The 576,716-nt window shown below is 40.1% G+C and overlaps 1 protein-coding gene across 1 annotated transcript; it reads left to right on the top strand.

The window, feature by feature from the left end:
- The first annotated feature begins 93,370 nt into the window (after positions 1-93,370).
- On the top strand, positions 93,371-511,644 carry LOC128664358 (ankyrin repeat domain-containing protein 26-like). The gene is made up of 38 exons (XM_053719196.1): positions 93,371-93,626; positions 107,099-107,213; positions 109,415-109,588; positions 122,893-122,999; positions 125,548-125,685; positions 142,315-142,475; positions 194,917-194,953; positions 195,987-196,056; positions 202,902-202,950; positions 203,036-203,265; positions 232,365-232,515; positions 242,579-242,640; positions 261,260-261,356; positions 267,261-267,298; positions 267,386-267,437; positions 267,539-267,583; positions 275,899-276,153; positions 303,098-303,144; positions 322,909-323,868; positions 324,410-324,543; positions 325,380-325,413; positions 326,749-326,878; positions 327,219-327,432; positions 363,457-363,640; positions 367,584-367,724; positions 398,935-399,897; positions 400,566-400,718; positions 403,345-403,520; positions 424,455-424,548; positions 424,829-424,906; positions 425,622-425,756; positions 427,437-427,549; positions 428,084-428,222; positions 445,510-445,800; positions 477,560-477,792; positions 477,947-478,190; positions 486,988-487,033; positions 511,208-511,644. The coding sequence occupies exons 1-38, from the start codon at positions 93,421-93,423 to the stop codon at positions 511,354-511,356; spliced, it is 6,645 nt and encodes a 2,214-aa protein (XP_053575171.1). The 5' UTR covers positions 93,371-93,420; the 3' UTR covers positions 511,357-511,644.
- Positions 511,645-576,716: the final 65,072 nt, after the last annotated feature.

Here is a 576,716-nt window from a genome sequence, read left to right as displayed (position 1 = left end):
CATTCTCACGTAGTCTCTGAAGTACCCATGTGACATCAGAACAATGAGCCTCAAGTGTGGGTGAGTGTATGAGGATGTCGTCTAAGTACACCACTACACACTGTTGCAACATATCTCGTAGGACATCATTAATAAATTTCTGAAAAACAGCAGGAGCATTACATAGGCCAAAGGGCATTACAAGATATTCATAATGCCTGCTCCTGGTGTTAAATGCTGTTTTCCATTTGTGGCCCTCCTTATTCCTAACGAGATTGTACGCTCCTCTCAAATCAATTTTAGAAAAGACCGTAGCTCCCTTGAGGCGGTCAAAGAGTTCTGTAATGAGCGGAATAGTGTAAGCATTCTTAATGGAAACATGATTAAGACCCCTATAATCGATGCATGGTCTTAACTCACCACCCTTTTTCTTCACAAAGAAGAAGCCAGCCCCTGCAGGAGAGCAGGATTTGCGGATGATCCCCAGCGACAGAGCATCGGCAACATACTCCTCCGTAGCACAATTCTCTGCAACAGACAGAGTGTAAACCGGGCCCGAGGAGGAATGGCTCCGGGTTGCAGGTCTATGGCACAATCGTAAGACCAGTGAGGAGGCAACGTACCGGCACGAACATTGTCAAAAATGTCTAGGAACTCTCGGTACTCCTCAGGCAATTGATATACCGAAGAAGTGCACAAGACTTTGACTGGTTTCCAAAGACAAGTGGAAATACATTGCGGAGACCATGACAAAATTTTGGACCTGCACCAGTCAAGACTGGGATTGTGCTTTTAGAGTCAGGGATAACCCAGAACATCCCGGGAAAATGCGGAGAGTTAATCACCTGGTACTGGAGGGTTTCAAAATGGAGATCCCCAACAGCCATGGATAACGGAGCGATTTTGTGAGTAAGTGGAATGGACCAAGGCAATACAGGAATGGAATTCTTTGATACAAAAGCACTGTCAATGAAATAGACCGCAGCACCGGAGTCAACAAGAGCCTGGGTGACTATGGAGGAGTCCACCCAGGAAAGGACAACTGTGACCAAAGGTTTCTCCTTTAGAGGTTCCGGAGATGAGGATAAACCACCCAAGGTCTGCCCCTAACAGGACCTTAGGTGCGAGCATTTCCCGGCCATGTAGGACAAGACTTTAAAAGGTGGCTCTGTAACCCACAATAGAGGCAGAGCCCCTCTCTCCTCCTAAAGGCCCTCTCCGCCATGGAGAGACGCATGAATCACAACTGCATCGGCTCAGCAGTACCTGGTGACTCGGGACCAGGAGGCATGGGAGGAGAGGGAGGCATGGGTGGGAACGAACATGTAGGAGACAATGGAACAGGAGGCTTCCGCAAGCGCTCCTTGAAAGAGGGCCTCTCTCTGAGTCTGATGTCAATTAGGATCAAAAAAGATACCAATGCCTCAAGATCCTCTGGTAAATATCTGACAGCAACTTCGTCTTTAATCGCATCAGAGAGCCCATGAAAGAAGGCGGCAACAAGGGCTTCATTGTTCCAACTTACTTCTGCGGCAAGCGCACGGAACTCAATGGCATACTGAGCAACAGATCTCATACCTTGCTGAATGGACATAATTCGTTTAGCAGCAGAGGAGGAGTGAGCCGGAATATCAAATACCCTTCGAAAGGAGGCCACAAATTCAGGGTAATTTGAAATCACAGGTTTATTAGTCTCCCACAAGGGATAAGCCCAGGCAAGAGCTGTGTCAGAAAGTAACGAGATGAGAAATCCCACCTTAGCTCTGTGAGAGGGAAACGCCTGAGGTAACATCTCAAAGTAAATGCCAACCTGGTTCAAAAACCCTCTACACTGAATAGGATCGCCTGCATATCACTGTGGTAGAGGTGCAGAACCGGATATGCTCCTGGTAGGACTAGGTGCAGCTGCAGAAACAGGAGCAGCCATGACTTGTGGAAAACTCTGGTCCAAATGTGCAGTGCGAGTCAGCAGGGTTTGCAGGGCTAGTGCAAATTGATCCACGGTGATCCTGTTCATCCATCCTGGAAATGATGGTAGGTAAAGGTGAATTATTAGCACCATCAGGATTCATGGCCCTTGCATAATATCAGGATGCCAGGAATCAGACTGAGACAAGTGCAAAATAATCACACCTTTATTAAAAACAAAGAAATAATAAAAAGTCCACAAGTCAAATAACAAGCCAGGAATCAAAGCCAGAGCTGGTAGTCAGACGAGCCGAGTCAGGAGCCAAAGCGAGTAGTCAGACGGGCCGAGTCAGGAACCAGGAGGGACGTCAGACAGCCAGATAATACACAGGAACAGGAACTCACAAACAGGTCTGAGACAAAACAAGCGCAAAGCATACTGAACAGTGGCCCTTTAAATAATAAGTGATGACATCACAATTCTGAGACTGCAACCTATCTCACACGGATGATGTACAACAGTCTGGCCATAAGAGGGCATGCAGGAAATGAACAGCATCACGCACTGCACCAGATTCAGCAAGAAAAGGTAAGCAAAATGGCTGCTAGCAGCACATGGCAAACAAAGCAGGGAATAAACCCTGACACATCCTCCACTTAAGAGCATTAATGGACATCATCTCGGAACACAGGGCCGACATCAGGGGGTGAATAGGGTGATTCCTGTCAGTGGCCCAGTGGGCCAGGGAGGCCCCATGAGGCAAGCACAACTATTATTATTATTTTTTTTTACATTTTGGCACCCACCAGAGGGTGCTACCACAGAGTGCTATTGAGTGCGGGAAATGTAATTACAAGGAGTAAAGCATTAGCATTTGAGAAGATTTTTGAGTGTGCATTAAACCACTATGCACAGTGTGAGGCAGACTTGGCACTTCAGTTTGAACAGTGTGTGTCTGAGTCAGGCGGCAGATCACTTTAATGTGCAGAGTAGGTATGACTTGTTTTTTATTTATTTGTGCAATTTTATATTGTAACTTCAGTGTGGTAGTTGTTTGGTGGGGCCAGGGGTCCATAAAAACACATTTTTTGGCAATATGCAGCAGTGTATTTATGATTATTTGGCAATGCTGTAGAAATTCTATATTTAAAACCATGCAGAAATGTTTCCTCCTCAATACACAAATGGTAGGTGCCCTTTTGGCAGATAGGATTTTTTTTTATCTTTAGGGTGTGTAAACTTGCAGCTTTAGGGTTTGTAAACTTGCATCTTTAGGATATGTAATCTTGCATTCGCTGACTGAGCTTGCTTAGTGTCTTACTGGCATTTTTGCTGGCCTATAACTTTGCATTTATTAACCCCTGCCAAGGTGGTAAGCCAATAGTAGACTTTAATAAGTGTGTAGCTACCAATCACTGCCCTATATTCGGCTCAGGATAGTATGTATTTTTCCTCTCAAGAACTGATTTTATATATGTGTTTAACCCCTTTCATTTGATTAAAGATTCCGGCCTAGATTTGGAGTTCGGCGGTAAAAGGGCTGTTAACGCTCCGCGGGTTTTTTTCTGGCCGCACCATAAATTTAACTCTGGTATCGAGAGTTCAAACAAATGCTGCGTTAGGCTCCAAAAAAGGAGCGTAGAGCATATTTACCGCAAATGCAACTCTCGATACCAGAGTTGCTTACGGACGCGGCCGGCATCAAAAACGTGCTCGTGCACGATTCTCCCATAGGAAACAATGGGGCTGTTTGAGCTGAAAAAAAACCTAACACCTGCAAAAAAGCAGCGTTCAGCTCTTAACGCAGCCCCATTGTTTCCTATGGGGAAACACTTCCTACGTCTGCACCTAACACTCTAACATGTACCTCGAGTCTAAACACCCCTAACCTTACACTTATTAACCCCTAATCTGCCGCCCCCGCTATCGCTGACCCCTGCATTACACTTTTAACCCCTAATCTGCCGCTCCGTAAACCGCCGCCACCTACGTTATCCCTATGTACCCCTAATCTGCTGCCCTAACATCGCCGACCCCTATGTTATATTTATTAACCCCTAATCTGCCCCCCACAACGTCGCCGACACCTGCCTACACTTATTAACCCCTAATCTGCCGAGCGGACCTGAGCGCTACTATAATAAAGTTATTAACCCCTAATCCGCCTCACTAACCCTATCATAAATAGTATTAACCCCTAATCTGCCCTCCCTAACATCGCCGACACCTACCTTCAATTATTAACCCCTAATCTGCCGACCGGAGCTCACCGCTATTCTAATAAATGTATTAACCCCTAAAGCTAAGTCTAACCCTAACACTAACACCCCCCTAAGTTAAATATAATTTTTATCTAACGAAATAAATTAACTCTTATTAAATAAATGATTCCTATTTAAAGCTAAATACTTACCTGTAAAATAAATCCTAATATAGCTACAATATAAATTATAATTATATTATAGCTATTTTAGGATTAATATTTATTTTACAGGCAACTTTGTAATTATTTTAACCAGGTACAATAGCTATTAAATAGTTAAGAACTATTTAATAGTTACCTAGTTAAAATAATAACAAATTTACCTGTAAAATAAATCCTAACCTAAGATATAATTAAACCTAACACTACCCTATCAATAAAATAATTAAATAAACTACCTACAATTACCTACAATTAACCTAACACTACACTATCAATAAATTAATTAAACACAATTGCTACAAATAAATAAAATTAAATAAACTATCTAAAGTACAAAAAATAAAAAAGAACTAAGTTACAGAAAATAATAAAATATTTACAAAGATAAGAAAAATATTACAACAATTTTAAACTAATTACACCTACTCTAAGCCCCCTAATAAAATAACAAAGCCCCCCAAAATAAAAAATTCCCTACCCTATTCTAAAATACAAATATTACAAGCTCTTTTACCTTACCAGCCCTGAACAGGGCCCTTTGCGGGGCATGCCCCAAGAATTTCAGCTCTTTTGCCTGTAAAAAAAAACATACAATACCCCCCCCCCAACATTACAACCCACCACCCACATACCCCTAATCTAACCCAAACCCCCCTTAAATAAACCTAACACTACCCCCCTGATGATCTTCCTACCTTGTCTTCACCATGCCAGGTTCACCGATCCGTCCTGGCTCCAAGATCTTCATCCAACCCAAGCGGGGGCTAGACATCCACTGAAGAAGTCCAGAAGAGGGTCCAAAGTCTTCCTCCTATCCGGCAAGAAGAGGACATCCGGACCGGCAAACATCTTCTCCAAGCGGCATCTTCTATCTTCTTCCATCCGATGACGACCGGCTCCATCTTGAAGACCTCCAGCGCGGATCCATCCTCTTCTTCCGACGACTAGACGACGAATGACGGTTCCTTTAAGGGACGTCATCCAAGATGGCGTCCCTCGAATTCCGATTGGCTGATAGGATTCTATCAGCCAATCGGAATTAAGGTAGGAATTTTCTGATTGGCTGATGGAATCAGCCAATCAGAATATAGTTCAATCCGATTGGCTGATCCAATCAGCCAATCAGATTGAGCTCGCATTCTATTGGCTGATCGGAACAGCCAATAGAATGCGAGCTCAATCTGATTGGCTGATTGGATCAGCCAATCGGATTGAACTATATTCTGATTGGCTGATTCCATCAGCCAATCAGAAAATTCCTACCTTAATTCCGATTGGCTGATAGAATCCTATCAGCCAATCGGAATTCGAGGGACGCCATCTTGGATGACGTCCCTTAAAGGAACCGTCATTCGTCGTCTAGTCGTCGGAAGAAGAGGATGGATCCGCGCTGGAGGTCTTCAAGATGGAGCCGGTCGTCATCGGATGGAAGAAGATAGAAGATGCCGCTTGGAGAAGATGTTTGCCGGTCCGGATGTCCTCTTCTTGCCGGATAGGAGGAAGACTTTGGACCCTCTTCTGGACTTCTTCAGTGGATGTCTAGCCCCCGCTTGGGTTGGATGAAGATCTTGGAGCCAGGACGGATCGGTGAACCTGGCATGGTGAAGACAAGGTAGGAAGATCATCAGGGGGGTAGTGTTAGGTTTATTTAAGGGGGGTTTGGGTTAGATTAGGGGTATGTGGGTGGTGGGTTGTAATGTTGGGGGGGGGTATTGTATGTTTTTTTTTACAGGCAAAAGAGCTGAAATTCTTGGGGCATGCCCCGCAAAGGGCCCTGTTCAGGGCTGGTAAGGTAAAAGAGCTTGTAATATTTGTATTTTAGAATAGGGTAGGGAATTTTTTATTTTGGGGGGCTTTGTTATTTTATTAGGGGGCTTAGAGTAGGTGTAATTAGTTTAAAATTGTTGTAATATTTTTCTTATCTTTGTAAATATTTTATTATTTTCTGTAACTTAGTTCTTTTTTATTTTTTGTACTTTAGATAGTTTATTTAATTTTATTTATTTGTAGCAATTGTGTTTAATTAATTTATTGATAGTGTAGTGTTAGGTTAATTGTAGGTAATTGTAGGTAGTTTATTTAATTATTTTATTGATAGGGTAGTGTTAGGTTTAATTATATCTTAGGTTAGGATTTATTTTACAGGTAAATTTGTTATTATTTTAACTAGGTAACTATTAAATAGTTCTTAACTATTTAATAGCTATTGTACCTGGTTAAAATAATTACAAAGTTGCCTGTAAAATAAATATTAATCCTAAAATAGCTATAATATAATTATAATTTATATTGTAGCTATATTAGGATGTATTTTACAGGTAAGTATTTAGCTTTAAATAGGAATTATTTATTTAATAAGAGTTAATTTATTTCGTTAGATAAAAATTATATTTAACTTAGGGGGGTGTTAGTGTTAGGGTTAGACTTAGCTTTAGGGGTTAATACATTTATTAGAATAGCGGTGAGCTCCGGTCGGCAGATTAGGGGTTAATAATTGAAGGTAGGTGTCGGCGATGTTAGGGAGGGCAGATTAGGGGTTAATACTATTTATGATAGGGTTAGTGAGGCAGATTAGGGGTTAATAACTTTATTATAGTAGCGCTCAGGTCCGCTCGGCAGATTAGGGGTTAATAAGTGTAGGTAGGTGTCGGCGACGTTGAGGGGGGCAGATTAGGGGTTAATAAATATAACATAGGGGTCGGCGATGTTAGGGGTAGCAGATTAGGGGTACATAGGGATAACGTAGGTGGCGGCGATTTGCGGTCGGAAGATTAGGGGTTAATTATTTTAAGTAGCTTGCGGCGACGTTGTGGGGGGCAAGTTAGGGGTTAATAGATATAATACAGGGGTCGGCGGTGTTAGGGGCAGCAGATTAGGGGTACATAAGTATAACGTAGGTGGCGGTCGGCAGATTAGGGGTTAAAATTTTTAATCGAGTGTCGGCGATGTGGAGGGACCTCGGTTTAGGGGTACATAGGTAGTTTATGGGTGTTAGTGTACTTTAGGGTACAGTAGTTAAGAGCTTTATAAACCGGCGTTAGCCAGAAAGCTCTTAACTCCTGCTATTTTCAGGCGGCTGGAATCTTGTCGTTAGAGCTCTAACGCTCACTGCAGAAACGACTCTAAATACCGGCGTTAGGAAGATCCCATTGAAAAGATAGGCTACGCAAATGGCGTAGGGGGATCTGCGGTATGGAAAAGTCGCGGCTGTAAAGTGAGCGTTAGACCCTTTAATCACTGACTCCAAATACCAGCGGGCGGCCAAAACCAGCGTTAGGAGCCTCTAACGCTGGTTTTGACGGCTACCGCCGAACTCTAAATCTAGGCCTCCGTGTTTCTTAATCCCAACCATTAAGAAGTCAGATACTGAACAGCATAAGAAAGATAATACTTTAAATCTGACATTTTATGTTTCCTTGAGGTCTGGAATTGAGAAACTCTAAAGTAGGGCATTGTCTTATTGTAGTTTTAAGTCCCTTTAAGTTACCAAGATGAATGATGCAGACATTACCAAACCTTAAAATTGATAAATATGAATACATTGTTTTCTTATATTGTTAAAATGCTAGAATATAAATCACTGATTTATTCTTTATATATAACACTCAAGGTTTTATAAGCATAGTACAGTGATAGATAAGGAGAACGCTGTATAAATAGAGATCAGATAAAGAGGTATGATTTTCCTGCAATCTCAACCCATTTGATTGAGTTCTGGTGTAAAATAGCTGAAACAACTATTTAATATACAAAAATAAACCTAAATGACTAATTATCCATGCATGTTAAACTCTTCAGCAAGCATGATAATTAATTGTAAGCACATTAAACCAATGTTACAATACACTGTCCCTTTAATTTGTCACTATCAAAGAAGATAAGATAAGCATACTCTTTTTTTAAGTTGTTTATTAGTAAGCATCACTTTGTTAGAAGAGTTTTACAAGTTTGTAAATTGTTTTAAAACATATAGGGCCAGATTACAAGTGGTGCACTATTTGGCACTTTTGCACTTGCGCAAACACTGCCTGAACTTAACTTTTAACGTGTGCAGAATAGTACTTGAATTAAAAGTAAATTGTTTGTGCGCTAGTGAAAGCCAACTCATGCTAACTCTAGGACTTCAGATATCGCGATCGTGTTAACTTCTTCCCCTATACTTCAATGGAGCATGCAAACGAAAAAAACACTTAACACTTATAGCTTGCGCACTAACCCGACACTCATTAGACCAACTGTGATAACCCGAAGGTAGTAATTTATATTTTAGATTCCATTTTTCTTCCAATAGAAGAAAATGTTCTATTTATTTAAAAAAAAAAAATATATATATATATATATATATATATATATATATACACAAAGTCATGGCCAAAAATATTGGCACCACTGCATTTCTGTCAGATAATGCTCCACTACGCCCAGAAAATTGTTGCAATTACAAATGTTTAGGCATTGTCATGTTTATTTCTTTTGTTTGTATTGGTATGACACAAAAAAGTGGAGAAAAAAAAAGCTAAAGCTGACACATTCCACGCAAAACTCCAAAAATGGACTGGACAAAATTATTGGCACCTTCAATTTAATATTTGGTAGCACACCCCTTGGAAAAAAAACACAACACTTATAGCTTGCGCACTAACCCGACATGCATTAGACCAACTGTGATAACCCGAAGGTAGTAATTTATATTTTAGATTCCATTTTTCTTCACATAGAAGAAAATGTTCTATTTATTTAAAAAAAATAAAAATAATATATATATATACAAATACAAAATTTGTTTATTTAGCACACCTTACAAAAAGTTTAAATCAACATCTGGGAGTGCTGCCAATATGACCCAGTAATTACACAAACAAAGAGGTATCAGCGCACATCCATTTTCAAAAGCACAACATATTTTTTACTGCTGCAAAAAATTGCCTGCATATACATCAAGAGACAACTATTCTTTTTTAAAAATATTGGGAACTTAGTCACACAATATGGCCATATTTTGCTTAGCCAGTCACCACTTCCAAGGTGCCCCAATTCGACTGGTCCTACTCTAGTATGTGCGCTGATACCTCTTTGTTTGCACTCCCAGATGTTGATTTAAACTTTTTGAAGGTGTGCTAAAAAAACAAATTTTGTATTTGTATTTAAAATTACCAGCGAGACTGACCATCTCCCATTGGTTTAAGCACCCCACCCAAGTTCAGGTGTGCTCATAACAGTGTTAAAGAGTTGTGAATAAAAAGCCAGGGAGTCTCATTCTATAATGAAGAGTAAAAGCAGGAATGTTTTAGCCCTCTGTGGCACAAGGACTTAGAGTAGGACCAGTCGAGGCATAAATAGCAACAAGATTAGTGATTTTCACTTTTGAACCAGTAAACCAAAATAAGCAAAATTAATTGAAGTAATTTCTAAAGAAAGCAATGGCCATATGGAGGGAAACCTCTTAAATGAAAAGACAATCTCTAAAGAAATACAGTATTGTGTTCTAAGAATGTGTAAAACATCTTTTATCCTAATTGAAATATATGTGAGTGCATAGATACTAAGGAACTAGTTTCCACAGCAACCGTATCTAAGTGAGGCTTGTTCAAACAGAAACCCAGTAAGATACAATTTTAGACATTTGACAATGGTACTCATAAAGAGCTGGGACAAACATAATGCATGAATTTAATAAAGCAAATAAAAGAGGATCAAATAACAAGCTTCATATAGATTTAGATATGTTCTCTTGCTGTGAATCTCAGGATGAGGCCATTTCTAGTACTGTTTACTTCCCACAAGCGGGTTTTGTTAAAATGAGAACAGCAATACAAATAGGTGTCAGAGTAGATACATTACAGGGACAGGCACAAAGAAGTCGCGACTCAAGGTGCAAAAATAACAGGAAATGAGACATAAGCTATTTCTGTCATTAATTAGAAAACTCTGTATTAGTTGTCCACTTAGAGGAAAGTTATGATTAACAATATTAAAATACAGAATATGGTTTCTTTGATGTAAGCTCACTATTTGTAATTTATTTATTTGTATGCTCACTTTTGAATACCTGTATATTGTGCCGTTGTAATAGCATTACTAACACTTTTGTTCTTGGTTTTATTGTTTTAAAAGTTTGAAAAATGGTTAATTGCCTTCCATATAAATAGGAACATTATCCTAAGGAAGGCATGTCTGATTAAGCACCTGTAGGGGGCGCGAAATGCGTCAGACACATACCTATGCTCTTACCTCTCATGTCTGCCACGTAATTATTATGCGTTTTTAATTATGTGAAATAAAGCTTCCAGTTTTTATTTTTGCACCTTGAATCGCAACTTCATTGTGCCCATACTACTGTTGGCAAGCCTGATTCCTCGCATACTAGTGACTCCAAGCCTGGTACAACACTCCGGATATACGTGCACCCTCAGCATGCAGCATGTGACTTCCTGGAGCCACGGCAAGTGCAACGGAACATTACTGGGACAGTAAGATCAAAATTTTTGATTCAGACAGAGAATGCAATTGTATTTCTAATATTTACTTTGCTCTATTGGTATCCTTGTTTAAGAGCATACTTAGGTAGGCTTAGGAGCAGCAATGCACCTTTGGAAGCTAGCTGCTGACTGGTGGCTGCACATTTATGCCTTTTGTAATTGTCTCACCTTAAAGAAGTAAATTAGAAAGTTTTTTTTAAATTGTATGATCATGAAAGAAAAAAAATGTGTTTCAAGTCTCTTTAATAAAAGCTGTCAACTATTATTCTCTTATTTCTAGACAGATTATGGCTGGTGTTACAACCCTTTTAACAAGCAAATAGATGCATAATAGCAAGTTACATAACTATAATGGGTACTACTACTATGATTTTCAGACCATAGAAACAAATTTGTGCAGAGAAAATCATTAAACAAAACAAGAAAAAAATATTTAAAAAGTAGCACACGAGTAAAGCAATGCAGAAATTGAGCTATTAAAGGAACAGAAAAGTCAAAATTAAACATTTATATTTCAGATAGAGCATATAATTTAAAACAACTTTCCAATTTACTTCTATTATAAACATTTTCTCAGTTCTCTTGATACCCTTTGTTAAGGAGTAATCCTGGGGGCCTGATGATCTAAAGCTCTCCGCTAAGGTAATATGATCTAAAATGGTCTTCCATCACTGCAAGATAACCTAGAAAAATTCGTAAAAAGCAGCTTTTGCTATACGTGTCCAACCGTGGCCGGACTTTTAGCCGACGGACATTTGGTCGAAACACAAGTGGCTGTCACATAACAGTCCGGCCACGAGATAGATAGATTTGATAGATAGATAGATACATAGAGTAGATAGATAGATTAATAGATGCAATAGATACATTTCATAGATACGATAGATAGATAGATAGATTTGATAGATAAATAGATAGATTTGATAGATAGATAGTTTCCCAGACAGAGAATTACAAAACGTGCGGCCTTGGACCCATGGTAAGGTTCCCAGAAGCAGTTGCGGTGCCCGAGGCTCTGATTAGAACAGAGCACTCTGGAACGTATCTGCCCTCGGCCGAAATCGGAACATTCTTTAGCTTTCTGTCTGTCAGCCAAATGTCCGTCGGCCAAATGTCCGTCTGCCAAATGTCCTTCTGCATTTTGTCAGAGCACAGTGTCCAACAGGCATTCCCTGCATTTCTGTATGTGGAAAGACAATGCCAGTACAATACAGCACAGCATGACTTGAGAGTTCTGCTGCATTTACACATTGTGCTTTCTATTTTAAATCACTGTACACTTCAGATTAAATGTTATCGCATTTAAAATTTGCACTTTCTATTTTGTATTTTATTTTTATACAGCAGTGTATTTAGATTGTGATTTTATAAATTCCGATTATGCCTTCACAGTTTCTGTGCAACTTTAACAAATTAGGAACATACTTTGTATATTTTTGTGTATCTTTTACAAATTACATTGCACTTTACATTTCTTCTATTTCCCAGTAAGCTTCATTACTCTCTATGGGCCACATGATCAAACTTTTCTAGTTTGGAGAGAAATTATCATGCATACTTCACAGAAACTGAAATCATTTAATTTTCTAGGAAAAAGGGGTAAAACTTGGAGTCGAGAGATGATAGATGCCTTCCATAAAAAGTAATGAAGCTCTCTGGGATACAACATTTCACATAAGAGAAAGAAGGTAACTAGAGAACACATGGGCCATTATTAAGGACCGGTTTGCATCAATTACAAATTAAACTGTCTATATTTTAGTATATATTACTTTTCTGTAAGTTAAAATAAGTGCATTGTGAATTTTGAGCAAACTTCACCTACATACAGCTGGCAAAATAAATCAGCGAGAGCAGCTTGTTTAAAATACTTACATAATTTCAAAGGAATTGTGAGAGACACATACCCTGGGAACTCCTCTGTTCAGCCCTGGGGACTACCCGGTCCCTCCCACTTTTTGAAACTGTCAGTTTTAGTTTAGAGCAAATACATAGTGCAATGTAATATGTAAAAGATATACAGAAATATACAAAGTATGATCCTTGTTTCTTATGTAATAAAAATATATGTATATGTAATATATGTAATATACATGTAACCAGTCCAGTTTGAGACTGCAGTCCATTTCCATGTTTTGCATGTGTCTAGGTAATTTACATAAGGCCTTTGCTCCCCTTGTTTGTATTTCAGTGTGTTAGAATATATAGATTGTGTGGCTGTAGGTTGGGGCCCAGGAAGCAAGATACCTTAACATGGTCCTTTGCTTAAACCATTTGGCCAAATGCTGTAACTAACTCTTCCATGTTTGCTTGAATCTTGCTATGTGCTTGCAAGAGAGTGCCAGACTTTCTGTGTGTTGTGTTGATAATTTTGCTTTGTAATTTTCCCGGGCTTTGCACCCAGGTTGATCAGGGGTTAACTGCCTGACTTGCTGGGAGCTCAACTATTTACACTGCGGTACTGATATGTATATGTATTTTTTTTAGCACGTATATACCCCTAGGTATTACAAGCATTAATAAAGTATGGTAATTTTTTTCTTTTAACTGTTTGTGTTAGAAAGTTCTGATAAACTAAGATACTAAGGGGTTAATAATATATGGGGTTACCTACTGTTTGTGTTATTTCTAATATGAGGCTAACAGGCGAGAATTGCTGACCCTTAGTCTAACTTAAAAAGTATTATGTAACATTGTCTATTACATATGATAAGCTAAAGTGGCAGAGTGTACATAAATACCCCAAAACAATTGTACTCGATTTAGGGCTTAATATATCTGTTTATTTACTTTTCATGTTTATTAGCCTAACCTAGAAAACATGATTTTTTTTTCTTTCTTCTTATTTTTTATATGTATGTGAAAAGTTAAAAGTGAGATAGCCACTTAACTCTCTGTGCAGATTCTACTAATGTTCACCCATACTAGGGTATGGTATACCTGTACATTATCTTAAACTGGAAGTTAATTGGAGAAAGGAGTTTTTTTTCTTCCTTTTATTTTTTGAAACTTAAGAAGTATTAATCATTATCATAATGCAGGCTATAAATGAGAATTGTGACATTTCAAATATTTGAGTTAAATGTAAATATAATTTTACTGTGCTTAGGGTTTCATATATTTGTTTGATATCTTAAGTAAACATTTGAGAATTACTTAGAGAGACAGGAACCTAGAAACCAAATTGGACAGGTGTTAATTAACAGATTGTACCAATAATTTGGGTTTTAAGATACCAGTGGAATAAAAGAAGTACATCTATATTTAAGTTTAAGAGGGATCTCCCTTTAATCTAAACTAGATTGAAGGTCAGGCTAGAAATATCATAAACATGAGAATGTAATAGTGAACAAAATTAAACGGTAAAAAGTTGACCCAACTGTGGATTGTTAAAAGCTTAATTAAAAATTTAACTGGTGGGGAGTATCTGAAAATAGTGATGACCGAAACGCGTAATACCGTTTTTTCTTGTGCTTGCAAGCCATTTTATGCTCTATAATTTTGTTTTATCCTGTTGCTAAAATAAATGATTATAATTTAAAGCGCTATCCTGTGCACCGCTATCTTCTGTTTTTTCTACAGTATCTGAAAATAGGCCATATAGGAAAACATCTTGTATATTGGGCTGGTTCATTTTTTATCTTTTTTTCTTTGTGGGAGTAATTGAAACAAATAGGTTCCCAAGGAAAGCATCCTGCCTATTGGTCTGGTGAACTGTTTTTTTTGTTTTGTTTTTTAGGGGTATCTAGCCACCCTGGTCTAAGGTCACAGAACACTTTTTTTCCCTTTTTTTTAAGGGAAGGGGAGGTGGGGGGGGTGTTTGATCTAGACATATTTATATGTGTTCCTTGTTCAGAGAGGAATTGCCTGGTATTTTGGCGCTGGAATGACCGTAATAGGCGGGATCAGACTGATATTCTAAAGGAAAGTTCTTCTCTGTGAAAAGCATTACTGGGCTAAAAGAAGCTGCACCCAGGTGGTAAATCGCCATAGAACAGGCTAACAATAGTATTGAGCCAGTTGTTCGCTCCTGTGAGTGTGCTTCTCTCTGTGTATATTTAGTCTCCCTATGGGAAAAAGGGGAAACCAGACGTGGACTCCTTGCTCAGTTTGCTTAGAGGAATACGGCTACACTTCACTGACGAGGCCCAATGAAGGCCGAAACGATCGTCTGGGGTTGCTGTGTTCCTTGTTCAGAGAGGAATTGCCTGGTATTTTGGTGCTGGACTGACCGCAATAGGTGGGATCAGACTAATATACTACAGGAAAGTTCTACTCTGTGAAAAGCATTACTGGGCTAAAAGAAGCTGCACCCAGGTGGTAGGTAAATTACCATAGAACAGGCTAACAATGGAGAAATAATGTGAGTCAACCAATGAATAGTCCAAGGGGATATAATACGAATGAAACCCAACATAAAAATAATGGGAACTTCAATCCCAAATTGGAGAGAAGAGGATCTTTTAGAAACGATCCAAATTCATATGGGCCAAATCAAATGATGGAACAAGAGGTACAGCAACAACGGATGTATCAACATCCGAATAAAAAACAAGCTGGACAGGGGCCCTATGAACCCTTGGGAGCTAGGCCATAACCAGAATTATAATAATAGACAAAGGGAAGGCAATGGCAGTAAACAGAATAAGATAGGACAATATTTTAAAACAAATCAAAACCATGTGAACCAGCCTTTTTTAGGGAGAGGAGAATCCCCTACGGGGAGATTGTTAAAGACAGGGGTAAGAGAAATAGAAGAGGATGCAGAGGAGGGATGGCACTCCGATCCAAAAAGGAGAAAAGAAAAAGAATGGTATTAAGGAAAGAATATGATCAAAAGTTATTTAACATTTCATCAAAAATATTAACCTTGTGCGAAGAAGAGGTACTGAAAAAGGGCCTCTCCTTCGCTCCAACAAATACCCCTAAAGAGTTTGAATTGTTTATTGACCTGCAGAAATTCACACGAAAATTAACTCTTAGGAGATTTTTCAAAAATAAGAATAAAGAAAGTAGTGAATTTGTGGCTTTTGAGGAGGTCAATAATCATTTTGATGAATCTGGAACTTCTGATACATTATTTGAATTAGGAGGAGAAGGTATTGAAGTGACTAATGAGAGTAATAACCCCTGATATTTTGGAAAAACTTCAAGAAATAGAACTCAAACTTTAGACCTAAAAGTAAACCATACAGATTTAAAGCCTCAGTCAATCTTCTTTCCCAGACAAGCTCAAGGAAATTTCAACCCAGTTTTTAATAGTCTGGTTTTGCAAGAAATGGAGAAAATTTGCAAAAAGGAATATGACTATAAAGAAAATAATTTGAGCTTGAATGAGAAAAAAGCATTAGAAAACCTGAGAAAAGATGAAAAATTAGTTATTCGGAATGCAGACAAGGGAGCGGGGATTGTCCTTCAAGATAGGGCTGATTATTTGAAAGAAGCCTATTGTTTGTTGACTAAACATATACTAAATTGAGTCGGAATTCAACAAAAATCTTCTTGGAGGCATATAATTCACTCATTAGGAAGGCCAAATACTCTTATGTACTTGACAAATCTGAATTTGAGTTCTTGCAGGTGGTAGAACCACGCATAGCAATTTTCTACCACCTGCCAAAAATTCATAAGCAACTCATTGATCCCCCAGGTAGGCCCATAGTGTGTGGGATAGGATCTCTCACAACAAAATTGTCCCAATATGGAGACAATATTCTGAGACCAATGGTGCCTTGTCTACAGTCATACATTAGAGAAAGTACAGATGTAATCACACAATTGTCCAAAATTGATTGGAAGGACGGATATATGTGGATTACTTTAGACGTCTCTTCGCTTTACACATCAATTCCACACGATTTAGGATTATAAGCAGTAGAATACTATTTTAGGAAAACTAATTACATTAGTCTAGTGCAAAGAGAATTTATTAAAGAAAGTATCAAATTCATTTTAGAGAAAAATTATTTTCTATTTGAAAATGATTTTTTTTCTACAAAAAACAGGGACCGCCATGGGTACAAAATTCGCAGCTAATTTCGCGAATTTGTATATGGGGTGGTGGGAGGAGATGTATATCTTTAAAGATAATCCACTCACCCCCCATATAGTCAAATGGTGTCGATTTATAGACGACATACTGATAATTTGACGTGGTCCAGAAAATAGTATAATGGATTTAGTAACGTATGTTAATCATAACTTACTGAATTTGAAGTTTACAGAATCCCATAGTAAAGAGAGCATAACGTTTTTAGATTTAAATTTGTCATATAGAGAATGCAGGATTATTACGAGTCTGTTCAGAAAAGAAACGGACACTAATGCATATCTACATGCAAAAAGTGGACACCATCATAAGTGGATTCAAAATATCCCGTTCAGACAATTCCAGAGAGTAAAGAGGAACTGCACGGACGAAGATACATATATAAAAGAGTCTAACAAACAGGTTTCTAAGTAAACGGTGTGATGCTTCATTGATAAAGAATGCATATACAAGAGCAAAAAACCTGAATAGATCAGATTTATTGCAGAAAAAACAATATAAGAAACCTATTAAGGATCAACCCTTATTCGTTACAAAGTATAATAGAGCCTCTAGGCAGATAGAGAAAAGTTTTGCTAAACATTGGCCAATTCTTTTACAAGATCCCGTTTTGAAAGAAGTTTTAAAAGATAGACCAAATGTAGTTTTTAGAAAAAAACAGAATGTAAAGAGTATTTTAGCTCCCAGTAAATTAAGAGAAACTGAGAAAAGAAGAAATTGGTTACAAAGAAATTCAAAGGGGTTTTTTAAATGTGGTAGGAGGGGGTGTTTAAGTTGTGCACATTGTGATCCCAATAACACCAACTTCTTATCTTTAAGGGATGAAAGGAAAAAAACATAATTTATGCTTACCTGATAAATTTATTTCTCTTGTAGTGTAGTCAGTCCACGGGTCATCCATTACTTATGGGATTATATCTCCTTCCCAACAGGAAGTTGCAAGAGGATCACCCAAGCAGAGTTGCTATATAGCTCCTCCCCTCACATGTCATATCCAGTCATTCGACCGAAACAAGACGAGAAAGGAGAAACCATAGGGTGCAGTGGTGACTGGAGTTTAAATAAAATTTAAACCTGCCTTAAAGACAGGGCGAGCCGTGGACTGACTACACTACAAGAGAAATACATTTATCAGGTAAGCATAAATTATGTTTTCTCTTGTTAAGTGTAGTCAGTCCACGGGTCATCCATTACTTATGGGATACCAATACCAAAGCAAAAAGTACACGGATGATGGGAGGGACAAGGCAGGAACTTTAAACGGAAGGAACCACTGCCTGAAGAACCTTTCTCCCAAAAATAGCCTCCGAAGAAGCAAAAGTGTCAAATTTGTAAAATTTCGAGTGTGAAGTGAAGACCAAGTTGCAGCCTTGCAAATCTGTTCAACAGAGGCCTCATTCTTAAAGGCCCAGGTGGAAGCCACAGCTCTAGTGGAATGAGCTGTAATTCTTTCAGGAGGCTGCTGTCCAGCAGTCTCATAGGCTAAACGTATTATACTACGAAGCCAAAAAGAGAGAGAGGTAGCCGAAGCCTTTTGACCTCTCCTCTGTCCAGAGTAAACGACAAACAGAGAAGAAGTTTGATGAAAATCCTTAGTTGCCTGCAAATAGAACTTCAGGGCACGGACTACGTCCAGATTATGCAAAAGTCATTCCTTCTTTGAAGAAGGGTTAGGACACAAAGATGGAACAACAATCTCTTGATTGATATTCCTGTTAGAAACTACCTTAGGTAAGAACCCAGGTTTAGTACGCAGAACAACCTTGTCTGAATGAAAAATTAGATAAGCAGAATCACAATGTAAGGCAGATAACTCAGAGACTCTTCGAGCCGAGGAAATAGCCATCAAAAACAGAACTTTCCAAGATAACAGCTTGATATCAATGGAATGAAGGGGTTCAAATGGAACACCTTGCAAAACCTTAAGAACTAAGTTTAAGCTCCACGGCGGAGCAACAGTATTAAACACAGGCTTAATCCTAGCCAAAGCCTGACAAAAAGCCTGAACATCTGGAACTTCTGCCAGACGTTTGTGTAGAAGAATAGACAGAGCCGAAATCTGTCCCTTTAACGAACTAGCAGATAAGCCCTTTTCTAAACCCTCTTGTAGAAAAGACAATATCCTAGGAATCCTAACCTTACTCCATGAGTAACTCTTGGATTCGCACCAATATAAATATTTACGCCATATCTTATGGTAAATTTTTCTGGTAACAGGTTTCCGAGCCTGTATTAAAGTATCAATAACCGACTCCGAGAAGCCACGCTTTGATAGAATCAAGCGTTCAATCTCCATGCAGTCAGTCTCAGAGAAATTAGATTTGGATGGTTGAAAGGACCCTGAATTAGAAGGTCCTGCCTCAGAGGCAGAGACCATGGTGGACAGGACGACATGTCCACTAGGTCTGCATACCAGGTCCTGCGTGGCCACGCAGACGCTACCAAAATCACCGATGGTCTCTTGATCCAGATTTAGTAGAGGGGACAAATCTGAGTAATCCCCATTCCACTGACTGAGCATGCACAATTGCAGTGGTCTGAGATGCAGGCGCGCAAACGGTACTATGTCCATTGCCGCAACCATTAAGCCGATTACTTCCATGCACTGAGCTACTGACGGGTGTGGAATGGAATGAAGGGCACGGCAAGTATTTTGAAGCTTTAATAGCCTGGACTCCGTCAGGTAAATTTTCATCTCTATAGAATCTATAAGAGTCCCTAGGAAGGGAACCCTTGTGAGTGGTAATAGAGAACTCTTTTCCACGTTCACCTTCCACCCATGCGACCTCAGAAACGCCAGAACTATCTCTGTGTGAGACTTGGCAATTTGAAAACTTGACGCTTGTATCAGAATGTCGTCTAGGTACGGAGCCACCGCTATGCCTCCTGGTCTTAGTACCGCCAGAAGAGAGCCCAGAACCTTTGTAAAGATTCTCGGGGCCGTAGCTAGCCCGAAGGGAAGAGCTACAAACTGGTAATGCCTGTCTAGAAAGGCAAATCTTAGGTACCGATAATGATCTTTGTGAATCGGTATGTGAAGGTAGGCATCCTTTAAGTCCACTGTGGTCATGTATTGACCCTCTTGGATCATGGGTAGGATGGTTCAAATAGTTTTCATTTTGAATGATGGAACTCTTAGGCATTTGTTTAAGATCTTTAGGTCCAAGATTGGTCTGAAGGTTCCCTCTTTCTTGGGGACCACAAACAGATTTGAGTAAAATCCTTGCCCTTGTTCCGTCCGCGGAACTGGGTGGATCACCCCCATTAATAAGAGGTCTTGTACACAGCGTAGAAACGCCTCTTTCTTTATTTGGTTTGCTGATAACCTTGAAAGATGAAATCTCCCTTGTGGAGGAGAAACTTTGAAGTCCAGAAGGTATCCCTGAGATATGATCTCCAACGCCCAGGGATCCTGGACATCTCTTGCCCAAGCCTGGGCGAAGAGAGACAGTCTGCCCCCCACTAGATCCGTTTCCGGATAGGGGGCCCTCTCTTCATGCTGTCTTAGGGGCAGAAGTAGGTTTTCTGGCCTGCTTGCCCTTGTTCCAGGACTGGTTAGCTTTCCAGCCCTGTCTGTAACGAGCAACAGTTCCTTCCTGTTTTGGAGCGGAGGAAGTTGATGTTTCTCCTGCCTTGAAGTTACGAAAGGCACGAAAATTAGACTGTTTGGCCTTTGATTTGGCCTTGTCCTGAGGAAGAGTATGACCCTTACCCCCAGTAATGTCAGCAATAATTTCTTTCAAGCCGGGCCCGAACAAGGTCTGCCCTTTGAAAGGAATATTAAGCAATTTAGATTTAGAAGTCACGTCAGCTGACCATGATTTAAGCCATAGCACTCTGCGCGCTTGAATGGCGAAACCAGAGTTCTTAGCCGTCAATTTGGTTAAATGTACAACAGCATCAGAAACAAATGCGTTAGCTAGCTTAAGTGCTTTAAGCTTGTTCATAATCTCATCCAATGGAGCTGTGCGAATGGCCTCTTCCAGAGACTCAAACCAGAATGCCGCAGCAGCAGTGACAGGCGCAATGCATGCAAGGGGCTGTAAGATAAAACCTTGTTGAACAAAAATTTTCTTAAGGTAACCTTCTAATTTTTTATCCATTGGATCTGAAAAAGCACAACTATCCTCCACCAGGATAGTGGTACGCTTAGCCAAAGTAGAAACTGCTCCCTCCACCTTAGGGACCGTCTGCCATAAGTCCCGTGTGGTGGCGTCTATTGGAAACATTTTCCTAAATATAGGAGGGGGGAAAAAGGGCACACCGGGCCTATCCCACTCCTTGCTAATAATCTCTGTAAGCCTCTTAGGTATAGGAAAAACGTCAGTACACACCGGTACCGCATAGTATCTATCCAGCCTACATAATTTCTCTGGAATTGCAACCGTGTTACAATCATTCAGAGCTGCTAATACCTCTCCTAGCAGTACGCGGAGGTTTTCAAGCTTAAATTTAAAATTAGAAATCTCTGAATCCAGTCTCCCTGGATCAGATCCGTCACCCACAGAATGAAGCTCTCCGTCCTCATGTTCTGCAAATTGTGACGCAGTATCAGACATGGCTCTCGCATCATCAGCGCGCTCTGTCCTTAACCCCGAACAATCGCGCTTGCCTCTTAATTCTGGCAATTTAGATAATACCTCGGTCATAACAGTAGCCATGTCTTGCAAAGTGATTTGTATGGGCCTCTCTGATGTACTTGGTGCCACAATATCACGCACCTCCTGAGCGGGAGGCGAAGGTACTGACACGTGAGGAGAGTTAGTCGGCATAACTTCCCCCTCGTTGTCTGGTGATAATTTCTTTACATGTAAAGATTGACTTTTATTTAAAGTGACATCAATGCATTTAGTACACAAATTTCTATGGGGCTCCACATTGGCCTTCAAACATAGTGAACACGTAGATTCATCTGTGTCAGACATGTTTAAACAGACTAGCAATGAGACTAGCAAGCTTGGAAAATACTTTCAAATAAATTTACAAGCAATATAAAAAAACGCTACTGCGCCTTTAAGAAGCACAAAAAGCTGTCACAGTTGAAATAACAATGAACCAAATCAGTTATAACAACCAAAATTTCACAGTAAATGTATTAAATTAGCAAAGGATTGCACCCACCAGCAAATGGATGATTAACCCCTTAATACCCAAAAACGGATATCAATTTAACAAATAACGTTTTTATCACAGTCAAACACACTGTCACAGGTCTGCTGTGACTGATTACCTCCCTCAAAATGAATTTTTTGAAGACCCCTGAGCTCTCTAGGGACGTCCTGGATCATGGAGGATGAAATAGGAAGACTGTGACTGAATTTTTACTGCGCGAAAAAGCGCTAAAATAGGCCCCTCCCACTCATATTACAACAGTGGGAAATCTCCGTTAACTGTTTCTATGCAGAAATAAACATTAGCCATGTGGAAAAATCATGCCCCAATAAGTTTTATCACCAAGTACCTCACAAAAAACGATTAACATGCCAGTAAACGTTTTAAACATTAAAAGATTATGAAGTGTTATTAATAAGCCTGCTACCAGTCGCTTTTACTGCAGTTAAGGCTCAAACATTACTTCAGCATTAACAGTATTTTCTTAGACAAATTCCATTCCCCAGAAAAATACTTCAGTGCACGTACACTCATCAGCCTAATACCAGTCGCTACCACTGCATTCAAGGCTGTACTTACATTACATTGGTAACAGCAGTATTTTCTAGTCAATTCCATTCCTTAGAAAAATAATTTACTGCACATACCTCGTTTGCAGGGGGGCCCCGCATGCTATTCCCCTTTCTGAAGTTACCTCACTCCTCAGAATGTGCGAGAAACAGCCAGTGGATCTTAGTTACTTCTGCTAAGATCATAGAAAACGCAGGCAGATTCTTCTTCTAATACTGCCTGAGAACAAACAGCACACTCCGGTGCCATTTAAAATAACAAACTTTTGATTGAAGACATAAACTAAGTTTAAAAAACACCACAGACCTCTCACAACGACCTATCTATGTTGAGTTGCAAGAGAATGACTGGATATGACATGTGAGGGGAGGAGCTATATAGCAATTCTGCTTGGGTGATCCTCTTGCAACTTCCTGTTGGGAAGGAGATATAATCCCATAAGTAATGGATGACCCGTGGACTGACTACACTTAACAAGAGAAATATGAGATTAAGGAATCCATTAATTGCAAGAGTACTTACATGGTTTATTTATTATCTTCCTCATGTGAGAAAATTTATATAGGAAGAACAAAACGTAGTTTAAGAGTTAAAGCTATTGAGAGGATTTCACTTGACACTGGGGGGGGAGGGGCAGATTGATTACTCTGAGAGGCAGATAAACTTTCTGGATTTATACCTTGGGCTCAATGGAGCCCAGGGGGATGAATAGAGAAATTGATCTTGCAGCTTTCCTTATTGATGAACTAAATAAATACTACATTTTAATTTAGATAAATTAAGTATATACATATATATAGATATATATGACAAATTATATCCCCAGTTCGGGAGATTATATAAGTTTAGAATTGGATATATAATATCCCATATGAAATCTTTTTTATATAGTTACATAGTAGGAATTAGGTACTATGTACATATTTATATTTTTAATCTTATTGTCATTTTTTATATATATATTTATATATTTTTATGTATTTATATTTCTATATGCATTTTTATATTTAGTTTATATTTATTCTAATATGGGTTTACATGGCTCTATTATAATATTAAATGTATATTGAGTATATGGTTTTAAAATAAATATATTTCTGTATTTCAAACATAATTGAAAGAATTGTTTTTAAACACAAGTTCAGTATTAATTGTCCGCTTTTTAGAAAAAGTTTATCATTCTTAAATTGCCTCCCCTTTTTATAATGAATGAACTTTTATAATGAATGAATTTTTATAATGAATGAATTCTTATAATTAATTAATTTTTATAATGAATGAATTTCTATTTGTAATGTGGGATCTAATAATATTAGCTATTTATGCATTTTAACAGTTTATGTATTAGTAGAGTAATAAATATATATTTCTTGTTATCTGTGGTTGTATAGAATGTACAAATATATAATTGATGTACAAGATGTTTTTTTATCAAATACATATATATGTACTATCAGTGTGTTTGTATTGGTGCCTATTTGCTGAGATTTTGTATACAGAGACAAGCACTGTCAGTATCAGATCAGTAGCGGTATTAGCATTTTTAGTTCCAGTTCAGATTGCACTGTGTGGTGTGCACACGTTTTCTTCTTTAACAGCTGTTTGTAGATATCCAATAAGGAGTGACATCCAGAAGCAACAATGTGAACAAATAGACGGTTGAGATAGAGTGTGGGCAGCCTCTAACAAAGTAGGAAGAAGTCCTACGAAACGCGTTAGGCCCCGCCCACCGTCTTCACGCCACGCCGCACACACCAGCTGTATGGGAGCCGGATTTTCAACCTTAACAAGTCTGGTGTAGTATTGGCTTTTGGCGTACTTTTTAATTACTTTAATGTGACTTGTTTGAAGCAAACTTTTTCATCTCCTGTGGCCTTCTGTTAACTCGGATCGTTTTGGGAGGAGGAAGCTTGTTGGTTTCACAAGAACTATTACAAGAAGCATCTGACTGCTTTTCAACTGCTGTGTCTGCACATACCTCATATGTTTGAGGGCTTGTAGTGTGAATGTGTTATCGTTATTGCAATAAATATTTTACCCTGTACATAAGTCTGCACTTAGAGGGGTTTTGCGCCTCCCTTTACTTTTTTGTTTTTATACTAGTTGTCATCCAGCCTCCAGTGCTGTGTTATGTGGGAAGCTGCAACTCCAGTCTGATGTACTGATTTCTTAGGATCACTGATGCAAGCATATCCTTTGACTGGTTCTTATCTTATTATGTGATATTTGTCATTTATTTGTTTTTTTGCTTAGATTCTTAAGCAGTTCATTTAATTTGCACACACAGGGCGCTTTTATATTTACACATCTTGTGGTGTATTTCTCTTTTTATATATAACAATAGTATTGAGCCAGTTGTTCGTTCCTGTGAGTGTGCTTCTCTCTGTGTATATATATATATATATATATATACACTGACAATATCACTATATAATCACATTATAATATTTTGTGTTGTTTTTTTCTTCCTCTGGGTGGTCCTGCGCGGCTGTGTATGGACAAGTATTTAATTCACAATAACAATAAATCTCCAGGGATGTCGGCCAGAGGCAAAGAAAAAAGAACAAAGGCAGTGTAGAAAACTCCCTGGATAGAAGTACTGGGAGTATAAATTTACCCCAGAACTAATTCGATATGAATTTATCTGTCTACCCCAATTTAACGAAATAAAATCTGAGATATCGTCGCTAACAATGGAAGTGAGGCAATTTTCACAAAGATTAGTTGAAGCTGAGCAGCATATCTCAGATTTACAGGATAACTTTATAGCACAGAAAAATTTGGTATAAGCTAATGAGAAGACAGTGTTAGCCTTACAGTTCAAAATCGAAGACCTTGAGAACAGGTCAAGGAGAAACAACTTGAAAATTATAGGCTAAGCAGAAAAAGACCATGAAAACTTAATTCAATGGGTTACAGAAGACTTATTCAAAATCTTAGAAATCCCAACTAGAGAACAGACAGTGGCAGTTGAAAAAGCACATAGGTTAGGCCAAAAAAGGCAGAATAACTCAAACCTTAGGCCTGTTATTTTCAAGGTCTTGAACTACCAGGATAAGGTTAAAATTCTTCAGTACTATAGAAAAAAAAAAGAAATTGTGTTTATTTTTCAAGACTTCTCAGTAGAAGTCTCCACTAAAAGGAAAGAAATGGCCCCAACGTGTACTCAAATGATAAACTGGGGCCTCAATGCAACGATTATTTATATAGCTTTTAAATAATTTACATGGGGCGTGATCCGATATAGATTGTAGTTTGCGGCGCAAGCGAGGGAACCCCCGCCGCCTGTAGTTTCAGCTCGCAACCCACCTCTCACTCCTAACAATAAAAAATGTATTAACCCCTAAACCGCCGCTCCCGGACCCCGCCGCCATCTAATAAAGTTATTAACCTCTAAACCGCCGCTCCCAGACCCCGCCGCCACCTACATTAACTACCCCCTAATGTGAGCCCCTTACACCGCCGCCACCTACATTAACTACCCCCTAATGTGAGCCCCTTACACCGCCGCCACCTAATTACCTACCCCCTAATGTGAGCTCCTACCCCGCCACCAGCTATATTAAAATTATTAACCAGTAATTTAAGCCCCCTACCCCGACGCCAGCTATATTAAAATTATTAACCCCTAATTTAATCCCCCTACCCCACCGCCAGCTATATTAAAATTATTAACCCCTAATTTAATCCCCCTACACCGCCGCCAGCTATATTAAATACATTAACCCCTAATCTAACCCCCCTAAAGTAATCAGCTCTATTACCAGCCCTTAAAAGGGCCTTTTGCGTGGCATTGCATCAAAGTAACAGCTCTATTGCCAGCCCTTAAAAGGGCTTTTTTGCGGGGCATTTCCCCAAAGTAATCAGCTCTTTTACCAGCCCTTAAAAGGGCTTTTTGCGGGGCATTGTCACAAAGTAATCAGCTCTTTTGCCTCTAATCTAAATCCCCCTACACCGCCGCCACCTATAATAAATGTATTACCCCCTAATCTAATCCCCCTACATCGCCACCATCTATATTAAATAAATTAACCCATAATCTGCCCTCCCTACACCACCGCCATCTATATTAACTATATTAACCCTAATTATATTAGGGTTAATATAGTTAATATAGTTATTATATATATTAACTATATTAACCCTAATTATATTAGGGTTAATATAGTTAATATCGTTATTATATTATATATATATTAACTATATTAACCCTATCTAACTCTAACACCCCTAACTTAATTATTATTAAAATAAATCTAAATAATATTAATAATATTAACTAACTTATTCCTATTTAAATTTCAATAATTACCTATAAAATAAACCCTAAGATAGCTACAATATAATTAATAATTACATTGTAGCCATTTTAGGGTTTATATTTATTTTACAGGTAACTTGGTATTTATTTTAACTATTTAATAGCTACCTAGTTAAAATAATTACTAATTTACCTGTAAAATGAATCCTAACCTAAGTTACAAATACACCTACACTACCAATAAATTAATGAAATAAACTACAAATATCTAAACTAAAATACAATTAAATACACTAAACTAAATTACAAAAAAAACCAAACACTAAATTACAAAAAATAAAAAAAGATTTTCAAGATTTTTAAGCTAATTACACCTATTCTAAGCCCCCTAATAAAATAATAAAGCCCCCCAAAATAAAAAAATGTCCCTACCCTATTCTAAATTACAAAAGTTAACAGCTCTTAAAAGGGCCTTTTGCGGGGCATGCCCCAAAGTAATCAGCTCTTTTGCCTGTAAAAAAAAAACACAATACCACCCCCCAACATTACAACCCACTACCCACATACCCCTACTTTAAACCCACCCAAACCCCCCTTAAAAAACCTAACACTAAGCCCCAGAAGATCTCCCTACCTTGAGTCGTCTTCACCCAGCCGGACCGAACTCTTCATCCAATCCAGACGATGTCTTCATCCAAGCGGCAAAGAAGAAGTCTTCCATCCGGGCGATGTCTTCATCCAAGCGGCAAAGAAGAAGTCTTCCATCCGGGTGATGTCTTCATCCAAGCGGCAAAGAAGAAGTCTTCCATCCGGGCGATGTCTTCATCTAAGCGGCAAAGAAGAAGTCTTCCATCCGGGCGATGTCTTCATCCAAGCGGCAAAGAAGAAGTCTTCCATCCGGGCGATGTCTTCATCCAAGCGGCAAAGAAGAAGTCTTCCATCCGGGCGATGTCTTCATCCAAGCGGCAAAGAAGAAGTCTTCCATCCGGGCGATGTCTTCATTCAAGCGGCAAAGAAGAAGTCTTCCATCCCGGTAATGTCTTCATCCAAGCGGCAAAGAAGAGGTCCTCCATCGGGGCAAAGTTTTCCTCCAAGCGGCATCTTCAATCTTCTTTCTTCCGACCTCCGAGGCGGAACATCCAGCTGGCCCGACGACTGACAGACGAATGAAGTTTCCTTTAAATGACGTAATCCAAGATGGCGTCCCTCGAATTCCGATTGGCTGATAGGATTCTATCAGCCAATCGGAATTAAGGTAAGAAAATCTGATTGGCTGATTCAATCAGCCAATCAGATTCAAGTTCAATCCGATTGGCTGATCCAATCAGCCAATCAGATTGAGTTTGCATTCTATTGGCTGATCTGGAGCTCACATTAACTATGGCCAAAGGCAGAAATATACGAACGTAACTTCTAGGTTAAGCGTCGCCAGCTTTTGCGGGCGACGCTGCATATCGGATCGAGGCCATGAAGGTCAGAATTTTCTACAACATTTAAAACTATAATTATGTTAGTAAGATTTATAGAATAAATGAACGACTAAAAATGTTCGGTATTATAATTTATGTTGAGAATTTTTTTATTTTTCTTCTCCCCTTCCCTGCCTCTCTGAAAATGGACTATGGGATATCATATTATGTTTACTTGAATTGTTTTTATATTTAATATGGCTAGGGAATTAAAATTTGTCACATGGAATGTAAGGGGAATAACCTCACCCATGAAAAGGAAAGCAATTTTAAAACATTTAAAAGATATAGGTGTAAATATTGCGTTACTTCAAGAGACACATCTTAAAGAGGGGGAAATTATAAAACTTAAGACAGGATGGGTAGGGGAGTTTTTTGCAACACAGTGCACATACAGGAAGAAAGAAGTAGCAATATTAGTGGAGAAAAATCTTAAATTTATCTTTATGGATAAATTCATAGACAAAGAAGAAAGATACTTGATTTTAAAAATAAAAATTGAGGATAAGTGTACACAATATGTAATGTATATGGCCCAAATAATTTAATCCCGTTTTTTTGGTCAGATATACAATCGAAACTAATAGAAATATCGGAGGGTATCCTCATCATGGGCGGTGACTTTAACATGGCTCCTCAAGTTCTGTTAGTTAGGTTTAGACCAGATAAGAAGCCTATGTTTAAAACAAGAAGAGACAAAGTTAGAAGAAAGGTTAGTCAGGAAAATGTCTAGTTACTTAAAAATCAAGTATATATGGAGAATTAAATACCCGGATGCAAGGGAATTTACCTGCCTATCCAAAGCATATAGATCCTGCTCCAGGATTGATCTTTTTCTGATATCAGAGAGATTACACAATGAAAATATATCTATAAAAATTAATAAAATTAAGATCATGCCTCTATATTGTTGAAAATTGAACTTCCTAATACAAAAAATTATTTTAGGAGATTTAGATTTCCTGCTTACGTAGTTAAAGATTTTAAATTTAAAGCTTTTCTTAAACAGAAGTGGGATGAGTATATAGAACTTAATAAAGAATATTTAAATAAACCATAAATTCTATGGGAAGCAGCAAAATCGGTCTTAAGAGGCGAAATTATAGCATATATGAGTGTAATAAAGAAAAAACAAAAAAAGAGAGAGGAATAAGTTCTAAGACATAACTAACTCATTTAATAATTACACTAGTAATCCGTGGGAAGAACATTGGAATAAATATAATAAAGCCAGAAAGGAAAGAGACACATTGTTGATATATAAGGCAACACAAATGGACTTTTTATAGGTTCGGAAATAAATCTGGGAAATTGTTGGCAAATATTATAAAATTTAGAAGCAAGACAAACGAGATTAACTCCTTAAACCATAAAGATAAACTATTAGTAAATACAGACAACATTTTAGAAGTGTTTACCGACCATTTTCAAGAACTCTATTCACCTAGAGAATGTAACAAGAAAAAAATGGAGGTATTCTGGTCTAAAATTGAGTATAGCAAGATTAACGTAGAATCCCTTCATATGATCAACACACCTATTACGGAGGAGGAAATCGCCAAAGGCTTTGGTAAATTGGCGGGTCATAAAACTCCAGGTTCCGATCTTCTTCCAAACGAGTTCTACAAATTACTGAGTATAGAGTTATCCCCTGTTTGGCAAAATTATTTAATTATTATTATATAGAAGGAAGTGAAATGTCTAAAAAGTTTACGGTATCTTGGGCAACCTTAATATTGAAACAAAACATAGACCCAGAGTCAAAAGATTCATATAGGCCCATATCATTATTAAATTCCGATTATAAGTTATTGGCAAATATTATAGCCACACGTTTTCAACTCCCATTAAAGGAGGTGATCCATTCAGACCAAACAGGTTTTATGAAGGGGAGAAACTCTGCTGCAAATATTAGGAAAGTGGCACTAATTTTGGATTACTACAAAAATCAAGATAAAATAGAGGGGGAAGCAATAACTATAGATAAGGCTATAACCTCGGTAGATGCCGAAAAAGCCTTTGATTCCTTATATTGGGATCACCTATTCTTCTCTTTAAAGCAGAGCTTTCCAAACTTTTCATGTTGGTGACACACTTTTTAGACCAACATCATTTTGCGACACAGTAATTCAGTTGTACTAGCAAACAGGAGGTTAAACTAACTTGTTGAATAACACCAATAGCTACTTACTATTTTAATGGGATGTATGAGGTTGATAAGATGAACACAGTTTTTGAATATTTAGTGGAATATTAGATAAAGACACTCGCATTTCATCATCAAGCATTTTTAAGCTTCCACTTCCTATACATATATCAAGAGCAGGAGCAGCAATGCAATACTGAGAGCTAGCTGCAAAAAAAACCCCACTGACTTCTGACTTCAGCTCAGAGTTTAAGCTGCTGCCCTCAGCGCTCTGCGAGTCCGACTGACTACTGCCAGCGCTGCAAACACACTGCTGTCCCACTCACTGAATACACGTGCAGTCACGAGCCAATTGAGGAGACTACACGTGCATTCATGAGCCGATTGAGGAGAGTACATGTGCAGTCAGGAGGCAATATGCGCCAATGGGAATAGTTTCAGTTCCCGCTATGCTGTGCCAATAGGTTAAGATGATCTGTGACCCACTAGGTATCAATCACGTGTCAACCACATGATTTGCGTAGCAGGCAGGTGGAAAGTCGGAAACCAAAAAAAAAATTAATAAAATAATAAAAAATTTGTGCTACACTGCCGCTGACACACTAATTTGTCACGACACACAGTTTGTAAAGCACTGCTTTAAAGAAATTTGGCTTCAAAGGAAACTGTCTTGAACTAATAAAAAAGATATATAATACTCCCTATGTGCATATATTAGTAAATGGTATGTTATCCAGTAGAATTATTTTGGGAAGAGGAACGAGACAGGGCTGTCCTATGTCGCCTTTACTTTTTAATATCGCAATGGCCATTATGATTAGGCAAAATTTTAGTTGGAGGTAAGGAAATTCAATTGGCACTCTATGCCGATGACCTTCTGTTGCTTGTAAGTAATATGGAAGAAACTATTCCTTGTATTCTTTAGATAATAAATTAATATGGCTCTTTTTCCGGGTAAAAGGTTAATACTTCAAAATCAGATATATTATGGATACATAGATGTAAAGAATCTAATTTTAACAAACCCATTTAATATAGTTACTTCTTCACTTAAATATTTGGGAATTCAAATTGCGGTAGATATAGATATATGGTATGCCTTGAATGTCCCCCCAATTTTTAGTAAGATAAAGGAAAACTTACAGAATTGGACTAAACTGCCGCTTTCATTATCCAGTAGAGTAAACCTGTTTAAAATTATAGCCCTATCAAAAATTCTATACATTACCCAAAATGTACCCTCATTATTGAAGAAAAAAGATCTATATGATCTTCAGACAGCACTAACAAGATTTTTATGGGCTACTAAAAAAACAAGGATAGCAAGTAAAAAATGATGTCTACCTAAACAGTTTGGAGGCATGGGCCTTCATAATTTGAAATTATATAATGTAATTAACTTAGCTAAGATAGTTGTAGAATAGTTCGGGGATAGCTCTTATTATTCAGTTTTAGAACTAGAAAAAGAACTGATAAAACCTTTCTTCCTACATACAATTGCGCATGTTAAATTTGGAAAACTACTCCCAGGAATAAAAAAATAAAAAAAATGGCTTCACCTATTCGGGCCTGGCAGAAAATTTGTCTAATGTTCGAAACCAAATCTGAGATTTAAAATATCTAACAATAGATGGCAACCTTGATTTCCCAGAAGGCATAAATAATAGAGTATTTAAAAAAATGGGAAGAAAAAGGCCACTCAGTAATAACTCAATTTATTAGTCAAGATCAATCTGAGGTTAAGTCCTTTTTAGATTTAAAACAGGAATTTACTTTAGATAACAGAGAATTCTACGCCTATTTGCACATTAGACACTATATGCATTCTTTGCTTAGAATCCAGGGAAGAGAATGGAATTGGATTAAATTGGAACAATGGATAGGGTTGGTTAGAGCTGGTATCTATACAATATCTCCTTGGTATAAATTAATAATTTCCTTAAAAGGAGATGAAAATTTCACTTACCTTGCTAATAAATGGACTAGAAGTTTAGATGAGACAGAAATTAATGCTGATATAATTAAAAAGTCTATAAATAAAGTTGAGAGAAATACACTTTCTGCTACATGGAGAGAAGCACACCTAAAACTCATAGATAAAACTTATTATACTCCTGAAAAAGTTTTTTTTTATGGAAAAATAATCAATTCAATAAATGTTGTAAATGTCAACTAATAGTGACAGATCTTGTCCATGTAATCTGGCAATGGCCAAAAATTCACCAATTTTGGAGGAAAATAGAGCTTTGGTTGAATATACATTTAGAAAGGGAGATTAATCTCTCCTTAGAACAGATATTATTGCTGGTAGATAAAAATAGACGTAGTTTTGATTATAAGATGATAAATGTGGCAATTATGGCGGCCAGTAATTTAATCACGAAAAAGTGGAAAGAAAAATAGCAGCCAAAGTTAACTGAATGGTTGGACTTTCAGTTTTAAAAAAGCTGATTATAGAACAATTTGATACACCAACAAATGAGGAAGGGCAGGTGCAGAAGTTCTTTAAAAAATGGTCTGCTTTTATTAAGGCCCAGCCAGAAAGAGAACAAAGTCAACTAATCTTCCCATTCAGGAATACGGACACAGTGCTTTTAGGATTGTGGTAGGAAGGGGCAGGGAGGGGTGAGAGTGGTGGTATTAACATTATTATTATTTTTATTAGCCCCGTTATTATTTTTTTTAGGAGGAAAAACTTGGTTGTATGTAAAGAATATGTTCTATTCCTCTTTGTTACAATTCTTATATTAGGTTGTGCTTTTTGGGTCTAGGGTATAAATGGGTGGGTTGAGGGGCTGAAATGAAAATGAAGCATAAGTTAAACTTATCTTAGTAAGACTGTGCACGGAGAAATGTGTAACTCTCCTTTGTTTTGATATCTACATGCGGTAGAGAATTATTTTGTTTCCATTCTTACAAAAAATATGTCTGTAAATCTACTTACTTTGCTTCAATAAAAAATAAATAAAAAAAAATAAAAAATAAATAAAGTATGGTAATCCCATTTCTTGTGAAAATCCATGTTAATTTCTGCAATACAATTGCTTTGAGAGAATTTCACAGCAATATTCTATATTGTGGCCCTTCCTGGTAATACTTTCCAGTTGATACCCCTCCCCAAGAGGCATGGGCAGAACTGCCCACTCACCTGGTTATCTGTATAAAGGTAACCCTCAGGCACCATTGAGCTGTGTTTTTTTTGTATGTTTGTTTTTTAAAGAAAAGAAAAACAGGGTTTCAGTGCTTTAAAGGGGCAGTCTACTCTAGAATTTGTATTGTTTAAAACGATAGATAATCCCCTTATTACCCATTCCCCAGTTTTGCATAACAAACAAATATTAATATACTTTTTGCCTCTGTGATTACCTTGTTTATAAGCTTCTGCAGACTGCCCCCCTATTTCAGTTCTTTTGACAGACTTGTATTTTAACCAGTTAGTGCTGACTCATAGGTAAATCCACGGGTGTGAGCACAATGTTATCTATATGGCACACATGAACTAATGCCCTCAAGCTGTGAAAAACTGTGAAATGCATTCAGATAAGAGGCAGCCTTCAAGGGTTTAGAAATTAGCATATGATCCTACCTAGGTTTAGCTTTCAACTAAGAATAGCAAAAGAACAAAGCAAATTTAATGATAAAAATAAATTGGAAAGTTGTTTAGAATTGCATGTCTTGAATTATGACAGTTTAATTTTGACTAGACTGTCCCTTTAAAGTAACACAGAAACTTTCAAAACATAATCAGAATTAGTAAATCTAAATGTATTAAAATATAAAAGAGAAAATACAAAGCTAAAATGTAATAACTCTGAAAGGACCCAATCTGAAATGTAATGTAATATTAAATACAAAGCACACCGTGTAAGTTTAACAATGTCATCATGTAAATTTAATATCATTATCATGTCATGCAGTGCTATATTGCACTGGGCTTGTCTTTCCTTCAAATACAAAAAAAGGGAGATCTTGCAGTGCTGGAGAGTTCTGCCTTTTTTCTTTTAAACATTCAGTGTGTTCAGCCCCTGTGAAGTCTGCACTACAATTTCTCTCCAAGTTGGAGAATTCTTTAATCATCAGGCCCTAGGTGAGAACAGTAGCGTGCATGTGTCCTTAGCAATCTGTTAACAGTGTTTGTGACAATGTTTAAAACTCTGCTGCCATAAAAGTGTCTGCAGAATTCTATGGCAGCAGTGCTTGCAACTATGTATAATATTGCTATAAACATTGATGAAAACACTGCTGCCAGATGGCTAGACAGGTTAATGCCTCTGAGCACACCTAGAATTTCTCTTTAACAAAGGATTCCTAGGGAACTAAACAAAATTGATAACAGAACTAAATTAAAAAGTTGTTTACAATGCCATGCTCTATCCAATCCATTTAAATTTAAAATTTTACTTACTGTCCCTTTATATGTCATGATTCAAACAAAATAATTTTAAAAATTACAAAATATTGACTAGATAACAAGACCCTTAAAGATGATCAGTGACAGATATTATTGTATCGCCATATCAATGGGGAAGGTTAATTTTTGTATTATTTTTATGCTCCTCTTAAAGGGACAGTAAATGTAAAGAAAAATATCCAAATTTCATAAATTACAGAGTATGGATCAAATTTTAATTTAGTAATGATTAAAATGGAAAAGCATATATTTACTTTTGAATTTCTAATTATGTCTCTTATGACTGCCCTGTAAAATAAATCCTAACCTAAGTTACAATTACACCTAACACTACACTACAATTAAATACATTAACTTAATTAACTACAATTACCTACAATTAAATAAAATAAAATAAAGTACAAAAAAACAACACTAAATTACAGAAAATAAAAAAAATTATTACAAGAATTTTAAACTAATTACACCTAATCTAAGCCCCCTAATAAAATTTAAAAAAAAAAAACCAAAATAATTAAATTCCCTACCCTATACTAAAAACCTAACACTACCCCCTTGAAGATCACCCTACCTTGAGCCGTCTTCACCCAGCCGGGCACAAGTGGACCTCCAGAAGTCTTCATCCGATCCTGGCAGAAGAGGACCTCAGACCGGCAGAAGTCTTCATCCAGGCGGCATCTTCTATCTTCATCCATCCGGAGCGGGTACATCTTCAATCCATCCGACGCGGAGCATCCTCTTCCATTGATGTCCTAACGAAGAATAAAGGTTCCTTTAAATGACATCATCCAAGATGGCGTCCCTTGAATTCCGTTTGGTTGATATGATTCTATCAGCCAATCGGAATTAAGGTAGGAAAAATCCTATTGGCTGATGCAATCAGCCAATAGAATTGAGTTTGCATTCTATTGCGTGATTGGAACAGCCAATAGAATGCAAGCTCAATCCTATTGGCTGATTGGATCAGCCAATAGGATTGAACTTCAATCCTATTGGCTGATTGCATCAGCCAATAGGATTTTTTTTTCTTACCTTAAATCCTATCAGACAATCGGAATTCAAGGGATGCCATCTTGGATGATGTCATTTAAAGGAACCTTCATTCTTCGTTAGGACATCGATGGAAGAGGATGCTCCGCGTCAGATGGATTGAAGATGGACCCGCTCAGGATGGATGAAGATAGAAGATGCCGCCTGGATGAAGACTTCTGGAGGTCCTCTTCTGCCCGGATCGGATAAAGACTTCTGCCGGTCTGGAGGTCCACTTGTGCCCGGCTGGGTGAAGACGGCTCAAGGTAGGGTGATATTCAAGGGGGTAGTGTTAGTTTTTTTAAGGGGGGTTTGGGTGGGTTTTAGAGTAGGGTTGGGTGTGTGGGTGGTGGGTTTTAATGTTGGGGGGGTTGTATTTCTTTTTTTACAGGTAAAAGAGCTGATTACTTTGGGGCAATGCCCCGCAAAAGGCCCTTTTAAGGGCTATTTGTAATTTAGTATAGGGAAGGGAATTTTATTATTTTGGGGGGCTTTTTTATTTTATTAAGGGGCTTAGATTAGGTGTAATTAGTTTAAAATTCTTGTAATTATTTTTTTATTTTCTGTAATTTAGTGGGGGTTTTTTTGTACTTTAGTTTATTTTATTTAATTGTAGGTAATTGTAGTTAATTAATTTATTTAAATGTAGTGTAGTGTTAGGTGTAATTGTAACTTAGGTTAGGATTTATTTTAAAGGTACTTTTGTATTTATTTTAGGTAGGTAGTTATTAAATAGTTAATAACAATTTAATAACTATTGTACCTAGTTAAAATAAATACAAAGTTGCCTGTAAAATAAAAATAAATCATACAATAGCTACAATGTAATTATTGATTATATTGTAGCTATCTTAGGGTTTATTTTACAGGTAAGTATTTAGTTTTAAATAGGAATAATTTATTTAATTATAGGAATATTTATTTAGATTAATTTAAATAATATTTAAATTAGGGGGGTGTTAGGGTTAGACTTAGGTTTAGGGATTAATAAAATTAATATAGTGGCGGCGGTGTATGGGGGGCAGATTAGAGGTTAATAAATATAATGTAGGTGGCGGCAGGGTCCGGGGGCGGCGGTTTAGTTGTTAATAACTTTATTTAGTTGCAGCGGGGTCCGGGAGCGGCGGTTTAGGGGTTAATAAGTATAATGTAGGTGACGGCAGTGTAGGGGGGGGGCAGATTAGGGTTGTTTAGACTCGGGGTACATGTTAGGGTGTTAGGTGTAGACATTTCCCATAGGATTCAATGGGATATCGGGCAGCAGCGAACATGAGCTTTCGCTACTTTCAGACTCTAATTGATTCCTATGGCATCCGCCGCCTCCAGGGCGGCGGATTGAAAACCAGGGCCGGAAAAGTGCCGAGCGTACCTGCTAGTTCTTTGATAACTAGTCAGATTGTGCAGATTGCGTTCGGAACATCTGGAGTGATGTAAGCATTGATCTGTGTCGGACTGAGTCCGGCGGATCGTATGTTACGTCACTAAATTCTACTTTTGCCGGTCTCTAGCCTTTGATAACTAAGGCGAATCAGGCTTGCCACAAATACGCTGCGGAATTCCAGCGTATTTGCGGTTGACAGCTTGATATTAGAGGCCAACTGGCTCTGGTTGGGGTTAGACTGTAGTGTGCAGAGAGTTGATGTGTCATTTTATTCTTGAACTCAGGCACAATATTTTCAGCTGGTCTGTAGCTATCTTTTACTATGTATTTAACTTCTTTGTGGTAGTTAAACCTGTAGTTCTCCACAAGGAATGGTGTAATAATAAAATGCTATAACATATTAGAGTATAGAAGTGGTTTGTCAATATACATCTGTATAGTCTCCCTTTAAAGTTAAAGGGACAGTCTAGTCAAAATTAAACTTTCATGATTCAGATAGGGCACGCAATTTTAAACAACTTTCCAATTTACTCTTATCAGCAAATTTGCTTTGTTCTCTTGGTATTCTTAGTTGAAAGCTAAGCCAAGGTAGGCGCATATGCTAATTTCTGAGCCTTTGAAGGCCACCTTTTATCTCAGTGCATTTTGAAAGTTTTTTTCCCATCTGGATAGCACTAGTTTATGTGTGCCATATAGATAACATTGTGCTCACTCTCATGGAGTTATTTATGAGTCAGCACTGATTTGCTAAAATGCATGTCTGTCAAAAGAACTGAAATAAGGTGGCAGTCTGCAGAGGCTTAGATACAAGGTAATCACAGAGGTAAAAAGTATATTAATATGTAACTGTGTTGGTTATGCAAAACTGGAGTAGACCATTGATTTAAATATGGGCTAGATTATGAGTAGAGCGATTTTTATCGCTCCCGCAAGCTAACTCTGCATCGGGTAGGGCGCATATTACAAGTTGAAAGTAGTTTTTCACTTGCACGCTAACAAGACGTGCGCAAAGAGCTGAAGTTAGAATATCACAACTACGTTAACATACTCCCCCATAGACTTCAATAAAGCGAGAAAAGAAGAAAAAACACCCATACTCGCACGCTAACCGGAATCGACTTAAGCCCCCTACTCTAATAAACCCTAAACTGCCACATAGCCCAATGCAAGGTACTCCAGTACACCAATAACCCGTAGACTGCCATACCCCCACATTGCAAACTACCCCTATACACTATTAGCCCCTAAGCCACCACAACCCCTATTGCAAAATACACACTAACATCTAAACCTCCTAACCAACTAACCCCCTAACCTAATACCCCCTAAGTTACCAAAAAAACAAAACAACTAACATTACAAGGGAAAAAAAACAACCTTACATTACATGAAAAAAAACCTAACAACATTACATGAAAATAAAAAACCTACCATTACAGAAAAAATTAATTACCAAAAATAAAATAAAACAGCTATGCCTTTTAAATAAAAAACCTATACCAACACTAAACTAAATTATAGCTACAGCTCTTTTTTCTAAAAAATAACAAACAAAAAAAACCCTAGCCTATTTTACAATACAAGTAACCCCCACCCCACAAAAAAAAGGCTATGTAAAAAAAAATACTTTAAAAGTTGCCCTGAAAAGTGCATTTGGTTGGACATTGCCCTTAGAGCAGTCCAAAAAACCCAAAGATGGTACTCACCAAAGTTAAATCCGGCTCCAACATGGTGGCGGTGGTCCATCTTCATCCTGGTGACGGTCTTCTATCTTCATCCATTTTCTTCTTATCTACGGATATTCTGTCTACGACGTCCTCTTCATGCTGTCACCCACCCCACACTGAATTTGAAATGAAATATACCCCCTTTATATAGTGATACCCTGGCATTCCTTTTGGCTGATATTCATTTTCAAATACAAATTAGCGAATAGAAAAAGCTTTCATTCTATTGGCTGCTTTGAATTTGAAAATGAAAATCAGCAAATAGGAATACAATTATACCCCTATATAAAGGGGGTACCTCGCATTCAAACTTCAGTGTGCGGCAGGTGACCCCATGAAGAGGAAGTCTGGGACAGAAGATCTGAAGATAAGAAGAAAAGACAATGGATGAAGATAGAAGCACCGAGATGAAGATGGACCCTGTCAGTATGAAAATGGAAAGCCGCCACCACGTAGGAGCTGGATTCAACTATGGTGAATACCATCTTTAGGATTCAGTGATAGGCTTTTTTGGGTGGGTTTTTTTATATAGCCTTTTTTTTTTTGGGGGGGGGGGTAGGGGGTTACTAGTTGTATTGTATAATGGTTTATATTTTTTGTGTGTGAAAAGGAGCTATTGCTATAGTTTAGTGTTAGTATAATGGCCTGTTTTTTTTTAAGTGGGGCTTTAGTTTTAGAATAGGCATAACTGTTTTTTTATTTTTTAGTAATTTGTTTTTTCTTTAATGGTTACGGGGGGGGGGGTAGCTGATGTTAGTGGGTATTTTTCTATGGACGTTGTGGCGGTTTAGGGGTTAAAAGTGTAAACGGGTATTTCTCCAACATTGGTGTGTCCGGTCCACGGCGTCATCCATAACTTGTGGGAATATTCTCTTCCCCAACAGGAAATGGCAAAGAGCACAGCAAAAGCTGTCCATATAGTCCCTCCTAGGCTCCGCCCACTCCAGTCATTCTCTTTGCCGCTGAACAAGCAGCATCTCCACGGAGATGGTGAAGAGTATGTGGTGATTAGTTGTAGTTTTTTATTCTACTATCAAGAGTTTGTTATTTTAAAATAGTGCTGGTATGTACTATTTACTCTGAAACAGAAAAAGATGAAGAGTTCTGTTTGTGAGAGGAATATGATTTTAGCAGCAGTAACTAAAATCGTTTGCTGTTTCCACATAGGACTGTTGAGATGAGATAACTTCAGTTGGGGGAAACAGTTGGCAGACTTTTCTGCTTAAGGTATGACTAGCCATATTTCTAACAAGACTGTGTAATGCTGGAAGTCTGTCATTTCCCCTCATGGGGACCGGTAAGCCATTTTCTTAGTCTCAAACAGAATAAAGGGCTTAATATGGGCTATAAAACTGGTAGACACTTTTATGGGCTAGATCGATTGCTTTATTGGGCATTTTATACAGCTTTATGTTGAAATTCACACTTTATAAACTTTGGGGAACGTTTTTTTACGTCAGGCACTGGTTTAGACACCTTCCCAGTCAGGAAGGGCCTTCTCTGTAGTAGGCAGAGCCTCATTTTCGCGCCATTACTGCGCAGTTACTTTTGAGAGCAGGACATGCAGCTGCATGTGTGTGGGTCTGTAAGTAGTTGAAAAGGTTCCTAGAAGGCTTCATTTGGTATCGTATACCCCCCTGGGTTTGGTAAAGTCGCAGCAAAGGCTGTAGCTGGGACTGTAGAGGGGTTAAAACTGTAACCGGCTCCGGTTTCCTTATTTTAAGGGTTAAAGGTCTGAAATTGGGGGTGCAATGCTTTGAATGCTTTAAGACACTGTGGTGAATTTGGTTAAATTTGAACAATTCCTTCATAGTTTTTCACATATTCAGTAATAAAGTGTGCCCTGTTTAAAATTTAAAGAGACAGTAACGGTTTTGTTTTAAAACGGTTTTTGTACTTTATTGACACGTTTAAGCCTGTTTAACATGTCTGTGCCTTCAGATAAACTATGTTCTGTATGTATGGAAGCCAATGTGTCTCCCCCTTCAAAATTGTGTGATAATTGTGCCATAGCGTCCAAACAAAGTAAGGACAGTACTGCCACAGATAGTAAAGTTGCCCAAGATGATTCATCAGATGAAGGGAGTAGACATAGTTCTACATCATCTCCTTCTGTGTCTACACCAGTTTTGCCCACGCAGGAGACCCCTAGTACTTCTAGCGTGCCAATTCTTGTTACTATGCAACAATTGACGGCAGTAATGGATAACTCCATAGCAAATATTTTATCCAAAATGCCTGCATTTCAGAGAAAGCGCGATTGCTCTGTTTTAAACACTGTAGAGCAGGAGGGCGCTGATGATAATTGCTCTGTCATACCCTCACACCAATCTGAAGTGGCCATGAAGGAGGTTTTGTCAGATGGGGAAATTTCTGATTCAGGTAGAATTTCTCAACAGGCAGAACCTGATGTTGTGACATTTAAATTTAAATTAGAGCATCTCCGCGCACTGCTTAAGGAGGTGCTATCTACTCTGGATGATTGTGACAACCTGGTCATTCCAGAAAAATTGTGCAAGATGGACAAGTTCCTAGAGGTTCCGGTGCACCTCGACGCTTTTCCTATACCCAAGCGGGTGGCGGACATAGTGAATAAGGAGTGGGAGAAGCCCGGCATACCTTTTGTCCCCCCTCCTATATTTAAGAAATTATTTCCTATGATTGACCCCAGAAAGGACTTATGGCAGACAGTCCCTAAGGTCGAGGGGGCAGTTTCTACACTAGCCAAGCGCACTACTATTCCTATCAAGGATAATTGCGTTTTCAAAGATCCTATAGATAAAAAATTGTAGGGTTTGCTTAAAAAGATTTTTGTACAGTAAGGTTACCACCTGCAACCTATTTCGTGCATTATTCCTGTCACTACAGCAGCGTGGTTCTGGTTCGAGGAACTAGAAAAGTCGCTCAGTAGAGAGACTCCGTATGAGGAGGTTATGGACAGAATTCACGCACTTAAGTTAGCTAATTCCTTTATTTTAGATGCCGCTTTGCAGTTAGCAAGATTAGCGGCGAAAAATTCAGGGTTTGCAACTGTGGCGCGCAGAGCGCTCTGGCTAAAGTCTTGGTCAGCGGATGTATCTTCCAAGACAAAATTGCTTAATATCCCTTTCAAGGGTAAAACCCTTTTTGGGCCAGAATTGAAAGAGATTATCTCAGACATCACTGGGGGTAAGGGCCACGCCCTTCCACAAGATAGGCCTTTCAAGGCCAAGAATAAGTCTAATTTTCGTTCCTTTTGCAATTTCAGGAACGGACCGGCCTCCAACTCTGCAGCCTCTAGACAAGAGGGTAATGCTTCACAAACCAAACCAGCTTGGAAACCGATGCAAGGCTGGAACAAGGGTAAGAAGGCCAAGAAGCCTGCTGCTGCTACCAAAACAGCATGAAGGAGTAGCCCCCGATCCGGGACCGGATCTAGTAGGGGGCAGACTCTCTCTCTTTGCTCAGGCTTGGGCAAGAGATGTTCAGGACCCCTGGGCACTAGAAATAGTTTCTCAGGGTTAACTTCTGGAATTCAAGGAACTACCCCCAAGGGGAAGGTTCCACATGTCTCACTTATCTTCAAACCAAATAAAGAGACAGGCATTCTTACATTGTGTAGAAGACCTGTTAAAAATGGGAGTGATACACCCAGTTCCAACCGTGGAACAAGGAATGGGGTTTTACTCAAATCTGTTTGTAGTTCCCAAAAAAGAGGGAACTTTCAGACCAATTCTGGATTTAAAGATCCTAAACAAATTTCTCAGAGTGCCATCGTTCAAAATGGAAACTATTCGAACGATTTTACCTACAATCCAGGAGGGTCAATTTATGACTACCGTGGATCTAAAGGATGCGTATCTACATATTCCTATCCACAAAGATCATCATCAGTTCCTAAGGTTCGCCTTTCTGGACAAACATTACCAGTTTGTGGCTCTCCCATTCGGGCTAGCCACTGCTTCAAGGATTTTCACAAAGGTACTCGGGTCCCTTCTAGCGGTTCTAAGACCAAGGGGCATTGCAGTGGCACCTTACTTGGACGACATTCTGATACAAGCGTCGTCTCTTTCAAAGGCAAAGGCTCACACAGACATCGTTCTGGCCTTTCTCAGATCTCACGGATGGAAAGTGAACATAGAAAAAAGTTCCCTGTCTCCGTCAACAAGAGTTCCTTTCTTGGGGACAATAATAGATTCTTTAGAAATGAAGATTTTCCTGACAGATGTCAGAAAGTCAAAACTTCTAAACGCTTGTCAAGTTCTTCACTCTGTTCCACGACCTTCCATAGCTCAGTGCATGGAAGTAGTAGGGTTGATGGTTGCAGCAATGGACATAGTTCCTTTTGCGCGAATTCATCTAAGACCATTACAACTGTGCATGCTGAAACAGTGGAATGGGGACTATACAGACTTGTCTCCAGTGATTCAAGTAGATCAGAAGACCAGAGACTCACTCCGTTGGTGGCTAACCCAGGATCACCTGTCCCAGGGAATGAGCTTCCGCAGACCAGAGTGGGTCATCGTCACGACCGACGCCAGTCTAGTGGGCTGGGGCACGGTCTGAGACTCCCTGAAAGCTCAGGGGCTATGGTCTCGGGAAGAGTCTCTTCTCCCGATAAACATTCTGGAACTGAGAGCGATTCAATACTCTCAGGGCTTGGCCTCAACTAGCAAAGGCCAGATTCATAAGATTCCAATCAGACAACATGACGACTGTTGCTTACATCAACCATCAGGGGGGAACAAGGAGTTCCCTGGCGATGAGAGAAGTGACCAAAATCATAAAATGGGCGGAGGATCACTCCTGCCACCTATCTGCGATCCACATCCCAGGTGTGGAAAACTGGGAGGCGGATTATCTGAGTCGTCAGACATTCCATCCGGGGGAGTGGGAACTCCACCCGGAGATATTTGCCCAGTTGACTCAATTATGGGGCATTCCAGACATGGATCTGATGGCGTCTCGTCAGAACTTCAAGGTTCCTTGCTACGGGTCCAGATCCAGGGATCCCAAGGCGACTCTAGTGGATGCATTAGTAGCGCCTTGGACCTTCAACCTAGCTTATGTGTTTCCACCGTTTCCTCTCATTCCCAGGCTGGTAGCCAGGATCAAGCAGGAGAGGGCCTCGGTGATCTTGATAGCTCCTGCGTGGCCACGCAGGACTTGGTATGCAGACCTGGTGAATATGTCATCGGCTCCACCATGGAAGCTACCTTTGAGACAGGATCTTCTAGTACAAGGTCCATTCGAACATCCAAATCTAGTTTCCCTCCAGCTAACGGCTTGGAAATTGAACGCTTGATTTTATCTAAGCGTGGGTTTTCGGATTCTGTAATAGATACTCTGGTACAAGCCAGAGAACCTGTAACTAGAAAAATTTACTATAAAATATGGAAAAGATATATCTGTTGGTGTGAATCCAAGGGATTCTCATGGAGTAAGATCAAAATTCCTAGGATCCTTTCCTTTCTACAAGAAGGTTTGGATTAGGGATTATCAGCGAGTTCTCTAAAGGGACAGATTTCTGCTTTATCTGTCTTGTTACACAAACGACTGGCAGCTGTGCCTGATGTTCAAGCTTTTGTTCAGGCTTTGGTCAGGATCAAGCCTGTTTACAGACCTTTGACTCCTCCCTGGAGTCTGAATTTAGTTCTTTCAGTTCTTCAAGGGGTTCCGTTTGAACCTCTACATTCCATAGATATCAAGATGTTATCTTGGAAAGTTCTGTTTTTGGTTGCTATTTCTTCTGCTAGAAGAGTTTCTGAGTTATCTGCTTTGCAGTGTAATCCGCCCTATCTGGTGTTCCATTCAGATAAGGTTGTTTTGCGTACTAAACCTGGTTTCCTTCCAAAGGTTGTTTCCAACAAGAATATTAACCAGGAAATAGTTGTGCCTTCTTTGTGTCCGAATCCAGTTTCAAAGAAGGAACGTTTGTTACACAATTTAGATGTAGTTCGTGCTTTAAAGTTCTATTTAGAAGCAACAAAGGATTTCAGACAAACGTCTTCTCTGTTTGTCGTTTATTCTGGCAAGAGGAGAGGTCAAAAAGCTACTGCTACCTCTCTTTCCTTTTGGCTAAAAAGCATCATCTGATTGGCTTACGAGACTGCCGGACGGCAGCCTCCTGAACGCATCACAGCTCACTCTACTAGGGCTGTGGCTTCCACATGGGCTTTCAAGAACGAGGCTTCTGTTGATCAGATATGTAAGGCAGCGACTTTGTCTTCCCTGCACACTTTTGCCAAATTCTACAAATTTGATACTTTTGCTTCTTCAGAGGCTATTTTTGGGAGAAAGGTTTTGCAAGCCGTGGTGCCTTCTGTTTAGGTAACCTAATTGGCTCCCTCGATTCATCCGTGTCCTAAAGCTTTGGTATTGGTTCCCACAAGTTATGGATGACGCCGTGGACTGGACACACCAATGTTGGAGAAAACAGAATTTATGCTTACCTGATAAATTACTTTCTCCAACGGTGTGTCCGGTCCACGGCCCGCCCTGGTTTTTTAATCAGGTTTGATGAATTTCTTTCTTTAACTACAGTCACCACAGCACCTTATGGTTTCTCCTGTTTTTTCTCCTGTCCGTCGGTCGAATGACTGGGGTGGGCGGAGCCTAGGAGGGACTATATGGACAGCTTTTGCTGTGCTCTTTGCCATTTCCTGTTAGGGAAGAGAATATTCCCACAAGTTATGGATGACGCCGTGGACTGGACACACCGTTGGAGAAAGTAATTTATCAGGTAAGCATAAATTCTGTTTTTGCAATGGGAGCTGTGCCGGTTTAGGGGTTAATAGTGTAGTGGGGTACTTTGTGGTGGGGGTTATGAGGGTTAATAATGTAGTGGGGTACTTTGGAGTGGGGTTGTGGTGGTTTAAGAGTTTAGTAGTGTATGTGGGGTATTTTGCGGTGGTGGTTGTGGCAGTTTAGGGGTTAATAGTGTAGTGGGGTATTTTGCGGTGGGAGTTGTGGACATTTAGGGGTTAATAGTGTAGTAGGGTAGTTTAGGATGTCAACTTTCAGGTTGCGTAAAAAGTTTGAGAATTACATGCAATTGTGTTTGAGCGATGCCATTTACTTTCAGCTTGTAACACGAGCGTATATTGCCACTCAACGCCGCCCATACAAAATATGGGTAGCGTAAATTACCATGAGTTCGCATAAACGAATTTGCAGTAATTTAAACAATGCCCCACTTGTAATATAGATTCCAGCATACAAAACACAGCGATCTAGTGATAGTGTTTATGCTCCTCAAACTCCTCTCGTAATTTAGCCCTAAGTGCAAACAAATACTTGTGAAAGTATTCAGATATACAATTTAACATTTTTACTTGATTTGAAAGCTACTTTCTGGTTTTATTGCATATTTTTTAAATATATATTTATACTGTCACTGCATTAGTAAGACGTGCGGTACATATCAAACGTTTATTTTAGTAAGAAATAGCTCTCAAAATAAGCAATATTGTTTCACGCTTTCTGTAAAGCACAACTAATTTAATAAGCTGCTGGTTGATTTGTATTTTTCACATATTTGGCATATGTGTTATTATACACAGCAAAAAAAAAATCTATTCTTTATTGTTTAAAATATTTTCAGCATGATTTCGTGACAGCTTTAGCAATCTCATTTTATTCAAAAAGCAATCAGAATCAAACTATTATGATTACAAGGTAATCTTAAGGATATTATCATTATCTTTCTTTTTACAGCCCTTGTGTATGCAGATTTTGCTAGCTGGTTGCTCTAATAACATTATAGCTCTGAATCACAGAAAATGTTTTAGGGCATTGCAATCTGAGATATGGAAATAGGATAACAGCTGGAGAAGTTCCTCAGGGGACGCAAGGCCTATATTCCAAAATACTTCTGGCACATTAGCTAAGTTTTCAAATTAGTGATAATTATAAAATGATTCCACAAACTTCATTGGTCAAAGAAAATAACTTACTGAGGACAACAGAGCACACATTTCATATTCTGATCTGTGAAGCCACTATACAAGATACCCATTTGTTTTTTTTTGTTGGGGGGGGGGTGGAGCAACTCAAAAATAAAATGTCCTTAGCATAATATTAATGCGCACAAACAAATACAATTCATGTTGGAACTTTAACACCCAACCTTTTTTTTATCTCTAGCGGATTAAATATTCATCACTTGTAATCTACCACTTCATGTGCTATAGAGTGGGTTTTATCAGAAAGTAGTATCATCAGATACTTTTATAACTGAATAATAAACACAAAAAAAGTCAATCAAAAGACATGAAGGATTTAGTGAAGGTTGTTTAAAGGTAAATACTAACAAATAAAAATAAGCCTTAATACCAGACATATTAGGTTTAGCTTTGAAATTCCAGGGGGGGGTCACACAACAGGGTCATGTGACTAGCAATGCTGATTGTTTCAGTGGCAGTTTTCATTTGAGACCAGCAGTGGTTTGCTTGTCCCAATTGGTACTTTAAAGGGACAGTATACACCAATTTTCATATTAATGCATGTAATATACACTACTATAAAGAAGAATATGCACAGATACTTACTTAGAAGCTCCCAGTTTAGTATTATTGATGAGGTTAGGCTGGCACACCCAGTGAAAGGGGCTAAGAATACAGAGCCCCCCCCCCCCCTGCATATGAAAAGACAGATTATACAAACAGGATCCAGCAAGAGTCTGTAAATATAGTGTGCAATGTCCCTTTAACTATGTGTTTAACCCTTTTGCAGGGTTAAACATAGAGGTGCAAGGTCGCTAGTCTTAAAATTACATGAAAAGTTCAATAAAAGCATAGAAAAAAAACTAACAAGAATAATAAATGAGAAAGTTGTGAAAATACTATACAAAAACAATAAGAAACTTAAAAAACTTACACCATTTCATGAAACCATAATAATATGTTGAAACATCAAAGCTGGAGAAAACGTCTTCATAATGTTTTGCTCTCTCTCTTCCCCCTCTCTTTTGCTCTCTCTCTCCCCCCTCTCTTTTGCTCTCTCTCCCCCTCTTTTGCTGTCTCTCTCCCTCTCTTTTGCTCTCTCTCCCTCTCTTTCACTGTCTCTCTCCCTCTCTTTTACTCTCTCTTCCCTCCTCTCGTTTGCTCTCTCGCCTCTCGTTTGCTCTCCCTCTCCTCTTGTTTGCTCTCTCTCCTCTCTTTTGCTCTCTCTCCCCCTCTCTTTTGCGCTCTCTCCCCCTCTCTTTTGCGCTCTCTCCCCCTCTCTTTTGCACTCTCTCCCCCTCTCTTTTGCGCTCTCTCCCCCCTCACTTTTGCACTCTCTCCCCCCTCTCTTTTGCGCTCTCTCCCCCCTCTCTTTTGCGCTCTCTCCCCCTCTTTTATGCTCTCTCCCCCTCTCTTTTGTGCACTCTCCCCCCTCTCTTTTGTGCACTCTCCCCCTCTCTTTTGTGCTCTCTCCCCCACTCTCTTTTGCGCTCTCTCCCCCTTTCTTTTACGCTTTCCCCCCCTCTCTTTTGTGATCTCTCCCCCTCTCTTTTAAGCTCTCTCCCCCTCTTTTGCTCTCTCTTTTGCACTCTCTCCCCCCTCTCTTTTGCGCTCTCTCCCCCTCTTTTGCACTCTCTTCCCCCTCTCTTTTGCGCTCTCTCCCCCCTCTCTTTTAAGCTCTCTCCCCCTCTTTTTTGTGCACTCTTCCCCTCTGTTTTGTTGTCTCTCCCCCCCCCCCTCTCTTTTACTGTCTCTCTCCCCCCTCTTTTGCTGTCTCTCTCCCCCTCTCTTTTGTGCTCTCTCCCCCTCTCTTTTGCCGTCTCTCTCCCCCTCTCTTTTGCTGTCTCTCTCCCCCTCTCTCTTTTGCTGTCTCTCTCCCCCCTCTCTTTTGCTGTCTCTCTCCCCCGCTCTCTTTTGCTGTCTCTCTCTCCCTTTCTCTATCCCCCCTCTTCTGCTCTCTCTATTAACCCTCTTCTGTTCTCTCTATCCCCCCCTCTTTAGAGCTCTCTGTCTCTCGGCAGCCCCGGCATTGGCCCCGCCCAGCCCCACCCGCGTCATGCCCACGTCGCACCCCGCCAGGCCTGCCCTGCCACGCCCACTCCACCACATGACGCCAGGTCAGTTAGAAGGCCAGGTTTGCTTGTCCTCGCGTGCAGTCTCTACTGCGCATGACAGCTTCGGACAAACACACTTGGCCTTTTATTATATAGGATATTTTATATATGCGATTAACCTACTATGTTAAAGGGACAGTCTAGTCCAAAATAAACTTTCATGATTCAGATAGGGCATGTAATTTTAAACAACTTTCAAATTTACTTTTATCACCAATTTTGCTTTGTTCTCTTTGTATTCTTAGTTGAAAGCTAAACCTAGGAGGTTCATACGCTAATTTCTTAGACCTTGAAGGCCGTTTTTATATGAATGCATTTTGACAGTTTTTCACCACTAGAGGATGTTAGTTCATGTGTGTTATATAGATAACACTGTGCTCACGCACGTGGAGTTACCTAGGAGTCAGCACTGATTGGCTAAAATGCATGTCTGTCAAAAGAACTGAAATAAGGGGGCAGTTTGCAGATGCTTAGATACAAGGTACTCACGGAGGTAAAAAGTGTATTAATATAGCTATGATGGTTATGCAAAACTAGGGAATGGGTAATTAGGGGATTATCTATCTATAAAAACAATAAAAATTCTGGTGTAGACTGTCCCTTTAAATAGTAGAAAATTGAATTGTAGCAAACAAACTACCTAAATACTGAAATGGCCTTTTGAGTTGGTACCAACAAGTTTTTGGTTTGAGCTAATGGGCCAAAAAAACTGGTTAAAGGGACATTGTACAATAGATTTTTCTTTGCATAAATGTTTTGTAGATGATCTAGGTATATAGCCCATCTGGGAGTGTTTTTGTAACAATGCATAGTTTTGCTTATTTTTTTAAGAACATCATGCTGATTTCCAGACTCCTAACCGAGCCCCCAGTGTATACTAAAGTCTTGAGATTCCTGCTGCTCCTGTTTGTGTAATCTGTTTTTTCATATGCCGGGAGGAGGAGGAAGGGGGTTGAGTGTCTGCTGTTCTTGTTTTCCCTGCCCTTTTCAGTGGGTGTCCCAGACTAAACTCATTAACAGTGCTAAACTGGCAGCTTCTAAGTAAGTTTTTTTTAAAAGGTTTTATACCGGATGTTTATATCAGCATCTGTGCATATTATTCTTTATAGTAGTGTCTATTACATGCAGTTATGTGAAAATTGGTGTACGCTGTCCCTTTAATCTTCAAACTCTATTTTATCCTTATATTTTTTAGAATATGAAGTATGTACATAAAGAAAAAAAAATATCACTGAAGCTTAAATTAATATTCAAAAGTATTACTCCAGAAATGTATATATAAATGTACTAGTATGTAGTTTAGCAAAGGGAAAACTCTATTTCTTGTACTGCCAAGATATGTCACATATAAGAAAGAGAAAAAAAAGTGAATGTAAAATGTTATCATGTTAACAAGGAAAAACAGGATTCTTTTTGGGCACATCAGGACATCTGTAACCTGTCTGAAGAACAATGAAAACAGTAGAGATGAGAATACGTTTTAGGACGAATGCACATTTGCACCGAAAATCAAGTTTTCGCAAAATTAAAATGAATATCCAAATGAATGCACCAGTAAAATTGAAAGAAAACCAAAAAAATACTGACAAAATTTGTCAGTATTTATTTGTCTCCTTTAAATCACTTTTAAAGGCTTAATACATACCAGGGACATTGTACACTAGATTTTTCTTTGCAGAAAAGTTTTGTAGATTATCCATTTATATAGCCCATAGAGGGGTTTAGGTTTTTTTTAAAAAAAAATGTATAGTTTTGCTTGTTTTTAAATAACATTGTGCTGATTTTTAGACTCTAACCAAGCCCCAAAGTTTTAGATGTATACTGTTGTCTATCTACTCCAGCTTGATCCTGATTGTGTAAATTGTCTTTTCATATGCAGGGGAGGGGGGTGTCTGCTCTTTTTGCTTTCCAGCACATTTCAGTGGGTGTCGCAGCCTAACCTATTCAATAGTACTAAACTGGGATCTTCTAAGTAAGGTTTTATACTGCATTTTTACATCACTATCTGTGCATATTATTCTTTATAGTAGTGTCTATTACATGCAGATATATGAAAATTGGTGTATACTGTCCCTTTAACTCACTCTGGAGAGCGCACTAACCTGACCCTCTGATTTCCAGGACCCTGGCCATGCTAACAGGAGACTTAGTGCTTGGCACCCAGGACCTGCAATAACTTTAGTGCAGGTCCTCGGGGCAAAACACCTAATCTTATTAGCGTGGCTAGGGCTCTGGCAAAAAGAGGATCGGGTTAACGCGCTCCCCAGAGCGTGTTAGGGTAAGCATTGTAGCTACAGGTGCCCTTTTCACCTGTAGCCTTGAAACACTTTCGAAATTTTTCATTTTTGTTTTATTTAAAAAAAAAAAAATGACAACCAAACATTGCAGGCAATGAATTTTCTGGGAAACAATTTTTCTCGAATATTCAGAACGAAAATTTAGTCTGAAACAAAAATGTTTTCCCTGCAAATCTTATAATAAACTAAAATTTCCTTTTACTGAAAAGAAAGGATTTCATTTGCTGACTCACATACAATAGAAGACAGTGTCATCTAGTGGCTGTATTATATTATAGCACATCAATATTCAATAAATGGCTGCATCATACTCAGATTCAATGATACAATAAAAAACAGTGTTATCAGTGGCTACATTACAAGTGGATCACTAATTAACGCTCCTGCTCGAGCATTAACTGCGCTAGACGTAAGCTTTTGGTGCATGTTGGGTTGCGCTGATATTATGAGTTGAAAGTAAACTGTTTTCGATTGCGCGCTAACCCAACGCACATAAAAACCCAAACTTACAATATTGCCCGCGATAACCTATTCCCCCATAAGAGTCAATAAAGCAAAAAAGTGGGTACAAAACTAACACCCTACTCGTCCTCAAACCCGATAGCATATTCTCAAGTGTGCTAACCCGACATGAAAACATGAGTATTTCACATTCCAATGTTCTTCACTTAGAAGAATATGTTCTATTTCTTCAGAAATCCATATTTCTATATATATCTGATGGTATTTGGTACAATATATATTTACATATATATATATATATATATATATATACATAAGAATATCTATTTATAAATACTCTGCTATGTGTAGAACTTTGGAATGTGAAATATGTACAGTAAATACACACTATAAAACTTTATTAAAGGGGCATTAAAAAATTTAAGATGGTAATATAAAATGATTAATCATATATATAACTCTGCAATATGCTTTCATTATTTATTTTGTCCCCTTTTCCTGTAATTCCATTCTGAAATTGTGAGCTTTTCCGTTCCTTTTATAAATGGTATTGCAGAACACTGTTATGTTCCACACAGTCATTGGCTGCACACTCTAGTGACCAGGACCTATTTATAACTGTCTCTAACTGGACACATCAACTCCCATTGTTATATAGACACACTGGGGCATATTTATCAAGCTCCGTATGGCTCGCCGGAAACAGAAGTTATGAAGCAGCGATCGGGTTGATTGACACCCCCTGCTCGCGGCCGATTGGCCGTGAATCTGCAGGGGGCGGTATTGCACCAGCAGTTCACCAGAACTGCTGGTGCAATGATAAATGCCGAGAGCGTATGCTGTTGGCATTTATCGATGTGCAGCGGACATGATCCGCAATATCGAAATCATGTCCGCTCGCACCATAAAACTTTACTCTTATTTTGTCAATATTGAGAGTGTGAATGAACCTTTAAAAAATGCATCAAATGTTATTCTCAGATTTATCTTTTCTTTGAATGCATCATTCTATCTAGTATTTATTTAGTGTTTAATGTCCCTTTAAATATTGCATAAATATGTTTTTACATGGTTTTTTTTATCTACTTAACTGCAAAGGGCTCTAATATATACAAACAGAAAATACAGGAAATATAAACACAAGATATAAAAAACAAAATTTTCAGAACCAAATGGTTTCTTCAGGCAAAGGCAGTATTTAGTGTGATCTACCCTGGCACTTAGAACATCTTGAACTCTTTTGGGGAGACTGTACTGAAGTTTTCTGAAGTAATCTATATTATATCAGGCTTTTTTCAGCACTTCCCAGAGTTCTTGTTTAGATTTAGGTTGTCTTTTATTTATTTCTCTGCCTTTATAATATTCAGGTCTGGACTCTGTGGAGGCCAGTCCATGACTGTCAGTGTTTTATCAGCTGGTTTTCTCTCCAAATATGATTTCACTGTATTAGCAGTGGGCTTGGGATCGTTATCATGCTTTAAAATAAAACCACTCCCAATTAGGCGCTTTCCAGAAGGAATGGTATGATGAATTAAAACCTGTCTGTACTTTTCAGCATTCATGATCCCATTAATTCGGACAATATCGCCAACACACTGGCAGAAATGCAGCCCCAAACTAGGACAGACCCTCAACAATGTTTCACTGAAGGCCGCAAGCACTCATTCTTCCATCTCTCTCCAACTCTTCTTCTCACATGTTGTCGAAGATTGGACCCAAAAATTTCAAACTTGGATTCATCAATCCATAATACTCTTTTCCACTGATATTCATTTCAATCTTTGTGAGCTTTAGCATACCTTTTCACGCCGCTCTGGCTGTTACCAGGGACACGGCGGTTGCTGCTCTGGCTATTGCCAAGGATGCGGCGGTTCCTGTGAGTGTGTGGCGATGACGTCATCACTGCACGTCTATTCTCCTCTCAAGCTGGATCCTTTGAACTCCTTGGCACGAATCGATGCCTATGTAAGTGCCTGTCTGACTACACTGCATGTTTAACCCTTGAATTGCCGGATCTCCTTATCATTGCTGAACTCTGCCTGTCTGACTACTATCTATCTATCTATCTATCTATCTATCTATCTATTGGGTACTTATAGAGTGCAAACTAATCACCCCTGAGGGCAGTGGCGGCTGGTGAATTTTTAAGATGGTGGTGCACAAGACCCCGCCCCTTTGAGGAAGCCACACCCCTTTGAGAAAACCACGCCCATTTGAACCAGCAGTGTTTTTGGTCGTTGTCTTGTTGAAATATCCAGACCCAGCGTAACTTCAACTTTGTGACTGATTCCTCAACATTATTCTCAGTTTGTAGGACACAGTACACCCCTGTATGAAAAGCAGCAGTGAACTGCACTTCCCCAGTTCCACCCAGGACATGCCTTACTCCACCCATAACACATCCAAGATGCACTACCATGACCCCACAACTTTAGCTAAGGACCCATCCATAAAACACTAGTGATTCAGCTCATAAGTCTAATGTTAATCTTAGTTAGTGGGTTTCAGAGTAAAATATTAATGTATTTAATTAGCACGCATTACAAATTTGTTGATTGACATGCCTGGCTGACATATGTATTTAGTACTTATGTACTAAATACATATGTCAGCCAGGAGGCATGTCAATCAAAAAACAAGGAGTCTTTTAGAATTAATGTAGGGAGAGAAGAAAAGGTATTATTAAAAGGGTAGAAAAATGTACAAAGGTTAGTGCTGACTTTTAAAGGTTGAATAAAAAAAATCTAAATCTAACACAAAGTATATAATCTAATCTATTCTATTTAATAAATTAATCTCTAGTAAAACATAAAATGACTTTGCAAAATGGATAATTGAAATTAAAAACGTGGTTCCCCATAATTTTTTTTTACCATAGTCCCCATTTAAGTGATTGTTATTTTGTTTTTATATATAAATGTATTTCAATTTTATTCAGCGTAGCAGTAGCAATTTTTTTTGAAATCATCCCTGTATGCTCTTTAGGACTACACAAGGTCATGGACAGAGGAATAGGTGAAAGGGACAGAGAAAAAGCTCCTCTAGGGCTAGACAACCAGGACAGAGAAGACATTTCTAAAGCTCTAAGTCAGTACTACTACATATATTCCCTGAATAAAATGATGCCCCCAGCCAGCCCCCCCCTGCAATAAAATGATGCCCCCAGCCAGCCCCCCCTGCAATAAAATGATGCCCCCAGCCAGCCCCCCCTGCAATAAAATGATGCCCCCAGCCAGCCCCCACTGCAATAAAATGATGCCCCCAGCCAGCCCCCCTGCAATAAAATGATGCCCCCACTGAAATAAAATGATGCACACAGCCAGCCCCCCTGCAATAAAATGATGCCCCCAGCCAGCCCCCCTGCAATAAAATGATGCTCCCAGCCAGCCCCCACTGCAATAAAATGATGCCCCCAGCCAGCCCCCACTGCAATAAAATGATGCCCCCAGCCAGCCCCCCCTGCAATAAAATGATGCCCCCAGCCAGCCCCCACTGCAATAAAATGATGCCCCCAGCCAGCCCCCCCCTGCAATAAAATGATGCCCCCAGCCAGCCCCCACTGCAATAAAATGATGCCCCCAGCCAGCCCCCCCGTGCAATAAAATGATGCCCCCAGCCAGCCCCCACTGCAATAAAATGATGCCCCCACTGCAATAAAATGATGCCCCCACTGCAATAAAATGATGCCCCCAGCCAGCCCCCACTGCAATAAAATGATGCCCCCAGCCAGCCAGGATTATCTATCTTTTTAAAAAAGAAAAATGTTGGCGTAGACTGTCCCTTTAACTTTGTTTAACCACCTAATGAATGGAATGGGGAATTTAAAAGTAAACTTTAACTGAATAAGAAAAAAGGGACATTTTATTCAAGATGTTTCTATCATGTACAGTATATGCAGTTAAACATGTTAAAATATAAATGAAAAAAGGGTTAAGTAAAAGCTTGTTATGGTGCATAATAGTGTAACACTAAGACCTGGGGCTCCACTGCTCACTCCCACAGAAAATGTTGGTTTACTAAAAGAACATCTATTTTTCATAAAATAAAGCGTTATAATATATATTGAAACATTCTTTAAGAAGGAACAATTTTTGAGTACCATGTCCCTTTTATGCCCAGGAGTATTTTCACATAAAAGACCAAAGATTCAGTTTGATAAGCTATTTTAGCTACAACCTCCCTAACTGGATCATGAGAGTGTAGTGGTGGCACGCAACAATGCAGAAAGATGATTGGCTCACTTCAAATGCATTGCGAGGAGTCCTTTGAGCCCAGGTTTTGTATGCACGCAGATCTTTTAAACAGTCTGGACATTTACATTTTACCATGTACTGTTACGTCCAAATCCGGTATATAAACACCCAGGCTTTCCCTAGCTATAAATACTTATTGCTTTTCTCATTGAAAAGCAATTGAATAAAATGTGCCTGAGGCTGTCACATACCTGTAATAAGTTAACCTGGCCCCTGCCCCTGCTCCGGTCCAGACTCCAGAATATGACATGACAGTGCTGGCGCTGGCCTGTGACAGAGGCGCTCTGTAAAACAAGGCTCCTCTCCTCAACGGCTATCTCCTCAATGAGCTTTTTGCGTCGTTGAGGGGGAGGAACCTTGTGGGGGTGGTCATGTGTACGCAACAGCGTATCAAAGGCGAGATCAGGGCATCAGCCAGACTGTGGGAGGAGCCAGAGCACAGGCTGAAGTCAGCTCGCACACTTCAGCCTGTGCGAATAGGAGTCTATTAGCAGTGCCGGGCTGGGAGGAGCTACGCCTGCACAGTGATGCATAGAGATCACTGTGCAGGATAGGGGTTTTCTTTATCGCACGTGCGATCAGGTTTAGGATAGGGGAGGTCAGGTGATGACTTCTGTGGGAGTGGTGTGCGCACAGTACACAGCAGCAGAGCTCTTAGAGAGGAGGAGGAGTGAGAAGCTAGTGACTGACGCGGTGTGGACTGGTCTGGTGACGTCAGCTGAAATCCTGCAGTTTCTCTGGCTCTGGCTGCTCTGTCGTCGTCCGCCTGGTCCTAGCTCCCTCCTGCTTGGCTGCTTACAACAATATTATAATACATACATAACAACAAGTGTACTGTATACTATACTTATAATCAATAATGAATGTATAAAATGTATAAATAATAAAACACACACACTAATAAAAATAAAATTTTAACAATTTTTTTTTTTGCTCAATTTTTTTTATTTATTTTTTGCTCAATTTTTCCTCCTTGCTCTGCCCAGCCCAGGGGGTTCACGTGCGAATGTGCACAACTGGAGGAGCCTCCACTGCCTGAGGGTCTCAAGGCACTAAGGGAAAGCAGATAGGGGGAGGGGGGTAAGGGCGTTCAGTTGAAGAGCTAGGTTTTGAGGTCTTTTCTGAACTTTGTAAGGGAGGTGGATTGTCTGAGGTGCAGCGGGAGGGTGTTCCATGTCTTTGCTGCCATGTGGGAGAAGGATCTTCTGCCCGCTGTGGATTTGCTGATGCGGGGGATGACTGCGAGTGCTTGGTCGGCCGATCGGAGTTGTCTGGTGGGGGTGTAGAAATTTATGCGGTGGTTGATGTATTCGGGTCCGATGTTGTGTAGGGCCTTGAACACGTGGGTAAGGAGCTTGAAGGTGATTCTCTTATTGATGGGGAGCCAGTGAAGGTTCCTTAGGTGTTCGGTGATGGGGCATTGGAGAGGGATGTCGAGGTTCTTTCCAATCATCTGCAGTGGCGTTTGGAGTCCTGAAGGGCCGGGGTGAACCAGCTGGCCTTGTTGGTGGTTTGGTGGCTGGACGTTTTTTTTGAGGGGGAGGAGGGTGTTGGAGCAGTCTGTAATCCAGAGGTGGAGGTTGCAGGTGGAGGAGTTGGTGTTTATGGAGGTAGGTGGGGAGGATTTGTTTAGGGTGCGGTGTAGTTGGTCTTGGGTGATGTTGTTCTAGTTTCTGCGGGGCGGGTGGTACTGTCGGAGGTGGGTGGTGGGTTTGTTGAAGGAGAAGTGTATGCAGTGGTGGTCAGTCCAGAGGAGTTCGGTGATGTTATTGACTGAGATGTGGTTGCCTGAGGAAAAGATCGGGTCGAGGGTGTGGCCGGCTGCGTAGGTTGGGTAGTTTACGAGTTGCTTCAGTCCGATGGTTCCGAAGTTTTCCAGGAGGGTGGAGGGGTTGTGATCATTGGGGTTATCAAGATGGAAGTTGAGGTCACTGAGGAGGATGTAGTCCATTGAGGCGAGGGCATGGGGTGTGATGTGGTCGGTGATGGAGTCGCAGAAGGCAGGACGAGGTCCGGGAGGTCTGTAGATGAGGGTGCCTTGGAGGGTGGTGTTGGGTTTGACCTGGATCTTGAAGTTTAGGTGTTCTAGGCCTGGTGAGTGGTCATCGGAGATAGTTACAACTTGGATGGTGTGTTTGTGGATGATGGCGATGTCTCCTCCAGGTCGGTTGCTGCAGTCTTTGTGGCAGATCTTGTAGCCTTCGGGTATTGCAGTAGTGATGTCCAGCGCTGATGTGGGGTTTAGCCAGGAAGCGACATATGGGGAGGTGGAGTCTACCAAGTTCCAGATTTCGAGGGCGTGCTTGTGGCGGAGCGGGTGTTGAGGAGGATGCAGTTGAAGTAATTGCAGCTGTTTTTGGGTGGGTTAGTTGGTTGGGTTGTGGTCCGGAGGGAGAGAAAGGAGCAGTTGCGGCAGGTAAAAGGTCCGAAGGTGTTGGTCATGGATGCGTGGTGGCAGGCGGACGATCTACCAGTGTTGAGCCCGTAGAGGGTGCTGGTGTCGTAGTGGCGGCAGTTTCTGGAGCCAAGGTTCGTGGCGTTGGGTGCGGTCGGGGCACGGATGGGCGCTGACGGGCTTGCCGGGAGCAGCATTAAACACAGCAGGAAGGTGGGTGGGCTGGTTAGCTGGATAGGGGTAGGAGTGAAATAAAAACAGAGCAAGCAGAATACAGTAAAATTGTCAGGGTTTTTACCTGTTTTGTTTGCCATGTGCTGCTGGCAGCCATTTTACTCACCTCTCTTGCTGACTGTGGTGCATTGTGGGGGATGCTGCTTATTTCCTGCACTTCCTTTTATGGCCAGACTGGTGTGCATCATCCGTGTGAGACAGGATGCAGTCTCAGAATTGTGATGTCATCACGTATTATTTAATGGGCCTCTGTTCAGTATGCTTTGCCTTTGTGTTGTCTCAGACCTGTTTGTGAGAGCTCCTGTATATTACCTGGCTATCTGACGTCCCTCCTGGTTCCTGGCTTGTTCCTGACTCTGCTGTTTTCCTTGTTCCTGATTCTGGCTTGTCTGACTACTCGCTTGGGCTCCTGACTCGGCTCATCTGACTACCAGCTCTGGTTTTTTATTCCTGGCTTGTTATTTGATTTGTGGACTTTTTATTATTTTTTGCTATTAATAAAGGTGTGATTATTTCTGCACTTCTCGTCTCAGTCTGATTCCTGGCACCCTGACAAAAATACAGCCAAAATACATAGGGAGGAGGGAGAGAGAACTTACTTCAATGGTGCTGGCAGCAGCATTAAATACAGCCGGAAGGTGGGCGGGCTGGTTAGCTGGATAGGGGTAGGTGTGAAATAAAAACAGAGCAAGCAGAATACAGTAAAATACAGCCAAAATACATAGGGAGGAGGGAGAGAGAACTTACTTCAATGGTGCTGGGAGCAGCATTAAATACAGCAGGAAGGTGGGCGGGCTGGTTAGCTGGATAAGGGTAGGTGTGAAATAAAAACAGAGCAAGCACTACTCTGCCTGGTTTACACCTGAACTGCTAAACTGCTGGATTATCTTTTGTTGCTGACCTCTGCCTGTTCCTGACCACTCTATTGGTTTACCCCTGAACTGCTATACTGCTGTATTGCCTTTCTGTTGCCAAACTCTGCCTGTCTCTGAACATTATCTGCCTTAATCTTCTCGTCATGAAGGACTACCCTGTCTACCGTGAGTACTGCTTACCTCATTTCTTAAACTCACTTTGTTCTGGGATATTTCCTTATCCTTCCGCTTGACGCCAGGATAAGAAGACTACTGACCAAGTTTGGTCCAATAGGGAAATATCCCACGAGCATTACATTATACTTGGGCCATGGACCCAAATGAGGTAGTAAGAGCAGTCTCTCTTCAGGGACAGCCCCTGGGAACCCACACCATACACTTGCAGAATGTGGATTCTAAACTTGAGGCTATATCAGCTATGCTCTCCTCACTGGTTGCAGAAAAGAACGCTGTTCCTGCTGTTACAAAGCAAGCCCCTACTGCTAGTGCTGCAACTCCCTCCCCCCTGTTATTGGAAGTATACCCCGGATACCATTACCTCACAAGTACAATGGTACTACCGACTGTAGGTTTTTTTTCAACCAGTGCAGACTACACTTCCGCAATGATCCTCTCAACTTCCAGTCTCATCAGTCAAAGGTCACTTTTTTCATTTCTTTATTGAAACATAAGGCCATAGCCTGGGTTTCTCCCCTTTTGCAACAGAGTGCTCAACTCCTGAACGATGCTGATGCCTTCATTTCTGCAATATCTTACGTATTTGGCATCTCCGGCCACACTGTTACTGCAGAGTGCTCTCTCTTAGATCTCCGCCAGAGCAATAGATCTGTGGCACAATACGCCATCGAGTTTCGCACCTTGGCACATGAGACCAGTTGGGATGACAGTGCTCTCAAAGCGGCCTTCAGGAGAGGCCTGCATGAGCATATCAAGGATGAGCTCACTTATCGTGATGTCCCATCTTCCTTGGATGACTTCATAACACTTTGTATCAGGCTGGAGTCTCGCTTTCAGGAGAGACAAGCTGAGAGAGAGAGAGAACATGCAGAATCCTTCCCTCTCGTCCACCTACTCATCCAGTCTCTAGATCCCTTCAGCACCTCCAGTTACCTCTGAAGAGGAACCCATGGATCTCTCTTCCCTTAAGCCCTCTGAGTCTAAAAGACAGAGAAGGAGGTTGAGACTGTGTTTCTATTGTGGTTCTAATTTACACTAACTCAACAACTGTGATATACTGCCAGGAAAAGCCAACGCTTAGAAGATAAAAGTGGGGTACCTCTTAAGCGTAGCCACTACTAAATCCCCTAACTCTTCTCGGATCCTGGTACCTGTTACCCTTACCTTTCTTCAGAATTCCGTCCACGCTCAAGCCCTTATTGATTCAGGGGCCGCTGGAAATTTTCTGGATCACCGTTTCATGATTCATGCTGGGTTGCCTCTACTTCAGAAAAAACAATGTCTTAAAATAACTACTCTGGATGGCACTCCCCTTGGATCAGGTTTAATCCATTTCGAATCAGCACCCCTAACCTTGACTGTAGGAGTCCTACATACCGAACAATTGCAGCTCGATGTCATTCATTCTCCTGCACAACCAGTTATTCTTGGTCTTCCTTGGTTACGTATTCACAATCCTCAGTTCAACTGGACTAAGAGACAGTTGGTCTCCTGGGGTAAATCCTGTTTCAACTCCTGCCTGGCTAAGGTTACTCCACTGCATCACGTCCCCGACTGTAGGTTTTTTTTCAACCAGTGCAGACTACACTTCCGCAATGATCCTCTCAACTTCCAGTCTCATCAGTCAAAGGTCACTTTTTTCATTTCTTTATTGAAACATAAGGCCATAGCCTGGGTTTCTCCCCTTTTGCAACAGAGTGCTCAACTCCTGAACGATGCTGATGCCTTCATTTCTGCAATATCTTACGTATTTGGCATCTCCGGCCACACTGCTACTGCAGAGTGCTCTCTCTTAGATCTCCGCCAGAGCAATAGATCTGTGGCACAATACGCCATCGAGTTTCGCACCTTGGCACATGAGACCAGTTGGGATGACAGTGCTCTCAAAGCGGCCTTCAGGAGAGGCCTGCATGAGCATATTAAGGATGAGCTCACTTATCGTGATGTCCCATCTTCCTTGGATGACTTCATAACACTTTGTATCAGGCTGGAGTCTCGCTTTCAGGAGAGACAAGCTGAGAGAGAGAGAGAGAGAACATGCAGAATCCTTCCCTCTCGTCCACCTACTCATCCAGTCTCTAGATCCCTTCAGCACCTCCAGTTACCTCTGAAGAGGAAACCATGGATCTCTCTTCCCTTAAGCCCTCTGTGTATAAAAGACAGAGAAGGAGGTTGAGACTGTGTTTCTATTGTGGTTCTAATTTACACTAACTCAACAACTGTGATATACTGCCGGGAAAAGCCAACGCTTAGAGGATAAAAGTGGGGTACCTCTTAAGCGTAGCCACTACTAAATCCCCTAACTCTTCTTGGATCCTGGTACCTGTTACCCTTACCTTTCTTCAGAATTCCGTCCACGCTCAAGCCCTTATTAATTTTCTGGATCACCGTTTCATGATTCATGCTGGGTTGCCTCTACTTCAGAAAAAACAATGTCTTAAAATAACTACTCTGGATGGCACTCCCCTTGGATCAGGTTTAATCCATTTTGAATCAGCACCCCTAACCTTGACTGTAGGAGTCCTACATACCGAACAATTGCAGCTTGATGTCATTCATTCTCCTGCACAACCAGTTATTCTTGGTCTTCCTTGGTTACGTATTCACAATCCTCAGTTCAACTGGACTAAGAGACAGTTGGTCTCCTGGGGTAAATCCTGTTTCAACTCCTGCCTGGATAAGGTTACTCCACTGCATCACGTCCCTATAGCCAGCCTCCAGACCCCTTCTAATCTTCACGGTATACAGAGAGAAGGGTTGTAACCTAAAATAAGGTAACTACCAATAAGACAGGGATTTCAGCACAACATTTTTATTGTGAGCAAAGGCAAATGTCACCATAATTGGTTGGGGTATAGTGTTTCCCAAATCCTGCACTCACATATCAGGCAGAGTATTTTACACGCCCATGAAAGACAAAATGAACCAAAAAACAGTACCCAGAGGTTAAATGCGTTTTAAAACAGACGTAGATGTCACTTTTAAAGCAAACCAAATGAACACATCTTGCTCTATTACCTAAACAAAACAGAACAGACAACACCTCCACTAGAGGATGGTTACGCTCTGAGCGCAAAATTCGACCATCATAGTGATCCGTGAGGATCTATGTCTGTAAAGTTCCACTATCTTAATTTCTTAAGCAGTATATAATGCCTAGCTAGACATCAATCAATTGCAGGCAAAATATAAACATTGTGCACAACACATATAGGTTAATAATACACAAGTGACCCAATGGTTTAAATAAGACAGCACAGACTAGGGGAAAGTACTGTATACAACTCCTATTTCAGTGGGCACCACTATTGCATTATAGTTTAGGTGTCATGAAATATAATGTAGCAACAGGATCTATGTATACAATCCCAAAGCAAGTCTAAATGTGTCTTTCCAGCATAAGTAAGTTAAATAGTGCGTGTTGCAGCTAATAATGATACAAATAGTAATAACAGCTGCACGTGAAAGAGCAGTTCATACACTCTATTAGAGAGTATTAGCGGACTAGTAGCAAATAAACTCATAGATTTTCATGTGTTCAAATAAGTTTTCAAAGGGTCAAATTAAAGTTAAATCAATTATGCCAAGAATACAACCGTTCAGGCGATTTTCCTCCTTCGTGGTGCCGAATCTAAGCTCCAAAAGATCCAAAGGTTTTATTTGGCAAGTCGGTGCATCCACAGATAGGCAGGCATTAGGCCAATGGAGATCCACTTTGTGTTAGTGCAAATAGCATGGTGTTAGAGACGCCAATGCGGTCTGCAAGCAAACACATCCTCCTCCAGGTACGTCACTGCCGACGCGCGTTTCACCCCCCACGTGACCACAGCGTCAGGGATTTTCTCAGGGCAAATGGTTACTTCGTTGAGCCTCAGCTGTTTCTTTATCGCTCATCTTAGGAGCTGATTGGATATCACTGTTTAAGCTTATAGCCAGTAGAGAGTGCTCTCTTTGTTCATGCCCCTCTCCTTGGGAAACAGTGAAATATTTTGTGAACAAGATGAAAAAGCTGTTTTAATATGCTACTGCCAAAGGCGTTTTTTTGTATCTTCAAACACTATAAACATTCAAGTAATTTTTTTCCCACTTAAAAAGAAAAAGTAAATTAAAAAGGGAATAAATATATATCTTAGTACATTTGGTTCAAATGTCTTTGTAATATTTGTTATGGAAATAACTTCATGTTTATTATACAGATTTTTTTGAAATTTAGGGAAAAATATTTCCATAATTTTTTTGCGTGTATCCTACTTGTGAACTGAACAAATATATAGAGAGGCTTAACCTTACTTATTTTCTTTTCTCATAGTCAGAGAAACGCAGCAAATTCAAATTTTTCATTTAGACCTTTAGGCGTGACAGTCTGGAGTTTATACATCCATTCCGTCTCTTTTTTGAGGAATACATTGTCAATGTCCCCTCCTCTTCCAAAAAGGGAGCAAGATTCAATACCTGTGACCCTTAGGTCAGTCAGGTTACAACCATAATGAGTTGAAAAATGCAATGCCACTCCACTTTTTATCTCTCCTTCTCTTGCTGTCTTAATGTCATCCCTATGTTCAGTAACCCTGTCTTTCAACATGCGTCTCGTTTTGCCTACATAAAAAACAGGGCAGCTGCACGAAAGTTGATAAATAACATTTTCAGTTTTGCAGTTAATGAACTGCTTTATGGGATAAAGCACAGAACCAGTAGAGAAGGTTTTTGTGCGGACAATGTATTTACATAGAACACAGTGTCCGCATTGAAAACACCCCTTCACCTTTCTATGTTCTTCCAGCCAGTCTTTAGTATTGGGACTTTTTACAAAATGGCTCTTTACCAATTTGTCTTTCAAGTTAGGTGCTCTCCTAGCCACTAGGGAGGGTTTATCCCCTACTATTTCTCAGATTACTTCATCGGCTTTTAAAAACTGCCATTTTTCAGTCAAAATCGTACGAATCCTTTCGCAATGACAATTATATTGGGTAACAAATCGTACTCTTTGATCTTTGGATTTAGTCTTAGTCTTGTAGAGCAGGTCATCCCTGTTCTCTCTCCTAGCCCTATTCATAGCATATCTCAGATTTCTTTTCGAATAGCCTCTATTCTCAAATCTGTTAAACATTTCAATAGCATGTTTATCGAATTTCCTTATACTGGAGCAATTTCGCCTTAGTCGTAAAAACTGACCTGCAGGTATTCTCCGTATCAGGGATTTTGGGTGATGACTGGAAGCCTCCAAAATATTATTGGTGGCTATATCTTTGCGGTAAATTTTAGTTGACAAATTTTTCCCTTCCTTTTTGATTTTAACATCAAGGAATGTCAGCTCATTTTCATTATAGTCGAACATTAAGAGGATATTGAACGAGTTTGTATTTAACACTTTAACAAACTTTTTCAAGGAACCCTCGGTACCCCTCCATAAGAGGAAGACATAGTCCACATAGCGTAACCAGATAAGGACATGATCCTTAATCCAGTCCTGTAAATCACTAAAAACTACTGAGTTTTTAGTAGTTAGGACGTGACCAGGATGATTACAAGAAAAACCAAGTTTATACTTACTATCTTAATAGAAATTCATATGATTCAGGGACGGATTGTTCAGATGTTGAAGGAGATAGTAAATCAAAAAACGAGGGTGTAAGAGCACAGGTATAAAAGAAAGGAGACGTGGAGGTAGGAAAAGGAACAGAAAAATTGATCTAACCCCCATAGAGATGCCCAGAGAGAGGGGCAGACCCCAAAGGCGAGGAAGGAATATAAGGAGAGGAGTAGGGATGAGGATGAGAACATGACGGGACTACAGAGGGGACTTTTAGGAGATCCTCCATCTAGTAAAAGTGATGAATTACAAATAGTTAATTTATCCTCCTTTCCTCTAAACAATGCACATGTTAATCTATTGAAAAAAAGGACTTTCCTTTTGCCCAACAAATGCCCTGGATAAATTTACAGTTATTAAGGATCTGAATTTGTTTGCACGAAAAGTAATACTTTCTTATGTAATGAAAGGCAAACAAAATACAGATCTAGTGGATAACTCCAATGATTTAAATATTGATCAGAATGATCTAAAAACAGTCACTGATCTGGTGCATTTGTTGGACTCCAATTAATCTCCTGACGAAACCCTTGGTGCCGTCGGCCAAGTAGAACAAGAGGATCAAAACCCTGTTACGATTAAGGTTGACTCAGGTTTAAAAAGAAACTCTGACTATATGCCGCCACTTGCCCTTGTCCCTGCGGTACAACTGTTCGTTAAGGAAGTTGAAAAATAAATTAATAAGATCTCTTTTGATAAGATTAGTCAAGATAACCTAAAATTTGAGGAAAGACGGGCCCTTTTTGATCTTTTGAACAAATCAGGGATTATTATTAAGCAGGCGGATAAGGGGGGAAATCTAGTGGTCATGGATGAGACTAACTATATGAAGGAAGTAAAGAGACAATTGAAAAACAAGGATCAATATCTACTGTTATCACAAAATCCTATAGCCTCAATACAAGCCACCCTCCTGCACCTTCTAAATGATGCAAGAAAGGAAGGAATTATTAATAAGAAGGAATGGAGCTATCTATATACAAGGTTCCCCAGAGTACCTGTGTTTTATTGCATCCCCAAATTACATAAAAATCTTAGGGAACCTCCTGGACATCCCATAATATCTGGGATAGGGAGCATCACAGAGAATCTGGGGAACTATGTAGATAGATTTATTAAGCCCTTTCTGCTGACATTGACATCCTATGTGAAGGACACCAGTGACCTTCTAAGGAAATTGGATGGTCTAGAGGTGGAACAAAATACCTTACTGGTGTCTCTGGATGTAGAGGGACTTTACTCATCCATACCTCATGATGTAGGCTTAAAAGCTGACAGATTTTTTCTGGAGAGTAGAGGCCCTCTATACAAGAAACACACTGATTTTGTACTTACTCTTTTGCAATTTGTACTAACAAATAATGTGTTTAGCTTTGACAAGAGGTTTTATAAACAGATTAGAGGAACCGCAATGGGGGCAACATGTGCTCCATCATATGCTTGCCTCCATCTTGGTATGTGGGAAAACTCAGTAGTTTTTAGTGATTTACAGGACTGGATAGAGGATCATGTCCTTATCTGGTTACGCTATGTGGACAATGTCTTCCTCTTATGGAGGGGTACCGAGGATTCCTTGAAAGAGTTTGTTAAAGTGTTAAATACAAACTCGTTCAATATCCTCTTAACGTTCGACTATAATGAAAATGAGCTGACATTCCTTGATGTTAAAATCAAAAAGGAAGGGAAAAATTTGTCAACTGAAATTTACTGCAAAGATACAGCCACCAATAATATTTTGGAGGCTTCCAGTCATCACCCAAAATCCCTGATACGGAGGAAATTTAATAAACATGCTATTGAAATGTTTAACAGATTTGATAATAGAGGCTATTCGAAATGAAATCTGAGATATTCTATGAATAGGGCTAGGAGAGAGAACAGGGATGACCTGGTCTACAAGACTAAGACTAAATCCAAAGATCAAAGAGTATGATTTGTTACCCAATATAATTGTCATTGCGAAAGGATTCGTACGATTTTGACTGAAAAATGGCAGTTTTTAAAAGCCGATAAAGTCATCTGAGAAATAGTAGGGGATAAACCCTCCCTAGTGGCTAGGAGAGCACCTAACTTGAAAGACAAATTGGTAAAGAGCCATTTTGTAAAAAGTCCCAATACTAAAGACTGGCTGGAAGAACATAGAAAGGTGAAGGGGTGTTTTCAGTGCGGACACTGTGTTCTATGTAAATACATTGTCTGCACAAAAACCTTCTCTACTGGTTCTGTGCTTTATCCCATAAAGCAGTTCATTAACTGCAAAACTGAAAATGTTATTTACCTACTTTCGTGCAGCTGCCCTGTCTTCTATGTAGGCAAAATGAGATGCATGTTGAAAGACAGGGTTACTGAACATAGGGATGACATTAAGACAGCAAGAGAAGGAGAGATAAAAAGTGGAGTGGCATTGCATTTTTCAACTCACCATGGTTGTAACCTGTCTGATCTAAGGGTCACAGGTATTAAATCTTGCTCACTTTTTGGAAGAGGAGGGGACATTGACAATGTACTCCTCAAAAAAGAGACAGAATGGATGTATAAACTCCAGACTGTCACGCCTAAAGGTCTTAATGAAAATTTTTAATTTGCTGCGTTTCTCTGACTATGAGAAAAGAAAATATATGTAAGGTTAAGCCTCTCTATATATTTGTTCAGTTCACAAGGAGGATACACGCAATAAAATTATGGAAATATTTTTCCCTAAATTTCAAAAAAAATCTGTATAATAAACATGAAGTTATTCCCATAACAAATATTACAAAGACATTTGAACCAAATGTACTAAGATATATATTTATTCACTTTTTAATTTACTTTTTCATTTTAAGCTGCAAAAGAAAAAAAAATTATTTGAATGTTTATAGTTTTTGAAGATACAAAAAAATGCCTTTGGCGGTAGCATATTAAAACAGCTTTTTCATCTTGTTCACAAAGACACCACGCTATTTGCACTAACACAAAGTGGATCTCCATTGGCCTAATGCCTGCCTATCTGTGAATACACCGACTTGCCAAATACAACCTTTTGGAGCTTAGATTCAGCACCACAAAGGAGGAAAATCGCCTGAACGGTTGTTTTCTTGGCATAATTGATTTAACTTCTACCATTTGTCAATGGACATTTTGTGTTAAAAAGCCATAATTTGACCCTTTGAAAACTTATTTGAACACATGAAAATCTGTGGGACTTTATTTGCTACTAGTCCGCTAATACTCTCTAATAGCGTGTATGAACTGCTCTTTCACTTGCAGCTGTTATTACTATTTGTATCCTTATTAGCTGCAACACGCACTATTTAACTTACTTATGCTGGAAAGACACATTTAGACTTGCTTTGTGATTGTATACATAGATCCTGTTGCTACATTGTATTTCATGACACCTAAACTATAATGGAATAGTGGTGCCCGCTGAAATAGGAGGTGTATACATTCCCTTAGTCTGTGCTGTCTTATTTAGACCATTGGGTCACTTGTGTATTATTAACCTATGTGTGTTGTGCACAATGTTTATATTTTGCCTGCAATTGATTGATGTGTAGCTAGGCATTATATACTGCTTAAGAAATTAAGATAGTGGAACTTTACAGACATAGATCCTCACGGATCACTATGATGGTCGAATTTTGTGCTCCGAACGTAACCATCCTCTGGTGGAGGTGTTGTCTGTTCTGTTTTGTTTAGGTAATAGAGCAAGCATAATTTTGTACTCAGGCCTGAATTAATTAATATATAAGTGGCCTGTCTCCCCTTTTTACCCTATATACCCCTTGTAATCTTCCCTAAGTATATGCAGAATTTACAGATGTTTTGAAAAGAAAGCAGCCGATGTGTTGCCACCTCACCGTCCTTATGACTGCAAAATTTACCTGTTTCCTGGAGCCCCACTTCCTAAAGGGAGGACTTATCTGTTCTCCAAAGCTGAAACCAAGGCCATGGAGGAATACATACAAGAAAACCTAGCTAAAGGCTTTATTCGCCCTTCCTCCTCTCCTTCTGGGGCTGGCTTCGTTTTTGTCAGTAGAAAGGATGGTGGTCTCACAACCTGTATCGATTACAGAGCCCTAAACAACATTACTATCAAGAATCGTTATCCTATTCCTTTGATCACCAAACTATATGATTTGCTCCAAAATGCTTGCTACGTTACAAAGTTGGACCTACATGGAGCGTACAATCTCATTCGTATCTTCCCAGGACATGAATGGAAGACTGCTTTCAACACGAGATCAGGGCATTACGAATACCTTGTAATGCCTTTTGGGCTGTGTAATGCCCCTGCTGTCTTCCAAGCATTTGTCAATTATGTCTTCCGTGACCTCCTTAATCGCACAGGGGTGACTGCAAACCACTCAATCCTCAATGAAAGCAATCCACAGCACCAATGTACTTCAAATGGTGTTTATTCAAGCTTATTTATCAGGTACAAAAAAATTAAAATGCAAGCAACGTTTCAGGATAAATTCCCTTAATCATGCTCTTTAATTGCATGTGTTCACTGCTATATATAGGGTTCTCTCTATAACCCTTCCGTTTATATCCTTGTTAAACAGTAGTATAACAGCGCCATCTAGCTGTCAAAAAATAAATGTAAAAAAATCTCATTATCTATACTATGCATACAAAATAATGTATACAGAACAGATGATGCTCCAATCCCTTAAACGTTTTGAAAAATAGCTTCCAGTTTGTGTATCCAAAAACATTCTGTTTTAATATCAATTCTCTATTACCACCTTTCCTTAGCTTCCCCACACTATCACTTGCCATCTTAACTGTTTTATACTATGGCCAGCTTTTTTAAGAAATGGCTTGATACCGGGGCTGTAATGTCTTTACACCTAATATTGGATCTGTACTAACTCATGCTATCTCTTACTTTTCTAGTCGTTTCACCAATGTAAATACTAGAACAAGGACATTTAATACTGTATATGAGTTATATGCATAATGCTCTCTGATCCTGAATTTTCTTCCTGTTTGAGGGTGCAGAAAATCCGTACCTTGTATTACCACACTACAAGTAGCGCATCCTAAACACGGGAAAGTACCCAAGGGCCTCAATAGGGAGTTGGATTTTTCTATAGGTTTAAGTGATCGGAGCATCATCTGTTCGGTATTAGTTATTTTGTATGCATTGTATGTAAATTGAGAGATAAGTTTTTATGTTTATTTTTTGACCGCTAGATGGCGCTGCTATTCTACTGTTTAACAAGGATGGAAATTGAAGGGTTAAAAAGAGAGCCCTATGTATAGCAGTGCACACATGCAATTGATGAGCATGATTAAGGGAATTTATCCCAAAATGTAACTTGTTGTTTAACTTTTTGTACCTGAGAAATATGCTTTCATAAACACCATTTGAAGACAAGTATTTCAATTTACTTGTATTATCAAATTTGCATTCCCTTGGTATTCTTTGTTGAAGAGCATACCTAGGTAGGGAGATAGCTGTTGATTGGTGGTTGGACAAATATTCCTCTTGTCATTTGCTCACCCCATGTGTTCTGCTAGCTCCCAGTAGTGTATAGATGCTCATGAGCATACTTTTTAAAGGGTACCAAAAGGACAAAGCTAATTTGATAATATAAGTAGATTTGAAAGTTATTTAAAATAGCTCTTCCCAATTAAAGGGAGTTTCAGTTTTCCTTTAAGAACAGTGTTCTGCAATTTTCAGTATATTTGGTTCTTGTATTCTAAATTTAAATAATGAATAAAATGTCTAAAGCAATGCTTTTATTTGATTCTTAGTAATATACTATGCTCTGTATTTGTTTTAACTTGGATATGTATAGTTTGGGTGTTTATAATTTTGCTATATTATAAATAACTAGTCCTAAAGCCCGTTCACACGGACCATTTTTTGCAGTACAGTGGTCCCACCCCTTGCGCTCTCTCCCTCTCTTTTGCTCTCTCTCTCTCCCCCCCCTCTCTTTTGCTCTCTCTCTCCCCCTCTCTTTTGAGCTTTCTCTCTCCCCCCTCTCTTTTGAGCTCTCTCTCTCCCCTCTCTTTTGCGCTCTCTCTCTCCCCCTCTCTTTTGCGCTCTCTCTCCCCTCTCTTTTGCACTGTCTCTCTCCCCCTCTCTTTTGCGCTCTCTCTCCCTTTTCTTTTGCACTGTCTCTCTCCCCCTCCCTTTTGCGCTCTCTCTCCCTTTTCTTTTGCGCTCTCTCTCTCCCCCTCTCTTTTGCGCTCTCTCTCCCCCCTCTCTTTTGCGCTCTCTCCCCCCTCTCTTTTGAGCTTTCTCTCTCCCCCCTCTCTTTTGAGCTCTCTCTCTCCCCTCTCTTTTGCGCTCTCTCCCCCTCTCTTTTGCGCTCTCTCTCCCCTCTCTTTTGCACTGTCTCTCTCCCCCTCTCTTTTGCGCTCTCTCCCCCTTTTCTTTTGCGCTCTCTCTCTCCCCCTCTCTTTTGCGCTCTCTCTCCCCCCCTCTCTTTTGCGCTCTCTCTCTTTCCCCCTCTCTTTTGCGCTCTCTCCCCCCTCTCTTTTGCGCTCTCTCTCTCCCCCTCTCTTTTGTGCTCTCTCTCCCCCTCTCTTTTGCTCTCTCTCTCTTCCCCTCTCTTTTGAGCTCTCTCTCTCCCCCTCTCTTCTGAGCTCTCTCTCCCCCTCTCTTTTGTGCTCTCTCTCTCCCCCTGTTTTGCACTCTCTCCCCCCTCTCTTTTGCGCTCTCTCTCCCCCCTCTCTTTTGCGCTCTCTCTCTCCACCCCTCTCTTTTGCGCTCTCTCTCCACCACTCTCTTTTGCGCTCTCTCCCCCCCTTCTCTTTTGTGCTCTCTCTTCCCTCCCTATCTTTTGCGCTCTCTCTCCCCCTCTCTTTTGTGCTCTCTCCCCCCTCTCTTTTGCCATCTCTCTCCCCCCTCTCTTTTGCTGTCTCTCTCCCCCTCTCTCTTTTGCTGTCTCTCTCCCCCTCTCTCTTTTGCAGTCTCTCTCCCCCTCTCTCTTTTGCAGTCTCTCTCCCCCTCTCTCTTTTGCTGTCTCTCTCCCCCTCTCTCTTTTGCTGTCTCTCTCCCCCTCTCTCTTTTGCAGTCTCTCTCCCCCTCTCTTTTGCTGTCTCTCTCCCCCTCTCTTTTGTTGTCTCTCTTCCCCCTCTCTTTTGCTGTCTCTCTCTCCTTCTCTCTTTTGCTGTCTCTTTCCCCCCTCTCGTTTGCTGTCTCTCCCACCCCTATATCGAGCGACCGCGCCCGGCCCCGCCGCTTTCACGGCTATCCACGCATGACCACTTCTGCTGTGGCTGCAGATCAGCTTAGGGACTCAAAGGCCAGGTGTGTTTGTCCTTGTGCTGTCTCTACTGCGCATAACAGCTTCGGACAAACACACTTGGCCTTTTATTATATAGGATGTGGGCAATTATGACGACGTAGGGGTGTTTGAAATGGAGAATTACAAAAGGAGGTTAGATTTTAATGGAGGCTACAATGAGGGGACTATATTAGGGGTACATTTTTAGCGGTGATTGTGTAGAATTTAGGGAGTCACATAGTGTAACAGGTTAATTGGCATTACAGGCTAACTGTGGTGTGGGCTGTGTCATGGTTGGGGTAAATAGAAGTCTTGCAGGCTGGTTCAGTCACTTTTAGACCTTATCGCAGTGGTGATTAGGTTGAAGTAGGAGACTATAACACTGGTGCCTTTATGAATGGGGGTCATAAGCAGGGTGCAGAGTCCTTAGAGCTTTTACTGGTGCACAATCAAAATATCAGGTTAGTTTTTTTGTTGTTTGCTACAACAGATTGTGTAGCAGCTCTGTATATGCAATATAACACACAGTATGTAGCATTACAATATATAATGTATCTCAGTACATAAACTATACTATAAAAACCTAATTTATATTTCTCTGTCTGGTGAACAGCTAAGGATGGTAAAATGTGTTTAGGGAGCACTGAGCTTAGCTGACTGCCAATCTTACAAACATACTTTGATCCTTGGGAAAGCTGATGTGTGGGTAAAGAAACGTTACTGGGTGCTGATGTCACTGGGAAGGTCACGGCGATAGGTTGGACCAGATTGTTTATGCATTGCAATTTACCAAAACTCAATCCTTTGTAATAGAGGACCCTACAGACACATAGTTATTCTATATGGAGGGCAGCCTTGAAAAACATTATTTATAGTGCATTATTTATAAATTGTTTTATTTGGTATGATTTAATATATCTTGTTTACTTGTGTAGTTCCAGTGACTGATAGCAGCTGAAGTACCTGTCAAACAGAATAGCTTGTATACCTAGTGCTTATGAAAGCTCCGACAAATGAATGCATCTCTGTGTAACAGTGCAAGTCTGAAGCCTGACAGTAAACAGGCGCTGTGTATGAAAAAGAGCTTAATATAGTGTTGTTATGATTAAATACACATTTGGCTTTATTTCACTTTATTCAGTATTTAAACAGAGTTGTACTATTATAGTGTTTGCTTTGAGGACCATATACATTATATCCAATAAAAGATACACCAGTAATAAAAGTGGAACAATATATATCCATACAGGTGTATACTTTTTATATCCAAATTGTAAAATATTAACATAAGTAAAATAATGTATATTCACTTTCCCATTTAAGTAGAATACAGTCCACATTGCTGCACATTTAGGTTTTTGGATTTATCTTAATTTGTATTTATTTGTATGTAACTAATTTCAGTACATGGTACTAAAAATGTTATCTAACTGATGCTGTAAAGGAGGAGCTAAGATCTAAAAATCTCACAAATCTTTTTTTGCAATCAATCAGGTGATCAGATCCTTTCATTTTCAATGGCAAATCTTTTACTTTATACGGATGAGTTTTTATTGTGGATTTATGAGAATCATTGCACTTCTCTATACCTGTTTTAGAGTAACTAAACATTTTCGTTGGTGGAGAGTTGCTGAATCATCCATATATATACACTCCTACTAGAAGTCTGCTCTGTCCCCTTTAGACAGAGAATGACTGAGAATTGATACACCTAATATAATAATATATATATATATATATACACACCTAATATAATATATATATATACACTTAACATAATAATATAATATATATAAACACCTAATATAACATAACATACATATATATATATATATACATACCTAATATAATATATATATATATATATATATATATATATATACACACCTAATATAATAATATATATATATACACCTAATATAATAATATATATATACACCTAATATAATAATATATATAAATATAAACCTAATATAATAATATATATAGTTGTGCTCATAAGATTACATACCTTGGCAGAATTTATGATTTCTTGGCCATTTTTTAGAGAATATGAATGATAACACAAAAACTTTTCTTTCACTCATGGTTAGTGTTCGGCTGAAGCCATTTATTATCAATCAACTGTGTTTACTCTTTTTAAATCATAATGACAACAGAAACTACCCAAATGACCCTGATCAAAAGTTTACATACCCTGGTGATTTTGGCCTGATAACATGCACACAAGTTGACAGAAAGGGGTTTGAATGGCTATTAAAGGTAACCATCCTCACCTGTGATCTGTTTGCTTGTAATTAGTGTGTGTGTATAAAAGGTCAATGAGTTTGTGGACTACTGACAGACCCTTGCATCTTTCATCCAGTGCTGCACTGACGTTTCTGGATTCTGAGTCATGGGGAAAGAAAAAGAATTGTCAAAGGATCTGTGTGAAAAAGGTAGTTGAACTGTATAAAACAGGAAATGGATATAAAAAGATATCCAAGGAATTGAGAATGCAAATCAGCAGTGTTCAAACTCTAATCAAGAAGTGGAAAACTGAGGCGTTCTGTTTGATAATATACTGCATTCATCTTGCCTTCAATTCTGTCCAAATTCCCTGTGCCTTTGTAGCTCACACATCCCCAAAACATCAGCAATCCACCTACGTGTTTCACAGTAGGAATGGTGTACCTTTTATCATAGGCCTTGTTGACTCCTCTCCAAATGTAGCATTTATGGTTGTGGCCAAAAAGCGAAATTTTGGTCTCATCACTCCAAATGACTTTGTGCCAGAAGGTTTGTGGCTTGTCTCTGTGCTGTTTGGCGTATTGTATAGGGAAACTTTGTGGCATTTGCGTAGTAATGGCTTTCTTCTAGCGACTCAACCATGCCGCCCATCTTTCTTGAACTGCCTCCTTATTGTGCATCTTGAAACAGCCACACCACATGTCCTGTATTTCCCCTGAAGTCATTTGTGGGTTTGTCTTTTAGTTGGTCTACCTGACCGTGGTTTGCTTTCAAGAGAACCCCTCATTTTCCACTTCTTTATTAGAGTTTGAACACTGCTGATTTGCATTCTCAATTCCTTGGATATCTTTTTATATCCCTTTCCTGTTTTATACAGTTCAACTACCTTTTCTCGCAGATCCTTCGACAATTCTTTTGCTTTCCCCATGACTCAGAATCCAGAATCGTCAGTGCAGCACTGGATGAAAGATGCAAGGGTCTGTATGTTTTCAGGCCAAAATCACCAGGGTATGTAAACTTTTGATCAGGGTAATTTGGGTAGTTTCTGTTATCATTATGATTTAAAAAGAGTAAACACAGTTGATTGATAATAAATGGCTTCAGCCAAACACTAACCATGAGTGAAAGAAAAGTTTTTGTGTTATCATTCATATTCTCTGAAAAATGGCCAAGAACTCATAAATTCTGCCAGGGTATGTAAACTTATGAGCACAACTGTACACCTAATATAATAATATATATAATAATATTTTTTTTCTGCTGGACAAACATAAATCAGCAAACTACAAACCATGCTATTTCAATAAAATATCTTTATTAACATTACATTAAAATATGGACTCCTATGCCTATCTGAGAGCTTGTGGGGTGGACATAATTTCTAAGTAGCTGCACTTTTTTACTATGTCATCATCATCCTCATTTATCAACCAGTCTGGTGCCCTGGAGCGAAATAGTTTAGGATTTTATAGGTTAATTCTGACCTAGCATCTGCTGAGGAAACTCTTCAGTCTACCCTACTGCTCTGTTTACATCTGACAATTATTCTAGTCTCTTCTGGTGAAAAGCTTCAAGGTCCTTCACCTACGCTTGCTGAACAATTACTTATTATGGTCTCATGGACTCTCTCATCTCATTTCAGTCAGTGATGAAAACACAATGGTTTTAAATAAAAATACTCAGCTGATGGAAAGGGGAAAGTTTCACCACACACATCACAGGCTTCTTATCCATCTTAAGTTTTATATTAAAGAAAGAAGTATACGGGTTTGATTAAATTTATCACGTATGAGATTAGAAACTACAAAAGTGGACGTCCTGGCGTGATGCCTAATTATCTTCCACATGTAAAAAGTCTAGATGTGCTAATTCATGTTCTAAAAATAAAACTGTGTTTGCTAATGGATTGGAACTGCATTTGTTAGTCCCAAAGTCAATAATTATAATAATAATAATAATAAAATGGCAAAACCAGTTTAAAAAAAAAAAAAAACCTTAAGGGGACATGAAAACCATTTTTTCCTTTATTGATTCAGAAAATCATAGGATTTTAAACAACTTTCCAATTTATTTCTAGTATCAAGTTTGCTTTGTACTCTTGGTATCCTTTTATTGAAGGAGCAACAATGCAGTACTGGGATCAAGCTGACACATCAGGTAAGCCAATGAAAACAGGCACATATGTGCAGTCACCAATAAGCAGCTAGCTCCCAGTAGTGCTTTGCTGCTCCTTAGCTTACCTAGCTATTCTTTTTAATAAAGGATTACTAGAGAACAAAGCAAATGATATGATAGAAGTAAACTGGAAAGTTGTTTAAAAGTGCATGCTCAATCAGAATCATAAAAGAAAAATGTTGTTTCATATCCCTTTAACTCCTTCACTACCAGGAATTTCAGAGAAAAACTTGCCCAAAATTAACGGAGAATTTTTATCATTTTTGCTGTCACTCAGTTTAAGAAGAAATAGAGCCGTTGTTGTTTTTTTAATTTACCTTTGGAAATTATATATATTGGCATAAAGAGAGCTTTCAGAGGATGAGAGTTTCAACAAGCTATTTATTGACTGAATTAAAAAAAACATTGTAAAACATACCCCCCCCAAAAAATAATAATAATAATAATAAAATATATATATATATATATATATATATATATATATATATATATATATATATATATATATAAATAAAGATTATCACGTTCCACAAAAACTTGTAGCTTTTTAAATGTAGAAAAAAAATCATAAAATTTGTTTATTGGCATCCTCTGATTAAGTTAAAGGGACAGTCTAGTCCAACATAAATTTTCATGATTCAGATAGAGAATGTAATTTTAAACAATTTTCCAATTTACTTTTATCACCAATTTTGCTTTGTACTCTTGGTATTCTTAGTTGAAAGCTAAACCTAGGAGGTTCATATGCTAATTTCTAAGCCCTTGAAGGCCGCCTCTTCTGTCAGGGCATTTTGACAGTTTTTCACCACTAGAGGGTGTTAGTTCATGTGTGTCATATAGATAAGACTGTGTTCACGCACGTGGTGATCCAGTGAGCCAGCTCTGATTGGCTAAAATGGATGTTTGTCAAAAGAACTGAAATAAGGGGGCAGTCTGCAGAGGCTTAGATACAAGGTAATCAAAGAGGTAAAACGTATATTAATATAACAGTGTTGATTATGCAAAACTGGGGAATGGTTAATAAAGGGATTATCTATCTTTTTTTTTTTCATGATTCTGATAGAGCATGCAATTTTAAGCAATTTTCTAATTTACTCCTATTATCCAATTTCTTTCATTCTCTTGGTATTTTTATTTGAAAAGCAAGAATGTAAGTTTAGATGCCGACCCATTTTTGGTGAACAACCTGGGTTGTCCTTGCTGATTGGACAGCACCAATAAACAAGTGCTGTCCATGGTACTGAACCAAACATTTGCTGGCTCCTTAGCTTAGATGCCTTCTTTTTCAAATAAAGATAGCAAGAGAACGAAGAAAAATTGATAATAGAAGTAAATTAGAAAGTTGCTTAAAATTGCATGCTCTATTTGAATCATGAATGAAAAAAATTGGGTTCAGTATCCCTTGTTGTGTTTATTATTGTAAACATAAACATATTTTTACAAAATTGTTACAAAAGTAATTAGTATTACAATTGTATTTTACATAATAGGCATGCAGTTTTGTAATACTATAATTATAATGCAACTGTCTTTTATAAAATAAAAATATATTTTAAAAATATATTTAAAACAAGAATATCTAAATTTTAATTTATATCCAATACTTAAAGGGACACTGAAACCAATTTTTTTCTTTTGTGATTCAGATAGAGCATGACATTTTAAGCAACTTTCTAATTTACTCCTATTATCAAATTTTCTTCATTCTCTTGGTATCTTTATTTGAAATGCAAGAATGTAAGTTTAGATGCCGGCCCATTTTTTGTGAACAACCTGGGTTGTTCTTGCCGATTGGTGGATAAATTCATCCACCAATAAAAAAGTGCTGTCCAGAGGTCTGAACCGAAAAAAAAAAGCTTAGATGCCTTCTTTTTCAAATAGAGATAGCAAGAGAACAAAGAAAATTTGATAATAGGAGTAAATGAGAAAGTTGCTTAAAATTGCATGCTATATCTAAATCACAAAAGAAAAAAATTGGGTTCAGTGTCCCTCTAAACTAATATGCATTATACATGACCATGCATTTTATTTTAAACATTGTAAATATAATGTAGTCTGGCCTTGCATTGATATTCAATATTGAAAATGGTATGCATTGCCATGTATATTGCATATTATTTAAAAGGGACATTCCAGCCAAAATTGGAATCCACATGGATTAATTGCAGTTTTGAAAAGAAACATTTTTGTAATATAAATGCATTGGCAAAAATGCTTCTTATAAAGGATAAAGCTGATTCAAAAGTGTATTGAAGTATGCATTGTGCACCAGCATTTTAAACATAGCACTTGCTCAAAGAGCCTAACATGCTTGTACCATATGGTAATGACTCAATTTGTTAATTGCTGACATGATACAAGCCACATGTGTGCTTTGAGCAGCTGCAGTATGCAGGTGCAGTGACAATATATAGCTATGCCTCGCATGCACATGTAGAGAAAAATGTTAACACTAAAACAGTGATAACTTTTATTGGAAGCATTTTTGCCAATACATTTATATTGCAAGTATGTTTCTATTCAAAGATGTAATTCGTCTATGTGCATTTAATTTTTGACTGGAATGTCCCTTCAAAGCTTGCATATAAATTAAAATGTATTTATGTTAGCTTGTTGTGTTTATTAGTAATAACATAAATACATATGTTAATATATATTTATGTTATAGAAGTCAGTAGCATGAAGTTATATGTTTACACAACAGGCATGCAGTTATGTAGAACTATAATTTTAATTATACAGTCTTTAATAACAAATAATAAACACAACAAGCAACATTAACTACATTTTAATTTATTTGCAAACATTTAAATAATATGCATTCTACATAACAATGTATCATTTTAAATATTAAATATTTATGTGTAGGGCCTTAGCTTCTACAGTTAGTATTAGGTTATGGCAGTTTAGGGGGCAATGTTTAAATTATATACATAGTTATGTACAATACATATTGTTTAAAGTATTGTATTTACAAGGTATTTAATGTTGCTTTCTTTTATTTTAAACATAAACATATATTTTCAAATATATATTTATGTTTGAAATAAAAAAAAACACAGCAAGCATCAATAAATCCATTTTAAGATATCTACAATATTTTAATTAAACACAGTACATTGTATATGACAATGTATATATTGTCAAGGAGATGTGGTAAACGCCGGAAAGCCTGCAAAATCTTGCCGGCCCAGTGAGGCTCCTGGAACTCAATTCTGGTCTGGCGCTTCCTAAAAGGTGTGCCGATCAAGCAGGGTGCAGGGGATCAAGTTGCCCTTGTAGTATGTTGTCGGCAATTTGATGAGGCACCAGGGGATACGACTTGTATGGGGGTGCTACCTTCTGGGAGAAATGGGGGGACCAGAATTGAAGTGTCTGCCATTCCTTCCAGAAGGTAGCACCCCCAAACAAGTGGTATCTCCAAGTGATGTCGGCGATGTAGGTGGTAATGTTATGCTCCCATTGACTTCTATGGGAGAGACATCACCGCTCACTGCTTGGCTATGCCACTTTTCTTTGAAAATCTGACCAGTTGAAACAATTATAAAAGCATCATACAAATGAAAATACAGATGGGAAAAAAATACAAATATAAGGTTAGAAGGAAAAGAAACAACTAAAGCCTAGCAGCAGCAGATTAGCACATGCCAAGTCTACAATGAGAAACAAATGTATAAGGATACAGACCATTGTTTGACAAATCTCTCTGTCTCAAGATACTGCAACTGCTCTTGTGGAATATATCCCAAAACTTGCTCACCGTCTACCTAAAAGACTATGAAAATAGACTGGACAAAACAGTCTTATATAAAAAACTTAATAGGAACATTTTCCTTAAGGATCTAAAGAATGATGACAAGATGATTATCTTGCTTAGAAATTGTGTTCTTTTCACAAAAACATTTAAAAAGCAGACCATATCAGACAATACAGGGTTACCCCTGACGTCTATCTGACAAAAGGATGAAAGAAATTTAATTTGTCAAGAACCTGAACAGCTCTAGACAAGAAGTGAAGAACAGTGCTCAAAATAGCTTTGTCCTGTTGAAAATAAATACATAACAATGCATAAAAGTACAGTCTACACCAGATTTTTTATTGTTTAAAAAAATAATCTGTCACATTCTGATACTTTATGATTATATGGTGATAAGTTACCTTTAAGAAAACACTCCCCTTTTTTCTCCTATGCTTCTTTAGTCATTCCCTGCCAATTAACAGGTGCTGTGTTAATTCATTGTGTTGCTCTGCTGAAAACCAGCTGCATATTAAACCTGCATCTGCTGACAGATTTTCAAAACAAAAGGACTTTTACTAATACTTCCAACTTATTTTGAATATTGGATTATCTCCTTATTGTGAATCTTTCCTATCTTTGGATTTAGAGTTTTTATATGCATGCTGAAAACATCAAGACTACTATTTGGGATCTAAAGTGCATGCTGGATCTGCCCTCTGGTTTTAAATACAGTTTTCATTTACTTAAAGCATCAAGTCTGCTGTTCGTGATCTAACTGGCACTACTCTTTTGGATTTTTATGTTTGTTTGCTCAAAGCATCAAGATTACGGATTGGGATCTGATTTATGTGCTATTCTTCTTACTTCGTGACATACACTGTCTAATAGGACAATTGGGTAAGAGACTTCCCATTATGGTTCAAGCAGTGTTTCCACGAATGTTACTAAACCCAATGGAAGGTCTCAAAATGGCACAGCTATACTTGGAAAAAAGGATAAGAACCAAGATCTGAAAAAAAAACCTGTAACATAAAGGGCCCCTGAGCCCAAATACCAGAAATAGCTGAAACTGCAGAACGCTGGACATTCAACATTTTAGCAACAAAAAAAAAAACATTGTGTAGAGACTAAAAATAACTGATATGTATTATGAAAGTGGTGTGTCAAAATATCTGAAATAGAAAAATAAACATAGATTAAGTCTTCTCTCTTGCTACAAAAAAGGGTATAAATGACAGAAACTTGAAATATGCATTACTGTAGTAGTGAAATTTCAGTAATCATGCTGTTAACTTGAAAAAACTCTGGATTGAGAGTAATCAATAGTCATTGATGTAACATGTCAATTTGACTCAGAACACAGGTTGTAAAGAAACCACTGCCAAACTCTGGATCTGCGAGGCAAAAAGGGTAGACACAATGAAAATGTTATCTGAATTCTTTACAGCAGATGAATGAAGATAAAAATCTAATTAAAATTCCATTTCTGGAATAGAATATCTGTTCCCAGGACTAGAAATGTCTGAAAGTGATGGAAATAGATCTTGATGTTAAAAGCAGGAGGCCATAAGATCAACTTCGAGCAACCCAAAATGATTAGTGACAAATGATAAAGGAGCTTTCTAGCTGCCATTCCATCTAAAAAAAGTCTTGAAACTTGTGCAAATGAAACAGGAATAACTAGATATAGCACAACATTGTGTCAACAGTAAGAATCGTAATACTTCAGTCTATTCCACCTTCTTAAATGTAAATTCTAGTTGTTCTATTAACTGCTAGGACCATCACTGTCTCCCCTGAGACTGAATTTTTGAAGTAAATCAATGCAAAGGGAATGGCACTAATTTTTAAAGTAGCAAACTATAGGACTTAAAGTGAATGTAAATTTTGATGCTAAAGTGCCCGGTTTTTAAAAATTTGATTAAAAACAGGGGCACTTTAATTCATCAAAATTTACATTTCCCTCCTGTTGTGAAAAAAAACTTACCTTTGAATCTTGACAGCCGCTCCAGCTTCCTCCACACGTCGCAAGCATGTCTCTTCCTGGGTCTAAAATGATGAATCCGGCTTCCTCCAATCACGTTGTTGAATCAGACACTGATTCCCCTGGGGGGGGGGGGGGGGGAAGCTGTGATTGGAGGATCACCAATCCATCATTTCTGACGTCAGAAATGGCTTGCGACGACCAGAGAAGCTGGAGCAGCTGTCAAGTTTAAAAGGTAAGGTTTTTTTCACAACAGGAGGGCAATGTAGATTTTGATCAATTAAAGTGCCCCTGTTTTTAAGTGAATTTTTAAAAAACGGGCACTTTAGCATCAAAATTTACATTCACTTAAATATCTTTTGTCCCAAATTACACTGAAGCAAACAAAGATGTTTATGCACAGCAACTAACTAAAGTCCACCACAATAGGATCCAATCTGGCTCTAACAGGGGTAGACTTCTGGATAGATTCAAATTCTGAATCCACTAAAGAAGATCCCCTTCAGTTCAACTGAAAAGGGGTATGCAATGGAGGAAGAGCCAGATGTCTCTAGAAATGACTGAGAATGATAATGAAAAACACATATCCTCCAGCTTGCTCAAGAGCTTCTTATTAACTTAAATATAACCCAAAATTTCAGAGGATCTCTAGGGAGTGGCGATGTACGAAAGCAATTGGAAAATCTTGAATAAATGTCCCTGAACTTGGAATATTTGCCTCCAAGCAGAGACACTTGAGCAGATAAATAGAATTGTTTATTTAATATTAAGAGCCAAAATGGAAAACTACTTCTATTGCCCCTGGTCTGTAATGGGAAATCTTAATCTTGAAAGTGAAAAAAAAAACCTTCTAGAGGAGAAGAAACTACCTAAATGAGACCCTTGCCTGAAAGGATTTAGTGTTGCAACTGAAACACACACTCAGCTTATGTGAGACAGGCCTGTTTATCACATCAGTTTAAAAACATAACTGTTGATAAAGCCATTTACCTTTAATTACAATAGGACTACAGGAAAAAAGTTTTACTCTTTAACATCAGACCACAAACCAGGCTGTAACTTTGGGGGATATTTATCAAAGCCTCAACTATGCTACATTCGACGACACCAATACGCTCGCCTAACATCGCGGCCGCGGACCTGAATACGCTCTCCATATTTATAAAAAAAGCCGGAAAAAAGACGCGCACCAAGTACGGGGCGATGAGCATCGGACTGTTGTTAACTAACAGTCATCAATCTCGCTGCTATTCGGCTTTTTACCAACTTTATTTATACCCTGTCACTAAATGCCGCCACTATACTAAAGTGTTTAACCCCTATCCCGACGCTCTCGGACCCCGCCACAACTGTAATAAAGTTATTAACCCCTATCCCGCCACTCCCGGACCCCGCCGCCAGCTAAATAAAGTTATTAACTCCTATCCCGCCGCTCCCGGACCCCGCCGCCACCTAAATAAATGTATTAACTCCTAAACCTTTGGCCTCCCACATCACTACCATTAACTAAACCTATTAACCCTTAACCTCCAGCCCCCCACATCGTCATAAACTAAATTAAGCTATTAACCCCTAAACCTAACAACCCGCTAACTTTACATTAAAATTACAACATACCTATCTTATAATAAATTAAAACTTAACTTTAGAATTAAAATAAACCATATTAAACTATTAATTAACCTACCCTAACTATTTTATACTAAAATTACATTAAACTAGGAATTAAATTAACTATGTTATATATTAAAAAAAACTAACCCTACTCAAATTATTTAAATCTACTATTAAAAATTACTAAATTACAAAAACAAACACTAAGTTACAAAAAACAAACACTAAGTTACAAAAACAAACAAACCACAGTATCAAAAATAAAAACGAATTACACCTAATCTAATAGCCCTATCAAAATAAAAAAGCCCCCCCAAAATAAAAAAAACCCTAGACTACAATAAACTACCAATGGCCCTTAAAAGGGCCTTTTGTGCGGCATTGCCCCAAAGAAATCAGCTTTTTTACCTGAAAAAAAAAAATACAAACCCCCCCCAACAGTAAAACCCACCACCCACCCAAACAACCCCCCAACCAACCCCCCAAATAAAAAGCCTATCTAAAAAACCTAAGCTCCCCATTGCCCTGAAAAGGGCATTTGTATGGGCATTGCCCTTAAAAGGGTATTTAGCTCTTTTACCTGCCCAGACCCTGCTCTAAAAATAAAACCCACCCAAAAAAACCTTAAATAAACCTAACACTAACCCCCTACGATCCACTTACAGTTTTTGAAGTTCCGCTTGAAGGATTCATCCAGCTGGCAAGAAGTCTTCATCCGGGCAGCAAGAAGTCTTAATCCGGACGGCCTCTTCTATCTTCATCCATCCGGCGAAGTCTTCATCCATGAGGCCTCTTCTTAAATACAGTCGCCGCCGTAAACTGGAACTTGAATGCAAGTGATGTCATCCAAGATGGATTCCCTTGTATTCCTAATGGCTGAAAGGTTCCAATCAGCCTATAGGATTAGAGCTGCTAAAATCCTATTGTCTGTTCCTGGATGCAGTCCTTTGAAAGAGCAAAGTTTGAGAGTCCCGAATTGGAACAAAAAACGTTTGTGGTCACGGCATAAGAGAGCAAGTGGTGGCATAAAGCACAGAGTGATCGGTTGTGAGTAACCCCGGAATGAATGTACATGGTGACCAAATTACTACAGTCTGGTTGAAGGAGGTGCAAACAATCAAGCACTACTAATTAAGGGAATGAAGGCTTCAGGTACGATGTGTTTGTTCCGTTTAGATTGAAGCGGTGTAACCGAGGAGAGCCGAGTCGCGGAATGTAACGTTCCCTGTAACAATCACATGTACGGCATGAACTGCAAAAGTTATAAAAGGGGTTATATACTCACATAGTTGACTGGATGTTTAATTGATATTCTGTGACTCCACTAGAGTGCTTGTCCGCTTGCTTACAACTACTGACGTAGTGTGAGTGACATAAAGAATTATACTTATAAATAATCTGGAGGACACTTTGACAGATGGCTGCACATACTATTTGACCTGGCTCCTATTTAAGGTCACAGGACAATTGGTTGAAAATGTTTTTTCTCATTTTTGAATCAGCGCTGATCATTTCAAGTCTCCAACATGAACTGCCAAAAGGCCTTTTTTGTGTGCTCACTAGACTTAGATTAGTGATTTCCAGTGTAGAAACATTTATAGGATGTATGTGTGTATTTATAAGGAGTGACTGCTCTTGGTGTGTTTTGAGAATTTTATGTATATGCAATATCTTTCTGCTGCATCTGTTTGTTTGTTTTTCAGTTCAGGAATTCAGAACTGTATTAATAAAAGTGTTTATTGACATTTCAAAGGAGTGCTGTATTAACTGTCTTTTTATAGGATTCTCTAACAGTATTAAATAATATTTTCTCCTATCTAATAGTTTTGAAGTAATAATTGTTTAAGGGTTTGCACCATTATAAGGTTATCATGCCTGCAACTTGTTTAAAGAAACACTTTCTATAAAGAATACAAACATTTAAGAAATCAATAGTTTAATATAGTTTATTTTAATTCTAAAGGTAAGTTTTAATTTATTATAAGATAGGGATGTTGTAATTTTAATATAAAGTTAGTGGGTTGTTAGGTTTAGGGGTTAATAGCTTAATTTAGTTTATGGCGATGTGGGGGGCTGGCAATTTAGGGGTTAATAGGTTTAGTTAATGGTAGTGATGTGGGAGGCCAGAGGTTTAGGGGTTATTAAGTTTATTTAGGTGGCGACGGGGTCCGGGAGAGGCGGGATAGGGGTTAATAACTTTATTTAGGTTGCGGCAGATTAGGGGTGTTTAGACTCTGGGTTTATGTTAGGTGTAAACGTTACTGGTTTTATACCATATAAATCAATGGGATATCTGTCAGCATCAAACATGATCTTTCGCTGCTTTCAGACTCCCATTGATTCCTATGGCATCCGCGGCCTCCAAGGTGGCGGATTGAAAACCAGGTACGCTGGGCCGGAATAGCCGCGAGCCTGTTAACTATTTGATAACTTTGAAAAGGTGTCAAATAGTGATGAATGTTTATTTGGAACATCTGTAATGACGTAAGCATCGATCTGTGTCAGATTGAGACTGGCGGATCGTATGTTACGTCACAGATTTCAACTTTTGCCGGTCTGTAGGCTTTGATAACTAGGTCGAATCAAGCTTGCCACAATTACGCTGCGGAGTTCCAGCGTATTTGCGGCTGACGGCTTGATAAATATCCCCCTTTAACTCTAAACAATTCTGTATGTAATATCCAAATTCTGTAATCTCTGCTGTAAAGAAGCAGAGTTGCTGTATTTAGAACCTTAAAGGGACAGTCTAGTCAAAACTAAATTTTCATGATTCAGATAGGACATGCAATTTTAATCAACTTTCCAATTCACTTTTATCATCAAATTTGCTTTGTTCTCTTGGTATTCTTTGTTGAAAGCTAAACCTAGGTAGGCTCTGTGACGACAAGGGTTAACCAACCTTGCACCAGTCACTTGTTTGGCACAGAAAGGGTTAACAGACCCTTTCAACTTTAACTTATATGTCACAGTCTAGCCACTCCAGGCAAGTCTGTGACACAATGTATGCTTTCAGTCAAACTGAAATACAAAACAATGGTAGCACAGGCCTTATGTATTTTACCTAGACACATACAAAACATGGAAATGGACTGCACTCTCAAACTGGACTGGTTACATATCCAATGTCATTGTAAAACTCCCAGCCCTGTGTATTCACCAGGACTCACAGACAGATGTACAGCTCCAAGCAATTCAGGCAGTTAATCCCTGACCAGCCTGGGTACAAAGCCCATAGGGAAAATGACCAAACAAAATTATCAACACAACACATAATGGAACTCTTATGCAAGCAAAGCGCAATATTAAAAGCAAAAATAGAAGAGTTAGATACAACATTTGGCCAAATGGTTTAAGCCCAGAACATTGGTACTTACGGTGCTTCTGAGGGGTCTTATCCCCAAGTTATGGTCCTAACTTTGGTGTTATTGGATTCTGCTCAGCCAGGAGTGTACTTGGGTAATGGTCAGTGACGCACAATGGAAAATCCTAAAAGGAAAGAACACCGTAGCGCTGTACAAGACAGCTTAATTAGCAATGCATGACAGAAATAAGTATATAATAAAATTGCATTTAATCAGAGAGATAATACAAAACAAAGCTAAAAAATCTTGTGGGAGGAGGAGACCATAAATAAAACAACTAATAATGTAGTATCAAAAGTAATAGAAATAAAATGAAACAGAAATAAAATATATGCAATAAAAAACAATCACATACAATCCAGAATACACAATGGGTTAAAATAACATAAAGGGACAAATCCCACAAAAGGACGCTTGAATGTAGTGAGAAATTGGAAGAAAACCCAAATCTAAGGTGCTTTAAAGTAATTACACGGGAAGGATTTGGCTTCGGTTCACAACAGGTAGTCCTTTGAAATATGGAGTTTCAGTTGTGTGCAGGAAGTGATCTTGTACAAAGTATCCGCTATGTTGCAGTTTTGGAATGGGACAAAAACATAGGAATAAAGAGCTCTTCCTGCACGCAATTGAAACTACATATACAGACACTTTCGGATCCTTGCCGGTTGATTCAAAGGACTACCTGTAGTGAACCGAAGCCAAATCCTCACGGTGTAAGTACCTTAACCCACTAAGGACAAGGCCATTTTTCAATCTCTTTCCCTTAAGGACCAGGGCTATTTTTACATTTCTGCAGTGTTTGTGTTTAGCTATAATTTTTCTCTTACGCATTTACTGTACCCACACATATTATATACCGTTTTTCTAGCCATTAAATGGACTTTCTAAAGATACCATTATTTTCATCATATCTTATAATTTACAATAAAAAATGATAAAATATGATGAAACAATTGAAAAAAACACACTTTTTCTAACTTTGATCCCAACATCTGTTACACATCTACGACCACCAAAAAACACCCATGCTAAATAGTTTCTAAATTTTGTCCTGAGTTTAGAAAAACCCAATGTTTACATGTTCTTTGCTTTTTTTGCAAGTTATAGGGCAATAAATACAAGTAGCACTTTGCTATTTCCAAACCATTTTTTTTTTTCAAAATTAGCTATAGTTACATTGGAACACTGATTTCTGTCAGGAATCCCTGAATATCCATTGACATGTATATATTTGTTTTTAGTAGACACCCCAAAGTATTGATCTAGGCCTATTTTGGCAAATTTTATGCCACCATTTCACCTCCAAATGCGATTAAATAAGAAAATTCGTTCACTTTTTCACAAACTTTAGGTTTCTCACTGAAATTATTTATAAACAGCATGTGCAATTATGGCACACATGGTTGTAAATGCTTCTCTGGGATCCCCTTTTTTCAGAAATAGCAGACATTTATGGCTGTGGCATTACTTTTTAGTAATTAGAAGGCTGCACCACACTTGTATTAGGCCCAGCAGTTAAGGGATTAATTAGGTAGCATGTAAGGAGCTTGTAGGGTTCATTTTAGCTTTAGGGTAGTGTAGTAGACGACCCAAAGTATTGATCTAGGCCCATTTTGATATATTTCATGCCACCATTTCACCGTCAAATTCGATCAAATAAAAAAAATCATTCACTTTTTCACTAACTTTTGGTTTCTCACTGAAATTATTTACAAACAGCTTGTTAGGCCCAGCAGTGAAGGGGTTAATTAGGTAGCATGTAAGGAGCTTGTGGGTAGTGTATTAGACAAACCGAAGTATTTATCTAGACCCATTTTGATATAATTCATGCCACCATTTCACCGCCAAATTCGATCAAATAAAAAAATCGTTAACTTTTTCAATAACTTTGGGTTTCTCACTGAAATTATTTACAAACAGCTTGTGCAGTTATAGCACAAATGGTTTTTAAATGCTTCTCTGGGATCCCCTTTGTTCAGAAACAGCAGACATATATGGCTTTGGCATTGCTTTTTGGTAATTAGAAGGCTGCTAAATGCAGCTGCGCACCACACTTGTATTATGCCCAGCAGTGAATGGGTTTTAGCTTTAGTGTAGAGATCAGCCTCCCACCTGACACATCTAACCCCTGATCCCTCCCAAACAGCTCTCTTCCCTCCCCACCATTTTAAGTACTGGCAGAAAGTCTGCCAGTACTAAAATAAAAGGCTTTTTTTTTTTTTTTTTTAAATAAAAAATATATATTCTGCTGTGAAGGATCCCCCCTTAGCACCCAAACTCTCTGATTCCCCCAAAGAGCTCTCTAACCCTCCCCCCACTAACTATTTGCCACAATTTTGGGTACTGGCAGCTGTCTATCAGTACCCACTTTACAAACAAATGTGGCTTTTTAAATAAAAAAACTACTTTTTTTGTAGTGTAGCTGCCCCCCTCCATGATCCCTTTTGGAAAAGTATTGCCCCCCCCTCCTCTGCCACCCACCACCCTCTCCCAGCACTTTCTCCAAACAGTTGTACTGTGGATAAACGGTAGATTGCGGGCACGTATGCTCCCGAATCACAACTGCTGGCCGGAAAGGAAGTTCCCCATCAAAGGCCCCCCACCCACCAACGATCGGCACCATCGCTGACCGATGCAGAGAAGGCCACAGAGTGGCCGTCTCTGCATCGGTGTGCCAGAAAAGGTATTGCGGGTAATACCTTAAAGGGACATTAAACCCTATTTTTTTCTTTCATGATTCAGATAGAGAATACCATTTAAAACAACATTCTAATTTACTTCTATTATCTAATTTGCTTCATTCTCTTCACATTGTGTCCTAAAAAGCATATCTAGATAGGCACAGTAGCTGCTGATTGATGGCTGCACATAGATACCTCATGTGATTGGCTCACCCACATGCATTCCTATTTCTTTAATAAAGGATATCTAAATAATGAAGCAAATTAGATAATAGAAGTAAATTGGAATTTTGTTTAAAATGGTATTTTCTGTCTGAATCATGAAATATTTTTTGGGGGTTTAATGTCCCTTTAATATCTAGGCATCGCGGCAATACCTTGAAGCCACTTGAAACTCCTAACGTCATACAGGGTACGTCGCTGGTCTTTAAAGACCAGTTTGTGTCTGAAGTACCCTGTACGATGTGTTAAAGCACCTTAGATTTGGTTTTTCTTTCAATTTTGATTGGGATCTTTTTTCCAATTTCAGCGTCTTCCTCACATTTGGAGTCTGCTTACCACATTCAAGCTTTCTTTTGTGGGATTTGTCCCTTTATTTGTTCTAATATATAATTTTAACCCATTGTGTATTTTTTTTTTTAGTGTTAGGTTCTTTTATTTTGGGGGGTGGGGGTGTTTAATGTTAGGTGGGACTTTGTATATTTTTTGTAAGAGCTGATTAGCTTGGGGCAATGCCCTGCAAAAAGCCCTTTTAAGGGCTACTGGTAGTTTATTCTTAGAGTAGGGGTGTTTTTATTTTGGGGGGTCTTTTTTATTTTCATAGGGATTAGGTTTAATTTTGTTAAATTTGGTAATTAGATTTTTTTATTTTCTGTAATGTAAGCCTTTTTTTATTTTTTGTAAACTTAATTTGTAACTTTAGAATGTATTAGTTTAGGTAATTTGGGTTTATTTAATGGGGTGTTAGGTTAGGGTTAAATAGTTATTTGCGTTGTGGGTTTTGGAGGTTTAAAGGGTTAATAAGTTAAAGGGATACTAAACCCAATTTTTTTCTTTCATGATTCAGAACATGAGAATTTAAACACATTTCTAATTTACTCCTATTATCAATTTTTATTTGTTCTCATGCTATCCTGATTTGAAAAAGCAGTACTGTAAGCTTTAGAGCCAGACCAGTTTTTGTTCAGCACCTGGATAGCACTTGCTGATTTGTGGCTAAATGTAGCAAACCAATCAGCAAGCTCTACCAAGGTGCTGAACTAAAAATGGGCCAGCTCCTAACCTTTTATTACTGTTTTTTTTCAAATCAAGATAACATGAGAACAAAGAAAAATTGATAAAAGGAGTAAATTAGAAAGTTGCTTAAAATTGCATACTCTATCTGAATCATGAAAGAAAAAATGTGGCGTTAGTATCCCTTTATTTATTGCAATGTAGGGGTTTTGCGGTTTCGGGGTTAATAGGGTAAATAGGTTTATTGCAATGTAGGGGTTTTGCAGTTTAGGGGTTAATAGGGAAAATAGGTTTATTGCGATGTAGGGATTTTGCGGTTTAGGAGTTAATACTTCGTGTAGGATTTTTTTTGTTATATTTTGTGCGGGCTGTTTTTTTTTTAATACTTGATGCGGGAGGTTAGTTGTTTTTTTTAATACTTGATGCAGGCGTTTTTTTTTAATACTTTAATATGGGCGATTAGTTGTTGGTTTTGTAATGCTCCGCTTTGCCTTCGCTGCATCCCGGTGGATTCCAAAGGTGGATTCTTTCACCACCCTGCCATTTTCGGAATTCACCTGGATGCAGCTTTGCTGCATCCAGGTGAATTATTTTGTCCATTGTGGATGTGTGCGCAACTGCCGACGGACATTAAAAATGCAATTATAGTATAGATTAAAGTGAATAGGGGCGGTGCTTTCAAGGGGCTCCTGAGGTATCTCATCTTTAAATTGTGGTTCTTTGGTTTCATTGTACTCACTGTCACATAACCTTTATAGGGCAAATGTTTGCCATTATCACCCATGGGAATGAATAGTGGCAGTGCATTTAGGGGATTTATAAGGGGTCTTATCCCCAAGTAAGGATACTAACTTTGGTGTCATTGGTCACCTAGTTTTTATAGGGCAGTTGTATTTGTAATGTATTTATCTGCATTGTCACATATGACAGTAGAGAGGGGCAGTTGCATTTAGGGGGCTCTTGAGAGGTCCTATCCTCGTTAGGGTCATAACTTGGATGACATTGGATTCCACTTAGTCTGTGGTATATTTGGAGAGTAGTCATTAAGTGACAAACCTAGTTTTTTTTATAGGGCATAATGTATGTATTAGCATTATCACCTATGAGAGTGAATAGAGGCAGTCCATTAAAGTGGCATAAACACACGTATAAAAACTTGCAGAAATGTATACAAATATAGAGCTGACAGGGGAAAGTCTAGGGGAAAACAGGGACTTTATACTCAAAAATATGGCTCCCTTTTTTATTCTTGAGACGAAAATAATTTAGAACGCTAAACTAAGATTTTACCGACTCAGATATTATCCATTGTCGTATGGCAATCACCTAGCAGTGCTAACACAGAAGAGAAACGATCCAAAAACCAAAACAAACTCTTGTCATAAACAGATTACAGGTCACTGGAAAGTAATGCTCGCGCTTGTGTAAAAAAAGTAGTAGTACCACGGTTCAGCTACAGCGCGCTTGTAAAAAAAAACACGACTGCCAGTGCCTACCAGTAATCAAATGAGTGTAAGTACCACAGTCCACTACCAATCACAACGTGCAGCAACGTCATTACGCAAACGCGATTTCTGGTGGGCTTTACTTTTCTTGCTTACGCTACTGAGTGGGCGGGGCTATTTGTAACTGATAGTTGGGCTAAATGGGTTTGAGGGTTTGATGCTCGGGTTGCTATGGATACTGAGGGTTGCACTGTTTACTTACCCCATGTTTTCCTGATGTTATGTTGGGTATAAGCAGGAGGCAAGTGATAGCACTGTGCTGGGATAAGCTGAAATGGTTACGTGGGGCAGGCGGGGCTGTGAGGTCTGTTTTTAAACTGGGTACCGGCGAGTTGGTTTACACGTGAGGCCACAATCTGCTGATACGTCCTATGCTGATTTTGGAGGTTCCAGAGGTCCAGAAATGAAGAAAATATTTAGCTTCGCGAGGAAAAAGAGCAAAGGCTTATCCCCCAGTACATCTGAAACTGGGAGTGTTCTCTCTGTGGGGTACGAGCTCAAGGATAAGGACCTAAGTAAGTTGCATAGGGCTGCTGCCAGTGGAGATGTGTCCAAGATCAAGCAACTGCTCAGGAAGCAAGACATCAACCAGCTGGATAAGGAGAACAGGTGAGGAGATAACATGAACTGTGTTGGTGCTGTCCTTACTACAATATTTATGTTTATGTGTTCTAATGACCTTAGATTTCCCCAGACAATGCATTACCTATATTGAGATAGATCTCTGTGTGTGTATTTGTATATACATTGTGTGTGTGTGTATATATATATATATATATACCACATACACACACGTTTTCCGCAGAGATTGTTGTTTTGCCAGCTGGGTGGCATTATGAAGTAGCTTTACAATATTATAGCATCCGCACACATGAATATTAATGCAAGTTGTAGCAAGGAATTGCAGGCAGTGGTAATCTAACTAGTATACATACCCTTTGTGAGATGATGCATAATATGTTGAGGCTTTATGAACAGGATTATAAAAGTCTTCTTCACAAAATGCTTTACTTTATTCCAGGCTAGAAATCCTTGTCGCGTCTAATCAGTGAGCTCTGAATGTGTCTTGAAAAACACAAGATGTATCAATCAGTATACCCAAATAGAATTTTTTAAAACGTTCTAATTTAAAGTTTGTAGTACTGTATTCATTGATTTATGTTTTAAAAAATGATGGATTATTTGATGTTAGAGAAAAAAGAACAAGTAGATCACTGCTTTTTTTGTTATTAAAATGCAATCTTTATTTTTCAAGGCTGGCAAATTTTATGATGTTGTAAAAATATTCCAGTAATGGAGTGTTAATTGCTTAGATAGACTTTATCAAGGTTTCTGTCACTTAGAGAGTCTCTGCATCTATTCATCCATCATAGTGACAATGTAGAATGTTTGTATGCATTGCAGCTCATTTATTCCTCCTATTGGATGTTACACCAAACTTCCAGATAAGGATCTCCTGTGTGAAAAATGTTCCCTATAGTGATGGGGCAATTTAAGTGTTCATTGCTGTGGTAACTGTTGTAAACAGATTGCAGAAATTCCAAGGTGCTAATTTCACTCCACCCTTGAACAAAAGGACAACAAAGTATTTTGCTAACAATAGTTTTTTTGTATTTCGTTAGCACCACAGCGTATCAAATATTTTAGTACTGGCCTGAAACACACACACAGGTCAGCTGAGTGCATGTTTGTTACATTTTGAAAAATATGGACAATTTTATATCCCCATTTGATGTTTTTGATCTCTTTGTATGAGGGGTATCTGGCTGCCTCTGTTTATCTGGGGATACTCATTTTAAGTCTACCAGAGAGTTGCTTTTTGATAATACATATACACAATGGAGGCTAAAGTGCAATATTTTTCCCTATTACCAATAACGGCAAGGGACTGTGAGGTTGTTTAAATGGATTTTATATTCTCTGAGGCTAAATCCAGCTTTTCCCTTACTGCCCTGTTTGAAAATATGGAGATAATGCTAGTTAAGGAGACAAGGCTCCAATGGGACATGTGGACTCTGGACCGTTATATAAACCTTGGGATAATACCCAGAGGTTTAAGAGTTAATAAATGTACTACATTCGAGGTAACGGATAAAGAGTTTATAGCTTCCTGGAACTCCGTGTTGTCTGAATGCTCCTTGAGACTGATGCAAATGTTTCTTGAATTTAAGACATCTCTTTTGACCAATGTAAGAAAAAAAAATTAATGAAATACAGGTGGAACTAAATAATCGTAGTTGTGACAAGGACTTTCTAGCTTTTGATACAGTGTGACATAAAGCGGTAGCTGATACCAAAAAATATATTATAGAGATCAAACATAGCAAATTTTTGCGTGATATGTCTGATTACAATTTGAACACTGTATATATCTGGAACAAGAAAAATCGTCAGGGCTCTAGAAATCTGTCTAATAATCAGAACAGATCTAGACGTAAAAATAGACAGAGAGGTGCAGATTAATCGGTTACCTTTTCTGACAGTGAGGGGGCAACTTCTGAGGAAGTTTACTCATCTAGTGGGGATGAAGGCACTAGTAAGATGAGTGGAATTTTGAAAAATCAGTTGAATGTCATTACTCAGGTTGCCCAAATGGCTCAAGCAGACCCAAATAAAGAGTTGTTGATAAGGAGAAACAGGAGGTTAAGTCAATTGGTCAGACGGTAAACCCCAATTTAAAGTATTTACCTAATACACAACAAGATTATAATAGCTCCTCTATTGCTGCCTCAGTTCTACCCAGATTAAAGGGGGATCGCAGTATGCTGGAGCATGTTTTTCCCATGGGCCCACCCAACCCAGGGGTAGGGTAGACAAAACATCAACAAGACCGGTACCAATTACGGGGAAACAGGCCCCAGACCAGATACAAACCTTCAGCTTTATAAATCGGTCTAGATTTGAATTGACAGGTGTTCAACTTAAAGTGCTGTCCTATGGTTTAAATGTTGCTCCTAGTACCAACTTTGATATTTTTCGTACAATCATAGACTTAAACAGGTTAATAAGGAATGTTACTCTGTGCAAGCATTTCAGGGATTCTGAGCCTTCTGAATGAATGAATGCTATGCCAAGTGCCAATAGAATTGATCTATCGTTCCAAGAATCCTGTGACTTACTTGCACTAGAGCACCCATCTACTGAAGGCTACACTCATTGCACTGATTTAGAGCATTCCAATCAAAAAATTAAGTTTTAAAAATGCTTCTGAATTTTAGAGAAGCAGAGGTTCTATACTAGAGATTTTTTTTTAAAAAAAAGAGTGGAAGATGATTTGGTGAAACTAAAACAGTACCGATGACATCCCATCCCAATCTATCCAGGGAAGAACGTCTAGCCTTGTCTAGTGGCTGGATGAGGTGTTACAACCAATGATCAAACACTTGCCCAGTTATTTACAAGATACCAAAAATGTTCTAAATACAATGGAACACACCAGGAGGACTGAAAAATCCTGTTGGCTCACAATTGACGTGACAGCCCTTTACTCGTCTATACGACACGAGTTAGGGTTAAACGCTTTGAAACATTTTTTTGTATATTAATGGGCAATTTTCAGATGAATTTAAAAAATATACGCATAAGGTGGCATAATTTCTCCTAACCCATAATTTCTTTGAGTTTGAGGAGGGGTATTATCTCCAGCAGTGTGGGATAGATCTATCCTTTTGAAGGATAAGATTCCTAAGGATAGAGGGAATTTCAAGAGGGTTACGTTTGTAACTGACTTTAGCGCCCAGTATGATCAAGTATGCGCCATAGTTGGGAAACACTTAGCTATTTTGGCTGCAGATGACCACTTGGTAACTACTGTAGATAGGGGCATCAGATGCTCCTATCGTAGAGCAAAGACTATTGCTAACTATGTTGCTCCCTCCCAACTACCTAATCTAACAGAGAGAATTTCTTCATGGTTATCTCACAAAGGTATGTTTAACTGTGGCCATTCGCGCTGCAGACCTTGTGAATTTGTATCCTTCACGGACACCTTTATATCTACTGTTACTCAAGAATCTTTTCCAATTAAGATAGCCTAAATTGCAAGTCGGACTATGTAATTTTCCTTATTACTTGTCATTCTTGTTCCTTGCAGTACGTAGGTCTTACCACCAGGGATGTGAATACATGGATACGTGAACATCTATCCACTATTACCCTAGGAAAGGCCAAGACTCCACTAGTGCAGCATTTTGCCAACCTACACAATAAAAAGGTTGACACTCTGAGCTTGTGTGCCATTGAAAGAATAAGCACTCCCAAACGGGGAGGTGATAGTTAAAATACTAGGAAGGCAGGAGATGTACTGGATCATTAGACTTAGAACCCGTGCTCCTCATGGTCTGAATTCTGAATATGACCTCATCAACTATTGGCATTAGTTAGTGTCCATTACAGAGTGCAATAGATGTATTTTGAGAGACAGATCGCCCTTATTAGTTGATGGGTCATATTCGGTCTCTAATTATTCTCTATGCATATATGTTTTTGTTGTTTAAACCATTCATGGGAATATGTAAGTAAATAAAGATGTAAATTAACAAAGATACTTATGTAAATTTACAATATGTTTACTATTAGAATGTTACCTTTTGTAACATATGTTTGCATATAGTAGAGGATAACAATAATTGTGGTATTTTATTCATCTCCATTGCTAATGCATCTAAGGGTACATATCTATCGAAAGTTTAATTGTACCCACATGTATAATTTTAGGGTTTAGGGGAACTGATATTGCACTTCATTATGATAGGACTATGTTTGTAAGATTTCCAACCACCTGTAGGTTGTATAGCCCTTTAAGGTTGTAGAATGAGGTGTGTATTTTCTTAATTTTTTTAGCCAATGAGAAAATGTTTGTGTGCATAAATTGTATCTGTACATCAGGTGTGTTAGGCTATGACTACCGCTCCGGCTGAAACACGTAAGCCATCCTGATGCACACAACCTTCTCATTCTGAATTGTCCTCCATTTGGATGTATAGCCTCTTTTAATGGATAAAATAAAAGCTACTTTTAAGGACAGAACTTCTTCTTTACTTTATTTCTATTACGGACTACCAGTGTCCGTCCATACTCTCACTGGGTAGCAGGCTGACCTGTGGTTGGTTACCCTCTACCATGTGACCTGACGTCATCATCCTGGGAGTAGGCTGTGGCGGTCGACTGTGGAGCTGCTAAGGAGCAATCCAGGAGCGAGCGAGTAAGCTGGTAAGGCTCCACCGCTGAATGAACACAGGATACGCCAGATGACAGGAGGAGAGGGTGAGCGTTTCTTGTTTGATGTGACCAAGTGTTGGTATACCGCTGGCTCATTTGTCAGTACAGGTGGCCCTCGGTTTACGCCTGTTCAATTTGCGCCGTTTTTTTTTTTCCAGTCATGTGCACTAATTAAAATAGCCAGTAGGTGGAGCTGTCCGCTTGTTTTGCAGCAAAGTTATGCAACTTAACAGGTCTGAAATTGATCTGTGTACACAGAACAGACATTAGCTTTCGAGCAGCCACTTCCCTATTATCTTCCTGTCCAGCTGCTTGAGGTGAAGGTGCCTAACTGCATATTAATCACTGCAGATTGAAATGCATAGAATAGGTCTAGACCCAATATTATCTAACATGCTAACAATGCAGAGAACTGTTTGCAGAAAAATGCAAGTAAAAAAACGTTTTTGTTCATTAAACTTAGTTTGATGATGATGCAGTCTGTTGTGTGATTATTTAAATAGGTGCTGTTAGCAAATGTTTTTGCTCATTAAAGGACCAGTTAATACAGTAGATTTGCATAATCAACAAATGCATGATAAGAAGACAATGCAATAGCATTTAGTCTGAACTTCAAATGAGTAGTAGATTTTTTGTTAAATAAATTGCAAAGTTATGTCTATTTCCACTCCCACTGTATCATGTGACAGCCATCAGCCAATCACAAATGCATATACGTATATATTCTGTGAATTCTTGCACATGCTCAGTAGGAGCTGGTGACTTAAAAAGTTTAAATCTAAAAAGACTGTGCACATTTTGTTAATGGAAGTAAATTTGAAAGTTGTTTAAAATTGCATGCTCTATCTGAATCATGAAGTTTAATTTTGACTTGAGTGTCCCTTTAAACTTAGTTTGATGATGATGATACAATCTATATTATTAGGTTTATAATGCTGTTTAGGATTTAAAGTCTTCATTTCAAAGCTTTAAAAATAATGTATTAGGTGTTACTTATGACAATTTTGAGAGGGGTCTGGAACCTAACTTCCACACAGGTCAGCTGAGTGTATGTTTGCACGTTTGCTTGTTTGCACATTTTTAAAAATTTGGACAATTGTATATCCCCATTTGACTTTTTTGATCTCCTGGCCTGAAACATGCCAGATAAACTTATAGGAAACATGTTTTGTTTTATGCTTTGTAGGATTAGCTCCCTATACATCTAAAACCATGTAATGTATGTGTGAATCAGTGTTTAATTCTTCACACCAGTGAAAGTCAAACTGAATTAAAAGGAAATAAAAGTGTAAAAAGAAATTGCCCTGATTTGTTAGAGCATTGTATTATTGCACTGATGTTTGGATTTAAATGTTTAACCCCTGTAAAGGGTTAAACACATATTGCAAGTGATCTCCAGAGCAGCAATGTACTACTGGAACCTAGTTAGTGATTGGTACTATGCATTTATTCCTCTTGTCTTTGGCTCACCAGATGTGTTCAGCTAGGTCCCAATAGTTCTGTGGAACTAGCTTTAATTTTAACTATGTGTTTAACCCGTTTTAAGTGTTAACAGCATAATTATGTGCACTTAATAGTGCAATAATAACATGATCCAGCATATTAGACCACTTTTTTGTTTGCACTTTTATGAACATTGATTTTTCCCTGCACCCAGAAAGGCTGAAGTGCACTTGGTGGAATTCAAACCTCTCATTCATGCTACACAGTGATTGTTTGATATATACAGGAGCTAATTTATATCAGATAAACAGCATTCAAGAGGTGTTGCCGTTGGATATTTTCCTGGACTGCAAAATTACAAACTGTGCTAATAACGTTGGTTTTAAGACATTTATTTTGTATGCAGATCTTTTGCACACAGTGATTTGTTTCTGATGCATAAACAGATATTTTATGTGTGAATCTACGTGTCCTTCTTTCCATCAATGAAAGTCAAACTAATTTAAATGGACCTTTTAAGGTAAAAATTGAAATGTGCATGGTTGGATTATAATTTAAATAGCATAATTTTTGCAATATACTTTCATTAGCAAAAATGCTTCTGTTATGGTTGTGACTGTTTTTCAGTGGCATACACACATATGCTGTGAGGGCCTGTGTACCGTTATTCAAGCTCAGAGAAGTGGTGGTTGAAAGTATTGTGTCTGTGAAAACCTAATTGGTGTCATACAAGCCCTCACAGGATATGTGCATACATTACAAGAAATGTTATTTTTCCTTTTTTATAAATAATAAAAATCATTACAATACTAAAGAATAAATCCTTCATTTATATTGCACTTGAAATGGAGTTGGTACTTTTCAAAAGATTTTGCAAGCTAGAGATGAATCTACCTTTTTGCTAATAAAATTCTTTGTTCATATTAAAGGGATATATAACCCAAAAAATCCTATTGTGATTCAGACAAAGCACACAATTTTAAAACATTTTCAATTTTCTTCTATTTGCTTAGTTCCCATGGTATTCTTTGTTGAAGCGATACCTAGATAGGTGCCTGGAACACTATATGGCAGGAAACAGTGCTGCCATATAGTGGTTTTGATAATGGATACCATTCTTGCAAAACTGTTACAATATAGTGCACCAGACACGTTCATAATACTTCCTGAGTTTACCAAGGGAATGAAGGAAATTGTTATAATAGAAGTAAAATAGAAAATGGTTTAAAATGTGCATTCTTTATCTGAATCATGAAAGAAAAAAATGGGTTTCATGTCCCCCTTATGCAATATTTTAATGTTTTTTATTAGCAATTCTGCATTGTTTTCTTTTGAATATGTGTCGCTTATTAAGTAATAAATCCAACAGATGTAGTTTCGTCTTGAAACCATGCATAAGATGCACAGCTTAACTTGAATTAATCCTCTTAGCTCCTGTTAAGGTGAATTCTATTTGTGATTGCCATGGCGTATTTCAGAGCTTGATAAATCATAGGAGCCTGGAAGCTGAAGCTGCTATAATTCTGGATCGTACGCCTAACTTTTGGATGTCTATATATGCAATTGTATATGAAATCAGACCTCTTCGAATCTGTTACCCCTTGGCTTTTTTTGTCTCCCTTTTTTAAAGGGATCTCTGATAGGCTCCTCTTGTGGCAAATAAAATTATTTCATATTAGTGTAGACCTTTGATTTTATTAGATTTTCTAATATATATTTATACAACATAATTAGCTTGATAGATCTTGCATATATGATTCATATCACTTTCATAAATGGCATGTGTGTTGCTACCTTGAAGATCAATCTAACGTTAATTAATCAATTTCAGTGGGTTAGGATCCTTAAACTGGAGAAGCCTTTCCACTGATACAATTGGCTCTATTGCATATTTGTGTAGGGAATATAGTCACTAAAGCAGGGCTACATAGACCCATAGTGCCGTAAAAGGTGCACCTGACATCAAGGTTTGTGAACCCTGTATTGTCTACTGCCCTACTGCTTGGTGTTCTCCACAGAAAATTTTGCCAGCTGGGTGGTATTATAAAGTAGCAAGGTTGGGGCAGTGTAATACTCTAATATTATTTCAGTTTTTTGCTATCCAACTCATAAAATAATTTGCATAATTTAACAAATATATTTAATAAAAATGCAAAAAAGTAAAAAAATATATTCCACGTGAATAGTGATACTTAAAGGGACATAATACTCATATGCTAAATAACTTGAAAATTATGCAGCATAACTGCTTAAAGCTGACATGAAAATATCACCTGAACATCTCTATGTAAAAATGGAAGATATTTTACCTCAACATTTCTTCAGCTCACCAGAGTAAGTGCTCTTTGGACAGTTAGAGCTGCTGTAAAGATGCAGGTTGGAAAAAAAACACAGTAGCCAATCAGCTGAGGTCTTGCATTGTTATGCAGTGATCAGTGATAGAAAAATAACACGACTGTGCCTGCACATGCCAGATGCACACTCCCTAGCTTGTCCTGGGACAAGCATTCTGACTGGCAGCTTAAAGTCTCTTTACAGTGGGGTGTAAATACTTAGGACATTTTGAGGTAAATATCTTCCTTTTTTTACATAGAGATGTTCAGGTGATATTTTCTAGTCAGTTTTTTATAGCTATGCTGCATCACTTTCAAGTGCTTCAACATTTGGGTATTATGTCACTTTAACAAAAACAAATGTGAATAATTAAAGTAATAAAATATCCACTGTGAACAAAATGTTGCAGTTGTAGCAATTTCTGAGGGAAATGGAGAAGCGATAGTTCTGCAGTAGTTATCAGATGTGCCTCAAATAAAAACATATAACAAGTCTATAACGTTATACTGTTTTTTGGTTACTTAAAATTGATTTCTTGGTAATGGTACTCACATATGACTGAGCTACTATTACTTTAAGATAAGCGCTCAAGGAGTCACCTGGGTATAACAGGGAGTTCCACTTTATTTAAAAGCAATTTAAAAAAGGATTACAAAAACAATCACTCTTGGGTTACAGGATACTTTAACAGCTCAAGACTGCATACACCAAATACGGCTATTGTTACACTTCAGGAACACAGTCCCACGGCAAAATCTTTAGCCCAGTGTTTAGTCTGTGTGCCAAGAATTCCACCCCTCCTTGTGATGTGATTACGTAATCCAAGAATGTCCGACGTACGTTTCACTATTACAGCTTTATCAAGGATCTGCAACATTTTGTTAAGTATTGTGCACAGTGAATACTTTATTATTTTAATTATTCATATTTAATAATAATGTTTGAACATTTTAAATTTTAGCTAAAATTTTAGCTGGGTGGTCAGTAAAATCAGCCAGGTAGTGCACCCAATAAAAAAGGTTCTGAGGAGAACACTGCTGCTGTTTGTATACAAAAACTGTTTGGTCCTTGAGGCTACCAAAATCGGGTTTTGACTTTCAAGCTGCATTATGGTAATTGTGGCAACACACTGTGGTGACTTAACCATTACTTGCCGAGAACACTCCCTCAGTGTTGCAATCCTTGCTTGGCTATAACAAGAGTTGTAGAAGAAAAAGAAGGCAATGAGTCTGCCTGCCATAGAGAGCTGGGAAAGCTGGACAGAGGTAACATTTAACTGTCATATAAGTGATTTTTATGCAAAAGCGAGAAGAGCATCTATGAACCCTGTATATTTCTCCTTCTAAGGAGCAGGTCAAGGGAACATTCATAGGAGCCAGGGTCTAGAGGAGGGATCTACACTACAGAAATAAAATATATATATATATATATATTTAAAAAATAAATAAAAGCCCTAAACTACTTAATGGCGGACTGTCTGCCAGTCCCTAAGATGGTGGTGATCAATGTTTCCTCTAAGGCCAAAATTGTAAGTGGCCCAGCAGAGAAACCGTTAATCAGAGCAATTCACAAACTCGTCTACACAATGCAGACTGCAAGGTGTGGTTCCCTTATTAACTGTTTCACTGATGGGACGCTCACAAAACTGGCCTTAGAGAAAACACTGGTGTTATCCAGTGTGGTGGGGAAAGGAGAGAAGAGAGCTGTTTAGGAGGGATCAGGTAGGGATTATGGGGTAGGAGGGTAATTTCTAACCTATTAACCTTACAAGCTAACTGATTAACCCCTTCAATTTTGGGTGCAGCTGCAATTAGCAGCCTTCTGATTGACAAAAAACAATGGCAAAGCCATGCATGTCTGCTATTGTCTGCTATTTTTGAACAAAGGGGACCCGAGAGAAGCTTTTACAACCATTTGTCTTATGACTGTAGTAGTTGTGTACAAATAATTTCAGTAAGACTCCCAAAGACTGCAAAAAAGTTTACATTTTTTTTATATGATCATATTTAGTGGCCAAATTGCATCAAATAAGCCAAAATGGGCGTAGGTCAATACCTTGGGTTCTCTACATTAAAAATATATTGGTTTTCATAGCTAAATAAAAAAAAACACACACGCACACAATGGCTCTATTTATGTTTAAATTGAGTGATAGCCAAAATTCTAAACATGCTCTGCCACTTTGAGCAAGTTTGTATCTGAAATTCATGGTAGTGAAGGGGTTAAATCCTTTTAAACAGGCTCCTTTAAGCCAAGGCTGTACTGCTTAACAAAGCTTAAAAGCGTAGTAGGGATAGAAGGCGGCAAAAGAAACTACAAGTGGATAGCTGTTTTGTTATTTTTCTAACCCTCCCTCTCTGTTTGTGTCTGTGCCACTGTGTGAGAGGTGCGTGTGTGGTCTCGCACAGGAGTTCCAAGTAGTCATTGCTACCAGATACCTTCAATTTGTTAAACTGTGATATGTAAAACAGTTAAAAAAACAAAAACATAATACAGGTTTTCTGACAATTATTTCTATTCCAGTAACTTGCTGTATATACGGCAGCAAACCACGTGCTTGCGTCTCTTTTTCTCGTTTATGATTTAAGTGCTGGAGGGGGTGTGGTGTGAAGTCACCATGTGCTAGAGCATTGTTTCTCAACCGCGGTCCTCAAGTACTCCTAACAGGCCAGGTTTTTATTATAGCTGAACTAGTGCACAGGTGAAATAATCAGCTGATGGGTCAGAACAGGTTAGTAACCATGGTTACTATTCAGCAGATTATTTCACCTGTGCTCTAGCTCAGCTATAAGGAAAACCTGGCCTGTTAGGTGTACTTGAGGACCGCGGTTGAGAAACACAGTACTAGAGTATGTGTATGGTGGACATGCTCATATTAAAATGCTTTAGTCAAATTTTAAGATGCACTATTTTGCATTTCAAATTTGATTAGTTTTTTTGTTGTTGTCACTTTTAAATAGCCACCTTCTATGTCTTAAAAGTAACACAGCAGCATTCTTATTTCCAGTTCACCTTCATGTCGGTAGTACCCCTTGACAACTGATTTGTTTTAAGCCTTAAGCTGTAAGGGAGATCTAATAAGGTTGACATAGAAACCTGATGGAGGAATAATGGTATATATTGTGTTTCACTTGGGCTAATAGGTTACATTCCTTAGAAAGATCAATACTACCATATTGATGTTTTTTATGGACTTTCGAGCTTCCTGCTCTCAGGAATCCACAAATGTATACTTTTGTATTTTTTAAAGAGTACTCAAGTGTTAACTCATAAGTATCAATACTTTGTTGTTGTGTTTTTTTTTTTTTTTTAAAGGGACATGAAACACAAACTTTTTTTTCTTTCATGATTCAGAGAGAGCATACAGCTTTAAACAACTTCCTAATCTACTTCTATGGTCAAATTTTCTTCATTCTCTTGTTATCTTTTGTTTTCAGGAGTAGCAATGCACATTTTATGTGCAGCCACCAATCAACAGCTAGCTCCCAGTAGTGCATTGCTGCTCCTAAGCCTACATAGGTATGCTTTTTTAAATAAGGATACTAAGAGAATGAAGCAAATCACATAATAAACGGGAAAGTTGTTTAAAGGGACAGTCTACACCAGAATTTTTATTGTTTTAAAAGACAGATAATCCCTTTATTACCCATTTCCCAGTTTTGCATAACCAACACAGTTATAATAATATACTTTTAACCTCTGTGATTATCTTGTATCTAAGCCTCTGCAAACTGCCCCTTTTTTCAGTTCTTTTGACAGACTTGCAGTCTAGCCAATCAGTGCCAGCTCCCAGATTACTTCACGTGCACGAGCACAGTGTTATCTATATGAAATATGTGAACTAACACCCTCTAGTGGTGAAAAACTGTTAAAATGCATTCTGAAAGAGGTGGGCTTCAAGGTCTAAGAAATTAGCATATGAACCTCCTAGGTTAAGCTTTCAACTAAGAATACCAAGAGAACAAAGCAAAATTGGTGATAAAAGTAAATTGGAAAATTGTTTAAAATTGCATGCTCTATCTGAATCATGAAAGTTTATTTTGGCCTAGACTGTCCCTTTAAAATCACATGCTCTGTCTGAATCTTGACTTTGCTGTTCTTTTAAATAATAAGCTTAAAGTAGTTTAAATGTATGAAACTGTGCTGAGAAAATCCCAAAATGTATCTATTGCTAATTAAATAACAAATCAAAATAAGACATATTTATTTAAAATATAGGGAGAGACTAACAGAAATATTGAGGCATTACTTAGCCATATACTTTTTGAAGGATCTTGATGAGAGTGGCAGTGTATTGATGTATGTAGAACAGACCACACATTTGTTAGGCAGAAGTAATATAGGCACTGTGGCTCCCTGGTTTCCAGTTTCCTGTTTTAAGCCCAACAAATGGGAAAAAGGAGGAAAACTGAACAATGTTATATTAGGTATAACTCTGTTTTAGTACATGGTAGTGGTGGAGTTAGGAATGCACCTGTATTTATTAACTGCTGGGTTTTGTGACAAACTGGGAAGAACATGTTTAATCTGTAGTTTATTTTATTCTCTGAAATTCAAAATAATTATAGTTAAAGTTAAATTAAATAATTTATTTGTAATGCATTAAAAATGCTTCTATTAAAAATGATTGTAGCTTTTAGGACAATAGAATGTGTGTGTTGTCTGCTAATCTCACGTAGGGTTGAGTGCACGTGCATCTCTGACTTGTGCCTTGAGAACCTATGTGAGACTGTCATGTGCATGCACTTTTCCTATCTCTGCATACATAGCAGGTCACCTGTGTAGTAGCAGTGTATTTTATTACATATACTCCTGTCTTTCAAAAGTTTGTGTTTGACATTATTTCACATTTTCTCTGGTAAGTGTCAGAATTATATTGATATATATTGCACAAGCAGTTAGTTGCTCAAGCATAATTTCTTGTAGTCTATCCTTTTGTTAGCCATCCTTTTTTTTTATAACTAATTTACAGCATCATACTATAACATGATTACATACAATATTTGCTTTTAATTAAAATGTCTCATTTTAAAATGTAAGCTAAACTAACTCCAATCTTTTTTAAATCTTTTCATCATTTCTAGGACACCGTTACATCTTGCGTGTGCAAATGGGCATCCTGATGCTGTTTCAGTGTTAGTAGAAAGCAAATCTAAGCTAAATCTTTGTGACAATGATTGCCGATCTGCTTTAATGAAGGTAAAGTTCTTTCTTTTGCTTTTTCCTATTTAAAAAAAAATCTGATGGTAATGACGAATCGTGTTTAGTTATTTCATATTTTTTTCCTAAAAATGTTGCGCCTGTATGCTTTAGACTATACTGTTTTATGCAGCTATGTATTTCTTAAGCAAGTGTAACCTCTGTCCTCAGCTATACACTTCTGTAAGGAGAGAAAATCCCCAGGGGTGATGGGGGAAACAGATGTGATCCCCATGCCCACTGTGCCCTAGAGGTACAGTATAGAGCTGCACTCCCACTGACATAGTGCATAGAGGCAGAATTGTACAAATCTCTTATTGATAGGAAACTTGCCTGGCGGTCGTTATTTATAAAATCAACAACTTTAAAAAAAATTTGCTTCACCGTTTTTGATTTTTCAGAGAATTGGGCAGTGCTTTTCTGTCACCCTTCCTGAGCAAAATCTTAAAATATTTATTTTAAAAGCATATCTTTTCCTGAGATATAGGCAATTTCTTGTGGCAAGAGTGGCATAAAGTGGAATGTAAGCTCAGGAGCGTGCATGTGTCTGGAGCACTATATGGTAGCAGTTTTGCAAGAATGTTTGCAAAAATTTGCAAGAGCACTAGATGGCAGCACTGTTACCTGCCATGTAGTGCTCTAGACACTTACCTAAGTATCTCTTCAACAAAGAATACCATGGGAACAAAGCACATTTGTTAATAAAAGTAAATGGGGAAACTTTTTTTAAAAAAAATGTATGCTCTATCTGAATCACAAAAGAAAATATTTGTATTTCGTATCCCTTTAACACAGAAGGATTAAGAGTAACAATACTGGTTTTTATGCCACACCAACTACCCATGAGAAAGTACCCAGAAAAACTGAATTTTGATGGCGTAAATATGTAGAAAATGGAGATTTGTTTGTCATATTTAGACAGCCATAGGGTTACAAAGGCTCAGCAAGTCACACAACCATTAAAACTGAAAGGTAATGAACTTTACAAAGACACCATGTGGAGCTGTATAGCTCTTACAGACAAAAAGCTATGGTCAATCCAAAAATGCCATTAAAAGGTGCTTATATCTTAGAAGAACATGTTTTTAAAAATGTGGGATTTTGCTCTGGTAGATGGATACTATCCCTCAGGACAAGTTACTATGTGGTGTGTGTTTTTATTTGAGTGCTTCTTGTGTTTGTACAGATATCCCATGATACCCTATAACCTCTCAAGAAGTAGCACAATGCAGATATTGTACGTGGATGAAACAAACGATCAGAACAAAGTGATATCTTGGATATTAAATAATGTAATAGTGTTGTTATTATTATGTAGATAGCTTATTGCTTTCTGAGATATCTGTTCTTAAGTTTATCGAGCTGACCAGAGGAGTAAGGGTCTAAATTCTCTATAAACCTAAATCACTTCCAGTTAAATAAAATAACAAAAACAAAACGCTACATGGCAAAAGATTTTGGGGAATTTTATTCCTGCACCAAAAAATTGTTATTCGTTTATTTGTAGCAAACAAGCTGATGTTAGTTTTCCTGCCTCAATGCAAAAGTCATTGGAAATCTGACGTGTATACAGTGGTGTTCTATGGGTTTGGTCTGTATAGTCCTCTTGCAAAGCATATCAGTTCAATTCATACTGCTGAGCAGTGATCACATATTGTATGGAGCCTCAAACTAAACCAAATCCTTGAAGGACAAGAAAGGTTAAGATATATATCGCCTTTTCAATAGCTCTAAACCGTGTATTAAAAACTGTAATCTATGTACCAAAGTAACTATACTACTTCTAGTACTTAGTCCACACATAATGTAATGCTTTCTTGTTATAGGTAGAACTTCTTTAGTGTATTACAAAAAACTAAAATGTTAGTAATATGGCTTGCTATTCTGAATATCATCCATGTCTTTCTCTATGAAGATATAGAGCATCACACGCTCTTTTGCGAACACATTGTTTTCTCTCTCTTATTGATACAAAAATTTCGACCGACTTTAATGCAAAATACTTATCTTTATTGCATTGTTTGTAATGTCATTGTTATATTTGGTCATTAAAGATCAATTAAAAAAATTGTTACTTATGTTTACATGTTAATTAATTAATGCATTCATTCATGCTTTCATTGAAATATGTATTTACTTTTTTGTAAGAGAAGTAATATACTTTGTGTTGTAATTAATTTTCATTTTAAATTTATAAATAGGCTGTCCAGTGTCAGCAAGAACTCTGTGCTACAATTTTACTGCAACATGAAGCAGATCCTAATCTTGTAGATGTGAATGGAAATTCTGCCCTTCACTTTGCTGCTCAAATTCCATCAATACAAATAGCAACTGAACTACTTGAACATGGAGGGAACATTAATGCTGGAAATAGGGTAAATACCTAATGTTTACATTTTCTTGTACAGTATATATATATATATATATATATTGTAATGCATTTATTTCAGACATTATTTGTCAACATGCTATTGTGCAGCTCCCCAAAATTGGTATGTACTTACCTTAGTGAGTTTATACATTTTATTTGTAACCTAAAGCAGCCCTTCTTAAACTTTTTTCACTCGTGACCCCATTTCACTCAAGAAATTTTTACGTGACCCCGGGTATATAAAATCGGTATACAAATCAAACATTTACTGATAATAAATCATTACGACATTTATTTTAAAGCAATTCTTTGGAATACATTTAATATTAACATTTATTAAAGACAAAATCAAATTTGCATATTAATGAGATGGATGTGCTTGTTTATTTTTACATAAAGAATTAAATTTTGGCTGAATATTTGAAACTGCAGGACGTAGAGCATCTTCAACGTTTTTCAGAGTTGATCGATATTTTGTTTTTATATTCGTCAATGCTGAAAACGCTGCTTCGCATAAATACGTAGTACAGAATGGCAGAAGTATGTCTAGGGCCATTTCAGAAATTGTTGCAAATTCTGTCTTAATCTGAAGCCAAAATTCAGTTAACGATTTTTGCTGAAACTCAAGTTTAAAACCTGTGTCACTTGATAACTCAGCAAATTCTTCTTGAACTTTAAATGGCAGATGACTGACGTTTTCGATTTCCATTGAGTATGGTTTTTGAACCCAACTTTGTTTTTGTGAATCAAAATTTGAAGAGAAGTATTTCTGAAACTGTGTCTGGAGGCACTTCAGATGATAAATTATAACTCTTGCAATTAAATCTTTGGGAAGGTTATTTTCAATTATAAACTTATCTGTAGCTGTAAACATTTCTAAAGATCCCTTTTCCACCCTATTCTTCCATATGTTAACTTTTTTAGTAAAACTTTCAACTTTATCTTTTAACACAAATATGTTACAATTTTTTCCTTGAAGAGACATGTTTAAATCATTGAGTTTTTCAAAAATATCCGACAAATAACACAGTTTTGAAAGCCATAAGTCATCATGAAAAAAATTAACAAAATTGGATTCCTGCTCAGTCAAAAATATAGCAACTTCATCTTTCAATTTCAATAATCTGTTTAAACTTCGCCCTCTTGAGAGCCACCTTACCTCTGCATGTAGTAATAAGCTTTTGTAATCGGAGTCCATGTCTTTGCAATGGTTTGAAAACAAACGAATGTTAAGGGCATGGCTTTTGATGAAGTTAATGATTTTGATAGTATCGCGAAGCACAACATCTAAATCTGGTGATAATTTTTTGGCTACGAGTACCTCCCGATGGATCATGCAGTCAGTAAAAGTGATATGTTCATTGCCACCAGCTTTAACTTTTGCTAAAAATCCAACATTTCTGCCCATCATTGCTCCAGCGCCGTCTATACAGACTCCAACACAGTTTTTCCACTGTAACCCTTATTTTTTGAAAAATTAATCTACTTTAAGATATATATTTTCCCCTCTTTTGTGTCCTTCCAAAGGGCGACAAAACAATAATTCCAAATGTATGCTTCCTTCATAAACATATCTTACATAAAGTAACAAATGTTCCATGTTAGAAATATCAGTTGTTTCATCTAACTGAATTGCAAACTTCAGGCTGTCCTTAAGCCTGGTAATAAGCTGCTGGAATTGGTCATTACTAATTTCAGAAATTCTTTTGGAAACAGTATAATTCGATAAAGGAATTTTACGAATTTCATCCCCAAACTTTTTCCCATGAACTATTTCTGACATTTTAATAGCAGCAGGTAACACGAGATCTTCACCTATTGTGTAGGGTTTTTTAGTTTTTGCAATTAAATAAGAAGTTTCGTAAGATGCAAGTAAATACTTTTCGTTGACAGTAACAAATGTCTCAAAAGATTTTTTTTCTTTATTTGAAAAATTTCCTTTGGTTTATTGCAGTACGCTGCATGCTTGGTATTAAGATGTCTTTTTAGTTTGGCTGGTTTCATGCTCTCCGCAGCCAAAACCTCCTTACAAATTAGGCAAAGAGGTTTTCCCACACCATCATGATCATTATAAGTAAATCCATATTGCAAAAATGATTAATCATATTTTCATTTTCTGGTCACTTTCGGTGTGCTACAACATTAGCACCGCCATATTATGATGTTACTAAACACACTGACATTAGCACCGCCATATTATGTTGTTACTAAACACACTGACATTAGCACCGCCATATTATGTTGTTACTAAACACACTGACATTAGCACCGCCATATTATGTTGTTACTAAACACACTGACATTAGCACCGCCATATTATGTTGTTACTAAACACACTGACATTAGCACCGCCATATTATGTTGTTACTAAACACACTGACATTAGCACCGCCATATTATGTTGTTACTAAACACACTGACATTAGCACCGCCATATTATGATGTTACTAAACACACTGACATTAGCACCGCCATATTATGATGTTACTAAACACACTGACATTAGCACCGCCATATTATGATGTTACTAAACACACTGACATTAGCACCGCCATATTATGTTGTTACTAAACACACTGACATTAGCACCGCCATATTATGTTGTTACTAAACACACTGACATTAGCACCGCCATATTATGTTGTTACTAAACACACTGACATTAGCACCGCCATATTATGTTGTTACTAAACACACTGACATTAGCACCGCCATATTATGTTGTTACTAAACACACTGACATTAGCACCGCCATATTATGTTGTTACTAAACACACTGACATTAGCACCGCCATATTATGTTGTTACTAAACACACTGACATTAGCACCGCCATATTATGTTGTTACTAAACACACTGACATTAGCACCGCCATATTATGTTGTTACTAAACACACTGACATTAGCACCGCCATATTATGTTGTTACTAAACACACTGACATTAGCACCGCCATATTATGTTGTTACTAAACACACTGACATTAGCACCGCCATATTATGTTGTTACTAAACACACTGACATTAGCACCGCCATATTATGTTGTTACTAAACACACTGACATTAGCACCGCCATATTATGATGTTACTAAACACACTGACATTAGCACCGCCATATTATGATGTTACTAAACACACTGACATTAGCACCGCCATATTATGATGTTACTAAACACACTGACATTAGCACCGCCATATTATGATGTTACTAAACACACTGACATTAGCACCGCCATATTATGATGTTACTAAACACACTGACATTAGCACCGCCATATTATGATATTACTAAACCCACTGACAGTAGCACCGCCATATTATGATGTTACTAAATTTTGATTTGAGGTAATTCTTCCAACCTAATATTAACGCAATGATATGGTATGCAATATTTTGCAAACAGAAATTAGTTTAATTAGACATCACTGGCAGAAAAGTTGTGTATCTTATACATACATATATATTTAGGCTTTAAAAAAGGGTATATCCCTGGACTACAATACATTGCACATTTTAGTAAACCATATGACAGTTTAAATGCTATTAAAACAGTTTCCTTTGCTGTGAGGGTTTGAATTACTGTCACAGCACATTATAAACATGGTGGTTGCCCCAAGGTTTAATCCATAGGAATGAAGCCTTCCAAATACAATTATCACTTGAAAATGTATACAAAAAAAAAAAAATATGTGGGAAACTTAAATTGTTTAAGTGAAAAACAGTATACTACATAGCAACAATAACAAAAGCTTAGAATTGATTCTACCACTTAGAAGTAAATATAATAATGGATGCAAGGTGCAGAAAATAAACAACAATGTGATTAAAGCAGCTGAAGCCATGCACCGTAAAGAGAATATACTTTTATATCACATCCTTTGGGTATATTATTATTATTGTGTTTATAGTACTACCCTTAGTGCACACCTATGTTTCACTGTAGATGCTTGATAACTTTATAACTATATCTACTGAATGAATTAACACCAAATAAAAGCAAAAATTCTAGCCAGCAAATCTATCTCCTTGACAAGTTCCATAAAAATTGGCATTGGCTTAGGCTGCAGTGCTTGCTAACCCATTCCTAAGTATTTGATCATTCTAAATACAAGCCTTGTAACACCTCTTAAGGATTATCACTTGGGAGAAATCACATGGATTGAGGAAAGTGGGAACAGTCAGAGTGGGTTACAATCAAGGTTTACAGTCAACTGTGTGTGTATATAATTCACACTTGTTAAATTGGCGCAACACTCGTAGATAATAATGTTTTCCTAACCAGGCTACAACAACCTGCCAGGGCTCATTGTCTCGCTTCAGACATATAATTCTTTATAGTGACATCATTCTAATGTTCAGTTTCGGTAGAAAAATGTTTCTAGTGTTACTACAGCAACTATGACATCCTGAGCAATGCTGTGTAACTTCCCAACAGAAACTAGGACCTGCGGTTTTTAGTTCCGACCTAAGAGCTTACTTGAGACGAGAGAAAGTGTGTGAAAGGTTAAAGCTCATCTAATTGGATATTATTATTATATGTCTTACCGTACCCGGAATCTAGGATGCGAGTAAAGGGGTAGACTGGAACCTCAGACGTCTGGTTAGTGAAGTCAATGTGGCAATCAAATAGTGGTGCTCTGGATAGCAGGCTGAGAGACTCGGTTATGTACCGAGAGAGATCCGTGTGCTCAGAGGGTTCCGGAAGGTGGTGGGAGGAGTTGAGTATCAGCTGGGCTGTAGGAAGCCGGAGGAACCATACGTTATGTATCCGATTCCCTCCCTCATAACAGTTATGGCGCCTCTGGTCTACTGGAGTCTGTCTGGTGGCCCAGCCTGGCCCTCTGTGACGATGTCTTGATGTCTAGTCAGTGAGTCGCTGTCCTTTTTGATCTGCTGCTGAGCCTGCGTGTCTGACCGACGTCACTGCTCAATTGTTAGAGTCAGACTGTTTGTTAAATTCCCCACAGCTCCCGCGACCCCCACATTAGGGTTTTGCGACCCCATATGGGGTCGCGACCCACAGTTTAAGAAGGGCTGACCTAAAGGAACTGTAAACATCAATAATATTTTTATAGGATCATGTAGTATGTGCCCTTTTAAAGTGTTCTTTTCCCCCCATATATTACCCCCTGAAATCTCTGTTGTCCCCCTTTATAGCCCACCATAAAAATAGGAATAGGGTGGTTCATCCAATCAAAGGCCATACTGCCTGTGCAATCTACTTGAAAGTAGTATGACCTGTCTATGTGGCTTATGCCTTCAACCTGTGTGGGAGCTCGCTATTTAAAGTGATGGTAAACTTCTATGTCTTTATAGTAAAAATATTTGTAATCATAAGTAAAAGATGGGCCCTTTCATTCATAAAATGCATTGTAAACGCTTAATTTTTAAAAATAAATACCCTTTTTATATATTGTGCTTTTCCGCCGCCCGTAATGGATACTCTATTTCTGTCTTCACTGATGATTCAGGCTGAAGCCAATTGTATCGCGCCCCCTTTTGGCATCAAAAACAGGGGCGTTGTTATTAACTTGCTGCACGCCAAAGGAAGTGCGATACGATTGGCTACAGCCTGAATCATCAGTGAATACAGAAATAGAGTATCTATTACTATAAACATAGAAGTTTACTATCACTTTAAATGGTCATAATACTTATTATCTAAATCACTTGAAGTGATGCAGCATAACTGTAAAAAGCTGAAATGAAAATATCACCTGAATATCTCTATGTAAAAATAGAAGATATTTTACCTGAAAATTTCTTCAGCTCACCAGCTGCAAGTTGAGAAAAGGTAATTCTTTGCTTTTGCTGTGATCTCATGAGATTTCACTAAAATTTTGTGAGATTTCATAGTAAACTTACTTAAACTGAATAGGAAAATAACATGACTGTGCCTGCCATGACAGATGCACACTCCCTTGCAAGTCCTGATTGGCTGCTTAAAGTCTTTTTTACAGTGGGGTGGGAATTTTGAAGTAAAATATCTTTTTTACATGGAGATGTTCAGGTGATATTTTGTAGTCAAATTTTACAGTTATGCTACATCAGTTTCAAGTACTTCAACATTTGGGTATCATGTTCCTTTAATGGCACAGGCTCTACAGTGGAGGGGGACTTTAACAAAGTGACTACTCTTACCACAACAGGATCTATACATGAGATTGTTTGAATTTATGTTCTGCAGATGGTGTTCGTTCATAATATGTTGAAACATGATAACCGGTTTGCTTTGGAATTGTTTTGTTTTCTTTATTTGTTGTTATTATTGAAATGGTCGTACTCGTACTTGTTGTTTGAACATAAAACTTGTACTTTGTTGACCACTAATAAAATTATAATAATAATAAAAAAAAAAAGTAAGTATCCCAAACTGCACTTTCACCTGGGCACATGATTCTGTAAAACATATTTCACTACCTTTAAAGATCTAAGGAGATCTAAGCTGAGATGCTAGCTATATATTTTATATAGGTATTTATACTGTATACTGAATATTACAAAATGTTAGGCATAACTAGAATTTTTTCAGAATTGTACACCTTACTCCAAGAATTTTTGAAACCCTGTTTTAAATGATAATATTAAAGGGACATTATACACTATTTTTTTCTTTGCATAATTTTTTTTTTTTAAATTTTATAGTATTGCTGATTTTTAAATAACATTGCTCTGATTTTCAGCCTCCTAACCAAGCCCCAAAGTTTTATGAGAATACCGTTAGATACCTACTCCAGCTTGCACATGTTTTTGTAAAAGGTCTTTTCATATGCAAAAGAAGGGGGAGGGGGGAGTGTCTTATTGCCCACTTGCAGTGGGCTTTCCGGCTCCCTTTCCAACAGAGCTAAACTGAGAGCTTCTAAGTAAGTTTTTAAACAGTTTTATACTGGATTTTTTATATCCGTATCTGTGCATCTTATTCTTTATTGTAGTGTCTATTACATGCAGTTATATGAAAATTAGTGTATACTGTCCCTTTAAGTATATCTTCTTAAATGAGAAGAGTACACAGCTGCATTCATTACTTTTGGCAATTCAGAACCTGGCCACCAGGAGGAGGCAAAGACACCCCAGACAAAGGCTTAAATACCTCCCCCACTTCCCTCATCCCCCAGCCATTGTTTGCCTTTCGTCACAGGAGGTTGGCAGAGAAGTGTCAGAAGTTTTAAGATAGTCTCTTAGGGAGGGTAGCACTCTTCGAAATGGTACTGGAGTTTTAAGTAATTCTGTCAGCCTCTCAGTGAGAGCATGGATGAAAGTTAGAATCCGGAGATGCAGGGAGTGTCGTCTCTGCAAAACAATCCTGACTCATGTTAACAGCTCCTTGGCAATCGGCGTTGACGAGTTTTGCTGCCTGCCTTTATTCACTCAAGTCCATGTCAGAAGCGATGCTACTATCTGTCACACTTGAAGGGCCGTGTTTCTGTTCCACGGCGTACATTCCGGTAAGATTGTTTCTTTTTATTTCAATATGGGAATGTAATGTTAACGAAAGAAGTCAGGATCCCAGTTGGACTCCTTTTATCTTATGAAATCAAGGTTTATTATCTCCTGTGGGGGGTTATTGAACAGGGGGGACTTTAATCATGTTTGCTATGTGATTTTGTCTGGTATTGTGTACTGATACTTGTGCTCATGGCTATTCGGACATAACAGCTTTATTTCATCAGTTTGCGCAGTCCGAGAGACTGGTGCGTATTTTTGGCTTACACGTTGCACCTCGTGACCGGGTGTGGTCACGTTATATTCCATTTCCGTACCTTGACCGAGTGGCGATGGAGAGAGTCTGTTCGTTAGTTGTCTGGTTCACAGGAGGTGGTGAGTGCCCCAGCCATTGGAGTTTTAAGGTGCCGTTAGTGTTTGTCCATAATTGCAATCTCCAATTTATAGAGGATTCTGATTTTTTTGGAGACAGATATCTCCGATTCGGAGTATACGTCTTGCAAAGAGTATGAAATGGCCTGGATTATCCCTGCCCATCAGTTATGTTCCGATTGCTGTTCTAGAGTACTCTCTTCCCCCGAGTCAGGGAATTTAGAGTGTGCTGAGCCATTCGTCCCTGAGGATTCTATGTCCCAAGAGGCGCATGTCCCATAACCTTCCTTTGCTACACAAGCAGGTGTCCCTAGGGCCGTTACTGCTCCGGAAGGCGGCTTGTTTCCTCCAGAGGTTACAGCACGGTTCCGCATGGCCATATCTATGGCGCTGGCACATTTATATCTTCCTAGTGAAGTGTTTTTAAGATACTGTCCGTGTTCTGTTAACCGGGGTTCGTCGGGTGGGGGATCACCTGAGTCAGTTAGACCTTCTGGGGAAGCTATGGCCTCTGAGGCTTCGGGGCCCCACCCTCAGGGTTGGGGTTGTCCATTGATCCGGAATATTTTTCCTTCCGGTATAGACTGACACGTCTTCGTGTGCTACTAAAACATGTTTTGGCGGTGCTGGAGGATTCCAGTCCTACTGGCCGAGGGATCCTCGGTCTGCGGTGCCGGATGGCAAGCTGAGTTAGACGTGTAGGGATAAAGACAATCTCTTTAACATCTCCGTTTTTTCTTTTAAGTATCTGTTCCAGTTCTGACCTTGGAAGGATGGGGCCTCTAATCGGCTAGTCCGGTTGGCGTGCCGTTTTCCTTGGGCGTTCACCTTCGGGTGCTGCCTTCATTTTATTTAAATCCAGTTAGGATATATTTGATTTGTTTTAGGAAGCTCATGTCTGCTATAATTTTCCATTTGGGAATTTTTCTTCTCTGGAACTGATACTTGCGATTTTGTGGTCGCGTGCGTACTTCTTTGGAAGCTGCGCGTTTTATATATCAGAACTAAGTTATGATTATAGTTTATGTTTTAGATCCCTTTGGGGCTTCAATTTTTCTTCTTGGACAGTTCAGGTGTTCCTTGTACCAGGCAGGTACTGGTTGGGCGCTAGCTGCTGTTCCTTAGGGTTCATGTCACCTGGTGCCGGGGTGCCGGTTATCCTGTCGGGTGTTGTGTCGTTCACTTGTTTGAGTGTTTGTTTGTTGTTTACTTATCCATTAATTGAGGAGGTGTTTCGTTTTCTTATATGTCAACTTGCTCCTCGTCCTCGATGAACGGAATGTCGAAGGGATTGTATAGGTACTGCTATACCTTAAACTTTAAACAATTATGCACAACCAATTTGGCTAGCAGTATGTGTTAAACCTCCACACTAGCAGTAATTAGTGCGATTAAGAAGCAACGAATAGCTATTCAGCTTTGTCCATAGCCAATTAGGCAAGAGTACATTTAAAGAAGGCAGTTAGAGCATTTTACTATGTCTATGAGTAAGGCCAGGGGGCGGAAACGCCTAAGACAGGTTTATATGGATTAGCTGAATCCTTATTTTGCACTGTTCATGGATTTTATCCTTTGTGTTTCCAAAAATAAATAAATATTTTTTTTCTTTTTATGGGCGCTTTTTGTTTGACTTGCTGGTGTTCCTTGGATTAGGATTGTATAGGTTCTCTGCCGTTCCTTTTGTGGGGATCTGTCTACGACTCCTCGTTGGTCCTGGAGGTTTTTTTGACCTTGGTTCTGAGGTTCTCCATTCCTAAGGTGTTTGGAGGTCTGGATGACCGCGGGACAGTTGGGGTACCAGTTTGGATTTTTGTTTCAATCTTGTTGTTTTCCGGGTGGCTGTTTTTCTTGTGACCTTGTCGCAGGTACTCCTTGAGGTTGTGGGGACTGGTTCTCCCTTCTTGAGTGGTCTGGTCATCTGAGTCCGGGAGTTCGGGTATGTCCGTCTCCCCCTTTTTTCTCGCATGATCTCATAAGTTGGAGCGCAGGGGTTGGGTTCTCCCATTTTTTTTACTTGGCAACCGCCTTTGGTCCACTTCTCAGCAGGATTTCTAGGTTGTCAATGTTATTCCAAGTACAGTTTTTTTCTGGGGGGCTGATCCTGTGAGGATCTGTGACTTTCCATCTAAGGAGCGTATTACACTCGCCGGTGTAGCCTAGTGGGTCGCCTAGTTGCCCACATGGTTAAGATGGCGTGTAAAATCCCGCTATTGGGGTATGTCTCCATTTTAGTAAGACCTGTCTCTAGTAAACCCCAGGGTCCTTGGACTTGGAGTGTTGCCCTAGAACATCTAGGAGCTCTTGGTTTCTGGGGATGCAAGCAGAGGAACCAGGTTTCTGGTCCACCTACGGGTGCAAATTGCCATCTCTTGGGCTGATTTGATGTCTTCTATGATATTGGTCTGAGTCTCTTGCGAGCGTCCAATGTTCAAGGCCACGTGGGTGTGGAATGCTCTACCTAGAATTCCCTTCTCTGTATGAGGCAACTTGGTGGTTTCTCAGGACATACCGCCTGTCCCGGGTTTCGGGGGGTCTGGCCTTGGGTCCTGGGCGATTCAGTTTCTCTCATGGGAGATTTGGTATCGACCTGAAAATTAGTTTGCTGCCTTCAGGTGGATCTGCAGTTGTCACCAGAGGCAACTTTTGCATTAAGGTGGGCTTGAGGTTGTTTGCCTCAACTGAGCTGGTAGTATTGACCGTTGGGTTATTACTCAATGGTAGTGTTTTACCATTCTCCTTGGTCTCTTCTCCTTGACTACGGCTGGGGAAGTGGTCCCCTTGGCTCTTTTCTTTGGGGAGGCTTTGGAAGTATACAATTTCCATGGAGACCATGTGGGTCCTTATCTTCTCTTTCGAGGATTGTTTTCTTCCCTCCTTGTGTGTGGGATGTCAGGGGGGGCTGGCTCTGGTACTAGTCTGTGCCTCTATCTCCCCTTTTGGGAGTGTTCCTTCATAGAGGAATTTGAGCATGTAGAGCCAGCTGTAGTAACCTGATGTTTATCTTTTGCTGTCTAGCAAGCGGAAGGTTTGCAGTTTGAAACCAGCGGCATCTACTTGCACCTGGTATGTGTGCTCGCAAGTCTTATATCGTGGCAGTTGCTAGTAATGGTCAGAGTGGTTCTCCAATGGGTTGGTTCCTCTTAGGACCTCTGTTCTTCTTGGGGTGGGTGTTACCAGCCCCTTTTTGGGTTGGGTCCGTTCCTTGGAGGGGAGGTCGGAGATCTGTTCGCTCTCTTGGGTCTGACCGTGTACTGGCTCTTGACCCTGCTATCCTCCCGGGGGGGTTCACGGGTGTTCCTTTCTCCACTGGTTGCATTACTGCTGATGTTGGATGTCTCTGGGGGCTGGATTCCTGGCAGGAGTTTCTGTTGATAATTCGGCACTCTTTGTGGGATGGGGTCCCTTGACCAATTAGGGTCAGCTTGCTGCCCTGGAGCTGGAAATTCCCAAGTTCTGTCAGTTGTGTTCTGTGTTTCACAGTAAGCTCTTTTTCCTTGCGACAGTTAGTTTTCCATCCTGTTGGTGGGCTCTGGGTTTTCCTCCTACCTATATATGGCTAGTTTTAGCAGTTGTGTCTGCTAGACTAGGGTTCAGTGGGGAGTTTGTGGCCCCTTCGAGCACCATTAGTTATATGGTGCTGTGTCAGAGGATCTGAGGTTGGATTTTGTTCTTCCTTGCGATCTCTCTCTGGGAGAGGGACTTCTTAGAGAGTTCTTTTCCTTTGGTGGTTGTCCTGTAACCGCCTTCGTTCGCTTGTTTTGCGTCCTATTCCGTTTGTCCTTTGGTTCTCCTTTTGGGTACTCCATTCTCCCCTTCGGGGGTAGGTGGAGGTGCCTTTACTTCGGATAAGTTTGTGTGATTTGGGAGTCTTGCGGGACTTAGATTCCACTGAGCACAAAGCCTCCGAGGAGCCAAGGATTTTGAGTGGTCTCCAGCACGGCATGCCGGTTGTTTAACTGATGGGCAGTTATTTTTTCAGTTTTTTATGGGTAATTCAGGCTGTGGTGCCCTTCGAAGGAGCCGCCTTTTGTACCCGCCCTTTGTTTGCATTCGAGGGTCTCTCTTGGTTGAATGTGCCTTCCTCTCTGGAGATTCGTTGCTGATCTCTGGGCCTGGTCGTTACGGGGAATTTCTGTTCTTCCTTGTCCTTTGGACTTTACCAGTCGCTTCTGTGCTGAGACTGTTTGCTCGGTATAGGGGTCAGGAATTCTGGCTGTTCTGTTGAGCATTTACTGCGTATCTTGAGGAGCTACTGAGTGCTCCTTCCTTACATGGGAGCCTCGCGGTGGAACCTTCCCTCTGCGAGTAGCTGGTTTTTCATTCTTGGGCAGGGAGCTGTCCTCCCTTCCCTGTTTTCTGGTAGGGGGAATTGATCCGCACTGTTTCAAAGTTTTTTCTCTCTCCCGGGAAGTTTTTGGTACATATTTCCTAGCTACCTTGTTGTCTAGTTTTTGAAGGTTTGACGCTTAGTTGCATCACCTATCAGATGGCAACCTGCGGCTTTTGACTGGGGCGTAAACTGATATTCCTATCTGTTTTGTCTGTTCTGCTCCCGGGTTTGTTTGTTTTTTGACCCTCGGGTGTTCAGTTTCTGAGTGCTGTTTAGCGCTTCGACTTTTTGTCCTTCTAGAACTTTGGTTCTGGTTAGGGCTTTACATTGGTTCCTTGGGATCCATGTAGGAGGTGGTCTGTAACTTTTCTTCCGTTGCTCTCCTCTGTCGGTAGAGTATTTTTCTATGCGACTTTGTCCTATTACAGCCTTGTAGTCCGCTCCTTTTGAGTCATGCTAGCGCTTCTTCCTTTTCACTTTGTTTGCACTTGATTTTGGGGGATTTCGTTTGGGTGGTCCTTTTGGACTTCCTTATCTGATTCCTCCTTCTTCCTCTGGGAGAATGTGGTGGGGAATTTGGGTGTTCCCCTTCCCATTGGTCTTGGAGAGGGTTTCCTTGGCGGGCTTCAAGTCAGCAGGACTTTTGTCTCCCCAGAGGCTTTTGTGCTCAGTTGAGTCTAGTGACCTGAGCTTGGGTATTGATTTCCCAAAAATAATGAATGCAGCTGTGGACTCTATCCCCGTTTTAAGAAGAAAAACTTAAAATATGCTTACCAGATCATTTTCTTTTCTTCTGATGGGGAGAGTCCACAGCTCCCCTCCCATATTCTTTCATGGGGTAGTCTTAATTTTTTTGTTCTTCTGGCACCTTTTTTCACCCAGATATTTCTCCTACTGTTCCTTGTTTTATTGGCAGAATGACTGGGGGATGATGGAGGTGGGGGAGGTATTTAAGCCTTTGGCTGGGATATCTTTGCCTCCTCCTGGTGGCCAGGTTCTGTATTTCCCAAAAGTAATGAATGCAGCTGTGGACTCTCCCCGTCAGAAGAAAAGAAAATTATCTGGTAAGCATAATTTAAGTTTTTATTATCCGCATCCCAGCAAATGTATTTTCTAATGTGCTACATATGTTTTGCTAATAATTGTTCTTATTTAATGATTTAGGATAAATGCACTCCACTCATTCTTGCCGTTTCTGAAAATCACCAAGATATGGTTGAGTTTCTTATTAAGGAAGGTGCTGATGTGAATGCCAAAGACGTAAATAGCAGGTATTGCAATTTAACAGTACATCTGTGTCTTGTAATGAATATCTTTCTGAGAATCCTATATAAATGTTGCCACCAATCAGCAAGCGCTACCCAGTTGCTGAAACAAAAAATGGGCAGACTCATAAACTTTCATTCCTGTTTTTCAAATAAAGATACCAAGAGAACGAAGAAAAATCGATAATAGGAGTAAATTAGAAAGTTACCTAAAATTGCATGATCTATCTGAACCATGATGGAGAAAATCATATCCCTTTAACTAATATGGCTTCACTTGTGTTGTTTCTTAAATAAACATTTAACTCAAATTTTAGTTTCCTGTAAAACAGGTGGGGAATTATGTTTTAAGTATTTTACTTATGATGTAGCTTCAGTTATCTTGAGTAATCTGAGAATAATGCAATTTTGTTCAATTTTTCAGCAGATTGGATCAGCAGCAGTTTCCGCTTGGGACCAGCAGTGCCCTGCAGGTCTCAAGCGTGACTTTAACTGTGTTTAACTACTTTGCAAAGGTTAAATACATAGTATTACAGCATTGCTAGTGTTAAAATGACATGCTACAATGGAATAGAGCATATCATTTTAACACTAGAACGGCCCTTTAATTTGGGAATTGTGTTTAGCTTGCTGGAAACATGCAGTTTTGAAGCACCCCTAAGCACAATAGAATTGAATAATTTAAAGGGACAGTCAAATTGTTATTGTTTAAAAAGATAGAAAACGCCTTTTACTACCCATTCCCCAGCTTTGCACAACCAACATGATTATATTAACATACTTTATAACCTTTAAACTTCTAAATTTGTCTGTTTCTAAGTCCCTAAAGACAGCCCCATGATCACATGCTTTTGTAATTGCTTTTCACATCAGGGGAAGCTAGTTCATGTGAGCCATATAGATAATATTGTGCTGACGCCCGTGGATTCTAACAACACAGCACTAATTGCAAGTCAGTAGATAAAGTCATGTAATCAGGGTGCAGTCAGAAGATGCTTAGAAACAAGGTAATCACAGAGGTAAAAAGCGAATTAATATAACCATGTTTTCTGTGCAAAACTGGAGAATGGGTAATGAAGGGATTATCTATCTTTTAAAACAATAAAAAAAGACAATACAATAGCCCTTACTTTGAATTTGAAATGAGCAGTAGATTATTTGCTGGCAAATTTTAAAGTTAAGCCAATTTTTGCTGTATCACTATACAGCCGTCAGCCAGTCACAAAATCCATGTACGTATATACTATGCATTTTTCAACATACTCAGTAGGAGCTGGAGCCTCAGAAAAAAAATATAAAAACAATATGCTCAATTTTGATAATGGAAGTATATTGAAAAGTTTTTTTATTTATTTATTTAATTTGATGCTTTATCTGAATCATGAAACTTTAATTTTGACTTTAGTGGCATTTGAGAGGCTTTTTAATGTATTTGTTTTATCAAATTTACTTTGTTATCTTGGTATCCTTTGTTGAAAAGCATTCCTAGATAGGCTCAGAAACTGCAATGTGTTAGCTGGTAATTAGTGGCTATAGACATATGCCTCTTGTCAGATAAGTACCAGTAGCTCATTGCTGCTTGCGTGTTATTTTCCTCGCAGGGCCATGCTTAAAGGGACAGTCTACACTTAAGTCATCTTAAAGTCTTACCTTAGATTAAGCTGCAAGTATCCTCCTCCATCCCTTTCTATATCATGCAGCAGTAACAGTAAAAAGTTATTTTAAAATGAATAGTGTTTCTGGCCACTTTGAAATGGCTGCAAAGCTCTGCCCACTAATGACATTACAATCTTTTACTGCATTAAAGGCTTCACTAGTTACAAAAGACCCACTAATTGGATTCAACAGACTGTCAATGCTATTTAGCAGAGTGCATAGATGCAGTCCAGATCCCCAAACTGGGGAATGGGTAATAAAGAGATTATCTATCTTTTAAAACAATAACATTTTTGGTGTTTACTGTCCCTTTTAAGTATTGCATTTTTAAAAATAGGTAGGGATACCACAGGCAAAATCGGCTATTTCAAATGCGCATATGAAGGTAAAGGAGCTATTTGCAAACAGTTTAATACACTCTAGTAGGTAAAATGGATCATTCGGAACAAATTAAAGGGAAGAAAAATTTAGGGTAAACTGTCCCTTCAACTAAGTCAGGGCTTGACAAACCCCGTTGCCAGGAAGTTACTGGTGCTTTAAAATTAGGCACTAGCTCCCTGCTTTAGAGTCCCCAAGACATCTGTGGTGCCCCCCACTTTACATCACTGCCACCACCCCAGCCACACCTAAAATTTAGCTTGGTACAGTCGGATCCTTTCTATGCCTTGCAGCTGTGAAATTAAATTATTATAATAATGTGTTGTGTTTGTGTCTGTGCCTTGTTTTATATGATGATGATACATACACTGTATATATCGGGGCTTAACAAATTTGTCGAGCCCTGAACTAAGTACCAAACCGTATGAATAAACTTTTCTTATTGTATATATTGTACATTCTTGTTTTAAGTATACCACAACTGTTAGATTTATTTTGAAATCTTGTCTTTGTTTTTCAGAACATCTCTTATGATTGCGTCGAGTAATGGCTACATCAGCTTAGTGAGATTGTTTCTCCAGCATGGTGCTGATGTATCTTTAAAAGATAAAGATGGTTGGACTGCTGATGATCATGCTGTAATGAATGGACATCATGCGTAAGTTAACTTATACATTGTTTTTTCATTCTGTACTTTTTATATTATTGCAGGAAATACACGAGAATATATATAATTTGTTCTGTGCTACATTGACTCTAAAATAAGATGGTGCATATTTCTTCTGTTAAGTGTGATCAGTCCACGGGTCATCATTACTTCTGGGATATTACTCCTCCCCAACAGGAAGTGCAAGAGGATTCACCCAGCAGAGCTGCATATAGCTCCTCCCCTCTACGTCACTCCGAGTCATTCTCTTGCACCCAACGACTAGATAGGATGTGTGAGAGGACTATGGTGATTATACTTAGTTTTATATCTTCAATCAAGAGTTTGTTATTTTAAAATAGCACCGGAGTGTGTTATTATCTCTCTGGCAGAGTTTGAAGAAGAATCTACCAGAGTTTTTGTTATGATTTTAGCCGGAGTAGTTAAGATCATATTGCTGTTTCTCGGCCATCTGAGGAGAGGTAAACTTCAGATCAGGGGACAGCGGGCAGATGAATCTGCATAGAGGTATGTAGCAGTTTTTATTTTCTGACAATGGAATTGATGAGAAAATCCTGCCATACCGATATAATGTCATGTATGTATACTTTACACTTCAGTATTCTGGGGAATGGTACTTCACTAGAATTACACTGTAAGAAATACATAAAGCTGTTTAATAACTAGAGATTATGTTTAACGTTTTTGCTGGAATGTAAAATCGTTTTCATTTACTGAGGTACTGAGTGAATAAATGTTTGGGCACTATTTTTCCACTTGGCAGTTGCTTAATCTGTTTTCTGACAGTTTCTGTTCTCCCTCACTGCTGTGTGTGAGGGGGAGGGGCCGTTTTTTGGCGCTTTTACTACGCATCAAATATTTCAGTCAGCAACTCATTGTATTCCCTGCATGATCCGGTTCATCTCTACAGAGCTCAGGGGTCTTCAAAACTTATTTTGAGGGAGGTAATTTCTCTCAGCAGAGCTGTGAGAATTGTAGTTTGACTGAGATAAAAAACGTTTATTCTGTAATTTGTTTCCTGCTTTCAGAATTTGTTATCTTTGCTAATGGGATTAAACCTTTGCTAAAGTTGTGTTGTTTACAAGGATTGAGGCTATAACTGTTTCAATTTATTAATTTTCAACTGTCATAGATCTTCTGTGCTTCTTAAAGGAACAGTACGTTTTAATATTATTCTAATTGAATTGTATTTCCAAGTTGCAAGTTTATTTGCTAGTGTGTTAAACATGTCTGATTCAGAGGATGATACCTGTGTCATTTGTTGCAATGCCAAAGTGGAGCCCAATAGAAATTTATGTACTAACTGTATTGATGCTACTTTAAATAAAAGTCAATCTGTACAAATTGAACAAATTTCACCAAACAACGAGGGGAGAGTTATGCCGACTAACTCGCCTCACGTGTCAGTACCTACATCTCCCGCTCAGAGGGAGGTGCGTGATATTGTAGCGCCGAGTACATCTGGGCGGCCATTACAAATCACATTACAGGATATGGCTACTGTTATGACTGAGGTTTTGGCTAAATTACCAGAACTAAGAGGTAAGCGTGATCACTCTGGGGTGAGAACAGAGTGCGCTGATAATATTAGGGCCATGTCAGACACTGCGTCACAGGTGGCAGAACATGAGGACGGAGAACTTCATTCTGTGGGTGACGGTTCTGATCCAAACAGACTGGATTCAGATATTTCAAATTTTAAATTTAAACTGGAAAACCTCCGTGTATTACTAGGGGAGGTGTTAGCGGCTCTGAATGATTGTAACACAGTTGCAATACCAGAGAAAATGTGTAGGTTGGATAAATATTTTGCGGTACCGACGAGTACTGAGGTTTTTCCTATACCTAAGAGACTTACTGAAATTGTTACTAAGGAGTGGGATAGACCCGGTGTGCCGTTCTCACCCCCTCCGATATTTAGAAAAATGTTTCCAATAGACGCCACCACAAGGGACTTATGGCAAACGGTCCCTAAGGTGGAGGGAGCAGTTTCTACCTTAGCTAAGCGTACCACTATCCCGGTGGAGGATAGCTGTGCTTTTTCAAATCCAATGGATAAAAAGTTAGAGGGTTACCTTAAGAAAATGTTTGTTCAACAAGGTTTTATATTGCAACCCCTTGCATGCATTGCGCCGATCACGGCTGCAGCGGCATTCTGGATTGAGTCTCTGGAAGAGAACATTGGTTCAGCTACTCTGGACGACATTTCGGACAGGCTTAGAGTCCTTAAACTAGCTAATTCATTCATTTCGGAGGCCGTAGTACATCTTACTAAACTTACGGCGAAGAATTCAGGATTTGCCATTCAGGCACGCAGGGCGCTGTGGCTAAAATCCTGGTCAGCTGATGTTACTTCTAAGTCTAAATTGCTTAATATACCTTTCAAAGGGCAGACCTTATTCGGGCCCGGGTTGAAAGAGATTATCGCTGACATTACAGGAGGTAAAGGCCATGCCCTGCCTCAGGACAAAGCCAAAGCCAAGACTAGACAGTCTAATTTTCGTTCCTTTCGTAATTTCAAAGCTGGAGCAGCATCAACTTCCTCTGCACCAAAACAGGAAGGAGCTGTTGCTCGCTACAGACAAGGCTGGAAACCTAACCAGTCCTGGAACAAGGGCAAGCAGACTAGGAAACCTGCTGCTGCCCCTAAAACAGCATGAATTGAGGGCCCCCGATCCGGGATCGGATCTAGTGGGGGGCAGACTTTCTCTCTTCGCCCAGGCTTGGGCAAGAGATGTTCAGGATCCCTGGGCGCTAGAGATAATATCTCAGGGATACCTTCTGGACTTCAAATACTCTCCTCCAAGAGAGAGATTTCATCTGTCAAGATTGTCAACAATCCAGACAAAGAAAGAGGCGTTTCTACGCTGCGTACAAGAGCTCTTGTTAATGGGAGTAATCCATCCAGTTCCACGATCGGAACAGGGACAGGGGTTTTACTCAAATCTGTTTGTGGTTCCCAAAAAAGAGGGAACTTTCAGACCAATCCTGGACTTAAAGATCCTAAACAAATTCCTAAGAGTTCCATCGTTCAAGATGGAGACTATTCGGACAATTTTACCTATGATCCAAGAGGGTCAGTACATGACCACTGTAGATTTAAAAGATGCTTACCTTCACATACCGATTCACAAAGATCATTATCGGTACCTAAGGTTTGCCTTCCTAGACAGGCATTACCAGTTTGTGGCTCTTCCATTCGGATTGGCTACAGCTCCAAGAATCTTCACAAAGGTTCTGGGTGCTCTTCTGGCGGTACTAAGACCGCGGGGAATCTCGGTAGCTCCATACCTAGACGACATTCTGATACAAGCTTCAAGCTTTCAAACTGCCAAGTCTCATACAGAGTTAGTGCTGGCATTTCTAAGGTCACATGGATGGAAGGTGAATGAAAAGAAAAGTTCACTCGTTCCACTCACAAGAGTTCCCTTCCTGGGGACTCTTATAGATTCTGTAGAAATGAAGATTTACCTGACAGAGGACAGGCTAACAAGACTTCAAAGTGCTTGCCGCACCCTTCATTCCATTCAACACCCGTCAGTGGCTCAATGCATGGAGGTAATCGGCTTAATGGTAGCGGCAATGGACATAGTACCCTTTGCACGCTTACACCTCAGACCACTGCAACTGTGCATGCTAAGTCAGTGGAATGGGGATTACTCAGACTTATCCCCTTCTCTGAATCTGGATCAAGAGACCAGAAATTCTCTTCTATGGTGGCTTTCTCGGCCACATCTGTCCAGGGGGATGCCATTCAGCAGACCAGACTGGACAATTGTAACAACAGACGCCAGCCTTCTAGGTTGGGGTGCCGTCTGGAATTCTCTGAAGGCTCAGGGACAATGGAGTCAGGAGGAGAGTCTCCTGCCAATAAACATTCTGGAATTGAGAGCAGTTCTCAATGCCCTCCTGGCTTGGCCCCAGTTGACAACTCGGGGGTTCATCAGGTTTCAGTCGGACAACATCACGACTGTAGCTTACATCAACCATCAGGGAGGGACAAGAAGCTCCCTAGCTATGATGGAAGTATCAAAGATAATTCTCTGGGCAGAGTCTCACTCTTGCCACCTGTCAGCAATCCACATCCCGGGAGTGGAGAACTGGGAGGCGGATTTCTTAAGTCGTCAGACTTTTCATCCGGGGGAGTGGGAACTTCATCCGGAGGTCTTTGCCCAAATACTGCGACGTTGGGGCAAACCAGAGATAGATCTCATGGCGTCTCGACAGAACGCCAAGCTTCCTCGTTACGGGTCCAGATCCAGGGATCCAGGAGCAGTCCTGATAGATGCTCTGACAGCACCTTGGGACTTCAGGATGGCTTACGTGTTTCCACCCTTCCCGTTGCTTCCTCGATTGATTGCCAGAATCAAACAAGAGAGAGCATCAGTGATTCTAATAGCACCTGCGTGGCCACGCAGGACTTGGTATGCAGACCTGGTGGACATGTCATCCTGTCCACCTTGGTCTCTACCTCTGAAACAGGACCTTCTGATACAGGGTCCCTTCAAACATCAAAATCTAACTTCTCTGAAGCTGACTGCTTGGAAATTGAACGCTTGATTTTATCAAGACGTGGGTTTTCTGAGTCAGTTAGAAAAAAAGATAAAAGAAGGCGCCAACATAGTGCGGTTACCAATGGGATGGAACACGCTTAGTAAATAATACCAGGTACTCACAGGATGAAAGACACTTGAGAAGTGTCACAGGTGCCTCCTGGACTCTCAGAGTTGTCCAGCTAACTCCCACTCCACTGTGGTGGTAAGGTTCCGCTTGTCTCTACCGATTAAGATGGCTCCGCTAGTGGTTGTGGCTCCCAGCCAGTATTCCAATAGGACTCTCTTGCGGTTTCCCCAAATCCAGCTATCCAGTTAAAATCCGTGCTCTCCGGTGAGAGGTGATACAGCAAGGATAAAAGTGGTTTGTGACGGTGGTAACAAACTACAATGTTGCCATTAAAAATATCAGAAAAGAAAGTTCGTGGCTGCAGTAATAAAATCAAAAAAGACTTTATTTACACAACGTTTCTCGGTCTGTACGTGACCGTTTCCTCAGGTGCATAAGTGTATAATAAAACACATAAAAACCACGAACTTATATCAGTAATACAGCGTCTCCAAATGCATACTGCGCATGTACGTGGGTGTGTCCCCATACTGGGAGTTCCATTGGCGTTAACTAACCAATGAGGTGCTTGTAATCACACACCTCCATAATTACGAGTGTATTGGGGAATTACTCAGTGTGGTTTTAACAAATAGCCCACACAGTTTTAAAAGCCACACCGGGCCATGGTAATCAATAAATCTGATGATCAGATAACGTACAGTTATTGATACCTTAATACAGGCTAGGAAACCTGTTACCAGAAAGATTTACCATAAGATATGGCGTAAATACCTATATTGGTGTGAATCCAAAGGTTACTCTTGGAGTAAGGTTAGGATTCCTAGGATATTGTCTTTTCTACAAGAAGGTTTAGAAAAGGGTTTATCTGCTAGTTCATTAAAGGGACAGATCTCAGCTCTGTCCATTCTGTTACACAAACGTCTGTCAGAAGTTCCTGACGTCCAGGCTTTTTGTCAGGCTTTGACCAGGATTAAGCCTGTGTTTAAAACTGTTGCTCCACCATGGAGTTTAAACCTTGTTCTTAATGTTTTACAGGGCGTTCCGTTTGAACCCCTTCATTCCATTGATATAAAGTTGTTATCTTGGAAAGTTCTATTTTTAATGGCTATTTCCTCGGCTCGAAGAGTCTCTGAATTATCAGCCTTACATTGTGATTCTCCTTATTTGATTTTTCATTCGGATAAGGTAGTCCTGCGTACTAAACCTGGGTTCTTACCTAAGGTAGTTACTAACAGGAATATCAATCAAGAGATTGTTGTTCCTTCTTTATGCCCAAATCCTTCTTCAAAGAAGGAACGTCTACTGCACAACCTGGATGTAGTCCGTGCTCTAAAATTTTACTTACAGGCAACTAAGGAATTTCGACAAACGTCTTCTCTGTTTGTCATTTACTCTGGGCAGAGGAGAGGTCAAAAAGCTTCCGCTACCTCTCTTTCTTTTTGGCTTCGTAGCATAATTCGTTTAGCTTATGAGACTGCTGGACAGCAGCCTCCTGAAAGAATTACAGCTCACTCTACTAGAGCTGTGGCTTCCACTTGGGCCTTCAAGAATGAGGCCTCTGTTGAACAGATTTGCAAGGCTGCAACTTGGTCTTCGCTTCATACTTTTTCCAAATTTTCCAAATTTGACACTTTTGCTTCATCGGAGGCTATTTTTGGGAGAAAGGTTCTTCAGGCAGTGGTTCCTTCTGTATAAAGAGCCTGCCTATCCCTCCCGTCATCCGTGTACTTTTGCTTTGGTATTGGTATCCCAGAAGTAATGATGACCCGTGGACTGATCACACTTAACAGAAGAAAACATAATTTATGCTTACCTGATAAATTCCTTTCTTCTGTAGTGTGATCAGTCCACGGCCCGCCCTGTTTTTAAGGCAGGTAAATATTTTTTTTTTTAATTTATACTCCAGTCACCACTTCACCCTTGGCTTTTCCTTTCTCGTTGGTCCTTGGTCGAATGACTGGGAGTGACGTAGAGGGGAGGAGCTATATGCAGCTCTGCTGGGTGAATCCTCTTGCACTTCCTGTTGGGGAGGAGTAATATCCCAGAAGTAATGATGACCCGTGGACTGATCACACTACAGAAGAAAGGAATTTATCAGGTAAGCATAAATTATGTTTTTTGTGTTAGCCACAAAATCAATCAGATCTTAAAGGGACATTCTAATGTAAAAAATAAAACACTGTATATTTAGCATTTTTAAGCAAATTTTATAATTTTACTGTGTGTTTAAACGTTGCACCTGAAGCAATTCACGTTTGACTCAATGTAAGAGTTAGAAATGCAGTGCTCCAATGAAATCAAACAAGATATGGTAAAGATAAAAGTGTCATTAAAATTCTTTATTTCATAAAATTAAGAGCCACAAAAATATTGTATAGACAATTAGCACATTTAGGCAAGAATCTCTGCTTGCTTTTCCCCAATATTCTGTATACATTGTTACCAATGCGCCAGAAGACTCTGGCAAATGAAATATACACCATATCATGCTTTTTGCTTCTAGTACTGTGTTTAAGCACATCAGGTGCAGCAAATCAAAAGAAAAAACATAATTTATGCTTACCTGATAAATTTATTTCTCTTGTAGTGTATCCAGTCCACGGATCATCCATTACTTATGGGATATTCTCCTTCCCAACAGGAAGTTGCAAGAGTTCACCCACAGCAGAGCTGCTATATAGCTCCTCCCCTAACTGCCATATCCAGCCATTCGACTGAAAACATGCAGAGAAAGGAAAAACCATAGGGTGCAGTGGTGACTGTAGTTTAAATGAAAAAAATTACCTGCCTTAAAATGACAGGGCGGGCCGTGGACTGGATACACTACAAGAGAAATAAATTTATCAGGTAAGCATAAATTATGTTTTCTCTTGTTAAGTGTATCCAGTCCACGGATCATCCATTACTTATGGGATACCAATACCAAAGCTAAAGTACACGGATGAAGGGAGGGACAAGGCAGGTACTTAAACGGAAGGTACCACTGCCTGAAAAAAATCCTTTCTCCCAAAAATAGCCTCCGAAGAAGCAAAGTATGAAGCGCAGACCAAGACGCCGTCTTGTAAATCTGTTCAACAGAAGCCTCATTTTAAAAAGGCCCAAGTGAAAGCCACAGCTCTAGTAGAATGAGCTGTAATCCCTTCAGGAGGCTGCTGTCCAGCAGTCTCATAAGCTAAACGAATTATGCTTTTAACCAAAAAGAAAGAGAGGTTGCTGAAGTCTTTTGACCTCTCCTCTGTCCAGAGTAGACAACAAACAAAGTAAATGTTTGATGAAAATCTGAAGTAGCTTGTAAGTAAAACTTTAAAGCACGAACCACCTCCAAATTGTGTAATAGACGTTCCATCTTTGAAGAAGGATTAGAATACAAGAATGGAACAACACTCTCTTGAGTGATATTCTTGTTGGATACCACCTTAGGTAAAAAACCCAGTTTTGATACGCTGGACTACCTTATCCGTACGGAGGACCAGATAAGGAGAATCACATTGTAAAGCAGATAACTCGGAGACTCTACAAGCCGAGGAAATATCTACCAAAAAGGAACTTTCCAAGATAAAAGTTTGATATCTATAGAATGAAAAGGTTCAAACGGAACTCCTTGAAGAACCTTAATAATTAGGTTTAAGCTCCATGGCGGAGCAACAGGTTTAGACACAGGCTTGGTTCTAACCAAAGCCTGACAAAATGCCTGAACGTCTGGAGTATCTGCCAGACGCTTGTGCAAAAGAATAGACAGAGTAGGAATCTGTCCTTTTAAGGAACTAGCTGACAACCCTTTTCTCAAAATCATCTTGGAGAAAAGATAGTATCCTGGGAATCCTGACTTTACTCCATGAGTAACCCTTGGATTCATATCAATAAGATATTTATGCTATATCTATGTTAAATTTTGCTAGTGACAGGCTTTCATGCCTGTATTAAGGTATCAATGACTGACTCGGAGAAGCCATGCTTTGATAACATCAAGCGTTCAGTCTCCAGGCAGTCCACCTCAGAGAAGTTTAATTTAGATGGTTGAAAGGACCCTGAGGTAGAGGGTCCTGTCTCAGAAGCAGAGACCATGATGGAAAGAATGACATGTCCACCAGATCTGCATACCAGGTCCTGCGTGGCCACGCAGGCGCTGTTAAAAACACCAAAGCACTCTCCTGCTTGATCTTGTGCAAAGACCTCCGGAGGGAATTCCCACTTCCCCGGGAGAAAAGTCTGACGACTTAGAAAATCCACCTCCCAGTTCTCAACACCTGGGATATGGAGAGTTGATAGACCAGAGAGAGTCTCTGTCCAGAGAATTATTTAAAGACTTCTAACATCGCTAGGGAACTTCTGTTCCCCCTTGATGGTTGATGTAAGCCACAGTCGTGATATTGTCCGACTGAATCTGATGTACCTCAGAGTTGCTAACTGAGGCCAAGCCTGAAGAGCATGGAATATCGCTCCCAGTTCCAGAATATTTATTAGAAGGAGGGTCTCCTCCTGAGTCCACTATCCCTGAGTCTTCAGGGAGTCCCAGACTGTATCCCAACCTAAAAGGTTGGCATCTGTTGTAACAACTGTCCCATCTGACCTGCGGAAGGTCATACCCTTGGACAGATGGACCCGAGATAGCCACCAGAGAAGAGAATCTCTGGCCTCTTGGTCCAGATTTAAGAAGGGGACAAATCTGTGTAATCCCTGTTCCATTGACTGAGCATGCATAGTTGCAGCGGTCTGAAATGTAGGCGTGCAAACGGTACTATGTCCCTTGCCGCTACCATTAGGCCGATTACATTCATGTGCCGAGCCACCGAAGGGCGCGGATGGAATGAAAAACACGGCAGTAATTTAGAAACTTTGACAACCTGGACTCCGTCAGGTAAATTTTCATTTCTGCAGAATCTATCAGAGTCCCTAGGAAGGAAACCCTTCAGATTGGGGATAGAGAACTCTTTCCTTGTTCACTTTCCACCCCTGCGATCTCAGAAATGCCAGTACTACATCCGTATGAGACTTTGGCAATTTGGATGTTCGACGCCTAAATAAGGGGCCAATTCTATGCCCCGCAGCCTAAGGACCGCCAAAGCGACCCCAGAACCTCCATAAAGATTCTTGGGGCTGTAGTTAACCCAAAGGAAAGAGCAACAAACTGGTAATGCCTGTCTAGAAAGGCAAACCTGAAAAACGATAGTGATCCTTATGCATTGTTATGTGAGGATAAGTATCCTTCAAATCCATTGTAGTCCTCTATTGACTCTCCTGGATCATAGTTAAGATGGTACGAATAGTTTCCATCTTAAATGATGGAATTCTAAGGAATTTGTTTAAGATCTTTAAATCCAAAATAGGTCTGAAGGTTCCCTCTCCTTGGGAACCACAAACAGATTTGAGAAAAACTCTGTCCCTGTTCCTGTCTTGGAACTGGATGGGTCTCGTACACAATGTAAGAATGCCTCTTTCTTTATCTGGCGTGCAGATAATTGTGAAAGGTAAAATCTCCCCTTTTTCGGAGGGGAAGCTTTGAAATCCAGAAGATATCTCTGGGATATAATTTCCAATGCCCAGGGATCCTGGGCATCTCTTGCCCACGCCTGGGCGAAAAAAGAAAGTCTGCCCCCTACAGGATCCGTTACCGGATAGGGGACCGTTCTTTCATGCTGTCTAAGAGGCAGCAGCAGGCTCCTTGGCCTGCTTATCTTTGTTCCAGGTCCGGTTGTCTCCAGACCGTCATGGACTGAGCAAAAGTACCCTCTTGATTTGCCTTAGAGGAAGTTGATGCCACACCTGCCTTGAAGTTTCGAAAGGCACGAAAATTAGACTTTTTTGGCCCTTGATTTGGACCTGTCCTGAGGAAGGGCATGACCTTTTCCTCCAGTGATATTAGCAATGATCTCCTTCAAACCAGGCCCTAATAGGGTCTGCCCCTTGAAGGGACGTTAAGTAGTTTATTTATTAAAGTCACGACAGCTGACCATGATATAAGCCATAGCGCTCTGCGCGCCAGTATAGTAAAAACAGAATTCTTAGCCGTTAGTTTAGTCAAATGAACAAAGGTATCAGAAACAAAGGAATTGGCTAGCTTAAGTGCTCTAAGCTTGACAAGTATATTCATCCAATGGAGTCGCTACCTGTAAAGCCTCATCCAGAGACTCCAACCAGAACGCCGCAGCAGCAGTGACAGGAGCAATGCATGCAAGGGCTGCAGGATAAAACCTTGTTGAATAAACATTTTCCTAAGGTAACCCTCTAATTTTTTTATCCATTGGATCTAAAAAAGCACAACTGTCCTCGACAGGGATAGTGGTACGCTTAGCTAGAGTAGAAACTCTTTTCTCCACCTTAGGGACTGTCTGCCATAAGTCCCGTGTGGTGGAATCTGTTAGAAACATTTTTCTAAAAATAGGAGGGGAAGAGAACGGCATACCTGGTCTATCCCATTCCTTATTAATAATTTCTGTAAACCTCTTTAGGTATTGGAAAAACATCAGTACACACCGGCACTGCATAGTATTTATTCAGTCTACACAATTTCTCTGGCACTGTGATTGTAACACAGTCATTCAGAGCTGCTAAAACCTCCCTGAGCAACAAGTGGAGGATCTCAAGCATAAACTTTAAATGTAGAAATATCGGAATCAGGTTAAATCATCTTCCCTGAGTCAAAAATATCACCCACAGACTGAAGCTCCCCTCAGCTTCTGCATATTGTGAGGCAGTATCAGACATGGTTCTTGACGCATCTGTATGCTCTGTATCTACCCCCAGAGCTATCTAGCTTTCCTTTAATTTCAGGTAGTCTGACTAATACCGCTGCCAGAGTATTATTCATAACTTTCGCCATGTCTTGTAAAATAAACGCTATGAGCGCCCTTGATGTACTTGGCGCCATTTGAGCGTGAGTCCCTGAAGCGGGAGTCGAAGAGTCTGACACGTGGGGAGAGTTAGTCGGCATAACTTTCCCCTTGACAGAATCCTCTGGTAAAATAAACGCTATGGGCGCCCTTGATGTACTTGGCGCCATTTGAGCGTGAGTCCCTGAAGCGGGAGTCAAAGGGTCTGACACGTGGGGAGAGTTAGTCGGCATAACTTCCCCCTCGACAGAATCCTCTGGTGATAATGTTTTTAAAGACAAAATTTGAAAAACAGTGAAAAAAGGCAGTAAATCAAACGAAATTTTTACAGTATATGTAATAATATAAAAAAAAACGACAGACGTTTTTTAACAGACACAACAAAACTGCCACAGCTGTGCTGTGGATTACCTTCCCTATAAACGATTTTGGAAGCCTTTTTAGCCCTTTAGAGATGTCCTGTAGTATTCATGGGACTGCTGAGGGAATCTGGATGATTCATTTTGCAATTTTAACTGCACAAAAAATCGCCAAAATAGGCCCCTCCCACTCATATTACAACAGTGGAAAGCCTGAGGAAACTGTTTCTAAGCAAAATTTAAGCCAGCCATGTGGAAAAAACTAGGCCCCAATAAGTTTTATCACCAAACATATATATAAAAAACGATTAAACATGCCAGCAAACGTTTTAAATTACACTTTTATAAGAGTATGTATCTCTATTAATAAGCCTGATACCAGTCGCTATCACTGCATTTAAGGCTTTACTTACATTACTCCGGTATCAGCAGTATTTTCTAGCAAATTCCATCCCTAGAAAAATATTAACTGCACATACCTTATTGCAGGAAAACCTGCACGCCATTCCCTCTCTGAAGTTACCTCACTCCTCAGAATATGTGAGAACAGCAATGGATCTTAGTTACTTCTGCTAAGATCATAGAAAACGCAGGCAGATTCTTCTTCTTTTGATTGAAGAAATAAACTAAGTATAAAACACCACACTCCTCTTACGACCTCCATCTATGTTGAGAGTTGCAAGAGAATGACGGGATATGGCAGTTAGGGGAGGAGCTATATAGCAGCTCTGCTGTGGGTGAACTCTTGCAACTTCCTGTTGGGAAGGAGAATATCCCATAAGTAATTGATGATCCGTGGACTGGATACACTTAACAAGAGAAAAACAAAGTATATCTGACAGCACTCGTGTGTTGGGAAAAAAAACAACTTCACAATAAGGATTGTCCTCTGCAACCAATCCCAAATAAATACAGATCCTAAAAGATAAGTATGCTATACAGCTATAAAATCATTAAAAAATGGCTTAATTAAATGTCCCTTTGTTAGTTCCGAAGGTGATCTGTACACCAACGCTCTCTGTCTCAGACTCTCGTCTCCACTCAATGCTGCTTCCGTGTTGAGCGGTCACATGGGTCTGATCCTCCTATGAAGTTCTTTCTGTTCCGTGTACGGTTCTAAACTCCTCCAATATATTCTCAGTTTGTCTTTGGTATTCCAACAGAGCACTCTGTTATAGATAAAGTCTCCCCATACAGCTCACATCTACGCGTTTCAGCCTAATGATGGCCTTTATCAAGATGCCGAAAGTGGCATTGAGTGGAGATGATAGTCTGATACACAGAGCGGTGGCGTACAGATCACCTAAAGACACCAGCACAGAACGGTGCAACCGCAGTTATGGTAGAGACCATCCTTTGTAGTAAGGTGTACCGACCGGGTGAACTGCCATCACAAACAAGGTTTCCATAAGTGTACTTCTAGCGTTATACCGTTTGAAAGTGGGTGGAGTCTGAAAATTATTTACCTTTGGGAAAGGGCTATAGCCCCAGCCCTTGGAACATTTCCTAAGTTGTTCACTATTTTATTTATTGTGACATTGAGGTTATAGATATCCTTTGATTAAGCCATTTTTCAATGATTTTTTTTAACATTTTTTTTTGTCTTTTGGAACCACCGGTGGTTGAACTATTTTATGTGTATTATTATTATTATTATTGTGTCGTTTTATGTGTTAGAACCAGTAAAGATTTTAACCATACTGTTGCTGTATAGCACACTTTTCTTTTAGGTGCAGCAAATCAAACCTATCTTCTGCTAGTAAGAACTAAAGATCACGAAACGGCTGTCCAGAAGTGGTTTTCATTTTGCTGCACCTACCACATAAAGGGATTTCTGCGGTTAAACACAGTACTGGAAGCAAATAGCATGAGATGCTGCATATTTAAATTGCATATCTTACCCAGAGTTATCTAATGCATTGGTAACAATGTACATAGAATACTTCTGGGAAAAAAGCAAGCAGGAATTGTTGCCTAGATGTGCTAATTGGCTATACAATCTTTTTATTTAATGTTAAAACCTAGGCTTTCCCTGGTCTGTTTCTTCTGTTTAGGCAATTAGGGAGAGAGAGAAAGCGGTCAATAAAAGAGACTGTGCAAACAAGGCTAACAGGTTTCACACACACCCAATATTTGCACAATCTTTTATATCTATCCCTAACTGTTCTCTGCATAAGAGAAAGGGGAAACCTAGGTTTCACCACCGCTCCGCTGTGTACACTACTTTATAAAACTGTGGAATTGAGATATTTAACAATTTTTGTTCCCCTAGAGTTCTAATTAGGGATGGGACTAGGCAGGGATATTTGCCCTGGCCATAGAGCTAAATTACAGGAAAAGGGGACAAAATAAATAAGGAGAATATATAGCAAAGTTTATTTACTATGCATAATTAATATAATAATACTTTTTTATATTACAAACAAAGTGTTTAATGCCACTTTAATAACGTTGTGGGGGGTTAAAATAAATATATTTCTTTCATAAAATGGTGATAATCCACGAGCCATTACATGTGGGATTAAAGTTCAGTCCTACAGGAGGCGGTAATACACCACACAAAACAGAGCTTTAATCCCTCCCACTTTCCAAGGACTCCTTTCAGTCATTTTTTTGCCCCTAGCAAGGAGGATGGTGAAACTTGAAGTGCTGAAAAAGGATTCTCAAACTGATGTGAGACCTGATATCCCCTCAGAGAACCGGGAATCGGACACAGGGGTGTAAAGGAGCACAACTGGCAGTGAGAGTAGGAGTTTGTCACTTGCCTACCACAGGTGTTGCTGGGACTGGTCCTGCAGCCTCCTCCTGTTGGTGCGTCTGAGTACTCCTTCCTTAGATCCTGTGTCGTTGAATACTACACAAGATGGGCTCTTCTACTAGTAGCAGCTTGGTAAGCATGGTAGAGTGAGTGCTGACAGGTAAGTTGGTACTTGCACTCACATAGCCAGCAGGCTATTAGCATGAACATGTACACATGATTCACATAGCCTGGGGACATAGTTACATACACCAGATTATACTACATACAGTTTTAGGGCACTTTGGGGCACCTTTACAAATTAACAGTACAATTGAGATACTATCTCTTTTAATGTATTTCTGGTATTTAGTACATAACAGTATTCTGTTCCTCATTCTCAGTAGGCTCTCAGATGCACACATTTTTATTTATTTAACCCTTTATTGACTCAAACTGCCACTTTTTTATATTAAGAATGAACTACTCTTTCCTTCCTAAAGTGGTTTCTTCTGAAAACATCAATTAGGAAATTTTAGTCCCATCTCTTTGTCCAGTGCCAAAAAACACTAAAGAGAGATCACTTCATAACTTGGATGTCGAATGGACCTTGAAATTTTATGATAAAGCCACTAACGAATTAATTCCTTGTTTATTCATTTCTCATGTCCCCCGCAAGGCACAGAAATCTACTGCAATCACTTTGGCAGCAATGCTTAAAGCTTGGATTTGCATTGCATACCTAGTAGCAGGGAAGTCTCCCCCTGAATGAATTACCGCTCATTCTACCAGAGTAGTCACCACTTCTTGGGCTTTTACAAATTAAGCTTCCATTGAATAGATGTGTAAGGCAGCTACTTGGTCATCTTTTCATACCTTTACCAAATTATACTATTTTCACACATTTACCTCTTCTGAGGCTGCATTTATTAAGAAAGTTGTGCAGGTCATAGTGCCTGTTTAGTACCTCTACCTACCTTAACTGTTTTCCCTTCCTATTTCATGGTGGTCTTTAGAATCCTACATGTGATGGCTCGTGGACTTTCACCATCTTATGAAAGAAAAAAAAATGTATACCTACCTTATAATTTCTTTTATGATGGTGAGAGTTCAGGAGACATGCCCAATTGGTGGCAGTACCAGTTTGCACTTCTTTTACCCTGCTTTTCCTTTCCTACTTTCTTATTTACTCTTTTCTCTTGGCGATATGTATCGCTAAAGAATCATTTTAAAGTGGAGGTATTAAAGCTCTGTTGTGTGGGGTGTTTTGCCTCCTCCTATAGGATTGGACTTTAATACCACATGTGATGGCTCGTGGACTCTCACCATCATGAAAGAAACAAATTTATCAGGTAAGCATACATTTTGTAATTAAACTCAAATCAACAATGGTATGGGATTGTTTGGCCTTATAAACAATAGGTTTCGCCTGTGGAAAAACAGGATTTTTTATTGTTCGCTAAATAGATAGATTCATAGTTTGAATCTCTTAATTTTGTAATTGTGTCACTTATATTTAGTTTTCTATAAATTGAACAGCAGGTTTTGCTAGAAAAATGAATCTGTTATGTAAAATATAAAATGCTGTTAGCAAAAAATAGTTACAGCACCTTTTAAAAATACTAGAAATAAATATGTATTTAAAGCATAGATTAGCCTGAGAATAATATGCAGATGTATTTAATAAAAATATTATTTTATGAAAGAAGTATAAAGTTTTAATTTAATTTCATGTTGCCATGTAACTAAATTAACTAAAAACGAGACGGTAATATAAATTATTTAATTATATGTAGTAACATTTTTATGTAATTTTTGTCTGAAAATGAAAAGTTTTTCTATTCTGGGAACTACTAGTGCACATGGCAGACTTTACAAGCCTAAACCTAAATCTTTCCCTAAATGGCCACAGCAGAGATGATAATATAAGAACTGCAAAACAATGTATCATTTGTTAACATAATGTCTCTTACAACCTTATGTCTAACACAACCAACCAATCAAAATAAACATTTGCAGACTTTTTTTTATTTTTGTGTATTTTTTTATTTTTATTTTACTCTTTCAGTTGTTCACATCTGATTATTGAGCACAGTGCAAGAAAACAGCCTAGTACATCCCCTCCTTTCTATGGCACAAGTAAAGCACGAGGTGCGTCATCGATTAGCAGTCCTGAGAGGATAGTGGAAGGTGGTTTTGTTTTGGGAGGTCCTGCTAAGGATAAGGAAGGTATGATTTGTCAATTATTATTCTGTTCTCTGTCTTTTATGTTTAATTTTGTAAAATGTATTTGCTATTTTTTTCTTTGTTATTTTTTTCTCCAACATTGGTGTGTCCGGTCCACGGCGTCATCCTTACTTGTGGGAATATCTCTTCCCCAACAGGAAATGGCAAAGAGTCCCAGCAAAGCTGGCCATATAGTCCCTCCTAGGCTCCGCCCACCCCATTCATTCTCTTTGCCGTTGCACAGGCAACATCTCCACGGAGATGGTTAAGAGTATGTGGTGTTTAGTTGTAGTTTTTTATTCTACTATCAAGAGTTTGTTATTTTAAAATAGTGCTGGTATGTACTATTTACTCTGAAACAGAAAAAGATGAAGAATTCTGTTTGTGAGAGGAAGATGATTTTAGCAGACAGTAACTAAAATCCTTTGCTGTTTCCACATAGGACTGTTGAGATGAAGTAACTTCAGTTGGGGGAAACAGTTAGCAGACTTTTCTGCTTAAGGTATGACTAGGCATATTTCTAACAAGACTGTGTAATGCTGGAAGGCTGTTATTTCCCCTTATGGGGACCGGTAAGCCATTTTCTTAGTCTCAAGCAGAATAAAGGGCTTAATATGGGCTATAAAACTGGTAGACACTTTTATGGGCAAAATCGATTGCTTTTTTTGGGCATTTTATACATGTTTATGCTGTAATTCACACTTATAAACTTGGGGAACGTTTTTTAACGTCAGGCACTATGTTAGACACCTTTTCCAGTCAGGAAGGGCCTTCCCAGTTGTAGGCTGAGCCTCATTTTCGCGCCATTACTGCACAGTTGTTTTTGAGAGCAAGACATGCAGATGCATGTGTGAGGATCTGAAAATAGTTGGAAAAGTTCCTAGAAGGCGTCATTTGGTATCGTATTCCCCTCTGGGCTTGGTAAAGTCGCAGCAAAGGCTGTAGCTGGGACTGTAGTGGGGTTAAATCTGTAACCGGCTCCGGTTTTGTTATTTTAAGGGTTAAAGCTCTGAAATTTGGTGTGCAATACTTTTAATATATATAAGGTAGAGGTGAGCGCCAATAGAAGGCTGAGGGTAGGGTGGGGAACGCTAAAATAGACTAAAATTAGCTGATAGAATGTAAAATTAAAAATTACAAATTTATTTATTCCATACAATAATTATAATAATAATAAAGAACAATATACACTGATAGTTGTTCATGGATCCATGTTACAAATGGTAGCAAATTACAGTGTTAGGTAAAATACAATACAATATAATAATAAAAACAATTGTAAATACTGATAAATTCAGTGGCTGATGATATAGCCTTTTATGCTGAGTATCTGTTAAATGATTAACACCTTGGTTGAGTCCAGTAAGTTGAGTCCATATACCTCTGGCCTTTATCAAGACTTGAGTCTTGATAAAGGCCAGAGGTATATGGCCGAAACGCGTCGACAGATCTGAGTAAGCATAATACTGATATATCTATTGTACAGATTGCATATATTAGAGTATTGTTTGTTTTCTTTTTTTCAGGATTTTTTCTTTTTGCATAATCTTATTTTTTCAAAACATTGCATCAATACTGAACCACTGATTGATTGATTTGCACTGACATCACCAACATCACTTCGGATTTCGAAATTGACACTATTTTTTTATCCTATTTTATCCTTTTTCACCTTTTTTCATTTTTTTATAACATTTTTTTTGAGGGATTTCATCATTTTTTATCATCATTTTTTCATCACATAGAGTGAACACACATTTTTTCTACCACTTTTTTCTAAATTGTTGTATTGGACACTGATCACACCCAAATCTTGCTACTTTTTTCTCCTGCACAATATTGGATTACAATTAACCCTACACTATCTACCAGGAGCATCTTACACTTACTGGACTCAACCAAGGTGTTAATCATTTAACAGATACTCAGCATAAAAGGCTATATCATCAGCCACTGAATTTATCAGTATTTACAATTGTTTTTATTATTATATTGTATTGTATTGTATTTTACCTAACACTGTAATTTGCTACCATTTGTAACATGGATCCATGAACAACTATCAGTGTATATTGTTCTTTTTTATTATTATAATTATTGTATGGAATAAATAAATTTGTAATTTTTAATTTTACATTCTATCAGCTAATTTTAGTCTATTTTAGCGTTCCCCACCCTACCCTCAGCCTTCTATTGGCGCTCACCTCTACCTTATATATATCTTTTACACATTGGGCACGCTAGGGTACCCATTGAGGAGAGCTAGAGGCATCCCCCACCCCCCTTCCCCACCTGTTCTTTGCGCAGGATATACACCACCTTTATTCAAAGTGCAATACTTTTAATGCTTTAAGACACTGTGGTGACATTTTGGTAAATTTTGAACAATTCCTTCATATTTTTTCACATATTCAGTAATAAAGTGTGCTCTGTTTAAAATTTAAAGAGACAGTAACGGTTTTGTTTTAAAACGGTTTTTGTGCTTTATTGACAAGTTTAAGCCTGTTTAACATGTCTGTGCCTTCAGAGAAGCTATGTTCTATATGTATGAAAGTCAATGTGTCTCCCCCTTCAAAATTGTGTGATAATTGTGCCATAGCGTCCAAACAAAGTAAGGACAGTACTGTCACAGATAATGAAGTTGCCCAAGATGATTCATCAGATGAAGGGAGTAGACATGGTTCTACATCATCTCCTTCTGTGTCTACACCAGTTTTGCCCACGCAGGAGGCCCCTAGTACTTCTAGCGCGCCAATGCTTATTACTATGCAACAATTGACGGCTGTAATGAATAACTCCATAGCAAATATTTTATCCAAAATGCCTGCATATCAGAGAAAGCGCGATTGCTCTGTTTTAAACACTGAAGAGCAGGAGGGCGCTGATGATAATTGCTCTGTCATACCCTCACACCAATCTGAAGGGGCCATGAGGGAGGTTTTGTCAGATGGTGAAATTTCAGATTCAGGAAAAATTTCTCAACAGGCTGAACCTGATGTTGTGACATTTAAATTTAAATTAGAACATCTCCGCGCACTGCTTAAAGAGGTGTTATCTACTCTGGATGATTGTGACAACCTGGTCATTCCAGAAAAATTATGCAAGATGGACAAGTTCCTAGAGGTTCCGGTGCACCCCAACGCTTTTCCTATACCCAAGCGGGTGGCGGACATAGTGAATAAGGAGTGGGAGAAGCCCGGCATACCTTTTGTTCCCCCTCCTATATTTAAGAAATTATTTCCTATGGTCGACCCCAGAAAAGACTTATGGCAGACAGTCCCTAAGGTCGAGGCGGCAGTTTCTACTCTAAACAAGCGCACTACTATTCCTATCGAGGATAATTGTGCTTTCAAAGATCCTATGGATAAAAAATTGGAGGGTTTGCTTAAAAAGATTTTTGTACAGCAAAGTTACCTTCTTCAACCCATTTCGTGCATTGTTCCTGTCACTACAGCAGCGTGGTTCTGGTTCGAGGAACTAGAAAAGTCGCTCAGTAGAGAGACTCCATGTGAGGAGGTTATGGACAGAGTTCACGCACTTAAGTTGGCTAACTCTTTTATTTAAGATGCCGCTTTGCAATTAGCTAGATTAGCGGCGAAAAATTCAGGGTTTGCAATTGTGGCGCGCAGAGCGCTTTGGCTAAAGTCTTGGTCAGCGGATGTATCATCCAAGACAAAATTGCTTAATATCCCCTTCAAGGGTAAAACTCTCTTTGGGCCAGAATTGAAAGAGATTATCTCAGACATCACTGGGGGAAAGGGCCACGCCCTTCCACAAGATAGACCTTTCAAAGCCAAGAATAAGTCTAATTTTCTCTAATTCTGCATCCTCTAAGCAAGAGGGTAATACCTCACAGTCCAAACCAGCCTGGAAACCGATGCAAGGCTGGAACAAGGGTAAGCAGGCCAAGAAGCCTGCCGCTGCTAACAAAACAGCATGAAGGAGTAGCCCCCGATCCGGGACCGGATCTAGTGGGGGGCAGACTCTCTCTCTTTGCTCAGGCTTGGGCAAGAGATGTTCAGGATCCCTGGACGCTAGAAATAGTTTCTCAGGGTTATTTTCTGGAATTCAAAGAACTACCCCCAAGGGGAAGGTTTCACATGTCTCACTTATCCTCAAACCAAATAAAGAGACAGGCGTTCTTACATTGTGTTAAAGATGGGGGTGATACACCCAGTTCCAATGACGGAACAAGGAATGGGATTTTACTCAAATCTGTTCGTAGTTCCCAAAAAAGAGGGAACCTTCAGACCAATTCTGGATTTAAAGATCCTAAACAAATTTCTCAGGGTGCCATCGTTCAAAATGGAAACCATTCGAACGATTCTACCTACAATCCAGGAAGGTCAATTTATGACTACCGTGGATCTAAAGGATGCGTACCTACATATTCCTATCCACAAAGAACATCATCAGTTCCTAAGGTTCGCCTTTCTGGACAAACATTACCAGTTTGTGGCCCTCCCATTCGGGTTAGCCACTGCTCCAAGGATTTTCACAATGGTACTCGGATCCCTTCTAGCGGTTCTAAGACCGAGAGGCATTGCAGTAGTACCATACTTGGACGACATTCTAATACAAGCGTCGTCCCTTTCAAAAGCAAAGGCTCATACAGACATCGTTCTGGCCTTTCTCAGATCTCACGGATGGAAGGTGAACATAGAAAAAAGTTCTCTGTCTCCGTCGACAAGAGTTCTCTTCTTGGGAACAATAATAGATTCCTTAGAAATGAGGATTTTTCTGACAGATGTCAGAAAGTCAAAACTCCTAAGCGCTTGTCAAGTTCTTCATTCTGTTCCACGTCCTTCCATAGCTCAGTGCATGGAAGTAGTAGGGTTGATGGTTGCAGCAATGGACATAGTTCCTTTTGCGCGAATTCATCTAAGACCATTACAACTGTGCATGCTGAAACAGTGGAATGGGGACTATACAGACTTGTCTCCAGTGATTCAAGTAGATCAGAAGACCAGAGATTCACTCCGTTGGTGGCTAACCCTGGACCACCTATCCCAGGGAATGAGCTTCCGCAGACCAGAGTGGGTCATCGTCACGACCGACGCCAGTCTAGTGGGCTGGGGCGCGGTCTGCGAATCCCTGAAAGCTCAGGGACTATGGTCTCGGGAGGAGTCTCTTCTCCCAATAAACATTCTGGAACTAAGAGCGATATTCAATGCTCTCAGGGCTTGGCCTCAGCTTGCAAAGGCCAGATTCATAAGATTCCAATCAGACAACATGACGACTGTTGCGTATATCAATCATCAGGGGGGAACAAGGAGTTCCCTGGCGATGAAAGAAGTGACCAAAATAATACAATGGGCGGAGGATCACTCCTGCCACCTATCTGCGATCCACATCCCAGGTGTAGTAAACTGGGAAGCGGATTATCTGAGTCGTCAGACATTCCATCCGGGGGAGTGGGAACTCCACCCGGAGATCTTTGCCCAGTTGACTCAATTATGGGCCATTCCAGACATGGATCTGATGGCGTCTCGTCAGAACTTCAAGGTTCCTTGCTACGGGTCCAGATCCAGAGATCCCAAGGTGACTCTAGTGGATGCACTAGTAGCGCCTTGGACCTTCAACCTAGCTTATGTGTTTCCACCGTTTCCTCTCATTCCCAGGCTGGTAGCCAGGATCAAACAGGAGAGGGCCTCGGTGATCTTGATAGCTCCTGCGTGGCCACGCAGGACTTGGTATGCAGACCTGGTGAATATGTCATCGGTTCCACCATGGAAGCTACCTTTGAGACAGGACCTTCTTGTTCAGGGTCCATTCGAACATCCAAATCTGGTCTCCCTCCAGCTGACGGCTTGAAGATTTGACGCTTGATTCTATCAAAGCGTGGGTTTTCAGATTCTGTGATAGATACTCTGGTTCAGGCCAGAAAACCGGTAACTAGAAAGATTTACCATAAAATATGGAAAAGATATGTCTGCTGGTGTGAATCCAAGGGATTCCCATGGAATAAGATAAAAATTCCTAAGATTCTTTCCTTTCTGCAAGAAGGTTTGGATAAAGGATTATCTGTGAGTTCTCTGAAGGGACAGATTTCTGCTTTATCTGTCTTACTACACAAACGACTGGCAGCTGTGCCAGATGTTCAAGCATTTGTTCAGGCTTTGGTTGGGATCAAGCCTGTTTACAGACCTTTGACTCCTCCCTGGAGTTTAAATCTAGTTCTTTCAGTTCTTCAAGGGGTTCCGTTTGAACCTTTGCATTCCATAGATATTAAGTTGTTGTCTTGGAAAGTTTTTTGTTTTTGGTTGCTATTTCTTCTGCTGGAAGAGTTTCTGAGTTGTCTGCTCTGCAGTGTACTCCGCCCTATCTGGTGTTCCATTCAGATGGGGTTGTTTTGCGTACTAGGCCTGGTTTTCTACCAAAGGTTGTTTCCAACAGGGACGTTAATCAGGAGATAGTTGTACCTTCTTTGTGTCCGAGTCCAGTTGCAAAGAAGGAGCGTTTGCTACACAATTTAGATGTAGTTCGTGCTCTAGAATTCTGCTTAGAAGCTACAGAAGAGTTCAGACGGACTTCTTCTCTGTTTGTCGTCTATTCTGGTAAAGGGAGAGGTCAAGAGGCAACTTCTACCTCTCTTTCCTTTTGGCTTAAAAGCATCATCCGATTGGCTTATGAGACTGCCGGACGGCAGCCTCCTGAAGGAATCACAGCTCACTCCACTAGGGCTGTGGCTTCCACATGGGCCTTCAAGAACGAGGCTTCTGTTGATCAGATATGTAAGTGAGCGACTTGGTCTTCACTGCACACTTTTGCCAAATTTTACAAATTTGATACTTTTTGCTTCTTCGGAGGCTATTTTTGGGGGAAAGGTTTTGCAAGCCGTGGTGCCTTCCGTTTAGGTAACCTGATTTGCTCCCTCCCTTCATCCGTGTCCTAAAGCTTTGGTATTGGTTCCCACAAGTAAGGATGACGCCGTGGACCGGACACACCAATGTTGGAGAAAACAGAACTTATGCTTACCTGATAAATTACTTTCTCCAACGGTGTGTCCGGTCCACGGCCCGCCCTGGTTTTTTTAATCAGGTCTGATGAATTATTTTCTCTAACTACAGTCACCACGGTACCCTATGGTTTCTCCTATTTTTTCCTCCTGTCCGTCGGTCGAATGACTGGGGTGGGCGGAGCCTAGGAGGGACTATATGGCCAGCTTTGCTGGGACTCTTTGCCATTTCCTGTTGGGGAAGAGATATTCCCACAAGTAAGGATGACGCCGTGGACCGGACACACCGTTGGAGAAAGTAATTTATCAGGTAAGCATAAATTCTGTTTTTTCTTCTCACTGCTTTGTGAATTTTAAAGCAGTTGTTCTGTTAAATAATAAGACACATTTGTATCCACTAAACTGTATGGGAAGTCTAGTAAATATTGTCTATTGAGTAAAAGTAACAGATTTCTTTTATCATGGAGAAATGTTTGGTGTTTTGCAAATGTAATTAACTGTATAATCCCTGAAGTGTAGTGTTGAGCCCTAGTGATTATTTCATAATGATGAATGTAGATAAAATGCTGAGTGCTTAGTTGCTCTGATTTTTGTTTGAGTTGTTTGAGTTCCAAATGTGCTGAGTAAATTGTTTCTATCTTTCGGTTTTCTTACTATTTACAAGCAGGTTTTTTTTTTTTTTTTTGTTCCTTGTCTTTCTTTTCTTTACAAAACTTCATTACCATGATCATATGTAGGTTTTCATTTGTCATTCTAAGACACTACACATACACACACACACACACACACACACAAACAGATGTGCGCACACACACACACCCAGACAGAAACACACAGACACTCACAGATACACTCACTGACACATACATACACACAGACACACAGATGCAGACACACACTCAATTTGGTGTTTGTGTTGTTTTGTTTTTAAACTTTATTGAGCTTAATGTTTTGATCACTTTCTGACTTCATTGTTTCATCTATCCTTTCCATGTCTTTTCCTATGTGGATATAGAATTGCAACTGACTTCCAAGCAGAAAGCAACAGCAAGAAATTCAGGGAAAGGTATTCAAAATGCAATGCAATAGAAACATAAAGCCATAATATGTAGTAGCTGGTGTGTTTTCCTTTAGAATTCTATTCTCTTCACTTTGTTATGATATATATAGTAGTCTGCCTTGGATTAGGTATTTTATAATGATGTGTGTATTTACATATACATTTGAGCTCCTTAAAGGGACAGTCTACACCAGAATTGTTATTGTTTTAAAAGATAGATAATCCCTTTTTTACCCATTCCCCAGTTTTGCATAACCAACACAGTTATAGTTATATATTTTTTACCTCTGTGATTATCTTGTATCTAAGCCTCTGCAAACTGCCCCTTTATTTCAGTTCTTTTGACAGACTTGCAGTTTAGCCAATCAGTGATAGCTCCCAGGTAACTTCACGTGCATGAGCACAATGTTATCTATATGAAAAACATGAACTAACACCCTCTAGTGGTGAAAAACCTGTTAAAATGCATTTTTAAGAGGCGGCCTTCAAGGTCTAAGAAATTAGCATATGAACCTCCTAGGTTAAGCTTTCAACTAAGAATACCAAGAAAACAAAGCAAAATTGGTGATAAAAGTAAATTGGAAAATTGTTTAATATTGCATGCCCTATCTGAATCATGAAAGTTTGTTTTGGACTAGACTGTCCCTTTAATACTAGTACTTTACACCAATTTTTGTCCCTCACTTCCTCCAACATGGTGTCAGTAAATTCAGAGAGAGCAGGTACCTTAATATGCTTCCAATTAAGTGTCATAAATCCTAAAATTACACACAAATAGATATATACTAGCATTTTTTTCCTCTGGAGCCGTTTCCACCCCAGGGTACAAATTTGAATACTAATAGAAATATAAGGCATTATACTAATTTTATCACTGAAGGGAAAGGAAAGTCAAAATTAAACTTACATGATTCAGATAGAGCACGTCATAGGAGACTTTTAAATTCACTTTTATTTTCAAATATGCTTTGTTCTCTTGGTATCCCTTATTGAAAAAGAATAAGCACATATCCTACGTTAGTGGGAGCATTGGCTAACTATCTTGATTCAGCTGGCTGCCAGTAATGCAATGCTGTTCCTTCAGAAAAGGATAACAAGACAATGAAGCAAATGTGACAATAGATGAAAAGTTGTTTAAAATGATATGTTCTTTCCAAATCGTGAAACACATTCTGATGTTTCGTGTCTTTAGATGGGACATTGTAGTTGTACCAATTTTTTCAATGTCCCCTATAAAAAAAGGTTATTCCAAAATGAATATGAATATATATATATATATATATATATATTTTCTCCAACATTGGTGTGTCCGGTCCACGGCGTCATCCTTACTTGTGGGATATTCTCTTCCCCAACAGGAAATGGCAAAGAGTCCCAGCAAAGCTGGTCACATGATCCCTCCTAGGCTCCGCCCACCCCAGTCATTCTCTTTGCCGTTGCACAGGCAACATCTCCACGGAGATGGTTAAGAGTTTTTTGGTGTTTAAATGTAGTTTTATTCTTCTATCAAGTGTTTGTTATTTTAAAATAGTGCTGGTATGTACTATTTACTCTGAAACAGAAAAGGATGAAGATTTCTGTTTGTAAGAGGAAGATGATTTTAGCAGACAGTAACTAAAATCGATTGCTGTTTCCACACAGGGCTGTTGAGATGAAGTAACTTCAGTTGGGGGAAACAGTTAGCAGTCTTTTCTGCTTAAGGTATGACTAGCCATATTTCTAACAAGACTGTGTAATGCTGGAAGGCTGTCATTTCCCCTCATGGGGACCGGTAAGCCATTTTCTTAGTTAAACATAAAAGAATAAAGGGCTTCAAAAAGGGCTTAAAAACTGGTAGACATTTTCTTCTGTTAAGTGTGATCAGTCCACGGGTCATCATTACTTCTGGGATATTAACTCCTCCCCAACAGGAAGTGCAAGAGGATTCACCCAGCAGAGCTGCATATAGCTCCTCCCCTCTACGTCACTCCCAGTCATTCTCTTGCACCCAACGACTAGATAGGAGGTGTGAGAGGGCTATGGTGATTATACTTAGTTTTATATCTTCAATCAAAAGTTTGTTATTTTAAAATAGCACCGGAGTGTGTTATTACCTCTCTGGCAGAGTTTGAAGAAGAATCTACCAGAGTTTTTGCTATGATTTTAGCCGGAGTAGTTAAGATCATATTGCTGTTTCTCGGCCATCTGAGGAGAGGTAAACTTCAGATCAGGGGACAGCGGGCAGATGAATCTGCATAGAGGTATGTAGCAGCTTTTATTTTCTGACAATGGAATTGATGAGAAAATCCTGCCATACCGATATAATGTCATGTATGTATACTTTACACTTCAGTATTCTGGGGAATGGTACTTCACTAGAATTACACTGTAAGAAGTACATTAAGCTGTTTAATAACTAGAAATTATGTTTAACGTTTTTGCTGGAATGTAAAATCGTTTTCATTTGCTGAGGTACTGAGTGAATAAATGTTTGGGCACCATTTTTCCACTTGGCAGTTGCTTAATCTTTTTCTGACAGTTTCTGTTCTCTCTCACTGCTGTGTGTGAGGGGGAAGGGCCGTTTTTTGGCGCCTTTTCTATGCATCAGTTATTTCAGTCAGCAGCTCATTGTATTTCCTGCATGATCCGGTTCATCTCTACAGAACTCAGGGGTCTTCAAACTTATTTTGAGGGAGGTAATTTCTCTCAGCAGAGCTGTGAGAATTATAGTTGACTGTGATAAAAAACGTTTATTCTGTAATTGTTTCCTGCTTTCAGAATTTGTTATCTTTGCTATTGGGATTAAACCTTTGCTAAAGTTGTGTTGTTTACAAGGATTGAGGCTATAACTGTTTCAATTTATTAATTTTCAACTGTCATAGATTTTCTGTGCTTCTTAAAGGCACAGTACGTTTTTAATATTATTCTAATTGAATTGTATTCTAAGTTGCAAGTTTATTTGCTAGTGTGTTAAACATGTCTGATTCAGAGGAAGATACCTGTGTCATTTGTTGCAATGCCAAAGTGGAGCCCAATAGAAATTTATGTACTAACTGTATTGATGCTACTTTAAATAAAAGTCAATCTGTACAAATTGAACAAATTTCACCAAACAACGAGGGGAGAGTTATGCCGACTAACTCGCCTCACGTGCCAGTACCTGCATCTCCCGCTCGGGAGGTGCGTGATATTGTAGCGCCGAGTACATCTGGCCGGCCATTACAAATCACATTACAGGATATGGCTTCTGTTATGACTGAAGTTTTGGCTAAATTACCAGAACTAAGAGGTAAGCGTGATCACTCTGGGGTGAGAACAGAGTGCGCTGATAATATTAGGGCCATGTCAGATACTGCGTCACAGGTTGCAGAACATGAGGACGGAGAACTTCATTCTGTGGGTGACGGTTCTGATCCAAACAGACTGGATTCAGATATTTCAAATTTTAAATTTAAACTGGAAAACCTCCGTGTATTACTAGGGGAGGTGTTAGCGGCTCTGAATGATTGTAACACAGTTGCAATACCAGAGAAAATGTGTAGGTTGGATAAATATTTTGCGGTACCGACGAGTACTGAGGTTTTTCCTATACCTAAGAGAATTACTGAAATTGTTTCTAAGGAGTGGGATAGACCCGGTGTGCCGTTCTCACCCCCTCCGATATTTAGAAAAATGTTTCCAATAGACGCCACCACACGGGACTTATGGCAAGCGGTCCCTAAGGTAGAGGGAGCAGTTTCTACTTTAGCTAAGCGTACCACTATCCCGGTGGAGGATAGCTGTGCTTTTTCAGATCCAATGGATAAAAAATTAGAGGGTTACCTTAAGAAAATGTTTGTTCAACAAGGTTTTATATTGCAACCCCTTGCATGCATTGCGCCGATCACGGCTGCAGCGGCGTTCTGGATTGAGTCTCTGGAAGAGAACATTAGTTCAGCTACTCTGGACGACATTACGGACAGGCTTAGAGTCCTTAAACTAGCTAATTCATTCATTTCGGAGGCCGTAGTACATCTAACTAAACTTACGGCGAAGAATTCAGGATTCGCCATTCAGGCACGCAGGGCGCTGTGGCTAAAATCCTGGTCAGCTGATGTTACTTCTAAGTCTAAATTGCTTAATATACCTTTCAAAGGGCAGACCTTATTCGGGCCCGGGTTGAAAGAGATTATCGCTGACATTACAGGAGGTAAAGGCCATGCCCTTCCTCAGGACAAAGCCAAAACTAAGACTAGACAGTCTAATTTTCGTTCCTTTCGTAATTTCAAAGCAGGAGCAGCATCAACTTCCTCTGCACCAAAACAGGAAGGAGCTGTTGCTCGCTACAGACAAGGCTGGAAACCTAACCAGTCCTGGAACAAGGGCAAGCAGACCAGGAAACCTACTGCTGCCCCTAAAACGGCATGAATTGAGGGCCCCCGATCCGGGATCGGATCTAGTGGGGGGCAGGCTTTCTCTCTTCGCCCAGGCTTGGGCAAGAGATGTCCAGGATCCCTGGGCGCTAGAAATAATATCTCAGGGATACCTTCTGGACTTCAAATACTCTCCTCCAAGAGAGAGATTTCATCTGTCAAGGTTGTCAACAATCCAGACAAAGAAAGAGGCGTTTCTACGCTGCGTACAAGAGCTCTTGTTAATGGGAGTAATCCACCCAGTTCCACGATCGGAACAGGGACAGGGGTTTTACTCAAATCTGTTTGTGGTTCCCAAAAAAGAGGGAACTTTCAGACCAATCCTGGACTTAAAAATCCTAAACAAGTTCCTAAGAGTTCCATCGTTCAAGATGGAGACTATTCGGACAATTTTACCTATGATCCAAGAGGGTCAGTACATGACCACTGTAGATTTAAAAGATGCTTACCTTCACATACCGATTCACAAAGATCATTACCGGTACCTAAGGTTTGCCTTCCTAGACAGGCTCAGGGACAATGGAGTCAGGAGGAGAGTCTCCTGCAAATAAACATTCTGGAATTGAGAGCAGTTCTCAATGCCCTCCTGGCTTGGCCCCAGTTGACAACGCGGAGTTTCATCAGGTTTCAGTCGGACAACATCACGACTGTAGCTTACATCAACCATCAGGGAGGGACGCGAAGCTCCCTAGCTATGATGGAAGTATCAAAGATAATTCGCTGGGCAGAGTCTCACTCTTGCCACCTGTCAGCAATCCACATCCCGGGAGTGGAGAACTGGGAGGCGGATTTCTTAAGTCGTCAGACTTTTCATCCGGGGGAGTGGGAACTTCATCCGGAGGTCTTTGCCCAAATACTTCGACGTTGGGGCAAACCAGAGATAGATCTCATGGCGTCTCGACAGAACGCCAAGCTTCCTCGTTATGGGTCCAGATCCAGGGATCCAGAAGCAGTCCTGATAGATGCCCTGACAGCACCTTGGGACTTCAGGATGGCTTACGTGTTTCCACCCTTCCCGATGCTTCCTCGATTGATTGCCAGAATCAAACAAGAGAGAGCATCAGTGATTCTAATAGCACCTGCGTGGCCACGCAGGACTTGGTATGCAGATCTGGTGGACATGTCATCCTGTCCACCTTGGTCTCTACCTCTGAAACAGGACCTTCTGATACAGGGTCCCTTCAAACATCAAAGTCTAACTTCTCTGAAGCTGACTGCTTGGAAATTGAACGCTTGATTTTATCAAGACGTGGGTTTTCTGAGTCAGTTATTGATACCTTAATACAGGCTAGGAAACCTGTTACCAGAAAGATTTACCATAAGATATGGCGTAAATACCTATGTTGGTGTGAATCCAAAGGTTACTCTTGGAGTAAGGTTAGGATTCCTAGGATATTGTCTTTTCTACAAGAAGGTTTAGATAAGGGTTTATCCGCTAGTTCATTAAAGGGACAGATCTCAGCTCTGTCCATTCTGTTACACAAACGTCTGTCAGAAGTTCCTGACGTCCAGGCTTTTTGTCAGGCTTTGGCCAGGATTAAGCCTGTGTTTAAAACGGTTGCTCCACCATGGAGTTTAAACCTTGTTCTTAATGTTTTACAGGGCGTTCCGTTTGAACCCCTTCATTCCATTGATATAAAGTTGTTATCTTGGAAAGTTCTATTTTTAATGGCTATTTCCTCGGCTCGAAGAGTCTCTGAGTTATCAGCCTTACATTGTGATTCTCCTTATTTGATTTTTCATTCGGATAAGGTAGTTCTGCGTACTAAACCTGGGTTCTTACCTAAGGTAGTTACTAACAGGAATATCAATCAAGAGATTGTTGTTCCTTCTTTATGCCCAAATCCTTCTTCGAAGAAGGAACGTCTACTGCACAACCTGGATGTAGTCCGTGCTCTAAAATTTTACTTACAGGCAACTAAGGAATTTCGACAAACGTCTTCTCTGTTTGTCGTTTACTCTGGGCAGAGGAGAGGTCAAAAAGCTTCTGCTACCTCTCTTTCTTTTTGGCTTCGTAGCATAATTCGTTTAGCTTATGAGACTGCTGGACAGCAGCCTCCTGAAAGGATTACAGCTCATTCCACTAGAGCTGTGGCTTCTACTTGGGCCTTTAAGAATGAGGCCTCTGTTGAACAGATTTGCAAGGCTGCAACTTGGTCTTCGCTTCATACTTTTTCCAAATTTTACAAATTTGACACTTTTGCTTCATCGGAGGCTATTTTTGGGAGAAAGGTTCTTCAGGCAGTGGTTCCTTCTGTATAAAGAGCCTGCCTATCCCTCCCGTCATCCGTGTACTTTTGCTTTGGTATTGGTATCCCAGAAGTAATGATGACCCGTGGACTGATCACACTTAACAGAAGAAAACATAATTTATGCTTACCTGATAAATTCCTTTCTTCTGTAGTGTGATCAGTCCACGGCCCGCCCTGTTTTAAGGCAGGTAAATATTTTTTAATTTATACTCCAGTCACCACTTCACCCTTGGCTTTTCCTTTCTCGTTGGTCCTTGGTCGAATGACTGGGAGTGACGTAGAGGGGAGGAGCTATATGCAGCTCTGCTGGGTGAATCCTCTTGCACTTCCTGTTGGGGAGGAGTTAATATCCCAGAAGTAATGATGACCCGTGGACTGATCACACTACAGAAGAAAGGAATTTATCAGGTAAGCATAAATTATGTTTTTCTGGGCTAAAACAATTGCTTTACTAGGCATATTATGCAGATTCTAACTAATTATTGGTATTATAATCTTGGGGAATGTTTAGAAAAACGGCAGGCACTGTGTTGGACACCTTTTTCAGATGGGGGCCTTTCTAGTTATAGACAGAGCCTCATTCTGGGACTGTATAGGGGTTAAATGTAAAAACGGCTCCGGTTCCGTTAATTTAAGGGTTAAAGCTCTGAAATTTGGTGTGCAATACTTTTAATGCTTTAAGACACTGTGGTGAAATTTTGGTGAATTTTGAACAATTCCTTCATACTTTTTCACATATTCAGTAATAAAGTGTTTTCAGTTTGAAATTTAAAGTGACAGTAACGGTTTTATTTTAAAACGTTTTTTGTGCTTTGTTGACAAGTTTAAGCCTGTTTAACATGTCTGTACCATCAGATAAGCTATGTTCTATATGTATGAAAGCCAATGTGTCTCCCCATTTAAATTTATGTGATAATTGTGCCATAGTGTCCAAACAAAGTAAGGACAGTAATGCAACAGATAATGATATTGCCCAAGATGATTCCTCAAATGAGGGGAGTAAACATGATACTACATCATCCCCTACTGTGTCTACACCAGTTATGCCCACACAGGAGGCCCCTAGTACATCTAGTGCGCCAATACTTATTACCATGCAACAATTAACGGCTGTAATGGATAACTCCATAGCAAATCTTTTATCCAAAATGCCTACTTATCAGAGAAAGCGCGATTGCTCTGCTTTAAACACTGAAGAGCAAGAGGACGCTGATGATAACTGTTCTGACATACCCTCACACCAATCTCAAGAGGCCATGAGGGAGGTTTTGTCTGATGGAGAAATTTCAGATTCAGGAAAAATTTCTCATCAAGCTGAACCTGATGTTGTGACATTTAAATTTAAATTAGAACATCTCCGCGCACTGCTTAAGGAGGTGTTATCTACTCTGGATGATTGTGACAATTTGGTCATTCCAGAGAAATTATGTAAGATGGACAAGTTCCTAGAGGTTCCGGTGCCCCCCGACGCTTTTCCTATACCCAAGCGGGTGGCGGACATAGTAAATAAAGAGTGGGAAAGGCCCGGCATACCTTTTGTTCCCCCCCCTATATTTAAGAAATTATTTCCTATAGTCGACCCCAGAAAGGACTTATGGCAGACAGTCCCCAAGGTCGAGGGGGCGGTTTCTACTCTAAACAAACGCACTACTATTCCTATCGAAGATAGTTGTGCTTTCAAAGATCCTATGGATAAGAAATTAGAGGGTTTGCTTAAAAAGATTTTTGTACAGCAAGGTTACCTTCTACAACCAATTTCATGCATTGTTCCTGTCACTACGGCAGCGTGTTTCTGGTCGAGGAACTAGAAAAATCACTCAGTAAAGAATCTTCGTATGAGGAGGTTATGGACAGAGTTCAAGCACTTAAATTGGCTAACTCTTTTGTTTTAGATGCCGCTTTGCAATTAGCTAGATTAGCGGCGAAAAATTCAGGGTTTGCTGTCGTGGCGCGCAGAGTGCTTTGGCTAAAGTCTTGGTCAGCGGATGTGTCTTCCAAGACAAAATTGCTTAACATTCCTTTCAAAGGTAAAACATTATTTGGACCTGATTTGAAAGAGATTATTTCAGACATCACTGGGGGAAAGGGCCACGCCCTCCCACAGGATAGGTCTTTTAAGGCTAATAATAAGCCTAATTTTCGTCCCTTTCGCAGAAACGGACCAGTCTCTAATTCTGTATCCTCTAAGCAAGAGGGTAATACTTCACAACCCAAACCAGCCTGGAAACCAATGCAAGGCTGGAACAAGGGTAAGCAGGCCAAGAAGCCTACCACTGCTACCAAAACAGCATGAAGGGATAGCCCCCGATCCGGGACCGGATCTAGTGGGGGGCAGACTTTCTCTCTTTGCTCAGGCTTGGGCAAGAGATGTTCAGGATCCTTGGGCGCTAGAAATAGTTTCTCAAGGTTATCTCCTGGAATTCAAGGAACTACCCCCAAGGGGAAGGTTCCACAGGTCTCAATTATCTTCAAACCAAATAAAGAGACAGGCATTCTTACATTGTGTAGAAGACCTGTTAAAGATGGGAGTGATACATCCAGTTCCAATAAGAGAACAAGGAATGGGATTTTATTCCAATCTGTTCATAGTTCCCAAAAAAGAGGGAACATTCAGACCAATTTTGGATCTAAAGATCCTAAACAAATTTCTCAGGGTACCATCGTTCAAAATAGAAACTATTCGAACGATCCTACCTACTATCCAGGAAAATCAATTTATGACTACCGTGGATTTAAAGGATGCGTACCTACATATTCCTATCCACAAGGAACATCATCAGTTCCTAAGGTTCGCTTTTCTGGACAAGCATTACCAGTTTGTGGCACTTCCATTTGGATTAGCCACTGCTCCAAGGATTTTCACAAAGATACTAGGGTCCCTTCTAGCGGTTCTAAGACCAAGGGGCATTGCAGTAGTACCTTACTTGGACGACATCCTGATTCAAGCGTCGTCCCTGTAAAAAGCAAAGGCTCATACGGACATCGTCCTAGCCTTTCTCAGATCTCACGGATGGAAGGTGAACAAAGAAAAAAGTTCTCTGTCCCCGTCAATAAGAGTTCCCTTCTTGGGAACAATAATAGATTCCTTAGAAATGAGGATTTTTCTGACAGAGGTCAGAAAATCAAAACTTCTAAGCTCTTGTCAAGTACTTCATTCTGTTCCTCGTCCTTCCATAGCGCAGTGCATGGAAGTAATAGGATTGATGGTTGCAACAATGGACATAGTTCCTTTTGCACGAATTCATCTAAGACCATTACAAATGTGCATGCTCAGACAGTGGAATGGGGATTATACAGACTTGTCTCCAACAATTCAAGTAGATCAAAAGACCAGAGATTCACTCCGTTGGTGGCTGACCCTGAACAATCTGTCACAGGGAATGAGCTTCCGCAGACCAGAGTGGGTCATTGTCATGACCGACGCCAGCCTAGTGGGCTGGGGCGCGGTCTGGGAATCCCTGAAAGCTCAGGGTCTATGGTCTCGGGAAGAGTCTCTTCTCCCGATAAACATTCTGGAACTGAGAGCGATATTCAATGCTCTCAGAGCTTGGCCTCAACTAGCAAAGGCCAAATTCATAAGGTTTCAGTCAGACAACATGACGGCCGTTGCATATATCAATCATCAGGGGGGAACAAGGACTTCCCTGGTGATGAAAGAAGTGACCAAGATAATTCAATGGGCGGAGGATCACTCCTGCCACTTGTCTGCGATCCACATCCCAGGAGTGGAAAATTGGGAAACGGATTTTCTGAGTCGTCAGACATTCCATCCGGGGGAGTGGGAACTCCATCCGGAAATCTTTGCCCAAATAACTCAATTATGGGGCATTCCAGACATGGATCTGATGGCGTCTCGTCAGAACTTCAAGGTTCCTTGCTACGGGTCCAGATCCAGGGATCCCAAGGCGACCCTAGTAGATGCACTAGTAGCACCTTGGACCTTCAACCTAGCTTATGTATTCCCACCGTTTCCTCTCATCCCCAGGCTGGTAGCCAGGATCAATCAGGAGAGGGCCTCGGTGATCTTGATAGCTCCTGCGTGGCCACGCAGGACTTGGTATGCAGACCTGGTGAATATGTCATCGGCTCCACCATGGAAGCTACCTTTGAGACAGGACCTTCTTGTTCAGGGTCCATTCGAACATCCGAATCTGGTTTCCCTCCAACTGACGGCTTGGAGATTGAACGCTTGATATTATCAAAGCGTGGGTTTTCAGATTCTGTAATAGATACTCTGATTCAGGCTAGAAAGCCTGTAACTAGAAAAATTTACCATAAAATATGGAAAAAATATATCTGTTGGTGTGAATCTAAAGGATTCCCATGGAACAAGATAAAAATTCCTAAGATTCTATCCTTTCTACAAGAAGGTTTGGAGAAAGGATTATCTGCAAGTTCTCTGAAGGGACAGATCTCTGCTTTATCTGTTTTACTTCACAAAAGACTGGCAGCTGTGCCAGATGTTCAAGCATTTGTTCAGGCTCTGGTTAGGATCAAGCCTGTTTACAGACCTTTGACTCCTCCCTGGAGTCTAAATCTAGTTCTTTCAGTTCTTCAAGGGGTTCCGTTTGAACCCTTACATTCCGTAGATATTAAGTTATTATCTTTGAAAGTTTTGTTTTTGGTTGCAATTTCTTATGCTAGAGGAGTTTCAGAGTTATCTGCTCTGCAGTGTTCTCCGCCCTATCTGGTGTTCCATGCAGATAAGGTTGTTTTGCGTACTAAGCCTGGTTTTCTTCCGAAAGTTGTTTCCAACAAAAATATTAACCAGGAGATAGTTGTACCTTCTTTGTGTCCGAATCCAGTTTCAAAGAAGGAACGTTTGTTACACAATTTGAACGTAGTCCGTGCTCTAAAATTCTATTTAGAGGCTACTAAAGATTTCAGACAAACATCTTCCTTGTTTGTTGTTTATTCTGGTAAAAGGAGAGGTCAAAAAGTGACTTCTACCTCTCTTTCCTTTTGGCTTAAAAGCATTATCCGATTGGCTTATGAGACTGCCGGACGGCAGCCTCCTGAAAGAATCACAGCTCACTCCACTAGGGCTGTGGCTTCCACATGGGCCTTCAAGAACGAGGCTTCTGTTGACCAGATATGTAAGGCAGCGACTTGGTCTTCACTGCACACTTTTGCCAAATTTTACAAATTTGATACTTTTGCTTCTTCGGAGGCTATTTTTGGGAGAAAGGTTTTGCAAGCCGTGGTGCCTTCCATTTAGGTGACCTGATTTGCTCCCTCCCTTCATCCGTGTCCTAAAGCTTTGGTATTGGTTCCCACAAGTAAGGATGACGCCGTGGACCGGACACACCAATGTTGGAGAAAACAGAATTTATGCTTACCTGATAAATTACTTTCTCCAACGGTGTGTCCGGTCCACGGCCCGCCCTGGTTTTTTGATCAGGTCTGATGAATTATTTTCTCTAACTACAGTCACCACAGTATCATATGGTTTCTCCTATATATATTTCCTCCTGTCCGTCGGTTGAATGACTGGGGTGGGCGGAGCCTAGGAGGGATCATGTGACCAGCTTTGCTGGGACTCTTTGCCATTTCCTGTTGGGGAAGAAAATATCCCACAAGTAAGGATGACGCCGTGGACCGGACACACCGTTGGAGAAAGTAATTTATCAGGTAAGCATAAATTCTGTTATATATATATACTGTGTGTGTGTGTGTGTGTGTGTATGTGTGTGTATATATATATATATATATACTGTGTGTGTGTATGTGTATGTGTGTATATATATATATATATATATATATATATATATATATATATATACTGTGTGTGTGTATGTGTGTATGTATATATAATCAAAGGACAAAACGGATGCATTCTCCAGGACTTGATAATATCGTCACCTTTTAATGTAATGTTTCGGTGTGACGAAGGGGGTAAGACCCTGAAACATTAAAAGGGGACGATATGGGGGTGGCTAGGCGGCGGCCATGATCGGTCGCATTAATTAAGGCTTTGGCAAAGATTTTAATATCCTAATACTTATCCTTATATCAGCTCAGCAGCTTATATTCTTATTAAGGCTACCAGATGATATTTGGCAAGCTGTATAACTTCATATAATTATTGCAGAGATTCTGACCACCTAACCCGGCTTTTAATCAAGTGAATTGCAGACGGAGGCCTAGCATGAATACCATCTCCCCCCTTGTGCTACGTGGGTTAAACTCAAAACAAAATGACTCACAACGTGGAGGTTCGCACCGCAACATTGTGCTACCTTCTTGTAGAAATAGAAAAGAAAATGCTCTGTAACTTCAATAGTCTTACAGTGTTGCTCCATGGAGAAGAAGTGGAGGATTCTTCTTTCATTGCAGATGGGCTGGATCCTTACGCAATGGCTGGTACAAAGTTGACCTTGTACTCACCTAAGATGGAAAATTTGCTAATTGAGGCTGGGTCTGCCGACACGCAAGCGACGATGGTGGGACACTGCGCCCATATCCAGAGTGGTGGTGAGGCTGCGACTGATCTCGGAGGGGGTGCGGCCGACCCCTGGGGGAGCTGCTGTTGTAGTCTGCCACCGGACCTGAATGTAAGGACCCTTGTTATAGCAAAGTCTGATGTCACAATTCGTTCTGTGAAGAACTCTGCTCCGGTCTTCTCCTACAGTCCCTTGCTTGCGAGGTTGTTTTTCCTGGGGTCAATAACCCGCTGGACTTCTTCTGAGATGACTGTATGGCCTCCAAAGTACTGGTCAGCTACAATGCCAGCGCTGCATTTTCTGCAGTGCCTATTTGATCCACGAAGTATAGGCTGAAGGGATCTTTTCTATTTCACTTAGAACTGATGAGAACTGCCTTTCTCCTCTCCTTTGCCAGCAAGTTTTGAACTTATTAAATACTAAGGCCTAGATTTAGAGTTCGGCGGTAGCCGTCAAAACCAGCGTTAGAGGCTCCTAACGCTGGTTTTGGGCGCCCGCTGGTATTTGGAGTCAGTGATTAAAGGGTCTAACGCTCACTTTTCAGCCGCGACTTTTCCATACCGCAGATCCCCCTACGCCATTTGCGTAGCCTATCTTTTCAATGGGATCTTTCTAACGCTGGTATTTAGAGTCGTTTCTGCAGTGAGCGTTAGAGCTCTAACGACAAGATTCCAGCCGCCTGAAAATAGCAGGAGTTAAGAGCTTTCTGGCTAACGCCGGTTTATAAAGCTCTTAACTACTGTACCCTAAAGTACACTAACACCCATAAACTACCTATGTACCCCTAAACCGAGGTCCCCCCACATCGCCGCCACTCGATTAAAATTTTTAACCCCTAATCTGCCGACCGCCACCTACGTTATACTTATGTACCCCTAATCTGCTGCCCCTAACACCGCCGACCCCTGTATTATATCTATTAACCCCTAACTTGCCCCCCACAACGTCGCCGCAAGCTACTTAAAATAATTAACCCCTAATCTTCCGACCGCAAATCGCCGCCACCTACGTTATCCCTATGTACCCCTAATCTGCTACCCCTAACATCGCCGACCCCTATGTTATATTTATTAACCCCTAATCTGCCCCCCACAACGTCGCCGACACCTACCTACACTTATTAACCCCTAATCTGCCGAGCGGACCTGAGCGCTACTATAATAAAGTTATTAACCCCTAATCCGCCTCACTAACCCTATCATAAATAGTATTAACCCCTAATCTGCCCTCCCTAACATCGCCGACACCTACCTTCAATTATTAACCCCTAATCTGCCGACCGGAGCTCACCGCTATTCTAATAAATGTATTAACCCCTAAAGCTAAGTCTAACCCTAACACTAACACCCCCCTAAGTTAAATATAATTTTTATCTAACGAAATAAATTAACTCTTATTAAATAAATAATTCCTATTTAAAGCTAAATACTTACCTGTAAAATACATCCTAATATAGCTACAATATAAATTATAATTATATTATAGCTATTTTAGGATTAATATTTATTTTACAGGCAACTTTGTAATTATTTTAACCAGGTACAATAGCTATTAAATAGTTAAGAACTATTTAATAGTTACCTAGTTAAAATAATTACAAATTTACCTGTAAAATAAATCCTAACCTAAGATATAATTAAACCTAACACTACCCTATCAATAAAATAATTAAATAAACTACCTACAATTACCTACAATTAACCTAACACTACACTATCAATAAATTAATTAAACACAATTGCTACAAATAAATAAAATTAAATAAACTATCTAAAGTACAAAAAATAAAAAAGAACTAAGTTACAGAAAATAATAAAATATTTACAAACATAAGAAAAATATTACAACAATTTTAAACTAATTACACCTACTCTAAGCCCCCTAATAAAATAACAAAGCCCCCCAAAATAAAAAATTCCCTACCCTATTCTAAAATACAAATATTACAAGCTCTTTTACCTTACCAGCCCTGAACAGGGCCCTTTGCGGGGCATGCCCCAAGAATTTCAGCTCTTTTGCCTGTAAAAAAAAACATACTATACCCCCCCCCCAACATTACAACCCACCACCCACATACCCCTAATCTAACCCAAACCCCCCTTAAATAAACCTAACACTACCCCCCTGATGATCTTCCTACCTTGTCTTCACCATGCCAGGTTCACCGATCCGTCCTGGCTCCAAGATCTTCATCCAACCCAAGCGGGGGCTAGACATCCACTGAAGAAGTCCAGAAGAGGGTCCAAAGTCTTCCTCCTATCCGGCAAGAAGAGGACATCCGGACCGGCAAACATCTTCTCCAAGCGGCATCTTCTATCTTCTTCCATCCGATGACGACCGGCTCCATCTTGAAGACCTCCAGCGCGGATCCATCCTCTTCTTCCGACGACTAGACGACGAATGACGGTTCCTTTAAGGGACGTCATCCAAGATGGCGTCCCTCGAATTCCGATTGGCTGATAGGATTCTATCAGCCAATCGGAATTAAGGTAGGAATTTTCTGATTGGCTGATGGAATCAGCCAATCAGAATATAGTTCAATCCGATTGGCTGATCCAATCAGCCAATCAGATTGAGCTCGCATTCTATTGGCTGATCGGAACAGCCAATAGAATGCGAGCTCAATCTGATTGGCTGATTGGATCAGCCAATCAGATTGAACTATATTCTGATTGGCTGATTCCATCAGCCAATCAGAAAATTCCTACCTTAATTCCGATTGGCTGATAGAATCCTATCAGCCAATCGGAATTCGAGGGACGCCATCTTGGATGACGTCCCTTAAAGGAACCGTCATTCGTCGTCTAGTCGTCGGAAGAAGAGGATGGATCCGCGCTGGAGGTCTTCAAGATGGAGCCGGTCGTCATCGGATGGAAGAAGATAGAAGATGCCGCTTGGAGAAGATGTTTGCCGGTCCGGATGTCCTCTTCTTGCCGGATAGGAGGAAGACTTTGGACCCTCTTCTGGACTTCTTCAGTGGATGTCTAGCCCCCGCTTGGGTTGGATGAAGATCTTGGAGCCAGGACGGATCGGTGAACCTGGCATGGTGAAGACAAGGTAGGAAGATCATCAGGGGGGTAGTGTTAGGTTTATTTAAGGGGGGTTTGGGTTAGATTAGGGGTATGTGGGTGGTGGGTTGTAATGTTGGGGGGGGGGTATAGTATGTTTTTTTTTACAGGCAAAAGAGCTGAAATTCTTGGGGCATGCCCCGCAAAGGGCCCTGTTCAGGGCTGGTAAGGTAAAAGAGCTTGTAATATTTGTATTTTAGAATAGGGTAGGGAATTTTTTATTTTGGGGGGCTTTGTTATTTTATTAGGGGGCTTAGAGTAGGTGTAATTAGTTTAAAATTGTTGTAATATTTTTCTTATGTTTGTAAATATTTTATTATTTTCTGTAACTTAGTTCTTTTTTATTTTTTGTACTTTAGATAGTTTATTTAATTTTATTTATTTGTAGCAATTGTGTTTAATTAATTTATTGATAGTGTAGTGTTAGGTTAATTGTAGGTAATTGTAGGTAGTTTATTTAATTATTTTATTGATAGGGTAGTGTTAGGTTTAATTATATCTTAGGTTAGGATTTATTTTACAGGTAAATTTGTAATTATTTTAACTAGGTAACTATTAAATAGTTCTTAACTATTTAATAGCTATTGTACCTGGTTAAAATAATTACAAAGTTGCCTGTAAAATAAATATTAATCCTAAAATAGGTATAATATAATTATAATTTATATTGTAGCTATATTAGGATTTATTTTACAGGTAAGTATTTAGCTTTAAATAGGAATTATTTATTTAATAAGAGTTAATTTATTTCGTTAGATAAAAATTATATTTAACTTAGGGGGGTGTTAGTGTTAGGGTTAGACTTAGCTTTAGGGGTTAATACATTTATTAGAATAGCGGTGAGCTCCGGTCGGCAGATTAGGGGTTAATAATTGAAGGTAGGTGTCGGCGATGTTAGGGAGGGCAGATTAGGGGTTAATACTATTTATGATAGGGTTAGTGAGGCGGATTAGGGGTTAATAACTTTATTATAGTAGCGCTCAGGTCCGCTCGGCAGATTAGGGGTTAATAAGTGTAGGTAGGTGTCGGCGACGTTGTGGGGGGCAGATTAGGGGTTAATAAATATAACATAGGGGTCGGCGATGTTAGGGCAGCAGATTAGGGGTACATAGGGATAACGTAGGTGGCGGCGGTTTACGGAGCGGCAGATTAGGGGTTAAAAGTGTAATGCAGGGGTCAGCGATAGCGGGGGCGGCAGATTAGGGGTTAATAAGTGTAAGGTTAGGGGTGTTTAGACTCGGGGTACATGTTAGAGTGTTAGGTGCAGACTTAGGAAGTGTTTCCCCATAGGAAACAATGGGGCTGCGTTAGGAGCTGAACGCTGCTTTTTTGCAGGTGTTAGGTTTTTTTTCAGCTCAAACAGCCCCATTGTTTCCTATGGGAGAATCGTGCACGAGCACGTTTTTGATGCCGGCCGCGTCCGTAAGCAACTCTGGTATCGAGAGTTGCATTTGCGGTAAAAATGCTCTACGCTCCTTTTTTGGAGCCTAACGCAGCATTTGTTTGAACTCTCGATACCAGAGTTAAATTTATGGTGCGGCCAGAAAAAAACCCGCGGAGCGTTAACAGCCCTTTTACCGCCGAACTCTAAATCTAGGCCTAAGAATTATTAAAAGTTGTTGAATGCATAGTATAAATTTAGTATGTAGTACATAGTTCAATCTTAATGTACACTTTGCTGAAATGTTCGAGTTAAAGTTTAATACGGTTTTCAAATTAGTCGTTATAAGAATTACCTAAGGGTTTTCAGGATTATTATTAAGACCAGTCTACCACCATACTCTAGTCAGCTCCATCATGTACCACTCGTTTATTTTCCCTGGCTTTCATAGGTGTCTTAAGAGGGGAATTGGAATATACAATCAGGATTTGGTTCCATTGGGTGCATTAACTGATCCAAAGCAGTAACCTGGGTCCTACCTCTATAATAAGTTATTATTAAGCCAACCAAAGAATAATGCACTGAGAAACAGCTAGTAAAGAAATACACATTAAAATGTAAGACACTTTACTAAACCAGATTAATTGTGCTATACTGAGGGGGTGCTCAGCTGTTTTTATGGTGCCTATCTGTTCCCAGCGTTATGGGTTTGAGTAATCTTCTCTAGTACCCTTGGGATAGCTGTGGATTAGTCATTTTTCTTCTAGATGTTCCCAAATAGTGTGCTGGTTATATACTAGGTGCTATTAAAACTGTTAAATCTACGTAACATACTCTGTACTATTAAAACTGTTAATTCTGCGTTAATTCTTACTCAGCACATGGTAAGTGAGTGGCGCGTATATAAAACCTAAGGTACTATCATTGACTTATAGACATACTCAATAACACTGCATTGGTAATCTTGTTTGAACACCATCAATATCAGCCTCCAGAATGTGCATTACCAATTTGAATATACTACTTTGTGTTATATATCTGCGCTAGTGTACAGACGTGCACAATTTCAGATCATATTACCAAACTAGTAAGATGGGACTCATTAATACGTGAAACCTCTCTCTAAACTAGGCTGTATGCAATATGCTTAAGCAGAACACTTCCTATACGGGTACACCTAACCTCATGTTACTGGTATACCCCTTTAATATCATTGGGGAGGTTTAATTCTATATGAAGACCAGTGTTTCCCTTTTTAACCCCTTGAAGTTAGAATGTCACTGAAAAAGTTCCAGGGTGCTCTTAGTGCAAGCGCATGCACCGTAAGTAGTTAAAACATGCAATGAAGATATCCACTTAGTGCATACGCACGCTCTGAGCCCAAAGCTGGAAAGCAAATGATAGACTGTTCATGTATAGGAGCCTTGAATTGCGAATCCTCGGTTAAAGGGAACACAATTCTGATACCTTACTTGCAAGGTCTGCTTCTGGGTATAACGTCCACCAGCTCTATATTTCCAAAGCTCAGATCTGACTAAGCCCCGAAGACGGCCCACTAAGGGGAGGGGCGAAACACGTCATCATTCTCACAGCCAATAGTCTGTATGCTGCAAGGTCTGATGCGAACCAGGCCCTCCATGCTTGATTGATTTCACGTGTCCGGCAGCAAGTATTCAGGTTCCGCTGCGACAAGGCGTGTAAAGAGGTGAGCCAAATAGTATGGTCAAGATTCCACACAGGTTCTCGAACTTTGGAAATATAGAGCTGGTGTACGTTCTGTAATCCGGGTAGGAACCCTGAAGCAGACCTCGCAAGTGAGGTATCAGTATTGTGTTCCCTTTAACCGAGGATTCGTAAGTCAAAGCTCCTATATATGAACGGTCTATCATTTGCTTTCCAGCTTTGGGCTCAGAGCATGCGTATGCACTAAGTGGATATCTTCATTGCATGTTTTAACTACTTACGGTGCATGCGCTTGCACTAAGAGCACCCTGAAACTTTTTCAGTGACATTCTAACTCCTGGGATGTTTTTCCTGTGTTTATTGCATTTTATGTATTATCTGCATTTGTTTTATTAGACCCCATTGTTCTGTATTATGCTCTAGTTTTTTGTGAATCGCCTATTTATATGCAGCTTTTCAGACATTGTTCCATATTAGGATATTCCACAGTTAAAGGGACAGTCTACCCCAGAATTGTTATTGTTTAAAAAGATAGGTAACCCATTTATTACCCATTCCCCAGTTTTGCATAACCAACATAGTTATATTAATATATATTTCTTCTGTTATGTGTGATCAGTCCACGGGTCATCATTACTTCTGGGATATAACTCCTCCCCAACAGGAAATGCAAGAGGATTCACCCAGCAGAGCTGCATATAGCTCCTCCCCTCTACGTCAGTCCCAGTCATTCTCTTGCACCCAACGACTAGATAGGATGTGTGAGAGGACTATGGTGATTATACTTAGTTTTTATGACTTCAATCAAAAGTTTGTTATTTTAAAATAGCACCGGAGCGTGTTATTACTTCTCTGGCAGAGTTTGAGGAAGAATCTGACAGAGATTTTTACTATGATTTTAACCGGAGTCGTTAAGATCATATTGCTGTTCTCGACCATCTGAGGGAGGTAAAGGCTTCAGATCAGGGGACAGCGGGCAGATGAATCTGCATTGAGGTATGTGGCAGTTTTTATTTTCTGAATGGAATTGATGAGAAAAGCCTGCCATACCGTTAAAATGACATGTATGTATACACTTCAGTATTCTGGGGATGGTATTTCACCGGAACTACTCTGTTAAAGGTCATTAATCCTTTTAATAACTATTCTCATGTTAAACGTTTTTGCTGGAATGTAGAATCGTTTAACTTTGCTGAGGTACTGTGTGAATAAATATTTGGGCATTATTTTCCACTTGGCAGTTTTTTTTGCTTTAATTGTGACAGTTTCGTTTCTCTTCACTGCTGTGTGGGAGAGGGAGGGGCCGTTTTTGGCGCTCTTTGCTACGCATCAAAAAATTCCAGTCAGTTACTTTTATATTTCCTGCATGATCCGGTTCATCTCTGACAGATCTCAGGGGTCTTCAAACTTCTTTGAAGGGAGGTAAATTCTCTCAGCAGAGCTGTGAGAATCCTTATAGTGACTGTGAATAAAAACGTTGTTTTATTTTCTTATGTACAAATTTAATTAGTGTTGTTTTTACTAATGCAAACCTTTGCTAAAAGATTGTGTTGTTTTAAAGTTTGATGCTATAACAGTTTTTCAGTTCATTATTTCAACTGTCATTTAATCGTTAGTACCTCTTTGAGGCACAGTGCGTTTTTTTGCTAAAAAAGATTATAACCAAGTTGTAAGTTTTTTTGCTAGTGTGTTAAACATGTCTGACTCAGAGGAAGATATCTGTGTCATTTGTTCCAATGCCAAGGTGGAGCCCAATAGAAATTTATGTACTAACTGTATTGATGCTACTTTAAATAAAAGTCAATCTGTACAATGTGAACAAATTTCACCAAACTGCGAGGGGAGAGTTATGCCGACTAACTCGCCTCACGCGGCAGTACCTGCATCTCCCGCCCGGGAGGTGCGTGATATTTTGGCGCCTAGTACATCTGGGCGGCCATTACAGATAACATTACAAGATATGGCTACTGTTATGACTGAAGTTTTGTCTAAATTACCAGAACTAAGAGGCAAGCGTGATCACTCTGGGGTGAGAACAGAGTGCGCTGACAATGCTAGGGCCATGTCTGATACTGCGTCACAGCTCGCAGAGCATGAGGACGGAGAGCTTCATTCTGTGGGTGACGGTTCTGATCCAAACAGATTGGACTCAGATATTTCAAATTTTAAATTTAAATTGGAGAACCTCCGTGTACTACTAGGGGAGGTCTTAGCAGCTCTCAACGATTGTAACACCGTTGCAATACCAGAGAAACTGTGTAGGTTGGATAAATACTTTGCAGTACCGGCGAGTACTGACGTTTTTCCTATACCTAAGAGACTAACTGAAATTGTTACTAAGGAGTGGGATAGACCCGGTGTGCCGTTCTCACCCCCTCCAATATTTAGAAAGATGTTTCCAATAGACGCCACCACTAGGGACTTATGGCAAACGGTCCCCAAGGTGGAGGGAGCAGTTTCTACTTTAGCTAAGCGTACCACTATCCCGGTGGAGGATAGCTGTGCTTTCTCAGATCCAATGGATAAAAAATTAGAGGGTTACCTTAAGAAAATGTTTGTTCAACAAGGTTTTATATTACAACCCCTTGCATGTATCGCGCCGATTACGGCTGCGGCAGCATTTTGGATTGAGTCGCTTGAAGAGAACCTTAGTTCCTCTACGCTAGACGACATTACGGACAGGCTTAGAGTCCTTAAACTAGCTAATTCTTTCATTTCGGAGGCCGTAGTACATTTAACCAAACTTACGGCTAAGAACTCAGGATTCGCCATACAGGCACGCAGGGCGCTGTGGCTAAAATCCTGGTCAGCTGATGTTACTTCTAAGTCCAAATTACTTAATATACCTTTCAAGGGGCAGTCCTTATTCGGGCCCGGTTTGAAAGAAATTATCGCTGACATTACGGGAGGTAAGGGCCACGCCCTACCTCAGGACAAGGCCAAAGTTAAGGCTAGACAGTCTAATTTTCGTCCCTTTCGGAATTTCAAAACAGGAGCAGCATCAACCTCCACTGCACCAAAACAGGAAGGAGCTGTTGCTCGTTACAGGCAAGGCTGGAAGCCTAACCAGTCCTGGAACAAGAGCAAGCAGGCCAGGAAACCTGCTGCTGCCCCAAAGACAGCATGAACCGAGAGCCCCCGATCCGGGACCGGATCTAGTGGGGGGCAGACTCTCTCTCTTCGCCCAGGCCTGGGCAAGAGATGTTCAGGATCCCTGGGCACTAGAGATCATATCTCAGGGATACCTTCTAGACTTCAAATTATCTCCCCCAAGAGGGAGATTTCATCTGTCAAGGTTGTCAACAAACCAGATAAAGAAAGAAGCGTTTCTACGCTGCGTACAAGATCTGTTAACAATGGGAGTGATCCATCCGGTTCCGCGGTCGGAACTAGGACAAGGGTTCTACTCAAACCTGTTCGTGGTTCCCAAAAAAGAGGGAACTTTCAGGCCAATCTTAGATTTAAAGATTCTAAACAAATTCCTAAGAGTTCCATCGTTCAAAATGGAAACTATTCGGACAATCCTACCCATGATCCAAGAGGGTCAGTACATGACCACAGTGGATTTAAAGGATGCTTACCTTCACATACCGATCCACAAGGATCATCACCGGTATCTAAGGTTTGCCTTCTTAGACAGGCACTACCAGTTTGTAGCTCTCCCATTCGGATTGGCTACGGCTCCAAGAATCTTCACAAAGGTTCTGGGTGCCCTTCTGGCGGTACTAAGGCCGCGAGGGATTTCGGTAGCTCCATACCTAGACGACATTCTAATTCAAGCTTCAAGCTTTCAAACTGCCAAGTCTCATACAGAGTTAGTTCTGGCATTTCTAAGGTCGCATGGATGGAAAGTGAACGAAAAGAAGAGTTCTCTTTTTCCTCTCACAAGAGTTCCATTCTTGGGGACTCTTATAGATTCTGTAGAAATGAAGATTTACCTGACAGAGGACAGGTTAACAAAGCTTCAAGATGCATGCCGTGCCCTTCATTCCATTCAACACCCGTCAGTAGCTCAATGTATGGAGGTGATCGGCTTAATGGTAGCGGCAATGGACATAGTACCTTTTGCACGCCTACACCTCAGACCGCTGCAATTGTGCATGCTAGGTCAGTGGAATGGGGATTACTCAGATTTGTCCCCTACTCTGAATCTGAATCAAGAGACCAGAAATTCTCTTCTATGGTGGCTTCATCGGCCACACCTGTCCAGGGGGATGCCATTCAGCAGGCCAGACTGGACAATTGTAACAACAGACGCCAGCCTACTAGGTTGGGGCGCTGTCTGGAATTCTCTGAAGGCTCAGGGACTATGGAATCAGGAGGAGAGTCTCCTTCCAATAAACATTCTGGAATTGAGAGCAGTTCTCAATGCCCTTCTGGCTTGGCCCCAATTAACAACTCGGGGGTTCATCAGGTTTCAGTCGGACAACATCACGACTGTAGCTTACATCAACCATCAGGGAGGGACAAGAAGCTCCCTAGCAATGGTGGAAGTATCAAAGATAATTCGCTGGGCAGAGTCACACTCTTGCCACCTGTCAGCAATCCACATCCCGGGAGTGGAGAACTGGGAGGCGGATTTCTTGAGCCGCCAGACTTTTCATCCGGGGGAGTGGGAACTTCATCCGGAGGTCTTTGCCCAAATACTTCGACGTTGGGGCAAACCAGAGATAGATCTCATGGCGTCTCGCCAGAACGCCAAACTTCCTCGCTACGGGTCCAGATCCAGGGATCCGGGAGCGGTTCTGATAGATGCTTTGACAGCACCTTGGAAATTCGGGATGGCTTATGTGTTTCCACCCTTCCCGCTGCTTCCTCGATTGATTACCAAAATCAAACAGGGAAGAGCATCAGTGATTCTAATAGCGCCTGCATGGCCACGCAGGACTTGGTATGCAGATCTAGTGGACATGTCATCCTGTCCGCCTTGGTCTCTACCTCTAAGACAGGACCTTCTGATACAGGGTCCATTCAAACATCAAAATCTAACTTCTCTGAAGCTGACTGCTTGGAAATTGAACGCTTGATTTTATCAAAACGTGGTTTTTCTGAGTCAGTTATTGATACCCTGATACAGGCTAGGAAGCCTGTTACCAGAAAAATTTACCATAAAATATGGCGTAAATACCTATACTGGTGCGAATCCAAACGTTACTCCTGGAGTAAGGTTAGGATCCCTAGGATATTGTCTTTTCTACAAGAAGGGTTAGAAAAGGGTTTATCAGCTAGTTCATTAAAGGGACAGATTTCAGCTCTGTCCATCTTATTACACAGGCGTCTGTCAGAAAATCCAGACGTCCAGGCTTTTTGTCAGGCTTTAGCTAGGATCAAGCCTGTGTTTAAAGCTGTTGCTCCGCCATGGAGTTTAAACTTAGTTCTTAACGTTTTACAGGGTGTTCCGTTTGAACCCCTTCATTCCATTGATATAAAATTGTTATCTTGGAAAGTTCTGTTTTTAATGGCTATTTCCTCGGCTCGAAGAGTCTATGAGTTATCAGCCTTACATTGTGATTCTCCTTATCTGATTTTTCACTCAGACAAGGTGGTTCTGCGTACTAAACCTGGGTTCTTACCTAAGGTAGTCACTAACAGGAATATCAATCAAGAGATTGTTGTTCCATCCTTGTGTCCAAATCCTTCTTCAAAGAAGGAACGTCTTCTACACAATCTAGATGTAGTTCGTGCCCTCAAGTTCTACTTGCAGGCAACTAAAGATTTTCGCCAAACTTCTTCCCTGTTTGTCGTTTATTCTGGACAGAGGAGAGGTCAAAAAACTTCCGCTACCTCTCTCTCTTTTTGGCTTCGTAGCATAATACGCTTAGCCTATGAGACTGCTGGACAGCAGCCTCCTGAAAGAATTACAGCTCACTCCACTAGAGCTGTGGCTTCCACTTGGGCTTTTAAGAATGAGGCCTCTGTTGAACAGATTTGCAAGGCTGCAACTTGGTCTTCGCTTCATACTTTTTCCAAATTTTACAAATTTGATACTTTTGCTTCTTCGGAGGCTATTTTTGGGAGAAAGGTTCTTCAGGCAGTGGTTCCTTCTGTATAATGAGCCTGCCTATCCCTCCCGTCATCCGTGTACTTTTGCTTTGGTATAGGTATCCCAGAAGTAATGATGACCCGTGGACTGATCACACATAACAGAAGAAAACATAATTTATGCTTACCTGATAAATTCCTTTCTTCTGTTGTGTGATCAGTCCACGGCCCGCCCTGTTTTAAGGCAGGTAAATATCTTTTAAATTATACTCCAGTCACCACTTCACCCTTGGTTACTCCTTTCTCGTTGATTCTTGGTCGAATGACTGGGACTGACGTAGAGGGGAGGAGCTATATGCAGCTCTGCTGGGTGAATCCTCTTGCATTTCCTGTTGGGGAGGAGTTATATCCCAGAAGTAATGATGACCCGTGGACTGATCACACAACAGAAGAAAGGAATTTATCAGGTAAGCATAAATTATGTTTTTACCTCTGTGATTACTTTGTATCTAAACCTCTGCAGACTGGCCCCTTATCTCAGTGCTTTTGACAGACATGCAGTTTAGCCAATCAGTGCAGACTCCTAAATAACACCACGAGAGTGAGCACAATGTTATCTATATGACACACATGAACTAGTAGTGTCTAACTGTGAAAAACTTTTAAAATGCTCTGAGCTAAGAGGCAGTTTTCAACAGTTTAGAAATCAGTTTCAGTCTAGCTAGGTTTAGCTTTTTAAAAATACCACCAAGGAAACAAAGCAAATTTGATGATAAAAGTAAATTGGAAAGTTGTTTAAAATTGCATGTCCTATCTGAATCATAAAAGTTTAATTTTGATTAGGCTGTCCATTTAAGCTGTAATAATAATATTTGGTCTTTGGTGCAGCCTTTGTCACACTTTGGCTTTTGTTTATTCATTAGCCCTTTCTGTATCTGGTGTATTTACATATTATTATTGTGACTGCTTGCACACCTTCGTAATACTTAAATACAGCCTTGTTTTGAGTGCCACAACCCTTCTTTTTTTATATTTTTTTATATATACAGTATCCCACAAAAGTGAGTACACCCCTCACATTTTTGTAAATATTTTCTTATATCTTTTCATGTGATAACACTGAAGAAATTACACTTTTATACATTGCAAAGTAGTGAGTGTACAGCTTGTATAACAGTATAAATCTTCTGTCCCCTCAAAATAACTCCACACACAGCCATTATAGTCTAAACCGTTGGGAACAAGATTGAGTACACCTCTAAGTGGAAATGTCCAAATTGGGCCCAATTAGCCATTTTCCCTCCCTGGTGTCATGTGACTCGTTAGCGTTACAAGGTCTCAGGGGTGAATGGGAGCAGGTGTGTTAAATTTGGTGTTATCGCTCTCACACTCTCTCATACTGGTCACTGGAAGTTCAACATGGCACCTCATGGCAAAGAACTCTCTGAGGGGATCTGAAAAAAAGAATTATTGCTCTACATAAAGATGGCCTAGGCTATAAGAAGATTGCTAAGACCCTGAAACTGAGCTGCAGAACGGTGGGCAAGACCATGCAGCGGTTTCACAAGACAGGTTCCATTCAGAACAGGCCTTGCCATGGTCGACCAAAGAAGTTGAATGTACGCACTCAGCGTCATATCCAGAGGTTGTCTTTGGGAAAAAGACGTATGAGTGCTGCCAGCATTGCTGCAGAGGTTGAAGGGGTGGGGGGGTCAGCCTGTCATTGCTCAGAACATACGCCGCACGCTGCATCAAATTGGTCTGCATGGCTGTCGTCCCAGAAGGAAGATTCTTCTAAAGATGATGCACAAGAAAGCCCGCAAACAGTTTGCTGAAGACAAGCAGACTAAGGACATGGATTACTGGAACCATGTTCTGTGGTTTGATGAGACCAAGATAAACTTATTTGGTTCAGATAGTGTCAAGCGTGTGTGGCAGCAACCAGGTGAGGAGTACAAAGACAAGTGTGTATTGCCTACAGTCAAGCATGGTGGTGGGAGTGTCATGGTCTGGGCCTGCATGAGTGCTGCCGGCACTGGGGAGCTATGAATGCCAACATGTACTGTGACATACTGAAGCAGATCATGATCCCCTCTCTTCGGAGACTGGTCTGCAATGCAGTATTCCAACATAACAACCCCAAACACACCTCCAAGATGACCACTGCCTTGCTAAAGAAGCTGAGGGTAAAGGTGATGGACTGGCCAAGCATGTCTCCAGACCTTAACCCTATTGAGCATCTGTGGGGCATCCTCAAACGGAAGGTGGGGGAGCGCAAGGTCTCTAACATCCACCAGCTCTGTGATGTCGTCAAGGAGGAGTGGAAGAGGACTCCAGTGGCAACCTGTGAAGCTCTGGTGAACTCCATGCCCAAGAGGGTTAAGGTAGTGCTGGAAAATAATGGTGGCCACACAAAATATTGACACTTTGGGCCCAATTCGGATATTTCAAACTTAGGGGTGTACTCACTTTTGTTGCCTACGGTTTAGATGTTAATGGCTGTGTGTTGAGTTATTTTGAGGGGACAGCAAATTTACACGGTTATACAGGCTGTACACTTACTACTTTACATTGTAGCAAAGTGTAATTTCATCAGTGTTGTCACATGAAAAGAAATAATAAAATATTGACAAAAATGTGAGGGGTGTACTCACTTTTGTGGGATACTGTATATATATTTATTTATTTCGTATGGAGGTTATGTGCTTTTTCTAAAACTCTGCAGCTATTTGCTATCAGTGAAAGTTTGGACCCTTGATACTGTTCTGTAGGATATTATCTAATAGGGGGGGTCCTCTTTTGCTTCTCATAGAAATCGAAGATGGAAGAAATTACAAGATTCTCACCACTTATTCTGCTATCATCGTATAATACTAAGTACTTTACTAGTACTTCCCATGGTCCTTTAAAATGTACATTATTAGCTCTTCTGTTCTTTACCCCTACAAGTTGTTGCAATCTTCAGATCTTCCTCATTCTTTCTTCCATTTCTGTTTTTTTTTGTCAATTTTTGAGTCATGAACATTATTTTTCTTCCTAGAACCTTCTTGGGGGCTTCCTTTCAAGGTATTCACTTCTTAAAAAATGTTTAACCAGCCTTATTTTCTGCTGGACCTCCTATTTCACTTGCCTGATCATCTTATCACATATTTACTGTTTACAACAGCACTGTAACTTGTCCTTACTACTGCAGAACTCTGTGCTCTGTTAAGCTACTCACAACTGTACACTTCACCCTCTCTCTTTTTCCACTGCCATCTAATAGCCTGGGATCTCTAATTTCCTTCCCTTTTTAATTCTTTAAAGAGAAATAGACTGCTCAGTCTTGATGCTGTAAATAAGTCTAGAATGAAAGTTCAGAGGTGAAACCGACTCTGTCCAAGAGTCCCACTAATGCGGATGTCACCTAAATACTGTAAAATATCCAAGTAAAGTTAATCAAAGAAGAGGACTCACCCGATTGTAACCCTCTCGGTGCGGTATAGGTTCCTTGTGTCGTTTTGCAGGTATTCAGAGTAAACATGTATCCACCGGGCATTAGTATGCATACAGGGCTTTAATCCAGGGCCTCACAGAATATCAGTGTGATTCCGGTCTGGCTGCTAATACTAACACTGTTGCTGGGGGCTCTCCACACCCCTATTTAGGCAAAGTCACAAAGAGAAAACAGGTATCGCAACAGTGTAGTAAAAATGGCTGAGAGATATGCAGGTAAAAACGTAATTTAATACATATTACAAAGCGTACATACAATATTTCAGGCACAGCAAACAAACCCCGCTGACGCGTTTCCCGCTTCACAAGCAGTTCATCAGAGCTGGGAAAGAAGTGTTATAGGCAGCTGTTAAATCTCAGGTAACAAATCTGAATAGCCAATTAGCAGACAGAAGTCTCACCTCTGACCTAACCTTTTACACTCCATAAACTTCTAAGCATTAACTTTCTTGCAGCAACATAAGAAATGTTACAATATCATTATAAACATCACATAATAATATTACAAGTTAAGACTAAATAGAACACCTCTATTAAAATGTGTTAAATCAAAGTAAAGAATATCGGAACCCTGAAGACAAAATGTTAAGCAAAAGCTGTTACAATTAAATCACATGTTACACATTAAAGTAGCCAAAAAGATATAAAAGTTAAATGCAAACTTAGTTATATTACGGCAACTGTGAATACATGTCATAATGTTACAACTTAGCAAAAATAAGGAGAGAAAACATATTGAACTAATCTCAATAGTAAAAGATCAGTCCTTATATAGTAGTTACTATATTAAATGGACATATTCATAAAACTAAGCATCTATAAATAATTTGATGTCACTAATTTTATTTATTCCTAGTGGGGAACCCGTTTTGAGGGTATAAATCCAATAAATTTCTCTTTTGTTCAAAATCTTATATCTATCACCTCCTCTGATGTTGGTTTTAACCTGTTCAATACCTTGAAACCGAAAATACCTGAATTTATCAATATGTTCAAAAAAATGCTTGGCCACTGGAGTTTTGGGTACCTCCGCCTCTAGGGACAAAAGATGTTCCCGAATCCTGTCCTTTAAGCCCCTAGAGGTGAGACCTACATATTGAAAATTACAGTGTAAACAGGTGATAAGGTAGACAACAAAGTTTGAACTACAATTGATACGTCCCTGAATATTATATACTTTTCTAGTATTTGTGGACTGAAAAGTGTCTCCTACCATAGCAAAATCGCAACTTTTACATGGCCTCACACCACACTTGTAAAAGCCACATTTTTTAGAAAGCCAATTGTTGGTTTTACCTGTCTGTATAGTGGCATTAGTATTGGAGTGTGAACCTGAATTTTTGTTTATTCTATCACCTATAGTGTCTGATCTATAGGAGATAAACTTGCAGTTTTTCGACAGAAATCTTAAATCATCATCCATATCTAAAAGGGGTAACCTTCTCTTGATAATGTTACATATAGCATCATATTGATTGCTATATTTGGTTATAAAGTTAACAGTATTACTACTCTGATTTCTGGCATCGTATCTTGTTTTTTGTTTGTCCTTAAGTAATTTACTTCTGTCAAAGCCAGACACCAAAGTAGCAATATCATTACGCTCTCTTACATTGTAACCTCTTTCTACCAAACGTGAAGTCAAATTTCCAGCATGTTTCCAATACATATCCAAAGAGCTACAATTACGCATTAACCTAATGTACTGTCCTTTAGGGATCCCCTTTTTCAGATGTCTGGGATTTGATGAATCTGCTCTGAGAATAGTATTCCCAGAGATATCTTTCCTATAAACTTCAGTGACAATAGATTCATCTTTGTGTCCTATCAGTACATCTAGATATGGTATATTGTCTCTAGAAGCATTATAAGTGAAGCTTAAGTTGTTGTCATTTAAATTAAGATCATCAACAAAATACTTCAAATTATTTTCTTCACCTCCCCAAATTATCAAAATATCATCGATATATCTGGTATATAACTTAATATTATCTTTATAAAAGTTCTCATTTCCAAAGATCTTTCTGGTTTCAAAATCTGCTAGATATAAATTGGCATACGAGGGGGCAAATTTTGCCCCATCGCTGTCCCTCTAAGTTGCAGATAGAACTCACCATTATACATAAAGTAGTTATGGTGTAGTAAAAATGAGATAGCTTCTAATATAAAATCAATTAATCTGTCATCATACCCAGAATATCTGACAAGCATTCTCTGTACAGCATTTAATCCTTGTTCATGCGGTATGCATGAATATAAAGAAACTGCATCTATTGTGGAAAAAACATAGCCCTCCTTCCATTCAAACTGTTGTATGGATCTAAGTAAATGTTTAGTGTCTCTCAGAAACCCAGGTAATGATTGAACTATTGGCTGTAGCTGTGCATCTACCCATTGGCCCAATCTCTCCCCCAGGGAGCCAATCGCTGAAATTATTGGTCTCCCTGGGGGATTGACTAAAGACTTATGTATTTTAGGTAAGTATTTGAAAACTGGTACTCTCGGATGTTCAACAAAAATTGAGTCAGCTATTGTACCTGTGAATACTGCATTTTCTATTCCTAAATCCAATAAATGTTCAAGCTCTCTTTGAAATTTAATGGTAGGATTAAAAGTGAGTTTTTTGTAGGTTTCAACATCACTTAACTGGCGATATACTTCATTATTCAGACTACAATAATGAAGTATATCGCCAGTTAAGTGATGTTGAAATCTACAAAAAACTCACTTTTAATCCTACCATTAAATTTCAAAGAGAGCTTGAACATTTATTGGATTTAGGAATAGAAAATGCAGTATTCACAGGTAAAATAGCTGACTCAATTTTTGTTGAACATCCGAGAGTACCAGTGTTCAAATACTTACCTAAAATACATAAGTCTTTAGTCAATCCCCCAGGGAGACCAATAATTTCAGCGATTGGCTCCCTGGGGGAGAGATTGGGCCAATGGGTAGATGCACAGCTACAGCCAATAGTTCAATCATTACCTGGGTTTCTGAGAGACACTAAACATTTACTTAGATCCATACAACAGTTTGAATGGAAGGAGGGCTATGTTTTTTCCACAATAGATGCAGTTTCTTTATATTCATGCATACCGCATGAACAAGGATTAAATGCTGTACAGAGAATGCTTGTCAGATATTCTGGGTATGATGACAGATGAATTGATTTTATATTAGAAGCTATCTCATTTTTACTACACCATAACTACTTTATGTATAATGGTGAGTTCTATCTGCAACTTAGAGGGACAGCGATGGGGCAAAATTTGCCCCCTCGTATGCCAATTTATATCTAGCGTATTTTGAAACCAGAAAGATCTTTGGAAATGAGAACTTTTATAAAGATAATATTAAGTTATATACCAGATATATCGATGATATTTTGATAATTTGGGGAGGTGAAGAAAATAATTTGAAGTATTTTGTTGATGATCTTAATTTAAATGACAACAACTTAAGCTTCACTTATAATGCTTCTAGAGACAATATACCATATCTAGATGTACTGATAGGACACAAAGATGAATCTATTGTCACTGAAGTTTATAGGAAAGATATCTCTGGGAATACTATTCCCAGAGCAGATTCATCACATCCCAGACATCTGAAAAAGGGGATCCCTAAAGGACAGTACATTAGGTTAATGCGTAATTGTAGCTCTTTGGATATGTATTGGAAACATGCTGGAAATTTGACTTCACGTTTGGTAGAAAGAGGTTACAATGTAAGAGAGCTTAATGATATTGCTACTTTGGTGTCTGGCTTTGACAGAAGTAAATTACTTAAGGACAAACAAAAAACAAGATACGATGCCAGAAATCAGAGTAGTAATACTGTTAACTTTATAACCAAATATAGCAATCAATATGATGCTATATGTTACATTATCAAGAGAAGGTTACCCCTTTTAGATATGGATGATGATTTAAGATTTCTGTCGAAAAACTGCAAGTTTATCTCCTATAGATCAGACACTATAGGTGATAGAATAAACAAAAATTCAGGTTCACACTCCAATACTAAAGCCACTATACAGACAGGTAAAACCAACAATTGGCTTTCTAAAAAATGTGGCTTTTACAAGTGTGGTGTGAGGCCATGTAAAAGTTGCGATTTTGCTATGGTAGGAGACACTTTTCAGTCCACAAATACTAGAAAACTATATAATATTCAGGGACGTATCAATTGTAGTTCAAACTTTGTTGTCTACCTTATCACCTGTTTACACTGTAATTTTCAATATGTAGGTCTCACCTCTAGGGGCTTAAAGGACAGGATTCGGGAACATCTTTTGTCCCTAGAGGCGGAGGTACCCAAAACTCCAGTGGCCAAGCATTTTTTTGAACATATTGATAAATTCAGGTATTTTCGGTTTCAAGGTATTGAACAGGTTAAAACCAACATCAGAGGAGGTGATAGATATAAGATTTTGAGCAAAAGAGAAATTTATTGGATTTATACCCTCAAAACGGGTTCCCCACTAGGAATAAATAAAATTAGTGACATCAAATTATTTATAGATGCTTAGTTTTATGAATATGTCCATTTAATATAGTAACTACTATATAAGGACTGATCTTTTACTATTGAGATTAGTTCAATATGTTTTCTCTCCTTATTTTTGCTAAGTTGTAACATTATGACATGTATTCACAGTTGCCGTAATATAACTAAGTTTGCATTTAACTTTTATATCTTTTTGGCTACTTTAATGTGTAACATGTGATTTAATTGTAACAGCTTTTGCTTAACATTTTGTCTTCAGGGTTCCGATATTCTTTACTTTGATTTAACACATTTTAATAGAGGTGTTCTATTTAGTCTTAACTTGTAATATTATTATGTGATGTTTATAATGATATTGTAACATTTCTTATGTTGCTGCAAGAAAGTTAATGCTTAGAAGTTTATGGAGTGTAAAAGGTTAGGTCAGAGGTGAGACTTCTGTCTGCTAATTGGCTATTCAGATTTGTTACCTGAGATTTAACAGCTGCCTATAACACTTCTTTCCCAGCTCTGATGAACCGCTTGTGAAGCGGGAAACGCGTCAGCGGGGTTTGTTTGCTGTGCCTGAAATATTGTATGTACGCTTTGTAATATGTATTAAATTACGTTTTTACCTGCATATCTCTCAGCCATTTTTACTACACTGTTGCGATACCTGTTTTCCCTTTTTAATTCTTCATTGGTCAAGACCTTGGTAAGCCTTATGCATATATGACCCGTTCCTATAATAATTACCCTAAAACTTGCTTGCAGATTTCTCCTTTAAATGGCTTTTATTCATTTTGATTCTACTCACAGACTTTTCAACGCCAGCTGTATACCCTCTTCTAATATGCATGCTAGATTACTTTCTGACATTTCCTCTCATATAAAATATGTATTAAAAAAGTTTTTAAATATTCAGTATTTAATTTTCCTAGAACCCTTATTTTCTACCGTCTTCACTATAGCAACTAGCTACTCAGTAGTCTTCCTACTACTTTGTAACTATTCATTATGTCATCCTGTAGTCCACATTTCCGCCCTTTATCTCCCTTAGCTGTCTCCACTTTATATCACGCATAAACTACAACATTATTCATATTTTAGTCTATATCTATAATTGCATATTGTATATCTCTTTATACTCTTTTATAGTATATACTATTCATCTTCTCAAGAATGTCTCCTCTCCAACTCTTAAAAGTCACAGACCTACTTGGATGAAATTATTTTGGCTTATTGACACCTACACCTCTTATGTTAAACTAATTATCTATGGCACTTAGAAAAAATTTAAGCCATGCAAATGCTCTTACACATCTCCCCCCCCCCCCTCTCGTGTGTCTTTAAAGCTTCTTATTCCTAATTAGATTTTAGCACTTTAGGCAAGGACATGTGTTCAGTTTTCTTCTCTTATCCATGTTAAAATCCAATTCTACCTTTTGTATTATAAAAACTGTGTTCAAGAAAAACACTATAATAAAGATACACACAAACATAAATCTACTTTTTATTTCAGGCAACTTCCTTCTCCCCCCCATAAAAAATAAATAAAGTTTGAACAAGTAAATAAAAAATGTAACACTTAATATTTTGAATAATGTGTCTGTTCATATCTAATCTCTTCAGTCGCTCATCATCCCTACAGTTTATTCTTCTTGACATTCTCAACTATTTATTATTATTCTCTAGTAAATATTTTCAATTATCAATGACATTTCATTATTGTGGGGTTGACCACAATCATTAAGTAAAAATAATAATAGTAGGGGTATGTTATGTCATTGCTACTGGTTTTGATGTATGATATTCATCTGAAGAAAACTGTCTTCTTTATAAAAGATCATTCAATATGTTGCAAAAATAAAGCTAAATGGTGTTAAATTATTTCAGATATTCTCACCACAGAGACTTCAATGCCATTGGATGGTAGTTTCCTATGCATTTGTAAATGGGTGAATTACCCATAAGTCTTCAAAATAATTTGTAATGTGATGGTCAGTGCTGTTGGTTGTCACATTTTTGTGGTCATTTAGAACTAAGGTTGGTTTATGTGCCCATACAATGTGTATGTGTTCCCTTAACAGACTTTTGGTTCAGGGTTTTACCCCAAATCAGATCCCTCTCAGCTTTGTTCTTCACTTGGACAAATGCATTTTCAAGAACATTTAAATTGTCAAATTTGTATCCCACTATGAAGGATTGCTAACTGATTTTTTGTTTAATGGAAGGAACTCTGGATTTACTTTTTTGCCTCGTTTATAAACAGAATGGAAATAGCATCAGCCTGTATTGTGACAGCATTTCAATCCACTGCCAGGCCATTAATCATGTCTGGTTTCTCATGAAGTCTTTGCAGCTGTGCTTTGAATTAATTGAATCTATAACCCAAAATATATTTCCTTCCTAAGATAGGGAGAGTCCACGGCTTCATTCCTTACTATTGGGAAATACAATAGCTTACCACCAGGAGGAGGCAAAGGCTTAATTATGCCTCCTACTTCCTCATTACCCCAGTCATTCTTTGCCTTTCGTCACTTTAGGAGGTGGCAGAGAAGTGTCAGAAGATTCGGAGAGTCCTGAAAAAGGGTATCTGCCCTTCGAAATCGGACTAGAGTTTTAAGTAGTCATGTCAACTCAGTGAGAGTATTGATGAAAGTTACAGTCTGAAGATGCAGGGAAAGTTTTTCTGCGAATCCATCCAGACTACTGCTAACAGCTCCTAAGCAATTAGTGTTGACGAGTTTCACTTCCTTCTTTATTTCACTTAAGTCCATGTCAGGAGCGCTGCTATAAGACTGTCACACTTGAGAAGTACTGTCTCGCACTCCATGTGACCAGGTGTAGTCTATGTTCATTTCCTCCATTCCGGCTAAGACTTGAACATGAGGAGAGCGTTTCCTCTGTTAACTGTCTGGGTCTAGGAGGTGGTGAGTGCCCCAGCCATTGGGAGTATAAATGTGCAGTTTTCTATAATAAAAAAAACATTTTTATTTGTGTCCTTCTGTGGGTATAACCTGAGCTATGGAGGACTCTGACATGTTAGATGGTACTCCTTCTGTACTAAATCATACCTGTTTATATTTTACGGAGACCATTGTTTTCCTGCCCACTCAATTATGTTCCACATGCCTTAACACCGTTTTAAAGTCTAAGAAGGGAGACAAGCCCGCTAAGGCTCTTAGTCCCTCTGAGCCGTCTACTTTTCAGGACTCGGCATCCTGTGACATTACTACCCTTGCTACATTATCCACTCCACATGCAGTTCCCCGTAGCACATCTAATCCTCCATCCGGAGGGGGCCTTCTTTCTGTGGACTTTGCCGTGCAGTTTCAAACGATGGTGTCTGCGACCCTCAGTGCATTACCTCGCTCTAACAAATGCAAGAGAAAGATTAAACATAACTCTCCTGACCCGGAGTCATCTAAATATTTATCGGATTTAGCTATTATGTACCAGTTATCTGATGATGAGTTAACCTCTGTAGCTTCAGAGGGTGAACTTTCTGGGTCGGAGTCCTTAGCGTCTAAGCCTCTGTCTACGTTAGAGGTTCCAGAGGCCGTGCTGCCTGAAAAACTTATGATTCCTAAATAACACAGAGTTTACAAAGACAGGAAAGTTCCTTAGATTTTTCCTGTGCTGGTTAAGATTGCGAACATTATTAAGAACGAATGGAAAGAATTTGTTTGTCCTTTTCCCCCTCGTCTACTTTTAAAAAGTTGTTTCCATTCCCGGACTCTCAACTGGATTTGTGGGGCTCCATTCCTAAGGTGGATGGTGCTATCTCTACGCTTGCTAAACATACTACTATATAGGATAGTTCTTCGTTCAGAGAGCCGATGGATAAGAAAATGGAAACCTTTCTGAGAAAGATGTTTCAACATACAGGATTTTTGTTTCAACCGGCGGCTGCAGATGCCATGGTTGCCGGAGCACCTACTTTCTGGTGCGACTCTTTGTCGGAACTCATTGAGGTGGAGTCTCCCCTCAATGACATTCAAGACAGAATTAAAGCTCTGAGAATTGCTAATTATTTTATCTGTGATGCGAACATGCAAATTATTCGCCTAAATGCAAAGGCCTCTGGCTTTGCGGTTCTATCCTTCCGGGACGCTCTGGTTGAAGTCTTGGTCTGCGGATATGAGTTCTAAGTCTAGACTCCTTTCTCTTGCCTTCAAGGGAAAGATTTTATTAGGTCCAGGCCTGGACTCATTATTTCTACGGTTACCGGAGGCAAGGGTTCCTTCCTACCGCAAGATAAGAAGAACAAGCAGAATAAGAAGCCAGCCGAAAATAAATCGGCATGAAGGGGTGGCCCCCGATCTGGGATCGGATCATGTAGGGGGCAGACTGTCTCTTTTTTCAGAAGCCTGGTTCAAGGATGTACAGTATCCGTGGGTCCTGGAGGTGATATCTCAGGGATACAAGATAGACTTAAAATCTCATTGCTTTTCTCGAATCTGTCTACCAGACCAGAAAAGAGGGATGCCTTTCTAGGGTGCGTTCGGGATCTATCCTACTTAGAGTTGTTGTCCCGGTGCCTATTGTCAGTATATTTATAAAAATCTTCAGTAGTGCTCTCCAAATAATATATCAGTCTATGGCAGGGCTATAATACAATACATTTAATAATTATCCTTTAAAATATAAACCCTCAATCAATATGCATCTACTAGAAACCATAAAATTAATATAAATATCTGAATTCTTTTATTTAGTTAATATCTATGAACATATTGGAATATATTTGTAATACCAGAATATGACACAATATTATATACGTTTAAAAAGACTATTTAGATATGCTATACTTCTTACAAAACTCATAAAAATTTACCTTTAAAACCAGCCTTATTTATAAATAGCCTTTCATTCAATTAACACAATGGGATTCTAAGTAAAATACTCAGCTATTTACCCACACTTTACACTAACACAATTCTAATTTAAAATATCAAAATGTTCACAGATAATTTACTTAGCATCAATGATATATGTTTAACAATACATAGGCTATGAAATACTAACTGAAATACAATTTTTCTCTCTTCAATCTACCCCAAATCTTTTAATACATTACCAGGATGATCACCAATCGATATCCAATATCTTTCAGCAGGTTTTAATCTCACCTCAGAAATACCAATCCTATATTATAAAAGGCCAAGTGTTTGTCTGAAGCCGTCATGCGCAGTAGAGACAAACACACGGCCTTTAGATTGGGAGCGCGAGGTACACTGCATACAAGCAGCTGTGAGATAGGGAGCGCGAGCTACTCAACAGGTGTGAGGTCTGCTGCGTGAGAAGCGGCAACGCGCTCCCCAGACCTCACAGTTGTTTGTGGCCGACGGGAGCATTGCGATAGGGGCGTGGTCGGGCGTCGCGAGGGGCGTGGTCGGGCGTCGCGAGGGGCGTGGCCGGCGGGTGTTGCCGCAATGGGGCGTGGCCGGGCGGGGTCCCGCGATGTGAAGACAGAGCCAGAGAGGGAGCAGGAGGGGGGAGACAGACAAAGGGGTGGGAGAGCCAAAGAGAAGGGGTGGTGGGAGAGTCAAAGAGAAGGGGGGGTGGGAGAGCCAAAGAGAAGGGGGGGTGGGAGAGCCAAAGAGAAGGGGGGGGGGAGAGCCAAAGAGAAGGGGGGGGGGAGCCAAAGAGAAGGGGGGGAGAGAGCCAAAGAGAAGGGGGGGGAGAGAGCCAAAGAGAAGGGGGGGGGAGAGAGCTAAAGAGAAGGGGGGGGAGAGCCAAAGAGAAGGGGGGGAGCCAAAGAGAAGGGGGGGGGGAGCCAAAGAGAAGGGGGGGGGAGCCAAAGAGAAGGGGGGGGGAGAGCCAAAGAGAAGGGGGGGGGAGAGAGCCAAAGAGAAGGGGGGGGAGAGAGCCAACGAGAAGGGGGGGGGGGAGAGCCAAAGAGAAGGGGGGGGAGAGAGCCAAAGAGAAGGGGGGGAGAGAGCCAAAGAGAAGGGGGGGGGAGAGAGCCAAAGAGAAGGGGGGGGGAGAGAGCCAAAGAGAAGGGGGGGAGAGAGCCAAAGAGAAGGGGGGGGAGAGCCAAAGAGAAGGGGGGGGGAGAGCCAAAGAGAAGGGGGGGAGAGAGCCAAAGAGAAGGGGGGGGAGAGAGCCAAAGAGAAGGGGGGGGAGCCAAAGAGAAGGGGGGGGAGAGCCAAAGAGAAGGGGGGGAGAGAGCCAAAGAGAAGGGGGGGGGGAGAGAGCCAAAGAGAAGGGGGGGGGGGAGAGAGCCAAAGAGAAGGGGGGGGAGAGAGCCAACGAGAAGGGGGGGGAGAGAGCCAAAGAGAAGGGGGGGGGGGGAGAGAGCCAAACAGAAGGGGGGGGGAGAGAGCCAAAGAGAAGGGGGGGGGGAGAGAGCCAAAGAGAAGGGGGGGGGGGAGCCAAAGAGGGGGGAGAGAGAGCCAAAGAGGGGGGGGGGGGAGAGCCAAAGAGGGGGGGGAGCCAAAGAGGGGGGGAGTGAGCCAAAGAGGGGGGGAGAGAGCCAAAGGGGGGGGAGAGCCAAAGAGGGGGGGAGAGAGAGAGCCAAAGAGGAAAGAGAGCCAAAGAGGAGAGTAAAAGAGGGGAGAGAGACAAAGAGGGGGGAGAGAGAGCCAAAGAGAGGGGGGGCAGAGCCAAAGAGAGGGGGGGCAGAGCCAAAGAGGGGGGGCGAGCCAAAGAGGGGGGGAGAGCGCCAAAGAGGGGGGAGAGAACAAAAGAGGGGGGAGAGAGCCAAAGAGGGGGGAGAGAGAGAGCCAAAGAGGAAAGAGAGCCAAAGAGGAGAGAGAGCAAAAGAGGGGAGAGAGAGCAAAAGAGGGGAGAGAGAGCAAAAGAGGGGAGAGAGACAAAGAGGGGGGAGAGCCAAAGGGGGGGGGGAGAGCCAAAGGGGGGGGATAGAGCCAAAGGGGGGGGGGGAGAGAGCCAAAGAGGGGGGGGGAGAGCCAAAGAGGGGGGGAGAGAGCAAAAGAAAGGAGGGAGAGAGCCAAAGAGGGGAGAGAGAGAGCAAAAGAGGGGAGAGAGAGAACAAAGGAGAGGGGGGAGAGAAAGCAAAAGAGAGGGGGGAGAGAAAGCAAAAGAGAGGGGGGAAGAGAGAGCAAAAGAGGGGGGAGAGAGCAAGGGGTGGGACCGCTGTTCTGAAAAAAATGGCCCGTGTACACAGGATTTAGTACTAGTAAGTATATATTGCAATAAATGATAAAAGGATAGATCAGCTTTGCCAAAGTAAAAATTGTATCTCACGCCCAGCACCCAGTTACAAGTTAGCTCAGCACAATCTCTGTGTGTTTCTGCCAAGTTTCTATTGCCCCACTCACACAGCATGTGGTCAATTTGCATCTGAATGTAAATCGTCAATATTCTCACAAAACATGTCGCTTTCTCACAAGATATCTCTTCCAGGTCAGACTTCCAGGCAACGCTGTGAGGGTAAGAGATTTTGTCTCACATTTCCAGGCAGTCACACACATGGTCTCCTGAAATGGTTGTTACATTTTAATTAATCCAAATGCTCTATTGTCCTCACTTGTGTGTTTAGAATAACTTTACATGCTGAGTGGGGGAGAACTAAACATGATTGTAAGTTCCCACGGGAATAGGGCCCTCAATCCCTCCTGTATGTGTTTGTAAATTTTGTCCTGTTTTTTACAAGTCTTGTATTGTTTTATTTAAATGAATTGTATCCATGGACAGCGCTGCGGAATATGTTGGCGCTTAATAAATAAAGTATAATAATAATAATAATTGAAGTCAGTTTTTCTGAATGAAATGAATCATTTTCTACTGACCAGCCAAATATCTGATTAAATATATATATTTATTAACCTTAAAATATATGATTAAAATATATATATTTATTAACCTTACATATACCTTGACACTATCGAAGAAAGAGGTTTGGGGTTTTTCTTTTTTTTTTTTTTTTGGTCCCAAAGAAGGAGGGAACTTTCTGCCCAATCCTGGACCTAAAGTGTTTAAAATTTCTCAGTGTCTCTTCCTTCAAGATGGAGATAAGGTCCATTCTTTCTTTAATTCAGGAAGGCCAGTTTATGACCACTATAGAACTCAGGGTATTGCAGTAGCCCCATACTTGGACAATATTCTGGTGCAAGCACCATCCTTTCGTCTTGCAGAAGAATTCTCTGAGTTCCTTCTCAGTCTTCTTCGATCACATGGATGGAAGATAAACTTGGAAAAGAGTTCTTTTATCCCAAGTACCAGGGTGGAATTCCTGGGTACTATAATAGACTCCATATCCATTAGAATATTTCTAACAGACCAGCGACTTTGCAAGTTAGCTTCGGCATGTCTTGCCCTCCGGACCTCCTTGACTGGGAGGCGGATTTTCTCAGCAGGAAATTCTTCCACCCAGGTGAATGGTCTCTCTATTCCGAGGTGTTTACAGAGATATGCAGCAAGTGGGGGAAGCCGGAGATAGATCTCATGGCGTCCCGTCTTAATACCAAGCTACCCAGGTACGGGTCGAGGTCGAGGGATCCCCAAGTGGATCTAATAGATGCACTAGCAGTGCCCTGGAGGTTCAAACTCCTATATCTTTTTTTCCTCCATTACCACTACTTCCTCGAGTGGTGGTAATCCTGATTGCTCCATCGTGGCCACGAAGGACGTGGTTTGCGGATCTAGTGGGATGTTCTCATCTCCTCCATGGAAGTTATCTTGTCGCAGAGACCTGCTGATACAAGGTCCATTTTGTTAATCAAAATCTAGATTCTCTGAGGCTGACTGCGTGGAGATTGAACGCTTAGTCTAAGCCAAGAGTGGTTTCTCTGAGAGTGTTATTGATACTCTTATTCAAGCTCATAATCCAGTTACTCGGTGTATCTACCATAAGGGGCATACTTATTCCGCTGTGAAGAGCGTGGTTTTTCCTGGCACAGAGTTAAGGTTGCCAGGATCTTATCTTTTCTCCAGAATGGGCTGGAGAAGAACCTTTCTGTTAGTTCCCTGAGAGGACAGATTTCGGGCCTGTCGGTTTTATTGCATAAGAGACTGGCTGAGCTTCCAGACTTCAGACTTGTGTTTAGATCTGAGGCTCCTCCTTGGAGCCTAAATCTTGTTCTTCGGGTTTTGCAACAGGTTCCGTTTGAGCATTCCGTTGACATTAAATCGTTATCTTGGAAGGTTCTCTTTTTATTGGCTATTGCTTCTGCGCGCAGAGTTTCTGAGATCTCTGCTTTGCAATTTGAGCCCCCTTATATGATTTTTCATGCAGATAAGGCAGTTTTACATACTAAATTATGTTTTCTTCCTAAGGTTGTGTCAGATCGCAACATCAATCAGGAGATTGTGGTTCTTTCCTTGTGTCCTAATCCTTCTTCATCGAAGGAACGCTTGCATCACAATTTGGATGTGGTTCGCGCCTTTAAGTTCTATCTTCAGGCTACTAAGGAGTTTAGACAATCTCCTTCTTTGTTTGTCGTCTATTCAGCGAAGCGTAAGAGGCAGAATGCTACTTCGACTTCCCTATCTTTTTGGTTAAGGAGTTTCATCCGCTTACGAGACAGCGGGACATCATCCTTCTTAGAGGATAACGGCTCATTCCACTAGAGCAGTGGCTTCCTCTTGGGCCTTTAAGAATGATTCCTCTATAGTTTAGATTTGTAAGGCGGCTACCTGATCCTCCTTGCATACTTTTACAAAATTTTACTAGTTTAATGTTTTTGCTTCGGCTGAAGCAGCTTTCGTGATAAAAGTTTTTGCAGGCTGTGGTTCCCTCAGAATAGGGTCCACCTCTTCCTTTTTGTTCCCTCCTGTTTTTCATTCGGTGTCCTCTGGAGCTTGGGTATAGTTTTCCCAACAGTAAGGAATAAAGCCGTGGACTCTCCCTATTTTAGGAAGGAAAACATAATTTATGCTAACCAGATAAATTCCTTTCCTTCCGGATAAGGAGAGTCCACAGCCCCCGCCCGTTTTTTCTTGTCTTGTTTATTTTATCTTCTGGCACTATTTATACCCTAATGTTTCTCCTACTTTTCCATGTTCCCTCGGCAGAATGACTGGAGTAATGAGGAAGAGGGAGGGATATTTAAGCCTTTGGCTGGAGTGTCTTTGCCTCCTCCTGGTTGCCAGGTGTTGTATTTCCCAACAGTAAGGAATGAAGCCGTGGACTCTACCTATCCAGAAGGAAAAAAAATTGTCTGGTAAGCATAAATTATGTTTTTCCAGACATTTTTAGCCAAGTGAAAGGTTCCATGTTTTGTTGACTGGTATAAAGTTAGTGTTTTCAAGACAGACAGATACCAATCAGAGAAGGCGTTGATGTGGGCTCTGCCAATCAAATGTTCTGAAACAAAACACTGATCTTGTGAAAGTTTTACTTACAAGGTGTATACTGTATATTAGGTGGTATGCTGGCATTCCAAATGTGCTATACTGGCACCACAACATTGTACATTCATTATTTTGGTATTTATTGTGATGGCATTCAGATAATAATGCCTTTTTAACCATTTGTTGTCAACTAGTGACTAAATATTTTCAGTGCTTTGAAAGTTCAGTTGTGACCCTGTAAGCATGTTTTTTGTTGGTTAAGCTCTACCATTTTATAAATCATAATTTGAAAGGAAAAAAAAAAGCAGCTGATGCAGGAAATTTGAAACTTACATTTACAATTATATTTTCCAAAACTCAAACTCTGTGCACAAAAAAATGTAATAACTTAATTTTTTAAATCTATGCAGACATTATTCAGATCATTTTTAAGCATATGAGATGGGGCGTGCTAAAATACCTACAATATTCTAATAACAACTATTGTGAATTGAATGTAACATTCAAGCAGACAGGACATTGTAATTTGAATGTTGAGTAGTACAGATTAACAACAGCAAAATTGATGGGAGTCGCAGTTGTCTTCAAAATCAACAATAGGGAATGGATAACCCAGGAGACCACTTTTAAAGATTGTTAATTTACCTGTAAAGTATTGTGCTTATTCTTTGTATTATGCAATTTTATTATTTTTCTGCTCCTTTTGGAATCTTGGACATATGCTTTTTTTATTGACGGCATCTGGTCTTTACTTTAATAAACTGTCTAATGTAAAATGCCAATTTCCTGCTTTAGCAGTGTTTTTTCCCTTATATTATTAGTTGCTCTGATTTATGAAATTACCCTTTTGAATTTAACATTATTCTCTAAAATTTTACACTTACATTTTGTGGTATACTTTGCAAAAAGGAAATGTGATTTTATAATTTACATTATTACTGTACATACATTATAACTATTTAATACTGTCTCTACAGTTACAGAAGACATTTCCCAAGCAGAGTCGGTTAGCCGGTAAGATTTCTAGTAATAATATTTTATAACTAAAGGTTCAATATATTTTGACACAAACAACCACATATGGTTTTAGTGGCATATCAAGTTTAACAATGTACCCAATCTGGGTTAAGCTACATAGCTGTACGTTAAGCACCTTAGAAATTGAAGTATAAAAACAGAAAAAGGTATATTAAACAGTAATAATATGCGAGACATAATGATGTATTCAAAGCAAATATTAGCCTTAGAATAATATGTAGATGTTACAAATTGTAGATAATAAGTGTAAAGGTTTAATTTCTATAAAGTACTTTGGTTTCTAAAGTAATGAGCTCCACCATGCTTAAATTTAAGTTTTCTCCTTATCTCTCTTGCCTGACCAAGGACAATCAATACAGATATAAAAGAGTCTATAGAAAACCCTGCAAACAAGGCTTTGTGGACACCCTGTTAGATAAATACTTCTATATTCCACATATCCTCATTTGCATAGTCTTTTTATTGACTGTTATATATCTGTCCCAAATTGTCATCAGCAAGAGTGATAGAAAAGGGGAAAACTTAAGTTTAAACATAAAGGCATCCAATACTTTATAGAATCAGAGTGGGATTTATAAAAACAAATGCAAAAAATACATAATGCAGGAAACTATACAGATGCTGGGGTTAAAAGATGAGGTAGTACTATATTTTTTAATAAGGTAATATCTAGAGCAGCTTTAACAAAGCCGTTAACATATTGTATGCATTTTAATAACAATTAGCGTGATAGTTTAATTGATTGTACATTAATCAAAACTGTCAGCTGGGGAATGTATAAATTTGTAGGTAAGAGAATATAATAAGTGGACGCTTTTATTTTCGTTGACATTTGCCTTGGCTTTCCTCAATTCTATTTGTTATTTATATTTAAGAAATGAATAGATTTTGTAGTATTTTTGAAAGACTTTTATTAAAGGTTTTATTAGGCTATAATTGGCCAAGCATTGCCAGCAAAAAATACTAATTTAGTACATTTTATAACAAATCTTTTCTCTTTTACTTAAAGTGCCTCTGGAAAGTCAGCGGACGTAGACTCATGGCCTTCAGATGAAGACGATCTAGACTTTTTTCCTCAGGTACTTAAGTGGGAATTTAGTTGTTTTGTGAAGCAAACAATTAATATTAGAGAAGCAGAAAAAATGTCATTGGACCCAACATGAGCATGTGCACATATCTATAGTTTTCCTCCTGTTTATAGTTCTCATGTTCCTGTATACAGAGGCCCTAACTACAATATCTCATGTATTCATTACTTTCCATTTTCCAGTTAGAAGGGTTTAAAAGGGACACAAAAGTATGTTTCTTTCCTATGGCATGGAGAGTTTGATTTCATTCCAACTACTAGTGGGAATTCAACTCCTGGCTAGCAGGAGGAGGCAAAGAGCACCTCAGCAGAGGTGTTAAGTGTCACTTTCCTTACCCATAATCCCCAGTCATTCTTTGCCTCTATCATCGGGAGGATGTGGGAAGGTTGTGTCTGAAGATATTTAAACCTTTAATGGGTACTTTTCCCTGCAAGCAAGGATTTGGGCTATGCTGTTTCAATGTCAATCTCTTATAGTATAATCTCTAATAGTATTGCTTATTGGTGCGACTCTTTATCGACCTCATTTCTGAAGAGACTACCATAGAGGAGATCCAGGATAGGATCAAGGCTGTACAGCTGGCTAATATTTTATCTGTGATGCCAGCATGCAAGTTGTTAGGCTGGGAGCCAATATTTCTAGCTTTTCAGTTCTTCTTGCAGAGTTCCATGACTAAAGTCTTGGTCTGCAGATGTATCATCCTAGTCCAAACTTTTGTCTTTATCTTTTCATCCCTTTTGTAACTTTAAGGGACAAAAGCCTTGTCTCCTCTTCTTCCAAGCCGGAGCAACCTACGACCTCATGGAGGTTTAGCCAATCTTGGAATAAGAGCAAAAAGTCCAAGAAACCTTCCTCTGACTCTAAGTCAACATGAAGGGACCGCCCCCAAGCCTGTTTTGGATCAAGTAGTGGACAGGATTTCTTACCTTCGACAGGTTAGGATCCGTGATGGCCCAGGTCTTTGGGCGGTGGAAGACATTTCCTAGGGATACAGGTAAGGGTTCAAGTCCTGTTCCCCTAGGGGCAAATTTGTCCTGTCAAGGTTATCAGTAAACCAGGTGAAGAGAGTAGCCTTCTTAAACTGCGTATAGGACTTATCTTCTCTGGGAGTGATTGTTCCAGTTGGTGGAACAGGGTCTAGGATTCTTTTCAACCCTTTTTGTAGTTCCCAAGAAAGAGGGAACTTTCCAACCCATATTGGGCCTCAAGTGTCTCAACAAGTTCCGTCCTTCAAAATGGAGACTATTTGTTCCATTCTACCCTTGGTTCAGGAGGGTCAGTTTATGACTACCATAGACCTGAAGGACGCGTATCTTCATGTTCCCATTCACAGAGAACATCACCATTTTCTGCAGTTTGCCTTTCTAGACAAACATTTCCAGTTTGTTGCCCTTCCCTTTGGCCTTGCTACGACTCCTCAAATCTTTACAAAGGTTCTAGGGGCCCTTTTAGCGTTGGTCAGATCTCCGGGATTAGCGGTGTGACAACCAAGGTTAACCAACCCTGCGCCAGTCGCTTGTTTGGCACAGAAAGGGTTATCAGACCCCTTCTACTGTCACTAATATGTCACAATCTAGCCACACCAGGCAAGCTTGTGATTTAGTTCAGTGGGTGCAAGGGTTAACAACACTCTCTAGTCTGTACTAGACTTAAAAGAAATGCCCCAAACTCCCCTTTAATGCCACCCACACTAAACTAGCTATGCTGCCACCACTTATGATTTATTAAAGGGAAAATTCTAAGGAAAAACCCAGCCTTACACATTAACTCTCAGAATACAATTTAGCAGAAAATAACCTAAAGTATACAGTTCTAATACTCCAGTCTCTTTCAGTAACGTGGTTCAAATATTAGACAAAGGCCAAAGCTTAATAAATTAATTATTTATTATGCCAAAAATTATTATACACAATGCATTATTAATAAAAAGTTGTTACAAATAAAATTACACACAAGCAAACCGGTTTTCAAAATAAAAAGAAGAAAAATAGAAACCTTACACTGTACTAGTCTTTGGAATCTGTTGCCAGAGAGATAGCATGAAGCAATGGGTCCTTACTCTGTTTTGTCACAGCCTCCCTGGTAAGAATGACAATTTCATTGTTAAAACACAAGATTCTTATACATATTTTCCAGAGATCAGGTTGCCTGACCCCACCCTCCTTGCAGGGGCTAAGAAACCCCCTATCTTTTATGAACTTTAATAAACTCTAAGTCTTTGCCTGAAATTATAGAAAACATTATAATTCCTGCTAGGTAAATTTATTTTCATATAAGCAGGAAGGCAATCTCTTGGTATCAAATTGATTCTCCCAATGAAACTAAGTATGACAGGGTTGTCATATTTACCTTCATCTAATGTCATAACAGTTTTAAACACATATATACATTATACCCATGTCCCTTTATTGACCTTATCAATTTCTGTGACAAGGCACTGTTTTGTATCATGCCCTCTGCTGAAAGTCTGAGCGATAAAGCTCTCTTCTGTGTATACTACATAGTATTTATGAGGCTCCTGGCACTTCAAAGAAAACACAAACAAACACAGGACACAATTCTTCTTGAAAAACAAATCTTTTTTTTTAGCTCACAGGCTAAAGAGAATTAACCCCTTAGCAGCTAAATCCTGAGGTATTCGCGACAAGCGGTGGCGCCAGACCTGGACAACATCTTGTTTCAGGCATCAACTTTTCAGTTAGCAAGATCTCATACAGAGATGCTGTTGTCTATTTTACGTTCCCACGGGTGGAAAGTGAATCTGGAAAAGATTTTCCTGGTGCCATCCACCAGGGTGTGTTTCTTGGGAATGATTCTAGAGTCTGTCCATGAAGATTTTTCTGACGGATGTCAGAAAATCCAATCTTCTTGCTTCATGCCTTTCACTTCAGTCCTCTATCCGTCCATCAGTGGCTCAGTGTATGGAATTAAATGGTTGCTTCTATGGACATTATACTCTTTACTCGTTTCCATCTGAAGACCTCTACAGTTATGCATGCTCAGACAATAGAATGGGACCACTTAGATCTCTCGCAGAGGATAGCTCTAGACCGCCTAAAAAAGCTCTCTATCTTGGTGGATGTCACAAGTCCATCTGTCTCAGGGTATATGCTTCCTGAGACCATCATGTGTGATTGTAACCACAGATGCCAGCCTGTCTAGCTGGGGAACAGTTTGGAGTTCTTTATAGGCTCAGGGTCTTTGGATTCAAGAAGAGTCTTCTCTTCCCATAAACATCCTAGCGTTGAGAGCAATTTTTAATGCTTTAACAGCCTGGCCTCAACTAGTTTTGGTCTGGGTTATCAGATTTCAATCGGACAACATCACCTCAGTGGCATACATCAACCACCAGGGAGGAACTCGGAGTTTGTTAGCTATGAAGGAGGTGACTTGCATTCTCCAGTGGGCAGAGTCTCACGATTGTTTCCACTCTGCCATCCACATCTCAGGGGTGGTCAACTGGGAAGCGGATTTTCTGAGCGTGCAGACCTATTTTCCCGGGGAGTGGGTTCTCCAGCCGGAAGTATTCTCAATAATAACCCTCAGGTAGGGGGTTCCAGAGTTGGATCTGATGGCATCATGCCTAAACGCCAAGCTTCCAAGGTACGGTTCGAGATCAAGAGATCCACAAGCCGCTCTGATAGACGCTCTGACGGTGCAGTGGAAATTCAGTATTGCATACCTGTTCCCTCTGTTTGCTCTTCTTCCTCAAGTTATTGCTTGTATCAAGCAGGAGAGGGCATCAGTGATTCTAATAGATCCTGCCTGGCCTCAAAGGATCTGGTTCGCGGATATGGTGAAGATATAATTTCTTCCCCCTTGGTGGTTGTCTTTGAGGAAGGACCTTCTTCTTCAGGGTCCCTTCCTCCACCCAGATTTAGATTATCTGAAGCTGATTGCTTGGAAATTGAACGTCTAGCTTTAGCTTGGCGTGGTTTTTCTGAGAAGGTCATTGATATCATGCTTCAGGCTCGTAATCCTTTTTCTCGCAAGATTTACCATAAGGTATGGCGTAGATACCTTTATTGGTGTGAATCAAAAGGTTTTCTCTTGGAATAGGGATAAAGGTACCCCAATTTTTTTGTATTTTCTTCAGGATGGCCTGGAGAAAGGTTTATCAGTCAGTACTCTGAAGGGTCAGTTTTCTGCTCTGTCTATCTTTTGCTCACACGTCTGGTGGATTAGCCAGATGTTTTATTTTTTGTTCAGGCCTTGGCAGATTCCGGCCTGTGTTTAAACCTGTTGCTTCCTCTTGGACTATTGTTTTTAAATTTCTGCTGCAGGCTCCGTTTGAGCCTATGCATGCAGTTGATATAAAGTTGTTATATTGGAAGATTTTTGCTATTTCTTCTGCTCGCAGAGTTTCCGGTTCTGCAGTTTGATCCCCTTTCCTTATTTTTCATTCGGAGAAGGCGGTTCTTTGTACTAGTTGGCATTTCTTCCCATGGTAGTATCAGATCTCAATATCTAATTATTTTATCCTAATCCTTCTTCTTAAGAAGGAACGCCTGTTGCATAGCCTGGTTGCTGTGCATGCTCTAAATTGTTTCCTTTAAGCAACTATGTTTTTCAGCAATCATCTGCCCTGTTTGTTTTTTCTCTGGTAAAAGTAAGGATCAGAAGGCCTCTTCAACTTCTCTTTCTCTCTGGTTGAGAAGTGTTATCCGGTTTGCTTATGAGACAGCTGGACTAGAGCCTCTTGAAAGTATTACGGCTCATTCCACTAGGGCTATCTCTTCTTCCTGGGCTTTCAATATTGAAGCATCTGTGGAGCAAATCTGCAAGGCGGCCACTTGGTCCTCATACTTTTCCAAAATTCTACAAATTTGATACTTTTGCCTCTGCTGAGGCTTTGGGAGAAAAGTTCTTCAAGCGGTGGTGCCTTCTGTTTTTGACCGCCTGTCTTTTTATCCCTCCCTTTCATTCTGTGTCCTCTAGCTTGGGTATTGGTTCCCACTAGTAATTGGAATAAAATTTTGGACTCTCCATGCCATAGGAAAGAAAACAAAATGTATGCTTACCTGATAATTTTTTTTCTTTCCGGTCATGAAGAGTCCACGACTTGCCCTTATTTACATTTAAAACGGCACATTTTTGGTACAAACCTCAGGTACCTCTATACCCTTGTGTTATCTTCTTTTTCCATTTTCCTTTGGCAGAATGACTGGAGATTATGGGTAAGGGAAGTAACACTTAAAGTGAAAGTAAATCCTAGCGTTTTACCAACGCTAGGATTTACTATTGAAACAAATAAAGGGCACTTTCATCCATGAAGTATAAGATACTTTATGTAGAAAGCTCCTTTATTTGATTCAATAAATCGCAGTTTTTAGCTGCTTCGGCAGCCCACGGCTAAAAAACTTTTTTGCTAAGAGGTGACGTTTTCACACTTTTAGCCAATAGCCGTGCGGTAAATCCGGTTTGGCTCCCATGGGAGCCGGATTTACCGCACTGCTATTGGCTAAGAGTTGAAAACGTCACCTCTTAGCCAAAAACTTTTTTAACCGTGCTCTGCTGTAGGAGCTATAAGCGGCGATCGATTGAATCAAATAAAGGAGCTTTCTACATGAAGTATCTTATACTTCATGAATGAAAGTGCCGTTTATTTGTTTCAATAGTAAATCCTAGCGTTTGTAAAACGCTAGGATTTACTTTCACTTTAACAGTTCTGCTAGAGTGCTCTTTGCCTCCTCCTGCTGGCTAGGAGTTGAATTCCCACTAGTAATTGGAATGAAATTGTGGACTCTCCATGCCCAGAAAGAAAGAAATTTATCAGGTAAGCATAAATTTAGTTTTTTCTATGTTGCATCTAAAAGAGGAAGTTTTTATAATGTATTATTTGCTATTGTTGTTATGCTTGTGAGATGTGCCAATGTCTACCAATAAAGCATTGAGAGATCAGTGTATCAGCCAGTAATTAGTTCTTGAAGGGACATAAAACACTAAATAAATGCTATAAAGAATGATGCATTCAAAGAAAAGATTATACTGAGAATTACATGTAGATGGAGTTTTTTTAAAGTTTCATTAGCTGTTTTAATATTCACAAAATAAGTGTAAAGTTTTAGTGTCTATAAAATAAGTTGAGCAGCCATCTTGTAACTTAGGTTATCTTTTCTGATGTGGCCAATAAGGGACAGTTATAAATAGGTCAATAGAGTGTTCAGCCAATGGCTGTGTAAAATATAACAGTGTTCTGTACTTCCATTTCTAACAGGAACTGAAAAGCTCACCATTTCAGAATAGAAATTACAGGAAAAGGGGACAAAATAAATAATGAAAGTATACTGCAGTTTTTATATAACCATCTCAAAGTGTTTAATGTCCATTTAAGGCTAAGAAGTAGTGTTCTTTCATAAGCATGATAAACTGTTTGCTGTCCCTTTTTAAAGGTAAGACAACTCAAAAATCGAATCTACACCAAACTGAATGCATAGCATCCAATGCGGTTAATTAACAAAATTAATAAAAAATAAACAAATAAATATCTTAAAGGGAAATGCACCAAATGGGCTGTTGGAAAGATGTTAAAAAAGTAATGGTATAATCTTAAGGTACTCAGGCCTAAAAAGTTAAAATCCCAGAAAGCAAAGTTAACAAGTGGCAGTATTTCTATTCAGACCTTATACTGTAGAACAGCTGTGTAGAAAACATTGTTATTCCAATATCTCTTCTCCTTTTGTACTTTTAAATACATTTTCTCAATTATTTTTGATGGGTAAAAATGTTCCTAATTTAAATTTGTTTATCAGTATTTTTAATGTAACACAATAATTCTGAATCTGCTATTATAGAGGTGCATTCAAGATTTATTTATTTTTGTTATTGCTTTGTAGACCCCACCAAAACCGAGTTTGAAACAACTACTCAATACAAAAGAAAATGGTTAGTAATGAGCTATTGTTTATTACCCATTGTAAATCCTCTATCATAGTTATTGTGTAAAATTTGCATATTTTTCTTGCTTTAGTTAATGAAAAAGGTAGAGTTACCACAGCACAGCCTATAGCCTTTGCCCTGCAGAATAAAGATAGTGATGAAGATTCCCTCAATGGTAGTGAAAAGGAAGATGCAATCAAGTTCCCCCTGCCTAAGCCTTTATCCCAAGTCCGTGCCTACCCTCAACCTGGATATTTTAAACCCGGCTCCTTTACAGAACTTCCCCAGATGAATTCTTCTCCCATCCTAAGCTTAAATAAGGTAAATGTTATTTACTGTTTCAAATTATATTTGTTTATACTGATTGTATTTTTTTTTCTTTTTTCACTTTGCCTTCGGAAGAGGATTGTGGAAGTATAAAACATGGAAATACTAGTGCATGTGTAGATTCAAACAGAGTAAAGAAATATGATATAAGTAAACATTTAGGTTCTGGAAAAGATCTAGAAATCGATAAAGGGGAAGACAAGTTTGTGGAAGAAATGAATAATAGGTATAATGAAGATGGTGAAGATGAGGAAAGTGAAAATTGTGAAGATGAGGAATATGAAGACTACAAAGAAGATGAAGAATGTGAAGATGAGGAAGATGAAGAATGTGAAGATGAGGAAGATGAAGAATGTGAAGATGAGGAAAATGTAGAATGTAAAGATGAGGAAGATGAAGAATGTGAAGATGAGGAAAATGTTGAATGTGAAGATGAGGAAGATGACGAATGCAAAGATGAAGATGAGGGAAATGTAGAATGTGAAGATGAAAATGTAGAATGTGACGATGAGGAAAATGTAGAATGTGAAGACGAGGAAATAGAAGACAGTGAATGTCAGGAAGACAAAGAATGTGAAGAAGAACAAAATAAGAAAAGTGAAGCTGAGAGAGATGAAGAATGTGAGGATGAAGTAGGTGTCATTGAAAGATCTGTGGAAAACATAGAGGAAGAATGTGTGGTTGAAGATGGTTTATGTAAAAAATGTATTCATCAAGAACCATATTTTTCTAAAAAAGATAAAACTTTTGTCACTGAAAATGAAGCAGAGGATTTTCTGGATGTGACTGAGAATACAGTAAAATGCACAGATAATTTAGATTGTAATGCAGATATAGAAAATCGTCATGTAAATGACATTTCGGAAACCATTAAAAATGAACATGAGGAAATAAATGTTTGTGTTTCTGATAAACCTATCAGAGATCATCAAGATTCCTTCCAACACGTACAAGATTCTCAGGCTATTCCAGATTGCAGTGATATTCCAGTTTCGTTAATAATTGGCTTTTATGAAACATGTAGTGAAAATGAAAGCTGTTCAGTAAAAAGTGATGTTGGTTTGTTAGCTAGTGAGTTAAAATTTGATTGTGATATCACTAATCAAAAGGAAACAGAAGATGAAAGAAATCTACATGATAATGCATTTTACATTGATGATCACCGTGATACTAACTTTGAAAAAAATGAAAAGCTAAATTGGGACAAAAGAAACCAAGAAGCACATTTGTCAGGCTTTATTTTTGATGACAACCAAGTAAATCCAGGTTTGAAAATCGAGGATACAGCACTATTGGATGGATTACAAGATCCATTGATTTCCAAGAATCATGTGAGTAGAAACATTACTAAAGTGTGCTTTTGTTTTATAGCATATTATCATAGATACATTTAGTCTAGAAATATACGGCTAGCTTTAGAGTTTTGTCGGTAAAGACCCGCGTAGCTAACACTGATTTTTTCCCCAGCGCACCCTTAAGACAACGCTGGTATTTAGAGTTGTCTGATGGGCTGCGTTAGGCTCAGAAAAGGGTGCGTTGAGCCTAATTTAGCTCCACATCAACCCTCAATACCAGCGTTGCTTACGGTAGCGGTAAGCTGAAAAAACGTGCTCGTGCATGATATCCCCATAGGAAACAATGGGGCAGTTTGGGCTGAAAAAAACCCAGCGTTCAGCTCCTAACGCAGCCCCATTGTTTCCTATGGGGAAACACTCTCTAAGTCTGCACCTAACATCCTAACATGAACCCCGAGTCTAAACAACCCCTAATCTTAAACTTATTAACCCCTAATCTGCCGCCCCCGCTATCGCTGACACCTGCATTATACTATTAACCCCTAATCTTCCGCTTCCGGACACCGCCGCAACCTACATTATCCATATGAACCCCTAATCTGCTGCCCCTAACACCGCCGACCCCTATATTATATTTATTACCCCCTTATCTGCCCCCCAACGTCGCCGCTACCTTACCTACACTTATTAACCCCTAATCTGCCGACCGGACCTCGCCACTACTATAATAAATGTATTAACCCCTAAACTGCCGCACTCCTGCCTCGCAAACACTATAATAAATGTTATTAACCCCTAATCTGCCCTCCCTAACATCGCCGCCACCTACCTACAATTATTAACCCCTAATCTCCCGCCCGCACCGTCGCCGCTACTATAATAAAGTTATTAACCCCTAAACCTAACTCTAACCCTAACATAAATATAATTTAAATGAAACAAAATAATATTCTTAAAATTAACTAAATTAATCCCATTTAAAACTAAATACTTACCTATCAAATAAACCCTAATATAGCTACAATATAACTAATAGTTACATTGTAGCTATTTTAGGATTTATATTTATTTTACAGGCAACTTTGTATTTATTTTAACTAGGTACAATAGCTATTAAATAGTTAATAACTATTTAATAGCTACCTAGTTAAAATAAGTACAAAATTACCTGTAAAATAAATCCTAACCTAAGTTACAAATACACCTAACACTACACTATCATTAAATTAATTAAATAAATTACCTACAATTAGCTAAATTAAAATACAATAAAATAAACTATTCTATAAAACAAAAAAACCCAAAAACACTAAATTACAAAAAATAAAAAAGAATTACAAGAAGTTTAAACTAATTACACCTAATCTAAGCCCCCTAATAAAATAAAAAAGCCCCCCAAAATAAAAAAATGCCCTACCCTATTCTAAACTACCAAAGTAATCAGCTCTATTACCAGCCCTTAAAAGGGCTTTTTGCGGGGCATTGCCCCAAAGTAATCAGCTCTTTTACCTGAAAAAAACAAAACAATACCCCCCCAACATTACAACCCACATACCCCTACTCTAACCCACCCGATCCCCCCTTTAAAAAAAACCTATCGCTAACCCCCTGAAGATCATCCTACCTTGAGTCGTCTTCACCCAGCCGAGCCGAATTCTTCATCCAAGGTGCGCAGTGGAGGTCCTTGATCCGGTAGAAGTCTTCATCCAAGCGGGGCAAGAAGAGGTACACCATCCGATAGAAGTGTTCATCCAGGCGGCGTCGTCAATCCTCATCCATCCGGAGCGGAGCCATCTTCAAAGGAGCCGACGCGGAGCCATCCTCTTCAACCGACGACTTCCCGACGAATGAAGGTTCCTTTAAGGGACGTCATCCAAGATGGCGTCCCTTCAATTCCCGATTGGCTGATAGAATTCTATAAGACAATCAGAATTAAGGTAGAAAAAATCTCATTGGCTGATGCAATCAGCCAATCGTATGGAACTCGCATTCTATTAACTGATCGGAACAGCCAATAGAATGCGAGTTCAAGACGATTGGCTGATTGGATCAGCCATTCGGATTGAACTTCAATCTGATTGGCTGATTGCACCAGCAAATCAGATTTTTTTCTACCTTAATTCCGAGTGGCTGATAGAATTCTATCAGCAAATCGGAATTGAAGGGACGCCATCTTGGATGACGTCCCTTAAAGGAACCTTCATTCGTCGGGAAGTCGTCGGTTGAAGAGGATGGCTCCGCGTCGGCTCCTTTGAAGATGGCTCCGCTCCGGATGGATGAAGATTGAAGACGCCGCCTGGATGAACACTTCTACCGGATATAGGACCTCTTCTTGCTCCGCTTGGATGAAGATTTCTACCGGATCAAGGACCTCCTCTGCACACCTTGGATGAAGAATTCGGCTCGGCTGGGTGAAGACGACTCAAGGTAGGATGATCTTCAGGGGGTTAGCGATAGTTTTTTTTTTAAAGGGGGGTTTGGGTGGGTTAGAGTAGGGGTATGTGGGTGGTGGGTTGTAATGTTGGGGGGGGTATTTTATTTTCTTTTTTTCAGGTAAAAGAGCTGATTACTTTTGGGAAATGCCCCTCAAAAAGCCCTTTTAAGGGCTGGTAATAGAGCTGATTACTTTGGTAGTTTAGAATAGGGTAGGGCATTTTTTTATTTTGGGGGGCTTTTTTATTTTATTAGGGGGCTTAGATTAGGTGTAATTAGTTTAAACTTCTTGTAATTCTTTTTTATTTTTTGTAATTTAGTGTTTGTTTTTTTGTATTATAGAATAGTTTATTTTATTGTATTTTAATTTAGCTAATTGTAGGTAATTTATTTAATTAATTTAATGATAGTGTAGTGTTAGGTGTATTTGTAACTTAGGTTAGGATTTATTTTACAGGTAATTTTGTACTTATTTTAACTAGGTAGCTATTAAATAGTTATTAACTATTTAATAGCTATTGTACCTAGTTAAAATAAATACAAAGTTGCCTGTAAAATAAATATAAATCCTAAAATAGCTACAATGTAACTATTAGTTATATTGTAGCTATATTAGGGTTTATTTGATAGGTAAGTATTTAGTTTTAAATATGATTAATTTAGTTAATTTTAGGAATATTATTTCGTTTCATTTAAATTATATTTATGTTAGGGGGTTGTTAGGGTTAAGGTTAGAGTTACTTTTGTTACACCACACGAACAAAGGCACCACGTGGGCTATTTCCCTGTTTGTTATATGTTTTCAAACTTAATGTTTGTAGTTTTATACAGCTTATATTATATAGGGAATGGTGCTAGTTGCATAAACAATAATATTTCAAAAAACTAAGGAGATTCTCGCAAGAATTAGAAGATCTCCTGTAAGTATGCACTTGTAAGCACTCTAAGCCTAGACTCTGAAGCGGTTATTCCAGACCGGGTTGAAATAAAATATAACTTTTATTATAAATTGCTCTTAAAATAAGGGTAACACACAAATTAAAAACGACACTAGCACTGTCATGCAATCTGACAATATATATTCACTGTATGGAGGACTAAAATATATAAGTGGCCTATAGTGAATAAATTTGTGCCTCCTGTATGGTACTGTATTCACTTAGCTATACTTAGATTAGTGGGTCCCAAATACTGTGTGTGAATTCTCTCTTTGTGTCACACACAAATTATAAATGTATTTGGATACTCAAATAATTCTATTATATGTAATGTAGGCCAGAGATGTTCCACTCAGTTCCTGCTCGCTCTAGACAATCGATACCTATTGTTCAGTCTAGGTATTCCAGTGTTACTTATGTGTGACTGTATATTATCACAATCTATTATGTGATTGAACGTTGTAAAAGAATGAGATTAGTTTCACACGTAACTCCTGTGTAGTATGTTTTCTTAGACTGTTATTAGTATTATTCAATTTGTATCGTGTATTCTCTGCTTATTTATAAATATTAAACAAGTTGGAATTCCCAACAGAACTTGCATGCGTTGCAAGTACTATTCTTTTAGTGATACATGTGATTCTGGGCAGCAATATTTTATTTTGGGAGCAACACTTTCACTGTGTTTCTAATATGTGTCTCAATTGAGCTGATGCTTAATGTACGCTCCACACATACAGCCTATGATATGTTCTTGGTTCCAATTGTTTTTTGGTAAATACTTAGTGCAGTGAATAAACTCAAATCTTTGGCGCGGTTAAAGAGTGGATATTATTGGTCAATACCTATATTTGTATAACATTATGTTTTCTTGGACTGTTATTAGTATTATTCAATTTGTAGCTGCAAAGGAGAGAACTCTTTGGCACTAACAGTATTATTACATATATATATATATATATGCTCTCGAAGAAAATGAGGGGAGTCAGTATACCCCCACGCAACTAAAGGATATTCCTTGTTACAATAGAACTACCTCAGACTTTAAGGCTAAATCTAAATATATGCCACAACTTTCAATGGTACCGGCAGTTAATATATTTGTGAAACAGGTTGAGAAGGAAGTTAACCAACTATCCCTTATAGGAATAGTGGATGACAACCTATCAAAACCCGAACGGAAAGCTCTAAGCGAACTCATGAATGCTAAAGGATTCTTAATCAAGCCAGCGGACAAGGGTGGTAACCTTGTCCTCTGGGATGAGAACATGTATGTTTTGGAGGCTAAACGTCAGCTTCTAAATACAAAGCATTATAAATCCATGACATACAACCCCACATCCTCCCTACAGTATACCCTGTTTAACATTCTAAAAAAGGCAAAAAGTAATGGCCTTATCACAAATTCGGAATATAAATATCTCTATCCCGAGCACCCCATAACACCTGTCTTCTACTGTATCCCGAAGATACACAAAAACGCTAGCCATCCGCCAGGTCGTCCAATAATTGCAGGAATTGGAAGTTTGACTGAAAATTTAGGCAATTATGTGGACTTTTTTCTTAGACCCTTTTTAAACACATTACCATCATATATCCTGGACACAGCGGATTTCCTAAGGAAAATCGATAAACTTTCGGTCCCTCAAGGTGCCATCATGGCCTGTTTGGATGTGGAAGGTTTGTATTCATCAATTCCACATGATGTTGGCATAAAAGCATGCAGACACTTTCTTATGATGAGAGGAACGCAAACACATAAACATACAGATTTTGTCATGGAACTGTTAGAGTTCATCTTGACAAATAATGTGTTTCTCTTTGATAATAAGATATATGTACAGCAGCAAGGGACAGCAATGGGGGCGACTTGTGCCCCCACCTATGCATGCCTTCACTTGGGAGCATGGGAAATGGAGGATGTGTATCAGAGCCCTCTCTTTGAGGAAAACATCCACATATGGCTTAGATATGTGGATGATATTTTCCTCATATGGGAGGGCTCTGAACAGGGTCTCCTGGACTTTGTGGATACTCTGAATAAGAATGATAAAAATATCCTTCTTACATTGCAGTCCAGTAGGAAGGAAATTTCCTTTTTGGACATTAAAATAAATCTTAATCAGGGTCTAATTGAAACTGAGAACTTCCGTAAAACGACGGCCACCAATAGTTTGCTTCTTGCAACTAGCCACCATCCTGACCACCTTAAAAAAGGAATACCCAAAGGACAGTTTCTCAGATTACGCCGCAATTGCTCAACAAAAACAAAATATTATGAGCATGCACAAGAAATGAAAAAACGTTTTGAAGACAGGGGGTACTCGAAGAGAGTCATTAAAAGGGCTCTGAATGAAGCAGCCCACCAAAATCGTGAGCAACTCCTGATACCAAAGGAGAAACCTGTGCAAGGTCCTATTAGACTGATCGCAGACTTTAATTGTCACTGGTCAGCTCTGCGAACTATACTTGATAAAAACTGGCATGTTTTAACAAGTGATGAAGGGGTATTAAAGGAGGTGGGAGACCACCCTAACATCACTGCCAGAAGAGCACCTAACCTTAGGGATAAACTGGTGAGAAGCCAATTTGTATCGCCCAAAAAACAAACTGACTGGCTCACTACACATAGATCCACGGGAAATCATCCATGTGGAAGATGTGTGGCGTGCAAATACATGGTAAAAACTAAAGTTTTCTCCACACATACTGGCAAGACGTATAAACTAAAACATCACATTACATGCAACACTGAAGGTGTCATCTACCTTCTCTCCTGCAGTTGCCCACGGTTCTATGTGGGCAAAACTCGGAGAGCCATTAAAGACCGGATTACTGAGCACAGGGATGACATTAAAAATAAGAATCCCAAAAGCAATGTGGCTAAGCACTTTGAGGATGCTCATGCCTGCATTTCTGACTCCCTTTCATTCATAGGCATTGACAGAGGCATTACCAACAACAGAGGAGGCGATAACGATAAGGTCCTCCTCCAAAAGGAATGCAGGTGGATTACGATCCTCCAAACACAGATACCTAAAGGGCTGAATGATAGAATAGACATGGCATGCTTTTTATAAAGTATGGCTGTTGTATTCATCATTCGCATTCCATAATAATAATTTTTCCCGGTACAGACAAGCCCCTATATCTTATATATTACAGCATTTATCTTGCTGTATTTGAATATTTTCTTTACTATCTTTTTAGGGCAAATAAGGCTAAATAGGTAAATCATATGTTTTGACGAATTTTTTAGTATTTTATTCAAACAAAAACCCAATTGTTTTTCTCAGGTGTATATGATCTCTTTATCCTAGCATGCAAAGTTTTTCTAAATGAATTTACTTTAACCTTTTGTATCATTACTATATTAGCATTAATCAACATATACTTCAAAGGGTTTGTCCCTTTACTAACCAGCATCGCTGATGAAGCATTGTGAGACTTTATCAATAGGGGCGTGTCACTAAGTAAAGTTTAAAAGGGAGACGAAGCACTCCCAACGTCATCACGCCCTGACGAAGCCCGACATACCTAGCGGGTGAAACGCGCGTCGGCATTGGACGAGCTGACCGGAGCATGTGATTGGTGTTGTACACACGGAACAGACACGCTGCAAGCGAACTCTAGAATGGAGTTTCCGACTACTCAATGAGGCGCATCTTCTATGATTCAGTCACAGGAATAACTTTGAAGGAAACAGGTCTTATACTGCCTTGTCACTGCCTGAGTAATAGGCTGCTGATTGACTGTCTTGGATGATGCTACCCTGATGAGAGGGTATATGCTAAAGTCCCCCAAGGAAACGCTACACTAATATATGCTTGAAGCTTATTAATATCACGCTACGCTGAGGCTATACCTTGTGCTTTCTACAACTATCTGTATCTGCTTCACGGCTAACCTTCTTGCTTGCATAACTCTATCTAAAGGGACTTTTATACCCGATATCAAGAGTAGCTGCTTCTAAGTGACTATCCAGCAAAGCTGGCTATATAATACTGTTCTTAGCTGTTTGCTTGCATGGTAACAAGATATTTGTACATATTTTGGGGCACAGTACAGCAACCTACTTAGATCCCATAAAATACCTGCCCGGCATTTAGCCTTAATACTATAAGGTGCCGTATGCAGCTGGGTGTAGTAGCTTGACTTCCAGTCCCCCACTAATATATCTTTTAAGTAACATGTATATGTGCAATTTATATTTTGACTTCTAAGCTGCATAGGTATTGGGGCACACTAACTGTAACTACTTAGATCCCAGATAATAATCTGCCCGGCATTTAGCCTTACATATTAAGGTGCCGCAAGCAGTAGGGTGTAGTAGTCTAATTACTGTCCCCCACTCTAAATCCTGCAGCTAACACATATGGCTCTACAGGCCTGTGAAAACAATTACATATCATGTTGATGATTTCTGTTGTGGTATAGACACTAACCCCTGACCGGTCAGGTTTGTAACAAGTTGTATTTCTTTATGCTATTTTGACATACTTATAAATTGATCATATCTACCTATTGGGTCTTTTTGCATTTTTTTACCTTCTGAGCATATATATATATATATGTAATAATACTGTTAGTGCCAAAGAGTTCTCTCCTTTGCAGCTACATTAGCTTTTAGGTCGACACATTAGTGTATTTATTTTGAGCTTCAGTTAAATTTTGTAAAAAAGAGTGCTGAATTCCCTGTCTTTTATCCTGGTCTTTCTTTTGTTTCCAGGATTTATTCTCTCTACATAAACTCATCTATTTTACATAAGGGTCTGCACCAAATATTTGATATATTCTAGACCATACCAGTATTAACCTAGAAGTAAACTGGTTGGTTATTCCTTGTTTAAGCTCATAGCAATTGCGTCCCCTCCGCTATTAAATTTGATTATTCAATTTGTATCGTATATTCTCTGCTTATTTCTAAATATTCAACAAGTGGGAACTTCCAAAAGAACTTGCATACGTTGCAAGTGCTATTCTTTTAGTGATACATGTAATTCTGGACAGCAATATTTTATTTGGGAGCAACAGATTCTCTGTGTTTCTAATATGTGTCTCAATTGAGCTGATGCTTGATGTACGCTACACACATACAGCCTAAATGCCTGTGTTTTAATTATAAGACAGTATTATCCCTGTGTTATCAATGTCTTAGTGCATTATATTGGGCTGTGTTGCAGACTTGATACGTGATACTAGTAACTTAAACTGACTGAACCATAGGTCCTTTCTGTAGCGGAGACAGACACAAGTAGAAATGTGTTATATAGCGGCTTAACTGAGACCGTGTTTCTTCCCAAATTGAGACACTGCCTGACTGAGGGATATAAGTCTGCAACACAGCCCAATATAATGCACTAAGACATTGATAACACAGGGACAATACTGTCTTATAATTAAAACACAGGCATTTAGGCTGTATGTGTGTAGCGTACATCAAGCATCAGCTCAATTGAGACACATATTAGAAACACAGAGAATCTGTTGCTCCCAAATAAAATATTGCTGTCCAGAATTACATGTATCACTAAAAGAATAGCACTTGCAACGTATGCAAGTTCTTTTGGAAGTTCCCACTTGTTGAATATTTAGAAATAAGCAGAGAATATACGATACAAATTGAATAATACTAATAACAGTCCAAGAAAACATAATGTTATACAAATATTGGTATTGACCAATAATATCCACTCTTTAACCGCGCCAAAGATTTGAGTTTATTCACTGCACTAAGTATTTACCAAAAACAATTGGAACCAAGAACATATCAATAGGGACACTAGTAACTTAAACTGACTGAACCACAGGTTCTTTCTGTAGCGGGGACAGACACAAGTACAAATGTGATATATAGCGGCATAACTGAGACTGTGTTTCCTCCCAAATTGAGACATTGCCAGATTGAGGAGCATAAGTCTGCAACACAGCCCACTATAATGCACTAAGATATTAATAACACAGGGACAATACTGTCTTATAATTAAAATACAGGCATTTAGGCTGTATGTGTGGAGCGTACATTAAGCATCAGCTCAATTGAGATACATATTAGAAACACAGTGAAAGTGTTGCTCCCAAAATAAAATATTGCTGCCCAGAATTACATGTATCAATAAAAGAATAGTACTTGCAACGCATGCAAGTTCTGTTGGGAATTCCAACTTGTTTAATATTTATAAATAAGCAGAGAATACACGATACAAATTGAATAATACTAATAACAGTCTAAGAAAACATACTACACAGGAGTTACGTGTGAAACTAATCTCATTCTTTTACAACGTTCAATCACATAATAGATTGTGATAATATACAGTCACACATAAGTAACACTGGAATACCTAGACTGAACAATAGGTATCGATTGCCTAGAGCGAGCAGGAACTGAGTGGAACATCTCTGGCCTACATTACATATAATAGAATTATTTGAGTATCCAAATACATTTATAATTTGTGTGTGACACAAAGAGAGAATTCACACACAGTATTTGGGACCCACTAATCTAAGTATAGCTAAGTGAATACAGTACCATACAGGAGGCACAAATTTATTCACTATAGGCCACTTATATATTTTAGTCCTCCATACAGTGAATATATATTGTCAGATTGCATGACAGTGCTAGTGTCGTTTTTAATTTGTGTGTTACCCTTATTTTAAGAGCAATTTATAATAAAAGTTATATTTTATTTCAACCCGGTCTGGAATAACCGCTTCAGAGTCTAGGCTTAGAGTGCTTACAAGTGCATACTTACAGGAGATCTTCTCATTCTTGCGAGAATCTCCTTAGTTTTTTTAAATATTAAGGTTAGATAGAGTTAGGTTTAGGGGTTAATAGCTTTATTATAGTAGCGGCAATGGTGCGGGCGGGAGATTAGGGGTTAATAATTGTAGGTAGGTGGCGGCGATGTTAGGGAGGGCAGATTAGGGGTTAATAACATTTATTATAGTGTTTGCGAGGCGGGAGTGCGGCAGTTTAGGGGTTAATACATTTATTATAGTGGCGGCGAGGTCCGGTTGGCAGATTAGGGGTTAATAAGTGTAGGTAAGGTAGCGGCGACGTTGGGGGGGGGGGGGGGGGCAGATTAGTGGTTAATAAATATAATATAGGGGTCGGCGATGTTAGGGGCAGCAGATTAGGGGTTTATAGGTATAATGTAGGTGGCGGCGGTGTCCGGTTGGCAGATTAGGGGTTAAAATTTTTTATTAGAGTGGCGGCGATGTGGGGGTCCTCGGTTTAGGGGTACATAGGTAGTTTATGGGTGTTAGTGTATTTTATAGCACAGTAGTTAAGAGCTTTATATTCACGCGTTAGCCCATAAAGCTCTTAACTACTGACTTTTTTTTGCGGCTGGAGTCTTGTCGGTAGAGGGTCTACTGCTCACTTCTCCCAAGACTCCAAATACCGGCGTTAGGCAGATCCCATAGAAAAGATGGGATACACAATTGGCGTAAGGGGATCTGCGGTAGCCTGGAGTCGCGCTGAGGAAGTGAGCGTTAGACCCTTTCCTGCCTGACTCTAAATACCAGCGGGCGGCCAAAAGCAGCATTAGGACCCCTTAACGCTGCTTTTGACGGCTAATGCAGAACTCTAAATCTAGGTGATAGATTCTTGCTTGAGTAGCTGTACTGCAAAACTACTATTGTCCGTTAGCCATATTTTTGATATGCTTTGAAATAGAATTTACTTTAGCTGACCTATCAAAATTGCTTGAATATATGTAGTTAGGTTGGCAATACTATTTTTCATTAAAAATACATCATATTCTCTCTTATGCTTAAAAGCACATTTAAAGTAATAAAGCATAAATGATGAGGGTTGTGATCTGGGATTACATAAATAACACAAACACTAAAAATTGTAAAATAAATATAATATTTTGTGCATTTCAGTTTTAATTATTTTTTATTTTCCTCACTATAAAAGTCTTTTTCTTTTCCTCACTATAAAAGTCTTTTTCTTTTACAAGATATGACGAGTCCACGGATTTCATCCTTACTTGTGGGATTAAACCTCCTGCTAGCAGGAAGTGGCAAAGAGCACCACAGCAGAGCTGTATATATAGCTCCTCCCTTCCCCTCCCCCTCCAGTCATTCTCTTTGCCTGTGTTAGTGATAGGAAGAGGTAAAGTGAGGTGTTAGTTTTAGATTCTTCAATCAAGAAGTTTTTTATTTTAAAATTGTGCCAGTGAGTACTATTTTCTTCAGGGAGAAATCGTCAGTCTATAACTTCCCAAGAGGAGTGGAGACATCTTATTTTTCTGCCCTGATGTTGATGATCTTAGCAAATGTTATCTAAGATCCATGCTGGTTCCCACAGAGCAGTTGAAGGTAGTGTTAAGAAACATCTTCAGTGTGGAGAACCGTGTCATGCTACAAGCAGCATTGAGGTATGTTCAGTCTTTTGTTTCTGGGGAGACTTGATGCATCAGAACAGGCTGACATTATTCCCTATCTGGGGAGGGTAAATCAGTATGCACTACATGTATAGTAATGGTGTACCTGGAATTCCCTTTATATTAACTGCTAAATGTGGCTAATATCATTTATGATAATTGTTTAGTATGGGCTGAAAGCTGGGAGATGCGGTTGCTGGCTAAAAACGTCATACATTTTTCTAACCTAAGGGTGTATAGTTTTTTTGACAGGCAGTGAGGCCTGATATTGGTGCAACATAATTATGTAAGAGGGGCACATGGCTTCATGTTTTTATTAATATCAACATGTTTGGGGTTTGCAACCCATGCGGGTCTCTGTAACGGCTAGTGTTACGCCCACGGAGGGCGGGGCCTATTTTCGCATGCTCAGACGCACAGTTTCACCTGGATTGCATAGTCAGCAAAGTCCTGGGCTCCGGTGGGGCCTAACTTGTTTTGCCATTCGAAGGGCCTTCAAAGCTTCTTAAGTAGCAGCAGTGTATTCCGGGGGCAGGTGGCCTGAATAAATAAATAAATAAAAAGTTTTTGTCATAACTGTTAAATTTCTTTTTACACACCTAAGCAAGCCGGTGCAATTCTATTAGAATATTTTGGGCACATTAAAACAATTTTTATTGCCACAAATGCTGTTTTAAAGATAACAGAAAAATTGTTGCTCTTTTATTATTTAAAGGCGCAGTACACTTTTTTGGTGCTAACGTTTTTGGATATATCATTGAAGTTAGAGCTCAATATTTTAAGTAAAGAATGACTATTATTGCTATTGCTAGTCTGTTTAATATGTCTGAACTTGAGGAATCTACTTGTTCTATGTGTTTAGATGCCATTGTGGAACCCCTTCTTACTTTTTGTCCCCCATGTACTGAAAGAGGATGATTCTCAGTCTGAGGAGAATCAGGGTATGCCGCTAAATTCTCCCCAAGCGTCACAACCTTTAACGCCCACTCAAGCAACGCCGGGTTCTTCAACCGCGTCTAATTAATTTACTCTGCAGGATATGGCTGCAGTTATGTCAACTACCCTTACAGAGGTATTATCTAAGTTGCCAGTGTTACAGGGCAAACGCAGCAGGACAGAAGTCAATGTGAATACTGAGTCCTCTGATGCTTTGTTAGCTATTTCCGATGTACCCTCACAAAAATCTGATTTGGGGGTCAGTGAAATTCTGTCTGAGGGGGAACTTTCTGATTCGGGAAGTGTGTTACCTCAGACGGACTCGGACGTCATGTCCTTTAGATTTAAGCTTGAACACCTCCGCCTGTTACTTCGGGAGGTTTTAGCAACTCTGGATGACTGTTACTCTATTGTGGTACCACCAGAGAAATTGTGTAAGATGGACAAATACTTAGAGATACCTGCTTACACTGATGTCTTTCCGGTTCCTAAGAGAATTTCGGAGATTATTAAGAGGGAATGGGAGAGACCGGGTATCCCGTTCTCACCTTCTCCTAATTTTAAGAAAATGTATCCCATATCTGACACTCTTCCGTTTAGGTTCCTGTCTTGTCCCTCCCTTTCATCCGTGTCCTGTAGCTTTGGTATTGTATCCCACAAGTAAGGATGAAATCCGTGGACTCGTCATATCTTGTAAAAGAAAAGGACGTTTATGCTTACCTGATAAATTTGTTTCTTTTACGATATGACGAGTCCACGGCCCACCCTGTCATTTCTAAGACAGGTATTTCATTTTGTTAAACTTCAGTCACCTCTGCACCTTTGGCTTTTCCTTTCTCTTCCTAACTTCGGTCGAATGACTGGATTGGGAGGGGAAGGGAGGAGCTATATATACAGCTCTGCTGTGGTGCTCTTTGCCACTTCCTGCTAGCAGGAGGTTTAATCCCACAAGTAAGGATGAAATCCGTGGACTCGTCATATCGTAAAAGAAACAAATTTATCAGGTAAGCAAAAATTTCCTTTTACTCAATGAGGTAGCTCTTAATGCAAGGCTTACAACCCAGAAATTGATACACCACTCACGTTTAAAAGAACAGTTGTTCTGGCTTACCATGCTCATGTTGTCATTTGGTTTCATCCTCTAGACAAGGGGTTTTCAAATCCAGTCCCCAAGCAACCCTAACAGACCAGATTTTTTTACCTTCTTGGGATGTCCAGTAATTCATTTGTTTATGTCTCAATTGAACCCAAGCAGGGGAACTAATTATGTCTGGTTCCTTGAAGACGTGATTTGAGAAACACTACTTTAAACATACCATTAGACAGAGGTTGTCTTATTTTATGTGTTATAAATTTAAAAATTGTGGAAGATAGTACTATATGTTACGAGTACGTTAGTCTTCCTAGTTTAGGGAATAGACATTTCTTCAGTTCATGGCACATTTTTGAGTGTTTAAGTTCATTTGTGAAGATTTAGACCCTAAGGGAGAGCAGCATTTGCTTATTCTTCCCATTAGTAGACAATGTAGCTTGAAGAATTTATTCATAGGAAATAATCACCCCTTCCATATAATAATAATTATAATGATGCATAGTAAATCCAATTTTGCAGTGTACTTTCATTATTTATTTTTCCTGCTTTTCCTGAAAATTGAATCAAAAAATTGTACTGCCCAACCCCCCCATCCCCCCCACCCCCCCAAGGGCTGGAGTGAATTTTGTTAAAGGACCAGTAAATAGAGTATATTTGCATAATTAAAAAGTGCATGATAAAAAAGACAATGCAATAGCACTTAGTCTGAACTTCAAATGAGTAGTAGATTGTTTTCTGACAAATGTCATAGTGTCGTCTTTTTCCACTCCCCCTGTATCATGTGACAACCATCAGCCAATCACAAGTGCACATTCTGTGAATTATTGCACATGCTCAGTATGTAAAGCATAAGTAAGTTCAGGAGCAGCAATGCATCACTGGGAACAAGCTGATGATTGGTGGCTGCACACATAAACCTTTTGTCATTGGCTCACTGCTTATGTTCAGATGGATCCCTGAAATGCATTGTTGCCCTGAACATTTGATTTTTGCACTATTGTTTGCATATAAAACATTAAATCATATTATTTTTGCACTCTTTATGTCCCTTGAAACTCATACCATAAGGTAATGCGTTCAATCATTTAACACTTTAAAACAAATTAAGGCTTTGTAAAAAAAAAAAAAAAAAAAAAAAAAAGGTTTTACAAATTAAGGGCAGTTCAGGGACATACCACTTGAAAAGCCTGGCAAGATCCATGGTCTCCTTTGGTCCGGTCTCCTTTGCTGTAGCCATTTAGGGGCAGATGTAAATATGTTTGTGCTCTGAACTAACCAATCACTGTGTAGAATTTTGCCGCTTAATTTACATTTATTTCCTATGGCATGGAGAGTCTACGAATCATTCCAATTACTAGTGGGATATTCACTCCTGGCCAGCAGGAGGAGGCAAAGAGCACTCCAGCAAAGCTGTTAAGTGTCACTTCCCTTACCCATAACCAGTCATTCTCTTTGCCTCTGTCAAGGAAGGATGTGCAAAGATGGTGTCTGAAGATATTAAATCCTTTAATGGGTACTTTTCCCTGCAAGCAAGGATTTGGGCTATGCTGTTTCAATGTCAATCTCTTTAGTAAGAGTAATGGTGGCTTTTAGCAGTTAGAAGGCGGCGAGGTGGTCCTTGCTTTATTTCTAACACCTATTCTACCCCTTTGATAGAAAACCAGAGTTGGTTACTCTGTTTTTTCTTTTTCTACAGGTCCCTGACAGATGTTAGTGAATCAGTCACACCTAAGAAGCTGCTCCTGCTCTGCAGCCAGATCCACAGGTAAGTTCTTTTGCCTTCTAGGTCCTGAGGGCAGCACTCTAGAGGTTAATCCTTATTGGATCATCTAATGGGACACATTTTATTTCCTATATATGGGAATTTATATTGGGCAGCATTTCAAAGCAGGCACTTCAAATGTGAAACTATTTTTTATTGGGAACATAAGGGGTTAATGTTTAGCCCTATATATATATATATATTGAGGCTAACTCAGGCTGGACACGTCAGGTGGAGTTTATCCCTGTTTGTGGCTTTATTTAATTTAGACCGATTAGGTCACGACATGTAAGGGGACTTGTATCAACTTTGTGAATTTTACATAGCGCTTTGACTCCTGTGGCGCAGTTGATTTTTCATTTGCGCTCACGTGACTCTCTGGTCTTCCGCCTTCGTTTTCATAGAGGTTTGAAGAGTGGAGTGGCGTGCTGCTTCTGAGATGCTTATAAAGTGATCAAAAGCTACCGACTAGTGTGGCAGATGGATTATCATGTATCTCAGACCTTCTCTTGCTGCAATGGACTCCCCAAGATTTCCCCTCCTGAGTCTGTCTCTCAGGATACGGTTGTCCATGCCATGCCTCAGCTTTATCCTGAAAAGTCTTATTCTGTTTAACATGAAGTGCCCTGCGGTTCCTCTCAACTTCACCTGGGGGGGTTTATTTACCAGGGGATTTTGCTGCGCAGATAACATCTGCTGTTTCAGCAGCCTTGTCAGCCTTTCCAGTTGCTGGTAAGCGCAAGAGGAGATCCAAAAATATTAATGGTAATAAGGATTCTGACTCCGCTAAGGCTGCGTTAGTCAGTATTTCTCAGTTATCTGATAAAAAGGATGATACCTCAGTGGCTTCTGAGGGCGAGTTGTCAGATTCTGATACTTTGGTGACCAATTCTGCAGATTCAGAGGAGATTAATTTCAGATTTAAGTTAGAACACCTCTGAGTACTTTTAAAGGAGGTTCTTGCTACTTTGGAAGAGTCAGACTCGTCTGTCTCAGAGAATCCAAAAAGGTCTAGTAAACTTAACATTGTATATCATGTACCCTCATCTGTAGAAGTGTTTCCAGTTCCAGACCGTATGGCAGATATTATAGCTCAGGAATGGGATAAACCAGGGATTCCTTTTTTCCCGTCCCCTGTCTTTAAAAAGATGCTTCCTGTTGCTGATTCTATAGATGACTTGTGGTGCACAGTACCCATGGTAGAGGGAGCTATCTCTACTCTTGCCAAGAGAACTACTCATCCTATTGAAGATAGTTGTTCTTTCAAGGATCCCATGGATAAAAGCTTGAGGCTTTTTTGAAGAAAATGTAGATTCATCAGGGAGTACAGTGGCAGCCTGTTGCTAGTATTGCTACAGTTGCTTGGGCAGCAACTTATTGGTGCAATGACTTATCTAATCTAATCTCAGAAAAGACTACTATAGAGGAGATCCAAAACAGGACCAAGGCTCTCAAGCTGGACAATACCTTTATTTGTGATGCCAACATGTGAGTTCTTAGACTGGGAGCTAAGATTTCTGGTTTCACTATTTTAGCTTGCAGAGCTCTGTGGTTAAAAGCTTGGTCTGCAGACATCACATCCAAGTCCAAGCTTTTGTCTTTGCCTTGTAAGGGCAAAACCTTGTTTGGTCCAGGTCTGGCTGAAACAATTTCCGAAATTACAGGTGAAAAGGGCTCTTTCCTACCTCAGGAAACAAAGAATAGACCTAAGGGTCGCCAGAATTCTAATTTTCGTTACTTTTGTAACTTTAAGGGACAAACGTCTTCCTCCTCCTCCTCTTCAAATTTGGAACAATCCAAGTCTTCTTGGAGGTCCAGACAGCCTTGGAATAAAGGAAAGCAAGCCAAGAAGCCTTCCACTAATTCTAAATCAGCATGAAGGGACCGCCCCCGATCCTTTATTGAATCAAGTGGGGGGCAGACTCTCTTTTTTTTTCAGCAGGCTTGGATACGCAATGTGCCAGATCCTTAGGCTGTAGACAGTGTCCCTCGGTTATAGAATTTGTTTCAAATCCTGTCCTCCAGGGGCAGATTCCTCCTGTCTAGGTTATCTGCAGACCAGATAAACAGAGAGGCCTTCTTAAACTGCGTAAAGGACCTATATTCCCTGGGAGTGATCCAGTTACCCTAGATGAACAGGGTCTAGGATTCTATTCAAATATATTTGTAGTTCTCAAAAAGGAGGGCACTTTCTGTCCCATCCTGGACCTAAAGTGTCTCAACCAATTCCTCAGGGTTCCGTCCTTCAAAATGGAGACCATCCGTTCCATTCTTCCTTTGGTACAAGAGGGTCAGTTTATGACAACCATAGATCTGAAGGATGCGTATCTTTCACATGGATCATTACCAGTATCTGAGGTTTGCCTTTCTGGACAAACATTTCCAGTTAGTTGCCCTTCCTTTTGGTCTCGCTACAGCTCCCAAAATGTTTACAAAGGTTCTGGGGGCTCTTCTGGCAGTGGTCAGGTCTCAGGGAATTGCTGTTGCGCCTTAACTGGACACCTTTTTTCTTCAAGCGTCATCTTTTCATCTAGCAAGATCTGATACAGAGAAGTTGTTGTCCATACTACGTTCCCACGGGTGGAAAGTGAATCTGGGAAAGAGTTCCTTTATACCAGATACAAGGGTGTGTCTTTTAGGAAAAATTATAGATTCCCTGTCCATGAAGATTTTCCTGGCGGATGTCATAAAATCAAAACTTCATGCTTCGTGCCTTTCTCTCCAGTCTGCTATTTGTCCATCAGTGGCTCAATGCATGGAGGTGATTGGTCTGATGGTTGCCTCCATAGACATCATTCCTTTTGCTTGGTTCCATTTGAGACCTCTGCAACTATGCATGCTCAGTCAATGGAACGGGGACCTCTCGGATCTCTCGATAAGGATAGCTTTGGATTCCCTAACAAGAGACTCTCTTGTGGTGGATTTCACAGGACCTTCTGTCTAGGGGCACATGCTTCCTGAGACCTTCCTGGGAGATTGTGACCACGGATGCCAGTCTGTTAGGCTTGTGGAGCAGTTTGGGGCTCCTTAAAAGCATGGGGACTGTGGACTCAGGAGGAGTCTTCTCTTCTCATAAACATCTTAGAGTTGAGAGCAGTCTTCAATGCCTTGACAACTTGGCCTCAACTAGCCTTGTTCCAGTTTATCAGATTCCAGTCGGACAACATCACCTCGGTACCTTACATCAACCACCAAGTAGGAATTTGGAGTTCCTTAGCAATGAAGTAGGTGGCTCGCATTCTACAGTGGGCGGAGTCTCACAATTGCCATCTCTCTGCCATCCATATCCCAGACGTGGACATCTGGGAAGCGGATTTTCTGAGCAGGCAGACCTTTCGTCCCGGAGAGTGGGCTCTCCACCCAGAGGTTTTCACAATGATAACTCTCAGGTTGGGGGGTTCCGGAGTTGGATCTGATGGCGTCTTGTCAAAACGCCAAGCTTCCAAAGTAGGGTTCAAGGTCAAGAGATCCTCAAGCCGTTCTGATAGATGCTCTGGCGGTTCCTTGGAACTTCAATCTAGCATACCTGTTTCCTCTGTTTGCTCTCCTTCCACGAATAATTGCTCGTATCAAGCAAGAGAGAGCGTCTGTGATTCTAATAGCTCCTACGTGGCCTCGCAGTATCTGGTTCGCGGATCTGGTGAAGATGTCATCTCTTCCACCTTGGAGGTTACCTCTGAGGAAGGGCCTTCTACTTCAGGGTCGCTTCCTTCATCCAAACCTAGATTCTCTGAAGCTGACTGCGTGGAGATTGAATGTCTAATTTTGACTAGGTGTGGTTTTTCTGAGAAGGTCATAGATGCCATGCTTCAGGTTCATAAGCCTGTTACTTGCAGAATTTACCATAAGGTATGGCATAAATACCTTTATTGGTGTGATTTGAAGGGTTTCTCTTTAAGCAGAGTAAGGGTTCCTAGGGTTCTGGCGTTTCTTCAGGAAGGCCTGGAGAAGGGTTTGTCAGTCAGTACTCTGAAGGGTCAATTTCTGCACTGTCTTTTCTTTTGCACAAACGTCTGGCAGATTTGTCAGATTACTAATCTTTTGTTCAGGCTCTGGTCAGAATCAGGCCTGTGTTTAATTCTGTTGCTTTTACTTGGAGCCTTAATCTTGTTCTTAAAGTTTTGCAGCAGGCTCTGTTTGAGCCGATGCATTGGAAGGTTTTGTTTCTTCTTTCTATTTCTTCTGCTTGCAGAGTTTCCAAACTTTTGGCTCTGCAGTGTGATTCTCCTTACTCTATTTTCCATGCTGGTAAGGCGATTCCTTCAAACTAAGCTAGGTTTTCTGCCTAAGGTAGTGTCGTAGTGCAATATTAATCAGGAAATTGTTCCTTCTTTTTGTTCCAATCCTTCTCAGAAGGAACGTCTTTTGCATAACTTGGATGTTGTGCATACTCTAAAATTTTACCTTCAAGCAACTAAAGATTTTCGGCAGACTTCTGCACTGTTCGTTGTTTTCTCTGGTAAGCGTAGGGTTCAGAAGGCCATTTCTACTTCTCTTTCTCTCTGGTTGAGAAGTGTTATCCGTTTAGCGTATGAGACAGCTGGACACATCCTCCTGAGAGAATTACGGAACATTCCACTAGAGCTGTTTCCTCTTCCTGGGCTTTCAAAAATGAAGCTTCTGTGGAGCAGATTTGCAAGGCCGCCACATGGTCCTCTTTACATACCTTTTCAAAATTCTACAAATTTGATACTTTTGCCTCGGCTGAGGCTTCCTATGGGAGAAAAATTCTTCCAACGATGGTGCCTTCTGATTAGGTCTGCCTGTCTTGTTCTCCCTCCCTTTCATTCTGTGTGCTCTAGCTTGGGTATTGGTTCCCACTAGTAATTGGAATGATTTGTGGACTCTCCATGCCATAGGAAAGAAAACTAAATTTATGCTTACCTGATAAATTTTTTTCTTTCCAGGCATGGAGAGTCCACGATCCGCCCCCTTTTTTAAGTTTAAGACTGAAGTTTTTTTGAACAAACCTCAGGCACCTCTATACCCTTGTGTTATCTTCTTTTTTCATTTCCCTTCGGCTGAATGACTGGGAGTTATGGGTAAGGGAAGTGACACTTAATAGCTCTGCTGGGGTGCTCTTTGCCTCCTCCTGCTGGCCAGGAGTGAATATCCCACTAGTAATTGGAATGATTCGTGGACTCTTCATGCCTGGAAAGAAAGAAATCTATCAGGTAAGCAAACATTTTGTTTTCACCATATTTAATGGGACCTAAAAGCGCAATAATAAAATGTTCTAATGGTCATGAACCCCACTATCAACCGGTTGTCACTGATTTTTAATATAATTAGTGTATTCAATTTTTGGAGATTATGAAGTTAGAGCCTAAATATTTTATTGAATGTCCCTTTAACCCTTTGAGTGCTAATGACGGTTCTGAGCCGTCACAGAGTTTCTCACTCGTTTGCTAATGACGGCTCAGAGCCGTCATGAGCACTCTCCCACCTTGAGGTAGATCTGGGGGCTCCTTACTGGTCCTACCCCAGCGATCGTGCCTGTAGAGTGACAGGCATCGCCGTGGCTTCACGGGATGCGCAGTGACTTCACGCGCAATTACATGATGACGTCACTGCGCAACTTTATACTTAACAATGTTAAGTATAGGAGGAGGGGGCATGCTGCTTAGAAGCCTGTATCTCATGCATCTAAGCAGCTACAGACCCCCAAGACCCATTGTTGGAAAGGTAATCGCTTAACCTTTCCAACAGTGTAAGTCTTGGGGGTCTGTTAAAAAAAAAAAAAAAAAGTAAAAAAAAAATGTTTTCAAAAATAAAAAAAATAAAATTAAATATTAGCACCCAGGTGGAAAATGGCTTAGCAGCAAAAGGGTTAAAGGGACACTCAAGTCAAAATTAAATTTGCATTATTCAGATAGACAATGCAATTTTAAACAACTTTCCAATTTACTTCCATTAACAAAATGTGCACAGTCTTTTTATATTTAAACATTTTGAGTCACGAGCTCCTACTGAGCATGTGCAAGAATTCACAGAATAAACGTATATGCATTTGTGATTGGCTGATGGCTGTCACATGGTACGTGTATGCATTTGTGATTGGCTGTCTAATGGTACAGGGGAGTGGAAATAGACATAACGTTTAAAATTGTCAGAAAAAAAATATCTACTACACATTTGAAGTTCAGACTAAATGCTATTGCATTGTCTTTTTATCATGCATTTGTTGATTATGCAAATTGACTCTGTTTACTGCTCCTTTAAAGTAGGATTGGAACCTTTTAGCCCAGTCATTTCCTGTACACTTTTGATTGTGTGTGGCTTAGGGGTGTGTCATGTGGACGTGGTGTGGGTTATATATATATATATATATATATATATATATATATATATATATATATATACGATAATATAGCACACAGAAAAAAAGCTCACAACTAGGATAAAAAGTAACAATGGAAGAGTTAGTTACCGCATCTGGCCAAATGGGACAAGCCCAGGTACCAAGTCAAGGTCTCTTCCAAAACCTGGGTCCCTAAACAGCCACACAATGCAGTCTCACAGTCAAAGAAACTAGGAAAAAATGAAGGGTGCGCAGACTTATGTAATCTCCCCAGACATATACAAAACACGAAAGGGGACAGCACTCTCAGGCCGGACCAGGTACACATTCCATGACCCTGCAACATGCACAGCCCTGGGTGCAAAAACAGCACTCTCAGGAAGCTGCACCGTCCACAGAGCCACAGGCAGTTAACCTCAGACAGGTCTGGGTGCACGTCCCAAATGGGTAAATTTCAAAAAATATATACGATAATATAGCACACAGAAAAAGTCCAGCACTCACTTACAAGCTCACAAATATGATAAAAAGTAACAATGGAAGAGTTATTTACCACATCTGGCCAAATGGAACAAGCCCAGGTACCACGTCAAGGTCTCTTCCAAAACCTGGGTCCCTAAACAGCCACACAATGCAGGCTCACAGTCAAACAAACTGGGAAAAAATGAAGGGTGCACAGGCTTATGTAATCGCCCCAGACATATACAAAACACAAAAGGGGACAGCACTCTCAGGCCGGACCGGGTACACATCCCATGACCCTGCAACATGCTCAGCCCTGGGTGCAAAAACAGCACTCTCAGGAAGCTGCACCGTCCACTGAGCCACAGGCAGTTAACCCCAGACAGGTCTGGGTGCATTCCCAAATGGGTAAATTACAAAAAATATATACGATAATATAGCACACAGAAAAAGTCCAGCACTCACTTACAAGCTCTGGGGAGCTACAGTTCATTGAGGGAACCATGAATGCCAACATATACTGTGACATACTGAAGCAGAGCATGATCCCCTCCCTTCGGAGACTGGGCCGCAGGGCACTATTCCAACATGATAAAGCCCCCAAACACACCTCCAAGACGACCACTGCCTTGCTAAAGAAGCTGAAGGTAAAGGTGATGGACTGGCCAAACATGTCTCCAAACCTAAACCCTATTGATCATCTGTGGAGCATCCTCAAACGGAAGGTGGGGGGAGCGCAAGGTCTCTAACATTCACCAGCTCTGTGATGTCGTCTTGGAGGAGTGGAAGAGGACTCCAGTGGCAACCTGTGAAGCTCTGGTGAACTCCATGCCCAAGAGGGTTAAGGCAGTGCAGGAAAATTATGGTTGCAGCACAAAATATTTACACATTGGGCCCAATTCGGATATTTCCACTTAGGGGTGTACTCACTTTTGTTGCCAACGGTTTAGACATTAATTTCTGTGTGTTGAGTTATTTTGAGGGGACAGCAAATTTACACTGTTATACATTTATATATATAAATAATTACACACTGTTAGCTACATAATTGCAGCACTTTGGCCTCAATCCATATTTGTTCAGATCACCAGGTCTCGTCCCAATGTCACCAGTGCCAGGGAAGCACTGAGCTACTCTGTAACTTTCAGACTAGCGCATCTAATCCATTTAATATGGTAATCTGCATGATTTTATTTTATTTAATCAATTAAAAAACATTTTTTAAAGTATTTAATCCTGGTGCAAAAAAACTTTTCTTAGAGTGGTTGATAACCAACAAGAAACTTTCCAACAATGTTTGTAGCCATTGCCATAAAAGGACATGCTGGTAGAGGTACTCCATTATGGAGCTGCATTGGAGCAAGATGCTGCTGACAGGATGAGAGCTGAAGCTACGTGTCTGTTTAACTTCTTGTTTCCCAGCCCCTGGTACTTGCACCTGGATGTCTTGTGCTACTGAAAGTATTGTACCTCCTCCCTCTCTCCCACATGCTGCTTATTGCAGTGCTCTGACAGGAGGAAGGAGGCAGGGGCTCCTACTGTAACTTCGGTGCTGTGTATCCGCTTAGAGGAGCAGGCTCCACAATGTGAGGAATGCTGATCACTCCAGTCCCATCCACCTTGATGCGGGAACCACACTGGTCCATATAGCGTTATTCTCCCGGATTCACTTAAGACTGAGAAATTACTCTTGCTGCGTCCTCTGATGACAATAAGTCACATGGCCAACTGGAAAATCGTCAAAGCTGGAAGCCGAGCTGGTCCCACGCTCTTATGTAATCATTTTAACAGCAAGAAACTAGCAAACATACAGCTCCAACCTGGGCAAAGTCTAAGTAAGAGGTTGGAGCCGTATGTTTGTTAGTTTCTTGCAATGAAAAGAAGAGAGAGGACGGAGTCTGGGACATTTAGAGGTTGACCTGGAACACACCACCTGATTCCGGGGCTGCCCCGGTGACCAGATTTCCCAGATGCAAATTTGGAACATTTCATAAATATTGAGGAGGAATTACAAAAAAACAAAAAAAGGACAGGAAGTTTTGAATATGAAAATATTTTACCTAAAATGAAAATTAGTAGTAAAAACACACAGACTCTCTAACAGACACAGACACTCCCCCTCTCTCTCACAGACACTGACACACACAAGCACACACACAGAGACACTCTCTTATGGAATAAGATTGCTGTCAAAAAGGCAAGTGTGTGTGATTCTTTATTATTGTACATAAATTGTGACATACAAATCTAAATTTTCAAATACAATTTTTTTTTAGAATACAAATCTTTAATTACAGATGCAATTCTTTTTTTGGAAGTACACTTGTTTTTTGGAAGTACAATCATGTTTCATATGTCACAATTTATGCACAATGATAAAGAATCACACACGTTTTTTTGACAGCAATCTTATTACATACCTCTCTCACATACATACAGACACACACACACACAGACTCTCACACAGATACACTCTCACAGACACTCTCCTACACACAGACACTCTTACTCAGAGAACAGACACTGAAAAACTCAATATTCAGATTTTGTGTCTGATAAAAAAAAAAAGCAAGGAAGCATAATCGGATTCCAGCCATGCATATTATACCATGGTGTGGTCGGGCCACAGATTTCTTTGCTGTATAGCTTGTGGTGTGGAGAGGGGCAAGAGAGAGCAGGGAGAGGGAAGAAATAAGGGGATGTGAAATATGAGAGGCAAGAGCAGAGAAGGACTTGCAACCTTTGGCCCAGGGGGCAAGTACAACGTATGTATGTATAAAGAAACTAATTCAGCACTAGATGAATCCATTTAAATTTAGCATCCACTGCCTGCTTCTCCCGATCTTCCATACAGAGAGAGTGGTGGAATAAACAAAATGAGCATTACAATCGGTATGCAAAATATATATATTATTAAATATAAGATCATGGATTAGTAATAAAAACCCTTTATATTATTCACATAAAGTGCTTGGACTGACTGAATTTGCACCAAAAACCTGCAATTACAAAGTATGACTTTTTCATAATGCATAGTAGGATCATATGATTCCAGACTCTTATGCAAATATGAATGTTAAATGGCAAAGCTCTCAATTGTTTGTGCTCAGTTCATACTCCTGCTCTCACTACTTATCCCACTCTCACTAATTTCTGCTTGGCACACTTGACCAGCCGACAGAACCGTGCTCTCTCTGTCCACACTGCATTCTGGGGCTTGAAGTTGCATTACAGTGTGGCCTGTAAGGGATCCAGATGCACTGGACTAAAATTAGGTGTCTGGAAATGGCAAACGGCGGGGGATGGGGACCGGTAATGTAGCAGTTAATGTGGGGGACAGTTTGGGCCACCAGGGCAAAATTTGGGTGTCCCGAATTGTTCCATAGAAATTAGAGACAGAGGAACAAAATCTTGGATTGTCCTGGAAAATTTGGGATGTCTTGTCACCTTATTAAAAAGGGAAAGTAAAGATCTTGTAATCTCATTTTGTCTGCAATCTGGATGTTACTACAGCAGATTAACACCTTGTTTGCAGCTCCAAATAATTTATTTAGAGGTGACCGGGCTTGCCAATGTCATTGTCTGGAATTACCAAAAAAGATAAAATACAAATTATGGACAGAGAAAAAGTTAAGCTTGAAAAGTCATCCATGTGCTCTTTCAGTTTTCAGGACTGAAAAATACAATTTTTTCAGCAAAAGTAAGCAAAATAATAAATTAAAGTATACTGCAAAGTTGTTTTACTATGCATAATTTAGCATTTTTATTACAGTCTCAAAGTTTTAGGGGTCGATTTATCAAGCTACGGCCTCTGGGGGCTGAATTCCGCTGCTGGAATTCAGCATTGCACAAGAAAGCTCTTTTGCACTCTTGTGCAACGCCGCCCACGCACAGCCAATCACGTGCGGGCAGGAGCTGTCAATCTCCCAGGTCTGTCTGATTGAAATTTGCCACCTAAGAGGTGGCGAAGAGGTTAGGGAAGCAGCGGTCTTATGACTGCTGCTTCATAAATACAGACTGCAGGTTCTCTTGTCAGAACCTGCAGTCATAGGGGGGCCAAGGCGGGCGAAGACTGGCGAAGCCTTTGATAAATCGACCCCTTAATCTTACCTCCTGTATAATAGTGTGTATAGTTCTTTTGGATATACCTTCAGAAAGACATAAATGATCTGGAAATGGTTTAATGTATGCACCATCTAAAAATAACCTACCTTATTTGAAATCATCCTGAGAACATTAGTAAAAATACAAAAAGATTTAGATGTGTGACTATTATGTGAGCAGTAAGGGGCTTAATGTTTAATCCTTTGCAGTTATATGCAGGCAACAGTACAAAAATAATTTTTTTTATCTCTTTAAGAACATTCAGTTTGAAAAGTGCAAAGAATGTGAGCTTAAGAAAGCTTTTTAAAAGTAAGCTTGTACTTTCAGTTTGCATGCTACTGAATCACAAGTTAAGTGAACTACATTACCCAGAATCCCATAGGAGGGTGTATGTGGATGATGTCATGCACTGGTGCCACAAAGAGGACTGCAGGTGTGCAGATAATTATTATTTTACAGGTTTGGATGTAATAGGAGTCTTGTAAGTGAATTGATGTTATTTAATTTTTTAATAAAGTTATTTATCAGAGAGGTCCATCTCTTTTTCTTTCTTAGAAACACTTCATTTCCTTGTTTTGGTTTGACAAAGAAATGGGAAATTAATTAGACATTAGTATTCAGATGCACAAGTTGTTGTAACAGAAACATTTAAAAAAACTTTAACATGTCAGGTGTATGACAGTGAAATAAGAGTACACATACTGGTATGTATCAGATGTATTTTCCACTGACCCAATAGTTTTTCACGTATGCCTAAAAATATATATATTTACATCTCAAGCCTGTGTAGCTAAGTATTTACCATAAGTTCACTTGATGAAGCTCGTTTCATATGTATATACATTTATTAAGGTTTTTAGGTTGTCATATTAGGTTTAGCGAGAATCCTAAACTTTGCAAGCCTTTGTTTCTAAAAGGTGGTATAGTTAAAGGGGACATACCAGTGGGAAATTACAGACACACGTGAATTTATAATTCTATTTCAGAGCTTTTTTTAATATGCTTATTTTTGCAAAAATGTTTCCTTGAAACATTTTGTGCATGTTTTGTGATAATTTTTGGAGCATAAACCAATCGTCTGTATTAGCCTTGTGAGTGGTTGTGTTATGTTCCTGTATGTTAGTCTAAGAGGCAGAACTCACTCATTTGGTACAAGTATATGCAAAGAAAATTAATTTGTTATTTTTGTATATTATTATTCGTAAATAAGCCAACACACCTTATACTTTTTAATAGTAGCTGGAAAGATTACACATAGTGCTTTGTAAATTTATTCTAATCCTAGCAAGCATTGTATACTATAGTAGTCTCTAAACAGGAAAAAACAAAGTCAAATATAATACTTTTTATTTTTATATCTGTATTAGGAAGAAGATACTTACAGTGAAAGTGATGGAAAAAATAGCGACTCTGAAGAGGGAAGTTCAGATAGAGAAGACCTCCCCAGGCCAAGTTTTAAAGCTCACTACAAATCTGAAGAAAAACTGCAAAATCTAGAAACACCTAATGACAGAAAAGGTACTTGTTTAACAAGTGTTAATGTTCCATGAGAACTGAGAGATTAATATACATTGTGAAAAAAATAGTGGCAATACTTACATCACTTAATAATGCTAAGCATCTCCAATATACTGTACTAAAATATTTTGAAATCTGGGTACACTCAGTATTTTCATAAGTTATGTGCTAGCAGTCACAAAGAATTATTCAAATTAAAATTCACCCTGAAAAGAGCATGTTACAAATGAAACATACTGCACCATAGTTTATACAAATTATTTGTTGCGACATTTAGATGAATGCATTCTATTATATACAATCAATATGACATGATAATAAAAACAATTAGATCTAGTGCATTTACAAATAACTTTATACTACTGGGAAGTAGTGGCGCCACATAGCAGTGGGTAGATAGTCCCATTATTCAGTTCTTACACCGAGTTCTTAGTGCTGAATCGCACACCCTATAATAATAGGTTTTAGGTCCTTGTGTTACCATACTTAAAGGGATAGTAAACACCAAAAATGTTATTGTTTAAAAATATAGATACTCCCTTTATTTACCATTCCCCAGTTTTGCATAACCAAAACTGTTATAGAAATATACTTTCCTTCCTATGGCATGGAGAGTTCACAACGTCATTCCAATTACTAGTGGGATATTCAACTCCTGGACATCAAGAGGAGGCAAAGAGCACCCCAGCAAAGCTGTTAAGCGTAACTTCCCTTACCCATAATTCCCAGTCATTCTCTTTGCTTTTGTCAATGGAGGATGTGCGAAGACGGTGTCTGAAGATATTTAATCCATTTATGGGTACTTTTCCCTGCAATCAAGGATTAGGGGCTATGCTGTGTCCATGTCAATCTCTTTAGTAAGAGTAATGGTGGCTATTAGCAGTTAGAAAGCGGCGAGGTTGTCTTTGCTTTATTTCTAACATTACTGCTACCCCTTCATAGAAAGCCCAGGGTTGTTTACTCTGCTCTTTCTTTTTCTTCAGGTCCCTGATAGAGAGTGGAGTATCTATCACACCTAAGAGACTGTTACTGCAACTGGATCCACAGGTAAGTGCCTTTACCTTCTAGGTATTGAAGGACAGCACTTTGGAGGTTAATTCCTCTTGTGGATTCTCATCTGTAGAAGAAGGAGCTATAATGTATTCTCCTTAAAGAATTGTCAGTGGGGACAGTTCGGCAGGCACTGAAGTGTATGGGACCTTAAGGGGTTTACTTCCCTTTTTTTATTGAGAGACTGACTGAAGGGGCATTAGATCAGAAGGAGGATCTAAGATTCAGGGTCAAGGTTTTTGTAAATGTATTTCTTATGTGGTTTAAATGCACTCTGTTTATTTGAACTTACTGTGAGACAGATATAAAAGAAAAGAGCGCCTTTTAGTGGCGCAGTTTCTTTTCTGAGGTCCGGTCACGTGACTTCCGCTTTCCACTCTTACTATGAGCGGAGTAGAAGGCAGTGTGTGTTTGTTGTTGAGGGCACATAGGATCTCTGAATATTATCCTCAGTTTCCTCTGAAGTGTTCCTGCTCTGACAGCATTTTGTTTCTGACAGCGGACTGCATGCGACTCTCCCTGCATCTTCCTGTACTAATCTGGGCTGGTGTGGTAAGGCTCCTCAGCTTGCTGAGGTATAGAGGTGTCAGGGATTTTTTTTATTATATAATCTGATAGTTATATATTTTACTTAAGTATAAGCTTTATTGGAAGAAGGAGCTATAACGGTTTCTTTTCTTTAAGTGCCATACCGGTTCTTTTAAAGTGACATACCGGTTATTTATTTATTTATTTTTCCCCCCACTATTACTATTGGGAAATTCTCAACTATGGACACAGACAATATGCAGGTCCAGGACCCTGTTTCTTTGGATAAATGTTTATTATGTTTAGAGGCCCAAATTGTTTTACCTATGTAATTTTGTTCCTCGTGCTTAAAGGGACACTGAACCCATTTTTTTAAAATTTTGTGATTCAGATAGAGCATGCAATTTTAAGCAACTTTCTAATTTACTCCTATTATCAATTTTTCTTCATTCTCTTACTATCCTTATTTGAAAAAGAAGGCATCTAAGCCATTTTTGGTTCAGAACCATGGACAGCACTTGTTTATTGGTGGATAAATTTATCCACCAATCAGCAAGAACAACCCAGGTTGTTCACCAAAAATGGGCCGGCATCTAAACTTACATTCTTGGATTTCAAATAAAGATACCAAGAGAATGAAGAAAATGTGATAATAGTAGTAAATTAGAAAGTTTCTTAAAATTGCATGCTCTATCTGAATCACGAACGAAAAATTTTGGGTTCAGTTCAAAAATAAATTACTCCTTCTAAGCTAATTGTCTCTCAGGATAATGCTGTTCAGGATATACCTCGGCTTTCTCCTCAAACATTCCAATTTTTAGTAGTTTCACATTCAGTGCCCTGCGGATCCTCTCAACCTCCTGGGGTTGTTTATTTGCCAAGAGATTTTGCTGTACAGATAACTTCTGCTGTGACTGCAGCTTTATCTGCTTTCCCTAACCCGGGTAAGTGTAAGATGAAATCTTAACATATTTCTACTAGCAAGGTTTCTGACCTTTGTAAATCTGCATTGGTCAACCTTTCTCAAGTGTCTGATGAGGAGGATACTTCAGTAGCTTCTGAAGGTGAAATCTCAGACTCTGACACTTTAGCAGAAAAATCTTCAGAACCTGAAGAGGTTAATTTTAGATTTAAGCTTGAACACCTCCGGTTACTTCTGAAGGAGGTCCTAGCTACTTTGGATGATTCTTAACCTTTGGTTGCTGTCAACCCCAAGAAGTCTTCTAAACTTAATAGAGTTTATGATTCTCCATCTTCTGAGGATGTTTTTCCTGTTCCAGACTAAATGTCTGAAATTATAGCTCAGGAATGGGATAAGCCAATGGTTCCTTTTTCCCCTTCCCCTGTTTTTAAAAAAATGTTTCCTGTTGCTGACTCCATTCGTGACTCATGGCACACTGTGCCTAAAGTAGAAGGAGCTATCTCTACTCTAGCTAAAAGAACTATAATTCCTATAGAGGATAGTTGTTCCTTTAAGGATCCCATGGATAAGAAGCTAGAGGCTTACTTAAAGAAGGTGTACATCCATCAGGGATTACAGTGGCAACCTGTGGCAAGTATTGCTACAGTTGCGGCAGCAGCATCCTATTGGTACAATACCCTATCTAATCTGATATCAGAGGAGACTACGATTGAGGAGATCCAAGATAGTTCAAAAATGGATCTATAAGAGACTGCGCCTGGAATCTAATCTTAAAGCTCCTTTACAGGTAATCTTCCCTATAATTACCGTATAAAATTACAAAGTGTTAAGACAATATGGAGTAAAGGAGCGCTGTGAGCTAAATAAGATAGTCTGGAGACCTCTATACAATTTGTCAAACGTACATTTATTTTAAAAAAGGATTAAAAAGTTTAATGCATTAGTATATATTAGGGACGTCTCCCTGAAATTAAAACAATTTTATATATAAAACAATACAGTATAAAGTGTTTCGAGTGCTCTTTTTAAATAATTCCACCTTTCTATTTTAGTTATCCTATTCCACCTTAAATAATATGGTGCCGCAGCTGTAGTGGCTTTTTTCTTAGTCTTTCAATCAAAAAAGCAACAATGTCTCTTTTCATGATTCTATAAATTGTAATTGTGTAAGTCACTTATCTTTACAATGTCTTTTGATGTTTTCTGTAATTTGTAGACTTGTCTGTAATACAGATATTTTTATTTACGTATACGGATGGGCTTACCGGGTCTTCTGACACATCTGTGTCTGATGTAAGTTTCTTGGGTGTCAAAACCTGATCCTCGCTCTTTGGTATCGAAACCTGGACCACGGTCCTACGTGTATGGGTTTCTTTTATGCTGCCGGTTTGAAGCAACTTTCACCCCTGCAGTCTGGGTTCTTTGTTGTTGACTGCCTGCATTCTGTGTTTGCTTTATCCAAAAGAATAATACTTTAATTTAGCATCCTGCTACTACTAACCAGGACTCTCTCATCTGCAGCTGTTACCACAGTCAGCTGAACTAATTTCTCTGCTGCAACAGCCTATTATCTGGTTGTTCAGGAAGCAACTTCAACTATACCTGCTCTCTCAAGGGTCTAGAAACTAATACATCTTGTTTCTCAGAGAATACCTATCAACCAATAGAAATGAAAGGAGGGCTTTTTAAAATGCCGGTGTAACAACCAAAATCATCCGTCTTGATAAAGCCTATTGGCGAAACGCGTAGACGTTCTCTACACTACAAAGAACTGGACACCCATTAAACTAACCCCACTTTGGAAAAAAGGAGAGGGAAAGAAAGTTTAAGACAAACGGCCGTTTGAGAATTCAAGTCCTAGTTCCCATACACGCGCTGGAGGCGTGCATCGCGATTACCTGTCTCAGGAGGCTGCCCGGGAAACAAAGAACCCAGACTGCAGGGGTGAAAGTTGCTTCAAACCGGCAGCATAAAAGAAACCCATACACGCAGGAGCGTGGTCCAGGTTTCGATACCAAAGAGCGAGGATCAGGTTTTGACACCCAAGAAACTTACATCAGACACAGATGTGTCAGAAGACCCGGTAAGCCCATCCGTATACGTAAATAAAAATATCTGTATTACAGACAAGTCTACAAATTACAGAAAACATCAAAAGACATTGTAAAGATAAGTGACTTACACAATTACAGGTCTCCAGACTATCTTATTTAGCTCACAGCGCTCCTTTACTCCATATTGTCTTAACACTTTGAGATCCAAGATAGTATCAAGGCTCTTAAGTTAGCCAATACCTTTATCTGCGATGCCAACATGCAGGTAATTAGACTGGGAGCTATGATGTCTAGCTTCACTGTCCTAGCTCATAGAACTCTGTGGTTAAAATCTTGGTTGGCTGATGTATCTTCAAAGGCCAAGCTTTTTTGGCTTTACCTTATAAAGATAAAACTCTTTTTGGTCCTGATCTGGTGGAAATCATTTCAGAGATTACGGGTGGAAAGGGATCTTTCCTACCTCAGGACAAGAAGAATAGACCTAAGGGTCGACAGACTTCTAATTTTCGTTCCTTTCGCAACTTTAAGGGACAGAAGTAATTCTCTTCCTCTTCCAAACCAGATCAATCCAGACCCTCTTGAAAATCCAGCCAGCCATGGAATAAGGGAAAACAAAACAAGAAACCTTCTGCTGACTTTAAATCAGCATTAAGGAGACGCCCCTGATCCAATTTTGGATCAATTGTGTGTGTGTGTATGTGTGTGTGTGTGGGGGGGGGTAGGCCTTCCTTTTTTCGACAGGCTTGGATACGCAATGTCCCAGATCTGTGGGCTGTGGACATAGTATCCCAGGGTTACAAAGTAGGATTCAAGTCTTGTCCTCCAAGGAGCAGATTTCTCCTGTAAAGAGGGAGGCCTTCTTAAATTGCATAGAGGACCTATACTCCCTGGGAGTTATTGTACCAGTCCCTCTAGAGGAGCAAGGTCAAGGATTCTATTGAAATCTGTTTGTGGTTCCCAAAAAGGAGGGAACTTTCTGTCCAATCCTAGACTTAGAGTGTCTCAACAAATTCCTCAGAGTTCCGTCCTTCAAGATGGAAACTATTCGTTCCATTCTTCCATTGGTCCAGGAAGGTCATGATGACTATAGACCTGAAGGACGAATATTTACACGTCCCTATTCACAGGGATCATCACCAGTTTCTAAGGTTTTCTTTTCTGGACAAACATTTCCAGTTTGTTGCACTTCCATTTGGTCTTGCCAGGGCTCTCAGAATATTCACAAAAGTTCTGCGGGCTCTATTGGCGGTCTTATCTTAGGCGACATCTTGGTTCAGGCGTCATCTTTTCAACTAGCAAAATCTCATACAGAGATGTTGTTGTCTTTTCTACGTTCCCACGGATGGAAAGTGAATCTAGAGAAGAGTTGTCTAGTTCCAGATACAAGAGTGTGTTTCCTAGGAACAATCATAGATTCCATGTCCATGAAGATTTTCCTGACGGATGTCAGAAAATCCAAACTTCTTCTTGCTTTTCTCTCCAGTCTGCTATTCGTCCATCAGTGGCTCAGTGCATGAAGGGGATTGGTCTGATGGTGGCTTCCATGGACACCATTCCTTTTGCTCGGTTCCATCTGAGACCTCTGCAACTATGCATACACAGTCAGTGGAACGGAGACCATTCAGATTTATCACAGGGAATAGATCCGGATCCCCTAACAAGAGACTCTCTCTTGTGGTGGATTTCTCAGGAAAATCTGTCTCGGGCACTTGCTTCTTGAGACTTTCCTGGGTGATTGTGACTACGGCCACCAGCCTTTTAGGCTGGGGAGTTGTTTGGGGCTCTCTAAAAGCTCAGGGCCTATGGACTCGGGAAGAGTCTTCTCTCCCCATAGACATCTTGGAGTTGAGAGCAATCTTCAATGCCTTGGTAGCTTGGCTTCAATTATCTTTAGTCCGGTTTATCAGATTCCAGTTGGACAACATCACCTCAGTGGCTTACGTCAACCACCAGGGAGGGACTTGGTTCCTTGGCTATGAAGGAGGTGAATCGCATTCTGCAGTGGGCAGAAGCTCACGATTGCCTACTTTCTGCCATCCACATTACAGTACTGGACAACTGGGAGGCGGATTTTCTGAGCAGACAGACTTTTCATCCCGGGGAGTGGGCTCTCCATTCGAAAGTGTTCTCTCAGATAACCTTCAGGTGGGGGGTTCCAGAGTCGGATCTGATGGCGTCTCGTTAAAACGCCAAGTTTCTAAAGTACGATTCAAGGTCAAGAGATCCTCGGGCCGCTCTGATAGATGCTTTAGCGGTTCCTTGGATCATCTCTCTGGCGTACCAGTTTCCTCTGTTTGCTCTCCTTCCACGAGTCATTGCTTGTATCAAACAGGAGAGAGCATCGGCAATTCTAATAGCTCCTGCATGGCCTTGCAGGATCTGGTTCACGGATCTAGTGAAGCTGTCATCTCTTTCGCCTTGGAGGTTACCTCTGAGGAAGGACCTTCTAATTTAGGGTCCATTCCTCCATCCAAATTTAGATTCTCTGAAGCTGACTGCTTGGAGACTGAACGTCTAGTCCTGTCTAGAGGTGGTTTTTCTGAAGCGGTCATTGCTACTATGTTGCAGGCTCGTAAGCCTGTTACTCGTAGGATTTACCATAAGGTATGGCATGCAGAACAATATAAGGAACAACATAGTACTATTGAAGTTACAAAGATGGGTGAATCCTCTAGGCTTAATACATGGGGTTAAGAAAAGAGTAGTATAAAAATAACAACAACTGTGTACTATTAGGACCCGCTAAACAAAACCCTGATGTGAACACACCCTTATACATATAAACTACAAGTGATGATAACAGGGTGAGATCTAATTATATGCTAGGAACAATGCTTTCCAATAACTGTATAGCAGACATCCGAGTCACATAAAAAAAACAAACAGTTCAATGATTGTGAACAAAACATGGTTGTAGGATTATATTAGTTCATGAGACCAGATATGGTGGATTGATTGGCTTAGCTAAGTATGAACTGTTAATAATACACATTGTGTAAGAAGCTGACCTTCAGTATGCTTAGCTGTAGCTTAGTAGTGAGCCAGTTATTGTACTAAACATATCATAGAGTCTATTTCTTAAGGGGTTATGCTAAACTATAAAAATCACTCTCAAATCCTAGGTGTATGTGATATGAGTTGGTAGCGCTATTTTAGTGTGTAAATATGTGCAGAGACCTCGATATAAAGAACAAACAAAGTAAGCCGACATTATAACTGGAGTGTCCAAAAAGATAACAGATAATAAGGTAAAAGTCATAAATCAAACGGCCATCTCAGTGGACTAAACAGACCGATAGAGGTGAACCTGTATGTTTCTCACCCTACCCTAGTATTGAGTATGTAAAATCAAGTGTATATTAAACAAAAAACCCAAGAGGTGTGATGAGTTTGTGTAAGTTATAAGAGCCTGTAGAGCTGCAGTAAGAGCCTAACTAACATTATAAGAAGAGTTAAACACCATCTAACTAGTATCAAACAACATGCGGTATAATAAACTATAAACTAACAATATATATGACAAGTTCTGTCAGGTAGCACATAACTGTACAGAAGAGGCAATTAAGGCTAAACAAAAAAAAAACTTAGTGGTAAATAAACGAGGAGGAACTGTCCATGTCTATCTATTAACACTGTGAGTTACAGGTGGGTTACCAGGGCAAAAATGTAGTTCAAAGTTTGAAAGGAGGCTTTAGATCTTTTGCGGCAAGCAACTAGCCAGTTACCCAATACCGACTTTCTGAGGGACCTGAAAATCTTGTGGGGAGCTCCGTTCCAAGTGCTTGGCCCTCTGGTTCTCGTGGGAATGACGCCCTGACCCACATCTGTACATTAAAAAGCAGTTAGTGACTAAAGCTGTGCTAACTCTCACAGTTATGTCAAATGTGGCAGCCGCACCTCCAATATGCTGAGGTCCGTGCAAGAAAGTCTTCTCACCAACCGGCCGCGAAGGTTACTGAAGACACGATCCACACTCCTCCATTTTAGCGGAAACTGGGTTGTCATACCAGCAGTCGCTCGGGGGGTGGAAGAGTCTCTATTTGGTCTGGTAAAGGATCTAGTTGGTAGATCAGATGTATAGGACTCCAGATTTTTAGAAGTGGGGTTGCCGGGGTGATCTCTCTTTTCATAGTAGGCATCGTTGACGATGTCTTTTGCGTTTCGAGGTGTGTCCTTTCTCCATAGCTGTGCGTCTGGTGCACTGTGGCTGACATATCGCTCAGACTCACCCGCCATCTGCGTGTTCCGATGCCTGGTCCATAGCTACTCTCAATTCCCTAATGAGAGCATGTTGCTGAGTGTCCATAGAGATTAGTAAGTTGTGGAGCATACATAAAATTTGCCTCTCCATAGTGCAACTGAAGGCGGCCGCACACATACTCATTACCCTGGGATGCCAGAGGAGGGGAATTAGCTGTATCTGAGGTCTTAGTACACCAAGTGACCAATAAGTTAGATGTTCCCTAAGATGGCGGCTTACTCCATGCTGAGATCAAAGTAAACGAAAAGATCTTTGTGCCGTTATGTTGTCTATCTTCTTGATACAGTGTCCCAAATAGATTGCCCCGTGTACTAAGGCTTAATTAGGATGACACCTAAGTATAAGATTATTTTGCTTGCCTAAAATAGCAAATTATTAGATCAAATGCTAGGAGCTCTGGGTATACATGTCTTGTTGCATCGGCTACTGGCTCCGCCCCCAAATGTTTATTTGTTTATTCAGATAGAGCATAGAGTTTTAAACAACTTTCTAATTTACTTCTATTTTCTAATTTGCTTCATTCACTGCTGGGAGCTAGAGTAACACATGAAGTAAATCAATGACAGGAGGTATATATGTGCAGCCACCAATCAGCAGCTATCTCTGGGTAGTGCATTGCTGCTCCTGAGCCTACCTAGGCATTCTTTTAAACAAAGGATGCCAAGAGTACAAAGCAAATTAGATAACAGAAGTAAATTGGAATGTTGTTTAATATTGCATGCGCTGTCTGAATCATGAAAGTTTACTTTTGACTTTACAGTTCTTTTACAAGTGATAATTCATGAACAATAAATCCATCCACACTAAAAGACAGTATGAATTGCCTCTACAGCTCTGAACAGTGGAGTTCCCCATAAAGTAAGGAAAGCAGACCTTTCTTGCTATCAATATCTTCCACTGCAGATTAGTTCAATGCCCACAAGATTGGAGAAGCGTCACTGGATCCACCAGCACTAAGAGGCCGGTGTAGGAAATGAGTAATGGTACTGTCCTGCTAAGTGGCGCCACCACTTCTCAGTAGTGTACTGTTGATTGTAAATGCGCTAGATTTAATTGTTCTTATTAACATTTCTAATGTTCTATTCTGGTGAATTGTATTACTTCCCCAAGATAGGTCTGTTGATCTCTTACATTTACAGTGATATTTTTTATTCTTTAGCAGGAATAAATGTTTTTTGGATACTATGTACATAATCATTATTTTGAGTCAACTTCTAATTTCCTTTTTTTTTTTTTTTTTTTAAATAGTAGAATTAATGTCGGAACTTGGATTAGAAGATGACGACATTGAATCACCTTGGGATTCTGAGGTAGTACTGTAATATTTTTTGAAGGAAAACTGTATATTTTTACTTTTAGCTAAAATAATAAATAATAAAAATATGTAAAAGGATTATTGGAGAATGGTTTAAAAGAACTATTTGGTGAAAAGATCATATTTTATGTTTACAATAGGATATTTATAAGGTGCGAAAAAAAGGTAAAATGCTTTCTGCAATAAAATGGCTGCAAATTCAAATTTTTGTAACTGACACCACCAAATCATTGTTTCAGGATTTCACAGCACAATTTGTCTTTATTTATTTATTTTTATGTACCTCACCTCATTCACTTCAATTCTCTACAGTTAGAAAATAATGTGCGGAGACATTTAAACACATTTCTCTTACTTGGTGTATTCAGTCCACGGATTCATCCTTACTTGTGGGATATTCTCAATCCCTACAGGAAGTGGCAAAGAGAGCACACAGCAAAGCTGTCCATATAGCTCCCCTCAGGCTCCGCCCCCCCCAGTCATTTTCTTTGCCGCTCTATCAAGTAGCATCTCCACGGGGGTGGTAAAGAGTATGTGGTGTTAGATTTGTAGTTTTATTTCTTCAATCAAAAGTTTGTTATTTTAAAATAGTGCCAGTTTGTACTATTTACTCTGAGGCAGAAAGTGATGAAGATTTCTGCTGAGAGGAAAAAGATTTTAGCATGTTGTAACTAAAATCCATTGCTGTTCCTACGCAGGACTGTTGAGTACAGGAGAACTTCAGTTGGGGGGAACAGTTTGCAGGCTTATTCTGCTTAAGGTATGTTCAGTCATATTTTCTAACAAGACCTGGTAGTGCTAGAAGACTGACAGATATCCCATGAGGGAAGGTAAGCCATTTTCTGAGACACAGTATAGAAAGAGGGCTTCAGTTAAGGGCTTTAATACTGACAGACACTGTGATGGGCTAAATCGATTACTTTATTAAGGTAATCTTATATTATTAAGCGTTTTTTAACGTTGCAAACACTTTTTGGGGAATTTTTTACGCCTGACATTTTAGAAGACAGCTATTCTGACTCAGAAAGGCCCCATATCTCTGGAGTAAGAAGGAGGGGGCCTCATTTTCGAGCCTCAATTGCGCAGTTGATTTGCAACACAGCTCCACGCAGCTTCATGTGCAGAGCCTTTAGAGTACAGGAGGACTTCAGGGAGGCTTAATTTACACCTGCAAATAACCCTTAAGGAAGGTAAAGCCACAGCAAAGACTGTGGCATAGTACTGTAGTGGGTTAAACCGGGTATTTACTTCATTTTGCTCCGGTTTGGGCATTAAGGGGTTAAACGATTTGATAACTTGTGTGCAATCATTTCAAGGCATTAGGATCATGTGGTGAAAATTTCATTACGATCGGATGTTTTTTGATGATTTGGTAAAAAAGTGTGCCTTTTTATTATTTAAAGAGACAGTAACGTTTTTTCAAAAGTACTTTTTTCAATATTTTAGTGTTGTCTGAGTCTGTCAAACATTTCTGAGCCTTCAGATAGACCTTGTTCAAAAGCCATGGCAATACCCCCATTGCATTTATGTTTAAAGTGTGCACAAACATCTAAGCATTTTAAAGATCATCCAGTGACAATTAAAAATGCTGCCCAAGATGATTCCTTAACGGAGGGTAATGAGGCTAGTCCTTTTTCCTCCCCCCACGTGTCTACACCAGTTACGCCCGCGCAAGCGATGCCTAGTACCTCTAGCGCATTGGCCCCTATTACTTTACAGCAATTAGCAGCAGTAATGGATAATTCCCTTGCAGCTTTTTTATCCAAACTGCCAGTTTTTCCAAGAAAGCGCGATAGCTCAGTTTTAAACACAGAGGATGAGCAATCTGAAGCTTTGGATAATGTATCTGTAGTACCCTCACAAAACTCAGAGGTAGCAGTGAGGGAAGGGCTGTCTGAGGGAGAAATTTCTGACACAGGAAAAGTTTCTCATCAGGCAGAGTCAGATTCCTTAGCGTTTAAATTTAAGCTGGAACACCTCCGCGTCCTGCTTAAGGAGGTTTTGGCTACGCTGGACGATTGTGACCCCATGGTGGTCCCTGAAAAATTGTGTAAAATGGACAGATATTTAGAGGTACCTGTATACACTGAGGCATTTCCGATCCCAAAAAGGGTGGCGGATATTGTGACTAAGGAGTGGGAGAGACCAGGTGTACCCTTTGTTCCCCCACCTATCTTTAAGAAAATGTTCCCCATAAACGACCCCAGGAGGGACGCGTGGCAGACGATCCCTAAGGTAGAGGGGGCTGTTTCAACATTGGCTAAGTGTACAACTATACCAATAGAGGACAGTTGTGCTTTCAAAGATCCTATGGATAAAAGATTGGAAGGCTTGCTAAAGAAAATTTTTGTTCAGCAAGGTTTTCTGCTTCAACCAATTGCCTGCATTATCCCGGTAACTACTGCAGCGGCTTTTTGGTTCGAGGCCCTGGAGGAGTCGCTCCAGAGGGAGACTTCATACGATGAGGTCATGGATAGAATTCACGCTTTAAAGCTGGCTAATTCTTTTATCACTGATGCCGCTCTCCAATCAGCTAAACTAGCGGCGAAAACCTCAGGTTTTGCCATCATGGCGCGACGAGCGCTTTGGCTCAAATCGTGGTCGGCGGATGTGTCGTCCAAAACAAAACTGTTAAATATTCCCTTCAAGGGGAAAACCCTTTTCGGCCCAGAGCTGAAAGAAATTATTTCAGATATCACTGGAGGCAAGGGCCATGCCCTTCCACAAGATAGGCCAAAAACAAGGCTAATTTTCGCTCCTTTCGCAACTTCAGGAGCGGACCTGCTGCAACCTCTGCTGCCGCAAAGCAAGATAACGCTTCCCAGCCCAAAGCAACCTGGAAACCCTTGCAGGGCTGGAATAAGGGTAAACAGGCCAAGAAGCCTGCTCCTGCTACCAAGACAGCATGAAGGGGTAGCCCCCGATCTGGGATCGGATCTAGTAGGGGGCAGACTTTCTCTCTTTGCTCAGGCTTGGGCAAGAGATGTCCAAGATCCCTGGGCATTAGAAATAGTTGCTCTGGAGTACCTTCTAGAATTCAAGGATCCTCCCCCAAGGGGAAGGTTCCACATTTCTCGTTTGTCTTCAGACCAAACAAAGAAACAGGCGTTCTTACGCTGTGTAGAAGATCTACTAAAAATGGGAGTGATACACCCAGTTCCAATTGCAGAACAAGGACTGGGCTTTTACTCAAATCTATTCGTAGTTCCCAAAAAGGAAGGAACTTTCAGGCCAATCCTGGATCTAAAAATTCTAAACAAATTCCTGACAGTTCCGTCTTTCAAGATGGAAACCATTCGGACAATCTTGCCGATGATCCAGGAAGGTCAATATATGACTACCATGGATCTAAAGGATGCGTACCTACATATTCCTATCCAAAGATCACCATCAGTTCCTAAGGTTCGCCTTTCTGGACAATCATTACCAGTTCGTAGCCCTGCCTTTCGGGCTGGCCACCGCTCCCAGAATTTTCACAAAGGTGCTAGGGTCCCTTCTGGCGGTACTAAGACCGCGGGGCATTGCAGTAGCACCTTACCTAGACGACATCTTAATACAGGCGTCGTCCTTTCACAGAGCCAAGGCTCATACGGACATCGTTCTGGCCTTTCTAAGGTCTCACGGGTGGAAGGTGAACGTAGAAAAGAGTTCTCTGTCCCCGCTCACAAGGGTTCCCTTACTGGGAACACTAATAGACTCGGTAGAAATGAAAATCTTTCTGACAGAGGTCAGGAAGTCAAAACTGTTGAATACTTGCCGAGTTCTTCATTCCATTCCTCGGCCTTCCGTGGCTCAGTGCATGGAAGTAATTGGTTTAATGGTTGCGGCGATGGACGTGCTCCCTTTCGCCCGAATCCATCTCAGACCACTGCAACTGTGCATGCTCAAACAGTGGAATGGAGATTACGCAGATTTATCTCCTCCAATTCAAATGGACCAAAAGACCAGAGACTCTCTTCTCTGGTGGTTGTCTCAAGATCACCTGTCTCAGGGGCTGAGTTTCCGCAGACCGGAATGGATCATTGTCACGACCAATGCCAGTCTGATAGGCTGGGGTGCGGTCTGGAACTCCCTAAAGGCTCAGGGACTATGGTCTCGGGAAGAATCTCTTCTCCCGATAAACATTTTGGAGCTGAGAGCGATATTCAATACGCTCCAGGCGTGGCCTCAACTAGCAGAGGCCAAATTCATCAGATTTCAGTCGGACAACATCACGACTGTAGCGTACATCAATCATCAGGGGGGAACAAAGAGTTCCCTAGCGATGAAGGAAATATCCAAGATTATCAAATGGGCGGAGGATCACTCCTGCCATCTATCTGCAATTCACATCCCAGGAGTAGACAATTGGGAGGCGGATTTTCTAAGTCGTCAGACTTTCCATCCAGGGGAGTGGGAACTCCACACGGAGGTTTTTGCTCAACTAACTAGGCTTTTGGGCATTCCAGAGTTGGATCTGATGGCGTCCCGTCAGAACACCAAACTTCCCCTTTACGGATCCAGATCCAGGGATCCCAAGGCGGCCGCGGCATTGATAGATGCATTAATAGCGCCTTGGTCATTCAGTCTAGCTTATGTCTTTCCACCGTTTCCTCTTCTCCCTCGGCTAATAGCCAGAATCAAACAGGAGAGGGCTTCGGTAATTCTGATAGCGCCTGCGTGGCCACGCAGGACTTGGTATGCAGACCTAGTGGGCATGTCATTGGTCTCACCATGGAAACTGCCATCGAGACAGGATCTTCTAATCCAAGGTCCTTTCAAGCATCCAAATCTAGTTTCTCTGCAACTGACTGCTTGGAGATTGAACACTTAATCCTAACTAAGCGGGGGTTCTCTGATTCAGTTATAGATACTCTGATACTGGCCAGAAAGCCTGTCACCAGGAAAATTTACCATAAGATATGGCGGAAATATCTTTGTTGGTGTGAATCCCAGGGTTACTCGTGGAGTAAAGTTAGGATTCCAAGGATATTGTCTTTTCTCCAAGAAGGTTTGGTGAAAGGTCTGTCAGCTAGTTCCTTAAAGGGACAGATATCTGCTCTGTCTATTATGTTACACAAGCGTCTGGCAGCTGTGCCAGACGTTCAGGCGTTTGCACAGGCATTAGTAAGAATCAAGCCTGTCTACAGACCTGTGGCTCCTCCATGGAGTCTAAATTTAGTTCTTTCAGTTCTTCAAGGGGTTCCGTTTGAACCTTTACATTCCATAGATATCAAGCTATTATCTTGGAAAGTTTTGTTTTTAGTAGCTATTTCTTCTGCTCGAAGAGTTTCAGAATTATCTGCTTTACAGTGCGATTCACCCTACCTGGTGTTCCATGCAGATAAGGTTGTTTTGCGTACTAAACCTGGTTTCCTTCCAAAGGTGGTTTCTAATAAGAATATTAACCAGGAAATCAATGTTCCTTCTCTGTGCCCTAATCCAGTTTCTAAGACAGAACGACTGTTGCACAATCTTGATGTGGTTCGTGCTTTAAAGTTCTATTTAAAAGCAACTAAAGATTTCAGACAAACATCATCCTTGTTTGTAAGAGGAGAGGTCAGAAAGCGACTGCTACCTCTCTTTCATTCTGGCTGAAAAGCATCATCCGATTGGCTTATGAGACTGCTGGTAGGCAGCCTCCTGAACGAATTACAGCTCATTCCACCAGAGCTGTGGCTTCCACGTGGGCTTTCAAGAATGAGGCTTCTGTTGAACAGATTTGTAAGGCAGCGACTTGGTCTTCACTGCATACATTCGCCAAATTTTACAAATTCGATACTTTTGCTTCTTCGGAGGCTATTTTTGGGAGAAAGGTTTTGCAAGCAGTGGTGCCTTTTTAGGTTACCTGACTTGTTCCCTCCCTTCATCCGTGTCCTATTGCTTTGGTATTGGTATCCCACAAGTAAGGATGAATCCGTGGACTGAATACACCAAGTAAGAGAAAACAGAATTTATGCTTACCTGATAAATTACTTTCTCTTACAGGTGTATTCAGTCCACGGCCCGCCCTGATATTTAAGTCAGGTTCAAATTTACTTTACAATAACTACAGTCACCACTGCACCCTATGGTTCTCCTTTTTCTCCTAACCGTCGGTCGAATGACTGGGGGGGCGGAGCCTGAGGGGAGCTATGTGGACAGCTTTGCTGTGTGCTCTCTTTGCCACTTCCTGTAGGGATTGAGAATATCCCACAAGTAAGGATGAATCCGTGGACTGAATACACCTGTAAGAGAAAGTAATTTATCAGGTAAGCATAAATTCTGTTTTTTCATTATTGAACAATGTCATAAATTGTATATTTTATATTTAATGTAAAAAATAGTAAAACTGATAGTATGTGCTTATAACTGGCTATATGATAGTGTGATTTTCTTTCCAGTGTTGCAAATGAACAACTTGTTCATGTAAACATTTCAGAGAGAATATAAATTGCTTCTTATTATAGCAAACATGTAATGGTGATTTCAAAAAATAATTAAAAAAGTACAAAACATGTTCATTATTTCACATTTTTATTGGCAAAACTTAAAGTGAAAGTAAAGTTATAGATTTGGGAATAGTAGTATAGTATAATATAGTGACAAACATTGTAGTCGCTGACTACGATCGCCTATTTTATTTTGCTTCCTCCGCCCCCTCGCTCTGTTCCGGGTTTCTGTATTGAAATAATTTCACTGTCCCACCTGCCGCATGCGTAAGTAAGCGTGTGCGTTCTCGAGTTGATAATCTATGCGCATGCGCTAACTAACGTTCTCCGCTTAGATACATACTCACAATGTCCATGTAACAACTATGAGGATCGATATGGAAATTCCCTTTTCAAATACACATGCAGCTTGGCGTCTTTCGTGAACGCGCTAGTTGAGTGACTTGCAGTTGAGGGTTTCACGCATGCGCATTAGAACAATTGGGAGGTTATCATGGTGAGTTAGACGCCAATGGGGGAACCAATCAGTTAGATACGGATGAAATCGTCACTCTGGTATTAGACATTTTTTTATACAGGTGGAGGAACGCCGATAGTCTTCGGCAAACAAACAAAGTAAATAAAAAGAGTTATAAATCGATTTATAATTAATCATGAATTAAAGTACACTTTATTTTTTATATACTTTACATTGCAAATGAACGATGACTATAACTTTACTTTCACTTTAATAGAATGGAAACAATGTGAAATCCAAAAATGTTTTCTCTTGTAAGGTGTATCCAGTCCACGGATCATCCATTACTTGTGGGATATTCTCCTTCCCAACAGGAAGCTGCAAGAGGATCACCCACAGCAGAGCTGTCTATATAGCTCCTCCCCTAACTGCCACCTACCAGTCATTCTCTTGCAGCTCTCGACAAGATAGGAAGTAGCTAGAGAGATGTGGTGAATTTATGTAATTTATCTTCAATCAAAAGTTTATTATTTTCAAATGGTACCGGAGTTGTACTGTTTTAGCCTCAGGCAGAAAGTTGAAGAAGAGTCTGCCTGTGGTTTTTGATGATCTTAGCAGGTTGTAACTAAGATCCATTGCTGTTCTAACACATAACTGAAGAGATGAGGTAACTTCAGCTGGGAGAATGGCGTGCAGGGTCTCCTGCTATGAGGTATGTGCAGTTTAAATTTTTCTAGAGAAATGAATATGCTAGAAAATGCTGTTAATACCGGATTTATTTAAGGTAAGCCTGATTACAGTGATTTAATAACGACTAGTATCATGCTTGCTGTAAAAGGTAATATTCTTATTACTTTCTCACATTACTGAAAATAAGATAACGTTTGCTGGAAGTGTTTAAACGTTTTTTTCTACATATTGGTGATAAAACTTTATTGGGGCACAGTTTTTTCCACATGGCTGGCTAGATTTTGCCTAGGGATAGTTTTTTATGGCCCTCTCACTGTGAGTACAGGTTTGGAGGGGCCTAATTTCAGGCCTAAATCGTGCAGTAGTTTTTGCAGCTTGAGACTTCCAGCTTCCCTGAAGGAGTCCCCTGAACACTTAGGACCTCTACAAAGGGTTTTTGTGCCTTCAAAAGTCGTTGTATGGGCAGGTAGGGCCACAGCAGATCTGTGGCAGTTTGTTGTGACTGTTAAAAAACGTTTATATCGTTTTTTTGATCTGGTTTTGAAACTAAGGGGTTAATCATCCATTTGCAAGTGGGTGCAATGCTCTGTTAGTCTATTATACACACTGTAAAAATTTTGTAAGATTTACTGCTTTTTATCACTGTTTTTTAATTTCTGACAAAATTTGTTTCTCTTAAAGGCACAGTACCGTTTTTATTTTTTGCTTGTTTACATTTATCAAAGTGTTTTCCAAGCTTGCTAATCTCATTGCTAGTCTGTTTAAACATGTCTGACATAGAGGAAAATCCTTGTTCATTATGTTTAGAAGCCATTGTGGAACCCCCTCTTAGAATGTGTACCAAATGTACTGATTTTACTTTAAGTTATAAAGATCATATTCTGTCTTTAAAAGATTTATCACCAGAGGAAATTGACAAGGGGGAAGTTATGCCGACTAACTCGCCCCACGTGTCAGAACCTTTGACTCCCGCTCAAGGGACTCCCGCTCAAGTGGCGCCAAGTACATCTAGCGCACCCATGGCGTTTACTTTACAAGACATGGCGGCAGTTATGGATCATACCCTTACAGCGGTATTGTCCAAACTACCAGGGTTACAAGGAAAGCGAGACAGCTCTGGGACTAGAAAAAATACAGAGCTCTCTGACGCTTTAGTAGCTATGTCTGATATCCCCTCACAATATGCAGAAGCTGAGGCAGGAGAGCTTCTTTCTGTGGGTGATTTTTCTGACTTGGGGAAGATGCTTCAACCTGATTCTGATATGTCTACATTTAAATTTAAGCTTGAACACCTCCGCGTGTTGCTCAGGGAGGTTTTAGCTACTCTGGATGACTGTGACACCATTATAGTGCCAGAGAAATTGTGTAGATTGGATAAATACTATGCAGTGCCTGTTTACACTGATGTTTTTCCAATACCTAAAAGGTTTTCAGAAATTATTACTAAGGAATGGGATAGACCAGGTGTACCGTTCTCTCCCCCTCCTATTTTTAAGAAAATGTTTCCAATAGATGCCGCTACACAGGACTTATGGCAAACGGTCCCTAAGGTGGAGGGAGCAGTTTCTACCCTAGCTAAGCGTACAACTATTCCCGTCGAGGACAGTTGTGCTTTCCTAGATCCAATGGATAAAAAGTTAGAGGGTTACCTTAAGAAAATGTTTATTCAACAAGGTTTTATTCTCCAGCCTCTTGCATGCATTGCCCCGGTCACTGCTGCTGCGGCCTTCTGGTTTGAGTCTCTGGAAGAGGCCTTACAGGTAGAAACTCCATTGGATGATATACTTGACAAGCTTAAAGTGCTTAAGCTAACCAATTCATTTGTTTCTGACGCCGTTGTTCATTTAACCAAACTAACGGCTAAGAACTCAGGTTTTGTTATACAGGCGCGTAGGGCGCTATGGCTTAAATCCTGGTCAGCTGACGTTACTTCAAAGTCTAAGCTTCTCAACATTCCCTTCAAGGGGCAGACCCTATTCGGGCTTGAACTGAAGGAGATCATTTCTGATATTACTGAAGGAAAAGGTCATGCCCTTCCTCAGGATAGGTCTAATAAATTAAGGACCAAACAAACTAATTTTCGTGCCTTTCGAAACTTTAAGACGAGCGCGGCATCAACTCCCTCTAATGCAAAACAAGAGGGAAATTTTGCCCAGTCCAAGCCGGTCTGGAGACCTAACCAGGCCTGGAACAAAGGTAAGCAGGCCAAGAAGCCTGCTGCTGCCTCTAAGACAGCATGAAAGATCAGCCCCCGATCCGGTAACGGATCTAGTAGGGGGCAGACTTTCTCTCTTCGCCCAGGCTTGGGCAAGAGATGTCCAGGATCCCTGGGCGTTGGAAATTGTGTCCCAGGGATATCTTCTGGACTTCAAAGCTTCTTCCCCAAAAGGAAGATTTCACCTCTCACAATTATCTGCAGACCAGATAAAGAGAGAGGCATTCTTACATTGTGTTCAAGACCTCCTAGTTATGGGAGTGATCCACCCAGTTCCAAAGGAGGAACAGGGGCAAGGCTTCTATTCAAATCTCTTTGTGGTTCCCAAGAAAGAGGGAACCTTCAGACCAATCTTAGATCTCAAGATCCTAAACAAATTTCTCAGGGTCCCATCTTTCAAGATGGAGACTATTCGAACCATCCTACCTATGATCCAGGAGGGTCAATACATGACTACCGTGGGAAAAAAAAAGGATGCTTATCTTCACATTCCGATACACAAAGATCATCATCGGTTTCTCAGGTTCGCCTTCCTAGACAGGCATTACCATTTTGTGGCTCTTCCCTTTGGGTTAGCTACGGCACCAAGAATCTTTACGAAGGTTCTGGGGTCACTTCTGGCGGTCCTAAGGCCGCGGGGCATAGCAGTAGCCCCTTACTTAGACGACATTCTAATACAGGCATACGGACATTGCCAAGTCCCATACGGACATTGTTCTGGCACTCCTGAGGTCTCATGGGTGGAAAGTGAACGAAAAGAAGAGTTCTCTATCCCCTCTCACAAGAGTTTCCTTCCTGGGAACTCTGATAGATTCTGTAGAAATGAGGATTTACCTGACAGAGGACAGGTTGTCTAAACTTCTAAATTCCTGCCGTGTTCTTTATTATACTTCTCGCCGTTCGGTGGCTCAGTGTATGGAAGTAATCAACTTAATGGTAGCGGCAATGAACATAGTGCCGTTTGCCCGCCTACATCTCAGACCGCTGCAACTCTGCATGCTCAGTCAGTGGAATGGGGATTACACAGATTTGTCCCCTCTACTAAATCTGGATCAAGAGACCAAGGATTCTCTTCTCTGGTGGCTATCTCGGGTCCATCTGTCCAAAGGTATGACCTTCCGCAGGCCAGATTGGACAATAGTAACAACAGATGCCAGCCTTCTGGGCTGGGGTGCAGTCTGGAACTCTCTGAAGGCTCAGGGGTCGTGGACTCAGGAGGAGGCACTCCTTCCAATAAACATTCTGGAACTATGAGCGATATTCAATGCTCTTCAGGCTTGGCCTCAGCTAGCGACAGTGAGGTTCATCAGATTTCAGTCGGACAACATCACGACTGTAGCTTACATCAACCATCAAGGGGGAACAAGGAGTTCCCTAGCGATGTTGGAGGTTTCAAAGATAATTCAATGGGCAGAGATTCACTCTTGCCATCTATCAGCTATCCATATCCCAGGAGTAGAGAACTGGGAGGCAGATTTTCTAAGTCGTCAGACTTTTCATCCGGGGGAGTGGGAGCTCCATCTGGAGGTGTTTGCACAGTTGATTCAACGTTGGGGCAAACCAGAACTGGATCTCATGGCGTCTCGCCAGAACGCCAAGCTTCCTTGTTACGGATCCAGGTCCAGGGATCCCAAGGCAGCGCTGATAGATGCTCTAGCAGCGCCTTGGTCATTCAACCTGGCTTATGTGTTTCCACCGTTTCCTCTGCTCCCTCGTCTGATTACCAAGATCAAACAGGAGAGAGCATTGGTAATTTTGATAGCACCTGCGTGGCCACGCAGGACTTGGTATGCAGATCTGGTGGACATGTCATCCTTTCCACCATGGACTCTGCCTCTGAGGCAGGACCTTCTACTTCAGGGTCCTTTCAACCATCCAAATCTAATTTCTCTGCGGCTAACTGCTTGGAGATTGAACGCTTGATTTTATCAAAGCGTGGTTTCTCCGAGTCGGTCATTGATACCTTAATACAGGCGCGAAAGCCTGTCACCAGGAAAATCTATCATAAGATATGGTGTAAATATCTTCATTGGTGTGAATCCAAGGGTTACTCATGGAGTAAGGTCAGGATTCCTAGGATATTATTTTTTCTCCAAGAGGGATTGGAGAAGGGTTTGTCAGCTAGTTCCTTAAAAGGACAGATTTCTGCTCTGTCTATTCTTTTGCACAAACGTCTGGCTGAGGTTCCAGACGTGCAGGCCTTTTGTCAGGCTTTAGTCAGAATCAAGCCTGTGTTTAAACCTGTTGCTCCGCCTTGGAGTTTAAATTTAGTTCTTAAAGTTCTTCAAGGGGTTCCGTTTGAACCTTTGCATTCCATAGATATTAAGCTCTTATCTTGGAAAGTTCTGTTTTTAGTAGCTATCTCCTCGGCTCGAAGAGTTTCGGAGTTATCTGCTTTACAATGTGATTCCCCTTATCTCATTTTCCAAGCAGATAAGGTAGTGTTACGTACCAAACCTGGTTTTCTGCCTAAGGTGGTATCTAATAAAAATATCAATCAGGAGATTGTTGTTCCGTCACTGTGTCCTAATCCTTCTTCAAAGAAGGAACGTCTATTACACAATCTTGACGTGGTTCGCGTTTTAAAGTTTTATTTACAAGCTACTAAAGATTTTCGTCAAACATCTGCATTGTTTTTTGTCTACTCTGGACAGAGGAGAGGCCAACTTCTCTATCTTTTTGGCTAAGAAGTATAATCCGCTTAGCTTATGAGACTGCTGGCCAGCAGCCTCCTGAAAGAATTACAGCTCATTCTACTTGAGCGGTAGCTTCCACATGGGCTTTTAAGAATGAGGCTTCTGTTGAACAAATTTGTAAGGCGGCGACTTGGTCTTCGCTTCATACATTTTCTAAAATCTATAAATTTGATACTTTTGCTTCTTCGGAGGCTATTTTTGGGAGAAAGGTCTTACAGGCAGTGGTGCCTTCCGTTTAAGCGCCTGTCTTGTCCCTCCTTTCATCCGTGTCCTATAGCTTTGGTATTGGTATCCCACAAGTAATGGATGATCCGTGGACTGGATACACCTTACAAGAGAAAACAAAATTTATGCTTACCTGATAAATTTATTTCTCTTGTGGTGTATCCAGTCCACGGCCCGCCCTGTCATTTTAAGGCAGGTGTTTTTTATTTTTAAACTACAGTCACCACTGCACCCTATAGTTTCTCCTTTCTCTTGCTTGTCTTCGGTCGAATGACTGGTAGGTGGCAGTTAGGGGAGGAGCTATATAGACAGCTCTGCTGTGGGTGATCCTCTTGCAGCTTCCTGTTGGGAAGGAGAATATCCCACAAGTAATGGATGATCCGTGGACTGGATACACCACAAGAGAAATACATTTATCAGGTAAGCATAAATTTTGTTTTTTGTGATTGAGTATAAAACTTGTATTATTAAATTTTCTTCATTCTTATGGTATTCTATGTTGAAGAGATATCTAGGTAGGTGTTCAGAGCACTAAATGTCAGGAAATAATGGATATAATTCTTGCAAAACTTCTGCCATATAGTGATTCAGAAACATGCAAGCTCCTTAGCTTACGTCCCTGCTTTTCATCAAAAGATACCCAGGGAACGAATAAAATTTGATAATAGAAGTAAATTAGAAAATGGTTTAAAATTGCATGCTCTATCTGAATCACAAAAGAAAAAAATCTGGTTTCATGACCCCTTTTAAATGATTTTATTTACTTTTTATGTCATGTTTTTATCCAAGATTCTTTACAGTTATCCAAGGTAATTTCTAGTCCCTGTACATTTTTAGAGCCACACAATATTACCAACGCAGGCTAATTGTACAGACCAAGCTACAAGAAAAACATAAATTATGCTTACCAGATAATTTCCTTTCCTTCTGTACAGTGAGAGTCCACAGCTGCATTCATTACTTGTGGGAATACAGAACCTGACCACCAGGTGGAGGCAAAGACACCCCAGCCAAAGGCTTAAATACCTCCCCCACTTCCCTCATCCCCCAGTCATTCTGCCAAGGGAACAAGGAACAGTAGGAGAAATATCAGGATGAAAAAGGTGCCAGAAGAAACCAATTAAATTTAGGGACGCCCATTGGAGAACACGGGCGGGAGCTGTGGACTCTCCCTGTATAGAAGGAAAGGAAATTATCTGGTAAGCATAATTTATGTTTTCCTTCTTAATACAGGGAGAGTCCACAGCTGCATTCATTACTTGTGGGAAATTATACCCAAGCTACAGAGGACACTAAATGCTAACGAGAGGGAAAACAGAAAAGGCGGCTCAAATCTGAGGGCACCACAGCCTGCTACAAATCCATTCTCCCGAAGGCTGCTTCAACAGAAGCAAAAAGGAAAAGTAAAAAGAATGCTAGGAGGACCAAGCTGCCGCCCAACAATCAGAACCATAGAGATCTCATGCCAGAGACCCAAGAAGACATCACTGCTCTCGAACTCAGCGATAAACCTCTGAGGAGGCTAGTGTCCTGCTGACTCCTCGGTCAAGCGAAAAACACCCCTTCACTAATAATAAGGAAGTCAACTTAACCTCCAAAACCTTCCCAGATACGAATATAGAACAGAAAACAAACCGTCTAATCTAATGTAGTCTGAAAGAAACATCAACGCAAAATTCCCGAAAGGGAAAAGACCCTTTCCCTTTAGAAAAGGAATAAGACATATAAAAATAACAGTCTTAGGGAGAAAAAACCTAATAAATCTCGTAACACCGCCCTGTTATAAAGGATACCCATTTAAGGAGTATGTATTGCAAGATTGCAATACAGAGATTATGGCACATAGAAAAACAATCTACCGGCGGAATAGATCATTAAAGAAAAACTTCAAAGACCACCTCCTGCAAAGGTACAAAAGTAACCAATGCAAACTCTCTAAAAATAAAGTCTAAACTCCAAGAAGGAGCCGTAGATTTGAACTCAACGGCCTGACCGCAGTCAGCGCCCTAGCAAAAAGAACTAAACTCCTGGAAGTTCAATGAACCTCTGGAGCAGGAGAATTAACAGGGTAGCTTAACAACTGCTTGCGAGCCCACATTCAAGGAGCAAGGAACTGCAGCTGGGTTCAATCTGTAACCTTCCGCTAGCTAGGCAGCTAAGTTAACCATCAGGCTATTACAGTTAGCTGCCTCAAAAAGATTGCTTGAACAAGTAGCTAGCTAGGAAGGCCCTTCCCCAAATTATCCTGGAGGAAAATAAGAGAAAAAAAAACTGGAAAATAGATAGAGAGCCAAGATGATCTAGCTCTTCCCGACAAAGGGTGGACCTCCACACCTATGATAGTTGACAAGGGACCAGCTACGCGCTGAAGGAAAGGACCGAAACCTTTCAGAAAGAAAACCCTTTCTCGGCTAAGACCAAGCAACCTCTTGCAAAAAACGCCCCAGAGGAATAAGATCCCATGACGCAAAGGGGTCTTGACCCAGCAGATCCATGCAACAAGTTAACTCCCATGGTGACGAAGCCCCTAAACCGCAAAAACGAACTTGCGGGCATAAATGGAGCAATTAGTCTCACTGACGCCTGCTTCTGCTAGGATTGGGCCATCCTCGACAAAGAGTGACATGGCCGAAAGGAAGAAGGTTAAAATAGACCGTCCAAGCACCGTTAAGCATCTATTAGCTTTGTATAAAGATCCCTGCCCACGACCCCTTAAGGGGGGAAAAAAAGGGATAGGTACGGACGCCCTGAGAATCTCGATCGGCATCCCCATTCAGATACAAATATTTGAAATCCTTTGGAAAGACAGATTAAAGGAATGATTGTGGAGAACATCCGTTCCTGAAGGGCATGATCATAGAGTGGATCGTCGACAATGATCTGTAGTCGGCCTCCGCCCACCATCGAACTCGAGACCCTCTCGTCTATGTAGGAGGAACTCTCTGTCTCAGAAAAAGATCTACCCACTGAGAGGTCCTAACTGGTACGAACCCAGAAACCAAATTCTCTGAGCAAAATTCTTGACTGAGAAACTTTAGGAATAATCGGAAGGAAACTCCTGATCCACCGACCCCCATAGGACACACTCTCCCCACCCACTAACAGGGAAGTGACAAAGTCAAAATCGCCCCGGGAGAGAGAGAGAGAGAAAAATCCCTCAGGACAGGGAGATCTGGACAGAACACTTGACTACCCCAACTGGTATTCCATGTAAATCTGCTAAAATAGATTAAAAAAACAGCTCCATGCAGAAGTCTCGGCCTCGGCTGAATACCTCACCCTCCACCACAGCGCCAACTAAGGCCAGAAGGGGAACTGGAGGGCATAACCTGATGAAGTAAACTCTAACTTTGAAGGATCAATGGAAAAACTTCCTGTCTGTAGAACCAAATCAGCAACCATGGGACCAGCCTGGTGTCTACACCAGAAACTCAAGTCTAGATCCAACTCTGAGGATCGAAAAAGACAAGAGAAAATCCCTAAAAGTCTACTAGTAGACAATGGTGAAAACCAGAACCGCCAAGACCCGGGAGCTACTGTAAAATCTGGAAGCAGGATACTGCCACATTATACCCCAGATCCCCCCCAAAAAAACAAGGATCAGAACGAGGCTTACTGGAAGATATGGTCCCTAAGAACCGGATTTGCTCAAAAGGATGAACAGTAAAGATATCCTTCTTCCTGAACAAAGGTAGAGAGAACCTATTAATCTCCCTCAAAAAGGAGTTCTAATAAGCTCTGCTTTAGAATCATAAAACCTAATAGAACGGGAGGTCCTTCCCCTATTGGCCGATGCACCAACAGTGGAATGAAAATATTCCCACTGTGCGATAGGTACTGGGACAATGACTCCACAAAAAACTTTCCTCTCTCTGCCGAAAGACAAAATCAAGAGAGTAAAAACTTGCCCAGAAAAACAGGATGTGAAGCCTAGCTCCGGCCTCTAGGACCCCTGGATCCAATATGATCCAACAACCAGCGCCCATCCAAGATAGTACCTTAAAACAGGTCCTGCCTGTCATCTAGGATAGATGGACTTGCTCTGCCTGGACCGGAAGCTAGAATAACTCCTTCTCTTGTGTAGAAAGAAAGAGCAGACTTAACTAGTACACAAAACAGGTCCTGTCTGTCATGTAGGATACAACATATCTGCCAGACCACTCAAGGGAAATTCTAAATTTCCAGCAATGCTAAAAAAAAACTAAGAATACTCAAAATAAAGAAATATAAGCTCAGAGGCTTAAATTTTGTCTTAAAGTTATCGGGGGAAGCATCAAATCGTGACCATCAAAATCGATAGTACCAAAAAAAAAAACATGTGACGAAACGTCCTACTAAGAAGCGTTTCTACAACAACCCAGAGCTCTAAAACAAAAACTATCCGAAACGGAATAGCAAGAGAAATAGGCAAGCGCACAAAAGAGAAAGCCAAAGGAGTGTGCAAACAAAAACAGGTCCAGCCTGTCATACGACACAAACCCCCCCATAGAGCTCGAAACTGGGATTCTAAATAAATTTATATATATATATATCCATCCCTCTCCACTCCTCTAGACAAGATCGCTATCTGATTTAGAGGACTAAGATTCAACTGACGGATCAGTACTGGGAACCTCTAACATCGCCAAAACCTCTCTCAGGCGTAAACGCAGGCGTGCCATTCTAAATCTAAATGCTAAATCCTCCTCAGTCGGAGGAATAAAGTCAGCAGACTCCGACCCTGGAGGTTCTACCTCTGAAGCCTCAGAGGGAACCGCATCTTCTGGTGATTGATCGGATACAATCGTCATTTTACACGACGGTCCCTGGGCAGGAGTGCATGAATTAACCCTTCGCTTGAACGTAGCAGGAAGAGGCAAAATCGCTAAGGCCGTAGAGATGGCCATGCACAACCCCGTAGTAACCTTTGGTGGAAAAAAGCCCCCTTCAGGCAAAGGAGCAGCGGTACTTGGGGAAACTGCATGTGTAGGAACAGAAGATTTTCTAGGGAACACACCTCATGGGACTAAGAATCCTCAGAGGCGGACGGCTCAGTAGTCTCTAACATCTCAACATTGGTTGATGAGAACACCCTATAGCGGCATACGGAACATAATTGAGAGGGCTGGGCTACCCTTGCCTCCTCACAATATACACAGGTATCAAAATCTGAATCAGAGGGAAAATGAAACAATCTATGCCGTGGAACAGTAACACGGTCCTTCAAGTTTGACAGATTGTAGCAGCGCTTCTGACATGGACTTAAGTGAAGAAAGCAGGCAGCGAAACTCGTCAACGCTGATTGCTTAAAGAGCTGTTAATATGAGTCTGGATGGTTTCGCAGAGAGACTCTCCCTGCATCTCCAGACTCTAACTTTCATCAATGCTCTCACTGAGAGGCTGACACGACTACTTAAAACTCCAGTCCCATCTCGAAGGGCAGATACCCTTCCTAAGAAACTACTCTGAAATCTTCTAACACTTCTCTGCCAACCCCTTGTGACGAAAGGCAAAGAATGACTGGGGGATGAGGGAAGTGGGGGAGGTATTTAAGCATTTGGCTGGGTTGTCTTTGCCTCCTCTTGGTGGCCAGGTTCTGTATTCCCACAAATAATGAAATGCAGCTGTGGACTCTCCCTGTATTAAGAAGGAAATAGATGCCCACACTGTGGCTTCCTTTTATTTTTCAAGCAAAAACAACCCTTTTCATGGAGTGCAACCTTTTTCCTTTGGTTATTTGCAGAAACTTTACCTAGTGGTGATACAAAACACAATGTATATCAATTTAAAAAGAAGATGTACAATAAACATTGCTTGCAGACACTGCCTTATTCCGTCCTTTTGCAAGGTTTATAAATTTACCATTATAAGTTTAATTTAAAAAAAGGAAGATCATTTTCAGAACTGTGGTTTACCTATTTTTCTTGTATTCATTAATGTAGTCTGCTTCTGAAAGCCCAAGAAAACAATCTGCTAGTCCTTCGCCTTTATCTGCTGTTCCATCTCACATGCAGTGTATTTCAGAGGTCTCAAATGAAGGTGGGTAATTTTCACACTTTGTTTGGTCAAGGGTTGAAAATGTATATCCCCATATTAAACAGTAAATAGTATTTATTTAAATATTTTTATTTAAAGGAAAGTGATGACAAATCTATAAAAAGGGCAATACTGTACTATACTGTCACACATTTTCAACCTCTCACTCAGCACCGGTATATTTCCCTCATCTCTGAAACATGCACTGGTCACACCTATCCTTAAAAAACTTTCCCTTGATCCAACCTCCCTATGCAACTACCACCCTATTTCCCTACTCCCTCTTGCCTCAAAGCTTCTCGAAAAACTAGTATATGCACGCCTATCCCATTTCCTTACATTAAACTTCCTCCTCGACCCACAGCAATCTGGATTTCGTCCCCATCACTCCACAGAGACAGCAATCGTTAAGGTTACCAACAACCTACTTACAGCAAAATCAAGAGGCCACTTCTCTCTGCTTATCCTCCTTGATCTGTCCGCAGCATTTGATACTGTTGACCATCCTCTTTTGCCCCAAACCCACCAGTCCTTCGGCATTTGTGACGACACAGCCCTCTCGTGGTTCTCTTCCTACCTGTCAAACCTTACCTTTAGTGTAGCCTTCTCTGGGGCCTCCTCTGCCCCGTCACAACTTTCTGTTGGGGTACCGCAAGGCTCTGTCCTCGGTCCCCTTCTCTTCTCAATCTACACGTCATCATTAGGTTCCCTAATAAAGTCCCACGGGTTCCAGTATCATTTGTATGCCGGCGACACCCAAATCTACTTCTCTTCAGACCTATCTCCTTCCTTGCTAACCCGTGTCACTAACTGTCTTTCTCACATCTCTTCCTAGATGTCCTCTCACTACCTCAAGCTAAATCTCTCCAAAACTGAGCTCCTTATTTTCCCCCTTCCAAAATCTCCACCCCCAATCCCTCTATAACTGTCGACAACTCCATCATTACCCCTACCCTGCATGCCTGATATCTTAGGATCACACTTCACTCAGATCTTTCTTTCACTCCTCACATTCAGTCCTTGGCTAAATCCTGCCACTTCCACCTTAAAAACATCTCTGAAATGAGACGTTTCCTTACACAAGACACAACTAAGATTTGAATCCATTCTCTCATCCATTCCCGCCTCGATTACTGCAACCCTGTCCTCTCAGGTCCCCCCAGCTGCCGCCTAGCTCCTTTACAATCCATAATGAATGCTTCTGCCAGGCTCATCTTCCTAACACGTCGCTCTTTATCTGCTGCAATTCCTTCACTGGCTTCCTCTTGCCTCCAGGATTAAACACAAAATTCTCACTCTGTCATACAAAGCCCTCAACTGCACTGTTTCCCCCTATATCTCAGACCTTGTCTCCAGATACTCTCCCTCCTGTCCCCTTCGCTCTGCTCATGAGCTCCTACTCTCCTCCTCTCTTGTTACCTCCTCACACTCCCACTTACAGGACTTCTCCAGACTGGCTCCCATCTTGTGGAACTCTCTGCCTTGCTCCACAAGACTCTTCCCTAGTTTTGAAAACTTCAAGCACTCCCTAAAGACTCTGTTGCTCAGGGATGCATACAACCTACACTAACCTTTGTTTATACCGTTTCCTCTCCTCCATTGCTATCCCCTTGAACCCTCTTAGTATGTAAGCCTAAGAGCCATGCTGTTTGTAGATCACCTTCTTTAGAGCTCACTACAACAGTGTGACTATTGGCAGGGCCCTCTACCCGTCTGATCCCTCTAAATGTTTCCTTGTATTCCGCCTGTGTTTAAAGCGTTGTGGAATCTGTTGGTACTGTTGTTTTATAGTTTTTTAATTTTATAATGTCAAATATAAAACAGAGATACTGTAAATGTTAATGCTGAAATATGGCTATCTATCACAAGGAATATTGATGACTTGTTCTTTTGATTGCCAGCAGAGACCTGCTAGGTAGTGTTTTTGAAATGTTTCGATAGGGTAAAAAATTTTTTAGTTAAAGGGACATGACACCCACACTTTTTCTTTCATGATTTAGAAAGAGAATGCAATTTTAAACATCTTTCTAATTTACTTATATTATCTAATTTGTTTTATTCTCTTGATATTCTTTGCTGAAAAGCATATCTAGATATGCTCTGGAGCTGCTGATTGGTTGCTGCACATAAGAAGCCTTGTGTGATTGGCTCACCATGTGCATTGCTTTTTCTTCAACTAAGGATATCTAAAAAATTTAGCAAAATAAATAATAGAGGTAAATTGTAATGTTGTTTAAATTTCTATTCTCTATCTGAATCATGAAAGAAAGATTTTGGGTTTAGTGGCCCTTTAAGTGATATGCGACTAAGTTTAGTGTCACTGCATATGTTATATACTTGTTACAACACTGTGTTATATGTTGGCGCTTATAAATAAACAATGATAATAATAATAATATGTCTGGTCCCTTTTGGAAATGCAGACAGAGAACCCCCAATGCAGAACATGCTGTGATCGAAAGTGTCATCGCAGAAAATGCAGCATGTCTGCTGAAAGAACGGAGCTCATGCAAGAACGGTTAGCGATTTTTGCTTTGCAGCGCTGCTCCACATCAGGCTGTTCTCTTCAAACAACGCTGTACTTTGTTTAAAGGGACATGAAACCAAATCTTTTTCTTTCTAATTTGTTTCATTCTCTAGATATTCTTTGCTGAAAAGCATACCTAGATAGGCTCAGTAGCTGCTGATTGGTGGCTGCACATAGATGCCTCATGTGATTGGCTCACCCATGTGCATTGTTATTTCACTGATACTTCAACAATGGATATCTAAAAAAGGAAGCAAATTAGATAATAGAAGTAAACAGGAATGTTGTTTAAAATTGTATTCTCTATCTGAATAATGAAAGAAAAATGTTGGGGTTAGTGTCCCTTTAAGTTTACGTTAACATAGTGCAGCCAAAGTGAAGTGTTTGAAGAGAACAAATATGGTGCAACACTTTATTCTGTAATTAAATCAACACATTGCAAATTAGCTGCTGCTTTAGTGTAACTGCCTAATTGAAAATTGCATTGTATTTCAAATTGACCTGCAGACATTTTTTTACAAAGGAAATCTCATGCTGAAAGGGAAAAAAAGGAAACTAATTAATTATAGCGGACTCTCCTAGCATGCATTGTAGCTAGCATTTATTACTGAAGTGTTTTTTTTATTAACCCTTGCTTTACTGTTTTTTTGTATATGTATGAATATACATATATAATTGCTATATACAGCGGAACATATGTAGAATGACTGTTTGAGAGGCTGCACATGTGTGTATTACCTTATAAACCCTACGTGCTGTTGCTACTTTCATTCTTTTTGTTTCAATTGCAGATATTATTCTTACAGAAGAGATCCCTATATACTTACAGTTTTAGAGCTTTCTAATTGTAATTTTTTTTTAATTCAAATTACGGTAATTGGTGGTTTTTATATTTTACAGTATCTTGCTCATTTTCTTACTGTCTTTTAGATACATAATATGCACAATACATTTTTTTCTTTTTCAAAATAGAACATTTTAGTTGTTCATAGATGCAATGTAGAGATTTAATCAAGATACTTCCAGTAATTGTCTTAGACCATGGTTTTTCCAACTTTTTCCCCAAGGCCCGGTGCCATTATACCACATACCTTCCTGACCCTATTTTTATGTTTTGTCTGAAAATTTCCAAACCAATATACAGAAAGATAGCTGCAATTTTTTGCAAAGTGATTCAAATGTGTGCATACTTTGATTTCTCTTGTAAAGGGTAATAACACACACTCTCATACAACACACACACACCCCACACACACTCATATAACACACACCCCACACACACTCATATAACACACACCCCACACACACTCATACAACACACACACCAAACACACTCCTACAACACACACAACACACTTTCATACAACACACACACACTCTCATACAGTACAGAGACACAGATGCACTTTCATACAACACAGACACACACACACCCTCATACACTATACCATACACACACTCTCATACAACACGCACCACACACACACACACAGGTTGCGACCTAGTAAACAGTAATGGGTCCCAACCGTGGTTTTAAGAACCCTGGCCTAACGTGCTTGTAATAGCTAGCTGTTGATAGGTTTCATACAAGTTGTAGGTATGTAAAAAGAAAGTACTTTGCAAAATATATACCATAATCAATTCTATGAGTAGTATTTAGTTCATCTTCAGCATTTAATTCTTTTTAATTACATATGTTTTACTATACTTTACTTCGACAATTTAAAAATCATAATATGCCAATGCAAGATGCTAGCTTTCTTGTATGGGCATTTTTTTAATAAAATAACAACCATAACTAAACTAATGACAGACATAAAAGCAATACACACTCGGTTCGCTTATGCCCATTTGAAACACTTTATAGGAACGCACAAACCTAGGGAGCTCCTGACGGGACCTTTGACAGTATTTCGAAACATTATGCATACAACAAACGCCTATCAGACATGCTATTTCAATATTATACAAGATACTTCTGCAACCGGACAAACAAGCACTACCAACATACACAAAAATGTGGGAGAGGGAACTGGGCTCGGATATCTCAGTACAGGACTGGTGGAGGGCATTTGAAACCATATAAAAAGCATCAATCTCCACTAGAATTCAGGAATCTAGCTATAAGTACCTGTCCCGCTGGTACCTCACACCTAGTAGATTGCAAAAAATATATAAAACAGCTAACGGGAAATGTTGTAGAGGTTGCGGAGGAGAGGGCACGCTGACGCACATTTGGTGGAGCTGCCCCAAGCTAGACTCATACTGGGTGGAGATACTGACACACATCACAAGAGTAGTGGGAAAGACAATTAAAAACGACCCAAAAACAATGTTATACCTTGACCTCCCCAAGGTGTAGAATGGAGCTCTCAGGGCCTTAATGCTAATCATGCTAAACAGCGCGAAACTTTTGATCCCCCGCAAATGGAAGTCACGAGATATCCCAGGGATGGGGGAATGGAGGGAACAGGTAGATAACCTATTGCAGTTGGAAAGGTATCATCACATAAAAAATGGGACTATAGAGCTGCAAGAATACATGACACTCGAATGGACACAATACAGAAGCAGAATTGCACAGACTGGCGACAGACTCCAGATGTGATACATGAGCCACACGGCAGGGGGCTAGCCACCTGACCTTACACCCAAATATATATATACACCACAACCCATCCAAAACTTATGGGAGCAATCGTAAAGCTAATAAAGGGGGGTTGATGGAGACTGGGAAAGGGCATAGCATCAGACGATAGAGAGCAGGATTAAAACCACACTTAGTGAATAACACCCTCAACCCTTAAAACACACGTGTCCTCACGTATTACTGTCTTGACAATTATCCTTATCTGTTTTCTATCTTTTATATTAACCTTTGAGTCCAGTGCTCTTGTCAATACGCTGTATATTGTTTAGACGGGCTTGATCTGTTCATAGACCTCATCCCTGTTACCGTTCTAATAAGACTCGGATGGAGGCCCTTGCGAGGCCTATAACATCGGAGAGAGACACTTAGAAACTGTTCATCAGAAGCCAGAGTCTGTGACTTCAACTATGAATCTCCTGTTGCCTCTCTTTTCCTCATTCCTGAAAATGTTTGACACTGTTTGACATTGTTATGTTATCTTTATATGTTGCGTACATTTAAAGTACAACTTGTAAGCTCTTTTTGGAACCAAATAAAGCTATTTTGAAAAAAAAGCAAAAAAAAAAAAAGCAATGCACACTCAACTGCATGATCCCCCCCCCCCCCCCATTGTTTCTTTTTAAATTGATCCTATGGATCATCTATGAAGAGGAAACATGATAGGTTGCATGGTTGCCATATGTTACTTACTTTAAAATAAATGTATTTAAAAATACTTAATTTCTTTCAGATTCTTCTGAGAAAAGTACTTCTTTGGAAATAAAACAGGTATTTATATACTTGTAAACACACATAATTGGCAATTAAAAAATAATAAAATGTGTAATGATCATTCGTGACAATTTTCTTTTTCAGCCGCTAAAGTTGTTTCCAGAAGGCAAAGTAGTTTTGCCTGTGGCAAAAGGAGGTAATTGCAGTATAGGTAATACAAGCCCTTGCAAAGGAATTGACTAATTGCTAACGCACATGTATTGCCATTACATATTGATTACTCTTTTTTTCTTTTAGATGTTATGGCCGACCTAGGACTTGATGATGCTGATGATATTGAAGGTACTATGGGTATAAAGTAAAATTTCTCCAACATAGGTGTGTCCGGTCCACGGCGTCATCCTTACTTGTGGGATATTCTCTTCCCCAACAGGAAATGGCAAAGAGCCCAGCAAAGCTGGTCACATGATCCCTCCTAGGCTCCGCCTTCCCCAGTCATTCTCTTTGCCGTTGTACAGGCAACATCTCCACGGAGATGGCTTAGAGTTTTTTGGTGTTTAACTGTAGTTTTTATTATTCAATCAAGAGTTTGTTATTTTAAAATAGTGCTGGTATGTACTATTTACTCTGAAACAGAAAGGAGATGAAGATTTCTGTTTGTAAGAGGAAAATGATTTTAGCAACCGTTACTAAAATCGATGGCTGTTTCCACACAGGACTGTTGAGAGGAATTAACTTCAGTTGGGGGAAACAGTGAGCAGACTTTTGCTGCTTGAGGTATGACACATTTCTAACAAGACGATGTAATGCTGGAAGCTGTCATTTTCCCTATGGGATCCGGTAAGCCATTTTTATTACATAAAGAAAAAAAGGGCTTCACAAGGGCTTTTAAGACTGTAGACATTTTCTGGGCTAAAACGATTGATATATAAGCATATTTTATACTTCATAGCTTTGAGGAATTATTTTATTCTTGGGAATTATGTAAAATAACCGGCAGGCACTGTATTGGACACCTTATTCTCTAGGGGCTTTCCCTAATCATAGGCAGAGCCTCATTTTCGCGCTTCGCACTTGTTTTTGGGAAGCATGACATGCAGATGCATGTGTGAGGAGCTCTGATACATAGAAAAGACTTTCTGAAGGCGTCATTTGGTATCGTATTCCCCTTTGGGCTTGGTTGGGTCTCAGCAAAGCAGATACCAGGGACTGTAAAGGGGTTATATATAAAAACGGCTCCGGTTCCGTTATTTTAAGGGTTAAAGCTTTCAAATTTGGTGTGCAATACTTTTAAGGCTTTAAGACACTGTGGTGAAATTTTGGTGAATTTTGAACAATTCCTTCATACTTTTTCACATTTGCAGTAATAAAGTGTGTTCAGTTTAAAATTTAAAGTGACAGTAACGGTTTTATTTTAAAACGTTTTTTGCACTTTGTTATCAAGTTTATGCCTGTTTAACATGTCTGAACTACCAGATAGACTGTGTTCTGTATGTGGGGAAGCCAAGGTTCCTTCTCATTTAAATAGATGTGATTTATGTGACACAAAATTTAGAGAAAATGATGCCCAAGATGATTCCTCAAGTGAGGGGAGTAAGCATGGTACTGCATCATCCCCTCCTTCGTCTACACCAGTCTTGCCCACACAGGAGGCCCCTAGTACATCTAGTGCGCCAATACTCCTTACTATGCAACAATTAACGGCTGTAATGGATAATTCTATCAAAAACATTTTAGCCAAAATGCCCACTTATCAGCGAAAGCGCGACTGCTCTGTTTTAGAAAATACTGAAGAGCATGAGGACGCTGATGATATTGGTTCTGAAGTGCCCCTACACCAGTCTGAGGGGGCCAGGGAGGTTTTGTCTGAGGGAGAAATTTCAGATTCAGGGAAAATTTCTCAACAAGCTGAACCTGATGTGATTACATTTAAATTTAAATTGGAACATCTCCGCGCCCTGCTTAAGGAGGTGTTATCTACTCTGGATGATTGTGAGAATTTGGTCATTCCAGAGAAATTATGTAAAATGGACAAGTTCCTAGAGGTCCCGGGGCCCCCCGAAGCTTTTCCTATACCCAAGCGGGTGGCGGACATTGTAAATAAAGAATGGGAAAGGCCCGGCATACCTTTCGTCCCTCCCCCTATATTTAAGAAATTGTTTCCTATGGTCGACCCCGGAAAGGACTTATGGCAGACAGTCCCCAAGGTCGAGGGGGCGGTTTCTACTCTAAACAAACGCACCACTATACCCATAGAAGATAGTTGTGCTTTCAAAGATCCTATGGATAAAAAATTAGAGGGTTTGCTTAAAAAGATGTTTGTTCAGCAAGGTTACCTTCTACAACCAATTTCATGCATTGTTCCTGTCACTACAGCAGCGTGTTTCTGGTTCGATGAACTAGAAAAGGCGCTCAATAAAGATTCTTCTTATGAGGAGATTTTGGACAGAATTCATGCTCTCAAATTGGCTAACTCTTTCACCCTAGACGCCACTTTGCAATTGGCTAGATTAGCGGCGAAAAATTCTGGGTTTGCTATTGTGGCGCGCAGAGCGCTTTGGCTAAAATCTTGGTCAGCGGATGCGTCTTCCAAGAACAAATTGCTTAACATTCCTTTCAAGGGGAAAACGCTGTTTGGCCCTGACTTGAAAGAGATTATTTCTGATATCACTGGGGGCAAGGGCCACGCCCTTCCTCAGGATAGGTCTTTCAAGGCCAAAAATAAACCTAATTTTCGTCCCTTTCGCAGAAACGGACCAGCCCCAAGTGCTACGTCCTCTAAGCAAGAGGGTAATACTTCTCAAGCCAAGCCAGCCTGGAGGCCAATGCAAGGCTGGAACAAAGGTAAGCAGGCCAAGAAACCTGCCACTGCTACCAAGACAGCATGAGATGTTGGCCCCCGATCCGGGACCGGATCTGGTGGGGGGCAGACTCTCTCTCTTCGCTCAGGCTTGGGCAAGAGATGTTCTGGATCCTTGGGCGCTAGAAATAGTCTCCCAAGGTTATCTTCTGGAATTCAAGGGGCTTCCCCCAAGGGGGAGGTTCCACAGGTCTCAATTGTCTTCAGACCACATAAAAAAACAGGCATTCTTACATTGTGTAGAAGACCTGTTAAAAATGGGAGTGATTCATCCTGTTCCATTAGGAGAACAAGGGATGGGGTTCTACTCCAATCTGTTCGTAGTTCCCAAAAAAGAGGGAACATTCAGACCAATCTTAGATCTCAAGATCCTAAACAAGTTTCTCAAGGTTCCATCGTTCAAAATGGAAACCATTCGAACAATTCTTCCTTCCATCCAGGAAGGTCAATTCATGACCACGGTGGATTTAAAGGATGCGTATCTACATATTCCTATCCACAAGGAACATCATCGGTTCCTAAGGTTCGCATTTCTGGACAAGCATTACCAGTTTGTGGCTCTTCCTTTCGGATTAGCCACTGCTCCAAGAATTTTCACAAAGGTACTAGGGTCCCTTCTAGCGGTGCTAAGACCAAGGGGCATTGCAGTAGTACCTTACTTGGACGACATACTGATTCAAGCGTCGTCCCTTCCACAAGCAAAGGCTCACACGGACATTGTCCTGGCCTTTCTCAGATCTCACGGGTGGAAAGTGAACGTAGAAAAAAGTTCCCTATCTCCGTCAACAAGGGTTCCCTTCTTGGGAACAATAATAGACTCCTTAGAAATGAGGATTTTTCTGACAGAGGCCAGAAAATCAAAACTTCTAAACTCTTGTCAAATACTTCATTCTGTTCCTCTTCCTTCCATAGCGCAGTGCATGGAAGTAATAGGTTTGATGGTAGCGGCAATGGACATAGTTCCTTTTGCGCGAATTCATCTAAGACCATTACAACTGTGCATGCTCAGTCAGTGGAATGGGGACTATACAGACTTGTCTCCGACGATACAAGTAGATCAGAGGACCAGAGATTCACTCCGTTGGTGGCTGTCCCTGGACAACCTGTCACAGGGGATGAGCTTCCGCAGACCAGAGTGGGTCATTGTCACGACCGACGCCAGTCTGGTGGGCTGGGGCGCGGTCTGGGGACCCCTGAAAGCTCAGGGTCTTTGGTCTCGGGAAGAATCTCTTCTCCCGATAAATATTCTGGAACTGAGAGCGATATTCAATGCTCTCAAGGCTTGGCCTCAGCTAGCAAAGGCCAAGTTCATACGGTTTCAATCAGACAACATGACGACTGTTGCGTACATCAACCATCAGGAGGGAACAAGGAGTTCCCTGGCGATGGAAGAAGTGACCAAAATCATTCAATGGGCGGAGACTCACTCCTGCCACTTGTCTGCAATCCACATCCCAGGAGTGGAAAATTGGGAAGCGGATTTTCTGAGTCGACAGACATTTCATCCGGGGGAGTGGGAACTCCATCCGGAAATCTTTGCCCAAATTACTCAATTGTGGGGCATTCCAGACATGGATCTGATGGCCTCTCGTCAGAACTTCAAGGTTCCTTGCTACGGGTCCAGATCCAGGGATCCCAAGGCGACTCTAGTAGATGCACTAGTAGCACCTTGGACCTTCAAACTAGCTTATGTATTCCCGCCGTTTCCTCTCATCCCCAGGCTGGTAGCCAGGATCAATCAGGAGAGGGCATCGGTGATCTTGATAGCTCCTGCGTGGCCACGCAGGACTTGGTATGCAGACCTGGTGAATATGTCATCGGCTCCACCATGGAAGCTACCTTTGAGACGAGACCTTCTTGTTCAAGGTCCGTTCGAACATCCGAATCTGGTCTCACTCCAACTGACTGCTTGGAGATTGAACGCTTGATCTTATCAAAGCGAGGGTTCTCAGATTCTGTCATTGATACTCTTGTTCAGGCCAGAAAGCCTGTAACTAGAAAAATCTACCACAAAATATGGAAAAAATATATCTGTTGGTGTGAATCTAAAGGATTCCCTTGGGACAAGGTAAAAATTCCTAAGATTCTATCCTTTCTTCAAGAAGGTTTGGAGAAAGGATTATCTGCAAGTTCTTTGAAGGGACAGATTTCTGCCTTGTCTGTGTTACTTCACAAAAAGCTGGCAGCTGTGCCAGATGTTCAAGCCTTTGTTCAGGCTCTGGTTAGAATCAAGCCTGTTTACAAACCTTTGACTCCTCCTTGGAGTCTCAATTTAGTTCTTTCAGTTCTTCAGGGGGTTCCGTTTGAACCCTTACATTCCGTTGATATTAAGTTATTATCTTGGAAAGTTTTGTTTTTGGTTGCAATTTCTTCTGCTAGAAGAGTTTCAGAATTATCTGCTCTGCAGTGTTCTCCTCCTTATCTGGTGTTCCATGCAGATAAGGTGGTTTTGCGTACTAAACCTGGTTTTCTTCCGAAAGTTGTTTCTAACAAAAACATTAACCAGGAGATAGTCGTGCCTTCTTTGTGTCCGAATCCAGTTTCAAAGAAGGAACGTTTGTTGCACAATTTGGATGTAGTTCGTGCTCTAAAATTCTATTTAGATGCTACAAAGGATTTTAGACAAACATCTTCCTTGTTTGTTGTTTATTCTGGTAAAAGGAGAGGTCAAAAAGCAACTTCTACCTCTCTCTCTTTTTGGATTAAAAGCATCATCAGATTGGCTTACGAGACTGCCGGACGGCAGCCTCCTGAAAGAATCACAGCTCATTCCACTAGGGCTGTGGCTTCCACATGGGCCTTCAAGAACGAGGCTTCTGTTGATCAGATATGTAAGGCAGCGACTTGGTCTTCACTGCACACTTTTACTAAATTTTACAAATTTGATACTTTTGCTTCTTCTGAGGCTATTTTTGGGAGAAAGGTTTTGCAAGCCGTGGTGCCTTCCATCTAGGTGACCTGATTTGCTCCCTCCCTTCATCCGTGTCCTAAAGCTTTGGTATTGGTTCCCACAAGTAAGGATGACGCCGTGGACCGGACACACCTATGTTGGAGAAAACAGAATTTATGTTTACCTGATAAATTACTTTCTCCAACGGTGTGTCCGGTCCACGGCCCGCCCTGGTTTTTTAATCAGGTCTGATAATTTATTTTCTTTAACTACAGTCACCACGGTATCATATGATTTCTCCTATGCAAATATTCCTCCTTTACGTCGGTCGAATGACTGGGGAAGGCGGAGCCTAGGAGGGATCATGTGACCAGCTTTGCTGGGCTCTTTGCCATTTCCTGTTGGGGAAGAGAATATCCCACAAGTAAGGATGACGCCGTGGACCGGACACACCGTTGGAGAAAGTAATTTATCAGGTAAACATAAATTCTGTTTTTTGTAGATGACAACAAAAAAAACATTTTATTCCGTGTTGACAAATACTTTCGAAATGCTTAGTATAGGTAATTACATTAGTGTTACATTATAGTGTTCTCCCCAGGACCCATTTAATGGGCATACAACTTGCCGCATTTTATTGACCATATACAATTCTTTGCAAAAGTATTTCCCCCCCCCCCCCCCCCCTTGGCATTTTTCGTGTTTTGTTGCCTCACAACCTGGAATTAACATGGATTGTTTGAGGATTTGCATCATTTAATTTACAGAACATGCCCACAACTTTGAAGATATTTTTTTTTTTTTTTATTGTGAACCATACAATAAATAGGACAAAATAACAGAAAAAGTCAATGTGCATAACTATTCACCCCCCTAAAGTCAGTACATTGTAGAACCACCCTTTGCGGCAATCACACCTCCAAGTCGCTTTGGATAAGTCTCTATGAGCTTGCCATATCTTACCACTGGGATTGTTGCCCATTCCCCTTGCAAAACTGCTCCAGCTCCTTCAAGTTGGATGGTTTGCGCTTGTGAACAGCAATCTTTAAGTCTGACCACAGATTTTCTATTGGATTGAGGTCTGGGCTTTGACTAGGCCATTCCAACACATTTACATGTTTCCCCTTAAACCACTCAAGTGTTGCTTTAGCAGTGTGTTTGGGGTCATTGTCCTGCTGGAAGATGAACCTCCATCCTAGCCTCAAATCACGCACAGAGTGGTACAGGTTTTGCTCAAGAATATCCCTGTATTTAGCACCATTCATCTTTCCCTCAACTCTGACCAGTTTCCCAGTCCCGGGTGCTGAAAAACATCCCCACAGAATGATGCTGCCACCACCATGTTTCACTGTGGGGATGGTGTTCTTTGGGTGATTTAATGTGTTGAGTTTGTGCCAGACATAGCGTTTTCTTTGATTGCCGAAAAGTTAAATTTTAGTCTCATCAGACCAGAGCACCTTCCTCCATACATTTTGGGAGTCTCCCACATGCCTTTTCGCAAACTCAAAACGTGCCATTTTGTTTTTTGCTGAAAGTAATAGCTTTCATCTGGCTACTCTGCCATAAAGCCCAACTCTATGGAGCGTACGGCTTATTGTCGTCCTATGTACAGATACTCTAGTCTCTGCTGTGGAAATCTGTAGCTCCTCCAGGGTTATCCTAGCTCTCTGTGCTGCCTCTCTGATTAATGCCCTCCTTGCCTGGTCCGTGAGTCTTGGCAGGTTTGCTGTTTTGCCATGTTCTTTCCATTTGGTTATGATAGATTTGATGGTGCTCCTGGGGATCATCAAAGATTTGGATATTTTTTTATAACCTAACCCTGACATTTCACTAATTATGTGACTTCTTAAGGTAATTGGTTGCACCAGAGCTTTTTATGGGCTTCATAACAAAGGGGGTGAATACATACACACATGCCAATTTTCTGTTTTCTATTTCTAAAAAATAGTTTTATGTATATATTTTTCTCAGTTCATTTCACCAACTTAGACTATTGTGTTCTGATCCATATCATAAAATTCAGATTAATAAAACATTGAACTTAAGGCTGTAATGTAACAAAATAGGTAAAAAGTCAAGGGGGGTGAATACTTTTGCAAGGCATTGTAGCTTAAATTTAAGCCAGTATTATAGAATATGAAACCCAACATGTATCTTTGATGATTCAGATAGAGCAAGCAATTTTAAATATTGTTCTAATTTACTTTTATTATCACTTCTTTCTTTGTCTCTTGGTATCTTCTGTCAAAAAGCAGGGACATATGCTTAGGAGCCAGCGCATTTCTAGAGCACTTTATGGCAACAGTTGTATTAGTCATTTGCAAGAGCACGCAATGGCAGCACTATTTCCTGACATGTAGCACTCCAGATGCCTACCTGCCCACAAAAGAAAGTTTTTAAGTTCCATACCCCTTTAAATTCACTTATAGCTTCAAATGTGCTTTGTTTCCTTGGTATCCCTTGCTGAAGAAGAATATGCACATATCCTACACTAATGGGAGCTAGCTGGTGATTGGTGCCTGCACATATTTGTCTCTCATAATTGGCTGACTAGATGTGTTCATCTTGCTGTCATCAGTGCAATGCTGTTCCTTCAGCAAAGGATAACAAGAGAATTAAGCAAATATGGTAATAGAAGTAAATTGGAAAGTTGTTTAAAATTGTTCTAGTCAAATTGTGACTTTAAGCTAAAATTAGTTAATATTACAATAGTTGGAAGAGTTTGTCTTTTAAGTGAAGAAAAAAATGTCATTTAGATTTTAGAATTTAGAACAATGACGTACTTTTGTAGTTTTACTAGAGTTTTGTTTTTGTTGGCCACTGATAGTTTTGTAAAACTTGCACAGACTTATATGCATTTTACTTTTTAAGACCTCAATCTTTGTTAATTTTATAAATTATTTTCAGAGCCAACTGATTGGGACTCATCCAGTCATTCAAAAAGCATAACCCATAACAACAGTACTACAAGTATTTCTCTCCAGAAACTAAATAAGGAACAAACTGGTTCTAAAACTGGTTCAAAAGAAAAGCTTACAGCAACAACCACATTATACACTGTGCCTGAACCGGAGATTGAAAATCATATGCACTCTGGGAAAACTGGGAGTGAGCTAAATGCATCAAAGAAAGTTCTTCAACAATTGCATGACCTTGGAGATGGTAAGGGTTCTGTTTGTGCCCAGAATTTAAAGTTAATGTTGAATTACCGTAATTAAAGGGATATAAAACCCAATTTATTTCTTTCACGATTCAGATAGATCATAGACGAACAAAGCAGAGGGCGCTTCATGTGCATATAAGTTTTCAAATAAACAGTGCAGTGTAATATGCATACAGGGTACTCACAATATGCAGCAGCGCTCTGTTGTGCTGATAGGCGCGTTCTGGAGACTCTCAGTGCTCCAGCTCACGTATGATTCAGATAGAGCATACGATGTTAAACAACTCCCAATATATTTCTATTATCACCTTTTATCTGTTTTCTTGGTATTCTTTGTTGAAATGCAGGAAGGTCAACTTCAGAACATTCATGTATTTGCAGCACTATATAGAGGCAGTTTTGCAAAATTGTTATACATTTATTTTCCTGTCATGTGCTCCAGACATTTGCACACTACCTAAATTTGATAATAGTCATTTTGAAACTTTTTTTTAAAATTGTATGCTCTGTCTAAATCATGAAAGAAATAAAATTGGGTCTCATGTCCCTTTAACCCCCCCCCCCCCAGGACCAAGGAAGTTAATAAACATCATTAGATACTTTATCCAAGCAATTTCTTAAATGCCAATGCAGCTGAAAAATTCCATGTGTAGAAAGGGAGACCTGGTTAAACTGGAAAGGAGCTGAAAGTTTTCAATGCAAGACAAGTTGGTACTAGGTATTTGTCTCCCCTTAAAGGGATATAAAACCCAATTTGTTTCTTTCATGATTCAGATAGAGCATGTTATTTTCAGCAACTTTCTAATTTATTATCAAATTTTCTTCATTCTCTTGGTATCATTATTTGAAAAAGCAAGAATGTAAGCATAGAAGTCGGCCCATCTTTGGTTCAGCACCTGGGTACAGCTTGTACCCACCAATCAGCAAGTGCTACCCAGTGTCTTAACCAAAAATGGGCCGGCTCCTATGCTTACATTCCTGCTTTTTCAAATAAAGATACAAAGAGAACGAAGATAAAATTATAATAGGAATAATTTAGAAATAAAAAATTGAGTTTCATATCCCTTTAAGTATCTTGTGGTCCCACCCACCCAATTTTCCTTCCTAAGATAGGGAGAGTCCACGGCTTCATTCCTTACTGTTGGGAAATACAACACCTGACCACCAGGAGGAGGCAAAGACACCCCAGCCAAAGGCTTAAATATCCCTCCCACTTCCTCATTACCCCAGTCATTCTAGGAGGTGGCAGAGAAGTGTCAGAAGATTTGAAGATAGGACTGGAGTTTTAAGTAGTCATGTCAACCTCTCAGTGAGAGTATTGATGAAAGTTACAGTCTGGAGATGCAGGGAAAGTTTTTCTGCGAAACTATCCAGACTACTGCTAACAGCTCCTAAGCAATCAGTGTTGACGAGTTTCACTGCCTGCTTTCTCTCACTCAAGTCCATGTCAGGAGTGCTGCTATAAGACTGTCACACTTGAGAGGCTGTGTTCTGTTCCACAGCATGGATCCTGGAGGTATGATTGTTTAAAATTTTACACATAAAACACTATAACAGGGTCACAGTGTGGCTCCTTTATACCTTAATAGGATCCAGGGTTAATATCCTCTGAAGGGGGTTTATTGAACAGTTGGGTTGATTAATCAGTGTATTAATTATTTACATGCTGCTTTGGGCTGATAGACTCTGTGTTTCACTTTTGTTTCAAAAGTTTCACTTTTGTTTTTGAAAGTGTTGCACAGCTCCTATTACTTGCTGTACTTGTAATAACAGGGGAAGTACTGTCTTGCACTCCATGTGACTAGGTGTGGTCTATGTTCATTTCCTCCATTTCGGCTGAGACTTGAACCTGAGGAGAGCGTTCCCTCTGTTAACTGTCTGGGTCTAGGAGGTGGTGAGTGCCCCAGCCATTGGGAGTATAAAGTGCAGTTTTCTATAATAAAAAATGTTCAGCCAGTTTACGTGTTTTGCGTTATAGCTGGCTCGCTAAATACTTGTACGTTATTTTCACAGCTCACCTTTCATAGTGCTGCTATTACAGGTTTGCAAAAAAACGGCTTGTGCGGGTGATATGGTTGCGTTGAGCTCCATGCTTCACCCAAATACAAGCGATGTTTTGATGTGCTCGTGCGCGATTTCCCCATAGACATCAATGGGGAGAGCCGGGTAAAAAAAAGCCTAACACCTGCAATCGCGGAATGAAAAGCTCCGTAACGCAGCCTAATTGATGTTTATGGGGGGAAAAAAAAATGTACGTTTAAACCTAACACCCTAACATAAACCCCGAGTCTAAACACCCCTAATCTGCCGCCGCTAACATCACCGCCACCTACATAATGTTATTAACCCCTAATCTGCCGCCCCCAACGTCGCTACCACCTACCTAAACTTATTAACACCTAATCTACTGCCCCCAGCGTTGCCGCCACCTACCTACACTTATTAACCCCTAATCTGCCGTTCCCAATGTCACCACCGCCACTATACTAAAGTTATTAACCCCTAAACCTCTGGCCTCCCGCATCACTAACACTAAATAAATATATTAACCCCTAACTTAACCCTAAGTCTAACCCTAACGTATCCCTAACCCCCCCTAACTTTAACATAATTAAAATAATTCTAAATAAAACTTACTATTAATAACTAAATAATTCCTATTTAAAACTAAATACATACTTACCTGTAAAATAAACTCTAAGCTAGCTACAATATAACTAATAGTTACATTGTAGTTAGCTTAGGTTTTATTTTTATTTCACAGGTGAATTTGTATTTATTTTAACTAAGTAGACTAGTTAGTAAATAGTTATTAACTATTTACTAACTACCTAGTTAAAATAAATACAAATTTACCTGTAAAATAAAACCTAACCTGAGTTACACTAACACCTAACATTCAGCCAATAGAATGCGAGCTCAATCCTATTGGCTGATTGGATCAGCCAATAGAATTGAAGCTCAATCCTGTTGGCTGATTGCATTAGCCAATAGGATTTTTTCACCTTTAATTCCAATTGGCTGATAGAATTCTATCAGCCAAGCGGAATGCAAGGGACGCCATTCTTCGTTAGCCGTCAAGAGAAGAGGATGCTCCGCGCTGGATGTCCTGAAGATGGAGCCACTCCACGCCGGATGGATGAAGATAGAAGATGCTGTCTGGATGAAGACTTCTTCTGGCTTCGCTGAGAACTTCTGCCACTTCGATGAGGATGGATGTCCGGTCTTCAAAAACTGTTAGTGGATCTTCGGAGGTTAGTGTTTTTTTAAGGGTTTATTGGGTGGGTTTTAATTTTAGATTAGGGGTTTGGGCTGAAAAAGAGCTAAATGCCCTTTTAAGGGCATTGCCCATCCAAATGCCCTTTTCAGGGCAATGGGGAGCTTAGTTTTTTTTTAGTTAGGTTTTTATTTGAGGGGTTGGTTGTGTGGGTGGTGGGTTTTACTTTTGGGGGGTATTTGTATTTTTATTTACAGGTAAAAGAGCTGATTTTTTTGGGACAATGCCCCGCAAAAGGCCCTTTTAAGGGCTATTGGCAGTTTAGTTTAGGCTAGGGTTTTTTTTTATTTTGGGGGGGGGGGCTTTTTTATTTTGATAGGGCTATTAGATTAGGTGTAATTAGTTTAAATATTTGATATTTCTTTTGTGTAATTTAGTGTTTTTTGTAATTTAGTTTAGATTTCACTCGTTTTCAAGTATGTCCTGGGACCACAAAACATTGCTATTGATACAATAGGGTACAAAAAAATACAAAAAACAATAATAATACACAGTATATGCAAAAATGTAACATAGAACAGGTAGGACATATATAATCAACCATGACAGGTGCATTCTGTTTTGAGATATGTAGAGAGGGATCTCTTAAAGGATATTAGGCTTGGGGAAGGTTTGAAAGTGTGCGGGAGGTCATTCCATAACTGTGGCGCTCTGTAGGAAAAGGAGGATCAAGCTACTTTCTTTTTGTATTGACGCAAGGTAAATAATGTGCTGGTACTGGATCGGAGGTTATAGGAGTTGGGAATAGCTTGTTAGGTTTTATTTTACAGGTAAATTTGTATTTATTTAAACTAGGTAGCTAGTAAATAGTTAATAACTATTTACTAACTAATCTACCTAGTTAAAATAAATACAAACTTGCCTGTGAAATAAAAATAAAACCTAAGATAGATACAATGTAACTATTAGTAATATTGTAGCTAGCTTAAGTTTTATTTTACAGGTAAGTATTTAGTCTTAAATAGGTATTATTTAGTTAATGATAGTAATTTTTATTTAGATTTATTTTAATTACATTAAAGCTAGGGGGTGTTAGGATTAGACTTGCGGTTAGGTTTAGGGGTTTATAACTTTAGTATAGTGGCAGCGATTTTGGGGGCAGCAGATTAGGAGTTAATAACAGTAATGTAGGTTGTGGCAATGTTAGCAGATTGGGGTTAATAATTAACTAGTGTTTGTGATGCGGGAGTGCGGTGGTTTAGGGGTTAATATGTTTATTATAGTGGCGGTGATGTCCGGAGCGGCAGGGGTTAATAATTTTATTTTAGTGTTTGCGATGCGGGAGGGCCTCGGTTTATGGGTTAATAGTTAGTTTATGGGTGTTAGTGTACTTTTTAGCACTTTAGTTATGAGCTTTATGTTACGGCGTTGTAACATAAAAGCCATAACTACTGACTTTCAGTTTACGGTACGAATCTTGACGGTATAGGGTGTACCGCTCACTTTTTGGCCGGACAGGCAAACTCGTAATACCGGCGATGTGGAAGTCCCATTGAAAAAGGACTTTTTGAAAGCTGTGGTAGTTACATTGCGTTACGGACAAAAAAGTGTGTGGTACACCTATACCTGCAAAACTCATAATACCAGCGGTAGTGAAAAAGAGCCATAACGATGCTTTTTCACTCATACTGCAAAATTCTTAATCTAGCCGTATGTTTGCAAAAAAAAATAAAAATATTTTTTTATGATCATATTTGGCATACATCTGCCAAATAGTGGCCTAGATCAATACCCTGGGTTGTCTACTTTAAAAATATTTATAGATTTTGAGGTCAATTTTGAAACTTAAGGCAGTTATGCCATATCATATGGGCCCTGAAGCAATTGTCAAAATCTTCTTTCAGCTGCAGTTAACGGCCTTCTTATTATCAAAACCAATGACAACTCTATACTAGGGATGCACATTTGAATCTTTCATGAGGATCTGAATGCAGAAGTAAGGAGTGGTTTGTGCCCTTCGGATATTTTCATAGCCGGATTGATTCCTGTAAAAGAGCCCCACACTAAGATCTCTGCAAATCCAGATCTTAGAGTGGGGATCTTTTACAAGAATTAATCCGGCTACGAAAATATTCAAAAGATCTGAATGCGCATCCCAACTCTATACGTCTGGTAATTTTGTACACAGGGGGATCCTAGGTAAGCTTTTGTAAACATTTGTCTTATGACTGCCCAAGCTCTGTGAAATAATTTCAGCGAGAAAGTTAATAATTTTCTTTTATGATCACATTTGGCACACATCTGGTTGCCAACATGTGTCATAAAATGTAACAAAATGGGCCTAAATCAACACCCTGCGTTGTCTTCTTTAAAAATATATATATAGTTTTAGGGGTCAATTTTGAGAATTCAGGCAGATGAGCCTTAATCCCATTGCAATAATATAAAATCTAAAAATCATCTTTCAGAAGTGTGATGCACAATTGTAATTAGTTTCCTTCTAACTACCAAAACCAGTGATAAACTCATACACATCTGCTAATACTGAACACACAGGATTCCGGGGACGCTTTTTCAACCATTTGTCTTATGATTGCACAAGTTGTGTGAAAATAATTTCAGCTTAAAAGCTAATGATTTAATTGACTGCCAATGGGTGGCATGAAATATAATGGGTCTAGATCAATACCTTGAGTTATCTACTTTAAAAAAATATATAGTTTGTGGATCAATTTTGAGAATTTGGGCAGCTCTGCTATTCCAAATAAGTTACCCCATTGCATTAGAACATGATCGCTGCAAATAAAGACCTTAAAATGATCAAAACTAATAAAAATATATATACATGTTGGGTCTTAGCTTACCCAGAAGATGCAACTGAACAAATTATTTTTTTCTCGTTAGAATGCTGTAAAACTTTTTGTAGAATGTGATAATTAAACTTTTTATATATTTTTTAACTTTTTGTTGTTGTTGCAATTTTACAATAATTTTTTTTAAACAGAAATCTAGCTGAAACTGTCATCCTCTGAAAGCTCTTTTTATGGCGGAAAAAAAGGAATCACAATTTAAAGTTAGAGGGTAGCAGATTGTGGAGATTGTGCATTCTATTGGCTGATCGGAACAGCCAATAGAATGCGAGCTCAATCTGATTGGCTGATCGGATCAGCCAATCGGACTGAACTTGATTCTGATTGGCTGATTCCATCAGCCAATCAGAATTTTCCTACCTTAATTCCGATTGGCTGATAGAATCCTATCAGCCAATCGGAATTCGAGGGACGCCATCTTGGATGACGTCCCTTAAAGGAACCGTCATTCTTCAGTTGGACGTCGTCGGAAGAAGATGGGTCCGCGCTGGAGGTCTTCACGATGGAGCCGGTCCTCATCGGATGAAGATAGAAGATGCTGCTTGGAAGAAGATGGTTGCCGGTCCGGATCTACTCTTCTTCCCGGATAGGATGAAGACTTTGGACCCTCTTCTGGACTTCTTCAGCGTCGGATGATGGATGTCTAGCCCCCGCTTGGGCTTGGATGAAGATTTTGGAGCCAGGACCGATCGGTGAACCTGGTCTGGTGAAGATAAGGTAGGAAGATCTTCAGGGGCTTAGTGTTAGGTTTATTTAAGGGGGGGTTGGGTTAGATTAGGGGTATGTGGGTAGTGGGTTGTAATGTTGGGGGGGGTATTGTATGTGTTTATTTTACAGGCAAAAGAGCTGAATTTCTTGGGGCATGCCCCGCAAAGGGCCCTGTTCAGGGCTGGTAAGGTAAAAGAGCTTTGAACTTTTGTAATTTAGAATAGGGTAGGGCATTTTTTTTATTTTGGGGGGCTTTGTTATTTTATTAGGGGGCTTAGAGTAGGTGTAATTAGTTTAAAATTGTTGTAATATTTTTCTAATGTTTGTAAATATTTTTTTATTTTTTGTAACTTAGTTCTTTTTTATTTTTTGTACTTTAGTTAGTTTATTTCATTGTATTTATTTGTAGATATTGTATTTAATTCATTTATTGATAGTGTAGTGTTAGGTTTAATTGTAGATAATTGTAGGTATTGTATTTAATTAATTTATTGATAGTCTAGTGTTAGGTTTAATTGTAACTTAGGTTAGGATTTATTTTACAGGTAATTTTGTAATTATTTTAACTATTTTAGCTATTAAATAGTTCTTAACTATTTAATAGCTATTGTACCTGGTTAAAATAAATACAAAGTTACCTGTAAAATAAATATTAATCCTAAAATAGCTACAATATAATTATAATTTATATTGTAGCTATATTAGGGTTTATTTTACAGGTAAGTATTTAGCTTTAAATAGGAATAATTTATATAATAAGAGTTAATTTATTTTGTTAGATTTAAATTATATTTAACTTAGGGGGGTGTTAGTGTTAGGGTTAGACTTAGCTTTAGGGGTTAAAAAATTTATTAGAATAGCGGTGAGCTCCGGTCGGCAGATTAGGGGTTAATGTTTGAAGTTAGGTGTCGGCGATGTTAGGGAGGGCAGATTAGGGGTTAATACTATTTATTATAGGGTTATTGAGGCGGGAGTGAGGCGGATTAGGGGTTAATAATTTTATTATAGTAGCGGTGCGGTCCGCTCGGCAGATTAGGTGTTAATAAGTGTAGGCAGGTGGAGGCGACGTTGTGGGGGGCAGATTAGGGGTTAATAAATATAATATAGGGGTCGGCGGTGTTAGGGGCAGCAGATTAGGGGTACATAGGGATAATGTAAGTAGCGGCGGTGTACGGAGCGGCAGATTAGGGGTTAATAATAATATGCAGGGGTCAGCGATAGCGGGGGCGGCAGATTAGGGGTTAATAAATATAATATAGGGGTCGGCGGTGTTAGGGGCAGCAGATTAGGGGTACATAAGGATAACGTAGGTGGCGGTCGGCAGATTAGGGGTTAAAATTTTTTAATAGAGTGGCAGCGATGTGGGGGGACCTCGGTTTAGGGGTACATAGGTAGTTTATGGGTGTTAGTGTACTTTAGAGCACAGTAGTTAAGAGCTTTATAAACCAGCGTTAGCCCAGAAAGCTCTTAACTACTGACTTTTTTCTGCGGCTGGAGTTTGGTCGTTAGATTTCTAACGCTCACTCCAGACACGACTCTAAATACCTGAGTTAGAAAGATCCCATTGAAAAGATAGGATACGCAATTGACGTAAGGGGATCTGCGGTATGGAAAAGTCGCGGCTGGAAAGTGAGCGTTAGACCCTTTAATGACTGACTCCAAATACCAGAGGGCGTTAAAAACCAGCGTTAGGAGCCTCTAACGCTGGTTTTGACGGCTACCGCCCAGCTCTAAATCTAGGCCAAAGACTTTAAAGGAATTCAATAATGCCTGGGACATGCATAAGGCTATCCTAAGAAAAAGTAACGTAATATGGGTAGCCTTGATGGGCCTTTTTGGTTCTTATCTACCATCAAATTCTATGTTTCTTTCATGTAATTGGCAAGAGTCCATGAGCTAATGACATATGGGATATACAATCCTACCAGGAGGGGCAAAGTTTCCCAAATCTCAAAATGCCTATAAATACACCCCTCACCACACCCACAATTCAGTTTAACGAATAGCCAAGCAGTGGGGTGATAAAGAAAGGAGTAGAAAGCATCAACAAAAGAAATTTGGAAATAATTGTGCTTTATACAAAAAATCATAACCACCATAAAAAGGGTGGGCCTCATGGACTCTTGCCAATATGAAAGAAATGAATTTATCAGGTAAGTTCTTACATAAATTATGTTTTCTTTCATGTAATTGGCAAGAGTCCATGAGCTAGTGACGTATGGGATAGCAATACCCAAGATGTGGATCTCCACTCAAGAGTCACTAGAGACACAATTCAGTTTTACAAACTTTGCCTCCTATGGAGGTGGTGAAGTAAGTTTGTGCTAAGATTTCTACGTTGATATGCGCTTCTCAACATTGTTGAAGCCCGATTCCTCTCAGAGTACAGCGAATGTTAGAGGGACTTGAAGGGAGTATCACTTATTGAATACGATGATTTCCCTAACGGGGGTCTATTTCATAGGTTCTCTGTTATCGGTCGTAGAGATTAATCTACTACCTCCCTTTTCAGATCGACGATATACTCTCATATTCCATTACCTCTACTGATAACTGTTTCAGTACTGGTTTGGCTATCTGCTATATGTGGATGGGTGTCTTTGGGTAAGTATGTTTCTTTCATGTAATTAGCAAGAGTCCATGAGCTAGTGACGTATGGGATATACATTCCTACCAGGAGGGGCAAAGTTTCCCAAACCTCAAAATGCCTATAAATACACCCCTCACCACACCCACAATTCAGTTTTACAAACTTTGCCTCCGATGGAGGTGGTGAAGTAAGTTTGTGCTAGATTCTACGTTGATATGCGCTCCGCAGCAAGTTGGAGCCCGGTTTTCCTCTCAGCGTGCAGTGAATGTCAGAGGGATGTGAGGAGAGTATTGCCTATTTGAATGAAGTGATCTCCTTCTACGGGGTCTATTTCATAGGTTCTCTGTTATCGGTCGTAGAGATTCATCTCTTACCTCCCTTTTCAGATCGACGATATACTCTTATATATACCATTACCTCTGCTGATTCTCGTTTCAGTACTGGTTTGGCTTTCTACAAACATGTAGATGAGTGTCCTGGGGTAAGTAAGTCTTATTTTCTGTGACACTCTAAGCTATGGTTGGGCACTTTGTTTATAAAGTTCTAAATATATGTATTCAAACATTTATTTGCCTTGACTCAGAATGTTCAACTTTCCTTATTTTCAGACAGTCAGTTTCATATTTGGGATAATGCATTTGATTTAATCATTTTTTTCTTACCTTCAAAAATTTGACTCTTTTTCCCTGTGGGCTGTTAGGCTCGCGGGGGCTGAAAATGCTTCATTTTATTGCGTCATTCTTGGCGAGAACTTTTTTGGCGCAAAAATTCTTTTCCGTTTCCGGCGTCATACGTGTCGCCGGAAGTTGCGTCATTTTTTGACGTTATTTTGCGCCAAAAATGTCGGCGTTCCGGATGTGGCGTCATTTTTGGCGCCAAAAGCATTTAGGCGCCAAATAATGTGGGCGTCTTATTTGGCGCTAAAAAATATGGGCGTCGCTTTTGTCTCCACATTATTTAAGTCTCATTTTTCATTGCTTCTGGTTGCTAGAAGCTTGTTCTTTGGCATTTTTTCCCATTCCTGAAACTGTCATTTAAGGAATTTGATCAATTTTGCTTTATATGTTGTTTTTTCTCTTACATATTGCAAGATGTCTCACGTTGCATCTGAGTCAGAAGATACTACAGGAAAATCGCTGTCTAGTGCTGGATCTACCAAAGCTAAGTGTATCTTCTGTAAACTTTTGGTAGCTATTCCTCCAGCTGTTGTTTGTATTGATTGTCATGACAAACTTGTTAATGCAGATAATATTTCCTTTAGTAAAGTACCATTGCCTGTTGCAGTTCCTTCAACATCTAAGGTGCAGAATGTTCCTGATAACATAAGAGATTTTGTTTCTGAATCCATAAAGAAGGCTATGTCTGTTATTTCTCCTTCTAGTAAACGTAAAAAATCTTTTAAAACTTCTCTCCCTACAGATGAATTTTTAAATGAACATCATCATTCTGATTCTGATGACTCTTCTGGTTCAGAGGATTCTGTCTCAGAGGTTGATGCTGATAAATCTTCATATTTATTTAAAATGGAATTTATTCGTTCTTTACTTAAAGAAGTTCTAATTGCTTTAGAAATAGAGGATTCTGGTCCTCTTGATACTAATTCTAAACGTTTGGATAAGGTATTTAAATCTCCTGTGGTTATTCCAGAAGTTTTTCCTGTTCCTAATGCTATTTCTGCAGTAATTTCCAAAGAATGGGATAAATTGGGTAATTCATTTACTCCTTCTAAACGTTTTAAGCAATTATATCATGTGCCGTCTGACAGATTAGAATTTTGGGACAAAATCCCTTAAGTTGATGGGGCTATTTCAACCCTTGCTAAACGTACTACTATTCCTACGTCAGATGGTACTTCGTTTAAGGATCCTTTAGATAGGAAAATTGAATCCTTTCTAAGAAAAGCTTATCTGTGTTCAGGTAATCTTCTTAGACCTGCTATATCTTTGGCTGATGTTGCTGCAGCTTCAACTTTTTGGTTGGAAACTTTAGCGCAACAAGTAACACATCATGATTCTCATGATATTATTATTCTTCTTCAGCATGCTAATAATTTTATCTGTGATGCCATCTTTGATATTATCAGAGTTGATGTCAGGTTTATGTCTCTAGCTATTTTAGCTAGAAGAGCTTTATGGCTTAAGACTTGGAATGCTGATATGGCTTCTAAATCAACTCTACTTTCCATTTCTTTCCAGGGTAACAAATTATTTGGTTCTCAGTTGGATTCTATTATTTCAACTGTTACTGGTGGGAAAGGAACTTTTTTACCACAGGATAAAAAATCTAAAGGTAAAAACAGGGCTAATAATCGTTTTCGTTCCTTTCGTTTCAACAAAGAACAAAAGTCTGATCCTTCATCCTCAGGAGCAGTTTCAGTTTGGAAACCATCTCCAATCTGGAATAAATCCAAGCCAGCCAGAAAGGCAAAGCCTGCTTCTAAGTCCACATGAAGGTGCGGCCCTCATTCCAGCTCAGCTGGTAGGGGGCAGGTTTACGTTTTTTCAAAGAAATTTGGATCAATTCTGTTCACAATCTTTGGATTCAGAACATTGTTTCAGAAGGGTACAGAATTGGTTTCAAGATGAGACCTCCTGCAAAGAGATTTTTTCTTTCCCGTGTCCCAGTAAATCCAGTGAAAGCTCAAGCATTTCTGAATTGTGTTTCAGATCTAGAGTTGGCTGGAGTAATTATGCCAGTTCCAGTTCCGGAACAGGGGATGGGGTTTTATTCAAATCTCTTCATTGTACCAAAGAAGGAGAATTCCTTCAGACCAGTTCTGGATCTAAAAATATTGAATCGTTATGTAAGGATACCAACGTTCAAGATGGTAACTATAAGGACTATCTTGCCTTTTGTTCAGCAAGGGAATTATATGTCCACAATAGATTTACAGGATGCATATCTGCATATTCCGATTCATCCAGATCATTATCAGTTCCTGAGATTCTCTTTTCTGGACAAGCATTACCAGTTTGTGGCTCTACCGTTTGGCCTAGCTACAGCTCCAAGAATTTTTACAAAGGTTCTCGGTGCCCTTCTGTCTGTAATCAGAGAACAGGGTATTGTGGTATTTCCTTATTTGGACGATATCTTGGTACTTGCTCAGTCTTTACATTTAGCAGAATCTCATACAAATCGACTTGTGTTGTTTCTTCAAGATCATGGTTGGAGGATCAATTTACCAAAAAGTTCATTGATTCCTCAGACAAGGGTAACCTTTCTGGGTTTCCAGATAGATTCAGTGTCCATGACTCTGTCTTTAACAGACAAGAGACGTCTAAAATTGATTTCAGCTTGTCGAAACCTTCAGTCACAATCATTCCCTTCGGTAGCCTTATGCATGGAAATTCTAGGTCTTATGACTGCTGCATCGGACGCGATCCCCTTTGCTCGTTTTCACATGCGACCTCTTCAGCTCTGTATGCTGAATCAATGGTGCAAGGATTACACAGATATCTCAGTCAATATCTTTAAAACCGATTGTTCGACACTCTCTAACGTGGTGGACAGATCACCATCGTTTAATTCAGGGGGCTTCTTTTGTGCTTCCGACCTGGACTGTAATTTCAACAGATGCAAGTCTCACAGGTTGGGGAGCTGTGTGGGGATCTCTGACGGCACAAGGAGTTTGGGAATCTCAGGAGGTGAGATTACCGATCAATATTTTGGAACTCCGTGCAATTTTCAGAGCTCTTCAGTTTTGGCCTCTTCTGAAGAGAGAATCGTTCATTTGTTTTCAGACAGACAATGTCACAACTGTGGCATACATCAATCATCAAGGAGGGACTCACAGTCCTCTGGCTATGAAAGAAGTATCTCGAATTTTGGTTTGGGCGGAATCCAGCTCCTGTCTAATCTCTGCGGTTCATATCCCAGGTGTAGACAATTGGGAAGCGGATTATCTCAGTCGCCAAACGTTGCATCCGGGCGAATGGTCTCTTCACCCAGAGGTATTTCTTCAGATTGTTCAAAGGTGGGAACTTCCAGAAATAGATCTGATGGCGTCCCATCTAAACAAGAAACTTCCCAGATATCTGTCCAGATCCCGGGATCCTCAGGCGGAGGCAGTGGATGCATTATCACTTCCTTGGAGGTATCATCCTGCCTATATCTTTCCGCCTCTAGTTCTTCTTCCAAGAGTAATCTCCAAGATTCTGAAGGAATGCTCGTTTGTTCTGCTGGTAGCTCCGGCATGGCCTCACAGGTTTTGGTATGCGGATCTTGTCCGGATGGCCTCTTGCCAACCGTGGACTCTTCCGTTAAGACGAGACCTTCTGTCACAAGGTCCTTTTTTCCATCAGGATCTGAAATCCTTAAATTTAAAGGTATGGAGATTGAACGCTTGATTCTTGGTCAAAGAGGTTTCTCTGACTCTGTGATTAATACTATGTTACAGGCTCGTAAATCTGTATCTAGAGAGATATATTATAGAGTCTGGAAGACTTATATTTCTTGGTGTCTTTCTCATCATTTTTCTTGGCATTCTTTTAGAATACCGAGAATTTTACAGTTTCTTCAGGATGGTTTAGATAAGGGTTTGTCTGCAAGTTCCTTGAAAGGACAAATCTCTGCTCTTTCTGTTCTTTTCCACAGAAAGATTGCTATTCTTCCTGATATTCATTGTTTTGTACAAGCTTTGGTTCGTATAAAACCTGTCATTAGTCTATTTCTCCTCCTTGGAGTTTGAATTTGGTTCTGGGAGCTCTTCAAGCTCCTCCCTTTGAACCTATGCATTCATTAGACATTAAATTACTTTCTTGGAAAGTTTTGTTCCTTTTGGCCATCTCTTCTGCCAGAAGAGTTTCTGAATTATCTGCTCTTTCTTGTGAGTCTCCTTTTCTGATTTTTCATCAGGATAAGGCGGTGTTGCGAACTTCTTTTGAATTTTTACCTAAAGTTGTGAATTCTAACAACATTAGTAGAGAAATTGTGGTTCCTTCATTATGTCCTAATCCTAAGAATTCTAAGGAGAAATCATTGCATTCTTTGGATGTTGTTAGAGCTTTGAAATATTATGTTGAAGCTACTAAATCTTTCCGGAAGACTTCTAGTCTGTTATCTTTTCCGGTTCTAGAAAAGGCCAGAAAGCTTCTGCCATTTCTTTGGCATCTTGGTTGAAATCTTTAATTCATCTTGCCTATGTTGAGTCGGGTAAAACTCCGCCTCAGAGGATTACAGCTCATTCTACCAGGTCAGTTTCTACTTCCTGGGCGTTTAGGAATGAAGCTTCGGTTGATCAGATTTGCAAAGCAGCAACTTGGTCCTCTTTGCATACTTTTACTAAATTCTACCATTTTGATGTATTTTCTTCTTCTGAAGCAGTTTTTGGTAGAAAAGTACTTCAGGCAGCGGTTTCAGTCTGAATCTTCTGCTTATGTTTTTCATTAAACTTTATTTTGGGTGTGGATTATTTTCAGCAGGAATTGGCTGTCTTTATTTTTATCCCTCCCTCTCTAGTGACTCTTGTGTGGAAAGATCCACATCTTGGGTAATCATTATCCCATACGTCACTAGCTCATGGACTCTTGCTAATTACATGAAAGAAAACATAATTTATGTAAGAACTTACCTGATAAATTAATTTCTTTCATATTAGCAAGAGTCCATGAGGCCCGCCCTTTTTTTGTGGTGGTTATGATTTTTGTATAAAGCACAATTATTCCAATTCCTTATTTTATATGCTTCGCACTTTTTTATCACCCCACTTCTTGGCTATTCGTTAAACTGAATTGTGGGTGTGGTGAGGGGTGTATTTATAGGCATTTTGAGGTTTGGGAAACTTTGCCCCTCCTGGTAGGAATGTATATCCCATACGTCACTAGCTCATGGACTCTTGCTAATATGAAAGAAATGAATTTATCAGGTAAGTTCTTACATAAATTATGTTTTTTTATTACTTAAGACACCTCAGCTATGGTTTGGCACTTTATGCATTTATATAAAGTTCTAAATATATGTATTGTACTTATATTTGCCATGAGTCAGGTTCATGTATTTCCTTCTGCAGACTGTCAGTTTCATATTTGGGGAATATAAACATTTTTTTAGAATGTATTTCTTACCTGGGGTTTAGTCTTTTTTTTCAATTGACTACTTCTTGCAAATTGCGGGCGGTATTAGGCCCGCGGGTGTGTCAAATGCTAAACGTTATTGCGTCATTCTTGGCGTGAAATTTTTTTGGGCGCGAAAAAATACATCTATGGCACAATTTCGTCATTTCCGGTGTCATACTTGACGCAGAGACCTTTCACATGGTTGCGTCATTAGTGACGCGAGTGTGTCATTTCCGGTTATTTTTGACGCCAAAAAAGTTTGTTACGTTGTGCGTCATACCTGGCACCAAACTTTTTCATTATTTCAATACCCCATTGATGTTTGCCTCTTGCCTTTTCTCTATCAGAGGGCTATGCTATTTGCATTTTTTCCCATTCCTGAAACTGTCATATAAGGAAATAGATAATTTTGCTTTTTTGTTGTTTTTTTCTTACATTTTGCAAGATGTCTCAATCTGATCCTGCCTCAGAAGTTTCTGCTGGAACATTGCTGCCTGACATCGGTTCTACCAAAGCTAAGTGCATTGTCTGCATTTCCACCTTCTAATAAACGTAAAAGGTCTTTTAAAACTTCTCATTTAGATGATGAAATTTCAAATGACCAACAACATAATAATTTATCCTCTTCTGATGAGGATCTATCTGATACAGAAGATCCTTCCTCAGACATTGACACTGACAAATCTACTTATTTATTTAAAATTGAGTATATGCGTTCTTTATTAAAAGAAGTGTTAATTGCTTTGGATATTGAGGTAACCAGTCCTCTTGACGTTCAGTCTAATAAACGTTTAAATGCTGTTTTTAAACCTCCTGTGGTTTCTCCAGGGTTTTTTTCCTATTCCTGAGGCTATTTCTGATATGATTTCTAAGGAATGGAATAAGCCAGGTACTTCTTTTATTCCTTCTTCAAGGTTTAAAAAATGGTATCCTTTACCAGCAAAATCTATAGAGTTTTGGGAAAAAATCCCCAAAGTTGATGGGCTATTTCTACTCTTGCTAAACGTACCACTATTCCTATGGAAGATAGTACTTCCTTTAAGGATCCTTTAGCTAGGAAGCTTGAATCTTATCTAAGGAAGGCCTATTTATATTCAGGTCATCTTCTCAGACATGCAATTTCTTTGGCTGATGTTGCGGCTGCATCAACTTTCTGGTTGGAAAATTTAGCGCAACAGGAATTGGATTCTGACTTATCTAGCATTGTTCGCTTACTGCAATATGCTAATCATTTTATTTATGATGCTATTTTTGATATTATGAAAATTGATGTTAGATCCATGTCTTTAGCTATATAAGCTAGAAGAGCTTTGTGGCTTAAATCTTGGAATGCTGATATGACATCTAAATCTAGATTACTATCTCTTTCTTTCCAAGGTAATAATTTATTTGGTTCTCAGTTGGATTCTATTATTTCAACTGTCACTGGGGGAAAGGGAGTTTTTCTGCCTCAGGATAAAAAACCTAAGGGTAAATCTAAGGCTTCTAACCGTTTTTGTTCCTTTCTTCAGAATAAGGAACAAAAACTCAATCCTCCCCCCAAGGAATCTGCTTCCAATTGGAAGCCTTCCTCAAAATGGAATAAATCCAAGCCATTTAGGAAACCAAAGTCAGCCCCTAAGTCCGCATGAAGATGCGGCCCTCATTCCAGCTCAGCTGGTAAGGGGCAGATTAAGGTTTTTCAAGGATATTTGGATAAGATCTGTCCAAAATCAATGGATTCAGAGCATTGTCTCTCAAGGGTATCGAATAGGGTTCAGAGTAAGACCTCCTGTGAGAAGATTTTTTTCTCTCACGTTTCCCAGCAAATCCAGTTAAAGCTCAGGCTTTCCTGAAGTGTGTTTCAGACGGTTAGTCTTCAGGGGTAATCATGCCAGTTCCTCTTCAGGAACAAGGTTTGGGGTTTTATTCAAATGTATTCATTGTCCCAAAAAAGGAACATTTATTCAGCCCAGTTCTGGATCTGAAAATTTTGAATCGTTATGTAAGAGTACCAACTTTCAAGATGGTGACTATAAGGACTATTCTGCCTTTTGTTCAGCGAGGACATTATATGTCCACAATAGACTTGCAGGATGCATACCTTCATATTCCGATTCATCCAGAACATTATCAGTTTCTGAGATTCTCTTTTCTAAACAAGCATTACCAATTTGTTGCTCTTCCATTTGGCCTAGCAACAGCTCCAAGAATCTTTTCAAAGGTTCTGGGTGCCCTACTCTCTGTAATAAGAGAATAGGGTATTGCGGTGTTTCCTTATTTGGATGATATCTTGGTACTAGCTCAGTCTTTACGTAGTGCAGAATCTCACACGAATCAACTAGTGTTGTTTCTTCAGAAACATGGTTGGAGGATCAATTTACCAAAAAGTTTCTTGATTCCTCAGACAAGGGTCACCTTTTTAGGCTTCCAGATAGATTGTGTCCATGACTCTGTCTCTAACAGACAAGAGACGTTTAAAATTGGTTGCAGCCTGTCGGCACCTTCAGTCTCAGTCATTCCCTTCAGTGGCTATGTGCATGGAAGTTTTAGGTCTCATGACTGCAGCATCGGACGCAATCCCCTTTGCTCGTTTTCACATGAGACCCCTACAGCTTTGTATGCTGAACCAATGGTGCAGGGATTATACAAATATATCACAATTAATATCCTTAAATCCCAATGTACGACACTCTCTGATGTGGTGGATAGATCACCATCGTTTAGTTCAAGGGGCTTCTTTTGTTCGGCCAACCTGGACTGTGATCACAACAGATGCAAGTCTTTCAGGTTGGGGAGCTGTTTGGGGATCTCTGACAGCACAAGGGGTTTGGAAATCTCAAAAGGCGAGATTACCAATAAATATTTTAGAACTCCGTGCAATTCTCAGAGCTCTTCAGTTTTGGCCTCTTTTGAAGAGATAACCGTTCATTTGTTTTCAGACAGACAATATCACAACAGTGGCATATGTCAATCATCAGGGTGGGACTCACAGTCCCCAAGCTATGAAAGAAGTATCTTGGATACTTGCTTGGGCGGAATCCAGCTCCTGTCTAATCTCTGCGGTACATATCCCAGGTGTAGACAATTGAGAGGCGGATTATCTCAGCCGCCAGACTTTACATCCAGGGGAGTGGTCTCTCAATCCAGATGTATTTTCTCAGATTGTTCAGATGTTCAGAGATAGATCTCATGGCCTCTCATCTAAACAAGAAACTTCCCAGATACCTGTCCAGGTCCAGGGATGTACAGGCGGAAGCATTGGATGCGCTGACACTTCCTTGGTGTTATCATCCTGCTTACATTTTCCCGCCTCTGGTTCTCCTTCCAAGAGTAATCTCCAAAATCATCATGCAACAATCATTTGTGCTGCTGGTGGCTCCAGCATGGCCACACAGGTTTTGGTATGGGATCTGGTTCGGATGTCCAGTTGCCCGCCTTGGCCACTTCCGTTACGGCCAGACCTACTATCTCAAGGTCCTTTTTTCCATCAGGATCTCAAATCATTAAATTTGAAGGTATGGAAATTGAACTCTTAGTTCTAAGTCATAGAGGTTTCTCTGACTCAGTGATTAATACTATGTTACAAGCTTGTAAATCTGTCTCTAGAAAGATTTATTATAGAGTTTGGAAGACTTACATTTCATGGTGTTCTTCTCATAAATTCTCCTGGCATTCTTTTAGAATTCCTAGAATTTTACAGTTTCTTCAGGATGGTTTGGATAAAGGTTTGTCTGCAAGTTCCTTGAAAGGACAAATTTCCGCTCTTTCTGTTTTATTTCACAGAAAGATTGCTATACTTCCTGATATACATTGTTTTGTACAGGCTTTAGTTCGTATTAAGCCTGTCATTAAATCAATTTCTCCTCCTTCGAGTCTTAATTTGGTTCTGAAGGCCTTACAGGCTCCTCCATTTGAACCTATGCATTCTTTGGACATTAAACTACTTTCTTGGAAAGTGTTGTTCCTTTTGGCCATCTCTTCTGCCAGAAGAGTTTCTGAGCTATCTGCTCTTTCTTGTGAGTCTCCTTTTCTGATTTTTCATCAGGATAAGGCAGTTTTGCGTCTTCTTTTCAATTTTTACCTAAGGTTGTGAATTCTAACAACGTTAATAGAGAAATTGTTGTCCCTTCCTTATGTCCTAATCCTAAGAATTCTTTGGAAAGATCCTTGCATTCTTTGGATGTGATAAGAGCTTTGAAATATTATGTGGAAGCTACTAAAGATTTCAGGAAGACTTCCAGTCTATTTGTTTTATTTTCTGGTCCTAGGAAAGGTCAGAAGGCTTCTGCTATTTCCTTGGCTTCTTGGTTGAAACTTTTGATTCATCAAGCTTATTTGGAGTCGGGTCAGGCCCCGCCTCAGAGAATTACAGCTCATTCTACTAGATCAGTCTCCACTTTGTGGGCTTTTAAGAATGAAGCTTCAGTTGATCAGATTTGCAAAGCAGCAACTTGGTCTTCTTTGCATACATTTATTAAATTCTACCGTTTTGATGTATTTGCTTTTTTCTTTTAATTATGAAAATAAACTTGTTTTTTTGGGTTGTGGATTAATCTTTTCAGCGGAAAATGGCTGTTTTTATTTTATTCCCTCCCTCTCTAGTGACTCTTGAGTGGAGATCCACATCTTGGGTATTGCTATCCCATACGTCACTAGCTCATGGACTCTTGCCAATTACATGAAAGAAAACATAATTTATGTAAGAACTTACCTGAAAAAATCATTTCTTTCATATTGGCAAGAGTCCATGAGGCCCACCCTTTTTATGGTGGTTATGATTTTTTGTATAAAGCACAATTATTTCCAAATTTCTTTTGTTGATGCTTTCTACTCCTTTCTTTATCACCCCACTGCTTGGCTATTCGTTAAACTGAATTGTGGGTGTGGTGAGGGGTGTATTTATAGGCATTTTGAGGTTTGGGAAACTTTGCCCCTCCTGGTAGGATTGTATATCCCATACGTCACTAGCTCATGGACTCTTGCCAATATGAAAGAAATGAATTTATCAGGTACGTTCTTACATAAATTATGTTTTTCTATATAGTTTTCATAAGTAAACCAAAGAAACAAGGCCTCTATATCTGTTTAAACGGAGTGATGGTAAAAAAAAAAAATATTTAACCCTCCCGCTCACGCTCTAACTCTGCAAGAAGTAAGCTTTTTGCTTGTGTTGGGTAGCGCTAGTATTAAAAGTTAAAAGTAAAACATTTTGACTTAGGCGCTAACCCGATGCTTGCAAAAAGCCGAAGTTAGGATAGGGCGTGCGCATTAATGTTTTCCCCCATAAAAGTCAATGGAGCAAAAAGGGGGGGGGAATACCCTACTCTTGCGCAAACCTGATTGCATATTCTCAAGTGCGCTAACCTGACATGAAAATATGAATATTTCACATTCCAATGTTCTTCATATAGAAGAAAATAGATATTTCTACAAATATCTGATGGTATTCAGGTACAATATATATCTATACCTATATATCTTTGATTATATATAGGTATAGATATATATATATAGGAATCAAAGATAAGACAAAGAAAGAAGGCGCCACAATAGTGCAGGGTCAATGGTATCAAGTAGTCTCCCCACTCCAGTGGCCCGTACTTACAAGAAACAAAGCACTGGATCAGTGCTGCAAATGCCTTCTGGGCTCTTACAGTCGCCCAGTAAACTGTTCCACGTATATCCGCACAGCTCCTCTGGGTCAGCTCGTCTCTATAACGACCAGTGTGTGGGACTGTAAAGCTCAAAAAACAGCAAGCTCCTCTGTATGTCAGAATATAACCAATGACAAACACGAGTGAGGTGTATAAAGATTAAAAGTTTAAAGTCTGTGGCAAGTCTAATAAAGATATAAAAGACTTTATCTAAAAACAAAGTAATCACAACGTTTCACAGTATCAAACCGTTTCTTCAAGTGTATTACAATATTTAAAAAACCACGGAATAAATACGCTTGTTCAGCGTCCTCAGGGTCACACTGCGTTTGCGCCGATATCCATCTCCTAATTGGTGTAGCCAAGAGGTGTGTAATTACGTCAGAGATTTCATTCGTAAGTTGTTTGAATGTTGCTTTCTGCCACTCAAGATTGGTCTGTTATTCGACCAATGAATGGGCTAGTATGATACACACCTACAAATCCAGATATGCATGTTACCAAATCGTATACAGTAAAGATAATTATAATTCATTTTTGAAGCCTCATCTTGAATGTGAGTAATTAATCTTATAAGTCTAAAATCAACGTTATTAATGGATAGCAGTCGCATAATGATTAACCCCTTACAATCTAACATGTCATCGTGACATACTATAAAATCTCATCATTGGACTAAGTACCATCCTAACGGATATATAAATATCGTTCTGTTTCCAGAGAGTGTATAGCAGTCTGGAAGATACTCAATATGTACTCCAATCCTATTACCAAATTAGTGTAGATGAGTATCGTACGTCACTGCATTACTAAAGTGCTGGCCTTAATAAGATTATAGATCTATAAATCTAAAACCACCAATCAAATGGTTATATATAAATCAAGTGAAATATAAATTGTATATATATTTGTAAGATGTATAGAAAAAACACATATCACTGGAAAAATACAATATTGGTGTATAGGTAAAGGATATATACATATATATATGGTATATGGGGATATATATGAGTCCTATTAGACACATCCTAATGGGAGTAATGTCACTACTTGTCTACAAGATTCCAAATGGGACAGATGTCATGTTCCACCATGATGATAATCTATGTACAAATACTGTTATATCGCTATATCTAATCTAAATAGAGGGATCTTTATAGATCCCAAAGACCACCTATTTAAATCCCCTAGGCTATATACAAATCATAGGTCACATATAAGGATCCCATCGGCAATACACAAGTTCTAATGTCTAGTATTATACCATAATGTGTAATCTATCACCTAGTATTATTGGATGAAATCACATCAAATACATATAGAAAAATAAGAAAATATTATTAATGATGGACATGATAACTACATGTCAAGTACATATTTATATGGAGAAGATCTCAAATAATTAGTTCTCTTCAATCAAACTATTGTCCCTAATATGTCATCTTAGATAAACTATTGTAGATATCATCCTAGATAGTATCATCTTGAATAAGCCGAGATGATATACATAAAATATCATCTAGCCCTACAAAACCGTTCAAGGAAGGGGTCAACTCCCCCCAGATGTAATTCTACCAATCAAGTTCAAATATATATATTATATATATATATATATATATATATCGTATATATTTGAACTTGATTGGAAATTTGTGATATTATCAACAAACACCTCCCTGTTCTAACAGGGGAGGATAGCCTTAGAGATCTAGCTAGGGAGGGTCTAAATTTCATTTCTAAAAAAGGACGTACAATTGGTAACCTAGTAGCCCCTAGTATGATAAAAAAAAGCCTCCAGTTACAGGAAGTAGCTGGTTACAGATTAAGGGACACTACAAGTGCCATTTCTCAAATTGCATAGCCTGCAGCCATACATATGTTACAGATAGATTTCAGTCCAGAAGCACACAAATGGTTTTTCTCTCTACTTCATGTACTAATTGTCGAACTAATTTTGTTATTTATTTAGCAGAATGTACCCATTGTAACAAACAATATGTGGGGTGCTCCTCACGCGAGGCACGTACACGCATTAGGGAGCAATTAGGGAGCACCTGAATAATATTGACAAAGAAAGTGATGTGTCTGAATTGGTGCATCATTTTATTTATGAGCACAATAAAACAGTCAACAGTTTTAGATGGCAAGTGATAGAGAGAATTTCTCACACTCCAAGAGGGGGTGATAGAATGCAAAGACTTCTATATAGAGAAGCATTCTGGATTTTTACCCTCCAGACCAGACGTCCCAAAGGCTTTAATGTAGCTGGGGACATTATTAACTTTTGGAAATAATACATGCAATAATTTAGGGATTTAATGAAGAGTTGAGAAACAGTTGATATATAAAAATATAAAACTGTTAGGAGTGAGCAAATATAACGGAACAAAATTGATTGATTGTACTCTTTGCAGGTCACAAAATTCTGGAATATCTGACTTTGAGGAGTATTGTAGGGGATATGCTATAATAGTATTGTACTTAGATTATGTGTTTCTCAGTACAGAAATTTATGTCCCATTAAACTACATATTGTTTGTTCCGTTTTCTAGACTCACTAAACGAAATACACTTCTCACCCCTAACTAAAAAGTATCTTTAGATATATTACCAGCTAAATGAATTGTAGGGCAACATATACTTAAATTGTTTAAATGTTGTGATGACATCATGTTAAATATATCCTACGGGGTTGATTGATGGTAACATATTTTTATTGTTTATTTCTAAGAGTATGAACTTCCATGTTAGCTAAACATCTTATATTTTATTAGTGTTAACTAGTCAGTTCTCAGCAACGAAATACGCTGTGACCATCAGCTGTTCACTCTTGGGTCTCATTAAATGGGTTACTTAAGGCTGAACACCGGATATCCCTTAGGTCTATGATTAAGGCTAAGTAACCCAGCCGAAACGCGTAAGACCGACTGGTAGCTGATGGTCACAGCGTAACTGTCATTTTCTTGATTTTTAATATTAATCATTTTATCCCCCTCTTTTTGTATATCAGTGTGTTGGTATATATATTTTTTGAGACTTACAATAAATTCACCCGTTTTGATTAAGCCTGAGTTCGCTGGGTTCCTTCTGTTGGTTAGTAGTAACTACACAGTATAACACTTTTTTTGCATTTTTTTTTAAAAATAATTTTTATTAGTGTTATGAGTGTAACTTTTAAGACCAGCGACGTACCCTGTATGTCGTCAGGGGTTTCATGCGGCTGGAAGCGATCCTGATCGCTTCCAGACGCTTTCAAGGTATTGCCATGATGCCACGATATTGAGGCATCACTGGAATACCTTTTTAGGCACACCGATGCAGAGAGAGCCACTCTGTGGCCCTCTCTGAATCGGCCAGCGATGGTGCCGATCGTTGGTGGGTGGGAGCCATTGCAGGGAGGTGGGTGGGCGGCCCATCTCTGGGGAACCTCCTTCCGGCCAGCTATTCTTCATTACGGGTGTGTGCAGGAGCGTGCGCAGGAGGTGAGGGGCGCGCACCCGGGATCTAGGCGCAGTCCAAATTGAGATTGCTGGGAGAGGGTGGTGGGTGCAGAGGAAGGGGGATCTTGGAGTGATCTGGGAGAGGGAGGGGGTAGGGTATGGAGGGGGGCAGCTATTCTACAGAAAAGGTTAGTTTTTTTATTTAAAAAAAACAAACTGATTTTATTGCAAAGTGGGTACTGGCAGACAGCTGCCAGTACCCAAAATCTTGGCTAATAGTTAGTGGGGGGAGGGTTAGAGAGCTCTTTGGGGGGATCAGGGAGGTTGGGGGATCCTACACAGCAGAATATGATTTTTAAACAAAATAAATAATAAAAAAAAAACAAAAAAAAAAAAACCTTTTATTTTAGTACTGACAGACTTTCTGCCAGTATTTAAGATGGCGGGGACAATTGTGGGGTGGGGGAGGGAAGAGAGCTATTTGGGAGGGATCGGGGGTGGGATGTGTCAGGTGGGAGGCTGATCTCTACACTAAAGCTAAAATTAACCCTTCAAGCTCTGCTGGGCATAATACAAGTTTGGTGCGTAGCGGCATTTAGCAGCCTTCTAATTACCAAAAAGCAATGCCAAAGCCATATAAGTCTGCTATTTCTGAACCAAGGGGATCCCAGAGAAGCATTTACAACCATTTGTGCCATAATTGCACAAGTTGTTTGTAAATAATTTCAGTGAGAAACCTAATATTTGTGAAAAAGTGAACGATTTTTTTTATTTGATCGCATTTGGCGGTGAAATGGTGGCACGAAATATACCAAAATGGGCCTAGATCAATACTTTGGGATGTCTTCTAAAAGAAAAAAATAAATAAATAAATATATATATATATGTCAAGGGATATTTAGGGATTCCTGAAAGATATCAGTGTTCCAATGTAACTAGCGCTAATTTTGAGAAAAAAAAAAGTTTTGGAAATAGCAAAGTGCTAGTTGTATTTATTGCCCTATAACGTACAAAAAAAGCAAAGAACATGTAAACATTGGGTATTTCTAAACTCAGGACAAAATTTAGAAACTATTTAGCATGGGTGTTTTTTGGTGGTTGAAGATGTGCAACAGATTTTGGGGGTCAAAGTTAGATAAAGTGTTTTTTTCCATTTTTTCATCATATTTTATAATTTTTTATGGTAAATTATAAGATATGATAAAAATAATGGTATCTTTCGAAAGTCCATTTAATGGCGAGAAAAACGGTATATAATATGTGTGGGTACAGTAAATGAGTAAGAGGAAAATTACAGCTAAAAACAAACACAGCAGAAATGTAAAAATAGGAAATTGAAAAATGGCCTTGTCCTTAAAGGGACATGAAACCCAATTTTTTTCTGTCATGATTTAGAAAGAGCATACAATTATAAACAACTTTCTAATTTACTTCTATTATCTATTTTGCTTCATTCTCTTGATATCAATTGCTGAAAAGCATATCTAGATATGCTTAGTAGCTGCTGATTGGTAGCTGCACAGAAATGCCTCCTGTGATTGGTTCACAGTGTGCATTGCTATTTCTTCATTAAAGTATATCTAAAGAATGAAGCAAATTAGTTAATAGAAGTAAATTGGAATGTTGTTTAAAATTGTATTCTCTACCCTAATCATGAAAGAAAATGTTTGGGTATATTGTCCCTTTAAGGGGTTATATTTATTTTTGATGTGTTTTTGTGACACTTTTGTTTCAAGCAAAAGTTAACCTGAGTTAACCTGAGCTCTGACACGCTATCCCGACTTACCTTACCTTAACTTAAATTTTGCTTAAGCGATCGAGTTTAGTTTAAACTTGTAATAGAAGCGCTACACCCAACGTGCGCAAACAGCCGCAAAAAAAACCTTTTCGCTTGTGTGTGACTATTAGCGTGCCACTTGTAATTTGGCCCAAAGTGTTTAAATGTTTATTGTGAAAAAAAACATTTAGCATGCACTTTTATTTCACTCTTTTTCTTGAAATTTAAATATGAAATAGTTTTTGCACTTCCCACAGATAACCTGGAGTGCATTTTTTTGAATCTTAAAACACTGACCCTTCTTCATTGATTGTTTGATATATGCAGAATCTTATTTATGTATGTCCTTAAGTGGCTTCTTTTAAAGAAGTGTGTTCCCAGCATATATAAAACCTTTAAACTGTTAGACCTATAACGGTCATTAATCAGCTGCAGTCAATTATCTATTAAACATGTTTTAATTTTCTATATCTGTTACTGCATAAATGTCTCTAGGGCTAGAATTGTCCACTAGTCTTGGATTATGTGGAGGATAAGTAAGAAATTAGGCTTTTTTCCTGTATTCTTTAATGAGTTAACAAGAAACAGGACTTCTGTTACTGGTAAACTCTATTGACATTTTCCATCTCTTGTATCATCTATTTTTCTACAGATATCTCAAATCGAAATATGTTGAACAATGCTGACTGTAAAACAGAGGTAAGTTTTAAATTGCATGTTAATTTGATGTAAATTACCTGGAGGCCTTTACATCACCAAATATAAAGACTTTTTTTTCCCTTTATGGCAATGGTTAAATTAACAATTACTGCTTAAAGTGGCATTGTGTTGTAAAAATAAAATGCTTTATTTTGTTAGTATTTTAAAACAAATTCCTTTTTTTTACCATGTATTTTATATCTGCAGAGAGGTTAAGTTTATGGTCAAAGTTGTCTTCATTTGCCACTCAAAATAAGAATACAGCTGATGAGCAGATGAGACATAGGCATATATGTGTATGCTTCAATTACTACTATGTCCACATTTGAATCAGTATATGGGGGGTGTTAAATGATTCGAACACAGACTACATGTTTAACTGTTTAATCCTTAGGAAAGAGTTAAATACATATTAAAAGCAGGGACTTACCATGGTGTTATCAAATGAGATGCTCCATACCCTTTTAATTTAATCATAGGTGTAGCTAGGCCTCCATAATAGCCACTGTCCCCCTCTACTGAAAATCTTCCTAGTGTCCAAATTAGACAGCGGATCAGTATTTCTCACCTGTATCCTATGAGTATGATTTCCCCTCTAATTTGAAAGAAGGGTTTCTCCTCTTTCAAACATTCCATTTTAACGCCTTCCCTCTCAGTCAAAACCCATTAAAGTTGCTGATGCAAGGAATCACCATTCTTGTTGTGGTTGGCTGCATCTTGAAAGGATATCCCATCCCTGATTTGAAATAACAGATATCTCTTTATCAAACAAGGACCTCATGTACCTCTAACTAGTGGTGAGTTCAAGATATGAGCTCTGTAAGAGCCTTCTTCAGCACCATAATCGGCAAAAAGAATATGCTCCTACCTCTGAGATGAAGTCCCAACAGCAGATCAGACACAGAGATATAAGGAGAGCGCCCCCATGCTGTGTCATATCCTACACAAAGGGAAAGTAAACCCAACAGTTAATTTTTTTTATCTTCAGTGTATAAAATAGATTTGATTGAAATGATTTTATGCGCCACTTCCTTGAAAAATCTACACTTTGTTGCCAAGCACTATGTTTTCATTTTAGATTGATAGAGAAGTAATAGCTAAAATGAAATCACCTGCTAGCAGTAATATCATGCAATGCATTTGTTATTGTCTATAGTTTGCTTTTCTGTTCTGTTGCTATAAAATAACATATCAGCCAAGTCTTAACATTTTTAAAAGGAATTTAACATCCTTTTTGCTGTTTTTTTTTGTTTTCTTTTTCAATTGGCAAACTCCACCCTCCATTTGCCTTAGTAGGAGAAACGAATTTGGGCTTCTTCAGTCTGCAGACAACAAGCCTAGCCCCGATTATAATGTTAGTATAAAGTGAGCAGGGCACATTTCAAATTCTGGGAATTAGAAATTGCTCAATTTTTAAAGTACAAGAAAAGGGGCAAAATAAATAATTAAAGTGCATAGCAAATTTGTTGCATTATTCATAACTAAACATTTTATAAAAAGATCTCAAAGTGTGTCTCTTTTAATCTCATATTTGGCCAACATTAGGCCAGATTACAAATGGCTCGCTATTTAGTGCTTTCACTCGAGCACAATCACTGCAAGAAGTAAACTTTTAACTTGTGCGGGTGAGCGCGCGTTTTGCAATTTGAAAGTACCTGTAAATGGGTTGCACGTGAGTGAAATCTAACACACGCTAACTTCAGATATTGCGACAGAGTTAACTTCTCCCCATAGACTTTAATGGAGCACTCTGATGAAAAAAACTCACACTCACGACCTAAACCGATACCATGATAAAACCAAGTGTAAACATATATATATGAATTATTAAAAAAATAAATAAAAAAAAAATATATTTTAATAATACAAAGAACATTTTATAGTATGTGAACAACATTGAAATGTTTTTTTGTTTTGTTATTTGAAAGAAAAATAAATATATATATATATATATATATATATATATATTTATTTATACATGTGTGTGTGTGTATATATATATATATATGTATATTTATATATAAATACATACACATATACATGAATACACACACACACATAATATAGCCCTTTCCATTCAAAACACCTTGTCATATACCATATACCTTGTAAACCTTTGTAAAAAAAATATTAATATTTATATGAACAATTTTTATCTGATAGTAACAATTTATGTTGTGTTTGGTGCACAATTATATTTAGCCCTAACCCTTTAAGCAAGGTGTTCAGTTACGCTAACCTAATGGTATGTGTTTAATTTAAACTTGTAATACGCACGCAAGTAATCTTACGACCCTGCTAACGTTAGTGCACTATTTGTAATCTTGCCCATAGTGTTAACTACTGATACGTACCGGGAAGAGGGTTTGATATACATGAAAATGGCTAGTATATAAATCTTTCATTGCTTGTGTGCGCTTTTTCTCTTGTAAGGTGTATCCAGTCCACGGGTTCATCCTTTACTTGTGGGATATTCTCCTTCCTAACAGGAAGTGGCAAAGAGAGCACACAGCAGAGCTGTCCATATAGCTCCCCCTCTAGCTCCACCCCCCAGTCATTCTCTTTGCCGGCTCTAAGCAATAGGGTCCCTCTCGGAAGGGTAAAGTGAATGTGGTGTTAGATTTGTAGTTTTTGTTCTACAAGCAAAAGTTTGTTATTTTAAATGGTACCGGTGTGTACTATTTACTCTCCAGCAGAAAAGAGATGAAGATTTCTGCAGGCAGGAAGATGATTTTAGCATGTTGTAACTAAAATCCACTGCTGTTCCCACAAAGGACTGAGGAGTACAAGAAAACTTCAGTTGGGGGGAACGGTTTGCAGGTTAGGCTGCAATAAGGTATGTTCAGTCATTTATTTCTAGACAAGACTGTGATAATGCTAGAAAAGGACTGATAAGATCCCCATGAGGGAAGGGTAAGCTTTATTCAGAGACTAAGTATGGAATTACAAGCTTACATAACAGAGCTAATTTAGGCTGGTTGACACTATTTTATGGCAAACGGTTTTTACTAATAAATATTGTTTTTTGAGACACTTTGAAGGTTCCTTTGGGTTTCTTTCAGGGGTTGTTACCCACATGGCTATTATTATAACACTTAGGAGTGTTTCTTTAGGCCTCACAGCACTGGAGTAAGGTGGGAGGGGCCTAATTTCGCGCCTCAGATGCGCAGTTAGATTGACTAGATCTTCAGGCTGTTTCACATGGAGGGTCCTGCTGCAGTTTGAGGGCCTATAAGAAGCTTTTTCCCCTCAAATCTGGTTCCTAAAGGCAGGTAGGGCCACAGCAGAGCTGTGGCAAGGTGCTGAAGTCGTTTTAACCGGTTGTTAGCTTGCTATTGATCCGGTTTGGGCATTAAGGGGTTAATCGTTTTGTTTTTTTTTTGCTAGTTGTGCAATCTTACCAATGCTTTAGGTACATACTGTGAAAATTTCGAAAAGTTTGCTGCATTTTTCACTGTTTTGGAAAATTGTGTGCCTTTTTTATCTCTTAAAGGCACAGTAACGTTTTTTTGCAAATTGTGTTTTTACTTGATTAAAGTGTTTTCTAAGCCTGTTTGTCTTACTGCTAGTCTGTTAAACATGTCTGACATGTTCAATGTGTTTAGAAGCCATGGTGGAACCCCCTCTCAGAATGTGTCCCACTTGTACTGATATGTCTATACACTTAAAGAACATATTGTTACGCTTAAAAATGTGGCCCAAGATGATTCTCAGACAGAAGGTAATGAGGTTAGCCCGTTAACCTCTCCCCAAGTGTCACAACCAGTTACGCCCGCTCAATCGACGCCTAGCACCTCTAGTGCGTCTAACTCTTTTACCTTGCAAGACTTGGGGGCAGTTATGGATAATACCCTCTCAGTGTTTTTATCTAAACTGCCCGTGTTACCTGCAAAGCGTGATAGATCTGTTTTAAGAACAGATTCTGAGTATTCTGACGCTTTAGTAGCCGTATCTGATATACACTCACAACGCTCTGAAATGGGGGCAAGGGATGTGCTGTCTGAGGGAGAAATTTCCGATTCGGGAAAGGTTGCTCCTCAGACAGACTCAGATACGTTGGCTTTTAAATTTAAACTAGAACACCTCCGCTTATTGCTCAGGGAGGTATTAGTTACTCTGGATGACTGCGACCCTTTGATGGTTCCAGAGAAATTGTGTAAAATGGACAAGTACCTAGAAGTGCCTGTTTACACTGATGTGTTCCCGGTCCCTAAGAGGATTGCGGATATAGTAACTAGGGAGTGGGATAGACCAGGTATTCCGTTTGTTCCCCCTCCTGTTTTTAAGAAAATGTTCCCCATATCTGACACCACGCGGGACTCGTGGCAGACGGTCCCTAAGGTGGAGGGGGTTGTTTCATCACTTGCTAAACGCACAACCATACCAATTGAGGACAGTTGTGCTTTTAAAGACTCTATGGATAAAAAATTAGAGGGTTTACTTAAGAACATTTTTGTTCAACAAGGTTTTCTTCTCCAACCTATAGCGTGCATTGTTCCTGTAACTACTGCAGCTGCTTTCGGGTTCGAGGCGCTGGAAGATGCGCTCCAGACGGAGACCTCATATGAGGACATTATGGACAGAATTAAGGCTCTTAAGCTGGCTAATTATTTTATCACAGATGCCGCTTTCCAACTAGCTACGTTAGCGGCAAATAATTCAGGTTTCGCCATTCTGGCGCGCAGGGCGCTATGGCTGAAGTCCTGGTCAGCCGATGTGTCGTCAAAATCCAAACTGCTGAACATCCCATTCAAAGGAAAGACCCTTTTCGGACCTGAATTGAAAGAGATTATCTCAGAAATCACTGGGGAAAAAGGCCATGCTCTCCCTCAGGACAAGTCCTTTAAGACAAAGAACAAACAAAATAATTTTTGTTCCTTTCGAAATTTCAGGAGCGGTCTCGCTTCATCCTCCCCTGCTGCAAAGCAAGAGGGTAACACTTCACAACCCAGGGCAGCCTGGAAACCTTACCAGGGCTAGAACAAGGGTAAACAGGCCAAGAAGCCTGCAGCTGCCTCCAAGACAGCATGAAGGGGTAGCCTCTGATCCGGGACCGGATCTAGTTGGGGGCAGACTCTCTCTCTTCGCTTAGGCCTGGGCAAGAGACGTACACGATCCCTGGGCCTTAGAGATTGTATCCCAGGGATATCTTCTAGAATTCAAGGACTCCCCTCCAAGGGGAAGGTTCCACATTTCTCGTCTGTCTACAGACCAGACAAAGAAAGAGGCGTTCTTACGCTGTGTAGAAGACCTACATACAATGGGAGTGATCCACCCAGTTCCAATTGTGGAACAAGGGCTGGGTTTTTACTCAAACCTGTTTGTGGTTCCCAAAAAAGAAGGAACTTTCAGACCAATCCTGGATCTCAAAATTCTAAACAAATTCCTCGGAGTCCCTTCATTCAAGATGGAGACCATTCGGACAATCTTACCAATGATCCAGGAGGGTCAATATATGACTACTGTGGATCTAAAGGATGCGTATCTGCACATTCCTATCCACAAAGATCATCACCAGTTTCTCAGGTTCGCCTTTCTGGACAAGCATTATCAGTTTGTGGCTCTTCCTTTCAGGTTGGCCACTGCTCCCAGAATTTTCACAAAGGTGCTAGGGTCCCTCCTGGCGGTTCTAAGACCGCGGGGCATAGCAGTGGCGCCTTACCTAGACGACATCTTAATTCAGGCGTCGACTTTCCAAAGAGCCAAGTCTCACACGGAAATTGTATTGGCCTTTCTGAGGTCTCACGGGTGGAAGGTGAACATCAAAAAGAGTTCTCTCTCCCCCCTCACAAGAGTTCCATTCCTAGGAACCCTAATAGACTCGGTAGAAATGAAAATATTTCTGACGGAGGTCAGAAAGTTAAAACTCTTAACTACTTGCCGAGCTCTTCATTCCATTCCTCGGCCATCTGTAGCTCAGTGCATGGAGACAATCGGACTAATGGTAGCGGCAATGGACATAGTCCCTTTTGCACGGATACACCTCAGACCACTGCAACTATGCATGCTCAAACAGTGGAATGGGGATTATGCAGATTTGTCTCCTCAAATACAGTTGGACCAGGAGACCAGAGATTCTCTTCTCTGGTGGTTGTCTCAGGATCACCTGTCTCAGGGAATGTGTTTCCGAAGACCAGAGTGGATCATCGTAACGACCGACGCCAGTCTGTTAGGCTGGGGTGCAGTCTGGGACTCCCTGAAAGCTCAGGGCTTATGGTCTCGGGAAGAAGCTCTTCTCCCGATAAACATTCTGGAACTGAGGGCGATATTCAATGCTCTTCAGGCATGGCCTCAGCTGGCTGCGGCCAAATTCATCAGATTTCAGTCGGACAACATCACGACTGTAGCTTACATCAACCATCAAGGGGGAACAAGGAGTCCCCTAGCAATGATGGAAGTAACCAAAATAATCAGGTGGGCGGAGGATCACTCTTGCCACCTCTCAGCAATTCACATCCCAGCAGTAGACAACTGGGAGGCGGATTTTCTAAGTCGTCAGACTTTTCATCCGGGGGAGTGGGAACTCCACCCGGAGGTATTTGCCCAGCTGACTCAGCTATGGGGCACTCCAGAATTGGATCTGATGGCGTCCCATCAGAATGCCAAACTTCCTTTTTATGGGTCCAGGTCCCGGGATCCCCAGGCGGTGTTGATAGATGCTCTAGCAGCGCCTTGGTCCTTCAATCTGGCCTATGTGTTTCCACCGTTTCCTCTCCTTCCTCGTCTGGTTGCCAGAATCAAGCAGGAGAGGGCGTTGGTGATTCTAATAGCGCCTGTGTGGCCACGCAGGACCTGGTATGCAGACCTAGTGGACATGTCATCCGTTCCACCATGGACTCTGCCAATGAGGCAAGACCTTCTACTTCAAGGTCCTTTCAAACATCCAAATCTAATTTCTCTGCGTCTGACTGCTTGGAGATTGAACGCCTAATTCTATCTAAGCGTGGTTTCTCTGAGTCGGTTATCAATACCCTGATTCAGGCTAGAAAGCCTGTCACCAGGAAAATCTACCATAAGATTTGGCCAAAATTTCTTTGTTGGTGCGAATCCAAGGGTTACTCATGGAGTAAGATTAGGATTCCCAGGATATTGTCTTTTCTCCAAGATGGATTGGAGAAAGGATTGTCAGCTAGTTCCTTAAAAGGACAGATATCTGCTTTGTCTATTCTTTTACACAAACGTCTGCCGGAGGTACCAGACGTTCAAGCGTTTACTCAGGCTTTAGTCAGAATCAAGCCTGTTTATAGACCTGTGGCTCCGCCATGGAGTCTGAATTTAGTTCTTTCAGTTCTGCAAGGGGTTCCGTTTGAACCTTTACATTCCATAGATATTAAGCTTTTATCTTGGAAAGTTTTGTTTTTGGTAGCTATCCCTTCTGCTCGAAGAGTTTCAGAGTTATCTGCTTTACAGTGTGACTCACCTTACTTTGTGTTCCATGCAGATAAGGTAGTTTTGCGTACCAAACCCGGTTTTCTTCCTAAGGTTGTGTCTAATAAGAATATTAACCAGGAAATTGTTGTTCCTTCTCTGTGTCCTAATCCTTCTTCGAAGAAGGAACGTCTGCTACACAATCTTGATGTGGTTCGTGCTTTAAAGTTCTATTTACAAGCAACTAAGGATTTCAGACAAACAACTTCATTGTTTGTTATCTATTCTGGTAAGAGGAGAGGTCAGAAGGCGACTGCTACCTCTCTTTCCTTTTGGCTAAAAAGCATCATCCGTCTGGCCTATGAGACTGCTGGCCAGCAGCCTCCTGAAACAATTACTGCTCATTCTACCAGAGCAGTGGCTTCCACATGGGCTTTTAAAAATGAGGCTTCTGTTGAACAGATTTGTAAGGCAGCAACTTGGTCTTCGCTGCATACTTTTTCCAAATTTTACAAATTCGATACTTTTGCTTCTTCGGAGGCTATTTTTGGGAGAAAGGTTTTACAAGCAGTGGTGCCTTCCGTTTAAAGTACCTGTCTTGTTCCCTCCCTTCATCCGTGTCCTAAAGCTTTGGTATTGGTATCCCAAATGTAAAGGATGAACCCGTGGACTGGATACACCTTACAAGAGAAAACAGAATTTATGCTTACCTGATAAATTACTTTCTCTTGTGGTATATCCAGTCCACGGCCCGCCCTGGCTATTAGTCAGGTAGAATTTTAGTTTAAACTACAGTCACCACTGCACCCTATGGCTTCTCCTTTTTCTTCCTAACCTTCGGTCGAATGACTGGGGGGTGGAGCTAGAGGGGGAGCTATATGGACAGCTCTGCTGTGTGCTCTCTTTGCCACTTCCTGTTAGGAAGGAGAATATCCCACAAGTAAAGGATGAACCCGTGGACTGGATACACCACAAGAGAAAGTAATTTATCAGGTAAGCATAAATTCTGTTTTCTTCTATAAAATACGACAAGTCCACGGATTCATCCTTTACTTGTGGGATATTATCCTCCCGCTAACAGGAAGTGGCAAAGAGCACCACAGAAGAGCTGTCTATATAGCTCCTCCCTTGACTCCACCCCCCAGTCATTCTCTTTGCCTACTCTAAGTAATAGGAAGGGTAAAGTGAAAGAGGTGATAAAATGTTAGTTTTTATTTTCTTCAAGCAAGACTTTTTTTATTTTAAATGGTACCTGTGAGTGCTATTTTTTCCCAGGCAGCAGATGGATGAAGACTTCTGCCTGGAGACTGATGATCTTAGCAGTTGTTACTAAGATCCAGAGTAGTTCCCACAGAATGGCTGAGGAGTACTTAAGAAACTTCAGTGCTACAAGCATTGAGGTATGTTCAGTCATTTTTTTCTGGAGAGACTTTGTTATTTCAGAATTGGCTGACCGTATCCCCATGAGGGAAAGGGTAAGCAGTAATCCTAATGTATAGATAGGGGTATTACTGGACCTGTATGTTGGGTTATAAAAAATGGTTGACACTGATGACATGATGTTTGTGGGCAAACGTTTCTATGTTGGGAGTTAAAAATAACGTTTTTTGTGGCAAACGTTTTGACTTTATTTTAACAATGGAGGGTACACATGGCTTCACTTAGATGGGTATATGAACCCACATGGCTAGGTTTTAGACCGCTCTGGTGCGGTTATTGTTAAGGCTGTGAGACATCGAATTAGATGGGTGGGGCCTATTTTCGCGTCTCAGTTGCGCAGTTGTTTTTCCCATGCAAGCAGCAAGCTCCAACTCCGGTGGGCCTTTCAGGAAAGTTTGGGGCTAATCGAAGGGTTAATCCGATTTTGCAGACCCCTAAGGGCAGGTAGGCGCCACAGCAGGGCTGTGGCGAGGTGCAGGGGGTGTTTTTGTTTAACTATAACGTTTTTGGTACAACGTTTTTTGTTCTTAAGGGTAAGTATTCCTTTCCTTGTGGGGCAACCTTAGCTGACAAGTTGGGATACATTTATCATAAAATTAAGATAATTTTATTGTTTTAAAGCAGTTTTGGAAAAATTGTATGCTTTTTTTCTCTTAAAGCCGCAGTACCATTTTTTCAGATTATTTTTTTCACAAAATAAAGTGTTTTCAAGCCTGTTTATGGTCATTACTAGCCTGTTTTAACATGTCTGACATTGAGGAAAGACAATGTTCCATATGTTTAAAAGCCATTGTGGAACCCCCACTTCAAATGTGTACCTCATGTACTGAAAGGGTCTTACATTGCAAAGAACATATTTTAGCTGATAAAAGTATGTCTCAGGATGATTCTCAGTCAGAAGAGAATCAGGTTATGCCATCTACTTCTCCCCGAGTGTTTCAACCTTTAACGCCCGCCCAAGCGACGCCAAGTACTTCTAGTGCGTCTAATTCTTTCCCCCTGCAAGATATGGCTGCAGTTATGTCTACTACCCTTACAGAGGGATTATCTAAACTGCCTGGTTTACAGGGTAAGCACAGTAGGTCCGGTATTAGAGTAAATGCTGAGCCTTCTGATGCTTTATTGGCCATCTCCGATGTACCCTCACAGTGTTCTGATTTGGGGGTGGGGGAATTGCTGTCTGAGGGAGAGCTTTCTGATTCAGGAAAGATGTTCCCTCAAACAGACTCAGATATGACGGCCTTTAAGTTTAAGCTTGAACACCTCCGCTTGTTACTCAGGGAGGTTTTAGCGACTCTAGAGGTCCCTACTTACACTAATGTTTTTCCAGTCCCTAGAAGAATTTCGGACATTGTTACTAAGGAATGGGATAGACCAGGCATTCCGTTCTCTCCCCCTCCTACTTTTAAGAAAATGTTCCCCATATCTGACACCATTCGGGATTCGTGGCAGACGGTCCCTAAGGTGGAGGGAGCTATTTCTACCCTGGCTAAGCGTACAACTATACCTATTGCGGACAGTTGTGCTTTCAAAGATCCTATGGATAAAAATTAGAAGGGCTTCTAAAGAAGTTGTTTATTCATCAGGGTTTTCTTCTGCAACCTATAGCGTGCATTGTTCCAGTAACTAAGGCAGCAGCTTTTTGGTTTGAGGCTCTAGAGGAGTCTCTTAAGGTTGAGACCCCATTAGATGATATTTTGGATAGAATTAAGGCTCTCAAGCAAATTCTTTTATTACAGATGCCGCTTTCCAAATGGCTAAATTAGCGGCTAAGAATGCAGGCTTTGCCATTTTAGCGCGTAGAGCGTTATGGCTTAAGTCATAGTCTGCTGATGTGTCATGTGCCTGAACTTAAGGAGATCATTTCTGACATACTGGAGGTAAAGGTCATGCCCTTCCTCAGGACAAGACGGTTAAAATGAGGACCAAACAGAATAATTTTCGTTCTTTTCGAAACTTTAAAGGCGGTCCCTCTACTTCCTCATCTGCCTCCAAGCAGGAGGGGAACTTTGCTCAATCCAAGTCAGTCTGGAGACCTAACCAGACCTGGAATAAAGGTAAACAGGCCAAGAAGCCCGCTGCTGCTACCAAGACAGCATGAAGGGGCAGCCCCCGATCCGGGACCGGATCTAGTAGGGGGCAGACTTTCTCTCTTCGCTTAGGCTTGGGCAAGAGACGTTCAGGATTCCTGGGAATTAGAAATTGTGACTAAGGGGTATCGTCTAGAATTCAAAGATTCTCTCCCAAGGGGGAGATTTCATCTTTCACGTTTGTCTGTAAACCAAACAAAAAGAGAGGCGTTCTTACGCTGTGTAGAAGACCTATATACCATGGGTGTAATCTGCCCAGTTCCAAAACTAGAACAGGGGCAGGGGTTTTACTCAAATCTGTTTGTGGTTCCCTAAAAAGAGGGAACCATCAGACCGATTTTAGATCTCAAAACTCAAAACAAATTTCTCAGAGTCCCATCTTTCAAGATGGAGACCATACGTACAATTTTACCAATGATCCAGGAGGGTCAATATATGACCACCGTGGAGTTGAAGGATGCGTATCTTCACATTCCTATCCACAAAGATCATCACCAGTTCCTCAGGTTCGCCTTCCTGGACAAACATTACCAGTTTGTGGCCCTTCCTTTTGAGTTGGCCACAGCTCCCAGAATTTTCACAAAGGTGCTAGGGTCCCTTCTGGCGGTTCTAAGGCCGCGGGGCATAGTAGTGGCGCCCTATCTGGACGATATTTTGATTCAGGCGTCAACCTACCATCTAGCCAAATCTCACACGGACATCGTGTTGGCTTTTCTAAGAACTCACGGGTGGAAGGTGAACATAAAAAAGAGTTCACTTGTTCCTCTGACAAGAGTTCCATTCCTAGGAAGACATGAAGATTTTTCTGACGGAGATCAGAAAATCAAAGATCCTAACCACTTGCCGAGCACTTCATTCCATTCCTCGGCCGTCAGTGGCTCAGTGTATGGAGGTAATTGGACTAATGGTAGCGGCAATGGACATAGTTCCGTTTGCTTGCTTACATCTCAGACCACTGCAGCTGTGCATGCTCAGACAGTGGAATGGGGATTATGCGGATTTATCTCCGCGGATAAATCTGGATCTAGAGACCAGAGACTCTCTTCTTTGGTGGTTGTCACAGGATAATCTGTCCCAGGGATTGTGTTTCCGCAGGCCAGCATGGGTCATAGTGACGATGGACGCCAGCCTCTTGGGCTGGGGTGCAGTCTGGAATTCCCTGAAGGCTCAGGGTGTGTGGACTCAGGAGGAGTCCTTACTACCAATAAATATTCTGGAACTGAGAGCGATATTCAACGCGCTTCAAGCGTGGCCTCAGCTGGCTTCGGCCAAATTCATAATATTCCAGTCGGACAATATCACGACTGTAGCATATATCAATCATCAAGGGGGAACAAAGAGTTCTCTAGCGATGATAGAGGTTTCCAAAATAATTCAATGGGCAGAGACTCACTCTTGCCATCTATCAGCAATATATATCCCAGAAGTGGAGAACTGGGAAGCTGATTTTCTAAGTCGTCAGACTTTTCATCTGGGGGAGTGGGAACTCCATCCGGAGGTGTTTGCGAAATTGATTCATCAAAGGGGGAACACCGGAATTGGATCTGATGGCATCTCGTCAGAATGCCAAACTTCCTTGTTACGGGTCCAGATCAAGGGATCCTCAAGCTGTACTGATAGATGCTCTAGCAGTACCGTGGTCGTTCAACCTGGCTTATGTGTTTCCTCCTTTTCCTCTTCTACCTCGTCTGATTGCAAGAATCAAACAGGAGAGGGCTTCGGTAATATTGATAGCGCCTGCGTGGCCACGCAGGACTTGGTATGCAGACCTGGTGGAAATGTCATCTCTGCCACCGTGGAAACTGCTACTGAGACAGGACCTTCTCATTCAGGGTCCGTTCCAACATCCAAATCTAATTTCTCTGCAGCTGACTGCCTGGAGATTGAACGCTTGATTCTATCTAAGCGGGGATTCTCTGAGTCGGTCATTGATACCTTGGTTCAGGCTCAGAAGCCTGTCACTAAGAAAATTTATCATAAGATATGGCGTAAATATCTTTATTGGTGCGAATCCAAAGGCTACTCATGGAGTAAGATCAGGATTCCTAGGATTTTGTCCTTTCTCCAAGAAGGATTGGAGAAGGGGTTATCAGCTAGTTCCTTAAAGGGACAGATTTCTGCTTTGTCAATCTTACTACACAAGCGTCTGGCAGATGTCCCAGACGTTCAGTCGTTTTGTCAGGCTTTGGTTAGAATTAAGCCTGTGTTTAAACCTGTTGCTCCGCCATGGAGTTTGAATTTAGTTCTTAATGTTCTTCAAGGGGTTCCGTTTGAACCCATGCATTCCATAGATATTAAACTTCTATCTTGGAAAGTTCTGTTTTTAGTTGCTATCTCTTCTGCTCGAAGAGTTTCTGAGCTATCTGCGTTACAATGCGACTCGCCTTATCTTATATTCCATTCTGATAAGGTGGTTTTGCGCTCTAAACCTGGTTTCCTTCCTAAGGTTGTTTCAAATAAGAATGTTAATCAGTAAATTGTTGTTCCTTCTCTGTGTCCTAACCCTTCTAAGAAGGAGCGTCTGTTACATAACTTGGACGTGGTTCGTGCTTTGAAGTTTTACTTGCAAGCGACCAAGGATTTCCATCAAACATCTTCTCTGTTTGTTGTATATTCTGGAAAGCGTAGAGGTAAAAAATCTACGGCTACCTCTCTTTCTTTTTGGCTGAAAAGCATCATCGGTTTGGCATACGAGACTGCTGGACAGCAGCCTCCTGAATGAATTACAGCTCATTCTACTAGAGCGGTGGCTTCCACATGGGCTTTTAAAAACGATGCTTCTGTTGAACAGATTTGTAAGGCTGCGACTTGGTCTTCCCTTCATACCTTTTCCAAATTTTACAAATGTTATACTTTTGCTTCTTCTGCGGCTGTTTTTTGGAGGAAAGTTCTTCAAGCAGTGGTGCCTTCTGTTTAGGTATCCGTCTTGTCCCTCCCATTCATCCGTGTCCTGTAGCTTTGGTATTGTATCCCACAAGTAAAGGATGAATCCGTGGACTCGTCGTATCTTATAGAAGAAAAGGAAATTTATTCTTACCTGATAAATTGATTTCTTCTATGATACGATGAGTCCACGGCCCACCCTGTCAATTTAAGACAGATTATATTTTTTGGTTTAAAACTTCAGTCACCTCTGCACCTTTTAGTTTCTCCTTTTTCTTCCTATATCTTCGGTCGAATGACTGGGGGGTGGAGTCAAGGGAGGAGCTATATAAACAGCTCTGCTGTGGTGCTCTTTGCCACTTCCTGTTAGCAGGAGGATAATATCCCACAAGTAAAGGATGAATCCGTGGACTCGTCATATCATAGAAGAAATCAATTCTGTGGCTACTTATGTTTTATATTTTAACCTGTAAGAAACTTTATTTTTGAAAAAAAATTTTGTATTTGCCAAAAATGTTTAGTTTTTAAAATTTTTAAGATTATACTTTTAAGTATGCTGGAAGAAGTTAATTTCTTAATTGTGAACTGTATAGCCATTAATTAATTTAAAATTATATTAACAAGCAACTATGTTATGAAAGTGAAGAGTTTTTCAAAGGTTAAATAGAAAGGAATGCATTGACAGCCAGAAGGTGATTGACAACGGCGGAGATGCACAAGCAGAGACTTGTGCAATGATAAATGCAGGCAGTCGCAATGCTGGGTGGACAGGGGCATAGATATGTGCACCCTTGTCCACCCAGCCTTTGGTAAATTGAGCTAGATTAGGTCTGATTTTCTACAGATGAAGGATATTGTAACTGTTACTGTGCTTAGAAAGCCATCCATCTTAATTTTGTACTGCAGGTTATTAAAGTAAAATAGTTGTTATGTAATAGTCTTCATAGTTTTTTTAGTTATTAAATTAATAGTAAAGATACTGTCTATAAAACAGTGCAGTTAAATATATGCATTGTAGATATACAATCCTCCTAGGTCTTGCACCGATATTCCACCTGTAAATATTTATTTTTAATGTTAAAATCTTGCTCTAATATAAGCAGATGTGCAAAGCCTGTTTTTTCCCCCTTTTTTTCCAGGAAGAATCAGTCTGTATTGTCATAATGAAAAGAACTGGCTTTACACAGGGGCAGTTGGCTACTTGTATTAGGGTAATATACTATACAGATGGAATATTGATGCAAGACATAGGAGGATTGTATACAGTATGTACAGTGCAGTTAAATCTTGATTTAACTGCACTGTTTCACAAGCACTGTCTTTACTGCTACGTTAAGGTGTTGCTGAATTTTCTATTGTATCAACTTTAGAAAAATAGTAATTTTCTTCATAAATGGAAAGAGTCCACAGCTGCATTCATTACTTTTGGAAAATAAGAACCTGGCCACCAGGAGGAGGCAAATACACCCCAGCCAAAGGCTTAAATACTCCTCCCACTTCCCTGTGTGGCGACGGAAAATTCTAGTCTGCTGGTGTCTGGTACAAAGGGGGTGGCGAGTGACCCATCCATTGTGGGTGTCAGGTGCCGTTTAAATCGTTTTATTTTTAGTCCATTTTTGGGTATCCTTGATCCAGTTATGGATTATACTGATGTTGCATTTGGTCAACTTTCTGATTCAGATTCTTCGTCCTGTGAAAAATGCCAATTGGCTCGGGGATTCAAGAGACTGCTGAGCCATCCGCCTCGGGGGTCCCTGTCCTCCGGGAGGCAAGTTCCCTACCGCTCCCTACTGCTACACATGCGGGTAACCTACGTTATGAGTTTCCCTCCTCGGTGGGTGGATTGTTCCCCCAAGAGGTTGTGGCACGTTTTTGCTTTTACATACTTTTGGCGCTTGCGCGTCTGCAAAGTCCAGATGTTTATTTGCTATTGTGCTCGTGCCCGATTGCCCCAGGTCTCTCGGCCTCTGGAGGGCATGTACAGTTCACTGCGGGTGTAACTGTTTCTGAGTGTTGTGCCTTTCTTTACAGGCAGGCTCGCCTTAGTGTTTTACTCACACATTTTTGAGCTGCTTGGGGACCCTATCCTTCTTGGTTCTTGGGTATGGGACTCATCAGTCTCCTCCTTCGAATGGCTCACCTCGTTAGACATGGGGGGATGAAGTAATCTCCTTTAAATCTTGTTATTGAGATCCTTCCTAGTTTTTGTTGGAAAAAAGAGGTTTCTGTTAGGCTGGTCCTATGGACTTTCCGTTCTTCTTGGGCGTTAACCTTCAGGTTGCCTGTTATTTTATTTAATCCGATTAGGATAAATTTTATTTTCTTTTTCATACTATGTTTCCTGCGGGAACTTAAAAATATCTGTGATCGATACTTGCTGTTTGCTTCTATGAAAGTTGTTCGGGACACGTTAGTCCCATGTTTGTCTGTTTTCTCCTCTCTGAGGATTTAGCCAGCTTGGCAGTTATGACCCTCGTTGCAGCCTGGTCCTGATTGGGTTCAGATCTTCTGTCTCGCGGCTTAGTCAGACACGTGGCGCCTATTACGCCTTGCTGGTCAGGCGAGAGTGCCGAGTGTTCTTAGCTATAATTTAGTTTTCTTGTTATTTATTTTACAAGTTTCAGCTAAGCATTCCCAAGAGGACTTGCGGGTCCGTGCGGCTCTCGGGATTGTTTCAGTCCTAAATAGCCATCTCTCTGGTGACTGGGTCAGTGAATTTTGCTGCATCACTCTCTGCTGCTCCCGATACCCTTGGTGCCTAGAGTATTCCTTCCCACGTGGTGGGAAAATTAGAGGGTTTAGCACCTCTTTTCCGCCGGTCCGGGCGGTGTTGCCTTAGGAAATTGTTCCTTTTGGACTTGTTCCTTTAGTGGTTCTCTTCTTCATTGAGACCTCTTGTATTGTCTTCTCCTTGTGGATGGGTCGCCTTCGGGAGACTTGGATTCCCTTCGGGAGTTGGTTGTTCCTTTTTCGGGACATTAGACAGTGAGGTCTTTTTGGGCTCCGATTAGGGGTCCTTCCCCGGTGTTGGGAATGCTCTGCATCTCTATCTTGGGATAGACGAGGTCCTAGTGCTTTTTCACTCATATGGTTCAAATATTGCCATCCAGGTGGCATCCAGACCCATGTTTTACTGTGTGACTTCGAATCTGAGGTGATGTGGAGTCTTGATGTTGCTCTGTTCGGGTGACTTGTCTTCACTGTTCCCCTTGTGTCTTGAGCTTGTGGCTAGCTGGACAGCTAGCTCAGCATGCTAATGCTATGAGGCTACTCTGTACTGTAGCAATCCGAGGGTTGCTAGTTCGATTCCTGGCAAGGTCTACTCAGCCTTTCCTCCTTTAGAGGTTTATAAAATGAGCAGTGCTTTGTGGCTTTTAGGGAGATTAGCCTCTCTTTCAAGCACAGTCATGTTAATGTTGCTTGGACGCCTGTTAGCTCTAATGTCCTTTTATGGCCCTGGCTCTTTGGAGTGTTGGGCTCCTGCAAGGGGTGGTATCTTCCCTTTGGGTTGGGACTTGCAAGGTCTTCTTGCTCTTGTTATCCGGGTTATTCTGGATTTTTTCACTTGGAGGTATGTTTTTTTATATCAGACGAGAGATTTATGTTCCTGGAAGATTGTTTAATCTAAACATTTGTGGTGCCCAGGCTTTTTTTCCTGATCTTCTAGTTGTCGAGGGTTTTACTCAACGTTTTCTCTTTGTGGATCCCGCTGTGGGATGTTACCAGACCTTCACTGTTCCCCTTGTGTCTGGAGCTTGTGGCTAGCTGGACAGCTAGCTCAGCATGCTAATGCTATGAGGCTAATCTGTACTGTAGCAATCCGAGGGTTGCTAGTTCGATTCCTGGCGAGGTCTACTCAGCCTTTCCTCCTTTCGAGGTTGAGAAAATGAGCAGCGTTTTGTGGCCTTTAGGGAGATTAGCCGCTCTTTCAAGCACAGTCATGTTAATGTTGCTTGGACGCCTGTTAGCTCTAGTGTCCTTTTATGGCCCTGGCTCTTTGGAGTGTTGGGCTCCTGCAAGGGGTGGTCTCTTCCCTTTGGGTCGGGACTTGCAAGGGCTTCTTGCTCTTGTTATCCGGGTTATTCTGGATTTTTTCACTTGGAGGTCTGTTTTTTATATCAGACGAGGGATTTATGTTACTGGAAGATTGTTTAATCTAAACATTTGTGGTGCCCAGGCTTTTTTTCCTGATCTTCCGGTTGTCAAGGGTTTTACTCAACGTTTTCTCTTTGTGGATCCCGCTGTGGGATGTTACCAGACCTTATGATACTAGGATTGGCCTGGTGGTTCCAGTTTCCGGGATACTTGGGCTTAGCCTTTGTTCTGGCTGTTCTGTTTTACAACTTTACTGAGAGCCGAGGCTCCTTGGGGGGCTTCTCTTGTGCCAACGATACGGTTCCCTTGGGACAGCCATCTAATGTGACTTGATGGCGGGCTTCCTGCCTACCAAACAGAAGGTTTGCAGTTGTTCAGCTGTCTCTTTTGCGCCTGGTATTTGTGCTAGCACGATGGTGTTTAAGGGGTTATTTACGTGTTCGTCAGTGACGTGGCCTTGTGTCTCCTCGGTTCTTCCTACGACTTCCTATCTTTTGGACAGGTGTTTATCGACGCTCTCCTCTTCAGAGGGTTCGTTGTTCTCCTTATGGAGGTGTGATTCCTTTTTCAGGGGCCTCTCCTGTATTCGGGAGGTTGGAACAGATGTTTTATCTGGTTCAGGGATTGGTCTGCTCTTTGAGTTGTTCCTTTCCATCTGGGGAGCTGCTGGCTCCGCATTGAGACCTAGTCTGGGGGCTTTGCTGGATCTCTTTGGGTCTAACGCCTACTCGATTGTCTTAGGTTGAAGTGGCTGTGCCATTCTTCTGCCCTTTTGGGGGCCAGTCTTGGGGTTCCTTTCTGTTCCCTTGCTTCAGATCTGCCATTGCTTGGGCTGGTCCGGCTAGGTGTAGGATCTGAGATCTGTTGTTCATCCTCAGGTCTTGGGTGTACCAGTGGCCCTTGTTTTTAGAGGTTCTGTACATCTTCCCTTTTGAGATCTGTGTGTAGGTCTGGCGGTCTGGATTGCCTGGAGTGGGGCAATCTGCTATTTTTTTTCGGCCGCTTTTTCCTTACGGTTAATGTTTTCTTTGTGCCTTCCTTCGGATAGCAGCGGGTTACTGGACTCAGATGTTTATATTTCTGAGTTTGCTACTCCTAATTTTTCCGTTTGCTCAGTCTCTGAGTTCTGACGTTTTGTCTTCAGCTGTCTTTTAGGTGCTGTTGCACAATATTTGGGAGATGTTCTTCTCCTTAAGGAGGCTTGGTTGCTCCTTGTGGGTTTGGCATTGTCTCCCCTTGTTCTCAGGATCCATTCGGGTCTCTGTGGACTTGGCCTCTTTTGAAGGGGACTTTTCCTTTATTGGATCTTGCTGTACCTTTCTGGGTATCCCTTTGGTTCACCCTTGTCCTCTCTCTTTTAGGGATTTTGGTACTGTACTAGTAAGGGTTGTGTGGGGACCGACTGCTGGGCGACGGTTCTCCTGGAGGAGTGTTGGCTCAATGAGTCTGCTTGCGGTCTCTAGTTAGGCTTTCAGACTATCTGCGGGTCAGTGTCCTTGGGGCCTTTTCATTTATGAAGAAAAACATAAATTATGCTTACCTGATCATTTTCTTTTCTTCAGATGGAAAGAGTCCACAGCTCCCCACCCGTATTTTTTCTGTGGGGCGTCTCTTATTTTTTATTCTTCTGGAACCTTTTCACCCTGGTATTTTTTCTACTGTTCCTTGTTCCTCGGCAGAAAGACTGGGGGATGAGGGAAGTGGGAGGAGTTTTTAAACCTTTGGCTGGGGTGTTTTTGCCTCCTCCTGGTGGCCAGGTTCTTATTTCCCAAAAGTAATGAATACAGCTGTGGACTCTTTCCATCTGAAAAGAAAATGATCAGGTAAGCATAATTTATGTTCTTTTACTCATGATCTAATTTGTTTTGTTGGTGTATACATTATGTAGAATGGACATATGCTAAAGGAAACAAGTGTAAAATTCATCTCTGAACCTAGAAATCACAATGTCGTGGTTTCTCAGCCATCAGTTCAGCCCGAGTCCACCTTGCCAGTTTTAGAAAATGGCCAGGATTCATCTTCTGACTCAGAATCACCTTGGGAGGATCGATATGAGAAGATGTGGGTAGAAAATGATAAAAAGGAAGTGAAAACTCATTTCAAAGATGTTACAGCTGAGCTGAAAGTAAAATTTGGGGAGATTAATGAGGGCAAGAAAAAATCTCCCACTAAGAACTTACCAAACAACTCCAATATTATTTGTACAGCAGAGATGGAAAATGCAAGTAGTGATGAAAAGGAAAATAAAACTGTACATTCATCATTTGTTGAAATACCACCAATGGGACAGAAATCATCTAGTACTGAACCCCAGTTCTCACTGGCTTATGATAAAGGATGTCAAAGCAGTAGCTCTTTGCAGTTGAGGAATGACATTGTGGATCCTAAAGAAAACATTACGATAGTAGCTGAAACAGGTAAAAAGAAAGACTTTAATGTAAGTTTAAAAGTGAAAGATTCCATATTCAAACCAATCCATCATAATTTTAAACATAATTCTGCACAATTGCAGCTAAAAAGTAATTTGGCCAATTCATTATCACTACCTTCTAAAGGCCTAGAAGAAAATATGTCACATACAAACATCGAACATTTTGGTTTAAATTCAAAGTGTGTGGCTAAAGATTATATTTCAGTAACAAGTGAAAATAAATTAAAAGTAAATGAAGACTTTCTCCTGCAAACGTCGCTTGAAGGTCCAGGTAGAGAAATGTCTACTGGGGAAGGATCAAAGAAACAACTGGATAAAGAACTGGAACAAGATGTGAAAAGGTTTAAGAATGATGTGGGAATGCTACAAATGGCATTTGTGAATTTGGCAAAAGACAGAGCACAACTTCTGAAAGAGGTAGAGATTTGCCTGTTGTGTTCCCAGTTTCTGTGGTAACTGTCTATCCATCTGAGCGTCTGTGTTCATTGGTGCTTGTCTGTAAGGAGAGGGCTCTTCTGTAATTTCAACACTTGTACAAAAGTATAATTCCCATATAATTTTGGGGGCAGATTTTTTTGTAGAAACCTGCTCCAGAATTTTGCTGCTTGGACAATAGTTTCCATCTTCCTTTTCAATTCTTGTTTCATATAAATGAACATTACTTTTCATAGGGCTGCTTTCATTCTTGTGGTGTATGACTGAACTATCATCTTATCCATGCTATCTTAAAGCTGAAAATTACTTACAAATCATAACTCTAGCATATATTTGTCTAGCTACGTCTTCCATTGTAGATAAACTACATCTAATTTACTTTAAGTAATTATATAACAATAATAGTCCTGACATTTGTTCATGTCTTTGGTGTGCTTTTTTTATTCTTGCATCGGTTTGAACTTTAAAATGACTATTTATTGATGAACATTAATAAGCTAATTTTTTTTTTAAATTGTTATAGGTTGATGAGAAACAATCTGAAAAAAATGTACACGTAACTGGAGATGGTGACAAAAATTCTTTAGGGATGAAAACAGATGTTTCTGAACTACAAAGTAAACAAAATAATGAACCAAAACACAACTCGCTCCAAGGGTAAGTTCATACATATATTTTAAATAAAACCCATTGCTTAACGGGTCAGTCAACTCCAAAATGTTTATTGTTTAAAAATATAGATAATCCCTTTGTTACCCATTCCCCAGTTTTATATACTTTTAACCTCTGTGATTACCTTGTATCTAAGCCTCTTTTGACAGCACCCTGATCACATGGCTATTTATTTATTAGCTATTGACTTGCATTTTAGCCAATTAGTGCAGTGTCATCCACTACCCACAGGCGTGAGCACAAAGTTATCTATATGGCACACATGAATTAGCAGTCTCTTGTTGTGAAAAGCCAATAAAAAAGCATGTGATAAGAGGCTGTCTGTAGTGGCTTAGAAACAGGCAGACATCTAGAGGTTTAAATGTTATAAAGTATATTAATATAACAATGTTGTTTGTGCAAAGCTGAGGAATGGGTAGTAAAGGGTTAGCAATTTTTTTAAACAATAACAATTTTGGTGTTGACTGTCCCTTTAAGGAAAACATTTGTATATTTGTAAACAAGTTTTATATTTTATATTATTATTTTTTTATATGTATATTGTACATGCATTTGTGCAGTTCCTAAACAAAGTAAGTGAAGTTAGAAAACAATATTACTATCACATGTATTTATAGAAATCATTTTATGAGTTGTTGAAATAATCATATTGACTATTGATGTATGGCCCTCATACAGTAACAGAATAAACTTGGGTAACATCTTAAGTTTCACATGTCCACATAAACAGAAAAAAAGATAAAATGACTAGGATATGACATTACAATGTAGTTCTTTTTATAATCTTCTGTTAATAAAAATATTATTTTTTTCCTTTTTAGAGTAACTGGCAAATACATAAATGAAAAGGAGCAGGTAATGTATCTGTGCAGTTTTTTCTGATTAGGTGTTCGAGTTTACAGCAAATTACTTTTATTGTCAAATTTGTTGTATGCGCTTTACTCATTGCTTAATTTTCTAAATCTTAAAAAAACAAAACATGTAGAAGCATTAGCATCAGCGAATACAGGCCATTAATAAAGGGAGCAGTTGTTAGAGACAAGTATTTTTACACCAAACGTGGTTTTATATATATATCTATATATATGCACACACGCAGTGCCCCAAGTCAGTTTGTGATACAAACTCACAGAGTGCGCCTGATGAGTGCTAAAGCGCATAGCATATTATCTGTTGTATAGTTCACCATAGAGTTTGAAACTGCCTGTGGAAGCAACATAAGCACAAGAATTGTGCATTGGGAGCTTCATGAAATGAGTTTCACAAGCCTCACATCAGCTGGGTGTGACTGATGCCAGGAGAATGCTACCTACTGGAATGCATAGTGTCTACTGTCAAGCTTTGTGGAGGAGTGATAAAAGACTGGGGCTTTTTTTCAGTGGTAGGGCTAGGCTCTTTAATACCAGTGAAGGGTTACCTTAATGTTACAGGATACAAAGACATTTTATACAATTGGGTGCTTCTCACTTTGTGGCAACAATTTGGGGAAGGCCATTTCCTGTTCCAGCACAACTTTTCCCCTGCGTACAAAACAAGGTCCGCAAAGACATGGTTTGACGTGTTTGGTGTGGCGAAAACTCGAATGGCTTGTACAGATCCCTGACCTCAACCTTATATCATTTTTAATACTTTTGTATACTTAGTGACTTCAGAAAGATAGTGGGCTTTTTTTAACACAAAAACCAAAGCAAAGACACAGGCATAGCAGATTGTGATTTACAGGCAGGGAAAATTAGTAACTTTTTAAATATTAATTAAAAAGTTTGGGTTTCAGAATGTTTGGATTTTGGAATTTGGGGAATATGTAACTGTATGCAAGAGTGTGTGTATGTTTAACTGTGTGTGTGTGTGTGTGTGTATATATATATATATATATATATATATATATATATACATATATTTGCAAATCTAATCTCTGACTATGCAGACATTGTTATGAATTATAAACTATTACAATGTATAATAATCAGGAGTTCTGAATTATTAAATCACTAGTGGAGATCATTATGTTGCATATTGGTTGTGTAAACATGGGAATGAATGAAGCAGTGTATGTAGCATGCATTTAATATAACGGCAACTTTAAGCTTGTCCAAATGTTGTCAGTTGAAGCTATTTTATTTGGCACTAAGTAGTTATTATGGTAAATGTTTCTTTAACCTCCACTATTTTTGTCTCCTTTCTTTCTAGGCGGAGAACACAGAGGATTTGGATGACTTTAGCCAATCCTCTGATACTGGAACTGAAGAATGTGAATTGTCAAGTTCAACTTTTAGAAATGCAATGTTGTTGATAGATCAGTTAAATTGTGAAGGCCCAGGTAATAAAAAAAAATTAAATTGTGTATATATATATATATATATATATATGTGTGTGTGTGTGTATATATATATATATATATATATATATATATATGTGTGTGTGTGTGTATATAATTAATTCATAGGTGACAATGTGCGCTTGTGCAGAGAATTGGGTAACAAATTTTTTCCCATTTGGGACACCTCTGGCATTCAGCAAACGTAATTAATTTTCATTATATCTGTGACACCCTAAGAGCTAAATTAATGCATTGTTCATATAAAACTTATTTCAGAAGTGTATCACATAGAATCACATAGTATAATTTAATTATGTAATTATTTTCTTCAATAATCCAGATTCACTTAACCTCTTGAAAATTAAAAATATAATCCACGAGTATGAAAAAGGAATACAAAGAGAGAATGGACGATACACCTTCCTGTTACAAAAAGTAAAGAAACTGCAAAGTGAAAAGAAAACCTTTCAGCAAACCTTTGACAGTAATAGAGAACTTAAGTCAAAATTGGAACACCATACAGTGGAATGGGAAAGTGAATTGAATAATTTAAGGTATATTTTACATTATTATTATAATTTATTATTATCTTAATGGATTTTGGATGACTGTTATGTAATGGGTGCGATGCTGATACAGCTATCATAAACTACACAAAAGGACACATTCAGTAATGACTTTCTCTAGTGATTTAGGTCACTGTATAGGTTATTACTCACTTGCAATATACTGACACTATATACATATTGGCCTAGATTACAAGTGGAGAGTAAATTGCGCTTAAGCGAGTGTGATATTTGCGCTCCTTCAGTAATACGAGCACACGTAAATGTATATTGCATGGAAGCCAATCGCTCACAAGAGCGCGCTTCCATAGGCTTCAATGGGAGCCTTGTTTTCATGCCGCTAGACACAGCAAACCAACTAGCGCAGCGCAGGGGGCAAATCACACAGAGCTGGGCAACAATATATATATATATATATATATATTTATATATATACGTGTACAGTATATACACATATTAACACATACATATATATGTATATGAGCATATACAAATATATTTCTTTCCAATGGCATAAAAAGTCCACAAATCCATTCTAGTTACTAGTGGGAATTCAACTCCTGGTCACCTGGAGGAGGCAATGAACACCCCTACGGAGCTGTTAAGTATCACTCCTACTTCCCATAAGCCCCCAGTCATTCTTTGCTTTGTACATCGGGAGGATGTGCGAAGATGGTGTATGAAGATATTTAATCCTTTAATGGGTACTTTTCCCTGCAAGCAAGGATTGGGGCTATGCTGTGTCCATGTAATTCTCTTTAGTGAGAGTAATGGTGGCTTTTAGCAGTTAGAAGACGTTGAGGTGGTCTTTGCTTAACTTCTAACATGAATGCTACCCCTTTATAGAAAACCAGGATTGGTTACTCTGTTTTTCTTTTTCTACAGGTCCCTGTCAGAAGTTGGTGAATCTGTCACACATAAGAAGCTGTTCCCTGCCTTGCAGCTGGATCCACAGATAAAAGCTTTCCATTCTAGGTTTAAAGGTACCAGCACTCTAGGTGTTAATTCCTCTTTGGATTTTCATGGGAAATTGTATTATCTCTTTATGAGACATATAGAGCATATCTGCATGGGCACTGCATCTACTTAAAGGGGTAATGTAACATGATAGTCAGGTTGCCTTCTTGAGGCTGGCAATGTAAGGGTTAAGACAACTGGATGTTTAGGAGCTCTAATATTCTAACTTTATTTGTTCTCTCCTATTCTTGCAGATACTTAGGAGGTCCTAGCTATATGTAACCAGGAATAGTTGTTACACCTAGAGGATCGTATTTTATTTATTTTAAAATTATAAAGGAAACAGCTGTGCGCAACTTCATCATTTGCTTTTTCTTTCTGTGGGGCAGTTAGTTTTTTAATTACTGCGGTCACGTGTTGGACCTTCACGCTTCTGTTTTTCGGCTTTCACTATCAGCCGAGTGAAGATTGGAGGCTATTGAGGGCTTGTCTCGGTATTAGCGTGATCCGGATCAGTGAATCAGGGCTTGATGAGAGAGTCTTTGATTTCTCCTGTAGCTTGTGGGACATTCTCTGCTGGTCACCGGAGTGGTAAGTCCTCAGCATTGCTGAGGTATAGAGGTGCCAGTGTGTAATATCGGGGCCTATTTTCGTGCCTCAGTTGCGCAGTTGTAATTGCAGAGCAAGCAGCAAGCTCCAACTCCTGTGGGCCCTTGTCGAAGTGTTGGGCCAAATCGAAGCTTTAACTCCATTTTTCCAACCCCTGAGGGGTAGGTAGGCGCCACAGCAGGGCTGTGGCGAGGTGCAGGGGGTGTTTTTGTCCAGATTTAGGCCTTATTAACAATCCGGTTTTGCACAGTAAAGGGTTAACTGTTCCTTTTCTCCTGTTAAGTGTAGTCAGTCCACGGGTCATCCATTACTTGGGATTATAACTCCTCCCTAACAGGAAGTTCAAGAGGATCACCCAAGCAGAGCTGCCATATAGCTCCTCCCCTCTACGTCATATCCAGTCATTCTCTTGCACCTAACTAAAGATAGGATGTGTGAGAGGACTGTGACTTCTAAATCTAAATTGCTTAATATTCCTTTCAAAGGGCAGACATTATTCGGGCCCGGCTTGAAAGAAATTATCGCTGACATTACTGGAGGTAAGGGCCATGCCCTGCCTCAAGACAGGGCCAAACCAAAGGCTAAACAGTCTAATTTTCGTGCCTTTCGTAACTTCAAGGCAGGAGCAGCATCAACTTCCTCCGCTCCAAGACAGGAAGGAACTGTTGCTCGCTACAGACAGGGCTGGAAACCTAACCAGTCCTTGAACAGGGGCAAGCAGGCCAGAAAACCTGCTGCTGCCCCTAAGACAGCATGAAGTGAGGGCCCCCGATCCGGAAACGGATATAGTGGGGGGCAGACTTTCTCTCTTTGCCCAGGCTTGGGCAAGAGATGTCCAGGATCCCTGGGCGTTGGAAATCATATCTCAGGGATATCTTCTGGACTTCAAAGCTTCTCCTCCACAAGGGAGATTTCATCTTTCAAGGTTATCAGCAAACCAGATAAAGAAAGAGGCGTTTCTACGCTGTGTACAAGACCTCTTACTAATGGGAGTGATCCACCCAGTTCCGCGGTCGGAACACGGGCAAGGATTCTATTCAAATCTGTTTGTGGTTCCCAAAAAAGAGGGAACCTTCAGACCAATCTTGGACTTAAAGATCCTAAACAAATTCCTAAGAGTTCCATCGTTCAAAATGGAAACTATTCGAACCATCTTACCCATGATCCAAGAGGGTCAGTACATGACCACAGTGGATTTAAATGATGCCTACCTTCACATACCGATTCACAAGGATCATTACCGGTATCTAAGATTTGCCTTCCTAAACAGGCATTACCAGTTTGTAGCTCTTCCCTTCGGGTTAGCTACGGCTCCAAGAATCTTTACAAAGGTTCTGGGCTCTCTTCTGGCGGTACTAAGACCGCGAGGCATAGCGGTAGCTCCGTACCTAGACGACATTCTGATACAAGCGTCAAGTTTCCAAACTGCCAAGTCTCATACAGAGTTAGTTCTGGCATTTCTAAGGTCGCATGGGTGGAAGGTGAACGTAGAAAAGAGTTCTCTATTGCCACTCACAAGAGTTCCCTTTCTAGGGATTCTTATAGATTCTGTAGAAATGAAAATTTACCTGACGGAGGACAGGTTATCAAAACTTCTAAATGCTTGCCGTGTCCTTCATTCCATTCAACACCCGTCAGTGGCTCAGTGCATGGAGGTAATCGGCTTAATGGTAGCGGCAATGGACATAGTACCATTTGCGCGCCTGCATCTCAGACCGCTGCAATTGTGCATGCTAAGTCAGTGGAATGGGGATTACTCAGATTTGTCCCCTCTGCTAAATCTGGATCAAGAGACCAGAGATTCTCTTCTATGGTGGCTTTCTCGTCCACATCTGTCCAAGGGGATGCCCTTCCGCAGGCCAGATTAGACGATTGTAACAACAGACGCCAGCCTTCTAGGTTGGGGCGCAGTCTGGAATTCCCTGAAGGCTCAGGGATCATGGACTCAGGAGGAGAGACTCCTTCCAATAAACATTCTGGAATTAAGAGCAATTTTCAATGCTCTTCTGGCTTGGCCTCAGTTAGCAACTCTGAGGTTCATCAGGTTTCAGTCGGACAACATCACGACTGTGGCTTACATCAACCATCAAGGAGGAACAAGGAGTTCCCTAGCGATGATGGAAGTCTCAAAGATAATTCGCTGGGCAGAGTCTCACTCTTGCCACCTGTCAGCGATCCACATCCCAGGCGTGGAGAACTGGGAGGCGGATTTTCTAAGTCGCCAGACCTTTCATCCGGGGGAGTGGGAACTTCATCCGGAGGTGTTTGCCCAGATCTGGATCTCATGGCGTCTCGCCAGAACGCCAAGCTTCCTTGTTACGGATCCAGGTCCAGGGACCCGGGAGCGGTGCTGATAGATGCTCTGACAGCACCTTGGGTCTTCAACATGGCTTATGTGTTTCCACCTTTCCCGATGCTTCCTCGATTGATTGCCAGGATCAAACAGGAGAGAGCATCGGTGATTCTAATAGCGCCTGCGTGGCCACGCAGGACCTGGTATGCAGATCTAGTGGACATGTCGTCCTGTCCACCATGGTCTCTGCCTCTGAGACAGGACCTTCTGATTCAGGGTCCTTTCAAACATCCAAATCTAATTTCTCTGAGGCTGACTGCATGGGGATTGAACGCTTGATTCTATCAAAGCGTGGATTCTCGGAGTCAGTGATTGATACCTTAATACAGGCTAGGAAACCTGTTACCAGGAAAATTTACCATAAAATATGGCGTAAATACTTATATTGGTGCAAATCCAAGAGTTACTCATGGAGTAAGGTTAGGATTCCTAGGATATTGTCTTTTCTACAAGAGGGTTTAGAAAAGGGTTTATCTGCTAGTTCGTTAAAGGGACAGATTTCAGCTCTGTCTATCCTTTTACACAAACGTCTGGCAGAAGTTCCAGACGTTCAGGCTTTTTGTCAGGCTTTGGCTAGGATTAAGCCTGTGTTTAAGACTGTTGCTCCGCCGTGGAGCTTAAACTTAGTTCTTAACGTTCTGCAAGGTGTTCCGTTTTAACCCCTTCATTCCATCGATATCAAGCTGTTATCTTGGAAAGTTCTGTTTTTAATGGCTATTTCCTCGGCTCGAAGAGTCTCTGAGTTATCGGCCTTACATTGTGATTCTCCTTATCTGATTTTTCATTCAGACAAGGTAGTTCTGCGTACTAAACCTGGGTTCTTACCTAAGGTAGTCACTAACAAGAATATCAATCAAGAGATTGTTGTTCCATCATTGTGCCCTAACCCTTCTTCAAAGAAGGAACGACTTTTGCACAATCTGGACGTCGTCCGTGCCCTGAAATTTTATTTGCAGGCAACTAAAGATTTTCGTCAAACTTCTTCCCTGTTTGTCGTTTATTCTGGACAGAGGAGAGGTCAAAAAGCTTTGGCTACCTCTCTCTCTTTTTGGCTTCGTAGCATAATACGTTTAGCCTATGAGACTGCTGGACAGCAGCCTCCTGAAAGGATTACAGCTCATTCTACTAGAGCTGTGGCTTCCACTTGGGCCTTTAAGAATGAGGCCTCTGTTGAACAGATTTGCAAGGCTGCAACTTGGTCTTCACTTCACACTTTTTCAAAATTTTACAAATTTGACACTTTTGCTTCTTCGGAGGCTGTTTTTGGGAGAAAGGTTCTACAGGCAGTGGTTCCTTCCATGTAAAGATCCTGCCTGTCCCTCCCGTCATCCGTGTACTTTTAGCTTTGGTATTGGTATCCCATAAGTAATGGATGACCCGTGGACTGACTACACTTAACAGGAGAAAATATAATTTATGCTTACCTGATAAATTCATTTCTCCTGTAGTGTAGTCAGTCCACGGCCCGCCCTGTTTTTACGGCAGGTCTAAATTTTAATTAAACTCCAGTCACCACTGCACCCTATAGTTTCTCCTTTCTCGTATGGTTTCGGTCGAATGACTGGATATGACGTAGAGGGGAGGAGCTATATGGCAGCTCTGCTTGGGTGATCCTCTTGCACTTCCTGTTAGGGAGGAGTTATAATCCCATAAGTAATGGATGACCCGTGGACTGACTACACTACAGGAGAAATGAATTTATCAGGTAAGCATAAATTATATTTCTTTGTGGGGCAATCTCAGCTGCATTATTTGTATATCATATCAAAAAATTGAAAGGATTGGTGTATTTTAAAGCAGTTTTGCAGAACATTTATGCTTTTTTTCTCTTAAAGGCGCAGTACCGTTTTTTAAGATTGTTATTTTTTCACTAAATAAAGTGTTTTCAAGCTTGTTTGTGGTCATTACTAGCCTGTTCAACATGTCTGACATTGAGGAAAGCCAATGTTCAATGTGTTTAGAAGCCATTGTGGAACCCCCACTTAAAATGTGTCCCTCATGCACTGAAAGGGCAATAAATGGCAAAGAACATATTTTAGCTACTAAAAGTATTGTCGCAGGATGATTCTCAGTCAGAAGGGAATCAGGTTATGCCATCTTATTCTCCCCAAGTGTCACAACCATTAACGCCCGCACAAGCGACGCCAAGTACTTCTAGTGCGTCTTATTCTTTCACCCTGCAAGATACGGCCGTAGTTATGAATACTACCCTCACAGAGGTTTTATCTAAGCTGCCTGGGTTGCAGGGGTAGCACAGTAGGTCTGGTGTGAGAGTAAATGCTGAGCCCTCTGACGCTTTATTAGCCATATCCGATGTACCCTCACAATGTTCTGAGTTGGGGGTGAGGGATTTGCTGTCTGAGGGAGAGATTTCTGATTCAGGAAAGATGTTCCCTCAGACAGACTCAGATATGACGGCTTTTAAATTTAAACTAGAACACCTCCGCTTATTGCTTAGGGAGGTTTTAGCGACTCTGGATGATTGTGACCCTATTTTAGTTCCAGAGAAATAGTGTAAACTGGACAGATATCTAGTGGTTCCTGCCTACACTGATGTTTTTCCGGTCCCTAAGAGGATTTCGGACATTGTTACTAAGGAGTGGGATAGACCAGGTATTCCGTTCTCTCCCCCTCCTACTTTTAATAAAATGTTTCCCATATCAGACACCATGCGGGACTCGTGGCAGACGGTCCCTAAGGTGGAGGGAGCTATTTCTACTCTGGCTAAGCGTACAACTATACCTATTGAGGACAGTTGTGCTTTCAAAGATCCTATGGATAAAAAATTAGAGGGTCTCCTAAAGAAAATATTTATTCATCAGGGTTTTCTTCTGCAACCTATAGCGTGCATTGTTCCTGTAAATACTGCAGCTGCTTTTTGGTTCGAGGCTCTGGAGGAGGCTCTTCAGGTTGAGACCCCATTGGATGATATTCTGGATAGAATTAGGGCTCTCAAGCTAGCTAATTCTTTCATTACAGATGCCGCTTTTCAACTGGCTAAATTAGCGGCAAAGAATTCAGGTTTTGCCATTTTAGCGCGTAGAGCGTTATGGCTTAAGTCCTGGTCTGCTGATGTGTCATCAAAATCTAAGCTTTTAGCCATCCCTTTCAAAGGTAAGACCCTATTCGGCCCTGAACTGAAACAGATCATTTCAGACATCACTGGAGGAAAAGGCCATGCCCTTCCTCAGGATAAGACAACTAAGATGAGGACCAAACAAAATAATTTTCATTCCTTTCGAAACTTCAAAGGTGGTCCCTCTTCTTCTTCCCCTGCTGCAAAACAAGAGGGGAATTTTGCTCAATCCAAGTCGGTCTGGAGACCTAACCAGACTTGGAACAAAGGTAAACAGGCCAAGAAGCCCGCTGCTGCCTCCAAGACAGCATGAAGGGGTAGCCCCTGATCCGGGACCAGATCTTGTAGGGGGCAGACTTTCTCTCTTTGCTGAGGCTTGGGCAAGAGACGCTCAGGACTCCTGGGCGTTAGAAATCGTAACCCAGGGATATCTTCTAGATTTCAAAGATTCTCCTCCAAGGGGGAGATTCCATCTTTCTCAATTGTCTGTAAACCAGACAAAAAGAGAGGCGTTCTTACGCTGTGTAGAAGACCTATATACTATGGGAGTGATCTGCTCAGTTCCGAAAACAGAACAGGGGCAGGGGTTTTACTCCAATCTGTTTGTGGTTCCCAATAAAGAGGGAACCTTCAGACCAATTTTAGATCTCAAGATCCTAAACAAATTCCTCAAGATGGAGACCATTCGGACTATTTTACCAATGATCCAGGAGGGTCAATATATGACCACCGTGGACTTAAAGGATGCGTATCTACACATCCCTATCCACAAAGATCATCACCAGTTCCTCAGGTTCGCCTTCCTGGACAAGCATTACCAGTTTGTGGCTCTTCCCTTCGGGTTGGCCACAGCTCCCAGAATTTTCACAAAAGTGCTTGGGTCCCTTTTGGCGGTTCTAAGGCCGCGGGGCATAGCAGTGGCACCTTATCTGGACGATATCTTAATTCAGGCGTCAACTTACCAACTAGCCAAATCTCACACGGACATCGTGTTGGCTTTTCTAAGATCTCACGGGTGGAAGGTGAACGTAAAAAAAGAGTTCACTTATCCCTCTCACAAGAGTTCCATTCCTGGGAGCTCTGATAGATTCGGTGGACATGAAAATTTTTCTGACGGAGGTCAGGAAATCAAAGATTTTAACCAACTGCCGAGCTCTTCATTCCATTCCTCGGCCGTCAGTGGCTCAGTGTATGGAGGTAATCGGACTAATGGTAGTGGTAATGGACATAGTTCTGTGTGCTCGCTTGCATCTCAGACCACTGCAACTATGCATGCTCAAACAGTGGCATGGGGATTATGCGGATTTATCTCCTCAGATAAATCTGGATCAAGAGACCAGAGACTCTCTTCTTTGGTGGTTGTCACAGGATCATCTGTCCCAGGGAATGTGTTTCCCAGGCCAGCATGGGTCATAGTGACGACGGACGCCAGCCTATTGGGCTGGGGTGCAGTCTGGAATTCCCTGAAAGCACAGGGTGTGTGGACTCAGGAGGAGGCTCTCCTACCGATCAATATTCTAGAACTGATAGCGATATTCAACGCGCTTCAGGCGTGGCCTCAGCTGGCTTAGGACAATATCACGACTGTAGCATATATCAATCATCAGGGGGGAACAAAGAGTTCTCTAGCGATGATAGAGGTTTCCAAAATAATTCGATGGGCAGAGACTCACTCTTGCCATCTATCTGCAGGAGTGGAGAACTGGGAAGCGGATTTTCTAAGTCGTCAGACTTTTCATCCGGGGGAGTGGGAACTCCATCCGGAGGTGATTGCACAATTGATTCATCAATGGGGCACACCGGAATTGGATCTGATGGCGTCTCGTCAGAATGCCAAACTTCCTTGTTACGGGTCCAGATTAAGGGATCCTCAAGCAGTACTGATAGATGCTCTAGCAGTACCCTGGTCGTTCAACCTGGCTTATGTGTTTCTACCATTTTCTCTCCTTCCTCGTTTAATTGCCAGAATCAAACAGGAGAGAGCTTGAGTGATTTTGATAGCACCTGCGTGGCCACGCAGGACTTGGTATGCAGACCTGGTGGAGATGTCATCTCTTCCACCATGGTCTCTGCCATTGAGACAGGACCTTCTGATTCAAGGTCCATTCCAGCATCCAAATCTAGTTTCTCTGCGGCTGACTGTCTGGAGATTGAAAGCTTGATTTTATCCAAGCGGGGATTCTCTGAGTCGGTCATAGATACCTTGATTCAGGCTCGAAAGCCTGTCACTAGGAAAATTTATCATAAGATATGGCGTAAATATCTTTATTGGTGCGAATCCAAAGGCTACTCATGGAGTAAGATCAGGATTCCTCGGATTTTGTCCTTTCTCCAAGAAGGATTGGAGAAGGGGCTATCAGCTAGTTCCCTAAAGGGACAGATATCTGCTTTATCAATTTTACTGCACAAGCGTCTGGCAGATGTTCCAGACGTTCAGTCGTTCTGTCAGGCTTTAGTTAGAATCAAGCCTGTGTTTAAACCTGTTGCTCCGCCATGGAGTTTGAATTTAGTTCTTAAAGTTCTTCAAGGGGTTCCATTTGAACCTATGCATTCCATAGATATTAAGCTTCTATCTTGGAAAGTTCTGTTTTTAGTTGCTATCTCTTCGGCTCGAAGAGTTTCTGAACTATCTGCATTGCAATGCGACTCGCCTTTTTCCATGCTGATAAGGTGGTTTTGTGTACCAAACCTGGATTCCTTCCTAAGGTTGTTACTAATAAGAATATTAATCAGGAGATTATTGTTCCTTCTCTGTGTCCTAATCCTTCCTCTAAGAAGGAGCGTCTGTTGCACAACTTGGACGTGGTTCGTGCTTTGAAGTTTTACTTGCAAGCGACCAAAGATTTCCGTCAAACATCTTCTTTGTTGTCTATTCTGGAAAACGTAGAGGTCAAAAAGCTACGGCTACCTCTCTTTCTTTTTGGCTGAAAAGCATCATCCGTTTGGCAATAGGAGACTGCTGGACAGCAGCCTCCTGAAAGAATTGCAGCTCACTCTACTAGAGCGGTGGCTTCCACATGGGCTTTTCAAAATGATGCTTCTGTTGAACAGATTTGTAAGGCTGCGACTTGGTCTTCGCTTCATACCTTTTCCAAATTTGATACTTTTGCTTCTTCGGAGGCTATTTTTGGGAGAAAAGTTCTTCAAGCAGTGGTGCCTTCTGTTTAGCCATCTGTCTTGTCCCTCCCGTTCATCCGTGTCCTGTAGCTTTGGTATTGTATCCCACAAGTAAACGATGAATCCGTGGACTCGTCGTACCTTATAGAAGAAAAGTAAATTTATGCTTACCTGATAAATTAATTTCTTCTATGGTACGACGAGTCCACAGCCCGCCCTGTCATTTTAAGACCGATTATATTTTTTGATTTTAAACTTTAGTCACCTCTGCACCTTTTAGTTTCTCCTTTTTCTTCCTGTACCTTCGGTCGAATGACTGGGGGGTGGAGCTAAGGGAGGAGCTATATAGACAGCTCTGCTGTGGTGCTCGTTGCCACTTCCTGTTAGCAGAAGGATAATATCCCACAAGTAAAGGATGAATCTGTGGACTCGTCGTACCATAGAAGAAATTAATTTATCAGGTAAGCATAAATTTACTTTTTTATTGCTTTCTTGACACCTTACAATGTGAAGCGCTTATTGCGCAGAATGTATATGTTGTGAACACATGGCTGATCTAATAAGTCTGACATGTTTGGGTTTTCAACTACCCATGCGGGTCTCGGTAGGATAGGAGTTATGCCCACGGTGGGCGGGGCCTATTTTCGCACGCTCAGACGCGCAGTGTATGTTCCGGATCGGTAGCAAGATCCTGAGGCTCCGGTGGGGCCTAGCTCTGTTTGGTGATCGTAGTGGACAGAGAGGCTCAGAACGTTGTGTCAGTGTGCCTTGGGGGCAGGTAGGCGCCACAGCGGAGGCGCCTACCTGTTTTGCAATACATCGATATATTTGATAAACCTGACATACTTTGATATTTTATATATCCTAACAAGTGGTGCAATATATTTAAGCTAAGTGGGACACATAGGGACAATTTTTATTGCTCAAATCGTCTTTGTCTAACAACAGTAAAATTGTTGCGCTTTTATTATTTAAAGGCGCAGTAAACGTTTTTTTGTTTAATTACTTTATTATATGTTTTGACTCCAAAAGTTCAATATATCAAGTAAAGAACGACTATTATTGCTATTGCTAGTCTGTTTAACATGTTTGACATTGAGGAATCTACTTGTTCTATGTGTTTAGATTCCTCTGTGGAACCCCCTCTTACTTTTTGTCCCTCATGTACTGAAAGGGCCTTAAAATGTAAAGAGCAGATTTTATTTAAGGAGATTATGTCTAAGGATGATTCTCAGTCTGAGGAGAATCAGGCTATGCCGCCAAATTCTCCTTAAACATCACAACCTTTAACGCCCACCCAAGCGACGCCGGGTTCTTCAACCGCGTCTAATTAATTTACCCTGCAGGATATGGCTGCAGTTATGTCAACTACCCTTACAGAGGTTTTATCTAAGTTGCCAGTGTTACAGGTCAAACGCAGTAGGACAGAAGTCAATGTGAATACTGAGTCCTCTAATGCTTTATTGGTTATTTCCGATGTACCCTCACAGGGATCTGATTTGGGGGTCAGGGAACTTCTGTCTGAGGGGGAACTTTCCGATTCGGGAAGTGTGTTACCTCAGACGGACTCGGACATCATGTACTTTAGATTTAAGCTTGAACACCTCCACCTGTTACTTCGGGAGGTTTTAGCGACTCTGGATGACTGTGACTCTATTGTGGTACCACCAGAGAAATTGTGTAAAATGGACAAATACTTAGAGGTACCTGCTTACACTGTTTTTCCGGTTCCTAACAGAATTTCGGAGATTATCAAGAGGGAATGGGACAGACCGGGTATACCGTTCTCACCTTCTCCTAATTTTAAGAAAATGTACCCTATATCTGACACTGTTTGGGACTCTTGGCAGACGATCCCTAAGGTGGAGGGAGCTATATCTACCCTGGCTAAGCGTACAACTATTCCTATTGAGGACAGCTGTGCTTTCAAAGATTCTATGGATAAGAAATTGGAGGGCCTTCTAAAAAGTTATTTATTCATCAGGGTTTACTTTTACAAACGACAGCCTGCATTGTACCAGTTACCACTGCGGCGGCTTTCTGGTTTGATACCTTAGAATAGTCTCTTAAGACTGAGACTCCTTTAGAGGATATTTTAGATAGAATTAAGGCTCTCAAGCTTGCTAATTCTTTTATTACAGATGCCGCCTTTCAGATTGCTAAATTGGCAGCTAAGAATGCCGGATTTGCCATTTTAGCGTGTAGAGCGTTATGGTTGAAATCTTGGTCTGCTGATGTGTCATCTACGTCAAAGCTTTTGGCTATTTCTTTCAAGGGTAAAAAACTATTCGGGCCTTACTTGATGGAAATCATTTCTAACATTACTGGAGGTAAGGGTCATCTCCTACCTCAGGATAAGACTGCTAAATTGAGGGGTAAACAAAATAATTTTCGTTCCTTTCGAAACTTTAAAGGAGTCCCCTCTTCTTCCGCAAAACAGGAAGGAAATTTTGCTCAGGCCAAGTACGTCTGGAGACCCAACCAGGCTTGGAACAAGGGTAAACAACCCAAGAAGCCCGCTGCTACCAAGACAGCATGAAGGGGCGGCCCCTGATCCGGGACCGGATCTAGTAGGGGCAGACTTTCACTCTTTGCACAGGCTTTGGGTAAGAGATGTTCAGGACCCCTGGGCACTGGAAATCGTGACCCACGGGTATCAACTGGAATTCAAAAATTTTCTCCCAAGGGGGAGATTTCTTCTTTCACGATTGACTGTAGACCAGATAAAAAGAGAGGCGTTCTTACGTTGTGTAAAAGACCTCTCTACTATGGGAGTAATTCGTCCAAGACTGGAACAGGGACAGGGATTTTACTCAAATCTTTTAGTGGTTCCCAAAAAAGAGGGAACGTTCAGACCCATTTTAGATCTCAAAAGTCTAAACAAGTCTCTCAGAGTCCCATCTTTCAAGATGGAGACTATTCGAACAATTTTACCAATGATCCAGGAGGGTCAATATATGACTACCGTGGACTTGAAGGATGCATACCTTCATATTCCTATCCATAAGGATCATCATCAGTACCTAAGATTTGCCTTACTGGTCAAACATTTTCAGTTCTTGGCTCTTCCCTTCGGGTTGGCCATGACACCCAAAATCTTCACAAAGGTTCTAGTGTCCCTTCTGGTGGTTCTCAGGCCACGAGGCATTGCAGTGGCGCCTTATCTGGACGATATTCTGATCCAGGCGTCGACTTATCATCTGACAAAATCTCATACAGACATGGTGTTGTCCTTTCTGAGAACTCACGGATGGAAGGTGAATCTAGAAAAAGTTCACTAATTCCACAGACAAAGGTTCCCTTCTTGGGAACTCTGATAGATTCTCTCTCCATGAAGATTTCTTTCATGTAATTAGCAAGAGTCCATGAGCTAGTGACGTATGGGATATACATTCCTACCAGGAGGGGCAAAGTTTCCCAAACCTCAAAATGCCTATAAATACACCCCTCACCACACCCACAATTCAGTTTTTACAAACTTTGCCTCCTATGGAGGTGGTGAAGTAAGTTTGTGCTAGATTCTACGTTGATATGCGCTCCGCAGCAAGTTGGAGCCCGGTTTTTCTCTCAGCGTGCAGTGAATGTCAGAGGGATGTGAGGAGAGTATTGCCTATTTGAATGCAGTGATCTCCTTCTACGGGGTCTATTTCATAGGTTCTCTGTTATCGGTCGTAGAGATTCATCTCTTACCTCCCTTTTCAGATCGACGATATACTCTTATATATACCATTACCTCTGCTGATTCTCGTTTCAGTACTGGTTTGGCTTTCTACAAACATGTAGATGAGTGTCCTGGGGTAAGTAAATCTTATTTTCTGTGACACTCTAAGCTATGGTTGGGCACTTTGTTTATAAAGTTCTAAATATATGTATTCAAACATTTATTTGCCTTGACTCAGAATGTTCAACATTCCTTATTTTCAGACAGTCAGTTTCATATTTGGGATAATGCATTTGAATCAAACATTTTTTCTTACCTTAAAAAATTTGACTCTTTTTTCCCTGTGGGCTGTTAGGCTCGCGGGGGCTGAAAATGCTTAATTTTATTGCGTCATTCTTGGCGCGGACTTTTTTGGCGCAAAAAATCTTTTCCGTTTCCGGCGTCATACGTGTCGCCGGAAGTTGCGTCATTTTTTGACGTTCTTTTGCGCCAAAAATGTCGGCGTTCCGGATGTGGCGTCATTTTGGCGCCAAAAGCATTTAGGCGCCAAATAATGTGGGCGTCTTATTTGGCGCTAAAAAATATGGGTGTCGCTTTTGTCTCCACATTATTTAAGTCTCATTTTTCATTGCTTCTGGTTGCTAGAAGCTTGTTCTTTGGCATTTTTTCCCATTCCTGAAACTGTCATTTAAGGAATTTGATCAATTTTGCTTTATATGTTGTTTTTTCTCTTACATATTGCAAGATGTCTCACGTTGCATCTGAGTCAGAAGATACTTCAGGAAAATCGCTGTCTAGTGTTGGAACTACCAAAGCTAAGTGTATCTGCTGTAAACTTTTGGTAGCTATTCCTCCGGCTGTTGTTTGTATTAATTGTCATGACAAACTTGTTAATGCAGATAATATTTCCTTTAGTAATGTACCATTGCCTGTTGCAGTTCCTTCAACATCTAAGGTGCAGAATGTTCCTGATAACATAAGAGATTTTGTTTCTGAATCCATCTAGAAGGCTATGTCTGTTATTTCTCCTTCTAGAAAACATAAAAAATCTTTTAAAACTTCTCTCCCTACAGATGAATTTTTAAATGAACATCATCATTCTGATTCTGATGACTCTTCTGGTTCAGAGGATTCTGTCTCAGAGATTGATGCTGATAAATCTTCATATTTATTTAAAATGGAATTTATTCGTTCTTTACTTAAAGAAGTACTAATTGCTTTAGAAATAGAGGATTCTGGTCCTCTTGATACTAATTCTAAACATTTAGATAAGGTATTTAAATCTCCTGTGGTTATTCCAGAAGTTTTTCCTGTTCCTAATGCTATTTCTGAAGTAATTTCCAAAGAATGGGATAAATTTGGTAATTCATTTACTCCTTCTAAACGTTTTAAGCAATTATATCCTGTGCCGTCTGACAGATTAGAATTTTGGGACAAAATCCCGAGAGTTGATGGGGCTATTTCTACTCTTGCTAAACGTACTACTATTCCTACGGCAGATGGTACTTCCTTTAAGGATCCTTTAGATAGGAAAATTGAATCCTTTCTAAGAAAAGCTTATCTGTGTTCAGGTAATCTTCTTAGACCTGCTATATCATTGGCTGATGTTGCTGCAGCTTCAAATTTTTGGTTGGAAACTTTAGCGCAACAAGTAACGGATCATGATTCTCATAATATTATTATTCTTCTTCAGCATGCTAATAATTTTATCTGTGATGCCATTTTTGATATTATCAGAGTTGATGTCAGGTTTATGTCTCTAGCTATTTTAGCTAGAAGAGCTTTATGGCTTAAGACTTGGAATGCTGATATGGCTTCTAAATCAACTCTACTTTCCATTTCTTTCCAGGGTAACAAATTATTTGGTTCTCAGTTGGATTCTATTATCTCAACTGTTACTGGTGGGAAAGGAACTTTTTTACCACAGGATAAAAAATCTAAGGGTAAAAACAGGGCTAATAATCGTTTTCGTTCCTTTCGTTTCAACAAAGAACAAAAGCCTGATCCTTCATCCTCAGGAGCAGTTTCAGTTTGGAAACCATCTCCAGTCTGGAATAAATCCAAGCCTTCTAGAAAGGCAAAGCCTGCTTCTAAGTCCACATGAAGGTGCGGCCCTCATTCCAGCTCAGCTGGTAGGGGGCAGGTTACGTTTTTTCAAAGAAATTTGGATCAATTCTGTTCACAATCTTTGGATTCAGAACATTGTTTCAGAAGGGTACAGAATTGGTTTCAAGATGAGACCTCCTGCAAAGAGATTTTTTCTTTCCCGTGTCCCGGTAAATCCAGTGAAAGCTCAAGCATTTCTGAATTGTGTTTCAGATCTAGAGTTGGCTGGAGTAATTATGCCAGTTCCAGTTTCGGAACAGGGGATGGGGTTTTACTCAAATCTCTTCATTGTACCAAAGAAGGAGAATTCCTTCAGACCAGTTCTGGATCTGAAAATATTGAATCGTTATGTAAGGATACCAACGTTCAAAATGGTAACTTTAAGGACTATCTTGCCTTTTGTTCAGCAAGGGCATTATATGTCCACAATAGATTTACAGGATGCATATCTGCATATTCCGATTCATCCAGATCATTATCAGTTCCTGAGATTCTCTTTTCTGGACAAGCATTACCAGTTTGTGGCTCTGCCGTTTGGCCTAGCTACAGCTCCAAGAATTTTTACAAAGGTTCCCGGTGCCCTTCTGTCTGTAATCAGAGAACAGGGTATTGTGGTATTTCCTTATTTGGACGATATCTTGGTACTTGCTCAGTCTTTACATTTAGCAGAATCTCATACGAATCGACTTGTGTTGTTTCTTCAAGATCATGGTTGGAGGATCAATTTACCAAAAAGTTCATTGATTCCTCAGACAAGGGTAACCTTTCTGGGTTTCCAGATAGATTCAGTGTCCATGACTCTGTCTTTAACAGACAAGAGACGTCTAAAATTGATTTCAGCTTGTCGAAACCTTCAGTCACAATCATTCCCTTCGGTAGCCTTATGCATGGAAATTCTAGGTCTTATGACTGCTGCATCGGACGCGATCCCCTTTGCTCGTTTTCACGTGCGACCTCTTCAGCTCTGTATGCTGAATCAATGGTGCAAGGATTACACAAAGATATCTCAATTAATATCTTTAAAACCGATTGTACGACACTCTCTAACGTGGTGGACAGATCACCTTCGTTTAATTCAGGGGGCTTCTTTTGTGCTTCCGACCTGGACTGTAATTTCAACAGATGCAAGTCTCACAGGTTGGGGAGCAGTGTGGGGATCTCTGACGGCACAAGGAGTTTGAGAATCTCAGGAGGTGAGATTACCGATCAATATTTTGGAACTCCGTGCAATTCTCAGAGCTCTTCAGTTTTGGCCTCTTCTGAAGAGAGAATCGTTCATTTGTTTTCAGACAGACAATGTCACAACTGTGGCATACATCAATCATCAAGGAGGGACTCACAGTCCTCTGGCTATGAAAGAAGTATCTCGAATTTTGGTTTGGGCGGAATCCAGCTCCTGTCTAATCTCTGCGGTTCATATCCCAGGTATAGACAATTGGGAAGCGGATTATCTCAGTCGCCAAACGTTGCATCCGGGCGAATGGTCTCTTCACCCAGAGGTATTTCTTCAGATTGTTCAAATGTGGGAACTTCCAGAAATAGATCTGATGGCGTCTCATCTAAACAAGAAACTTCCCAGGTATCTGTCCAGATCCTGGGATCCTCAGGCGGAGGCAGTGGATGCATTATCACTTCCTTGGAAGTATCATCCTGCCTATATCTTTCCGCCTCTAGTTCTTCTTCCAAGAGTAATCTCCAAGATTCTGAAGGAATGCTCGTTTGTTCTGCTGGTAGCTCCGGCATGGCCTCACAGATTTTGGTATGCGGATCTTGTCCGGATGGCCTCTTGCCAACCGTGGACTCTTCCGTTAAGACCAGACCTTCTGTCGCAAGGTCCTTTTTTCCATCAGGATCTGAAATCCTTAAATTTAAAGGTATGGAGATTGAACGCTTGATTCTTGGTCAAAGAGGTTTCTCTGACTCTGTGATTAATACTATGTTACAGGCGCGTAAATCTGTATCTAGAGAGATATATTATAGAGTCTGGAAGACCTATATTTCTTGGTGTCTTTCTCATCATTTTTCTTGGCATTCTTTTAGAATACCGAGAATTTTACAGTTTCTTCAGGATGGTTTAGATAAGGGTTTGTCCGCAAGTTCCTTGAAAGGTCAAATCTCTGCTCTTTCTGTTCTTTTTCACAGAAAGATTGCTATTCTTCCTGATATTCATTGTTTTGTACAAGCTTTGGTTCGTATAAAACCTGTCATTAAGTCAATTTCTCCTCCTTGGAGTTTGAATTTGGTTCTGGGGGCTCTTCAAGCTCCTCCGTTTGAACCTATGCATTCATTGGACATTAAATTACTTTCTTGGAAAGTTTTGTTCCTTTTGGCAATCTCTTCTGCTAGAAGAGTTTCTGAATTATCTGCTCTTTCTTGTGAGTCTCCTTTTCTGATTTTTCATCAGGATAAGGCGGTGTTGCGAACTTCTTTTGAATTTTTACCTAAAGTTGTGAATTCCAACAACATTAGTAGAGAAATTGTGGTTCCTTCATTATGTCCTAATCCTAAGAATTCTAAGGAGAGATCGTTGCATTCTTTGGATGTTGTTAGAGCTTTGAAATATTATGTTGAAGCTACTAAGTCTTTCCGAAAGACTTCTAGTTTATTTGTTATCTTTTCCGGTTCTAGAAAAGGCCAGAAAGCTTCTGCCATTTCTTTGGCATCTTGGTTGAAATCTTTAATTCATCTTGCCTATGTTGAGTCAGGTAAAACTCCGCCTCAGAGGATTACAGCTCATTCTACTAGGTCAGTTTCTACTTCCTGGGCGTTTAGGAATGAAGCTTCTGTTGATCAGATTTGCAAAGCAGCAACTTGGTCCTCTTTGCATACTTTTACTAAATTCTACCATTTTGATGTATTTTCTTCTTCTGAAGCAGTTTTTGGTAGAAAAGTACTTCAGGCAGCGGTTTCAGTTTGAATCTTCTGCTTATGTTTTTCATTAAACTTTATTTTGGGTGTGGATTATTTTCAGCAGGAATTGGCTGTCTTTATTTTATCCCTCCCTCTCTAGTGACTCTTGTGTGGAAAGATCCACATCTTGGGTAGTCATTATCCCATACGTCACTAGCTCATGGACTCTTGCTAATTACATGAAAGAAAACATAATTTATGTAAGAACTTACCTGATAAATTCATTTCTTTCATATTAGCAAGAGTCCATGAGGCCCGCCCTTTTTTTGTGGTGGTTATGATTTTTGTATAAAGCACAATTATTCCAATTCCTTATTTTATATGCTTTCGCACTTTTTTATCACCCCACTTCTTGGCTATTCGTTAAACTGAATTGTGGGTGTGGTGAGGGGTGTATTTATAGGCATTTTGAGGTTTGGGAAACTTTGCCTCTCCTGGTAGGAATGTATATCCCATACGTCACTAGCTCATGGACTCTTGCTAATATGAAAGAAATGAATTTATCAGGTAAGTTCTTACATAAATTATGTTTTTTCTGACGGAGGTCAGAAAGTCATGGATTCTAAATACATGCCGAGTCCTTCGGTCCAATCCTTGGCCATCAGTGGCTCAGTGCATGGAGGTAATTGGATTGATGGTGGCGGCAATGGACATCATTCCGTTGCTCGATTTCATCTCAGACCACTGTAACTGTGCATGCTCGGACAGTGGAATGGGGGTTATGCAAATTTATCTCCTCAGATAAATCTGGACCAGGAGACCAGAGACTCTCTTCTTTGGTGGTTGTCGCCGGATCATCTGTCCCAAGGGACGTGTTTCCGCAGACCCTCATGGTTGATAGTGACAACGGACGCCAGTCTACTAGGCTAGGGTGCAGTCTGGAATTCCCTGAAGGCTCAGGGTGTGTGGACTCAGGTGGAGTCTCTACTTCCAATCAATATTCTGGAATTTAGAGCAATATTCAATGCGCTTCAGGCATGGCTTCAGTTGGCTTCGGACAAATTCATCAGATTCCAGTCGGACAACATCACGACTGTAGCTTACACCAGTCATCAGGGAGGAACAAGGAGTTCCTTAGCGATGACTGAAGTATCCAAGATAATTCAGTGGGCGGAAGCTCACTCTTGTTATCTGTCAGCAATCTACATCCCAGGAGTTGACAACTGGGAGGCGGATTTTTTGAGCAGACAGACGTTTCATACGGGGGAATGGGAACTCCATCCGGAGGTCTTTGCCAACCTGATCCTCAGGTGGGGCAGACCGGAATTGGATCTGATGGCGTCTCGTCAGAATGCCAAGCTTCCAAGATACGGATCCAGGTCGAGGGATCCTCAGGCCGAACTAATAGATGCCTTGGCAGTGCCTTGGTCGTTCAACCTAGCATGATTGCTTGGATCAAACAGGAGAGGGCTTCAGTAATTCTAATCGCGCCTGCGTAGCCTCGCAGGACTTGGTATACCGATCTAGTGGACATGTCCTCTCTGCCGCCGTGGAAGCTTCCATTGAGGCAGGACCTTCTCATTCATGGACCCTTCCATCATCCGAATCTAGTTTCTCTGCAGCTGACTGCTTGGAGATTGAACGCTTGATTTTATCTAAGCGGGGGTTCTCTGATTCGGTCATTGATACTTTGATTCAGGCATGTAAGCCTGTTACTAGAAAGATCTACCATAAGATATGGCGTAAATATCTTCATTGGTGCGAATCCAAGAGTTACTCGTGGAGTAGAGTTAGGGTTCCCAGGATTCTGTCTTTTCTTCAAGAAGGATTTGAGAAAGGGTTATCAGCAAGTTCCTTAAAGGGACAAATCTCTGCTTTGTCAATTTTACTACACAAACGTTTGGCAGATGTTCCCGACGTTCAGTCTTTTTGTCAGGCTCTGACCAGAATCAAGCCTGTGTTTAGACCAATTGCTCCACCCTGGAGTTTGAATTTAGTTCTTAATGTTCTTCAAGGGGTTCCGTTTGAACCCATGCATTCCATAGATATTAAGTTGTTATCTTGGAAAGTTTTATTTTTGGTTGCTGTTTCTTCTGCTCGTAGAGTTTCTTAGCTTTCAGCGTTACAATCGCCTTACCTTATCTTCCATTCTGATAAGGTAGTTTTACGTACTAAGCCTGGGTTCCTTCCTAAGGTTGTTTCAAATAAGATTATTAATCAGGAAAGTGTTGTTCCTTCATTATGTCCTAATCCTTCTTCTAAGAAGGAGCGTCTGTTACATAACTTGGACGTAGTCTGTGCCCTGAAGTTTTACTTGCAGACGACTAAGGAATTTCGTCAATCATCTTCATTATTTGTTGTGTTTTCTGGAAAGCGTAAGGGCCAGAAAGCTACGGCTACCTCTTTCTTTTTGGCTGAAAAGTATCATCCGTCTGGCATATGAGACTGCTGGACCGCAGCTTCCTGAAAGAATTACGGCTCATTCTACTAGGGCTGTGGCTTCCTCATAGGCATTTAAAAACGATGCTTCTGTTGAACAGATTTGCAAGGCTGCAACTTGGTCGTCTCTTCACACTTTTTCCAAATTTTACAAATTTGATACTTTTGCTTTTTCTAAAGCTATTTTTGGGAGAAAGGTTCTTCAAGCAGTGGTGCCTTCCATTTAGGTTCCTGTCTTGTCCCTCCCTTTCATCCGTGTTCTGTAGCTTTGGTATTGTATCCCACAAGTAAGGATTAAATCCGTGGACTCGTCATATCTTGTAAAAGAAAAGAAAATTTATGCTTACCTGATAAATTTGTTTCTTTTACGATATGACAAGTCCACGGCCCACCCTGTCATTTCTAAGACAGGTATGTACTTATTTTATTAAACTTCAGTCACCTCTGCACCTTTGGCTCTTCCTTTCTCTTCCTAACTGTGGTCGAATGACTGGGGGAGGAGGGGAAAGGAGGAGCTAAATATACAGCTCTGCTGTGGTGCTCTTTGCCACTTCCTGCTGGCAGGAGGTTTAATCCCACAAGGAAGGATGAAATCCGTGGACTTGTCATATTGTAAAAGAAACAAATTTATCAGGTAAGCATAAATTTCTTTTTTTTCTAAGAGATCTGTTATAACTTGCTGAATATCAGTTCTTTATCCTTGGGACCAATTTCTATTGTTATGGACCCTAAGGCAAATTTAAATGTGTCTTTTGATAAGTGTCTATATTGCTTGGAGGCTCAAATTATTCCTCCCGTGCAGTTTTGCTTCTCATGTTTAAACAATATTCTTTTGTCTAAAAATAAAAATTCCCTCTCAGAGCCGTCTCTCTTAAAAAATGTTGTCTGTACCATGCCTAAGCTTCCCCTCAAACGTCCCAAGCTTTAGCAGTTTTACATGCAGTGCCCTGCGGTTCCTCTGAACAAGTTCCTGGTGGTGTTTATTTACTAGTAGATTTTGCAGCGCAAATAACTGCTGCGATTTTTGCAGCCTTATCAGCTTTTCCTATTGCTGGTAAGAGAAATCTAAGAATATATCTCATACAAAGAGTTCTGACTCCGCTAAGTCTGCATTAGTCAGCCTCTCTGTTATCTGAGGAGGATCATTCCTCAGTGGCTTCTGAGGGTGAGATTTCAGACTCTGAGACTTCTGTTGATAGTACAGCAGATCCAGAGGAGGCTAATTTTAAATTTAAACTGGAACACCTCCGTTTACTCTTGAAGGAGGTCCTAGCTACTTTGGAGGACTCTGACTCTACTGCTGCTAAGACTCCTAAGAAGTCTAATAAACTTAACAGAGTGTTTGCCACTAAGACTCCTAAGAAGTCTAATAAACTTAACAGAGTGTTTGCCACTAAGACTCCTAAGAAGTCTAATAAACTTAACAGAGTGTTTGATGTCATACCTTCATCTGTAGAGGTATTCCCGGTCCCAGACCATATGCCGGACATTATAGCTCAGGAATGGGAAAAGCCGGGGATCCCTTTTTTCACCGTCCCCTGTTTTTAAGAAAATGTTTCCTGTTGCTGACTCTGTGCGTGACTCATGCACACCGTATCTAAGTTAGAGGGCGCTGTTTCCACTCCAACCAAGAGAACAACTTTCCCCCTTGAGGATAGTTCCTCTTTCAAGGACCCTATGGATAAGAAACTGGAAGCTTACTTAAGAAATATGTATAGTCATCAGGGTTCACAATGTATTGCTACGGTTGCAGGTGCAGCCTCTTATTGGTGTGACTCTTTGTCTGACCTAATTTCAGAGGAGACTACTATAGAGGAGATCCAGGATAGGATCAAGGCTCTAAAGCTGGCTAATACTTTTATCTGTGATGCCAGCATACAAATTGTTAGGCTGGGAGCTAACATTTCTAGCTTTGCGGTTCTAGTTTGCGGAGCTCTGTGGCTAAAATCTTGGTCTGTGGATGTAACTTCCAAGTCCAAACTTCTGTCTTTACCTTTTAAGGGCAAGACTTTATTTTGGCCTGGTCTGGCCAAGATCATTTCCGAAGTTACTGGTGGAAAGGGATCTTTTCTTTTCTACCTCAAGACAAGAAGGCTAGACCTAAGGGTCACCAGAATTCTAATTTCCGTTCCTTTAGCAACTTCAAAGGACAAACATCTTCCTCTTCTTCCAAGCCAGAGCAATCCAGGACTTCATGGTGGTCCTTCCTCTAAGTCTAAGTCAGCAGGAAGGGGCCACCCCCGATCCAGTCTTGGATCAGGTAGGGGGCAGGTTGTCCTTCTTTTGGCAGGCTTGGATCCGCAATGTCCCAGATCCTTGGTCGGTGGAAGTAGTATCCCAGGGATACAGGATAGGGTTCAAGACTTGTCCACCCAGGGGCATATTTATCCTGTCAAGGTTATCTGCAAACCAGATGAAGAGAGAGGCCTTCTTAACCTGCGTAAAGGACCTATCTTCTCTGGGAGTGATTGTCCCAGTTCCTGTGGCGGAACAGGGTCAAGTATTCTATTCAAACCTTTTTGTGGTTCCCAAAAAGGAGGGAACTTTCCGTCCAATATTGAACCTCAAGTGTCTTAACAAATCTCTCAAGGTTCCGTCCTTCAAAATGGAGACTATATGTTCTATTCTGCCCTTGGTTCAGGAGGGTCAGTCTTTGACTACCATAGACCTGAAGGACGCATATCTTCATGTTCCTATTCATAGGGAAAATCACCAATTCCTGCGGTTTGCCTTTCTAGACAAACAATTTGTTGCCCTTTACTTCTGCCTTGCCACGGCTCCTCAGATGTTTACAAAGGTCCTAGGGGCCCTTTTGGCGGTGATTAGATCTCAGGGGCTAGAGGTGGCTCCATACTTGGACGACATCTTGGTTCAGGCGCCATCTTTTCATTTAGCAAAATCCCACATAGAATCTCTGTTGTCTATTCTTCGTTCCCAGGGGTGGAAAGTAAATCTGGAAAAGAGTTCCCTGGTGCCAGACACCAGGGTATATTTTTTGGGGACGATCATAGACTCTCTGTCCAAAAAGATTTTCCTGACGGATGTCAGAAAATCCAAAATTCTTGCTTCTTGTCTTTCACTTCAGTCCTCTATTCGTCCATCAGTGGCTCAGTGTATGGAAGTAATTTGTCTAATGGTTGCTTCCATAGACATTATTCCTTTTGTGCGTTTCCATCTGAGATCTCTACAGTTATGCATGCTCAGACAATGGAACGGATACCACTTTGATCTCTCTCAGAGGATAATTCTAGACCCCCTAGCGAGAGACTCTATCCTGGTGGATTTCTCAGGACCATCTGTCTCAGGGAACATGCTTTCTGAGACCATCTTGGGTGATTGTGACTACAGATGCCAGCCTGTCGGGCTGGGGAGTAGTTTGGTGTTCTTTAAAGGCTCAGGGTCTTTGGACTCGAGAGGAGTCTTCTCTCCCAATAAATATTCTAGAGTTGAGAGCAATCTTCAGTGCCCTAACAGCTTGGCCTCAATTGCGTTTGATCCGGTTTATCTTGTTCTAGTTGGACAACATCACCTCGGTGGTGTATATCAACCACCAGGGAGGAACCCAGAGTTCCATAGCTATGAAGGAGGTGACTCGCATTTTTCAGTGGACGGAGTCTCATGCTTGTCTTCTCTCTGCCATCCACATCCCAGGGGTGGACAACTGGGAAGCGGATTTTCTGAGATGGCAGACCTTTAATCCCAGGGAGTGGTCTCTCCATCCGGAGGTATTCACAATGATAACCCTCAGGTAGGGGGTTCCGGAGTTGGATCTGATGGTGTCTTGTCTAAACGCCAAGCTTCCAAGGTACAGATCAAAGATCAAGAGATCCAAAAGCAGCTCTGATCGACGCTTTGGTGGTCCTTGGGACTTCAGTCTTGCATACCTGTTTCCTCCGTTTGCTCTCCTTCCTCAAGTTATTGCTTGTATCAAACAGGAGATGCCGTCTATGATTCTAATAGCTCCTGCCTGGCCTCGCTGGATCTGGTTTGCAGATCTGGTGAAGATATCATCTCTTCCCTCTTGGAGGTTGCCTTTGAGGAAGGGCCTTCTACTTCAGGGTCCCTTCCTCCACCCAAATCTAGATTTTCTGAAGCTGACTGCTTGGAGATTGAATGCCTAGTCTTGACTAGGCATGGTGTTTCTGAAAAGGTCATTGATACCATGCTTTAGGCTCGTAAACCTATTACTCGCAAGATTTACCATAAGGTATGGTGCAAATATCTTTATTGGTGCGAATCGAAGGGTTTCTCTTGGAGTCTGGTGCGGGTTCCCCACATTTTGTCTTTTCTTTAGGATGGCCTGGAGAAAGGTTTGTCAGTCAGTACTCTGAAGGGTTAGATCTCTGCAATGTCTATTCTTTTACATAAATGTCTGGCAGATCTTTTGTTCAGGCCTTGGTCAGAATCAGGCCTATGTTTAAACCTGTTACTCCTCCTTGGAGCCTTAAAGGGACATTATACACTCATTTTTTTTTTTACGTTATCGTCTGTAGCCTGTTACATACATTAATTGTATCCCTGATTAACTTTTTTAAACTTAAAGAAAATATTTGCAGCTGAACAGTGTGAATTTTTTGTTATTTACCAAGCCCATCGATGTTTTCAGAATACGTTCAGCCACTTCGTGTATGCGCGCTCCTGTTCAGACTCCTTCTTTTGTGCATGCGTGCCATTAGCTCTGACATCATTTTCTCTTCAGCATGGGATCGCGGCGCTGCCGCGATCCGATGCTTCTCATTGGTGGTGATGTCAATTCTATTGTGAGGTGTGCAATCAAATGCTCCTCGCAGTAGAACTGTCAGCAGAATTTTTTTTAAATGATAGGATATTGTCGATAAGGAGCATCAGGATCCAAAGGATTTGTCCGGACTTAGTGACAGATAAAGTTTTGATAGGGACTCCTGCCATGGGATAGCCCTTTTTTATAGTGTATATCTTTCCCACACTTTCATGTCTTTTATCACAATACCAGCTCCAGATGGGGTCAGAGGTCTGAATTATTGAAAAATACAATTCCCAAAGTTGACAGTTCCTTTGCGCATGGGTGTAATGCATGTGAATGAAGTGCAGGGTTTTCATATGTACACCTACTTTTCATATATACACCGTATATATGAATAGTAGGTGTACATATGAAAATGCTGCCCTTAATTCACATGCATTATTCTCACAGCTTCTGTCACAGTGTGTCAGTCAATCTTGAATTCGTGTGACAGCTAGCTAAATTTGAAGCGTAAATCAAAGCCGTGCGCACGTCAGTGTGTACTTAACAATGCGCCGTGCACGTAAGCCGAGCCGTGCACGTAAGTTATAGCGCATGCGCAAATGCGAGGGGGAGTTTCAACAATTTAATTTGCATAATCCTCCTTATTGGCCAGTTACGGATGCGTATGTGTTTTAATCCTCTCCCATTCCAGGAAGGCGGAGCATTATGGCGACAACCAAACTGTGGAAATGTAAGTTATATTTTAACTTTTACATTGATTGCAATTACGTTTTAACACTGCATTTGGACACCTTTAATAAACAAGATGCAATGTATACACACAGTCTTTATGAATATGAGTGTGTAATGGTCCTTTAATCTTGTTCTTAAAGTTATGCAGCAGGCTCCGTTTGAGTCTATGCATGCAGTTGATATTAAGTTGTTATCTTGGAAAGTTTTGTTTCTCCTTGCTACTTCTTCTGCTCACAGAGTTTCGGAACTTTTGGCTCTGCAGTGTGATTCCCCTTAACTTATTTGTCATGTGAATAAGGTGGTCTTTAAGTTGGGATTTCTTCCCAAGGTAGTATCGGATCACAATATCAATCAGGAAATTATTGTTCCTGCGTTTTCTCCTAATCCTTCACAGAAGGAACGCCTGTTGCATTACCTGGATGTTGTGCGTGCTCTAAAATTTTACCTTCAAGCAACTAGAGATTTTCGGCAATCTACTGCCCTGTTCGTTGTTTTCTCTGGTAAGCATAAGGGTCAGAAGGCCACATCTAATACTCTTTCTCTCTGGTTGAGAATTGTTACCAGGTTAGCTTATGAGACAGATCGTCAACAGCCTCCTGAGAGAATTACGGCTCATTCTACTAGATCTGTCTCTTCTTCCTGGGCCTTCAAAAATGAAGCTTCTGTGGAGCAAATCTGCAAGGCGGCCACTTGGTCCTCGTTGCATATCTTTTCCAAATTCTACAAATTTGATACTTTTGCCTCGGCTGAGGCTTCTTTTGGGAGAAAAGTTCTTCAAGCAGTTGGTGCCTTCTGTTTAGTTCTGCCTGTCTTGTTCTCCCTCCTTTCCATTCTGTGTTCTCTAGCTTGGGTATTGGTTCCCACTAGTAATTAGAATGGATTTGTGGGATCTCCATTCCATTGGAAAGAAAACAAAATTTATGCTGATAAATTAGTTTCTTTCCTGGCATAGAGTGTCCACGACCCGCCCTTAATTTAAGTTAAGACTGCTTTTTTTGTATAAACTTCAGACACCTCTATACACTTGTGCCATCTTCTCTTTCCATATTCCTTCGGCTGAATGACTGGGGGCTTATGGGAATTAGGAGTGATACTTAAAGGGACATAATACTCATATGCTAAATCACTTGAAACTGATGCAGTATAACTGTAAAAGCTGACAAGAAAATATCACCTGAGCATCTCTATGTAAAAAAGAAAGATATTTTACCTCACAATTTCCTCAGCTCAGCAGAGTAAGTTCTGTCTAAAAAGTTATAATTCAGCTGCAGTTTAATAAAAATAATAATGAAGAAATGAACAGCTGCCAATCAGCATCAGCAGTGCTGAGGTCATGAACTATTTTACTGTGATCTCATGAGATTTCACTTAACTCTCATGAGATTTCATTGTAAACTTCCTTACACTGAATAAGGAAATAAGATGAGAGTGCACGAGGCTCATCCCTTCGGCTGTCCCGGGACAGACATACTGATATGCTGCCTAGAAATCCTTTACAATGGGATGTGGCTACTGAGGAAATTTTGAGGTAAAATATCTTTCTTTTTTACATAGAGATGTTCAGGTGATATTTTCTAGTCAGCTTTTTACAGCTATGCTGCATCACTTTCAAGTGTTTAAACATTTGGGTATTATGTCCTTTAACAGCTCTGCTGGGGTGTTCTTTGCCTCCTCCTGGTGGCCAGGAATTGAATTCCCACTAGTAATTAGAATGGATTCGTGGACTTTCCATGCCAGGAAAGAAAAGAATTTATCAAGTAAGCATAAATTTTGTTTTTATAGTGAAAACACAGTCCCCCATTGACCTCAATGTAAAGGCACTTTAAGTGCTGTTTTTTTTTTCTAACACCCCACATCCCCTCACTTTAACCCCTTATAACTGCTTTGTGCATTTTATTTTAATTTTTTTTAAAGATGCTCATATTTTTATTTTATGTTACTCTACAGTCCTCTTTATTTTGGGGGAATTTGGGCAACTTTTTTCATTAACCAGAGGTCTGACTTCTGGTTAATGATTTCTAGCGCTAGTGTAAAAGTGAGCTTGTGGTATCATTAACCAGCCACTTGTATTGGCCAGTTATTTAACATTCGCTGGTAAAGGGACAAATTTGCCTCCTTACCAGCGAACACTAAGATAGTGCCTTATTTGTAAGTACAAACAGTAGAAATAAGGTAGCGTAAAAAGAACCAAAATCCCAACAAAATACAAAAAATAAATGTATATGTGCGTCAAATAATGTTATTCTAATAATAATGTCTAAGGATTATAGATAGGAAATCACAATAGATACAGCACCTCACCCCTTTTCCTGTGCACGTAGGAAGGGGTTACCTCAGACCCCCCAAAGTATATCAAAGTCCAAAGTATTCCACAGCACCAGGATTGTGAATAAAAAACTTGGAACATCAGATTCATCAGATAAACTTGCTATGATGTTCCAGTAATAGTTTTTTATTTACAATCCTGGTGTTGTGGAATACTTTGGACTTTGACATACTTAAGGATTATAGATATATAGAGGATTAAAACCCAGTGATACGAACAAAAGTCCTCTTATGGTGTATAATAAAAATAAAATCCACTGTGAGTTGTGCCAGAATCGCAAACTAAGTGTGTACTATTCCCAAAAATATCTGAGAAAATAGAAGGTCACAATCAATGGTAATTTCAAATCACGGGTGTAAATAGAATCAATTGGAGGGTAATATCACCCAAAGCAATGGATCGTAGATTCCAGTCTGTGTGAGAAACAGATCAGCCGCTCCTTATTGTTAAGGTTACAGAGAAACTTTGAGATAGAACTGAGAAACTTTGAGATAGAACTGAGAAACTTTGAGATAGAACTGAGAAACTTTGAGATAGAACTGAGAAACTTTGAGATAGAACTGAGAAACTTTGAGATAGAACTGCAAGGGAAGAAAACAGAAGTGTAACTGTGACTCACCTTAAAAGTTATATAAATTTACTGCACAAACACACCCCTACATATGACACACACTCACAAGATAAAAAATATCAATATGCGCGTAATGATATGTCTTTAGGAGCACGCTCCTCTCTACCGTCTCCTGTGCTGTAAGGATATTTGTAGATCCTCTCCTTAATGTAACCCAAGGTTGATCTCCTAATGATCAGTTCCTCCGCGGTGTAATCAGCACTATCTGATATTGTGTAGAGCAGAATTTTCAAACAACCCGCCCGGCAAGTTCCCCAGTTTGTTTTCTTCCCTTGCAGTCCCATTATTAGTACAAAGGAATTTAATTAACGGCAAAGGTTAACTGTATAAACAAATGTTAAGAGACTCTTGAGCAAATATTCTTGCTTAGTGGAAATTATGGAATTATACTGTTTGGTTCCTACCAGATGTTTCCTTATTCGTATTTTTTCTTTCTTCATTTTTTAATGATTGTCAACCTTAAAGGGACAGTGTACTTTTTTTTATTGTTTAAAAAGAGCACGCCTTTACTGCTATTTAGCTTTGCGCAAACAACATTGTTGTATAAATATACTTTATAACCTCTAAATCTCTGCCTGTTTGTGAGCCCCTGCAGCCGTCTCTTATCTCAGTGCATTTTATGAGCTTTTCACAGCCATTCAGCACTTGTTCATGTGTGCAATTAAGATAACATTATGCATACTCCCATGGAGTTATGAAGGAAACAGCACAAATTGGATAAATGCAAGTTTGTAAAAAGCTCTGAGATAAGGGGGGAATCTGCAGAGCCTTAGATAAAAGGTAATTACAGAGGTAAAAAGTATGTTAATATGACACTGTTGGTTATGCAAAACCTGGGAATTTGTAATAAAGGGATCATCTATCTTTTTTAGCAATAACAATTTTCAAGTAGACTGTCCCGTTAATGCTTTTCTGTTCTAACAGTTAGATTTTTGTTGTAATGCTGAGAAAATGTTTTCATCTTGCAAACTGCAAATTGATTTTTTTTTGTATTGTTTTATAGCTAATTAACAGGTTTTGTTCAATATTTCTAGAATTTGCAAACACTTGTGATCTAGGCATAATTACACATTTTAGCCAATTTTCATACCGGTATTTACCAGCCAATACCTGTAATGTTTACTCCAGGGCTCAAAATAAAGAAAAGGAGAATCTCCCTAAAACATCACCAGTAAAAAGTATTGTATTTAATAGTCCAGTAAGTGCCTGGTTTATGCCCTCTACTGGGCACTGGGACTGTGTTTCATACTACTTGTACCTTGGCAAACTTACAAGTTAAATCAGGAACTACCAGTGGATAGGGTTTATGTTGTCTACTGGGCGCTGGGACTGTGTTTGATACTACTGGTACCTTGGCAAACTTACAAGTTAATTCAGAAACTACCAATGGATAGGGTTTATGCCCTCTACTGGGTGCTGGGCTGTGTTTGATACTACTGATATATTGGCAAACTTACAATTTAATTCAGAAACTACTAGTAGATAAGTTAGAAATTAGACTTTTACCTATATTTAATATTAAATGGACTAATAATGGTTTTCTCTTGATTGGTAAACTTTGGTGATATTTGTCATCCACTGTAATTCCCTACTAGCTCAGGACTACTGGAAATATTACTGTATATGTTTTTTCTATTTACTGTGTTTGCGTTACCGGCAATAATATACGGCTAGATTTGGAGTTTTGTCGGTAACTAAGTCTGCACTTAACACTCTAACATGTACCCCGAGTCTAAACACCCCTAACCTTACACTTATTAACCCCTAATCTGCCACCCCGCTATCGCTGACCCCTGCATATTATTATTAACCCCTAATCTGCCGCTCCGTAAACCGCCGCTACTTACATTATCCTTATGTACCCCTAATCTGCTGCCCTAACATCGCCGACCCCTATATTATATTTATTAACCCCTAATCTGCCCCCCACAACGTCGCCTCCACCTGCCTACACTTATTAACCCCTAATCTGCCGACCGGACCTGAGCGCTACTATAATAAAGTTATTAACCCCTAATCCGCCTCACTAACCCTATAATAAATAGTATTAACCCCTAATCTGCCCTCCCTAACATCGCCGACACCTAACTTCAATTATTAACCCCTAATCTGCCGACTGGAGCTCACCGCTATTCTAATAAATGTATTAACCCCTAAAGCTAAGTCTAACCCTAACACTAACACCCCCCTAAGTTAAATATAATTTAAATCTAACGAAATTAATTAACTCTTATTAAATAAATTATTCCTATTTAAAGCTAAATACTTACCTGTAAAATAAATCATAATATAGCTACAATATAAATTATAATTATATTATAGCTATTTTAGGATTTATATTTATTTTACAGGTAACTTTGTATTTATTTTAACCAGGTACAATAGCTATTAAATAGTTAAGAACTATTTAATAGCTAAAATAGTTAAAATAATTACAAATTTACCTGTAAAAGAAATCCTAACCTAAGTTACAATTAAACCTAACACTAGACTATCAATAAATTAATTAAATAAACTACCTACAATTACCTACAATTAACCTAACACTACACTATCAATAAATTAATTAAATACAATTGCTACAAATAAATACAATTAAATAAACTAGCTAAAGTACAAAAAATAAAAAAGAACTAAGTTACAAAAAATAAAAAAATATTTACAAACAATTACAAAATAACAAAGCCCCCCAAAATAAAAAAATGCCCTACCCTATTCTAAATTACTAAAGTTCAAAGCTCTTTTACCTTACCAGCCCTGAACAGGGCCCTTTGCGGGGCATGCCCCAAGAAATACAGCTCTTTTGCCTGTAAAAAAAAACATACAATACCCCCCCCCCCAACATTACAACCCACCACCCACATACCCCTAATCTAACCCAAACCCCCCTTAAATAAACCTAACACTAAGCCCCTGAAGATCATCCTACCTTGTCTTCACCTCACCGGGTATCACACCGATCCGTCCAGAAGAGCTCCTCCGATGTCCTGATCCAAGCCCAAGCGGGGGGCTGAAGAGGTCCATGATCCGGCTGAAGTCTTCATCCAAGCGGGGCAGAAGAGGTCTTCCATCCGATTGAAGTCTTCATCCAAGCGGCATCCATCCGGAGCGAAGCGGCAGCATCCTGAAGACCTCCACCGCGGAACATCCATCCTGGCCGACGACTGAACGACGAATGACGGTTCCTTTAAATGACGTCATCCAAGATGGCGTCCCTCGAATTCCGATTGGCTGATAGGATTCTATCAGCCAATCGGAATTAAGGTAGGAATATTCTGATTGGCTGATGGAATCAGCCAATCAGAATCAAGTTCAATCCGATTGGCTGATCCAATCAGCCAATCAGATTGAGCTTGCATTCTATTGGCTGATCGGAACAGCCAAATAAATATTTGTAAATATTTAATGTAAATATTTTTTTATTTTTTGTAACTTAGTTCTTTTTTATTTTTTGTACTTTAGTTAGTTTATTTAATTGTATTTATTTGTAGCAATTGTATTTAATTAATTTATTGATAGTGTAGTGTTAGGTTAATTGTAGATAATTGTAGGTAGTTTATTTAATTAATTTATTGATAGTCTAGTGTTAGGTTTAATTGTAACTTAGGTTAGGATTTCTTTTACAGGTAAATTTGTAATTATTTTAACTATTTTAGCTATTAAATAGTTCTTAACTATTTAATAGCTATTGTACCTGGTTAAAATAAATACAAAGTTACCTGTAAAATAAATATAAATCCTAAAATAGCTATAATATAATTATTATTTATATTGTAGCTATATTAGGATTTATTTTACAGGTAAGTATTTAGCTTTAAATAGGAATAATTTATTTAATAAGAGTTAATTAATTTCGTTAGATTTAAATTATATTTAACTTAGGGGGGTGTTAGTGTTAGGGTTAGACTTAGCTTTAGGGGTTAATACATTTATTAGAATAGCGGTGAGCTCCGGTAGGCAGATTAGGGTTAATAATTGAAGTTAGGTGTCGGCGATGTTAGGGAGGGCAGATTAGGGGTTAATACTATTTATTATAGGGTTAGTGAGGCGGATTAGGGGTTAATAACTTTATTATAGTAGCGCTCAGGTCCGGTCGGCAGATTAGGGGTTAATAAGTGTAGGCAGGTGGAGGCGACGTTGAGGGGGGCAGATTAGGGGTTAATAAATATAATATAGGGGTCTGCGGTGTTAGGGGCAGCAGATTAGGGGTACATAAGGATAACGTAGGTGGCGGCGCTTTGCGGTCGGCAGATTAGGGGTTAATAAGTGTAGGTAGGTGGAGGCGACGTTGTGGGGGGCAGATTAGGGGTTAATAAATATAATATAGGGGTCGGCGGTGTTAGGGGCAGCAGATTAGGGGTACATAAGGATAACGTAGGTGGCGGCGCTTTGCGGTCGGCAGATTAGGGGTTAATAAGTGTAGGTAGGTGGAGGCGACGTTGTGGGGGGCAGGTTAGGGGTTAATAAATATAATACAGGGGTCGGCGGTGTTAGGGGCAGCAGATTAGGGGTACATAAGGATAACGTAGGTGGCGATCGGCAGATTAGGGGTTAAAAAAAATTATTCGAGTGTCGGCGATGTGGGGGGACCTTGGTTTAGGGGTACATAGGTAGTTTATGGGTGTTAGTGTACTTTAGAGCACAGTAGTTAAGAGCTTTATAAACCGGCGTTAGCCCAGAAAGCTCTTAACTACTGACTTTTTTCCTGCGGCTGGAGTTTTGTCGTTAGATGTCTAACGCTCACTTCAGAAACGACTCTAAATACCGGAGTTAGAAAGATCCCATTGAAAAGATAGGATACGCAATTGACGTAAGGGGATCTGTGGTATGGAAAAGTCGCGGATGAAAAGTGAGCGTTAGACCCTATTTTGAGTGACTCCAAATACCGGCGGTAGCCTAAAACCAGCGTTAGGAGCCTCTAACGCTGGTTTTCACGGCTAACGCCAAACTCCAAATCTAGGTCATAGTGTTTTAACTCCTTGACAGCCTGAAAAATACACTCACATTTAAAGGGACAGTCTGCACCAGAATTTTTATTGTTTTAAAAGATAGATAATCCCTTTATTACCCATTTCCGAGGTTTTGCATAACTAACCCATTTATAATAATATACTTTTAACCTCTGTGATTATCTTGTATCTAAGCCTCTGCAAACTGCCCCTTTTTTCAGTTCTTTTGACAGACTTGCAGTCTAGCCAATCAGTGCCTGCTCACAGATAACTTCACGTGCACGAGCACAGTGTTATCTATATGAAATACGTGAACTAACACCCTCTAGTGGTGAAAAACTGTTAAAATGCAATCTGAAAGAGGTGGGCTTCAAGGTTTAAGAAATTAGCATATGAACCTCCTAGGTTAAGCTTTCAACTAAGAATACCAAGAGAACAAAGGAAAATTAGTGATAAAAGTAAATTGGAAAATTGTTTAAAATTACATGCTCTATCTGAATCATGAAAGTTTATTTTGGCCTAGACTGTCCCTTTAAAGGGATAATAAACCCAAATGTTTTCTTTAATGATTCAGATAGAGCATGCAATTTTAAGCAACTTTCTAATTTACTCCTACTATCAATTTTCTGTGTTCTCTTGGTATCTTTATTTAAAAAGCTGGAATTTAAAGCTAAGGAGCCAGCCCATTTTAGGTTCAGCACCCTGGATAGCGCTTGCTTATTGGTGGCTACATTTAGCAAACCAATAAGCAAGCATAACCCAGGTCCTCAACCAAAAATGGACTGGCCTTACATTCCTACTTTTAAAATAAAGATAGCAAGAGAACGAAGAAAAATTGATAATAGGAGCTTTAAGGGCATAACGACCAGCGTCGTACAGGGTATGGTGCTGGTCGTTAAGGGGTTAAAATTGCATGCTCTATCTGAATCCTTAAAGAAAAAATGTGGGTTTAGTGTCCCTTTAAGTGATTTAATCCCATTAATTGATCTTAACACCCACACATAATTTAACCCCTTCTTTGGCCATATCACACGTAGTAAAGAATTAACTACATGCATTAGAAGCTTAACCATTTGACATTTACCTTTGTGGGCCATGGGGCTGGTCAACCACATATTGTATGCTACCTCTGTTAGAACCACCCTTAGGGAGTTGCAGAGTGAAGAAAAGAAGAGAATGAGAGCACTGAACCTGGCCACCATGTATTCATGTGGCTTCTGGGTGGAAATGACATGCTGCAAAGGGGAGAGAAGTGGCCTCTGATTCCTGCACCTCTCCCCAGCCAAAATGCCACCAGGGCTTAAGTAAGTATTATAAGGCGCCTGGGCCTATTTTTGTTGTTGTGATAAGATACCTGGTATTTTCTGAGTCTTAGTTAGTTTATACAATTTTTTAAGACGTTTGTTTTTCTTTTTTTCTGTGACTTTCAAGTGATTTTAGTGTTACTTTTCTTGAAAACTTTTTTTTTTTAATATATTAGATTTACTTTAGAACAAGAAGTAGAAAAGAGGAGGAGTGTAGAATTGCTTTATGATAAAAGCAAAGTACAGCTGAGGAAGAAGGAGGATCAATGCTGCAAGCAAGTAGAAGAAAAACAACAGCTTGAACTGACGTTAAGAAACTTGGATCTTGAAATGAAAAGTCTGATGAGCAGTATGAAACAGGTTTGATATATCTGTTCTGTGTTGGGCTGTACGTCTAGTTTGTCCCCAAATAAGTGAATCGCGTTTTTAATATTCTGTAAGATATTAAAACACATTACTATTTTTGTTAACCTAATGCTAATGTCTCAAAAAACTAGAGTGCAACATCAAATCGTGCCCAATCATTGCATCCTGTGATAATGCAAAGCTAGCTGCATTCTTCTCAGATACTATTTTTATTAAAAGTGTTTCACTCTATAATTCTATTAGTTATTCTTAAAGGAATTAGAGGGATTTTTCTTTGCATAAATGCTTTGTAGATGATCCGTTTATATAGCCCATCTGGGAGTGTTTTTGTAAAATGTATAGTTTTGCTTATTTTTTGATAACATTGTGCTGATTTTCAGACTCCTAACAAGCCCCAAAGTATCAGCTGTAGACTGAAATCTACAGATTCCTGCTATTCCTGTTTGTGTAATCTGTCTTTTCATATGCAAGGGAGGGGGGAGGGGGAGTGTCTACTCTTCCTGCTTTTCCAGCCCCTTTTACTGGGGGTCCCAGCCTAACTTCATCAACAGTGCTAAACTGGTGGCTTCTGAGTAAGTTTTTAAAAAGTTTTATTCTGGATTTTTAGATCTGTATCTGTGCCTATTCTTCTTTATACTAGTGTCTGTTACATGCAGTTATATGAAAAATGTTGTACACTGTCCCTTTAACAAAACTTAAATTTATTGGACCATAATAAAAAAAAAACTTGAGCTCGAAGGAAACAGTATAATTTACCTTCATTTGAATTATTTACAAAATTATATTCCATTATTGGCTTCAACACCAGTAAAGAGCTCTGATCGCATTTGAATTGATACTGCTGAATTTTAATACATTTAAAACATTTTTTGCCAGCTATTCTGTCTAATTAGATGGCGATATATTATTTTTTCATACAGGTGGTCAGAGACCATGATCCATTAATCCTGGGAATTATCTTGTCTGACCACTAGCAGGAGGCAAAGATTCCCAAATCCCAAGATCTCTATAAACCCTTACTACCTTACTAGAAACTAGTCTTGTCTTTGCCTCTTCTGGAGGAAGGTGAACAATGAAGATGTGTATATGATTCTTCAGTGAGAGGGGTTTATAGCCTATGTTGAGGCTCATTTCCCCGTCAGAGAGCAGTGTTTGTTAGTGGGATGTATATGGGGTATGGTTAGTGGCTCTCTTTTTCACCTTGTCAGGGCTTGTGGCTTGTATTCCTGCTCCACCGACAGCTTATTGAGAAGAGCCTTTCCTGTCTTTTACAGTCCGTAGCTAGCGATTAGGGAGCGAGGTAGTCCTATAGCCTATCTGCAATACATTATTGTACCTAGTTGCACGCTGTACTCCTACCTCCTATTGCCTCTACAAGTGAAGTGTTGACATAGAGGACTTCCCTACAGTCGCAATCAGAGCATTCTGATCTCCACCTGTCTCACGTTCAACACGGAATACAATTACCCTGGAGCAACACACTGCATACAGACAAGTAACTTTTTCAGGACTTTTTGGTAACGGTATCTTTAGTCGACTTCCAAGATCTTTTGATAATTCTATATATGGGGACTTATTCTATATACAGTCTTGCAATACACTTGATCCTCATCACTTATTTATTATTTAGTGTGTATTTTTTCGTTCTGTAATATAATACATTTGCAATTACCATATCTTTTTCAGTTGCATCTTTATTAGTGTAGGTGGCTATATTGATTTATAGCCATCATGACTATTGCAATTGGTTTGAGACAAGAGCGCTATTATTAAGTACTATTATTTCCTTTTTATAATTTTACATTTTGAATCTTTACTTAAGCACCGGTCCGTATTGGACTTTTTGACTACTGCTATTACCTGTGTCTTGGATATTTCTAATTTTTCTAACACGGAACATTACTAGTTTCTGATGTCTGCTTTTCTAGACAAGCATTTTCAGTTTGTTGCTTTACCATTCAATCTGGCTACAGGTCCAAGAATGTTCCTAAAGGTTTTGGGTGTCCTACTGTCTGTGATCAGATCTCAAGGTTTTGCAGTGTTTCCTTACATGCACGATATCTTGGTTCAAGCTCCATCTTTTCATTTAGCAGAATCTCAGGCCAACAGACTGTTGTTGTTTCTTCAAATTATTTGGGGCCTCAGACAAAGGTTACTTTTCTGTGGTTTCAAATAGATTCCATGGGTAGATTTACCAATGTCTGTTTGACATGATACGCTGTAGCGTATCATATCCGACAGACATCACTGAATGCCGACAGGATACGCTGTCGGTATTTACCATTACACAAGCAGTTCACCAGAACAAGGGGAACAAGGGCCATTCGGCCCTTGTTAAATCTACCCCCATGAGTCTTTCTTGAACAGATCAGAGAAGGCTAAAATTGGTGTTAGCCTGTCTAAGTCTTCAGTCTATCTCGTTTCCTTTTATTGCTCTTTGTATGGAAGTTCTAGGTCTTAATATTGCAGCTTCAGTTGCAATTCCATTTGCTTGATTTCACATGAAACCTCTTCAGCTTTGTATGCTTCGTATGTGCTGTAGGGATCATACTCTACTGTCTCAAAAGATTTTTCTGGATCACAGAACAAGTCAGTTCCTGACTTGGTAGCTGGATCATTAGTTCATTATTCAGGGGGATTCTTTTGCTCTTCCTACCTGGACTGTGATCTCTACAGATGCAAGTCTTTCAGGTTGGGGAGCTGTTTGGGGGTCTCTAAAGAGCACAAGGGGTTTGGGCTTCACGGGAGGCAAGATTCCCAATAAATATTCTATGTTTAGAGCCCATCAGACTTGACCTTACCCATTCTGAGTTTACGAGACCACACCTGGTTATATTTGTTGGTGATGGTTATTTATTTTTGTGGTTCTTAATTCCTTTTTCTATCTTTTTTGCTTTGCTATATGTCAGACTAGTTTCTGGTAAGGTGGGAGGGATTATATAGAGCTCTTGGGGTTTGGGAATCTTTGCCAAGTGGTCAAGAAAGGTAATTCCCAGGAGTAATGGATCTTGGACTCTCAACACCATGAAATAAATACCTTTTTCAAGTAAGCATAAATTATGTTTTAGTGTCAGTTTGTTTAACCTTTTTATTAGATGATCAGTTTGATTCTGCTCTTTATTTACCATTATGAATTTTATTTGAAACTAGTTACCAAAATTAGTTAGTTATTATTGATGCAAGTTTCCTTTAGCCTTAAAATGACATAAGAGGAATAGCTGCACAATCACATATTCTAAATAAAATAAATAGATATTTATTTGTGCATATTAAAAACAGGAAAAATTAGTTGTATATAGTCAAAACAAAGGGATCAGGATTTCCCCAAAAATACATTTTCAGACCTCCCAACTGTCCCTAATTCTGATCTCTGTGCCTATTTTCTAAAATTCCCTTAGCCCCACCCTTATGCCACACGAACACACCCAGGCACTTCCATGATTCCACCCACTTTTCACCTGTAACCCCACCCCTCCTAACAAGGCTCTGCCAACTAAATAGCAATGCCACCCTAACCTACTGAGTCCCTAATACCTAGCCACAAATGTAGGGGGTATGCATTTTGTTATCCCTGCCCTATTAATATGCAATTCTATTCATATTTGGTTGGCATTAAAGCTTGTTATTGCAAGACTTTGATAGAAGCAAACCCCTTCAGCACCAGTGGTGACTGGTTAGGTTTCCCGGAAAAGGGGTGTACTGTGTTAGAACTCTGTTTTGTAGGCCTAAATTACTATAACTACTTTACAACTGAATTTTGATACTTATTTATATTTGTATACTGTGGAAAAAAGTTCTTAAACGTCCTGCACGTGTCCTCTTTTATAGAGGAGTAATAATGATTTCATTTTAAAATGATTTTGTCTACAACTGAGGTAAATTTACATCTTTAAAAACCATTATATTCACTGTAGTGACTAATAGTTTTATTCCTCAGATTGAGGAAGAGCGTACTGAAACTCAAAGATTGCTTTCACAAGAGCGCAATGCCAGACGCCTTCAAGAAGCTGCTCTAAACAACCTGATGAAGAAAAGTGAAACTGAAGAAAATAGAAAAACACTGACAAAAAGTACAGAGGTACAGTAAAAATAAAATGGTTGCTGTAAATATGTATTATGATTTATATTCATGTTCCTCTGTTTTGATCCTTCGTATGCTCAGAGGCCTTCACTGCTTCTTCAGTTATTTGTATTGGTTTATGCTATCTTAATGTTCCTTTTCTCAGGACATAATATAAGCTGATTGCCGCCGTCACTGTCAGAAAGATGTTTGCCATCATGAGAGGTTTCACATCGGAAGCTTACAGATCAAATATGAGATAAATCTCACAGTACATAAAGATATATAATTATTAAATTTTGACTGCAAAGGGATCACATAGATAAACTCCATCAAATACAAAATATATATTAATACTCATATGGACTTTCCCTCCTATTTAACGCATGAGCTTCATGCCTCCTAAAGTATGGTGAGAAACATATGTGACACACTAAGGAGAGGAAGAAACATATATCAATCCTTCTTAGTAAAAGCAAAAAGGAACATGGACAAATTATTACTTATATCACATTTCTCCAACATAGGTGTGTCCGGTCCACGGCGTCATCCTTACTTGTGGGATATTCTCTTCCCCAACAGGAAATGGCAAAGAGCCCAGCAAAGCTGGTCACATGATCCCTCCTAGGCTCCGCCTACCCCAGTCATTCTCTTTGCCGTTGTACAGGCAACATCTCCACGGAGATGGCTTAGAGTTTTTTAGTGTTTAACTGTAGTTTTTCATTATTCAATCAAGAGTTTGTTATTTTTAAATAGTGCTGGTACGTACTATTTACTCAGAAACAGAAAAGAGATGAAGAATTCTGTTTGTATGAGGAAAATGATTTTAGCAACCGTAACTAAAATCCATGGCTGTTCCACACAGGACTGTTGAGAGCAATTAACTTCAGTTGGGGGAACAGTTTGCAGTCCCTTGCTGCTTGAGGTATGACACATTCTAACAAGACGATGTAATGCTGGAAGCTGTCATTTTCCCTATGGGATCCGGTAAGCCATGTTTATTACGATTGTAAATAAGGGCTTCACAAGGGCTTATTTAAACTGTAGACTTTTTCTGGGCTAAATCGATTGATTATTAACACATATTTAGCCTTGAGGAATCATTTTATCTGGGTATTTTGATATAATAATATCGGCAGGCACTGTTTTAGACACCTTATTCTTTAGGGGCTTTCCCAAAGCATAGGCAGAGTCTCATTTTCGCGCCGGTGTTGCGCACTTGTTTTTGAGAGGCATGGCATGCAGTCGCATGTGAGAGGAGCTCTGATACTTATAAAAGACTTCTGAAGGCGTCATTTGGTATCGTATTCCCCTTTGGGTTTGGTTGGGTCTCAGCAAAGCAGATACCAGGGACTGTAAAGGGGTTTAAAGCTTAAAACGGCTCCGGTTCCGTTATTTTAAGGGTTAAAGCTTCCAAAATTGGTGTGCAATATTTTCAAGGCTTTAAGACGCTGTGGTGAAAATTTGGTGAATTTTGAACAATTCCTTCATGTTTTTTCGCAATTGCAGTAATAAAGTGTGTTCAGTTTAAAATTTAAAGTGACAGTAACGGTTTTATTTTAAAACGTTTTTTGTACTTTCTGATCAAGTTTATGCCTGTTTAACATGTCTGAACTACCAGATAGACTGTGTTCTGAATGTGGGGAAGCCAGAATTCCTATTCATTTAAATAAATGTGATTTATGTGATAATGACAATGATGCCCAAGACGATTCCTCAAGTGAGGGGAGTAAGCATGGTACTGCATCATTCCCTCCTTCGTCTACACGAGTCTTGCCCACTCAGGAGGCCCCTAGTACATCTAGCGCGCCAATACTCCTTACTATGCAACAATTAACGGCTGTAATGGATAATTCTGTCAAAAACATTTTAGCCAAAATGAACCCTTGTCAGCGTAAGCGTGGCTGCTCTGTTTTAGTTACTGAAGAGCATGACGACGCTGATATTAATATCTCTGAAGGGCCCCTAACCCAATCTGAGGGGGCCAGGGAGGTTTTGTCTGAGGGAGAAATTACTGATTTAGGGAACATTTCTCAGCAGGCTGAATCTGATGTGATTACATTTAAATTTAAATTGGAACATCTCCGCATTTTGCTTAAGGAGGTATTATCCACTCTGGATGATTGTGAAAATTTAGTCATCCCAGAGAAACTATGTAAAATGGACAAGTTCCTAGAGGTGCCGGGGCTCCCAGAAGCTTTTCCTATACCCAAGCGGGTGGCGGACATTGTTAATAAAGAATGGGAAAGGCCCGGTATTCCTTTCGTCCCTCCCCCCATATTTAAAAAAATTGTTTCCTATGGTCGACCCCAGAAAGGACTTATGGCAGTCAGTCCCCAAGGTCGAGGGAGCGGTTTCTACTTTAAACAAACGCACCACTATTCCCATAGAGGATAGTTGTGCTTTCAAAGATCCTATGGATAAAAAATTAGAAGGTTTGCTTAAAAAGATGTTTGTTCAGCAGGGTTACCTTCTACAACCCATTTCATGCATTGTCCCTGTCACTACTGCCGCATATTTCTGGTTTGATGAACTGCTTAAGGTGCTCGATAGTGACTCTCCTCCTTATGAGGAGATTATGGACAGAATCAATGCTCTCAAATTGGCTAATTCTTTCACTCTAGACGCCTCTTTGCAATTGGCTAAGTTAGCGGCTAAGAACTCTGGGTTTGCTATTGTGGCGCGCAGAGCGCTTTGGTTGAAATCTTGGTCGGCTGATGCGTCTTCCAAGAACAAGCTACTAAACATTCCTTTCAAGGGGAAAACGTTGTTTGGTCCTGACTTGAAAGAGATTATCTCTGATATCACTGGGGGTAAGGGCCACGCCCTTCCTCAGGATCGGCCTTTCAAGGCAAAAAATAGACCTAATTTTCGTCCCTTTCGTAAAAACGGACCAGCCCAAGGTGCTACGTCCTCTAAGCAAGAGGGTAATACTTCTCAGGCCAAGCCAGCTTGGAGACCAATGCAAGGCTGGAACAAGGGAAAGCAGGCCAAGAAACCTGCCACTGCTACCAAGACAGCATGAAATATTGGCCCCCGATCCGGGACCGGATCTGGTGGGGGGCAGACTCTCTCTCTTCGCTCAGGCTTGGGCAAGAGATGTTCTGGATCCTTGGGCGCTAGAAATAGTCTCCCAGGGTTATCTTCTGGAATTCAAGGGACTTCCCCCAAGGGGGAGGTTCCACAGGTCGCAGTTGTCTTCAGACCACATAAAAAGACAGGCGTTCTTACATTGTGTAGAAGACCTGTTAAAAATGGGAGTGATTCATCCTGTTCCATTAAGAGAACAAGGGATGGGGTTCTACTCCAATCTGTTCATAGTTCCCAAAAAAGAGGGAACGTTCAGACCAATCCTAGATCTCAAGATCTTAAACAAATTTCTCAAGGTCCCATCGTTCAAGATGGAAACCATTCGAACTATCCTTCCTTCCATCCAGGAAGGTCAATTCATGACCACGGTGGATTTAAAGGATGCGTATCTACATATTCCTATCCACAAGGAACATCGTCGGTTCCTAAGGTTTGCATTCCTGGACAAACATTACCAGTTCGTGGCGCTTCCTTTCGGATTAGCCACTGCTCCAAGGATTTTCACAAAGGTACTAGGGTCCCTTCTAGCGGTGCTAAGACCAAGGGGCATTGCAGTAGTACCTTACCTGGACGACATTCTGATTCAAGCGTCGTCCCTTCCTCAAGCAAAGGCTCACACGGACATTGTCCTGGCCTTTCTCAGATCTCACGGCTGGAAAGTGAACGTGGAAAAGAGTTCTCTATCCCCGTCAACAAGGGTTCCCTTCTTGGGAACAATTATAGACTCCTTAGAAATGAGGATCTTTCTAACAGAGGCCAGAAAAACAAAGCTTCTGGACTCTTGTCGGATACTTCATTCCGTTCCTCTTCCTTCCATAGCTCAGTGCATGGAAGTGATCGGGTTGATGGTGGCGGCGATGGACATAGTTCCTTTTGCGCGCATTCATCTAAGACCATTACAACTGTGCATGCTCAGTCAGTGGAATGGGGACTATACAGACTTGTCTCCGAAGATACAAGTAAATCAGAGGACCAGAGACTCACTCCGTTGGTGGCTGTCCCTGTACAATCTGTCTCAAGGGATGATGTTCCACAGACCAGAGTGGGTCATTGTCACGACCGACGCCAGTCTGATAGGCTGGGGCGCGGTCTGGGGATCCCTGAAAGCTCAGGGTCTTTGGTCTCGGGAAGAATCTCTTCTACCGATAAATATTCTGGAACTGAGAGCGATATTCAATGCTCTCCAGGCCTGGCCCCAGCTTGCGAGGACCAGGTTCATACGGTTTCAATCAGACAACATGACGACTGTTGCGTACATCAACCATCAGGGGGGAACAAGGAGTTCCCTAGCGATGGAAGAAGTAACCAAAATTATTCTTTGGGCGGAGTCTCACTCCTGCCACCTGTCTGCTATCCACATCCCAGGAGTGGAAAATTGGGAAGCGGATTTTCTGAGTCGGCAGACATTGCATCCGGGGGAGTGGGAACTCCATCCGGAAATCTTTGCCCAAGTCACTCACCTGTGGGGCATTCCAGACATGGATCTGATGGCCTCTCGTCAGAACTTCAAAGTTCCTTGCTACGGGGCCAGATCCAGGGATCCCAAGGCGGCTCTAGTGGATGCACTAGTAGCACCTTGGACCTTCAAACTAGCTTATGTGTTCCCGCCATTTCCTCTCATCCCCAGGCTGATAGCCAGGATCAAGCAGGAGAGGGCGTCGGTGATCTTGATAGCTCCTGCGTGGCCACGCAGGACTTGGTATGCAGATCTGGTGAATATGTCATCGGCTCCACCTTGGAAGCTACCTTTGAGACGAGACCTTCTTGTTCAGGGTCCGTTCGAACATCCGAATCTGGTTTCACTCCAGCTGACTGCTTGGAGATTGAACGCTTGATTTTATCGAAGCGAGGATTCTCAGATTCTGTTATCGATACTCTTGTTCAGGCCAGAAAGCCTGTGACTAGAAAGATTTACCACAAAATTTGGAAAAAATATATCTGTTGGTGTGAATCTAAAGGATTCCCTTGGGACAAGGTTAAGATTCCTAGGATTCTATCCTTCCTTCAAGAAGGATTGGAAAAAGGATTATCTGCAAGTTCCCTGAAGGGACAGATTTCTGCCTTGTCGGTATTACTTCACAAAAAGCTGGCAGCTGTGCCAGATGTTCAAGCCTTTGTTCAGGCTCTGGTTAGAATCAAGCCTGTTTACAAACCTTTGACTCCTCCTTGGAGTCTCAATTTAGTTCTTTCAGTTCTTCAGGGGGTTCCGTTTGAACCCTTACATTCCATTGATATTAAGTTATTATCTTGGAAAGTTTTGTTTTTAGTTGCGATTTCTTCTGCTAGAAGAGTCTCAGAATTATCTGCTCTGCAGTGTTCTCCTCCTTATCTGGTGTTCCATGCAGATAAGGTGGTTTTACGTACTAAACCTGGTTTTCTTCCAAAAGTTGTTTCTAACAAAAACATTAACCAGGAGATTATCGTACCTTCTCTGTGTCCAAAACCAGTTTCAAAGAAGGAACGTTTGTTGCACAATTTGGATGTTGTTCGCGCTCTAAAATTCTATTTAGATGCTACAAAGGATTTTAGACAAACATCTTCCTTGTTTGTTGTTTATTCAGGTAAAAGGAGAGGTCAAAAAGCAACTTCTACCTCTCTCTCTTTTTGGATTAAAAGCATCATCAGATTGGCTTACGAGACTGCCGGACGGCAGCCTCCCGAAAGAATCACAGCTCATTCCACTAGGGCTGTGGCTTCCACATGGGCCTTCAAGAACGAGGCTTCTGTTGATCAGATATGTAGGGCAGCGACTTGGTCTTCACTGCACACTTTTACCAAATTTTACAAGTTTGATACTTTTGCTTCTTCTGAGGCTATTTTTGGGAGAAAGGTTTTGCAAGCCGTGGTGCCTTCCATTTAGGTGACCTGATTTGCTCCCTCCCTTCATCCGTGTCCTAAAGCTTTGGTATTGGTTCCCACAAGTAAGGATGACGCCGTGGACCGGACACACCTATGTTGGAGAAAACAGAATTTATGTTTACCTGATAAATTTCTTTCTCCAACGGTGTGTCCGGTCCACGGCCCGCCCTGGTTTTTTTAATCAGGTCTGATATTTTATTTTCTTTAACTACAGTCACCACGGTACCATATGGTTTCTCCTATGCAAATATTCCTCCTTAACGTCGGTCGAATGACTGGGGTAGGCGGAGCCTAGGAGGGATCATGTGACCAGCTTTGCTGGGCTCTTTGCCATTTCCTGTTGGGGAAGAGAATATCCCACAAGTAAGGATGACGCCGTGGACCGGACACACCGTTGGAGAAAGAAATTTATCAGGTAAACATAAATTCTGTTATTCAGAGGTGTGGTGATACATGTAATCATTTGTCCATATTCCCACATGAACTAATGCCCTCTAGCTGTGAAAACTGTCAAAAGCAATGAGGCTCTGTAGGAAACTGAAGCTGACAGTTTTTTAGTTTTAATTTAAATAAAAGACATGCAAAGTGCAATCTAATTTGTAAAAGATACACACACAAGTTATGCGTCTAATTTGTTTAAGTTGCTCAGAAACTTTGAAGGAATAATCAGAATTCGTAAATTCACAATCCTAAATACACTGCTGTATACAAAATAACATTCAAAATAGAAAGTGCAAGTTTAAATGTAATAAAATGTAATCTGAAGTGTAAAGTGATATAATATAGAAAGCACAAAGTGTCATGGTATGCAGTGCTATATTGCACTGGGCATGTCTCTTCTTCACATACAGAAATGCAGGGACCGCCCCTTGGAGAAGTGAAGCAAAATCTGCCTTTTGAAAATTTCACTAGGGATCTTGCAGTGCTAGAGGATTATTTTAGAATATCTCACCTGAGCGGAGAGGTTTTGAATATCAGGGCCTCAGAGAGATATTTGAAAATCATAAATCTGCAATCAGACAGTCCTTTAAAAATGGAGCATCAAAACAGCCTGCAAAAGGGGACATCAGATTTCAACTTTACACACGATCCTGATTGATCACGTTCCGGTGCCTTAATGTGGTGGATTCCAGATTGATTTATTAATTCAACACTGTGACTCCTATGGGTATTCACTCTGTGATTGATTATAGATGATTTTTACTAAGAAGGACTGATATGTGTATCTTCCTCTCCTTAGTGTGTCACATAAGTTTTTCACCATACTTTAAGAGGCATGAATCTAATGCTTTAAATAGGAGGGAAAGTCCATATGAGTATTGGTATATATTTTTGTAATTAATGTAGTTTATCTATGTAATTCCTTTGCTGTCAAAACTGAATAATGGCTAGTAAACACATGCTGCTTATATACTGTGAGATTTAGCTCACATTGGGCTAGATTACAAGTGGCACGCTATTTAGCGCTCTCGCTCGAGTAATAAATCCGCTAGAAGCAAGCTTTGAGTTGAAAGTTAAATGTTTTCGCACAAAAAGCCGAACTTCGAATATCGTGACCATGTTAACATATTCCCCCTTTGACTTCAATGGAGCACGAAAAGCTGAAAAAAACCCCACCCATACTAGCACACAAACCCGCTTGCGTTTAACCAGGTGCGTAACCCGACATGAAATATTTATTTTTCACATTACAATGTTTTTTCACATAGTAGAATATGTTCTATTTATTCTTAAATACATAAATACATATTTCTCTCATGTTTTTTGGTAATATATATATATATATATATATATATATATACACATATACACAGGAATATCTATTTAAAAATACTTATAATATATTCCCCTATGTAAGTGAACGTTGGAATGTGAAATATTTACAGTTAATACATAGTTAAACTATTTATTAAATACGAATATTGCATAAATATGTTTTTTTATGTTTTTAGCTACTTGACTGCAGAGGGCTCCAATGCACTTATATATATATACAGTATGTCTATATATGTATACATATGTATCTTTGTGTTTATATGTGTATATATGTCTGTAAATACATATATACACACATAAATACATATGTGTACACACACACACATACATATATATATATATATATATATATCCCAGACAAAGTGCACTCCAAGTTTTAGCACAACAGTCTTGGGTGCAGCCACACAGATAAGTATAGAAACAGAGGGAAGCTCACTCCAAAGGTCTTCAATAATCAAAGGTCACTTTAATTGTAATCGTTTTCGAGTCCAAGCAGACTCGTCCTCAGACAAGCAGTGTACAATTGCACTTACCACCACCCGAAATATAACAGTGTCACAGCAGGACGTCACGTTCTCCTTAGTAGACACTCCCCCAACATTGGCGTCATCATCTAAAGCAGCGTGAGTCTGCATCTATAAAACCTCTAAGTGAAAAAGACATTAAAATTCTTAAAGTGTCATAACAAAAATAACAGCAAGTAGTCGACGTTAGAACAGAAAAATTGTGAAAATACTTAAGCAAACAATGCCCGTGCGTATGTTCTCACTGTCCATTTCCGGGCTTAAGGCAGTTACCATAGTAACAGACGCTGCAGGATCGGCAAATATACGGATTGTGTGATCATACGATCGGACATTATTGCTAAGACTATTCAATTAGCACAAGATAAGACGGAAAGGAGGATATGATGTGCCACATGTCTGAGTCGCATATTCTCAATATTAAATTCAGAGCGGTAACCTTAGTAACTAACACTCACAATCACACAGTAGGAACTATAAGTGCCGGAGATATGAGAATAGACGGCCAGTCATGTTGACACAGCCCAATCATATGGTATACATTGCAAATCAAACCACATACAATCGGGACAGTGTCCCTAGTTAAAGGGATAGATAATCACAGGGATGCGCATGAAAGAAAGAGACATTACCTCTGAGTACAGGGAATTAATAATAGAAGACCCGGGAAAAGGAGATATATCAGCTATCAAAGTAGAGGCTACACTTAAAAATAAGGGATATCTATTAAGTGATGGAAATCCAATGGATTTAATCAAAGAACCCAGGTAATATAATAATAGGGAGACTATTTGAGGCAGTCAAATGGATCGTAGATCTCAAATAGATCAATATGAACTATTACAAAAAGACCTGCCAGTCTAAATGGGTATTAAGACCCTTTGGCACGATTGTTTCCAGATGAAAAGTCCACTTGGCCTCTCTTTGTAGCAATTGATTTGCTACCCCGACTGAGTAGCTCCGTCAAAAGGGTCCTTCCTGTACCTGGAACCTGTAGCTGTGGAGCGGGGAAAGTAATTTTAGTAAGATCCCACCCTAATAACCAGACAAGACCGGTATTAAGGTTAAACACGAACAGACTTTATTAGGAAAACCACACTGCTTATATACACATTGGCCATCTTGATAAGAGCCTTATCTGATCCCAAGATTACCGCCATTACCGCCCCTCCAGACCGACTTGCGCCTCTATGAGAACAATAGGCACATAGGGATCCCACAATAGATAGGTTGCAATCTCGGGGTGATCCCAAGGGAGCGGCAGCTATTCCCGGGTACCATTGTAGAACTCCGGGCCCCAAGTTGTCTCAGTCCAAAAAGCGCCATGATCCGAGCGGCAAATGATCAAAGGTACACAGCGTGGTAGCGATAAGCTCTTTCAAGGCAAAAGTTCAAGCAGTGTAGTCACAAAACAAAGGAGGTCGGTGAAAACACATTAATCCAATAATGGGGAGGTGGCCTTGGCAGTGTGTTATCTGTGACATATACATATTTAGACATGTATATGTATGTATCTCTATGTTAAAGTCCTTTGCTCACCTGAAAACTCATATATTTGAGCCCTTATAATTTTATTTTGCAATTTTTTTAAAATATTTTTTCATTAGACTGTGTTAATGAGTGTAACTGTACTGTTAAATGTATTTTTGATGTTTTTTGTGCAACTTTTTTGACTTGTGTTAAATTCATTTGCGCTCAAGCAAATGCATTTACTTTCAACTTGTAATATGAGCTCTATTTGAATTGTGTGCAAAGAGCTGTGATTAACCCCTTATCGCTTGCGCACAACAGTTAGCGTGCCACTCGTAATCTAGTACAATTAGGGCTAGATTTATCAAAGGCTAGGCGAACTCTGTATGTGCTTCACCTGTAACTGCACCCCAGCTCGCCTCCCGAGAAGCGCACATGTGTGCCTGAATTCATCAAAAAAATAGACGTAACTTTGCGCAGACGAGCTGGGTCGTAATAATGATAAATTTCGCCTGTTGGAAAAAGCATTTACTCCCTATTTACCACAGTACATCCCTTTAAATATTTATACCGCCATGTTTTTATTCTTAAAAAAGCATTTTTTAGGTAACTATTTAGTTTATATTTATATTATATAATGTTTCTGTGCTGTTTTTGCCATATATTGATAATTTAAGATCACAAAAATAAATATATCAATATATCGAGATTTATATATATATATATATATATATATATATATATATATATATATATATATATATATATATATACCAATGAACAAATAGCTGCACTCACTGTTCCTTTAAATAAAAATATTTATTTATGTGACGTTTCGGGGACCGTATCCCCTTCCTCAGACGTCTGAGGAAGGGGATACGGTCCCCGAAACGTCACATAAATAAATATTTTTATTTAAAGGACCAGTGAGTGCAGCTATTTGTTCATTGGTATTATTCATTTTTTGAATGTACCCTGGCAGATTGAATTTGGAAGTGAGAGTGCTCTCCTGTTGTTTATATATATATATATATATATATATATAACTGTTGGTACCCATATGCGCCTGTGGAAGTGCAAATTTCTGGCAATAACAGTCTCTTCTTGGCGATGAGCCTTTGAAAAATTAGTTAAAAGAAGAAAGTACTGCATCACAAGATGTAAAAGCATGTATTATAATGGTGTTCGCCTCAGTCTATATGGCGAAATTTCAGTTCCCTATCAGCGCCAAGCAATGATAAATAAGAAACTGGGCTTATTTGTAGGTCGGGCTGTTAAATTACGCCTATTACTAATGTATATGGTTGCACTCGGGAGCGCGCCCGTGTGCCTAGGCGAATGCAAGCGGAGTGCGAAGAAGTTTCTTTCAGATTTGCGCAATTATAGGTGCAGAGTGCTTTGATAAATATGACGATCAGTTTGTATGCGCTATTTTGGACAGAATTATAGGAGAATGGCTTTGATAAATCTAGCCCTTAATATGGCTACATATAAAATTAGTTAACTTTTGATAGTGACTTTGATCTGTTAATTATGTAGCTTCGGATCTGCACCTCTCATGACGGCACACATTATTCTGACAACCATGGTGGCGATCGGCTTGTATTGTTGATTCCAATCACCATGGTTACAGGCTGTGTTGTGATGACGTCATTGGGATGTGTCGGATATGCAATTGGTGCACATGCCAGGGGATCAGCAGCGGTTTGTTATTGTGTCATTGGTGTTTGTGTATATATAACGTGGTGATAGGCTGTTTTTCTTTCCTAAGATATGGAGAGTCCACAACATTATCAATTACTAGTGGGAATATCACTCCTGGCCAGCAGGAGGAGGCAAATAACACCACAGCAGAGCTGTTAAGTGTCACTTCACTACCCATAATCCCCAGTCATTCTCTTTGCCTCTGTCATCGGAGGAGGTGACGTTTGGGGTCTGAAGAAAATTTTATTTCCTTTTGCTACAAGCAAGATTTTTGGGTATAGCTGTAGTCCACGTCAATCTCTGCAGTAGAGTAGTGGTGGCTTAAAAGCAGTTAGAAAGTTGTGAGGTAGTCCTTGCTGGGTTTTCTAACATATTTGCTTCCCATGGTATAGAAAGTCAGAGTAGGTTTACTCTGTTCTTTCTTTTTCCACAGGTCTCTGTAAGGAGTATTTGTCCTTTCACGCTTTGTGAGCTGTCTACCTGCCGGACAGCTGGATTTGCAGGTAAGTGCTTTTGTCTCTAGGTTTGGAAAACTTGGACTTTAAAGGAATTAATCTGCATTTTAATTATGGGACATGTAAATCCTTGGTACAGGCACTATGCAAGGCACAATGTATGTGAGAGACTTTGGTTAACTTCCCTTTATAGGCATGAAGAGCTTTCACTAATGACGCAGCGTCAATTCAGCCGGTCACGTCTCTCTGCCTCTTCCGTTCTCTGATATCTCCAGAGCGGCGTTGCTGCTCTAGCCGACTTCAGGTGTCTGGCCAGCTCTTTGTATTCAGTTGTGTTTATTCCGGAGGGGCAAGTAAAGCATCTTTTTGAGGTGTACAGATGCTCTAATTGGGTCACATTTTTAGAGCGCTAAGGGCAATAGAGTTACTGTTTTAAGTGCCAGTAATTTTATTATTTGAGTGTATTCTGCTCAGTTTTTTTTTTTTTTTTTGTATTTATTTTTTATTGAAGGGCATACAAAAGAAACATAACAGTCTGTTACCAATTATTACAGAGTGTTCTCAACACCAACAAAAAAAATTAACAGATTCATACATCAAAGATTGCAGAACACATCGGTATACAAAAGTTCCAGCACTTATTTTATGTGATATTATAGCAAAGCTTAATTTTGTATGATATATAACATTTCTATACCTATACAACATCTTTTATGCCCTCCGTGTGTGCTGGGGTGACTCCTGTTATATTTTACCAGGTTTAACTAACATTTTATGTAGTTATATGCCCTCCAGTTATCAGTTACCACATGACCTAACTTAATATTATGAGAGTCTTGCTGAGTTAAGAAAGAAGAAAGGAGAGAAACAAAGGAGGAGAAAAGAAAAGAAAAGGGGGGGGGAAAAAAAAAAAAAAAAAAAAAAAAAAGGGGGGGGGAAGGGGAGGGAAGGGAGATCGCTACTGGTTAGTTTTTATATATTATGCCTGTATTTTTGAATAAAAACTAACCATTTTTTTTCAAAGCTGAGTTGTTGCTGGGGTCCATTGTTAAAATTGTCCGTCTGTTCTATTATATATTGGGAATGGAGTAGATGTGTAAGATTGTTAAGTGTGGGTGGACGCATCGCTTGCCAGTTTTTTAATATAAGATATCTGGCGCCCAATATTACAGTATTGATAAAATTATTATTGCGCATCTCGTGAGTGGTGTTTGTTAGAAGGAAGAATATATTGGCTTGTGATAAGGTAATTTGTGCGTGAAATAGTTGATTCAACCAAAACTGTATCCGTTTCCAGAATTGCAAGATTTTTGGGCATGACCAAAACATGTGGACCAGGTCGGCCACCACGGATCTACATCTTGGGCATAACTTTGACGTTTGATCATACCATTTATTTATATCTGCGGGAGTTATGTAAAAGCGATTTAAAATTTTAAATTGTGATTCGCGCCATGACGCCGATAGAGTAGCATGCTCCGCCACTATTGTACTGTGTTTCAGCTGTTCGATATCTATTGTGGGAATATCACTTAGCCATTTAGCCTGGATTCTTACCAGATTGGCTTCACCTTTCTGTACTAATATCATTCTGTACCAGTAACTGATAGAGTGCTTTCCTGCTTTATATAAGGAAAGGCCCATTCTTATGCCAGGATGGAGCCAGTGACCCGTTTGATTTTGAACTAGTTCATTATACCAATGTCGCACTTGCAAGTACGCATAAAAATCTCTATACAGAAGTTGGAACTTGGCTTTAAGAAAGATAAAAGTGTGTATGTTCGTGGTCTCAGTATCACGAAGATGAATTAAGTGAGTAAGACCTTGTGTTGCCCATCTTTTAAATACTCTATTACTTAATCCAGGACTAAAGCATGGATTCTTGGCAATAGGTACTAGCTCAGAGATTTGGGGGTTGTCGTTCATGCATAAACGAATGTATTGCCATGCTTTGATGACATTTACTATGGTGCATTTAGTCTTGAGCTTAGCTGGGAGTGCTTTAATAGGACAGTGTAATAGCGCAATTAATGAATAAGGGGAGATTAGTTTTTGTTCAACTTCAAGTGAAGCAATATAAGATCTTTCCGTGATCCAGTCCATGGCGACCTTAGCCAAACAGATATTATTATAGAGTGCGAATATGGGGAATGATAGTCCACCATATTGTCTAAGATGAGCCAATTTGTCTAGTGCGACCCTATTCTTACCCATGCCCCATAAAAAGGTCCTAATTCGTTTGTCCAGAAGCTTGATATCTTTTTTTGCTAGTATAAGGGGTGTATTCTGCATGGTATATAGTAGTTTGGGTAATATGGTCATCTTGATTAGGTTAATTTTAGCCGTTAGTGAGAGGGGAATTTTCGTCCAGTTCAACAGATCTGCTTCAATTTTGTTTAGAAGTGGTGCGAAGTTTTGTTCATACCATTCTAATGGATTTCTGCTAATTCTAATACCAAGATATGTAATGTAGTGTTCTGCAACATTAAATGGAGGCGTATAATTTGTTTGCGGGTTTGGATTTAGCCAAAGTAGGTCAGACTTGTTAATATTAATTTTGTAGCCTGAGAATGAACCAAATGCTTCGATAGTCTTTAATATATGGGGAATCTCGGCTTGGGGATCTTTGAGAAAAATTAATACATCGTCTGCGTAAAGCAGGATTTTGAAAGCTTTATCGCCTATGTTAAGCCCTTCTAGTTGAGTTTTTAGCATTAATGCTAGAGGTTCTAATGCCAAATTGAATAATAGTGGTGAAATTGGACACCCTTGACGGGTACCTGTCTTGATATCAAAAGAATCTGTGAGTGAGCCGTTTACCAAGAACATTGATGATGCATTTGAATATAATGCCCTAATACAAGTGGGGAAGTTCCCTATAAATCCAAACTGTTTCATGGCATAGAATAAGTGGTCCCAGGTAATCGAATCAAATGCTTTTCGGGCATCGAGAGAGAGAATAGCTGGGTCGGCCTGTTGGTGGGTTTTATTTGCATGTAGGAAGTCAATTAGCAAAAAAATTTTCCTAGTACTGGCCATTGAATTCCGCTGTACCATAAAGCCGACCTGGTCCACATGTATTAGGGCTTCAAGAATGGGTTTTAATCTATGTGCCAGAATTGCAGTGAAAATTTTATAATCGACATTTAGGAGTGATATGGGGCGGTATGAATCAGCTATTTCTGGGTCTTTTCCCTTTTTTGGGATTAGTATGATTTTTGATGCAGTAAAATATTTAGAAGGTGTCTTGCCCTTGCCTAGATAATCATTGAACAGATTCGTTAGTGCTGTTGCGACCTCATCTTTCAGTATTTTATACATTTCGGCCGGGAGTAAATCAGGGCCGGCAGCTTTCCCCAGTCTAAGTCTGTCTATAGCTTGTGTTACTTCGGTGTTAGTTATGATTTGATTAAGCTTTTCTGCAACTTGTCGGGGTAGAACTGGGACCTGGATATTTCCCCAGAACTTCTCTTTGTTCTGAATATCTATATATGGGTCGGAGTATAATCTCTTAAAAAATTCATGGAATCCGGTCTTAATATCCTCTGACTCAGTTAATCTTTTCTCCCCAATCTTAATGGCTTTTATAGGTTTATGTGCTTGGTGTATCTTGACACAATTTGCCAGTAGTTTCCCAACTTTACTACCGAATCTGTAAAACTTAGCCCTTTGTTGGTTTTCTTGTGTCATAGCTTTCTTAAGTGATGTTGTATCCCATTCTAATTTGGCTTTACAATATTTCTGCCAATGTGATTGGTTAGGGTCGGTAATGTACAAATTGTAGGTGTTTCTAAGATGATTTGATAGCTCTCTCTCTCTTAAGCGTGTTTTGGCCCTGATCCTGCATGTATATTTTTTAATCTCACCCCTGATTACTGCTTTAGCTGTTTCCCAGTAAGTTTCCGATTTGTGGTTATATGAACTGTTCTGTAATTTATATTCTCGCCACACCGCTTGAATGTGTTTTTGAAACTCCTTATTGCTGGATAGATAGCGGGGAAAGGTATATCCACCTGCGGGTTCAAAGGAGGTGTTGCTGTGCTTAATTTCTAAAAATATGGGGGCGTGGTCAGAAATGATAATGTCGCCTATCTGCGCGTTCATGCAGTTCCCGAGCACCCTGACTGAACCCAGAAAAAAATCAATTCGTGAGAATGTTTTATGATGTTTAGCTTCACATGTGTAAGCTCTTATATTAGGATTCTTGTGACGCCAGATATCTTGTAATTGAAGTGTATTGCAAAAAGTTCGTAATATTCTAGATATTTTTTGAGGAGTTCTAATTGGTTTTGTGTTGTTAGTGTTCAGACGGTCTATATTGGTTGCTGCAAGGTTGAAGTCCCCTGCAACTATCATGATAGTGTCCATGTAATAGAACAATTTAGCCTTCAATTTTACCCAGAACAACTCATCATAGTTATTGGGGCCGTATACATTGCATATCGTATAAACGATTGAAGCGATTTTTATTCTCATAATAATATATCGCTTCCCAGGGTCTAACTCCTGAGAAATAATTTCATAATCCAGATTTTTCCGGATGAGTATAGCTACTCCACGTTTTCGTGATGCACATGGAGTAGATATGATCTCCTGGACCCAATTAACTTTTAATTTTTTGTGTTCTTGTTCGGATAAATGTGTTTCTTGTAGTAAATTAATATCAGCTCTGTGTTTATTTATGTGTGTTAAAATTCTTTTACGTTTGATTGGGTTTGTGATACCGCCCACGTTCCATGACATGACCTTTAAAGTCATTTTAGTCTATTTGTGTCATTATCTATAGGCCTCGTAAAAGAAGGGGAGAGAAAAGGGGAGAGAAAAAAAAAAAAAAAAAAAAAGGGGGGAAAAGGAAGGGGAGAAAGAAAAGAAACCCCCCCTTCCTCCTAGTCTCGCTCCCTCATCATATCTAGCTATGTAAGCTTGCTTATGAGGAGAAAACATGTGTGGGAATCTTGATTTCTTGTTCCCCTTTATCATACGATGGTCCAAATATGTAAGCCTATTTGTGATTTGCATGATTCACACCTGCCTCTACTCCCCAGCCTTTTAACTGATATCCGGCCTATGCTGATCTAAGTAGGCCTTGGCCTCTATCGGAGTGTTTAGCATAATTGTTTCATTGTTATTTAAAAGCTTAATTTTAGCGGGGTAAATTAGCCTGGCCGAGAGGCCTTGGTTTATTAATGTAGTGCAGTATGGGGCCATTGCCCTCCGTTTGTTAGATGTCTGCAGTGAATAGTCCTGAAATAGTAAAATTCTATTCTGGTCTATTTCTATGTTTTGCATTTTTCTGTAGGCCCTTAATATGTTGGTTTTATCATAGAAGTTTAGATATTTCACCATGATGGGGCGCTTCTGTATGCTACCTGGCTCAAATTGTCTAAGACTTCCCATCCGATGGGCTCTCTCTACCTGTATTGGCTGTGTTTGTTGGTTAAGTCCCAAGAGTTGTGGTAATTTTATTGCTGCAAAATGAATAAGATCCTGATACATGGGGCTTTCTGGCAAACCAATTATTTTTAAATTATTCCTGCGTGATCTATCCTCAAGGTCTTCCAGTTTTTCACTTAGCTCCTTAATTTGAGTGTTGTGCTGTTGACTGATTTGTTCTAGTTTATATGTGGAATCTTCCACATCTGATATTCTGGTTTCTGCGTCTGCTAATCTTGTAGTGAAATTTTTCATTTCAAAAGACAACGTGGAAATCTCCAGTTTAATAGATTCAAACTGTGGGAGTAGCAATTGGGCTACCTGTTTGGATATTTCCTCGATGTCTGTTTTGTTTATGCTTAAGCTACTTGTGTCTGGTCTTGGTTCAAAATTGGGTTCTAGGCTACTCCTAGGTTTCCGACTGTCTTTTGTCTTGGCTGGCATTGCGTGCACGCTATGTGATAAAAACTTATCCATATATTACTTTATCGACATGTGCCAAAAGTGGTGCGGGAGGGAGGTGAAGAAAAAAAAAAAAAAAAAAAAAAAAAAAAAAAGGGGGGAGGAAGGGGGGAAAAGTGATAGTGAGAAGGGAGTGGGTGAGGGGGGGAGTGCGTGGAGTGAGTGTACTGGGAAGTGTGAGGAAGTGGGGTACTGGTTAAATCTAGTATTGGGGATAACCCCCTGGTGATAGTGATTAATGCAATTGCCAGAAAAGAGAGAAGGACAGAGGGAAAGAGTATGTAATGGGCAGTCTCTGTTGGTGTTCCTAACTAAAAATCCTAGAACTGCCTATACCACCGTTTGGCCCAGAAAGTGTTATCCTAAATTGCTTGTCTGCTAGATTCGCACTCCAAAAAGGAATATCTTCCCATATGTTTCTAAAATGTTCGATACTTGTGTCAACAGGTATTATTCAAGGGTCCTGTCAATAGTTTCGCCATTAACAATTAAACTCTAATTGAACATTAATAAGCTGCTTTCCAATAGTGCCAAATATTTATAGTGAAATCTGTCCAGTTGTTCCACTAATATAAATAATATTAACAATGCAATTGTTCTCTATTTAATACTCAGATGTACGTTTTTTTTTTTTGTTGTTTTTTTTTTTTTTTTTACAGGGGCAACGTTCACTTAATAATTAAGTATAGTTATGCAGGCTCAGATTACAATTACTACTGTAAGCTAAACTCCATATACATTAAATCACGAATAGCCTATGCACTTTAGTCATAAAGTTATCGCCCCACAACAGTTATATTATGCGATATTTGTGATAACAGTTAGTAAGGTTAGTTACTGTTGTTGGGGAGAAATGTGCAATGGATGAAGGGGAGAATAAAAAGAAAAACAAAGGCAAAAAAAGGTTTTCCTCCTTTCGATTATTACCCATATATAACCATATATCATATACACATCATCTGATGTAGGAGGTACCTAAAACAAATTCTTAAAGGACCTTATCTATATGCCTGAATATTGCAATATTAAATCAAGAAATGGACTACATGACAGTAATATTCATCACATATTAAGTACAGATTTCTGACAGATATGTTATACAGGGTGACCTTGCTTAAAGGGGCGTTTTTCTGCGATGGAATAGTCGATATGTAGTCTGTTTAAATGGCTAGTATCGCCCCTAAACAAAAAAATTAACAAACATTATGACTCCAACAGATAAGTGTGGTAACCGGCCGTGATATAGGACTCTCACTAGGGAAAGTCGGCTGCCTTATCCTTTTCAAAGCTTCCGCTGGGAGCCACACAACTTATAATGATCCTAGGTACTTCCCACATGTGTCTGAACTGCGGTTACCCGGGGAGTCCAGCCGGTTCCTATTATGGCGTGATCCACCTACTAATATCAAATATTTCAGGTAGTATGTGTAACACCTTAAATGAGCAGTGGTGCTACAGACATGCAATTACAGTTATTATGCTCTTGTAACCGCTATAATCCACCTTGTACGTTTTATCGATAACCCAGCTATGTATAAACTGTAGTGATTTGTTTTGTGATAGCTGTGGGTTTATGAAACTTGCAAAAAGTTATAATCTGTGCAAAACAACCTCCTCTTCTTATCTTTCTCTTCTTACCTTCGCCCAGACGAGCTCTGGGACTTTTCGTTGTGGGATTCACTCTAGTCAGACCATGTGTAGCTGGTCCGAGCAGGCAGGAGAGTTAGAGTGTCTCCGTCGCTCTCCCCCAACCAGGCGGGGGGGTCTGGAGTTGCACAGCTTGTCGGCGTTGCTTCGGCTCTGACCGTGAGGGTTTTCCAAATGTTTCCCCACCTCGACACTGGGGTTCCGTCTCACTCCGCAGCAGCCGTGCTGAGGTCGGGTCTCGAGCAGCAGGGTTATGATCTCCGCCTCCTCCTGTGCTGATCTACCAGCGTGACCGTAGCCAGGCGGTCAAAAGGCTTTAAAGGCACTTCACGAGCAGTAACGGCAGCCAAGCTCCACCGTTCAGGCCTCTGGGTTGCGGTGTTCCTCCGCATCCAACGGGCAACAAATGCTCTGCACGTTTGCCAGTGCAGTATCGGCGGGGGTGTCGCACAGCGAGCCTCCTCACTCCTCACAGCTTCTCGCCATGCGCCTCCTACCATGCGCCTCCTACCGGAAGTACCGTCTATTCTGCTCAGTTTTAAAGATCATTTAAAGTAGCAGTACATTTTCAAAAATTATTTTTCTTTTCTGTTATTTGGTGAAATGTTTTTGTTATGGATATGGACAGGGGTCTGTTCCTCTGAATAAATGTTTCTTATGCCTTGAAGCATAAATTGTTTTCTCACTATAAAATTTTGTTCTTCAGGTTTTGATAGGACTACAATGTAAAGATACTACTTGTTTTCTGAGCCTAATGTCTCTCAGGATGATGCTGTTCAGGCAATGCCACAGCTTTCTCCTTTAACGTCCCAAACCTCAATGGCGTCACATACAGTGTCCTGCAGTTCCTCTCAGCCTCCTGGAGGAGTTTATTTGCCTGTAGAAATTGCTGCCCAGGTATCTTCTGTGGTATCTGCAGCATTATCTGCTTTTCCTATGATAAGGGAAAACGCAAGAGGAGAGTTTGACTTTAAGATAGTAAGGTTTCTGTTCTTCCTACTGCTACACAGGTTGTCCTCTTTCATAAGTTTGATGAGGAGGATATGTCAGTAGCCTCTGAGGTTGAAATCTCAGATTCGGACAGTATAATTCCTTTATCTGAAACTGAAGAAGTAAACTTCAGACTTAAGCTGAAACACCTTTGTGTACTGTTAAAGGAGGCATTGGCTACTTTGGATGACTCAAATATTTCTGTCGTTGTCAGCTCTAAGAATTCTAGTAAACTTATTAAATTCTATGATGTACCTTCCTCTGTGGAGGTGTTTTCTGTTTCAGTCTGTGTGATGGAGATTATTTTACAGGAATGGGAAAAGCCAGGGATACCTTTCTCCTGATCTCCCATCTTTAAAAAGATGTTTCCTGTTGCTGACTCCATTAAGGATTCATGGCGCACTGTGCCTAAAGTCGAAAGGGCTATTTCTACTCTGGCTAAGAGATCTATGATCCCTATAGAGGATAGCTGCTCCTTAAAGGATCCCATGGACAAAAAGTTGGAGGCTTATTTGAAGAAGATATATGTTCATCAAGGTCTTCAATGGCAACCTGCAGTTGTATGGCCACAGTAGCAAGTGCGGCATCTTATTGGTGGAACGCCTTGTCTGAATCAATTTTGGTAGAGACTTAGTTGGAGGAGAGATCCAAGACAGCATTAAGGCTATCAAATTAGCCAATTCCTTTATTTCTAATGCTAATGTGCAAGTTACTGGGAGCCACGTTGTCTGGCTTCACTGTCCTTGCCCGAAGGGCGTTGTGGCTAAAATCTTGGTCAGCTGATGTTACTTCCAAGTCCAAGCTTCTGGTGCCTCCTTACAAAGGTAAAACCTTGTTTGGACCTGGTCTGGCAGAAATAATTTTTAATATTATGGGTGGAAAAGGGTGTTTCTTTCCTAAAATATGGAGAGTTCACAACGTCATTCAATTACTAGTGGGAATATCCCTCCTGGCCAGCAGAAGGAGGCAAAGAGCACCACAGCAAAGCTGTTAAAGTGTCACTCCCCTACCCATAATCCCTAGTCATTCTCTTTGCCTCTGTCAATGGAGGAGGTGAAGTTTTGTGTCTGAAGAAATTAATTATTTTTTTGGGTACTTTTCCCTGAAAGCAAGGATTTGGGTTTAGCTGAGTCCATGTCAATCTCTTCAGTAGAGTAGTGGTGGCTTTTAAGCAGTTGGGAAGTTGTGAGGTAGTCCTTGCTTTGTTTCCTAACACATTGCTGCCCATGGTACAGAAAGCCAGAGTTGGTTACTCTGTTCTTTCTTTTTCTACAGGTCTCTGTAAGGAATGTGTGTCCTTTCACGCCTTGTGAGCTGTCTTCCTGCCAGACAGCTAGACTGCAGGTAAGTGCTTTTGTCTTCTATGTCTTGGAGACTTGCATTTCAGAATAATATTTCATATGCAGTAGATGGGGACATTTTTAAAATCCTTTATACAGGATTCTCTTTGGCAGTGGGCAGGCACATTATGTATGTTGAGACGTTTTTTTATTGGGACGTTTTTCCTCTTTGGGCTAATTTTGTTGAAACACTTTGGCCTAGATTTAGAGTTTGGCGTTAGCCGTCAAAACCAGCGTTAGAGGCTCCTAACGCTGGTTTTGGGCTACCGCCGGTATTTGGAGTCAGTCAGGAAAGGGTCTAATGCTCACTTTGCAGCCGCGACTTTTCCATACCGCAGATCCCCCTACGCCAATTGCGTATCCTATCTTTTCAATGGGATCTTTCTAACGCCGGTATTTAGAGTCGTGGCTGAAGTGAGCGTTAGAAATCTAACGACAAAACTCCAGCCGCAGAAAAAAGTCAGTAGCTAAGAACTTTCTGGGCTAACGCCGGTTCATAAAGCTCTTAACTACTGTGCTCTAAAGTACACTAACACCCATAAACTACCTATGTACCCCTAAACCGAGGCCCCCCCACATCGCCGCCACTCTATTAAAAAAATTTAACCCCTAATCTGCCGACCGCACACGGCCGCAACCTACGTTATCCCTATGTACCCCTAATCTGCTGCCCCTAATACCGCCAACACCTACATAATATTTATTAACCACTAATCTGCCGCCCCCGCTATCGCTGACACCTGCATATTTTTTTTAACCCCTAATCTGCCGCTCCGTACACCGCCGCAACCTACATTATACCTATGTACCCCTAATCTGCTGCCCCTAACACAGCCGACCCCTATATTATATTTGTTAACCCCTAATATGCCGCCCCCAACGTCGCTTCCACCTACCTACAATAATTAACCCCTAATCTGCCGACAGGACCACACCGCTACTATAATAAATGTATTAACCCCTAAAGCTAAGTCTAACCCTAACACTAACACCCCCCTAACTTAAATATAATTTAAATCTAACGAAATAAATTAACTCTTATTAAATAAATTAATCCTATTTAAATCTAAATACTTACCTGTAAAATAAACCCTAATATAGCTACAATAAAATTATAATTATATTGTAGCTATTTTAGGATTAATATTTATTTTACAGGCAACTTTGTATTTATTTTAACCAGGTACAATAGCTATTAAATAGTTAATAACTATTTAATAGCTAAAATAGTTAAAATAATTACAAAATTACCTGTAAAATAAATCCTAACCTGTTACAATTAAACCTAACACTACACTATCATTAAATTAATTAAATAAAATACCTACAATTACCTACAATTAAACCTAACACTACACTATCAATAAATTAATTAAATACAATACCTACAAATAACTACAATTAAATAAACTAACTAAAGTACAAAAAATAAAAAAGAACTAAGTTACAAAAAATAAAAAAATATTTACAAACATTAGAAAAATATTACAACAATTTTAAACTAATTACACCTACTCTAAGCCCCCTAATAAAATAACAAAGACCCCCAAAATAAAAAAATGCCCTACCCTATTCTAAATTAAAAAAGTTCAAAGCTCTTTTACCTTACCAGCCCTGAAAAGGGCCATTTGCGGGGCATGCCCCAAAGAATTCAGCTCTTTTACCTGTAAAAAAACCCATACAATACCCCCCCCCAACATTACAACCCCCCACCCACATACCCCTAATCTAACCCAAACCCCCCTTAAATAAACCTAACACTAAGCCCCTGAAGATCTTCCTACCTTATCTTCACCATGCCAGGTTCACCGATCCGTCCTCCGAAGTCTTCATCCAAGCCTCCGAAGTCTTCATCCAAGCCCAAGCGGGGGCTGGCGATCCATAATCCGGATGAAGTCTTCTATCAAGCGGGGGCTGAAGAGGTCCAGAAGAGGAAGAAGAGGAGATCCGGACCGGCAACCATCTTGATCCAAGCGGCATCTTCTATCTTCATCCGATGACGAACGGCTCCATCTTGAAGACCTCCAGCGCGGATCCATCCTCTTCTCTCGACGTCCAACTGAAGAATGAAGGTTCCTTTAAGGGACGTCATCCAAGATGGCGTCCCTCGAATTCCGATTGGCTGATAGGATTCTATCAGCCAATCGGAATTAAGGTAGGAAAATTCTGATTGGCTGATGGAATCAGCCAATCAGATTCAAGTTCAATCCGATTGGCTGATCGAAACAGCCAATAGAATGCAAGCTCAATCTGATTGGCTGATCCAATCAGCCAATCGGATTGAACTTGAATCTGATTGACTGATTCCATCAGCCAATCAGAATTTTCCTACCTTAATTCCGATTGGCTGATAGAATCCTATCAGCCAATTGGAATTCGAGGGACGCCATCTTGGATGACGTCCCTTAAAGGAACCTTCATTCTTCAGTTGGACGTCGAGAGAAGAGGATGGATCCGCGCTGGAGGTCTTCAAGATGGAGCCGTTCGTCATCGGATGAAGATAGAAGATGCCGCTTGGATCAAGATGGTTGCCGGTCCGGATCTCCTCTTCTTCCCGGATAGGATGAAGACTTTGGAGCCTCTTCTGGACCTCTTCAGCCGCCGCTTGATAGAAGACTTCATCCGGATTATGGATCGCCAGCCCCCGCTTGGGCTTGGATGAAGACTTCGGAGGCTTGGATGAAGACTTCGGAGGACGGATCGGTGAACCTGGCATGGTGAAGATAAGGTAGGAAGATCTTCAGGGGCTTAGTGTTAGGTTTATTTAAGGGGGGTTTGGGTTAGATTACGGGTATGTGGGTGGTGGGTTGTAATGTTGGGGCGGGGTATTGTATGTTTTTTTTTACAGGCAAAAGAGCTGAATTCTTTGGGGCATGCCCCGCAAATGGCCCTTTTCAGGGCTGGTAAGGTAAAAGAGCTTTGAACTTTTTTAATTTAGAATAGGGTAGGGCATTTTTTTATTTTGGGGGTCTTTGTTATTTTATTAGGGGGCTTAGAGTAGGTGTAATTAGTTTAAAATTGTTGTAATATTTTTCTAATGTTTGTAAATATTTTTTTATTTTTTGTAACTTAGTTCTTTTTTATTTTTTGTACTTTAGTTAGTTTATTTAATTGTAGTTATTTGTAGGTATTGTATTTAATTAATTTATTGATAGTGTAGTGTTAGGTTTAATTGTAGATAATTGTAGGTATTTTATTTAATTAATTTAATGATAGTGTAGTGTTAGGTTTAATTGTAACTTAGGTTAGGATTTATTTTACAGGTAATTTTGTAATTATTTTAACTAGGTAGCTATTAAATAGTTCTTAACTATTTAATAGCTATTGTACCTGGGGGTGTTAGTGTTAGGGTTAGACTTAGCTTTAGGGGTTAATCCATTTATTAGAGTAGCGGCGAGATCCGGTCGGCAGATTAGGGGTTAATAATTGAAGTTAGGTGTCGGCGATGTTAGGGAGGGCAGATTAGGGGTTAATACTATTTCTTATAGGGTTATTGAGGCGGGAGTGAGGCGGATTAGGGGTTAATAACTTTATTATATTAGCGGTGAGGTGCGGTCGGCAGATTAGGGGTTAATTATTGTAGGTAGCTGGCGGCGACGTTGTGGGGGGCAGATTTGGGGTTAATAAATATAATATAGGGGTCGGCGGTGTTAGGGGCAGCAGATTAGGGGTACATAGGTATAATGTAGGTTGCGGCGGTGTACGGAGCGGCAGATTAGGGGTTAAAAATAATATGCAGGTGTCAGCGATAGCGGCGGCGGCAGAATAGGGGTTAATAAGTGTAAGGTTAGGGGTGTTTAGACTCGGGGTACATGTTAGGGTGTTAGGTGCAGACTTAGGAAGTGTTTCCCCATAGGAAACAATGGGGCTGCGTTAGGAGCTGAACGCTGCTTTTTTTGCAGGTGTTAGGTTTTTTTTCAGCTCAAACGGCCCCATTGTTTCCTATGGGGGAATCGTGCACGAGCACGTTTTTGAAGCTGTCCGCGTCCGTAAGCACCGCTGGTATCGAGAGTTGCAGTTGCGGTAAATATGCTATACGCTCCTTTTTTGGAGCCTAACGCAGCCCTTCTGTGAACTCTAAATACCAGCGGTATTTAAAAGGTGCGGCCAGAAAAAAGCACGCGTAGCTAACGCACCCCTTTGGCCGCAAAACTCTAAATCTAGGCGTTAATTAGTATGTGTGTGGCTTATTTTTATACAGGGATTTATGTATAAACCTAAAATTTGACAGTTGGTTTTCGTTGCTTGCTTAGCTAGAACAGGCTAACTGATAGACTGCTTGAGCGTTTTTGTAAATTTAGCTCCGGTGTTGTAGGCAGAGGGAAACGCGTGCCTTTTATTTGCTGCATAGTTTTCTCTCTCTGACGGTCATGTAACTTCTCTCTGCTGTCGGATATTCACGGAGCGGCGTCATTGAATTTCAGTCTCTTTAGTGTCGATCTACTATACAATCGTTTTAGAGACTTCTGGCAGCCAAATTGTGTATAAGTATTACGGTAAGGCACCTCAGCCTGTCTGAGGTGTAGGGGGCCTGATTGGTTTATTATTTTAAAGAATTTTTGCATAACATTAAGCGGCTGTGGTATTAAAAATTCTTAAAGTGACAGTGTATTTAAAAAAAATTATCTACAATTTGGGGAATTTTTTATTTAGTATTATGGACATGGAAGACTCTTTTGACAAATGCTTGTTATGCCTAGAGGCACAAATTGTTTTGCCTATGCAATTCTGTGCTGCATGCTTAGCTAGAACACTTTAATTTAAAGATAAATTGTTGCCCGCTGAGCCCAATATCTCACAGGATGATGCTGTTCAGGCAATGCCCCAGCTTTCTCCTCAAACATCCCAAGCCTCTATGACGTCACATACAGTGCCCTGCAGTTCCTCTCAGCCTCCTGGAGGAGTTTTTTTGGGTCCAGATTTTGCTGCACAGGTATCTTCTGCTGTATCTGCGGCATTATCTGCTTTTCCTATGCTGGGAAAACGCAAGAGGAAAATTAGACATTCAGATAGTAAGGTTTCTGTTCCACCTACTGCTCCGCAGGTTGCCCTCCCCTCATAAGTCTGATGAGAAGGATACGTCAATAGCCTCTGAGGGTGAAATCTCAGATTCGAACAGTAGTATTCCTTTATCGGATACTGAATTGCAGTAGCGCCATACCTGGATGACATATTGGTTCAGGGGCCATCTTTTCAACAAGCAAACTCTCATACAGAGATTTTGTTGTCTTGTCTACGTTCCCATGGATGGAAAGTGGATCTGGGAAAGAGTTCCCTTGTTCAAGCTACAAGGGTAGTTTTCTTAGGGACCATAATATATTCCCTATCTATAAAATAAATTCTGACAGAGGTCAGAAAATCCACAATTCTCTCCTCTTGCCTCTCTCTATAGTCTACTGTTTGGCCATCAGTAACTTAATGTATGAATGTAATTGGTCTGATGGTCGCTTCCATGGATATCATTCCCTTTGTTAGATTCCATTTGAGAGCTCTGCAGTTGTGCATGCTCAGACAATGGAACGGAGACCATTCAGATCTGTCTCAGAGTATAGTTCTAGATCAGTCGACAAGGGACTCTTTTCCGTGGTTGCTTTCTCAGGAACATCTGTCTCAGGGCACATGCTTTCAGAGACCTTTGTGGGTGATTGTGACCACGGACACCAGCCTGCTAGGCTGGGGAGCAGTCTGGGACTTGCTTAAGGCGCAGGGACTATGGACTCGGGAGGAGTCTGCTCTCCACATAAACATCTTGGAGTTGAGAGCGATTTACAATGCTCTGATGGCTTGGCTTCAGTTGTCCTTAGCCTGGTTTATCAGGTTTCAGTCAGACATCATCACCTCAGTGGCTTACATCAACCACCAGGGAGGAACTCGAAGTTCCTTAGTCATGAAGGAGGTGGCTCTGATTATTCAGTGGGCAGAAGTTCACAATTGTTGTCTATCTGCCATCCACATTCCAGGAGTGGACAACTGGGAAGCGGATTTCCTGAGCAGACAGATATTTCATCCTGGGGAGTGGGCTCTCCATCCAGAGGTGTTCTCCAGGTTGGATCTGATGGCGTCTCTGCAGAATGCCAAGCTTCCAAGGTACGGTTCAAGGACAAGAGATCCGCAGGCAGCCCTGATAAATGCTCTGGCGGTTCCTTGGGATTTCAGTATAGCATACCTGTTTCCTCAGTTTGTGCTCCTTCCAAGAATCATTGCTCGTATAAAACAGGAGAGAGCGTCGGTAATTCTAATAGCTCCTGCATGGCCTCGCAGGATCTGGTATGCAGACCTAGTGAAGATGTCATCTCTTCCACCTTGGAGGTTTCCTCTGAGGAAGGACCTTCTAACTCCGGGTCCATTCCTTCATCCAAATCTCGTTTCTCTGAAGCTGACTGCTTTGAGATTGAACACTTAGTTCTGTCTAAGCGTGTTTTTTCTGAGTCGGTCATTTAGACCATGATCCAGGCTTGCAAGCCTGTTGCTAGAAACATTTATCATAAGGTATGGCATAAATACCTTTATTAGTCTGAATCTAAAGGCTACTCTTGGAGTAGGGTCAGGATTTCTAGGATTTTGTCTTTTCTCCAGGAAGGTCTGGAGAAAGGTTTGTCATTCAGTTCTCTGAAGGGTCAGATTTCTGCATTATCCTTTTTTGTTACTCAAGCGTCTGGCGGATGTGCCAGATGTTCGATCTTTTTGTCAAGGCCCTGGTCAGAATCAGGCCTGTATTTAAACCTGTTGCTCCTCCTTGGAGTCTTAACCTTGTTTTAAGAGTTTTGCAGCAGGTCAAATTTGAGAGTGTCATTTGGCAATAAAATCAGTATCACGGATACTTTCTTGGGTGGAATCCCACTATTGTCTAATTTCTGCGATTCATATCCTAGGTGTAGACAATTGGGAAGCGGATTATCTCAGCCGTCAGACTTGGCATCCAGGGGAATGGTCTCTCCAACCAGATGTGTTTTTTCAGATTGTACTGGTGTGAGGTCTTCCAGAAATAGATTTGATGGCTTCCCATCTAAACAGGAAACTACCCAGATACCTTTCCGGGTCCAGGGATACTCAGGCGGAGATGGTGGATGCGTTAGCAGTTCCTTGGTCTTACCAACTTGCTTATATTTTTCCACCTCTAGTTCTTCTTCCAAAGGTGATCCCCCAAGATCATAATGGAACTATTGCAAGTGTTTCTGATAGCACCAGCATGGCCTTACAGGTTTTGGTATGCGGCTCTTGTCCGGATGTCCAGTTGCCAACCTTGGTCACTTCCTTTAAGGCCAGACCTTCTGTCTCAAGGGCCATTTTTCCATCAGGATCTCAAATTGCTAAATTTGAAGGTATGGAATTTGAACGCTTAGTGCTTAGTCATAGAGGTTTCTCTGACTCAGTGATTAATACTATGCTACAGGCTCGTAAGTCTGTTTCAAGGAAGATTTATTATCAGGTTTGGAAAACCTAAATATCATGAGGTTTTCTTCTCATAAATTCTCTTGGCATTCTTTTAGAATTCTTAGAATTTTACAATTTCTTCAGGATGGTTTGGATAAAGGTTTGTCTGCAAGTACTTTGAAGGGACAAATCTCTGCTCTTTCTGTTTTATTTTATAGAAAGATTGCTAAGCTCCTGATATTCACTGTTTTGTTCAGGCTTTGGTTTGTATCAAGCCTGTTATTAAACCAATCTCTCCTCCTTGGAGTCTTAATTTGGTTTTGAAGGCTTTGCGGGCTCCTTCTTTTGAGCCTATGCATTCTTTGGATATTAAACTACTTTCTTGGAAAGTGTTGTTTCTTTTGGCTATCTCTTTAGCTAGAAGAGTTTCCGAATTGTCTGCTCTCTCTTGTGAGTCTCCTTTTCTGATTTTCCATCAGGATAAAGCTGTTTTGCGGACTTCATTTAAATTTTTTGCCTAAAGTTATGAATTTTAACAACATTAGTAGGGGAATTCTTTGTGTCCTAATCTTAAAAATACTCTTGAAAGATCTTTACATTCTTTGGACGTTGTAAGAGCTTTACAATATTATGTCGAAGCTACTAAAGATTTCAGGAAGACTTCTAGTCTATTTGTTGTTTTTTTCTGGTCCTAGGAAAGGACAGAAAACCTCTGCTATTTCTTTGGCTTCTTGGTTAAAGCTTTTGATTCACAAGGCTTATTTGGAGGCAGGACAGTCTCCGCCTCAGAGAATTACAACTCATTCTACTAGATCAGTCGCTACTTCTTGGGCTTTTAAGAATGAAGCTTCGATTGATCAAATTTGCAAAGCAGCAACTTGGTCTAATTTGCATACATTTACTAAATTTTACCATTTTGATGTAATTGCTTCTTCTGAAGCAGTCTTTGGTAGAAAATTTCTTCAGGCAGCTGTCTCAGTTTGATTCTTCTGCTTATGATTTGTTTTTTTCTTGAAATTTGAGAGATTTATGAGAAAGACTTATTTTTTTGATGGATTTATTTTTTTTCCAGCGGAAATAGCTGTTTTTATTTTATCCCTCTCTCTCTAGTGACTCTTCTGTGGACTCCCACATCTTGGCAATTTCTATCCCATACGTCACTAGCTCATGGACTCTTGCAAATTACATAACATAATTTAATGTAAGAACGTACGTGATAAATTAATTTCTTTCGTATTGACAAGAGTCCATGAGGCCTACCCTTTTCTTATGGTGGTTATAATTTCTTGTATAAAAGCACAATTATATTCCAGTTCCTCTTTTTGTATGCTTTTTTACTCCTTATTTTATCACCTCACTACTTGGCTATTCGTTAAAACTGAGTTGTGGGTGTGGTGGGAGGTGTATTTATAGGCATTTTGAGGTTTGGGATACTTTGCCCCTCCTGGAAGGAATGTATATCCCATACGTCACTAGCTCGTGGACTCTTGCCAATATGAAAGAAATTAATTTATCAGGTAAGTTCTTACATAAATTATGTTTTTTTTTTACTATATATATATATATATATATATATATATATATATATATAAAAATATATATATGCGTGTGTGTGTGCAGGGAAAGCACATTTAAAGGGACAGTAAAATCAAAATGAAACTTACAAGGACTGGATAGAGCATGAACGTTTAAACAACTTTCCTGTTTGCTTATGTTATCAATTTTACGTTGTATTCTTGGTATCCTTTGTTAAAGAGTAATCCTACGTGTACTCCGGAGCTACTATCAGCATACCTAGGTTTCCTCTTTAACAAAGGATACCAAGAGAACAAACATTTTAACAGAAATAAATTGGAAATGTCTTTTAAAATGTCCATTCTCTAACTAAATCATGAAAGCTTGCTTTTGACTTTGATATCCATTTAAAATTGTATAGTGTTTTTTATCTTTACTCTCTTATATACTATTCAGACTCCATTTTAGTTAGTTATACAGCCTTGACAGGTTTTTGTTTTAGTTAGCATGCATATTTCTAGTATGACTTGAATTATAGATTGATCATTTTTCATGGAACAATTAAAAAAATATGTTGTTTTTATTTAAGCTTTCTAACCAGCCTTCTGAGACAAGTGAACAAGAAAAGAAAACAGCGAAGGACACACTACAACAAGAAGTTAGTGCACTAATGTTAGAACTTGAACAAGTTCGTTCTCATAACCAAGAAGTAGAAACCCAATACACGGAAGAAAATATCGTGTTAAAAGAAAAGATTGAAGACCTTAGAAGAGATCTAAAAATGAATGAAGAAACATTAACACAAACTATTATCCAGTACAACGGTCAGCTAAATGCACTTAAGACGGAGACTGCAATGTTGTATTCTAAGTTAGATCATGAAAAGCAAAACAAGGAGAGACTTGAAACTGAACTGGACTCAATTCGTTCACGTTTGACCTTCACTACTCAAGAACTAGAGAAAAATCAGACATTGAAAACTGAAGCTGAACGCTCTTTACAAAGAGAAAGAGATGAGTGGATACGTTCACGTGACAAATTAAATAATGAGTTGTCTAATATACATGAAAAAAACAGCAACTTATCTCAACAACTTAGCAAGGTGGAAACCAAATCTAACAGCCTTGAATGTGACCTTCATAAAACAACTCTATCTCTTCAAGAAAAAACTCTTCTTTTAGAAACCACACAAAGGGATTTGACTCAGGCTTCTTGCCGAATAAATGATCTGGAACATACACTCCAAATAGAAAAAGACCAAATTAATAAAAGTAGTGTAAAACAAGAGTCACTGAAAGAGAGATTTGATCAGAGTGTAAGTGAGAACTTGTTACTTCGTCAGCAGCTAGAAGAGTTGCAGAACAAAGGCATTGTAAAAGAAAAGACTTTGAGTGAAGTGCAGGAGAGGTTTTCAGATATGTACAATAAACTTCGGGCTGATACTGAGAGACAGGTTCATATAGTTGAAGAAAGAAACAAGGATTTGATTAATAAATCAAATGAGCTTAGAGAACAAATCTATAAGCTGGAAACTGAAAAAGTTGAGCGAGAGGTATGACCATAGTTTTTTTCCCTTGAATAGTTTATTGTTAATACACAAATACATAACGATATACACATTTACTGTATTATTTGAAATATGTTTGTTTATATTCTTTAACCTGTTATTTTTATATATTTTATTTTGGTTTTATACCAAAGGAAATCATTTTTAAAATATTGTCATTAAAATTGTGACATCCCAACATATGCCTTTCATTCTTATGCAACTGTAAACAATTCATTTAAAATGCTGGTTTTGCTGTGTGTGGGAAAAATCATATGTTAAATCTAATATTTTCTCTGATGTCACTAAGAGCTTAGCAAATGCTTGCACAGTCTATCTTACCATCTTTCTATCTTCTCATAAAAAGGAGATAGAAATTAACATAAATAGATTACTTCATGAATAAATACTCCTCTGTTTAAAGACTTCCGGATGTTCACATTTCAATTTATTTTTAAATATTGAAAGCAACTAAAAAGTAGCTGTTTTATTTTTATTGTTAGCTAGCCTTGTACCTTTACATTTCTTATAGCTTTGAGGAGGATGTATTAAGGTGACCTTGTAGAGTATGTTTAAAAAAAAAAAGCATTCACATTTACAAGATACCCACACGTACGTTTGTAGTTATTTGTATTACATTTATTTTGATTTACAAATTTATACTCCTGTCCTAGAGCGCATTACGACAACTGCAGCAGGAACTTGCAGATGCCTTGAAAAAGTTATCAATGTCTGAAGCATCCCTAGAGGTTATAACACGTTATAGAAATGATCTTGAAGAAGAAAAGCAATATTTGCAAAAAGAACTTGAAAAGCATAGGAACAAGGTAAATACTGGGAAGTATATATCATTTTTTTTTCACCAGGAAGACTAGATAGGTGGGCAGGGAGCATCAACTCAGAAGCATTAGAAGAACCTCTCTGACTTTCTTGTGACATTTTTTTTTTTTTTTTTGTTCCTTCTTTCAGGAAACGTTGGTAGACAAAGTTACTTGTTAAAAACTGCAAGATGCTTCTCCAGACTGTACTGTAAATGCTGATACATTCATTTTTTGGTTTTAATTCTGAGGAAAGAATATTTGCTCTATTTAGATCAGGGGTCCCCAAAGGGCTTGTTTCAAGAAAACAGACTGAATGAGTGTTGTATAATATACTTTTTATTAACTAAGAAATATAGCTTGAAATAAAGTAAGCTATGTAATAATTATTTACACACAGCTTGAGCAATAACAAGGAAGATTCAGAGGAGGCCAAAGGTCTTTCATGTCTGTTGAAGACAGGACAAGGCTAATGAAACTAGAGTCTTGGTAGGATATCCTTAGTGCAAGATAGCAGATGAACCAAAAGTTAGACAGAGTGAGATCAGAGTAGGAAGTCAGAGTCAGGGCAAGTTGATGTTTAGAGTCTAGACAAGGTACAGAAGACGAAGGGAGGCCATAGTATATATTTTGTTTTTATATTAACACCATTTCAAATGTTTGGTGACAAGCGTAAGGTTTACCAGTTTGCAGCCACTTAGAGAGTAGCTTTTAAAATGTACTGATTGTGCTGACCACTCCACTTTACAGCAGGGTGCATTTCAAGCTCTGATAAATAGACATTGCTCAATTATCAGAGCTAGGTGACATGAAAAAGGGGGCAAAATAAACATTGAAAGAGAGAGAACAGTACTCCATGAGATAGAACAGAAGCTAGAATAAGTTCCATGCCTGTTCATTTTTATTGTAACTCCTCAGGGTGCACGTTCTTTTTGCACACTATGCCCCTTCACAGAGAAAAAATATCCTGTAGCATATCAGTCTGATCCTGCCCAAAGACAGTCCGGCGCCGAAATAAAAGGGAAGCAACAACCCCAGACGATCTGCACCCAGGTGGTAAATCGCCATAGAACAGGCTAACAATGGTATTGAGCCATTTGTTCGTTCCTGTGAGTGCACTTCTCTCTGTGTGTATTTAGTCTCTTTATGGGAAAAAGGGGCAACCAGACGTGGACTCCTTGCTCAGTGTGCTTAGAGGAATATGACTACATCTCACTGACGAGACCCAATGAAGGCCGAAACGATCGTCTGGGGTTGCTGTGTTCCTTGTTCAGAGAGGAATTGCCTGGTATTTCGGCGCTGGACTGACTGTAATAGGCGGGATCAGACTGATATACTACAGGAAAGTTCTACTCTGTGAAAAGCATTACTGGACTAAAAAGCTGCACCCAGGTGGTAAATCACCATAGAACAGGCTAACAATCGTATTGAGCCAGTTGTTCGTTCCTGTGAGTGCACTTCTCTCTGTAGGCAAAATAAACATATCAAGCTGTTTGCCATCTCTAAATCTGAGAAGCCATGTTTACAACAATACATTCTTTCCATTTGCGTTTTACTTCAGTCTTGCCTCTCATTTACTGTTCTCTGCTCTCTCATGTTAGTAAAATTGGTACATCAATTAATTTGGTGTACTAGATGTATGTGTGTGTGTATATAATAAAATGTTCCATATGATCCTTTGTATTGCACAACAGTCCATCATTCCATATTTGAATATTTTATTTTTCAACTCCAAGTGAACGATTTTTAGAAATGATTTTGCTCAAAACCAAAAATATATACTTCTATATAAGCAAACATCAGATAAAACATTTGTTTGCAAAACAATATAAGTGTTAAAACCTGGAATATATATACCCCGGATCCAGGAATATGCTGGTTGCAGAGAAGAGGAACAAACTTAATATTGCAAATAAGGAGAAGTGAGGAAAGGGAGGCCCAGATTAAAAAATCTGGAAAAACATAACTTGCATGGGCTGTCTTAGACTGCAGAAGGCATCAGAATAGTCAAATAACAACCATCAGTTGCAAATAAACCTTTTTATTTAGTCTTCTTTTCTGTACCCAAATGTAACTACAATGTTTTAGATCAGTGATTTTTAACCTTTTTTTTGCCGTGGCACACTTTTTTACATTAAAAAATCCTGTGGCACACCACCATCCCAAAATTTAAAAAAAAATACACATTGTAGCCTAATACAGCATATATATATACACAAACACACACATACTGTATGTATTGTGCTGTTATGCCATGCCTCCTACAAACTACCCCTGCACTGGGAGTAAAAAACAAGCAAAGTTTAAAAAATCTGTCACACTGTTGTCAGTCTGCCGTGGCACACCTGAGGATCTCTCACGGCACACTAGTGTGCCACGGCACACTGGTTGAAAAACACTGTTTTAGATTATGTCTTCTCATGCTCTGCTTCTTGTGCTCATAATTTCACCATTAACCACACACATTTGCACCTTTATGCCATTCTCTCTCTTTGCTTTGTGCCCCTTTCCTGCCTGTTACATTTGTGTATGTTATAAGTTGTATAATGCTGTTTTATAAAAGCGTATTGATATGTTAATATTATAAATAATGTATTGGTTTTAGAGAAAGTGTCATTATGCATTTTTTCTGTAGCTGGAAGGCTTAGATGAGCAGCTTTCACTATCACAGAGATGTAACCACCAGTTCAAGAATATGATAGAAGATAAAGAGCGTGAAGTGGCAGCTGCAACTCAAAAAGTTCAGGAGCTTTCCGCAGCAGCAGCTGGTACTCAGAATGCGGTAAAACAGCTGGAAGAACATGTACAGAAGTAAGTAAATTCTTTTTATTAGGACTCTCAATCTTGTATGCAAGATGCACTTTTTTGTAGCACTGCATAAAATATGTGTTGTTCTCATATATCAATTACATTGGTCTATTTGTATTGCACACCAATAACCATGCATTTAGTGCTGCGGATTATTGTTGTTCTTTACCAGTAAATGATAAGAATAGTAATATTGTTCAGCTATAGATTGATTTCATGATTATTCTATTAACAAATAGATCATAATTTTATGAGAGTTCAATATCTTCCTAAAGCAAATATATATACAGTTTTTAACCCCTTAAGGACTAAGGACGTACAGGTTACGTCCTACAAAAACTGTCACTTAATGACCAAGGATGTACCCTGTACGTCCTCAGGGTTTTCAAGCAATGGAAGCGATTGTGATCGCTTCCAGACGCTTTTAGGGTATTGCAGTGATGCCTCAATATTGAGGCATCCTGCAATACCCTTTCTTAAGCATCCGATGCCGAGAGAGCCACTTTGTGGCCCTCTCTGCATCGGCCAGCGATGTTGCCGATCGTTGGTGGGTGAGAGCCATTGCAGGGAGGTGGGTGGGTGGCCCATCGCTGGGAACTCACTCGGTGGGGGATCTCACTCGCCGGTGCGCGCGACCACTTAACAAGAAGTGGTGGGAGAGGAGGGAGGGGGAAGTAATGTTGGGAAAGGGATCTCGGAGAGGGGAAGGGTATTGAGGGGGCAGCTACACTACAGAAAATGTTTCATTTATATTAAAAAAGTGCAAATGTTATTGAAAAGTGGGTACTGGCAGGCAGCTGTAGTACCCAAAATGGTGGCAAATAGTGAGAAGGGAGGGGTTAGGGGGCTGTTTGGGGGGCTCAGGGAGGTTGGGTGGTAAGGGGGATCCTACACTGCAGAAAATATATAATTTAAAAAAACAATTAAAAAAACAAAACAAACAAAAACCTTTTATTTTTATACTGGCAAACTTTCTGCCAGTACTAAAGATGGCGGTGACAATAGTGAGGTGGGGGAGGGAAGAAAGCTGTTTGAGAGGGGTCAGGGAGCGATCAGTGGGTGTGATGTGTCAGGTGGGAGGCTGATCTCTACACTAAAGCTAAAATTAACCCTTCAAACTCCCTACAAACTACCTAATTAACCTCTTCACTGCTGGGCATAATACAAGTGTGGTGCGCAGTGGCATTTAGCGGTCTTCTAATTACCAAAAAGCAATGCCAAAGCCATATATGTCTGCTATTTCTGAACAAAGGGGATCCCAGATAATCATTTACAACTGCAAAAAGGTTCAGTGGCACTACCTAACAGGTTTATAACTGCCTACACCCTTGTTGTATAAATCAGCTTAAATCAGTATAAATCAGTATAAATCAAACAAACGGAAGCAGCACAAATTTCACAAACTATTTATTTGGGGGCATATTACAGCCTTTGCAGCAAACAAATAGAATTAATTTAATTAAGTATTACACTTCAATTACAAACAGAAGTGTAATAGTATCCAGCTTGCGCTCCCCACAGGTGGCTTAACCCATGAATGAATAAAAGTGGCTTTCAAGAGGAATAGCTAGCAGCAAACTTGCTATATTGTTGTGTTTTATCAAGGAAAATCGCTAACAATTACAACGTATTGGCCATTAATTTGGAAACTACAAAGTAATTATTTTGTCAAATTTGATACAAGTTCCAAAATGGCAATTATTTTATATGTTGTAACAGCCTGGCAAATATCCAACAGGCAGAGTATATGATACCTCAGTATGCACCAAACACACTGATTATCTGTTACTATATTTTCTATTACGATGAAATTTAGAAGGTGAGAATATATTTATATTCTCAAAGTGATAGCCGATTATTTTTTGAAGCATAAAGCAAATATTCACATATATTTATGAATGGTACTGGACTATATGAGTAATAGTGTATCCAGAACCAAATGAATCGAAACACATTATGCTGATTTACTTTATTCTTAACCAATGTGGCACAAAAATTCACAGCTCTACCTCAAACCTTATACCAAGTTCTAGGATTTGGCAGGCAAATAAATTGCAACACTGATAGGGTGTTCTATATCCACTCAGAACTTGAAATGTTGAATACCTAGGTATTATTACAACAAGTATAAAAAGAAATCTTTATACTCTGGTATTGATCTTCACATTTGGGGTAGAATACGCGTACTTTAGTACCCTACTATGAGTTTATTGTTTTTAATTTGCACATCCCTAATTTAATTTTGCCATAATTGCACAAGCTGTTTGTAAATCATATCAGTGAGAAACCTAAATTTTGTGAAAAAAATTGTGAAAAAGTTAACAATTTGTCCTTCCTACGATAGGTAGAGTCCACGGCTTCATTCCTTACTGTTGGGAAATACAACACTTGTCCACCAGGAGTAGGCAAAGACCCCCTAGCCAAAGGCTTAAATATCCCTCCCACTTAGTCATTTCCCCAGTCATTCTTTGCCTTCCGTCACGTTAGGAGGTGGCAGAGAAGTGGCAGAAGATTCGGAGAGTCCTGAAAAAGGGTATCTGCCCTTCGAGATAGGACTGGAGTTTTAAGTAGTCATGTTAACCTCTCAGTGAGAGTATTGATGAAAGTTAGAGTCTGGAGATGCAGGGAAAGTTTTTCTGCGAAACCATCCAGACTGCTAACAGCTCCTATGCAATCAGTGTTGACAAATTTCACTGCCTGCTTTCTCTCACTCAAGTCCATGTCAGGAGCGCTGCTATAAGACTGTCACACTTGAGAGGCTGTGTTCTGTTCCACAGCATGGATCCTGGAGGTAAGATTGTTTCAACTTTTACACATAAAACGCTATAACAGAGTCACAGTGTGGCTCCTTTATACCTTGATAGAATCCAGGGTTAATATCCTCTGAAGGGGGTTTATTGAACAGTTGGGGTTAATTAATCAGTGTATTAATTATTTACATGCTGCTTTGTGTGATTTTTTTCCTGGGCTGATAGACTGTGTGTTTTTGGCTGGAACAAACCGGTTTCACTTTCATTTTTGAAAGTGTTGCACAGCTCCTATTACTTGCTGTACTTGTAGTAACAGGGGAAGTACTGTCTTGCACTCCATGTGACTAGCTGTCGTCTATGTTCATTTCCTCCATTCCGGCTGAGACTTGAACCTGAGGAGAGCGTTTCCGCTGTTAACTGTCTGGGTCTAGGAGGTGGTGAGTGCCCCAGCCATTGAGAGTATAAAGGTGTAGTTTCTATAATAAAAAAACATTTTTATTTGTGTCCTTCTGTGGGTATAACCTGAGCTATGGAGGACTCTGACATGTTAGAAGGTATTCCTTCTGTACTAAATCATACCTGTTTATATTGTGAGGAGGCCGTGATTTTCCCGCCCATTAAATTATGTTCCCCATGCCTTAACACCATTATAAAGTCTAAGAAGGGAGACAAACCTGCTAAGGCTCTTAGTCCCTCGGAGCCGTCTACCTCTCAGGACTCAGCGTCACGTGTGATTACTACCCTTGCTACATTATCCACTCCACATGTAGTTCCCCATAGCACATCTAATCTTCCATCCATAGGGGGCCTTCTTTGCCGCGCTGTTACAAACGGCGGTGTCTGCTGCCCTCAGTGCATTACCTTGCTCTAACAAACGCAAGAGAAAGGTTAAACATAGCTCTCCTGACCCGGAGTCATCCAAATATTTATCAGATTTAGCTTTTATGTCCCAGTTATCCGATGATGAGTTAACCTCTGAAGCTTCAGAGGGAGAACTTTCTGGGTTGGAGTCCTTAGCGTCTAAGCCTCCTGCTGCAGAGGAACTGTCCTTTAGATTTAAAATTTAGCACTTGCGTTTTTATCAAAGGAGGTTCTTTCTACGTTAGAGGTTCCAGAGGCCGTGCTGCCTGAAGAACCTATGATACCTAAATTAGACAGAGTTTACGAAGACAGGAAATTTCCTTTGACTTTTCCTGTGCCGGTTAAGATGGCGAACATTATTAAGAACGAATGGGTAAGAATTTGTTCGTCCTTTTCCCCCTCGTTTACTTTTAAAAAGTTGTTCCTGGACTCTCAACTGGATTTGTGGGGCTCCATTCCTAAGGTGGATCTCTACGGTTGCTAAACATACTACTATATCTCTTGAGGATAGTTCTTCGTTCAGAGAGATGATGGATAAGAAAATGGAAACCTTTCTGAAAAAGATGTTTCAACATACAGGATTTTTGTTTCAACCGCGGCTGCAGTTGCCGCGATTTCCGGAGAAGCTACCTACTGGTTCGACTCTTTGTCAAAACCCATTGAGGTGGAGTCTCTCCTCAAGGATATTCAAGACAGAATTAAAGCTCTGAGAATTTCTAATTCTTTTATTTGTGATGCGAACATGCAAATTATTTGCCTAAATGCAAAGGCCGCTTTGCGGTCCTAGCCCACCGGGCGCTCTGGTTGAAGTCTTGGTCTGCGGATATGACTTCTAAATCCAGACTCCTTTCTTTTCCCTTCAAGGGAAATATTTTATTTGGTCCAGGCCTGGACTCCATTATTTCTACGGTTACCGGAGGCAAAGGTGTCTTACTACCGCAAGATACGAAGAACAAGTCTAAGGGACGACAACCTTCTAATTTTTGTTCCTTTCGTTCTGGCAAATCCCAATGACAACAATTCTCCTCCAAGCCCGAGCAACCCAAGAGTACTTGGAAGCCGGCTCAGTCCTGGAATAAATCCAAGCAGAATAAGAAGCCCGCCGAAAACGAATCGACATGAAGGGGTAGCCCCTGATCTAGGATCGGATTGTGTACGGGCAGACTGTCTCTTTTTTTAGACACCCCGGTACAAGGATGTACAGGATCTGTTGGTCCTGGAGGTGGTATCAAGATACAAGATAGGCTTCAAATCTCATCCGCAAAGGGGCAGATTCCTTCTCTTGAATCTGTCTACCAGACCAGAAAAGAGGGATGCCTTTCTGGGGTGCATTCGAGATCTATCCTCCTTAGCAGTTGTTGTCCCGGTGCCTATCGAAGAAAGAAATTTTGAGTTTTATTCAAACCTTTTCGTTGTCCCAAAGAAGGAGGAAACTTTCCGCCCAATTCTGGACCTAAAGTGCTTAAACAAATTTCTCAGTGTCCCTTCCTTCAAGATGGAGACAATAAGGTCCATCCTTTCTTTGATTCAGGAAAGCCAGTTTATGAGAACTATAGATTTGAAGAACGCTTACCTTCATGTTCCAATCCACAGGGAACACTTTAAGTTCCTGAGGTTTGCATTCCTGGACTAGCACTTCCAGTTCATTGCCCTTCCGTTTGGCCTACCTACTGCACCAAGAATCTTTACAAAGTTTCTGGGGGCTCTTCTAGCTGTTGCCAGAACTCAGGGTATTGCAGTAGCCCCATACTTGGACGATATTCTGGTGCAAGCATCATCCTTTCGTCTTGCGGAAGAATTCTCAGAGTACCTTCTCAGTCTTCTTCGATCACATGGATGGAAGATAAACTTGGAAAACAGTTCTCTTATCCCAAGTACCAGGGTGGAATTCCTGGGTACTATAATAGACTCCATATCCATGAGGATATTTCTAACAGACCATAGACATTGCAAGCTAACTTCAGCATGTCTTGCCCTCCGGACCTCCTTGAGTCCCTCTGTGGCTCAGTGTATGGAGGTGATTGGTCTCATGGTGTCCTTCATGGACATCATTCCTTTTGCCAGGTTCCGTCTCAGACCTTTACAACTGTGCATGCTGAGGCAGAGGAACGGCGATCATTCAGATCTGTCTACAACAGATTGTATTAGACAGCCGGTCGAGAGAACTGCTCTCTTGGTGACTCTATCCAGATCTCAGTCCCGAGGGACATGCTTCTTAAGACCATCCTGGGAGATTGGGACTATGGACGCAAGCCTATCCGCATGGGGAGCTGTTTAGGGTGTCAGTAAGGCACAGGGATTGTGGACTCAGGAGGAGTCCTTCCTCCCGATCAATATTTTGGAACTACGGGCAATCTTCAAGGCCTTGAAGGCTTGGCCACTTCTGGGTTCGTCCCAGTTTATCAGATTCCAATCAGACAATATTACCATGGTGGCTTACATCAACCATCAGGGGGGAACGAGAAGTCCCTTGCCGATGAAGACAATATCTCAGATTCTGGAGTGGGTGGAGGCCCACAGCTGTTCACCGTCAGCGATCCACATTCCGGGTGTGGAAAACTGGGAGGCGGATTTTCTTAGCAGGCAATTCTTCCATCCAGGGGAATAGTCTCTCCATCCCGATGTGTTTGCAACCATATGCAGCAAGGGGTGGGGGGCACCGGAGATAGATCTCATGGTGTCTCGGCTACCCAGGTACGGGTCGAGGTAGAGGGATCCCCAAGCAGATCTAATAGATGCACTAGCAGTGCCCTGGAGGTTCAAACTCATATATCTTTTTCCTCCATTACCGCTTCTTCGTCGAGTGGTGGCCCGCATCAAGCAGGAGCAGGTATAATTAATTCTCATTTCTCCATTGTGGCTGCGAAGGACGTAGTTTGCGGATCTAGTGGGGATGTCCTTATCTCCACTGTGGAAGTTACCTTGTCGCAGAGACCTGCTGATACAAGGTCCATTTGTTCATCAAAATCTAGATTCTCTGATGCTGACTGCATGTAGATTAAATGCTTAGTCTTAGCCAAGAGAGGTTTCTCTGAGAGTGTCATTGATACTCTTATTCAAGCTCGTAAACCAGTTACATGGCGTATCTACCACAAGGTATTTAAGACCTACTTATTCTGGTTTGAAGAGCATGTTTTTTCCTGGCAGTTAAGGTTGCCAGGATCTTATCTTTTCTCCAGGGGGGGCTGGTGAAGGGCCTTTCTGCTAGTTCCCTGAGGGGACAGATTTCGTCCCTGGTCGGTTTTATTGCACAAGAGACTGGCTGAGCTTCCAGACGTGCAGTCCTTTGTTAAGGCTCCGATTAGGATTAGACCTGTCTTTAGATCTGGGGCTCCTCCTTGGAGCCTAAATCTTGTCCTTCGGGTTTTGCAACAGGTTCCATTTAAGCCTCTGCATTTCGTTGACATTAAATTGTTATCTTGGAAGGTTCTGTTTTTATTGGATATTGCCTCTGCGCGCAGAGTTTCTGAGATCTCTACTTTGCAATTTGAGCCCCCTTATCTTATTTTTCATGCAGATAAGGCAGTTTTACCTACTAAATTAGGTTTTCTTCCTAAGTTTGTGTCTGATCGCAACATCAATCAGGAGATTGTGGTTCCTTCCTTGTTTCCTAATCCTTCTTCATCGAAGGAACGCTTACTTCACAATTTGGATGTGGTTCGCGCCTTGAAGTTCTATCTTTAGGCTACTAAGGAGTTTAGACAATCTTCCTCTTTGTTTGTTGTCTGTTCGGGGAAGCGTAAGGGGCAAAATGCTATTTCGACTTCCCTATCTTTTTTGTTAAGGAGTGTCACCCGCTTAGCTTACGAGACAGCGGTACATCGTTCTCCTTAGAGGATAACGGCTCATTCCACTAGAGCAGTGGCTTCCTCTTGGGCCTTTTAGAACGAGGCCTCTATGGATCAGATTTGTAAGGCGGCTACCTGGTCCTTCTTACAAACTTTTTCAAAATTTTACAAGTTTGATGTTTTTGCTTCGGCTGAAGCAGCTTTCGGGAGAAAGGTTTTGCAGGCTGTGGTGCCCTCAGAATAGGGTCCGCCTCTTCCGTTTTGTTCCCTCCCGTTATTCATTCAGTGTCCTCTGGAGCTTGGGTATAGTTTTCCCAACAGTAAGGAATGAAACCGTGGACTCTCCCTATCTTAGGAAAGAAAACATAATTTATGCTTTCCAGATAAATTCCTTTCCTTCCGGATAGGGAGAGTCCGTGGCCCCGCCCATTTTTTTCTTGTCTACAAAAAAAAGCAAAGAAAATGTAAACATTGGATATTTCTAATTTCAGGACAAAATTTAGAAACTATTTAACATGGGTGTTTTTTGGTGGTTTTAGATGTGTAACACATTTTGGGGGTCAAAGTTAGAAAAATAGTTTTTTCCAATTTTTTCATCATATTTTATAAAAAAATTTATAGTAAATTATAAGATTTGAAGAAAATCCATTTAATGGCGAGAAAAACAGTATTTATTATTTGTGGGTACAGTAAATGAGTAAGAGGAAAATTGCAGCTAAACACAAACACAGCAGAAATGTAAAAATAGCCCTGGTCCCAAACGGTAAGAAAATTGAGAAGTGCTGTGGTCACTAATGGTTTAAAGGGACCCTATGCAATTTTAAGCAACTTTATAATTTAATCCTAATAATTTTTCATGCTATCTTTATTTAAAAAGCATGAATGTTAAGCTTAAAGTGAATGTAAATTTTGATGCTAAAGTGCCCTGTTTTTAAAATTTCGATTAGAAACAGGGGCACTTTAGTTCATCAAAATTTACATTTCACTCGTGTTGTGAAAAAATACTTACCTTTTAATCTTGACAGCGGCTCCAGCTTCCTCCACCCGTCGCAAAGCCTCTTCCTGGGTCTAAAATAAAGAATCCTGCTTTCTATAATCACGGCGTTGAATCAGACACTGATTCCCCCGGGGGGTGGGGAGCCGTGATTGGAGGATGACCGATCCATCATTTCTGACGTCAGAAATGGCTTGCAATGACCGGGGAAGCTGGAACGGCTGTCAAGTTTAAAAGGTAAGTATTTTTTCACAACGAGTAAAATGTAAATTTTGATGAATTAAAGTGCCCCTGTTTTTAATCGAATTTTTAAAAAACGGGCACTTTGGCATCAAAATTTACATTCACTTTAAGAGCCGGCCCATTTTTGGTTGAGAACCTGGGTTATGCTTGCTTATTGGTTTGCTAAATGTAGCCACCAATAAGCAAGTGCTATCCCGGGTGCTGAACCTTAAATGGGCTGACTCCCAAGCTTTAAAATTCTGCTTTTTAAATAAAAATAGCAAGAGAATTAAGAAAAAATTATAGTGGGAGTAAATTAGAAAGTTGCTTAAAACCGTATACTCTTGAAAGTTTAAAGGGTTAATAATTTAAATTTAGGTGGATTGCATAGAGAATGACATTTTAAACAAATCTATACTTTACTTCTATTATAAATCTTGCTTAGTTTTCTTGGTATCCTTTGTTAATAAGAGTAATGCTAGGTGACCTCACGAGCGTGCACGTGTCTTTAGCTATCTGGCAACATTGTTTATGTTGTTATGCTCTGTTCCCATTTCCACTTTCCCGACTATGTGGCCACTGAGATTTTCTAGTCCGCAGGGGTCTGGTCATAGGAGGTGGTGAGTGCCCCAGCCATTGGTGGTGTCAGGTGCCCTTTGTTTGCTTTTTACTTTTATAGTCCATATTGATATATTCTCTTTTTAGTTATGGTGGATTCTGATGCTGAGACTGTACTCATTTCAGATTCAGTTACTAAGGATTCTGATACTGAGACGATTATAATATCTGATTCAGATTCTGTGTCCGGTGACGAATCCGGTTTAGCCTCGGTGACTCCTGTCAACCAGTCTGGTTCCATAGGCCATATGAGAGCACCCGATTCCTCGGGGTAACAGGGATCTGCTGAGCCATCTGACTCTGGGGGCCCTGTCTCCCAGGGAGCGAGTTCCCTACCGATTCTCCCTCCTACACATGTGGGTAACCCAGTTTATAGTTCCTCCACGCGGGGTGGTGTGTTCCCCCCGCAGCTTGCAGCACGTTTTCGCCTTCAGATAATGTTGGCGCTTGCTCGTCTGCATAGTCCAGACGTTTCTTTGAGAATGTGCTCGTGCCCTATGGTCTCGGGTATTCCACCTTGGGGTGGGCCTCCGCAGTATCCTGAGGGTTCTGTTCCGGAGTGTTGTGCTTTTCGGTACCATATTGCGCGCCTTTGCATATTGCTCAGACATCTGTTTGAGTCACTGAATGACCCTATAGTTCATAGATATGGGAATTTTCAGTCTGATGGTCCAAATGGTACAACTCGTTAGACATATGCGGATGATGTAATCTCTTATTGTCTTTATTTTGAGTTCTTTCACAGTTTTTGTAAGATGGGGCTCCATTTGGCTGGTCCTACGGGTAGGCCCGTGTCTTTTTTGGGCGTTAACCTTTGGGTTGCCTTATATTTTATTTTGTATCCAGTGGATGTTTTTTATTTGTTTTTTTGTTTCCTTCGGGAACCATCTGGGATTGTTACTCTTTGTTACTTCTACGGAAGATGTTTGGACATGTTAGTCCTATGTTTAAAATTGTCTGTTTCGTTTTCCCCTATTAGGGAAAGTTTATGCAGTTTGCCGGTTAGGACCCCTGGTACAGGCTGGTCCTTTCGGGTTTGTTCGGTGTTGTGGCTGTTCAGACACGTGGCGCTGTTCTGCTGAGCTAGTTCGGTAGAAGCGCTAAGTGCTCAGGTTATCATGTTTCTTTCATGTAATTAGCAAGAGTCCATGAGCTAGTGACGTATGGGATATACATTCCTACCAGGAGGGGCAAAGTTTCCCAAACCTTAAAATGCCTATAAATACACCCCTCACCACACCCACAATTCAGTTTTACAAACTTTGCCTCCGATGGAGGTGGTGAAGTAAGTTTGTGCTAGATTCTACGTTGATATGCGCTCCGCAGCAGGTTGGAGCCCGGTTTTCCTCTCAGCGTGCAGTGAATGTCAGAGGGATGTGAGGAGAGTATTGCCTATTTGAATGCAGTGATCTCCTTCTACGGGGTCTATTTCATAGGTTCTCTGTTATCGGTCGTAGAGATTCATCTCTTACCTCCCTTTTCAGATCGACGATATACTCTTATATATACCATTACCTCTGCTGATTCTCGTTTCAGTACTGGTTTGGCTTTCTACAAACATGTAGATGAGTGTCCTGGGGTAAGTAAATCTTATTTTTTGTGACACTCTAAGCTATGGTTGGGCACTTTGTTTATAAAGTTTTAAATATATGTATTCAAACATTTATTTGCCTTGACTCAGAATGTTCAACTTTCCTTATTTTTCAGACAGTCAGTTTCATATTTGGGATAATGCATTTGAATTAATCATTTTTTCTTACCTTCAAAAATTTGACTCTTTTTTCCCTGTGGGCTGTTAGGCTCGCGGGGGCTGAAAATGCTTCATTTTATTGCGTCATTCTTGGCGAGGACTTTTTTGGCGCAAAAATTCTTTTCCGTTTCCGGCGTCATACGTGTCGCCGGAAGTTGCGTCATTTTTTGACGTTATTTTGCGCCAAAAATGTCGGCGTTCCGGATGTGGCGTCATTTTTGGCGCCAAAAGCATTTAGGCGCCAAATAATGTGGGCGTCTTATTTGGCGCTAAAAAATAAGGGCGTCGCTTTTGTCTCCACATTATTTAAGTCTTATTTTTTCATTGCTTCTGGTTGCTAGAAGCTTGTTCTTTGGCATTTTTTCCCATTCCTGAAACTGTCATTTAAGGAATTTGATCAATTTTGCTTTATATGTTGTTTTTTCTCTTACATATTGCAAGATGTCTCACGTTGCATCTGAGTCAGAAGATACTACAGGAAAATCGCGGTCTAGTGCTGGAGCTACCAAGCTAAGTGTATCTGCTATAATTTTTGGTATCTGTTTCTCCAGCTGTTGTTTGTATTGCATGTCATGACAAACATATTAATGCAGATAAAATTTCCTTTAGTACTGTTACATTACCTGTTGCTGTTCCGTCAACATCTAATTTTCAGAGTGTTCCTGATAAACATAAGAGATTTTTTTTTTTAAATCCATTAAGAAGGCTATGTCTGTTATTTCTCCTTCTAGTTTACATAAAAGTCTTTTAAAACTTCTCTTTTTTCAGATGAATTTTTAAATGAACATCATCATTCTGATACTGATAATGGTTCTTCTGGTTCAGAGGTTTCTGTCTCAGAGGTTGATGCTGATAAATCTTTGTATTTGTTCAAGATGGAATTTATTCGTTCTTTATTTAAAGAAGTATTAATTGCATTAGAAATAGAGGATTCTGGTCCTCTTGATACTAAATCTAAACGTTTAAAAAAGGTTTTTAAATCTCCTGTAGTTATTCCAGAAGTGTTTAATCTCCCTGATGCTATTTCTGAAGTAATTTCCAGGGAATGGAATAATTTGGGTAATTCTTTTACTCCTTCTAAACGTTTAAGCAATTATATCCTGTGCCATCTGACAGATTAGAGTTTTTTGGGACAAAATCCCTAAGGTTATGGGGTTGTCTCTACTCCTGCTATATGTGCTACTATTCCTACGGCAGATAGTACTTAATTTAAGGATCCTTTAGATAGGAAAATTGAATCCTTTCTAAGAAAAGCTTACTTATGTTCAGGTAATCTTCTTAGACCTGCTATATTTTTAGCGGATGTTGCTGCAGCTTCAACTTTTTGGTTAGAAGCTTTAGCGCAACAAGTAACAGATCATAATTTTATAGCATTATTATTATTCTATAACATGCTAATAATTTTATTGGTGATACCATCTTTTGATATCATTAGAGTTGATGTCAGGTATATGTCTCTAGCTATTTTAGCTAGAAAAGCTTTATGGATTAAACTTGGAATGCTGATATGTCTTCTAAGTCAACTTTGCTTTCCCTTTCTTTCCAGGGTAATAAATTATTATCTCAACTGTTTCTGGAAGGAAGGGAACTTTTTTACCAAAGGATAAAAAATCTAAGGTAAATTTAGGTCTAATAATCATTTTCGTTCCTTTCCTCACAATAAGGAACAAAAGCCTGATCCTTCATCCTCAGGAGCGGTATCAGTTTGGAAACTATTTCCAGTTTGGAATATATCCAAGCCTTATAGAAAACCTATAGCCAGCTCCTAAGTACCCTTGAAGGTGCGGACCTTATTCCAGCTCAGCTGGTATGGGGCAGATTACGTTTTCTTCAAAGAAATTTGGATCAATTCCGTTCTCAATTTCTGGTTTCAGAACATTGTTTCAGAAAGGTACAGAATTGGCTTCAGTTAAGGCCTCCTGCTAAGAGATTTTTTTTTTTTTCTTTCCCGTGTCCCAGTTAACACAGCAAAGGCTCAGCATTTCTGAAATGTGTTTCAGATCTAGAGTTGGCTGGAGTAATTATGCCAGTTCCAGTTCTGGAACAGGGGCTGGGGTTTTATTTTATCTCTTCATTGTACCAAAGAAGGTCAATTCCTTCAGACCAGTTCCGGATCTATCAATATTGAATCGTTATGTAAGGATACCAACATTCAAGATGGTTACTGTAGGACTATCCTGCCTTTTGTTTAGCAAGGGCATTATATGTCTACAATAGATTTACAGGATGTGTATCTGCATATTCCGATTCATCCAGATCACTTTTAGTGTCTGAGATTCTCTTTTTAGACAAGCATTACCAGTTTTGTGGCTCTACCGTTTGGCCTAGCCTCAGTTCCAAGAATTTTTTTCAAAGGTTCTCGGTGCCCTTCTTTCTGTAATCAGAGAACAGGGTTTTGGTATTTCCTTATTGGACGATATCTGGGTACTTGCTCAGTCTTCTCATTTTCGAAGAATCTCATACGAATTGACTTGTGTTGTTTCTTCAAGTTCATGGTTGGAGGATCAATTTACCAATCAGTTCATTGATTCCTCAGACAAGGGTAACCTTTTTAGGTTTCTAGATAGATTCAGTGTCTATGACTCTGTCCTTGTCAGACAAGAGAAGTTTAACATTGATATCAGCTTGTCAAAACCTTCAGTCACAATCATTCCCTTTGGTAGCCTTATGCATGGAAATTTTAGGTCTTAGGACTGCCGCATCAGATGCGATCTCCTTTGCTCGTTTTCACATGCGACCTCTTCAGCTCTGTATGCTGAACCAATGGTGCAGGGATTACTCAAAGATATCTCAATTAATATATTTAAACCGATTATACGACACTCTCTGACATGGTGGACAGATCACCATCGTTTAGTTCAGGGGGCTTCTTTGTTCTTCCGACCTGGACTATAATCTCAACAGATGCAAGTCTTACAGGTTGGGGAGCTGTGTGGGGGTATCTGACGGCACAAGGGGTTTGGGAATCTCAGGAGGTGAGATTTCCGATCAATATTTTGGAACTCCGTGCAATTTTCAGAGCTCTTCAGTCTTGGCCTCTTCTGAAGAGAGAGTTGTTCATTTGTTTTCAGATAGACAATGTCACAACTGTGGCATACATCAATCATCAAGGAGGGACTCACAGTCCTCTGGCTATGAAAGAAGTATCTCGAATTTTGGTTTGGGCGGAATCCAGCTCCTGTCTAATCTCTGCGGTTCATATCCCAGGTATGGACAATTGGAAAGCGGATTATCTCAGTCGCCAAACGTTGCACCTGGGCGAATGGTCTTCACCCAGAGGTATTTCCTCAGATTGTTCAAATGTGGGAACTCCCAGAAATAGATCTGATGGCTTCTCATCTAAACAAGAAACTTCCCTGGTATCTGTCCGGATCCCGGGATCCTCGGGCGGAGGCAGTGGATGCATTATCTCTTCCTTACAAGTGTCATCCTGCCTATATCTTTCCGCCTCTAGTTCTTCTTCCAAGGGTATTCTCCAATATTCTAAAGGAATGCTCGTTTGTCCTGCTGGTAGCTCCAGCATGGCCTCACAGGTTTTGGTATGCGGATCTTGTCCGGATGGCCTCTTGCCAGCTGTGGACTCTTCCGTTAAGACCAGTCTTTCTGTCTCAAGGTTCTTTTTTCCATCAGGATCTCAAAACCTTAATTTTAAGGTGTGGAGTTTGAACGCTTGATTCTTGGTCAAAGAGGTTTCTCTGACTCTGTGATTGATACTATGTCACAGGCTCGTAAATCTGTATCTAGAGAGATATATTATAGAGTCTGGAAGACTTATATTTCTTCAGGATGGTTTAGATAAAGGTTTGTCCGCAAGTTTCTTGAAAGACAAATCTCTGCTCTTGCTGTTCTTTTTCACAGTAGGATTGCTAATCTTCCTGATATTCATTGTTTTGTACAACCTTTGGTTCGTATAAAACTTGTCATTGAGTCAATTTCTCCTCCTTGGAGTTTGAATTTGGTTCTGGGGGCTCTTCAAGCTCCTCCTTTTGAACCCATGCATTCTTTGGTCGTTATATTACTTTCTTGGAAAGTTTTGTTTCTTTTGGCCATCTCTTCTGCCAGAAGAGTCTCTGAATTATCTACTCTTTTTTTGTGAGTCTCCTTTTCTGATTTTGCATCAGGATAAGGCGGTGCTGCGAACTTCTTTTGAATTTTTTACCTAAGGTTGTGAATTCTAACAACATTAGTAGAGAAATTGTGGTTCCTTCATTATGTCCTAATCCTATGAATTCTAAGGAGAAATCATTGCATTCTTTGGATGCTGTTAGAGCTTTTTAATATTATGTTGAAGCTACTAAGTCTTTCCGAAAGACTTCTAGTCTATTTGTCATCTTTTCCGGTTCTAGAAAAGACCAGAAAGCTTCTGCCATTTCTTTGGCATCTTGGTTGAAATCTTTATTTCATCATGCCTATGTTGAGTCGGGTAACACTCCGCCTCAAAGGATTACAGCTCATTCTACTAGGTCAGTTTCTACTTCCTGGGCGTTTAAGAATGAAGCTTCGGTTGATCAGATTTGCAAAACAGCAACATGGTCCTCTTTGCATACTTTTTCATTCAATTCTACCATTTTGATGTGTTTTCTTCTTCTGAAGCAGTTTTTGGTAGAAACGTACTTCAGGCAGTGGTTTCAGTTTGAATCTTCTGCTTATGTTTTTTCATTAAAATTTTATTCTGGGTGTGGATTATTTTCAGCAGGAATTGGCTGTCTTTATTTTATCCCTCCCTCTCTAGTGACTCTTGTGTGGAAAGATCCACATCTTGGGTAATCATTATCCCATACGTCACTAGCTCATGGACTCTTGCTAATTACATGAAAGAAAACATAATTTATGTAAGAACTTACCTGATAAATTCATTTCTTTCATATTAGCAAGAGTCCATGAGGCCCGCCCTTTTTTGTGGTGGTTTTGATTTTTTTGTATAAAGCACAATTATTCCAATTCCTTATTTTATATGCTTTCGCACTTTTTTCTTATCACCCCACTTCTTGGCTATTCGTTAAACTGAATTGTGGGTGTGGTGAGGGGTGTATTTATAGGCATTTTAAGGTTTGGGAAACTTTGCCCCTCCTGGTAGGAATGTATATCCCATACGTCACTAGCTCATGGACTCTTGCTAATATGAAAGAAATTAATTTATCAGGTAAGTTCTTACATAAATTATGTTTTTTCATGTTCCACTAAGCATTAGAGAAGAACCTGTGGGTTTGTGAGGCGGGAAGGATTGTCTCAGTCCTTATAGCCTCCTGTCATAGAGGACTGGACAGGGGAGGGTTCCGCTGCGTCACTCTATCTGACGTCTGATTTCATCAGATCCTAGAGTTCCTCCTCCACGTGGGGGAGGGTTGGTGGGCTTAGGCCCCGTTACCGCTGTTTGAGTGGTTTGGCCTTCAGTTTTAGGCCTCTGGATGGTCCTGTTGGGACTTGATCCTACAGCTGTATGGATAGCTGTCCAGCATGCGGAAGAATTTGCATTGTGAAGCCTATTGCAGCTCTCGGCACCTGGTAGGTATATGTCTAAGCCGTTTCTAGTTTATCTTGGACGTGATGGTCTGTGACGCCTAGGTAGATTCTGTAATGTAACAGAGGCTAAGTTGTGAACCTCAGCTGCTGAAATGGTAAATTAACTATAGAAAGCTGTGTAGCGGTGAGATAGGTGGGAAGTAACATTAATTACCCAACCAAGTAATGTTGAAGTCCCAGAAATAACAGTAGCTGCTTAATAGATGGTTAGGGTAAGCTTATTGATCTATAGCTGTTACATGTGAAGTATTCACTGAATAATTACAGCAGATCAACATGCTATTGCCAGCCAGGATAGTGTTAACACAATTTCTTTCTAGCGTCTGACTAAAGTACAAATGCAGAGAATGTAATAAGGAATATAATTGTACTAACAACATATGTGATTCAAATCAACATTAGGTAAAAGGGTTTAGTAGGCATGAGAAAAATGGATCAACCGCGGTATATTGATTTAGAACTTAAATTAGGCAGATAAGATAACCTTGGTTAGATGTTCAGTCTACAATTTGCCATCAATCTGTAGCGTAATTACCTGTCGGTTGTGGCTGTTGTCTTTCGTCCGTCCGTGTATGTGTTGGAGCTTGAAGGAATCAACGGTGGCGTGTGACGTCACCGCTAGGAGGCTTCCGGTATGGTGGTGAGAAGCACAGGCTGAGTGCTGTATCCACACTGGTTAGTTAGAGGCCCGTAGTAGCGAAGGGTAAGCTTAGTAACTTAGTTGCAACTTGGAATACACAGCGTCTGTCAATAGGAACAGGAAGTAATACCAAGCATAGTATGGAGAGAGGTTTGGTGTTTTATAGGGGATAGGAGGAAATTGGTACTGAATTTAAAGGAATAGCATTAAGTTGTAACTGCTATATTTCATAACAGTGAATAATGTGTAACATTGTGCTGTATGCATGGTCTGACTGAGTTATGAGGCTTTTGGGTGTCCTTACATGTCTCCGGGTGAGTTAAATCTCCTTTTTGGGATTGGTGACCCGGATGATGGTTGATCCCTGTGGGGACTTTGTTTAGCTCGGGGTTTTCCGGAGCTGAGAAGGTTTAGTGCCTTTCTCTTCCCTGTGTCCTCTGACTATGTGGAGGTGATGGGGAGGCTAGCCATGCTAGTAGGGTTTTTGTGGACCTCAAGATTTTCCTTCTGTTGTCCTGTGGCTTGAGAGGTCTCTTCATACGACTTCTAGCCCTGCTCCTTGGAGCGTTGGATTTTGACTAGGGGAGGTTCCTTCCTTTGGTCGGGACTTTCGAATTCCCCTGCCTATTGTACCCTCCCGTCTTGGAATTCAGTGTCCTCTATAGCTTGGGTATTGTTTTCCCAAAAGTAATAAATGCAGCTGTGGACTCTTTCCATTTAAGAAGAAAAACATAAATGATGCTTACCTGATCATTTTCTTTTCTTGGAAAGAGTCCAGAGCTCCCCACACGTTATTTTATGGACTCTGTGGACTCTTTCCATCAGAAGAAAAGAAAATTATCAGGTTAGCATAATTTATGTTTTTGACTTTACTGTCCTTTTATTTAGTTAGATATGCAATCAATAATGATCTGAGCTCGTTATAAACGTTTTAATACAGCTGCATGCAAAAGTAACATTATCTGCAGTAGTCTTAATGTACCATCAGAAATACTGAGGTTGTTCGCTGATTTAACACACATTTTATATAATCTTACAGGCAAATGTGTATCAATCTCTTCTAGTGTAAATGTTCCCACAGGGATTACATAATATGTTTCTTAGCATACTACTTGTTAAATTAACTGGTAACTTTTGTTTCAGACTTTTACCTTAAAATGATTCCCTGATCTCTGTTGGAGCCTAATATTATTATTATTATTATCATTTATTTGTATAGCGCCGCCATATTCTGTAGCGCTGGGTACAATGATAGGGGTATACAATGACAAGAATTTGTGCTAAAATACAAAACTAAACAAATCTAGTACAGGAGGAAGAGGGACCTGCTCCAGAGAGCTCACAGTCTACAGGTTTAGGGTGCAGAGACATAAGGTTCGGGTAGCTTGTCACATCGGTTGTAGTTGCAGCAGTGAGCCAGGCAGTTCATGTATTAGTTTGGTTCAGATGAGGGATGGAGGAGAGATGGTAAGCCTCTCTGAATACAAGGTTGGAGACAGTCTTATGAAGCGGGGTAGAGAGTTCTAGAGGACAGGAGCTGCACTTGTGAAGTCATAGATAAAGATTTGTATAGCAGTGTATATTCGTTATAATAAGGACGTTTGCACTAGGGTTATCTGCAGGGGTCAAGTTGAGCGGGAATGCATGGGAACGGAGTTCCTGCACTATTTTTACAGGTGGAACTAATTCCTCCTGGAAAGAGAACAGAAACGCTTCAGTAAATGCTACTGCTGGTGGGAGGAGCTGGAGCACAGTCTGGTTAGAGGGATAGTGAGATCCCCTAGTAATGGGCAGTAACACTTCCTACACAACACTAAAGGCAAGCCTGTCAGCGGTCCTAATGTGTGTTCACCCCGCACTGTGTGGAACACATGGTACTTAAATTTCTGTGTGGATTTCTCTGGGGTATTTAGCTCCCCTCAGCAGCAATAGGACTATTACACCTTAAGTGGTGAGACTCTGTGACAGAGGAGGAGTTTTAGGCCCAAAGGCAATCATTCAACCCTTCATTGGATTTAATTTGCTTTCATTAACCAAAGTGTATAAATTATATACATATAAATACAGTGTGTGTGTATAAAACAATATTAATTATGTGCGGGTGGAAGTCTTGGTGAGTTCCCAAACTTTTTTTTTGTAGGACTTGACCCCAGGATATCTGATGTAATACTGTCCTTTTATACAAACTGGCACTAATTTATAACTCCTATTCATTAGTAGTGCAGTAAAGTTATCCACATCTTTATCATCTTAATGTCTTGGGGATCAAAAAAATAAGTGAATCTGGCTCTATTTTGTTAGGGAACTACTCCTATATACCAGTAAATAAAATATGTGTGTATGTAAAATGCATGCTGCTTTGTACTAAATAAATGATAAAAAATAATGTTGTTCTAACATTCTTGATAAAAATGTTTTTAATCTAATATTGTATGCTCCTTGTAGCTCCTCAGTTATGTGTGCACTTATTTTCTATGAGCATAGGGTGCGGTTAATTAACCGCAATGTGGAATGTCCTTTCTATATATGGATTAACTGATACATCTTTATTGATAAAATAGCAGTAACTTGACATCTACTGCTAAAAAATGGCGTGTCATATTGTTTTATCAATCTGCTGTGTTAAAATAAGGAACCCGGCCCCTGTAAATTTCTGGGGCCTGATAATCTAAAGCATTCCGCTCTGGTGAGATTATCTAAGAAGTCTTGTCAATATTGCAAGGTCCCTTAACGTATTTTGGAAAGGCAAATTTTACCTTGAGAGCCCTTTATTTTGCTAAGCAGGGCTCTAAGTGTGAAGGAAAGCTGCAGAATCTGCTGGTGCTCTACAAACAAATGATAATAATAATCACCTAAATTACAAATGATGCGCTAAACCCGGTGCATAAATAACGCCAAAAAATTAGCGGTACCGCACTTTCCATAGCGTTGCCATTACTAGTTACAAAAAAACCTTCATGTGTTGTGCGATATGGTGCGATAAACTCAATACCGCACAAAAGCCAAATCCTAGGGATAAGAAGGTTATGTAAAAACCCTAACCTAAACCCCTAGTCTAAATACCCCTAATCCACCGCCCCCCACGACATCGCTGACATTAAATAAACGTATTAACCCCCCCACCGCCGCCCCGACATCGCTGACACTAAATAAACCTATTAACCCCTAATCCGTCTCCCCCACCTGCATCGCTAACACCTAAATAAGCCTATTAACCCCTAAACCGCGGACTCCCCACATTGCGACTACTAAAATAAACCTATTAACCCCTAAACCACCAGCCCCCACATTGCAAAACACTAAATTAAACTATTAACCCCTAAACCTAACACCCCCCCAACTTTAAATTAAAGTTACAATATAACTACCTTCAAATAAATAAAAACTTACCTGTGAAATAAAAAAAAACTAAGCTTAAACTATAAATAAACCTAACATAACTATTTTAAAAACCTAAAATAAACTAAAAATAAAAAACCTAAATTACAAAATGAAAAAATCCTAACACTACAAATTACAAAAAAGTCTAAAATTACGAAAAATAAAAAAATGGAAGATTACAAAAAAATAATAAACGAAATTATCCTAAATAATAAAAATTAAACCTTATCTAATACCCCTATAAAAACAAAAAAGCCACCTAAAAATAAAAACACCCCCTAATCTAACAATACACTACCAATAGCCCTTAAAAGGGCCTTTTGTAGGGCATTGCCCTGAAGCAATCAGCTCTTTTACATTAAAAAATTAGAAAGTACCCCCTAACAGTAAAACCTGTATCTTTCTTTTAGACTTGAAATTGAAAATGCTAAATTTGAGGCTACTATCAAGCAACAAAATGGACAGATTGAACTACTTCAGAAAGAGCTACAAGAGTCACTTTTAGTAAGTATTGACTACCATTTTATTTATTTGTTTACCTCAATTCTGATGTCTCTCTAAGTCAAATTTTCTTAGGAAGTTGGATTCTCTAATAATGGTTTTTAGAGGTTCAGAATTTTTATTATTATAAATGTGATCATTTCAGAACTTTTAGTGAATGTCAGTAAAAGTCTGTTTAGTTCTGTAATTTTTTTCAGTATACTGAGTGTTGTGATTTGCAAAAAGTGTGCTTTTTTGCAACGTAATTCTAGCTGCTTCTTACTTCACATGTTTATTTTTATAGATACGTAATCGTATGGAAGATTTAATAACAACTTTACAATCATCCAAAATTGATTTGGAAGAAAAGTTAAATTGTCAGGTAAAAAACAAAAAGTGCATTTCCCTACATATTTGGTGGGGATGTCCTAAAATAAAGCTACTATGGGACAGGGTCTTTGCGACATTGTCAAAATTGGGTATCCGGGTCCGTAAGTCCCCGGAAACTGCCCTTCTCCACATAGGACTTCACCCCCATCCCAAGTATCAGAGTTACTTATGTATTTACTTTTTCACCACCACAAAATTAGCTATTGCTAGATCCTGGAAAAAAGATAGGCCCCCAGAGTGGAACTCTTTCCTAGAAATCATAGCTTATATTAAATCTATGGAAAAGAACATATTTTTTACACTAAATAATATTGATCTACACGAACTCATATGGGAGAATTGGGCAACCTCATTTAACCCTAATTGGCAACCTGCAGTTTCTATGTGTTAAAAAAGATAAAAGGTAGCCAGTGTCTGCCATCCCCCCCTTTCCCCTTCCCTTCTTCCCTCCCCCCTACCCTATTTATAAGTCTAAAATGTGTTCTCATCTTGGATGTATCATATATGACTGTATTTGAAGGATTATGCTCTGACACTTTGTAAGTCTTACTTTGTGTCAACTGTTTTACTATTTTTTCTTCAATAAAGCTCTTTGAAACCTTAAAAAAAGTGTAGTTAGTTTTCCAATTTATTTTTTGGTTCTCTTTTATGCATGTAAATGTAAATAACCCATGTCACATGATAAATATGTTTCAATTACATTTTAGGTGCATAAGCAAAACACATTGTCTCAAAATGCACAAGACTCGCATAATCTGTGGGAGGAGGAGCTAAAATCAAAGTCACGATTGGGAATCCGCCTAGCAGAGCTTTCACATGATAAGTCTGAACTGGCTGACCAGGTACACCTTATGCAGCAAATTAGAGATGAAAAAGTAGGAAATGTTACCTTAAATTAAATGTATTATATTTGTAAGCTATAAAGGTGTATCATGGGCTATTTTACCATAATGCACTTTGCTATAATCTTTTTTTACATAATTGATATACGTAGAAAACAGAAAGTGTGCTGAAAAAACAACAACTTTAACATAATGATTTTAAAGGCTCATAACATAGGGGTATATAAAGAAACTGTATTTAATTTATATCTAAAGTCACTGTTTAATTTCTGGGTTTTATGGCAAGTAAACTTGAAGTTCACTGATTCTTTACTGTAATTAGCTACAGGGACATTAAAATCATTGTTATATATGCATTGTATAAATCGCAAATTAAGTGCAGCCCTGCAAAAAGAAATGTTTTTACATTTGTTTAACACTGTCCTTTTGTTATTACATTTTACAATGGTTTTCTAATCAAGATCAGTTCAAGGATGCTACACTTAAAAAAAAAACTGTGGTGAATTCATGTTACTGGTCTCCTTTGCTCTGGTGAATAAGGGACAACATCCGCTTGTTATCAGAGCCAAGCAACCTATGTGTACAGTATTGTAGGTCAGGCAAATTTAGCCTGACTTATGTAAGACAGATACACTCCAACACAGTTTGCAAAAAGGAATAAGCAAAATTCTCCGATATTTTACAATTGATGCAGGCAAAATAGATAATGTACTGTATATATACTGACTGCAGTGCTCTTTTAGTTTCATTAACTAAATCTGGTGCTTAATCTCCCTTTAATACAGTATTGTTATAAAAGTCTTAGATTAATAACACAAATAGTGCAATGTCAGTTTTTTTTAAAGTAATTAAAGAGACATACAACAAGTTGGGATAGTGACAAAATATAATAATATGAACTTTAATTACTTTACCTGCAAATTTATACTGCAGTGCCTCGCCATTGACCCTTTCTTTTAAGTTTCCGATTTGTAAAGCTCTAACTCCCCACACACATTTCCTTCTATGGCTGTATCTATATCTATTGTTGCTTTGGTAGAATGCAAAAATGCATAGGGATTATCTGCTGGAGCATGCCTAGAAGCTGTGAACTCAGTTGAAATACAATGCCTGTGTCTAAACACTGATAAGAGGGGGTGGATCAGACTGCTCCAGGCAACATGGCTATTTAAGTATTTTTGAAAATTATTTTAAAATACTTCCCAGCAATTTTTAAACATTTTTTATGCAGGCTATTTTTACTTAATTAGCCCTTTTAGGATATGCACATATCTCAACATGTTTTATGGCACTTTAAATAAGATGAATCAGTTGTACCCGGTTAATTTTAATTTAAGCCTCGTATTAACAGTAAGAGCTTGTTATCAAAAACTTGCCGGCATGGAGAGAAATCACACATTTTTTTTCCCTTGAGCATTAGATTGTCTCAGAACTCTTCATAGTGAGACAAAAGACTCTCAAGGCAAAATATGCCTTTCTAAAATTCTGGGGTCTCACAGTAACTGACAAGAATTGCTAGATAATCTCCCCAAACCAGAGAATCAGGCCCTAAGTCACAAGACAGAACAGTAAAGGAATAACGGCTATTTAAGAGTGTGGGAAAAAGACTTTCTGTCGAATGTTTTTCTTATCTTTAATACATTTTCAAATCACTCTTACACTGGCTTTTTTTTTTTTTAGGTTGAAAGTGAAAAAAGGAAGCTGAAGAAATCATTAGAGCTCAAGAGATCAATCGAAGCAAGATTAGACCAGGAGATGAAGAGAAACAATGATCTGCAAAGAGAAGTCTCTGGGTATATCAGTTAATTTAATCATTAAGTTAAGCACTGACTTGTGTAGAAAAATCTCAGATGTTTTGCAGTCTTGTCTTCAAGGGACATGCAACCCAACATTTTTCTTCCATGATTCGGATACAGCATACAACTTTCCAATTTACTTCTATTATCAAATTTACTTTATGCTCTATCTGAATCATGAAAGTTTTATTTTTACTGTCCCTTTAAATTTTGCATCTGACCTTATTTGGTTGATCTCCTTCCTTTGCACATTTTGTCAGACTTATAGCTTTTATGCATCGTTACAAAGCTTGATGCTTATTATTTTGAGATAAAGATTGCAATGATTGTGGCTTCAAATTTTCAAAAGTATAACTTACATTTTTCATTTAAAAACTTTAAATTTAAACTGCAACTACATTAATTGATCAGCATAATACATTGTGATCTCTTAATATCTGTGTATTTTGAGATTCCTATTTACTTTTATTTTCGGTGCAGTTTTAACCATAAATTATTTGCAATTTTATATATTTTGTTTTTTCGTCTTAGGCTGAAAAAACTTTTGAAGGCTGCTAAAAAAAAGCTGAAAGAATATGACACTGGTATTGCCCATCAGAGTAGTAATCAAGAAGTTTCCAAAAACAAGTACCTGGAAACAGAAAGTGAAGTAACAAAATTTAAAGAAAAGGTCTGTTATCTCTGATATTTCTTTTTAGTAATAAATTGTGTCTTTCTAGCCATGCCCTCATAGTTATACTTTGATACTAGCCCAGAGCTACTAAATACGCGTTACATATGTGATTTCTTTATATTCATAGGAAAGCCTATTTAGTGTATCTTCATTTCTTGTTGGTGTCTAGTTTACTTTTATTGTTGTTTTAATTCTGTTTCTTACATGTTTGATAATTGCACTGGTACACATGAGAAAGAGGCTAGTAGTTATAGAAGAAGACTAATGGCTTCTGGAAAGCATCTACCTACTGGAGGTCGGAGTGTAGTTATGTACTCAATAGCAACCAATATGCTGTTTCTCTGAACACTAAGAACTTGATTTATCAAAAACAAAATTTATGCTTACCTGATCAATTTATATCTATCTTGGCATGGAGAGTCCACGATTTATTCCAATTACTAGTGGGATATTCAACTCCTGGCCAGCAGGATGAGGCAAAGAGCACCCCAGCAGAGCTGTTAAGTGTCACTTCCCTTACCCATAACCCTCAGTCATTCAGCCAAAGGGAAATGGAAAAATAAGATAAAACAAGGGTATAGAGGTGCCTGAGGTTTGTACAAAAAAACCTGACGTCTTAAAATTTAAATAAAGGCGGGTCATGGACTCTCCATGCCCGGAAAGAAAGAAATTTATAAGGTAAGCATACATTTTGTTTTCTTTCTTATGGCATGGAGAGTCCACGATTCATTCCAATTACTAGTGGGAACCAATACCCAATCAATAGGACACAGAATGAAAGGGAGGGAGAACAAGACAGGCAGACCTAAACAGAAGGCACCACCGCTTGAAGAACTTTTCTCCCAAAAGAAGCCTCAGCCGAGGCAAAAGTATCAAATTTGTAGAATTTGGAAAAAGTATTCACAGAGGACCATGTTGCCGCCTTGCAAATTTGCTCCACAGAAGCTTCATTTTTTAAAACCCAGGAAGAGGAGACGGCCCTAGTGGAATGAGCCATAATTCTCTCAGGAGGCTGTTGTCCAGCTGTCTCGTAAGCTAACCAGACAACACTTCTCAACCAGAGAGAAAGAGTAGTAGAAGTGGCCTTCTGACCTTTACACTTACCAGAAGATTGCCGCAAATCTTTAGTTGCTTGAAGTTAAAATTTTAGAGCACGCACAACATCCAGGTTATGCAAAAAAAAAAAAACGTTCCTTCTGGGAAAAAGGATTGGGACAAAAAGACAAAACAACAAATTCCTGATTAATTTTGCGATCCGACACTACCTTAGGAAGAAATCCCAGCTTAGTAGGAAGGACTGCCTTATCTGCATGAAAAATAAGGTAAGGGGAATCACACTGCAGTGCCGAAAGCTCGGAAACTGAGCAGAAGAAATAGCAAGAAGAAACAAAACCTTCCAAGATAATAATTTAACATCAACAGAATGCATCGGCTCAAACGGAGCCTGCTGCAAAACTTTAAGAACAAGATTAAGGCTCCAAGGAGGAAAAACAGGTTTAAACACAGGCCTGATTTTAACCAGGGCCTGAACAAAAGATTGAACATCTGGCAGATTTGCCAGACATTTGAGCAAGAGAATAAGCAGTGCAGAAATCTGACCCATCAGAGTGCTGACTGACAAACCTTTCTCCAGGCCCTCCTGAAGAAAAGAAGTCGGGATACCTTTACCCTGCTCCAAGAGAAAACCTTAGGATTAACACCAAAAAAAGTATTTATGACATACCTTATGGTAAAACTTGTGAGAAACCGGCTTACAAGCCTGAAGCATAGTATCAAAAACCCCTTAAGAAAATACCATGCCTAGACAATACAAGGCGAACGGTCTCCAAGTAGTCAGCTTCAGAGAAACTAGCTTTGGATGAAGAAAAGGACCCTGAAGTAACAGGTCCTTCCTCAGAGAAAAAAAGAGGAAAGTAGGACATAGAAACCATGTCTGCATCCCAACTCTGAAGCCTGCTCCTGATACGGGTAGACACCCGAGGAAGAAAGACAAACAGAAGAAAAAAGGAGATCAGACCAACCCCAAGCAAAAGCTAGAGTGTCCCTGAATTGCTTGCAATCACTAAACACTGGATCCAAACAAGTTAGATGAATAGATGAGACGTCATCAGAACTATCTCCGGATCCCCACCTGAAAATTATCATTGAGAATACCTCTGATGAAGAGGACTCCCCTAGGAGTACGTCTGCCAGATCAGATATGAGCCTCCCAGTTGTCCATACCTGGGACAAAATCGCATAAACAAGGAAGTGAGAGATTCCGCTCATCAAAAAATGCAGTTTACCTCGTCATTGCTAAGGATACTATGCACCTGCCTCATGCCACCAGAAAAAATGTACTCCGATAGAATCTGACTGAGTACAGATTCCTTAATGGACCTCAAACTGCTACCCAACCAAAAGATTGGTATCTGGGGTAACCAACTACCAGAAAGGTCTCAAGAGCATGAGCCTGAGACAGGGAAACCTAAAAGAGCCACCAGGACAGAGAGGAAAAGGGAACCAGCCCTACAGTCAATCAAGGATAAATACTCTGCACCTGATCTGAGAATTTAAGATAATGCCTACAAATACATGACACCAGGACTGATGGATAAAGTCGTATTGGGATTGGTCGTCTACCATGTAGACCAAAAGAAGGATAAACATAGAGATATAAAAGGAGTGATAAAGACCATGCTCTATTGAACTAACAACTCTGAGCTCTTAAAGGGACATGACACACACATTTTTTCTTTTATGATTTAGAAAGAGAATGCAATTTTAAACATCTTTCTAATTTACTTATATTATCTATTTTGTTTTATTCTCTTGATATTCTTTGCTGAAAAGCATATCTAGATATGCTCAGTAGCTGCTGATTGGTTGCTGCACATAGAAGCCTCGTGTGATTGGCTCACCATATGCATTGCTTTTTCTTCAACTAAGGATATCTAAAAAATGAAGCAAAATAAATAATGGAAGTAAATTGTAATGTTGTTTAAAATTCTATTCTCTATCTGAATGATGAAAGAAAGATTTTGGGTTTAGTGGCCCTTTAACCCCTTAATGACCGGACCATTTTTCAATTTTCTTACCCTTAATGACAATGGCTATTTTTACATTTCTGCAGTGTTTGTGTTTAGCTGTAATTTCCCTCTTACTCATTTACTGTACCCACACATATTATATACCGTTTTTCTCGCCATTAAATGGACTTTCTAAAGATACCATTATTTTCATCATGTCTTATAATTTACTAAAAAAAAAATTAATAAAATATGAGGAAAAAATGGAAAAAAAACACACTTTTTCTAACTTTGACCCCCAAAATATGTTACACATCTACAATCACCAAAAAACACCCATGCTAAATAGTTTCTAAATTTTGTCCTGAGTTTAGAAATACCCAATGTTTACACGTTCTTTGCTTTTTTTTCAATTTATGGGGCAATAAATACAAGTAGCACTTCGCTATTTCCAAACCACTTTTTTTCAAAATTAGCGCTAGTTACATTGGAACCCTGATATCTGTCAGGAATACCTGAATATCCCTTGACATGTATATATTTTTTTTTAGAAGACAACCCAAAGTATTGATCTAGGCCCATTTTGGTATATTTCATGCCACCATTTCACCGCCAAATGCGATCAAAAAAAAAAAAAAGTTCACTTTTTCACAAAATTTGTCACAAACTTTAGGTTTCCCACTGAAATTATTTACAAACAGCTTCTGCAATTATGGCACAAATGGTTGTAAATGCTTCTCTGGGATCCCCTTTTTTCAGAAATAGCAGACTTATATGGCTTTTGGGTTGCTTTTTGGTAATTAGAAGGCCGCTAAATGCCGCTGCGCACCACACGTGTTTTATGCCCAGGAGTGAAGGGGTTAATTAGGGAGCTTGTAGGGAGCTTGTAGGGTTAATTTTAGCTTTAGTGTAGTGTAGTAGACAACCCCAAGTATTGATCTAGGCCCATTTTGGTATATTTTATGCCACCATTTCACCGCCAAATGCGAGCAAATAAAAAAAAAAAACTTTACATTTTTCACAATTTTAGGTTTCTCACTGAAATTATTTACAAACAGCTTGTGCAATTATGGCAGAAATTGTTGTAAAAGCTTCTCTGGGATCCCCTTTGTTCAGAAATAGCAGACTTATATGGCTTTGGCGTTGCTTTTTGGTAATTAGAAGGCCGCTAAATGCTGCTGCGCACCACACGTTAATTATGCCCAGCAGTGAAGGGGTTAAATTAGGTAGCTTGTAGGGAGCTTGCAGGGTTAATTTTAGAGATCAGCCTCCCACCTGACACATCCCACCCCCTGATCCCTCCCAAACAGCTCTCTTCCCTCCCCCACCCCACAATTGTTCCCTCCATCTTAAGTACTGGCAGAAAGTCTGCCAGTACTAAATATAAGAGGTTTTTTTTTTTTTTTTTAAATAAAAATTATAAAGTATTTTAGCTGTGATGGACCCCTGCCTTAGCCCCAACCTCCCTGATCCCCCCTCCAGCTCTCTAACCCTCTCCCCTACCTAATTACCACCATCTTGGGTACTGGCAGCTGTCTGCCAGTACCCAGTTTGGCCCCAAAAAACCCCCAAAAAGTATTTTTATTTTATTTTTACTTAAAAAACTATTTCTGTAGTGTAGCAGCCCCCCACAATACCCCCACCCCCTCCCAGATCCTTTTATATTTTTTTTTTAAAAAAAATCCCTTTTTTTTCCCCTTTCTGCATCATTCATTGGTGTCAGTGTGGCTAATGGGTGCACGTGCACGCGTGCACGCGCACATGCATGCTCACGTGCACACGTGCGCATCGTGCACGCGCACCCTCACACCCGGCACTATCGCTACCGGTGCAGAGAGGGCCACAGAGTGGCTCTCTCTGCATCGGGGGCTTGTAAAGTGGTATTGCAGGATGCCTCCTCAGAGGCTGCTGGAAGCATTTGCGATTGCTTCCAGCACTCTGTTAGACAACTGACGTACCAGGTACGTCCATTGTCATTAACTGCTTGTTAATGCATGACGTACCTGGTACGTCAGTTGTCATTAAGGGGTTAAGTAGTTACCATAACCATTGTGGTATGAGAAACACTTAAGAATAAGATATGCAGAATGTTGTAATTTCCATGATTACTTAACTTCTGTTTAAAAATGCAAGCTGACAAAAGAAGCAAACCCCAGATAAGAAAGTAGTAGCTTTACCTGGGTTCAAAACCACAACCTTCAGATTCGGGAGCGGTGTAAGAAACCACTATGCCACATCTGTCTTCCCGATAGCAAACAAATTTGTAAAGAAAACTGTCCCCATAAAGGAAATAAGCAGATTTATTGCCCAGCAATAAGAATGTATCTGAAATAACAGATTGTATGTAAAAAAGGGGAAATAAAAACATGAAATGTTAAAATCCCTAAAACTGCATTTAGCATGAATAGGATAAAAATCATAGGATAAGCAGACAATTCTCCAGAATATAGTTCTACAGAAAAAAATATGTAGAAAACATGCAAAAGCTAACCATCCCTAAAAGTACACCATAACATGTACAAAAGGAAGGATAAAATATGCAGGAATAGAGCTTATAATAATCTCAACTATAACTCTCTACTGAAGACAGAGAGATAAAAAACATTTAAGTGCTAAGATTCAATAAAGCACCATTAATAAATACAGTAAAAGAAAGAAATAAGCAGATATACTGCGAATAACGATATCAGGAACGCTTATACTGCAACAAGGCAGGGATAGGACATGAGGACGTCAACTTGCCTTAAAAACATAATAAATATGTACAAAAACCGGATACAATAAGCCAACGATAAAAACATGAGAAAGCTAAATCTTCCCAACAACGCACTAAATAAGTACATGAGTAAATAATATGTACTGCTTATCACAATTTCAGTATATGTGATTTCAGCTGCAGCAGAAAAAAAGGGATAAAACATGAAAATGATAATAAACCCTAAAACGTATTTGAAATACAAAGCAGACAACGTTAAGCAGATATTATGCCTATAACCGCAAAAATGCGAACACCCTTCAGGGTGCAAGTAGCTGGCATCACAGATAAAATAATAGCCAGCTTTAGATCCTAGCTCCTATATCTAGAATCTCATATGGAAATCTCTTCCGAAAATTAGGTCGGATAAGGAGTCGTACCAATAAGAGGCTGTTATTGGGCCCAGCAAATCTTGCTGGCCACTGGTAGCCATCGAAAATCCTGATGTGGAAACCTCTTTCTTAAGTATCCATTACTTATGCGAAGAATCCTTGAAAAAAGAACTATCCTCTAGGGGAATAGACAGTCTCTCGGCTAGGGTGGATATAGTGCCCTTTACTTTAGGCACGATGCGCCACCAGCCATGCACAGAGTCAATGACAAAAAACATCTGAATCGTTAAACAAAAGAAGGATTATAAACATGTCCCAGACATGAGGAATAACCTCAGCTTATAACAGAGAGAGAGTGATGTAATATAAATTCCTCAAACATATATGACGAGACAGACCAAAAATATTCACTTCAAAATGAGAGAAGGAAAATACAGAGTTCCTACTAAAAAAAATAGGAAAACATATTATTAAATATTGCATAATGCTAAATCTTTAAAAGCAATATTGTAATATTGTAAGAATACTATTAAAAATTATATATCTCAGTATATCAATGGATAAATCGATACATTTATTATATATATAAAAAAGGGTCACATAAAAGAATCTTTTCACATAAAAGAATATTGTCTCAATTTAAGCTGCAACATAAAGGATATATCACACACAAGGGATGCTTCAATTTCAACTAAGCAATAGCAACATACAGGTTACAAAAGACTTAAAAACAGAACAATACTGTGCACAAATACTACTCAAAAATACTATTCAAACTCTGCTGCAGACAGAGTAAGATCGTCAAAAATACTTGATCAAAGATAATTTCCAGGCAAAAAAGAAGATCAGATAGATTCCAATCCATGATATAACACTGATCAGTGAACTGTGTTCACAGCAAAGGATGATTTGTAATCCAAAAGTTTTTGTTTCAAGCTTATTTTAAAGGAACATTAAACCCAATTTTTTTATTTCATTATCCAGATAGATAATATTATTTTAAACAACTTTCAAATGTACTTCTATTATTTAATTAGCTTCATTCATTAGATATCCTTTGTTGAAGAAATAGCAATGCACATGGGTTAGCCAATCACATGAGGCATTTATGTGCAGCCACCAATCAGCAACATCTGAGCCTATCTAGATATGCTTTTCAGCAAAGGATATCAAGAGAATGAAGCAAATTAGATAATAGAAGCAAATTAGAAAGTTGTTTAAAATTGCATGCTCTTTCTAAATCATGAAAGAAAAAATGTGGGTTTCATGTCCCTTTAACTGCAATGAACGGAACAGTTATAGGTACCTTGGATTAGAACTCAGGACCCCCCGAGTATTGAATCTCCTGAACTAGTGGATCTACCACAGAGGAACAGCTCTGGGATCCTGCTGGTGTGTGGAATTCAATATGTAGGTGAATCGACCAGACCCCTTAGAGAGAGAATTCATCCATTGTAAATGCAGATAAAGAAAGAAACAAGGACCTACTAGTTCCAAACACTTTAAAATGTGTAATGGGGGTAATTTAAAACATGTTAACTATACAGGAATAGCTAAATTAAGGGTAGGGAGGGAGATAATGAGAAAAGTCTTTTACAATTAGAATCCAAATGGATTTTTACCTTTGATATTCTGACCCCTAGTGGACTCAATTTAGAAATGGATTTAGCTTGCTTCCTGAGGTAATTATCCTTTAGGGAAAATATTAAAAATATTTTAGAAAATGTGCTTCACAAAGTTGTTTATAATATTTTGAATGTAACTATCTGTATTTTTTTCAAGTGCCCTTCTTAAATAGTTTTTAGTGATTATTTTTTGTGTAATTTTATCAGTTTGTGCTGCTAATTATTAATTATTTGTTAATGTGTTGTTGTTATTATTATTTTTTTTAGAAATACATAGATTTGATGTTACTGGATTTTAATCTTTGACCATACAAGTATGGTATTTTTGTATGGATGTTTTTATTTTATTATATAGCATAACCATTTTCCACACAGTGATTTAATATATATGTTTAAGTATGAACATAAATTTATAGCAATTTTTCAATTGACAGAGACTACATGAATATATATAAAATGATGTTAGGATTATGAAGATAGTGATGCACATATAGTGCTTGTCTCTTTAACGGATCTTTACGAGTATTTAATGAGCAGGATGGCAATGGATAGATCAGGCTTGACAAAGGCTCAGTGTGAGCTGAAACGCGTTGCCGGATCTACTTTACACCTTCTTTGTGTCCAGTGAGAGACACCATACCTAGGAGATTGTTTGATACAGCTGAGGGCGGATTCCAGGAAGTGCAGGGGGAGCGGAGCTCGACGGCTTTCTCTCGTTGCACACACCAGCAGGATCCCAGAGCTGTTCCACAGTGGTATATCCACCCGTTCAGGAGATTCAATACTCGGAGCTCCTGAGTTTTAATCCAAGGTACCTATAACTGTTCCGTTCATTGCAGTTAAAATAACTTTGAACCAAAAACTTTTGGATTACAAATCATCCTTTGCTGTGAACACAGTGAACACAGTTCACTGATCAGTGTTATATCGTGGATTGGAATCTATCCGATCTTCTTTTCTTTCATGTAATTAGCAAGAGTCCATGAGCTAGTGACGTATGGGATATACATTCCTACCAGGAGGGACAAAGTTTCCCAAACCTCAAAATGCCTATAAATACACCCCTCACCACACCCACAATTCAGTTTTACAAACTTTGCCTCCGATGGAGGTGGTGAAGTAAGTTTGTGCTAGATTCTACGTTGATATGCGCTCCGCAGCAAGTTGGAGCCCGGTTTTCCTCTCAGCGTGCAGTGAATGTCAGAGGGATGTGAGAAGAGTATTGCCTATTTGAATGCAGTGATCTCCTTCTACGGGGTCTATTTCATAGGTTCTCTGTTATCGGTCGTAGAGATTCATCTCTTACCTCCCTTTTCAGATCGACGATATACTCTTATATATACCATTACCTCTGCTGATTCTCGTTTCAGTACTGGTTTGGCTATCTGCTATATGTAGATGAGTGTCCTGGGGTAAGTAAGTCTTATTTTCTGTGACACTCCAAGCTATGGTTGGGCACTTTGTTTATAAAGTTCTAAATATATGTATTCAAACATTTATTTGCCTTGACTCAGAATGTTCAACTTTCCTTATTTTCAGACAGTCAGTTTCATATTTGGGATAATGCATTTTTTTGATTTATTCATTTTTTCTTACCTTCAAAAATTTGACTCTTCCCGGTGGGCTATTAGGCTCGCGGGGGCTGAAAATGCCTCTTTTTATTACGTCATTTTTGGCGCTGACTTTTTTGGCGCAAAATTCTATTTCCGTTTCCGGCGTCATACGTGTCGCCGGAAGTTACGTCATTTTTTGACGTTATTTCGCATCAAAAATGTCGGCGTTCCGGATATGGCGTCATTTTGGCGCCAAAAGCATTTAGGCGCCAAATAATATGGGCGTCGCTTTAGTCTCCTCAATTATTTAAGTCTCATTTTTTATTGCTTCTGGTTGCTAGAGGCTTGTTCTTGGCATTTTTTCCCATTCCTGAAACTGTCATTTAAGGAATTTGATCAATTTTGCTTTATATATATGTTGTTTTTTCTCTTACATATTGCAAGATGTCTCACGTTGCATCTGAGTCAGAAGATACTACAGGAAAATCGCTGTCAAGTACTGAATCTACCAAAGCTAAGTGCATCTGCTGTAAACTTTTGGTAGCCATTTCTCCAGCTGTTGTTTGTATTGATTGTCATGACAAACTTGTTAAAGCAGATAATATTTCCTTTAGTAAAGTACCATTGCCTGTTGCAGTTCCTTCAACATCTAAGGTGCAGAATGTTCCTGATAATATAAGAGATTTTGTTTCTGAATCCATAAAGAAGGCTATGTCTGTTATTTCTCCTTCTAGTAAACGTAAAAAATCTTTTAAAACTTCTCTCCCTACAGATGAATTTTTAAATGAACATCATCATTCTGATTCTGATGACTCCTCTGGTTCAGAGGATTCTGTCTCTGAGGTTGATGCTGATAAATCTTCATATTTATTTAAAATGGAATTTATTCGTTCTTTACTTAAAGAAGTACTAATTGCTTTAGAAATAGAGGATTCTGGTCCTCCTGATACTAATTCTAAACGTTTGGATAAGGTATTTAAAGCTCCTGTGGTTATTCCAGAAGTTTTTCCTGTTCCTAATGCTATTTCTGCAGTAATTTCCAAAGAATGGGATAAATTGGGTAATTCATTTACTCCTTCTAAACGTTTTAAGCATTTATATCCTGTGCCGTCTGACAGATTGGAATTTTGGGACAAAATCCCTAAAGTTGATGGGGCTATTTCTACCCTTGCTAAACGTACTACTATTCCTACGTCAGATGGTACTTCGTTTAAGGATCCTCTAGATAGGAAAATTGAGTCCTTTCTAAGAAAAGCTTATCTGTGTTCAGGTAATCTTCTTAGACCTGCTATATCTTTGGCTGATGTTGCTGCAGCTTCAACTTTTTGGTTGGAAACTTTAGCGCAACAAGTAACACATCGTGATTCTCATGATATTATTATTCTTCTACAGCATGCTAATAATTTTATCTGTGATGCCATTTTTGATATTATCAGAGTTGATGTCAGGTTTATGTCTCTAGCTATTTTAGCTAGAAGAGCTTTATGGCTTAAAACTTGGAATGCTGATATGGCTTCTAAATCAACTTTACTTTCTATTTCTTTCCAGGGTAACAAATTATTTGGTTCTCAGTTGGATTCCATCATTTCAACTGTTACTGGTGGGAAAGGAACTTTTTTACCACAGGATAAAAAATCTAAAGGTAAAAGTAGGGCTAATAATCGTTTTCGTTCCTTTCGTTTCAACAAAGAACAAAAGCCTGATCCTTCATCCTCAGGAGCAGTTTCAGTTTGGAAACCATCTCCAGTCTGGAATAAATCCAAGCCAGCTAGAAAGGCAAAGCCTGCTTCTAAGTCCACATGAAGGTGCGGCCCTCATTCCAGCTCAGCTGGTAGGGGGCAGGTTACGTTTTTTCAAAGAAATTTGGATCAATTCTGTTCACAATCTTTGGATTGAGAACATTGTTTCGAAAGGGTACAGGATTGGTTTCAAGATGAGACCTCCTGCAAAGAGATTTTTTCTTTCCCGTGTCCCAGTAAATCCAGTAAAAGCTCAAGCATTTCTGAAATGTGTTTCAGATCTAGAGTTGACTGGAGTAATTATGCCAGTTCCAGTTCTGGAACAGGGGATGGGGTTTTATTCAAATCTCTTCATTGTACCAAAGAAGGAGAACTCCTTCAGACCAGTTCTGGATCTAAAATTATTGAATCGTTATGTACGAATACCAACGTTCAAAATGGTAACTGTAAGGACTATCTTGCCTTTTGTTCAGCAAGGGAATTATATGTCCACAATAGATTTACAGGATGCATATCTGCATATTCCGATTCATCCAGATCATTATCAGTTCCTGAGATTCTCTTTTCTGGATAAGCATTACCAGTTTGTGGCTCTGCCGTTTGGCCTAGCTACAGCTCCAAGAATTTTTTCAAAGGTTCTCGGTGCCCTTCTGTCTGTAATCAGAGAACAGGGTATTGTGGTATTTCCTTATTTGGACGATATCTTGGTACTTGCTCAGTCTTTACATTTAGCAGAATCTCATACGAATCGACTTGTGTTGTTTCTTCAAGATCATGGTTGGAGGATCAATTTACCAAAAAGTTCTTTGATTCCTCAGACAAGGGTAACCTTTCTGGGTTTCCAGATGGATTCAGTGTCCATGACTCTGTCTTTAACAGACAAGAGACGTCTAAAATTGATTGCAGCTTGTCGAAACCTTCAGTCACAATCATTCCCTTCGGTAGCCTTATGCATGGAAATTCTAGGTCTTATGACTGCTGCATCGGACGCGATCCCCTTTGCTCGTTTTCACATGCGACCTCTTCAGCTCTGTATGCTGAAGCAATGGTGCAAGGATTACACGAAGATATCTCAAACAATATCTTTAAAACCGATTGTTCGACACTCTCTAACATGGTGGACAGATCACCATCGTTTAATTCAGGGGGCTTCTTTTGTGCTTCCGACCTGGACTGTAATTTCAACAGATGCAAGTCTCTCGGGTTGGGGAGCTGTGTGGGGATCTCTGACAGCACAAGGAGTTTGGGAATCTCAGGAGGTGAGATTTCCGATCAATATTTTGGAACTCCGTGCAATTTTCAGAGCTCTTCAGTTTTGGCCTCTTCTGAAGAGAGAATCGTTCATTTGTTTTCAGACAGACAATGTCACAACTGTGGCATACATCAATCATCAAGGAGGGACTCACAGTCCTCTGGCTATGAAAGAAGTATCTCGAATTTTGGTTTGGGCGGAATCCAGCTCCTGTCTAATCTCTGCGGTTCATATCCCAGGTATAGACAATTGGGAAGCGGATTATCTCAGTCGCCAAACGTTGCATCCGGGCGAATGGTCTCTTCACCCAGAGGTATTTCTTCAGATTGTTCAAATGTGGGAACTTCCAGAAATAGATCTGATGGCGTCCCATCTAAACAAGAAACTTCCCAGGTATCTGTCCATATCCCGGGATCCTCAGGCGGAGGCAGTGGATGCATTATCACTTCCTTGGAAGTATCATCCTGCCTATATCTTTCCGCCTCTAGTTCTTCTTCCAAGAGTAATCTCCAAGATTCTGAAGGAATGCTCGTTTGTTCTGCTGGTAGCTCCGGCATGGCCTCACAGGTTTTGGTATGCGGATCTTGTCCGGATGGCCTCTTGCCAACCGTGGACTCTTCCGTTAAGACCAGACCTTCTGTCACAAGGTCCCTTTTTCCATCAGGATCTGAAATCCTTAAATTTAAAGGTATGGAGATTGAACGCTTGATTCTTGGTCAAAGAGGTTTCTCTGACTCTGTCATTAATACTATGTTACAGGCTCGTAAATCTGTATCTCGAGAGATATATTATAGAGTCTGGAAGACTTATATTTCTTGGTGTCTTTCTCATCATTTTTCTTGGCATTCTTTTAGAATACCGAGAATTTTACAGTTTCTTCAGGATGGTTTAGATAAGGGTTTGTCCGCAAGTTCTTTGAAAGGACAAATCTCTGCTCTTTCAGTTCTTTTTCATAGAAAGATTGCTATTCTTCCTGATATTCATTGTTTTGTACAAGCTTTGGTACGTATAAAACCTGTCATTAAGTCAATTTCTCCTCCTTGGAGTTTGAATTTGGTTCTGGGAGCTCTTCAAGCTTCTCCGTTTGAACCTATGCATTCATTGGACATTAAATTACTTTCTTGGAAAGTTTTGTTCCTTTTGGCCATCTCTTCTGCCAGAAGAGTTTCTGAATTATCTGCTCTTTCTTGTGAGTCTCCTTTTCTGATTTTTCATCAGGATAAGGCGGTGTTGCGAACTTCTTTTGAATTTTTACCTAAAGTTGTGAATTCCAACAACATTAGTAGGGAAATTGTGGTTCCTTCATTATGTCCTAATCCTAAGAATTCTAAGGAGAAATCGTTGCATTCTTTGGATGTTGTTAGAGCTTTGAAATATTATGTTGAAGCTACGAAATCTTTCCGTAAGACTTCTAGTCTATTTGTTATCTTTTCCGGTTCTAGAAAAGGCCAGAAAGCTTCTGCCATTTCTTTGGCATCTTGGTTGAAATCTTTAATTCATCTTGCCTATGTTGAGTCGGGTAAAACTCCGCCTCATAGGATTACAGCTCATTCTACTAGGTCAGTTTCTACTTCCTGGGCGTTTAGGAATGAAGCTTCGGTTGACCAGATCTGCAAAGCAGCAACTTGGTCCTCTTTGCATACTTTTACTAAATTCTACCATTTTGATGTATTTTCTTCTTCTGAAGCAGTTTTTGGTAGAAAAGTACTTCAGGCAGCGGTTTCAGTTTGAATCTTCTGCTTATGTTTTTCGTTAAACTTTATTTTGGGTGTGGATTATTTTCAGCAGGAATTGGCTGTCTTTATTTTATCCCTCCCTCTCTAGTGACTCTTGTGTGGAAAGATCCACATCTTGGGTAGTCATTATCCCATACGTCACTAGCTCATGGACTCTTGCTAATTACATGAAAGAAAACATAATTTATGTAAGAACTTACCTGATAAATTCATTTCTTTCATATTAGCAAGAGTCCATGAGGCCCGCCCTTTTTTTGTGGTGGTTATGATTTTGTATAAAGCACAATTATTCCAATTCCTTATTTTATATGCTTTCGCACTTTTTTATCACCCCACTTCTTGGCTATTCGTTAAACTGAATTGTGGGTGTGGTGAGGGGTGTATTTATAGGCATTTTGAGGTTTGGGAAACTTTGCCCCTCCTGGTAGGAATGTATATCCCATACGTCACTAGCTCATGGACTCTTGCTAATATGAAAGAAATGAATTTATCAGGTAAGTTCTTACATAAATTATGTTTTTTGCCTGGAAATTTACTTTGATCAAGTCTTTTTTGCCTGGAAATTAACTTTGATCAAGTATTTTTGACAATCTTACTCTGTCTGCAGCAGACTTTGAATAGTATTTTTGAATAGTATTTGTGCACAGTATTGTTCTTTTTTTAAGTCTTTTGTAACCCGTATGTTGCTATTGCTTAGTTGAAATTGAAGCTTCCCTTGTGTGTGTGTGTGTGTGTGTGTGTGTGATATATCCTTTATGTTGCTGCTTAAATTGAGACAATATTCTTTTATGTGAAAAGATTCTTTTATGTGATCCTTTTTCATACATATAATAAATTTATCGATTTATCCATTGATATACTGAGAAATATAATTTTTAATAGTATTCTTACAATATTACAATATTTCTTTTAGACTAGCCTTTTAGGTTTTAGGGTCCTTACTGATTGTGGTGCAAGGTCTACATTTTTAAATATTTGTAGCGCAAGTGGTATCTTTGTATTAATAATGCAAAATCTTTGCAAGGAAGCTCCTCTACAAATATAAATATCTCAGTATTAATATGAAGGATGATTAAACTGAATATATATTGACAGCTGTTGTTTTGAATTAGGATTATTCCCAATAATCATATTGAATATACCATAAACTGCCACCAAGGTAACACACTATGACTTGCATAAATAATAGTGGAAGCACAACAGACATTGACTCGGAAGACGCTAAAACACATAATTCCTACTACATTATGAAACCCCAGCCTGCCTCAGTATTAAAAGGAGGGTAAAAAGGAAGAGAGGGGATATGTAAGCGAGATTTTATGCTGAACATCGGCATTGAAAACAGGCCCCGCCCACGAAACTGCCTCTCAACACACTCAATTTAACTGCCATTGAGGTAAAATGCTCTGATAGAAATCACACGTATCAGACTGTCTTGATATACTTGACAAGCTGATGTGATAACATCTTTTGGCAGAGCCTGACTCATTTATCAGCGCTATAATTTCCGCTCACAATGGTGGTTCTTATTAGCCGAAAGTGAATTACACAAACCAGTGCTTAATAAAACTTCCTTAGAGGATTAGTGAAATACCTCACACTGCTATGATCTGGGTTAGCAGAGGAAGGGAAACAAACTAACAGTTATAACGGCCTGAACTCAGGACTCTTCTAAGTAAAAAAACACCCTTTGTGACAAAAGGCAAGTCCGACCTTAATTCCGCTGCCAGATTCCACTGTCAGACCTGGAAGCTGTGTCACAAAGGAATAAGCAATAATGGAACAACAGCCTAGTACTTACTGCCGTAACCCTTGTAACAAAAACAGGCATGAAAAACATACTGCGCCATCCAAGTCTAATCCCTCACAAAATAAGCGACAGAGGGAATATGCTATAAATATGTCCAAACACTATAAGGGTCCGTAAAAACCAACTGAGTAGGGAAATGAAATGTGAGAGAAAGTATTACCCTAATACCTAATCCCCACATACCCTAAACCAGGGTTAGCAATAGAAATACCCTGCTATGGGAGCGGCAAAATTCCCTTTTGTAGCTGCTCAGCCGCAATATATCCTTACCTAAGATATGTATTAAATAAAAATGGAACCCTTCGTGAGGGAAGCAGGTCCCACTAGGTCCCTGATCATCTCCTTTCCCATGATATCTTGTCCTGTAGAAATAAATATGAAAGGACTTACCCTCCAGGGTCTTCTGCTGTTGAGCAGTCACAGCAGCTCCAAGTGTGTCAGCCTTATCTGGTCGCTGACAGGGACCTGAAGATACAAGAATACAAGATACAAGAAAGAACAGAGTAACCAACCCTGGCTTTCTATAAAGGGGTAGCAATAATGTTAGAAATAAAGCAAAGACAACCTCGCCACTTTCTAACTGTTAATAGCCACCATTACTCTTACTAAAGAGATTGACATGGACACAGCATAACCCCAATCCTTGCTTGCTGGGAAAAGTACCCATAAAAGGATTACAGCTCAGTTGGTAAACACCCTGACTACAAAAAAAGCCTGTTTGAAAGATCCAAGGTCACAGGTTCAAATCCCGGCAGGGCCGACTCAGCCCTTCATCCTTCCGAGGTCAATAAAATGAGTACCATTAAATTGGGTAATAATAACAACTATTACTATTCAGCTGCCGATTTGGTTAATTCCGAGAGCGAGCGCTTAAAAAGCACTTTGAGTCCCACTGGGAGAAAGGCGCTATATAAATACTAGTTATTATTATTATTATTATCTTTTCAGACACTGTCTTCGCACATCCTCCCTTGACAGAGGCAAAGAGAATGACTGAGGGTTATGGGTAAGGGAAGTGACACTTAACAGTTTTGCTGGGGTGCTCTTTGCCTCCTCCTGCTTGCCAGGAGTTGAATATCCAACTAGCAATTGGAATGAATCATGGACTATCTATGCCATAGGAAAGAAAGTATAAATTATGTTCTTGTGTCCATAGAAGGATTTAAAAGTTATATATAACTTTATATATCAAAAAAGGTCCAAATACTTTTTGGAGCCTCAAATGAACCGTTTGGTCCAATTATGTCCATTTCAGCTGTGATTTATTCTAGAAGAATATTTTGGAGCCTCAAATGAACAGTTTAGTCAAATGATGTCCATTTCAGTTGTGATATATATATTAGAAATCATTGTAAATATGTTGAGAAAAGGAAAAAGGTATTACAAGTTTGCAGTAGCCCTTTTTTTGTAGTGTTGTCATGTTCATGCTACATGAAGGTTAATTTAAGTTGTTTCTGCAAATGTATTTGTACAGAATAAAGAACTTTCCTTACAGCTGGATAGAGAATCATTAAAATACAGACAATTGGAATCAACAAACAGAGAACTACGTGAAGAAGTGTATTCGTTGAAGAATTTTCAGAAGCATCATAATCAGCAAGAAAAAAGCAGCAGACTCTTGGAAGCAGAAGTAGCTGATCTAAAGAGACAAGTTGAGTCAAACAAAGCTGATCAAAGTCTCATGGAAAAATACAAAAGAGAAATAGAAGAGAGGGCAAGACAAGAATTATGCCAGAAACTTGAAGAGGTTAATTTATTCCTTCAGGTATTTACTTTTTATGTTTTATTTTACTTGTTTTCAATGATATACTTTATATTTGTTTGGTAGTTCAACTTCCATTTGGAGTCGATAGAATTTCTTTGAAGTCTTCTGGCTCCTTCTTTCTGTTTATGATGCTTACCTTTTTCTTTCTAATGGTAGTAAGAATCCACGATCCTTACCTCTTGGGATTACATCACCTGGCCACCAGGAGGCGGCAAAGACACCCTATACCAGAATTTTAAATATTGCTCCTACTTCCACTTTCTTCCAGTCGGCTAGATTACGAGTTTTGTCGGTAAAGCCGTGCGGTGCTAACGCTCAGTTCCAGATCACCGCAAACCTACAAACAACGCTGGTATTACGAGTTTTTTTAAACCCGGCGTTGGCCTCTAAAAAGTGAGCGCTGAGCAAAATTTAGCTCCAAATCTCACTGTAATACCAACACTGCTTACGGTAGCGGTAAGCTGGCTGAGCGTGCTCGTGCACAATTTCCCCATAGGAAACAATGGGGCAGAATTGGCTAGAAAAAAACCTAACACCAAAAAGCAGCGTTCAGCTCCCAACCCAGCCCCATTGTTTCCTATGGGAAAATAAATTGTATGTCTGCACCTAACACCCTAACATGAACCCCGAGTCTAAATACCCCTAATCTTACACTTATTAACCCCTAATCTGCCGTCCCCGACATCGTCGCCACCTGCATTATATTATTAACCCCTAATCTGCCGCTCCGGACACCGCCGCCACCTACATTATACCTATGAACCCCTAATCTGCTGCCCCTAACATCGCCAACACCTACATTATAGTTATTAACCCCTAATCTGCCGCCCCCAACGTCGACGCAACTATATTAAATTTATTAACCCCTAATCTGCTGCCGCCAACGTCGCCACCACTATAATAAAGTTATTAACCCCTAAACCTAAATCTAACCCTAACACCCCCCTAAATTAAATATAATTTAAATACATCTAAATAAATTTACTAGTATTAACTAAATTATTCCTATTTAAAACTAAATACTTACCTATAAAATAAACCCTAAGATAGCTACAATATAACTAATAATTACATTGTAGCCATCTCAGGGTTTATTTTTATTTTACAGGCAAGTTTGTATTTATTTTAACTAGGTACAATAGTTACTAAATAGTTATTAACTATTTAATAACCACCTAGTTAAAATAAAGACCAATTTACCTGTAAAATAAACCCTAACCTAAGTTACAATTACACCTAACACTACTCTATAATTAAATTAATTACCTAAACTAACTACAATTAATTACAATTAAATTAAATAAACTAAATTACGGGAAAAAAACCCCATTAAATTACAGAAAATAAAAAAGAAATTAAATTTTTTTAAACTAATTACACCTAATCTAAGCCCCCTAATAAAATAAAAAAGCCCCCCAAAATAATAAAATTCCCTATCCTATACTAAATTACAAATAGCCCTTAAAATCAGCCAATAGAATGCGAGGTCAATCCTATTGGCTGATTGGATCAGCCAATCGGATTAAACTTCAATCCGATTGGCTGATTGCATCAGCCAATAGGATTTTTCCTACCTTAATTCTGATTGGCTGATAGGATTCTATCAGCCAATCGGAGTTCAAGGGACGCCATCTTGGATGACGTCACTTAAAGGAACCTTCATTTAGTTGTCGGCCGTCGTTTGAAGAGGATGCTCCGCGTCGGATGTCTTGAAGATGGACCCGCTCCGGAAGGATGAAGATAGAAGATGCCGCCTGGATAAAGACTTCTGCCGTCTGGAAGACCTCTTATGCCTCGATCGGATGAAGACTTCTGCCCCTCTGGAGGACCACTTGTGCCCGGCTGGGTGAAGACGGCTCAAGGTAAAGTGATCTTCAGGGAGTTAGTATTAGGTTTTTTTAAGGGGGGATTGGGTGGGTTTTAGAGTAGGGTTGGGTGTGTTGGGTGTGTGGGTGGTGGGTTATAATGTTGGGGTGGGGGTATTGTATTTTTTTTAATTTAATTGTAATTAATTGTAGTTAGTTTAGGTAATTAATTTAATTATAGAGTAGTGTTAGGTGTAATTGTAACTTAGGTTAGGGTTTATTTTACAGGTAAATTGGTCTTTATTTTAACTAGGTGGTTATTAAATAGTTAATAACTATTTAGTAACTATTGTACCTAGTTAAAATAAATACAAACTTGCCTGTAAAATAAAAATAAACCCTGAGATGGCTACAATGTAATTATTAGTTATATTGTAGCTATCTAAACTAACTACAATTAATTACAATTAAATTAAATAAACTAAATTACGGGAAAAAAACCCCATTAAATTACAGAAAATAAAAAAGAAATTAAATTTTTTTAAACTAATTACACCTAATCTAAGCCCCCTAATAAAATAAAAAAGCCCCCCAAAATAATAAAATTCCCTACCCTATACTAAATTACAAATAGCCCTTAAAAGGGCCTTTTGCGGGGCATTGCCCCAAAGTAATCAGCTCTTTCACCTGTAAAAAAAAATACAATACCCCCACCCCAACATTATAACCCACCACCCACACACCCAACACACCCAACCCTACTCTAAAACCCACCCAATCCCCCCTTAAAAAAACCTAACACTAACTCCCTGAAGATCACTTTACCTTGAGCCGTCTTCACCCAGCCGGGCACAAGTGGTCCTCCAGAGGGGCAGAAGTCTTCATCCGATCGAGGCATAAGAGGTCTTCCAGACGGCAGAAGTCTTTATCCAGGCGGCATCTTCTATCTTCATCCTTCCGGAGCGGGTCCATCTTCAAGACATCCGACGCGGAGCATCCTCTTCAAACGACGGCCGACAACTAAATGAAGGTTCCTTTAAGTGACGTCATCCAAGATGGCGTCCCTTGAACTCCGATTGGCTGATATAATCCTATCAGCCAAACAGAATTAAGGTAGGAAAAATCCTATCGGCTGATGCAATCAGCCAATCGGATTGAAGTTTAATCCGATTGGCTGATCCAATCAGCCAATAGGATTGACCTCGCATTCTATTGGCTGATTTTAAGGGCTATTTGTAATTTAGTATAGGATAGGGAATTTTATTATTTTGGGGGGCTTTTTTATTTTATTAGGGGGCTTAGATTAGGTGTAATTAGTTTAAAAATTGTAATTTCTTTTTTATTTTCTGTAATTTAGTGGGGGGTTTTTTTCTTCATAATTTAGTTTATTTAATTTAATTGTAATTAATTGTAGTTAGTTAAGGTAATTCATTTAATTATAGAGTAGTGTTAGGTGTAATTGTAACTTAGGTTAGGGTTTATTTTACAGGTAAATTTATTTTAACTAGGTAGTTATTAAATAGTTAATAACTATTTAATAACTATTGTACCTAGTTAAAATAAATACAAAGTTGCCTGTAAAATAAAAATAAACCCTAAGATGGCAACAATGTAATTATTAGTTATATTGTAGCTATCTTATGGTTTATTTTATAGGTAAGTATTTAGTTTTAAATAGGAATAATGTATTTGATTTTAGTAATTTTATTTCATTTTATTTAAATTATATTTAAGTTAGGGTGGGGTTAGGGTTAGACTTAGGTTTAGGGGTTAATAAATTTAGTATAGTGTCTGCGACGTTGGGGGCGGCAGATTAGGGGTTAATAAATGTAGGTAGGTTTCGGCGATGTTAGGGCCAGCAGATAAGGGGTTAATAAAATTTAACTAGTGTTTGCGAGGCGGGAGTGCGGAAGTTTAGGGGTTGATACATTTATTAAAGTGGCGGCGATGTCCGGTCGGCAGATTAGGGGTTAAACATTTTTATTATAGTGTTTGCGATGTGGGGGGGCCTCGGTTTACGGGTTAATAGGTAGTTTATGGGTGTTAGTGTACTTTTTAGCACTTTAATTAAGAGCTTTATGTTCCGGCGTTAGCCCATAAAACTCTTAACTACTGACTTTTAAATGTGGTAGGAGTCTTGGAGGTAGAGGGTGTACCGCTCACTTTTTCAAGCGATCGTAATACCGGCGTTAGGCAAATCCCATTAAAAAGATAGGATACGCAATTGACGTAAGGGGATTTGCGTTATGCTAAAATCGCGGGAAAAAAGTGAGCGGTACACCTGTACCTGCCTGACTCGTAATACCAGCAGGCGTTAAAAAGCAGCGTTAGGACCCCTTAACGCTGCTTTTTAAGGCTAACGCCAAACTCGTAATCTAGCCGAGTATTTCTTTGCCTCGTCAAGGAGAAGGCATGGATAGAGATGCTGCTGAAATATAGGAAGACTTTCAGAATTCTATTACTTCAGGAGGATAGTTCCTGGAAGAGAAGGAATTAGGAGAGTACTGCTTGTACATTGTTCTTCTCCTTGTTGGAGTTGAGTCACAAGTTAGCCACGGTTGTCGCAAGGTAGTACCTTAGCCTCCTATTGTGGCCAGACTGTACACCCTTCTTATATCTGTCCTTTATCTGTTTGTTACAGATCTGGACAGATTTTACATGAAAGATGTTTTGAGGAGTGGAACTGGATTGGGGATAAGTACCTGACCCTGGGCTCCACTTCTATCCCTAGAATGCACTTAGTAAGTGCTGGGGACACTTGAATCCTGCATACAGCAGGTTAAACCCCTATTCTGATGGTGTCATTTTTGGGGCATCCAAAACAAGGGTCAGACTGTTACATACTCCCTATGGCACAGACTGGTGTGTATGGGGAGTGGGAGGGCAGACTATCACAAATTCAGGCTGGTTCCTAGTAGGGGTATGGCCTTTTAAATCGTCTTCCTGGCTTTATTGATCTCTCAGCACTCTGGTTGATTTATTTTGACATGAAGCGCTGGAACTCATAGGACACATAGTTTTCAGGATGGCCGGTGGTATCACTATCCTCAACGTTCTGTTTCTTTATTGCCCTGCATGGAGCGCTGAGGTTTATAGGGCGCCACATTGGACCGCCACTTTACTATTGTGGCGGATTAGGTAGATGGAGCCCTCTTTCACGGCAAAGAGGTTAGCTTGGAAAGCTCTCAGGCTCCGTCCTCTTCTGGTGAGGTTGCATCCAGGAGATGTTGTGATTGTTTTGTGGCTCCCTTCACGCTGACGGGACGCAGGTTACAGGAGGGGGTAAGACACATACCCCAGAGCAGAGATATGTTTATTTTTACATTAGGCTCATATTTATTCTGTTGTTGCTAGTGCGCATGATTTTTGAGAAATTTTCACCTCACTTAACTCCACACTGTTCTCTTTTTAACAGGGGCTTAGTTACACTTGATACTACTATACAACTTTGTTGCTCAAGCTTGGCATCAGTTCTATTTAACCAGTTATTTAACAGGTGTAGTATGTTATTTGTTATTGGAGGCTCTGTAACTGGTTAGAGGAGTGTGCATAGGTTGCCTAGGCAACTATTGATCAATCACTAATTGACTTCCATTCTGGATGGTGATTGGACACTCACTTTAAGCGGACACATTTAAAAGGTACACACATCGAATAATAAACATCTGCAATTTCAAATCCTCCTTGAAGAAGTTTGACCGCAGTCGAATGAAACACGTAGAGGTGCCGAGGGGAACGTACTAGGTGACGCACTTCTGGTCTCTGATTAGTTGTTGCCTTAACAGGATTCTGATGCTGGTACTTCTGGACGCTGATACAGGGACACTCAGTGGATATGCTGTACGTTGTTTCCAGTGGGAAGTTACTGGTTTTCCTGTTTACTTGCATCTGTGGCTGCACTATCTGCCGGAGGTGGTTCCTGAGTACATCTATGCTTATTAATGTGTAAGTAAGCATTTGATATTGTGAACTTTTTACCAATAAATTATCTGAAACGGAATTGCGCTTTCTCTTTCTCACTAGAATCAGTTCTACACAACCATTCTCAAGATCCAGGCCCATCCCTTAAGGCAGATCCTCTCCCGGTGTATATTACTCAAGGTGGGGTAACAGAGTTTGCACCACAGTTTAAAGCTCAATTGCATTTGGTGATTACTGAGTCTATTGTGGCTATGCCCCCTGCAAGTAAGCACAAGCTTAAGAGAAAACATACTTCTAGCTCTTCTTTTAAGGGCAGCACCGTTTTTATCCCTTCAATTATTAGACATTCCCAGGAATCTGATCTGATTAAGACTTCTTCAGCATCTGATGGAGAAGTTTTATCAGAAGATTCCTCTCCAGAATCAGACAAGGAGACTGAGGACATCAACTTTCAGTTAATTATGGATTACTTAAGATCCTTCCTTAAGGAGATTTTAAGAACCTTAGAGGTTCAGGACACTAAACCTGCTGAAGTCAAACCAGTCCAGAAGCTAGACATTATATTTATACCCAAATCTAAGGCACCTGAGACTTTTTCTGCCCCTGCTCTGGTATCTAAGATTTTATCAAAGAAGTGGGATAAGCCGGGAGATCCTTTCTTCTCTTCTCACAATTTTAAAAAGCTTTTTCAAGTTTCAGAGGCCAATCTGGAATGATGGGGAGCTATTTCCAAGGTAGATGTGGCTATTTCTACTCTAGCCAAGGGAACTACAATTCCTTTAGAGGACATTACCACTTTTAAGGAATCCTATGGAAAGAAAACTAGAAGGTTATCTGAGAAAGGCCCTTTTACAGGGAGGTCTCCTGTTTCAACTGGCTGTAAGTGTTCAAGCTGTTGCGGGTGCGGCAGCTTTTTGGTGTGACTCTTTCAGAATTAGTCTTTGAGGAATCATCCCTGAAGGAGCATATTAAATTCATGAAGTCTGCAAATTCTTTCATCTGTGACACATTTGTTCAGATTATTTGCATAAATGCTAAAAATACTGCTTTTGCAGTCTTAGCCAGAAGGGCTCTTTGGCTGAAGTCTTGGTATGCAGACATGGTTTCTAAGTCTAGACTTTTATCCTTAGCCTTTAAGGAAAAAAAACTTTTCAGCCCTGGTTTGGACTCTATTATTTCCACAGTGACAGGGGGTAATGGTGCCTTTTTGACTCTGGATAACAAGGCTAGACCTAAGGGCAAGTCTAGGGGACGTTTTTGTCCCTCTCGCCAGAACAAGATCCAGCGCTTCCCAGAAGCCAAAGACCTGCATGGAGACCAAATCCAGCGTGGTCAAAGTACAAACAGTCAAATAAACCATCAGAGACCAGGTATGCATGAAGGTGCTGCCCCTGATCTGGACCAGGCTCCGTTAGGGGGCAGACTAGGTGTTTTTTAGGAGATGTGGGTTCGATCTGTTCAGAACCTATGGGTCATGAAAATTGTGTCTCTTCGAAAGAGTGACTTTTACATCATTTGGATGTTGTAAGGGCTTTGAAATTCTATTTACAAGCTACTAAGGAATTTTGTCAGTCGGCCAGCTTATTTGTTCTGTATTCTGGAAACGGAAGGGTCAGAAGGCCCTTTTTGAGGTTGAGGAGCTTAATCCATATGGCTTACTTGGAGGCGGGTCAGCAACCACCGAACAGAATTACTGCTCTACTCGTTCAGTTTCAACTTCCTGGGCCTTTAAAAATGAGGCTTCTGTAGAACAGATATGCAAGGCTTTTCCTTGGTCGTCCTTGCATACTTTTACCAAATTCTATAATGTTGATGTTTTAGCCTTGGCTTAGGCAGCATTTGGCTGGAAGGTTCTTCAGGGGGTGGTTCCTGAAAAATGAGGGCCTGCTGTTTCTTTTTTTATCCCACCCATATTTTCATGGACTCCACTTCTTGGGTATTGCGGAGAATAAGGATCATGGATTCTCACTACCATTAGAAAGAAAACATAATTTATTCTTACCTGATAAATTTATTTATTTCTTGAAAGTGAGAGTTTTTGAACCCACCCGAAAAAAAAATTATCTCTGTACCCAATTATGTTTATTTGGGATCTGAGATTTAAGTTCCTGGCCTTTCAGTGGTGGCTACTTAGGGTAGTACTGTGCACCAGTCTGCAAACAATGTACCAAAAAAACAGAAGTGGATTATGTGATGCTTCGCAGGGACCCTTTTAGAAGTCTACTATAAGGCTGACATCGTCGTACATTTGCCATATATAAAGCAGTCATCCTTAAAAAGTCAACTTAGCTTATGTAATAGCTTTAGTTGTCATACTTCCTACAAGCCTTCAAGTTTAATTAATTATGTCCACTATGTTAAAACTCATATTTTTATTTAGCCAATTTATCCAAAAGCTTCTTCAAAAATGCTCCCAATCATCATGGTCCCAAGCCAGATTGAATGACCAAGAGTTAAGCACAGTGGCGGCTGGTGAATTTTTAAGATGGTGGTGCACAAGACCCCGCCCCTTTGAGAAAGCCCCACCCACAGAAAATAAATTTTGCTTGTAATAAGTGCTGGTATATAACTTATATAGGTATCATTGTTATACCTACTATAGGGGATCCACTGATCTCCTAGGACCCACCACTGCCACACTATATCTAACATTTCCAGCCCCTCACCAATTTAGCTTATCTATTTTTTATTATTTTAGGTGGGTGTTTTTAAAGGTAGATCTTGAGGACAGAAGCTGTATTTCTAAGGTTTTTGGGTGCTATGAGGACCTTTGATGTTAGGGGATGTACTGGCATGATTGTGTAAGGTTAGTACACAAGATAGCAGATGAAAGGGACACATACACAGACACATACTTAGGGATACACTCACACATACATACACAAAGATACACACACACACACATACATACTTAGAGATACACACACATACATACACACACACAGAGATACACAGACATACATACAGATACACATTCATACATACAAAGAAATATACAAACATACATACACAGAGATACACACACATAAATACATACATACATACATACATACACACACAGAGATACACATACAGATACACACACATACATGTAGAGGTACACACATACATACATAGATGCACAGAGATAGGCACCAACACATGCTGCACATATATAGGCAGACATACACATATATATGCAGGGACATGCATGGTAATTTTTTTTTTTTAAATACTCATGGGACTTTTCTTATTCTAAACTTGAGGTCCAGTCCAGCTCATATAAATGTTCATAAAAGTGGAAGTGTATTAATAATTTGAGTTAACCCTTCTTTGTGCCACAGTGCATATACAGTATATTTAGAATTTTGTTAGAGGCAGAGTATAAGAATTTCTATGAACTAACTCACAGTCAGACTGACCTTTATGATCACATAGTTGTTCCTTCAAGTGCTGTGTGCAGTAGAGTTGTAAATTTAAACTGGAGTCCTCCTCTCCCTCATGACCTCCTGCCCTGCAGCATGCATAGGACAACACTGACTGATTCACAATTTAACCCCATGGCTACCAAAAAGGGCTGCAATACACTGCTTAGGAATAAACTGCAGTCCTTTCTAGGAGCCAGGGAGTTAAATGGTGTTCCTTATGTTACGGAGTTTTTTTTTTAAGGTAATTCAAGGCAGGGTCAAGGGTGAAGTGTTTTCCGGGTCCCACAATTAACATCACAATCCCTGACAGGCTCAGCTTAAACATGTAATGTGAGGTAGTAGGAGACAGACACTTAGAACAAGTTTCACAGTGACACGCTGTTATTAACTTCATTGTTCCACAGACTGCAGTTATGCTTTACATAAGTAGCTAAATAAGAGCTTGACACACACATTTCATTTTGATGTTCACTTCAAAACTAGTTCTCTGAGCTCTCTCTGTTTTAATTCTATAAAACATACTTAACTGAAGTCTGAAGGGATGACTTGTCTCCTGCAGCCCACCGGCTCCTTCACTTGCCTTGCCTGAGAGACATCGCCTCTCCACAAACTGCTATGCTCAGCCTGCTGCAGTGCTGGGGCTGCCGCCTCTAAATGGGCAGTTAAAATTATGTGCATGCCGTGTGTGAGTAGGTGGTGAAGCTGATCAGCCAGGAGACATGATGCTGTCATTCTGATAATGATGGTGGTGGCCTCAGTTACCACACGCAATAAGTGGTTCGCCTGCCCCTGCTCCTCTCTGCTCAACGGCTATCTCCTCAATGAGATGTTCGCGCCGTTGAGGGGGAGGAGACTTGTGGGAGCGGTCACATGACGCTATCAGAGCGTATCAGAGGCGAGACTCAGTCATCAGGCAGACTGTGGGAGGAGCTAGAGCACAGGCTGAAGTCAGCTCGCACACTTCAGCCTGTGCGAATAGGGCTCTATTAGCGGTGCCGGGCTGGGAGGAGCTACGCCTGCACAGTGATGCATAGAGATCACTGTGCAGGATAGGGTTTTGCTTGATCGCACGTGCGATCAGTGTTTGGCACTCTGGTGACTTGTGCGCGCACTTGCGCAGTGAGAACAAACCCGTAGATAGTTTACATCCACCTGGTCCTAGCTCCCTCCTGCTTCAATCTACAGTGAGTCTACAACTATATTAATGGTGGTACCGGTCCTACAGGCTGAGGGCTACAGTAAGAGGCTACAGTAACAAAACAGAGCCCAGTCTACACAGCACTAAATATTATAATAAATAATAAAATAACACACACACACACTAATAAAAAAAAAAATTAAAGAAAAAAATTAAACAATTTTTTTTTTGATGATTTTTTTTTTTTTTTTTGGCTCAATTTTTTTTTTCCTCCTTGCCCCCTGGGGGGTTCACGTGCGAATGTGCACAACTGGAGGAGCCTCCACTGGTTAAGCATAGGGAAAAGCTATTGCTAAATAAAGACTTCATATCACAATTATAGAAGTGCATAAAGTAGAGACAGATGTACTGGATCGCTCTGATAACAGAAGATATGGTACTACTACCGTGGGCGCTTGGGTTCTAAATATAGTCAAACTCTAATAAAAGATACAGTCTAAATTTTAACCAAATGCGCCATGTACATCTCACGGTTTTTAGCAGAACTTAACACACCCTACAATGTATGCCAGATATTTGATGACAGTGCAGGTTATAATATAAAAGTCAGTTGATGGTATGAGCCTATATATTTTTTTAAATACATTTTCTTTACGTTGTATTGAAATGCATTTTTCCAAACTAGTTTTTGAGTCTTGAAAATGATGCTTATTACAATTTCCTAGAATTTTCTTTCAAAAACCTGCATTTTAGTTTGCAACTCCCTATTTAGACTGTGTTCAAGTCCAAGGGCAGCTTCTCCGGATTTAAATAACGTTTTGGTTCTGAGGGCGGGGTTGAAACCCTGAAACATAAGTAAAGATTGATTTAAATCCGGAGAGTGCCTTCTTTGTCTGTGGAGATATATATAAAAACAGCTCTGTTGTGATAGATATTAACGGAAGACATTTCTCCAACATTGGTGTGTCCGGTCCACGGCGTCATCCTTACTTGTGGGATATTCTCTTCCCCAACAGGAAATGGCAAAGAGTCCCAGCAAAGCTGGCCATATAGTCCCTCCTAGGCTCCGCCCACCCCAGTCATTCTCTTTGCCGTTGCACAGGCAACATCTCCACGGAGATGGTTAAGAGTTTTTTTGGTGTTTAAATGTAGTTTTTATTCTTCTATCAAGTGTTTGTTATTTTAAAATAGTGCTGGTATGTACTATTTACTCTGAAACAGAAAAGGATGAATATTTCTGTTTGTGAGAGGAAGATGATTTTAGCAGACAGTAACTAAAATCGATTGCTGTTTCCACATAGGACTGTTGAGATGAAGTAACTTCAGTTGGGGGAAACAGTTAGCAGACTTTTCTGCTTAAGGTATGACTAGCCATATTTCTAACAAGACTATGTAATGCTGGAAGGCTGTCATTTCCCCTCATGGGGACCGTTAAGCCATTTTCTTAGTCAAACAAACAGAATAAAGGGCTGAATATGGGCTAAAAAACTGGTAGACATTTTTATGGGCTAAATCGATTGCTTTATTTGGGCATATTATTCAGATTTAGGCTGACAATTTACATTTATAATCTTGGGGAATGTTTATAAAACGGCAGGCACTGTGTTAGACACCTTTTCCAGTCAGGGGGCCTTTCTAGTTATAGACTGAGCCTCATTTTCGCGCCATTACTGCGCAGTTGTTTTTTTGAGAGCAGGGCATGCAGATGCATGTGTGAGGATCTAAAAATCACTGGAAAAGCTTCTAGAAGGCGTCAATTGGTATCGTATTCCCCTCTGGGCTTGGTTGGGTCTCAGCAAAGACTATAGTTGGGACTGTATAGGGGTTAAATTTTAAAACGGCTCCGGTTCCGTTATTTTAAGGGTTAAAGCTCTGAAATTTGGTGTGCAATACTTTTAATGCTTTAAGACACTGTGGTGAAATTTTGGTAATTTTTGAACAATTCCTTCATACTTTTTCACATATTCAGTAATAAAGTGTTTTCTGTTTGAAATTTAAAGAAACAGTAACGGTTTTATTTTAAATCGTTTTTTGTGCTTTGTTGACAAGTCTAAGCCTGTTTAACATGTCTGTACCTTCAGATAAGCTATGTTCTATATGTATGAAAGCCAATGTGTCTCCCCATTTAAATTTATGTGATAATTGTGCCATAGCGTCCAAACAAAGTAAGGACAGTACTGCCTCAGATAATGAAATTGCCCAAGATGATTCCTCAAATGAGGGGAGTAAACATGAGTCTACACCAGTTTTGCCCACGCAGGAGGCCCCTAGTACATCTAGTGCGCCAATGCTTATTACCATGCAACAATTAACGGCTGTAATGGATAGCTCCATAGCAAATATTTTATCCAAAATGCCTATCAGAGAAAGCGCGATTGCTCTGTTTTAAACACTGAAGAGCAAGAGGGCTCTGATGATAATTGTTCTGTCATACCCTCACACCAATCTGAAGGGGCCATGAGGGAGGTTTTGTCAGATGGAGAAATCTCAGATTCAGGAAAAATTTCTCATCAAGCTGAACCTGATGTTGTGACATTTAAATTTAAATTAGAACATCTCCGCGCACTGCTTAAGGAGGTGTTATCTACTCTGGATGATTGTGACAACTTGGTCATTCCAGAGAAATTATGCAAGATAGACAAATTCCTAGAGGTTCCGATGCCCCCCGACGCTTTTCCTATACCCAAGCGGGTGGCGGACATAGTAAATAAGGAGTGGGAAAAGCCCAGCATACCTTTTGTCCCCCCCCCCCTATATTTAAGAAATTATTTCCTATGGTCGACCCCAGAAAGGACTTATGGCAGACAGTCCCTAAGGTCGAGGGGGCAGTTTCTACTGTAAACAAACGCACTACTATTCCTATCGAAGATAGTTGTGCTTTCAAAGATCCTATGGATAAAAAATTGGAAGGTTTGCTTAAAAAGATTTTTGTACAGCAAGGCTACCTTCTACAACCAATTTCATGCATTGTTCCTGTCACTACGGCAGCGTGGTTCTGGTTCGAGGAACTAGAAAAGTCGCTCTGTAGAGAAACTCCATATGAGGAGGTTATGGACAGAGTTCACGCACTTAAATTGGCTAACTCTTTTATTTTAGATGCCGCTTTGCAATTAGCTAGATTAGCGGTGAAAAATTCAGGGTTTGCTATCGTGGCGCGCAGAGCGCTTTGGCTAAAGTCATGGTCAGCGGATGTGTCATCCAAGACAAAATTGCTTAACATCCCTTTCAAAGGTAAAACTTTATTTGGACCAGAATTGAAAGAGATTATTTCAGACATCACTGGGGGAAAGGGCCACGCCCTTCCACAGGATAGGTCTTTTAAGGCTAAAAATAAGTCTAATTTTCGTCCCTTTCGCAGAAACGGACCGGCCTCTAATTCTGCATCCTCTAAGCAAGAGGGTAATGCCTCACAACCCAAACCAGCCTGGAAACCAATGCAGGGCTGGAACAAGGGTAAGCAGGCCAAGAAGCCTGCCACTGCTAACAAAACAGCATGAAGGAGTAGCCCCCGATCCGGGACCGGATCTAGTGGGGGGCAGACTCTCTCTCTTTGCTCAGGCTTGGGCAAGAGATGTTCAGGATCCTTGGGCGCTAGAAATAGTTTCTCAAGGTTATCTCCTGGAATTCAAGGAACTACCCCCAAGGGGAAGGTTCCACATGTCTCACTTATCCTCAAACCAAATAAAGAGACAGGCATTCTTACATTGTGTAGAAGACCTGTTAAAGATGGGAGTGATACACCCAGTTCCAATAAAGGAACAAGGAATGGGATTTTATTCCAATCTGTTCGTAGTTCCCAAAAAAGAGGGAACGTTCAGACCAATTTTGGATTTGAAGATCCTAAACAAATTTCTCAGGGTACCATCGTTCAAGATGGAAACCATTCGAACGATTCTACCCACCATCCAGGAAAGTCAATTTATGACTACCGTGGATCTAAAGGATGCGTACCTACATATTCCTATCCACAAAGAACATCATCAGTTCCTAAGGTTCGCTTTTCTGGACAAGCATTACCAGTTTGTGGCCCTCCCATTCAGATTAGCCACTGCTCCAAGGATTTTCACAAAGGTGCTAGGGTCCCTTCTAGTGGTTCTAAGACCGAGGGGCATTGCAGTAGTACCTTACTTGGACGACATTCTAATACAAGCGTCGTCCCTGTCAAAAGCAAAGGCTCATACGGACATCGTTCTAGCCTTTCTCAGATCTCACGGATGGAAGGTGAACAAAGAAAAAAGTTCTCTGTCTCCGTCGACAAGAGTTCCCTTCTTGGGAACAATAATAGATTCCTTAGAAATGAGGATTTTTCTGACAGAGGTCAGAAAATCAAAACTTCTAAGCTCTTGTCAAGTGCTTCATTCTGTTCCTCGTCCTTCCATAGCGCAGTGCATGGAAGTAGTAGGATTGATGGTTGCAACAATGGACATAGTTCCTTTTGCACAAATTCATCTAAGACCATTACAACTGTGCATGCTCAAACAGTGGAATGGGGATTATACAGACTTGTCTCCAATGATTCAAGTAGATCAAAAGACCAGAGATTCACTCCGTTGGTGGCTGACCCTGGACCATCTGTCCCAGGGAATGAGCTTCCGCAGACCAGAGTGGGTCATTGTCACGACCGACGCCAGTCTAGTGGGCTGGGGCGCGGTCTGGGAATCCCTGAAAGCTCAGGGTCTATGGTCTCGGGAAGAGTCTCTTCTCCCGATAAACATTCTGGAACTGAGAGCGATATTCAATGCTCTCAGAGCTTGGCCTCAACTAGCAAAGGCCAAATTCATAAGGTTCCAATCAGACAACATGACGAACGTTGCATATATCAATCATCAGGGGGGAACAAGGAGTTCCCTGGCGATGAAAGAAGTGACCAAAATAATTCAATGGGCGGAGGATCACTCCTGCCACTTGTCTGCGATCCACATCCCAGGAGTGGAAAATTGGGAGGCGGATTTTCTGAGTCGTCAGACATTCCATCCGGGGGAGTGGGAACTCCATCCGGAAATCTTTGCCCAAATAACTCAATTATGGGGCATTCTAGACATGGATCTGATGGCGTCTCGTCAGAACTTCAAGGTTCCTTGCTACGGGTCCAGATCCAGGGATCCCAAGGCGACTCTAGTAGATGCACTAGTAGCACCTTGGACCTTCAACCTAGCTTATGTATTTCCACCGTTTCCTCTCATCCCCAGGCTGGTAGCCAGGATCAATCAGGAGAGGGCCTCGGTGATCTTGATAGCTCCTACGTGGCCACGCAGGACTTGGTATGCAGACCTGGTGAATATGTCATCGGCTCCACCATGGAAGCTACCTTTGAGACAGGACCTTCTTGTTCAGGGTCCATTCGAACATCCAAATCTGGTCTCCCTCCAGCTGACGGCTTGGAGATTGAACGCTTGATTCTATCGGAGCGTGGGTTTTCAGATTCTGTTATAGATACTCTGGTTCAGGCCAGAAAACCTGTAACTAGAAAAATTTACCATAAAATATGGAAAAAATATATTTGTTGGTGTGAATCCAAAGGATTCCCATGGAATAAGATAAAAATTCCTAAGATTCTCTCCTTTCTACAAGAAGGTTTGGAGAAAGGATTATCTGCAAGTTCTCTAAAGGGACAGATCTCTGCTTTATCTGTCTTACTACACAAAAGATGTTCAAGCATTTGTTCAGGCTCTGGTTAGGATCAAGCCTGTTTACAGACCTTTGACTCCTTCCTGGAGTCTAAATCTAGTTCTTTCAGTTCTTCAAGGGGTTCCGTTTGAACCTTTACATTCCATAGATATTAAGTTACTATCTTGGAAAGTTTTGTTTTTAGTTGCAATTTCTTCTGCTAGAAGAGTTTCAGAGTTATCTGCTCTGCAGTGTTCTCCGCCCTATCTGGTGTTCCATGCAGATAAGGTGGTTTTGCGTACTAAGCCTGGTTTTCTTCCTAAAGTTGTTTCTAACAAAAATATTAACCAGGAGATAGTTGTACCTTCTTTGCGTCCGAATCCAGTTTCAAAGAAGGAACGTTTGTTACACAATTTGGACGTTGTCCGTGCTCTAAAATTCTATTTAGAGGCTACTAAAGATTTCAGACAAACATCTTCCTTGTTTGTTGTTTATTCTGGTAAAAGGAGAGGTCAAAAAGCGACTTCTACCTCTCTTTCCTTTTGGCTTAAAAGCATCATCCGATTGGCTTATGAGACTGCCGGACGGCAGCCTCCTGAAAGAATCACAGCTCACTCCACTAGGGCTGTGGCTTCCACATGGGCCTTCAAGAACGAGGCTTCTGTTGACCAGATATGTAAGGCAGCGACTTGGTCTTCACTGCACACTTTTGCCAAATTTTACAAATTTGATACTTTTGCTTCTTTGGAGGCTATTTTGGGAGAAAGGTTTTGCAAGCTGTGGTGCCTTCCGTTTAGGTAACCTGATTTGCTCCCTCCCTTCATCCGTGTCCTAAAGCTTTGGTATTGGTTCCCACAAGTAAGGATGACGCCGTGGACCGGACACACCAATGTTGGAGAAAACAGAATTTATGCTTACCTGATAAATTACTTTCTCCAACGGTGTGTCCGGTCCACGGCCCGCCCTGGTTTTTTAATCAGGTCTGAGGAATTATTTTCTCTAACTACAGTCACCACGGTACCATATGGTTTCTCCTATATATATTTCCTCCTGTCCGTCAGTCGAATGACTGGGGTGGGCGGAGCCTAGGAGGGACTATATGGCCAGCTTTGCTGGGACTCTTTGCCATTTCCTGTTGGGGAAGAGAATATCCCACAAGTAAGGATGACGCCGTGGACCGGACACACCGTTGGAGAAAGTAATTTATCAGGTAAGCATAAATTCTGTTTTTTAGGAAAAGATCAATTTGCTTAGCAACTTTGCATACTGATTGCTTAGTGTAGTCACTGCTGCAGGTGCCCTCCATATATAGATTAATGTAACATAGTAACATAGTTGATGAGGTTGAAAAAAGACAGAAGTCCATCAAGTTCAACCTATACAAATCTAAAATACTTACAAGCTCCAGTTAAGATCAAATAATCCCACTAAAAAGTGACTCATTTAATACTAGCAATCATATCTATGAATTTTGTGTATAGACAGAAATGTATCCAAGCAATTTTTAAATTTATCTAGGGTATTGGAATTCACTACCTCCTTTGGTAATGAGTTCCACAATTTTATTGCTCTTACAGTGAAAAAACATTTCCGTTGCAGGAGATTAAATCTCCTTTCCTCCAACCTTAAATTGTGACCTCTTGTCACAAACACTTTTCTTGGAATAAACAGAGCTTCTGCCATCTCTGTGTATGGGCCTTGAATATATTTATATAAAGTAATCATGTCACCTCTCAAGCGCATCTTTTCTAAAGAAAACAGACCCAGTTTGGCTAGCCTCTCCTCAAAGCTTAAATTCTCCAATCCCCTTATTAGCTATGTGGCCCTTCTCTGAACTTTTTCTAGTTCTGCAATATCTTTTTTTGCAACTGGTCCCCAGAACAGCACTCCATACTCAAGGTGAGGTCTTACCAGGGCTTTATATAGTGACAGAATTATGCTTTCCTCCCTTGAATCAATGCCTCTTTTAATACATGCTAGTATCTTATTACCCTGCATTGTGCATCTATATTTAGTTTGTTATCTATAACTACTCCCAAATCCCTTTCCTCCTCTGTATGGCTAAGTCTTGTCCATTTAAATAATACGTTGCCTGCTTATTTTTACTTCCAAAATGTTAGAACCTTGCATTTTCCCTTATTAAATCTCATTTTCCATTTACCTGCCCATAATTCTAATTTGCAACGAAAGTTCATCCTGCTCTGACCTAATAACCTTACTTAACTTAGTATCATCTGCAAAAATAGAGATGTCGCTATTTAATCTTTGCTCCAAGTCATTTATAAAAATATTAAAAAGAACAGGGGCCAGTACTAATCCCTGGGGGACTCCACTGATTACCTTTGTTGAATCTGAGTATGATCCATTTACTACTACTCGTTGCTCCCTATCCAGTTATTTATCCATGAGCTAACATTTTCAGCTATTCTCAGTCCCCTAATTTTGTGCATTAATCTTTCATGTGGCACTGTATCAAACACCTTTGAAACATCTAAGTATATCACATCAACTGCTTCCTCTTTATCTATATTTTTTACTTACTTCCTCATAGAATCTAATTAGATTAGTTTGACATGATCTATTTCTCATAAAACCATGTTGATTAGAACTCATAATCTTGTTTACACAAATATGCTCATCAATATAATCCTTTATAATCCCTTCAAATTTCTTCCCCACTATTGATGTCAGACTAACTGATCTATAGCTTCCTGGATGATCCCTGCTTCCCTTTTTGAAGAGTGGCACCACATCAGCTTTATGCCAATCCTGGGGTACCATGCCTGAGGATAATGAGTCTTGAAAAATAGTAGAGATTTGTCTATAACAGTGCTAAGTTCCCTTAACACCCTTGGGTGTATTCCATCTGGGGCTGGAGTTTTATTTACCTTAATATTATCCAATTTTTTCCTGATATCCTCTATACATAACCCAGTTAATGGTATGGGCTGGCATGTTCTATTTTTTTCTGAAGTATCATCCAATGGTTCCTCTCTTGTGTATACTGAAGAAAAAAAATGGTTTAGTACGTCAGCCTTCTCCCTGCCACTGTTACTCATGCTACCCTCCACGCATTTTAATGTACCTATATTGTCTTTCTTAGATTTTTTGCTATTTATGTACTTAAAGAACCATTTAGGGTTAGACTTAGAATCCTTTGCAATTAATTTTTCATTTTCAATTTTGTCTAATTTGATTGCTTTTTTGCAGGTTTTCTTACATTCCTTATAAATATGGAATGTTGAGTCTGTACTATTCTCTTTGAATAATTTAAATGCCCTATGTTTTTTCCTAATTTCTGTTAACACATTATTATTGAGCCACATTGGTTTGGAATTTTTATTTTTATAAACATATGGTATTTGTTGATATGTATATTTATTCAACAAAGTTTTTAATGTTATCCATTTACCCTCTGTATTTTTATTAGATAATACTTTGTCCCAATTTATGTTATTTCATGATTTCCTTAAAACGTGGAATGTTACTTTCTTAGAATTAAAAGTCTTGGTTAAACCTTTAAGACACTGCTTATGAAAAGAGATTTCAAATGTGACCATGTTATGATCACTGTTACCCAAATGCTCTTTGACTTCTATGTTTGATATATCTGTATTATTTGATAGCACTAAATCCAATATAGCGTTACTCCTAGTTGGCTCCTCTATTAATTGTGACAAGAAGTTATCCCTGAGAACATTTAAAAATCTGTACCCCTTAGCTGAATTACTAGTTTCATTGGCCCAGTTTATATCAGGGTAGTTAAAAGCTCCCATAATTACAGCACTATTATTAGCAGCCTTACCTATTTGCATTAGTAGTTGAGTTTCCTCCAGGTCACTAATGTTGGGGGGCTTGTAGCATGTTCCTAGTAATATTCTTTTAGGATTTTTCCCCCAACTCTTTATTTCCACCCACAGGGTCTCTACTTTGTCGCCTGTATCATAAATATCTTCCCTTATTGTAGGTTTAAGGTTAGGTTTAATATACATGCAGGTTCCTCCACCCCTTTTATTATTCCTGTCCCTCCTAAATAAAGTATACCCCTCTAAGTTAACTGCCCAGTCATGTGAATCATCCCACCAAGTTTCAGTTATACTGATGACATCATAGTCCTCTTCTGCAACTAAGAGCTACAGCTCCCCCATTTTACCTGTCATTCTTCTTGCATTTGTTGTCATACATTTAATTGTCATGTTCTTTCTGCTGATACTTGGTGTGCTTTCCTCCATACTTTCTAATGTGACATTTCTTAAGTCATCCCTTCCTTGAGATATTAAAGTAGTGACATATTCACAGACTGATTTCTCTGTTCTATTGTGTTCTAACTGCCCCCCCCCCCCTTTGCCTAGTTTAAAAGATTCTCTAAATGGGCTACCATCCTTTTCCCCAACACACCTGCACCCATGTCATTCAGGTGCAATCCATTCTTACTGTACAAATTGTACCCAAGTGAAAAGTCAGCCCAGTGCTCTAAAAAGTCAAACCCCTCATTTTTACACCATGTTTTTAACCATGAATTAACAGACCTTAGCTCCTTCAGCCTTACTGAGTTAGCACATGGCACTGGTAATATCCCCAAAAATGTTACTTTGGAGGTCCTTGCTTTAAGCTTGCTACCTAACTCCCTGATGTCATTTTTTAGGACTCTCCATCTCCCGATGATTCCTTCATTAGTACCAATATGTACCATGACTGCAGGATCAGACCCACATCCCTCTAACAATCTATCAATATGCTTCACAATATGCCTAACACGAGCCCCTGGAAGACAGCAAACTGTTCTATTTAAAGGGTCTAGATGACAAATTACCCTATCAACCTTCCTAATAGAGTCTCCTACCACCAACATCTGCCTCATGCCCTGACTTGTATGCCCCTTTACCATGCCTGATGGACTGCCCACCATAGTATGCTCCTCTTCCACGACTAAAGGACTGTTCACTATACTAGGCAACACAGCCCTCTCTGCCACTGCCACCCCTGAACTGATATCCCCAACATCTTCTAGTACAGATGACTAACAGCGCTCACCTACTTCCTTATGGCTCCTGGGTAATAGGGTATCTAGCTTACCCTAATGAAAGTTACAAATACAAAAATAATCCAAGAGCGCCTGTAAATAGGCGAAGGAAGATATTAACAGATTAACTAGGTTCAAATATTTATTACAAATCATAAAACATAAAACATAATTATAAATAACATGGATCCATGTATACTACATACATATAGAAACAATAAAAACAATCCGAATGTGGAAACAATTTACAAACAGTTGTCAATTGTAACAATTAAACAGTTAAAAATGGTCGCCAATTATAACAATGAGAATGAAGTTCCTATGAAGTCTCACCAATTAGGGAGATAAACAAATGGGAGTCATAAAAAGATCTTTGAAAATAGTAAAAAGGATCTTAAATTAATGGCAAAGCCAAAATGTGCTTGGATAATAAAAAGTTCAGTGAAAAAATCAGTGAAAAATTTGTTGAAAAAGTTCAGTGATATAATAAAAGTATGTAAAATATAAAAATATAAAAATATGAAAAAACAGGTGGAAAAAATATGTGTAAAAAATACCTGTGAAGAAATATAGTATGCAAAATAAATAAATAAATAATGGGGACCCCAAAAGAAAAAAATGTAAAAATTGAAAAAATATATATATGTGGTCAAAAGAGTTCAGTGGTATGTGTAATCCAAATGAGTGGTCGGTTGCTAATTGTTAATGAGTGCTCCTCCTAGTGAGTGTTTTCTTAAAGGGACATTCAACACCCGCTATAACCTTATCTCATGTATTTTAAACCGAATCCAAAATCCGCCTGCACCGCATCCCAGCCTTGTTTACATATCCCATGTCCAGGTAATCCTGATCGTTATACCTTGCAGTATTCTGTAAATATGGCCGCCTAACTCCTCCCCTTCACGCTTCTTCCCCAGCACTCATCCCTTCATACACGTTCATGTTATTTTCTGATGACGCTCTTACAACGTCATCGCGCATGCGCATTTCTTACAAACAGAGCGCAATCATAATCACTACAAGATCTGTTCATGTCTTCATTTTCTAACTTTATGGTTCCTAGGTTAACACGCATGCGCAAAGGTCCGTGAACACGCTTTCAATTTCAGTCCGAGGAATAGAACATCATTGGCTGCTCGTTTGAAAAAGAAGCTCCATACGTCACGGTGGGGGGAGTTAGGGAGCCATATTAACACCCAAATATAGAAGATAGACTAAACAATTCAGCAGTGAAGGAAGTAAGTAATAGAAAGGGGGAAGGTTGCAGGCGGATCTTGAGTTTTAATTTTTTAATGTAGATTTATGTTATGTCGAGTGTTGAATGTCGCTTTAAGAGTGAATTTCCAAGTGTATCCGTGTAGGTGATGATAGTTTTTCCTTTTAATTAGATAGCTGTGCTTTTCCTTTCAGTGATATCTTTAGTAGTTCCTGTAAATTAAAAAATAACATAGTGCAATAACATTTCAAAACCTGAATAATATTAAAATAATGCTCACCAATTTGTCAACGCGTTTCGGCCTCTTTATAGGCCTTTTTCAAGACTATATTGTGGTGAGTAATGGTGGCTCTATTTATGTGTGTTGGTAACCAATAGGTTGTTGTAATTTTGGCGCTAAAAAATTTCATTGGTCTTGACCTGGAAGTGTTCTTTATATTTCACTTCCGTTTTGATATTTGGTACTTCGATTGTTACTGTATTTTATTTATTATTAGTCTTTGCTGTGTTAGGTCAGTTATATCCGATAGGTCAGTTATATAAAGATGTTTGTTTAAAACAATTTGTTTAAACCAATCGCTCCGTATCTACGCACGTGAGCGTCAAACCGGAAGTCACATAGTGTTTATTTACTTCCGGTATATAGTTGTGGATAATTGTTTAAAATAATCGCTCCATGAGCGTCAAACCGGAAGTCACATGGTGTGTGTTTACTTCCGGTTTCGATTTCAGTGCTATATTCAAACCGGAAGTCACATGGTATGTGTATACTTCCGGTTTCAGTTTCCATGCTATATACTAGATAGCGGTAGATATCTTATGGGACATTGATGCTAAATAGCGATAATTGTCTTTTGTAAATCGAATGAATTTGATCAACAATATCCATATTCGAACCTTATTGACATTGAGATGAACAAAAATATCTCGTGAGAGATATATAAATAGGCCGATATTAATACAAAATACATTAATATAAAAAAATCATAAAATGCTTAAAAATATATAAAAATATAAAACGGATTGTATACATAACATAAAATACATAACATGAGAATACATAAAAAAACATAAATTATTATAACAGCATAAAAATACATAAGTAATAAATTGCATCAGTTATAACCTTTACAGTGGGGTATCTAAAATCCTTTCCAAAAAAACTGCATACAACTCCAAAATTGATAAAATTAATGTTTTGTATGGGGATAGTACAAATTAGACAATCTCATTAAAGAACACGATTAAATAAATAAACTAGTTGTTATTTTACTTAAAACGGATATTAAACCTGATGTTAAAACTGATATTAAAACTGAAATGCATCCAGGGGACCTTACAGTATCTTTAAATAAATAGTGTTGGAACAGTAATAATTAACACTTGGCTATGGAAAGCTAGTATGAAGATACATGCAAAACTAACTAAGTGTTATCTGTTGTCTGAGTGTCAAGGGTTCTTAGTACTCAGTAAATGTGAGAGGTCCTCTCTGTTATTCAAGCCTCTGGGGTATAGACAGTCAATATTGAAAATCCATTTGGATTCAGTGGTTAGTAGGCGTCTCTCATAGTCACCTCCCCTCCAATTAGGTATCACAATTTGTATGCCTATATAATTAAAATCCTTATGACTAGCTTTATGGTGATTGGTGAAATGTCTATAAAGTGCTGTCTCTGTGCTTTCATGTTCGATCTTTAGTAAGTGTTCTCTAATACGATCCTTGAGGGTTCTGGACGTTTGTCCTATGTATTGGAGTCCACAACTGCACCATATTAGATAGACAACCCCTCTGTCACTGCATTTTATAAGATCATTAATCTTGTATTTCACCTTCGAGTTAAAAGAAGTGAATTCTTTAGTTTTAACACCCCTTTTGCAGGCTTTACAGTTTAGACACGGGAAAAACCCTTTGATCTCTCTGCCAAATACATCTCTTGTCCTGTTGGATACTCTCTTAGGTATACTGGGGGACAGTTTGTTCTTAAGATTATCGGTCTTCCTATATATGAAGACTGGTCGTGTCGTCAATTTATCCCCTATTATTTCATCATTTTTTAGGAGTGACCAATGTTTCTCTATAATCCTTTCAACAATATGCCTATTTTCGTTGTATTCCGTTATGAATGGGATAGTAAGTGGATTGTCTTCGGAATAGTTGATCACTTTCTTAGGTTTATATACCAGAAGATCTTTCCGATTTTTCTTCCTGACTTCTTCCATAGTTTGAGTTAAGGATTCCTCATCATAACCTCTTTCCAGAAATTTATCTTTAAGGATAACAGCTTGTTCTTCCCACTTGATGGAATTGGAACAGTTTTTCTTTAATCTCAAAAATTGTCCTTTCGGTATATTAGTCTTCCATCTGTTGAGGTGACAACTTTCTCGGTGGATATAATTGTTGCAGTCCACTTCCTTAAAGAAAGTGGACGTCTCTATTTTGCCTTCAATGATATCTATTTTTAGATCTAGAAAGTTGATTGTCTTGTTGCTCATCTCGTATGTGAATTTAAGGTTACAGGTGTTGTTGTTCATGACTCTCAGGGTATGTTCTAAATCCTCCTTAGACCCTTTCCATATCATAATGATATCGTCTATGTACCTGTTATAGAGGACCAGGTCCACGCTAGCTGTGCATGACTCCCAGTGCTCTAAAAAGTCAAACCCCTCATTTTTACACCATGTTTTTAACCATGAATTAACAGACCTTAGCTCCTTCAGCCTTACTGAGTTAGCACAGGGCACTGGTAATATCCCCGAAAATATTACTTTGGATATCCTTGCTTTAAGCTTGCTACCTAACTCCCTGATGTCATTTTTTAGGACTCTCCATCTCCCGATGATTCCTTCATTAGTACCAATATGTACCATGACTGCAGGATCAGACCCACATCCCTCTAATAATCTATCAATATGCTTCACAATATGCCTAACACCAGCCCCTGGAAGACAGCAAACTGTTCTATTTAAAGGGTCTAGATGACAAATTACCCTATCAACCTTCCTAATAATAGAGTCTCCTACCACCAACATCTGCCTCATGCCCTGACTTGTATGCCCCTTTACCATGCCTGATGGACTGCCCACCATAGTATGCTCCTCTTCCACGACTAAAGGACTGTTCACTATACTAGGCAACACAGCCCTCTCTGCCACTGCCACCCCTGAACTGATATCCCCAACATCTTCACTTAATCTTGCAAATCTGTTGGGGTGTACCAGCTCAGAACTGGCCTGTCTCTTCCGTTTACCTTTACCTCGTCCTCTGACTGTGACCCAGCTAGATCCTGGAGTCTCCTCATCTGAATCCTCCCCATTCCCACTGCTAGAACAATTAACAACCAGCTCAGTCCTATCGATTTCCCTTTCAAGTGTCTGAATATCATGCAGTGTTGCAATTTGTTCCTCCAGAGCTCCAATACAAGTTTCTAAAGAGACAATATGCTCACACTTGCCACAAACATATAATCCCTGAAGTGGCTGCTCCAGTGATGCAAACATATGGCAAGCTGTACACTGAATGAGATTCTCACACTTTCTTACTAAAAGGTTAACTTAAAAATATTAAATAATTATATTTCCCCTTGGTTACTCCAAACTACCTTGGTTAGCTAACTGCTATACTTAAACAGACAATCTTACTTTAACAAATAATCACTATAGCAGACCATCTAAGAGCAGGCTCCAAAGAGGTAGTGTGCTAAATTTATAGTCTAGCTAGGCCCAAACAGGTGGAAAAAAAAATCCCACCCCTAATTACCAACACAAAAACATATTCATAATAGATGAAATGACTACCATAAATATACACTTGGTCAATATTCAATACAAAATATATTACATACAGCCAGAGGGGCTTTTAATGGCTGCAACAGATGATGGGATTGACTCCTAGATGGCTCAAAAGGGAAACAAATATCTAAGGAAGTATTCGCCACATAATCCATTCTTTTTGTGGGGCAGCATATGTTGGTTACGAAGGACAGGATACTCCAATCATGAGTCAGAGCAGTTTGTTATGTACTGAAGTCAGAGCAGTATCTCTAAACTAGTATGCATAAACTCAGTCAACACATTGCTTTTGAGTAGGACATCTATATTATCAAGTAAGCAACCACAAGGGAAGATGTTGTCAATCTGTCAGAACACAGTCATTAACTGCTATCCCAGATTTCAGAATGAAAAAGCCTTGAAACTTGGTTTCAGAATCCATAAATCTTAAGAACAAGGGGTAATCAGATAGTAATAAAAAGATTGCAACATATCAGGTATCCTGTCACAGCAAAATATTACAACAAGGTATTCTTTCACACTAATGTGAGAATAATAATTTAGAAGTCTTTGTTTTTAACAAAGCTCTTTTTGCTAGTTTTCTGAAAGTATTGCTTCTCAACACCAATCCTCAAGTAATTATTAAAGGATTTCCCAGTCTGAGCACAGGTAAGGCTTAATGCCCTGTAATACTTTCTGCTGTCCGTGTTCAACACAACACACTATAGCTCAAAAGTAAATGTGTAATCAGAGGAGGCTTTAGCACCACGTACCAGGATAAGTGCCTTTCTGTAAATACAACGGGTGTAAGCCATACCCCTTACTAAATGTAACGGCAATACTTATGTAGTTTCAAGATAATTCCCCTCTGTTCTGCTGCACTATAGTAACACATCAGGCTTGCTGTGCAAACATCTTTCAAATAGTCAACTCAAAAAGTTTATATTCATATTGGCATCAGTAGCAAGGTATTCTCAATAGTGTAACATCTTGTATCAAACATGTAATTTAAACACTGATCCCACGTAGTAAGTAGCACACAAACGGACACAGCTTTTTATTCACCGCACCGGCCCCACTCAGCGGGATAGCGATCTCTGATCTTCAATACGCCAGCACCGGTCAGGGCACACAGTGGAGCAGAGACAACCGTAATTTCCTGGCGGCTTCCTACATGCAAAACTAAGAATACAAACAGGAACTGAAGAAATACAGTCTAAAACGTACTTGTAGGTTAAAACAAACCTTTATTTTCCAGTGAAACACATAGGACCAGCACCACTCCTTACACCACAGCTGATTACAGACGCGTTTCCTGCCGTAATCGTCACTTTGTCAGGGATACTTACAGCTGTATCATACCATCCTTAAATACAATCTCAACAACCCTTTAGCTTAAAGGGATATATACACTCTTAAAATATATATACTAAACTAGTTGTCTTAAAGGAAAATTCTTGGTACAATCTTGCTTATACTGAGTGTCAGTTAACTTATTTGCAAAGAAAAACAGAAAAGTTAATCACATAGCACTAATAAACATCAATTAGCTCTAATTCATAATAATACAGTTGATATTAGTATATAAATAGAGATAAATAATACAGTTCATAATAGGAGATATAAATAGAGATAACAAAACAAAAAAGAAAAAGAGCATTAACAAAATCAGCACCATATGTTTGGTAAATTTGTGCAGAGTTATACAGTTGTGTTCAGAACACATCTTGAGAGTAGGTTAGTATACAGTCAAAGTTCATTAAAAAAAAAATTGTATTTTTTGTGCTTTCTTTCCCCTATATAAACACATATACACATGATTTACGTACAGTACAGTATATCATTAATAGAACCCACTGTCTCACTATGTAGATATACCAGACCCATAAAATGTAAAATGTAAATAAAAACATATATGCTATATGCTGGCTATATTCTTAGACCTGCTATCTCTTTTGCTGATATTGCTGCTGCTTCAACTTTTTGGTTGGACAGTCTAGCACAGCAGTTATCGGATCCTGATTTAACTAGCATTGTTCTTCTACTTCAAAATGCTAATCATTTCATTTGTGATGCTATATTTGATATTATTAAGATTGATATTAAATCTATGTTATTCTTTCTAGAAGAGCTTTATGGTTTAAATCATGGAATGCTGATATGGTGTCTAAATCTAGATTACTATCTTTATCCTTTCAAGGTAATAATTTATTTGGTTCTCAATGGGATTCTATAATCTCCACTATCACTGGGGGTAAGGGAGTTTTTCTGCCTCAAGATAAGAAATCTTAGGGTAAATTTAAAGCTCCCAATCGTTTTTGTTCCTTTCGTCAGTCCCCCACCCCACTTTCGTCAGTCTCTTAAGGACTCTGGTTCCAATTGGAGACCATCCACAAATTGGAATAAGTCCAAGCCTTATAAGAAACCAAATACAGACCCTAAGACTGCATGAAGGTGCGGCCCTCAATCCAGTTCAACTGCGGGGCAGACTAAAATTATTTCAAGACATTTGGGCAGATTCTGTCCAAAATCAATGGATTCAAGATATTGTTTCTCAGGGGTATCAAATAGGTTTCCAAATAAGACCTCCCATGGGAAGATTCTTTCCCATGTTCCAACAAACCCTGTGAAGGCTCAGGCTTTTCTGAAGTGTGTTTCAGACCTAGAGCTATCAGGGGTGATTGTTCCAGTTCCTCTACAGAAACAGGGTTTGGGTTTTTATTCAAATCTGTTCATTGTCCCAAAGAAGGAGGATTCTTTCAGACCAATTCTGGATCTGAAAACTTTAAATCGTTTTGTAAGAGTCCTAACTTTCAATATGGTGACTATAAGGACTATTCTGCCTCTTGTTCAGCAAGGTCATTTCATGTCCACAATAGACTTACAGGACGCCTATCTTCGTATTCCGATTCATCCAGACCACTATCGGTTTCTGAGATTCTCTTTTCTAGGCAAGCATTACCAATTTGTCTCTCTTCCGTTTGGTCTAGCGACAGCTCCGAGAATCTTTTCAAAGGTTCTCGGGGGTCTTCTATCTGTAATCAGAGAGCAGGGTATTTCGGTGTTTCCTTATTTGGACGATATCTTGGTACTAGCTCAATCTTTTCATTTAGCAGAATGACACACGAAACAACTTGTGTCGTTTCTTCAAAGACATGGTTGAAGGATCAATTTACAAAAGAGTTTCTTGATTCCTCAGACAAAGGTCACCTTTTTAGGTTTCCAGATAGATTCAGTGTCCATGACTCTTTCTTTGACAGAAAAGAGACGAATGAAGTTAGTGTTAGCTTGTCTAAACCTTCAGTCTCTATCATTCCCTTCAGTGGCTATGTGCATGGAAGTTTTAGGTCTCATGATTGCAGCATCGGACACGATCCCCTTTGCTTGTTTTCATATGAGACCTCTTCAGCTTTGCATGTTGCACCAATGGTGCAGGGATTATACTCAGATATCACAGTTGATATACATAAATTCCAACTATCGCATTATTGTTCAAGGGGCCTCCTTTGTTCGTCCATCACAACAGATGCAAGTCTTTAAGATTGGGGAGCTGTCTGGGGGTCTCTTGACAGCACAAGGGGTTTGGGAACCTCAGGAGGCGAGGTTACTAATCAGTATTTTAGAACTCTGTGCTATTTTCAGAGCTCTTCAGGTTTGGCCTCTATTGAAGAGAGAACTTTATATTCAATTCCAGACAGACAATATCACTACAGTGGCATATGTCAATCATCAAGGGGGGACTCGCAGTCCTTCAGCAATGAACAAAGTATCTCTGATACTTTCTTAGGCGGGATCCAACTCTTGTCAAATTTCTGCAATTCATATACCAGGAGTAGACATTTGGGAAGTGGATTATCTCAGTCATCAAACTTTACATCCGGGAGAGTGGTCTCTCCATCCAGATGTATTTTTTCAATTGGTACAGATGTGGGGTCCCCCAGAAATAGATCTGATGGCCTTGCGTCTGAACAAGAAGCTTCCAAGATATCTTTTCAGGTCTAAGGATCCTCAGGTGAAGATGGTAGATGCTCTAGCAGTTCCTTGGTTTTACCAACCTGCTTACATTTTCTTTCATGTAATTGGCAAGAGTCCATGAGCTAGTGACGTATGGGATATACAATCCTACCAGGAGGGCAAAGTTTCCCAAACCTCAAAATGCCTATAAATACACCCCTCACCACACCCACAATTCAGTTTTACATACTTTGCCTCCTATGGAGGTGGTGAAGTAAGTTTGTGCTTGATTTTTATTATTTCTTCTGTGATAAACACTTCTAAGCATTCTGAAGCCCAATTCCTCTCAGAGTACAGTGTTTGTCAGAGGGATGTGAAGAGAGTATCGCCTATTTTATTTTATGGTTTCCCTTGCAGGAAATATTTTCAAGGGTTCTATGTTATCGGTCGTAGGGATTCATCTCCTACCTCCCTTTTTAGATCGCCAATTTACTCTCTTCTTTGCATACTTTTACTAAATTTTACCATTTGATGTGTTTGCTTCTTCGGAAGCAGCCTTTGGTAAAAAGGTTCTTCAGGCACTTGTCTCCATTTGATTCTAATGCCTTTTTTGATTTGAGTTTTTCTGACATTTTTAAGAAAACTTAACTATATTTTTGGATTTCATTTCTCAGGGGATTTAGCTGTTTTTATTGTATCCCTCCCTCTCTAGTGACTTGTGGACTTCCACATCTTTGGTATTATATCCCATACTTCACTAGCTCATGGACTCTTGCCACTTACATGAAAGAAAACATAATTTATGTAAGAACTTACCTGATAAATTAATTTCTTTCATAGTGGCAAGAGTCCATGAGACCCACCCTATTTTTTGTGGTTTTCATTTTTTTTGTATAAAGCACATTATTTTTTCCAGTTCCTCTTTTTTGTATGCTTTTTACTCCTTTTTTACACCTCACTTTTTGGCTATATGTTAAACTGAAGTATAAATGAGGTGGGAGGTGTATTTATAAGCATTTTGAGGTTTGGGAACTTTGCCCCCTCCAGGTAGGAATGTATATCCCATATGTCACTAGCTCATGGACTCTTGCCACTATGAAAGAAATTATGTTTTTTCACTCAATACCAAAGAAGGGAATGTAGGCTTCCAAAGGCAACCATGCAAGGTGTATATTGGACATGTTAAAGTTTGTTTCTGAGAGAGCTGAGCTTAAGCATTGTTTTTCATACATCAGATTCTGTCCCTGTCAGTTTTAGGATAGATTATCCCTACTTAATTAAACAGTTACATACAGCGGGTTATTAGTTGTCTGACTATTTTGTTTACAGCAGTCCCTATGCAGTTTACTAAAATAATACACATCTCTGGATTTCTTATTAACATAAACTACTATGAAAATAATAGCTTGACTATCTAAAACTGTCCACACATTTCCCACGGAGAAGCTGAGTATTTTCAAAGAACAGGGCATTCATATTGTCAAACATCCATAACTGACTAAAAGATTTTAGTAGCAGTGCCCTTATTGATTGCAACATTTGGTAATGGAAAGTTAAAAGGAAAACTGATGAAATTAAAGATAAGTAAAGTTTTGTTGATCTGTGTTAAAAGGTACTTTGGTCAGAAGCTTTATTCAAAAGATACATTTTATCATTGTTTTTTACCAAGATTGTTTAATCATAAACTGATGCTGCAATGCTAGGTTTAATTATGTTGTTGTAAATTTAGCTAAGTATTTATCATTTTTTGTACCTGAAAATACCACACTTTCTAATATTTCCAGTTACTTTTTGGAATATATACACTTCCACTGAGTCACTAAAATAAATGTGTATGGAGTGCTTATACAATGTGATAAAGCAAGCTAATTGCTCCTATTAAGAGAGAACAGTTTAACATGAAGCCTTTTTTCCTTGAAGAGACAGGCAGCTTCGCAAGAGACTCTGGAACAAATTAGAGCTGAAAGTTATGCATCTTTAAAAAATCAATTGGAACACAGAATACAAGATCTAGAGTTGGAGCTCAAAATGAAAAACACCCAGCAAGAGACCCTGTGCCAGAAAGAGTGCTTTCAAACAGAACTGGATAGGTACAAGGATTTATACTCTGAAGAACTGAAAGCCAGAAAAGCGCTGACATCAAAACTTGACAGGTGATCAAACATAGCCAATCACTAACCATTCATACTTTCTCTCTTGTATTTCTCTCTAAAGCAAATAGACTGCTTGTTGTTTACCCAGCATTAAATTAGAATCTTAACTTATGTATTTAGTTTCAAGCACTCTGAACATTATTTGTCTTTACAGAGCAAATGACAGGCTTTCGGAAGTCAATGCCAAATTGCTTAATGAGCGGCAAAGAAATAATTCATTAATTACAAGTTGTATTGTAAATGGAACTTTACCAGCAAATCCTGTTCTTGATGCTAGTCAGCTTGGAAATATGTGTGGCAATTTAACATTGAATAGAAGTTTTGGACTTGGGGACCATCACCTGAATTCTAGTGGAAATGGCTTGGTAGCAAGTCAAGATGAATCATATCTTGTTAAGGTCAGTAGGGTTTATTTTTATTTTTTTATAGGTGCAGACTTTTTATTCAACATTTGCCAACTGCTTGGAAAAGGTTTAATTATACTTAATCAATACAAAGTGTAGCATTGCATTTTTGTATACAGTTAAGAGATAAAGGGAACTTGTTTCATACTATGTTACAATATAAATAATTTTGAATTTTAGTTGTGTAGATCGATTTATGAAGCTGTGTACACAGCTTCAGAGCCCTTGCTGACTTAAAACATCCTGGACTTATCAACAAACTCAGGTGGACAGATTCCCTGCCTGGGAACATTGTAATATAATAATTGGGGCCCAGTGTGTGGATCAGTAATTGTGTTTACTGAAAGAGGAGGTATAATGTTTCCCTAAGCTATCTAAATGGCATTCCAAGAGCTTAAAAAAATAAGAATATGTTAAACAGAAATATCTTGCATTTCCACAGTGTTTAGTGTCCTTTTAATCTTGTCAACTTTATTTACAGAAGATTGAATGAATTTGATCACTGCTCGTTGATGAAACCGCAAAAATCTTCACTGACTCTTATTTCCATAGTTGACAATTGCAAAATTTTCCTAACTTGCACCCTCCTCTACTTTCTGCAGATCTGCCTTATTTTTCTCATGTCTTGTTCATTATCTTCTGTCCCCCTTTACAGATTGCTATTTGACACCTACTCTCCTATAGAATTACATATACATTCATTAATACAGTTTTGCACAAAATAAAAGGCTCATTAGATTAAAAGTAAAAATTGCGCAGAATGGGAAAATCCACGGCCATTTTTTTGCGCAAAATATTAATATCCTGTACTGTTTTTAAACTAAAAGCATGCCAAAAAAAAAAAAAAACGCTTTTTTTTATCAAACAAATTTAGAAAAATATGTTATAATGAAACATTTTAAAGTATAATACATATAAATTCTTACTTTATTAAAGGAGGTACCTGGTCGAATTGTTAAAAAAAAATGGTATCCAGCACAAAATTCTTGGAGCCAAAAATAATAATTGGCTTTTAAAGGTTCTTATGTATTTAAATTTTCTATTTCCTATTTTTGGCCAGGCTTTCCGCTTTATATTCTGCCACAAATACTTACAGTGATCTGTTATTGAATACTCACATGATCCTCTTTGTATACATTCACAAAGGCTTAGTAGTTCCATATGTTACCTCTACACAAGGTGTTTTGATAAATATACAAGGTCATATTTCTCTTGTAAGGTGTATCCAGTACACGGATCATCCATTACTTGTGGGATATTCTCATTCCCAACAGGAACTTGCAAGAGGACACCCACAGCAGAGCTGTAATATAGCTCCTCCCCTAACTGTCATAGCCAGTCATTCTCTTGCAACTCTCAACAAGCTAGGATGTTGTAGGAGAGAGTGGTTAAATATAGTTAGTTTATTTTCTTCAATCAAAAGTTTGTTATTTTTAAATAGTACTGGAGTTGTGCTATTTTATCTCAGGCAGTATTTAGAAGAAGAATCTGCCTGAGGTTTCTATGATCTTAGCAGGTTGTAACTAAGATCCATTGCTATTCTCACATATGTCTGAGGGGATTACACAGATGAGGTAACTTCAGCGAGAGAATGGCGTGCAGTTTATTCTGCTATCAGGTATGTGCAGTTATAATTTTTTCTAGAGATGGAAAACACTAGAAAATGCTGCTGATACTGGATTAATGTAAGTTAAGCCTGAATACAGTGATTTAATAACGACTGGTATCATGCTTACTCCCAGGGGTAATACCCTTATGATATTGCAATATAAACGTTTGCTGGCATGTTTAATCGTTTTTATATATGCATTGGTGATAAAACTTTATTGGGGCCTAGTTTTTTCCACATGGCTGGCTTAAATTTTGACTAGAAACAGTTTTACTGAGGCTTTCCACTGTTATAGTATAAAAGTTACAGTTGGTGCAGTTAAAATTACAAACTGTGACATCCAGCTTCCCTCAGGAGTCCCCTGTATGCTATAGGACATCTCTAAAGGGCTCAAAGGCTTTCCAAAGTCGTTTATTGGGGAAGGTAGGACCACAGCTCGTTTTTTTTGTTCCGTTTTTTGAACTAAAGGGTTAATCATCCATTTGCAAGTGGATGCAATGCTCTGCTAGCCTATTACATACACTGTAAAAATTTCGTTTGATTTACTGCATTTTTTCACTGTTTTTCAAATTCTGACAAAATTTGTTTCTCTTAAAGGCACAGTACCGTTATTTATATTTGCTTGTTAACTTGATTTAAAGTGTTTTCCAAGCTTGCTAGTCTCATTGCTAGTCTGTATAAACATGTCTGACATAGAAGAAACTCCTTGTTCATTATGTTTAAAAGCCATGGTGGAACCCCCTCTTAGAATGTGTACCAAATGTACTGATTTCATTTTATGCAATAAAGATCATATTCTGTTTTTAAAAAAATTATCACCAGAGGAATCTGACGAGGGAAAAGTTATGCCGACTAACTCTCCCCACGTGTCAGACCCTTTGACTCCCGCCCAAGGGACTCACTCAAATGGCGGCAAGTACATCTAGGGCGCCCATAGCGTTTACTTTACAAGACATGGCGGCAGTCATGGATAATACACTGTCAGCGGTATTAGCCAGACTACCTGAACTTAGAGGTTAGCGAGATAGCTCTGGGGTGAGACAAAATGCAGAGCATACTGACGCTTTAAGAACCATGTCTGATACTGCCTCACAATATGCAGAAGCTGAGGAAGAAGAGCTTCAGTCAGTGGGTGATGTTAATGACTCAGGAAAGATACCTGATTCTAATATTTCTACATTTAAATTTAAGCTTGAACACCTCCGCGTGTTACTTAGGGAGGTTTTAGCTGCTCTGAATGACTGTGATACCATTGCAGTGCCAGAGAAATTTTGTAGACTGGATAAATGCTTTGCAGTGCCAGTGTGTACTGATGTTTTTCCAATACCTAAAAGGTTTACAGAAATTATTAATAAGGAATGGGATAGACCAGGTGTGCCGTTCTCTTCCCCTCCTATTTTTAGGAAAATGTTTTCCAATAGACGCCACCACACGGGACTTATGGCAGACAGTCCCTAAGGTGGAGGGAGCAGTTTCTACTCTAGCAAAGCGTACTACTATCCCTGTCGAGGACAGTTGTGCTTTTTTAGAGCCAATGGATAAAAAAATTAGAAGGTTACCTTAAGAAAATATTTATTCAACAAGGTTTTATCCTACAGCCCATTGCATGCATTGCCCCTGTCACTGTTGCTGCGGCGTACTGGTTTGAGTCTCTGGAAGAGGCTTTACAGGTAGAGACTCCATTGGATGACATACTTGACAAACATAGAGCACTTAAGCTAGCCAATTATTTTATTTCTGATGCCATTGTTCATTTGAATAAACTAACGGCTAAGAATTCTGGTTTTGCTATACAGGCGCGCAGAGCGCTATGGCTTAAATCATGGTCAGTTGACGTGTCTTTAAAATCTAAGCTACTTAACATTCCCTTCAAGGGGCAGACCCTATTCGGGCCTGGTTTGAAGGAGATTATTGCTGATATCACGGGAGGAAAAGGTTGTGCCCTTCCTCAGGACAGGTCCAAATCTAGGGCCAAACAGTCTAATTTTCGTGCCTTTCGAAACTTCAAGGCAGGTGCGGTATCAACTTCCTCTAATAATAAATAAGAGGGAACTTTTGCTCAATCCAAGACGGTCTGGAGACCAAACCAGACCTGGAAAAAAGGTAAGCAGGTCAAAAAGCCTGCTGCTGCCTCTAAGACAGCATGAAGGAACGACCCCCTATCCGGTAACGGATCTAGTAGGGGGCAGACTTTCACTCTTCACCCAGGCGTGGGCAAGAGATGTTCAGGATCCCTGGGCGTTGGAAATTATATCTCAGGGATATCTTCTGGACTTCAAAGCTTCCCCCCCAAAAGGGAGATTTCACCTTTCACAATTATCTGCAAACCAGATAAAGAGTGAGGCATTCTTACACTGTGTACGAGACCTCCTAGTTATGGGAGTGATCCATCCAGTTCCAAAGGAGGAACAGGAACAGGGTTTTTACTCAAATCTGTTTGTGGTTCCCAAAAAAGAGGGAACCTTCAGACCGATTTTGGATCTAAAGATCTTAAACAAATTCCTCAAAGTTCCGTTGTTCAAGATGGAAACTATTCGTACTATCCTACCACTGATCCAGGAGGGTCAATATATGACTACAGTGGATCTAAAGGATGCTTATCTTCACATTCCGATACACAAAGATCATCATCGGTTTCTCAGGTTTGCCTTTCAAGACAGGCATTACCAGTTGTAGCTCTTCCCTTGGGATTAGCTACAGCCCCAAGAATCTTTACAAAGGTTCTAGGGTCGCTTTTGGCGGTCCTAAGGCCGCGGGGCATAGCAGTAGCCCCTTATTTAGATGACATCCTGATACAGGCGTCAAACTTCCAAATTGCCAAGTCTCATACGGACGTAGTACTGGCATTTCTGAGGTCGCATGGGTGGAAAGTGAACGAGGAAAAGTGTTCTCTATCCCCACTCACAAGAGTTTCCTTTCTAGGGACTCTGATAGATTCTGTAGAAATGAAAATTTACCTTGACGGAGTCCAGGTTATCAAAGCTTCTAAATTCCTGTCGGGTTCTTCATTCCATTCTGCGCCCTTTGGTGGCTCAGTGTATGGAAGTAATCGGCTTAATGGTAGCGGCAATGGACATAGTGCCGTTTGCATGCTTACATCTCAGACCGCTGCAACTATGCAGGCTCAGTCAGTGGAGCAGGGATTACACAGATTTGGCCCCTCAACTGAATCTGGACCAAGAGACCAGGGATCCTCTTCCCTGGTGACTATCTTGGGTCCATCTGTCCAAAGGTATGACCTTCGCAGGCCAGATTGGACTATTGTAACAACAAATGCCAGCCTTCTAGGTTGGGGTGCAGTCTGGAACTCCCTGAAGGCTCAGGGATCGTGGACTCAGGAGGAGTCTCTCCTTCCAATAAATATTCTGGAACTAAGAGCGATATTCAAGGCTCTTCAGGTTTGGCCTCAGTTAGCAACTCTGAGGTACATCAGATTTCAGTCGGTCAACATCACGACTGTAGCTTACATCAACCATCGAGGGGGAACAAGAAGTTCCCTAGAGATGTTAGAAGTTTCAAAAATAATTCACTGGGCAGAGATTCACTCTTGCCACCTATCAGCTATCCATATCCCAGGTGTAGAGCACTGGGAGGCGGATTTTCTAAGTCGTCAGACTTTTCATCCGGGAGAGTGGGAACTCCATCCGGAGGTATTTGCACAACTGATTCTCCGTTGGGGCAAACCAGAACTGGATCTCATGGCGTCTCGCCAGAACGCCAAGCTTCCGTGTTACGGATCCAGGTCCAGGGATCCCAAGGCGAGACTGATAGATACTCTAGCATCGCCCTGGTCTTTCAACCTGGCTTATGTGTTTCCACCGTTTCCTCTGCTCCCTCTACTGATTGCCAAGATCAAGCAGGAGAGAGCATTGGTGATTCTGATAGCACTTGCGTGGCCACGCAGGACCTGGTATGCAGATCTAGTGGACATGTCATCCTTTCCACCATGATCTCTGCCTCTGAGACAGGACCTTCTACTTCAGGGTCCTTTCAACCATCCAAATCTAATTTCTCTGAGGCTGACTGCCTGGAGATTGAATGCTTGATTTTATCAAAGCGTGGCTTCTCCGAGTCAGTTTTTGATACCTTAATACAGGCACGAAAGCCTGTCACCAGGAAAATTTACCATAAGGTATGGCGTAGATATCTTTATTGGTGTGAATCCAAGGGTTACTCATGGAGTAAGGTCAGGATTCCTAGGATTTTATCTTTTCTCCAAGAAGGTTTGGAAAAAGGATTGTCAGCTAGTTTCTTAAAGGGATAGATTTTTGCTCTGTCTATTCTTTTGCACTAGCGTCTGGCAGATGTTCCAGACGTTCAGGCATTTTGTCAGGCTTTAGTTTGAATCAAGCCTGTGTTTAAACCTGTTGCTCCACCATGGAGCTTAAACTTGGTTCTTAAGGTTCTTCAAGGAGTTCCGTTTGAACCTCTTCATTCCATAGATATCAAGCTTTTATATTAAAAAGTTCTTTTTTATTTATTTTTTTGGTAGCTATTTCCTCGGCTCGTAGAGTCTCTGAGCTATCTGCCTTACAATGTGATTCTCCTTATCTGATTTTTCATACGGATAAGGTAGTCCTGCGTACCAAACCTGGGTTCTTACCTAAGGTGGTATCTAACAAGAATATCATTCAAGAGATTGTGGTTCCATCCTTGTGTTACACAATCTGGACGTGGTCTGTGCTTTAAAGTTTTACTTACAAGCTACTAAAGATTATCGTCAAACATCTGCTTTGTTTGTTGTCTACTCTGGACAGAGGAGAGGTCAAAAGGCTTTGGCAACCTCTTTTTCTTTTTGTCTAAGAAGCTTAATCCGCTTAGCCTATGAGACTGCTGGACAGCAGCCTCCTGAAAGGATTACAGCTCATTCCACTAGAGCTGTCGCTTCCACTTGGGCCTTTAAAAATGAGGCTTCTGTTGAACAGATTTGCAAGGCGGCGACTTGGTCTTCGCTTATTTATACTTTTGCTTCTTCGGAGGCTATATTTGGGAGAGAGGTTTTACAGGCAGTGGTTCCTTCCATTTAAGTTCCTGCCTTGTCCCTCCCTTCATCCGTGTACTTAAGCTTTGGTATTGGTATCCCACAAGTAATGGATGATCCGTGGACTGGATACACCTTACAAGAGAAAACACAATTTATGCTTACCTGATAAATTTATTTCTCTTGTGGTGTATCCAGTCCACGGCCCGCCCTGTCATTTTAAGGCAGGTAATTTTTAAATTTAAACTACAGTAACCACTACACCCTATGGTTCCTCCTTTCTCGGCTTGTTTTCGGTCGAATGACTGGCTATGACAGTTAGGGGAGGAGCTATATTACAGCTCTGCTGTGGGTGTCCTCTTGCAACTTCCTGTTGGGAATGAGAATATCCCACAAGTAATGGATGATCCGTGGACTGGATACACCACAAGAGAAATAAATTTATCAGGTAAGCATAAATTGTGTTTTTCCTCATCTAGTAGGCATACATTTTAAAGGGTTATAAAATTTCTGGGTACAACTACAGTAGCACGGTTAATGCTGACCATGCTATTGATTTTCCTCCTGTACTTGCACCTCTCTTTAAAGCCGTTCTCTTATTTCAGCCCATTACAGAAGCCAGTTGGCATCTTTATACTGGGCGCTGTCATCTTGGTGCTCATGCATTGTTGCATCCTGTTACAGAAGCAGTGCACTTTCACAGATCAGTGACATTGTTTTTTACTGTTTAAAAGTTACATAAAAAATATAGAAAAAACAACTTATGAACAATATACAGAAATGTAACCACTGCATAAATATACATCTCCCACTCTTAGTGCATATACAGCTTATAAAGGAGGCAACAATTCCACTGATCTGTGAATGTGCATTACTTCTGTCACATAGTACAAAAATACTTTAATTTCAAGATGGCTGCGTCCAGATTGAAGATGCAGAACTTAACTAACCATCAGTTTTGAAGGGTTAAAATGAAGAGTAATAGTTTTGAAGAGCGCTGCAGGTACAAGTGGAGAAACAACAGCACGAGTAGTAATCTACTGTAATTTAGCCCTTACGGACCAGCGCCATGCACTGTACTGCGGCTGTGTCCAGGGCTGTTAACGTGCCTGTCTCTCCCCTTTCGCTGTGACTTCAATATTACTGCATGCTTCAGGAGTGGGGGAAGTGCAGAAGTAGCATAATGGAGGACATCCCAGTCTAGTGATCGCAGGAACAGGGTGTCCCTGTGATCCCATGCCTGTCATTGGGTTCCCTCCATTCATGAGATACATGCTGCGTGCATCTGCTGCTGGAAGCCCGCATGTAAGGCTAGCTAGCAGCAGTACAGTAACTGTCGAAAATGACAGATACTGTGTATATGTAAACCACAGACCTAGAAGGTAATTAGAGAGGAATTAGAGGAGGTTGATGATCAGGGAGTTTATACCTTCTCTAAGTCAGTGTACAACTGCGTACCCAGTGATGAGAAATTGTGGTTTATTTTGTACTCTGCCAACATATTTCAGCATTACAAAATACATTTATTGAGAGAATGTTTATAAAAGAAAAAAGTGTTACATATAAGATCTAATTTGACAGTGAACAAAAATTATGTATTAATAGTTTATATTGTTACTGCAGTTTTAAATTAAAAGGATATTAAACCCAATTTTTTTCTTTAAAGATTTTTTATAGAGCATGCAGTTTTAAGCAACTTATCAAATTTTCTTCGTTCTCTTGGTATCTTTATTTGAAAAAGTAGGAATCTAAGCTAAGCAGTCGGCCCATTTTTGGTTCAGACCCTGGCTAGCGCTTGGTGATTGGTGGCTACATTTAGCCACCAATAAGCAAGTGAAACCCAGGTTATGAATAAAAAATGGGCCGACTCCTTAGCTTAGATTCCTACTTTTTCAAATAAAGATACCAAGAGAACGAAGAAAATTTGATAATAGGAGTGAATTCGAAAGCTGCTTAAAATTGCATGCTCTATCCGAATCATTAAAGTTTAATTTTGACTGTAGTGTCCCTTTAAGCTTGTTTTTGTCTCCCATGAAAACCAGCCCCAACAGTATTCAGTACAGTGAATGTAAAAATTAGAAATGTTTAAAATGATTTATCTGCACAAAAATGTACTAAATTTTATAAGTATGTACATGTAATTCAACAGCCATTGTATATTGATTTGAAAATATTTATTTTTATTTTCAAATGTATTTCAGATGCAACACGAAATGAACAAAAATATCACAAAAGAGCTTGACCAAGGTATGTTAAAGGGACAAACAAGTGTTTTAAATGTATTTAATGATTCAGAGCGTACAATTTTAAACAACTTTTTACTTCTATTATCAATTTTGTTTCACTCTTGGTATCCTTTATTGAAGGAGAAGCAATGCACTTTCCATCTAAAGGGGAGGAGAGTCCACGGCTTCATTCATTACTGTTGGGAATTAAGAACCTGGCCACCAGGAGGAGGCAAAGACACCCTAGCCAAAGTCTTAAATACCTCCCCCACTCCCCTCATCCCCAAGTCATTCTTTGCCTTTGATCACAGGAGGACGGCAGAGAAGTGCCGAAGATCGGAGTAGTCTTTTATGGAGGGTAGTACTGGAGTTTTAAGTTGTCCTGTCAGCCTCTCAGTGAGAGCCTGGGTGAAAGTTATAGTCCGGAGATGCAGGGAGAGTCTTTCTGCAAAACCATCTCGATTCATATTAACAGCTCCACAAGCAATCAGCGTTGATGAGTTTGCTGCCTGCTTTTTACACTCAAGTCCATGTCAGGAGCGAAGCTACTAACCTGTCACAGTTGAAGGCCCATGTTCCTGTTCCACGGCATAGATTCTGGTAAGATCGTTTCATTTTTTTTATTACATAATGATAACACGGAAGACAGGGTCATAGTGTGGCGCCTTTATCTTTAAAGAATCAAGGGTTAATATTCCTGAAAAGGGGATTATTGAACAGGGGGGTTTATACATTATATTGTTTATTGTGTCATTGCTGCGTTATGTGTGAGATGAGGCTCTGGCAATGTGTGGAACTTACAGGAGTATTACGCGGCCCCTTTTTTGGCATATTTTCTCCTTAGGCAGGGGCAGTCCTGCCAGGCATTCCATGTGACCGGGTGTGGCTATCTCTCTTCCTCTATTGATCAGCTGCAAACGGCGGTATCGAAAGTGATCCATAACTTACCACGTTCTGCTAAGCGCAAGCGTAGGGTTACCATGACGGCCCGGCCCAGGGGTTGTCTATGCCTATGGAAATATCAGAGGCGCTATACGATGAGGAGCCCCACTCCGACTCTTCGGAGGAGGCCCCTTCTGGGTCAGAGTCCGTGTCATCTAAACCTCCAGCTGCGGAGGAGCCTGACTTTAGGTTCAGGAGAATTTGCGCTTTTTGCTGAAGCAAGTGCTTGCTACTCTGGAGGTTCCGGAACTGAAGCTTCCGGAGGAACCTGTGATTCCTAAGCTTAATAAGGTATATGAGGACAGTGTGGTGCCTCCCGGTTCCTGTTAAAATGGCTAACATTATTAAGAATGAATGGGAGCGATTAGGTTCTTCCTTTTCCCCTTCTACTTCCTTTAAGAAACTGTTTCCCATTCCGGACTCTCAGCTTGAGCTGTAGGGTACTGTCCCTAAGGTGGATGGTGCTATCTCCACGCTTGCGAAGTGGACAACTATTCCCCTCGAGGATAGTTCGTCGTTTAAGGAGCCCATGGATAAAAAGTTGGAAAACATGTTAAGGAAGATGTTTCAACACACAGGGTTTGTTTTCTAGCCGGCAGCGGCCGTAGCCGCAGTTTCCGGAGCTGCAACATATTGGTGTGAATCCCTGTGTGAAATAGTTGAGGGGGAGACTTTCATCGACGAGATACAGGATCAGATTGAGGTGCTGAAGATCGCCAATTCTTTCATCTGTGATGCCAATATGCAAATTATTTGCCTGAACAGTAAGGTGTCAGGTTTTTCCATTTTAGCTTGCAGGGCTCTGTGGCTAAAATCTTGGTCTGCGGACATGACCTCTAAGTCGATGCTGTGGTCCCTACCTGGTCGATCATATCTACGGTTACGGGAGGCAAGGGAGCTTTCCTACTGCAGGATAAAAAGGCTAAGCAAAAGGGATTTACTTTTCGTCGCTTTTGTGCGGACAAGGCCCAGCGCCAGCAGCCCGCCACGAAAGCGGACCAGTCCAAGGGAATTTGGAAGCCGGCTCATTTTTGGAACAAGTCTAAGCAGAGCAAGAAGCCCGCCGAGACAAAGTCGGCATGAGTGAGCGGCCCCCAACTGGTCTCCGGACCAAGTAGGGGGCAGATTATCTCTCTTCTCAGAAGCCTGGTTACAGGACATTCAGGACCCTTGGGTTCTGGAGGTTGTCGCTCAGGGTTACAGGATAGGGTTCAGATCCCATCCGCCCAGAGGCAGATTCCTCATGTCAAACCTGTCTTCAAGACCAGAAAAGAGGTAGGCTTTTCTAGAGTGTGTGAGGGATCTCTCCTCTCTCAACGTTATCGTACCAGTACCCCTAGAAGAGAGGTCTATGGTACTATTCAAATCTTTTTGTGGTTTCAAAGAAGGAGGGCATGTTCCGCCCGATTCTGGACTTAAAGTGTTTAAACAAGTTTGTTAGTGTTCCTTCGTTCAAAATGGAAACAATCAGATCTATTCTGCCCCTAGTTCAAGAGGGACAGTTCATGACAACCATAGACTTGAAGGACGCTTACCTTCATGTGCCAATCCACAGGGACCACTTCAAGTTCCTAAGATTTGCGTTTATGGACCAACACTTCCCCTTTGGTCTGGCAACGGCCTGAGAGTCTTCACAAAGGTTCTGGGGGCGCTACTTGCGGTGGCCAGAGCCAGAGGCATTGCTGTGGCACCCTATCTGGACGGCATCCTAGTCCAGGCGCCGTCGCTCAGTCTCGCAGAGGATCATTTGAGGGCTCTTCTTCTTTTGCTCCAATCTCACGGTTGGAAGATCAACTCAGTAAAGAGTTCCCTGGTTCCCAGCAACAGGGTGGAGTTCCTGGGCACGATAATAGACTCTATGTCCATGAAAATATTTCTCACAGACCATCGACGCAGGAAGATTGCGTCCTCTTGTCTTGTCCTTCAGTCCAACTCAAGCCCCTCGGTGGCTCAGTGTATAGAGGTGATCGGACTCATGGTTTCCAGCATAGACGTCATTCCATTCTCCAGGTTCCATCTCAGACCTCTTCAAATGGCCTGTTGAGACAGTGGAACGGTGATCATTCAAATCTATCACAGCAGATATCCATGGATGCTCGGACTTTCTTGGTGGATCTGTCAGGATCAACTTTCCATGGGGACATTCTTCTTGAGAACGTCCTGGGAGATTGTGACCATGAGTCTGGCAGGATGGGGAGCTGTTTGGGGTGCCAGGATGGCACAAGCAAATTGGTCCCGGGTGGAATCTCTCCTTCCGATAAATATTCTGGAACTTCGAGCAATCTACAATGCTCTGAAGGCATGGCCTCTTCTGGGGTTGGTCAGCTTCGTCACATTCCAGACCGACAACATTACCTCGGTGGCTTAAATCAACCATCGGGGGGTACGAAGAGCTCCCTAGCCATGAGGTACGTGTCTCGGATCTTGGAGTGGGTGGAGTCCCACAGCTGCTCGCTCTCAGCGATTCACATTCCAGGTGTGGACAACTGGGAAACAGACTTTCTCAGCAGGCAATCCTTCCATCCAAGGGAATGGTCTCTTCACCCCAAGTTGTTTGCGGAAAATTGTCTCAGGTGGGGAACGCCGGAGATAGATCTCATAGCGTCCAGACTCAATTGCAAGCTACCCCGATACGGGTCGAGGTCCAGGGATCCCCGGGCAGAGCTGATAGATGCCTTAGCGGTGCCTTGGGGGTTCAGCCTCACTTACATTTTTCCACCGTTACTACTTCTACCTCATAAATATAAAAAGAGAGAGATGCACTCAGCTGAGACAGAACAAAAGCTAGAAAAACTTCTGTGCCTGTTCATTTTTGGGTGCCACTCAGGGTGCATACTCTTTTAGCACACTATGCCCCTTCACAGAGAAAAAATATCCTGTAGCATATCAGTCTGACCCTGCCCAATGACAGTCCAGCACCGAAATACCAGGCAATTCTTCTCTGAACAAGAGAAACAACAACCCCAGACGATCGTTTCGGCCTTCTGTGGGCCTCGTCAGTGAGGTGCAGTCGCATCTCTCTAAGGGCATGTGTGCAAGGAGTCCACGTCTTGTTTCCCCTTTTACTCTTAGGGAGACCCAAGAGCAATTTGCATAAATATAAAAAGAGAGAGATGCACTCAGCTGAGACAGAACAAAAGCTAGAAAAACTTCTGTGCCTGTTCATTTTTGGGTGCCACTCAGGGTGCATACTCTTTTAGCACACTATGCCCCTTCACAGAGAAAAAATATCCTGTAGCATATCAGTCTGACCCTGCCCAATGACAGTCCAGCACCGAAATACCAGGCAATTCTTCTCTGAACAAGAGAAACAACAACCCCAGACGATCGTTTCGGCCTTCTGTGGGCCTCGTCAGTGAGGTGCAATCGCATCTCTTTAAGGGCATGTGTGCAAGGAGTCCACGTCTGGTTTCCCCTTTTACTCTTAGGGAGACCCAAGAGCAATTTGCATAAATATAAAAAGAGAGAGATGCACTCAGCTGAGACAGAACAAAAGCTAGAAAAACTTCCGTGCCTGTCCAGACGTGGACTCCTTGCACACATGCCCTTAGAGAGATGCGATTGCACCCCAGGATATTGTTTCTCTGTGAAGGGGCATAGTGTGCTAAAAGAGTATGCACCCTGAGTGGCACCCAAAAATGAACAGGCACGGAAGTTTTTCCAGCTTTTGTTCTGTCTCAGCTGAGTGCATCTTTCTCTCTCTTTTTATATTTACTTCTACCTCATGTAGTGGTACTCATGAAACAGGAGCGAGCTTCGGCCATTCTGATTCCTCTTTCGTGGCCGCGGAGGACGTGGTTTGTGGATTTGGTGGGGATGTCATCCTCTCCGCTGTGGAGGTTACCCTGTCGCAGGGATCTACTGGAACATTGCCCTTTTCAACATCAAAATCTCGATTCTCTGAGGCTGACTGCGTGGAGATTGAACGCCTAGTTTTGGCCAGGAGAGGCTTTTCTGAAGGTGTGATTGATATGCTAATTCAGGCAAGGAATCCAGTCACTCGTCGCATCTACCATAAGGTGTGGAGGACGTAATTGTCCTAGTGTGAGAAGCATGGATATCCTTGGCATAAGGTGAAGCTATCCAGGATTCTGTCCTTTCTCCAAGACGGTTTGGAGAAGGGTCTTGCCGCCAGTTCCTTAAAGGGACAGATTTCGGCATTATCAATCTTGTTGCATAGGAGACTCGCTGAGCTCCTTGACATCCAATCTTTTGTTCAGGCTCTGTCTAGAATCAGGCCTGTCTTTAGATAGTCTGCTCACCCATGAAGCTTAAACTTGGTCCTTAAGGTATTACAGAGGGTTCCGTTTGAGCCTATGCATTCCATTGCTATTAAGCTTCTGTCCTGGAAGATTCTCTTCCTGTTGGCTATTGCCTCGGCACGCAGAGTATCTGAACTGGCTGCCTTGCAATGTTAGCCTCCTTATCTGTTTTTTCATGCGGATAAGGCTGTGCTTCGCACTGGTTTGAGGTTTCTTCCCAAGGTGGTGTCTAACCATAACATCAATCAGGAAATAGGTGTTTCTTCTTTGTGTCCTAACCCTTCTTCTTCTAAGGACAGGTTACTTCATAGCCTGGATGTGGTTCGTGCCTTAAAGTTTTATCTTCAGGCTACAAAGGATTTCAGACAGTCTACATCTCTTTTTGTGGTGTATTCAGGGAAGCGCAAGGGGCAGAGAGCCTCTTCTACTTCTTTGTCCTTTTGGTTGAGTAGCTTGATTCGCTTGGGCTATGAGACAGCGGGACATATGCCTCCTCAAAGGATCACAGCTCTTTCAACTAGAGCTGTGGCTTCGTCTTGGGCCTTCAAGAATGAGGCCTCTATGGAGCAAATTTGTAAGGTGGCTACCTGGTCCTCTTTACATACTTTTACAAAATTTTACAAATTTGACTTTTTGCTTGTGCGGAAGCTGTTTTGGGGAAAAAGGTTTTGAAGGCTGTGGTGCCCTCAGATTAGGGTCTGCCCTTTACCCTCCCGGTTTCATTTTGTGTCCTCTAGAGCTTGGGTATAAGTTCCCAACAGTAATGAATGAAGCCATGGACTCTCCTCCCCTTTAGATGGAAAACATAAATTATGCTTACCTGATAATTTAATTTCCATCAAGGGGAGGAGAGTCCATGGCTCCCGTCTGTATCTCCGATGGGCGGACCTAAATTTAATTTATCTTCTGGCACCATTTATACCCTGATATTTCTCCTACTGTTCCTATGCATAATGACTGGGGGATTAGGGGAGTGGGGGAGGTATTTAAGCCTTTGGCTGCGGTGTCTTTGCCTCCTCCTGGTGGCCAGGTTCTTAATTCCCAACAGTAATAAATGAAGCCGTGGACTCTCCTCCCCTCGATGGAAATGAAATTATTAGGTAAGCATAATTTATGTTTTTGGGAGCTAGCTGAACACACTAGTAAGCCAATGACAATAGGAATATATGTGCAGTCACCAATTAATAGCTAGCTCCCAGCTCCTGAGCCCTCCTATGTATGCTTTTCAACAAAGGACACCAAAAGAACAAAGCTAATTAGATAACAGAAGTAAATTGGACAGTTGTTTAATATTGTATGCTCTCTCTGAATTCCCTTTAAAGGGACATACATTAGAAAGGGGGCCTATTTGGCCCCAACGGAATATCAGTTTGAGAGTTTTTGTTGTTGTTGTTGTTGTTATTTCTTTCCTATGGCATGGAGAGTCCACAATTTCATTCCAAATACTAGTGGGATAATCAACTCCTGGTCAGCAGGAGAAGGCAAAGAGCACCCCAGCAGAGCTGTTAAGTGTCACTTCCCTTACCCATAATCCCCAGTCCATTCTCTTTGCCTCACAGGAGGATGTGCGAAGATGGTGTCTGAAGATATTTAATCCTTTAATGGGTACTTTTCCCTGCAAGCAAGGATTGGGGCTATGCTGTGTCCATGTCAAGCTCTTTAGTAAGAGTAATGGTGGCTTTTAGCAGTTAGAAGATGGTGAGGTGGTCTTTGCTTAACTTCTAACATTAGTGCTACCCTATTATAGAAAACCAGGGTTGGTTACTCTGTTTTTCTCCAACATAGGTGTGTCCGGTCCACGGCGTCATCCTTACTTGTGGGATATTCTCTTCCCCAACAGGAAATGGCAAAGAGCCCAGCAAAGCTGGTCACATGATCCCTCCTAGGCTCCGCCTACCCCAGTCATTCTCTTTGCCGTTGTACAGGCAACATCTCCACGGAGATGGCTTAGAGTTTTTTAGTGTTTAACTGTAGTTTTTATTATTCAATCAAGAGTTTGTTATTTTAAAATAGTGCTGGTATGTACTATTTACTCAGAAACAGAAAAGAGATGAAGATTTCTGTTTGTATGAGGAAAATGATTTTAGCAACCGTCACTAAAATCCATGGCTGTTCCACACAGGACTGTTGAGAGCAATTAACTTCAGTTGGGGGAACAGTGAGCAGTCTCTTGCTGCTTGAGGTATGACACATTCTAACAAGACGATGTAATGCTGGAAGCTGTCATTTTCCCTATGGGATCCGGTAAGCCATGTTTATTACGATCGTAAATAAGGGCTTCACAAGGGCTTATTAAGACTGTAGACTTTTTCTGGGCTAAATCGATTCATTATTAACACATATTTAGCCTTGAGGAATCATTTTATTTGGGTATTTTGATATAATAATATCGGCAGGCACTGTTTTAGACACCTTATTCTTTAGGGGCTTTCCCTAATCATAGGCAGAGCCTCATTTTCGCGCCGGTGTTGCGCACTTGTTTTTGAGAGGCATGGCATGCAGTCGCATGTGAGAGGAGCTCTGATACTTAGAAAAGACTTTCTGAAGGCGTCATTTGGTATCGTATTCCCCTTTGGGCTTGGTTGGGTCTCAGCAAAGCAGATACCAGGGACTGTAAAGGGGTTAAAGTTCAAAACGGCTCCGGTTCCGTTATTTTAAGGGTTAAAGCTTCCAAATTTGGTGTGCAATACTTTTAAGGCTTTAAGACACTGTGGTGAAAATTTGGTGAATTTTGAAAGGGTTCCCTTCTTGGGAACAATAATAGACTCCTTAGAAATGAGGATATTTCTGACAGAGGCCAGAAAAACAAAGCTTCTAGACTCTTGTCGGATACTTCATTCCGTTCCTCTTCCTTCCATAGCTCAGTGCATGGAAGTGATCGGGTTGATGGTAGCGGCAATGGACATAGTTCCTTTTGCGCGCATTCATCTAAGACCATTACAACTGTGCATGCTCAGTCAGTGGAATGGGGATTATACAGACTTGTCTCCGAAGATACAAGTAAATCAGAGGACCAGAGACTCATTCCGTTGGTGGCTGTCCCTGGACAACCTGTCACAAGGGATGACATTCCGCAGACCAGAGTGGGTCATTGTCACGACCGACGCCAGTCTGATGGGCTGGGGCGCGGTCTGGGGATCCCTGAAAGCTCAGGGTCTTTGGTCTCGGGAAGAATCTCTTCTACCGATAAATATTCTGGAACTGAGAGCGATATTCAATGCTCTCAAGGCTTGGCCTCAGCTAGCGAGGGCCAAGTTCATACGGTTTCAATCAGACAACATGACAACTGTTGCGTACATCAACCATCAGGGGGGAACAAGGAGTTCCCTAGCGATGGAAGAAGTGACCAAAATCATTCTATGGGCGGAGTCTCACTCCTGCCACCTGTCCGCTATCCACATCCCAGGAGTGGAAAATTGGGAAGCGGATTTTCTGAGTCGTCAGACATTGCATCCGGGGGAGTGGGAACTCCATCCGGAAATCTTTGCCCAAGTCACTCAGCTGTGGGGCGTTCCAGACATGGATCTGATGGCCTCTCGTCAGAACTTCAAAGTTCCTTGCTACGGGTCCAGATCCAGGGATCCCAAGGCGGCTCTAGTGGATGCACTAGTAGCACCTTGGACCTTCAAACTAGCTTATGTGTTCCCGCCGTTTCCTCTCATCCCCCGGCTGGTAGCCAGGATCAATCAGGAGAGGGCGTCGGTGATCTTGATAGCTCCTGCGTGGCCACGCAGGACTTGGTATGCAGATCTGGTGAATATGTCATCGGCTCCACCTTGGAAGCTACCTTTGAGACGAGACCTTCTTGTTCAGGGTCCGTTCGAACATCCGAACCTGGTTTCACTCCAGCTGACTGCTTGGAGATTGAACGCTTGATCTTATCGAAGCGAGGGTTCTCAGATTCTGTTATCGATACTCTTGTTCAGGCCAGAAAGCCTGTAACTAGAAAGATTTACCACAAAATTTGGAAAAAATATATCTGTTGGTGTGAATCTAAAGGATTCCCTTGGGACAAGGTTAAGATTCCTAAGATTCTATCCTTCCTTCAAGAAGGATTGGAAAAAGGATTATCTGCAAGTTCCCTGAAGGGACAGATTTCTGCCTTGTCTGTGTTACTTCACAAAAAACTGGCAGCTGTGCCAGATGTTCAAGCCTTTGTTCAGGCTCTGGTTAGAATTAAGCCTGTTTACAAACCTTTGACTCCTCCTTGGAGTCTCAATTTAGTTCTTTCAGTTCTTCAGGGGGTTCCGTTTGAACCCTTACATTCCGTTGATATTAAGTTATTATCTTGGAAAGTTTTGTTTTTAGTTGCAATTTCTTCTGCTAGAAGAGTTTCAGAATTATCTGCTCTGCAGTGTTCTCCTCCTTATCTGGTGTTCCATGCAGATAAGGTGGTTTTACGTACTAAACCTGGTTTTCTTCCAAAAGTTGTTTCTAACAAAAACATTAACCAGGAGATTATCGTACCTTCTCTGTGTCCGAAAGGTTTTGCAAACCGTGGTGCCTTCCATTTAGGTGACCTGATTTGCTCCCTCCCTTCATCCGTGTCCTAAAGCTTTGGTATTGGTTCCCACAAGTAAGGATGACGCCGTGGACCGGACACACCTATGTTGGAGAAAACAGAATTTATGTTTACCTGATAAATTACTTTCTCCAACGGTGTGTCCGGTCCACGGCCCGCCCTGGTTTTTTTAATCAGGTCTGATAATTTATTTTCTTTAACTACAGTCACCACGGTACCATATGGTTTCTCCTATGCAAATATTCCTCCTTAACGTCGGTCGAATGACTGGGGTAGGCGGAGCCTAGGAGGGATCATGTGACCAGCTTTGCTGGGCTCTTTGCCATTTCCTGTTGGGGAAGAGAATATCCCACAAGTAAGGATGACGCCGTGGACCGGACACACCGTTGGAGAAAGTAATTTATCAGGTAAACATAAATTCTGTTTTTCTTTGACTGCAGGTCCCTGTCAGAGATTGACTGACTCTGTCACACATGGAGTTGGTAAGAAGAATTAAGACTTCTAAATGTGAGTCCTTGTAACCCTGGCCCCATGGCTTAGACGAATCATAACTGCTAACTAAGATGATCAGATAAAATGAGGCAGTGAGGGTGAGGGATTTTTTATTCTTTGCTGGGTACCCTCTGGTGAGGGTGGGCAATGAGGGAAGGTGATATATTATTCAGATCTATATGTCTTCGAGTGAAGCTTGAGAATATCTGGGTTTAGATACTCCCTCCCTGTGGTGGCAGTTTTATCTCTCTTCTCTAGATATAATCAGAGACAACTGCACACTAGTAGTCCAGTAGACTAACAGCTTCTGAAGGGGATTTGTAAGGAGTTTGTAAGTAAGGAGTTTGGGTATTTTATGTATCCCTAGGAGAGTTAAGGAATTAATAATTTGTACTCCTTTATGGGGTTAATCTGTTTACAATATTCCCCTTATACATAGAGCTTCTCGGCGTGAGAATTTTTAGTAGCCGAAGCTCTTTTATACGCCTTATCTGGGCTATTGGTTTTTATGTGTGCCGCCATTTTCTCTCCTATGCACTTTATGGAGACTGACATGCTGCTGTTAAATACCTCAGGGGGATCTTAAGATGCTATAGACTTGTCGATCTATACCCCTTTGTTTCTCCTCTGGCTGTAAGAGGAACTTTAATATTTTAATAACATACCTAATGATAAAGACAATGCGCTTGTTGTATAATCCTGTTTTTCCGGCATGACATGGCGGCTGTGATGCAATGTTAGGTTTGCTTTATAGCGTCTTTTGTCTGACCTCCTTGCGGCGTTTCTCCTTTCTAAGTCTCTCATTAAATTACTTTTTATTTGGCAGTCTGCTATTCTTATAGTTGACTATATGATCTTTGAAATTTTATTGTTTTCCTTTGTAAGTTCAGGAAAATTTATTTTCATTCGACTTTAGAGTTCGAGTAGTGGCTTATAGGGCATGGAAAATTTTATATTGCTGATATTGACCACTTATTTTTTTTTCCAGAGGTGTAGATTTACACTTCGCATTTGGACTAGACTATCGTCGTCTACTTGCCGGAAGGGGCCAGTGTATAGTGCGGGGGTATGGTGTTCTCCAGCTAGATGTAAGCCTTGTATTAAACCAGTGGAGATACTAATAAACCAATACGGGATTTCCCCAATGTGAGCGACCCGCAATGGTTACTTTAATCGCCTTCCTCTGCACTGCTTAGGCAGAAGAAGTGTTTTTTCCCTGTGGGTCTGTGTCGTATAAATTATATTAGACTACTGTGGTCTTTAACTTTTCAGGGAGACTGTTTAAAACCTATATGTGAATGTTCCCTTCCTTGCATAAATCGACTCTAGAATGTGTGTTCTCCTTAGTATGTATGTACTCTAAGTAGTACTTCTATTCCTCTAGGAGGATAAGGATGCCTAGATATTTTATTTTATTTTTAAAAAACATGTACAGGTGAAACTTGAAAAATTAGAATATTGTGCAAAAGTTCATTTATTTCACTAATGCAACTTAAAAGGTGAAACTAATATAAGAGATAGACTCATTACATGCAAAGCAAGATAGTTCAAGCCGTGATTAGTCATAATTGTGATGATTATGGCTTACAGCTCATGAAAACCCCAAATCCACAATCTCAAAAAAATTGAATATTGTGAAAAAGTGCAATATTCTAGGCTCAAAGTGTCCCACTCTAATCAGCTAATTAACCCATAACACCTGCAAAGGGTTCCTGAGCCTTTAAATGTTCTCTCTGGTTCAGTAGGAATCACAATCATGGGAAAGACTGCTGACCTGACAGTTGTGCAGAAAACCATCATTGACACCCTCCATAAGGAGGGAAAGCCTCAAAAGGTAATTGCAAAAGAAGTTGGATGTTCCCAAAGTGCTGTATCAAAGCACATTAATAGAAAGTTATGTGGAAGGGAAAAGTGTGGAAGAAAAAGGTGCACAAGCAGCAGGGATGACCGCAGCCTGGAGAGGATTGTCAGGAAAAGGCCATTCAAAAGTGCTGAGGACTTGCACACGGAGTGGACTGAGGCTGGAGTCAGTGCATCAAGAGCCACCACACACAGACGGATCCTGGACATGGGCTTCAAATGTCGTAATTCCTCTTGTCAAGCCACTCCTGAACAACAAACGACGTCAGAAGCGTCTTACCTGGGCTAAAGAAAAACAGACCTGGTCTGTTGCTCAGTGGTCCAAAGTCCTCTTTTCTGATGAGAGCAAATTTTGCATCTCATTTGGAAACCAAGGACCCAGAGTATGGAGGAAGAATGGAGAGGCACACACTGCAAGATGCTTGAAGTCCAGTCTGAAGTTTCCACAGTCTGTGTTGATTTGGGGAGCCATGTAATCTGCTGGTGTTGGTCCACTGTGCTTCATTAAGTCCAGGGTCAATGCAGCCGTCTACCAGGAGATTTTGGAGCACTTCATGCTTCCTTCCGCAGACGAGCTCTATGGGGATGCTGACTTCATTTTCCAGCAGGACTTGGCACCTGCCCTTACTGCCAAAAGCACCAAAACCTGGTTCAATGACCGTGGGATTACTGTGCTTGATTGGCCAGCAAACTCGTCTGACCTGAACCAAGAGAAAGATGAGAGACATGAAACCGAACAATGCAGAAGAGCTGAAGGCCGCTATTGAAGCATCCTGGTCTTCCATAACCACCTACGTAGTGCTACAGGCTGATAGCTTCCATGCCATGCCTCATTGAGGCAGTAATTGCTGCAAAAGGGGCCCTAACCAAGTACTGAGCTACATACAGTATGCATGCTTATACTTTTCAGAGGTCCGATATTGTTCTATGTACAATCCTTGTTTTATTGATTGCATGTAATATTTTAATTTTCTGAGATTGTGGATTTGGGGTTTTCATGAGCTGTAAGCCATAATCATCACAATTATGACAAATCACAGCTTGAACTATCTTGCTTTGCATGTAATGAGTCTATCGCATATATTAGTTTCACCTTTTAAATTGCATTAGTGAAATAAATGAACTTTTGCACGATATTCTGATTTTTCGAGTTTCACCTGTAAATATAGTTTTGTGTTTTCTTTTCTTCTGAACGTACTGTGTTTTTCCTAGCATTGACTGACATCTGGTGGCAGTCAAGTGCAACTGCATGCTCATTATGTTTTGTTTTTTACATATTTATTGAGCCTGTTTCTATTTCTAACAATTCATATTTCAATTTAGGTGTATATGAATAATATTTCATAATAAAGTTAGATCCCTGTATTTGATTTGTGCTCTTATTAAGGGGATTTAGCCTAATGTCTGTGACTCCTTGGTATGTTTTTATATGTAACATACTTCTCATATTAGTGTTTTTAAGACACATGTATATTTATTTCTAGTTTTCGATCTACAGGGAGTGCAGAATTATTAGGCAAATGAGTATTTTGACCACATCATCCTCTTTATGCATGTTGTCTTACTCCAAGCTGTATAGGCTCGAAAGCCTACTACCAATTAAGCATATTAGGTGATGTGCATCTCTGTAATGAGAAGGGGTGTGGTCTAATGACATCAACTCCCTATATCAGGTGTGCATAATTATTAGGCAACTTCCTTTCCTTTGGCAAAATGGGTCAAAAGAAGGACTTGACAGGCTCAGAAAAGTCAAAAATAGTGAGATATCTTGCAGAGGGATGCAGCACTCTTAAAATTGCAAAGCTTCTGAAGCGTGATCATCGAACAATCAAGCGTTTCATTCAAAATAGTCAACAGGGTCGCAAGAAGCGTGTGGAAAAACCAAGGCGCAAAATAACTGCCCATGAACTGAGAAAAGTCAAGCGTGCAGCTGCCAAGATGCCACTTGCCACCAGTTTGGCCATATTTCAGAGCTGCAACATCACTGGAGTGCCCAAAAGCACAAGGTGTGCAATACTCAGAGACATGGCCAAGGCAAGAAAGGCTGAAAGACGACCACCACTGAACAAGACACACAAGCTGAAACGTCAAGACTGGGCCAAGAAATATCTCAAGACTGATTTTTCTAAGGTTTTATGGACAGATGAAATGAGAGTGAGTCTTGATGGGCCAGATGGATTGGCCCGTGGCTGGATTGGTAAAAGGGCAGAGAGCTCCAGTCCGACTCAGACGCCAGCAAGGTGGAGGTGGAGTACTGGTTTGGGCTGGTATCATCAAAGATGAGCTTGTGGGGCCTTTTCGGGTTGAGGATGGAGTCAAGCTCAACTCCCAGTCCTACTGCCAGTTTCTGGAAGACACCTTCTTTAAGCAGTGGTACAGGAAGAAGTCTGCATCCTTCAAGAAAAACATGATTTTCATGCAGGACAATGCTCCATCACACGCGTCCAAGTACTCCACAGCGTGGCTGGCAAGAAAGGGTATAAAAGAAGAAAATCTAATGACATGGCCTCCTTGTTCACCTGATCTGAACCCCATTGAGAACCTGTGGTCCATCATCAAATGTGAGATTTACAAGGAGGGAAAACAGTACACCTCTCTGAACAGTGTCTGGGAGGCTGTGGTTGCTGCTGCACGCAATGTTGATGGTGAACAGATCAAAACACTGACAGAATCCATGGATGGCAGGCTTTTGAGTGTCCTTGCAAAGAAAGGTGGCTATATTGGTCACTGATTTGTTTTTGTTTTGTTTTTGAATGTCAGAAATGTATATTTGTGAATGTTGAGATGTTATATTGGTTTCACTGGTAAAAATAAATAATTGAAATGGGTATATATTTGTTTTTTGTTAAGTTGCCTAATAATTATGCACAGTAATAATCACCTGCACACACAGATATCCCCCTAAAATAGCTAAAACTAAAAACAAACTTAAAACTACTTCCAAAAATATTCAGCTTTGATATTAATGAGTTTTTTGGGTTCATTGAGAACATGGTTGTTGTTCAATAATAAAATTAATCCTCAAAAATACAACTTGCCTAATAATTCTGCACTCCCTGTAGGAATCCAATTGTATAATTTTTTGCTCATATTTAAATGTCTGTGACATGTTTTAAGGTTCTGATTAATTCATTAGGTAGATTACTGAACTAAGGACTGGGAGACATGGGTTCAAATCCAGCACAGAATCTATGCTCAGCAATCACACACATAACCTGACGTGGTGATTATTCTGTTTCTGGTCTCTTTGTTATTGTTTTTTAGGACACTTATATTTTTATGTCTATGTCTTTATTATAGAAATAGTATTTTAAGTTTTGTAATATTGAGGTGACATTTGTTAATCGGTGTCAGGTATGATTTAATGTATCATACTCCATCTCTTAGTGTCTTTTGAACACTTGTATACTTATCCTTGTTTTGGTTTATAGGATTACTTTTTTATTATCCTTCTCATATTGAAGGATGTTTTCTTATGTCTATGACATTCCTTGTCTCTTAGGACTTATTTAACATCTCCTGAGTTTGGTTAGTTTCCAAATATATATATATGGATAATGTGATGAGCATTATGTTTGCTTGTCGTGCCCTTTTCTTCTGTTATGTGTGATCAGTCCACGGGTCATCATTACTTCTGGGATATAACTCCTCCCCAACAGGAAATGCAAGAGGATTCACCCAGCAGAGCTGCATATAGCTCCTCCCCTCTACGTCAGTCCCAGTCATTCTCTTGCACCCAACGACTAGATAGGATGTGTGAGAGGACTATGGTGATTATACTTAGTTTTTATGACTTCAATCAAAAGTTTGTTATTTTAAAATAGCACCGGAGCGTGTTATTACTTCTCTGGCAGAGTTTGAGGAAGAATCTGACAGAGATTTTTTACTATGATTTTAACCGGAGTCGTTAAGATCATATTGCTGTTCTCGACCATCTGAGGGAGGTAAAGGCTTCAGATCAGGGGACAGCGGGCAGATGAATCTGCATTGAGGTATGTGGCAGTTTTTATTTTCTGAATGGAATTGATGAGAAAAGCCTGCCATACCGTTAAAATGACATGTATGTATACACTTCAGTATTCTGGGGATGGTATTTCACTGGAACTACTGTGTTAAAGGTCACTAATCCTTTTTAATAACTATTCTCATGTTAAACGTTTTTGCTGGAATGTAGAATCGTTTACATTGCTGAGGTACTGTGTGAATAAATGTTTGGGCATTATTTTCCACTTGGCAGTTTTTTGCTTTAATTGTGACAGTTTCGTTTCTCTTCACTGCTGTGTGGGAGAGGGAGGGGCCGTTTTTGGCGCTCTTTGCTACGCATCAAAAAATTCCAGTCAGCTACTTTTATATTTCCTGCATGATCCGGTTCATCTCTGACAGATCTCAGGGGTCTTCAAACTTCTTTGAAGGGAGGTAAATTCTCTCAGCAGAGCTGTGAGAATTCTTATAGTGACTGTGTATAAAAAACGTTGTTTTGTTTTCTTATGTACAAATTTAATTAGTGTTGTTTTTTTTTTTTACTAATGGGAACAAACCTTTGCTAAAAGTTGTGTTGTTTTAAAATTTGATGCAATAACTGTTTTTCAGTTCATTATTTCAACTGTCATTTAATCGTTAGTACCTCTTTGAGGCACAGTACGTTTTTTTGCTAAAAAAAGATTATAACCAAGTTGTAAGTTTTTTGCTAGTGTGTTAAACATGTCTGACTCAGAGGAAGATATCTGTGTCATTTGTTCCAATGCCAAGGTGGAGCCCAATAGAAATTTATGTACTAACTGTATTGATGCTACTTTAAATAAAAGTCAATCTGTACAATGTGAACAAATTTCACCAAACAGCGAGGGGAGAGTTATGCCGACTAACTCGCCTCACGCGACAGTACCTGCATCTCCCGCCCGGGAGGTGCGTGATATTTTGGCGCCTAGTACATCTGGGCGGCCATTACAGATAACATTACAAGATATGGCTACTGTTATGACTGAAGTTTTGTCTAAATTACCTGAACTAAGAGGCAAGCGTGATCACTCTGGGGTGAGAACAGAGTGCGCTGACAATGCTAGGGCCATGTCTGATACTGCGTCACAGCTCGCAGAGCATGAGGACGGAGAGCTTCATTCTGTGGGTGACGGTTCTGATCCAAACAGATTGGACTCAGATATTTCAAATTTTAAATTTAAATTGGAGAACCTCCGTGTACTACTAGGGGAGGTCTTAGCAGCTCTCAACGATTGTAACACTATTGCAATACCAGAGAAACTGTGTAGGTTGGATAAATACTTTGCGGTACCGGCGAGTACTGACGTTTTTCCTATACCTAAGAGACTAACTGAAATTGTTACTAAGGAGTGGGATAGACCCGGTGTGCCGTTCTCACCCCCTCCAATATTTAGAAAGATGTTTCCAATAGACGCCACCACTCGGGACTTATGGCAAACGGTCCCCAAGGTGGAGGGAGCAGTTTCTACTTTAGCTAAGCGTACCACTATCCCGGTGGAGGATAGCTGTGCTTTCTCAGATCCAATGGATAAAAAATTAGAGGGTTACCTTAAGAAAATGTTTGTTCAACAAGGTTTTATATTACAACCCCTTGCATTTATCGCGCCGATTACGGCTGCGGCAGCTTTTTGGATTGAGTCGCTTGAAGAGAACCTTAGTTCCTCTACGCTAGACGACATTACGGACAGGCTTAGAGTCCTTAAACTAGCTAATTCTTTCATTTCGGAGGCCGTAGTACATTTAACCAAACTTACGGCTAAGAACTCAGGATTCGCCATACAGGCACGCAGGGCACTGTGGCTAAAATCCTGGTCAGCTGATGTTACTTCTAAGTCCAAATTACTTAATATACCTTTCAAGGGGCAGTCCTTATTCGGGCCCGGTTTGAAAGAAATTATCGCTGACATTACGGGAGGTAAGGGCCACGCCCTACCTCAAGACAAGGCCAAAGCTAAGGCTAGACAGTCTAATTTTCGTCCCTTTCGGAATTTCAAAACAGGAGCAGCATCAACCTCCACTGCACCAAAACAGGAAGGAGCTGTTGCTCGTTACAGGCAAGGCTGGAAGCCTAACCAGTCCTGGAACAAAAGCAAGCAGGCCAGAAAACCTGCTGCTGCCCCAAAGACAGCATGAACCGAGAGCCCCCGATCCGGGACCGGATCTAGTAGGGGGCAGACTCTCTCTCTTCGCCCAGGCCTGGGCAAGAGATGTTCAGGATCCCTGGGCACTAGAGATCATATCTCAGGGATACCTTCTAGACTTCAAATTATCTCCCCCAAGAGGGAGATTTCATCTGTCAAGGTTGTCAACAAACCAGATAAAGAAAGAAGCGTTTCTACGCTGCGTACAAGATCTGTTAACAATGGGAGTGATCCATCCGGTTCCGTGGTCGGAACAAGGACAAGGGTTCTACTCAAACCTGTTTGTGGTTCCCAAAAAAGAGGGAACTTTCAGGCCAATCTTAGATTTAAAGACTCTAAACAAATTCCTAAGAGTTCCATCGTTCAAAATGGAAACTATTCGGACAATCTTACCCATGATCCAAGAGGGTCAGTACATGACCACAGTGGATTTAAAGGATGCTTACCTTCACATACCGATCCACAAAGATCATCACCGGTATCTAAGGTTTGCCTTCTTAGACAGGCACTACCAGTTTGTAGCTCTTCCATTCGGATTGGCTACGGCTCCAAGAATCTTCACAAAGGTTCTGGGTGCCCTTCTAGCGGTACTAAGACCGCGAGGGATTTCGGTAGCTCCGTACCTAGACGACATTCTAATACAAGCTTCAAGCTTTCAAACTGCCAAGTCTCATACAGAGTTAGTTCTGGCATTTCTAAGGTCGCATGGATGGAAAGTGAACGAAAAGAAGAGTTCTCTCTTTCCTCTCACAAGAGTTCCATTCTTGGGGACTCTTATAGATTCTGTAGAAATGAAGATTTACCTGACAGAAGACAGGTTAACAAAACTTCAAAATGCATGCCGCGTCCTTCATTCCATTCAACACCCGTCAGTAGCTCAATGCATGGAGGTGATCGGCTTAATGGTAGCGGCAATGGACATAGTACCTTTTGCACGCCTACACCTCAGACCGCTGCAATTATGCATGCTAAGTCAGTGGAATGGGGATTACTCAGATTTGTCCCCTACTCTGAATCTGAATCAAGAGACCAGAAATTCTCTTCTATGGTGGCTTCATCGGCCACACCTGTCCAGGGGGATGCCATTCAGCAGGCCAGACTGGACAATTGTAACAACAGACGCCAGCCTACTAGGTTGGGGCGCTGTCTGGAATTCTCTGAAGGCTCAGGGACTATGGAATCAGGAGGAGAGCCTCCTTCCAATAAACATTCTGGAATTGAGAGCAGTTCTCAATGCCCTTCTGACTTGGCCCCAGTTAATAACTCGGGGGTTCATCAGGTTTCAGTCGGACAACATCACGACTGTAGCTTACATCAACCATCAGGGAGGGACAAGAAGCTCCCTAGCAATGATGGAAGTATCAAAGATAATTCGCTGGGCAGAGTCTCACTCTTGCCACCTGTCAGCAATCCACATCCCGGGAGTGGAGAACTGGGAGGCGGATTTCTTGAGTCGCCAGACTTTTCATCCGGGGGAGTGGGAACTTCATCCGGAGGTCTTTGCCCAAATACTTCGACGTTGGGGCAAACCAGAGATAGATCTCATGGCGTCTCGCCAGAACGCCAAACTTCCTCGCTACGGGTCCAGATCCAGGGATCCGGGAGCAGTTCTGATAGATGCTTTGACAGCACCTTGGAACTTCAGGATGGCTTATGTGTTTCCACCCTTCCCGCTGCTTCCTCGATTGATTGCCAAAATCAAACAGGAGAGAGCATCAGTAATTCTAATAGCACCTGCTTGGCCACGCAGGACTTGGTATGCAGATCTAGTGGACATGTCATCCTGTCCGCCTTGGTCTCTACCTCTAAGACAGGACCTTCTGATACAGGGTCCATTCAAACATCAAAATCTAACTTCTCTGAAGCTGACTGCTTGGAAATTGAACGCTTGATTTTATCAAAACGTGGTTTTTCTGAGTCGGTTATTGATACCCTGATTCAGGCTAGGAAGCCTGTTACCAGAAGGATTTACCATAAAATATGGCGGAAATACCTATACTGGTGCGAATCCAAAGGTTACTCCTGGAGTAAGGTTAGGATCGCTAGGATATTGTCTTTTCTACAAGAAGGTTTAGAAAAGGGTTTATCAGCTAGTTCATTAAAGGGACAGATTTCAGCTCTGTCCATCTTGTTACACAGACGTCTGTCAGAAAATCCAGACGTCCGGTCCTTTTGTCAGGCTTTAGCTAGGATCAAGCCTGTGTTTAAAGCTGTTGCTCCACCATGGAGTTTAAACTTAGTTCTTAACGTTTTACAGGGTGTTCCGTTTGAACCCCTTCATTCCATTGATATAAAAATGTTATCTTGGAAAGTTCTGTTTTTAATGGCTATTTCCTCGGCTCGAAGAGTCTCTGAGTTATCAGCCTTACATTGTGATTCCCCTTATCTGATTTTTCACTCAGACAAGGTAGTTCTGCGTACTAAACCTGGGTTCTTACCTAAGGTAGTCACTAACAGGAACATCAATCAAGAGATTGTTGTCCCATCCTTGTGTCCAAATCCTTCTTCAAAGAAGGAACGTCTTTTACACAATCTGGACGTAGTTCGTGCCCTCAAGTTCTACTTGCAGGCAACTAAAGATTTTCGCCAAACTTCTTCCTTGTTTGTCGTTTACTCTGGACAGAGGAGAGGTCAAAAAGCTTCTGCTACCTCTCTCTCTTTTTGGCTTCGTAGCATAATACGTTTAGCCTATGAGACTGCTGGACAGCAGCCTCCTGAAAGAATTACAGCTCACTCCACTAGAGCTGTGGCTTCCACTTGGGCCTTTAAGAATGAGGCCTCTGTTGAACAGATTTGCAAGGCTGCAACTTGGTCTTCGCTTCATACTTTTTCCAAATTTTACAAATTTGACACTTTTGCTTCTTCGGAGGCTATTTTTGGGAGAAAGGTTCTTCAGGCAGTGGTTCCTTCTGTATAATGAGCCTGCCTATCCCTCCCGTCATCCGTGTACTTTTGCTTTGGTATTGGTATCCCAGAAGTAATGATGACCCGTGGACTGATCACACATAACAGAAGAAAACATAATTTATGCTTACCTGATAAATTCCTTTCTTCTGTTGTGTGATCAGTCCACGGCCCGCCCTGTTTTAAGGCAGGTAAATATCTTTTAAATTATACTCCAGTCACCACTTCACCCTTGGTTACTCCTTTCTCGTTGTTTCTTGGTCGAATGACTGGGACTGACGTAGAGGGGAGGAGCTATATGCAGCTCTGCTGGGTGAATCCTCTTGCATTTCCTGTTGGGGAGGAGTTATATCCCAGAAGTAATGATGACCCGTGGACTGATCACACAACAGAAGAAAGGAATTTATCAGGTAAGCATAAATTATGTTTTTTTACTGTAAGGTTTCGGGATCTTTAGCATTTTTATGTTTTATCGCTACCTTTTTAAAGTAGACGTATATCTTAAAGGGACCCATAACACCTTCTAAAAATTGTTTAAACTAACTTATATTTACTAATAATAACAAAGTAATCATGAATCCCTATTCTTGCCGCTCAGTTTACCCCAAACAGTTAAATAAGAGTGTCTTTAATTAGACTGCTGATCTGCCGCTTGGTGATGCTATGTATGCCACCATATTGCCACACGGGCACAGCAGTCACGTGATGGTGCATGGCAGATAATGTTATTAAGTTTAGAGAAGGATTACCAGAATGATCTCTCACAGTGGTGCTAAGTGAGTGCTGTAATTAGCTGTATAAACATTTTTCATATGTGCCTCATATTTATATAAATAAATATTCTGTTTGTTAATTTCAAAGAACTGAAAACTTTTTCTAAGTTAGAAGAAATACGTGTGACTCTGCACTGTTGAGTGCACGGCTAGAGGAACTGTTGTTTAAGCTAATAGCAAGCTGAAGCTACACAGAGGGGGAAGGAAGGAACTGAAGATACATGGAGGGGGGGGGAGGGGGAAGTGGCATGCTCCGTTGGACGAAGGGAGCTGATTAACGCTGCAAATACATTTACTAGAAGATTTATGCACATAAATCTTCTAGTAAATGTATTTGCATTATTATTCAGTTCCCTTCTTCCCACGGAGCATGCCACTCCCCCCTCCTTCCTCCCCCCTCCGTGTATCTTCAGCTTCTTCCTTCCCCCTCTGTGTAGAGGTTGCGTCTAAATGCCAAGCTTCTATGGTATGGTTCAAGATCAAGAGATCCACAAACCGTTCTGATCAACGCTCTGGCGGTGCTTGGGATCTCAGTCTTGCATTCTGGTTCCCTCCGTTTACTCTCCTTCCTCGAGTCATAGTTTGTATCAATCTGGAGAGGGCATCTGTGATTCTAACAGCTCCTGCCTGGCTTTGCATGCTCTGGTTCGATTCTGGGGAAGATATAATCTCTTCCCCCTTGGTGGTTACCTTTGAGGAAGGACTTTCTTCTTCAGGGTTCCTTACTCCACCTAAATCTTGATTATCTGAAGCCTCTGCTTGGAGATTGAACGCCTAGTCTTGGCTAGACACGGTTTCTCTGAGAGAGTAATTGATACCATGCTTCAGACTCGTAGTCTTGTTACTCGCTTTCCATAGGGTATGGCATAGATACCTTTATTGGTGTGTAGAGTAGTTTCTCTCTTGGAGCAGGATGAGGGTTCCTCAAATTTTTGTATTTTCTTCAGGTGGGCCTGGAGAAAGGTTTTTCAGTCAGCACTCTGAAAGGGTCAGATTTCTGCACTGTCTATTTCTTTTCTCAATCATCTGGCAGATCTCCCAGATGTACAATCTTTTGTCAGGCCTTGGTCAGAATAAGGTTTGTGATTTAAACTTGTTGCTCCCTCTGGGAGTCTTAATCTTGTCCTTAAAGGTCTGCAGCAGGCTCCGTTTGAGCCTATGCATTCGGTGGATATTAAGTGTTATCTTGGAAAGTTTTGCCTTTTTCTTCTATTTGCAGAGTTTTAGAGCTTTCGGCTCTGCAGTATGATTTCCCTTACCTTATTTTTCAGATAATGCGGTCCTTATAATAAACTGGGATTTCTTCCTAGGGAAGTATTGGATCACAATATCAATCAGGAAATAGTTTTTCCGTCCTTTTGTCCTAATCCTTCTTCTTCGAAGGAACGCCTGTTGCATAGCCTGGATCTTGTGCGTGCTTTAAAATATTATCAAATAATTTATCTGCCCTGTTTGTTGGTTTCTCTGGTAAGCGTAAGGGTCAGAAGGCTTCTTCTTCTCTTTCTCTCTGATTGAGAAGAATTATCTGATTAGCTTATGAGACAGCTGGACTCGGCCACCTGAGATAATTATGGCTCATTCCACTAGGGCTGTCTCTTGTTCCTGGTCTTTCAAAAATGAAGCATCTGTGGAGCAAATCTGCAAGGCGGCCACTTGGTCCTCATTGCATACTTTTTCCAAATTCTACAAATTTGATACTTTTGCCTCGGCTGAGGCTTCCTTTGGGAGAAAAGCTTTTCAAGCGGCCGTGCCTTCTGTTTAGGTCTGCCTGTCTTGTTTTCCCTCCCTTTTATTCTGTGTCCTCTAGCTTGGGTATTGGTTCCCACTGGTAATTGGAATGACATTGTGGACTCTCCATTCTATAGGAAAGAAAAAAAAATTTATGCTTACCTGATAAATTTCTTTCTTTCAGGGCATGGAGAGTCCACGACCCGCCCTTATTTACATTTAATGCAGCAGTTTTTTTGTACAAGCCTCAGGCACCTCTATACCCTTGTGTTCTCTTCTTTTTCCATTTTCCTTCGGCCGAATGACTAGAAGGTTATGGGTAAGGGAAGTGACATTTAACAGCTCTGCTGGGGTGCTCTTTGCCTCCTCCTGTTGGCCAGGAGTTGAATATCCCACTAGTAATTGGAATGAAAGGAAATTTATCAGGTAAGCATACATTTTGTTTTTTTTTTCTTTATGAAGGTTGGGTCTGTATGAAGGTTTTGTTTTTCATTAAAAAAAAAATAGCACTACAGAATGTGGCTGCACTTTACAATTAACGGATAATAAAATTAATTTTCTTTTTAATAATAGCTTATGCTGAACTTGAAACTGGATCTACAAGAGTCTCTCCTGTGGGTTCTACTGTCGGCTCCTTAAGAAATTTGAACACTGATCAAGACCCAGTATCCAGAGCCACACAACAGTATCTAGAAGTTCTTAAGAAGAATTATATGATCTAAACACTAATAAAATGCAATACTTAACGTTTACATGAAAGGGTCATTCCATTGCCAAAATGACAGGATTCATTAGAGCATGAAATGTTTTCATTACTGATCCTAACCAACTATGGGGTCGATCACAATCCTTTGAAAAATCTTTTCAAATGGATTATCTACAAAAATCCCCATAGACTTTAATGGTGAATTTTGCAGAGAAATGTCATTAAATAAACTTTTCTAAAGGATTGTGATTGACCGCATGTGTTGTATGTCTGCAGATCATGGTCAGTGTGAAGCTAACCTATTTCCATGGGTTAAACACATATTTCAAGGGTCAGTAATACAAAACATGCATTCTCTAATATAGAACATCAGCTGTTTTGCATTAGAGCACCCCTTTCAGTTTCTACTTAAATGTGAACATAGTTTAATGTAGTTACATTGTATTTCAAACATACATGTTACATTGTTACACATTGCACTTGCACAGGATTGGTACTTTAGCTTTACAAAATGCGTATTACCCTTATACATACTCAACTTTGTGTATTCATCAGAGATGGATCACAAAACAAAGGTACCTGTGTGTAATTTTTTATCATATTCGCAAACACATTCAGTGGCAAAAAAAAGTCTCTAATACTCTGAATCTAATATATCCCTGGGTTTATGTGATTCCCTCTATAACCTTTTGAACCAGATTATTTTGTTTAAGTGAAGACGCTCTTGTTACACAGGTATAGAATGATGTTTGCTCATGCATGCAGCAAATGTCTCTCCATTTCTTTGAAGCATTCTTTAGTGCATTTGAGGATTTAAATGTAAGATTTAACAACATTTTTACATTATTTAGCATTAAAAGGTGATCAAGGGATCCTGAGCTGCAAACTTGACCAATACCAGATACCCTATCAGTTACACTGCATGACATGCAGGTGTTCGGAAGTTTACATCAGTTTTGGCAGCCTGTTATTAAAGTCTAGAGTTGATAAACTTACGTGAAACCTAAGAGCCAGCCATACATTTTTGAAAAGCCGGGAAGTGTTTTTACAAATCATCATATATAGAATATTCCAAAATGTTTTGGCGCAGGATTTGTTTTCCTTTTTGTGAATTTGTTCACACATGAGCTACATGTCTGTGTAAATGATTGACCTTTGGGGCTGCATATTGCTCAACACATGGACATATAGTTCATTTAAACATTTAGTTTACAATGCTTTAAAGGGATAGTCTAGTCGAAATTAAACTTTCATGATTTAGATAGAGCATGCAGTTTTAAGCAACTTTCTAAATTACTTCTATTATCAATTTTTCTCCGTTCTCTTGGTTTATTTGAATGTAAGCTTAGGAACCAGCCGATTTTTGGTTCAGAACCAGGGTAGCGCTTGCTGATTGTTGGCTACATTTAGGCACCAATCAGAAAGTGCTACCCAGGTGCTGAACCAAAAATGGGCTAGCTCCTATGCTTACATCCTTGTTTTTTAAAATAATGATACCAAGAGAACAAAGAAAAATTGATAATTGGAGAAAATTAGAAAGTTGTTTAAAATTGCCTGCTATATCTAAATCATAAAAGTTTAATTTTGACTTGACTTTTCATTTAATTTTAAACATTTCTAGGTCCCATATTTGAAAACAAAAAGCTGTTTTTTTAGTGTGAAAGAAATTATGCTATGCTTATGCTGAGAGTTGTATTTCTTCTTATATGCTTCTAACAACATAGCAATTGCTCTCAAAATATTCCATGCGCTTGAAGTGTGTGCCTTTTCTTCTTCCAAGACCTCAATATCTTATTCAATGGAGCAGTCTCTTGAGGGGTCTGGAAACAGGGGAAGAACAGCAAAGCAAACTTTTTGGATTGTATAATGCATGCATCAGTTATGATATGTCATATTTTGGGAAAGAAATCTTTTAAAAAAGACTAATTGTGGGTTTTACCCACAAAAAACACAGGTTGTTAAAGGAAAAAACATCTAGAGACATTATTTCCTTTTTTGGTAATTTTTCTGATTATTCTTCTTTATTTAGTTCAGTGGCACGTATGCTTTTCATAGCATGGGCTTTAGGATTTAACGTAGGGATCTTTTTGCATATTGTGACAAATGTGATTCTGACTGAAATAGCTAATTTCCATCTGATTATGTAAAAGGATAGAAGAGTAAAGAGTACATCTGGCAAAGAAGTATCCACAGTGTTTTACAAACCTCCAAATTCAGCTTAGGCTTCTTCTTTTAAAATATTTGAAGACCTAAGTCTATATCGGTTTCTAGCATCCTGGATTTTCCCTAGGTTGGGTAAATATTGGATTAGTTCTCTGGAAGTTTCGTTTTTTTGTTGTTGATTTAGTCTTATTTTAATGATGTTGTGTCATCATTTCAAAGTAGTCAGGTTGTAAAACATCCTTTCCATTGGGTTTTAATCTGCTCCATCTTTTTGTCCCAACCCCACAAATGATAGGTGTCCATATAGACAGAATACTGTTTTGAATCTAAAGAATTAAGACTAATTGCGTATTTTGCATTCAGTTTTTTTTAAAAGTCAGAGGACCCCTGAAGCTTCTATTACTAGAATTGTCCCTTTTTGAAGTTGGGGTTCTTTTGAATAGTGATATAGCGTTCAAGTTTTACTAATTTAATTTATTTTCCTCTGCATAGGAAGCATTTAAAAAGAAAAGCTTGGATTGCTCGTCCTACGACTTAAAGGGACAGTTTAATCAAAATTAAACTTTCATGATTCAGATATGGCATTCAATTTAAAATAACTATCCAATTTACTTTTATCATTAAATTTTGTTTTGTACTCTTTGTATTCTGTGTTGAAAGTTAAACCTAGGTAAACTCAAATGTTAATTTCTAAGCCCTTGAAGGCTGCCTCTTATCTTAGTGCCTTTTGACAGTTTTTTACAGCTAAACAGTGCCAGTTCATCTGTGCTATATAGATAACATTAAGCTCACTCCTGTGGAGTTATTTATGAGTCGGCACTGACTGGCTAAAATGCAAGTCTGTCAAAAGTCTGCAGTGGCTTAGATACAAGGTAAAAAGTGTATTAAATGGACAGTCTACTCCAGAATTTTTATTATTTAAAAAGATAAATAATCCCTTCATTACCCATTCCCCAGTTTTGTATAACCAACACAGTGATATTAATATAACCTTGTATTACCTCTGATTACCTTGTTTCTAAGCCTCTGCAGACTGCCCCCTTATTTCAGTTCTTTCGACAGACTTGCATTTTAGCCAATCAGTGCTGACCCCTATGTATCTCCACGGGAGTGAGCACAATGTTATCTATATGAAACACATGAACTAGCGCTGTCTAGTAAAAGTAAAAATGACCTGAGATAAAAGGCGTCTTTCAAGAGCTTAGAAATTAGCATATGAGTCTACCTAGGTTTAGTTTCCAACAAATAATACCAAGTGCACAAAGCTAATTCTATGATAAAAGTTAATTGGAAAGTTGTTTAAAATGGCATGCCTTATCTAAATAATGAAGTTTTAATTTTGACTAGACTGTCCCTTTAATATAACAGTGTTGGTTATGCAAAACTGGGGAATGGATAATAAAAGAATTATCCATCTTTTTAAACAATATAAATTCTGGAGTAGACTGTCCCTTTTAAGAATTGTTTTATCTTACATACTAAATTATACTTTGGCATACATGCGTTTACCATTCCCAGTGATTATCAAGGCTCTGAGAAAGGTAACCTCACATGAAGGCTTTACTAAAAAAAGGATGTTCTATCCTAAATGACCTGTTTCTTCAATCCCAGTTGGGCAAGTTGGCTTTAACAGCATGGAGGAATGGAACTTGATTAAAGCCCTGTTTAATAGAATTAGTCATGTTGGTTTCCTATAAGGAATTAGTTTGAATGTGCTTAAAATTAAAGTCTGTTATCAGATGACCAGAAAGTGCATTATCCAAAGGTTTTTTTCTTAACCATATAAGCAACAAAATCTAACACTTCCACTTCAGCTCTGGAACCATCGTGGTCTTCAGTGTTCCTTCCTGAAGCATTACAGATTGGATTTTTGAGCATTACTTCACATTCATTTATTTATTTACAATTGATAATGAAGACTATAACACACTATTAAAAAACAATTTTTTGGCATTTTCTGTGGTATTTTATTTCAAGCTCTGCATTTCTCACATATGAATTAATCTATTTAGTGAGTAAAGAAAAATCTGTTTTTACAAAGGAAATGGCCTATTTATAACTATAGACCACGGCTTGACAAATCCCATAAACCTAGAAATTCTGGCTTCTTAAAAGTGTGTGTCTGGCTCCTAGGTCACAGCTACCGTAGATGTATTCTCAGAAAAAAGCCTTTTCTTTTACAGTGAAAACATTTTGATTGCTAGGAGTTTTAGATTAATGCATGAGAAGCAAACTTCACCTGCTAAAGCTTATAACATTAAAGTGAAGGTAAACTTTGATGAATGAAAGACCGTTTTTTAAAAATACTATTAAAAACAGGGGCACTTTCATTCATCAAAGTTTAGAAAGCAGCTGTTTTGATTAAAAACTTACCTTTGTTCGTCTCTCAGCCAGAGCAGCTTCGCCCACACCCAGAGATCCTCTCTTCACATGTCATCAATGACTAATCCGGCTTCCTCCAATCACGGCATGGCCTCAGACAATGACTCCCCTGGGGGGAAAGCCATGATTGGAGAAAGCCGGATTAGTCATTAATGACGTGTGAAGGGAGGATCTCCAGCAGAGGGAAGCTGCTCTGGCTGTGAAAAAGACAAAGGTAAGTTTTTAATCAAAACGGCTGAATGAAAGTGCCCCTGTTTTTTTAATAGTATTTTTAAAAAAGGGCTTTCATTCATCAAAGTTTACCTTCACTTTAATGTAGCACACACACACACATATATATATATATATATATATATATATATATACACACACACACACACACACACACACATATATATATATATATACACACACACATATATATTTATATATATATATACATACACAGGCTCACACATATACATATATATCAGTTCATTTTGAATGTTGGTCATTTGCATATTCCACAACACCTGTGTTTGTACTTTCCGTTATTGTATATACAGTGTGCATTAGTTAGTTGTTTGTTTCTTCTGGTACACACAGACAATATTCCTGATTTGTAAAACATCTTGTTAACAATAATTGTTCCTATTATCTTGTTTACTAATATTGTTCCTACATGTATGTTATATATTATTCATTTTGAGTTTTTAATCCAATGTATATAAGAGGAACCTGTATTTTATTGTTTATTCTGACAGTATTTTCTAAAAATGTATTTCTTAGTGCCAAGGAACTTCTAAAATGCATTTTATACATTGCATGTCAATATACTGCATCTTTACTGAAATGGTACGATATTTACTTTTCTAATGTCACCACTTCACTATTGAAAGTGAAAACAAATGTTATTTCTTATTTGCAGTTTATATATTGTCTGTCAAGACTGCCTCAGGTTTTTTAACCACTAATACATAAGTTACTTAGTGCTTATCATAAATTCACAGAGCAATACAAAAATTATTTCCTACCAGCATTAATTACATCACTATAGCCATGAGGTAGGATATCCTTTGCTGTTGTTGAAGGGACAGCTTACTTTTATGGTAAATCACTTAAAGGGATAGGAAAGTCAAAATTAGAATTGCATGATTCAGATTGAGCATTGAGATTTAAATTCACTTCTATTTCTCCAACATAGGTGTGTCCGGTCCACGGCGTCATCCTTACTTGTGGGATATTCTCTTCCCCAACAGGAAATGGCAAAGAGCCCAGCAAAGCTGGTCACATGATCCCTCCTAGGCTCCGCCTACCCCAGTCATTCTCTTTGCCGTTGTACAGGCAACATCTCCACGGAGATGGCTTAGAGTTTTTTAGTGTTTAACTGTAGTTTTTATTATTCAATCAAGAGTTTGTTATTTTAAAATAGTGCTGGTATGTACTATTTACTCTGAAACAGAAAAGAGATGAAGATTTCTGTTTGTAAGAGGAAAATGATTTTAGCAACCGTTACTAAAATCGATGGCTGTTCCACACAGGACTGTTGAGAGGAATTAACTTCAGTTGGGGGAACAGTGAGCAGACTTTTGCTGCTTGAGGTATGACACATTCTAACAAGACGATGTAATGCTGGAAGCTGTCATTTTCCCTATGGGATCCGGTAAGCCATTTTTATTACAGAGTAAATAAGGGCTTCACAAGGGCTTGTTAAGACTGTAGACATTTTCTGGGCTAAATCGATTCATATATAACATATTTAGCCTTGAGGAATCATTTAATCTGGGTATTTTTGTAAAATAATATCGGCAGGCACTGTTTTAGACACCTTATTCTCTAGGGGCTTTCCCTAATCATAGGCAGAGCCTCATTTTCGCGCCGGTATTGCGCACTTGTTTTTGAGAAGCATGACATGCAGTCGCATGTGTGAGGAGCTCTGATACATAAAAAAGACTTTCTGAAGGCGTCATTTGGTATCGTATTCCCCTTTGGGCTTGGTTGGGTCTCAGCAAAGCAGATACCAGGGACTGTAAAGGGGTTAAAGATAAAAACGGCTCCGGCTCCGTTATTTTAAGGGTTAAAGCTTCCAAATTTGGTGTGCAATACTTTTAAGGCTTTAAGACACTGTGGTGAAATTTTGGTGAATTTTGAACAATTCCTTCATACTTTTTCGCAATTGCAGTAATAAAGTGTGTTCAGTTTAAAATTTAAAGTGACAGTAACGGTTTTATTTGAAAACGTTTTTTGTACTTTGTTATCAAGTTTATGCCTGTTTAACATGTCTGAACTACCAGATAGACTGTGTTCTGAATGTGGGGAAGCCAAGGTTCCTTCTCATTTAAATAGATGTGATTTATGTGACACTGAAAATGATGCCCAAGATGATTCCTCAAGTGAGGGGAGTAAGCATGGTACTGCATCATTCCCTCCTTCGTCTACACCAGTCTTGCCCACTCAGGAGGCCCCTAGTACATCTAGCGCGCCAATACTCCTTACTATGCAACAATTAACGGCTGTAATGGATAATTCTATCAAAAACATTTTAGCCAAAATGCCCACTTATCAGCGTAAGCGCGACTGCTCTGTTTTAGATACTGAAGAGCATGAGGACGCTGATGATAATGGTTCTGATATGCCCCTACACCAGTCTGAGGGGGCCAGGGAGGTTTTGTCTGATGGAGAAATTTCAGATTCAGGGAAAATTTCTCAACAAGCTGAACCCGATGTGATTACATTTAAATTTAAGTTGGAACATCTCCGCGCTCTGCTTAAGGAGGTGTTATCCACTCTGGATGATTGTGAGAATTTGATCATCCCAGAGAAACTATGTAAAATGGACAAGTTCCTAGAGGTCCCGGGGCCCCCAGAAGCTTTTCCTATACCCAAGCGGGTGGCGGACATTGTAAATAAAGAATGGGAAAGGCCCGGTATACCTTTCGTCCCTCCCCCCATTTTAAAAAATTGTTTCCCATGGTCGACCCCAGAAAGGACTTATGGCAGACAGTCCCCAAGGTCGAGGGGGCGGTTTCTACTTTAAACAAACGCACCACTATACCCATAGAAGATAGTTGTGCTTTCAAAGATCCTATGGATAAAAAATTAGAAGGTTTGCTTAAAAAGATGTTTGTTCAGCAAGGTTACCTTCTACAACCAATTTCATGCATTGTCCCTGTCACTACAGCCGCGTGTTTCTGGTTCGATGAGCTAGAAAAGGCGATCGATAGTGATTCTCCTCCTTATGAGGAGATTATGGACAGAATCCGTGCTCAAAATGGCTAATTCTTTCACCCTAGACGCCACTTTGCAATTGGCTAGGTTAGCGGCGAAAAATTCTGGGTTTGCTATTGTGGCGCGCAGAGCGCTTTGGTTGAAATCTTGGTCAGCGGATGCGTCTTCCAAGAACAAATTGCTTAACATTCCTTTCAAGGGGAAAACGCTGTTTGGCCCTGACTTGAAAGAGATTATCTCTGATATCACTGGGGGTAAGGGCCACGCCCTTCCTCAGGATAGGTCTTTCAAGGCCAAAAATAAACCTAATTTTCGTCCTTTTCGTAGAAACGGACCAGCCCCAAGTGCTACGTCCTCTAAGCAAGAGGGTAATACTTTTCAAGCCAAGCCAGCCTGGAGACCAATGCAAGGCTGGAACAAGGGAAAGCAGGCCAAGAAGCCTGCCACTGCTACCAAGACAGCATGAAATGTTGGCCCCCGATCCGGGACCGGATCTGGTGGGGGGCAGACTCTCTCTCTTCGCTCAGGCTTGGGCAAGAGATGTTCTGGATCCTTGGGCACTAGAAATAGTCTCCCAAGGTTATCTTCTGGAATTCAAGGGGCCTCCCCCAAGGGGGAGGTTCCACAGGTCTCAATTGTCTTCAGACCACATAAAGAGACAGGCATTCTTACATTGTGTAGAAGACCTGTTAAAAATGGGAGTGATTCATCCTGTTCCATTAGGAGAACAAGGGATGGGGTTCTACTCCAATCTGTTCGTAGTTCCCAAAAAAGAGGGAACGTTCAGACCAATCTTGGATCTCAAGATCCTAAACAAGTTTCTCAAGGTTCCATCGTTCAAAATGGAAACTATTCGAACAATTCTTCCTTCCATCCAGGAAGGTCAATTCATGACCACGGTGGATTTAAAGGATGCGTATCTACATATTCCTATCCACAAGGAACATCATCGGTTCCTAAGGTTCGCATTCCTGGACAAGCATTACCAGTTCGTGGCACTTCCTTTCGGATTAGCCACTGCTCCAAGGATTTTCACAAAGGTACTAGGGTCCCTTCTAGCGGTACTAAGACCAAGGGGCATTGCAGTAGTACCTTACTTGGACGACATTCTGATCAAGCGTCGTCCCTTCCTCAAGCAAAGGCTCACACGGACATAGTCCTGGCCTTTCTCAGATCTCACGGATGGAAAGTGAACGTAGAAAAGAGTTCTCTATCTCCGTCAACAAGGGTTCCCTTCTTGGGAACAATAATAGACTCCTTAGAAATGAGGATTTTTCTGACAGAGGCCAGAAAAACAAAACTTCTAAACTCTTGTCAAACACTTCATTCCGTTCCTCTTCCTTCCATAGCGCAGTGCATGGAAGTAATAGGTTTCATGGTAGCGGCAATGGACATAGTTCCTTTTGCGCGCATTCATCTAAGACCATTACAACTGTGCATGCTCAGTCAGTGGAATGGGGACTATACAGACTTGTCTCCGACGATTCAAGTAAATCAGAGGACCAGAGACTCACTCCGTTGGTGGCTGTCCCTGGACAACCTGTCACAAGGGATGACCTTCCGCAGACCAGAGTGGGTCATTGTCACGACCGACGCCAGTCTGATGGGCTGGGGCGCGGTCTGGGGACCCCTGAAAGCTCAGGGTCTTTGGTCTCGGGAAGAATCTCTTCTACCGATAAATATTCTGGAACTGAGAGCGATATTCAATGCTCTCAAGGCTTGGCCTCAGCTAGCGAAGGCCAAGTTCATACGGTTTCAATCAGACAACATGACGACTGTTGCGTACATCAACCATCAGGGGGGAACAAGGAGTTCCCTGGCGATGGAAGAAGTGACCAAAATCATTCAATGGGCGGAGACTCCCTCCTGCCACCTGTCTGCAATCCACATTCCAGGAGTGGAAAATTGGGAAGCGGATTTTCTGAGTCGTCAGACATTACATCCGGGGGAGTGGGAACTCCATCCGGAAATCTTTGCCCAAATTACTCAATTGTGGGGCATTCCAGACATGGATCTGATGGCCTCTCGTCAGAACTTCAAGGTTCCTTGCTACGGGTCCAGATCCAGGGATCCCAAGGCGACTCTAGTAGATGCACTAGTAGCACCTTGGACCTTCAAACTAGCTTATGTATTCCCGCCGTTTCCTCTCATCCCCAGGCTGGTAGCCAGGATCAATCAGGAGAGGGCGTCGGTGATCTTGATAGCTCCTGCGTGGCCACGCAGGACTTGGTATGCAGATCTGGTGAATATGTCATCGGCTCCACCATGGAAGCTACCTTTGAGACGAGACCTTCTTGTTCAAGGTCCGTTCGAACATCCGAATCTGGTCTCACTCCAGCTGACTGCTTGGAGATTGAACGCTTGATCTTATCAAAACGAGGGTTCTCAGATTCTGTTATTGATACTCTTGTTCAGGCCAGAAAGCCTGTAACTAGAAAAATTTACCACAAAATATGGAAAAAATATATCTGTTGGTGTGAATCTAAAGGATTCCCTTGGAACAAGGTAAAGATTCCTAAGATTCTATCCTTTCTTCAAGAAGGATTGGAGAAAGGATTATCGGCAAGTTCCTTGAAGGGACAGATTTCTGCCTTGTCTGTGTTACTTCACAAAAAGCTGGCAGCTGTGCCAGATGTTCAAGCCTTTGTTCAGGCTCTGGTTAGAATCAAGCCTGTTTACAAACCTTTGACTCCTCCTTGGAGTCTCAACTTAGTTCTTTCAGTTCTTCAGGGGGTTCCGTTTGAACCCTTGCATTCCGTTGATATTAAGTTATTATCTTGGAAAGTTTTGTTTTTGGTTGCATTTTCTTCTGCTAGAAGAGTTTCAGAATTATCTGCTCTGCAGTGTTCTCCTCCTTATCTGGTTTTCCATGCAGATAAGGTGGTTTTACGTACTAAACCTGGTTTTCTTCCGAAAGTTGTTTCTAACAAAAACATTAACCAGGAGATAGTCGTGCCTTCTTTGTGTCCGAATCCAGTTTCAAAGAAGGAACGTTTGTTGCACAATTTGGATGTTGTTCGCGCTCTAAAATTCTATTTAGATGCTACAAAGGATTTTAGACAAACATCTTCCTTGTTTGTTGTTTATTCTGGTAAAAGGAGAGGTCAAAAAGCAACTTCTACCTCTCTCTCTTTTTGGATTAAAAGCATCATCAGATTGGCTTATGAGACTGCCGGACGGCAGCCTCCTGAAAGAATCACAGCTCATTCCACTAGGGCTGTGGCTTCCACATGGGCCTTCAAGAACGAGGCTTCTGTTGATCAGATATGTAGGGCAGCGACTTGGTCTTCACTGCACACTTTTACCAAATTTTACAAGTTTGATACTTTTGCTTCTTCTGAGGCTATTTTTGGGAGAAAGGTTTTGCAAACCGTGGTGCCTTCCATTTAGGTGACCTGATTTGCTCCCTCCCTTCATCCGTGTCCTAAAGCTTTGGTATTGGTTCCCACAAGTAAGGATGACGCCGTGGACCCGACACACCTATGTTGGAGAAAACAGAATTTATGTTTACCTGATAAATTACTTTCTCCAACGGTGTGTCCGGTCCACGGCCCGCCCTGGTTTTTTAATCAGGTCTGATAATTTATTTTCTTTAACTACAGTCACCACGGTATCATATGGTTTCTCCTATGCAAATATTCCTCCTTTACGTCGGTCGAATGACTGGGGTAGGCGGAGCCTAGGAGGGATCATGTGACCAGCTTTGCTGGGCTCTTTGCCATTTCCTGTTGGGGAAGAGAATATCCCACAAGTAAGGATGACGCCGTGGACCGGACACACCGTTGGAGAAAGTAATTTATCAGGTAAACATAAATTCTGTTTTTCAAATGTGCTTTGTTCTCTTGGTATCCATTGTTGAAAAAGAATATGTACATACCCTACACTAATGGGAGCTAGCTGCTGATTGGTGCCAATACACATTTGTCTCTTGTGATTGGCTAACTAGATGTGTTCAGCTAGTTGCATGTAGTGTAATGTTAAGAGAATGAAGCAAATTTGCTGATAGAAGTAAATTGGAAGGTTGCTTAAAGGGACAGTCTACACCAACATTGTTATTGTTTAAAAAGATAGATAACGCCTTTACTACCCATTCCCCAGCTTCACACAACCAACATTGTTATATTAATATACTTTATAACATATAAACCTCTAAAATGTTGCCAGTTTCTAAGCCACTGCAGACAGCCTCTTATCATATGCTTTTTTATTAGCTTTTCACAACAAGATAATGCTAATTCATGTGTGCCATATAGATAATTGTGCTCTTTCCCTGGAGTTGTGCAGGACGCAGCACTTATTGGCTAAAATGCAAGTCAATAGATAATAAATAAATAAATAGTCATGTGATTAGATACAAGGTAATCACAGAGGTAAAAAGTATATTAATATAACTGTGTTGGTTATGCAAAACTGGGGAATTGGTAATAAAGGGATTATCTATATTTTTAAACAATTTTTGTAGTAGACTGTCCCTTAAAAAAAAGTATGTTCTATCCATATCATGAAAGAAATGTGGGTCTCTTCCTGTCCCTTTAACCACAGTATCCTTCAGCTACTCTTTTTTAACTGTTACGTGAATGGTGAAAAAACAGTCAATAAGCATTATCAGTGCTGAGTTTGCACTTTGCTTTAGTGAACTGGTTTTCAAACCTGTCCTCAGGCCTCCCTAATAGGCCAGATTTTGAGGATATCTGAACTGGTGCACAGGTGAAATAATCAGAAAACATTGTTATTTTACCTGCTCTCACCCAAGGCAATCCTAAAAATCTGGCCTGTTAGTGAGGCCTGATGACAGGTGTGAAAACCAGTTCTTTACTGTGATCTAGTATGATTTCAGCATAATATTGCAAGATTTCATAGTAAACTTCCTTAAATTAAGATGGGAAATAAAGTGACTGTCCCTGCTCATGTCAGATACACACTCCCTTGCAAGTCCTGGGACACACATTGTAATTTGATGCTTAAATCCATTTACAATAGGATCTGGCTTCTGAGGAAATTTAAAAACTAAAATATTTTCCTTTAATATGTAGAGCTCTTTATGTGATATTTTCTAGTCACTTTTTTTATACAGATATGCTGCTTTAAGTGACTCAGCATTTGAGAAGCCTGTCCCTTTAAAGTTTTGGAATTGACATCATTCTTTCACCCTAAAAAAAAGGGTTAAAAACATTCCATTTTGATTTACACAAGAGCATGGCAATTTGTACTATTTTTTTATTATAAAAATAAAAAATATTTCTAGCTCCCGCCATTATCATTGCAAGGAGCTGAAAATGTATATACTTTTACTGTGTATATTATTACCAAATAAATTATATTTAATTCATTTTTGTCTGTTTCCTTATACTAAAGGGTATTTAAAATGTAGAGAATACTGTAACCATTAATATAATGAAGTCAAACAATGTTATATCTGATTAAAATAACATTTATTTCTAATTAATAAAAAGATGTATCAAACAATGTGTGCATTAACACTTAGAATAAAAATGGTAAGGAGTACCAGTAGTTCGCAAGGGAGGCCCTAATTATAATGGTCATATAAGAGACACCACACAGACTGGCACAAACCAAAACGCTAAAGTGCTGCTGAAAAATGTGCCCCCACCTATGCCAATATTTATCTAGGCTGGTGGGAAAGGGAAATTGTCTTTGATGAAGAGATGCTTAATTACACTCAGTATATAAGTCTTTGGTGCAGGTATATAGACGACCTGTTTATTATTTGGACAGGAAGTGAGACACTCTTTAAACAGTTTATATCTATACTCAATACAGATGATTTGAATTTGAAATGAATGTATAGCATGAGTAAAGAAAAGGTTGCATTTTTGGACGTAAAAATTTATAAAGATGCCCTTAACAAACTGAAAACTGATCTATATAGAAAAGACACAGCGAATAATTCTATCTTACAATTCGACAGTTGCCACACCTGGCAAACGAAAAGAGCTATCCCCACTGGGGAATTCCTAAGAATTAGAAGTAACTGTGCAGATGATGTTGTCTGTTATGAAAGAGCTAAAGAACTAAAAATATGTTTGTAAGGAAATGGGCTACATACACTAAATAATTTGTAAAGCCTTTTAGAGAGCTAAAAGAACACTGAGAGACCAATTAGTGATTCCTAAAAAGAAAATCAGTAACACTGATGATAAAGTAAGATTTGTGAGTACATTCAATTTAGAACATCATAAGTGAAATACTAAATCGTCACACTGGTATTTTGAAATCTGAGAAGGATTTATCCCAATTTGTGGGAGATAAGATCCATACTAGTTGGAGAAGAGCTCCAACAATCGCTAATAAACTGGTTAGAAGCCATTTTATTTGGAGAAAACTGAACATTAAAAATGCATGTGGAACATACCCCTGTGGCTCATGTAGCTTTTGCAAATACATTCACAATGAGAGAGAATTTGGTACGCTCATAGGTGGAACCAAGAGGATGTACAGATTCACCAATTGTAGAACTAGGAATGTTGTGCCTATTATGTGTTTCGGGTAAAAGGTATATAGTAATCACCAGTCGTAAGTTACGCACCAGACTGGGTGAACATATAAATAGTATCAGAAACTGTGAGGTTGACAAGAAGAAGGACAAGGACATAACGCCTGTAGCTCAACACTATCTCAAATTACATGGTACTAAACCAGATTTGAAAGCATCAGTCCTACAAGTAATTAAACCTGGTATAAGAGGTGGAAATATAGAAGAAATGCTGATGCTGCAAGCGGTATGCAGGTGGATTTTTTGGCTAAATACCCTTACCCCATTGGGTCTAAACGAACAGGATGGATTTGGCTCATTTCTTTAATGGATCATAACTTCTGACATACCGAAAAATCCCCCCTTTTTTCAAAGGTTAAATTGATGATATGATACTGATACCAATATGACTCCTATGACAGGATAATGGGCTAATTGTTATAACTATACCCTTTTAACAATTATTGGAGAGACTCTTTAAGAAATTCGAACTTTAACTGTGCTCTTAATGTACAACTATTTAAATTACACAATAATAGGATATTTGTGGAATATAGAATCTGTAAATCCATACAGGCCCATTTATCAAAGGGCTTGCGGACCTGATCCGACACTGCGGATCAGGTCCGCAAGACCTCGCTAAATGCGGAGAGCAATACGCTCTCCGCATTTAACATTGCACCAGCAGCTCACAAGAGCTGCTGGTGCAACGCCGCCCCCTGCTGACTCGCGGCCAATCGGCCGCCAGCAGGGAGCTGTCAATCAACCCGATCGTATTCGATCGGGTTGATGTCCGGCGATTCCTGTCCGCCTGTTCAGAGCAGGCGGACAGGGTTATGGAGCAGCGGTCTTTCGACCGCTGCTTCATAAGTTGTGTTTCTGGCGAGTCTGAAGACTCGCCAGAAACACGGCCCTTCAAGCTCCATACGGAGCTTGATAAATGGGCCTGATAGTCTTCTTATGAATAACATCAGTGTCCTTATAGACTGTTATTTTTGTTGATACTGTGTTAGCAATAACATAATAATTTTCTTAAACACATTAGTGCCCATTTAGATCATACTGAATGCATATACCTGTACGTGCTATGATCTGTTACTATTCTCCTCAATGTGAGATGTAATGAGTTAGTGATATTTTTGTGTTAATCATTATGATACAATCGACAACGTTTTATTAAAACATGATGACAAAATAAACCTATTGTGTTTTAGTTTTCAAAGCATAGGACTTCAGTCTTATGTTTATTATCAATTCTGTAACACAAATATGTCCTCTTAGTCTATATTATGATATGTAGCTACGGACATTTTAACATCAATACAATTAGATTTTTGACTGTGTATGTATAGTGTCACTGTTAATGATATACTTAGTGATTACTTATGGAATATAGAATGTTATTCTACAGCTAATTATTTATGAACAATATCCGTGTCCCTATAGACTATGTTAGTCTTGTGAGCACTTGGTTAGTAGCATTACAGGGAGTGCAGAATTATTAGGCAAGTTGTATTTTTGAGGATTAATTTTATTATTGAACAACAACCATGTTCTCAATGAACCCAAAAAACTCATTAATATAATATCAAAGCTGAATAGTTTTGGAAGTAGTTTTTAGTTTGTTTTTAGTTATAGCTATTTTAGGGGGATATCTGTGTGTGCAGGTGACTATTACTGTGCATAATTATTAGGCAACTTAACAAAAAACAAATATATACCCATTTCAATTATTTATTTTTACCAGTGAAACCAATATAACATCTCAACATTCGCAAATATACATTTCTGACATTCAAAAACAAAACAAAAACAAATCAGTGACCAATATAGCCACCTTTCTTTGCAAGGACACTCAAAAGCCTGCCATCCATGGATTCTGTCAGTGTTTTGATCTGTTCACCATCAACATTGCGTGCAGCAGCAACCACAGCCTCCCAGACACTGTTCAGAGAGGTGTACTGTTTTCCCTCCTTGTAAATCTCACATTTGATGATGGACCACAGGTTCTCAATGGGGTTCAGATCAGGTGAACAAGGAAGCCATGTCATTAGATTTTCTTCTTTTATACCCTTTCTTGCCAGCCACGCTGTGGAGTACTTGGACGCGTGTGATGGAGCATTGTCCTGCATGAAAATCATGTTTTTCTTGAAGGATGCAGACTTCTTCCTGTACCACTGCTTGAAGAAGGTGTCTTCCAGAAACTGGCAGTAGGACTGGGAGTTGAGCTTGACTCCATCCTCAACCCGAAAAGGCCCCACAAGCTCATCTTTGATGATACCAGCCCAAACCAGTACTCCACCTCCGCCTTGCTGGCGTCTGAGTCGGACTGGAGCTCTCTGCCCTTTACCAATCCAGCCACGGGCCCATCCATCTGGCCCATCAAGACTCACTCTCATTTCATCAGTCCATAAAACCTTAGAAAAATCAGTCTCGAGATATTTCTTGGCCCAGTCTTGAGGTTTCAGCTTGTGTGTCTTGTTCAGTGGTTGTCGTCTTTCAGCCTTTCTTACCTTGGCCATGTCTCTGAGTATTGCACACCTTATGCTTTTGGGCACTCCAGTGATGTTGCAGCTCTGAAATATGGCCAAACTGGTGGCAAGTGGCATCTTGGCAGCTGCACGCTTGACTTTTCTCAGTTCATGGGCAGTTATTTTGCGCCTTGGTTTTTCCACACACTTCTTGCGACCCTGTTGACTATTTTGAATGAAATGCTTGATTGTTCGATGATCACGCTTCAGAAGCTTTGCAATTTTAAGAGTGCTGCATCCCTCTGCAAGATATCTCACTATTTTTGACTTTTCTGAGCCTATCAAGTCCTTCTTTTGACCCATTTTGCCAAAGGAAAGGAAGTTGCCTAAAAATTATGCACACCTGATATAGGGTGTTGATGTCATTATACCACACCCCTTCTCATTACAGAGATGCACATCACCTAATATGCTTAATTGGTAGTAGGCTTTCGAGCCTATACAGCTTGGAGTAAGACAACATGCATAAAGAGGATGATGTGGTCAAAATACTCATTTGCCTAATAATTCTGCACTCCCTGTATATATGATCCACAATGCATATACTTGGATATGCTATGATCCCTTACAAGTATCCTCCATGTGAGGTGTAATTATTTAGTGATAATCTGTGCTAAATATTGTTATATAACCGATAACATCTAATGACAACATAATTATGTAATACACTTATTGTGTTTCATTTTACAGCATAGGATTTCAGTCCTCTGTCTATTATTATTATTATTAATTCTGTCACTCGTATATGTCATCTGTGGTCTATGTCATTAAATGTACTTACGAACATATTAACATGAATGCTAATTTCTTCTAAATTACGGAATATACGTTTTAATGTCCTTAATATGGGAACCAGTTAATAGCAAGTTTAATATATGATACACTATTGTATGATTCCTAGCAATGACTGTTTCATGTTTCTGACTGTGTCTCTTATCGGATCATTTTGTAATGCTTACTATGATGTTTCTTGCTGATACCTGATTGGCTGTCTCTTAACACATGGTGTTCTTACACCCAATAGTATCCAGGCTAACGTGATTGGTCTTTTCTCTTGTAAGGTGTATCCAGTCCACAGATCATCCATTACTTGTGGGATATTCTCCTTCCCAACAGGAAGTTGCAAGAGGACACCCACAGCAGAGCTGCTATATAGCTCCTCCCCTAACTGCCATATCCAGTCATTCTCTTGCAACTCTCAACAAAGATGGAGGTTGTAAGAGGAGAGTGGTAAAATATAGTTAGTTTTTTCTTCAATCAAAAGTTTGTTATTTTCAAATAGTACCGGAGTTGTACTATTTTATCTCAGGCAGTATTTAAAAGAAGAATCTGCCTGCGTTTTTCTATGATCTTAGCAGCTTGTAACTAAGATCCACTGCTGTTCTCACATATGTCTGAGGAGTGAGGTAACTTCAGAGGGAGAATGGCGTGCAGGTTATCCTGCTATTGAGGTATGTGCAGTTTTAAGTTTTTCTAGGGACTAGAAAATGCTGCTGGTACCTGATTAATGTAAGTTAAGCCTAAAAACAGTGATTTAATAGCGACTTGTATCAGGCTTACTACCAGAGATATATACTCTGATAATATGGCAATATAAAATGTTTGCTGGCATGTTTAATCGTTTTTATATATGCTTTGGTGATAAAACTTATTGGGGCCTAGTTTTTTCCACATGGCTGGCTTGATTTTTGCCTAGAAACAGTTTCCTGAGGCTTTCCACTGTTGTAGTATGAGTGGGAGGGGCCTATTTTAGCGCTTTTTTGCGCAGTTAAAATTACAGACAGAGACATTCAGCTTCCCTCAGCAGTCCCCTGCATGCTATAGGACATCTCTGAAGGGCTCTAAAGGCTTCAAAAGTCGTTTATTGAGGAAGGTAGGGCCACAGCTGAGCTGTGGCAGTTGTTGTGACTGTTTAAAAAACGTTTATTTCGTTTTTTTGATCCGGTTTTGAAACTAAGGGGTTAATCATCCATTTGCAAGTGGGTGCAATGCTCTGCTAACCTATTACATACACTGTAAAAATTTTGTTTGATTACTGCCTTTTTTCACTGTTTTCAAATTTTGACAAAATTTGTTTCTCTTAAAGGCACAGTACCGTTTTTTATATTTGCTTGTTAACTTGATTTAAAGTGTTTTCCAAGCTTGCTAGTCTCATTGCTAGTCTTTACAAACATGTCTGACATAGTGGAAACTCCTTGTTCATTATGTTTAAAAGCCATGGTGGAACCCCATATGATAATGTGTACTAAATGTATTGATTTCACTTTAAACAATAAAGATCAGCTTTTGTCTTTAAAAAATTTATCACCAGAGGATTCTGACGAGGGGGAAGTTATGCCGACTAACTCTCCCCACGTGTCAGATCCTTTGACTCCCGTTCAAGGGACTCACGCTCAAATGGCGCCAAGTACATCAAGGACGCCCATAGCGATTACTTTACAAGACATGGCGGCAGTCATGGATAATACACTGTCAGCGGTATTAGCCAGACTTCCTGAATTTAGAGGAAAGCGTGATAGCTCTGGTGTTAGGCGTAATACAGAGCATATAGATGCTTTAAGAGCCATGTCTGATACTGCCTCACAATATGCAGAAGCTGAGGAAGGAGAGCTTCAGTCTGTGGGTGATATCTCTGACTCAGGGAAACCTGATTCTGATATTTCTACTTTAAAATTTAAGCTTGAGAACCTCTGTGTTTTGCTTAGGGAGGTTTTAGCTGCTCTGAATGACTGTGACACAATTGCAGTGCCAGAGAAATTGTGTAGACTGGATAAATACTTTGCAGTGCCGGTGTGTACTGAGGTTTTTCCAATACCTAAAAGGTTTACAGAAATTATTAATAAAGAGTGGGATAGACCCGGTGTGCCGTTTTCCCCCCCCTCCTATTTTTAGAAAAATGTTTCCCATAGACGCCACCACACAGGACTTATGGCAGAAGGTCCCTAAGGTGGAGGGAGCAGTTTCTACTTTAGCAAAGCGTACTACTATCCCTGTCGAGGACAGTTGTGCTTTTTCAGATCCTATGGATAAAAAATTAGAGGGTTACCTTAAGAAAATGTTTATTCAACAAGGTTTTATCCTGCAGCCCCTTGCATGCATTGCTCCTGTCACTGCTGCTGCGGCGTTCTAGTTTGAGTCTCTGGAAGAGGCTTTACAGACAACGACTCCATTGGAGGACATACTTAACAAGCTTAGAGCACTTAAGCTAGCTAATTCTTTTGTTTCTGTTGCCATTGTTCATTTGACTAAACTAACGGCTAAGAATTCTGGATTTGCCATCCAGGTGCGTAGGGCGCTATGGCTTAAATCTTGGTCAGCTGATGTGACTTCAAAGTCTAAACTACTTAACATTCCCTTCAAGGGGCAAACCCTATTCGGGCCTGGTTTGAAGGAAATTATTGCTGACATTACTGGAGGTAAAGGTCATGCCCTTCCTCAGGACAGGTCCAAATCAAGGGCCAAGCAGTCTAATTTTCGTGCCTTTTCGAAACTTCAAGGCAAGTGCAGCATCAACTTCCTCTACTACAAAATAAGAGGGAACTTTTGCTCAGTCCAAGACGGCCTGGAAACCTAACTAGTCCTGGAACAAAGGCAAGCAGGCCAAAAAGCCTGCTGCTGCCTCTAAGACAGCATGAAGGAATGGCCCCCTATTCGGTAATGGATCTAGTAGGGGGCAGACTTTCTCTCTTCGCCCAGGCGTGGGCAAGAGATGTTCAGGATCCCTGTGCGTTGGAGATTATATCTCAGGGGTATCTTCTGGACTTCAAGGCTTCTCCTCCACAAGGGAGATTTCACCTTTCACGATTATCTGTCAACCAGATAAAGAAAGAGGCATTCTTACACTGTGTGCAAGACCTCCTAGTTATGGGAGTGATCCATCCAGTTTCAAAGGAGGAACAGGGACAGGGATTTTACTCAAATCTGTTTGTGGTTCCCAAAAAAGAGGGAACCTTCAGACCAATCTTGGATCTAAAGATCTTAAACAAATTCCTCAGAGTTCCATCATTCAAAATGGAAACTATTCGGACCATCCTACCTATGATCCAGGAGGGTCAATATATGACTACCGTGGATTTAAAGGATGCTTACCTTCACATTCCGATACACAAAGATCATCATCGGTTCCTAAGGTTTGCCTTTCTGGACAGGCATTACCAGTTTGTGGCTCTTCCCTTCGGGTTAGCTACAGCCCCAAGAATTTTTACAAAGGTTCTGGGGTCGCTTCTGGCGGTCCTAAGGCCGCGGGGCATAGCAGTGGCCCCTTATCTAGACGACATCCTGATACAGGCGTCAAACTTCCAAATTGTCAAGTCCCATACGGACATAGTTCTGGCATTTCTGAGGTCGCATGGGTGGAAAGTGAACGAGGAAAAGAGTTCTCTGTCCCCACTCACAAGAGTCTCCTTCCTAGGGATAGATTCTGTAGAAATGAAAATTTACCTGACGGAGTCCAGGTTATCAAAACTTCTAAATTCTTGCCGTGTTCTCCATTCTATTCCGCGCCCTTCGGTGGCTCAGTGCATGGAAGTAATCGGCTTAATGGTAGCGGCAATGGACATAGTACCGTTTGCGCACCTACATCTCAGACCGCTGCAACTATGCATGCTCAGTCAGTGGAATGGGGATTACACAGATTTGTCCCCTCTACTAAATCTGGATCAAGAGACCAGAGATTCTCTCCTCTGGTGGCTATCTCGGGTCCATCTGTCCAAAGGTATGACCTTTCACAGGCCAGATTGGACAATTGTAACGACAGATGCCAGCCTTCTAGGTTGGGGTGCATTCTGGAACTCCCTGAAGGCTCAGGGATCGTGGACTCAGGAGGAGAAACTCCTCCCAATAAATATTCTGGAATTGAGGGCAATATTCAATGCTCTTCAAGCTTGGCCTCAGTTAACAACCCTGAGGTTCATCAGATTTCAGTCGGACAACATCACGACTGTGGCTTACATCAACCATCAAGGGGGAACAAGGAGTTCCCTAGCGATGTTAGAAGTCTCCAAAATAATTCGCTGGGCAGAGAGACACTCTTGCCACCTATCAGCGATCCATATCCCAGGTGTAGAGAACTGGGAGGTGGATTTTCTAAGTCGTCAGACCTTTCATCCGGGGGAGTGGAAACTCCATCCAGAGGTGTTTACTCAATTGATTCATTGTTGGGGCAAACCAGAACTGGATCTCATGGCGTCTCACCAGAACGCCAAGCTTCCTTATTACGGATCCAAGTCCAGGGACCCGGAAGCGACGCTGATAGATGCTCTAGCAGCGCCTTGGTCTTTCAACCTGGCTTACATGTTTCCACCGTTTCCTCTGCTCCCTTGACTGATTGCCAAAATCAAGCAGGAGAGAGCATCGGTGATCTTGATAGCGCCTGTGTGGCCATGCAGGACCTGGTATGCAGACCTAGTGGACATGTCATCCTTTCCACCTTGGACTCTGCCTTTGAGACGAGACCTTCTACTACAAGGTCCTTTCAATCATCCAAATCTAATTTCTCTGAGACTGACTGCCTGGAGATTGAACGCTTGATTTTATCAAAGCGTGGCTTCTCCGAGTCAGTCATTGGTACCTTAATACAGGCACGAAAGCCTGTCACCAGGAAAATCTACCATAAGATATGGCGTAAATATCTTTATTGGTGTGAATCCAAAAGTTACTCATGGAGTAAGGTTAGGATTCCCAGGATATTATCTTTTCTCCAAGAGGGTTTGGAAAAAGGATTATCAGCTAGTTCTTTGAAGGGACAGATTTCTGCTCTGTCTATTCTTTTGCACAAGCGTCTGGCGGATGTTCCAGACGTTCCGGCGTTTTGTCAGGCGTTGGTTAGAATCAAGCCTGTGTTTAAATCTGTTGCTCCCCCATGGAGCTTAAATTTGGTTCTTAAAATTCTTCATTCCATAGATATCAAACTTTTATCTTGGAAAGTTCTTTTTTTGATGACTATTTCCTTGGCTCGTAGAGTCTCCGAGTTATCTGCTTTACAATGTGATTCTCCTTATCTGATCTTCCAAACAGATAAGGTATTTCTGCGTACAAAACCTGGGTTTTTGCCTAAGGTGGTATCTACTAAGAATATCAATCAAGAGATTGTTGTTCCATCATTGTGTCCTAATCCTTCTTTAAAGAAGGAACGTCTTTTACATAATCTAGACGTGGTTTGTGCTTTAAAGTTTTACTTACAAGCTACTAAAGATTTTCGTCAAACATCTGCTTTGTTTGTGATTTACTCTGGACAGAGGAGAGGTCAAAAGGCTTCGGCAACCTCTCCTTTCCTTTTGGCTAAGAAGCATAATCCGCTTAGCCTATGAGACTGCTGGACAGCAGCCTCCTGAAAGGATTACAGCTCATTCTACTAGAGCTGTGGCTTCCACTTGGGCCTTTAAAAATGAGGCTTCTGTTGAACAGATTTGCAAGGCGGCGACTTGGTCTTCGCTTCATACTTTTTCCAAATTTTCCAAATTTTATACTTTTGCTTCTTTGGAGGCTATTTTTGGGAGAAAGGTTTTACAGGCAGTGGTACCTTCCATTTAAGTACCTGCCTTGTCCCTCCCTTCATCCGTGTACTTTAGCTTTGGTATTGGTATCCCACAAGTAATGGATGATCTGTGGACTGGATACACCTTACAAGAGAAAACACAATTTATGCTTACCTGATAAATTTATTTCTCTTGTGGTGTATCCAGTCCACGGCCCGCCCTGTCATTTTAAGGCAGGTCAAAATTTTAGATTAAACTACAGTCACCACTGCACCCTATGGTTTCTCCTTTCTCGGCTTGTTTCGGTCGAATGACTGGATATGGGAGTTAGGGGAGGAGCTATATAGCAGCTCTGCTGTGGGTGTCCTCTTGCAACTTCCTGTTGGGAAGGAGAATATCCCACAAGTAATGGATGATCCGTGGACTGGATACACCATGGGAGAGAAATAAATTTATCAGGTAAGCATAAATTGTGTTTTACAGGGGTGTGTATCGTTACTCACCCCCAATTGGCTAATATACATGTTTTAGGCAGGGGGGCTTTCCCAACTCGGGTTAGCCTATGACAAAGCCGGTTAATGATGAAATGCTCATCAGGCGTATTCTTGGGGGGCAGTAGTCGCTATTATTGCAGACCTTGATTCTGTTTCCTTCAGCTTTTGTTTATTTTTTATACTTATAACATTATAATAATAATATTTTTCAGTAGATAACTCCACCCACCTCTTGCATTGTTAAAATGAGTCAATCCAGACTTGTCACTTGAGTATACAAGACTAGCCACGGCCATTATGCTAGAAAACTCCACTTACCTAAGTATCCTTGCTGTGGTTAATTAGGGACCAATATGGTGCAGGGTTATTCATGTAAAGTCTGCCATGTGCGCGCTGTCAACTCTCAGAATTGAAAAAACTAAATTTCAGACTTAAATTACAGAAAAAGGGAGCAAATTAATTATAAAAGAATATCTTAAAGGGACAGTCAACACTAGAGATAACAGAATCCGATATTTAAAAATAAAAAACGAAGATCCGCCTGCACCGTACCGTACCCCTTTTGTCTTACCTACTTCCTTCTTCTAGTAATCATCGTCGATAACTTTTATAATATGATGTAAATATGGCAGCCTAACTCCCCCCACCGTTACGTAGCTACCTTCTTCTTCAAATGATCAGCCAATCAGAATCCAATCCTCGGTCAGAAATTGCACGCGCTTTAAAGAGGGAGACATGAAAAACATTGGAGATGCGCATTTCAGGAGGAAGGTCAAGAGCATAGGCCACAGGATTGACCCGTTGGAGTATCCAAAAAGAACCAACATAACGAGAAGCCAGTTTATTGGAAGGCACACGAAGGTTCAAGTTGCAGGAGGACAGCCAAACCCTCTCACCAACCTGGTAGGAAGGTGCTGGCAGACGCCTACGATCAGCCTGGCACTTTTGGCGCTGCATAGAACGATGAAGGCAATCCTGAATCTGCACCCACGTGGAACAGAGTTGCTGGAGATGCTCCTCCAAAGTCAGAATACCCTGAGACATGAATGAATCGGGCAACAAGGATGGTTGAAACCCATAATTCGCCATGAACGGGGATAACTGGGAGGAAGCATTAATAGCACTATTACGAGCGAACTCTGCCCAAAGTAACAGTTCAGAGCAATTATTGTGGTTATCTGAGACACAGCAATGGAGTAACTGTTCTAGAGCTTGATAAGACTGCTCCGCAAACCCCATTGGATTGAGGGTTATATGCCGAGGAGAAGGAAAGCTGTATCCCCATTTGAGCACAAAAGGAACACCAAAATCTGGAGAAAACTGGCTACCCCAGTCCGAGACTATCTCCTTGGGTAACCCATGTAAACGGAAGACCTCCCGGGCAAAAATTGAAGCAAGCTCCTGAGCAGTAGGCAACTTCAAGGGAATGCAATGTGACATTTTAGAAAAATGGTCAACCACTATTAGGATAACAGTATTGCCACTGGAAACAGGGAGCTCGACAATGAAGTCCATGGAAAGACGTGTCCAAGGACGCTCACCATCAGCAATAGGTTGAAGAAGACCCACAGGTAGACGTCGAGGAGTCTTATTCTGTGCACAGATTGAGAAGGAGGCAACATACGCAGCAACATCAGAACTAAGACCTGGCCACCAGAATTGTCGAGTGACAGACCAAATCATTTGGTTCTTGCCCGGGTGACCTGCGGCTTTAGGATAGTGGTAAGTGTGCAATAGTTTAGTTTGAAGATTCACAGGTACAAAGCACTTACCACTAGGTTTCTCAGGAGGTGCATTGGTTTGTGCAGCCAGGATGTCAAATTAGTACATATGGTGGCCAAAATATGGTCAGAAGGTATAACTGGAATAGGTACAGACTCCTCCTTGGACAGAGGAGAATATTGACGAGAGAGGGCATCAGCCCTAACATTCTTACAACCAGGCAGGTAGGAGACTACATAATTAAACCGAGACAAAAATAGCGCCCATCTGACCTGCCTGGGAGACAAACGCTTTGCTTCGGATAGATAAGACAAATTCTTGTGGTCAGTAAGAATGAGCACTGGTACGCTAGTAATGGAAATAGTGGCAACGGTGTTAGTTTAAGCAAATATCAACCCCTTCATAATATAGTATGCTGAAATAATAGTAGATATATAATCTATTCAGCATTCATTATATACCAGTTAGTATCACTGGTGAAGTGTTGGAGAAGGGGGGTGCTGACTGTCTGATAGATATATAGGTACAAAAAAGAGAGAGAAGTTTGACAGTACCCAGCACTCACAAAACACTATATAGTAACAGTATGCATTGAAAACCGGATTGTGTCAAGAACTGGTTATTAAATCGTAACTTTTACTAATGATAGAATAAAAAGGGTGGTAAATAGTACCAAATATATAACATAAATATGTGAGACATACATTTAAAACTTAGATTAAGAAATAGATCAGGACTGTGTGTGTGAGACTTCAAAAACAGAATTACTTCCCTGGGTAAAAGTTCAAATACACCGTAACCCTCAGGGCTCAGAGAATACACGGATTGCTCTAAAGCTAATCCTAAAAAGGGGATTGACCCTAACAACATTACCTAATCTGAGCAATACTGGTATCTAGAGCAGGAGAGGAAACGGTTTATAAATGACTGATTAAGGAAGGCAATTGCCACATCAATATGAGCTTAGAAAGGTCCCAGGTAAACACAAATTAGCAAGTCTCATGCACACAGACAATGCCTGATGTACATTTCACCGCTAGCACGGCTTTCTCAGAGGCTCTGAGAAAGCCGTGCTAGCGGCGAAATGTACATTGAACGTTGAATACGGCGAAGACCAACTGGGCGAGGCCACTGCAGGACTGCAGCCAACTTGTCAGGATCCATGGAGAACCCTGCAACGGAGATTACATAACCTAGACAGGTTACTTGAGTCTGATGGAACTCACATTTCTCGAATTTACAAAACAGGCCGTTCACACGTAGTCTCTGAAGTACCCGTGTAACATCAGAACGATGAGCCTCAAGAGTGGGTGAGTGTATGAGGATATTATCTAAATACACCACAACACACTGTTGCAACATATCTTGTAGAACATCATTAATAAATTCCTGGAGAACAGCTGGAGCATTACATAGGCCAAATGGCATTACAAAATACTCATAATGCCCGCTCCTGGTGTTAAATGCTGTTTTCCACTCATGGCCCTCCTTAATCCTAACGAGATTGTATGCTCCTCTCAAATCAAGTTTAGAAAAGACCGTAGCTCCCTTGAGGCGGTCAAAGAGTTCCAGAATGAGCAGAATAGGGAAAGCATTCTTAATGGTAAGACGATTAAGACCCCTATAATCGATGCATGGTCTTAACTCGCCACTTTTTTCTTCATGAACAAGAAGCAAGCCCCTGCAGGAGAGCAGGATTTCTGGATGATTCCCCGTAACAAAGCATCGGCAACATACTCCTCCATAGCACAATTCTCTGCAACCAAGAGAGGGTAGACCCGGCCCTGAGGAGAAATGGCTCCGGGTTGCAGATCTATGGTACAATCGTAAGACCGGTGAGGAGGCACCGCACCTTGTGAAAAACTCCTCCTGCAATTGAGATACTGCATAAGTGCACAGGACTTTGACTGGTTTCTGAAGTGGAAATACATTGGGGAGACCACAACAAAATTCCGTATCTACGCCAGTCGAGGCTGGGATTGTGCTTTTGGAGCCAGGGATAACCCAGAACAACTGGAAAATGGAGGGTTTCACAATGGAGAGCCCCAACAGCCATGGATAACGGAGTGGTTTCGTGAGTACCGCGTGCAGGCTGAAGAGGCTTGCCATCAATGGCCTCAATAGCAAGCAGAACGGACCGTGGCAATACAGGAATGGAGTGCTGTGATACAAAAGCACTGTCAATTAAATAGCCTGCAGCACTGGAATCAACAAGAGCCTGGGTGACTATGGAGGGGTCCACCCAGGAAAGGACAACCGTGACCAAAGGTTTCTCCTTTAGCAGTTCTGGGGACGAGGATAAACCACCCAAGGTCTGCCGCTGACAGGACCCTAGGTGCGAGCATTTAACTGGCTGTGTAGGACAAGACTTAAAAAGGTGGCCCTGTAACCCGCAATAGAGGCAGAGCCCCTCCCTCCTCCTAAAGGCCCCCTCCACCACAAAGAGACGCGTAAATCTCAATTGCATCGGCACAGCAGTACCTGGTGACTCGGGACCAGGAGACATGGGAGGAGAGGGAGGCATGGGTGGGAACTACAACATAGGAGACAACGGAAAAGGAGGCTTCCGCAAACGCTCCTTGAAAGAGGGCCTCGAGATTCTCTAGTAAATCTCTGGCAGCCACTTCGTCTTTAATCGCATCAGAAAGCCCATGAAACAAGGGCTTCATTGTTCCAACCAACCTCTGTGGTAAGCGTACGGAACTTAATGGCATACTGAGCAACAAATCTCGTACCTTGCTGAATGGACGTGAGTCTTTTGGCAGCAGAGGAGGAGCAAGCTGGATCATCAAATGCCCTTCAAAAGGAGGCCACAAATTCAGGGTAATTAGAAATCCCCACAAGGGATTAGGCCAGGCAAGGGCCATGTCAGAGAGTAAAGAGATGAGAAATCCCACCTTAGCTCTGTCAGAGGGAAACACCTGAGGTAAAATCTCAAAGTAAATGCCCATCTGGTTCAAAAACCCTCTGCACTGATTAGGATCGCCTGCATAACGCTGAGGTAGAGGTGCAGAACTGGACATGCTGGTAGGACTAGGTGCAGCAGCGGAAACAGGAGCAGCCATAACTTGTGGGACACTCAGGTCCAAATGTGCAGTGCGAGTCAGCAGGGTTTGCAGGGCTAGTGCAAATTGATCCAAGCGGTGATCCTGTTCATCAATCTTGGAAATGATGGTAGGTAAAGGTGGATTATTAGCACCATCAGGATTCATGGCCCTTGCGTAATATCAGGATGCCAAGAATCAGACTGAGACAAGAAGTGCAAAAATAATCACACCTTTATTAATAACAAAAATAATAAAGTCCACAAGTCAAATAACAAGCCAAGAGTCAAAACTAGAGCTGGTAGTCAGACGAGACGAGTCAGGAGCCAAGGCGAGCCGGAATCAGGAACAAGGAGAACAGCAAAGTCAGGAACAAGCCAGGGATCAGGAACCAGAAGAGATGTCAGACTAGCCAGGTAATACACAGGAACTCATAAACAGGTCTGAGACAACACAAGGGCAAAGCATACTGAACAGAGGCCCTGTAAATAATAAGTGATGACATCACAATTCTGAGACTGTAACCTGTCTCACACGGATGATGTTCAACAGTCTGGCCATAAGAGGGTGTGCAAGAAATGAGCAGCATCACACAATCTGAACCAGATTTAGCAAGAAAATTGAGTAAAATGGTTGCCAGCAGCACATGGCAAACAAAGCAGGGGAAAAAAAACCTGACACTGCGATAGCAAAATACACTAATCATGTTGACCAGATCCCCTGACAGAGCCATTACCTATAATAGCTAGCTCTATACATCCCCACTATTGTGACCATTCCTACAAAATCAGATATAGCTTGTTGGCTTTGTGGGTGAGCGACCTTTTCACCATAATCATTAGGGTTGTGCAAATATTTGTCATTTGTTAGTTGAAATAAATTCTAAAAATGGCTACTGCCTGCGGCATTCGGCTCATTTCAACGAGTGCTGAAACTTTTTGTGCCATGAAGAATTGAATAAATGAATAATATTTTATTGAGCTAGTGCTGTGGAGTTTATATCTGTTTCAAGTATTTTGGTTTTACAGTCGCTATGTACACCAGGAAGACAGACCCTGACTGCTGTGCCTGATTGAAGATATATATGGTCAACCATAAGTTAAGCAGCAGTCTTAAGAACCCTGCTACACCCTAACCTTTTTAACCACAGTAGAGTTGTGTAATTAGCTCTTCTGATTGGGTCAGTGGCACTTTCTCTCAGGACCTGCAGTATTCTTTATTTCATAAAAGTGGTAAGAGTCCACAATCCATTATTCCTGGGAATATACTCTCCCTGCCACTAGGGGGAGGCAATGATTCCCAAACCCCAAGAGCTCTATATAACCCCTTCCAACTCTATGGTAGTTAGTCTTATTGCCACTGCTGGAGGGGGGTGAAGATGTGCAGATGAATTCTTCGTTAAGAGGGGTTCTCAGATTGATTTGAGGCCCTTTCCCCTCAGAGTACAGTGATTCTCAGAGGGAAGTTAAGGAGTACAGGTTGTAGCTAATTTTTTCTTTCCCATGAGAATTTTAGGCACTGACCTCCCATGGATGTTGCAGGGACTTGTCTTTTGTCTCTTTCTGTTGGATCTACAGATTACTCCTATATTATGTCCTCTGCTTTCAGTACTGGACTGTTAGTGTTTCTAGCAGGAGAGTGTTGTTGGTAAGTACTGTTAATTTTTTTTTAAAACCTTTTATTTGGGCAAGATTATATATGTTTATATATGGCCTTGGGACAGACCATTAATATATTACCCCTTATTTTGAAGAGTTTATTTTTTTTGCTCATAGACTTTTTATAGTGGGGGTGAATGTTTTTATATTTGCCTCTTTAGAAATGTTAGTGTTTTGGTGCCTATGTGCACATTTTCCCCTTACTTATGGGCCCTTGTTTAGTGCACATCTCCCTGTGGTTGGTGCTCCTTTTTCATGAAAGTGTTTTTTAGGAGGGGGTAATGTAATTTCTCTCTTTTACAGCTCTTTATTTTGGTGATATTCATCATAATTTTATTATGGAAACTTCTGATTCTGTCCTTCTTTGGAAGCTTAAAGGGATACTGAACCCAATTTTTTTTCTTTCATTACGATGCATGCAATTTTAAGCAACTTTCTAATTTACTTCTATTATCAAATTTTCTTAGTTCTCTTGTTATCTTTATTTGAAAAAGAAGGCATCTAAGCTAAGGAACCAGCAAATGTTTGGTTCAGACCATAGACAGCACTTGTATATTGGTGCTGTCCAATCAGCAAGGACCACCCAGTTTGTTCACCAAAAATGGGCCGGCATCTAAACTTACATTCTTGCTTTTCAAATAAACATACCAAGAGAATGAAGAAAATTTAATAGGAGTAAATTAGAATGTTGCTTAAAATTGCATGCTCTATCAGAATCATGAAAGAAAATGTTTGGGTTCAGTGTCCTTTTAAGTATATGAACACTTTTTCTATTAATATGAAATGTGTTATAAGCAAGCTGTGGTATCTCCTCCAGCATATTTAAAGGGACATGACACCCACATTTTTTCTTTTATGATTTAGAAAGAGAATGCAATTTTAAACATCTTTCTAATTTACTTATATTATCTAATTTGTTTTAGTCTCTTGATATTCTTTGATGAAAAGCATATCTAGATATGCTCACTAGCTGCTGATTGGTTGCTGCACATAGAAGCATCGTGTGATTGGCTCACCATGTGCATTGATTTTTCTTCAACTAAGGATATTTAAAAAATGAAGCAAAATAAATAATGGAAGTAAATTGTAATGTTGTTTAAATTTATATTCTCTATATGAATCATGAAAGAAAGATTTTGGGTTTAGTGGCCCTTTAAGTGATGCTTGTTTTTTTGTTCTGATGTATTTGGACCAATTTATTACTATTCCTGCTTCCAAAAGTACCTTATTATGGGGATTTCATTATTTATGCTTTACTACTTCTTGTAGTTATATGCTTATATACGGCTAGATTTAGAGTTCTGCGGCCAAAGGGGTGCGTTAGCTACGCATGCTTTTTTTCCCCCACACCTTTTAAATACCGCTGGTATTTAGAGTTCACAGAAGGGCTGCGTTAGGCTCCAAAAAAGGGAGCGTAGAGCATATTTACCGCCACTGCAACTCTCGATACCAGCGGTGCTTACGGACGCGGCCAGCTTCAAAAACGTGCTCATGCACAATTCCCCCATAGGAAACAATGGGGCTGTTTGAGCTGAAAAAAAACCTAACACCTGCAAAAAAGCAGCGTTCAGCTCCTAACGCAGCCCCATTGTTTCCTATGGGGAAACACTTCCTATGTCTGCACCTAACACCCAAACATGTACCCCGAGTCTAAACACCCCTAACCTTACACTTATTAACCCCTAATCTGCCGACCACGCTATCGCTGACCCTTGCATATTATTATTAACCCCTAATCTGCCGCTCCGTACACCGCCGCAACCTACATTATACCTATGTACCCATAATCTGCTGCCACTAATACCGCCGACCCCTATATTATATTTATTAATCCCTAATCTGCCGCCCCCGCTATCGCTGACCCTTGCATATTATTATTAACCCCTAATCTGCCGTTCCGTACACCGCCGCAACCTACGTTATCCCTATGTACCCCTAATCTGCTGCCCCTAACACCGCCGACCCCTATATTATATCTATTAACCCCTAATCTGCCGCCCCCAACGTTGCCTCCACCTACCTACAATAATTAACCCCTAATCTGCCGACCGGATCTCACCGCTACTCTAATAAATGTATTAACCCCTAAAGCTAAGTCTAACCCTAACACTAACACCCCCTAACACTAACACCCCCCCCTAAGTTAAATATAATTTAAATCTAACGAAATGAATTAACTCTTATTAAATAAATTATTCCTATTTAAAGCTAAATACTTACCTGTAAAATAAACCCTAATATAGCTACAATATAAATTATAATTATATTGTAGCTATTTTAGGATTAATATTTCTCCAACATTGGTGTGTCCGGTCCACGGCGTCATCCATTACTTGTGGGAATATTCTCTTCCCCAACAGGAAATGTCAAAGAGCACAGCAAAAGCTGTCCATATAGCCCCTCCTTGGCTCCGCCCCCCCAGTCATTCTCTTTGCCGCTCTGAACAAGTAGCATCTCCACGGAGATGGTGAAGAGTATGTGGTGTTTAGTTGTAGTTTTTTTATTCTTCTATCAAAAGTTTGTTATTTTGAAATGGTACTGGTATGTACTATTTACTCTGAAACAGAAAGAGATGAAGAGTTCTGTTTAAAAGAGGAGTATGATTTTAGCAGCAGTAACTAAAATCAATTGCTGTTCCCACGCAGGACTGTTGAGCCCAGAGAACTTCAGTTGGGGGGAACAGTTTGCAGACTTTTCTGCTCAAGGTATGACCAGCCATTTTTCTAACAAGACTGTGTAATGCTGGAAGGCTGTCATTTTCCCTCATGGGGATCGGTAAGCCATTTTCTTAGACTCAGATAGAATAAAGGGCTTATTATGGGCTATTAACTGGTGGACACTCTTAAGGGCTAAATCGATTGTTTATTTAAGTTATTATTAAAGTTTTGAAGTGGATTTCAAACTTTTTACTATTTGGGGAACGTTTTTATCGCCAGGCACTAGTTAAGACACCTTCCCAGTCAGGAAGGGCCTTTCTCTGTAGTAGGCAGAGCCTCATTTTCGCGCCATTATTGCGCAGTTTCTTTTGAGTGCAGTGCATGCAGCTGCATGTGAGAGGGTCTGGTTTCCACTGAAAACGTTCCTAGAAGGCTGGAATTGGTATCGTATACCCCCCTGGGATTAGTGAAGTCGCAGCAAAGGCTGTGGCTGGGACTGTAGTGGGGTTAAATTGCAAACGGCTCCGGTTTCCGCATTTTAAGGGTTAACAGCTTGAAAATTGGGGTGCAATACTTTGAATGCATTAAGACACTGTGGTAAAGATTGGATAATTCCTTCATAGTTTTTCACATATTCAGTAATAAAGTGTGCCCTGTTTAACATTTAAAGAGACAGTAACGGTTTTGTTTAAAAACGTTTTTTATGCTTTATTAACCAGTTTAAGCCTGTTTAACATGTCTGTACCTTCAGATAGATCATGTTCTGTATGTATGGAGGCCAAGGTGGTTCCCCCTTCAAATGTATGTGATAATTGTGCCATGGCGTCCAAACAAAGTAAGGACAGTACTGTCACATTTAGTAAGGTTGCCCAGGATGATTCCTCAGATGAAGGAAGTAGGGATAGTTCTGCATCCTCTCCTTCTGTGTCTATACCAGTTATGCCCACGCAGGCGACCCCTAGTACTTCTAGCGCACCAATGCTTGTTACTATGCAACAATTGACGGCAGTAATGGATAACTCCATAGCTAATATTTTATCCAAAATGCCAGGATTTCAGAGAAAGCGCGATCGCTCAGTTTTAAACACTGTAGAGCAGGAGGGCGCTGATGATAATTTATCTGTCATACCCTCACACCAGTCTGAAGTGGCAGTGAGGGAGGGTTTGTCAGATGGAGAAATTTCTGATACAGGAAGAATTTCTCAGCAGGCAGAACCTTAAATTTAAATTAGAGCATCTCCGCGCATTACTTAAGGAGGTGCTATCTACTCTGGATGATTGTGACAATCTGGTCATCCCTGAAAAATTGTGCAAGATGGACAAGTTCCTAGAGGTCCCGGTGCACCCTGATGCCTTTCCAATACCTAAAAGGGTGGCGGACATAGTGAATAAGGAGTGGGAGAAGCCAGGCATACCTTTTGTCCCTCCTCCTATATTTAAGAAATTGTTCCCCATGGTCGACCCCAGGAAGGACACATGGCAAACAGTCCCTAAGGTCGAGGGGGCGGTTTCTACACTAGCCAAACGCACGACCATTCCCATTGAGGACAATTGTGCTTTCAAAGATCTTATGGATAAAAAATTGGAGGGCTTGCTTAAAAAGATTTTTGTACAGCAAGGATACCTCCTTCAACCTATTTCGTGCATTATTCCTGTCACTACAGCGGCGTGGTTCTAGTTCGAGGAACTGGAAAAGTCGCTCAGTAGGGAGATTCCATATGAGGAGGTCATGGACAGAATTCACGCACTTAAGTTAGCTAATTCCTTTATTTTAGACGCCGCTTTGGAGTTAGCGAAATTAGCGGTGAAAAATTCAGGGTTTGCAATTGTGGCGCGTAGAGCGCTCTGGCTAAAGTCTTGGTCGGCGGATGTATCTTCCAAGACAAAATTGCTTAATATCCCTTTCAAAGGTAAGACCCTTTTTGGGCCAGAATTGAAGGAAATTATTTCAGATATCACTGGGGGAAAGGGCCATGCCCTCCCACAAGATAGGCCTTTCAAGGCTAAGAATAAGTCCATTGTTTGTTCCTTTCGCAATTTCAGGAACGGACCGGCTTCTAACTCTGCAGCCTCTAGACAAGAGGGTAACGCTTCCCAGACTAAACCAGCTTGGAAACCAATGCAAGGCTGGAACAAGGATAAACAGGCCAAGAAGCCTGCTACTGCTACCAAAACAGCATGAAGGGGTAGCCCCCGATCCGGGACCGGATCTAGTAGGGGGCAGACTCTCTCTCTTTGCTCAGGCTTGGGCAAGAGATGTTCAGGATCCCTGGGCACTAGAAATAGTCTCTCAGGGTTATCTTCTAGAATTCAAGGAACTACCCCCAAGGGGAAGGTTCCACATTTCTCACTTATCTTCAAACCAAATAAAGAGACAGGCATTCTTACATTGTGTAGAAGACCTGTTAAAGATGGGAGTGATACACCCAGTTCCAACTGTGGAACAAGGTCAGGAGTTTTACTCAAATCTGTTTGTAGTTCCCAAAAAAGAGGGAACTTTCAGACCAATTCTGGATTTAAAAATTCTAAACACATTTCTCAGAGTTCCATCGTTCAAAATGGAAACCATTCGAACAATTTTACCTGCAATCCAGGAGGGTCAATATATGACTACCATGGATTTAAAGAATGCGTATCTACATATTCCTATCCACAAAGATCATCATCAGTTCCTAAGGTTCGCCTTTCTGGACAAACATTATCAGTTTGTGGCTCTCCCATTCGGACTAGCCACTGCTCCCAGAATTTTCACAAAGGTGCTCGGGTCCCTTCTAGCGGTTCTAAGACCAAGGGGCATTGCAGTCGCACCTTACCTGGACGACATTCTAATTCAAGCATCGTCTCTTTCCAAGGCAAAGGCTCATACAGACATTGTTCTAGCCTTTCTCAGATCTCACGGGTGGAAGGTGAACGAAGAAAAGAGTTCCCTGTCTCCGTCGACAAGAGTTCCCTTTTTGGGAACAATAATAGATTCTTTAGAAATGAAGATCTTCTTGACAGAAGTCAGAAAGTCAAAGCTTCTAAACGCTTGTCAAGTTCTTCTCTTTATTCTGCAGCCTTCCATAGCTCAGTGCATGGAAGTAGTAGGGTTGATGGTGGCAGCAATGGACATAGTTCCTTTTGCTCGAATTCATCTAAGACCATTACAACTGTGCATGCTCAAGCAGTGGAATGGGGATTATACAGACTTGTCTCCAAAGATTCAAGTAGACCAGATAACCAGAGACTCACTCCGTTGGTGGTTGTCAAAGGATCACCTGTCTCAGGGAATGAGTTTCCGCAGACCAAAGTGGGTCATTGTCCCAGACCGACGCCAGTCTATTAGGCTGGGGCGCGGTCTGGGACTCCCTGAAAGCTCAGGGTCTATGGTCTCGGGAAGAGTCTCTTCTTCCGATAAACATCCTGGAACTGAGAGCGATATTCAATGCTCTCCAGACTTGGCCTCAACTAGCGAAGGCCGGATTCATAAGATTCCAGTCAGACAACATGACGACTGTAGCTTACATCAATCATCAGGGGGGAACAAAGAGTTCCTTGGCGATGAGAGAGGTATCCAAAATCATCAAATGGGCGGAGGATCACTCCTGCCACCTATCTGCAATCCACATCCCAGGAGTAGACAACTGGGAGGCGGATTACCTGAGTCGTCAGACTTCCATCCGGGGGAGTGGGAACTCCACCCGGAGGTGTTTGCCCAGTTGACTCAATTATGGGGCATTCCAGACATGGATCTGATGGCGTCCCGTCAGAACTTCAAGGTTCCTTGCTACGGGTCCAGATCCAGGGATCCCAAGGCGACTCTAGTGGATGCATTAGTGGCGCCTTGGTCGTTCAACCTAGCTTATGCGTTTCCACCGTTCCCTCTCCTCCCCAGGCTTGTAGCCAGGATCAAACAGGAGAAGGCCTCGTTGATTCTGATAGCTCCTGCGTGGCCGCGCAGGACTTGGTATGCAGACCTGGTGAATATGTCATCGGCTCCACCATGGAAGCTACCTTTGAGACAGGATCTTCTAATACAAGGTCCATTCGAACATCCAAATCTAGTTTCTCTGCAGCTAACTGCTTGGAAATTGAACGTTTGATCTTATCCAAGCGTGGGTTTTCAGATTCTGTGATAGATACTCTGGTCCGAGCTAGAAAACCTGTGACGAGTAAGATTAAAATTCCTAAGATCCTCTCCTTTCTTCAAGAAGGTTTGGATAAGGGATTGTCAGCGAGTTCTCTAAAAGGACAGATTTCTGCTTTATCTGTCTTGTTACACAAACGACTGGCAGCTGTGCCAGATGTACAAGCTTTTGTACAGGCCTTGGTCAGAATCAAGCCTGTTTACAGACCCTTGACTCCTCCTTGGAGTCTAAATTTAGTTCTTTCAGTTCTTCAAGGGGTTCCGTTTGAACGCTTACATTCCATAGATATCAAGTTGCTATCTTGGAAAGTTCTGTTTTTGGTTGCTATTTCTTCTGCAAGAAGAGTGTCTGAATTATCTGCTCTGCAGTGTAACCCACCCTATCTGGTGTTCCATTCAGATAAGGTCGTTTTGCGTACTAAGCCTGGTTTTCTTCCGAAGGTTGTTTCCAACAGGAATATTAACCAGGAAATAGTTGTTCCTTCTCTGTGTCAAAATCCAGTTTCAAAGAAGGAACGTTTGTTACACAATTTAGATGTAGTTCGTGCTTTAAAGTTCTATTTAGAAGCAACTAAGGATTTTAGACAAACCTCATCTTTGTTTGTCGTTTACTCTGGTAAGAGGAGAGGACAAAAAGCTACGGCTACCTCTCTGTCTTTCTGGCTGAAAAGCATTATCCGATTGGCTTATGAGACTGCCGGACGGCAGCCTCCTGAACGAATCACAGCTCACTCCACTAGAGCTGTGGCTTCCACATGGGCCTTCAAGAACGAGGCTTCTGTTGATCAGATATGTAAGGCAGCGACTTGGTCTTCTCTGCACACTTTTGCCAAATTTTACAAATTTGATACTTTTGCTTCTTCGGAGGCTGTTTTTAGGAAAAAGGTTTTGCAAGCCGTGGTGCCTTCCGTTTAGGTAACCTGATTTGCTCCCTCCCTTCATCCGTGTCCTAAAGCTTTGGTATTGGTTCCCACAAGTAATGGATGACGCCGTGGACCGGACACACCAATGTTGGAGAAAACAGAATTTATGCTTACCTGATAAATTACTTTCTCCAATGGTGTGTCCGGTCCACGGCCCGCCCTGGTTTTTTAATCAGGTTTGAAAAATGTCTTTCTCTATACACTACAGTCACCATGGCACCCTATAGTTTCTCCTTTTTTTCTCCTAACCGTCGGTCGAATGACTGGGGGGGCGGAGCCAAGGAGGGGCTATATGGACAGCTTTTGCTGTGCTCTTTGCCATTTCCTGTTGGGGAAGAGAATATTCTCACAAGTAATGGATGACGCCGTGGACCGGACACACCGTTGGAGAAAGTAATTTATCAGGTAAGCATAAATTCTGTTTTATTTTACAGGCAACTTTGTAATTATTTAAACCAGGTACAATAGCTATTAAATAGTTAATAACTATTTAATAGTTACCTAGTTAAAATAATTACAAAATTACCTGTAAAATAAATCCTAACCTAAGTTACAATTAAACCTAACACTACACTATCAATAAATAAATTAAATAAACTACCTACAATTATCTACAATTAAACCTAACACTACACTATCAATAAATTAATTAAATACAATACCTACAAATAAATACAATGAAATAAACTAACTAAAGTACAAAAAATAAAAAAGAACTAAGTTACAAAAAATAAAAAAATATTTACAGGGGGGGCGGAGTTAACTAGTTTGCTGAACGGACGTGTCTGATCATAGCTCCTGCCATAAAAGTTAATAAAAGTGCTAAAAAATAACCAGGAGTCTGCAGAGTGTGAGCTTCAGGACGTCTGAAGGACTTTGGTAACGCACCAGCATTGGGCCTCTAGGCCGTGATTGTCAGAATGGTCGGGATTTACTGCTGCGATCGACCCTTCTTTACTGGGAGGTAAGTGGCATCACCCGGGTGACATACGGGCCATAAAGATTATCAACACCTTAGAAACGGTCTTAAACGCTGCCTGAGACTAAACAACGTCTGCACAGCATTGCGCAGGGCCGCCGTCTGCGCGGCTTGGACCTGCATGACCTTCAAGATGGGGGATTTTTACAGTGCAGTGAAAGCTATGTTTGCGGAACATGAGTCTGAGATGCTGGCCAGATTCGACCATCTCATACTAAAACTGCAGTCTGCTGGTGCCCGGGACCATCCTGCTCCGGCTGCAACAGGGGGGGAGATGGGCCCTGCTGAGCAACAGGAAAGTGCGCTGTGTCTTACCGGTCAGGGGTCGGGGGTGAGTGGGGACGTGACACCTTTGGAGACAGACAGTCTTGAACACTCCCGGTATTCTCCCCAGTCAGAAAGCTTAGTAGGCACCGCTTATGTGTTTGAGGAGGCGAAACCTAGTGAGCCCATCGCCAGATGTGGGGATCTGCACCCTGACATGTATTTGATTCCCAGGCAGATCAGACCTACTTACCCCATACAAATGAGTATCGAGGAACTGTACCCCTTGGCCCTGGCTGCTGCCCGGACGAATGCGGCTGCCCCCCTGGTGAGGAGAGCAGAGGCTGCTGCCATAACGAGTTATTTGCTCTTCGGCTTCGCAGCTCAATCACTGGCCGAAAATAACCTGATTGTAGGTCGAGTAGCCTTCTCACTAACTTACAGGCAAGGAGTGGGTTAAAAAGAGAACACTGGACGTGGATTTATGCTTGCAGGACATTAAGGTTATTCTATTGTAGATGCCTGGAGACTTAAATCTCACAAACTACTTGAGCTATGATACTGACTGCCATGCAATGTTTTTATGAAGCACTTAAGCTGATTTTGTATTGCATCCTCAGCTCTGTACAGCTTGTCAATGAAACGCTATTTAATAAGTGCACTTATATTTATAGTCTCACCACACTACAGTTGAATTTAATGATTCTATATGTATGATGAATACTATCCAATTATGCACAGAATATGTAGCTGCCCCTTCTTTATGTGCAGTGGGTTACATAAGCACTCAAACAGACTAAATATGGAGCAGTAAAGCCCTTTTTTACTATGTGTAGCTGAACTGAAGGCTTACTGTTAACAGTTATGAATGATAGGACTTTCAATATTTTTACTGACTGTGTATACCACCTGCAATTATTGTATACTTTATCGCATGTTAAGTGGAAGATACGAATAGTGGGTTGTGGTTTTAACTAGAGATACGTATCTAACACTTAGGGAGATTTGACCCTTACCTAGTCTAAGCCATATCTAGCTAGCAACCCAGTCACCTTGCGCTTTGTGTGAATATCCATATGCTAGCTCCAAGGCCCCCAGAATCTTTCTTGTGTAATACTTTGAGACTCCTAGCTATACGTGATGATGTTAAAGTTGCTCTACCAATATTCTCTGACTCTATGTTAGAAGTGTAAGTTACCAATAGTAAGATCTGTTATTTTGGCCTTCCTCCGCCCCCCCCCTCCATTACTTCTGTGCGGTCAGGGATGATTCCCTTTCTCTCTGCACACCCTTTTGGCAGAGTTTAGTAGTCTCTGCCCAACCCGTAGAGCCATGACTTAGTTTTTCCCTACGCCAATGTAGAATGGCTCACGGGGGTTCAACACAGGAACATTGACTTTGCAGTGATATCCTGTTTCCTGAAGTTTATTCAAGATAATAGTCTTAAAATTGCTTATGTTTTAATAGAAGCTCAGTGCTAATGGTTATTGGATTACACTAAAATCTGAGGGATGCTATGCTCCATACTTTCCCAATTGACGATTTATAGAGAGTTATCTTGATGCTTTTATTAAGCTTCACTATATTGATATTGTATATGCACTTCACAATTTGTATTTATCCCACATAAGCTGAAATTGCAATTTTTACTGTTATCTACGTTGACATGTCCTCAATTGCTTTGTTTAACTTTTGGTCCCACGATTGGACCTGCCTGTTTGAGGAATTCGCAAACCTATAAGATTTAAAAAAATGAGGTGCCTAATCTGTTATGTCATGCCAGTATAATATATGTTGTAAAATGTATTCTGTTGCCACTATGCTATTTCAACCTCAATAAAAACTATTTAAAAAAAAAAAAAAAAAATATTTACAAACATTAGAAAAATATTACAACAATTTTAAACTAATTACACCTACTCTAAGCCCCCTAATAAAATAACAAAGCCCCCCAAAATAAAAAAATGCCCTACCCTATTCTAAAATTAAAATAGAAAAGCTCTTTTACCTTACCAGCCCTGAAAAGGGCCCTTTGCGGGGCATGCCCCAAAGAATTCAGCTCTTTTGCCTGTAAAAAAAAACATACAATACCCCCCCCCAACATTACAACCCACCACCCACATACCCCTAATCTAACCCAAACCACCCTTAAATAAACCAAACACTAAGCCCCTGAAGATCTCCCTACCTTGTCTTCACCACGCCGGGTTCACTGATCGATCCAGAAGAGCCTCCTATGTCTTGATCCAAGCCCAAGCGGGGGGCTGAAGATGTCCATGATCCAGCTGAAGTCTTCTATCAAGCGGCATCTTCAATCTTCTTTCTTCCGGATCCATGTAGTTCATCCCACCGACACGGAACATCCATCTTCACCGACGACTTCCCGACGAATGACGGTTCCTTTAAGGGACGTCATCCAAGATGGCGTCCCTCGAATTCCGATTGGCTGATAGGATTCTATCAGCCAATCAGAATTAAGGTAGGAAAAATCTGATTGGCTGATGGAATCAGCCAATCAGATTCAAGTTCAATCCGATTGGCTGATCCAATCAGCCAATCAGATTGAGCTTGCATTCTATTGGCTGATCGGAACAGCCAATAGAATGCAATCTCAATCTGATTGGCTGATTGGATCAGCCAATCGGATTGAACTTGAATCTGATTGGCTGATTCCATCAGCCAATCAGAATTTTCCTACCTTAATTCCGATTGGCTGATAGAATCCTATCAGCCAATCGGAATTCGAGGGACGCCATCTTGGATGACGTCCCTTAAAGGAACCTTCATTCGTCGTATAGTCGTCGGAAGAAGAGGATGGATCCGCGCTGGAGGTCTTCAAGATGGAGCTGGTCGTCATCGGATGGAAGAACATAGAAGATGCCTCCTGGATGAAGATGTTTGCCGGTCCGGATGTCCTCTTCTGCCCGCTTGGATCAAGACTTCAGCCGGAGGATGGATGTCTTCAGCCCCCCGCTTGGGCTTGGATCAAGACATCGGAGCCTGGACGGATCGCTGATACCCGGCGAGGTAAAGATAAGGTAGGAAGATCTTCAGGGGCTTAGTGTTAGGTTTATTTAAGGGGGGTTTGGGTTAGATTAGGGGTATGTGGGTGGTGGGTTGTAATGTTAGGGGGGTATTGTATGTTTTTTTTTACAGGCAAAAGAGCTGAATTCTTTGGGGCATGCCCCGCAAATGGCCCTTTTAAGGGCTGGTAAGGTAAAAGAGCTTTTCTATTTTAATTTTAGAATAGGGTAGGGCATTTTTTTATTTTGGGGGGCTTTGTTATTTTATTAGGGGGCTTAGAGTAGGTGTAATTAGTTTAAAATTGTTGTAATATTTTTCTAATGTTTGTAAATATTTTTTTATTTTTTGTAACTTAGTTCTTTTTTTTTTTGTACTTTTAGTTAGTTTATTTAATTGTATTTAATTGTAGGTATTTTATTTAATTAATTTATTGATAGTGTAGTGTTAGGTTTAATTGTAGATAATTGTAGGTATTTTATTTAATTAATTTATTGATAGTGTAGTGTTAGGTTTAATTGTAACTTAGGTTAGGATTTATTTTACAGGTAATTTTGTAATTATTTAACTAGGTAGCTATTAAATAGTTATTAACTATTTAATAGCTATTGCACCTGGTTAAAATAATTACAAAGTTGCCTGTAAAATAAATATTAATCCTAAAATAGCTACAATATAATTATAATTTATATTGTAGCTATATTAGGGTTTATTTTACAGGTAAGTATTTAGCTTTAAATAGGAATAATTTATTTAATAAGAGATAATTTATTTCGTTAGATTTAAATTATATTTAACTTAGGGGGGTGTTAGGGTTAGGGTTAGACTTAGCTTTAGGGGTTAATACATTTATTATAGTAGCAGCGAGGTCCGGTTGGCAGATTAGGTGTTAATACTTGAAGTTAGGTGTCGGTGAGGTTAGGGAGGGCAGATTAGGGGTTAATACTATTTATTATAGGGTTATTGAGGCGGGAGTGAAGCGGATTAGGGGTTAATAACTTTATTATAGTAGCGGTGAGCTCCGGTCGGCAGATTAGGGGTTAATAAGTGTAGGTAGGTGTCAGCGACGTTGAGGGGGGCAGATTAGGGGTTAATAAATATAATATAGGGGTCGGCGGTGTTAGGGGCAGCAGATTAGGGGTACATAAGTATAACGTAGCTGGCGGCGGTGTGTGGTCGGCAGATTAGGGGTTAAAAAAAATTAATCGAGTGGCGGCGATGTGAGGGGCCTCGGTTTAGGGGTGCATAGGTAGTTTATGGGTGTTAGTGTACTTTAGAGCACAGTAGTTAAGAGCTTTATGAACCGGCGTTAGCCCAAAAAGCTCTTAACTCCTGACTTTTTTCTGCTGCTGGAGTTTTGTCGTTAGATTTCTAACGCTCACTTCAGCCACGACTCTAAATACCAGCGTTAGAAAGATCCCATTGAAAAGATAGGATACGCAAATGGCGTAGGGGGATCTGCGGTATGGAAAAGTCGTGGCTGCAAAGTGAGCGTTAAACTCTTTAATGACTGACTCTAAATACCAGCGGTAGCCCAAAACCAGCGTTAGGAGCCTCTAACGCTGGTTTTGACGGCTACCGCCAAACTCTAAATCTAGCCGATAATGTTTTCTGTTTCTATCCCTAAATTTGACTTTACTTTGAGAATTTTCTTATTGGGGATATATTATTCTATATCACATTACTTAGAGTTTTCTGATCCTACTTAGGAAGCTATTGTTTAAGGTGTTTATTGTAAACAAACTTGATTTTCCTTAAAGGGATACTAAACCCCAGTTTTTTCTTTAATGATTCAGATAGAGCATGTAATTTTATGCAACTTTCTAATTTACTCATATTATCAATTTTTCTTCGTTCTCTTGCTATCTTTAATTAAAAAGCAGGAATGTAAAGCTTAGGAGCTGGCCCATTTTTGGTTCAGAACTTGGGTTATGCTTGCTTATTGGTGGCTAAATGTAGCCACCAATAAGCAAGCGCTATCCAGGGTGCTGAACCTAAAATGGGCCGGCTCCTAAGCTTTACATTCCTGATTTTAAAATAAAGATAACAAGAGAACGAAAAATTATTTGGGGGTTAAACACAAAGAGTTGCAAGGTCATTAGTCTTATTACATGCTCTAACGAATTGGAGCATGTAATGTTTTTTAACTATAAATGCCCTTTAAGATAAGGCAACAAAGAAACAGGTGGTACTGCCTGACTCTAAGAAAATGAAAGAAAAACTGTGAAGCACTAGGTGGCTGGTGAGATCTTGTAACAGGTCCACAAGGAGGGGGGTGATAATATATATTTAACAACAATTAAGCCATATCATTGCTATCAAAGCACTTACATGGAAAGTTTACCCTAAAATGTTCTCCCCGTTAATTTGTTCCCAATTATACATTTCACTTGACTGAGTGTATTAAATTGTTTAAAAATAGCTCCTTTACCCTTATTTTGAAATTTCAAATAGCTGATGTAGCCTGTGGTATCACTACCTATACTGAAAGTTTACACACTTAACGCTTTAAAGCCCTTAGGATGACATGGAACGTCCTGCTCACCTCCTTGTTCAAGATCCGGAAGATCCAACTGGGGGACATGCCTAGCAAGGCAGTCTGTCCATCAGGAGCAAATTGGCACCCTTGGAGTTACATGATTGCAGTGACGATCACTTGACTTCCTTTCCCCCCTGTTGTTTACGTTTGGAACTTGGTTCCAAACTTGCACAGATTCCACCATCCTGAAGGGGTTAAGCATAGGCTTTTGACAAGCTATGTAAACCCACACACTCACAGTGGGCTGTAGGAAAGATAAGTAATAAAATGTTCATTTTCAATTAGTCTCTCAAAGTATTGGGCTTTTGTACACGGACAGATAGAAAATAATAAAGCGTGTACAGAAAGTTATAAAATAATGAGATCTAATTTTACTTGCTAGCGCAACCCGTTTTAATGGGTTGTAGTTTCAAAGAACAAAACCAGCTATTTCATATATGCAAATACACATAAAGAAGCAATTTCTCATACATTTTATACTCTGCAGCTGGTATAACAAGTCATTGTAAACACATTAAGGGGAAAACCTTTTTTATTTCATGTAAGTGGTAAGAGTCCATGAGCTAGTGACATATGGGATATACATTCCTACCAGGAGGGGGCAAAGTTTCCCAAACCTCAAAATGCCTATAAATACACCTCCCACCACACACATACCTCAGTTTTACAAACTTTGCCTCCTATGGAGGTGGTGAAGTAAGTTGTGCTTAATTTCTTCTTTGATAGGCACTTCTAAGCATTCTGAAGCCCAATTCCTCTCAGAGTACAGTATTTGTCAGAGGGATGTGAAGGGAGTATTGCCTGTTGATTTAGTGGTTTCACCCATGGGAAATCCTTTCAAAGGCTCTCTGTAATCGGTTCAGATCGACGTTATACTCCTATACCATTACCTCTGCTGATATTTTTCAGTACTGGTTTGGCTGTATGTGGATGGGTGTCTTCCGGTAAGTATGTATCATTTTTTTAAGACACTCTCAGCTATTTTTGGCGCTTTATGTTATAAAGTTTTAAATCTATGTATTTGCTTATATTTGCCAAGAGCCAGGTCTACAGGGAGTGCAGAATTATTAGGCAAATGAGTATTTTGACCACATCATCCTCTTTATGCATGTTGTCTTACTCCAAGCTGTATAGGCTCGAAAGCCTACTACCAATTAAGCATATTAGGTGATGTGCATCTCTGTAATGAGAAGGGGTGTGGTCTAATGACATCAACACCCTATATCAGGTGTGCATAATTATTAGGCAACTTCCTTTCCTTTGGCAAAATGGGTCAAAAGAAGGACTTGACAGGCTCAGAAAAGTCAAAAATAGTGAGATATCTTGCAGAGGGATGCAGCACTCTTAAAATTGCAAAGCTTCTGAAGCGTGATCATCGAACAATCAAGCGTTTCATTCAAAATAGTCAACAGGGTCGCAAGAAGCGTGTGGAAAAACCAAGGCGCAAAATAGCTGCCCATGAACTGAGAAAAGTCAAGCGTGCAGCTGCCAAGATGCCACTTGCCACCAGTTTGGCCATATTTCAGAGCTGCAACATCACTGGAGTGCCCAAAAGCACAAGGTGTGCAATACTCAGAGACATGGCCAAGGTAAGAAAGGCTGAAAGACGACCACCACTGAACAAGACACACACGCTGAAACATCAAGACTGGGCCAAGAAATATCTCAAGACTGATTTTTCTAAGGTTTTATGGACTGATGAAATGAGAGTGAGTCTTGATGGGCCAGATGGATGGGCCCGTGGCTGGATTGGTAAAGGGCAGAGAGCTCCAGTCCGACTCAGACGCCAGCAAGGTGGAGGTGGAGTACTGGTTTGGGCTGGTATAATCAAAGATGAGCTTGTGGGGCCTTTTCGGGTTGAGGATGGAGTCAAGCTCAACTCCCAGTCCTACTGCCAGTTTCTGGAAGACACCTTCTTCAAGCAGTGGTACAGGAAGAAGTCTGCATCCTTCAAGAAAAACATGATTTTCATGCAGGACAATGCTCCATTACACGCGTCCAAGTACTCCACAGCGTGGCTGGCAAGAAAGGGTATAAAAGAAGAAAATCTAATGACATGGCCTCCTTGTTCACCTGATCTGAACCCCATTGAGAACCTGTGGTCCATCATCAAATGTGAGATTTACAAGGAGGGAAAACAGTACACCTCTCTGAACAGTGTCTGGGAGGCTGTGGTTGCTGCTGCACGCAATGTTGATGGTGAACAGATCAAAACACTGACAGAATCCATGGATGGCAGGCTTTTGAGTGTCCTTGCAAAGAAAGGTGGCTACATTGGTCACTGATTTGTTTTTGTTTTGTTTTTGAATGTCAGAAATGTATATTTGTGAATGTTGAGATGTTATATTGGTTTCACTGGTAAAAATAAATAATTGAAATGGGTATATATTTGTTTTCTTTCATGTAATTAGCAAGAGTCCATGAGCTAGTGACGTATGGGATATACATTCCTACCAGGAGGGGCAAAGTTTCCCAAACCTCAAAATGCCTATAAATACACCCCTCACCACACCCACAATTCAGTTTTATTCAAATCTCTTCATTGTACCAAAGAAGGAGAATTCCTTCAGACCAGTTCTGGATCTAAAAATATTGAATCGTTATGTAAGGATACCAACGTTCAAGATGGTAACTGTAAGGACTATCTTGCCTTTTGTTCAGCAAGGGAATTATATGTCCACAATAGATTTACAGGATGCATATCTGCATATTCCGATTCATCCGGATCATTATCGGTTCCTGAGATTCTCTTTTCTGGACAAGCATTACCAGTTTGTGGCTCTGCCGTTTGGCCTTGCTACAGCTCCAAGAATTTTTACAAAGGTTCTCGGTGCCCTTCTGTCTGTAATCAGAGAACAGGGTATTGTGGTATTTCCTTATTTGGACGATATCTTGGTACTTGCTCAGTCTTTACATTTAGCAGAATTTCATACGAATCGACTTGTGTTGTTTCTTCAAGATCATGGTTGGAGGATCAATTTACCAAAAAGTTCATTGATTCCTCAGACAAGGGTAACCTTTCTGGGTTTCCAAATAGATTCAGTGTCCATGACTCTGTCTTTAACAGACAAGAGGCGTCTAAAACTGATGGCAGCTTGTCGAAACCTTCAGTCACAATCATTCCCTTCGGTAGCCTTATGCATGGAAATTCTAGGTCTTATGACTGCTGCATCGGACGCGATCCCCTTTGCTCGTTTTCACATGCGACCTCTTCAGCTTTGTATGCTGAATCAATGGTGCAAGGATTACACAAAGATATCTCAATTAATATCTTTAAAACCGATTGTTCGACACTCTCTAACGTGGTGGACAGATCACCATCGTTTAATTCAGGGGGCTTCTTTTGTGCTTCCGACCTGGACTGTAATTTCAACAGATGCAAGTCTCACAGGTTGGGGAGCTGTGTGGGGATCTCTGACGGCACAAGGAGTTTGGGAATCTCAGGAGGTGAGATTACCGATCAATATTTTGGAACTCCGTGCAATTTTCAGAGCTCTTCAGTTTTGGCCACTTCTGAAGAGAGAATCGTTCATTTGTTTTCAGACAGACAATGTCACAACTGTGGCATACATCAATCATCAAGGAGGAACTCACAGTCCTCTGGCTATGAAAGAAGTATCTCGAATTTTGGTTTGGGCGGAATCCAGCTCCTGTCTAATCTCTGCGGTTCATATCCCAGGTGTAGACAATTGGGAAGCGGATTATCTCAGTCGCCAAACGTTGCATCCGGGCGAATGGTCTCTTCACCCAGAGGTATTTCTTCAGATCGTTCAAATGTGGGAAATTCCAGAAATAGATTTGATGGCGTCCCATCTAAACAAGAAACTTCCCAGGTATCTGTCCAGATCCCGGGATCCTCAGGCGGAGGCAGTGGATGCATTATCACTTCCTTGGAAGTATCATCCTGCCTATATCTTTCCGCCCCTAGTTCTTCTTCCAAGAGTAATCTCCAAGATTCTGAAGGAATGCTCGTTTGTTCTGCTGGTAGCTCCGGCATGGCCTCACAGGTTTTGGTATGCGGATCTTGTCCGGATGGCCTCTTGCCAACCGTGGACTCTTCCGTTAAGACCAGACCTTCTGTCACAAGGTCCTTTTTTCCATCAGGATCTGAAATCCTTAAATTTAAAGGTATGGAGATTGAACGCTTGATTCTTCGTCAAAGAGGTTTCTCTGACGCTGTGATTAATACTATGTTACAGGCTCGTAAATCTGTATCTAGAGAGATATATTATAGAGTCTGGAAGACTTATATTTCTTGGTGTATTTCTCATCATTTTTCTTGGCATTCTTTCAGAATTCCAAGAATTTTACAGTTTCTTCAGGATGGTTTAGATAAAGGTTTGTCCGCAAGTTCCTTGAAAGGACAAATCTCTGCTCTTTCTGTTCTTTTTCACAGAAAGATTGCTATTCTTCCTGATATTCATTGTTTTGTACAAGCTTTGGTTCGTATAAAACCTGTCATTAAGTCAATTTCTCCTCCTTGGAGTTTGAATTTGGTTCTGGGGGCTCTTCAAGCTCCTCCGTTTGAACCTATGCATTCATTGGACATTAAATTACTTTCTTGGAAAGTTTTGTTCCTTTTGGCCATCTCTTCTGCCAGAAGAGTTTCTGAATTATCTGCTCTTTCTTGTGAGTCTCCTTTTCTGATTTTTCATCAGGATAAGGCGGTGTTGCGAACTTCTTTTGAATTTTTACCTAAAGTTGTGAATTCCAACAACATTAGTAGAGAAATTGTGGTTCCTTCATTATGTCCTAATCCTAAGAATTCTAAGGAGAAATCGTTGCATTCTTTGGATGTTGTTAGAGCTTTGAAATATTATGTTGAAGCTACTAAATCTTTCAGAAAGACTTCTAGTCTATTTGTTATCTTTTCCGGTTCTAGAAAAGGCCAGAAAGCTTCTGCCATTTCTTTGGCATCTTGGTTGAAATCTTTAATTCATCTTGCCTATGTTGAGTCGGGTAAAACTCCGCCTCAGAGAATTACAGCTCATTCTACTAGGTCAGTTTCTACTTCCTGGGCGTTTAGGAATGAAGCTTCGGTTGATCAGATTTGCAAAGCAGCAACTTGGTCCTCTTTGCATACTTTTACTAAATTCTACCATTTTGATGTATTTTCTTCTTCTGAAGCAGTTTTTGGTAGAAAAGTACTTCAGGCAGCGGTTTCAGTCTGAATCTTCTGCTTATGTTTTTCGTTAAACTTTATTTTGGGTGTGGATTATTTTCAGCAGGAATTGGCTGTCTTTATTTTATCCCTCCCTCTCTAGTGACTCTTGTGTGGAAAGATCCACATCTTGGGTAATCATTATCCCATACGTCACTAGCTCATGGACTCTTGCTAATTACATGAAAGAAAACATAATTTATGTAAGAACTTACCTGATAAATTCATTTCTTTCATATTAGCAAGAGTCCATGAGGCCCGCCCTTTTTTTGTGGTGGTTATGATTTTGTATAAAGCACAATTATTCCAATTCCTTATTTTATATGCTTTCGCACTTTTTTATCACCCCACTTCTTGGCTATTCGTTAAACTGAATTGTGGGTGTGGTGAGGGGTGTATTTATAGGCATTTTGAGGTTTGGGAAACTTTGCCCCTCCTGGTAGGAATGTATATCCCATACGTCACTAGCTCATGGACTCTTGCTAATATGAAAGAAATGAATTTATCAGGTAAGTTCTTACATAAATTATGTTTTTTGTTAAGTTGCCTAATAATTATGCACAGTAATAGTCACCTGCACACACAGATATCCCCCTAAAATAGCTATAACTAAAAACAAACTAAAAACTACTTCCAAAACTATTCAGCTTTGATATTAATGAGTTTTTTGGGTTCATTGAGAACATGGTTGTTGTTCAATAATAAAATTAATCCTCAAAAATACAACTTGCCTAATAATTCTGCACTCCCTGTATGTATATTTCTCTTTGCTGCAGAATATCAGTTTCAGTATGGTATTTATATTTGGGAAGATTATTTTTTCTTACCTGGGGTTCCAGTTTTTTCAATTTGACTTTATTCTCCAAAAATTTTGTGGGGAAACTAGGCTCGCGGGGATGGAAAATGCAGTTTTTTATGGCGTCAATTTTGGGCGCGGAATTGCGTCTAGGGTGACGCAAGTTTTGTCATTTCCTGCGTCTTTGTTGACGTAAGTTGTTTTGGCGCAAAGTCACGCTTGTTATGACGCAAGTTGCCTCATTTCCTGATGTTAGCTTTGTATAGTTTTTGTATATTACCCCTTTTTCTTTAATGCTTCTTGTTATCTTCATATTATTAAAGGGACACTGAACTCAAACTTTTTCTTTCATGATTTAGATAGAGCATGAAATTTTAGCAACTTTGTAATTTACTCCTATTATCAAATTTTCTTTATTCTCTTGGTATCTTTATTTGAAATGCAAGAATGTAAGTTTAGATGCCGGCCCATTTTTGATGAACAACCTGGGTTGTCCTTGCTGATTGGTGGATAAATTCATCCACCAATAAAAAGTGCTGTCCAGAGTTCTGAACTAAGAAAAAAGCTTAGATGCCTTCTTTTTCAATTAAAGATAGCAAAAGAACGAAGAAAAATGATAATAGGAGTAAATGAGAAAGTTGCTTAAAATTGAATGTTCTATCTGAATCACAAAAGAAAACATTTGGGTTCAGTGTCCCTTTCAGATCTATGTTGTCTTTTCTTTTTACATTTTGCAAGATGTCTCAGTCTGATCCTGTCTCCGATGTTGCTGTAGAAACCATGCTGCCTGAACACAGTTCTACCAAAGTTAAGTGTGTCTGTTTTAAATTAACTGATGTTATTTCTTCAGCCCAATTATGTGGCATCTGTCATGATAAGCTTTTGCATGCGGATAATGTTTCTATTAGTACTAATACATCGTCTGTTGTTCCTTCAACATCTAATGTACCTAATATTCCTGCAGATGTAAAGAATTATATTGCTGCAGCTCTAGATAAGGCTATGTCTGCTATTCCGCCTTCAAATAAACGTAAAAGGTCTTTTAAAACGTCTCATCATTCTGATGAACTTTGTATTGACTGACAGCATACTGAAATGTCTTCTGCTGATGAGGATTCCTCTGGTTCAGAGGATCCTTAATCAGATTCTGAAATTGACAAATTTTCCTATATGCTTAAGATTGATTATATTCGCTCTTTGTTAAAGGAAGTTCTGGGTATTGAAGAGTCTAGTCCTCTTGATAGCAAAGCCAGTAAACGTTTAAATTCTGTTTTTAAACCTCCTAAGGTTGCTCCTCAATGTTTTTCCTATTCCAGATGCTGTTTCTGATATGATTACTAAAGAATGGCCCAAGCCTGGTTCTTCTTTTAATCCTTCTTTTAGGTTTAAGAAGTTGTATCCTTTGGCTAATTTAGAGTTTTGGGAAAAAGTCCCTAAGGTTGATGGGGCTATTTCCACTCTTGCTAAACGTACTACTATTCCTATGGAAGATAGTACTTCTTTTAAGGATCCTTTAGATAGAAAGATTGAATCTTATCTAAGAAAAGCTTATTTACATTCTGGTTATATTCTTAGACCTGCCATTTCTATGGCTGATGTGGCTGCTGCATCAACTTTTTGGTTGAACAGTTTAGTTCGTCAGTTAGAAGATCATGATTTATTTAGCATTATTCTTCTACTTCAACATGCTAATCATTTTATTTGTGATGCTATATTTGACATTATTATTATTATTAAATCTATGTCTTTAGGTATTTTAGATAAGAAAGTGAGAAACCCAGATTAAAGAAGGCAGCCTAATATTGAAATAAACGAGTAAAGTGCAAAGTGCAGTATATGAACCTCTCAAGAATTGCAGTGTGTTATATGTGTTCTGTAACTCCGGGTAAACAGTAAAAGTCTCACTCACCACATCCAAATGGATTAGTGGGGATCGCCATTCATGGCTGCAGATTGATCCGGACGCCTCTGAGTAGGCGCGGCCTGGTCCTGGCCAATGAAGCACAATCCGGAACGAGGCAGAGAAATCCTTACTCCGCCTCAACTTATTCCAGCTGCTTGCTCCTCCGGAAAACCAATGCGGCCCCACCAGTGACGTAGGTGAAATAGTCCCCGCTTGTGTTACATGCAACACTGCTATATTCCAAATGCAATATGCACACTCTCCTAGGATATGAGAACTTGCACAGAAGGGAACAGTCTGGGTCCGGACAATATAAACTCCAATGAAGAAAAGTTCAGACTGTTCCGTAAAAACAATGATGCTTTATTAGATTATTTAAAAACGGCAAAACACAGCAAACAAAGTCATGGTGTAGAAGGCGCAGCACAGTCTGGCTTACGCGTTTCGGATATAATCCGTAGTCATAGCCATTTAGGTATTTTAGCCAGATGAGCTCTATGGCTTAAATCTTGGAATGCTGACATGGCGTGTAAATCTAGATTATTATCTCTATCTTCCCAGGGTAAATTTGGTTGTCAATTGGATTCTATTATTTCCACTATTACTGGGGGGAAAGGAGTTTTTTTTACCTCAAGATAAAAAGTCTAAAAGTAAATTTAAGGCTCCTAATAATTTTCATTCCTTTAATCAGAATAAGGAACAAAAGTCGACTCCTTCCCCTAAGGCCTCTGGTTCTAATTGGAGACCATCTTCAAATTGGAATAAAACCAAGCCTTATAAAAAAACAAATCCAGCCCCCAAGACTGCATGAAGGTGCAGCCCTCAATTCAGTTCAGCTGGTGGGGGGCAAATTGAAATTATTTCAGAAAATTTGGTCAGGTTCCGTTCAGAATCTGTGGATTCAGAATATTGTGTCTCAAGGGTATCGAATAGGTTTCAGAATGAGACCTCCCGTGAGAAGATTCTTTCTCATGTTCCAACAAATCCTGTGAAGGCTCAGGCTTTTCAGAATTGTGTTTCAGATCTAGAGCTTTCAGGGGTGATTGTTCCAGTTCCTCTACAGGAACAGGGTTTGGGGTTCCATTCAAATCTATTCATTGTCCAAAGAAAGAGAATTCTTTCAGACCAGTTCTGGATCTGAAACTTTTAAATCATTTTGTAAGAGTCCCAACTTTTAAAAAGATGGTGACTATAAGGACTACTCTGCCTTTTGTTCAGCAAGGGCATTTTATGTCCACAATAGACACAGGATGCTTATCTTCATATTCCAATTCATCCAGACCATTATCGGTTTCTGAGATTCTCTTTTCTAGACAAGCATTATCAGTTTGTTGCTCTTCCATTTGGCCTAGCAACAGCTCCAAGAATCTTTTTGAAGGTTCTCTGTGCCCTTCTATCTGTAATCAGAGAGCATGGTATTGCGGTGTTTCCTTATTTGGACGATATCTTGGTACTAGCTCAGTCTTTTCATTTAGCAGAATCTCACACGAAAAAACTAGTGTCGTTTCTTCAAAGGCATGGTTGGAGGATCAATTTACAAAAGAGTTTCTTGATTCCTCAGACCAGGGTCACCTTTTTAGGTTTCTAGATATATTCAGTGTTCATGACTTTGTCTTTAACAGACAAGAGGCGAATTAATTTGGTTTCAGCTTGTCTAAACCTTCAGTCTCGATCATTCCCTTCAGTGGCTATGTGCATGGAAGTTCTAGGTCTTATGACTGCAGCATCGGACACGATCCCCTTTGCTCGTTTTCATATGAGACCTTTGCAGCTTTGCATGTGAATCAATGGTGCAGGGATTATACTCGGATATCACAACTGATATACTTAAATCCCAACATTCAACTCTCTCTGTCATGGTGGTGGTACCATCATCGGATTGTTCAAGGGGCCTTTTGTTCGTCCTTCCTGGACTGTGATCTCAATGGACACAAGTCTTACAGGTTGGGGAGCTGTCTGGGGGTCTCTGACTGCACAAGGGGTTTGGAAACCTAAAGAGGCGAGGTTATCAATCAATATTTTAGAACTCCGTGCTATCTTCAGAGCTCTTCAGGCTTGGCCTCTGTTAAAGAAAGAACTTTTCATTTGCTTTCAGACAGACAATATCACAACAGTGGCATATGTCAATCATCAGGGAGGGACTCGCAGCTCTTTAGCAATGAAAGAAGTATCTAGGATACTTTCTTGGGCGGAGTCCAACTCTTGTATAATTTCTGCGATTCATATTCCAGGTGTAAACAATTGGGAAGCGGATTATCTCAGTCGTCAGACTTTGCATCCGGGGGAGTGGTCTCTCCATCCAGATGTGTTTCATCAGATTGTACAAATGTGGGGTCTTCCAGAAATAGATTTGATGGCCTCTCGTTTGAACAGGAAACTTCCCAGATATCTTTCCAGATCCAAGGATCCTCAGGCAGAGGCAGTGGATGCTTTAGCAGTTTCTTGGTTTTACCAACCTGCTTACCTTTTTCCGCCTCTAGTTCTTCTTCAAAGGGTGATCTCCAAGATCATAATGTAACAATCTCATGTGTTTCTGATAGCAACAACATGGCCTCACAGGTTCTGGTATGCGGATATTGTCCGGATGTTCAGTTCCCAGCCTTGGCCACTTCCTTTAAGGCCAGACCTTCTGTCTTGTAAGTCTGTTTCAAGCAAGATTTATTATCGGGTTTAAAAAACCTATATTTCATGGTGCTCCTCTTGGCATTCTTTTAGAATTCCTCGGATTTTACAGTTTCTTCAGGATGGTTTGGATAAGGTTTTGTCTGCAAATACTTTAGTTGAAATGGTTTTTATTGAACAACATATACAAAGTACAACACATCTTTTACAGTTTCCATTAAGACCTTCCCCCTCCCCTCTCTAGCAATAAGAGTCCTTTGAGTTCAGAATTCATCACTTCAGTTGTGATTTAAGAGGCTTAGTCCAGAAGGCCAGCAGTCTCTATCGTTACACCTTGAACAATATGGATCAGGAAGTAATCACTTTCAATGTGTGTTACACCTCGTCTTTGAGATTGACTGAGAATAGAGGATGTGTCTGTAGAGCTGTTGAAATGGTTCAAACTTCCCTGAGCATTTTTTCCTCTATTTAATGTAGCTGCATTTTTATAAAACTTAAACAACAACCAATAGAACTCACCCATCCCCCCTCCCCCCTTAAACTTAAACCCAACCAAAAACTTGCCTGTCTTCATTTTGATCCTGTCGCTGATCCAGGGAGAGAGCCCCGTTCAACCTAGATTTAAAAATGTCTTATGATGTCGCCCCCTGTCCCTCGTCTCCCCATGTATATCTTAGCCTTCAATTGCCTATATTGACGCATTCCCTTTCCTATATGATAGTTAATGGCCACTTAGTATCCAATAGTTCCATATCTTAAGATGTTGTTCGTGGTTAGCTTGAATAAATGACGCCGACTCAGATAATCTATATGTAATCTTAATTTTCTCCATTACCTCCCCCCACGAGGGTACCCCCGTTTTCCAATATCGAGCTACACTTATCCTGGTGGCTGTGCAAAGTATGCGTATGAATGTGTTTGTTGCTGAATTGAATGGTTTCACTCGTTCATTTAATAGAGCTTGAGTCTTTGTTAAAGTAATATCTTCGGAGAGCACCTCGCTCAGTAGTCTAGATAAATTAGTCCATATTTGTTGTATCTGTGGGCAATCCCACCACATATGAATATATGTGCCTATTTCCTTGCATCCCCTATAACAATCCTTACTTCTGTGTTGAGTGTAGTGTGAAGTGATAACCGGGGTTAAATACCACCTGTAAACTGTTTTTATGCAGTTTTCCCTGAAGTCAGCACTAATCATACCTCTTCCTGAGTTATATAATGTCTCTTCCCATTCTTCCCTTGAGCATATAGTGTTAGTATCTCGTTCCCATTTGATCATCAAAGGAGATTTTGAGGTAGACTTGGCTGTTTGCAGTGTGAGATAGATAATAGAAATTAGTTTTTTATGTCTGAAGTCAGTGCTGCATAGCTTTTCAACTGTAGTCAGGTTTTTCCTCTCTATTTGAGGTAGTACCTTAGTGACCGCCGACGCCACTTGTAAGTACAAAAACCAATGTAATTTATCTGGTAATATTTTTTCTTGTATCTGTTGATATGTAGCTATTTTACCTTTGTGGAGAAAGTCCGCCACCCTGTAAAGCCCTTTATTCATCCATTTCCCTATTTGTCTATGAAAATCTTGGCATATCAGTGTTCTTAACGGTCGTATTAGTGAATCTGATGGGAGCAGCCCTAGCTTAGTGTTTAGTGAATACCACAATGACAACATTTCTTCTATAGTTTTTGGAGTGTTTGGCATTTTCTGTTTATGTTTCTCTCTGTCCCATAAAATATCATCTGGGTGTTCGTGACCCATCATCAGAGTCTCAATCCTAACCCATGTCAGTGTGTTATTTTTTTGCCCCAGCAATGTAGTCTGCGCCAATCTTGCTGAATAGTAGTAATTAGTCAAATTTGGAACTCCAACTCCCCCAAGTTGTCTGTGTTGCATTAATACCTGTGAGGGTATTCTAGCTTTCTTGTTCCCTCTGAGAAAGCCGACCAAATCTGTCTGAAGTTTAGTAAGTTCTGGTAAGGGAATTTTAATTGGCAGAGCTCTGAAGAGATATAATAGTCTTGGGAGGATATTCATTTTAATCGCTGTCAGTCTGCCATACCATGAGAAACCTCCTCCCCTCCAATTTTTAATCTCTTTCCTAATACCCCTGAACAAAGGGACATAGTTCAGTTTATATAGTTGTGTATAGTCGTTAGAGATTTTAACTCCTAGGTATTTAATTGCCTCTTTGGCCCATATAAGTGAGAAATTGGTTTCAATTAGTTTTTTTGTGTGAGTTGGGAGGGCAATGGGTAATGCTTCACACTTGTCTTGGTTAATTTTGTACCCAGAGATAGTGGAATATTCTTGTATTATTTGGTATAGATGTGGTAGGGATATTAGCGGCTTTGTGAGAGTGAGGAGAACGTCGTCTGCAAATAGAGAGATTTTGAATTCCTCCCCCCCTATTTGGACCCCATGTATTCCTGTAGCTAGGCGAATCCTTGCTGCCAGAGGTTCTATGCATATTGCAAACAGGAGTGGCGATAGGGGACAGCCCTGTCTAGTGCCGTTTCTAATGTCTATCCTTTTAGACTGGTAGCCTGCTGCTCTTATGTGTGCTGTGGGAAATGAGTATATACTTTTTATAGCTTCAACAAAGGGTCCTTCAAATCCCATCTTGGCCATGACCTCTAGCATGTAGTCCCAATCTATTCTATCGAACGCCTTCTCCGCATCCAATGATAGAAGCAGAGAAGGCGTCCGTGTTTTGTTTAAATAGTCAATCAGGGATATTGTGCGTCTAATATTGTCTGGGGCCTCTCGGTCTAAAATGAACCCCACCTGGTCCGGATGAATTAGGGCTGGTAAATGTGTCTTAAGTCTGTTTGCCAGGATTTTAGTAAAAATCTTTATATCTTGATTAATCAAGGATATCGGTCTATAGCTTTGGCATATTTTTGGGTTTCGACCTGGCTTGGGTATGACGATTATTTTAGCTTGTAAAATCTCCTTTGGGATTTCTTTTCCTTGTAATATGTCGTTACAGAATTTAACTATGTGGGGAGTTAGACTTGATTTAAAGAGCTTATAGTATTCCCCCGGGAATCCATCCGGACCAGCCGCCTTCCCTGGCTTAAGTTCCTTGATCGCTGTCAGGACCTCCACAGCCGACACCTCCCCGTTTAGTGCATCATTCACTGTATTATCTATTTGTGTGAGTTTGGAGTCGTCTAAAAATGTATGTACTAGTTGTCTTTTCAGATCACTTTGGTCTGTTTTTTTCCCATCATATAGGTGGGCATAATATGTAGCAAATTCATCAGCTATCTCTTGTGGATTTGAGGTGTATGTGCCATCACTCCTCTGTATAATTGGTATGGAGAAAGATTTAGTTTGTTCCCTGAGTTTATGTGCTAAAAATTTATCTGGCTTGTTGGAGTACAGAAAATAAAATGCTTTCAACCTATGGGCTGCCCTAATAGACATCCTATTTAAGATCGTTGATAATTCTAGTCTCTTAGCCTGTAATTCTTGGAATGTTGTATTTGATAACTGTTGTTGGTGTAGTCTAGTGAGGGCGTCTATCTGAGTCTGTAAGGAGTCAATTTGATTCCTATTAGTTTTGGATATGATCGCTTTTTCTTTTATAAGTAACCCCCTTAAGTAGGGTTTGTGTGCCGCCCATGTATAGATTGAGTTTGCTGTGGTACCCATATTCAGAGTCCAATATTCATTTAAAGCTTGTGTGGTGGAGTCTAGTATACCTGGTTTCTGTATTACGCTAGGGTCATAACTCCATGATCTTGCTGAGCTAATGTGAAATGTGTCTTTAATTGTCACCTGAACAATGGAGTGATCAGACCATGCACATGCGTGTATAGTGGATGATACCAAGTCTGGGATCCATATTTGGCTTAAGTAAACATAGTCCAGTTTTGAGTATTTCTTGTGTACATGTGAGTAGTAGGTGTAATCTAATGTCTTCCCATATAGGGTGTCCCATGAGTCCATAATGTTCTGTGAGAGAAAGACTTCTTTAATTTTTTTAACTATGGAGTTGTGCCTCAACTGTTTTTGAGTCAGTTTAAAGTTATTTTGTGGCTGGTGTGCATACATTTCAACATTGAAATCCCCTCCTAATATTATCCTATCTTGTGACCATTGTGTCAGTAGGTATGAAATGTGGGAGAAGAATGAAATTTGTGTTTCGTTGGGTGCATATATATTGCATAGAGTAATATGTTTGTCTCTAAGCCTCCCTCTCACTATTAGGTATCTCCCTTCTGGGTCACTAGTCATTTCCTCCATCACAAACCCTAGAGATCTATGTATTAGAATCGATACCCCTCTCTTTTTTTTGTTCGTAGTTGAATGGTAATGTTGTGTAAAACACTTTGTCCAGTATTTAGGGATCACGTCTTTAGTGAAGTGGGTCTCTTGCATAAATATTATGTTAGCTCTAAGTCGCAAGTATTGAGTCAGTGCAGTCCTTCTTTTATGGTCTGTGTTGAGGCCCCTCACATTGTGCGAAATTAATTGTATGTCACCCGTCATTTACTTACAGTTTGGTGTCGGGGGCTCTCCCCTCTGGATCCGCAACCCCATTAATCTTTTCCCTTCTCTCTTAGGGCTGATAGATATGTCAAATTTCATTCTCTTTATCCTTTCCTTGAGTTTCACATATACCTCGGATAAATGACATAGACAATCAAAAGCAAGCTTAGATACTGGTAGGATACATATTAATCTTGGTTCAGCATTTCTTGCATCTTTTTTGAAGACAGTACAATTAATATAAAACAAGTTTCTTTCACAGTTTCTAACTACATGTAAAAGAAAAACCATAAAGATGAAAATAAGAACTCCTCCTTCATCCTCTCCTCCCCCTCTCCCTATAGAAATTATAATGTAAATACATTATTTTCCCACTGCTATTAGAAAGTCTTAGGGCATAGTTAACATTCGTCCCCTACTCACAGAAACTATGTCTTGAGTCCCTTTTAACTTGTTTTTGATAGGCCTGATCTGACCAGGCTAATAGTTACCAATTTGAGTATCTTATAGATCAATTTGGATTATCATCTATTACTTCTCGGATTCGTAGACTCTCACGTTTGTGTTCTGTATCAGAGCGTCATGTCTTAGCTTTTTTCTTTGCGACCCTTGTCCATTTTTGTCTTTGCGACTGGTTCAAACCAGTGGATGATTTTGGTCTGTCTTCATTCTGCTCTGTTTGTGGTAGTTCAGGAGTTTCCAAATTGAGTTTATTACAAATCAGTGGTATCTCTGACAGTTCCCTGAGGTTCAATGCTTTACCATTGTGTGTGATGTATAGGTTGAAGGGGAACCCCCATCTATATCTGATCTGGTGTTTCCTTAAAAGTGATGTAAGAGGTCTTAGGCAGCTTCTTCGTTGCAGTGTCTTGACACATAGATCCTGGTAGAATTGGATCACTGATCCTTGAAATTTGAATGTTGGGTTCTTCCGTGCTGCTGTCAGGACCTCTTCTTTTTCTGGAAATCTAGAGAATTTAACTACCACATCTCTTGGTGGAGCCTCTCCTTTTGGTTTGGCTTGTAGTGCTCTGTGTGCCCTTTCTAGTTGGAATTTTCCTTCCTCTGTGTCGCCTGTAATAGCTTGAAAGAGCTGGAATAAATAGATATTTAGTTCCTCTGTTGAGATAGATTCTGGGATTCCTTTTAAACGCAGATTGCATCTGCGGCTTCTGTTTTCAAGATCTTCTAATTTGTCCTGTAAATCATTGATCTCCTGCTGTTGTGTAGATATCTGTTGGGTAACATTAGTAAGATCCTCTGTTACTGAGGTTTCAGCTTCCTCCAGGGCCACTACTCTAGACCCCAGATCTGTGACATCTTGTTTTATTTCAGTTAAACTGTTAGTTACTGTATTCTGGAATGCATCGAATTTATCCCAAAGTTTCTCAAAGTTTTTATTAATATCTTTTTTAGATACAAGGGTTCTCAGGTCTGCTTTTGTTACAGGGATAGAGTCATCTTCCTGCATCTGTGAATCTGAATCAGAGTCTATATCTTCTTCTGTGGCATTGATTGTGGATTCTAACATTTTCTCTTTAAGAGGTTTAAAGAACAAGGCAGCTGCTGGTGTTTTAGTTCCCTGAGAGGATTTAGATTGTTTTCTGGCTGTCATAGTAGCTGTGATAGATCAAAGCCACGCAAGTAGTGGTTATATCATAGAAAGTAGCGATTTGTACACAACCATTTAATCTTGTATAGTCCCTTATTAGTGAGGTTAAATGCGTGGAATGATTAGACTTTTTCTACCAGAATACAAGTGAACTTATTAATAGTTATTGCAGATAAAAAATCTCATACATTCACATCGTTTTATAGCTGCTGTTGGTCATTATATTTTCATTTTTGCCTTGCTGCTATTTTCCTCATAGCCCTGAGTTATCAGTATCGCCACCTTCTAATGTTGGTATGGTGCTTTGAGTTGGGTGATCTTTACTACTTTATATGCTTAGCCACAGCAACTCAATAAATCAAAATAGTATCCCCTATTTTTGATCGCTTTATCTGGATTACATCAGAGCGTTTGCAGCTTATTCATTTAGCCGACATCTTGCTTCCCTTTCTGTATCTTGGGCCTTGATTGTATGCTTATTAAGTTATGCAGTATAATAGCCGCATTGTCATGGTCCCCCAAACCTCCGTTTACAGCTGAGTGTTTTATATTATGTCCGGGTGACTTATCCCCTCTCACCTTACATGTCTCTGCTCGTGTTCGCTCAGCCTGTTCTCTGCGTCAGCCTTCCGGCCTGTGTTGCAGGTTCTCTGTGCAGCCTCCCGTCTCTTACATTGATCGCTTTTCTTGATGTTGCTTACTTGGCTGTAAGGTGAGGGTCCGTCACTAAGTACCGTTGAGTTGTTGAACTCCTATGTGAGTTTCTAGTTGTCTTGCAAGGTCCGTCGGCTCTGTTAGGTGTTAGACCTCGTGGTCAAGATGGCGGATGTCTCCGCATGATCCTCTGTCTATTTACAGATTGCCGTTATGTCTCACTTTCGGAGTCGTTGCCTTCCTTCTCCGATCAGTCAGTGTGCCTTCATAAACTGCCTCACTTGTTTGCGGCCAGTTGTTTGCCCTCTGTGGTCATTTATTTTAGCAGTGGTTAGCGGAGCTCCTCTAATCCGCCACCATCTCTGTTGAGCACCAAGCTCCGCCGTCTGCAAATACTTTAAAGGGACAAATCTCTGCTCTTTCTATTTTATTTCATAGAAAGATTGCTAAACTTCCTGATATTCACTGTTTTGTTCAGGCTTTGGTTCGCATTAAACCTGTTATTAAGTCTATTTCTCCGCCTTGGAGTCTTAATTTGGTTTTAAGGATTTTGCATGCTCCTCCTTTTCAGCATATGCATTCTTTGGATATTAAACTACAGGTGGCCCTCGTTTTACAACAGTTCAATTTACACCGTTTCAGAATAACAACCTTTTTTCCAGTCATGTGACTGCTATTGAAAAGCATCGAGAAGCAGTGCATTTATTAAAATAGCCAGTAGGGGGAGCTGTCCGCTTGTGTTGCAGCAAAGTTAAGCAATCTGTAATAAATAAGTTTAACCAGACCTGAGCTATCGAGCAGATTTCAAAGGAATAAGATCTTCCTGTCTATAAATCTGTCCAGATTGGAATGCATAGAAAGAACTGTTTGCAGAAAAATGCAAGTGAAGTCTGTGTTGTGTGATTATATTATTATTATGTTTAAAATGTTTTTGTTCATTTAACTTAGTTTAATTATATATTCTGTTTTATTAGGTTTATAATGCTGTTTAGCATTTAAAGTCTTCATTTCAAAGCTTTAAAAATAATGTATTAGGTGTTACTTATGACAATTTTGAGAGGGGCCTGGAACTTATCTTCCTCACTTCCCATTGACTTACATTATAAACTGGTTTTCAATTTACAACGGTTTCGATTTACAACCATTCCTTCTGGAACCTAACCCCGGCGTAAACTGAGGGCTACTTGTACTTTCTTGGAAAGTGTTATTTCTTTTGGCTATCTCTTCTGCTAGAAGAGTTTCTGAGTTGTCAGCTCTCTCCTGTTAGTCTCCTTATCTGATATTCCATTAAGATAAAGCGGTTTTACAGACTTTGTTTAAATTTTTACCTAAGGTTGTGAATTCTAACAACATTTGTAGGGAAATTGTTGTTCCTTCATTGTGTCCTAATCCTAAGAATTCTCTTTAGAGATCTCTACATTCTTTGGATGTGGTAAGAGCTTTGAAATACTATGTTGAGGCTACCAAGGATTTCAGAAAGACTTCTAGTTTAGTTGTTATTTTCTCTGGTTCCAGGAAAGGTCAGAAAGCCTCTGCCATTTCTTTGGCACCTTGGTTAAAACTTTTGATTCTCAAGGCTTATTTGGAGGCGGGGCAGTCTCCGCCTCAAATAATTACAGCTCATTCTACTAGATCAGTTGCCATTTCTTGGGCTTTCAAGAATGGAGCTTCAGTTGATCAGATTTGCAAAGCAGCAACTTGGTCTTCTTTGCCTACATTTACTACATTTTACCATTTTGATGTATTTGCTTCTTCAGAAGCAGTCTTTGGTAGAAAAGTTCTTCAGGCAGTTGTCTCAGTTTGATTCTTTTGCCTATAATTTGAGTTTTTTGAAATTTCAGAAAACTTTGATATTATATGGATTTAATTTTTTTCAGCGGAAATAGCTGTTTTTATTTTATACAAATCCACGAATGTTAAACCGCTCCAAAGTCCCAATCAGGCTGAAGACGCCACCGGAAGTAGTTAGGGGGAATGTATAAGTGGAGCACAGGGGGTGCATGCCGCAGTAAGCAGCCAGTTCCGCTGCTATATGACAAAATGTAGAAAAATATATATCTTTATTGATCCAAAGATAAAAACATCTAATACATGGTACAAGAAAAGGCTGCAGGAGAGAACTTCTTTACATGTTTCGTGCCTGTGCTTGGCACTTAATCATAGGAGTGAAGTTTGTGATACAACCCCTGCTATTTAAAGGGGAAGTACCCAATAATGATCAAGATGTTAAACACATAAAATAAAGTGTAAAAAACAACTTGATAAAGATTTATACTTATAAGAATATAAGCCATTATTTATGTAAATATAGAAAAGGAGAAAAATAATAATCCAATTACAGATTGGATTATTATTTTTCTCCGAGAGCGTGCGGGGGGCCTGCAGGGAGCGCGCACGCATGCGTAAGAACCACTGCCACCAATGAATGAATGAATGGGAGAGAGGGAGGGGGGAAATAACAATCAAAAGGATCTGGGAGGGGGAGAAGGAGGAGGGTATTGAGGGGCAGCTACACTACAGAAAAATTTTAATTACATAAAAAAAAAAAAACACAAACATTTTTGGGAGGCAAATTGGGTACAGGCAGACAGCTGCCAGTACCCAAGATGGCAGCAAATAGGTTGTGGGCAAGGGTTATAGAGCTGTTTGGGGGAGATCAGCGAGGTTGGGGGCTAAGGGGGGTCCATCACAGCTAAACAGATCTTTAAAAAAAAAAAAAAAATTAATAAAAAAAAAAAGCCTTTTATTTTAGTACTTTCTGCCAGTACTTAAGATGGTGGGGACAATTGTGGGGTGGGGGAGGGAAGAGAGATATTTGGGAGGGATCAGGGGGTGGGATGTGTCAGGTGGGAGGCTGATCTCTACACTAAAGCTAAAATTAACCCTGCAAGCTCCCTACAAGCTATCTAATTAACCCCTGCACTGCTGGGCATAATACACGTGTGATGCGCAGCAGCATTTAGGGGCCTTCTAATTACCAAAAAGCAACACCAAAGCCATATATGTCTGCTATTTCTGAACAAAGGGGATCCCAGAGAATCATTTACAACCATTTATGCCATAATTGCACAAGTTGTTTGTAAATAATTTCAGTGAGAAACCTAAAATTGTGAAAAATGTAACATTTTTTTTTATTTGATCGCATTTGGCAGTGAAATGGTGGCATGAACTATACCAAGATGGGCCTAGATCAATACTTGGGGTTGTCTACTACACTAAAGCTAAAATTAACCCTAGAAGCTCCCTACATGCTCCCTAATTAACCCCTTCACACTGCTGGGCATAATACACATGTGATGCCCAGTGGGATTTAGCGGCCTTCTAATTGCCAAAAAGCAACACCAAAGCCATATATATATGTCTGCTATTTCTGAACAAAGAGGATCCCAGAGTAGCATATACAACCATTTATGCCATAATTGCATAAGTTGTTTGTAAATAATTTCAGTGG

This window comes from Bombina bombina, chromosome 6 (genome assembly GCF_027579735.1).
Source record: "Bombina bombina isolate aBomBom1 chromosome 6, aBomBom1.pri, whole genome shotgun sequence".
In the NCBI taxonomy this organism is placed as follows: domain Eukaryota; kingdom Metazoa; phylum Chordata; class Amphibia; order Anura; family Bombinatoridae; genus Bombina; species Bombina bombina.
The sequence above is the reverse complement of the archived record's forward strand: the minus strand, read 5'-3'. Positions and strand labels throughout refer to the sequence as shown.

Excerpts from the sequence above, each read along its gene's own strand:
- LOC128664358 (XM_053719196.1), top strand. The coding sequence starts at position 93,421 with ATGAAGAAAATATTTAGCTTCGCGAGGAAAAAGAGCAAAGGCTTATCC. Across the intron at positions 142,476-194,916 it reads TCCTGCTAAGGATAAGGAAG|TTACAGAAGACATTTCCCAA; the intron begins GTATGATTTGTC and ends CTGTCTCTACAG. Across the intron at positions 196,057-202,901 it reads ATCTAGACTTTTTTCCTCAG|ACCCCACCAAAACCGAGTTT; the intron begins GTACTTAAGTGG and ends ATTGCTTTGTAG.